Source organism: Alligator mississippiensis, chromosome 4 (assembly GCF_030867095.1).
Source record: "Alligator mississippiensis isolate rAllMis1 chromosome 4, rAllMis1, whole genome shotgun sequence".
Lineage (NCBI taxonomy): Eukaryota > Metazoa > Chordata > Crocodylia > Alligatoridae > Alligator > Alligator mississippiensis.
In genome coordinates, this window is record NC_081827.1 from 188997259 (window position 1) to 189509391 (window position 512133).

The 512133-nt window shown below is 45.3% G+C and overlaps 3 protein-coding genes and 1 long non-coding RNA gene across 48 annotated transcripts; 2 read left to right on the forward strand and 2 right to left on the reverse strand.

Annotated features, from left to right (window-relative positions):
- Positions 1 to 46953: 46953 nt before the first annotated feature.
- On the reverse strand, positions 46954 to 294972 carry PCBP3 (poly(rC) binding protein 3). Of its 41 annotated transcripts, none has more exons than XM_019492278.2 (18): positions 288766 to 289025; positions 238275 to 238369; positions 202175 to 202270; positions 198208 to 198332; positions 135407 to 135478; positions 132779 to 132802; positions 131170 to 131202; positions 130404 to 130520; positions 127411 to 127542; positions 126796 to 126945; positions 123275 to 123418; positions 112027 to 112068; positions 102214 to 102292; positions 101257 to 101316; positions 92091 to 92143; positions 78281 to 78450; positions 74678 to 74740; positions 47540 to 47630 (listed from the first exon to the last, which is right to left on the reverse strand). In XM_019492278.2, the coding sequence occupies exons 4-17, from the start codon at positions 198271 to 198273 to the stop codon at positions 74695 to 74697; spliced, it is 1188 nt and encodes a 395-aa protein (XP_019347823.1). In that variant the 5' UTR covers positions 198274 to 198332; positions 202175 to 202270; positions 238275 to 238369; positions 288766 to 289025; the 3' UTR covers positions 47540 to 47630; positions 74678 to 74694. The 41 variants fall into 41 exon arrangements, with proteins under 41 accessions (XP_019347822.1, XP_019347825.1, XP_019347819.1 ...); XM_019492282.2 differs by lacking the exon at positions 74678 to 74740 and adding an exon at positions 59157 to 59238 and having other exon boundaries at positions 47543 to 47630; XM_019492277.2 differs by lacking the exons at positions 74678 to 74740; positions 288766 to 289025 and adding an exon at positions 294880 to 294972 and having other exon boundaries at positions 46954 to 47630.
- A 21769-nt stretch (positions 294973 to 316741) lies between these two features.
- On the forward strand, positions 316742 to 342426 carry SLC19A1 (solute carrier family 19 member 1). 3 transcript variants are annotated; one of them, XM_006271278.4, is made up of 6 exons: positions 316742 to 316834; positions 325715 to 326035; positions 336529 to 337285; positions 338777 to 338969; positions 339566 to 339707; positions 340423 to 342426. In XM_006271278.4, exons 2-6 carry the CDS (start codon positions 325859 to 325861, stop codon positions 340609 to 340611), a joined length of 1458 nt encoding a protein of 485 aa, XP_006271340.1. In that variant the 5' UTR covers positions 316742 to 316834; positions 325715 to 325858; the 3' UTR covers positions 340612 to 342426. The 3 variants fall into 3 exon arrangements, with proteins under 3 accessions (XP_006271340.1, XP_019347548.1, XP_014449774.1); XM_019492003.2 differs by lacking the exon at positions 316742 to 316834 and adding an exon at positions 316865 to 317027; XM_014594288.3 differs by lacking the exon at positions 316742 to 316834 and adding an exon at positions 320518 to 320637.
- COL18A1 (collagen type XVIII alpha 1 chain) lies at positions 342225 to 439367 on the reverse strand. 3 transcript variants are annotated; one of them, XM_006271279.4, is made up of 42 exons: positions 438598 to 439367; positions 413554 to 414098; positions 395943 to 396026; positions 394681 to 394740; positions 391322 to 391469; positions 390493 to 390599; positions 388854 to 388880; positions 387257 to 387472; positions 386874 to 386900; positions 386277 to 386339; positions 386010 to 386105; positions 380598 to 380651; positions 380244 to 380393; positions 378597 to 378659; positions 377442 to 377486; positions 372464 to 372595; positions 371329 to 371400; positions 370649 to 370675; positions 369683 to 369727; positions 369324 to 369386; positions 367471 to 367506; positions 366943 to 367026; positions 365379 to 365408; positions 365210 to 365236; positions 364641 to 364703; positions 363402 to 363476; positions 362669 to 362704; positions 360833 to 360886; positions 359495 to 359569; positions 357785 to 357859; positions 356875 to 356917; positions 355089 to 355151; positions 352591 to 352634; positions 351874 to 352002; positions 351204 to 351348; positions 350866 to 350942; positions 350259 to 350387; positions 348677 to 348712; positions 348031 to 348324; positions 346566 to 346763; positions 345570 to 345685; positions 342225 to 345346 (listed from the first exon to the last, which is right to left on the reverse strand). In XM_006271279.4, exons 1-42 carry the CDS (start codon positions 439259 to 439261, stop codon positions 345133 to 345135), a joined length of 4731 nt encoding a protein of 1576 aa, XP_006271341.1. In that variant the 5' UTR covers positions 439262 to 439367; the 3' UTR covers positions 342225 to 345132. The 3 variants fall into 3 exon arrangements, with proteins under 3 accessions (XP_006271341.1, XP_019347546.1, XP_059583197.1); XM_019492001.2 differs by lacking the exon at positions 438598 to 439367 and adding an exon at positions 437620 to 438533; XM_059727214.1 differs by lacking the exons at positions 360833 to 360886; positions 362669 to 362704; positions 363402 to 363476; positions 438598 to 439367 and adding an exon at positions 437620 to 438534 and having other exon boundaries at positions 359495 to 359542.
- Positions 359569 to 379925, forward strand: LOC109284273 (uncharacterized). The gene is made up of 5 exons (XR_009462072.1): positions 359569 to 360810; positions 364055 to 365363; positions 368955 to 369050; positions 369822 to 371107; positions 377367 to 379925. It is a non-coding gene; the product is annotated as an uncharacterized LOC109284273 (long non-coding RNA).
- Positions 439368 to 512133: the final 72766 nt, after the last annotated feature.

The window sequence follows — 512133 nt, forward strand, 5'->3', positions numbered from 1 at the left end:
AGGAAAATGTGGATTTCTCATTTTAAACAGAGAAACCTGCAGTGTTGGCAGTTCTGCAAAATGCTATCTGCAGGCTGACCGAGCTCCAGTGAAAAAACTGAAAAAAAATTCAAGCCAAACAAAATAACAAAGTATTTGATTTGGGTTTTGAGTTTTGGGGTTGTTTTGTTTTTAACTTTTAAATCTTATTTTTTTAAATTACATGCAACTCTGTGAGCAACATATGCATTTGGGTTAGGGCCATAGAGCCTTCTTCTCCCTCACTCTGCTACAACTAACAATCAATGAAATATCTGGGTAAAAATTGATAAAAGCTCTCTGATTCTTCACCCCAAATTCAGTAATCCCAATTTAAACTTTTAAGGTTGAAAAGTTGATGGCTTGTCTCTCCCAGTACATTTGATTTCCCTGATTCACTTGCTAGTTCTGGCCAGGAGCAGTAGTGATACCAAAACACCACAGATAGGTAAGCATGCCATATGTTCAGCCCAGCTAAAAACAGGCAAGCCCTGAAACCAAAGGGTAGTTACTAATTGCTGGAGAAGGACTCTGAAGTTGAGCAGTTATGCAGGTGCTTCTTTGAAACAGCGAAGGGCTAAGCATTATCATCTTCACTGCAAGGAGGATGCAGATCTGTTTTGGGGAAATCTGTTCTTATGCTCAAGGCATTTTTACTAAACTTAAGGCATCTGATGAAGTGAGCTTCCACTCACAAAAGCTTGTGCCACACCCACCTCTACCTACCTATTTACTTTGGTTTGGCTATAAAAGGTGCATCTCTGTCTTCTGCTCAGGGAACCACACTTGGACTTAAGCCTCCAAATGGAGCAATTGCTCCATTATAGGCAAGCAAGAAGTGGCCAGCAGACCAGTCCTAATTAACTACCTGCTGTTCCTATCCAATCCCTTTTCAAAATGCTTTTAAAGTCAACTGAAGTTTAAATTCCCAGATTCATAACAAGGTCTTTTAGTTCTGTGCTTGTACAGTGATTGGCAAAATGAAGTTCTCAGGGACAGAGGCTCTTCCATGGTAATGCTAAGCAAATGAACAATAAACAGTAATGAAAGATTGAGAAAAAATATAAACAAGGGCTTGAGTTAAGCCTACTGGGGCAGAGTCACACACTCCCATACATTGCTGGGCAACTTGTGGGTAAAAGGCAACAATTTCTTCCAAATTACATTGAATTGGAAAATTAGGATCTAACTCATTTAAATCTTCAGAAAGCACATGGCTTGTTTCCCAAGCAGTCCAAGAGACAAATGAAATGTTCCTTTAAGGAGAAAGGTGTGTGTGGGAGGATTAAATAAAACACATGTCCACTGAAAATTTTACTGAGAAAATGATACGTAGCTAAGAAAAAAACACCCCCAAATGGGATGTATACAGGTTTGGGGGGAGGGGGGGGTTGTTGGTTTGGGGGTAAAAATAGATAAAAACAAAAAGTTAAAACCTGCTTATGTATTTATTTGTTTGATAAAATCAAAAAGGGCTCTGGCTTATGGTTTTATAACAAAATTTAAAACTTTTGAAAGGATATAAATATTTCATTTTTTGGTTAGTCAAAAATCCAGTTTTCCATCAAAAATTAACTTCCCTATTATTTTAGATGTTTTCAATCTGAATTAGAGCTTGTTAAATAAATAAATGTGGGGTTTTTCCCCCAGGAGGAATCACTTCTCAATTTTAAATTAACTCTCATTAGTACAGTTCCAAACCCAATATCTTTCAAAAACTGTCTTAAAACTCCACACCCTGCACAAAAAAATGTTAATTTTTTCTTCTACCCAAGAAGAATGTACAATTTTTTTTTCCTCGCCTTCATCAGCAATGAAATTTAGATCTGCTCCTTTCAGGGTCAAGTTATGGTGATTTAGCTCACTTGTACAGCTACAGGCTCATGCAAATATAACATTTTGATCATAACAGCAACCGTATGCTTGAGTGGCAGCTCTCCCTTCCATTTTAAAACTGCAAAAAAATGTATGTTTGTACGTTTTTTAGATATATAGGGAGTAAAAGGAAGGCCCAGGGTGGAATAGGACCTCTACTAAAGGGGCATAAGCAACTGGTGACGGACAAGGGGGATAAGGCTGAACTCCTCAATGAGTTCTTTGCCTCAGTCTGCCTAAGTGAGGGGCACGACAAGTGTCTCACTGGGATTGTAGAGAGGCAGCAGCAGGGTGCCAGACTACCAAGCATAGACCCTGAGATGGTGCAGAGTCACTTGGAGGAACTGGATGCGTTTAAGTCGGCAGGCCCGGATGAGCTCCATCCGAGGGTACTGAAGGCACTGGCTGATGTCATTGCGTAGCCACTGGCAGGAATATTTGAACACTCGTGGCGCATGGGCCAGGTCCCGGAGGACTGGAAAAGGGCCAATGTGGTCCCCATTTTCAAGAAAGGGAGGAAGAAGGACCCAGGCAACTATAGGCTAGTCAGTCTCACCTTCATCCTTGGCAAAGTCTTTGAAAAAATTATCAAGGCTCACATTTGCGAGAGCTAATGTAGCATTTGTGAGAGCAGGAAAAATGCAGGAAAAATTATGCTGAGGGGAAACTAGCACAGGTTTGTAGAAGGCAGATCATGCCTGACTAATCTAGTCTCTTTTCATGACCAGGTTACAAAACACCTGGACGCAGGAGTAGGGGTTGACAGTTTACTTAGACTTCAGGAAGGCCTTCGATACGGTATCCCACCCCATACTGGTGAACAAGTTAAGAGGCTGTGACTTGGATGACTGCACGGTCTGGTGGGTGGCGAATTGGCTAGAGGGTCATACCCAGAGAGTCATAGTGGATGGGTCGGTATCGACCTGGAATGGTGTGGGCAGCAGGGTCCCGCAGGGCTCGGTCCTTGGACCGATACTCTTTAATGTCTTCATCAGCGACTTGGACGAGGGAGTGAAGTGTACTCTGTCCAAGTTTGCGGATGACACAAAGCTGTGGGGAGAAGTGGACACACTGGAGGGCAGGGAACAACTACAAGCAGACCTGGATAGGTTGGACATATAGGCAGAAAACAACAGAATGCAATTCGACAAGGAGAAATGCAAAGTGCTGCACCTAGGGAGGAAAAATGTCCAGCATACCTACTGCCTAGGAAATGACCTGCTTGGAGGCACGGAAGTAGAAAGGGACCTTGGAGTCCTAGTGGACTCCAAGATGAACATGAGTTGTCAGTGTGACGAAGTCATCAGGAAAGCCAATGGCACTTTATCGTGCATCAGCAGATGCATGACGAACAGAACCAAGAAGGTGATAATTCCCCTCTATCGGGTGCTGGTCTGACCACAGTTTGAATACTGCGTGCAATTTTGGGCGCCGCACTTCAAGAGGGATGTGGATAACTTGGAGAGGGTCCAGAGAAGGGCCACTCGTATGGTTAAGGGCTTGCAGGCCAAGCCCTATGAGGAGAGACTAGAGAAACTGGATCTTTTCAGCCTCCGCAAGAGAAGGTTGAGAGGCGACCTTGTGACTGCCTATAAGTTCATCACGGGAGCACAGAAGGGAATTGGTGAGGCTTTACTCACCAAGGCGCCCCTGGGGTTTACAAGAAATAATGGCCACAAGCTACCAGAGAGCAGATTTAGATTGGACATTAGGAAGAACTTCTTCACAGTTCGAGTGGCCAAGGTCTGGAACGGGATCCCAAGGGAGGTGGTGCTCTCCCCTACCCTGGGGTCTTCAAGAGGAGGTTAGATAGGCATCTAGGTGGGGTCATCTAGACCCAGCACTCTTTCCTGCCTATGCAAGGGGTCGGACTCGATGATCTATTGAGGTCCCTTCTGACCCTAACATCTATGAATCTATGTAACCTGAGTGACAACACCTCCTAGGGCTGCCTCCAGAGTGATGTAGTGTATGCATTTAACATGGAGTGTTTTTTCTCCCCATACAGAGAATGGCACACCAAGAACCTACTGCCCATCATTTCCTGGTTGCTGGCATACAAGTCTAGGCTACAAAAGGCCACACCCAATTAAGATGCACAGAAGTCAAGAGCCACCTTCCGACTGTAAATCCATTGTGTTATACATCCAAAATCAGATGCCAGAATGATCTCTTAAGTGACAAGCAAGAGCCAACCAGGTGGGGTGACTAGAAACCAGGTTAACCCATCTGAGCCAGTAGCTTATTAAGATGTGGCACAAGGACTTACCCTTCACACTATGGGGCATCTTTACATGTGCTCTAGGGGTGGGGGAGGATGCTGTAATTAAAACACCCACAGCATCTCATATTGTTCAGCATCCTGCACTTCAAAATGGTCTTCAATGAGCTTTAGTTAAAGCACCCCCACTGCCATTTTGAAGCGTGCTGACACTGTATATAAAAGACACGGAGGCTGCTGGAGTGTGCTAATGAGCACGCTCTAGCAGACTCAGTTAATCAAGTCTGCACCAACACTGGAATTACAGTGCATTGGAACAACCATCCCGCACATCTACAGGCATCCTTGTTCCTATAGGGTGCCTATAGACGTGCTTGTTCGTATGCTAATTAGATTGCGTCAAGGCAGACTCAATCGAGTCTGCTCCATGCTCCAATAACAGCCCTCCAATGTTGACTCACTGGCACATGTATTAAGCCCCTGCACACTTCAAAATGGCTGTGGGGGCATTTTATCTAAACTTCATTGAATGAGCTTTAGATAAAGCATCCAGCAGCCATTCTGAAATGTTCAGGGGCTTAATACATGTGACTGTGAGATGTTTTAATTAGAGCAGCTGTCCAGGAACCAGTCTAATTAAAATGTGCCCCCCCTCTCGACCAGCCATAGAGACTGGGCAGCCCTCACAGGGACAGCACATTCAGCATTTAGCAGTGAGGGTTATGGGGCTGAAGCCATATGATCTGTGCTATGATCTGTTAGACAGTCAGCCACCTGCCTTCAGGTTCCACATGTTAACAGCAATCCCATTGTTTCCAAACTCTTTTCTACATTTGTTCCATATACTTTTTGGGTAATACTGTGCAAAGCAAATTTACAGGGATCACCCACCCACCTACACCCCCAACCACACACCCATCCCCCAATCTTCAGCATGGCATGGCACTGGGCTACCAAAAGCTAGTTTTGATGGCCCACTTTTAAATGTTGATGCTAGCTGCTTTCACTCTGTAGGGTCTGTTCTTGTTTTCCATTTTCCTTGCCCTGCACACCCTCTGTATTCTTGGAGCATAGGGACTATTGGCTTCAGCCCCATAACTCTCACTGCTGAAATTGGGAGTGTGGCAGTAATAATTTCCTTGCTGCCATAATCAAACTGTTAAGGCTGGGCATTCTCTCATGTGGCTGGCCTCTCATGGCGAATTTCCAGCAGTTATAGCATGAAAACTTCTTGGAAAAAAATATACCGTCAGTGCTGAAGGTTGGACAGAGAAGATTTTCCAGTTCTCCACATAAAAATCAAAGCCGGGGCGATTCCTGTGCAGTGGAATGTGTTCCCTTGGGTTAGGTACACCTTCATCGGGATGGGAAGGCTGTGGTAAGAAGGAGCAGGGAAAGGCCATCCAGAACAACTTTGTCCCTGTTAAACACATCTCTCTTCCTTTCCTTAGCTCTTCACACTTCATAGTTTTGTTTTCTAGAAGAGAACTGAGGTGTACTGTGAATCATGAGCACCCTCCATTCAGCACCTGTCAGAAGCAACAAGGGCTGGGTTCAATTTGGGGGTACTAAATATATTTCACCTTGGCTTGAGCCCCCACCCAGACTACCTGGGGAACACTAGATGAATCACTGGGGTGTCCAGGAAAACCAACAACCCTTCCTTCGCAAGCAGTGTAAACACAAAATCCAAATTTATTACAAAGAATAAAGAAAAAAGTAAACACTAACTATAATTTTAAAACACCATAAGCTACAAAACAAGGTGTATAGGTGGCACCCTTTTGAGGAGGCTTTACCCATATCCAGGCAGTCTGGGACTTGGGGTTCCCCAGCAGGTAGTTTTGGGGGCCTGCACCCCTATACCTGCCGTTCAGCAATGGCTGGAGAGGGGGCCCATGCCAGAGGGTCCTATGAGTGCTCCATGGGTTCACTGCACCACAGGGAGCTGCTACAAAGCGTAGGTCCTTCTGCATTGCAAGGGGCCACTTGTTGCTTCCTGTGAAGCTGTAGCACTGATCTCCACTTCCATGTGGTGACTTTGAGGGGTTAACTGCAGTTTTTATCAGCATATCACACCCCAAAGTTTCTAGTCTGAATCACAGCTCTGCTGGGGCTAGAAACTGGAGGAGAACTCGAAGAAAAGGCAGGCAAACAGCAAACGAGCCTGAACTGCAACCAGTGCCAACCACGCTGCATGGTCAGGACACAGAGCTATGAAAGCAACATGTCCCAGGCCCAGACATGCAGCAAATGCACACTAGGGCTCAGCAATACAGCTATACTGAGACACAACAGCTGTAAAACAATAAAAGCGGGACTCAGACCCGTCCTGCACCAGGGCCTGAACATACAACAAAAGAGCACCAGGCCTATTTGGCTGCGACCTGGACATTGATAGCTATACTGCTATGCTGTGACCTAACAGCTATGAAACAACAAACAGGGACCAGGCCTATCTTGGCTTGGGCCTGAACTACAACTAGCACCCAACCACACTGCTTGGTTGTGATATAAACTGCAAAAGGAACAAAAGAAGTCCCAGGCCTATTTTTCTGGGCCTGGACTGGGCAGCCAAAAGTTGGTCAGGGCTATACAGCACTGAGGTCTGGATAAACAACAAAAAGTGCCAGGGCTTCACCCTGGTCCAAATCTGCCAGCCAAACATATGGCTGGGGTTCTGCTCCACACAGGTGAACTGAAATGCAATAGCTGTGAAACACCAAAAAGAACCCAGGCTTATAGATACAGCCTGTACCACCATGATGAGACACTACAACCCCCAGCACAGGGGCCAGTAGTTGCCAGGCCCCCATTCCTGGCCAGCCTGCTCTAGGGAAGAATATACTCATGGCATCATCCCACTCAAGGCCTGCGTGGCCAAAACTGCCAGACAGACATGCACCAAAAGGTTGCAGCAACAACTAAAACATGCCAGGCTCTCAGCCCTGGCCCAGAGAGTGCCAGCAAAACCACCAAGCTCCTACCTTGGCTGCAGGGATTGATAACCCCCCACCCCCCACGGTATCATCCCACTCAAAACCCAGAAAAACAAAAGGAGAAAGAAAAGGGAGAGAACAGAGGTCTTTAGCCCTGAGATAGACTTTCTCTCCCTGTACCTGAGGCTTTCCCTTCACATAGCTTCAGTTTGCTTCTCTGGTGAAGGATGGAGGGCAGATCCTCCATGGGGAGCAGGCTTTTCTGGCTCCCTATTTCATTTTCAGCCTTCAGCAGCCCCAGGAGGAAAAAAAGACCCAGCCCAGGTGGCCTGACCCTTAAATTACTTTTCTGATGTCATCACCTGGTCCCAACCAGAAGCAGCATCATTTGAACACTGCTAATGCAGACTAATCAATCAATTCAAAGATGCTCAACACTCCCAGTGAAGTGGCCAGTCACCAAACTGGTTCTACAGCTCCCTCAGAGGGAATCTTAAAACAATAATCTGGACACAATGAGAGGGAGGGGATGTGATCCTCTTCCCGTCCCAGAATAGGTACAATATACAGCACAAACAAGATACACAGCAACATGAAACCAGAACACACTTTGCCACACACAACCCAAAGTGTGCATGGGTGATACACATGCCTGTCAATGCTGGAGCTCAAACTTCCAAGAGAGGCAACATCATTCCCATGATTTACAGTAAAGTGCTGAGAAAGGGATGCATTCCTCTACCCTGTCCATCTTAGATTCATAGACCCATCAGTGCAGGGAGCTAGGCAGAGCTGCGAGAACTCTAAAGTGGCAAGGTAGGGTCACAGTAACTCTGTACGTGGAAGATGTCTTGCACTACTTTAGAGCTGGGTGACCAGAGGTTCAGAAGCCTCTAAAATTCCCCTCTTACTCATGACTTCCATGCAATCACCACAGATCCCCTGGGAGTTTGTGAGGGTCCTTGATATTCTGCTTTCTTTCAGCTTGTGGACAGCAGCACAGGGTATGGACATACATTCACATAGGCTAGGGACAAACAACCAAAAAGCCTGAGCCTGATTGATTCAGTCGTTGCAGGTTAGTCTAACCTGGCTAGGCTGAATCAGTTTGTAACTGCACCAACATCCCAGAAATGCAGGCATATGCCTGCATCAGCTCGGGCTAGAAGCCGGGGGGGAGGGAGTGTGCTGGAGCAGCCCTCCTTACCCTTCCATAGGGCTGAGCTGAGGGGGGCATGGCCAGGCCCCAGCATGATGCTCAGATTAGGGAGCCCCGCCCCCAACCCAGCCCAGCAAGGAATTGATAATACAGTGTTTATCACCCCTAACTCAGTGTTTATCACCACATTAAGAAAACAACAGAGGGACATTACAAGCTACCTATTGATGCTGCCTTTGTCCCGTCTGCCACAGCATGGACCATAGCCAGCATGTGGTCTGCTAGCTAATGCTGAGAGGCGTCTGTGTAAGGCAGAAAGGATGGGGAGGGGAGGGGAAGGGGAAGAGGAGGGGGGAGCAGGGGGAAGCCAGGCAGATGCCTGCAGTTTCTGCTGAGCTCCAGCCAGGGAGCAGGTGGGAAAGAACAGTTCTGTTGTGGAGCAGAGACCACTGCCCAGCCCAGAGAGTATGCCAGGATGCTGGGGGAGTCTAGTTTAACTCAAACCAGCAAGGGGTCTGGGACAGATATTGCATACATTTGTTTGACCCAAACCAGTTAAGTCTAATACTACATTCAACCAGGTTTATCTCAAATCAGTTTCAGCCATTTTCAAAATAGTTTATGTGCACTGAACATCTGTTCTGTTACAGGTTTAAACCAGGTTCTGATCACTTAAACCAATTTATGCATAATGTCCATCCCTAGCCATAGTCAGAAGTAAATTATATCAGGTCTGCATACTGATGAAAGTTATATGATGACTAGGAAAGAACAGACATGCAGTTATCCTGGTCAGTAGGCACCATTACAGCATTCCACCTCCAGGTGGTGGGAGAAAGGGAAACAGCTCTGCTTAAACCAATGCAACTTGTCTGAGCTTCTTTTAGTGACCACTGATGAAAAGGCTAAGCTTCAAATGTGTCCCCTCCCTCCTCCCCCACCGTTTGCCCACATGCATTTCCTGAATCAGTGTTTCCAATTAGTCCTGTCCATCAAGCCATTTGAATGATTCTCCTCCCTTCATTGGTGGGATGACATCAGAACTGTAAGACAGAGAAAGCTGGTGGCCACCAGCCACAAGCTTCAAATGGGGAGCTCAAACCCAGAAGCATAACAAGATGTGCCTGAACCCCTTATTAGTTGTTTCTCTGACTATTCAGTTACATCTTGAGTTGTTTCACCCTCTGTCAGTTCTACTGTACCATTTTTATAGATCCCTTTCATTTTTCTGAAGACCTTTATTAAGTATTGCAATCCCTACATTTCTAACAAAATTAAGTCAGTCCTTTAATTTGCTTCATAATATAGATTCCTCAGGTTCCTTGCTGTATTACAGTTATGTCTATGTTGCTTTCTACTACTGTAATACCTGCCTTCCAGTGACCTATCCACACCTGATATTATGGACAGGAAGGATACTTCCCTTTAACATGACAGTAGTGGCTTTTTTGTGCAGGATTCTGTCATTAGCTGTTTCTGGCCTGGTCCAGATTGCCTACCTCAGTGCAGTTAATGGCTGAACTAACCAAATCAGTGATGCTTCCATCTCTTTCTAATCCATACAAGATCTTTCTTTGCTTGCCTTCAGGATAAAACACATCTCTTTACATTTAGTTTTCTTTCCCACCTCCTGGTCAACTTCTTTAAGGAATCTTGGTCCTTTTAAATATGGTTTCATGTTCAGCAGGTCTCTGGCTTATCTTTCCAGTCTCTGGGTCATGCAGCAGCCCTTCAGAAAATTTACTCAGTGCAAAGCCATTTATTTAAAATCTCAGTGGTTTTCTGAGCCTTTAGGTAATCCAGGGATCAGCAGATGAGAGCCTATAGGGCCTTGTAGTCTGCACTTAGAATATCTGAGTTACGATTTAAGGCCCTGGTTCTGAACCGTTAAAGTTAACTGTTGATTCTAGTGAGTGTAGAATCAGGCCCTGAAAGTCTAGGATGTGCCAAACAGACTTCCAAAGACCAACCAGTGTTAATGAGGATAATGTCCAGGGGCTTTGGAGAAGACAAAGGGAGGAGTGGCAGAGAAACAGCAAGTAGACCCAGTAGCATAACAAGTCATAGGCAACTGAGGCACAAGCCCCAGCTGTGCACTTACAGGGATCTCATGAATGCCAGCACTGCTGCTGGTGGTCCAGCCATCACAGCTGGCCCGTCTGCTGCTTCATCAGTTTTATTGAATTGGTCTGTATTGTATACACAATGACCATCACTGCGGTCAACACCAGGGTCTGAACCAGCCCCACAACTTTGTATAGGTGGAACTAGAGCCAGGATCTGTAACCACAACTGCAAGAGACTAAACATCTGTGACTTATGCATAGATGGGATGCATAACACATTACACAGTGGATCACACATGCTCTATGAACAGCAGTAGGCCTGTGATTGCCCTAATTAGATTACCTTACAATTAGATTTCTTGGCAGTCCTCTACCTAACAACCTTAACTTAGTCTTAACTATTCTCCCTTGTATATGCTACTAAGAACACACATGATTTGCATCTGAACTCTGATCAAACTAAATTAAATTCCAGTGATTAGTTCTTTCCTGGAAGTAGTAAGTGAATTAAAATCCTTGTCTGGAAATGGTATATTCCCAATCCAGTCTGAGAGGTGCCAAGCCATGTCCTTGGCTCTTTAGCAGAATCTGGATAGCAGATGGAACAAATTCTTCCATTTTGTTGCCCTGCTGTTGAAAACACAACCATTTGGAGTGAACGTCTCTCCCCCCCACGTGTTTTAATGCTCTTTGGAAGAGCAGCAATGCATTGAGCTGCAAGGTAAGCAAATAGGAGCTGTAGCACTTCAACAAGGCTCTTGAGAAGCTTAACTTTGCTTTTACAGCAGGTGTTCATTAGATAGATAACACAGGGTTCTTAGTACACTAATATATCGATTAATGAGTGAAGGAATTTCCAGGCCTGGCTTGACACTAAATGCCATTAATAATGATGGGGTATACTGTCTAAAATGACAAGATTAAGTTCTTGCCATTAAAGAATTTTATAAACAACAATAGAAACCTGGAGTGAGTTCCTGGGAGAGGAAAGCAGCCATCTGCTGTGTTTGTGTTGATGCAAGAGCTCCTCCTAGTGATGAAAATGTTGAATTGTTATGAGTTGGTTCAGTGAGGCATTTGCAAAAGAGCAGGACTGAATACAACATGGTTGTCGGATAGGATTAAACATAGAATAAAATGAGGAAGTTGACATTTTTTGCATTCTTCCATAGATTTCATTCTTTAGGGCTCAGCTTCATGCCATTCCCCATGCTGCTTGTTACTTTTTATCATGACCTGCAATCCAGAGACCTGTCCCATCAAAATCCTCTTAAAAACAATTGGTTAAAGCATTTCTATGTTCCATTTTCCCATTATTAATTACTACACCAAGATAACTCCTTGAGTTGCTTTCCTGACTGTTTAGAGCTTATATTTAGACTGTGAACTCCTTGGGCTGGCAATGCATTTTTGCTCAGACATTGCCTTTAGTAGGTCTGCATGAATAACTGGTTTATTTGTTGTTTGCTTGTTTTCTCCCTGCCGAAGTGAAAAAAAAAGGAAAAAAAAGATACGAGTCAAACAAAGTAACAAAGTGTTTCATTTGGATTTTGAGTTGTGGGGTTGTTTATTTTTTAACTTTTTAAATCTTTTTTAAAATTACATGTATGTAGCAGTGACAACAACATTTCAAAACAAAAAATCTTTTATTTTAAAACATAAACAAAATGGTTCAGTTTGTAAAAATATATATTTTCAAGTTATCTGCAACAGAAACAAATAGATGAATTCATATGTAGCCATAAATAGTTTCAGTAGACGTGAATCTGCATTTTTCTGCAACTATCCAACTTTTAAAAATTCAAGTTGTAGCATGGCATGATTCTTCTGGAGGTTTATATATCAATTTTTTTGCAAAGCAAAACCAGCATTAGTCCTGGAATAATATCTGTTTATCTCCTTGATAGACATGAAGTAACAGCATTCTGTTTTGTGGCCAAACACACAATACTCAGGGTAGGAGTTTAGTAGTCAAAAACAATATGAATCTGATTTCATGTTTCCTGTGAAGAAACCAGTAAACTGAGAGCAGTTCATGCAAGTTCTCTTTCGGAGAGCCCAAAGGGTTTGCACTGAGTTAGCACACATCACGTTTCCAGGGTGCTCATGCTCTGTATGTTCTTTTTCACAAAGCTCTGCCATCGTATTGGCACATGCAGAGAAGCAAAGCTGCCATTCAGCATTAAACCTTCCTGGCTGAGCAGGAAAGTAGTCAATTATTTTGTTCAAGTTTCTTTGCTGATAAGAAAAAAAATCCATTTTTTTTCAAAACCCCAAACTTTTCAAAACGTTTTTGGTTTTATTTTATTAAAAACAGAAGCATCAATGTGTTGCTTATTTGAAATTTCAGATTATGCAACAGTGTTATAAAGAAAATGAGGCCTTGGAAATGTTTTTGCTTTCTTCCTCCACCTCCTATTTTCTTCCCTTTCCCATTTTTCCTTTAGGCTCTCTGTAACTTTTCAGAATTTCCTCAGATTTAAATAGATTTCAGGGTGGCAAAAGAAAACATGGGAAAAATGGAAAAGCACACACCCACACACAAACACACATGCAAACCCTGCAGCACTGTTCACTCTATTGTAGGAGCTGATGAAAGAGGGAGAAAAGTAGGAAAAAAAGAAAACACAACCCCCAAAACTTCAAAATATTCAAATTTGCTTTTTATTTTTCCCAGTTTTTGTTCTTCTGCCCTGCTCTGCTCTGCTCTGCTCAGCAGGAGTGCTGAGATCACTGCCCACATCCTCTGTTTGCCCTGGTCTAAATCCAGGCTACTCCCACCAGCGCATTTCTGTGTATGCAGTCCACAATGAGACAAGCAGTGCCAACCTGGCCTGGGTGGGAGATACTGGTGAGCATATTGCTGGTGTTGCTTTCTGCCAGTTCCCATAATGCTAGTTACGTATCTAGGGGACCGTGATGCACGGGAGTCAATAAATACTTCTGGATGAATTGGCCTGGTTCACATCCTTCCAATCAATGCAAGGAGGAGCCATTTCTATGCAAGTCTGTTATCTCACTCTTGAATGAAAGGATTATTCACCTTCATTGCAGGGGAAGAGTCTGAGCTGTGGGAAAAGCGGGTTCTGGGCAACCTAGAGCTGGTGCTAAAGAGAATAAATACTGTCCCCTCTCCACCACCATGAAGATTGCCTGGCACAACCTCAGACTGTCTTTTACCGGGAGCCTTGCCAGGGTAGCAGCAGCCAAGGGGAGTCTCTGGTAAAGCCATTTTACCAGGAGCTACAACAGACCTGAGAGGTTCTGGCTTCTCAGGGGCTGACATATTTTTGTCAGGCAACAACAAAAACTTTTGCTCCTTTCTGAGTGGGAGCAAATTTCTTTTTCCACAAAGGGAACTTTGCAGATTGCTTCTTCTCACACTGTAAGGCAGATGCATCCTGCTGCCAGCCATCCTAGCTAGCCCTAGATTTGTCTGTGTATTGGGGGTGCTGGAGAGAGGGCATTGAGCAACGGCTAGAGATATCAATTTGCCCACCAGAGGATACCATTAAGCATTTGCCCTTTACTCTGTGCGTTGTCTCAGAGCATTGTCACAGAAAGCAGGCCGAGCCCTGAGTTAGGTGATCGAGGCATCGCATTTTTTCCAAGGCAAACATCTGGCTCATTGATTTGCAGTCTTGTGCAATTGTCCCCTAGGATGAGCGTGAAGCTTCCTAGCTGGCAGATGCTATACATTAGTGCCTGCCTTGCTCTAGCCCAGAGCAATCACTCTGCAGGGCTTTCTGAAGCCCGTTTTAGAGTCCGCACTGCCCTGCAAAGCAAGGGCCTTTGGGCAACGTGGACATTTCTTCAGAGTGCCTACTTAAAATATCCTGTTCATGCTAAAAGTTCTTGCCAGGCAAAGGCCTCATGATATAGCACACGATTGTGACAAATGGCTTATTTTTACTTAACAAAGCTTGTTGCTAAGCAGATTTATTGCTCATGGATCTCTCACTCCAAACTTACTCTCCTTCTGCCAGCTTTTGCCTTAGTCCAAGGATGTTAACAGTAGCACTGAGCCAGGCAGGATTGGAATGCATCAGAAACCATCCTCCTGCAAATGATTTTCTTTATAAAATGCACTCTCACTCCTTTTGCCATTTTCTCTTTACACAACCAGTGCAATAGGAAGGGATCACATAGACATAGTAGGCTGCCCAACAGCTGTTGACATACAAAACACACATGGCATTGCTGATACACACTTCTGGATGGCAGAACACAACCAGTAAGGCGGGTTACACAAGTTATTTAAAGGAATATTACAAAATTCTTATATAACTAGACTTGTAAGAAAAAAGTGGAACTTTCTACCATGGATTAGCTATTGTTAGTACTGATTACCTTCAGGGGTTGCTACCAGAAGCATCCTTTCCTCAGATACTTGAAAATGGGACAGAGGATAGTAAAGGGGGGGAGGGGGGCAGGTGAAAGGCACTGCCAGAGTGGTAAAGTATTTGCCTGGTTTGCTGCCATTGTGTTGGTTTATGTCAGGGGTGGGACACATACAGCCTGCCAGACCATTCTATCCGGCCCATAGGACCCCCCCCAAATTTAGAAAATTAATATTTATCTGCCCCTGGCTGCCTGTCACACAGCCCTCGATGGCTTACCAAAACTCAGTAAGCAGCCCTCCGCCCAAAATATTTGCTCACCTCTGGTTTATGTGCTGGGGATATATTTTTAAAGTATGCCAATGGTGCCTGGATCACACAGTTAGGCTCTTGCTTTAGTGTATCTATAAATATAATGAAATACAGCACCTGAAAGTTTGTGGGAATTTGCTCTGGTGACTACACATTGGTCTAGATGTTGAGGATACTGATGCCTGTTGGCATGTTTCCGAAAGAGGAACTTTGCACTCCTTTGCCAAGAGGTACTTAGCATGGAACTGGATTTGCACTACATCTTTCAAATACTGCACTAATGTGCATTCCCATCACCTTGCACTGCTCAAAGAGTGGCAAAGACAGAACTATAACTGATGATGAGCAGTGGTCTCCACAGAAAGCACAGGATTAAGCTGATGCTGAGGGATACAGCAGCAGTTCCTCTGCAGATTTTTTACAGGACAACATCTGTAGGTAAAACTGTCCATTTGTGACTTCTAAGAGCTATAAGTCCATTTGACTTTCACCCACATCTCACCCTAACAATATGGGGGCAGGTGATGACTTTGATTACTTGGCTGTGCAGGGAGTAGATACAATCTTCCCCACTCTGTACCCATGGAAACCAGGCAGGAGGTCCCAGGGTCTGGGACTGAACTTATGAATAAAGTTACTCATGTACTTAAGCTTTTATACCATCAGAGCCTTGATTGGTACATTTCAGGAAACTGTAGATGCAAGGAAGCATTTCCTGAGTATGGCAGTAAAATAGATTTTATTCCTCATCATCTGAGCAAGGAGAGTTATTAAGATTGTTGTTACTGAGCTATCCCCCCTCCTAACAATAAATGGATTTTTGTAAAAAATCTGAACATTTTCACTTCTGAGCTTTTCTATTTGAAGCTTCAAGTGTGTTGAAGAAAATAAAATACATTTTCCCTCCAGCTCTTGCTATTGATATCCTGAAAAGGGATTGATGCCATCCTGCCTTAATCCCAGGTCAGTGCTGCCTTTCCCTTACTGTGCCTATAAGAAGTAGAAATTTCTTCAAGCTTAAAAGTGGAAAATAATATCTGTCAAAAGATGCCTGAAATCTCTGATCCTTGAAGTTAGGTCAGCCTAGGTCTAAGGCAAGAGAGGGGTTTTTTTTTGTTAGTTTGTTTTTATAGATGTCCAAAAATAAACCCAAATTCTTACATAGGAGCAAATGAAGCTCCAGAATGCAACTGGTATGGAAACGCATCCAGGGCTGTCAGTGGGAGCATCTACACGTGCCTCTTAAGCAGGCTTAGCCTAAAATCGCCATTTTAAAGGTGTATTAAGGGGGCAATATAAAGCTATGTGAGCCTAAATTTGATACCTGCTTTATGCGAATAGCTAAGTTGCATTAGCGCACGTGTAGATGGGCTAACGTGCACTAACGTGGTGTGCGCCAATCAATACACACTGAATTAATATGCATTAGCACATCTGCACATGCGATAATGCGACTTAACTATTTGCACCTACATTTAAAGTGTCTTAATGTGCATTAGCACATCCATATATAGACGCACACCAAAATTGCCTTAATGCACTGTAAGCAAAGGTGTGCGTAAATACACATGTAAACATGGCCAGTGAGGCAGTCTGGTTTGTCAGGTGTTCAAGACTTTATCAAATCAGGAAGAACCGTGGGTAGTGTGATAGGGGATATATGCTGCAAAGGGTTCTGAAAGAGGTTATGATACCAGATCAGTTTCAAATAGCTCCTGTAATGAGACGATAACATCGGTGATCCATGGAGATGTTGCAAGTGATTCGCACTGACTACTAGTCACGTACATATGGCTCACGGCAGGATTACTGTCAGACCGGATAGCCATTGCCCAAGAATTCCTAGGCTGGTTTTAAGGTTTTTTCAATGGTTGTTGCAGCACAAGGCAGCCTTTTTAGCTCAAAATCAGAATTGAGGCAAGAGAGCATGGAAAACCAGGGCTCAGGAATGATGACAATTCCACCCGTCTGATCTAACCACAGAGTGACTCATGGAAAACACCTCTGCATCGACAGGGGCCCGGGTACCCACACAGACCACTGCCCTCAGCCCACTCAGGATATATTGACACTCCCCGGGGTTCTCCTCTTAGCTTTCTCACAGAGGCACAAGAGGAAACATACTCTGTGGCCGCTGAATGCACTCCTGTGGCTCGGAAGGAAGAGGGAGACTGTCAGTTATGATTACCCAGCGGGGAAGCTTCCAGCTTCTATGGCAATACAATACTCAGACAGACAGTGGTGACTCAACAGCAAAGCCAGTCAGGCTCGTGCAAATTGAAGCTTAGCCTCAAACTCTTCTCTGTTGGTATCAACATCCCTCAAGTGAGAATGATCCAGTTTCTTTCCATACAGTATTTGATGCTGTATTTGCTATGGCTCCCTGCATGTCGGCCTCCTCCAGCCCGTCACGCTTTGCAGTGTTATTTAGGCCAACGTTCTGTTGAACAAGGGGTGGCATGTCAGCTGCAGCAGCTGTTTGCATACTAGAGCTCAACACCATAAGAAACAATATTGGCTCCAACTGGCGCACAGGCTAAGAAGTCTCAAGATAGATTGCCTCACAGCTTTCCCTGGTGCAACAAGCTACTTGAGCCCTGGGTTTTGACATCACATGCCTTCCAGTTGACATCCAAGGGGTCAGGCCCCAGGACCTGCTAAAAAGCTTTCCCAGCTGGCCTCTACCAGTGAGTTTGGCTTCCTCATTCTTCTGCCATGTGTTGTTTCTGGCACATGCTCTCTTATCCCAGAACCATAGGATTTGCTTTCCTATGATGATCTAATTGTTTTAATCCTAAAGTGAGAATGCTAAAGACAGGATATGCAGAAAAATCCTGAAAACAAGCCCTGGGGGCCTTTCAGTGGCCAAGGCTTCTGTCTCCTCAGCCTCCTAAGCACTGTGGTGGGTATACCCTTCTACAAAGGAACGCTCCTGCTGAAATTCATAAAATGCCACTTTGCTTCCCTCCTTGTGCTTCCTAACACTGCCCATCTGCAGCAGACCAGTGCAGCCCAGCCTGTGGGTGATCACCATGTAGGTGAAGAGCTGAGCTTGTTGCCTGCAAAGACTGTGTCCTCATTTTTTTGTTACCATTTCTTCCTTGCTCCATGTGCCTGTTCCCAAGCCATGGTCTCAGACATCAGGATTAGCCCAGGTTCCTGTGCTATCCAAGGCCTGGTCTGTAGGCCATCATGCTTCTTGGAATTTCCCCCATACTGCACACTGGTGGCATAGGACAAAGGACAGCACAAGAGGTAATGATCTTGAATGGCAAGACAAGAAATGGAGTTTGGATATTAAGAAGACCTTTCTCACTATAAGGGTGATTATGCCTTGGAATAGGTTACCTAGGGAGGTTGTGGAAACTGCAGCCCCAGAAGTTTTGAAGAGCAGGTTAGACAGATACATTACAGTCTGAAATGGTTTAGACAGGGATGATCCTGCCTTAATCAGGGGGTTGAACCAGGTGATCTGATCTCCTCTCTGCTTTTCCATGATTCTAGGCTGCAGCTCCACCCCACCATGCCCCCTCCAACTTGTGTGATGGCCTTGGAAAATAACTTTACAGCTGGGAGAATCCTCCTCCCTGGCTGGATACTGGGGTCTTAGGGCCCCTTTATCTGGTCAACTGGGGTTAGAATAGGGGGAGGCTCTTATTCCAAGACTGTGAATTCCTGTGCAGGGATTTTCTTCTTACTGCTCTTGTGTACCTTGCCCAGCCCAGTGGGGTCATGCTCCCCCACTGAGGCTTCCAAAATTAAACACAAACAAGCACCCCAAGAGAACGCTCCTTGCACTAGCCCCTTTTTTCTACTTAGCACACCACGTTCTTGGTCTCTGCTGACTTGGAGCTTACAAATGCAGCTGCTGAGGCTGACCAGCTGTTTTAGATATTTCCGCTTGTATCTCCTGCTCTGCTGACCTGAGGGGACTCTGACGTGGCAGCAGCCAGATGCTGGTCTGGCAGCAAGAAGCAGCATTGCCCCCTTTGGAAAGAGGCTGTTGCAATGTCATGTGGAGCAGAGCTGAGGTGGGGCTGTGATGTGAAGGGGTAAGTCCCCAGTGGGCCTTTGCATTCCTAGGAAACTGCAATAGCTGGACATGCATTAGCTGCTGCAGTCCCTGAAAGACAGCAAGATTGACTGTCCTTTGCAACCAGTTCCCTATGAAGCAGGCTAGACATCACATCATGGTGACCTCAGACAGTACTATTGGCTTCAGGGAAGCTCTGCTGATTTACACCAGCTAAAGGCTTGGTCCCATGTTCTAGTACAGACACCAGAGGATGGGAGCACTGTCTGTGCAAGCACCAAGACATGGGTTGCCAGGTCTGGGAGAAGATCAGGAAATAATGATTGGAGGGCTACAGAATCAGAACCGGAGTCACAGAGTGGAAGGCAGAGTCAGAGCTGACAAGTGGAGCCTAAGAGTAAGCTGGGTCTGGAACCAGAGTCAAGAGACGAGCAAAATCAGAGAAGCAGAAAGAGCCCTATTCCCTGGAAACTTCCTTTCCCCGATCTTAAGTAGCTGCAGACCAGCCAGCCAGGTGCTGGGGAGGGACATGGAGGGGTGAGCTTTGGGCATTGATGGAGGTCTTAGGCAGGCTCTATCCATCCCCTATGAGCTGCAGTGAAGGTGGCAGGCTGGGGTAAGCAGTTGTATGAGGAAAAAAATCAAGGTCAGGTTTGGGTCTGCAGACCTGACAGCCTATGGTTTAAACCTTCTGGTTTAACACTTAAACCTTTAAGATGCTCACAAGACCTCCTCCCAGCCTGGAGGAAGCAACAGGTTCTGTAATAGTGAAGGGCAGGAACTCTGAACTCTAAGCTGGAAGTCCAACTAACAGCGGGTAGGGAAAACATCAGGTCTTGCAAGGTTTCTGGGAAGGGATGGTTTCCAGAGGCACAGGGCATACATGAGATCTCTTTACTTCAACCAACCCTGAGTAAGAATCCTGATAAGTTCATCTCTACCAACAAAGAGAAAATGGCACCTCCCCCTGTCCAGCTGTGAAAGCCTTGTTCACTGGATACTTCTCGTTGCATCTCTGACACCTTATGAGGCAAACCTTGAGACCATCACATATCAGGCTGTCCTAAGTCATCAGGTCCCTCCAAACTGCAATTGTATTGCAAGAGCAGCAAATGGACGTAGGGCAGATCCCCATGCTCCACACTACAGCTCCTCACACAGCTTCCCTCTCCAGCGCTCAGACCTTCCCTCGGGGCTGGCGACATTCCCCCAGGAAGCAGCAATTTGGGACTTGGATGCCCCAGAGCAGTGTGAGAGAAAGTCTGATAGGTCAGCATGGGTGAACCCACCCTCCTTTCACCAGCCCCCTTGGAGCACTTAGGGAGCATGGTCCCTAGCATGGCTGTCCCCTGCCTTGTCGCAATGGATGTCAGGGTTCTCCCTGCTGTCGAATTTCAAGCATATGCTCCCGACAGATCATGTTTGTCTCAGATAGCACAGGCCAGGTTCCTACGCAAGGCAGCTTTTCCCTTCTCTCCTTCCTCAGCTCTGTAATAGGATGTTGAGCACTGCCAAGGCCCACAGCGGATGTGTTGTCCCATATCCTGCTACACTTGAGTTCTGTTTTCCACACTTGGGGTCTCTACTGTGCCCCAGGCACCAAAAGTGTTCACTAGAACGACAGGGAACAGAGTTACTCGAGATACCTTCTGCCGTCCCCTGCAAAGGAGCTAGCAGGTTTGATATTCAGGTTTTCCACCGGGCTTGAGGAGGTACGTGAAGGACAGCCTGGCCTTGGATTCCCGCCAGGCAGACTTTCCAAGCATGTTTTTGTAAACAGGCCTTTCCCTGGAAGCAAAGAGAAAGATCCACAGCCACAGCCAAACATAAGAAGTTATTACTTTGAAAAGATACTCCACAGGCTAGCAGGACCTGCCTCACTGCCCCTTTGAGTGCTGTATGAGGGAATACAAAGAGGATGTGTAAACCAGATTTCCTATTTCAGCTGGCTCCTTGAGCCAAGTACAGATAGCGCTGTCTCATGAATTAGAGGGGAAGGCACTGAGCCAGCTTCCTACGCATGGCCCCATTGATGCATTTCAGTCCCAGCCTGCCACAGCTGGGCCTCTCCAATCATGAGGAAACTAAGCTAATCACGCTGAACTGCATAATTGCAAGGTATGAGCAAGGCAGCTAGAAACAGCTAGGAACAAGACTGAGGAGCAGCCATGAAGCTGCTCTTGCTTCTGCCCTCTTAGAATCCAGCTGAAAGGCCAGTTACTTAAGATTAAATGGTGCATGTTGGTGCCTGGAGATTTTTCCAGTTTACTAGCATCAGAGTTACCCATGTCAGCTGTTGTACACAGTAGAGAAGCCACATTACATAGGAAATGCAACATAGTTGCGTAGTAGCTAGGGTCCGGAGGGACCTGATCAGATCATTTAGCCTGACCCCCTGCCACAGGCAGGAATGAATGCTGGGTTCACAAGACCCCAGACAGGTGATCATCTAACCTCTTTTTGAATTTGCCCAAGGTAGGGGCGAGGACCACTTCCCTAGGAAGTTGGTTCCAGATTCTGGCCACCCTCACTGTCAAATATTGCCTTCTGATCTCTAACCTAAACCTATTCTCCATCAGCTTATGACCATTGCTCCTCGTCACCCCAGGTGGTGCTGGGAAGAATAGGGCTCTTCCTATTTGCTGATGATCTCCCCTGATGAGTTTTTAGGCAGCCACCAGGTCCCCCCTCAACCTCCTCTTACCGAGGCTGAACAGCTTCAGGTCCCTCAGTCTCTCCACATACGACCTGTCCTGCTGCCCTCTCACCAAGTGGGTGGCCCTCCTCTGAACCCTCTCCAGGCTGGCCACATCCCTTTTAAAATGCGGTGCCCAGTACTGGATGCAGTACTACAACTGCGGCCTGACCAATGTCACATAGAGGGGGAGTATCACCTCTCTGGACTGGCTTGAGATGCACCTTTGGATGCATAACAAGGTATGGCTGGCTTTGCTGGCTGTGGGCTAGCATTGGCAGCTCATGTTCATCTTGGAGTCAATAATGACTCCAAGATTCCTTTCCGCCTCTGTGCCTTCAAGAAGGGAACTCCCCAGTCTGTATGTACGCTGTGGATTCCTTCTCCCAAGGTGCAGCACCCTGCATTTGTCTACGTTGAACCCCATCCTATTCTCGTCTGCCCACTATTGTAGTCTGTCTAAATCTAGTTGCAGCCTCTCTCTCCTTTCAACAGTGTCCACCTCGCCCCACATCGTAGTGTCATCAGCAAACTTGGACAGCGTGGTTTCCGCTCCCTCATCCAAGTCACTGATGAAAATGTTAAACAGTGCGGGCCCGAGGACTAAGCCCTGGATTACCCCACTGCCTACATCTCGCCAGGTTGAGTATAACCCGTCCACCACTACTCTCTGGGTGCGCCCCATCAGCCAATTTTTTACCCATCCAACTCTGTAGGCATCAATGCCGCAGTCACTTAATTTATTGATGAGAATGGGGTGAGAGACAGTGTCAAAGGCCTTCTTAAAGTCTAGAAAGACTACGTCCATGGCGACACCATCATCCAAGGATTTAGTTATTTGGTCATAAAAGGCAATCAGGTTGGACCTGCCTTTGATGAACCTATGCTGACTGCCCCTGAGCATGATCTCCCCTGCTGGCCCCCCACAGATGTGCTCCTTGATGATTTTCTCCATGATCTTCCCAAGGACCAAGATGAGGCTTACGGGCCTATAGTTACTTGGGTCCTCCTTCCTCCCTTTCTTGAAAATTGGGACCACATTAGCCAGTTTCCAATCCCCTGGCACCTGGCCAGATGACCACGAATGCTCATACAGCCAGGCCAAGGGCTCCGCAATGACCCCTGCCAGCTCCCTCAACACTCTTGGGTGGAGGGCATCTGGACCTGCCGATTTAAAAATGTCTAGCCTTTCCAGAAGATCCTTAACTACATCTGCACTGACTGAAGGCCTGATAGAGCTATCCCCAAGATTGTCCCTACCTCTGGGAGGTGGGATATCCCGGTCCCTGTTCAGGAAACAAAGGCAAAGAAACTGTTAAAAATATCAGCTTTCTTATCTGGCTTGCACACCAGATTACCGTTTGTGTCTTGCAGGGGCCCTATATTGCCTGGTGACCTCTTCTTGCTCCCAATGTACTTGAAAAATGACTTTTTGTTGTCCTTAATCCTGGACGCTAGCCTGAGTTCCATCTCTGCCTTGGCTTTCCTAATAGCCCTCCTACACTCCCAGGCCGAGGAGGAGTACTCCTCCTTGGTGATAGCTCCTCCCTTCCACTGGTTGTATGCCTCCCTTTTAGTCCTCAGGCATTCCTGAATGCCCTTGCTGAACCAAGGGGGTTTCTGAGCACTCTTATCCCCCTTGCTTCTCTCAGGGACTGTTACCCTTTGGGTCTGGAGGATCACCCCCTTAAGGTACGACCATCCCTCATGGACTCCCATCTCCTCTACCTTCTGGGCCTCCAGTGCCTCCCTTACTAATCTCCAAAGCTCATTGAAGTTGGCCCTTCTGAAGTCAAGGGCTTTAGTCTTGCTATAAGCTCTTGACACCCTGCGCTGGATAGTGAATTTCAGTAGGTGATGATCGCTATTGTCCAGGTGGTCAGGGACCTGCAGTCCCCTCACCAGGTCATCCCCAGTGGCCAGGACCAGGTCCAGTAAGGCGTTTCCCCTGTGCACCTCCTGGATAAGGTGAAGGTCCTGTAATACAGCCAGGAACCTACGTGAGCGGTTAGACCTGGCTGTCTGCTCCTCCCAGCAAATGTGTGGGTAGTTTAGGTCACCCATGACAATAACATCCCTTGACCTAACCGCCTCTATAAGCTGAACAGAGAAGTCCCGGTTCAGCTCTTCCCCCTGGTTGGGTGGTCTGTAGTAGACTCCCACTGTAAGGTCCCTTTCACCACACCCCCCTTGTAGTTTGACCCACAGTGTCTCTGCCCGACCCTCCTCTAAATGTCTCTTGAAAGGAGTCCAGAGTAAGTGCTTGCACCACCTTTCGGGGTAGTCTGTTTCAGGCCTTGGGAGCTTGGACTGTAAAGAAGTTCCTCCTCATATCCAGCCTGGAATGGTCTTGGATAAGTTTGTGACCGTTTGACCTTGTCATCCCTTGGGGCGTTCTAGTGAACAGGCATTCCCCCAGGTCCTGATGTACACCCCTTACATACTTATATAGGCAGCCACCAGGTCCCCCCTGAGCCTGCGCTTTTCCAGGCTGAAGAGTCCCATAGCTCTCAGTCTCTCATCATAAGGCCTGCTTTCCTGCCCTCTGATCATGCGCACAGCTCTCCTCTGGACTCTCTCAAGCTTCTCCACATCCTGTTTAAATTGTGGAGCCCAGAATTGGATGCAGTACTTCAGCTGCTGCCTCACCAAGGCTGAGTACAGCAGGAGGATGATATCCTGGGATTTGCTTGAGAAGCATCTATGGATGCAAGCCAGATTTTTGCTTGCTTTACCAGCTGTGACATCGCATTGGTGGCTCATATTCATCTTGTGGTCAGTCATGACCCACAAGTCCCTTTCGGCCATGGTGCTTGCAAGCATAGCACTGCCAAGCCTATAAGCGTGCTGCAGGGTTTTTTCCCCAAGGTGGAGCACTTTGCATTTTTTAGTGTTGAACGACATCAGATTTTCATCTGCCCATTTTCTGAGCCTGTCCAGGTCAGCCTGGATCACCATCCTGTCCTCAGATGTGGACGCTTTACCCCAAAGTTTGGTGTCATCGGCAAACTTGGCCAGTCCGCTTTGAATACCAATGTCCACATCATTAATAAAGATGTTAAAGAGTAGGCCCAAGGACAGAGTCTTGGGGGTCCCTACTGGTCACAGTGCACCACGATGACTTACTTCCATTGACTACCACTCTCTGGGTCTGACCTCGCAGCCAATTCCCCAGCCATCGACTGTGATGTAGCCAAGGCCGCAGCTGGTCAATTTTTCCATGAGATGATCATGGGACACCCGATCGAAGACATTCTTAAAATCAAGATATAAGACATCAATCTCTTCTCCCTTGTCCAGGTGATAGGTCTCCAAATCAGAACAGTGATTTGAATCTCCAAACTGAATCACTGTCCCCTGAATCAGCTGAATCCAAAGTGAATTGTAGCCGCTTCACACAGGCCTAGTAATTAATACTTTGCTTGCACCATGACTGCCACCACCACCCCAGATTTGGAGAGCTTTGATGATTTGGACAGTCCCTGGTGGCTGCAGCAGGGAGTTGCAGCTGGACTCGGAGCTAGTAAGTGGGGGGGGGGGGCCTGGAGGAAGCAGGAAGGGACCATGGGGGGAACCCTGCCAGCTCCTATCCCCTGCCCACTGCCCCAGCCCCCCATGGCTGACCTGCCCACCCAGCTCCCGGTGCTTTAAAAAAAAGCCCCAACTCACTGGGTGCTGCCAGGTGGGGGGCAATCCCTGCTGCCCCCCACTGCCCCATGGTGCTTGGGGAGCTCTGCATGAGCCCCCCAACTCCCCCTGCTGTCCTAGCCCCCCCCCCCCCATGGCTGCCCTGCCTGCCTCAACACCGACCCTTTAAGAAAAAAAACAAACAAGAAAAACCTCAAGACTCACCACCTCCTACAGTGGCCTTGGGGCTTTGGGGTGTATGCAGAGCCCCCCACGTGGTGCGGGGCAGCAGGGGTCACCCTCTGCCAGCAGGAACTGGTGAGTCTGCGGTTCTTCTGGCTTTTTTTTTCTTTAAAGGGCTGGAGCAGCAGTGGGCAGGGCAGCCATAGGAATCATGCAGAGCCCTCCATGCAGCATGGGGCAGTGGGGGGGAAGCAGGGATCGCGCCCCCCCCCCCCAGCAGCAGCCAGTGAGTTGGGTTTGTTTGTTTTTTTCAAAGTGCCGGGAGCTGGGTGGGCAGAGCAGCCATTGCCTGAGCTGGGAGAGCGGGCGGGGGATGGGCCTGGGTGATTCAGAGATTCGGCAGCAGCCGAATCTCCAAATCAGGACAGTGATTCAAATCTCCAAATTGAATCACTGTCCCCTGAATTGGCCAAATCCAAAGTGAATAGTAGCCGCTTTGCACAGGCCTAGTAATTCCCTTGCACCATGACTGCCACCGCCACCCCCGATTGGTGCCTTATAGATGCTGGCAAGGTCCCCATGAACCACCATGCTGGTGTATCCTCTAAATGAGCGCTGGTGTCCCATTCCCCCACCTTAGTTACACTACAACTGTCTGTTCTGTCTGGAGGACTTTGAATTTAGATTTTAGCATCAATGAGACAGCAGCCTGGTCAGGTTTCCTTCAGGGAGCATTATGTGCACTGGCTGCCTCTGTGACAGACTATGGGGACTCAGGCAACAAAACATCTCCTCTCCCTGGGCCCATACAGACAACTTTGCACTACCTCGTAAGCATGGGCAGATCTAGGATTTTGAAGGGTGGGGGGCAGATGGTGTGGTGCAGCATCAATTATAAACATGGCACACATTCTTCTCCAGTTAAAGAGAAACTAGATGCTCTACTAATATACCAGGGGCCTACCACTATATTATTCAATTTAAGATCAAAGCAAATACAAATACAACGTTATTGGCATGATCACTAATTTGCTCAAAGATATATTAAGTTTTAAAAAACACAAGAAATTAGGTTAAAATGGTCCAAAAAGGTCAAAGATAGTGTTTTGTTAGACCTGCAGTCATTCTAATTAAATGTACACCTCTTATTCAAATTCATAAAATAAAATCTAGGCTTCTTGAGTTACTTGACAGTGCCTCCAATACTTCACCATGAGGAATTTCTACATCTGCGTTAATAGACCACACCTAAATAAAGGCTTCTAGCTACAACTAAAAACAAGTCTGCAGGGTCATGAGATAGGAGAGAGACATTACCAGGAATGGCTAACAGACAGTAACATTGCAGAAGAAAAGATAGTTTGAATAGTGGAACAACAAGACCATTAACAAGGAGAATGAGTTGTTAACACAGTTAAGAGACTTTAGCAAGAATCAGGTAGATTGCAATGAGCCATGAAGTCAATTGACTCCCTCAGTGCTGTCTGAATAGAAATGTGGCTGCCCCTCCCAGGCAGTTGGTTTCAAAGTTTGGGTAGAGCAGGAATCAAAGGGGCAGGGGGGTGCAACTGCACCCTCCTTTCCCCCAGATCCGCTCCTGCTCATACGCCAGGGGTGGGCAAAATGTGGCCCAGGGGCCGGATGCAGCCTGCCAGGCCATTCTATCCAGCCCACAGGGCTCCTAAAAAATTAATATTTATCTGCCCCTGGCTGCTTGTCATGTGGCCCTCGATGGCTTGCCAAAACTCAGTAAGTGGCCCTCCACCCAAAATAATCGCCCACCCCTGTCATAGGCAGAAGCCCCTTTTCATAACAACGTACCCCACTAGCCACCAGGAGTTTGTTTTCTCACACAAGACATTTCATGCTGAGCTTACAAGCAATTAGCCAGTGATTGACCCAAGTATTACAAGATCATATTTCCTCCAAGCAGGAAAGGCTGACATTTCAGACTGTTGCTAATTCAATTATTTACTCTTATATTTTTTAATTGTTTACACTAGTGATATCTCGCTGGGTTCAGGCCAAATACACTCACGAGTTCCCTGAGAGGCTTAAGAGCAATAATGTAGACATTTAAAGACATCTCAGAAAGTCATTTTAGTATCAAGTTGGAACTTCTATATAGTTACAAAAAAATCAGAAGATAAATCATTGAAGTGATACAGCATCTTGATAGTTGAATTAATCAGATAGTTCAGGCAATGATGAAGGGGGACTGAAAGACTAAGAAGATCCACTACAAGCAGAAGAATCCAACCAAAAAATAACACTACTTTTATACTATTCTTTTCTTGTTACTTAAACGCTAGTCTACTATATCCAACTAGCTAATATATACCATCAGCATGCCAAAAGTTTTAATTACTTTTAACAACAGGAAAAACAGTTTTATATTATGACCAAAAACAGTTTTATATTATGATCATACCTTAAACCAGGAGTGCTCAACCCCTGGCCCATGAGCCAAATCCAGCCTGCAGAGTCATGGCATCTGGCCCATGGGGCTTCCCACGGGTCTGAAAAATTTGGTAGCAGGGAGCAGTGACAATTAATACTATCACCACTTCCCCCTACAAATTCCCAAGCCCCTCATGGCTAGATCAGGGCCTGGCCAGGCCCCTCAATACATGGCTAGATTTGGACCGGGTCCTCCCTGCAAGGTTAGATCAGGGCCTGGCCATGCCCTGTCACTAACCAGCAAGATCCAGCCTCTGGATCCAGCCCATGGGGCAAAAAGGTTGGGCATCACTGCATTAATCCAAAATACTGTGTGTCCTACTCCACTTCTGCATTGCATTTCTTGTTTTTTATGGCCACATATTTGTTCTTCTCACACTTGTTTTTTCCTTAACATAGAATGGTCCAATTAATATTACCCTTTCCTATACCTCCTATTTACAATTTCAAGCCTAATCTGACTCATTTTGTCTATATTTTCATCTTCACTTTAAATTTTATATTCTATTAGCAATTTATTTTTCTTAAAATCTTCTTGGGCAACAATGCATAGATGGAAGCTGTTTATCCTTAAGCTCCAGAATTTGTTCTCCTTTAGAATGAGTTCCAAGTGTTTGCATTCAAGGATCCAGCTGCAGTAAAGCTTATAAATTGATTGTATTCCTAATTAATCCATTGCTTGTCTCTGAAGCAAGAGGATTCCTTTACAGTGACTCTTATCAGTGTCTTGGATTCTACTGCATACAGACTTGTTTCTCTGGAAAAAAGCAGCCTTTAGTGTTAACAGATGTTTTCTGATCGACACCAAGACAAGAAAAGAGCGTCACAGCTGACACCATGGTATGGTACCCAGAATAGCTGAGTTCTGTCATTGGCTCTTTGGGTTTCAGTGCAGGGTTATGATTCTTCCCTCCCACACTAAGGGGCTATGCCAATGCATTCAATAAATTATAGGACATGCCAGATTACCAGGGTGGTTCACAACCTTGAAGGCTAGGGACAGACATTACAAAAGGCTGAGCCTAAATTGATTAAATCTTTGCAGGTTAGTCTAACCTGCCTAGGTTGAACCAGTTTGCAACAGTAAAGACGTTCCCTCTGGACTGAAGAAATGCAGGCACATGCCTGCAGTAGCTCAGGCTAGAAGCTGGGGGGCACTACAGCAGCTTTCCCTTCCCTTCTACAGTGCTGAGTTGGGGGCACTGGGGGGGAGGGTGGCCAGGCCTAGGCAGGATGTTCTGGTTAGGCTCACCCTGGCCTGCACCATCCCAGGCTTTTCCCCGCTCACTGCTCAAGAGGCAGAAGTGTTGCCAAACCCCAGCAAGGAGCTAATAACGGTGTTTATCAGCCCATCAACAAAACAAAAGTCTTTCTCATTAGTTTGAGCTCTTCTTAAATAGCATTTTCTAAGGAAGGAACGGGGGGACATTACCACCTGACCTGCTGATTAGCTCCAAAAAGCCCTAAGAGGCCTGTCCCAGTGAAACTGGAGGCACACACAGACACCACTCAGCATTAGCTAGCATACCACATGCCTAGAGTCTGTGGGGTTCAGGTCTGTGCTGTGGGAGATGGGAGGGAGGTGGGGAACCCTGCCTGAGTAGTGAGCAGCAAGGGGGTGGGGGGGCAGGAGGAAGCCAGGCAGACGCTGCTGTACCCACAGTCTCCACCAGAACTCCAGCTAGGAAGGAGAGGGGCAAAGCCAGCTCTGCTTTCTGGAGCAGACAGCCCCACCCAGGGCTGCAAAGCATCTGAGATGCTAGGGGATTCTGGTTTAACTTAAACAAGGAAGGGGTCTGGGACAGACATTGCATAAACCGGTTTGACCCAAATCTGTTAAATCTGATACAACATTCAACCAGGTTTATCTTAAACCAGTTTCAGCCATTTTGAAACTGGTTTATGTGCACTGAACTTATGTTCTGTTACACATTTAAACCAGTTTCTTATCACTTAAACCGGTTTATGTGTAATGTAACATACGTACCCAGCCGAAAGGCCTAAAGATAAAAAAAATCACATTTCCTCCATTCTTCAGACTACACCCAAATAATCAGCTGCCAGGACTGAAAGAAAAATTAGAGGAGCTCATTGTCAAATGAAAAATGGTGGTTCTTTGAACCTGGGAAATCTAGTCTGACACCACGAAATAGGAAATGTAATTTGTACTTTAACCGTTATTATATTGACTTAGACTGTTAGCTGTTCAGGACAAGCACTTCCTCTCCCTGCGTCAGTAGTGGCCAATATTATCAGGGGCATGATTGGGACATGGGTGATTAGAGTTCAGAGTTAGGGAGCTACAAGCCCCAGAGTCAGGAACAGGCAAGGTCAGGAAGCAAAGGAAAAGGAAAACATTTAACTGCAACCTTCTAGAAAAGAAAGAATGAGGACCCAGAGGGTGAGAAACGAGGAGAATGGAGACACAACTACAAATACCCAAGAGACAGGGGATATGATGTGCTGGGAAAGACAAGAGGCAGATCTCTCACTTCCCTGGGTAAGCAGGAAGAGAGGGCAATGTAGGGCCAGCCTGCCCCTTCTGCATGCAGACAGGTTCTTCCATGCCTAATCACAACAAATCTTTGCTTAAGCCTGGCTGCACAATCATGCAGAGAGGAGGAAGGAAGCCTGTTAACTTGCCTGACTGTGCTATTCAGGAGAGCAGAACCATCATGGGGAGCATGGTTTAGGAAAGTAACTTCTGTGCAGATGGACATAGCCAGTGCTGGCACAGAGCCAATGGCCACTTATACCAAAAAGGCCACATGGAAGAAGAGGTCAGTGACAACTAAACAGTGAATCTGAGTCCTGAACTGGTGCTAGCCTTGCTCTGGAAGCAGCGCAGCAGATTAGGGATGGACACAGCACAGCATGACAGTTAACTGGGAAAAGGAGCAGTAATGGTTTTAACAGGCAGGGCTGCTTCACACTTTCCATGATCAATCACCCTCTGGTGTTCATTCCTGAGAACACTACTACCTCATAGGCATTTGGGCTGTCATTTTCCATGTTTGCTTTCTGCCTCTGGCAGGGACAATAAGTGCAGCTTGTACTGGAACAAAGCTAGGGATAGAGGCCATATTCTCTTGTGTGCTCTTCTGTTTTTGAGCAGCTGAAGTGTGTCAGGGCTGAATGCTGACATCAGCAAGGTGCTTTTTGTTGCTGATCTCTGGCTGAATCACCAGCCCTGGCAGCATTCCCACATAGCAGATACTCAGTGGACAGTGGGCTTTGATTTTCTGCCATTGTTTTGCTCCCTGGCTGATTCCAAACCTCCTACATCATTTCCAAGTAACTAGACAGCCCTGGAACTGCAAAAACGATGCAAGGGCAACGCATGTTAAAAATAGACTCTGATCCTGTCATGAAAGACTGTACAGTAATAAGATAGATGCACAAAGGGTTTGGTCCTGCCATTTCTGAATCTCTGAATGTTTGACTGTACAATTTTCTTTAATGTGGATTTTTGAATGGCTAATTAAGAGGCCAAACTCAACTGGTCTGAATGCAAAGCAGGTTCCATGGGTGAAATCCCAGTGGGAAAAAGCAATTCACAAGTAAAGTAAACATTAAGCTAGGGCCAAAGTGAGTCTGGTTCTGCCTCCTACAAAGAGCATGTTGCTAGGACAATACTTAGCACAGTGTCAGCTTAAACCTGGGAGGGCACAGCATTGCTTTGGGCCTCAGAGTAGGACATCACAATGGCAAAATGTCACCATGTCTGGGAGCTCCCCCTCCTTTCTGGAGATACTTTAGCCCACGGAATTGGCACCTACAGCCTGTGGGCTGGATCTGGCCTGCAAAGAGGTTGGATCCAGCCCACAAAGTTCAGATTTGGCCTGGGGGATCAGAGGAATGCATCCCCACTATGGGAGGGGATGGGTGGGCAATGCCACCCATTCCCTCCACAGTACCCTTCTCCACAGCTGGCCCTGCTGTTCTCTTATGCTTCATTGCCGTGGGGATGTGGATCAGCAGTACAGGTAAGCACAAGTGGTTTGGGAGCAGGTGGCTTGTGGCCTGCAGCAAGGGGGCTGGGTTGGAAGCAGTATTATACAGCGGCCAAAAAGCCCTGCTCTAACCCATGTGCTTACCATAGCAAGGAGGATAATTTTAATTAAGGCCAAGCTTGGGGAGGAAGGCTCCCCTACACTTATCTTTCAAGCTATTTTGCCTGGAGTAACAGAGATTTATCCTCTCATGAAGCATGCAGAAGAGGCTGGCTTTGTCAAAGCCCCCTTTTCCTTTGTTTTCTGGCTGGTCACCACATGTTGTTCAGCTGCACAAACCCATGATTAATGCACTCAGCTGTTTTGTTTACATCTCTTTTTCCTCCTCTTCCTAACAAGGGAAGATTAATTAAATGTTGTCCTCTTGGTAGGTTTGGTTTTAAGCATATACTGGGACCATACTGAGGAGAGCCATCTTCAAAAGCAGTTCAGGGCCAGCCTTTGCACCCTAATTCAGCTAGGTTGCTGCTGAATCCACACAGGACCCTCTTCATCCCAACCACTGAATCAGGCACTGTGCAGCTTAGCAGTGAACAGTTACTCAGACAAGGAATCCCAGGGAGGCTGGACTGGCCTTCCTGGAGCAGAAAGCCATCTTCTAATCCACTGGAGAGAACAATACAACATAGGAAGAACAAACAACCCTAGGTGCCCCACCTGCCCTATCCATGTGCTTAACCTTGGCCTGAAGCAAATGTCTTTTCAGCTGGGAAAGCAGCACCCATCATTGCTCCGCTAATTGTAATGCCTTTATGAAACTGTATCAAGACAACAGGCAGACAAGGTTCCTTGGGTGAATTTGATATCTTTTATTAGACCAACCCAAAACAAGACAACATACATTTAAGAGGCTCTCAAACCAACAGACCCATCTGTTATTGAATGTATAGTTTCATAGGCAAAAAAGAAGTAGAAAGCCGGCTCTACTAGAGACATTATTAAAATTACAGTTGATTCAAATACATGTTAGCACGTGCAACAAGGCAAACAGCTATGGAAGGTGGTCTTATCTAGACCAGGATGTGTGTGTTGCTTTAGGCTTTTCACACAATTTAGTTAAAATGCATTAACGTCACCAATACATGTGCTTGAACACCTGTTCAACTGGTGAAGGTTATCCCAAAAACTTTGACCTGGTTGAACTAACTGAAACCTGATGGGAGCCTACCCACAACTGGGCAGTAGGCATTGAGGGCTATAGGTTGCATAGACGTGATAAAGTGGGAAAAAGGGGTGGGGGGGTGTTGCTCTCTACGTTAAGGACCAATACACATCCTCAGTAATCAAGATGGGATCTGAAAAGGGGCAAATTGAGGTACTGTGGGTCGGAATACAAGGGGGTTGGGGTGAAACGGACTCAGTAGCGGGAGTCTATTACAGACTGCCACATCAGGAGGATGAGCTAGACCTGGAATTCTCAAGGTAGCTCTGAGAGGCAGTACGCTCAAGGTATATGGTTGTCATGGGTGAATTTAACTACCCTGTCATCTGCTGGGAGATGCAGTCAGCCAGATCCGACCATTCACGTAGGTTCCTAACCTGCATACAAGACCTTCACCTAACACAGGAAGCAGACACAATGCATAGGGGGTGCACATGGGTGCATGTGCACCCCCTGCAAAAGAGCATCGTCAACACTGTCGGCAGCGCCTGTGGATAGTCGCCAGTGGCATCTGCGGGTGGTCTGTGATCACCACTGGCCACTGCTGGCAGCGCCTGCAAGTGGTCGCCAACCCATGGCCACCCTCCAACCCTGACAGTGCCAGCAGCATCTGCGCGAGCTCCCAGCTTACCGCCACCGCACTCCCGCTGCCATGCATCTGCTGCCGGCAGTGCAGCTGTGCCCCACCCAGCCACTGGGGGCATGTGCCATTCATAACAGGAAGTATATGGTCCCACTAGGGGAAATGCCTTACTAGAGTTGGTGTTTGCTACAGGGGACGACCTGGTGGGAGATCTGTGGATACAGGGTAATCTAAGAGATACTGACCACCAGTTGCTGGAATTCCTTACCTGTCAAAAGGTAGGAAAGCTAACAAACAGGGCAGAAGTGCTAGATTTCAAAAAGGCTAACTTCAATGAGCTCAGAAGGTTAGTAAGTGAGGCACCGAAGGACAAGAGCTTTGGTAAAATTGGAGGATGGGAGTCCAGGAAGGGTGGTTGTTCCTCAACGGAATGATCCTTCGAGCACAAAAAGAGATAATCCTATTGCATATAAATGGTGGCAAGGGGGGCAGGAAACCCTCTTGGCTGAACAGGGAAATCCAGGAAAGCCTAGGGATGAAAAAAAGAGGCATACAGACTTTGGAAGCAGGTGGAAGCCACCAAGGAGGAATATACCTATTTAGTTCGCACTTGCAGGGAGTTAGTAAGAAAGGCCAAGGCAGCAATGGAACTCAGGCTGGCAACAAAAATTAAGGACAACAAAAAATCCTTTATCAGGTATATAGGGAGCAAAAAGAGGGTGCAGGGACCCAACAGGACTGGCTAGTGCAATTAGGGACAGATAGGAGGGACAAAGCTGAGCTCTTCAGTGAGTTTTTTTGCATTAGTATTCCTGAATACAGGTAAAGACATATCACCAAACTGGATAATAGACAGGCAAAGGGGGGGACACTGGCCCACCAATGGTTAGTGTTGACCTGGTGCAGGGGCACTTGGAAGGGCTTGATGTGTTCAAGTCAGCAAGTGCAGATGATCTTCATCCAAGAGTGCTTAAGAAATTGGCAGGTGTCATAGCAGAACTAGTGACAAAGCTTTTTGAGCATTCATTGCACTCAGGGCAAGTCCCAGGGGACTGGAAAAGGGCCAGTGTGGTCCCTATTTTCAAAAAGGGAAAGAAGGAGGATCTGGGTAACTATAGACTGGTTAGTCTCACCTCTATCCTTGGAAAAACTTTTGAAAAAATTATTAAGGAATACATTTGTGTGAGTCCAGCAGGAAAAGTAATGTTGAAAGGCAACCAGCATGGATTCATAGCAGGTAGATCCTGCCTGACAAACCTTGTTTCTTTTTATGACCAGGTCACAAACTGCTTAGATGCAGGAGTTGAGGTGGATGTCATATACTTGGATTTTATCAAAGGCTTTGATATGGTGTCACCTTCCATTCTCATAAAAAAAACTGAGCGGCTGTGACTTGGATGATTACACGGTCAGGTGGGTGGCAAATTGGCTAATGGGATGCACCCAGAGAGTGCCGGTGGACGAGTCAGTATCAACCTGGAAGGATGTGGGCAGTGGTGTCCCCCAAGGCTCGGTTCTCAGGCCAGTGCTGTTCAACATAGATTCATAGATGTTAGGGTTGGAAGGGACCTCAATAGATCATCGAGTCCGACCCCCTGCATATGCAGGAAAGAGTGCTGGGTCTAGATGACCCCAGCTAGATGCTTATCTAACCTCCTCTTGAAGACCCCCAGGGTAGGGGAAAGCACCACCTCCCTTGGGAGCCCTTTCCAGGCCCTGGCCACTCTAACTGTGAAGAAGTTCTTCCTAATGTCCAGTCTAAATCTGCTCTCTGCTACCTTGTGGCCATTATTTCTTGTAACCCCCGGGGGCGCCTTGGTGAATAAAACCTCACCAATTCCCTTCTGTGCCCCCGTGATGAACTTATAGGCAGCCACAAGTTCGCCTCTCAACCTTCTCTTGCAGAGGCTGAAAAGGTCCAGGTTCTCTAGTCTCTCCTCGTAGGGCATGGTCTGCAAGCCCTTAACCATACGAGTGGCCCTTCTCTGGTCCCTCTCCAGGTTATCCGCATCCCTCTTGAAGTGTGGTGTCCAGAATTGCACGCAGTACTCCAACTGCGGTCTGACCAGCGCCCGATAGAGGGGAAGTGTCACCTCCTTGGTTCTATTCGTCACGCATCTGCTGATGCACGATAAAGTACCATTAGCTTTTCTGACGGCTTCGTCACACTGCCGACTCATGTTCATCTTGGAGTCCACTAGGACTCCAAGATCCCTTTCCACTTCCGTGCCACCCAGCAGGTCATTTCCTAGGCAGTAGGTATGCTGGACATTTTTCCTCCCTAGGTGTCACTTTGCATTTCTCCTTGTTGAATTGCATTCTGTTGTTTTCTGCCCATATGTCCAACCTGTCCAGGTCTGCTTGCAGCTGTTCCCTGCCCTCCGGCGTGTCCACTTCTCCCCACAGCTTTGTGTCATCCACAAACTTGGACAGAGTACACTTCACTCCCTCGTCCAAGTCGCTGATGAAGACATTAAAGAGTATCGGTCCAAGGACCGAGCCCTGCGGGACCCCACTGCCCACACCCTTCCAGGTCGAAACCGACCCATCCACCACGACTCTCTGGGTGCGACCCTCTAGCCAATTCGCCACCCACCGAACTGTGTAGTCATCCAAGTCACAGCCTCTTAACTTGTTCACCAGTATGGGGTGGGATACCGTATCGAAGGCCTTCCTGAAGTCTAAGTATACGACATTCACCCCTCCTCCTGTGTCCAGGCGTTTCGTAACCTGGTCATAAAAAGAGACTAGATTAGTCAGGCATGATCTGCCTGCTACGAAGCCGTGCTGGTTTCCCCTCAGCATAATTTGGACTGCCGGGCTCTCGCAATTGTCTCGCAAACATCTTCATCAGTGATTTGGAAAAGAGAGTAGTGAGCACACTGTCCAAAGTTGTGGATGACAACAAATTATGGGGCAAAGCAGACACACCTCAGGGCAGGGAGTGGATTCAAGTGGATTTGGACAAGCTGGAAAAGTGGGCAGAACAAAATAGGATGCAGTTTAACAAAGTGCAAAGTACTGCACCTAGCAAGAAGGAATCACCAACACACATACAGAGTGGGGGATGATTATGATGAACATGAGTTGGCAATGTGACAAAATGACCAATAGGGCTAACCACACTATCATGCATTACCAGGTGCATCACAAACAGGTCTAGGGAGGTGATACTTCCCCTCTATGTGGCACTGGTAAGGCTGCGGCTGGAGTACTGCATTCAGTTTTAGGCGCCGCAGTTCAAGAGGGATGTGGATAACCTTGAGAGGGTCCAGAGGAGGGCCACTTGTATGGTTAGGGGCCTACAGGATAGGTCCTATGAGAAGAGGTTGAGGGATCTGGATCTCTTCAGCCTCCGTAAGAGAAGGCTGAGAGGGGATTTGGTGGCCACCTGCAGATTTTAGGGGGGGGGGGGGGGGGGGGCAGCAAGGAACAGGAGATACTCTGCTTACCGAGGCACAACTTGGAGTAACTAGAAACAATGGCCACGAACTGACAGAGAGCAGATTTAGACTAGACATTAGGAAGGACTTTTTTATGGTAGGGGTTATCAGAATCTGGAATGGACTTCCAAGTGTGGTGGTTCCCTCCCCTACCTTGGGGGCCTTTAAGAGGAGACTGGACAAACACCTGGCTGAGGTCATCTGACCCCAGCACTCTTTCCTGCCCAAGGCAGGGGGTCTGACTCAATGATCTGCTGAGGTCCCTTCCAGCCCTGAAAATCTATGAAATCTAGGTATTGCCTTGACAGGCTTAACACAGTTTAAAGTGGAAAGCCATTAGAGCTGGGCTCTGTCTACACTCTACTATTAACCTGGCAGGTCAGCACTGTGGGACTGACCACCTTGGTGTGCTAGCCCATGTGTGTCTGGGTGGCATACCTCATGTTGTTTTATGAGGGAATGCATATAAATGTTTTCCCAGTCAGGTGTATCAGTTGTGGGACCACTTGTTAAGCAAAAACCCCAGTTCTAACACACACCCCGAGTTGTGCCAGCTGCCCTGGACTTGAAGCACCTCCACACTTTAGTCAGTGTTCCCTCCACCCCATCATGGAGGGCAGACATTTGGGCTAAAACTTGGTTAACAGAAAAGGTTAACTGTGCACTATAAACATACCCAAGGCATGAGCTCTTCACAATCCTTCAAAGCCAATATTCAAAGTGAAGTGGCTTTGAAATAAAAACAACCATCAACAATGGTTACATGGGAGTATAAGGATGGAGGTCACCTGGGCTCTGTTTGCTCTATTCCTCTCCAGTTTATGGCCTCTGCTCAAGAGCGTAGCTGCCGTTACCGTTGCTAATCCTAGGGTGTAGCAGCTCGTGGAATGGTGTCCAGGTTGAACTTCTGCTTAAAGCCTGTAGAATAAGAGAGGAAAGAACCACTTTCCTGCTAGTAATAGTGCTGTGCTCATAAGGACTCCTGCCAGATGAGCTGGGATGCCCCAAGCATGATCTACGTGGGTTTGTGGGGCTTGTCTTGTAAGCAGGACAGGAGGTAGGCTACTGATGAAGCCGTGGGTGGTGCCTCCATAGGACCGCCGCACCATCAAGCTCTGGGCAGTGATTGTGGAGAGCTCATTGGAACCAGGGACGTGTGTGTGTGTGTGTGTGTGTGTGTGTGTGTGTGTGTGTGTGTGTGTGCGCGCGCACACGTGCCCATATACATAGGGAGCAGAGGGAAGAGAAGAAGAATGTGACCATCCACTGCTGCCCTCCCTCGCCCAGGCACAATGCAGTCCTCAGAGTCCCTATACAACTCAAATCCTCCTCTCACACCCAGTTTGCCCACTAACTTAACCTGCCACAAGCCTTAATATTATCACTGGGCAGGTCCCTGCAGGGAAGGGAGCCTTGCTGATAGGGTGCAATATCCCTCAGGACTGAGACGCACTAGGGTCTCTAGTCATGCAGTCTCCTACAGCTGGCCTTATCCTCTGCTGCAGTGTCCTCTTAGGATGTCACCTATCCTCACTGGACTCATTCCTCTCAGTTGTGTTTGCTTGGTCTTTGCCAAGTACCTCCTCATGCTAGCCTTTCTTAAACCTTCCTTGAATCCTCAGGATAGGGACTGTTTAGTCCCAGACCTCCTTCCTTCTGGCATGCTTGGCCTGCAGCCAGGTTTTTCCAAGCTTACTCACTATCAGGTTCATTGATGTGGTCACCTTTGGCAAGAGCTCCACTACCAAAAACCTTCTGCCCCTTCCTGCCATAGACTTATCTCTCTCAAAGGGTAGGGCCTTCCAGTCTGTTTTCTCTCTCTTAAAGGGCTCTTCCTTTTCTTCCTTATAATGGGAGTTAAAAAGGACTCTTATGAAGGAGCTGTAGGTGACACCCTGGTAGCAGAGGATGGGTCACAGCAGGGAGTGGGAGTATAGATCCCATCGAAATACTCTCCCGGTAGAAAGGAATGTGACCAGCAGGAACCAGGTGGTGGCATTCAGTTAACTTGCTTCCCTGGCTCCCTCTGGGCACAAGAAGGGATTCTGGCCCTACTTGCCAATTCCCTGGACCAGTCTCATTAATTCTAGTCCCCGTCCCCCCCCAAATTCCTATACTCACCCTTCATACCCCACTTCTTTTTGTTCTTTTTTGTCCCCCATATTTAGTTGTTCCTGTCTCCACGCTTCGGTGGCTGAATCTCTGAATCTGAATCGAATCAGGAGACCAATGAAAAGGTCCAGATTGATTCAGAAAAGCTTTGGTGATTTGGGCAGGCACTGCTCGCTGTAGCTCCATGCTGGTAAGTAGGGGGCGGGGGAGCTGGAGGAGGGCAGAGGGGACCATTGTGGGGACGCCTGCCAGGCCCCATCCCCTGCCTGCTCCCCCAGCCCCCCTGAGCACCCCCCAACCCCCGCCCGCTCTCCCAGCTCCCCCATAGCTGCCCTGCCCAGCCCCAGCTCCTGGCTCTTTAAAAAAAAGCCCCCACTCACTGGCTGCTGCCAGGCGGGTGGGCGATCTCTGCTGCCCCACACCATGTGAGGGGCTCTGCCATGAACCCCCTGACCCCCGCCTGCTCTCCCAGCCCCCCCTCCCATGGCTGTCCCACCCAGCCCAGCTCCCGGCCCTTTAAAAAAAGCCCCACACTCACTGGTTGCTGCAGTGGCTGTTGGGGCTTCTTGGGGCTCATGGAAGAGCCCCTCATTCAGCGCGGGGCAGTGGGAGCCAGCAGAGATTGTCGTCTCCCCCCCCCCGGCAGCAGTCAGTGAGTGTAGGCTCTTAAAAAAAAAAGAAGAAAAAAAAAGAGCTGGGAGCTGAGAGAGCAGGTGAGTCAGCCATTGCGAGCGGGCAGGGGAAGGGGCGGATTTGGAGATTCAGCTGATTCAGCTGCAGCCAAATCTCCAAATCAGATTTGACTGAATCGATTCGGGATGGTGATTTGAATCACTGAATCAAATCACTGTCCCCCGATTCGGCCGAATCTGAATCCAAAGCTGCTTCACACAGGCCTACCAATTAGTAGGGGCTACTATGTTACATGGTGAGCCTGGCCCACACTTTGGACAGGACAAATAGGCCTATACTCGCACTTCCCTCCCTCCCTGCAGCTGCTCCTAATTCCACTGAGCAATTAATTCTACCCTCCTGACCCTACACCTGCATCTCTTCCACCTTGCAGTTAATTTTGTCACCAATCCCTGCATCACCTCTGCTTTGCCCTTAGCCCTTTTGTTTGCTCTTCCTGCAGCTCTGGCTGGAGCTCTAGGCTAAGAAAGGGGAGGCATGGAACAGGAGAACTCATTGCTCATAGCCCCATAAGCCAGCACCCTCCTTCCAGGGTGTCAGCTAAAATCTCTCCCTTACCTGGTGTCTGGAGGATGAGGGACCATCTTCTGCAGTGGCTCTGACTGGCTGCCTCCCGCTGCTCCATGTCATCCTAGATAGCAGCAGCAGCTAATCAAAGGGGCTTTCCCCAAGGCAGGAGTTACTCCAGCAGGAGGTGGAATCCCACTCCTGCAATTACATCACTGCAGGAATTGGCAGCCTGGCTGATGTATAACCTAACCACATGTATGCCATCCACACAGATCAACAAGGCAGAGACTGAACAGGTTGCTCCCTGAGATTTCTTTCTATGGTTGCTGAAGGCTGCCACAGTCCTGGTCACTGAACCTAGAAGCAAGGGAGCCTGTCTCTTCTGTGCTCTTGATACCTCCCTTCTGGTGTCCAGGGGATGAAGTAAAGGGGCTGAGCAGCATGGGTGGGTAAAGAGCTGGATCTAGAGGACAGGCAAACTGGGACAAAGACTTATAAAGGGGAGGGAACTGGGACCAAAATCAAGAGTCCAGAGTAGGAGAGAGGGACTTATTGAGAAAGGAGATAGGGATAAGGAGCCAAGAGATGAAGGGGGGATAGAGAGAAAGAGAAGTAGAGGTCAATCTTGAGGGAACAGATGTAAAAGGACCTGTGTCCACTAAAGCATACTCCCTTCCACAGTTTGTAATGGATCCTAGGATGTCTGAGTCTTCCCCTTCCGCTGCTATCAGCAAATACATGTGAAGATCACTGCCAGATGATGTCCTATCCCCCTCCAGTGCTGGACCAGGTAGAGGATAACAACCAACCACTGTTGCCCATTACTCTATTAGCACACATAGCAAAGGTCTGAGCCTAGGGTCCATCCCTGTTGCTGACATGTCAGGGTGTCACTGTAATGCCATGATCCAGTTTTTTTAATACAGGAAAAGCTGTGTTAACCGGCATTCTACTATCCAGAATACTCTATTAACCAGAATTTCTGGCTGGCCGTGGGACAGGGAAAGCGTGCACATGGTGACTGATGGCCCCCACCCTCCGCAGGGGGTTTAAAAAAAGTTGAAAACCCCTGCCTCAGATAACCAGAATTTTTAGATACCTGGCACCCCTTACCCCACCCATGCCAGTTAACACAGCTTTTACTGTAGTTTGTTTTCTTTATGCACTAGCAAATTATCAGCACAAAAGTATAACATGGTTGTCCTACAGTCATGAGAACATTATTATGGTTTCAAAGTCAAACACCAAGAAGTCAGGGAATCCAACAAGTGAGATTTCCAGGAAAAATTTAAATTCAACCAGAACTTTTTTGATTTTTCTGTTTTCTGTGTTCTGATAAAATGTAAACTTTTTTTTTTTTTAAAGAAAAACAGAAGCTTTTTTGGGGGGGGAACCCCCCCAAAAAACTCTGTCAAAAAAAAAAAAAAAAAAAAAGCCTGGCTAGAACTTTGACCAGCATTAAATAACCCAGCCCCTGCACTGATGGAAGCTGCAGTGTTGGAAGCTGTTCCTGTAAGGAAAACATATTAGCTTCCTTATAGCTAGTTAAAAGGACTGAATCTTGCCTTCCCTTGTTTTTTCTAGTACTGTAGTTTGCTAAGTCCAAGTCTGTTTACAATTTGCTTTTAAGAACAAGTGGTTCAATGTTCTTAAAATATCCGTGCCTGCAGTTTAGTACTAATAAGCACATCTGAAACAAAGCGCAGCGTGTCTGTCTGCATTTGTGTGCATGTATTTCTGGACTTTAAAAGTTACAGATTCCAGAAGATGTTAAAAATAACAAGGATGTTTTCTAAATAACAAAAAGTGTTTTGTGGAGGCAGGACTAGCCAAAGGTGTCATTAGGCATTGCAGTGACTTGGGCATGACAGAGAGGGGGGAAGTGCCAAGAGTTGGGGAATAAAGGAACAAATCTTACCCCCCATCCTGCACCCTGGGCTGCAGCTGCTATAGCATAAGCCACTTCTGCTGTAGCCCAGGTGCCTTGGACTGGCTGCTGCACCACAGCACAGAGCCCCCAGAGGCTGCTGTTTTTGGCACCTCCCGCCCCTCCTAAATTGGTGCCCAGGGTGGCGTCCCACTTGCCCATAACTAGTTATGCCACTGGCATTCTCTAATTTAGTCTACAGTACCAAGATCTGCATGCATAGCTATTCTGGTATGAAACTAACTGATCTTTGCCAGCAAATCCCCCTGTTTAGACATGAGGTCTGTTGGCAAAAGGCTACTTTGTGCATATATGGCTTACACTGCTGATAACTATACCAGCAAAAGAACTCCTTTGGCTTATGTTTCTTGCAGTTGCAGGGGCCTTGCAATGCATTATTAGCATAGATTAGTCTTCAGCTACTTTTGCTAGGAAAACCAATTGACTTTAGATTCTCTGAGCAGACCGTAATGGCGCCTACCCTCACAAGACCGCGTTTTTTAAACTCCCTTTTACATGGCTCTTGGGCAAGCCAGGAGCTGTAGTTCACAGGACCAGGCAGCAGGATGGGGGTGGAGGTAGGGGTAGGGTTGGGGCAGGGGTGGCATAGCAGCTAGATTCGGCTTCCCAGCAGCCCCTACAGTCCAGGAGCAGATGTGTGCCCCACCACTGTTGCCACTGGACCCTGGTCCCGCTGCCTGGGCACCCTGCTCCATCTGCCCTGCACCCACTGCCAGGGGTGCTGAACAGAGTGGGTGGGTGGGCAGGGTCTCCACAGAGACCTTCCCGGGACCGCCACCGGCAGGGCACATTTGGCCGGGTGGATAGGATAGGGTAATGGGTGGTTGGGGAGCAGCACCCGGGAGCAAGACAGGCAGCTGGGGCCAGGGCTGGGACCAGGATCATGGGGTAGTGTAACAGGGGGCCTTCTTGGGGCTGATCTAACTGTGGCCCACCCACCTGTTTCTGGGCAAACCACCCGCCTGCTCGCCCACCATGCTTTGTTGTAATTAATTAATGATGTAATTAAGTGGGAGGCTGCCCATTTCCTGCCCCGATGCCAGGGGGCACTATCTGTGTCTTCATGCCTCCCCTACACTGCAGCCCAAGCCTTGCAGATGGCATCTCGATGTTATCATCATCACCAGCCCCTGCACTGGGCCCCAGAATCCTCCTAATTGAACCCCACCTGGATTCCTCCCCTCAGGCAGCTTCTTCCGCCGTCACACCAGGCAGCATAGCTCCCTGAACTGCTTTCTCTTCGGGTGTGGTCCCCCCCTCCCCGAGACCTCTGGCTCACTAGCCCTGGCCCACCTCCAGGCCAGTCGGGACCCCAGGTGTGCAGCTCTTGGGCATCCCTCACAGTGGCCCCCCTGCCCCTTCAACCCTTCCGGTCCTGGCCCCAGCATGGACCAGTCAGGGGAAGTCCAGAAAGACCCGAGTCTATGGCCTTTTCTCTCTCTCTCTGGGGATCCACCCTCCAGGCCCTCCAAACAAGGGGTAACCCACCCAGTTGTGGGGGCTAGGGGTTAAGGCACCTTGACCCGTCTTTCACTGGGGTGGTCACTGGCCTGGCATTTCCTGGGGGCTCCCGCACCACTGGGAGCCCCACCAGGCCACCCACTTCCGGCAGGGTGCCGTTTTAGGTCGTACCCAGGACCAGCAGCCTGCTTACCGTCCCCCACAGCTCCTCCCTTACCTCCAGATGATAGCAGCAGCCCTCCAGCCAGGCAGTGTTGTTGCCTGGCCTCCAGCAGCAGAACTGCCCTGTTTATATGGGCTGCCCCAGATTCAAAATGGCTGCCCTCATCAGGCACCTGGCAGCTGCCAGCTCCAGGCCCTTACAGTGGCAGGCACACACAGTGCCCTGCCACAGGTAGTGACAGCACAGGGCCAGGCCTAGGGCAGAGCCACAATCCCTGTGATGGGCACCAGTTGCTGCCCTGTGGTTCCCTGCAGAACCAGTGCCCGTTGCAGGGATGTGCAGGAAGTAGTTTGTGGCTCTGCCTCAGGCCCCAGACAGACCCATGCTGTCATCGCCCTACAATTCTGGCCCTGCCCACCTGTCCCACTCCTGGACACCACTCCCGACTCACCCATAGCCCCCCCCCCGGCTGAGCAAGCTCTACCTACATGGGTCCTAGGCCAGCCTCCATGAAGACCCTGCCCACCAACCCAGCCACCCACTGTGGCTGGCACCTCCAGGGGTGGATGTACGGCGGATGGACTCAGGTAGGATAAATTGGCATCTCCCCTTGCATCTGACCCCTGCATCCATGCTGAGGCTGGGTCAGGCCCCAACCCTGCCAACAATAACTCAACAAAATTCCTCAGTAGTCTGCCAGCCACACACATTGCCCATCCCTGCCCTATACTAAAGGTGGGTAGGGAATGTTTTGGGCAGTCCAGCTTCTTTAGCTTTCTTGCTGCATAGCTTGAGGCTTGTGCTTGGGCAGTCTTTGAAAAGACTATTTGGGACCACCATCTGTGTCTTCTCCAAATGACACAGTTCTGCAGATGAATTGGCCCCGGCAGCTGTGTGTCAACTTTGATGTTTACAAATCATTCAGTAGCAATTAGGGCTGGCTTAATTCCTGATTTGGTGAAGTAAAACACAAGGGCAAAGGCACTAACTTTTGACCCTTAGGGTTCTAACTAGATTAAAGATTTCCTAGACTAGATTTCCTAATCATCAGGAAAGTAAAGGGGTTAGGATTACTTTTGAAGCATGGACAGGAGTGGCAGGATCAAGAGGGTCCCTATGCACAGCAGGACGTTGGGATGTTGGGAAGTATGGTAGGTTTGGAGGGGAGTTCAGGTGTGACACAAATATTTTACAGTCAATTTAGCATCCTAATCCACTCTAAGATGCTCCTAAACCAAGAAAAGGAAAGGTCCAGAAAGACATTTGAGATAGATGACAAGACGCCTGCAAATACTGGTGACATCCCAGTTATGGTGGACTTGAAGACTGGCTCTCCTGACATGCGAAACATCAGATCCACCCAGATGGCCTTTCTTGTGCTGTGTGGAATTTAGTGGTCAACAGTGTTATTCACAAGTTTATTCCCATCACACATGTTGCTGTTTAGAGGAGGGCACAGGCCCAGCAGTAGATAGCTTCCCATCCCAGCTCTTCCAAAAGCACTGACTCATGTCCCTAACTGCAGTTATTAATGTTGCTCAGGAAAAACAACATGTCTCGGGTGAAATGCACGCTATAGTATGTTTTCTATTTAGACCAAAATAGTTTATAGTTTACTCTGTCTGTTCCAGGCTCTGGGAACTGGTTATTAATGTAATTAATGAGTTCATATATAAGGCTACATGGGGTGTAATTTATTTAAGAGATGCCACTGTCTCAGATTTTGCAGGCTGGCTTGGTGACTCTAACTCATCTCTTGCCTGTCTTCTGGAGCCCCCTGTGCTCCAGCTGCAGAATGACTGGAGGATGTTCTCCCCATCAGGCCTGGCTGTGACTCATGTTGCTATAAACGCAGTCTCCCATCATATAATGAATCCAAGCTCTTCCAACTCAAGTGCCATTTGGGAAAGCTCTTGATTTTTGTTATGATACTGTCTCCTCTCCCCCCTCTGCCTTCTGGCAGCTCCACTCCTGCACTCTATCATTTCCTGATACATATCAGAGATGGGAATCTGAGGCGCTTTTTCCAAACAGGCCAGTTTATGGGTTCCAGTTTATTTCAAGGATTATATGGGCCAAGTTTCAGTGTTAACCCTTCTGGGGAATTTATGCATGTATAAAATTAGAGGATGTAATTGTTCTCTGCCTGGAGGAGGGACCATATCCTGTAATATTTACTCTTTCTGGGCCATTATGATCAAAGCTTTATATCTGCAGTATCTATGTGAAAAATCTCCCTCACATCCTGGTCCCATTTGTAGTATACCAAAGCGTGAGGATCAGCACTAATAGCATCCAGCTTCTCAGCCTCTAAGCCTGTCCAAAAACATTGGGCTTTGCCTCCTCTTCAAATCTCACAGGAGCTTTCAGGGCTTTGAATGGAGCCTGCCCAGCCCATACAGACAAACAAAGCCTCTAGTTTAGGACAACTATCCACCCTCCCTGCCCTTTGCCCTGTGCCCTAGAGTGAAGCTACAGGGGTTGAAGTTACAGTCTGGGTTCTCTCCCACCAACTCTTTATGAGATTTTTAAAGCTGCCCTCTCCCTTAGCCCCCCTTCTGAAACCCATGCTAAAGGGGTCACAGAATGCAATGTATTGCAAGGCAGCCATCTACAGAGCAACCCAGATGAATCTCATGGGAACTACAGTAGATCCAGGAGATGCTGGCCACACAGCTGTATCAGCATACTCTTAACCTGAGTCAACAGTCAAATTCCTCTTTGCATATATGGATGGGAAGTGTCATGGCTGCACATCTGCTGGAAAGTCTTGCCAAAACTAAGGGAAGGGGAAGAGGAGAGAGTTCTTCTCTGTCTACCCAATCTTCTGACTCACCAGGGTCCCCAGAAACACTTCACTTCAGTTCTGAGGACAGGGGACTATGTTCTGGGTGTCAGTGATTGTCACCCCCTACCTTTTTATACTTGCTGAAAAGATTGTCTTAAATAATGGATTTTTTATTATATTTTCACAAATACCCAGATAAAGCCATTAAAATACCATGTAAAGCACAGTTACACAGAGGAGCATAACACTAATAAAGCCTGGCACAAAGGGGCACTGAGACAAGCCAAACGTATCACTGTGCATTTCCAGGAGCTTCCCTGCTTGCCACAGCTACATATGAGGTGCTAAGCTAGAACCAAAGCTCTCTTTTTTAGGCATAAGTTTAAACAATGATAAATAAATGCAAAGATCAGAGAGAGATACAACAGACACTCATCTGCAAAGGGGGGTACTACTCAAGCACTAACAAATGCAGGCCAAGAGAGTTGGCTTAAAACTTCCCACCCCCCTCAAAACTACTGCTCACAAGATTGCTAACCCATGGTGGTCCACTTAGCCATTTCACAAAGAGTCTGCTTACATTTGAATATACCTAGCAAAGCTTTTGTCTATGCATCTATGTGAGGATTGGTTTTGTATTTCCTGTTCAGCCACATGAGAGTTTATTGTCAGTGACCATGGAAAAATGATCCAGGAAGAGGCTGATGATACTCCATTTGCATCTTCAGAAGCAGCTCCAATGCAATAAGCCAGAACCATTTGTGTGCTGAGAAGTTCCAATTATGCAGTGAAGGTGTTTCTCACATGGGACTCTGAATCCAGAGAACTGGAAGGAGAGAAAGAAAAATTGAACAGATTAGAGATAACCTCAGCCTGCTGGCCAACGTTCCTTCTCAATAAGCTTCCATCCACATCCCAAGCTCCATTAGACCGACCAAAGCCCTCTCAAGTCAATGAAAAGGTTAAACCCTCTGGTAAGTTCCTGCAGGACACAGAAGGGCCATTGAATTGGCTTGCAGTCATTAGCTGAAATGTTCAAATATGAGTGCCTAAAGTGAGGCATCTCAATCCCAGAGCAAGGTTTGTCTATAGGTAATGCTTTTATTGGAATAAATTCCAATAAATAATAAATAAATTAATAAATAATTCATTACACCTTCACTGGCAATCCTTGCTCAAGTCGGCACACTTACTCCAGCATGCCCCAATGCTTTTCACTACCAGTTATGCTCAGGGAACTGATGCAAACAAGCTGTACTAACCAAATCACTTTTTTTCTTGTATAATCCCATCTAGACAGAACCTTAATTGGTGTAAATGTGTCAAAAAGGAAAAAAAAATCATGCCCCCACCAAACAGTAACTCTGCTGCCCAAATTTTTACATACAGACCTGGCCTTAGACACTGACGGGAGTAGTTTGATTTTCAAAAATGCACCCACAACTCCCAGTGTCTCACAAATCACCATTGGGCTACTTGGCTGTCCACAGAGCTCATGTATCTGGAGGCCAGATAAAAGCAAATGCGTAATAGGATACTGGTACTCAGAGCCCTCCCTAGGATATGGCGAATCAGGGCAACTGCCCCAGGTCCCGCACTTTGGTTGGGGGTGGGCCATGGAGCCAGACGGAGCTGGCGGCTCAGCTTCACACCGTGCCGAGGAAGAAGCACGGAGACCCCTCCCCCCCACCACTTTGCAGGGGTACCACAGCCCTGTGCAGTGTTAAGGGGGCCCTGCACAGGCTGATTTGCCCCAGGCCCTACACCCCACTAGCATCAGCTCTGCTGGTACTCCAAGAAATCATGAATGCTTAAGAGCAGATCAAAACAATCCCCCTAGAGAAGTGCTACACCTGCACTGGCATTTATGGAATATCCCCGTATAGTGGATGCTACCAGACTTTGAGAGCTAGAGGGGTTGGGCTCCACAGGGTGGGAGAAGGTTACGGGTAGGGTAAGGAAAGGGAGGGGAAGAATAAGAAATGGGAAAGAGGAGGCAGAAGGAAAAACTTCTTGGGTTTAATGTGTAAATATGAGAGATGCCTGCCCAATGACCAGTGCCTTCAGACTTCTCACTAATATTCATGGAATGGCTAGGTCACTTCCCTGCCCTCTTGCATGCATTTTATTCTCCACTATGCCTGTTGGGTGCCTACAGAGAACAGGGGTAGGGGGAGGACTGATCTCTCCTGTCTGTTCTTAAGAGAAATTCTATCACCCTTTCCCATGTACTGTAGTGGAATAAATGTTTGATCCTAGTCCCTTCTAGAGTCCCAGCCTAGGCTCAGTCTCAAGTGAACCAGGAGAGTGCAGTGGGACAACCCTCAAAATTCACTGTTGTTAGCTGAAGGTCTCTCTTCTTTTATTTCTAGATAAGCTAAGACAAAACACCCATCCCTGAATCAGGAGGGTCATCTGTCCATTAGATCCTCTCATCCCCGCCATGTTCCCTCCCATACAGCCCTAGGAATCTTCTTTGTGGCCTTGACTGTTTGGAGCTACAAACAAAGCAATCTTGTACAAGAACAATTTTGTTCCAGGTTCTCAGTGTAACAAATTATAGCACTTTTATAGGTAGTTTCACACTCCTTCCCCTCTGATGTTAGGAACACTGCACTGAGCAGCTTATTAGAAAACACATCTTGCCAGATTCTTAGAAACCCCTCATAATACCTGCCAAACCAATACAAAAAAATCAATAATACATCAATCACAGACCAGCTCTCAGTCTGCTCTGCACTATGACATCTAGTCACTGGTCTGCATCCCATAAATCATCTACTAAGTGCTCTCTGGCAATGATGGATAAAGATCTGCAAGAGCAATGAAAAATAACCGATGCATGCATCAAGAAATTTCTTGACACTTTGAAATGGTGAAAGTCTTTAATATTTCACGACACGGAGGATATCACTGTACCATTTTGAATGGTTTACCTAATAAAGTTCTCTGGTGGTAGTTTCACCAACCGTCTTCAGTGGCTAGCGGAAACTGAAGGCCGATATTTACTGTGACTTAAAGCTGTTTGTAGAAGTATAAAATCTGTCTTCCAGTAGGGGTAGGAGGGCGGGGGGAGGGGTAAGAGGAATATAAATATGTAATGTCATTCCTTTATCCAAAAGAATCCCTCAGCCCTTTACAGAAAAATCAATTCACACAGTATTGAAATGTTGTCCTCTCTGACAAAATTAAGAATAGTCAGATGAAACAAGAGCAGGAGTATCAGGTACACAGAATACAATTACCCAACTTGGAGATTTGCTCATGAACCACAGAACTAGTCCTAGTTAGGTAGTAAGAACAGACACACTCATAACCAGGCAGGGTGCATCTACGATCTACTTGCTAAGCAATAGACTTCAAGGTTTAATTTGTGTAAGGTCAAAATGATGGTGGGGGATAAGACCTTTTTCAAGCCCAGGATGCAGTAAAATTGTGAGTGCTTTAATTTTTTTTTAATTTTTTTTTTTACATGTGGGTTCTAAATGCCAGTTTAATCGCATGGATAAATAGTGGCTACATTTTATTTGTTTCTAGATGATCTTATTTTAGGCTGGATATTCCGGGGGGAAATCCACTTATTGAAAGGAATTGAAAGCAGTAGAAGAACTATTCTGAGACCACACTGTGACCAGTTCTTTCAGCCTTATTCTTAAACATGTAGTTAGAATGAAGCATCTCTTTTTCTAAACTGCATTGTACATGAGATATGCATTTTAAAACGACACCTCCTCAACAAGCCATGAATTTTACATAGTGTGTCTGTCACTTCCCTCTATTTTCAGCGCACGGCCCTGCTGTGGCGGTTTTAGGGTTGTTGGGACCCTGTGCAAAAGAGTCATTTGGGGTGCCTTAGAGGCTTAATTTTGATGACCTATAAGCAAGTCAGACATTTTCAATTTCAATTTCACTTTACCCTATCCATGAAACTGCAATGAAAGCATCTTAATGCAATATTGATAATACAAATATTCAGTGCGTGACAAGGGCCAGCTCCCAGGCTCAATGGTCACATTGGCCTGCCTCCTGTCCATGGGCAAACCACCTGCCTACTTTCCTGCCACACCTTGCTGTTAAGTAATTAGGATCTTAATAAGACAGGAGGCTGCCCTTCACGCACCCAGATGTCTGTGGGCAATATATGCATGGTCCTACTACCTCTATATGTGTCCCGTGCGTTGCAGATGACACACTATGTGATGATACTTTGGCTCAAGGCCGGGTTAAACTGGGCACACAGTTGGATCTTTGTCATACTGCCCTCTTCAGGGTCACACACATACTGCCCCCCTCTCACTGGGGCCTCTTGCACTCCATCAGCTCTCACCCAGTCTCTTTCACACCATCCTCTTTGGGACCACACTCATATCCCCCTGCTCATGGAGGTCATTGGGCTTATCTCTCCACCCTTTGGTCAGCCCTGGCACAGTCTCTTGGTACCTCCCTGGTCCCTCACCTGAACAGGACTGAGTGATTACTCAACTATGGGCCTATGTCGGCCCTGGCCCCTCACTGGACCACTACGCCCCTCTCTCAGGCCACAGCTCCACCCCTTACACTGGGGCCTGGGGTCTTCCACCCCGACAGGTTCAGGTGCTTCTTTCCCTAAGCATGCCTGCCCTTCACTCTGCCCTTTCATCAGGGCCTGGGGTCTGACACTCCTTGGGCTCAGGTGCTCCCTCCTGAGTGTGCCTGGCCCACCTCCAGGGTCCAACACCCTATAGGACTCATGTACTTCTCCTAAGCTTACCTGACCACTTCAACTGTCTCTGTAACCCACCCAAACATGGGGGCGGAGGTTTAGATACCCCAGCCCACCTTATACTGGGGAGGTTCTTGGTCCTGGCATTTGAGTGGTCCTGTGCTGCCACAGGCAGAACCATCAGGCCTCCTTATCCCTGCAGGGTGAAGTTTTAGGTCATGCCCAGGACCCATGAGGCCTCCTCCTTCCCCATAGCTTCACCCTTACCTCTGAGATGTCCCACAAGCAGAATCTCAACAGGGAGATGTTTCTCCCCTGCTGGCTGATCTCAAACTGCTCCTTCCAGCACTGAGAGCTGGGCATTAAGTGGCAGCCCTAATCAGGCACCTGCTCACTCCCTGCTCTAGCCTCTGAAGTGACAGGCACCCAGAGGGTGCTCTGTCACACAGTGTAATTAATATTTATTTTTATGAAGTGTGGGGTCCCAGGCAGTCACACTTCCCTAAGGCTGCTACTGGGCCCTTCTATGGTTACATTAGTAAGATTTGCTTATCAGATGTGAACAGCAAGCCAAATCCTACTCTGATCATCTCAGTCACCAGACACACACTGTATATACATCAATTCAGAATGAGACCCTTTACTTATTATTAATATACAAAAATGCTTTCCCCCAAACAAGTGCAGTGTCATAGATTCACATTAGTGTTCTCAGGCTCTGTGATATAATGGTAAAATTATGGTGCACAGCAGCACTTTCCATTAGGCTTGATTCTGTACTCTTTGTGCACCCACAACCAGAGACGATACTCCAAGCCCAAAGGGAAGTAATCCCAACAAGGATCAAAGGGGGCAAGAGGGCACAAAAGACCCCATGGCTCACCAAAAGCATACGGGAATGTCTCCTAGCTAAAAGGAAGGTGTACACCCAATGGAAGGGAGGGGCCATCACCAAGGAGGACTATACCTCGATTGCTCAGTGCTACAGGGGGGCGGTCAGGAAGGCCAAGGCAGAGATGGAACTGGGACTAGCTACCCAGATCAAGGACAACAAGAAGTCCTTTTTTAAATACATAGGGGGTAAAAAGAAGGTACCAGGTAACATAGGGCCTCTGCAAGACACACTAGGAAATCTGGTCATCACACCAGATGACAAAGCTAACCTATTTAACAATTTCTTTCCCTCCATTTTTCTGAGCAGGGACTGGATCAGCCCACCCGCTAGGACCCCCTCATGCCCCAGGGGAGGCGCACTCAGGCCTAGGGTCAGTAAGGATCTATTCAGGGAACTTCTGGAGGGACTGGACGTATTTAAATCAGCTGGTCCTGATGATCTCCACCCCAGAGTGCTGATGGAATTAGCAGAGGTCATTGCAGGACCCCTGGCATGGCTTTACGAGCACTCGTGGTGCTCTGGTGTGGTGCCAGAGGACTGGAAAAGGGCTAATGTGGTTCCCATTTTCAAAAAAGGGAGGAAGGAGGACCCGGGAAACTATAGGCCCATTAGTCTTACCTCAATCCTGGGTAAGCTTTTTGAGAGAATTATCCTGGTGTATGTCCACGACGGGCCAGCAGGGGAGGTTACGCTTAGGGGCAACCAACATGGGTTCATTAGAGGCAGGTCCTGTCAGACCAACCTGGTGGCCTTCTATGACCAGGTCACAAAATCCTTAGATGCAGGGGTAGCAGTGAATGTAGTCTTTCTGGACTTCAGGAAGGCCTTTGACACTGTCTCTCACCCTATTCTCATTAAAAAACTAGGGGGCTGTGGCGTCAACACCTACACAGTCAAATGGGTCACTAACTGGCTGGAGGGCTGCACCTGAAGAATGGTGAGGATGGGTCATTTTCGACCTGGAGGGATGTGGGCAGTGGGGTCCCCCCAGGGCTCGGTCCTTGGACCCACACTGTTCAACATCTTCATCAGTGACTTGGACGAGGGGGTAAAAAGCACCCTGTTCAAATTTGCTGACGACACTAAGATGTAGGGGGATGTGGGCACGCTAGAAGGGAGGAATAGGCTGCAATCAGACCTAGACGGGTTACAGGGGTGGGCGGATGAGAACAGGATGGGTTTCAACACTGACAAGTGCAAGGTGCTGCACCTGGGGAGAAAGAACCAGCAGCACACCAACAGGCTGGGGAACTCCCTTCTCATCAGTGCAGAGGCAGAAAAGGATCTTGGAATCATTATTGATGCCAAAATGAACATGGGCTGGCAGTGTGGGGATGCAGTCAGGAAGGCCACCCACACCTTGTCATGCATCCACAGATGCATCTCGAGCAGGTCCAAGGAGGTGATCCTCCTCTTTTATGAGGCACTGGTCAGGCCGCAGTTGGAGCACTGTGTCCAGTTCTGGGCGCCTCACTTCAGGAGGGATGTGGACAACTTGGAGCGCGTCCAGAGGAGGGCCACTTGCATGATCAGGGGACAGCAGGGCAGGCCCTATGAGGAGAGGCTAAGGGACCTGAACCTGTTCAGCCTCCACAAGAGAAGGCTGAGGGGGGATCTGGTGGCCTGTTACAAACTAGTCAGAGGGGACCAGCAGGCATTGAGGGAGTCCCTGTTCCCCCGAGCACTACCAGGAGTGACTAGAAATAACCGTCACAAGCTGGCAGAGGGTAGATTGAGACTAGACATCAGGAGGCGCTACTTCACTGTCAGGGCGGCTAGAATCTGAAACCAACTTCCAAGTGAACTGGTGCTGGCTCCAACCTTGGAGGTTTTTAAGAGGAAGCTAGACGAACACGTTGCTGGGGTCATTTGACCCCAGTGCTTTTTCCTGTCATGGCAGGGGTTAGGACTTGATGATCAGCTCAGGTCCCTTCTGACTCTACCAACTATGAATCTATGAAAACTATGAGTGACATTTTTTCAACAAATAGTATATTTGTCTAAAACTTGAGTTTTAGGGAGCTAAATTTACTCACAAAGTTGATGAATAGTTTTAGCTGAAAACATGATGGGGAAAAATATTTTTTAAATGTCAAAGAAATTCTGGCATTTCCAAATGAAAAGCTTTGCTTTAGAAAGGCCAAAACATTTTCAAATTTCCAAACTGAAACCTTCTAACTTTTCATTTTGAAATGGTATTTCCTTTTTTTAAAATGGCCTAAATCAGTAGAAAAAAGTTAAACAAAAATTCTAAATAAGATCATAGGGAAGCAAGGCTGGAAGGGATCTCACAAAGTCATCTAGTTCAGCCTCCTGCTCAAGGCCCCTCACTCCTGACCCATAAGCCCCAGCTCCCAGTCCCCCAATGTGTAAGGAAGGGAGTGGGTGTATGGGGAAGGCAGGTGGGCCACAGGCAATGTGGTGGGACGGCATGTGCCCCCTATGATTTCTGCACCCACAGCAAGGTGTGGGGTGACAGCCAGGCCATACCAGGTCCAGAGAAGCCACCACCATGGCCCAACAAATGGACCTCGTGCATGAGGGAACACCACGCCACCATGGTGAGGCATGGAAGTGGCAGTGGTGGCACCACAGAGTTGTGCCCCCCACTGCTGCCAGGTAGGCAGAGGGTGCTTCATCTTGGTGGTAATGGCCACCAAGGCAGCTCCTACCTGGAGCTAATCTGGCCCAGCTGCAAGCCCCTCAGTGACACAAAAATTTTGGGAGGACACATGCTCCCCCTAACCCCCTGCCACAGGGCCTATGTCCCCCCCATCACATGGCCTGTGCCACTTCCCCCCCCCTACCCAACATGTGGCCTGTGCCCCTTCTACCCACCCTTCCCTATATGGCCTGTGCCCTCCCCCACATAGACTTACCTGGCGGGAGCTGCCCTCTACCGCTGCCTGGCTCCAATCACCCTCTTCCTGCTCCCTGCAGAACTTGGCTAGCCTGAAAAGGGAAACCCATGGTTTCCCACATTTTCCTCCTTTAAAGGGAAAATCTGTGACTTTTCTCCTTTAAAAGAGAAACTCCACGTTCTTCTCCATTAAAGAAAAAAAACGTGTTTTTCCACAGCAAATGGAAAACCTGGATTTCTGATCATCATTAGAGGCCTGGAACATTTTCTTTCAAATGCTGGACTTTTCTAAAACTGTCCGCATCCTTCTTGAAATGTGGGGCCCAAAATTGGACACTGTATTCCAGGTGAGGCCTCACTAGTGTGGAATAAAGTGAAACAATCAATTTGCTGGTGACACTCCTGATAATACAACCCAGGATGCCACTGGCTTTTGTTTTGTTTTGTTTTGTTTTGTTTTGTTTTGTTTTGTTTTGTTTTGTTTGGGGGGGTGGGGTTTGCAACAAGAGAACACTGTTGATTCAGATTCAGCTTATGGTCTACAGTAAGCACTAGGGCCTTCTCTGAAGTACTGCAGCCTAACCAGTCATCCCCCAGTGTACATTTATGCATTCAATTATTTCATTAAAGTTAAGGACTTTGCATTTGTTCTTGTTGGATTTTAACTGATCAATTTTGGACCATTTTTCAGGCAAGTAAGGCAAAAAAGAAAACAAAACATTTAATTTAAGATCAAATTACACATTTCAGATTGGTTCAACATGACATCTGGGGTGATTTTTTTGTTTTGCCGAAAGAAGAAACACAATTTTGTTTGGTTTTTACCAGTATAGACCTTTCTCCCCTTGCCCCTGACAGCTGAATGCAGCCAAGCTGAGACTTGTAGTGTACATGGGATGCTGATGGTGACAAAGGCAGGAGATGCACCTTGGTGTATTTGCTCTTCCTGAGCTCACTGCTAATGAAAATAAGATTCCAGCCTTCCCTGGATCTGTGGCATCGTACATGGTAGTTACCTACTTCCTCTTTAGGGCACATAAACTACCTACAAATCCAGTTTCAGGGACTGAGCCAAGTAACAAAATACTCCTGGCTGTTTACTTAAGTCAGTACATCTTAGCATTCTTCTGGACTCCCAGTAGCTAGCACCTGACAGCATGCACACATTCCTGCCTGGAAACACTTTAGATAGCCATGTCACTGGAGTCCTTTCCCTGAGAATCTTGTCTGAACTGTCAAAGTCAGTGGAGTTGAACCAGAACTAATTTTGTCTTCAATCACCAAAAAGTCTCTGATGGAGTTAGCTCCTCTTTAGTGGTCAATACACAAATATTATTAGACCTAGTTTTATAACACATGCTCTTTGCCTCCTGGAGCAAACAAGTACATTCCCCCCATGGCCTTTAGCTGAAGACTAGATACAAACAGATAGTGCTTTCTTTCCAAATGACTGCTTCAAATACAGTTCTCAAGTCTGTCTGATTAAAATCTTAATATTAGTTACACAATCCTCAGGCTTCTGTCTCAGTCTCAATGTCAATCAGTTTCAGCTTTTGTGATGTGCCCTAATTTGTCTTTCATGTGCAGATGGAAGCAGCAGGCCTTCCACTGAGGGATCAAAGATGTTCATTATAAAAAAAAGTTATATATGTTTAAAGATCAGTCGAGCTAAGAAGTTAAACTTCAAATCACAGTCTAAATACAGTTAATTTGTGTCCTAACTGTGGTTATCTTTTATCTTAACCAATTGCTTTTCTAAGAACGTACACTTTAAATTGCTCTTTCAACTACTTTTGCTCCCCATATGTGGAAACAACATAATTACAAACTCCTGGGAAAAAACATACATCTGTGGTTAAACTGCATAATCTGTGGTGTGGGAATTCTTAGACATCCTATCCTTATACTATAATACAGAGAGATTTAGTGTGCTGGATTTAAAAAAAAAAATGATTTTGCATTTTATTTTAATGACATTTTTCCTTGCAGGACAATTGTTAGGAAAGGGGGAATGGCACTAATAATACAGGAATTTCATTTACGGTACTTCCAGTGTTTCCTTAAAGGCACTGCCATGCTATCCTTTAACGGGTTCCCAGGGAAGAAAACATCATGTGTGGTACATAAAATAGGGTGCAGACAGCAGTTTCATTTGTTGCGATTGGCCCCTTGAAAGAACTCTATAGCTGTACCCTGACAGAAGTGCACAGCTGCAGAGCACTTTAAAAAAAGTGCACTTTTAAAACGTGACAAATTAACCCTCATTGCATGAGGGCTCAAATGAAAGCACTCTAAAAGTGGAGTGCCTTCATTAACTTCTGTCTGATCGGGGCTAGAGAGCCCAGCTCCACCCCCAGTGTTGTCTGCACAATGCGAGATGAGAGAAGCGAGTGGAGGGAGCTTGAGCTGGGGTTGGCTCAGCCTGTGCTGGACATGGGATGAGTGGATTGGAGCTCTCCTGAGGTGGGGGACTCTAATCCACCCTCCTCCAATCCAGCACAGACTCTCTCCTTCCCCTCCTTAGCCCAAGCTCCCTCCTCTCCCTTCTTCCCACTTCCATCATGCCGACAGCACCAGAGCCAGGGGGCTAGGGAAGAGAAGGTGCAGGCACACAGCTCCTCAGATGGATCAGCTCCAAAATGGAGCTTGATCCTCCACTCTCCCGACCTGACAGCTAACATCTGTTGGGTTGGGAGGGTCGGTCTAACCCATGGCACTTTCTGTGAAGTGCCATGAGTTAGACTGGGGAGCTGCACATCTGTCAGTGCCCATAATGGATTAGGACACATTAGAGTGTTTTTGAGAAAGAAAGAAAAAAGTCAAGCAGCGTTTTGGTCCCTGGATATGTAATGCAGGGAGAAAGGAAAAATGTACTGAGTCACTGACCTTTTATATAAATAATTCTAGCCTTGGCTCTATTCTGCATGCTGTACTTAAGTTAACTTCCAAAGTGAAACCAGAGAGCCATTTTACATGGGACAGGGAAAACCTTGGAAGACATGCTATGAGTTGGCCAGGAATTGTTGAACAAAAACCTTATATTGAAAAATTATAACTAATTAAAACTGAAATTATACATGGAAACATTCTGGTTTCAATGATATTTTGTCAGGGCCAGGATGGAATTTCTGTTCAAAACCAAAGAGAACAAGAAATACCCCAAACTTCTCCCACCCAGAACAGCAAATAACTGAGTGGTTAGGCCATTCACCAAGGATGTGGGAGACTCAACTTAAAGTCCATGCACTATTAAAACCTAGCCCAGTTCAGATGGAAGCATAATTTGTATTTTAAGCTTATCTTCACTCCCCTCTAAAACCTACACAAGTTAAAGATCGAAGAGGCTGAACACTGAAAAGCCTGATAGAAGTCTTCTGCCAAGCTTCCTGCAAACAGAGAAGAGGATTGAGGAGCTCTGGAGTCCAAAACACAACAGGTTCTGCATTTGTAAATCCTGTCACCCACATTTTTTCACTCAGAATTCAAAAGCTCACATCCCTGGGGCTGTACTAGTGCATTTCTGTAGGTTCTAAAACTCCTCAAGGACAGGACAGGACATATTTGTGGTTCATTTCTGGAAAAGCCCCATAGACTGTTAATCTCTCTGTCAACTCTTCAGTTGGTACTAAGGTGCTGTGGCCTGTTCCCCTATCTACAGGAAGAGTCCAGCTGCTGGGCAAGCTTTCCTGCCATGGTAGGTTGGCATCTGCATCCATACAGAAAATATCTAGTGCCACTGTTCTGCTTTTTGGCCTAGCTCTAGTCTTAGAGAAAGGTGAGGAGAAGTTCTAGTCCAAGGAACTCAAGGGGGAATACCGCTCCACCTGAACAGTGCTACCAGGGAGGGGAAGAGGGACTGGAAGAGCCTGCAAGGACATTCAGGAATGGTTCTGACCTTGGCTGATGCTCTGGAACCCCTTGGCTCCATAGGCTGAACCTCCAGCTAGGCCCATAATGAGAGGAGCCCCTCAATCGCCCTACAGAAGAAGGCACAGAAGATACTGTGAGTGAATAAAAATACTCAGTATGTAGAACCACATCACTGTCCCATGTACTGGAAATTGGAAAGAGATCTCAGTGTCACCCTGAAAGGTTCCTGTTTCCCAGAGTAACATCTCCAGAAGCAATCTCACATCCCAAACAAAGCTAGCTTTCTGCAGCAGTTGCTATTGAGGCAATCTATGTGATGCAGGAGTGGCATGGGTTTTTCAAATGGTTGAAGGCTAGAGGACAAAGTGAAGTTTATTGTGGGAACTTTCTAGTGAGGGGTCCACAGATACAGCTCAGGAGTGGCCAACCTATGGTATAGGTACCATAAGTGGCATGGGCAGCCTCTGTGCATGGCACTCAGCAAACTGGGGTGGGGGCAGGCAGGACAGTGGCAGATAGGGCAGGGAGCAGAAAGCAGAGCATCAGATCAAGCAGGGAGCAGAAGGCTGAGCAGCAGATTGGGTAAGAGATTGGAGTGGCACTTGAGGGGGGTGCAAGGCTATTTTGTGGCATGCCTGCCAAAAAGGTCATGCCCTGCTAGTTCAACAAATGCATTCTGGCTAGTGACAGCTGCTGTCGTTGCACATAAGCTCACAGGAGACTCACAGGTGACATAGCAAAGACACTGGATATTTCTTTAGCAGTCTCCTACTGTCCCTGTTACTGTAGTTCCTGTGTTATGGGGTAACAAGAGTTTCCTAGAGTCCAGAATGTTGAATTCTACATTTTTAGATGAACTCCAAGAGAACATGATGGCCTTTCTGCTTCTTGATGAGAGAAAAAACAAACAGAGGATGATGAAACTGATGTGTCATAGTTTCATTGTTGGCAGGGTCGGAAGGGACCTGAGCAGATCATCAAGTCTGACCCCCCGCCATGGGCAGGAAGGAATGCTGGGGTCAAACGACCCTGGCTAGGTGATTATCCAGCCTCCTTTTGAAGACCCCCAGGGTAGGAGTGAACACCGCTTCCCTTGGAAGTTGGCTCCAGATCCTAGCCGCCCTGACTGTGAAGTAGTGCTTCCTGATATCTAGCCTGAATCTACTCTCAGTCAACTTATGGGCATTATTTTTTGTTACTCCCGGTAGTGCTCAGAGGAACAGGGACTCTCCTGTTCCCCGCTGGTCCCCCTTGGCCAGTTTATAGATGGCCACCAGGTCCCCTCTCAGCCTTCTCTTGTGGAGGCTGAACAGGTTCATGTCCCATAGCCTCTCCTCGTTGGGCCTGCCCTGCTCCCCCAATCATGCAAGTGGCCCTCCTCTGGACCCTCTCAATGCTGTCCACATCCCTCCTGAAGTGCGGCACCCAGAACTGGACACAGTACTCCAACTGCGGCCTGACCAGTGTTGCATAGAAGGGGAGGATCACCCCCTTGGACCTGCTCGTGATGCATCTGTGGATGCATAATAAGGTGCAGTTAGCCTTCATGACTACGTCCCCACACTGGTGGCCCATGTTCATCTTGGAATCAATAGTGACTCCAAGATCCTTTTCTACCTCTGTGCTGACAAGAAGGGAGTTCCCCAGCCTGTAGGTATGCTACTTGTTCTCCCTCCCCAGGTGCAGTACCTTGCACTTGTCAGTGTTGAATCCCATCCTGTTCTCATGCACCCACTCCTGTAACCTGTCCAGATCTAGTTGCAGCCTGTCCCTCTCCTCCAGCATGCCCACTTCTCCCCACATCTTAGTGTCATCCACAAATTTGAACAAGGTGCTTTCCACCCCCTCGTCCAAGTCACTGATGAAGATGTTCAACAATGCGAGTCCGAGGACCGAGCCCTGGGGAACCCCACTGCCCACACCCCTCCAGGTCAAAAATGACCCGTCCACCACCACTCTCTGGGTGCAGCCCTCCAGCCAATTTGCAACCCATCTGACTGTGTAGGCACTGACGCCATAGTCACCTAATTCTTGAATGAGAATGGGGTGAGAGACAGTGTCGAAGGCCTTCCTGAAGTCCAGAAAGACTACATCCACTGTGACACCTACGTGCAAGGATTTTGTGACCTGGTCGTAGAAGGCCACCAGGTTGGTCTGACAGACCTGCCTCTAATGAATCCATGTTGGTTGCCCCTAAGCATAATCTCCCCCACTGGTCCTTCGCAGATGTGCTCCTGGATAATTGTCACTATACAGCACAGTGTCACTATACAGCACAGTGCACCGCTGACCACCCAGACTGCACAGTTTGGCACATCACATTATTATATAGACCATATCGCAGCTTTGGAAGAAAGGATTTGTTTAAAACATGGGGAGAGAGAGACATCTAGTGACCAGCAGAATGGCATGTGTATTTACAGTTTGAGCAGAGGAGGAACAAGAGTGGGTGCAGAATCTACGGATGACTGCAGGTAGAAGTCTCTGACACTGCTTCAGGAGTCAATATTCAATAATTATCAAAGTGATTATGTGCTCCTTGGTCAGTGACTGACAGGACTGCATCTAGGGGCACCTCCTTCTTTGAACCCCACTGCCTGGGGATGGGCAGCAGTTACTAATGCGTCAGGCATTGGTGTTTCACAGCAAGGTCACAATTTGGGTGCCTTGTGATCTCCTTCTGCAGGGTGACATAGGTTGTACACCCTTGTTGATCAGCCAGCTCTACAGTCCAGGGTGGAACGATCAAAGCACAGCTAATGGCCTCGGGCCCTTCCCTATCTACATTTACTGTACGTTAGATTTATAAAAGGTCTAGGTCCAGAAACACCAAGACTTGCAATGCCTAACTCAGGCGTGCTGCTGAAGCACTTATTTCTGAGCTGGGAAACGTGTTTCATTCTACTTGAGATTCACAGCCCTACATCTTTTGCTGGAGTCAAATGCCTACACCAGCTCTTTCTTACAATTCTTCTGCCAACACTTCAGCTGATACTAAGCAGCTATAACCTGTCTCTGCAAGCTGGTGAGCTACAGCAAATGAATAGCTGCTGGGCAAGCTTTACTGCCATGGTAGGTTGGCATCTGCATCCATACAGAAATAACTAATGCCACTGCTCCCCTTTTTGGCCTTGCTCTGGTCTGGGAGAAAGGTAAGGAGAAGTTCTAGTCCAAGGAACTCATGGGAATACAGCTCCATCTGAACAGTGCTACCAGGGAAGGGAAGGGAGACTGGAAGAGCCTGCACAGACATTCAGGAATGGTTCTGACCTTTGGATGATTCTCTGGACGTCACCTGGCCCATTCCCCTCCCCTCCCCACCCTTCCCCCAGCTCCATGGGCTGAACCTTCAGCTAGTCCCAGGAACTGGACCTAACACAAAAGCTGGAAAAAGAGGTGGGGTGATGCAACTACTGCTTGTAGCCAAAAGCCCACTTCATTCAGGCTGTGGAAAATTCAGGTTCAGTTCCATCTGCATGAGGTTTATTTCTGGAAAAGCCTCATAGACTGCCAATTCTTCTGACCCACTCTTCTTCTGAGACACTTTTTAGGGGTACATTGGTTTCAGGTGTTGCCCTAATAAGCACTTAGCAGAAACTCTTCCATTTACGTCCATGTGTTCAACTAGCATGATTGGGTCTGAACAAAGTCCTGCCACTCATTCAGTTTCTTTGGTCTCGTATTCCTCAAAGAGTTCATCAACAGCTCTTGGCCTGTATCAGCCGCACCAAGGATGCTGAAGTGGGTGGGGTCCTATTCAAATGCTACCCATGCTGAGCAATGCTTATCTTCTAAGATCAGATGCACTCAGCCTAACATAACCACAACTACTATAAATACTGAAATACTAGTCTCTTGCCAAGCAGAATAGCTTTGGCAAGAGAGATTGAGAAAACCCATCTTAAGAGTAAGCTATAGCCTGGTGGTTACATCTAGACACTACACCTGGCTCAACCCTAACTAGTAGTTAGGGTCATGCCCAGAAGCCGACATTTAGGTGTTTAGGGCAGCTTTAGAGATGGAAATGTACACGCTTAGGGACTTCAGATGGCAGCTGAATAGAAATTTGGGCGGAGGTCTGAATTTTGGATGTAGGCACCTGAATCCTTTTGGCTAGGAACAGACATTACACAAAACCGGGTTGAAGTGATCAGAAACTGGTTTAAACCTGTAACAGAACAGATGTTCAGTACACATAAACCAGTTTGAAAATGGCTAAAACTGGTTTGAGATAAACCTGGTTGAACATAGTATCATACTTAACTGATTTGGGTCAAACCAGTTTATGCAATGTCTGTCCCAGACCTTTGTGTTTTTAACCTGAGTCTACTGCTTCAGGTATTTGCTATTGGAAATTCCCTCTCCACACTGGAAGAGTAAAGTCAAATTACAAAAAGCTTTGAAGACAGGCCCACAACCAACTCCAACACAAACATTTAAGCAGAAGTGTATCAGCGTTCTTGTGTAAATGGATACAGAAGTAAGTACATAGTGCCTATGCATGAGAGTGCCATGTTCAGCCAGCTTGGACAGCTTTATTTCTGGCATTTCCTAAAAGTTGAGTGTCTGGCCATGGGCCTATAGAATGGATTCTCATTTCTGCATTATAACAATGTTACATATGAAAACTACTTTTGTCTGTAATCTTGTTATGATGCATGATTGGAGACAGAATCTTTACACACATGGCCATACTGTGAGTATGAAAAACAACCCCACTGGTGGAACAGGATCACCTCTGACCTGACATGCTTTGTGCCGTCGCTGTGCTAGCCAGTCAGCCTATTAAGATCCCAAGGCCAGCCAGCCACTTAGCCTGGTGTGTCCTAACCTGTGGCTCATATGCATACAGGAGCCCCTCTAATATTGCTCAAGGCCATAGGAAATCAAATCAAAAAACTGAAACTGAGGTTTAGAGGAATAGTAAAGTATGGCGTTGTCAGGACCACATTACTTGCTAAGTGTTGGCCATCATGAACCAGCGAAGGTTTGGGACAACTTATTTAGCCCATAGGTGTGATATCCAAGATCTGAGTGTGACTTCATCATAGGATAACCCCAATCTTGTCTTCCATTCATAGAAAACTCAATCAATACTTAATGTATTCCATGTTTATGTACTTGAGGCACATATACTTGTCTGTGTGGTTTAGTTTTCTTTACTGCATGGACCAGTGTGCACCACTGGGAAGCTACTTACACATCTGGGCCTTGAGTTTCAGTTCTTCTGTCAGAAGGAGTGAAGAGCACCATTTCCCTGATAGTGGTGGGATGATGTGGGGACACAGATGCAATCTTCTAAAATTGAGTTTGATCCTCCTCCTCAAGCAAACATCTCTCTGGTGAAATCCAGCTCCACACTTGGCTGGTCTATTTCAACTTTTAGCAAAATGTCTGATAATGAGTGTGTAGAGCAGAGGAGTCATCTGCAAGAGTAAATCCATCCTGATTTCTCTATCCCTACTGCCTGAAACTTTCCTAGATGCCCAGATATCAATATCCAGAGGATGGAGGGAAAGTAAGAGTATGGAGCCCAACATCGAAGGAATATGGAAGGAAGAGGCTGGAAAGAAGAGAGATGGGAATGATGTAGAGAAAAAGGATGGAAAATAAGAAAACAAAAGAGAGGAACCAATGAGCAGAAAAGAGGCCTCCCAAAGTAGGTGAGATGGAAGGAGATACTGAGATAACACACACAGAAAAGGAATTAAGATACCAACAGCTGTAAGGTTAGTTTGATACAATAATGTATGTTTCTATTCCCTGCTCCTCTTTATATTCCAATTCAGCCAAAGCATATTCATGAATATTCAGTCAGGCTCTCAACAAGACCTTCTGGCCCAAACATCTTGATATCCATCCAGTTTGTCACTCCTACTAGACTGAGCAGAGAACTTTGATGTTTGATTTCCTTGTGAAGGAGTGATTCTTCCTGCTTCCTCCTCCTCCTATGTTTTCAAGCTCATTACCTCATTGAAACAGATCAAAGGAATAGCTGATGGGTGGAAAAGTTAATTAAGTTATCATTAATGGATATTTGGCACTGAGGATGATAGAAATTAACCTTCCAAACATCCATTCTGATAAGTATGTTTGTACATTGTAAAGGCAAAGTGTGAATTTGATGAAAATCAGGAGTGGAATTCTGCTAATAAGTCAATTTAAATATACATATTTGTCTTCCCAGGCATCTCAAAACAAATATTATTTCATTGCCTGTCCCTTCAATACACTTGTATCCTACCTACAGCAGAAATATTCAGATTCTGTCCCTTCCTACCTCCTTGACTTCAACAGAAATATTACATTAAATTTAGTACTGAAAGGCCACAATCTGCCACCCTTTCTCACATGGCTGGGACAGTACTTTTACTTGTGCAGTAAGGCTGTGTATAGACAAAACGAGAGGTGTGTATGCACAACGCTTTAAAGTGGGCTAAATGCTTTTGCACCATTTTAATGGTGTCGGTGTTTGCATGCCTCGGCAGAGTATTTCACATTAATTCCAGCCGCTGTAGGAAATTCGGCGGCGTAATGTGCCTTAAATGACTTGAGGCACACCGAAGGGAAACACTGGGCAGCTCCACAGCTCTGGAGGAAGCCCTGCAGGCAGCCTGGTGGCAGCCCAGGAAAGCAGGCTCTGCCCAAGAAAAGAAGAAAGCCTGATCTTCCCCCTCCCCCAGAGCCTGCCTGCCTACCTGGCCTGGCACTTCTCTCCGCAGCTGCAGTGCCCCCCGGGACCACCCGAGCCAGGTGCCTGCGGGCAGCTGCCACCTGGGGGCAGCCCGCTGCTGCTGTGGAGGGAAGCACCAGCCCCATCCCCACCCCCACAGTCCAGGGACCGCTCCGCCCACTGGCAGCTCGCCCTCCCTTCCCTGCCAGACAGGCAGGTAAGTCAGTGGTTTGTGTACACAACACGAGTGTTTAATCAGTCCTAAATTGAAGCGGTCTTTTTTAAAACCCACCACTTCAATATAGGGCCTCCATTTCATTTACACATGGCCTAAGGTACTACTCCATATAAGGGTTGGAGATTCAGGCAATGACAGCCTGAAGCAGCTACACTGAAATCAAACTTGATCAAAGGGAATCAAGCTCCCTTGACTTCACAGAAACCTCAGAAAATAAAGAATAGATAGTACTGAATAGATGATATAAATCAGTCCTTTGAAAGCTTCCATTTCATAATGCTTCATGTTTTCCTCAGCTCTGAGGAGCCCAGGTTGTTTTCTGTACCTAGCCTTACATTGGATCAAACAGTCAAACTTCTATAAGGGTTCTACATCTGTCTTCATTTGACTATTCAACTACTAATTCTGGACTTCATCTGAATCAACACCATTAGCACTGGCAAAAAGTGCAGTATTTCTGTAACAAGCACAAGTAGTGAAGAGATAAGGCCCTCAACCAAATTTCATTTGTGACCCAAGGCACCTTTTGAACTACAAACTTAACTCATCCAAAGCTTGAAAGCTTTGGCTGAGCTACTTAACCCCAGGCTTGAACCAATAAGGGTAATGTCCCTTTTGGAATTCAACTGGTACAAGGAATAGGTGTTTGAAACTCAGCTCAACATGGGACTGCAATTCATCAGAATGACTAGGAGTTGGATTTGCAGTTTTCATCTTTGGCAAATGCAATGAGAAAGCTGTCAAAAATATTTTATGTAGAGCCAAAAATATCCGACCACCTCTGACCAAGGATAAAATAAGATTAAACATTCTTCTATCCAATATCACCAAGTGAGGAGGAATTCTGCAGCAGGCTTAATTCCAGAGACACTGGGGAAAATTACCGTTTCTAATGGACTGCATATTTGAAATTAGAATAATTAAAAGTGACTAGTGTAAATACACAAAAAGCTGAATTGTAGCTACAACAGAAGCATTTAAATGTAGTGTCTCACTAGTGAAAGTCACTTTCCTGTGGGGAAAACCATCTATTTTTCCAAACCCATTTCTTGTTATATACAATTTTTGCATTGCAAAAAGCAATATAGGAAAATATATGCAATGATACATAGACTACATGGCCTTATTTTGTTTACTACCCAAAAAGAAAAGCTAGAGGCATATTTTCTCTTTTCCATCAGTTTCAAGATACAGACTTCTCTTTTGTTGAAGTGTTTTAAACAGATGATATTTCAGTTTTCACCTTTTCCTGTCCCTTCTATGAATCAACAAACCAAAGAAGAAACCCTTCCCAGATAAGCAGATTTTGCTCATCCAGCTTCACAACCCAAAGGATCAGAAAGATGCAATCAACCATATTTTAGAACCAACTCAAACAACAGATTTCTTGTCTGTGATATCTGAGAATGTTCCCTTAAACTTTGCAGCTGACTTTGGTGTCTTATAAATCATTAAGATGTTCACTAAAGAAACATTCTACCATATTTACTCACATACCACACACATCCTTCCCCCTAAATCCAGCCCTCCAAAATTAGGGTGTGCATCTTAAGCAGAGAAGTTGATTTCCTTTGCTGGAATGCAAGCCAGATGGAATAAAGTAAGCAGATACTGTGACTTATGCTGGCCAAGATGGGTATCACTTCTTCCTAGGACTGCAAACAGCAGGAGTAGAGTCCAGTGTTAACCATCCCACTAGTGAGGCAGCAAGTTTTGTTGAAGAGCCAGTGAGCTGGACGACGGTGAGCAAGCTGCTAATCACATCTTGATCAGGCTTAGGGTGTAGAATCAACACCTCCTTATTTACAGGAACTTACATAAAGAACTATTTACAATTTTAAAAAAGAATCAGTCCTACTACTGCACTTGCAAGGGTCTAGGGCCTAGGCTTGTTGCTGTCCTATCATACTAGAAAGTTCCTGCTGCCTCACCCAGACTCTCTCCTCAGATGCCACATTTTCTGGACACCTTGTCTTTCAGGTGGTCTTATTCTTTATCTTGTAGTCTCCCGTGACTTCAAAAGTTTTTTCTTTCTACATTCCGCCTTCCAAGAACAAGACACATGCTTCTTTTCTTTTGGGGATGGGGGCAGTATTTGGGTATATTTAATTTGTGCCCACATAAGAAATCCAATCTGTTTGTGATGCTAACAGTCCTACAGATAGCGCCAGAAAAGGCACTCTGCCTCCCAGAGATGAAGGACATTCTTGGCTAGGAGGGATTTGTGACATCGTTCAGCCCTGTGACTCTTGCTGATATTGTGTCTATTTAGATCCCTCTGGATTGCCAGGAGTGAAGACTTCTAAACTTGAGTTCAGTGGACAGAGATGTTGCTGACCTGCAGTTAGGCATCTCTGAAGGCATCGTCTTATAGGAGGTCAGAGTTGCTTCACTCAGTTCTGCCAGGCTCTGTAAGCAAGGCTGTAGTAGTGGCATACAGAGCACATCAGAAATCCCATTCTCCTTTGGCTGTTGCCATGATCCCCAAGGCACCTGCACAAATCACCTGGCAAATATTCCAGTCACTTCCTGTAGCACTGTGGGAGATGGAAATTCCAGAAAGAAATGTCATCTCAGGCTAGGGAACATGAGCTTAAAGCTATGTCTCAGAAACAGGGATGGGAAACTAGAGCAAAAAGAACATCTCTATACAAGGGAGTCCCCCAGAGAGGAAAGGGATCTTGCTGGCCCTGACTGCAGAGAAGCAAAATTACAGTTCAGCAATTTTCCTGTCCCTCATGGTCCCATCTGTGCATGTCTGTGTCCCCAGGGAGCTCCAAGAAGCAAACATCCCCAAAGGAATACGAGGGTGAAACAGCACTGAGCAGCAGCAGGGACAGTGACTGAGTGTGGGTGTCTATCTGCACACACAGGATCAGAGCTGTCTGCAGTGTGAGGACTTCACTGTCTGTGGAGCTGCCCTTGGAAGGAGATATTTTTTCCTAGGCACCGTTGAGGCAGAGCAGCTGTGAAAAGGGAAGACTACAAAAGTACTGGGGGTACAGCAGAAGCATACCAGGGCAGCTCCATACTCTGGGCAGTGGCAATGCATGGAGCAGTGCTGGCTGCCTTGCTATTTTTGTGCCATCCCCAAAGATGGCATCCAGGGCTGTTGCCTGGGTTGCCCCTCCTCAGTTACACTATCAGGGACAGCAACCCTCCTGCACAGTACCCTGGTTCAGTCCTGCTCCATTCTGGGAATGGCTACTCAGGAACAGCTTCCTTGGGCAGGTTCTGTTGAACCTGAGGCAGTGCAGAACAGCCAGAAGTAGGGGGAAAGGAGGATCAAGAGACCAGCCAAAATGCCTTTTCCTGATAATTTTGTCAGTCTCTGTTCTGCTAAAATCACTGCAATGTGTTTCTGGCCTGGTCTGGGGCAGGCCAACAGGGCTATTTGGTTTAACTAATTGTCTGCGCACCAAAATGGTGATGTCGGCCCCAGGGCAGCAGTGGGGGCAGCAGCCTGTGAGTCTGGGCTGTGGGTTGATTGTCTGACATAGACAAACAGTCTCTATAGGTAGGTCTGCTCTGACTCCTTGGTGAGCTGAGAGAGTGCCACCAAGAAGCTAGACCCACCTACTCATGCCTGCTCAGCATATGGAGGCATAAGTGACAAGTTGTGTGCCCTGGGCAAAACCCTACTTTAGAGTGGGGGTCAGTCTTACCTAGCCCAGGGACCCCAAGACCCTGGCTGCTGATGAAGCAGCTGCTACAGCAGTGTGTTGTCTCTGCACTGCCTGCTGTCGCTATCATGGCAAAGAGTCCCAGACCCCACCATTCTGGAGCCACCTGTCCACAGCATGAGTTGGTGGCCTACTTGCCCTCCCATACTCACACCGTTGTCAGCACATCAAAGCCCAGAAACAAGACAGTATAGCCAGTTTACCATGGCAAATGAGAGAGTATAGCCAGTTTAGCATGGCCCAAAGGGCATTTTAGGAAGCACACCTGAGACAGAAAGCCTCTGGCCAGGCACTCAGAATTAAACCACTACGCTACCTAATTTTCAGGCTTTCGCCCATGCTGAGTGGGAGCAAGTGGGCAGGATGTACTTCTCTATTCTCAGCCCTGCCACACGTCCATTAGCTAACCATGGGCAAGTCCCGTCCCCCTTTCTGTGCCTCAATTTTCCTAGTCTGTAAAATAGAGATCTTGAAGCTGACCGCCTTTGGAAACCACTTTGAGAAGCACTGTTGAAAGCGCTACGATTTCCCTATTTACAAGCAGAAACCCCCTTCATCTTTTATTTCTGAAGAGAGCACTTTCTCTCCATTCTCCCTGCAGTAAATCTGTCCCATGGTGTTCACATTCCTTCACCCTTACTAATGCATTCAGACCCTGGTGATATAGCTTTTTTTCACAGATCTTCATTCCTCTGCAAACTTGAAGCTCCAAGCACACAGTGAAATCCACTTTAGTGCAGGTCAACACAGGATATTTATCCTACTTGATCCCTCCAAACAGTGCACAGAGGGAATTCTACCCATAAATCTTTGGGATTAAATATGCCCCTGAATGGACCCATTGCAAAACAGTGAATTCCACCATCACAACATTGGTTGCAGTTGAGCTTCTGTGCTGCTCTGAAAGAAGCAGAAATTATATTATAAAGATAAGCTGATGGCAACTTGTTCTACTGCAATTGTTAAGCACAAAGAAGTATGACACTTATGAGTATTATGAATTATTATTATTAATGGCAGTTCCTAAAGGCTAATCAAGATTGGGGCCCCATTGTTCTACACCCTGAACACACAGAGAACCAGACAGTCCCACCTATGAAGAGTTTACAGTCTTAAACTGGGTATGACAGGTTCAGGGTAGATTTCCACTACCATCTCATTTCTTCAGTAAATGAACCTGGGTCAAAATGGGATTGTTCTTGTTTTCTGATTAGATGCTACAATTCATTCATGAAAGTGTGCAAACATACTCAGAAAGATAACATGAAGGGTTTATGAACACAGCTGAACTTCAATCCACTTTCAGTTCTGAAGCAAATATTGTCTCCTGGATCCCCAGTTCTCGCTGACCAACTTACAGCAATGGCAATGCCTGCTTTGTTAACTCTGTGCAGATCTACAGGTTGCAGATTTATTTTTTGAATCCCTCCTTTGCATTCTTCAGCTCAAGATTAGATTAATTCAGAAAGTTCTACCTACAATTCCACCTGAAACCTAATCCGTGCAAAATAAGGCAACTAGTTTATTAAGCCACCTCATTGTCCTGATAGGGCACAGGATACCAGAATACTTTCTCCTCAAGTAACTGGCTTAAATAGCAAAAATGTGGTCATCTCCAGGATATGTTTTATAAATCTGAAGTGAATATGGTGCTTTGGATGGAATAGAATGGAGGATGTTTTGTTGTTATACTTATTGGCTGATACACTGACTTGTATTATTTTAAAACACTAGTGGGTGGTATTTCTAGGTGGATCATGTGCTTATCTTTTGTGGCACCCCGAGCTCCTCTACAGAAATTCCTTGTACTTTAAATCGGGAGTATATTAATGCCATACAGGAGTGAAAGATGCAAAGTCAGGAATGGCATAGGGCATGGTTGACCCTGGTATGAAGTTGAAGTGTGGCTTTGTGCTCATAAATGAATGGGAAAACCACCTGGTGTATTTTTAAATGAGGGGAGGCCATTTTTACATGAGGAGATGTTCCTGATAATTCAGGTGCATGAGCTCAACAATTCTTTTGCCCAGACATCCTCACAGATGTAACCAATGCCAGTTTCTCTATTGGAAATTAGGCTATTTACCAAGTATATGACTGGCACTAGTTGGAGCATGCTGTCACCCCACAATCCTTATGTAATGAGACACTTTCTAGTGCATTTCACTGAAGGATCATGTGAACAAAGCTGGGGAAATCTAAACTGCTGTGGATACCAGACCACTCATAGCAAATGAAGGATGGGACTAAGCATTTTAAGGAGTTTGAAGCTTGTTTAAATATTATGGCTTGACGTTCCTCAGTGACCTCAAAACACTTGAAGTTCAAGATACTTTACTAAGACTGGTGTCCCTCCCCTTCTCCCCCCCTCCCTTTTTTTTTTTTGCACGTTTGCAAGAAGCACCTACAATCATGGTTCTTGGAGCCCTACAGCCCAAGCTGTGGGGTGACACTAATGTGACTAGAATGGGAATAATGGGAGGATGGCCTAAGCACCATCTTCAGCCATGTCTACTCATAGAAAGGGGTTGAGCTGGGAGTAATACATACTAAATACTTTTAACAAAAGACCACAGCTCCTGATTGTCCTCTCCAACTATCAGGCATTCAGTTACATCTTATCTTCACAAAGAATGCCTTTGAGATGGCATTTTCTCACACACACACACACACACACACACACACACACACACACACACACACACCCCTCCCCTATTGCAGCTGGGGCTTAAAAAGCCCACATGTACCCCATGGTAGTGGTTCTCAACCTTTTTAGACTCAAGGAACTCCTCCAAAACATTTGGGAATTGAGTAGCACCTGATTTCAAATGCCAATTTATATATTACGGTTCTTACCTCCTCACACAGAGGCTGGGCAGTAGGGGGTCAGGGGTCTTCCAACCAGTGGCAAACCACCGCCTGGTTTATCAGTTTAGTTTATCTGCTTATCTCATCACACTTCCCTTATCTCCTCATGCCTCACCCCAGGATGCCCTTGGCCTGTTAGAGCTAGCTGAGAAATATGACATGTTCATTTGTCCCCTTTGAAGTTCATCAAATTGCAGTGCATGGCAGATGCAAAGCTACAAAACAAGCATGTGCAGAAACATTGACATTAGGACAAATTCCAACCACAGAATCTGAACTCAGATAGATAAGGAGCCTTATAAACAGGATGGCCAAAGAGTAGATGGCAAAGCTGTCATGGAAAAAGAGAGGTCGTCTAGAAATCCTGAATTTATGGGTGTGTGTTTGTGGAGCTTTGGGGTGAGAGACAGAGAGAGAGAGAGAGAGAGAAGGACTGAGATCCTGAAACTCAGGAGGAAGAATAGTATAATTCCCATATGTTTCAATGCAAAAATGCATTGCATTGCACAAATATTTTAGCTAGGTTGGCTCTGCCATTTATGATTTTTATTTCTGTATATATGATATAGTAAAATACATACTATACACTCTGTACACTATAAAAAATTTATGGAAAATATATAATTTTCCCTTATGAAAAGTAGGGGAGAGATACAAAGACAAGACCCTGGAAGCAGAAAACAAGGCTGGGTCTGAAGAACAATAGGTAAGGATGCAGGATCCATGGCAGATTCATCCAGACAAGAGGGCCAGATATGAATATTTTTTTCATACTACAAGATATACATTAATCTTAGGCAAAATGGAATTATTTTGCAGCACAAAAGCTTTCCCTTTATTTAAAAAAAAAAGGTTCAGAGTATTCACAATCTCTAAAGAAATGCATAAATCAAAGGGAACCTTATGGAGAAAAAAAATTAGAAGGTTTTGTGAATGACCCCAGATTTCCATAGTCAAACTAGAAAAATGGCAGGGGACACAAGCCAAGGATTGCATTAGAAGCTTATCCCAGGAATCCAGTAGGAAGAACAGAGAGTCAGAAATCAGAGCTCATTGGTAGCAGAGCTGCACACAGACATTTATTGAATACAAACAATGACAAACACAGCAGGCTCACAGAGATTTGAGCTTCCTGAGCTAAGTCCAAAAGTTCTCGATGGGTTTTGTTTTCAGAATACTATTAGAGGCCCCTGTGGCTTTGAATTACATATCACTAAATCCTCCCTGGGCCCAATTACTTCTTAGTTAAAAAATTAGACTTTCCCACCCTTCTATTAGGCATAAATATGGCTTGTCTGGACCCTGCCATGTTGGAAAAAGCATATCCTGTGAGGGAACCAATGGGGACTGTGAGATTGGTTCATTGGCTCCTACACATTCTGCTTCCAAAAAAACATGGGGAAAACCATGCCATATTCTCAGGACATGGATTAAAGGTTTAAAAGGTGAGCCAGGACAAGCAAAATGAAAATATGGGAGCATCAATGGAATAACTGTGAGAAAATAAGTATATCAAAGCAAACACAGCTCTAGATGGCATCAAAGATCATACACTACAATAAGTGCTGTTAGAATGCCAAATCAAATTTAAAATAGCTAAGCTAAACTGACACTAGAGACCAACCTTCTTCTGAAGTCTCACCAATGGAACCTCCCCCAAAAGGTTATTAAAATAATTAGCACTGTACAGGCCTGGACCATAAATAAAGAGTTCAGGACCAACATTAGGATCACGGTATGGAACTGATAAAGAAACATTTACGCGTGTGTGTGAACATGGTGTGTGTGTGTGTGTGTGTGTGTGTGTGTGTGTGGGTGTGTGTTAGTAAAGAAAAAGTTTCTCTGGAGATTAGGGGAAGACAGTAACTATACAGATATACAAGCTGGGTGGAGTGTCATTGGCTTGAGAGGGTCAGGTGATGCAGAATGAAGGATGATAGGTAGAAATTAGAGTGCGCCCATTCCAGTGACCTCAGACGTCAGCCTAGAATAGACAAAGGTAAAGAGAAAGGGGAAAGGGAAGAGATAAAAACAAATACTTAATCACAGGATTAGAAAAGAAAAAGATTTTGTGGTATACTCACAACTGTCCTCTTTTCTGCTATATCCCACTCATTCTTCCCTTTTCTCCAGTGTAATCTGCCATGCTGAAATATTCATTATATTAATCCACTTTGTGGAGACTCCTGCCAGCAACACCACAGTTAGGGCTGCATTTTAAAATGGGTTTAAAATCCTGCCTCTCTCTAAAAGTAGGTGGCCAATTAGTGTGAAATGTCAGTGTTCAGTTCTGGTGTCCTTTGAAGTTCTAGATTGTTTCATAAACTTTTAGAGAAATATCTGAATTCAGCTCTGGATTAGGTTTTTTGGCAGCTCTGCTTTCCATTGGTGATGTACAAATCCTAAAAACGCTGTCTCTGTTTATCCCAAGTTTGGTAGAAAGGTGGCCCAAGAAGATCTAGTGCTATACGGCTAACACATGATCAAGGCCCCATACATAAGGTTTGTGTGTGCAGTGCCATAATTCTCATAATTCTAAGCTTTTTAACATCCAATTTTGGGTGATTTTCAACTTATGTACATTATATTTTGAGATCTATTACACTGGGCACACAAGTCAGATGCAAGGTCTTGAGCATGAGCAAGCCTGACTGGCTGAGGAAGGGCTCTCTGCACATGGAAACCTGACTGATGTTGTTGGGTGCATGAAAAAGCCTTGCCTGCCAGGAGTTACACTTGTCTGCCAGATACTCCCCTACAGCATGTTAGGGCTCATGTACAGATGCTGAGAAAGAAAATGTTCTCTGTCAGTAGCACTTTTACCAGTACCATACCTAGACTCCTGGCAGCCCTGGGGAAACTTTTAGTAACGACACCCACTTCCCTAGAGGTAATGATTTTTTTGTTGCAAAAGTCTTTATCATATCTGTGGGGTCGATGTCTTTAAATAGTTTGTTATCAATTGGTAACATTGCCCATTCCATATATATGTAATATTAAAACTTTTTTTGCAATTGAAATTTTTTTTTCATTTTTAGGCTCCCTTTCTGTCTAGATCCCTGGGCAGCCACCCGGCTCACTCATGCCTGTGTCCAGGTCTGACTTTTACTGCCTCACAGACTATTCCCTACCACCACGTAAGCATTAAAATAATTAGTTTCCAAATATCTCTGTCGTGAGACAGCAGAGGTTGCTACACAGACAATATAATTAATAAGAACCCACAAAAGCAAGGAAATGGAAAGCTCAGACATCTAACAGTATATGTCCTACTTCTCTCACAGGGTATACCTTACCATGACCACAACTCCACAACTGAACTATACCACAGACAACATCAGAACCTTAACTTTGCTCCCTTTTTTGTCCTACACACGGTTATTTACCAGATTATTCCCACCCGCCCCAACCCTGGTAGCTGTGGACATCCATTGTCATGTCTGCTTGTGTTCTGATATTGTAGACGTTAGAGGCCAGCATTCCAGGGGCAGCATATACAGTCATTCCAGGGCTATACTGTTATGTACTGTAAAACGGCTTAGCTTTTTATGTCTTTGCTTCTGTGACTGTGTTAGGTATAAGTAGGGTGACCATGAAGAAATCCGGGACATCTGGAATACTACCTCCTCCCCAAGTCAGTGATGCTGCTGCAGACAGTGGCAGAAGCCAGTGCACAGAGGCGCGGGAGCAGTCCAATGGGGAGATGGAGCTGCCTGGTGCATCGTGCTACTACACCTCCTTGCCAGACCGTGCCCCTGCAATTCCAGGACTCTCATTTTAATTTTTACCAACCAGCTGGGACCAGCCTTCAAAATCCAGGGCTGTTCCTGCCAGACCAGGACATGTGGTCACCTTAGGTATAAATAGGTATGTAGCAAACCTATCTGCAAAATGTTTATAAATACTAAATTCCCCTTTGCATCTTGATATTGCCTTAGATTTTTAAAGCTGGGAGAGTCTGATAAGACATATTTTTTTATGTCCCAAAACCCATCTCCTCTGGATTATTCATAGCACATAGTGCCTATCTGTAAAGTTAAGAGCCAAAACCTGCAAAGAAAAAAAAGGAGGGATTCTTTAAAAGGCAGTCAGAATTTAAGGAAAATTCTCTGAAAGCAACTTAAACACTGTTCTCAAAGTGTTGCTTTGTAGGTGGGAAGGTCACACAGATTTTGAAGGAGATTTAGGCAGAACTGTTAGTCTCTGCTCAGGAGAGAAGGAGGACTTGAACAACAGAAAGCTTCTACAGGTCAAAATAAAGGTGCTTTGGCACAGTGGTATGGGAAGGAGGGGTGCGAATAGAATGGTGGAGGTTGCTACAGGTCAGAGCTGAGGTTAGTTGGCACAACTACATATGAAAAGAAATCTTGCACAAAGCCTACCTGCACTACACCCAATCTAGGCAGTGCTATCAGTCCCTCACCATAAGGAGCACCAAAGTCATCACATAGCTACTAAGAAATAAATCACTTCTAGGACACGTGGAATAATATAATAAGTCAACAGGCATGTTGGATAAATGCTAAAATCCCAGTGACATGTGATGGCATGGTACATGCTCCGCCCAGCGTAGAAAGATTTGAAAGTCGTCTTAGTTGCATCAATCCCTTCTGCAACTAACCAGTTTTTTTTTAGTTCAGCACAATGCATTTTTTTCAGGGGATATCCCAGAAGATAAGACTCACATTTCCCCTCAGGTTACCCTTCACCCTATCTTACTATCTACCTATTTGTACACATATCCAAGAGATCTGACTAAATCCAAGTGCCCCAAAAACCTCAAATATAGGTCACACTCTTGGATAAACTCAACTGTTTACTCCCAAATTGTCTGCTTTCTAAAAAGTATATTCTACTAAATAGTCCATACTTGCACACTCATTTTTTCCATGAATAGGTGCCACTTAATACATCCTTAAACCAGTAAACCATATTCAGGTGTCCTGACTTTAATCTGGGTCAATGCTGATGGTGAACATTTTCAATATGTTCAATTAATAAATGTCTGCAGGTCAAACTTATTGCATATGTGCTATTATTAAATGAAAATAAACAGGCTACTTCAATTTATTTATTTACTGGATTTGTTACTTTAAATATATTCATTTGAAGGGGAAGACATTTATGAATCCTGGAAGCATGTAGAAGAGGTATCAAGAACTTATCATTTAGTGTCTTCTGTTCCTTACGGTCTTGTGATGTGGCCAAAGTTGCTGGGTTCAAACTATGTCCTCTCCACACCAAAACAAATCACTCCCTATGCCCTGCCTGAGAAATTGCCATGTTTCTGCAGAAAATAACTCAGTCTGATTACACACAAGCGCTTTCAAGCATGGCGTATGACTTAGGAAGATGTTAACAGGCCCACAACTGAAGCAAAATACTGGTTGTGGCCATGAGTACTAACATCGAGAGGTTGGTTATGAGTTGCCCTTCAGAGTGTTCCTGGCAGAAGAATCCAAAATAATAACATAATATTCACATTCACTTCAGGTATCAACATACAGTAAATCACCAGTGTGTTCACTTAATACGCTGCCCTGAAACCTAATGAAGACTGATGAATGTGATGCTTGGGGTGTGTGTTACTGTCTGAGTTTTGTATGTCTTATTTAATCGGCTTCTCTTTTACAAAGAGGTCATAAAGACTGGGGTGAAAGAATGGGGCCTTGGTTAGCACATCTCACCTGGCGTTGATGAGGTACTGGGCAAGGCTGATGTTAGCTGGGGTTCCTGTGATGGTAATTTGACGTTCCGATGAACCTTCTGTGGCATTGGCGATTTTGATCTGCGCTCCAGACATCTGTCGAATTTCATTGATTTTGGTCCCTTGGCGTCCGATTATGCAGCCTATTAGCTAGAAAAAAGTATGGAGGGAATTTCTTAAAGTGGATCCTCAGACAGTAACTCGCAGGATGCAAGCATGATTACACGGTGAAGGTCAAAGGGTTGGTGGGCCACTTGTTTTTGTTTAAAGGTGTGAATGACTTTAATGCTCATGAAAGCAAGAGACTAAAAGCACTGGTGCAAGCCACATATAACAGGAGCAACTTCCCTCAACATCTTTGCCATTGTGACTTCTTGCTGACCTGCAACAACCTGATGTTGTTCCAGTCCTTTTTCTCATTTGAGCAGAGACTTGTACTTGTGCTAAAATTATGCCAAACTAGCACTGAAGGTTTAAGATATGGAAAATAGAGCTATGCTACCAAATTCATCTTCTGGTGTTTCCTCACCCAGGCTCAGAACCAATCAAAGATGAAATGTTGTATCTTTTTTATTGCACACTTAACTTTAGGGAGAGTAACTTTGTACAAAATGCTAAGTAGCTCTTCTGTTACTGAACTTTTAACACAGGCATCATCTGGTCCTCCTTGCTCTTTCACATTGTTTTAAACATATTTATACTATGACTACATATGAACTGGCCAGTCTCGACCCTAACACTATCCTGGGTCAATTTCTCTGTCCACACTGAACAACCCCCTGGCAAGCAAAGCCTAAAGGTCTCAAGGTAAATAAGGCTAAAGAAACATGGGCTCACAGAGGTGAATATCAGACAGAGAGAGAGGAAAGTGTAGCAGGTTGACAGCACTAGAGACTGAAGTCCTATATATACACACAGGGGATGTGTCTACACAAGACGCTATGTCCCTGTAGCCCAGTGCTACAGTGATGTAGCATCAGCAGGCACAAACCATGATGCCAATGCTACTGTGCAGTAGCATGGGAAAAGACCCATCCAGTGCCATCCGGACTGCACAGTAACATCAGTTATTGCACAGTCTGGTGCACATGTAGAGGCACCCAGGGAAGATATATTACAGACACAAGCAGTTTAGGACTCGCAACAGTTCTCAATATTCCTGAATCTTCCCTCCTTTCTGAAAATCCTTTGGGGATGAGAAGGTGGTTAATGTCTCCATGCCCATTCCTACTTAATAGCATCTCATATCAGAGTGCCATCAAGAGCAGGATGTTTAAAGAAAGAGTACCTGTCTCCTTATTACAATAATGAGATCACAAACTTCCTTCCCAGAGGCCACCAATGGACAATGTATCAATGATACAAACAAAGAAAGGATAAAAAATGTGAGAAAGGAGAGAAAATTGTATAAGAGAAAGGTGGGAGGAGAATTTCTGAACGTTGCTGGATTATTTCTATGTTGCTGGATATAAGAAAACTGGCAGAATGGAAATCTAAGGTACATGGAAGAGAAGAAAATTTGTCTAATTCCAGATCTATATTATGTGCTCAGCAGCCAAGGAAAGCTAACTTTGGCCATTAAAATGGCTCTGGTATTAAATCTAACAGATAGCAAAGAGATCTGCAACAAATTTTCAAATTAAATTAAAATAAGATATGATTATTTACAGTGATCTCTCAGGTCCCCTTAGAATTACTGAAACAAAGGTCAGGTAATTCTTCTGTACATTTTTTCTAACCTTGATTAATGGCATTCTCTCTTGACATAGAAACTAAATGGTAAATAACATAAGGTACAAACAGAATAAGATTAAGAAATAAAAGCTCTGCTCAAAATATAGAGAAAGTAATGAACAATAACTGGAGTTCTTTGAGATGTGTCAACCATGTCCATATTCCACTGTAGGTGGGCATGCACCTTGAACACTTGAATTTGGACACTTTATGCACCTGACCTCGTCCAGCAAGCACTCAATACAGGGGTTAGAAAGGACAGTCTCTTCTTCTTACTTCTCAGGTCCCTCAACCACAGAATCCCAGAGTGACAGGGACTCCAAGAAGGGACAGGACATGGGACATGATTAACACATCTCAAAGAACTCTAGTAAGTTCTGGTGAATAACTGCACTTTTTTTTTGTTTTGAGTGCCTGTCCATATGCACTTTCCACTGTGGGTGACTCCAGAACAATGCCTGAATCACTTGCAGCAGGTCTCAGAGTTTAAAGTAAACTATAACTGGATTGGCTGCTTTGTCTACTGTCATATCTGGTCTGGAGGCCTCAATAACAGCACAGTGCTTGGTGAACGTGTTTTCAAAGCTCTAGTCTGTCTTGCAAATATCTGTGATGGACATGTTCCAGAGTGAGTCTACCAAAGTTGTCTGGGATGTTATGGGCTCTGACTGCCAACAGCAAGCTCTCCTCATTAAGGGGGAGGGAGGGGGAATCTGCCACGACTGCCTGGTTTTCACCCACCCTTCTTACCAAAGTGGTGACCATCAAGAATGCCAGATTCAGGGGCAAATGGAGTAGCAAGTTGATGGTCATCAGTTTGAATAGTGAGCCCATTTTGGCAGTAAACCCATGTTTAGCTCTCACTGAGGTACTGGATCTTCTACTGGAGAATATCTTGGTTGAGCTTTAAAGCCAATTTCAAAACCAAGGTAAGATAGACAGACTGTCCACAGGTGGGTGGTGAGCTGAGACAGTAGATAGGTACACTTTGACAGAGCTCAGGAACAAGTCACCATATTTCAGCTCTAACAGAGACTCTAAAATGGCCAGAATGGAAGCTTTGTGGGGAGAAAGAGATCTCATATAGCACCAAGCCAAAAGTGTTGCCATTGAGGCAGTTACATTTGTCTGGTTGAGTCTCTCCTGCTATGGATGGGAACAGCTCTGTCAGGGGAGGAGCAGGCCTATTCAATTGCTGAAGACCATCCAGTATCCAGGCTGGGAAATACAGAGTGTACAGATCCACATGGAGTGTCTTCTCTCCAGGAAGAACTGGGAGAGCAGGTCTGGGACCAGTGGTAGAGACATGCATAGAAAATCTAGGAACAAAAACTGTCTTGTCCAAGTTGAGGACAGCAAGATTAGTCATGTGGAGGCATGGTGCATCTTCTATAGCACTTGCTGACTTAGAGGAATAGGTGAAAAGTATAAAAGAAGTTCTCTAAGCATAGCATGAAAAAGTGTTGGAGAATAAGCTCTATTTGAATCCTCCCTTGAAGAAGAAGATGTAACACTTTTTGTGGCTGTCTAAGGAAAAAAGGTCAGCCTTCCAGAAAATTTCCTGTAGTGCACAGTCCATGATCACCCACTCAGTAAATATATAGAGATAGGCCTACTGAAGCTATCCACTTGGGTATTCTACAATCACAGGAGGCACGTGGCTGATGGATATATCCTATGTTGAATGTGCTAGTTCCAGAGGCTGCCTGCTTACCTACCAGCAAAGAGGGAAAGTCTTGCATCCTCCTCCCTGTTTGTATTATATTTATAAGCATTATGGTGATTATATCCATTATAATCTGGATGTAATATCCCACAATATGATGTAGCAATAATCAACATGCTCTTTGGATTGATTTTAGCTCTGAGATACTGGCATGTAGTTTTGCTTCTATGCACAAGCTTGAGTTTGAAAGGCATTCACATCTGTCCCCTAACCTTGTGGAGAGACTTCTTCATAACTGTCAGTGATAGTTAGGAGGAGAGAAACAGGACCTCCCCCTTCAGACGCTAACTGGGTCCTTACAGAGTGATGATGAATGAGGGACATCTCATTAGGAGAGGAAGAAGAAAGTACCTTAGTGTAAAGAAGCTTTTCCATTCTAGCCACTGGGTCTGCAAAGTCCTCTTATGCTGTGGACACAAAGCCCAAGATCTGAGCATGAACGGCCTGTGATGCTGAGACAGAAGGCCATGATCACAGGTGATGGGATGCATCCTGAGAGCTGCCTCTTGAATGTGCAGCTCAGAGATTCATTCTTGTGGCTACTGGGCCAGAAATCAAGAATGTGATGGTTGTCCAGAGGCTGAAAGAATGGTCAGATGAGAATACCTCATTTGGTAGTGTTGATGTATCTGGAACCAGGGACAGTTCCTTAACAAACCAGAAATGGAGGTGATGGATCTTAGTGCCAGCCAGGCCAGGGAGAACAGCAGAAACTGGTTTTGGCTAGACAGTGAGATCATTTGGTTCAGTGAGGTGAGGTGGCACCACAGATGTCAGAAATGCTGGAGGCAATGGTGTAGCAGGAAACCACTGAGGTATATGCACATCAATGGAGCAACTGACACTACTGCCAAAGCCGTTGGTGCCAGGATGGAAGGCAGTGCTGGAGTATTGGCTTTATAATGAATAAATGTCAGAGGGGGCACTTGTCTTTATGCTGTATAGGCACTGTTGAGGCAGATTATCTGGAACCAGAAATCTGTCCTGGGGCATTTATGAGCGTCTTCAACATGCCTGTATAGTTGTGAAGTCTTATGTTGGGGGCAGGGAGGTGAAGACAGCATGAAGACACATTCAAGGAAAACCCTGGGTTGGGATCCTCCCTTTGAACTGGTCTTGCACTGCCAGAGGTCCTGCCAATGAGACCCCTATTCTCAAAAAGGAAGTTGCACCTCTGCAGTATCTTTGCTCACCTGACTCCTGCATGCTGAAGTTAGCAACTAACCCTGTAGACTTGCTAGAGTCTAACTTCTTCATGATCTTCCAAAGTCAAAAAGTGAAAAAATTGCAAACCTTTGGGACATGAGACTCCCCTAAATAGCAAAAGCACCTTACCATACTCATCCATAGCAGGCACAGCCCTCTTTCAGCAGAGAAATAGCCTGAAGCCATGCCAAGTGTGGAAGAAGAAGCCTGGTCAGAGTCATGGGAAAAAAAGAAACCTCACTCAGGTAGAAGAGTAGGCTAGGAGAGCCTCATGTTTCAGTGGTGAAATGATGGAGACCAGAATCACAAAGGAGAATAATGAGAAAAGGCAAACCAGAATTTGTTTGGATGAACAAAAAGAAGAAAGAGGGTAGAACAAGTTGGGTCTGAAAAATGGTCAGACAAATCTGAAACAGACTGCAGAGAAATACTGCCTTGAGCTCAGGCAGCTGAAAGGAACTGGGGAGCAGGAAGTGTCTACTGCCTTGGTATTAGCCTGGAGAGGAAGAGTAAATGGAAGCTTTCTGGGTACTGCTAACACAAAAATGTCTCCATGCTTGAGTACTTGAGGTACATATGCAGTTGCATCATAGCAGAATAGAAATATGGACCGGCACTCAAAGGATGCTTGCCTGAAAATGGTCTACACTGAAAAAATTAAAGCTGGCATTTAACCGATTCCAGGCTTCAGAGTCAACACTTCACGGAGGCAAAAAGGTCTGTTTCACATGTCTTAGAGTAATCATCTTAAGCTACCTGATGACTCGGCAATTCAGTATCACAGATTCATAATCAGAAAGTTCTCCTTGCAGCCACAGGGCCTAGTAACTATTTCATAGTTTCATAGTAGTTCTTAGCTGATGTTCATAGTATTCTTAGCTGATGTTCTGGTATAGTAAGTTTATCCATTTAATTTCTGCATATAAACAAGGAAACACTCGTTAACAGCAAAATTAACTCTAGGATCTAAGGGCATCTCTAAATGTTCTCTGGGGTGGAGGGGGGAACACTTTAATTAGAGTGACTCCAAGAGCTACTGTAATTCAAGTGCCCACAGTGTCACATGTATTCATCATCCTGCACTTCAAAATGGCGATGGGGGTGCTTTGCCTAAAATTCAAACAAACTTCAGTTGATACAGAGGCTGCTGGAGTGTGCTAATTAGCACATTCCAAAAGACTCAATTAATCAAGTCTGCTCCAACGTGTGCTAATTAGCATGTATTGAAGCAGACATCTGGCATACGTACAGGTGCCCTTAAATGGTGCACTGCACATGCAGAAAGGGAGGTCAGCAAGGGAGGTGTTATTTGCCTGTATCACAGAATGGAAGTATTTTCTTTACCTGAGTCTCAGCAAGTCAAAATAAACCCTGTTTATAGAATCCAGCCCAGTATACAGTTGCCAGGCCAGTCACCAAGTTATTGATGCACAGTTAGATATACTATGATACAAAGTTTAGATGCCATAACTTGGAAACAGCATTGTTTGAAGAAAAATGCAAATATAGCTGACAAAAATCTGTATCTGGTATTGCAAGATACCATAGAATCATAAAAACATTGGGTTGGAAGGGACCTCAGGAGGTCATCTAGTTCAACCCCCTTCTCAAAGCAGGACCAGCCCCAACTAGATCATCCCAGCCACGACTTTGTCAAGCTGGGCCTTAAAAACCTGCAAGGATGGAGGTTCCGCTGCCTCTCCACCCGTGGAGGTTTTTAAGGCTTAAGATGTAGTTCACATGTCCACCTAAATTCTTGATTCATTTCTCACTATGACCTTGTCCTTTAGAAAAAAAGTAATTGCTGAAAGTATCTTCTTTTCCAGGAATTTTGTAGCTGAGATTAGACTGGTAGTCTAGGAGGAGAATGTCTGCTGTTATTGTATGGATAGGTTTTCTACCACCTGTTTATCAGGGTAGTAGGTGGTATACATGCTGCTGTTTTAAATACCATCAGCCATAATTATACAAATATCTTCTCACATGCTTAAATTATCTACAGTGTATGTGCTGCCATTGCAAAATGGATCTTGGTCAAAATTACAGAGTCCTTCCATCACATTCTGTTTAGGACCTGAAGTTGGACTTGATTTAGGTTCCAGGGTTTTATTCACTTGCAGTTTCTCTCCATACTCAGGCAAACTGAAGATGCTTAGCAGGGTTAAATAATTAGAAGAAAATAGGTATGTCACTTACCATTGGAGTCATTTTCCCCTCATAAAGAGGATTCCTTCACCCAAATGTCTCATCAAGAGGTGAAGGCATGCATTTTCTTGTTTAACCCCACCCTGTCCCATGCATACATTCCTTCTCCCTGTACCTACTGGAGAGGCAAAACCAGACCATAAGGCTGAGAGACCTTATATTCTCCAAAATGTTTCTCAAGAAATATGGGACAAGTGCCTCAGCTAGTTTAGAGTAGGTGTGCTCATTTGACTTCAACTGAATGTAAGCAGACACAAAGTTTTGTTTAAGCTAATACTCTTGGATGAATCAGGGTGAAAGCAGTTAACAAGCAAAGTTGTAAAAGTGAGAATGTTTTTATTTAAAAATATATGTACATTAAAGAATAAGAAAATCAGATTTGACTTCAGAACAATTTTAGGGCCCAGTTTCCAAATGGGCCTCAGGGGTCTTATCAATTTGCTGTCTGTCATTTTTGTGTGCAAGCTTTATTCTCTTGATGGGCCAATAGGACTTGTATGTATAAATCAATTAGCAACCAAGCTACTGGATGCATATGGGTGTAAATCCCATCTGGATGTGCGCATTCTATTCTGAAGACAAATTTAAGTTCATTTTCAAGCCATTCACCTTGCAATTCTTCATTTTAATGCACTGAAATGGCAGCTGCTGTATTCTTTTTGTCAATATTTATATAACTAGAGACAACTTCTTACCTGAACGTTTATTATCCTTGCTTTCATACTGAACACACATTAAGGAGTATTAAAATTATTTGCTGACTGATGTAATTACATTTAATATAAGAACGTGACTTATGTTACTCTGCCAGGTCCCCTTCATCTGGAAACTGGCTGTTGATTAAGTATTGTTAAAAAAGGGAAAGAAAACCAGCCATATACAGACTCATAACATCACTTTGCGCAAGGTCTTGTATATTTAACAGGTTGAGAAACTATCCTAGACAGCAGAGATTCTGAAAAGGACTTGGAGGTCCTGCTGGACAGCCAACTGAACATGAGCTCCCAGTGTGGTATGGTGGCCAAGACGGTTACTGCAAGCCTTGAGTACAAGCAGAACAATACTGAATAGCAGCAGAAGCATGTTATTACTTTTGGGTATGACATTGGCAAGACCATTACTGGACGCTGTGTGTCTAGTTCTTGCATCTGCAATTCAAAATGAATGTTGGTCAAGTAGAAAGGGCTCAGAAAAGGGGAACAAAGAATGATATCAGATTTAGAAAATCTGCCTTAGGCTGAGAGGCTACAGGGTCTCTCTGTTTAGGTCAGCCAAGAGTAAGAGGAGATTTGGATCATGATACAGTATAAAAAAATCCACATGGGGAGAACATTTCTGATAGCAATGGGCCATTTAAGCTACTAACAGACAAAAACACAACAAGTGCTGGACGTTGAAGATAGACAAACCCAGACTACAAATAAGGCAATTATTTTCAGCTTTTCAGAGAATATGGTGAATTTCCCATCATTTGAAGTCTTTAAATCAAGGCTGGATGTGTGTGTCTAAAACATGTGCTCTAACTCAACCACAGGATATATGGAAACTAAACAATTCATACAAGTATAAAAAGTAATAGCAGTCCAATCAAAGTGGGAAGCACTGGAACCAAGACATACCTCAGAGGGATGATGTGGGGCTCCCTCTGAGGTACGTCTTTGTTCCCATGCTTCCCACTTCGATTGGACTACCATTACTATCTATTCTTATAGGAATTGTTTTGTTCAACAGAACCAAGCATAAGTCTATGAATGGTTTTCACTTCCTGGGGCTACTGCCCTACTGCTGAGTTATTGATGATGAAACCAAAAATAGAATTACATGTGCTGTGGAGCAGGGGAAGGTTTTGGTATCCCAGTAGGATACCTTAAAGATGTTCTTTTCCTGAAATCAGTTTGCCATGAACACTGGAGCTTGCTTCTGCATATCAAATGAAATACTAGTTCAGCCTCATGTATGATAGCTACAAGAATAAAAAACCCCAATCCACAGACCTAGTTTCATGGTTGATATTTTAACTGAAGAATGTGCAAAGTTGAAGACCGTAGGAAAAGGGTCCTCTATACTTGTTGCTGCAAAGCATAGCATGTTTTTATAATTAAGCCATTATCAACTGGCCAGGAAACACCAAATTGGGGGTAACTATCAAGCTGGGTTCCCCAGGTGTCTGTCCTAGGTCAGTATTGTTCCATATTTTCATTAGTGAGATAGATTAGGTAACTGAGTCTAAATGTAGTAAATATACAAATAACAAAGCTGAATAGGATTACAGGTATCTTAGAGGACAAAGTTAGGATTCAAAATGACCTTGATTAACTGGGAAAAGTCTCTGAAACAAATAAGATAAAATTAAATAAAGAGAAGCACAAAGTGCTACACACAGAAAGGAACAATCAAATACAAAAATACTAAATGAGGACTGACTAGTTGGAAGCAGCAGTACTGCAGAAAAAGATCTGAGGGGTTCCAGTGGGTCACAAGCTGAATATGAGTCAATGTTTACAGCATGCAACAATGCTAACAGCATACTGGGTTGGGAAGCAGAATGTTATGTGCAAGATGCACAAAACAATTCTTCCACTCTATTGAGCACTAGTGAGGCACCAGTTTGGGACACCACACTTTTCTTAAAAAAAAAAAAAGACATGGACAACTTAGAAAGAATTCAGAAAAGAACAAAAAAAAGTTTAGAGTGAAAAAATGTGATGTATGAAGAATGGTTGGAAGTATTGTGACTATATACCCTAGAGAAGATAAGACTGATGGGAGATTTGGAGACAATTTTCAAACTCAGAAAACACTGAAAGTAGAGTATGGTGATCAATTGCTCTCTGTTTCCAAAGGGGTCAAGACAAGAATTAATAGGCTTAAATTCCGCAGGGAGATTGGATATTAGAAAAAAAATCCTAATTATGAAGGTGATTAGACATAGGAACAGATAACCTACAGAGGTCATGGAACGGCTGTCATTGATGTTTTTAAGTGTAGGTTAAACAAACTTTTGCATAGGATGTTCAGTCAGGGCTGATTCTGTTTTGAGCAAGTAGTTGGACTAGACAACCTCTTGAAGTCTTTTCTAGCCCTGTTTTAATGATTATAGGATTCTATGTTTCTGTCTTTCTTTCCAGTCAGGTCTTGCAATGATTTCAGGGGTGAGAGAAATGTTTGTTTACTGCTCCTAGTCCCTGTTTGTTCCAGCATAGCTGATGATTTTCTGCACTTTGAACTTGTAAAAAGTTAAACTGAGATGGAAGTCTCCTGATTAGAAAATACATACTTTAAAATGTCGTAAGTGGAGCTTTTCTGAAATTAGTCCTCCTCCAAAAAATACTGCCTTCTATTATACTCTCCTGCCTCTTCTCACCCATCAAACATAATTAAACAAGGAACAACAACGAGTATACTAAATCATTTTAAAAAATGGGAATGGGCATGAGAATCAGTCAAGCAGAATTTCCAAAAAACAAGGGTGTTCACCCCTTGATTTCTGGTGTTGCTTTACTCTGTAACGCAAGGAAAACCTGGTCCACATCTGCTAAAAAACTGTTATATTACTCACCCTAAGATAGAGATGCTCAAGCCAGCTTGTCATCTCCAGACACAGATAAAAGAGGGAATTTGAAAAGACTTCAAAGCAGCCTCTTTTGTCTAGGGTAAAACTTAGTGGCCAAAATCATTCTGGCCACTGAAAGGTATAAAGTTAAAAAAAAAAAAAAAATTTCAAATTACTGGGTGTGGCAAACATCTGATAAACCCTGTATGATGTTTTTGACTTCTACTGACTGCAATTCTGAGTTCTTTAAAGGGACACATGACAATCATTTTGGCATTACCTTTACAGAGAACTGTTACTTATTTAAAATGGATCCTGCTGCAAAACATGGCCTAATCTTTACAGAAGCCATGTGTAATTTATGTTTCAAATACCTAGATAACTCAACTCACTGAGTCAACAGCAATCAGAAACAGGAAAGCTCCTAGCCATCTCCAAAGCGGATTTACTTAACCCTAGGAACAAAAGCAAATTTGAAAAGTGTCCAGTGACTAATTGTGTTAGCAATGTTGCTTCTCACCCTAGTCCACTGGGCTAGGGACAGATATTTAAAAAGCCAGAGCCTGAATTGATTCAATCTTTATAGGTTAGTCTAACCTGGCTAGGCTAAATCACTTTGTAACTGCGCAGACATCCTGGACATGCAGGCACATGCCTGCAGTGGCTCAGGCTAGAAGTTGGGGGATGCTATAGCAGCCCCCCTTTGCTTCCATAGAGCTGAGCTGAGGAGGGGCGTGGCCAGGCCCAGGCAGAATGCTCTGATTAGATCAGCAGGGAATTGATAACAAGTGTTTATCATCCCTAGCTCAGTGTTTATTACCCAATTAAGAAAGCAACAGAGGGACATTACCAGACACCTCTCATCAAGGCAGAGGGGAGGAGGGAATTCCTACTTAGCAGGGAGTGGCGAGGGGAAGGGTGGGAAGCAGCCCTCAGTCTTGCCAGAGCTGCAGCCAGGGAGCAGAGGGGAGGGGTCAGCCCTGCTGTGGAGCAGACAGCCCCACCCAGCCCAGAGAGCATGCTGGGATGCTGGGGGAATCAGGTTTATCTTAAACCAGCAAGGGATCTGGGACAGACATTGCATAAACTGGTTTGACCCAAATCAGTTAAGTCTGATACTACATTTAACCAGGTTTATTTTAAACCAGTTTCAGCCATTTTCAAACTGGTTTATGTGCACCGAACATCTGTTCTGTTACAGGTTTAAATCAGTTTCCAATCACTTAAGCCGGTTTTGTGTAATGTCTGTCCCTAGCCCTGGAGAGATCATCATAATAGCTTTCTAAGGCATAAAAGACTTCAAGGTTCTCTGCAGCTTTGTGTATTAAATGAAAGGATTTTTTTCTAGAAGAAGCTGATCATAGCACCATCATGCTTGAAGGTTGTCTCTCACATGTTCTAAGTAAGTAGAATTCTCCAGGTAGTTACATTAAAGCATTGCCTCATAATACTATTTTTTTTCCCCAATAGGAGGGGTGTTTTACAATGATCTTATGAAAAAGGTACATTTAAAGTCACCAGGTGTTTAAGACTTTGAATGGGTCCCTCAGCTCCTCCACTCCCCTATAAAATAGGATTTCTTCATACTACAGTTGTTACATGATCAAGAGGGCTCAGATAAAGTAGCCATAACAGATAAACACACGCATACACACCACCTCAAGTTTTGGGCCATTGGAAAAGAGAATCATTTTGGAACAAGCTCCCCCAAGAAGTGGTACAGTCACCCACCCTGACAATCTTCAAAAAGCATCTTGACGCCCATCTTGCTGGGGTCATCTGATCCCAGTAGTTTTTTTTGCCCAAGTGCAGAGGGGCTGGACCCGATGATCTATAAGGTCCCTTCCAGTCCCTAACAACTATGGAACTCACAGCTTACTCTCTCAACTCCTGAGAGCTCACACCACTCTGCAGTAGAGGGGACAACCCTCCCCTGATGTTGTAAAGTGATCTCCTGTCTCACCTATATTTATTCCTTTATGAACAAGAGGCAAGGTTTGTATTCTGCACGAATAGGAAAGAGGGATATGAAAATGTGTTTCATTGGACTTAAAAGAACTCAAGCCCCACATTACACACAGGGAGTTTTAGAGGAAAATATGGCACAGTGTTGAAAGATATGCAAACCAAATTTAAATTGGGAAACTTTCATGACACTGAGCTGCAATTGCAATTTTCACCTGCACGGGGTGCATTTCTGTTTCTTAACTAGGTGAACACCTGGTACAAATACTGGACTGGTCGAGTTTAGCTTTGGCCCACCTAAGGAGAGTGCTGGTGAAAAGGGACAGAACAGATAATTTTAGATTATTTCTCTGCTCCTCCTGTTCTGAAGTGGGGAGGGGGATGGGATTAAAATGGCCCCCAACAACTACTGTCTGCAATAGTCCCATAGGAACCATTGTGCCCATCCAGGCTCAATGGAGTGTCATACCTTCTACCTTTTGCCTCCCTGTCTTCAACTGGAGTTGGGGAGCAAGTAATATATGGCCAGCTAAGCCTACCCCATGCTATCCAAGTATTTATCCCAGACTCCTCTGTGTGCACCATAGGGGCCGCTGTGTGTCTCACATATGTGGGAAATTAAGCTGAGAATCTCACCCTTAATGTTTCACTTCTGTGAATATCTGAGCATGTGAGTTTGAAATTCACTGCACACCAATGCTTGTATCTGTAACACTCAACAGCTCAAATGCTGATGGAACACAAACAAGGTTGTGAGCATTTATTTAAAAATCATCATGCAAAATTCACAGAAAGGATTTTACATGTATTCTACTGCTGAAAATTATCACTAGTTTCATTCCTCTCCTTCTACACATCTGCCAATTCTTTAAAGTAAATATTGGGGTCTCCCTTTCCTTATAAGATCAGCATAAATTTGTGATTAATCCCCTTTCAACTTTATCTTCAGTAAATTAAACCAGTCCTATTGATGCACAGCAAAAAGTCTGTCAGGGCAGATGTCCTCTCCTCCCAGAGGTAGTTATAGTTAAGGCACATTGGTGAGACAATATGAAGTGTCTGCGGTGCTTCTCCAGCTGCACCTGTTGTGGATTATTAAAGTCTTCATTCTCTAGAGCAATCAACAGGCAGATTTCATGAGCACTAAATTCATTTTAAAGAAGAAATATGAATGAGATTTTACACTAGCAAAGATATAAAAAGGGCAGTCATACTGACACACTCTTAAATGCCTTTAATCTGCCCAATAATCATTCTGCATGAAGAAGCAACCTTCTTCAAGTGATATGGCTGGATTTAGGGAATGAATTGTTTGTTCTAACGCTATTTAAGTGATTTATTTCTCATTTTTATATATTTATAAATCAAGGCACAGAGAGCATTCAAAGGTGCTATACTCACATCATTGGGAATGGTGAGTTCATGAGTACTGGCCGGGGGACTGGCATCCAAACCTGAGCATATGCAAGGGAAAATGGTTATAGCTTGCAAACAAAAAGCTATGCATTTCCTGATTTTTACCAAAATAGCAGACATTACAAATGTTGTGCACTGCTTCAGGGCCAGGAGGGGAAGGGGACAACACATTCTGGTATAATGACAAGGAACACGATTACTAATCTCTCTCCTACAGCGTTACCTGGTCTGCTGAAATCCCTAACCCTTCCAGATGAACTTCACAGCTTCCAAACTAAGCATCAGGGACTAGAAGTGCCTTCCCAGTGCTTTGTCTTTCTTCCAGGAATTAAAAGGTAAAAGCTCCTCACTATTAGCACCTGGTTCATACTTCCCTCCCTCAAATATAAAATGCAAAATGGTTCAAGATTAGTGTAAGACAAAGTGCAAAATTATAAAACCACCTGAGTAATGTCCAGGTAGACTAAATAAGCAACATTGTGTGCTCTGCTGCAAGTCTACCAATGAAAAATAATGTATGCCTTTTATGCAAGGAAGTTTGTAAGCAAATGCAAGCAAGTGAGAAATCCTATTAGAAAGAAGAAACCCAGTATAATAGAAATACTTCATCATGACTGTGTCTTCAAGGGGTAAGAAGTATACACCCTACAAAACTCTCCAGTCCAGAATTGTCAAAGATATGACCCATCCTCCAGAACATGGTGCTGCCCTTAGGTCTGAATTGACCTGTACTCCACAAACAGCAACTGCCCCTGCTGGCCTGGGACCCATGCTGCACACAGCTCTGCCCTGGCCAGTCCAGGGCAGGCACCATATGCAGTGTGGCTCCTGGAGAAGTTGCCATGTGTAGAGAGGGAGTCCATAGGCCTGATATAGCTTGCGGAACCAGCCCTGTACCAGTCCTTTTGCCCATGGACTGGCTCCACACCACTCATCTGGTCTGCAGGGGTCAGATGATTTTATACCCCTATTCTAGTCATATCAATGCAAAAGAATTAATTTAAGATAACAGACAAGGAGAGGAGATGTAGCAGATAAATTAAGAATGGACTTTCTTAGGACAAGTGGAAGTGCTGCATCACAACAATAATGTATTTCTATAGGCCCTTCTGGCAGGTCTCTTCACCAAGGGCTTATAAATGTATAAAAATGGAGTATGAGGCCACCCTGACTCAGTAGTACACACTGTGAGTGGAAGTCCTTGATGTTATCCTTTTTCATGTTCTGTAATATAACTCTGGGAGTCAAAGCACCATAGGTTTACACACAGCAATAAATCTAAGACAAAGTACAGCACACGCACTGACTAACATAATTCAACACCCATCAGACCTTACTCCACAGGAAAAGCACAATAAAATAAGGCTCAGTTTTAGAGCCTGCATGCTTGCAAAACCACATAGAAACACACTGTATCTAGTGACCAATATGTATAGAGACATATATTTCCTTTCAGTTTCTCCAAAATGATACAGGACACTTCCATCAATATGGGAAGCAGTGGAGTGAATCTATATAGCCTGTAACTAAGCAGCATCTCATAATACTCTTGGTATAAGACCAAGCAATATGTCGTCATTAGCTTCTTTAAATGAAATTACTACATCTTCACTCAAGGCAGAGATAATGACTTTTATATCCTTATTTGCTGTACAAGGAGAGCAAAGCTGTCTGGTGGCCAGCGCGAATTTACACTTATTTACAACACTTTTAATTAAGATATATAATAAACAATAAGGGAAGGGATTTAAGGTAAAGAATATAAATATCTTAAAAATGAACCTAAGTGGGTATATGTGTAGAGAAAGAGGGGATTCACAGGTTTGGAAAAAAAGAATAGGGAAAATGGAACTGAGATGAAACAAAAAAGGTGTATAATATAAAGCCAGGTGGCCTTCTCCTGTTCTGAAAATGCTTCCTGCTTTACCATTTTCCCCAATTAGCAGAGATGAAGCCAGTTACTTATTACGTTGCTATGAATAACACAGCAGCAATATTGAATTCTGTTGTGCAATTCACAGCATGGAATCACCCCATAAATGCCATGGGATAGTTTGCAGTTACTCTAGTAAGCATATAAAAATTATGCAGGTAATGATCTAGTTTTGCCATTTTTTATTTCCATCAAGATTTTCTGTACCTCTAAAGAGAACCTCCTTCTAGTTTTGTTGATAACAATAAAACGTATTTAGAAAATGAATGAGCCAATAAGCTACATCTCTGGTCGTAGTATTGATTTAAGTGAGAATTTAAACTAGAACAGCAGGAGCTTTTGGCATTAAGTTTATAACTGCAAATGACACTGAGCTAATGATAGAATGAAGAGTAATTACATGTAATTTTTTTTTAAATGTAACATATCACCATTTTCTTTAGCATGCTGAAGCTGATGTGATGAAAAGCACTTTTCACCAAGACTGAGACCTCTGGATAAGCGTCTACTTAAATCATGGTTAGATTTACCAATTTCTGCAGGTTAATCATGAGCAAATTCCATGGACATTTCACAGATGTACTCAGGTGGCCCTGCCTCTCGGCACTGATTGGCAGAGAGGCCCCGGGGGGGAGGAAGGACAAGGGGGCAGGTGTTATTTTTTCTATTGCCCTTCGAATCATCCTGCCAGCCAGTGCCTTCCACTCCCGGGTGTCTGTGAAGCTGGGCCACAGCAGCAGTGAGGACTGTTGGCTCCCAGTGAAGTCAGCATTTTATTTTTTTAAAGTTTTTTTTGTTGACTCCATGGACAATGCCAAATTTCAGTTTCTGTGAAATCTTTTAAACAGCAATTTAAGTAAACCCTCATCTGTGAACTGTAAAGCATATTTTGAAAGAAAGCTTCACATTTAAAGAGGCTTTCTGGAACCCACTTTGGGAAATTATATCTATTATATATTAGACCAGACCTCTCTAATATATAGATTCATAGATTCATAGATGTTAGGGTCGGAAGGGACCTCAATAGATCATCAAGTCCGACCCCCTGCATAAGCAGGAAAGAGTGCTGGGTCTAGATGACCCCAGCTAGATACTTGTCTAACCTCCTCTTGAAGACCCCCAGGGTAGGGGAGAGCAGCACCACCTCCCTTGGGAGCCCGTTCCAGACCTTGGCCACTCGAACTGTGAAGAAGTTCTTCCTTATGTCCAGTCTAAATCTGCTCTCTACTAGCTTGTGGCCATTGTTTCTTGTAACCCCCGGGGGCGCCTTGGTGAATAAATACTCACCAATTCCCTTCTGTGCCCCCGTGATGAACTTATAGGCAGCTACAAGGTCGCCTCTCAACCTTCTCTTGCGGAGGCTGAAAAGGCCCAGTTTCTCTAGTCTCTCCTCGTAGGGCTTGGTCTGCAGGCCCTTGACCATACGAGTTGCCCTTCGCTGTACCCTCTCCACGTTATCGGCATCCTTCTTGAAGTGTGGCGCCCAGAATTGCACGCAGTACTCCAACTGCGGTCTGACCAACGCCCTATAGAGGGGAAGTATCACCTCCCTGGACCTATTTGTCATGCATCTGCTGATGCACGATAAAGTGCCATTGGCTTTTCTGATGGCTTCGTCACACTGCCGGCTCATGTTCATCTTGGAGTCCACTAGGACTCCAAGATCCCTTTCCACCTCTGTGCCACCCAGCAGGTCATTCCCTAGGCTGTAGGTGTGCTGGACATTTTTCCTCCCTAGGTGCAGCACTTTGCATTTCTCCTTGTTGAACTGCATCCTGTTGTTTTCTGCCCACTTGTCCAACCTATCCAGGTCTGCCTGCAGCTGTTCCCTGCCCTCCGGCGTGTCCACTTCTCCCCATAGCTTTGTGTCATCTGCAAACTTGGACAGAGTACATTTCACTCCCACGTCCAAGTCGCTGATGAAGACATTAAAGAGTATCGGTCCAAGGACCGAGCCCTGCGGGACCCCACTGCCCACACCCTTCCAGGTCGAGACCGACCCATCCACCACGACTCTTTGGGTGCGACCCTCTAGCCAATTCGCCACCCACCGGACTGTGCAGTCATCCACATCACAGCCTCTTAACTTGTTCACCAGTAATATATGTATTATATATAATGCTTTCAATACGTTCTTGAATTTAGCCTCATAATTAGGGGTGTGGGAAACAGGCCGAATTTGATTCAGATTCGGCCCGAATCAGGGACAGTGATTCGATTAGCTGATTTGGATCACTGTCCCAATTCGATTTACCCAAATCCGAATCCGAAGATTCAATGTTGATTCAAAGTATCAGCAATTCAGCCATAGACACAGCTTTACATGTTTTTTCTACATACCTCGAGGTACCAGGCATGGCTCGTGAACGCTGCAATGGTGGAGCAGACGGAGGATCCCACAGGAGCAATTAACTTCCGGTCCACTTCCGGGTCCACCACCAAGCACGTGGGGAACTCCCCTGCGCCCCGCCCCAGCTCAGCAATCAGCCACAGGGGGACCCTGGGTTCCCCCCCAGACCCAGGAGGCACCAGTCACTGAGCTGGTGGGTGGCATTCCGTGCATGCTCCCAGGCAGACCCAGAAGTGGACCGGAAGTGCTTCTGGTCCACTTCTAGGTCCACTGCCAAGAGTGCTGGGGATCCTGTGGGACACTCCATCTGCCCTGGTATCTCAGCATTCACGAGCTGCCTGCTAACTTGAGGTATGTAAAAAAACACTTAAAACTGTGTCTATGTCCGAATCATCGAATCTTTCCAAATCTTTCCAAATCGATTCAGAGGGTTCCAATTCAATTCAGAGAGATTAAAGGGTCTCCTGATTCGATTTGGATTCATAATTCAGTCGCTGAATCAGGCTGAATCTCCACTGAATCAAATCAGTGACTGAAGCTTCACACAGCCCTACTCATAATCATCCTAGTGCTGTAACTGAATATTGCATTTCTACCAGGAGACAGCCTTCTGTTCCAGGACAAGCCCATTATCTCATGTGCATCTGTAAGGATGAAGTTATACATTACACTTAAACCATATGAAATCTGTGGAATGTTAAGTGCTGTTAAATTTGTAATGTGCTGTAGGCAGTCATACACTAATGGTTAATACCATTTCTTCCCTGCACAGCTCTGACCTGCCACTAGAGGTCTGGCGAGCAAGGGCATGGTTAGGAGCCAGGACACCTTTGCTCTATCCCTGCTCTGGGCAGGTGGAGGAAGGGGAGCAGTGCATCCTGAGATGCTGGTGAACTGCAAATTGCTCATTTTATTTCTGTGGAGCAGACTGAAGCTACCTAACACGAGCTAGGTAGCATGGCCCAGTGTTAACCCTTGCCTGAAGTGGCATAACTTTGAGATGCTCAGAGGAAACTCAGCACAAGTTAACAAGCTTAATGTTTAGATGCTTACATTTTAAGCGCCCTTAGTATAGTATACGTGTAATGTGCAACTTCACCCTAAGTTAATTGCAGGTCATAGGGACAAGACTTTCAGGCTGTGTATTCTTGCTGGCCACATACTGGCAAAGGAGCTGCAATGCAGCTTGGAAGGGCTGTATGTGTAAATGGTTGTGCTGCTCCTGTTTTGATGTGGGTCAAAATCTGGGACAACCAGAACTGCATCAAATGAGATATTTATTTACAGTCTATGTTGCTAGATAAGAAGTAGACCTAGCTAAGAGAGGAAGAAACTGAAGGAACAAAAAAATGAAGTCACAAACCAAACCTGGCCGCTCAGAATTAGGTGCTTAGACCTATATTAACATACCCAAATTTTCAGATTTTCAGACTCACCAAGTTATTATTGGGATCTGCTCAGAATCTCTGAAAGCAGCCCACTTGTTTAAACATGTAAATATAGATTCAAACCCATACTCTTAGGCATCCAAATTAGAGTGTTTTGGCCTAAATTACTTGCCCAAATCACAAAGGAAATGAAATGAAGTATAAATAAAAGCCAGGTCCTCCAATGACCACACCTTCCTTATTCCTATCATACCTTAAGTGAAATACCACAGCAAAATACAGCATAATGAAAGGTCATCTAAGTGTAATACAGGTTTTATAGTACAATTAAGTACAATAAAGAACTCAACTGATTGACAACAGACTCCTACATGCCAAGCTCCAGTGTAAAGCACCTGTCTCATGCAGGTTTCTAGAGTACTACTCTTATTAAAACAGACATTGATTTTTTTTAAATACTTCCTACTTTCACTAATTGTTTTCTGTGATAACACTTCTACCCCTGAAGTGTTAATAGGAAGAAAAACACAATAAAAGGAGAAACAGTAGCTGATCCTAATATTTGCCCATAGTTAAATGGGACTAAAGGATTCATTTGGTTTTGGATAAATTCTCTCCTATCTGCTGTCTAATCTCCTGAACCTCCAGTTTGCCCCGCTTCTGATCAAATGCTGACAGTAGGGAGGCCTCCTTACTGCTTCTCTCTGGAAGCTATTTATCATTCACTTTAACACTGCCATCTCAAATCCCTCATGTACCTAAAACCTAGAAGGTCTGAGGTGTGTGGGGGGCTCCACACCAGCCATCATTTCAAATTTCCTAGCATTCTGAGATGTTTCTGAGGTGCATCTTGCCCAGTGGATGGAAAACTCCAGACTGCATGATATTTGAACACTCTGGAGTTTCTCGCAGGAATTATGTAATTCAATTTAGTAACAGCTTAGAATTCTTTAAGGGACATTTTCTGAAGCAAACAATATTAACAACAATCACAATCAGCTCCTTGAATATTAGGGTGGGTGTTCTTGGCTAAATGAAAAGGCATGGCTAGCTGCTATAAACCAGCATATTTGTGTTGTGTTTAAGGGCCTATGCTCCTTTACACCAGCTGAGGAGCTAAGTGTATGTCACACCTAATACTACTGTGACCTCAGTCCTAATGTATGCAAAAGGAAACAAGTAAACTTTAGTTCAGTTAAATTCTCCCCTTAATTCTCCCCACATACATGTAACTACCATTGATTTTAATAGAAGGATTAGGCAGTTTCCATTTCCATAGTCTAAACTTGCCTTTTTGGTTAAATGTTATTAGATGTGTATATATATATATATATATATATATATATGTGATTTCATATAAGCTATCTTGATATGTGTACTTCATGTATATGTATACACATTAGGTTCAAATCCTTAGCTCACATGGAAGACATGGCTTCAGTGACTTCACTAGAGCTAAACTGATTTACAACTGATAAGGATTGAGCCCATTAAACATAAGCATAGTACTGTATCACAAAAAGCAGGATAGAGACGCACCTTATAAACTAATGAATCAGACATGTATAAGCTTTTGTGAACAAGAACTCACTAAATCATCTGATGATGTGAGTTCTTGCTCACAAAAGCTTACATGTCCACATGGGCAGATACAGGATTTCCTCAAGGGGGTGTGGCCCACTGTCCCTCAGTCCTCCAGGTTGGAGGCGAGGCATGGCTGGAGCCCCCAGGTCAGCAGTAGACACCAGAAAGCTAGGCAGAGAGCAGCAAATCAACAGTGAAGGGGAGGGGGGCAGGTATCTGGGGAAGGGGAGGGAGAAGCCAGAGCCACTCCTGCTCTGCTTCAGCTAGTGGCTGTGAGGAACAGATGCGTAGCGTGCTGAGCTCTACCAGCTAAACCAGTGACAGTATGCAGATTCCACCTACCAGCCTCTGCTCCCGGCTTTCCTTCTACACTTCCCTCCATGTCCTGTGCTGGTAGGAGAAATCTGTGCACCACTGTCACTGTCCCTACGCAACTGCTCCCTGCAGGGCATCCTTGCCTTCCCTCCTTGCTTGCATCATCTGGGAACAGCTACAGCAGCAGGAGAGAATACCAGGTAGCAGAGGACACCAGGTTGGATGGGGGGAGGGGGGAAAGCGAGGCTAACTAACTCTCTCTGCTCAAAGTAGTTTGCTGTAATACATATCCATACACCAACCAGACATGTCCTTATATGGGGTTTTTTCCTGGTGGTATGAGGAATTCTTTTTTTTTTTCCTGAAAATACTTTATTACTAGGCCATATTAGGAGATACAGTAGAATGCCAGACTACCACACTAAGTAGGACTGGCCTCTGTGTGGTTATGAAAATGTACTGTTTAGTGATTGATCGGTACCTATAATGCAACTGTTATCTCTGCATTTTCCTGTAACAACAGAAGTGTAGCAAAGCTTTTGTAATTTTAACCGCTGTATTGAGAGCTGAATTTACAGCAGTGGATCACTACAGAAGTATGCAGCAGTTACAGTGACAGCATAACATCAGATGCCCACTTCTGTGCAGCAACTCTCCTCCCATTATGAAGGGGCTAAAAGGTACATTTGCCCATAGCCAGCAATTACATTTTAAAGTACTGTGCTAACATATAAGGGAATTTAAAGAGGTATTTTTTCAAGTTTTCATAAATAGCATGAGATTTCCTGATCAAAAAGGAGCAGGAACTTTAAGCGAAGGAAAGAAACTGCACTGCAGAAAAAATGTGCAGTTGACTGGAAGTGCAGTTGTTCAGCATCCTACTGTAATGTGTCAAATGTATTGTTTAAATGAAAAGCATTCTAAGTCATGCAAATGCCAACAATTTTTAGAGTTCTTAATTTCTTCTCTCAATTATTCTCAAATGCTAAGAAGATTTCTTTTAACTGTTTCAAATATATACAAAATAAATTATAAAAGAGAGCTAGTATATATAAGCATACATGAAATTGTCAGTGCAAAATATTTGAAATAGGCATTTATCAAAAACTTACAATTGTACTCAGACACATTAATGTACTCTGTAACTTAGGAAGCTACTTCACCTTGGATGGACTAAAAAAGTGATATCACCAAAGTCATACTGTACCTTGGTACCACAGGAATTTTTCTATTGTCTCAAGTAGAATTTTATTAAAAAATTAATGCAGTATTATGGATCATAACTCTCTTGTCTTCTTTATCAATGCATAATTTCCATTTGCATGAATAACAGTTATAGAAACATATCAAGAGAATACTTAAAAATCAAAACGCAGTACAGTATGGGCAATTTTTTTCTTTCTTTTGACATGTACAAAGAAAAAGGTAGGTATTGTCCTAGCTAACCTTCTCTTGCCCACTGAAAGTCATATTGTCTTGACAAACAAAATGATACGTTATCTATGATTACAATGACAGGGTCCTAGTCAAGTAAAAGTTCACAACAGAAGTCTACTTATTTCCCTAGAGCCTTTGTTTTACCTGATGATTGGCCCATCAGATTTTGAGCTTCTTCGGAGGAATGTAAGGGCAGCTTTTCTCCTGAAGAGCAAAGAAGAAAGAGTTTTAATGCTTTTGCCTTCAAGGAGATAAGCAATGTCACTTCAACTAGGAAGCTCAAAATATGATGGACAAAATGGCAGCAACCAACTGGCACTTTTGACCATTGAGTGAAATGAAGATAATGTAAGTATTCTAATTCCCTCCACTATATCTGCCACCCTTATCTACAGTGAAAAATTTACACTGCAATATTTGTTTTGTCAATAAAGTTTATGAGACAAACAGCATTAGCTACAAGTCTGATTATCCTTGTTTTTAATACACTTCTACAAAAAGAGAGATAACTCCCAAGAGCCACACTTAATCCCCACCACATTTCATGAAGCACAGTCTAGTTCACATATAGTAGTACTCTGACATCAATATTCTAACACTTCTTTGTGCTTATGAAAAGAACATCCCAAACAGCGATAGACAGGAAGAACTGAAAGGAATTTACAAAGCCTTTGCTGGCTTTCAATCTTCAGACAAAGCTTAACGAATGAAGTATTGTCAAAATGTATGGATGTCTCGCAATGAATAATATCAGCTTGTGGTCATGAATAACAACTCCCCTGTGCTAGAAAGGGCCAAGGAGCATTGGGTTTTGTATCAAGTTTGAGTCACATCTGCTTAAATAGCTCGCAAAGCAGGAAGCTGATAAAATGGCTTCTCAAGAGCAGGTAGGTGGGACAAGCACTGTTAACACAAAGAACTGGACTATAAGAAAAAATGGAAACATTAAACTAGTCTCTTAGTTAACTTTTCACCAATGACATTTGCAACTTCCATTTACTTGTCCTATTTATTTCCATTAAATAAAACAAGTTTAGAAAGAGAGAGAAACTCTACAGGTAAGAAGAGAAGGAAATCTGTAAAGGGCATCTGGGTACGTACCAGGGAAAGCGGGGGTGGTCTGTCCAAGGGGAGTAAAAGGGGTTTGCTGCATAGCCAACTGGTGGAGCTTGGTCAACTGCTGAGGGGGTAGGAGGGACATTAGAACTAAGAAGGTTATTGTTATAGAGTACAACAAGTCACACCAAAAAAATTAAGAACAAAATTATAATAAAAAAACAGGAAGCCATGTTAAGACATGGCAAACACAACATTAACAGAAGGACTTGGCCTGGGTAAATACAGTAAGCCCAAATCTTTAGCAGAAGTGCTTGATCAGGGTCTGAAGTACAATACCAGCAGCAAGCCCAATTTTGATCTCCATCTCTAACTGAAATTACTTAACTCCATCACTACAGATCTCTTCTGATCCCACAGGCACACAAATAGCATAGCCAGCACTGACAAAACAGGGAGATACTAATGCTGGTATGAAGGTGCCAATGCAAATTAGTTCTAGTTGCATCTTGGCTTCTCAGGCTTTGTAACTGACTACAACTGACTACTATGAGCTTAGAATAGATATAAAATATCTGAGCTGTGTCCAGTCTGCTGCCAGGTCCAGGATGGTCAAATTCCGATATTTAAGAAATCCTTTTAAGTTCCTGAAATAACTGTAAGAAACATGCAATGACTGACCATTCTATTTCATTACCCAGTGGATGTGACCTTCACTTTACTTGTATACAGTACTTTTTGAGGGAAATTTATCTGGCAGGCAAACCAACTGTAGGTCTTAAAGTAGGCTTTTTTTAAATTATTTTAATACAAGCTATCTAGCAGCTTGGCAAAATATGGGCTTCAGCCAACACAGGTAAGTATTTCAGATCCTGTATATCCCTTGTTGTGCTCGGAGTCTTTTCATGGCCCCTTCATAAACAGATCTCATGGAGAAGAATGCTATTGGAATACATTTTGTGCTCCATCTCTTCTATTGTTCCAAATTCAAAATTAACGAAGTAGAAATTTCCATCCTACTGAGGCCACTTTCAAGATTTTGCTGTGTATGGAGGAGGGAACATCATGTGTCACATGCCCCTCGGAGACCTTACAGTGCTTTGGTGGCCTTAAAGGTTTACAGAATCATAGAAATCAGAAATGGAAAAAAAAACCTGATAGGCCAATTAATCCAGCCCCCCTGCGAGGCATAGGGAGGGAGTTATTTTAATTTTTAAGTGAAATAACATTTGAAAAAACTCCTTACTCCTGCAGCACATCTGAGGGAGGGCGTGCAGGGAAGTCTGATATCAGCAATGGTAAGGGTGAAGCACTGGCGGCGGAAGAGTTGGGAAGCTGAAGAAAACAAGTAGGGAGGTGGAAAGGGAATCTTAGAAATGGTATATTTCTGTCAGCTACCAGGGAGTTGGCAGGCAAAACATCAGCAGCACTTTGCATGCAAACTTTGGCAACTTTTTAAAACAAACTGGCAGAAAAGAGAAGGTCAAATATGAATACTCCACAAGTCGGAGTTTCCATCGGCTATTCTACCCAATCAAAAAGCACTGAAAGCACTACTTACAAAACATCTCTTCAAGGTTTCACTTATCTAGGGGGAGGAGTGTCATTTTGCAAGGAGTTTTGTGTACAAATCTCTACCTATCAAAATAAGAATAAACCCTAGTATCATACACAACAGGATTCCATCAAAACAATGTGGAAAACAAGGTCTATGATATGTTATTCTCCTAGGCATGGCAACAATAAGTTAAATAAAAATAATATAATTATGAAAAGAAGAATTTTCCTCCCTCACACTAAAATGAAAACCAAAATGCTTTCTTTAGGCTTGTTTTAAAGTTAAAAATATAATTTTCAGTGATTCTGTAGCAATTACATTTTTCTTTTAAAATTAGTGTCTATATGCTGAATACTCACTGTGATCCCAAACGTCTAAGGACAGTTACTGTGCACTACCTTACAAGATCCACTTCCTCACTACTGTCATTGCCAGACTAGCTTCTCCCAGCATTCTTAGCTCACATGATATGAGTCTCACTTACTGCTACTGGGATTGAGAAATGGAAGCTGAAATAAATAACTTGGGAAGCTCAGACCACTCAGTCAAACTGCTCTTTATCTGGACAGTCCTTATATACCCATGAAAGAACATTGTTTCATCCAAAGGAATGACTTCAGAGACTAGGGACATTATAGCCACTTGGGGCAGAGGGAAATAATGAACTCCTTTCTGTTTATTACTAATTTAGATTATTTTAAGAAATATTCTTAAAACAGAGAAATATTCTTAAAACAGACTTTTAACAAATGCCATACTATAACATGAAAAAACCTCAAAAGGAACATGGACTTCATACTGAGGCATTAGGTTAAAGTTGCTAAAACCAATGCCTCAACTGTCTAAAACATATCTGGCGTGTCTAATTTGTGTACCCTGATGGGCTGGAGGGAGCTATACAAAGTTCTAGGATGTAGCATTTATTCGGACATATATTAGGTACAGAGGTGCCATGATCAGAGAGCGCTAGTTTTTATCAGTAAGCAGTTGTGCAGAATAACAGTAGCCATCAACAAAATTTCTGAGTATGCCTTACTAATGAACAATTGGCAAAGTGGTACATGGCTCAACATATATAATATTAGGTTCCATCAAACTGCACAATTTCCTATGCTCTTCATATGACTGTTTCTCACCCAAATACTCATGAGATTCCTCGTCACTGCCGGCTGCCTTCCCTTCTCCCACTGCAGATTTCAAATGAAAACTTGTCTAGATGGTAACATATCTCAACTTGCAGATAAACACACAGGACCAAACTTGTCCTAAGAGTCAAAGCTCCCATTGACTTGAGTGAGAGATTTAGCTGAATGAAAAGTTAGAAAATAATTTAAGATTTTACCCCAGGTACTTGAATTAATTTTCATTCCTTTAGCTTACTTTCAGATTTCCAGAACTTTTATTTTGTTTAGGAGTCTCTAAAAAAGAAGAGGTTCAAATATACAAATATCTGTTGTAGAAGACAAACATAGAAAATGTTCTGTCATATTCTATTAATTCAATTGTTCAACACTGTTTTAATGAACAGAACTTTGCAAGAGAGAATTATACAGCCAAAGCATTCAGTCTTCTTTCAGGCAACAAATAAACACATTTTTCAAAATAAAACCAAAGTATAATGAACCAGAACCCAATATTCTTTTTCTAACACTGACCAGCAAATAAATATTCCTACAGTACAGCATATCATAACATGTTTTATTCCTGTAAGAAAGAGAAGCAGCATACTAAGAAGCAACACAGTACAAGTTAATGCTGGGATTTTTTAAGAAGGAAAATTAGAAGAAAGAGTAAATTTGTCTGACTAAAAAGAATATATCACATTTTTATTTACAGTCTACTTAAGAGAGAAATTGAAATGAATGAAGCAAAAAACAGGAAATGTTATGCCAAACTGTCTAAAATGTGTACACTGAAAAATTATGGCTTACATTGTGCTCTCTGTTACACTTGATAAATATAGCACCTCTAAAAATTGCCTTAGCTACCTTAAATGCCACTGTTACTGGTTTGCATGAATATTGTAGGAGCTGTGGATTTGTGACACCTATGGTTTGTGTTTGTAAGTCCCCATATTTTCTCACATTCCACATACCCCCAAATAAGACACACACCTTCTTTAGGGACGGCAGAATGAAGAAATAAAGATTTTTCCAAATGAAGGGATCTTGACCACATGGCTGAATACTGACCATCTCTGCTCAGACAAAAGCTGCTGCAAATTCTGCACAAGTTATGAAAGAGCTAAAGCTACAATGCTGAAGAATGTACTCTGCCCCTCCCTTCCTAGATGGCAAAAAAGGAGAGCCCAGAGAAGCCATTACAGCATCCCCATTCACCCGTTACAATGTCCCTGTGCTTCAATTCTAGTGCAGAAATCAGTTTCCCAGCTTAACACATGGACCCCAGTCTTGGAGGGCTGGATTTTGGGGAAACAGGATGTGTGGCATGCGAGTAAATATAATATTGTGCAAATAGCAATCATGTATTTAAATCATCTTATCCCTCAAAAATACAAATATTAAACCATAGTGATTCTTTAACAACATGAGATTCACACTAGAGACTTTCAATATAAGGCCATACAACGTGCAATGGTGGCTATTAAGTCTAAGATTTTCAGAGGGACGTGAGGAAGTTAGGAGCCTGAATCTCACTAAAGGTTACTGACAGCTGGGTGTCAAACTCCTTTCACAGTTCTGTTGAAAACTCCAGCATTTCCACAATTGCCAACAGTTACCATCCACTGAATATGAAGAGATTTCTGTAATTTATCCCTCTATTTAACTGAGAGTTAATTGTGTTATATGCTGGTTTCTTAATGGCATCTGTTATATAAATAATATAATGCACTGCAAGCCCATATCACAGGGATGGGATGAACAGTTCAGAAGGTTACATCCCCTAGGGTTGTATGGTGATGGTATAAAAAGATGTGAAGCACACATGCAAGGGGACAGATATGAGAATTCCCAGGAAACCTTAACCCTGACTTTTCCGAGTCAGAGCCTTAGCCCACTGGAATTATGCCAATTTATATTTGGCCTTCTAACATATATGCAATTGAAATCTCCACCTTCTCATTACAGTAAAGTATGCTTTTGGTTTTACTTCTTGGCAGCTTTTTAAAGATAAATTTGTATTTTTTCTATTTCTAAGTATTTTACTGAAATATGAAGCAGTGTTTATTTACATACTTTCTTCTTCAAAAAAACAGATATTCTTTTAATGACCAGCTTCACTCCAAAATAAATATAAACAGTTAACAAATGTGAATTTTGGCATGAATGGCTAAAAATTGCAAAGACATTAGTCTTTGCAATATGGATAGTAGAAACTACCAAAATCCCATGTGAAATGAATATCAGTCAAATACAATACTTTTTTCATTTGTAATGAATCTACTCCAACAGGAGAGTGTATCAAAGCTGTTATCAAACAAAAGGACAATTTGGTATTTAATCAATGCCAGAAGTCAATAAGCACTAGCTGGGTACACAAAGGGTGCATCTACATGAAACATTTACTGTGGAGTTACCTAATTAGCTCTGCAGTAAAGTCTGAGCATCTACACATCTATTAAGCCATGGTTTCTCAACCTGTGGTACGTGTACCCCTGGGGGTATGCGAGACACAGGCAGGGGGTACATGGGTCCCCAATACTCTCTCTCTCTCTTGCCCTCTTTTCCTCTCTCTCTTGTCCCTTCCTCCTCTGAAAACTACGGCAAAAATTTTGGTGCACCACGCATTGTGCAGCACTTTACATTCCCCAGTATTAATTTGGCGTGCCACACTTTGCACAGCACGGGGTTCAGCCCTCCTAGCTTTGGCCAACATCACCTCTAGCCCAAGTACATACTTGAGTTGTGCACACCTGGTGTAAAAGGTGGCAACCCTACCCACACCAGATCAGACATCTGTCATATCATGGCCTTCTATACACAGACCTTCTTCCTACATATGGCACACATTAGTCTGTATATATAAAATCCCCTGGAAAATTGAGTGTTGGGGTACTTATTAAAATTTTCAGAAGTTAGGGGGTACTTGCTACTTAAAAGGTTGAGAAACATTGTATTAAGCCACAGTAAAACTAATAAATGCCTCTGTAGGATAGTGCTTATTTAATCCACTCCAATGTCAATGCTGACAGGGCTGGATGGGGCATGAGAGTGCACTGAAGCACCCTTGCCCCAGCCACCCCCTCCACAGCACATTGAGCCAGGTCAGAGCAGCCCCAGGCTGAACTCCCTGAGCTTCCTGTCAGCCAGGACTGCTCCAATCTAGCTCAACATGCTGCAGTCCTGGACATGCATGTAAATGTGGCATCCAGAAACAATAAATTCTGGCGCAAACTGTGCCAGAGCTTATTCAGTCAAATTGATAGCACATGTAGCTGCCCCCCAAAAGATACAAATCTCCATATTCCCTTCCTCTCTCAACCAAGTATTATATTTGGCCTATATTTGTTTAGTGTTTAAACAGGGGTATTAGGAGAATCAGGCAAATAAATAATAGAACAGCTCCATTCTACCAGTCATCTACCCAATATTTCTGCAATTGTCAAAGCACTGCGCAAAAATTATTGCAGTCTATAGAAAAAACAATCCTGGTCCCCAGCACTGTAATGAAGCACTACCTTGGTACTACCTCATGAGGGAGAGTTTCATATCCTGAGTCACCATATTATTTGCTATAGCTCCAAAGGGCACCACTTTTATCTGGAAGTTTTACACCCAAGCACCTATTATGGCCAACCTTTGGAGGTTATGAAATCCGACAAAAGCACAGCATAAGATGATGCAGCCCTCACAATACATTTACAGATGGATTGTAATGTAAGTATGATATAACCATTATCTCATTAGGATCAGTCATTCATGACTCAGAGATTTATCCCAGACATTTCTGACCTCGTATATGCAATACATACTCACTGGATCCAGTCCCTGACAACAACAGTTTGGCAGGCATAGGTAAAATGAATGTGCCTGTATTATGGCTTAATCATCACTTTAAGAGAACAAGGTCTTTCCCCAATCCTAATATTGGCATAGACCAGCTCAGAGAAGCAGCTCTCTGAAATCAATGTAGCCTCTTTGGTCCTAAAACTTTCAGACTAGTAAACAGAGCACAGATAAGGAAGTGAAATATTATAGCTATATATTTTTCCATATCTATATCTAGATCTGTAGCTACAAAAGTGAGTTCAAAATATTATGTGATTTATATGTTTGACAAAAAGTAAGATTTACTTAAAATTAAAAACCTGGTGGGTAATTTCTGTAATCTTTTACATTTTTTCTAAATTTTCTACAAAAAAGAAAGAAATTTCAGTCTCTGAAACTATTTCATTTTTAGCTTTTTCCATTTCCTGTGTACTCCACCATTTTCTCCAGTGAAATAAGAGGGAAAACAAAGAACTGGAGAGGAAGTGGGAAGGATGAAAAAACCCAAACATTCATTTTTTTAATTACCTGCCCCCCACCTCCAACAAAAAAACTGGATTTTCAAGTGCCTTTTTCTTTAAAAAAAAAAATATGAAAATTGTGACATTTTCCAGAAATTCTAAACATAACTAAATGTTTCATAAAACACCATTAAGCTTGTGCAGTTGTTCCTGTCCTCTGCTTCAGTATCTGCCATGCTCTGACCATTGGAATGCTCCTAGATAGTGAGCTTTGGGAATAAATCAAACTGCCTTTGCTAGCCTACAAAATGGACTGTTTCTCACTGCAGAGAGCAATCAATTTGCTTCCCAAACAACACTGGTTAGGTATGAAGGATATTCTCTGGAACTACAAAGTGAGAACTAGTAAATGTATCTTCATGAATTGCCAGCCCAGTCCCGTTTTCTCTGACTAATGGAATCCAGTGGTGAATGCCAGTGTCTTTAGGGGCAAAGAACTCTAATGTGGCTCTAAAAGAGTACCTATTTGCCCAGCTCTCAAACATACTATTACCTGGCTCATCTTTCAATTGTAAAACCCATGACAATCATCAAAAGTCTGACACTCTTCTCTTCTGAAAAGGTTGTGGTAGTGAGCAGCCTCCTCAGGATAAAAACAGAAATCAGTTATTTGTGCTAGTATGCCTAGATCCTGTTAATGATTTAGATGGTACTGACTACAAAGGGTTGCCAATTTGTCTTGGAAGGACTGGACAAAGTGGTTAAAGTTGTTTCATTCAATTTAAGATAGAATTCAAAGGGCTGTATTGGGTAACTGATTCTTCTTATCAATGGGGTTAGCCACGGCATCGCATGAGGGTCAATTCCATCTTTCCCCTTGTTTAATGTCCATGTAAAGCCACCAGAGAACGTCACGAGGAGCTACGAACCAACACATAACCAAGAGACTGAGGACACACAGGACTGCATCTCCTCTTCTTTGAATCTACAATAGATAATTTCCTGGCTTTCTCAATGGAAGTTTGGGCCATGGAGGAAAGCTAGCTAGTTTAAATAATCCATCAAAATTGGGATGCCAATTGTAACAGTGGGCCTCAAGCCTGAGATCTCACTAGATTCCTTCCTGCTCATGGACTCACAGAGAATAGTATAGCAGAAGTGCTTCCTTTCACTTCAGGATGGCAAAGAGGCTGCTTCTTTTCACTTGAACAGTTTCGTCCATCTTTCTTACCTCAACAATAAACTATAGCCTGCTGTACCAAGAAAGGCAACCTTCAGCAAACTTCAGCTAGTATAAGATGATGCTATCGATCACTGGCTAGGCCAGAATAAAGAGAAAAGACTATTACACTTGCGCTCTGTCCACTGCATTAATTGGCAATTCACTTCCAGGTGAAATTCTAGATGTTGATTATAATTACAAAATCCTCAGTGCTTTAGATCACTTATCTCAGAGATGACCTCTCTTGGGTCTTAGTTAACTAGGTGTTTCACATGCTTCTGCGAATCATGAAGTCCATGGAAGACAGGGACTCTTCCTTTCACAGGTTGTTCTCTATGAAATTCTCTCATACCAGAGACATCTTAGAGCCTAAGTCTGGCTTCCTATACAACACACTTTAAGATACAACTCATAGAAATACAGATCTGAAGTTCAAAACACCAGTCTCACCAGCTTCGGTCTTCAAATTCAGCTAGGAGTCTTGGGAACTGCAAGCACACACCCTCAATTTATGAAGAAGTGGTAACGTACTTAACCTAATTCATTGTAGTATAGTGCAGACTGATACTACCACGAGAAGTGGGTTTCTCATGCTTCTTCATTCACATCCCTAAGAAATTGAAGCAAACAGGTAGGCCAGGCAATTCCCTGAGGCTGTGGACTGGTTTATTTGTGGAGGTTGTACCTATACATGGGATTTCATGTACTGATCCTAATTTTCTTTGGGGGAAAACACTAAAGAAACTGCCGATGAGGCATGCTGGTGAAGGTTGCAAAGGGGATGTGCCCTTTGCCACCTGTACCCAGGTTTATATCACTAGAAGTAGACATCAAGAAAAAAAATAATTTAACTAAGAAACAGCAGTCCTTTCTTCTCCTTTTCTTCACTCCTGCTCCCCACCAGACAAATACTGAGATCACCAGAACAGCCAGAAAGTAGCAAGAATTAGTTATAATTACCTATATCCTTTCCTACAGATAAATCATGCACAACAGAAAGCTTTGCTGACCGACTCATTGCTAGGCAACTTTTGGGGTCTCATCTCTGTGTTATGCCAAATAAAATGTTTGGGATGTTTGTTCCCATTCACCAAACTTAGCATTTTATAGTCTGTGCTTAAGTTATTGAACTATTTTGTTTTGAACAATGGGAAGAATTCAGCATCGTCATACAGACTTCCTTTCCAGTAAGACTGAGAACATATTTAATGACAAACTTATGGGAAGGCACAGCTCTCAAAGCAAAGTTTTTGAGACAGCCATAATACCCTAAGTTTTCAAATACATGTGCCCTTTCACATGAGCACCTAGATAAGTCATTGTATGCATTTGATTATCAACATTTAATGAAGATGAGGAAGTAGAGGTGAAAAACTATTTTGACCATTCTCTAAGGCACAAAATGCATATAGGATATATATCTTAGTAAAGGGATAGCACTGAACAATGCAGTAATTTAGCATCAGGCCAAGTCCTCAATATTAATAAAGTTTAGTGCTAATAGGTTAAAGGCTATTCAAGGTATTACAGATACTACACATGGTCAGTTACTTTGAGAATACAGTATTAATATTATTGTGTAATATTAATATTAGTAGTAATTAACAGAAGCATGCAGGTGACATAGAAGAGTAGAATGGATATAAGAAAAATTAGGGTAAAACTCACATCCGGGTGTGGAATAGCATATTGTCCCTGAATTGTATAGGCCTGCAAAAGAAAAAATATATATTATTAGACTTTACAGCAGCATCCAGTTAAATCCTGTGTCTTGCTTGAGCCTTTTTTACCAAATTATTTTTCCTTTCAATAACCCACATGGTAAAACAGAGAAGGTATTTTGATTTTTTGACATGTACATTCACATATAAATTAAGCCAGATAGGGCAACCTCATCCTTCTCCATAGTACCCTACAGTCAATGTTAAAATTGCTCCTGTTCAGTTCCTTTCAGCTGTAATTCTTTGGAATGCCGACTATAAAACCCTCTGCTTTCTAATCCAGACCATTGGACTGAGAGAACACTGCTAACTATGATGTCATGAAAATAACATGCCTTCCCTCTTAAAAAGGTTTCTGCAACAAGCAGCAGCACTGCTTAGTAAAAAGACCCAGAACAGTCCTTTAAATTACATAATTATAATTTAATTATTTAAAATAGAGCTTTTTAGCAAGTGTACAGAGAAATCCCAAAATGCCTCTGTTTGGATTATAGGATTTCTAATTCAGCATTCAACACCAAGCCAGAACTACAGAACTGCTACACAGTATTTAAACCCAATACACACTTTGCTGTACAAGATTTTTTTAACACAGTTATGCTCGGGAAGCCCTACAAATACATATCAGCAGCTGGTTTGCTTAAAACAACTCTTCGTAATGTGATTATTTCCAACCTCTCATTGTGATCTGATTACATCTTTCTAAGAAAGATTTGGATGATCAGAACATTGCAGGGACTGAACTGGATAGTACAGTGTGTAAAACTAAGACTGGTTTTAGTTCCAAAAAACATCTTAAGATCACACATAAAAAGCACATTTGTTAAATGAATGGAAGTTTTAAAGTGATTGACTATATTCTCTTTTAATCTCCATACCAATTTCACAGGGCACAGTAAGCCCTGTGACTATGACAGTGAAGTCACAATCATGGAAATATTTTCATAGTAAGTGAAGTAATTTCATCACCCTTTGATTTCATGTTACACTAGAAAAACATACTGCATGTTGTTTGCAGGAGTTATGGCTCTATTTTGCATCTGCTGGGTATGTGCAACACAGAAGTTCCTCGTGGCAGGTGACAGACAGTTTATATGCAGACAGGCTGTGGAACTGAGACCATTAAAATTCAGACGATAGAGACACTTCCGGAGTACATATAAAAGCCCTTTGGACTACATTTTCAAACACATTTCTGAAGGCTCATTTTCTTCTATGTAGAGATCATTCTTTCATAACATTCTAACTTTAATTTAAAAATTGCACAACTCTAAGCAGGAGTTGCTTTTATCAGCCTGGTCCCATAGGATACTGAGCATCTGACAAGAACTCAGCAAACTCGTGTTAGCGGCACTTGGTAACTTTTAGGACTGGACTTCCTAAGTAATTGCTCTCACTATAATAAATATAGTTTAATGGAACTGCACTGTGCAAAGTTATAAATGTCAGCCATAGATAAGCAAAGATACAGCAGTCAACTTTGGAGCCAATATTAACCAGGCTCTGAATCTGGCAGCTTTCAGCTATGCTTATGACCTGAGTCTTAGAAAGCATGCATCATGCACTGAATTTACCCACTTCGAAATCCATTAATTGTTTTTATTTTCCACCCATTCATGATCCATACTTGTAAAATAAATAGGTAATTCAGAAAACATATTAAGAGTGCAGACAGAGGGTACTTACTTTAGACAAAACTTCTATTGGTAACTGCTAGCAGGACTGGAACCTTTATCCAAATGAATATTCATGTACACTGCCAGATATTATGGCTGGGATTTATAAAGATGCACAAGGAGTCTGAACAGCCTATTTCTATCCAAATTAATGGGCAGCTCTTAAATCTATTATTCCATAAGGCAGTGTTTATAAAGAAAGAAAAATAATCCAGCCCAGGGTCCAGCTGTGACTGGCACAGGTGAAAAAGGTTTAATTCAGAAAATGGAAGAGTTTTCTCTGTTCTCAGTACTGGCTTCAACAGACAGAAACTTCCCTCTCAGGACCATCACAAATGAAGGCATTCTATGCTTTATTCAAATGAACACTAGTAAAAAAAAAAAATCACTGAAACAAAACATGTGCATATTTTTCATCAGAGTAAAAACAATATGGTTTTTCAGCCTGACAGAATTTGCTGAGCTGTGCAGTTAAAAAGTTTAAATAAGTCCCTTTATATAAAGAACATGCATACAGTCATTGATTAACATATCCCATGAGGTACAGAATTAAAAATGAAGAGATTGCTTGTATTCACCACAGTGAAACCAGGTAAGTGAATCAGACTCAGTACCGGTGATATCTGTGATATAGTCATTGACTTTTGCAAAGGTAACACAAATACCTACTCATATATTGTGGAAAGTAACACAAAGCAAAGCGGATTTTTTTTCAAATATTTTGTTTTCTATTATAAAATGTGCAGTATTTATACCTTGCTAAATCTATACATACACCATAAAGCCATATTAGGGTGAAATGTACTTCTGTGCAGGAAGCCAATACAAGGCAAGTATGCCACTTACATCTCACTTATGCCCTCAAAATAGTGCATAAGTTACATTTAAGTGATATATGAGCCTTGTGCTTACTGTCTGCATTACAGCAAATTTCCCTCTCTATAACCTTGAGATCTAGTTTGGTATTTGCAAGGGATCTTGGATTTTTATCAAAGCTTTGTAGCAATCCTTAATATATTCTTTTTATCCCCTCAAAAATAAGCACTACAGATACAAACAGCCATATACTAGATACTCTAGTATCAAAGAACTTGTTGGGATATCTTACTAGTCAAAACATTTTCAGATGATTCCAAAATAAATGGCATAAAAGATGGATAACAGTTTGTAAAGGGAGAGTAAAGACAGCACAGAAAAGAAAAATGTTGAATGGTCAAAAAGTTACAACATTGCTCCAAATCAACAAGTTGGTCACTTCAGTGATATCCCTAAATTGGCTGGGTGACGAACAACAACAAGAGCAGAACGGTTGGAGACCAAAAGACAACAAGCATTTTTTGTTGTTGTTTGGTTTTCATTTCTGGAAGCAAAAATTCTTTAACATTTAGAACATTACCATTTCTTAAGGCACATTCTGGATGTCCTCAGTCTCCAAAGGGTTAAATTCCCCACTCATATCTTTTTCTCATAAAGTATAGTAATAAGGACAGCTGATTGAGGCTGTTCTCTCAAATGTTAAATTTTCCTTTGAATTTCAATTTGATATTTTAACTAATTTTCTTTTGGAGGTCAGACTTTGAACATTGTACATTGCCATCTACAGTTTACAGCAACTGATTACAAATAGGATCCAAATGGATGATAAGTTATACTCTGTATTCAGTAATATACTTACTTAATTCTAGACAGGTTTCACTGATTACAGAAATTTAAAGAGTAGGACAATAAGCATAACATTCAAGAATATATTTGAAATATGTCCAGCCTCTTGGGGATATTCTACCGAATGTCTTTCTTTAAATGCCGAGTTAGTTACAGATATGAAGGTGTCCTGCACAGATGAAAGCCAATGTTCTTAAAAAGTGAAATTACAATTCAGTAATTACTTTTTAACATCAGCATTTCCCAACACAATTTCAGATATTGCCAGTCAAAAGCACATGGAAAAAACCATGGCATCTCACTTTGGGTAGATTTACATGCAACTTCCTCTGCTTCCATTGACTTAACCTACCCATACATTTGCTCAAGTACCCCCTGACACTATGATATGGCATATTCTTCCGAGTCCTGGAGCTACGTTATGTGGATTACTCTATTATTGTGATACTGGAAATATGCAGTCAGTTATGTCTGAGGCTTCCCCTCCAAAGAAGGGACAGAAACCATGGCCCACAAAGGCTTGGGTCTTGTGCCATCTGTACAGAAGTCAGGGCATGCATACAACTCCTAAAACAGCCACATGGCCCCAGGCTCTACAGAACCTGAGCTGCTTCTGGAATCCTGCTCAAAGGTCAGGATGGCTTTTGGAAGCATGGAAGGAGAAGCTGTGCAGTAAGTTGTTAAAGGGTGAATGCACTCACTTGTACTACTTTGACTTGTGACTAGTACTCAGTCACTGCATAAGCTCCTGGCCCTTCACTCCAACTACAGTCAACTGCTGTTGATTCCCGTGGGTGTAGCTCCATTTGCTATTTGTAACAGTCAGTGACTATGCTCAGGGTGCCCCAGGTTGAGGGCCAAGTAGGGTGGGAAAGCAGAAATCATTGTTCATGCGATACATGGGGACAGCGTACAGACACCAGGAGCTTGGGAATAAGTGAGGTAGGAAGCCTGGAAAGAAAATGGAGGATATGGAAGAGTGGGAGAGCTGAGACAGGTAGCCACGTATTGTGGGATGGGAGAGCCTGAGACAGTTGGCTGGATGTTGCAAGGAGGGTTAGGATAGACTGGGACTGAGAGATGAGAAGGTTGTTAGCAGAATGGGAAAGCCTGAGGTAATTAAAGTTGTTGCCAGGCACTGGGAGAACTTATGGCAGGTAGAAAGGGTATTTTGGGGAGAATGGGAGCAATGCAGGCTGTTGGGAAACAGATTAAACCAAGGCATCCAGAAGGAATTGGTGGTATTTGGTAAGACTAAGGCAATAAAGAGTTAGACCAGGACTTCTCCAGTCAGCTTATGGAGGCGGTTAGGTCAAGGGATGTTATTGTCATGGGTGACCTAAACTACCCAGACATTTGCTGGGAGGAGCAGACAGCCAGGTCTGACCGCTCGCGTAGGTTCCTGGCTGTATTACAGGACCTTCACCTTATCCAGGAGGTGCACAGCCCCACTAGGGGTAACACCTTGCTGGACCTGGTCCTGGCCATGGGGGATGACCTGGTGAGGGGACTGCAGGTCCTTGACCACCTGGGCAATAGCTATCATCACATGCTGGATTTCACTATCCAACGCAGGCTGTCCAGGGCTCACACCAAGGCTAAAGCCCTTGACTTCAGAAGGGCCAACTTCAACGAGCTTAGGAGACTAGTGGGGGAGGCATGGGGGCCCAGAAGGTAGAGGAGATGGGAGCCCATGAGGGACGGTCGTACCTTAAGGGGGCGATCCTCCAGGCCCAAAGGATAACAGTCCCTGACACAAGCAAGGGGGGGTAAGAGTGCTCAGAAACCCCCTTGGCTCAGCAAGGGCATTCAGGAATGCCTGAGGACTAAAAGGGAGGCATACAACCAGTGGAAGGGAGGAGCTATCACCAAGGAGGAGTACTCCTCCTCGGCCTGGGAGTGTAGGAGGGCTATTAGGAAAGCCAAGGCAGAGATGGAACTCAGGCTAGCGTCCAGGATTAAGGACAACAAAAAGTCATTTTTCAAGTACATTGGGAGCAAGAAGAGGTCACCAGGCAATATAGGGCCCCTGCAAGACACAAACGGTAATCTGGTGTGCAAGCCAGATAAGAAAGCTGATATTTTTAACAGTTTCTTTGCCTTTGTTTCCTGAACAGGGACCGGGATATCCCACCTCCCAGAGGTAGGGACAATCTTGGGGATAGCTCTATCAGGCCTTCAGTCAGTGCAGATGTAGTTAAGGATCTTCTGGAAAGGCTAGACATTTTTAAATCGGCAGGTCCAGATGCCCTCCACCCAAGAGTGTTGAGGGAGCTGGCAGGGGTCATTGCGGAGCCCTTGGCCTGGCTGTATGAGCATTTGTGGTCATCTGGCCAGGTGCTGGGGCCTGGAAACTGGCTAATGTGGTCCCTATTTTTAAGAAGGGGAGGAAGGAGGACCCAAGTAATTATAGGCCTCTAAGCCTCACCTCGATGCTCAGGAAGCTCTTGGAGAGGATCATCAAGGAGCACATCTGTGGGGGGCTTGCAGGGGAGATCATGCTCAGGGGCAATCAGCATGAGTTCACCAAAGGCAGGTCCTGCCAGACCAACCTGATTGCCTTTTACGACCAAGTAACTAAATCCTTGGATGATGGTGTCACTGTGGACATAGTCTTTCTAGACTTTAAGAAGGCCTTTGACACTGTCTCTCACCCCATCCTCATCAATAAATTAAGTGACTGCGGCATTGATGCCTGCACAGTTGGATGGGTAAAAATTGGCTGATGGGGCACACCCAGAGAGTAGTGGTGGACGGGTTGTATTCAACCTGGCGAGATGTGAGCAGTGGGGTACTCCAGGGCTCGGTCATGGGGCCCGCACTGTTTAACGTCTTCATCAGCTACTTGGACGAGGGGGTGGAAAGCACGCTGTCCAAGTTTGCTGATGACACTAAGATGTGGGGTGAGGTGGACACACTTGAAGGGAGAGAGAGGCTGCAACTAGATTTAGACAGACTACAAAAGTGGGCAGACAAGAAAAGGATGGGGTTCAACGTAGACAAATGCAGGGTGCTGCACCTTGGGAGAAGGAATCCACAGCATACATACAAGCTGGGGAGTTCCCTTCTTGAAAGCACAGAGGCAGAAAGGGATCTTGGAGTGATTACTGACTCCAAGATGAACATGAGCCGCCAATGCCAGCTCGCAGCCAGCAAGGCCAGCAAGGCCAGCCATACCTTGTCATGCATCCAAAGATGCATCTCAAGCCGGGCCAGAGAGGTGATTCTCCCCCTCTATGCGACTTTGGTCAGGCTGCAGTTGTAGTACTGCGTCCAGTACTGGGCACCGCACTTCAAATGGGATGTGGCCAGCCTGGAGAGGGTTCAGAGGAGGGCCACCCGCTTAGTGAGAGGGCAGGACAGGCCCTACGAGGAGATACTGAAGGACCGTAACCTGTTCAGCCTCAGCAAGAGGAGGCTGAGGGGGGACCTGGTGGCTGCCTACAAGCTCATCAAGGGGGATCAACAGAAAATAGGCAGAGCTCTTTTCTCCCCAGCACCACCTGGGGTGACGAGGAAGAATGGTCATAAGCTGATGGAGAACAGGTTTAGGTTGGAGATCAGAAGGCAATATTTTACAGTTAGGGTGGCCAAAATCTGGAACCAACTTCCCAGGGAAGTGGTCCTCGCCCCTACCTTGGGCATATTCAAGAGGAGGTTGGACGATCACCTGTCTGGGGTCTTGTGAACCCAGCATTCATTCCTGCCTGTGGCAGGGGGTCATGCTAGATGATCTGTTCAGGTCCCTCCTGACCCAAGCTACTATGAAACTATGAAAGTTGCTTGTGTCGCATCGAATACCTGATGCTCATCAATGCCGCAGCATACAAGGAGAGAATGAGAGACTGAGGCAACTGGGGGGCATTTCTTCTACATCACTTGTTCCAGGCATAGAGCAGGGGCCCTTGCCCTTTATCTTGGATACAGGAGTTGTACAATTAAATAGGACTTTCTCTTATTCAAAGGAGACAGAAAGCATTTTTTGGGAAAGAAGCTAAGTATTTAACCCAGCATTACAAGGTGTGAAAAACTGATACACACTTGATCTAAGCCTTCAAGAGGCCAAGAAGCGATGTAAATCGAACCCAAAAGACAAAACAGCATTCCATTTTAGAGCAAACAATGAGAAATGTCTGAACTCTAGAGGCTTATTTCTGCCCTGAAATAACTTCTGTTCAAGACACCAACACGTTTATACCAGGGACAAAAAGTTTCTTCCATCTTACTCTCCCTTGTAAGAAGATAGTTACTTGAACAGCTGGACCCAAAGCGCTTTCATGCAACTAGAGTGAATAAATGATGCAATGAGTACTTATCTTGATTTTAGTGACTAGTAAGAGACAACTACAAATGCAACATTCTGTTATCAAAGCATGTGCCTTTTCCATGTGTTTCAATCATGGTTTGTATTTCTATTTATCATGGTTCAGGGGACAAGAACCCTTTAAACATGTCATCTTGGAAGAAGTTGTTAGATATTCAGCTACTACAAAGCAAGGTGTTAAGTGGCTATGACTCCACTTGAAAGCAGTGGCACTGGTTGGTGCTCATTCCCACTGAACACCAGACCTTGTGTGTCCAAGCTGGGTGTTCAGTCCTTGGAGCACACAATTACTGAAGCACCTACAAATGGATATTTCTGAAATTATAGCTAGATATATTTCTGTCTTCTTTCAGTCTGACCTGAAGTGAAGTTAGTGCAGACCTGGGGGCATTCCCTCTTCTAATTACATTATTAGGTACTACAGTGGTAGATACTGAAAAAAACAAGAGACTGAATTAAAGAGATAGCTGAATTAGATAGATAAAATAATTATCAGCAATTGGCAATGAAACACCTGCAAGATGAGTTTCTGAATACTACCTATATATTCTTCTGAAAACACTTTGAATGCTGATATCCTCTCTCTGCAATAACTAAAATCATTTTTGTAAGCCAGCTAGAAACCACTTCAAGGGTTTTACACAACAGGTTATATTTCCTTAATGAAACTGTTTTTTAAAATGACTTCAGTCAGCTAGTGTAATATTGGCGTATAGATTTGACCTCTATCAAATCAATTTTAGAGCTGAGCTAAAGGAATGATGTAAACTAGACAGAGTAATGTGGGGGGTTCTTTGATGGTCAGTTTTTGACAAAAGGTGAAATGAAAAGTATCAGATAGAGGTAACATTTGCCCAATTGTTTTTAAATTGGATTTAAAAAACCATATAATTCTTGATAGGAGTTTTAATAAAAACATGCCTTAATGGTCTGAAACAGTGTCAGCATCCATAATTAATTCTGTATGCAAATTTTTGGCACACCTATGTGTGCAAGTTCTGTGGAAGGGGAAGACTTCAATAAGTAAAACAGGGTTCAATTTAGCTTGCAAAGGATTATGATAAACCACACTTAACTGTGAGCCAAACTCTGCCTTGGCTTACCTTGTGTGCACTCAAGAAAATGCAACATTGTCTGTTATTTAACAGTCTGTCCATTAGAAATAATGTACATTTCCTTGTACATCATTATCTTCTGATACGTGTGTAAGTAATGAAAGTTTTAATATAAGGCACAACCCTAAAGTCTGTTCTCAGGCAAACCTTTTATGGAGACTCACCCCAGGATCTCCAGGGGCATGTCTCCATAAGTGGAGAAAGCCCATGCAGGTCCCAACAAGAAGGCATGGGACCCAGGGAACCCGCAGCACCACATACCTCCCTGCCAGGACATGCGTTAGGTCCCACACTGACCATGCTTCACAAGGAGGCATTAAGCAGTGCAGGTCCTGGCAAGGAGGCCCAGGGTGGCATGAAACCTAGGGAATTATCAGCATCCTGCGCCTCCACGCTGGGACCTATGCTGACCCATGCCTCTTGATGGAGCCCAAGTCTGTGTGGGACCCAGAGTGGAACCCAGCAGGGAGGCACAAGATGCCAGGAATTCCCCTGCTGCCTTGTCAGGACCTGCACCAACTTATACTTCACATGGAGCATGGGTCGATGCAAGTCCCAGCAGAGGCATGGGGTGCTGGGGATTGCCAGGGTCCTGCAACACCCTATGCCCCCAGGGTCCCATACCAGGACCCCACTGACTCATGCCTCTATGTGAAAAATTCTGCACCTCCTTGCAGCACAGGTCCCAGCAAGGAGGTGCAAGGCAGCAAGGGACATGAGCAAGAAGAATGCATTGCCTTTTGTCCCATCAGGGGCCCAAAGAGGGACAATGGACAATTTATGTTTCAGACAAGAAAGTGGATCAGTTATGGCAAGATGCATCCCGCCACAGCTGATCCACTTCATTTGGCAACGTCTGTTTATACCCTGAATTCTGTGAGTTGTGTTGAGCACCTTGGTTCGGAGTCAACAGGGAGCAAAGTGATTTTTTTTTCATTGATTTTAGTGGGAACTGGATCTGCCCCTGGAGAGCAGAGGCACTCAGTGCTACATTTGAATAGCACAGAGATTCTTTAATTATGTCATCGCATTTTAGAACATGTGAAATTTTTTTGAATGAATCTAAAAATGCTAGAAAATGAATGCATTTAATGCAGTCAATGAATAACCTTTTCTCACATCAAACATAATTAAAATGGATAATTTTCAACAAAAACTGGGTTTTGTTGTGCATTAGGAAATGAATGTTGGCCAAACCTGAGCAGAACTGTACACCAAATTAGGCAAATTTTTCAGCTAAGGTGGACTGGGAACAGAAACTGGCAACTGTGTGATGCTTTAAATGCAGCCCTAATTTTAATGGTCTGAACACATTCAGACCAGATTCCAATTCTATATCACCCTGCACTAAGAGCCTGAAAGTACTTTGAGCTTGAAATAAAGTACTTAATCATGCGCTGAATACCAGCTGCTTAAACTGAGTATGGGCTAATAGTCTTTGCTGGATCAGGGTCACAGCACTCAGCACCTTAGGGCCATGCTGTATGTTACACTTAGGATGTGTAAACTGCACTTAAAACATGAGCTTTTGGGAAACACATACTAAGTGCACTTGTATTGTAGCAGTTACAGCTTTTCATGGGACCATCTCCACATCTTAGCTATCATCAGACTACTTCACAGATCTCACCTATTGTCAGGCTACTTCTTAGAGATAATATGAGTAATCTAGCAGTTCTGTTGGCATGGGTGGGATTCAGAGGCAGGAGTAGCACCTTCCAGGCTTAGCTCCCCATGCCTCCATCTGCCCATCACCTGTAGCAGAGACCCAAGTTGCCTCAACCTGCCAGGGGCAGATGCTGCCAAGCTGGGCAGTGTTGGGCATGTGGTAAGGAGGGAAGATGTGGGCTCTGGGAATGGGGGTTGCATGATCTCAAGGGCAGACATGCAAGCTGGTGTTGCAGTCAGTGACTGGTGTTGGAGTCAGTGTCTGCAGGGCATGCACAGGTGGCTCTAGCCCCGTCCAGAGCAGACTGAGATCATGGTAACTATTGCTGTGTGGCTGTTCAGAACACACTCTAACTTTCAGTCCACTATGGTTACGCTTACTGTGATCTCAGATAAAGCACTTGCTTAGTATCCTGTGCTACAAGCCCTTACCTTGCAGGAGGAAGATGTTAATGTGGTGAGATTTGTAATCCAAAGTGAGTGCTGAATTGCTGCTGCGGATAGTCAGTCTCTTCCTAGAATGCATGACAGTGAGAAGCATGTTTTGCAATTAACTTCAGTCCCCTGCAAATTGGCTGGAGGAAATACTTTCGAAATACGCCTACTGATGAATGGAGAAGTGAAGCCAATTTTTCAGGCAAAGAAACAATCATCAGTTTTGCAAAGAGCTTTAAGTCCAGCTGCTACGGCACAATATGAATGGGATGACACCATGCAAGTGAGAAGGCGAGAAAACCTGAGTGCACTAACGGGCAGCGGCTGGTGCTGCAGTAAAAGGCTGAGGTTGGCAGTGGAGGCCGCAAGCGGGTCGGCTCTTACCTGACCACCTGCAAAAATGACAGGGGTGGAGGCGGGCTTTGGGCGATAGGGAATGGTGGCACCTTTCGGTGGGGACTAGGAAAAGGGACAAGGAGAGGGAGAGAAAACATTAGAACAACTTTCCTGCAATATTAGTAAAGAGAAAGTGTCATTGAAATACATCATTGAACACAACAATACAACAAATGCTATAACACAATCCTTGTCCTGCAGTTTTTCAATGGGACATTAAGTCCTTTAATTATTTTGAAAGAAAAACCGTTGGTACCAGAAAACTATGATTTCTACACAAGAGCATAAAAGGCAAATAATAATTCAACAGATGGAAAAAAAAACCTATTCTCGAATTAAACTAGGCAAGGAATTCTTTTCTCCCCTAAAGTTTGTATACCTTCTTAACTTAACCCCATTCAGTCCCCTACATTCACTACTCCACAATTTCCCTTTTTATTTTTTATTTCTCTTTTTATCTATTTTTCCCTAAGTTTCTGTTCCTGAGAAAATATTTACAATAGCAGCACTCTTGAAATTCCATTGAAAAACTCAACTGTTCAGAAATAAGTGGCAATAGAAAGATTTTGTTATTAGGTCTACAACAGAGATATTACAAAGGTATTACAAAGGTACAGCCCAAGCACTTTGTTTCTTTAGGAAGACATAAGGAACCCAGGTCTAACTGGACCTTTTAAGAGTGATATGTTAAAAGTAATACTAGTGCTGATAACAGTAATATACCATTTAACGTGTTACATTTGTGCACAGAATCTTACAAATGTTGTCCCACAGAGGGTTAGACATTAACCAGGTTCTCAAAGGAAAATAAAAGAAAAGTATTTTAAATAAAGTTCACATATGAAATTATTTTTACTAAACTGAATGGTAAAAAAAAATCCCTGGAATTGTTTCCTTGTTTCTAAAAAGAAATGCCACAAATCTATCATGATCATTTTCAATGATGTTATTGTAATGGTGAATGGATTCACTTAGGAGCATAAGAAATGTAGTCCTTCCCCTAACTACATGGGAGGAATAGAACAGGTAGCAATTGTGTAGACTTCACATACACACAAGCCTCCCCAAGCAATATGCTCAACGAAGGGCCATCTCTAGATTGCCGAGTAATAAATTTAATCTCCCAGCCTACTTGGCTAATGGACTATATGATCACAATCCTAAAATGGATGCTGCCTCATGGCAGCATGGTTGTGGTTTTGTGATATAGAAGTCTGCTTGGTCCTGACATTTCCCATCATGGAATGAGAACTGCAAGGACAACTGGGGGGCAAGGCCATGGCTGGGACGACATGTGGTTACAGCCAACAGTAAAGTTTAGCATCAGCAGCTTTTGGTTGTCTTGGGCTCCTGTACAATATGTTGGAAGCTGAATGCAGTGTAAGAGCTTTTGTTGTGCTAGTGACAGACAGGCAAAACGGAGCCATAAATTAACATACCATTGGGAGGACTTTTCCCAGACATACATGCTTCCTGCCTTTCCATCCTGCCAGAAGTCCAAGCTACTCACCCATTCAGTTTGCTGCCTTAGCCTTATCCATTTCTTGAGATGTGAATGCCTGAGCTACATTCTGTGACTATTAGCTTGAATGGTGTTTTTATACATGTATGTTGAATTATGTCTTCTCACTCTATGCTGGGTTTCTCATAAACAAATAATTGTTATGCACGAAATAAATCTCTTGAAAGCTCTTCCTGTGACATTTCTTATAGAGACCTCAGTGTATATTATAAATATATAGACACTACTGTCTGCAGTGTAAAAATATCAAAAACCTCACAATAAATAGTAACACAGAAAAGATCAAATCCACCAAATGAACTACACTATTTCAAAAGTTTCTATAAGTGTGTGTGTGTGTATGCACACACGTGTACATGTGCACATATGCACACACATGTATTCCATATATGTATATGCAAAAATATGCTTTTTCTCATACTGTATTAACAATGCAGGAAAAATGAGTGTGTTATTTCTTAGATAACAAAAGGATTCAGGATGATAGTGAAAATCACTGTAAAAAACTAAAACAAAACAAATGTTAATACTTCAGATTGTAAAAATAGCTAATAGTATTAGTATTAATATTATTAATTAGTAATTATTATTAGTATTAATATTATCATTATTAGTGAACCAAAACCTAAGAGCTAAAGCAAATTGGCAACTCTTCCTAAAGTCAGTCAGAACTTCAGAATGTCAGCACTTCACAGCAGCTAGCAGCAGACATACACCTTTTATACATCTTTTTGTATTATTATACATGTGTATGGAGTTATTACTTTCAATACACTGCACTCATTTCACTTATACACCAAAATGGCACTGGCATTTTCAAGGATAATACTGTTCTCAACTAGCGATAAAGACCAAATACTACATGTATCACTTAACAATGACCATTGCTTCTTTGTCCAACAGCATGGATTTTTATCTACTACTATGAAATATAGAGGTTAACCACATTCCTTTCTTTTCAAAGTACTTGTGGCATCTTTCCTGATCTAGTCTGCAAGTATTTAAATGTCATTGGTTACAATCAAGCATTTGGTTCCTTGTTCTAAAGCCTCACAATAAGATATGCATCTGTTCAAGCCAATGAAAGGAAGAGTGGTTGTTTTGCTTATGTCACAGGAAAGCATGCAATTCTCATTGGAGGTAGGAAATGAACTTGTGTCAGGCAGCCTTCAAGAGGGGGTAAAGGGATGCAACATTCCAGAGATGTCTGCTGTGTTAGCTAACTGCATGTGTCCAAGGAGCAGGATCCTTCCTCACCTTGAGAGTATTATGATTGCATTTGATTCGGGGGCTTGTTGTGACATTAAGACAGCACACAGCTGATCAACACAGCACACTGCTCTCAGTAATTGTCTTTGATAAATGACATTTCATCCCCTAAACTGTGCAAACTCTGGCATGTGAAAAATACCAGTTCCTGCCTTCTCTCACATGAAAATTCAACAGTGATTGTATCACTCCATTCCATGCTAGTCCCATTCATTTCAGGATTTGCTCCAAAATGACTTCTCCCACCAAAAAAACCTGGTTTTCAAACACTTCAAGGGTTTGCCTCAGTTCATGTCAAACATTTTATTTCTCTCTGTGTCCACACTCTTCTCTCTGCTTTTCTAGCTCTAGCCTTTCTTTCTGTGTCCCTCCATAAAAGGCCTCCTAATTTCTAAAGTAACCTTCATGTGACTCTAGACATGACTCAGTAGAAAATATCTTATTTCAGATTTCATTGTATTTCAACCCCTAACACTATAAATAGTAATGGAATGCACTGCTGAGTGAAAGTTCATGATATGGGTTTGAAAGTAACAGTACCAGGAAACTAGCATGATCCAATAACTGGAGGTAAACAATAACAAACATGACTACTCCAGAGTTTTCATTGTCATTTTGGTTGTTGATAATTTTTTCCTATATACTTTACCCCCATTGTTACAGACTGTACCTCCAGCATCACCACACAGATCTGTTTGACACACTGGATAATTGCATCGGGGGTTCCCGAGATTGTCACTGCCCGCTCTGTGGAGTTGGGCAGCATGTCCCCCGCCACTTGAACCTGAGCACCTGTTGACTGGAAAAAGCAGAAAGAGGGAGAGAGAAAGGGAGAACAGCAAAATTGAATGTGTGGCAGCTGTAAAAGAAAACATCTAATGATCTATTTCTTTGCAGCTAGCTCTAACTTTAGCATGTTCATTTTTGGTGTGTTAAATGGGTTAATAATTCTTTGTTTGCACATTTTATGCGACTGCTACTGTCCTTTCCTGTGCCACTCTACATAACAGAGGATAGATATTGCAATCCTCCTCCTCTTTTGAAGCTAAATATAATACCATGCTAGCACTGACAGGAACCTATATCACTTGCACAGCTTCTGGTGGCAACTGTGTTGCTGAACAGATATGGCTGGTGACGCAGTATGCATGTAGATACTAACTCCTGAAGCTGCAAAATCAGTGTCATGCAATTGAAAATGTGGCTTTAATAAGTTACATTTATAATCATTTAAAAAAAAAAAGGGTAAAAAGGTCTGCATTACCTCCCTGATTTCTTTAATCTTGGAGCCCCCTTTGCCAATCAGTGACCCGCACTGGCTAGCAGGCACAACCAGCCTCAGTGTTACTGGTGGTTTACTGGTAGCAGTGCTGTTGCTCATTGAGTTGATTATGTCCTTTAGAAGGGGAAAAAGGAAAAAAAAAACAGAATTAAGTATTCTACTGTACAAATGCTATCTAAACTGGCATAAATACATGGGCGAGTTAATGTTAAACCTTGCCTAAAACTCTGTGGTGATCACCTCGTGCTGTCAAAAATAGAAAGCATGACAGTCAACTATTTTCATAGCTGCATAACCATGTATGTCAAACATTTGCAAGGTGCCAGTCAGCATTTTACACTGGCTGCCCATAGACTGTACTGTACCCTTTATTACAGTGGTGCTTACTCTTTTGGCCCTTTGGACTAGGATAACTGATGCGGGACCAGTCTCTCATGGGGTTGACATGCCGAGTTGGGTCTCCTGTGCCCAGACCAGCCCGTGCACTGCCTTGACCCAGCCCCATGCACCCAGACTGCCCATGCTGCCTTAGCTTGGCCCTGTGTGCCTGGATTGGGCTCCATACTGCTCAGCCTGTCCCTGTCCCACCCCAGCCCCATGCACTCAATCTAGTGCACAGGGTCATGCCACCTGGCCTGCAGCCTTTAACACTTCCACCACTCCCCCAACATCAGATTTTTGGATCTGTGGGAAGCCACAAGGACCACATGACAATTCTGCAGGCCAGATCTGGCCTACCAGCCAGGGGTCGAGCACCCCTGCTTTAGCACAGCTGTTTGTAATGCTTTCCCAACTCATGTTGAAGGCACCATTCTTTTTGGTCAACCAATTTGGTGCTTCAGGGTCAGAAAGTGTTGGTGTTATTCACGTGAATGCTATATAACACAGTTCCACCAAGGCACTAAGATCTTTACTTGAAATGCACACATTTTGGGACATCTGGGACTTCATGCTTAGCTTATTTACCATAAATTGTAGCCCTCAAATGCCACGAGATCTTTAAAATATATGAAAGTCTACAAAAATGTTAAAGTACTTCCACTGATCTAAGTTTATCATGGTGAAAAAGTCACCACGTGACAATGATGAAGCACGTTACATTAGAAACCTATTCTTGGGAATATTTAGGACACATTTTCACAATGTCTCCCTGTGCCACCTAAAATTAAGTACAAGATCCCAGGATGAAACACAATTCTTTTCTAGCTAGAGATGTAAGGACACAGTATAAGCTACACTATTGAGCAATAGGAGAGATGTTGATTGCTATATGTTAGCATATTTCCATCAAGCATACAGATATTTCATTCTTATACTCGTACCAGGCTGTCCTACGGAGATTTTACCAGGAAGCATGCAGGTCCAATTAAGAAAGCTGAATTTGCTCTTCACCCCAGAAGGCTACACATAGTAAATCTTTACACTTGACAATGAAAAAGTCAAAGGAAGAGAATTGAATTAAATTTGATGAAAACCCCAAGGGAGATGTCACACTGACAAAGTTAAAAAAAGTGACTGTGTAATGCAAAGTGATGGGATCTCCCAAAGCACACACCACCTTCAAATTATGCCTTGTTGAAGCAATTTTCCTGAAGAATAAAGCTTTTCACACCCTCAAAGGAAAAGGCCACTCTTCATACCATCAAATGCCCAATCCACTGTAAATACAAAGCGTACAACCCTTTCATGTGGAGTGATTCCTATGTCTGCCTTTTCCATTTGGTGAGTGAGCACAGAAGCAGTGAAAAGGGGGTAGGTGGGTATAGTGCACTAAACTGGACCTTAGGGCACTTGACTTCTAGGCCCAGCTCTGTAACTGGTCTGTGACCTTAGATAAGCCACTTTCCCTCTCTGTATGACTTAATTTCCCCATCTGCAACATGGGAATAAAAGAGTCTGACATCTGCTATTGAAAGTGCAATGTAACAGTGAGCTACAGTATTCTTAAAAATCCTGTATTGATAGTCTCAAAAATTCACTCATCTCCCCCTTGAAAAGACAAGGGCAAGCACATCCAGCACCCATACAGGCCTATCCAGTCTACGTTCAGGTACTTAAACCTTGGTTTTGACAGAACAGCTCTAAAAGGAGGAGGGCAGGCAATTCCAATTTTTGTTTCTGTCCTCTTGGTCCTTTGCCTCTCTGTTAAGGCCACCTGAAAGAAAGTAGTTAGTCCTGTACATTGCAAGAAAGCTACACTGCTTGCTGCTAAGAACTAGGCCAAACTGAACGACTCCCTTGCTGCCAGAGTCCAGAAGACCCCCAAGCAGAACAAGCTTGTATATCCTTATAGAGGAAGCTGTGCCAGAATTCATTTGCTTCAGACCTCCTACCCATGGGCAACACTCCTTAGCGGACATCCCTTCTTTCTCCCCTCCCTATCGCTACTCCACATACAATCCTACCTACTCACCATTCCCCCAACCCCACTTGTCCTCTCTACCTTACCTTTCCTTCTCTCCTTTTTCCTCAGCAACTTGGCCCCCTTATAAGGCACCTCTTTGACTGTTCTGGAGGGGCTGCATGGTGTCATCTCAGAGCACCTTCTCCAGCATCACAGCCCATTGGCTCCTCACAGCAGCAGCAACAGACTGCACAGGGAAAGTGTGTAACACCAGTGCAGGCTGGCTGAGCAAGCATTTCTGTCCTGATCTCACTGCCCAAAGCCCAGGCCTACCTAACATTTTGTGCTGCCTCCCCTTCCCATTGCCATGCTGACCCATTACAGTAACATGACATCAGTCTCTTGACATTGCAGCATAATGTTGTAACACTGCCACATGACAATGCCATGGGATTCTGCATTCTGAAATGTAGCCACAGGAATGCACTAAACATCTCCACTTGGCCTGCAGTTATTTTCAGAAGACATTAATGGAGCAGCATTTGACACAGTACCAATCTCAGCCTGAACACTGTCTATTAAAATCTGCTCAGTAATCTTCCTCCAAAGAGGAAGGAATAAAATTTTTCACCTCCTCAAACTTGTAAGCAATCATGGCAAAAGCCTTGAAGATAGCGTCCGTGGGGCCTGTGATGGTCACAATTCTTTCTGGGCAGTTTCCTTCTGAGATGTTGATTCTTGCTCCACTCTGGGGGGAAAAAAAGAAAAAGGAAAGAAAATCTTCTCATGCCCTTTAAGCATCCATCAGTTTGCAGAGGGGTAAACTTAAATCTCAGCTATTGAGAAAGAGGAAAATGCAAGATGCAATTCCATTACCTCAGCTCTCTTCTTACCCTGTACCCATGTGTGCTGCCAATGACTCCACACCAATGGAAGGGTGCTCTGGTGGCATATGATCTATGACCATGGCTTTAGTTCACACATTTTAAAAGAAACTTTTATACTGATGTGATGTATTAGTATGCAAAGAACATAAAGTCCTTAGATAAACGCACTTCTAATGCAGATTACTTGGTTATATTATCAAGTCTTTATTTAGGCAAACTCCCCCTGGGTTCAATGGAGCCTTGCTTGAGTGTAGACTACATAAATATGGATGAAAGTTCTCCGGACATGGCCTGCTTTTATTATCTGCTTACATCCTTCCTAACAGGTGAATCATCTTTAAAACTGATTAAGTACTTAATTGCACATTGTCTCAGACTGAACTAAATATCTGCAAAGCTTTGGGCTACTGTGTACTAAAGCTCCCACCAGCTAAATGGCATGAGCAAGCCCTTTCTATTAGTCTCATGTAGGTTTCATTAGAAGTCACTTCAAACAGCCGGGCTGCTTACCTCCTCACGCATCTTTTTCACAGTCTCTCCTTTCTGAAATAAGAAACAGAAACACAACCATAGTAACATAATCAAACACGTTCATCTTACACTGTATCCCTACTGAAGCTTCTAAAAGCTATTACGTTTCATAAAATATAAACGAAAACACAGAAAGCTCTCTGAAGAGCTCCTGCCCTTTCCTCTATTCCCACATGTCAATTTTTTGTGTGTATACTAGACATTTTCATATGTAAAAATGTCCCCTTTGTACTCTGCAGATCTACTCCCCAAGTTCATTGCAGTCAATACTGCTCACTGTACAAATAATATCATATTCAAATCTATTCAATATCAGTACACACCGAGTTTCTTTCTTTTCCAATTTCTTACTAGCAGCGGAATAGAAGCCTCCATGGAATAAGTTCACAAACACTCACAGCATGTTTAGGAAATCTGGCACTTCAGTGTGTTGTTTAAACGATGTGGTTGATGTCATGTGTACATATGGATTAGTATCTAGAAAGCTATTTCCACTTAGCTATTAATCACTCATTAGGAAAAGAATGGACAAATAAAAGCCAAGTTCAGGAGGGTAGATAACCTCTTTATTAAAATCATTGTTAAAATAATCTCTTCTTGAACACACCTTGTAAATGTATGACAGTATTCTAGAGTATTGATCTTCCAAACTTTCAAAGTAACCTAACTGCACCACGGCATAACACAGAACTTTTTACAGAGGTACAGTTGACCAAATGAGGTTCTATATTCTTTACAGTGAATGCCATCCAACTTGGAATTTTACATCTGTTCACCTTTCTTTTAGGTTTTCCTATTTTTCAATAAAGTTGTGTTGACATGCTTAAATTAGCCCTCATTCCCTTACATTCTCTTACTCTGCTAGTCAAGACTTATGTGCAGGGACAGATCTGGGGAGGGGTACCCTTGTGCAACCCCGTTTAATTTTTGGTACACCCAAAGTTTAAAACCAACTGCCTGGATGTGGCGGCAACATTTCTAATCAGGCACTGCTGAGGGAATCAATTGACTTCATAGCTCATTATAATCTACCCAAACCCTTCTAAAGTCTTCATTCCACAGGTGTTAACAACCCTCTCTTCTTTTTAATGTTCCTGATTTTTCATCAGTCAAGCTATCCTTTGTTCTGCAATTCTGCTGTCTGTCAGCAGCTCCTCTTAATGTTGTTTCTATTTCACTGCCCTGCAGATTGTTTATAACACATTCCAATGAAGTTATATTTGTTTTTGCTTGAATCTTAAATTGACTATACAGTCCCAGGCCCCTAGCATATTAGTAAACTTTCTAGTTTATTTTTAACTAGAGATGAATAAATGTTGTTTTTATATCATGACCATATACATTAGTAGCCAGAGTGATGCAGAAAAGTTGAGAAAGAAGTGACAGTACTTTAGATGGACTTTTTAGGGAAAGCACTCTTTGATCTATTCTCCAAACACATGAGAGGTCTGTCACACAATCAAATCTATAGATCTTCCAGTAATGACAAGACAGAATTAACTGCTATCAGAATGCAGGTTGCAGGTACTGTACATGTTCAAGGCTTATCATCATGGAGTTTCTAAATATGCAAGTGAAGATAAATTACCTTCCCAATGATGCTTCCAACTTCCTACAAAAAAGCCAAAGATAAAGACAATGAAATGACAGAACTATAAGACAATCTAATACAAGCTTTTAGTTAAACACAGGAGTTTGTATGCTAAGTGTGTTATGACTCAGAGATAAAAAAATTAAAGCCATCACAAAAGAAAGACGAGCAGAAGGAGAATTACTTCCTTATTTGAAAGGGGGTACTTACATTAGTTTTACAATATAAAATTTTATATAACCTGCAGAGGTTATAGCTTTACTTGCTTTTTACGTTGCCACATATGTAGTCTTGGCTATCATGCATGCCACTAATCCAGGAAAGCAGCCATATTTAGCACAACACAACTATATGCTTGAAAGCTGTCCTGAATGGGGGCCTATATATCTGACAAGAAAAGCTTAAGTGGTTGTCTGGTATTCTAGAAAAGCTCTTTATGAGGCAACCTATGAACAAACAGCAGTATCATCAGGATATCACAAGCAAAATCACACACAAGAAAATAAATGTCCACTTCTTCAGAAAAAATCTCCTTTAAACAGAACAATGAGGCTCAAATTGGATAACTCTGTTATGTATCACCTCAGCAGCATACCACTCTCCCCCACCGGAGCACCACCACTTCTGCAATACTCTGCCAAGCAAATGAATGGTTCAGCATTCCCAGGTGTTTCATAATGAAATGGAGGCAGCATGGTGCTCTGGGGTTTCCCGATGCTAAAGTATACCTGGCATGAGTTCTAGACAGGTTTGCATGCATATCTAATTAGTGCAGTAAAGCCCAAAGCATGAAAGCAAGAGGAAGGTGTTTCTGTTAAAGCCCTACAAGTTGGGTACAGGTATGGACCTTCCCAATACTGTAATTTAAAGGAGTGGACTTCCTTGAGAAGCATTTCTTGAGTGCTGCATCATGACAATCAAGGGGACCAGCATCAAGAAAGGCAATTGGGATGGCACAAGGTGTTGAAAATTTTATGACAGAAAATCTCTCTTTCCTTCCTTTCCATACACACTTGTGCTTCAAGGTCAAATGTTCTCTGTCAATCTCCTCCACAACCCCGTCTACACAAACATCAATTATAACAACTTATTGACGGTCTCCTTGATACATTTTTACTCTTGTAAATAAGGGGGATGGATTTTTTAAAACTTTGAATTAGCCTAAAAAGGCTGAGAAACAATGCTAAAGTAGAAGAACAATGCCAAAAATGTCAGACTTCAGGTGCAGAACAATATTTGATTAAGTCTCATTCAGAATCAAGCTTTTCAGAGCGCTAGTGATGGGCCAGTCAAGGATACGCTGCTTGGGAGAGGACTGAGGGTCTGCTGCTCTCACAGAAATGCTGGCCTTCAGGTGTCATTGAGGATTACTGTCCTCAGAGCCAAAAGCGCCAGGTACTTGGCTGACTCTTTCTCCTTCACAGGTGCTAGATTTCCTACCCTTCTCATTAATGCCCTGCACTTCTCCCAGGGACAGTCATCCACTGGAGAGGATACATGCACCAACTTAGCTTTAAATGGTCCCCACTTTCTGCAGGGAGGGCTGCACATGTTCTCCCAGAGTGTGGGGCTAGGCTCTGACCCCTGCAATGGCCATTGTACACAAAACAGCATAGCTCTGGCCAGGCATAATCCCTGAGCTCTGCCCTACCATGTCTCAGCATTGCCCAGAGAGCAGGCCTGCTCAGCACCATGCCCTGGGGCTTGCAGGCTTGAGCATATTATTGTACAGCATTTGTTAACATTCTTTGTGGCCCCTCCATCTTGTCCCACTCTGATGCTCGGCCTTCTACTGCAGACAAATGATTTATTTCTAGTCTCCCTCTCAGGACCATCCAGCCTTGGCAGGGAAGGCACACAGCTGGACTCCTCTGGTGGTGCTCTGCAGGGATGTGTCCCTCTCAGGGTAATGGGAGGGATCCAATGCCTGGTGACAGAGGAAGGGGAACTGAGCATCTTTCCCTGTGTATGCTCACATGAGGGAACACTGCCACATGTTTTCTGTAGTGCTCTTGTTCTCTGCTGCCTATATCAGCCCTGGGGATGAATGGAGACTCCAGATGTGGGAACAGACCACCTGGAGACTGCCTGCATTTCTGGGGGGAGGCTGTGGGCACAAGGATGCTCCATGAGTAAGTGTGTGTGTGTGGCACAAGAGTGTGTGGGCAAATGAGTTTGCAGGAGAGTCTCTGTGTTGTCTAGCAAGTAACTATATTTGATTGTTTGTGGGACTATTCCCCCCACTTTTTTTCCTGCTGAACACCATGCAGCCAGCTTGTATTTCCCAGTGTCCTTCATGAGTCCTCTGAGCCAGGGCCACGCGTATCCAACCAGAGTAGTCTTATTGCTCCTAAGGGCTGGCTGGGAAGGAGCAGAGTCTGGGCACAGCTGAACCACTGCAGCAGGGGAAGTAGTTAAAGTGGCACACTCACCTCCCCTGGAGCAAGCATGGAGCACAGCAGGAGCTGTACATCTCTGAGTTCCAGTTCCTTCCCCAGGCATACTGACCCTTGCCCAGGACTATTCCTAACAGCCCAATCAAGTGCTTCCTCTGAACATTTCTTATTTCATTATTCATGGAAATGGAACTGAAATGAAAATAACAAAAAGTGTGTCCCCGTTTACCTTTCCATGCATGAGCAGCCGGATGGTGAGAGTAACATTCAGGCCACCTTCGGAGACTTTTGATTCCATTTCCTACCAAGGTATGGGAGATGAGTGTTAGGTAACAGGGAGGCCCCAAGGCAGGACAAAACAGCCCTAAAATAATATCACCTGCGAAGACAGAGAGGAAGAGCAGTTTTATTACCATCTTCCTGAAGAATGAGAGGCTTACCAGATAATCTCCCTCTTTCCATGACATCTGAACCCCAGAAGCACACCACTTCATTAGAGCAAGCAGCTTCTGAATACAGCCACTGACCTGATGCTCAGGGATCTCTGCACAATCACACTGAGTAATTTTACACTTTCTTTATTATTAACTTGGACTGATAGATCCTGCTTTCCCTTCTTGTGAGAGCTTGGGTCCTCAGTTGGCCTCATTTTCCGGGCTTTGATCTTTCATTACTAGCTCCTTGATCATTAATGGCCTGAGATCTAAAAACTGCCTTCTACAGAACATTAACAGCTGAGTGCCTTGCACACTCGTTGAGGTAAGGTTCAGAGATCACTGACCAAAGGAGTGAAATAGAGCTCTCATTCTTAGCTTTCCTGAATACCCTGGCTTGTCTGCTTGTTTTTGTAATTCTCAGAGGGCATAGGTGTACTGATGTGAGACATGCCTCCTTGCTTGTGCAATGTAAAATGAGATTTCTACATTGCCACTTCCCTAGGAGATGGGAGATGCAGACTGAGACAGAGAGAACTCAAAAACAAACTCTGCCAGTTGTCTTTTCTCCATCTTGCTTAACCCACTCTCTGTTAACTCAGCTTAGGACATGTCAACACTGCCTCTGTGCCACACCTGACAAAGCTGGTATGGAGCAGGCCTTACCCACCAACTCCCATTGTGTGCATGAAAAATCCAGCCAATGTTGCTGCCTTTGAGCAGCCCTGAGTGTATGCACACAAGTATACCCAAGACAGAGAGTCTAAGACCAGTGATGGACACATGCTAAGCACCTCTTTCAGGAGATGGAGCATATATGCATAGGTGGGGAGCCTAGTTAGCTTTGCTTTCTAGAAGGAAGAGTCTAGCTATATTTACGTTCTGTTGATCTATTTCTCTTTGTATTTCTCTACTATTTTTCTTTGTAGACTGCTTAAATAGCTCTCCCTTTCCTACCACTTTGCCAGAACCCTCAACTTCCTACCTCTCCTACAGTTCCCAACATCTCTTTATGTCTCAGCTCATGTAATGTACTTGTCTTCACCTCCTCCATACCTTTCCCTGGACCCTTCATGACTGGTTTCCTCTCCAATCTGCTGGCATCACCCTCACAAGGGTCTCAAGCAGTCTAAGCCATCTTTGCACCTCCACTATTCTCAACTCTGCTAGAAGTCTGATTAGTCCTGACAAAGTACAGTAGCCATTGGGCAGCTCTAACTTACTATCTCTCCCACAATGGCCCCAGGGCTGTGCTTGTAAGGCAAGCAGTGCAGAGGCACTGTAACAGTGCTCTTTCACTTACTTTTACCACCTGGGTAATGTTGGGGGCTGTTTGTCCCCCCTTTATGGACATTTATATTATCAAAGAGGTAAAAAGTGCAGGAAATCAGGGGGAGTGAGCCTCATAGGGTGTCTCTTAAGCTCCCACCCCCACCACACACACACACACTGCATCTCCTATACTCTCATGCCATTTTTGCAAAGAAGGAAAATAAAGCCAATTTTCATCACCCAACCACATCATAATTTACACTGAAATGTCGAAGGTGATGGGGCATGGAGCCTTTGGCCCTCTGTGTGAGGCACAAGCTGGGATTGCAGCATATCAGTGGTTCAGATACCCTCTCAAATCCACACAAGGGCTATGGCAATGCAGTTTACTAAGGAGTCACTTTTGTTATCTTTGCAGCCTGTACCCATGCCTTGCACTTTACACTGTCCACAAGGAAGGTGGACATGGCCAACTAGATGCAGAGCACTTAAGGATGTTGGAGGGTGAGAAATGTAAAGGAATCTCTGATATATAATTTGTTTCTAAATAGTCTAATTAAAGACTAGACAAATAGACACATGCATAGGTACAAGTGCCAAGATTGGAAGAAGAGAAACACAAATCAGTGATGAGTATCTGAGCAGTAAACAGAAGTCCACTTTCTTTGCTCACTGCATGTTCTATCTTGGAAAAGGTCTCCATGGTGAGTGAAAATTAAAGCCCTCTTTACTGAGAGAAGAGAAAACCCATCAGAACAGATTTCAGAGGCCTCCTAATCCTCACTTGTTTAATGCTTTTTATAAATTACTCTATTCCCTTCTCTAAATTAACAGAGCAAAAGCTGCTCACTAGTGGATCCTGATTCTTTCCAAACTGTTACCAACAATCTTTGCAAATAGAAGAACACCATGTCTAGGAGTACAATCTTGCCATAGGCAAAAGACCATGGAGTGCTCTTAGCTATCTGCCAGCTCCATCCATCATACTCTAGTCTGACTGCAAAAGGTCTCTATTCCTCATGCTACATGTGATCTTGGCTACAACTGCAGCACTGAGAGAATATGTACATCCAGGAAGGCTGGTCTTAAATTAGACTGACCTAGACAATGATGGCTAGGTGTGCTGCCCTCTGCAGAAAGCTGCATTCCCCAAGCAAAGGCTGGGATAAGCATAATGCTGGGCCTTTGGAGGAAGGGAGAGAAGGACAAAAGAGACACAGGACACCTCTGGCCAGAAGAAGAAAAGCATTGTTAGGATGGCAGAAGGCAGCAGCCTGGTGTAGCCATTGGAGGGAGCAGCTAACAGTTTCAGTTCTTCCCACTTCTTGAGTGCAAATGGAATCAAAATAGCAGGGTGATTTTTCTATGGACTGTCCATGGTTTAGTCAGGGCAAGGAACTGGACTAGATGACCTTGTGAGGTCCGTTTCAGCTCTGTTTTCCTACAATCCTATGTTAGTGTTAATGCACGATGTAAAATCCCTTCCCCCCCTCATATACTAGATGCTATCCCTGAAAGATCAAATTGGCTCCAACTTATTGCACAGATGGACCCAGTAAGAACGCCAGGGAGAGACAATGGACCAAAAATAAATAATGAAGCCAGTCCATAGAATATACCCCCCAGGATGTTCTAGCAGGTCCAGGCCAGGCACTTCCCCATGGCTATCCATGGGCTGCTCCCTCCAATCCTGGTCCCCAGCATAAACACACTGCCATTTTTCTCCAATCCAGTTCCTTTGCTAAATTAAGATGAATACAAATGGCGGATTGGGCACTACAACCTGTATCTGCATCTAATTACCATGTATGTGTTTAAATATGCAGGAGTGAGAGAAGGATTTTAGTCAAAACATTAGCAGGTATTTGCACAGCAAGGCACTTTTCAGGGTAGAACTGAACTTGCAAAAGCAGCTCAAGGAGGTTCCAGAAGAACAGACCGCAGGCTGACTGCATTCAGTGCTGTAGCCTCACTGCAAATCAGGCTTGATCCAATTAGCAACAAAGAACTGGAATCAGACAAGGTAAAAAACAAATAGGAAAAGCTAAAGAACCTTTCCATTATTTAGCCAACATGACTGAATCCATATAAAAGTGGAATGGGTTATACCCTGAACAGGAAAAGGAGGCTGAAATGTTACTGGGAGAACACATTGGCAAGTTCCTTGCCAACATCTAAACCTGGATAAACCAATTTCTACCCAAAATTTTGTCATTCTAAATGAATCTGTATCACTGTTCGGTACCTGGAAAGTAATGTTGGAAAAATCAAAGAATTACAATCATAGATGGTGGACTGCTGAAGCCTGACATGGACATTTTTAAAAGACACGGAACATCAGTTGTGTCTGTGTTTGTGTATTTAGCAAATTTGGATTGGCTAGATCAGGGGCATCAAAGATCCAGCCCACAGGTCGTATTTGGCCCACAGAGCCCCATCATTGGGCCCTTGGTGCCTCTCAGTCTGGACTTGACCCATATTCCACCAGCCCTGGATGCATGCTGCACGCAGTGCTTTTCCAGCCAGCCTGAGAACCACACTGCAATTAGTACTTACCCCAAATTATCCAGGACCTGCACTACACACACTGCTAAACCAAGCTGGTCCACAGTTTCAAACCAGCTGGAATGGGTGCCACATAAGCCCAATGTAACGGACCAGACCAGGCACTGTGTATGGTGCAGTCCTAGACAGGCCAGAGCTGGGGCTAAATTCACTGGTTCTGACATGTGGAGGGGAAGGGTCCTTTGGTCTAATCCAGCCCATGGGACTGGCCTCATGCCATTCATTCAGCCTATAGACCAGCCCCGCATCACTTATCCAGCCCATAGAATATATCCCCCAGGATGTTCTGGCAGGTCCAGGCCAGGCACTTTCCCATGGCTACCCATGGGGGGGGTGGAATCTGTGTTTTTTTCTTTTTTTGACCCAGAGAAAATCAGAGCAAGTTATGCTGCCTCTGCAGCACTGTCTACATCCCTCTAACACCTCTGTTCAGTTTCATCTCCAAGTACACTGTCTGAACACAGAATTTCTCTGCAGCTAATTCACAGATTCATAGACATTAGGGCTGGAAGGGACCTCGGAAGATCATCAAGTCCAGCCCCAGTTCCTCAGAACGGAAATATTGCTTTATGTGGCTCCATCAAACAGAAAACTACTTGCATTCTCTGTCCTGTATAATGCCTTGCAAACTGTAGCTATTCTGCTCAGGTTTGCTTAATCCCTTAGTATATTAGTGCTGGGAATTTACAGATACGTGATTTTGTCATCATGACTATGAACATCTGGTGCTTCCCTTTGCTCAACCCAGGATTTGTTTGTCCTTAAAATACAAAAGGGAACCACATCAAATCTAACTGGGTCCTCATGGATGACCCTGCTTTGGCAGCTACACTGATGCTAAGAATTGTTGCAATGAAAACAGGCACTTGGGATTTATAAATACTTGTGTATAAAGGCACTTGTGTATAAAGCACAGCCTTAACATCTAAAAGCCTAAAGTGCTATAGACTCCAAGGAAGTTCAAACTGACATCTGAGTAATGCAGCTTGGTTTATCTCTGGCTGAGTTCTTCTCAGGTTTTTATTGGTTGGGTGTTTTTTTTTTGGCAGCTGCAACATTCCCTGATCCCATGAAAGCACAGAATTTTTCCTGCTTATGATCATAGCCAATTACCACTAATTGGTTGAAGAAAGCCAAAGAGAGGGGAAAGATAAATAATGAATCTGATTTTCAGTTGCTATTGGGAGATCACTGCAACCTACAACATTGGTTAACGAAAGGTAGGTCATACCAGACTAACCTAATATATTTCTTTGATAAAATAATTGATTTTCTACAAAAAGGAAATGCAGATTTAATTTCTTGGACTTTAGATAAGCCACATATGACGCTACTAGACAACATAAAGGAGATGGAAATGAGTACAAGAATTGTAAAGTGGATAAGAAACAAAGAGATCACAGAATAGTAAGGTTGGAAGAAACCTCAAGCGATCAGGTACTCCAACCTTCTGGTCAAGGTGGGATCATCCTTGACTAAACTACCCCAGTAAAGTTTTCTATGTAACCTAATGTCCGAGGATGGAGATTTGACAACCTCTTTGCATAGCCTGTTTCAATGCCCTCACGGTGAGAAAGTTTTTTCTGAATACCCAACCTAAATTCCCTTGCTAAAAGATAAAACCATTGCTCCTTATCCTGACCCCTGTGGCCACAGAGAATAGTCCATCTCCATCTTCCGTATAACCACCCATCAACTATTTGAAGACTATTTTCAAAAGTTCCCCCTCAGTCTTCTGTTTTCCAGATTTAATAACCCTACTCCAGTGGTTTTCAACTTGTGGTTTGCGGACCACTGGGGATCTGCAGACTATATCTAAGGAGTCCATGAAAGATAACTATGATCAATCAAAAGTATGTGAATACCCACACTTACAATTCAAAGGGATCTGCGCCTCCATTCAAAATTTTTTAGGGGTCTGCAAATGAAAAAGATTGAAAACTACTGCCCTAGTCCTTTCAGTCTATCCTCAAAAATCATGTTTCCCAAGCCTCTAATCATTTTTGTCACTCTGCTGGATTCTTTCAAATCTGGCCACATTTTTCTAGATGTGAAGGTCCCACAACTGAACACAGTACTCCAGATGGAAATGGTTCATGCTGGTAGGTGAACCATCATGCTGAAAGAGAGGTTACCAATGGGGTACTAAAAAATTGGTATGTTCATTAAAGACACTGGCTCAAAAAGTAGGAGTGTGCTAATGAAATTTGCTGATTATACCAACTTGGGAGCTACTGTCAATACAGAGAAGGATTAGAATTCATACAGGAAGAACTGGTTGACCTTGAGGATTGAAGTCACAGAGATGGGATAAAGTTTATTAATACAAAGTGCAAAGGCATGCAATTAGGAACTAATAGCAAGATTTTTGCTATATGTAGGGGGGGATTATCAGTTGAAAATAATAGAGGAAGACAAAGACACAGATTTACTTGTCAGTCACCAATGTGATCAACTGTAACAAAGACAAGTGTGATCCTAGAAGTCTCAGGTGGGTATTCCCAGCAGTGATGGGAAAATTATAATGTCATTGGCTAACCACTGTGGAAACACTGTGTATGATTCTGGTCACTAGGGATCCTGATTTTCTCTAATAAAAAAATCCCAAATTCTCTGACTTAAAAAAATAACCCCAAACCTATATTTTCCATGACTAAAATTAAACAGCACTAAATCATATATATATATGATTGATGCACTGGAAGGCTTCCAAATTGCTTTAAAACTGTAAATATATCAATAAAACACTGTGTCCAGCTGATACATATATCTACATAGATATCTATATCTATATATATATAGAGAGAGAGAGAGCTATATATATATATATATAGATATCTATAGATAGACAGACATACGTTTTAGTTTAATTGCAGAAAAAACAGTTTTGGAGTTTTTTATCAAAGAATTTCTGATATTGAAACAGAGATAAAGTGCTCCATCTCGGAACAAGCGGCCCCCAACACACCGACAGATTCGGTGGCACCAAAATGACTAGCCCCACAAATGAAAGGGACTTGGGGGTAATAATAGACTACAGTATGAATATGAGTCGGCAGTGCGATGCTGTAGCCAGTAGGGCAAATAATACTCTGGCATGCATCAATCAATGCATCTCCAGCAAAACCAAGGAAGTGACTCTTCCGCTCTACTCAGCACTGGTGAGACTGTGGAGTAATGCATCCAGTTCTGGGCACCACACTTTGACAAGGACATCGGTAAGCTCAAGAGGGTCCAAAGAAGAGCCACCCATATGATCAGAGTCTTAAAAGGCAAGCCATACACAGAAAGGTGGAGGAATCTGGGACTCTTCAGCCTGAGGAAAAGAAGGCTGAGAGGGGACCTGGGAGCAGCTTACCCCTACGCTAAGGGAGCAGATCAAGGGTTTGGTGAGCAACTGTTCACCAGGGCACCCAAGGGGAAAACTAGGAGTAATGGCCACAGACTCCTGGAAGATCGATTCAGACTTCTTCACAGTGAGGGTGTCCACACTGTGGAATAAACTCCTTCCAGAGCTGGTGCAATCACTTACCCTGGAAATCTTCAAGAGGAGACTAGACAGTAACCTTGCTGGGGTCACTTTGCTGGGGTCACCCAGTTATCTTTCCTGCTTGGTGCAGGGGACTGGACCCGATGATTTTTCAAAGTCCCTCCCAGCCTTACAATCTATGAATCTGTGAAATTACTGTAGAATTGTACAGGGATAAGCCAATATGAATTGATGAACTGATGAAAATGGAAATGGAATTTTTGGAGACTACAGAACTAAACAGAGAAAAGATCTCTGTTAAGTTTTTGAGGCCACCTATTAAATTCTATAGCAGGGCCATAATTCTCAAACAAATTCTATAGGACCTTTTACCTATGAGATAAAAGGGGTTATCATACAAATTAGAATCTTAAAGCTTTAATCCACCCCCATGAAGTTATGCCACTGCAGCCCCAGCAATAAAGCATTTTTAATCACACAGTTGCTATATGGTTTGCGGAATGTGCATGAGGAATGGAGATCAACATCTCTGCCAAACAAGTTCCTTATCACAGATCCTACAATCTGCCTACCTGGCTTCAACCTACCATGCCATCAGTGGGCTTTGCTGAATAGGTTCTGAACAGGGCAAGGTCTGTGCGCTGCCAGCCTCCACTGTTGGGGTCCTGGCAACAACCCAGACTATAGCTTTTGCAAAACACACACTACGTCACATATTGTCGATGACTGCCTGCTAAGTTCAGCAGTGAACTACAGGAACTGCACATGGTCACTGAGGATGCTATCACCTAGCTCGGCGATTACACACACGTTGACTGACTGACTGACTGACTGACTACATGGTTTGCAGTACCAGGTGGGAAACACAAGCCAAGTGCCTGTGCTGCCTGATTCAGAACATGGACTTGAAACTGGGACTCTCACATTCCCAGCTGAGTTCCCTACACTCCAGACAATTTGATGCCATCCTCAGTGCAACTGCCAGAGGAACTAAGCTGGTGTGAACAGCATACGAGATGTACACCCTGCAGAACAATGGAAGGGGGGGTACAAGCATGCCACCCCTTGCACAGGGGAAGACTAAAAAGCACATTGCAGCCCTGGACAGACTGAGTCAAAACTTACTTTGCAGGGCTGGTCAAATTGCCACAGTTTAAATTGTATAGTTTACATCATATGTATTAATTAGAGACTTTTATTTGAGGTATAACCAATTTCAGGTTGACTTTTCCTTAATTGTGATTTTTTTTTTATCTTCTTCCATACAGAGCAAATGCAGAGCCCTGAATCAGTCTGTTATGTAAATGTTTCCAATTGATTGAAAAAGTGGGTCATGTGTTAGCCAAATGCTCCTGGCTTTAAGATTTATCAGCATTATTAAATTAAACACGCTTCATGCTTCAGGGAGCAGGAAAGCTACATTGGCCTTTTCTTAATCATACTGGTGAAAGGTAAGTCTTTTATATTTTAGTTCATAGACTCAATGGAAAACACAGGGAGCAACACAGCAAAGGCATTTGCTTTATGTACATGTCTTTCACCATCCTGTTAAATCTCTACAGAAACAAAGAGCCTAAAAACAATTCTTACAAAAACACCATTTTGTTATTTCAGAACAAAGCATTATATTTGGTACCTAAAATGCGAGAAGCACCATCTAAAGCTTTTCTTTTCCATAGGTCCACCATCTTCCACTTACTGCAAGGAGGTTTGCAATGTTTAGCTTGCCTTTCTCTTTGCAAGCCCTAAAGATACCATTATGTTCAGTTCAGTGGATAAAAAAAGACAAGAGTCCAAATTCAAACCTAGTGTTAGGCAGGTGCATCTCCACTGAACTTACTGAAGTAGCATCCGCTCAGGGTCAGTATACATGATACATTTATATCAGCGCTACCCACTCTTACACCCATGTTGAAAAACAAAGGATGAACATGTGGTGTACAGCCCTACCCAGGTGAAACTACTTGGACTCCAGCAGAGAATTATTCTGGTGGGAGGGGGTGGGAATAGATTCATAGACATTACGGCTGGAAGGGACCTCAAAAGATCATTAAGTCCAGCCCCCTGCCCCAAGGGCAGGAAGTCATCAGGGATCATAGGAATGCAGTAAACTACACTGATAAAAGTTACACTGGTGTTGGTACATGGCTTCACTTCTGCCCCAGAACAGTCATTAGCTCAAAGTGAACAGGCTATTGCTATTCCTCGCCACCTACTAGCAAAGCATTGTATTGGCAGCCACTGCAGCAGCTACTCTGGGAGGGGGTATAAAACTACACTGATGATATAAGTTACACTGATGTTAACATGCTGGGTATCCAGGCCTCTTAAAATCTGAGGGCTCTATTAGAGATAAAAAACTAATTCCTATACTGAACATGTGGTAAGGGAGGTAATCAGCCATTGAGTAGCACCCCAGTCCCACTCCCAATAAAAGAATTTCTGAGTGTACTGGGAACAAGTTCAACATCTTCCAATGGCCTAGAAAGAATCCAGTAACATTCCCCTCTCCAGCCCTGCCAAGATGGCTAAATGATGGGCAGACAAGGAAAATGAGTTTGATAAAAGGCATTAGAGAGCCCTCTCGGCAGGCACACCTTATGGGAAGGAGGGCTCTCTATTCACCGAGAGAGGGAGAGAAGCCCATTGCTCCCATACTGCAGGCAGGCCCCCTGCCCATCTGTTCACCCACCCACAACTGTACAGATAAATTATGCCAGCCACGAGATGGATAGTACAAAAATCTCCCATCGAGAGGGAGCTGGTAGTGGGATACAGTGGTGGTGGGTATATTATGAGTTGTAGCCCAGGAGCATGGGACAATCCAAGTGCAATGATTCAATGCATACAAAACTCAGAAGAGGGCCATATATATGTGACAAACACTAATAAAAATAAGTATCACAAGCAAAGGTTTGTGGGATTGTGCTAGCACTTGAAAGGAGCCTCCCTAGTGACAGCACCTTGCCTAGCAAAATTAGAATGAGAACCGCACTTCCTGCATCTGCCGTAGGAAAGAGCCGTGAGCCCTCCAGGCCAGGTCTGTACAACTTCTAAGTGGCTGGGGTCTCCAGGCCCCACAGCCACATACCACAGGACAGCATACCCTAAGGATGCATGGCATGCTGCACACTGCCCTTTGAGCCCCCTTCTCCGGTGCCATACTCTTGTGGGCCCCCAATGTGTTGCCCAAGCACCATCCCTGCTGTACCACATGGGCCCTGATGTGCCACACAAGCCCCCGATGCATGGACATGCTTGCACCTTGCAGGCCTCCTGCAAGCATAGATATGAAGCATGCTGCAGTCCCTCTGCACCACCCCCTCCCCACTGCAGGGTGAGCAACACCCACTGCACCGCACTGGTGCAGAAGTCATGCACGGTCTTTAGGTCCCCATAAACCATCCAGCTCCTCCCTCAGCCCCTAGGTCGGGGTGGGCAATTATTTCACTTACTGAGTTTTGGCAAGCCATCAAGGGCCACATGACAGGCAGCCAGGGGCAGATAACTATTAATTTTCTAAATTTTTTAGGGGCCTTGCGGGCCAGATAGAATGGCCTGGCGGGCCGTATCTGGCCTGCGGGCCGCATTTTGCCCACTCCTGCCCTAGGTCCACACTACCCCCTGCCATCTCCAGGGGCGGGAGCTGGCAGTGAAAGCTGGAAGAAGAAGGGAGAGCCCAGGGACTCCAGCAGCAGCAGACCAAAGCAGGGAGTGGTGCCTGGAGAATGGGCCACAGTTTAACCCTTTGGGGCTACATGCAGCTCTCAGGCTACCAGTTGGACAGCCCTGTTTTAGCCTAACCCATCCTGCTCACATTTCCTGTCTTGTCAAACACTTGTAAAGCTTGGCATAGAAGTGGCAAACAGATCCCATGCCAGTCAGTACCCACCCTGTTCTCTCACCTATGTTGCTAAGCCAGCCCCTCCCCCTTCTGCACATTTATCTTGATGCACTAGGCGTATAAGTCACACACTATCAAATCCTCTGCCATGTCCCTACAGGGTTTGAAATGATCTGGCTATAAAAATTAAACAAACACCCACATTATGAAGCCCAGCATAATTAATCATCCGGCTGCTAATACAGGTGAGTAAATTTGGAAAATTATTGTAAATACTGTTAACAGCATTTTCCCACGGGAACCACTAAGATACAATTATAGGAACGGTCATATTATAGCGGAGCTTGCTGTAGCTCTTCTCCCTGACAATTAGCTAACTGTAGAGAAAGTGAATACACAGCACAGAACAGCTATGATGCCTCCTGCCCCCTCCAAGCCTTCTTAACCCCTGTGCTGCTAGAGACCACAGAGCTGAGCCCATTGCAGTTGGCTGCTGTTCCACCATCAACCCTTTGGGGAAAAGTCTCTGGCAATCTTCTCTAGTTCCTGATTGCAGGGCTTCAGTTCGCATTTCTTCTCGAGTTACTTAAGCTCCACACAAGCTGGGCCTACCCTTGTCCTATTTATGTCCTACTCTGCAGCCTTCCACTTAACACAACTCACATTCATAATACCCCCTCTTTGGCCTCACCTCATGGGCTCTCAAGTCTTTTCTGTCCCAAGCAACCAGCCCCACTCATATCACTACAGAGGCTGACTTCAAACACCACCTGCAAGGCCTCTGGTCCCCAAGCATCAGGCACTATCCTTTCTCTAGTCCCAATCTCACCCCATTGCTGCTGTGGCCCCTGCAACCACTTGTCTTTGTCCTATCAGCCATAGACCTGCCCACTCTTCCTGCCCTCCCCTAGCCCAGCCTTCTACTTACAGTTCCGCCCCAACAACACTCATTCCCAGGCCCCAAAGTGAAGTGTTAGTCTGGAGTAAAGACTTTGACTGAGCCATCTCCAGAAAAGTGAGCAAATGCCCCCACTTTCCTCCCCCCCATTACTATTCCTTCACTTGCTGTGGACAGGCAAGGAGGTAGTCAGAGCTGCTTGCAGTGTGCTTTGATATAAGGTGACTGTACCAGGACCTAAAAGGTCTACAGCCATGTACTTCCATTTACAATAGCCTCTACAGTATCATCCCAAAGCAAGGGCCTGGGGAAGAATTTCTGGAGATTATGGATGTGGAGTCACATGAAGATGCTTCATCCTCCATCCAGACCATGACTGACCACTACATAAGACAACAAGGCCTCAGTCTCTAATACCATTAGCCCTATGGAAGTACCTTTACGGTGAGAGGGGATAGGCAGCCAGAGGAATCCACCTGCTGAGACTCCAAGAGAGTTGGCTGCACTGGAGTCAGGGAGCTGAAGGAAGAGCACAAGATCCAGACCAACACTGTACTGTGCATATTTCAAGATACTAAGAAGAGCTTGGCTTCTACAGGGACAGCCTTCTGTCTCCAGCATGTCAGGTTGCTGTATGTCCTGCTGCCTTTTTAGCAGGGCAAAGCCCTATTCCCAAAGGAAAAATGCAGAGAAATGCCACAAAGGCAATCTCATGGTGCTTTGCTCCACCCAAAACTCTCTTGCAGGAGGGTGGCATCTCCAAAGCTCAGAGAAAGAGAATTCTGGATCCCTGGCCCCCTACCCACTATCTTACCCCTAGACAGACCTCCTCCCATAAAATGCATGGTTCATAGATTCCTTAAGCTAAACACTTTGGAAGACTTTATATGAAAACCTCAAATTCACATGGACTAACCAGGTTTTCATAGATTTCATAGACATTAGGGCTGGAAGGGACCTCAGAAGACCATCGAGTCCAGCCCCCTGCCCAAAGGGCAGGAAGTCAGTTGGGGTCATAGGATCCCAGCAAGATGAGCATCCAGTTTCATCTTGAAGGTGTTCAATGAAGGCGCTTGAACAACCTCCGGTGGCAGGCTGTTCCAGACCTTGGGGGCTCGGACAGTAAAGAAATTCTTCCTTATGTCCAGCCTGAAACGATCTTGTAGTAGTTTGTGACCATTCGACCTCATCATCCCTTGGGGCGCTTTGGTGAACAAACGTTCCCCCAGATACTGGTGGTCACCCCTGATAAACTTGTAGGTGGCCATCAGATCACCCCTGAGCCTGCGTTTTTCCAGGCTAAAGAGCCCCAGGGCTCTCAGCCTGTCATCGTAGGGTCTGCTTCCCTGACCTCTGATCATGCGCATGGCTCTTCTCTGGACTCTCTCAAGCTTCTCCACATCCTTTTTGAATTGTGGAGCCCAAAACTGGACGCAGTACTCCAGCTGCAGCCTCACTAAGGCCGAGTACAGGGGGAGAATGACGTCCCAGGATTTGCTTGAGAAGCATCTATGGATGCAAGCCAGCGTTTTGGTCGCTTTACTAGCCACAGCATCGCATTGCAGGCTCATGTTCATCTTGTGGTCAATGATGACCCCCAAGTCTCTTTCTTCCATAGTGCTAGCCAACATAGCACTGCCGAGCCTATAAGGATGCTGCGGGTTTTTTTTCCCAAGGTGGAGAAACTTGCATTTATCGGCGTTGAACACCATCAGATTCTCGTCCGCCCACTTGCTGAGCCTGTCCAGGTCAGCCTGGATCACCCGCCTGTCTTCTGGTGTGGATGCTTTGCCCCAAAGTTTGGTGTCATCTGCGAACTTGGCCAGTCTGCTTCTGACTCCAGTGTCCACATCATTAATGAAGATGTTGAACAGTATGGGTCCAAGGACAGAGCCCTGGGGGACCCCACTGGTCACATGATGAGTGACTTCCATCAATTACTACCCTCTGGGTCCGACCCCGGAGCCAATTTTCCAGCCAGTGGATCGTGGAGGACCCAAGGCGACAATTGGCCAGTTTCTCCAAGAGACGATCATGGGACACCAGATCGAAGGCTTTTTTGAAGTCAAGATATATGACATCAATCTCATCTCCCTTGTCCAGGTGATAGGTCACCTGGTCGTAGAAGGAAATGAGATTGGTCAAGCAAGACCTACCCGCAACAAACCCGTGCTGGCTATCCCTTAAGATGTTGGCGTCGGCCAGTCCATTAAGGATGGCCTCCTTAATAAACTTTTCTAAGATCTTCCCCGGGATAGAAGTCAGGCTGATGGGCCTATAGTTAGCCGGATCCACTTTCCTCCCTTTCTTGAAGATAGGCACCACATTGGCCTTCTTCCAGTCTTCGGGCACTACACCAGAGCGCCAAGAGTTTTCAAAGATCCATGCTAGAGGCTGGGCTATGATGCTCGCCAGCTCCTTGAGTACCCTGGGGTGAAGATTGTCAGAGCCGGCTGACTTGAAGGTATCCAGCTTCTCAAGATGTTCCTTCACGAAATCAGCATTAATGGAGGGCAGGGGATCACCCTCACCCGGACTTCCCGGCCCTGTAGCGGGCATGGGTGTCCCATGGGGCTGATGAAAGACTGACGCAAAGTACCTATTTAATAGGTTGGCTTTTTCCTGGGCGTCAGTTGTCAGTTGCCCCATCTGGTTCAGCAGGGGTCCAACGTTGCCCCTGCTTTTCCTCCGGCTCCCCACATATCTGAAAAAGGACTTTTTATTGTCCTTGATGCTCAAAGCTAGCTGGAGTTCAGTTGCAGCCTTGGCTTTCCTGGTCTGCTCCCTACAGGACCGGACCAGTGCAGAATAATCCTCCTTGGAGGTGACTCCCATCCTCCATCCTTTGTAGGCCTGGAGACAAGGTCTGACAGTCCTTGTCAGGGTGGATTGTCTTATTGAATCCACCAATGGGAAAAGAACTCCTTGCCCCTGCATTAGTCCTCTACTGTGGTCTACAAGCAGAGGTGGCAGTGACAGACATTTCTCCTCTGTGCTCTTTGTGGTAGGAAGATAATTTACTATCTTGTAAGAAATTCATGAACATCTCAACAAAGAAACAATTTCATTACCCTTACACTAAACTGCCATCATGTATAGCCCTGCTCAAACACCATGCTCAGATACAAAATTACTTTTTTTTCTCATGACAACAATAGAGTTGGTCTGGAAATGCACAAGCCGCCCTCCTTCCTGACTGTCCTAGTACTACTGTACATGATAGGAAAACCAGGCTGGGGTGTATTATGGGAGACGTAGTCCAGTTCAGGAGTCCTGTCCACAGAAGGTAATAGTATCTTGAGATGCACACACTATAATTCCTATGAGGCTTTGTCATGGTGTTTCAAACAAAAACATTTTTTCAGACAAAAGTTTGGGGATTTTGACCTTTTCCCCCCCATCTTCTTTTGAAATGTTTTGATTTTGGGTGATCAGATTTTTATAACATTTTTCACACTTTTTATGAAAATTTTGCTTTTTCAGAAATCCAAAGTTCCATAAAAAAAGAAAAAAATAAATCACAGAAAATTATCAACCAGACCTAAATAAAACGTCACTAAGGAAGATGTTAGATTTGTCACCTTATAACACCAAAAAGACTCAAACTGGTTTTCTAAATCCTAAAAACAACACTCAAACTTATTTCCCCTTTATAAAAAATGCACACAAAAACATTTAGTAAACTTTACAGGCACCTCAGTATTTCAGGATTATGGATTTAAGATCTGGAAGGTGGCCAGAGACAATGGCTTAATCCCTATTTACTGCAATACACCAGCATTCAGGAGACCAAAATAAAAACATCAAACTTTGTTGTCTAAAAGTAGGCCTTTAAATCCCTGGTTGGGCACCTACAGAAAGATTTTCTGCTTTGATTACAGTGCTGAGCAGCTACAGTTCTGACAGGCTTAGCTGGTACAGTGCACACACACTATCACTGAAAATTAGGCCAATTGTGTTTTGTTGTCTCACTTTAGGTAGCCAAGTTTGAAAACACTGGTCAGTAGTATCCTCTGGCCATGACTACCCAGACAAAGCTACGCACTACAATTTCTACCCCGGGGCTGCTTTTAAGCTGTTTCCTGATTTCCTTCTGTGGAAATGGCATCATGTCTGAAAAACTCATAGCTCAAGAAAGCAGATTTATCAGGAAGGGGGGAAGGGAGGAAAAGACTGTTTAAACATCTCCATTTATCATCTCCTGAAAGTAAGATCCCCATCCCTCCAAAAAACTCAAGTCAGTTGGTAATGGCAGGTAAGAATAAATAGAGAAAGAAAAGCTTTTGCTTCTCCTGTATGTTACATCTTCCAGTTCCCCTCTTAATTGAGGCTTGTTTTACTTAAATACAGGCTCTCTCTCTCCTCTCTCTGCTCATCCCCCTACAGATTGATCCTGCCATTAAAACCTAATCCTGTGATTTTCAGTATTGTATTTTAGCAGCTGGGAAGGACTAAAATTCAGCAAATTCAGGATTATGACGTCAATACACCACAATCAGGCTAGAGACAGAAGGAGCAGGAAGAAAGATTGTGGTGGTAAAAGGTGAAAGTCTATTAATCCCCAAAATACAGACTCAATATATAGTAATATATCAACAATTAACAGAATTATGTTATTAAAATATTCTGTGCTCTGGGTAGCTGAGTAGCAAGTACCATGTAAAAGATGTGGAAGAATTCCTATTGCAAACCTGTGCTGTCAATTGCTTCTAATTTGGCAAACCTTAACCATTTGGGCTCAAATTTTCCAGTGAAAAAATAGGTCATTTTATTAGTAATTCCAATCTTTATGATGCTTTCTTGTTCCCTCAGCTTCAGATTTTCTTTATCCATTATTCATCTCTAACAAACCTTGATTCTGATATTTTTGTTCTAATCTTATTTTCCTTGCTTCCTTTCTCAAATCTCAGACCATCAGATACTGATTCTGCTACTTTTCCACCCCCATTTTCACCATTAATCATCCCAAGGCTTTCAAACCTGGCGTTTAGACCAGTCAGCCTACAAAAAACAGCCCTCATTAAGGGGGTAATTTAGCTAAAATCCAAAGGGCACAATTCTCTTCACTTTCCTGCTGGACCTATTAGCTGCTATGATATTCATTGCAATCTACTTCTTTGCTGTGTTTTTCTGCATGTCAGTGATCTTCTTGTTTTCAACTGGCTGATCTTTTAAAGTATCCCAGGAAATTATTCTCTCATGATCTCACACTCTCAGCAGATGAGTTCTAGAGCTCCATTCTCCATCATTTTCTCTAGTCCCTTTGTACTTCCCTTTGGCAATGTATCCCAGCTCATGACCTACACCACAAATTGTTTGCTCTTGACAAGCAATTATATCCCACCTTTCTTTCTTTATTCTTGTCTATCCAGAGCTCTTTCAGCCTGTCTTATCTCCTCCTCCACTTGAATAAAAGCCAATTACTTCAATTTCTACAATAGCAATCCAAAGTCCTCTCTTCAATGACTTCAATCAGTCCAAATTCACTCAGCATGTCTGATACAGGCTTTACTTTATTTTTAACATCTCCCCCTCTCCCCCCTTCTTCAATTCACTGGTTTATCAACCATCTGCATTTTATATTTAACACTACCACCTAAGTTGGTCCTTCTGCCCTCTCCCCTTTTAATCAAAAGTCATGTCAAAAGTCCGGCCAATTCAAACAGTCCATTTGGCTAGCATGGCTAATGCATGATAGAACGAGGCGGCTAGCGTTATCTCCAGTCACCTTTCATATCCATTCTGGAACAACCAGACATCCATTTATAGCTGGATTGAGCTTGAGCAGCCCTTGGCATAAATCCAGAGCAAGACTTGCACTCACGTCTCTGGAGCCATAATGAGATGCCTTACCTGCTTTGCCACCTCACTGTGGCTCCTCTCAGAACATTATCCCACTAGCTTGTTTGCTCCATTTGTTCCTACTATGAAAAATGTTCTTTACATTGCTCCTGCCTCTCCTACCTGTTTTCTCCTTGCTGGCCCCAATTCTTGGGAACTCTTCTCTCTCCTTTATTTCCTTAGGGCCAAAAAATATTGTCCTAGAAATATTCAAGTAAGCACGACTTATCTGGTCCTAGTGCTAGCAATATATGTTGCTGTCCATTGATCTCAGTCACTAATCTACCCCTCATTACAGTAGTTATTGTGTACTTCACAATCTGCAGTCCCCTCACAGTACCCCTTGGAGGCCAGGCTGTGGTAAGAAAATGTAGAGGAGCTGGACAGGATCCAGAGAGAAGCCACAGAGATGATACAGGGGTTAGAATGCATATATCCAAGGAAAGGATGAGACACAGTAGGTGAGTCTATGTGTTCGTTAATGTGCCATAATCATGGTGCATTAAGGTCGTGTGTAGATTAAACAAGGGGCATGTGTGCATGACACTTTAAAGCGGGTTAAATGCTTTTGCACCGCTTTAATGGTGTTGGTGTTTGCACGTGTTGGCAGCATATTGTACAGCAATTCCAGCCGCTGTAGCAAATTTGGTGGCATAATACACCTTAAATGACTTGGGGCAAAGTAAACTGAAACTCGTCCAAAGAGTTTTAGTTTGCTGCCCTACAACCATGGAGTGAAGCACTGGGCTCCATGCAGCCCAGGGACTCTGCAGGAAGCCCGGCAGCAGGTGTGGAGCCTGCCTGCCTTTTCCCCGGAGCCTGCCTGTCTGCCTAAGCTGTGTGGGTGCCCAGTGCTTCTCTCTGCAAGTGCAGTAGCCCCCAGGACCGTCCAACCCAGGTGCCGGTGGGCGGGTGCTGCCTGGGGGAGGGCCGCCGCTGCCACAAAGGGAAGCACCAGCCTCCCCACAGCCCAGGGACTACTCTACCTGCCGGCAGCTCGCCCTCCCCTCCCCACTGCCAGAGGGGCAGGCAAGTGCGCAGGTGTGTGCACGGCACAGGTGTTTACTTCGCCCTAAATGGAAACAGTGTTTTTAAAAATCCACTGCATCAATTTAGGGCCCCCGTTTCATCTATACATGCCCTAAATTAGTACCTGTAATTACAGAAATTATAGGTACTAACTTAATGTGCCATAATTGGCGCTACTGCACGTTAGCACCAGCACATGCTTTCTTGTGATGCTAATGTGCAGTAAACTAATTCTGCTGTGCATTAGCACAGGTTTTGCCTGCTGTGCTAATGCGCAGTAAAACTAGTCTGCTGAGCTTGTAGCATTTCATGTAGACATGCCCAGTGATGTTTAGTTTGGAGATTAAGGGGGGGCAGGACAGCAGTTTTCAGATTTTGAAAGGCTGCCATAAAGAGGAGAGAGAACAATTGTTTTAAATCTCAGAAAAAGCTTCCTTACTATCAGAGTAGCAGTAAAATTGAACAAGCTGCTCCAAGTAGCTATAAAATCTCCATCATTACAGGTTTTAAAAAAGAGGAACTAGGAAGTGATTCTGGCACTGCCTCATCATCCTGACCTTCAGGTATTTTATTAGCCTTGCACCAACCTTTACCTACAGGCTGACCCTGGTGGGATAGTATTAACTCAAGCATCAAATCATACACAGGCCTTTGACTGCACATTCACAGCATTTGCAAACTAATCTAAATTGCAGTTTCAAACTAGCCTTATTGCTTGGGGATGAGTTATTTCAGATAAAGCCAAACCGAGAGAAATCTTCACTCAGAATTATGCTGAATGTATTCTGAGCCTCAGGAAAGTCCAGATTCATTTCCTTCTCCGTTTTTGAGGCTTCTTTGGGGCTGCAAGTCATCATGCCAAAACTCCCTAAGAAAGGTTGCTGCTGTATCTTCAGCCTGACCTGAAGCACCAAGTTCTGGAAAACTCATAAAAAGCCTCATGCCCACAAGACTGTTTGCTACTTATAGAATCCACACTTTGGGTTTATAAACAGAATCTCTGAACTTTTGGTTGTTTGCCTTTAGTCTGAACAGCTTCCCCGGGCAAGATTTTCTCCTATGATCAATCTCTACTTAGGACAAGAGAGGGAAGAGACCAACAGGAAGCCAGAATAGGTCCCTCTTTCTGTGGGTCAGTCTGCACAGGTCTTGGCATGAGTGGAGTGAAGGCAACCTTTATGCTCCTGTAACCTGGCTCAAATATTTGGTCAACATGGATTTTTCAAAAACGAGTCAAACATACTCAATCCAATTTGCTGCTATGTCAAGGTGATGGACTTTGTGGATGGGGGAGAGTGGTCAAAGACACCTTGGCTTTACCAAGGCTTTCCACATCATCTTCCATGACATTCATTTGTAAACTAAGGAAATGCAATCTAGAATAAACTACTGTAAAGTGGTGTTACAGGTCAGTCTAGCCCTTTAAGAAGGGACAACCAGCCGTGTTGTAAAAGCCCAAAAGCTATGGGCACTTAGCTAATCAGGCAATATTCCTGTAGCAGCTAAAGCCCAGAGAGGAAAGCAGAGAGCTGCAGGTGGGGAAAGAAGCCTCTTCTATGGCCCAGAGAAGGGCTAAAGCATTTGTTTCAGCTCATTTATTTGTTTGTTTGGTGCAAGGACTATTGTTTGTATTAAGAGCATAGGCGACAGAAGGCCAGGGCTCAGGCAGAGGGTTGAGCCCCCTCAAACTAATTTCACTGCAGCTGGCAACAACAGCAGCACCATGATGCTGCTCCATGTGCAGCCAGGCCAGTGCCCCACATGTGCTCAGCTCCACATGGCTGAAGAAGAGGCTAACCAGGCATGCGTTGCACCATGCACAGCATGATGGGAGTTGTAGTTTTCATGCTGACACATGCACTCACCCTCCCCCCATTATAACTTCTCCCTCCATCTATGGTTAAGAGGCTTGGCTGAGGGGCTCCCAAGGAAGCAAAGCCAGCCTCCATCGCAGTAAACACAGTAACTTGCTTACGTGCAGACACAGAATAGGCTGGATCATTGCACACAAAATGCAGTCATCATTGGCTTGATGTCTAACTGGAAGGGGTGTAAAGTGGGGTTTCCCAGAGGTCTGTCCTGGGTCCAGTACAGTTCAGTAATTTAATTAATGATTTGGAGGATGGAGTACATTGTGCACTTAGTAAACCTGCAGATGACACTAGGCTGCTTAGGGTAACACAATTTGGAAGATGGGCTTAGGATTCAAAATGGTCTTGATAAATTAGAGAAATGATCTGAAATTAATTCAATGACAGACATTCAGCAGGGACAAGTGGAAAGTCCTGTACTTACAACAAAACAATCAAATATACAAATACGGATTTGGGGAGCGAGCAACTATGCTACAGTACTACCGAAAGGAACTGGGGACTGCAAGCTGCAAGTTAACAGCGTGCTATTGTTGCAAAAAAGACAAAAACAAAAATAATAGCATACTGGGATGTATCAAAAGGAGCACTGCATGAAAACCATAGGAAGTAATTCTTCCACTCTGTTCAGCACTGGTGAGGCCTCACCCGGAGGGCTGTGTCCAGTCTTGAGCACTTCATTTTAAGAAAACAAATACATTGGAAAGAGTCAGAGAACAGCAGTCTAGAACAGTCAGAGAACAGAGATCTAGGAACCATGACTTACACAGAAATATTGGAAGAATTGGGACTACCTAGTTTGGAGAAAAGATGACAGAGTGTAAAATTTATAACAGTCTTCAAATACAAAAAGGGTTGTTCTAAAAAGGAAGGTGATGGAATAATCTCTGTGTCTGCCACGGACAGGACAAGAATAGTCTTAAATTGCAAAAAGGGAAGTTTGAAGAACTTTCTGACTTTGATAGTGATTAAGCATGGGAAAACATTATCTAGTGAGGCTGTGGTATCTCCAACATTGGGAGTTTTTAAGTACAGGCTAGACAAACACTAGCCGGAGACAGGGATGATCTTGTCTTGAGCACAGAGTTGCAAGGTGTCTCCCTGAGGTCCCTTCCGACCTTGTGTTTCTGTAAGTATTGCATCCAAGGCTAGCTCAGACAGATGCATTGGAGAGAAATTTTGCACTTAAATATAGATGGTTGGTTTCAATAGAAACTTAGTGTGTTGATGTGGACAGAAGTTGACTCAGTGTAAGATTTACTCTTTTTTTTCCTCTTAAGAAATGGGTGTAGGATGGTGGTGATTTGGAAAGGATAATTAACATGAAATTAACTTTTGGTTTGGATACATTACAAACTTTTTTGCAATCTCCAGCCCATTTTTTAATTTATGGAGATAACCCTAGTGCTTCTGTTAATTGAAAGAAGGGGAACTAAACAAGTAGTAGAACTACAATTTTGTATACCTTCAACAGAACCAACTTGGGAAACTAATAAGGGTAGCTAGCAACTCTCTCTATGTGATAAAATAGGATGTAATGCAACTGTCCATGTGTAGCTGCTGGACATTGAAAATACAGTGGACATAGAAAGCAATAAGTTCAGCTTAGCTACAAAGTGCTATACAGTTGTACCAAATTCTAGTCCACAGCAACATTTAAAATATCATATCAAACTTGAGAATTAACAGAATACAGTAATACCTACTAACATACATACTAACATGTGAACTGGAAGATCTTCACTGTTCCAGTATCAATGATACAAGTAACTCAATTGCATGGTATTGATAATTTTCTACCAACTTTGAGGTATTCTGGGTTCTAATAAGATATAGGATACGTTAGGATAATAGGATATTTTAACTGGTACAAGTGAAATCAGAACCAGACCCATTAATGTCACATAGTCTTAATATCTTTCACTTCTGTCAGCAGTATGACAGGAGCATATAACAGTGTTAAAATAATGGTACAATGTTAGCAATATTCATTAACATGCAAGATGAATGTAGATGTAGTTCTTCATCCTAATTATCAGGAGGATAATAGAGACCACGAATGTAATTATGGTGGAAAAATAACTTAATTCGGCTAAAACAACAAACTGCTGGCAAGCGCACTTATTACACACACATTTTTTCCAGTTTTCTGTTTGGGTATTCAAAGCCAAGGAATACTGATGCTCTACCATATCATCATCTTAATTACTTAAAAACTGCCTTCGGTATTGCTAACTGATCAGTTAAGTTCAACTACACATATCTGTTATGTCACTTTTTTTCCATTCAGTCACTGAAAGCACTGCCAGTCTGTAAACTGGAGCCAACCACACAAGGAGTATGTGACTCCTAAAACCTTCCTAAGTAGAAAATTAATTAAAAACATGCAGAAATGTATTATACAATACGAGATTTTAGAAGGTCATTGGCAAGGTCGCTGTGTTCAGACCCTAATATAAACTAAAATGCCAGATTCTTTCAGTGGTGCATATCAGAAATAACTCTACTGGACTCAGTGAAAACACAGTTGCGGAGAACCAATATATGCAAGAGGAGAAAGACTAGTCCATGAATTTCAATAACAGATATACCTGTCACATCTCCCCAATCCTTTCAGGGTGAAAAATCAATTAATAGGGCTTGCCAATGCTATGAAATTTACAGTGGTTCAACTACACTGAATTTAAACTGATTTAAGTGAGTCTTAAACTGGATTATGCAAATCTACATTACAGATTTTCACATGTTTAACAAAGCTAAGCGCACATGCAAAGCTTTGCTGTAGTAGAATCTTGATATTTTGGCAATGAGAACTAACTGGTGCAAATGAAAGCAAGCATTAATACATATATACTGTCATATGGGGACTACTACTGTAAAATGATGAGTTGCAGGGAATTGACAGCCTATGAGAAACTTTAGACCCCATTTGCTTGGGGAAAAGAGTTTACAGTGGGCAGACTGATCTCCCAGGATTCAGAGGGAAGTTGTACTTTCTCCTTGGCAAAGTCACAAGGAGAACAATAAGTGCATCTTACAGTGATCTTACAAAGGACTGGAAATAAAGTCTGCCCTTTAATACCTCAGCCATCAGAGCTCCCACAAAAGGCTGAGCAGAGACCCCAGCATTATTAGAGCCAGAGGGTGAGTTGGAAATGAAGAAACAGCCAGAGCCAGGTATTTCCTTGCTTTTTAGTCAGACTATGATACCTGAATGTCTTTATTTGCACATCATTGAGAGCCAAGACTCCAAGTACTCTGTGGGAAGCCAGATCTGTAGTAGCTCTGCTACAGAAGATTATCCTGGGAAAGAGTGCTGGTTGCTGTGGTCCTCAAGCAGACATCAGTTATGAGATGGGGGGCTCAGGATATGCTAGGGATGGAGCTGGAGAGTTGGGGTTGCCTAATATACAGAGCTATTTCTACTCCCAAACAGGCACAGTTATCTGCACAAATACTGGGTGTCTCCCAACGTCTGAGTTTCTCCTCACCCTCCTGAATCCCAATAACCTTCTTATGTGCTGGTCTGAGGGCTCTCCTTCATCTCCATCCAAATGGGGGACAAAGGAGAAAAATCTTCCCTAGAGCTCACTAGAGCTAGGGTAGAAATGGACCTTCTTCCCTTCTCCCTACAAATAAAGAAAGGAGGAGTTCTCCCAAAGGGACATCTATGTTCAGGCAACAGAGAAGTGACTCCTTCCCTTCTGGCAAGAGGCTGACTAGAGCTGCATGCGCACTCTCCCCTGGCCTCCTGAACTGTGAGGAGCAGCAGGGCAATGAGTCCAGGCACTCCCAGCCCAATGCTAACATCTCACCAACCAGGAAACTGCATCTTAAAGCTCAAAATGTAGGTTCAGACATAGGCAGAACAAGTACACTCATAAACTGCTGTCTACAACCCCTTGGTGAGATGGGGTAGTCACTGGGGTTGGGAAGACAACTGTAACACTAACCTCATATCCCTCAGTAACAACCAGCTACCAGTTTCCAGTTCCCACCCCACAGAGATAAAACGCATACAGCTGAAGGCCCTAGGGCTGAGGTCATCCACCCACATGCATTCCTCAAGCCGATGACTGTGGTCAACCAACCAACCAACCATACTCAAAGAGCCCTAGGGCTGGTTCTACCCTGCCATGCACCGCCCACACAACCTACCATAGGGATCACCCTGACCTAAGCCCCCTTCAGGTCTATTGCTGGTGCCACGCCACCATTCATGCCTCTCCCAGCCCAGTGCTGAGGCACACTGCTCAGGTTCTAGGACTGGGGTCACCCTGCTATGCACTGCCTTTAGAGCAAGCCCTTCTAGGAATCAGTCTGCCCACTACTTGTCTGTCCATGGCTCTAACTAGGCAGGAGAGACAGGAACTAACATACAAAAGAACCAGAAGTTCTGTGCTAGGAGATTTCCTGTGCTCATGACCTTTAGCCCAGGTAAGTTTTGGACACACTGAAAGAGAGGGCTGCTCTGGGGTAAGCTTATACTTGAGCTCTGACACTTCACCAATCTTCTAGGGTATGTAGACTACCACCAGGGAGCAAGCTAACGGGTTTCTGATGTGGATGGTGGGTCTGGGATCCACCTTAGAATAATTCTGTGCACTCCTTAACACACCAAAGAAAAAATTAATTGTATAAAATTATGGCATCATAGAACTGCTTACATCATTCAGATGGCAGCTATCTTTTCACTGTGCCAGCTAAACAGGACACTGTTTAGCTGCCAGATCTTTAACGAGCTTTGCAGAGCCAGCAAGGAGAAAAATTTCCCAACTGCAGAAAAAGCAAGTTTAAATGGGAACTCAGTGAAGGTCAAACATGGAGCCCTACAATGCTATTTTTAGAAGCCATTGTTCAGGAACTACCCATAATCTGAAAACAAAAATCCCAGAGTTCCTGGTGTATACCCAGTTCTCTGGTAGCTATTAACCAGCAAACCTGGTACGGATGCAGAAATTGCTGGGCGACATTCTCTGGGCTAGGTTATGCTTGACTAGTCAGACTGAATTGTCAGTATTGCCCCTCAGGGCCTTCACTTCTATGGCCTCATGAAATTACTATGGTCATAAATTAACATATGCAAAAACTGTGCTGATGCCTCCAAACAAAATAAACACAATGGAACTGGATCATTTTCAGCTTCTTAAGAAATGTGGTGGGGAAAGTGCCACAACCTTGCCTGGTGGAAGTGAATAGAATTCAAAGGACAAGTGTTTTTAACATCCAATGGGCTATAGATGATCAATTAAATACATATTAAAAGGTATTAAAATGAGTTCAGGGTGTTTTAAATGCTGGAACTCACATAGAAAAGCACCATTCTAGTTGTTGGTTCTGCTCTACACTTACTGGATGCTAGCACCAGTGCCAGAAGGCTTTGACGAAGTTCCTTCAAGCTGCTCTCCAGTCAGACATAGCACTATGCCAGTGAGCAGACTCAGCTGAAGCTGCAGCTGCCTCTCTGGATGCAACCATCCAAGGAGAGACTTAGGATTGGGAACTGTGGCTTTGATTTATTGTATTTAACAGCTCAGTACCCACATCAGCAAGCGTGTGGGCCAGGCTAGCAGAATCTGACAGAGCTTATTAGAGGCTTTATCTTCTTCTGGGACCTCACAATAAATTATACCCTCAAGGAGAATAACGCCACAGTTTAGTAATGTGAGCAAGCCACAGTCCTTAGTTAAAAGGAATTAACGGATTTAACCAGTTCAGAATTTTTGCCCACCCTCTTTATTCACAGGCATTGTATGGATTCATACTATGCATTAAAACCTGCTTTTCCCATTTATTTCCAACTAGGCAATAAAGGCCGATACATTTTTTACTTCCTGGTTTCAGCGTTTCACCTACACTGCAGCATGCAAGACAAGCAACTTATATCCTATCCTGCATGGACGCAGTAGCCCACCTCCCTCCTCTCCATCTTTATATCTATTTCTTCCCATCATGCAGCTCTCCCTCACAGAACTTCTTGAAAGCAAGGACTGCATTTGTAAACACACTGATGCTGCATTCAGACTCTCAGTGCTGAAAATTCAGTGGCAGAGCACCCATTTTACAAAGGCAGAGTCACTGTATTGGTCTACTCTAGTTGTAAATTATATAAAATTAGAGCAGAAATTGAGTGGGTGCAGACAGAAGGCAGTCCAGGGTCTTAGCCTGTTTGTATCTAGCAAGGCTTTAACTTTGCTGCTACATAACTAACTGTTGTTACAGGGATAGAGCAGCCCAGCCATGGGCTCCCATTTCAATTTAATAACAGTATTTTCAAAGAGCAGGTTTTAGCACACGCTGGTCCTGGAGAAATGTCCACTATTAATAATACCAAAAAAAGTGTTCATGAGCCAAAACTGACAATGACATCAATGGCACTATGACTGGATTCACTGTATACCCAGACTCTGACTAGCCCTAGCCTCAGTGACACCCTTTATCCCCATCCTCTCTTGTCCAAATTATTCCTACATGAAGGATCATTAGTACAGAGCACAGCTCAGGTATGCAAGTGAAAGTGTAAAGTGCAGGGACTATATCCCCATCCACAGACAGACACCAGCCAAGAACATTATTCCAACAGAATGACACCGCACAGGTCTACAAACAGCAGCTTGTAGAATGGTGCCGATGAGGAGTGCTGCTAGGGCCTCTGCCCAGGGGGCCAAGCCTACCCGGGGCTGGTCTGAGGCCTCCACCCAGACCGAGCCCATGGGGGAGCTGATGTCCCCCTACCTCCTGGCCTGCGGGGGATCCCCAGCAGGGTCGGGGGGGGGGAGAGATTGGGGGCCCCCACACCTGTCCAGCAGGTGCCCGTCTTAGGGCTCTGGAGGCGCAGGTGAGGGAGCTCCGGGAGGAGGTTAGCAGGCTGAGGGGGATCAGGGAGGCGGACGATGAAATTGACAGTTATTTCCTTTCCCTGCAGGCCCAGGCTCCCAAGGAAGAAGCAGCCCCGGGGAGTGCCCTCTGCAGCAGAGTGGCAGATGGTCACAGCCAGGACCGGAGCAGCTCGCAGCGAACCGGTACCAGCTTCTCCAGTCCGACTGGTGAACAGGTACGAGGCCCTGGCGACCCTGCAGGAGATGGAAGGGGAGGAGGAAACCCTTGGGCAAGAAGAAACGCCACGTTCTTCACACTCCGAACAGATCAAGAGATCCACGAGGACCCAGAGGAGGAGGCGACGAGTGCTTGTCATAGGCGACTCCATCCTGAGAGGTACGGAAGGACCCATCTGTCGCCAGGACCCCTCAGCACGAGAGGTATGCTGCCTCCCTGGAGCAAAGATTCGGGATGTGACGGAGGTAATCCAGGCCAGGATCAAGCCCACCGATTACTACCCCATGGTCCTAGTCCATATGGGTACTAATGATGCGGCCAGGAGAACCCCCAATCACCTGATGGCGGACTACGGTGCTCTGGCGGGCTTTAAACTAGGCTCGTCGGGGGGAGGGGAGTACGAGGGCAGGGGAAGCTGTGGACCACCAAACCATGTGGCACCCACAAGGACAGCCCAGCCCGAAGAAGGAGAACATTGGAAACCTGAAAGCCATGGGGAGACCAGCACTACAGAACAGGTAAGAAACAATGGGCCCCTTGGGACTCGGAGCGGGGGGGCAGCAAAGGCACCAGTCGCAGGGCTCAAGTGCCTATATACTAATGCTAGGAGCATGGGGAACAAGCAGGATGAACTAGCGCTCCTGCTTGCACTAAACACCTATGACTTAGTAGGGCTAACAGAGACCTGGTGGGATTCATCCCACCACTGGGCGGTACATATTGAGGGCTATAGATTGTACAGAAAGGACAGGTTGGGGAAGAAAGGGGGGGGGGTTGCACTTTATGTCAGTGAGCAATATACATCAACCCTCATCAAGACAGAATCCAAGGTTGAGGAAGTAGAAGGATTGTGGGTTAGGCTACATGGGGGGCAAGGAGAAAGGGATTTGGTGGTAGGGGTCTGCTACAGACCCCCACACCAAGGGGAAGAAATAGATGCGGGGCTCCTGAGGCAACTTTCGGAGACCATAAAAGCTAAAGAGGCGGTAGTCATGGGGGACCTAAACTACCCAGACATCTGCTGGGAGACGCAGACAGCAAGGTCCCATCGCTCAAGCAGGTTTCTAACCTGTGTACAGGACCTCCACCTGACACAGGAGGTGCATGGTCCCACTAGGGGGAATGCCATACTGGATCTGGTATTGGCAACAGGGGATGACATGGTAGGGGACCTCCAGATCGGTAGCCATTTGGGAGACAGTGATCACCTAATAATAGAATTCACCATAAGACGTCGAGTGGGTAAGGTAACTAGTAGGGTGAAAGTGCTAGACTTTAGGAAAGCTGATCTTAATGCACTCAGGCAATTAGTCAAGGACGCACTGCAGAGTAGGAGTTTTGAACGGATGGGAGCCCAAGAAGGGTGGCTGTGCCTTAAGGAAACGGTCCTTCGGGCACAAAGCAAGACGATCCCCGAGCGAGGCAAAAAAGGGAAAGGGGCCAGGAGGCTTCCATGGCTGACCAGAGAAATCCAGGGCAGCCTAAGGGCCAAAAGGGGAGCACATAAAAAGTGGAAACAGGGTGAGATCACTAAAGATGAATATACCTCCTCTGCTCGTGCTTGTAGGGAGGCAGTTAGGCGGGCCAAAGCTACCATGGAGCTGAGGATGGCAACCCAAGTAAAAGACAACAAGAAATTGTTTTTTAGATATATTGGGAGTAAAAGGAAGGCCCAGGGAGGAATAGGACCTCTGCTAAATGAGCAGAAACAATTGGTGACAGACAGGGGGGGACAAGGCTGAACTCCTCAACGAGTTCTTTGCCTCAGTGTTCCTAAGTGAGGGGCACGACAAGTCTCTCACTGGGGTTGTAGAGAGGCAGCAGCAAGGCGCCAGACTTCCATACGTAGACCCTGAGATGGTGCAGAGTCACTTGGAAGAACTGGATGCCTTTAAGTCGGCAGGCCCGGATGAGCTCCATCCAAGGGTGCTGAAGGCACTGACCGACATCATTGCAGAGCCACTGGCAGGAATATTCGAACGCTCGTGGCACACGGGTCAAGTCCCGGAGGACTGGAAAAGGGCTAACGTGGTCCCCATTTTCAAGAAGGGGAGGAAGGAGGACCCGGGCAACTATAGGCCAGTCAGTCTCACCTCCATCCTTGGTAAAGTCTTTGAAAAAATTATCAAGGCTCACATTTGTGAGAGCCCGGCAGGGCAAATTATGCTGAGGGGAAACCAGCACGGGTCTGTGGCAGGCAGATCGTGCCTGACCAATCTAGTCTCCTTCTATGACCAGATTACGAAACACCTGGACACAGGAGGAGGGGTGGATGTCGTATACTTAGACTTCAGGAAGGCCTTCGATACGGTATCCCACCCCATACTGGTGAACAAGTTAAGAGGCTGTGATGTGGATGACTGCACAGTCCGGTGGGTGGCGAATTGGCTAGAGGGTCGCACCCAAAGAGTCGTGGTGGATGGGTCGGTCTCGACCTGGAAGGGTGTGGGCAGTGAGGTCCCGCAGGGCTCGGTCCTTGGACCGATACTCTTTAATGTCTTCATCAGTGACTTGGACGAGGGAGTCAAATGTACTCTGTCCAAGTTTGCAGATGACACAAAGCTATGGGGAGAAGTGGACACGCCGGAGGGCAGGGAACAGCTGCAGGCAGACCTGGATAGGTTGGACAAGTGGGCAGAAAACAACAGGATGCAGTTCAACAAGGAGAAATGCAAAGTGCTGCACCTAGGGAGGAAAAATGTCCAGCACACCTACAGCCTAGGAAATGACCTGCTGGGTGGCACAGAGGTGGAAAGGGATCTTGGAGTCCTAGTGGACTGCAAGATGAACATGAGCCGGCAGTGTGACGAAGCCATCAGAAAAGCCAATGGCACTTTATCGTGCATCAGCAGATGCATGACGAATAGGTCCAGGGAGGTGATACTTCCCCTCTATCAGGCGCTGGTCAGACCGCAGTTGGAGTACTGCGTGCAATTCTGGGCGCCACGCTTCAAGAAGGATGCGGAAAACCTGGAGAGGGTCCAGAGAAGGGCAACTCATATGGTCAAGGGCCTAAAGACCAAGCCCTATGAGAAGAGACTAGAGAAACTGGACCTTTTCAGCCTCCGCAAGAGAAGGTTGAGAGGCGACCTTGTGGCTGCCTTTAAGTTCATCACGGGGGCACAGAAGGGAATTGGTGAGTATTTATTCACCAAGGCGCCCTCGGGGGTTACAAGAAATAATGGCCACAAGCTAGCAGAGAGCAGATTTAGATTGGACATTAGGAAAAACTTCTTCACAGTTCGAGTGGCCAAGGTCTGGAACGGGCTCCCAAGGGAGGTGGTGCTCTCCCCTACCCTGGGGGTCTTCAAGAGGAGGTTAGATGAGTATCTAGCTGGGGTCATCTAGACCCAGCACTCTTTCCTGCCTATGCAGGGGGTCAGACTCGATGATCTATTGAGGTCCTTTCCGACCCTAACATCTAACATCTATGAATGATGACAGGGTGGTTGTGCAGAAGCTTCTTTGATGGGTTGGCAAGGAACCAGAACTGGGGCTGGACTCTGCCTCCCTGTGACCACTAATCTGCTAGGGCTTTTGATGTTTCCGCATACATGTAGCCTGTCCCTGGAAGACACGTATATTCTGCCTAAGAGAGAAAATGACATGAAACGATTGCTACAGTCTTAGTACTACAGACATGACAAAAGATATCCAAGTGCAGAGAGGGAGAGCTCAGGGCTAATTTATGTGAACAGTGACTGGCTCCTCCTCACCAGAATGACTAAACTGAGGACCACTGTGTATCTCTTCTTGCAGTTCATGTGGCCAGTGGTCATCTTCATGCTGCAAAGATAGCTGGGGCTGGCTTCCAGGTCTCATCTTACCTTCCATAGACTTTCCTCAGGGCTTTATGTAGAACCCATCTCAGTGTTTCCAGACCATTACAGCTGCTCCACAAACATGGCTCATGGACATTTTTCAATCCTTGTGTTTTTTTGGGTTTTTTGGGTTTTTTTAATTTCAATTCACTGAAAATGTCCATGGAAAGCATCTACTTTCCTTCAGAGCTATTTATGATTTTTTTGTTGGAAAACAAACCAAAATTGATTTATCTTTTCTTTTGCCAGTTTTCAGTCCCAAATATTTAGATACATTTTTTTTAAATAAAGAAAAATTGCTATTACCAATTCTGATTTTTTTTCATGGGTGCTGGGGAATAATATTTTCCAGACAGGTCTAACTATGACACAGACTCACTGCCCAGCTGAAATCCCTCTACGAAGCAATGCTGTATGAGGAAGTTACCTTGTTCTAAGAAAACACTAGTGCAGGACAGGGCAACCATTCCCTTTAAAACTTCCTTTAAAGAGTCTCTTCAACCTGGGGCTCCCCTGGAAACCCAGAAGCCAGACTAGTCCTGTGTGCACAGTACCTCCTACATGTCAACACTCCCCTGACCTCTGTATTTGCCACCTGTCTTCTGCAGGTGTTGTACTGCCACAGAATAGGTTGTATATAATTTTTGTAGCAGCAGCATAGAGGGAACCCAGAAAGAACCAGTACATTGCCAAGCTCCCAGATGGATTTCTGTATGGAAATCTGCGTATCATGACCAGTTCCCCAGTGCACCAGATACTCCAGCTTTATTGTTCATATAGCACTGTCCTATGGATCTCTACCTCCCACATGCAACCAGGGATAAAAAGCACTAGGGTGATACCCATCTCAATAAGATGCCCCATGTTTATGTACAGGGAAGGGAGTCTCTGTGCTCTTTTTGATTATTATAATTATTATTATCATCTTCAAGAGAATGCGTCAGGCCTGATGGCCTCTTCAGCATAACCTCATTTTAGGTAAATTTCAAATTTGTTGGTTTTAACATCTTTGAAACAGTCACCAGTCCCTCCTCGTGTAGTTCATTCCCTGTCTTCCTTTTCACTAACATCTATTTTATAGGCCAACACCATAAATTTATTCCTGTTCATTAATAGGAATTCATGCAAGAATGCCACAGCTTGCACATCTACCTTGAAACCAGAACAAGAAAACAGCAAATGCTGCAAATTGTGCCTGCTAATCACCTTGAGCTGGGGTCAAGCCCAAGTCTCTCAGCCTCTCTCATGCTGGGTAACACCACCACACTCCATGAGGAATCTCCCAGGAATCTGTAGGATTAACCATGAAGTAATGATGAACAATCACACTGCTAAGGAGAACAAAGACAATTCAGTGACACCCATAAGGAAGGGATTTATCCATGATTGCAAGCATCTCCCAAATAAATATATAAAACTATAAAAAGCAAATTTAAGAGGGGTTTTTGGGGGTTTTTTAAGATCCCTCACTTTCCTCTCTTACCTTGCTTCCCCATACATTGTTGAATGTTACAGTTATAATTACATAATTTTCCACTTGGACTATTTAGACCCCTGCTAACTGATGAATTCTAGGCACTCCTGAGAAACTTGCAAGGCCCTCTCACCTTTGGTCTGAGCAGTATTATTTCTCAGAAACTATTTGACAACTCACCTCCCAGCCCTACTTCAGGTCCCCGTGGAGAAGAATAGAAGCATTACAGCTTCTAGTGAAAATCTAAATCTCATAAATCCATTAATATGGGTAAAATAATATATTTTCCTCTTATAATATTATTGGAAAAAGTTGAATGGTTTTCAGAATAACTGAGCCTGAAGCAGATATCTGGCATTGAAAATTTCAGCCCAACTGGTTGAAATTTGGTAAAAAGCCTTCTTATTAGAGTGTCAGGTAAGCTTAACTAAAGGCACTGCTAACTGCACATTTGTGTAAGAATATATAGATAGATACACTCATGCACACAGCATATACAATCCTAATTTAGTTTTATAATGCCTACGGTCAGATTTGGGCTATGCGTGAGCCCTATTTAAACAGAAGTTAATCAGACCAAATTCTCAAGTGCCCTCATTGGGTTCTTTGATAGTGGGAAAACATTCAACTAAGCATACATGTGAGCAGCTTTAAAAAGATCTAGAGTATAAGGCTGTACCTCTCAATGATGTACGAGTTAGAACGGAGCCCCTCATTCACTCTTTACACCATGGTTTTAGTAGCTGGACAGAGGAAGTCCTTGAGAAACCTGAGTGAAGGCCTCAGTTGGGGAAATAATACTCACTAACAATATCTCTGCAGGGTGCTTTGTGAAACCACAGTTTATTACTATAATGCTGAATCCAATTTTAAAATATATTTTAAAAATAAATCAATTTAGAATCCCTAGAATGGGATTCTACATGCTCTGCAGCACTCCTCTCCACCCCAAACATCACACCCCATTTCCTGCAGCAGTGGATGAAGAGCCTGACAGTGCTGTCTATACTTCCACAGAACTACTATTAATTGTACATAAAACAGATATCCAGAGACTTCCCCATCTGGGACTCCCCCATTATTTCACTCAGCTACAGCCTATTCGCTGCTCTCACTTTAATCCTATAGGCAATATCATCCAAATAATCTTCCTCAGTTTTCAATCTACTGATCTAGCAATGTTCCTCAAATCCTCTCATCCTGAGAGCAAAGCAATCTTTACCTCATTTCATTTTTTTTTTTTTTAATCCATGGAAACATGGACCAGCATTTGACTTCATGTGCTGCTTTATCCATGTAAATCTGAAAAAGATGAACAATGTCTAAAGCAGTGCTTCCCGATAGTATACGGAAAGAGAGAGAAATGCTGTCATTATATATAAATATATAGAGAGAGGCCAGTTGAAGGGGTATGGTATGCTATAAAATCCTTTGTTAGGAGATTTCCACTTCTAAGTAAAATGTAAAAGTCCCACACTGCCTTGAGTATAGTGCTTTATTACGTTTTTGAATATATATGCATTTTGGATTATTTTTGTATCCTTCCACTTGTACAGTCAGACTCCTGGAATTATCTGAAATACCAATGTTCAGACCTTTCCTCTAAGAGAGCAAAAAAGCCAATGCATTTATTGAAAAATGACCTAGGATACTTTTTCACGTACACAACACGTGTAGAAAGTCCAGAGAGGTCAGACTCCACACTTGACATTTTTACATTGAGAAAAAGTAAATCTATATCAGTACACTCCCTTTCCTGTAATATAAGGCTTCCATTTCCTTGGCTTCAACTAGACAAAATGCTGGGTTTTAATACCCATCATTCATCTGGGACTCACTACTGCCCTTCCTTCATCTCAGACTAGTGTAATAATTATAAGGGCTAGGGAATGGGAAGGGGGGAAATAATTCCAGGCTGGGGCAAATAAACAATTCTCCATTATGCTTAATTTTCTTAATTGTTTAAAGCTGCTCAGAGATTTGAAATGTAAAACATGGCCCTGGTAGAAATTGAGTGATAGGTAGAGTGCCAAAAAGAGAGTCAGATGGACATAGAAATCCCAATCTGAAAGACTCCAGTGGTGACGGAAAAATCTAGAGGCTTTCTAGTTAACCCTAAAATTATACTTGCCTTCATTGGCAAAGAGTTTGACATGATTGATCTCATAAGGCAGACGTGGTTCTGGGTATGTATGTGTCTATGTACATTCACCCTATGTGGTTTTCAAACAAACTCACTTTTAATAAGCTCTAACCTTGCAAAACATGCTAAATAAAGTCAGTCAGAGAAGGTGGATTCTCATGGGTTCCTGGGATTTATCCATTTATGTCAATCAAACACTATCCCGTTCAAAGTCAGAACCTTGACAGTGCTTGGGAGAAGATCTTCATATTAACACTTGAGTTGAAAGTGAATGGCCAACAGCAAGCAAATGCTTTCTTTATAGGCCAGAAAAGGTGCAGCAAAGGAGGATATTGAAGGGGTTGTTATTATCATACTCTTCCATCACACTGCACTAGCCAAGCACTTGAGCTGTCTTGACACAGCGTATGACAACGATGTGCAGTTGCATTAGCGACCCACCAGGCCAGCTATGTCTTAAGTTCTTTAACACATGGGCTCTCTCTTTCCAATCAGGTTGCTAATGGTAATACCCTTTGTAGCATTAGCAAGGACAATCAAAAGGGGATTTATTTCTTTATATTTTAGGGAGCATATTTCTGCAGCAAGGAAGCCAAAGGCAGTGACATCTGTTCTCCCTCACCCACGCTATTTGCCCTTGCAGAAACGGTACTAATTAAGCAATACACTGTCAAAAATCTGTGTTACAAACACATCAAAAATGGCTCTGTAGGTTGCAAGTATTAACATGCTATTTCCAAAACAATGCACCATAGAACAAAAACCCAAGAAGTCTGGCACCTGGATCTGCAAGGGTCCCAATAACTGGAAACAATTCCCAAAGCAATGAAGAGGACAAAAGGCTCCTGCAAAACCAAGCACAGAGGATACACAAAGTGGGAACGGGATCTAGCCATGATGCACAAACAAAACCAAAGAGGGCTGTTTTCTGGAGACTCTTGTGCACAGGGGCTTTGCAGGAAAAACCCTCCCCTCTCAGTGAGAGAATATAGCAACATTAAGCAGGCCTTGTTTGTGAGCTCCCTGGCTAATGCTGCATGACTGCATTGACTAAGCCAAACACAGCCCACAGATAACATTTGTGTCCCTTTTCTCCAGGCAGTATCATCCCAATCTGTCTGGGGTTCCCTTCTCCACCCCATCCTAGGAGAAGTCAAAAAAGAGAGGAAAAGGCAGAGTACATACAAGAGTGAAGGCCCTCATTCTTGTCAGTGAGGCTAAGGAGAATACAGATTATGATGAGGAGGCAACTTTTTCCCGCTATCCTGCCCTCACACACCTCTGCATTTTATTAGCTTGGCCTATCCTTGTCCTTGCTGCCTATGAAGTCAACAGGAACTTTGTCCCTGATTTCAGCTGTAGCAGGATCTGGTCCCAGAAAGGCTATACATTCAGCTGAGGAAGGATTTTCCTCTCACCTAGATAATTCTCCTCAGGTTTCTCTAGGGATTAATTTTACAGTACTTTAGACAGCGCTAAAATCTGATTTGGGTGATTCCAGATTATGTGACATTTTACTTTAGAGGGACTTGGAATGAGGGTCCAGAGCCTTCAGTTCAGCTGAACAAAGTGAAGTATGAAAGAGAGAAGGGGGAAAATGGCTTTTCTCTGGCCTGCTCTAACCTCTGCTGGTTTGTTAAAATCCCCTAGGAGCTGTCCAACTGGCCTGGGATTTCCAGAATACTTTGTAATGTATCCCACCCTTTACACTGGACTACCTTTGGGAGGAGGTGGCATGGAGTCAGCATTGCTGGTTTCGTGGTGATGCAGGCAAAATTCCTCAATACACAGACAATCCACCAGATACTTTGGTAAGTGAGATGTACCCATAACAGACATATTTGAATAATCTGATCTGCCCCTTATGAATCTTAACCTCAGAATAACAGGGATACAGTTACAATTAGAAGTCAAAGACATGGAACCAGTGAGCATTAACTGGAAACGAGAATCTAAAACTACCAAGAAAACGGGAGACCGGTCAGGACCATTAGAGGAATATACAATATTAAGGTCTGAATGCTGCAATAATGGGCCAGTGTAAGAAAGAGTTGCGGTAGGGAAGGGGAAAAGACTAATGTCCTTTGGTCAGTTTTTATTTTGCATCTACTACTGCAAAAAGACAAGATGGTCTAGAGCCCATGTCACTGGAGAGGGCACCCTGAGACAAGCTCTAGTCCAGCCGCTGGTAGCGACACTGAATTAGTCTATACCTCTCATGCTCTGTTGATTTAGACTGCAAACTCTCTACAGCAAGGACTGCATCTTACTGTCGTGGTTGTATGACACCTAAAACCTTGGAGCACCTGATCACAGTTGGGCCTTCCAGGCATGACTGAAATTCAAAGAAATGTCTTTTAAAAATGACCTTCTGCTTTCAAATAAAGGTGAGGTGTACCCCAGAACACTAGATATGAGAGTGAGTTTTTGTGTGAACTTTGTATAGGATTTAAATAAGTACGTAAGCACTAAGCAATATTTTAACCAGGGGGAACAGATCTCATGGCACTGTTAAGATGGGAAACATGGATTTTTCCTTTGCAGTCTGCACAAAGCAAAACCCCAGATCCACGCACAGCCAGATACTGTGCAAATTAAGTCCAGGTTCCAAACAAGCATTGCAATGATGGTTCTCGTTTCCATTAGTTCCTCCACAAAAACAACAAACAAAAAATCTCAGGCCAGAGATTACTCCCTCTATTTGGCACCTAAGCTAGGTAGGCATCTAAGTATCTATGGGTATGTATATGCTGCAGTAACAGCATGCTGAAATGAGACACCCCCAACCATGCCTCACCCACCCACTCCTGCTTACATGCTCCAAGCCCAGAAACAACCTGGCAAGGACTCTTCCAGGGAGTTATCCAAGAAGGGTACATACAACCAGCTATAGTCACTCTGAGGCTCCTCTTGAGGCCTCAGTCCCCAGAATGCTTGAGAGTGGCCCCTAGGAACAACCCTAGATTGTCTTCACCAGTGTATTTCCAGATTTGAAGCAAACAAGCAGGAACAGGTTGGCAGGTTGTGCTTGGGGACATCTGCACCAGTGCACATGGACATCAGGGTGTAGACATGATCTACACATGACCCTATTCCACCCTGCTCAAGTCCCTGAAAAGCCATTAACACAAAGGATGCATGGATCCTCTGCTATCTCAGTACTTTTTGTGATTTAAGACAAAGGCAAAGGTGGGTAACACAAGTAGGCACATTAATAGATTTCCAGGGATTTGAGCTGGGTGCAAAAGGATCGCACTAAGACACTTAAATGCCTCATAGCTGGAATAAGATCTGGCTCCCTGTATTTTTACCTAAATTTGATACAACAAAAAGCAAGGGACTGAGGGACAAATGAGCAGCATATCTAAGATAGAAAGAACATCTATGAAAAGAAAGGCATATTTCTGTACAAATTTAATTCAGAAAAATTCCAGATAGTGCCCAGAGGACACCATGTCATCATTTTTAGTCCTAAAGTCTATCTTCATTTCAAGAAGGTATGGGCTGAGTTTTCAATTACTCACTGATGCTCATTTGACTAAACTTGGGAGCCACAGGCCACTAAGCTCCAACTAATCAGTACCCCTGACCCTGTTGTGTCTATAATGTGACTCGCTGTTACACGCTCCATCTCTTTGCTGAAATAGAATTGGAAGAAAAATATAAATCATACCCTACCCTCCACCCTGAAGGGTATAGGGTGAGACATCCCTGTGCATATGGGGCAGGCCAGAGAGAGCCTATTAGGCCTGTGCGAAGCAGCTAGTATTTGCTTCGAATTCGGCCAATTCAGGGGACAGTGATTCGATTTGGTGATTCGAATCACCGTCCCGAATCGATTTATCCGAATCAGCCAGACCCATTCCCCACCCCCCTGGCCCGGCAATGACTGCCCTGCCCACCCCAGCTCCTGGCACTTGTTAAAAAAAAAGCCCCAACTCAGCGGGTGCTGCCAAGTGGGGGGAGCGATCTTCATGAACCCCCCCTCCCCCCCCCACCATGCCTGCCCTGCCCACCGCAGCTCCGGACCTTGAAGAAAAACAAACAAAGAAAACACGAAAAACCTCCAGACTTACCACTCCTGCCGGGCGGGGGGCAATCCCCAATGCCCCCTGCTGCCCTGTGCCACATGGGGGGCTCTGCATGAGCCCCCCAAAGCCCTGAGGCCACTGCAGGAGTGGTGAGTCCCAGGGCTTTTCTTTTTTTTTTCTTATAAAAAAATGGGGCACCGATGGTTGGGCTGGGAGAGCGGGGTGGGGGGGTCAAGGGGCTCATACAGAGCCCCCCTATGCAGCATGGGGCAGTGGGGGGCAGCAGGGATTGCCCCCCAGCCCATCAGGACCCGGTGAGCACCTGGGTTTTTTTTAAAACCCTGGGAGCTGGGGTGGGTGGGGGATGGGGGCAAGCAAGGGTCCCCCCATGGTCCCCCTTCCCACTCCTGACCCTAGTACTTACCAGCTCCCACTGTAGCCACCAGGGACTGCCTGGATCAAAGCTCTCCAAATCTTTTCCGAAGATTCGGAGAGCTTTGAATCAATTCAGATATTTTAACTGGTCCTTTGATTCGATTCAGATTTGGAGATTCAGCCACCAGATTGTGCTGAATCTCCTCCAAATCGAATCACCACCCAAAGCTTTGCATAGCCCTAGAGCCTATATTTTCTGTACCACCCCATAAAGCCTTAGTCACCCCCAGAGATTCTATACATAGCAGGCCTCAGGGAACCTTGTGAAAAAAGCCAGAGGGGTTAAGTCATCATATGAAAGCAGCAGCCAAACCTAGTCCCAATGTGGGAGAGGATACAGTGACTGGAACGGTGACTGTGGTAGTGGTTGTGGAGAGGCTCCATTTACACCATGGCTGCGGGGGCATGACTGCACTGCATAAACCCCAGTGCACATCCCAGTCACAGGCCTTGCCCAATGGAAGCAGAACGGAGTAAGCATGATCACAGAGCTCTGTACTCTAAAGGCATGATGCAGCTTCCATCCATTAGCAGTGGTCAGCTACCAAATACTACTGGGACTAGTTCATATCACAGAAGAAAGCTACAGCACACCCTTTCCTCAGCCCCCAGGACAGAAACAATTTGGGGGCCAGATTCCCTCCTGCACCTAAATCCACTCAGGTCAGAGGGCAGATGCAAGGAATTTGGCAACAACTCTCTCATCTCAATCCTCCCCATCCCAAACTCCAACTGAAGCTACAGCAGCTGGGGGATGTGCTCTGCTCTATGACAGGCAGCTAGTCCCCAAGGGACCAAACAGCAAAAGCGAATTGCTGTAGAATTGCTGCTTTATGCCCCACCACATCAATTTCTTTTCTGATGCATGTCCTGTGCCTGGACCAAGGGGAAAGCTGGGGCAGGATATAGTTCTGCCATCTTTATGCCAGTTGAGAATTCCCATCTACCAATGGGGTCCTCAACTGGCCAGATAAACTGGATCCCATTCCATATGGACCACAAAGGGGACAGACTGAAGGCTGAGCATCTGCTTATAAGAACAGAAGAGCAGAAGCAAAATACACATTTGCAATGGGGTCATTTACTATATTCCTAACTATGAAAGGAATGACTAAGAAGGATTGGTTTGTGCAGTTTGGACAAAGTGGTGTCTGGATGATGCTGGGTACATCAGGGCTCAACAGCAAAACAGAATTTTATTTTTGGGGTTTTTTCTGGTCTAATTTTAGTGGGAAAAATACAGATTTAGAGAAATGGATTGGTTCAAACTTCATTATAGCCCAATGCCAGGCAGCCTACACTGTAGAAAAACACCTGGTCAGTTTAGAAATACATGACCCCATTTTTATTAGTTTGTTCTTTCTGGCAATATTGTTAAGAAAAAAATGTATGAAGGGGACACTAAATATACTACCACAGTCTGGTCTTTCAGAGATGGAGAAAGCCCTTCAGGATTTCTGCTTGTAATTCCTGGGGCTGGTATTGCCTGGACCATGTACTGAGCTCCATTATCAGACGCACTCACTGAATTTCCAAGACAAAGGTTAGCATTCAGGATAATATTAAGCCATCTAACCAGTGGTAGCTCTTTGGGCCACCAACATGTATGTGTTTTACTGGCAAGGACAATGCATCGAGGGAGTCATTATGCACCCCTCAGCTGCTGAAGATATATGCGTCGAGCACGCTCTGTTCAGACCATGACAGCAGGCTCTAAAACTGTCACTCCAGATCTGTTTTCACTTCAACTAAATCTCAGCCTAGATTAAAATCAAGGGAAGATATTTTTTTCTTCTTTCCTTTCTCCTGTAGTGGGTCCTATATAACCTCAGGTCTAAACACTGAGCAAAATACACCAATGAGTAGTTAGTCTTTGCAAAATCTACCAGATTTTGGCTGCATGGGGAACCATGGCCTGCCCAGCAATAGGGGACCCATTGTAACTCATTCCCAGAGCAACCGTCTGTTCAGTGGTGGAATTATTGGTCTGGCTAATTCATAGTGTTTTCTATTCATGCCAAGCCTGATTTGGGGCCTGATCCTGCAACCCTTTCTCATGAAAGCACCTAACTGAAGTTAATGGCATTCCTAACCTGAAGAAAGATTTCAGGATCAAGCCCCTGGATATTAATGAGTAAGATTGCAATCCTGAAAACACTTAAGCATGTGTGTAACTGTTTATGCAAGTCCTTCTGGCAGTAACAGGATTACTCATCCAAATGAAGCTGTACCTTTGTTTAGGTATTTGCAGGAATGGGAGCAAAAATTATCCCCGGGCCTTGTGCAGGGCTTCCTTGTATGGAGGGCCATACATATTTACAGTCCCTTCTCTGACTGATCCCTTGCTATACTCCTATGGCAAAGAGATCCACTGATAAGTGGAGTTGGCGGGAGAGGTGGTGCTACGGCCCCACCTCGTACACCCTGGGGAAGAGTAACCTGTACCCATGGAGTTCATCAGTGTACAGGGAAGGTGGAATTTCTCCCAAGAATCCCTTTTTTAAAAGGCAGCTAGATGGTACCTTGTATATTCAAGCTGCTTTTGGTGCAATATGCCATTGTAAGCATGTGAGAGAAGCAGGGTGGTGTTTACTAGGTATACTATATTAACAGCTCCTTAATTCCATTCTAGCGCTTGATGTTGGTGGAACCATGGTCTTTAACCATTAAATACTGCTGTATTTTGTCAAAAATCATCCTTTATGCTGTCAAAGAACTGGACAGTAACACACAACAGGAGCATGTCCAAATCAACATCATGTGCATGTAAAGCTTGCTTTTGTGCCCTCCCAGCAAAAGCAAATGCCAAAAACCTCATCATCAGCTAATCGCATCCTATGCTCAACAAACTGGAAACAAACTGTATGTTTTAAATTAATAGCCTAGAAAAAATATGCATTTTGGTTTACCATATAGTTCCAGTGGAGCTAGTATGCTTCATTGAATTTCATTATCAATGAAATGCTTCATTGACAAATAAACAAACTTTGATATACATGCCATGGAAAATGGACTGTTTTAGCAGCTAGAGCTGTGGTGATAAAGCAATAGAGAGACTACTGTAGCAATTAGTGTGTTGTTAACATTTTATGCTATTTGGACACATAACCCTAATGATTTGGGTAATGTACATATTCCGAGACTACACCATAACATATTTTTCTGCACAGGACAAATGCCACCTCATTCGGATGCATCTGCAATTTTATTTGCAGGAACAAGAGGGATGCCATATTTTTTAAACAAAAAAGAAATGTCGTATCACTCAGAGCTGCAGTTTCACTTCTTTACCATGAGCCACATAGATATCCTAAAATTATTATTGAGGCCCTTACTTAAGGCTTCAGTAATAATAAATACTATTATTTAGAGACATTATATAATTTAATATATATTTTGATTTTTTGCACTGACAATTTGGAGTATTTCACATTCTGCCCATTCAGAATTTCAGCCTACATGATTTCAGGATATACTTTTTAACATCTATTTTGTAAGATAAATGTTAACATGAACACATTTCTAGATTCTGCCCGTCAAAACTATACGGTTTTCAGAGAAGTATAGGTATAAGAGGTTCATCTCCCCCCTACAAGCAATAAAAACCCTAGACTGGTCTTAAAACCATTTAAAGGATTTTTTTTTCCATTTCACATTGCTAAAACCAGGTCTCCGTAAGAATATTTTAAGAATAGCTAGCCAGATGACAAAAATATTTTGAAACTAAGAAAATATTTCTAAGAAAATAAATGTATTCCTTAGTCAAAGAATATTTTAAAATAAATAATTAAGTCAGAACATTAAAATTCCTTATTCGGTGTTATAAACAGAACATAAGACATTACTCCAAAGCTAAAGCTTTCCAGGATTTCTCCAGTATGGAAAGGCAAGATAATGTTCTCTTTCATATGTGGGTCTATAAAATTATTTACTGCCATTGAATTTTAGTTACCATGTTCTAGATACAGTATTTCTGTGCTATTTTCAGACTATACATGACTGTGAATGATAGTTCATGTTAAAATTAAATGATTTACCGTAGAAGACTTGAATTGCAAGAAAAACATCTGCAATCAACTGTCTAAAAGATCTCTGTAACATAGAAATGCTATCTTATATTTTTTAAATTGCATTCATCGACTCAACTTTTGTTTTTAAACAAAAATATCCAATTCATTGAAACTGTAATATAAAATTTACTTATCAAAAGAAAATTGAGCAAGAGCAAACATATTAGTATTGGAAATACTTCAGCTAATGCACATTTTAAATCATAAATCAGGACATACTTAAGAGAAAAAAAATATTACTTGATAATGAAATGCATCCATCCTCCAAAAGCCTAATATTTTCCTTCACTGTTTGAAAAGAAATATGAACAGGCAAATGTCTACAATTTAAAGATCTTATAATTTTGAAATACTTGCCAAAATTTGTAAGCCAAATATTTTTAATTCACAGGAGATAAAAAAGATGTTATATTGACAACATATGTGTTTTGATTCTTATTCTATTGCTATAACAAAATGCATTTTTTAATTTTTATCATTCTTATTTTTAAAACTTTTATATCACTAATTCTATTTCCGGGCTATTTGTTCTCCATGTACCTGTATTAAAAATGATACACAAGGTATGAACTTTAAATAATAAGCAAAATGTCTGTTTAATTATTTCTAATTTAAGAGTGGGAATTGTCATTTTAATACCCTATTACATTATTGCTTTTAAAGTAAAACATTTGACATCATGTGCGTTTTGTATAGAATCTCATTTATTTTCATAAGTAAAAACAATAAATATTTTCAATATCCAAATTGCTTTCACAGCAGATCTATTAACGTAAATTCCCTAAATTGTTCTAGTAGCTAATTTTCTACTCATCTTGTTCCTTTTAACATAATAGCCACTTCTAAACCCATACTACCATATCTGTCTTACCATAGGTTTTTAAATAATCTATGAAGAAAAATTCTTAAGTGGTTCACTTAAGAAGGTTCTTAAAAGACTTCAAAGCTCTTTTATCACATTTGAGATCTAAAGCTACGTTTTTATTCCATGCTTCCCCACTAATTTATATTTGCAGGAGTTATTTACAGCAGTGGTTTTCCACCAATACAATCTTTTTAAATCTTCTTACCTCCAAACAAGCTGCTTTAGAAATTATTTGGTTTGATGTGGGTTCAGACAGATGGTCACTCTTTTCACGTTTGGAAAAGATGGAAAATGCTAAGGGAAAAAAAATACAGTGATATTTTGTTGTAAAGCACAGAGGGCTCAAAACCTGATTGGCCTCAGGATGGAAACCATGTGACATGGAACAAAAACCATGTGACCTATTTTTTCCCAAATCCCTTGGTTTACTTGAAGTGGGATGCGCCCAACGCCAATGTTTTTGTCATTTCAATGGCTTTAAAAAAAAGGCCACTGAACAAATCAGGTTGCCTTGAGGCCATGAGGATGAACCAGCCAGGACTTTCAACACGAGTGAGAAAAGAGCTTCAGTATTAAGCAGATCGCAGTCTTACATAGTGATATTTGTCTATTAAGTATGGCAAATTAAATATTTGAAGAGTAGATCCCTCCAATTTCTAAAAGGCTTATTTAGGCAGCTTCTTGGAAACCTTCTCAAGAGGTCTTCACAAGAAAGAGAGAATAGTATAATAATGTGCTTAAATTGAACCTTTTGTAATACCCATCCCCAGTGGTCAGCTATGCTGAAATACAGAAAACTGAGAAATCAGGAACTTCAACAAAAGAATGGGGGTGGGTAGAATCCTTAATCCTCTGGACCCCAAGACAGTGTTTCTCATGAGGGACATTGCACAGCAACCCATAAGCATCATGAAAGGACATCATGAAAGGGGTCACAAGGCACTGAAATTTTATTATTATTTTATTATAAAACAAACATTCCCCCACTCCTCACCTGCCCCAATCTTACAAGATCAAGTAAGATACAAGGTCAAGTATTTGCTGTGAACATTCCAACACACACAAATATGATGAGTTATCATTGCTATCGTCGATACACATTTATAAAAGTAAAGTAAAAGTTGGAAGAAGGTTGTAATATTTTTTAAGTGTTTTTTACACTTTGAAAAAGGAGACACCTGAATGACTGAGAAATGCTGCAATTTCTGAGAAAGATGAAGAAAGTTCAAAACATTCACATTCAAACAAATTCCCTTGCAATGGAAGATGAAATGAGCAGGGAAGAGAAAGTTAAAGATTAGGAGGCTGTATTCTGACATGTTTTAGAAATTGTTGCCAACCCTAAATGTTCAGGAGTCAGACCTAAACATCAGGAGACTCGTTTACAAGTCTAAATATTTTCAAAAATAAATTTGGGGGGTTGAATATTTTCTCCTTCTGTTTTTGAACCTGCAACAAATGTCTGCAAAATCTTACTCCACAGCTGAAAAGATTAGAACCCTTTAAAAAAAGCTCTGAAATTCTGATATAGTCACATCACTCTAGCAGCTAGAGCTTTCACAAAGTCCCAAATATCACAGAAAAAAACCACGATAACAGAGAGCCAGAAACCCTGCGATTATATGCATGTATTAATTATACTGGGGGGTAAGCTGACAGCTCCACTGGGTTTAGTGAAACCAGAAGGGCATGTTGTAGCACTTAGTCCTGGCCTGGTCCAAAATGGCAAGACAGAGCTATTTTACCCTGGTAAACCTGTGAGAGTACAGGTCTTTTGTAGGTCCCCATTCATACTTCAGAAAATGCAGTTTTCATCATACCTTTGACCGGTGCAAGACACTCCCTTCAGCTCTGTAAGCCAGCCCATAATGGGAAGCTATTTCTGTGCTGTCTCTGCCTTCCCATTCTCCATCCAGCTGCTAAGGGGGCATAGCTTCCCATCTGTACAGGGAGGCCAGTGATTGCACACACAAGGATGGAAGACTCCTTAATGCCGATTCCCCTCTTCCTCCCCCCACTCCAGGCTTTCTGAACAAGGAGACCTAACCTAAGCACACTGAATTTCTTCCAACTTAAAATTCTGTCCCTTTTTTCCTTTCATTTAAAACATAAAGGTTTCATACAGGTTCTAATTCAGCCCGGACCTCATCTTCTAACCTCTAGGAGCTTAGGTAAATGCTACAGCATGAGCTAATGCAGTTAGTTATGGAACTGAATGTGCCCATAACCAGTGAGTATTCACCAAAGTGGAGGCTGCTAAAAGGCGGCATTATGAAGAAGGAGGAGCAGTACAAGTAAGAGATGAACAGCCCAAGGCAGGAGAGAAAAGGCACAGGAGGGAGCAGTGAGGCTAGTGGTCAGAAGGGAGGCACCAGTGTACTGACAGAGGGAAACAGGGATGCTTCTTTCCCTTCTGCACCTAGCAGATGTTCTCTGGCTCCCTGTTTAAGCCCCAGTTCACGTATTGCAACAGCACTCATCCTCTTCCCACAGACAAGAAAGCTCCTGTCTCTGTATGTACCAGCTAAGAGATGCAGTCTAGTGCTTTCCTAAGGAGCCAATAAGCCTTCAGACTAGCATCTAGTCAAGGGCGCAACCAACTGCATGGCATCTAGCAGTGCCTCAAGCTGGGGAAACCATTCCCATGTATTTTTTGTTGCTTGGTGTTTTCCTTTGCAGCACCTGGCTCCTCTGGAGTTTTCTGCTGATTTCAGTCATGGCAGCAAAATCCCCAATGGCCCTAAAGCACACAGCAAGAGACTTTCTTTCTGTTGAACTGGTTCAGTCCCTTGCAAGACAGCTTAGCATGTCACACACAGATTCCCCCATTAATCACACAGTATGGGCCCCCTACCCCTGGCGCACACACGCTTGCTTCTCAGGACTGGTTACTGAGTTAAAGATGCACTCATCCTTTCATTAGGGGCATCTGCTATTAGTACAATCATTGGGTAAGCAAATAGATTTCATTCTTGTCTTGGAGAGGTTTTCCCAGGAAATATTAAATCTATCTCTGTATGTGATGTTGTGCACTTCTAACATGCACCTTCTACCAGTCAAACTTGCTAACAGAACAGGGAAGATAAGAAAATGTTGGGTATTAAAAAAGAAAGAAAGAAGCCTTTCACTGTCAGTATGGCTTTAATGGCCAAAGAACATCATGCAGAAGTGTTTTCAAGTTCCACCCTTTGCTGAAAGTTCTTCATTGCTAAATTCCAAGCAGCAGTTGCGGAGCAGCCAATGCTAGTAATGCCAGTGAATGAAGGGAGCCCAAACACACACACACCCTGAGGTCAGCAAGGGATGGAAATGAGCAGATGTTCACACAATCTGATTCCACCTCTAAAGTGCCAGGTGGACCTGCACCAGGGCTCATCTTCATATCCCTAGCTCTGCAATCTGGCCAAGGCAGGAATCCCAGCCAGATGTAAGGACCCTGGAAGATTTTTTTTCCCTGATTGGTCCAGAGAAGCCAAGTCTTATATAGCTTTTGATCTTCTTCTGGGGACATGATCCTGCAACTGATACTGTAGGTTACTCTCTGCAATTACCAATGCAGGTGGCCACACTGCAGCTGGTAACAATAAGCATCCTCTGACTCATTGGCCTGTGACAGGCATCCTTCTGTTCCCTATATCTGGCATAAGCAAACAGAGTGCACCACCACTGCTTTGATAAGGATCAGGTACAATATTAAGATGCAGTACATTGCTAGGGCAGCGCATCATCATGCTGCCCTAGTACAGCCCACAAATAAGGTGCTACCATTTTGGGAATCGAAACCTGCTTCTTAGTCTCCCAGCCAGTCTGGGGAAGTGGAAAAGTGTGATGAGTCCATACCCACTACAGCTATCCCTGGATACTTACAGGAATGAAGGCAAGGGCCCCCATCCCATTCCTTCTCCCTCCATCCCCCAGGAGTTGGAGATATAGTAGTCCTACACAGTTTACTACCTGCATGCAATGGAAGCACCAATATAATACCAATTAAAGGATGATGCACAGTTTATCCCTGATGCAGTGAAAGCATTTGGATAATTTCTATTGGAGAAGGTATTTTCTTGCAGATTCTACTAAAAACTGACAGATCACTGGCTTTCATTTAAAGCTGGCACAAGCCAGCCTTTCTTGGACCTGAAAAACTGATGTAGACTTCATCCTGTAGTGCTTTGTTTAGACATGCTCATTGGCTGTTTCTGAAATCTATGCTCCATCCTTAGTACCAGATCAGAAGTCTAGAATGAAGTGCTGCAGCCAGTAGCTTGTTTACAGAGTACATGTTCTCCAATTGTTTCTTACACTGCTAAAGAAATGCTATATCTACAAGCTCATTTGGGGGACTGTATCCATATATCACTGTCTGATAGACTCCAGTAATACTGATCATGTTACTTACTTCAATGATATTGATAATATCAGTTCTAATAACTACAAACACGTACTGCATCCCCCTCTCCCCCCCCCCGAAAACATCTATCATCCACTAGGCACTACAATTTTATTCCAGGGAGTGACATCTCCTACCCAAGTCCATGCCAACCTTGCAGAAGAGTCCTGCAATAGTTTCAAGTCCTGTTTGCAGAGAGGGCTGATGCTCATACCAGCATCTGCCAGCTGCTTTAAATCCTGTGTCATCACCTTTTCATAGCAACACTTATTTGCAGCCATTGGAATGCTTTTTTTCTGCCCTTCAGGCCCACAATTTGGGCTTAAAAGACAGAGTGGAGATTTATTCCCATGGTAAAAAATTATGTTCACGTCCAACAGCTAGAAAGCAAGATTCAAAATATGCCCTTTCTTACAGCAGCATTGTCATAAGATGTCACCACCAGAAATACAGCCAGCTAAGTCTTTTACTGCTGGGACATACAGTTCATGTTTATCCTGTATCCCAAGAATACAGATAAACAGGAGCCCTGTAATGTCAGCTGCCAATGTCTTAGCTCACAGTTCTCTGGCCTTTCTGGTAACAAATAGCCATCCTAAGTGGGCTTCCAATTAGAACACAAAAAGCCCAGAGGATAACCCTGGTGCCTTCACCAACCTTCCCTTAGCAAGAAAGGTTGTAACATCACCGTATGTGAGCTGTCCTTTCACACCACCAATAATTCATGGAACGACAGATATTAAGGGCTGGCAAGATTCGTCTAGGATAATGCTTATTTTCTAGTCATCTCTTTTACTGCTTAAAAACTCCTATACAAAGTGTTATCTCTATTTGCCTGCACATACCATTATATGAGATATAAAAGCTGTAGAAGAGAGGAAAGAATGGAGCTGATGTGACTTTTGCTCCCCCTGTAACCTGAATATAACTTTGTTATATTTAATAAAAGGGTAGCAACTACAAAAATGCAAAATACATACATATTTGAAAGCTCGTGGTGCACAGGCCAAGTCCCGGAGGCCTGGAAAAGGGCCAACGTGGTCCCCATTTTCAAAAAGGGGAGGAAGGAGGACCCGGGCAACTATAGGCCAGTCAGTCTCACCTCCATCCTTGGCAAAGTCTTTGAAAAAATTATCAAGGCTCACATTTGTGAGAGCCCGGCAGGGCAAATTATGCTGAGGGGAAACCAGCACAGGTTCGTGGCAGGCAGATCGTGCCTGACCAATCTAGTTTCTTTTTATGACCAGGTTACGAAACGCCTGGACACAGGAGGAGGGGTGGATGTCGTATACTTAGACTTCAGGAAGGCCTTCGATACGGTATCCCACCCCATACTGGTGAACAAGTTAAGAGGCTGTGACTTGGATGACTACACAGTCCGGTGGGTGGCGAATTGCCTGGAGGGTCACACCCAAAGAGTCGTGGTGGATGGGTCAGTCTCGACCTGGAAGGGTGTGGGCAGTGGGGTCCCGCAGGGTTCGGTCCTTGGACCGATACTCTTTAATATCTTCATCAGTGACTTGGACAAGGGAGTGAAATGTACTCTGTCCAAGTTTGCAGATGACACAAAGCTATGGGGAGATGTGGACACGCCGGAGGGCAGGGAACAGCTGCAAGCAGACCTGGATAGGTTGGACAAGCAGGTAGAAAACAACAGAATGCAGTTCAACAAGGAGAAATGCAAAGTGCTGCACCTAGGGAGGAAAAATGTCCAGCACACCTACAGCCTAGGGAATGACCTGCTGGGTGGCATGGAAGTGGAAAGGGATCTAGGAGTCCTAGTGGACTCCAAGATGAACATGAGTCGTCAGTGTGACAAAGCCATCAAAAAAGCCAATGGCACTTTATCATGCATCAGCAGATGCATGACGAATAGGTCCAAGGAGGTGATACTTCCCCTCTATCAGGCGCTGGTCAGACCGCAGTTGGAGTACTGCGTGCAATTCTGGGCGCCGCACTTCAAGAAGGATGCGGATAACCTGAAGAGGGTCCAGAGAAGGGCCACTCGTATGGTTAAGGGCCTACAGACCAAGCCCTACGGGGAGAGACTAGAGAAACTGGATCTTTTCAGCCTCCGCAAGAGAAGGTTGAGAGGCGACCTTGTGGCTGCCTATAAGTTCATCACGGGGGCACAGAAGGGAATTGGTGAGGTTTTATTCACCAAGGCGCCCCCGGGGGTTACAAGAAATAATGGCCACAAGCTAGCAGAGAGCAGATTTAGATTGGACATTAGGAAGAACTTCTTCACAGTTCAAGTGGCCAAGGTCTGGAACGGGCTCCCAAGGGAGGTGGTGCTCTCCCCTACCCTGGGGGTCTTCAAGAGGAGGTTAGATAAGCATCTAGCTGGGGTCATCTAGACCCAGCACTCTTTCCTGCTTATGCAGGGGGTCGGACTCGATGATCTATTGAGGTCCCTTCCGACCCTAACATCTATGAATCTATCCCTTCAGAACCCTTTTTTAAAGTGATTAAATGTAGCTGCTCATAACTATGAAAGCACTAATGTGGCTTTCACTCCCTCGTGGTGTAAGTACAAAGCCCAACACGACTTTGCTAAAGCCCATTAAATAGTAATGCACAAGAGCTGAGACAATTCCAAGCTCAAGAACTTTGCAGAGCAGAGACCTAGAGGTGCTTGTAGAACTGTCAAGGACTAATTTCTCTCTCTTTCTTGCACTCCCTTTCTCACTGCTCTACAAAGAAAAGCTTTGGTTCTTTTACTGAAAAAAACAGAACAAACAACAAGTCATTTTGAATCAAACATTTCATTGTGGGTACTTTGCCGTTTTGTGAGGGGAAGAGTGTTGTAACTATTTTTTAAAATAAATTTTAAATGATCTTAGTTCATTGCTGTTTTAGGACACTGTTTTGAAATGAGAATTCAAAGTGTTTCTTTTTAAAATGTTTCATTTTTTTTACGTTTTCAACTCCCCCTCCCCCATTTTGTTCAGGCAAAATTATTCACCAAATTTGCCTCAATTTGACAACTAAGTTTGGTTGCCCTAAATCAGCATTTTTAGCAAATAAATAATCCATCTGAAAATTCCACTCACTTCCACTTGCTAATCACGCTGAACAATACAACTGCCAAACAATCTGGAGAAATGGAGAATTCCAGGCTATTTTTCCCCTAGCACTGCTGCCATGGTTCAAATTCCAGGTCTGCAGAGTTACAAGCAGATGCCCCATACCGTCATGCTGTCTATATATCCCATCCTGCTTTTGCTGGGTCACCAAGCTGTTATTGACTTGGCAGATGACAGATGAGGTCCTAATTCTTTTCTTGTTGCTTTTACATACTAGCTTTGGGTCCAAAGCTGCAGCTTAAGATGTGCAATTTATTTTTCTCTTTCTTTTTTTTCAAAAGCACATACCTATTTAAGAAAGCACAATCCTATTCTCTAGTAGGATGTGTCAGAGGGTCCTATAAAGACAACACTTAAGTGCATCACTTCAACTCATTGCTAGTTTTGAGTTTTTGTGCCATTCTGTCATGAATGAAAGCAAGAAATTATTCCATGAAATTACCAGGGGAGCAGCTTTGCTTATGGGAAAACACAGAAGGAGTAGATATAGCTTACATGTAAGGCAACAGTAGTTAAAACAGCACAACAAGCCTGATTCAACATTTATTTTGAAGCTATTCCAGTTAATTTTATTGTGTCTGTCATATTGCAAAGTCACTGGTTCTCAAAGGGAGGAAAGAGAATTTATACCACCAGTGCTGTGAAACCCAGTCAGCATATTTAATGCTGCCATTCTGCCAAGGTTCATGCAATGGTATTATAGTAGCAATAAAATATTAGTCATGGGGCTATTATGCTAACTCAGAATTAAAAACAAACGGGCCATTTAGCCAAAGTTAACCCAATTCAGGAAGGTGCAGCATCTGCACATTTCCATTCCATCCATACCATCCCTCCATTAATAGCATTCATTTAAATCTGGTTTCAAACGATATTTTTAAGTAAAGATATAAACATACACAAAAAAATTAGGTTCCTCCCTCAAAGTAAGCCCGATTAAAAGATCAGAACAGGCAAATATTTCAATTGAAAGGGCCGGTAATTTTCAAGAACAGAAAATCTTTAGATAACACAACATAGACACCTGAGGGAGGAGTTACAATGTTTATGGCAAATTTTATCAGCATCCAGTTTACAAAAGGTGAATTTGGAGAAAATGATACATACTTATATCAGGTTTTGGACTTCCAGGTTGTGCTCATATTTTGTCTGTTATATTCTTTACTTTCTCAAAAGAAATAGTTTCTCAGATTATATGGAATTTTATCTAAAGGCCCACTGAAAGCATTTGTGAGGATACTTCAAGTTAGAGTATGCTCCCCAAATCAGGCGGAATTTACACAATATCAGTCATTGTCTGTTACCATGTCTGAGTTCTTGAACTTAGTGATTAGCTGGGGTTTAACATAAAGCATCACTATCTGCGTTCAATGTGCTTCCAGGAATACAGAGTAGCACTTTCATTATGTCAAAGAGGCAAGCAGATTAATATTCTCAGTAGCCAAAACAAAATAATGTACTCTCAGCACAAAGTGCTTGCCTTTAAAATGGATATGCATAAATGGACAAGCCAATACATTACAGTAAGCAAATAACAAGCTTACCAGAGCAGGAGAAACTTCAGTGGCTGGGAAGTAGGACCACTAACCATGGAACACAATGGACACCACTAACATTTCCATCTCTTTGCACTGCCCTATATGTTAGCTTCTCCATAGCCCCCAGCAAGGTTAGCCATGTTCACACTGTGGGGGTGCTGTTGTAGATCAGTCTTTCTGACTAATTGCTTCAGAAGGGCGTGAAGGGGAAGCAGGAAACAATGGCGAGAAAGGGAACAAATGTTCAGGGTGTCTGTTTCCCCGCAGGGCAGGGCATTGCACAAATAATCCACTTCCTGGATCAATGCAATTAACTTTACCATTTCACCTTCAAGTTCACATTAAGCAGAATGGTTAAATTATGGAATCATTTGGTGTCAATGGAATATTCCCTTTCCCCTCACTTTCCCTTAAGAGTATTAGCAGAATTAGACAATACATATGCTACCAATGTATTTTTCATGGAAACATTCTCCTTTCAGAGCTCAAAGCTTTGTCCTTCCAAACTGGCACATTAATAACACCATGTGAGTCCCAGTCCTGAGCACTGATGTGGCATTTGTACCAGACCAGTACAAGAAAGGATAAAAAGTATTTCCTGGTGAAATCCAGGTGCAGAACAGGGGACCCTTTGCTTTCCATGTACCCTTTAAAATATCTTTGCAGTTGTATTTCAAATGAACTGACATTCATTTCAACTTGCATGCAGATTCCATTCCTCAGTTTCTAATACGACAAACACCTTCTTTGTTTGCTTTTCAGAAAATGGCGGCTTTAAGGAGACAAAATGCAAGGTGATTTCCCTGTTTGGGATAGACCTATCTGGGTCAGCAGGTTTAGAAATCACTGTTGCTCTCTCAATTAAGTTCTCCCAACCCTAAAAAAGTGGGGATTTTGCAGGGGTATTAGATGTTGCATCCCCTCTGCGTCTCTTCAATGAAGTTCATGACTGAGTCAGAGTTTGGGACAGGAGAGAAAGCAAGACATCTGCCGCAGTGAAAGGACGGAGATTTTCCTTAGCATAAAAAAAAGGAAAAAAACATATGACTCCTGATAGTTTCCCTAGTATATATGATACATTTTAATGGTATTTCATAAAATATGTAGGCCTGGGAATGTAGTCACAGAAGTGTGTTTGCATTACTGCCCCGTTTTCTTGAATGTTGCCTTTAAGAACCACAGATGAGCTATTAATAGAAAAGGTTTAGACAAGTGGCTGTTTTTCTTAGCTAAAATATGCCAACATCTCTCCCAGTGATCAGAGACTCAAATGGCAACATATACCAGACTGCCTATAATTGGGCTGACCCGCTGTTGGGAAGAGCAGTTGAGTGTCAACTGACTGGCACAGCAGGAAGAGGATAAGATACCAGCTTGGCATCAACCAGTACCTGGCTACTGAAGAGTCCAGGATATCCTGGATACTGCAGGGTTGTCCAACCCTTGCTCTCAAGGCCACATCCTATGGGTCGGAGTTGATTCCTTTGCATATGCCCATCCCTGTCCTTGTTTATTAGGATCGTAGAAAAGACATTTAAGTTGTGCTTGAATTTTGCGATTGCTTTTGTAGCTGCAACAAGTATTTTTCCTGGTACTTTGTTTTCACTGACTTGCCAGAGACTAGCAGACTAACAGGCAGAATTAGCAGTCAGTTCAGTCACCATTTTTCTCCCTTTACCTTGCTCCTCCCATCCTGTTTTTGTTCAGTCACCTATTCAGTCTTTCCACATCAATAAATACATACAGTTATCCAGTTCTGCTACACACACTCCCCCAGTCTCTTGATGTCGGTTGTTGGTCTGGTGGGTAGCTAAGGAAGAATGTGCTTCCCTGGGGACAGATTCTGCACCATTTACAGTAATGGGAACTTTGCCATCTACTAGTGGGTACCGGATCAGCCTGAAGGAATTGATGTGCTCTAATGCAAGTCACTGGATTTCCACAGCAGTCCTGGCAAAATTGTGGCAGGAAAGAGAGAAGATAGTACTATCTGAAGGAGGAGTGGGAAGTAAGATATACAGGAAATGCTGACAGTAGAACCTTGTTGGTATTCCCTCCCATGGCTATCTCTAGAGATTATTCTGAGAATAGCTGATTTCTAAATCATCAGATTCCTGAACATTTATCTTTAGTGCTCAGCAACAGTGTGCTTTGCTCTTCCTCCAAAGCCTCATGTTTTTCAACCCAGAATCAAGTTGCAACCTGGGTAGAATGAATTCTAATTTTTTTTACATGATTGGGGCCCTCTTCTCACCTTACAGCCTCTAGGTGCACATCAGATCCACCAAGCTAGAGCATATTTAGAAGTTCAAAAGGATAAAATTCACTCCATGAAGAAGACCAAAGGGAGAGCCAACTGACAATTAAAGTGAGACTGAACTAGGATACTGGCCTTGTCCAGACCCCCATTCCATTGCCAACATGAATGATTTTTGAAAAGCCTTGAGAAAAGCCTGGCAATTATACTAGTTCATCATTAAATTTAAACAGTGTGGCTATCTATTTGAAACCGTATCAACTTTGTACAACCAGACTCTGGTTTGGGTATAGCAGAATATTGCAAAGCCAACAAGAAACATATTCTAATGAGCACACCCTGCTACATCTGATTGTTCAATTGCCTGTCTTGTTTTTTAGCTGCAACAGAGGCAATTCTGAAATTAGCAATAATTAATTATGTCATGCTGACCAGACTGGAACACAAATAGCTTCTTCCAAGACCTGCTTCCATTGTTGCCTCTGTATCCATTCAGGTTGCTTCCACAGTAAGTAAGATGATACTTTTCCCATGCAAAAGTTAAAGAGTGAATGTTGGCAAAATGAAAGCTATCTGGCTTTTTTGCAAGTTTTATACTAGGTTTTGCAAAAAAGCAAAGCCAAGTTCAATAGGGATATCAGCACAAGAGAATTATTTTGAATCTTTTGCTCCGGTTTTCTTTTCTGATCACAGATGAACTCATTTAAACCAAATACCACCGTACATTTTCTGACAATAGCACTTCAGGTTTATGTCATAGGAGCTTGTGTAGCAACTGTGTATATTCCATATATACTATATGGGACAACATATATATGTTTCAACATCTCAGGCATGTCTACACATCACCCTACGTCACCATAGCAATGTGGTACATCTCCATATGATGCTATGGCAATGTAGTGATCATGTGATTTTATACATGACTGGCAGCTACTTTGCCATAGTGGCGCACTCCCCCTGTTTTAGACACGCCACTATGGTGAAGTAGTGGATAAAACTAACCGCGCACCGACGTAGGGCGACATGTTGATGCACCCCACTTCCTCTTTACAGAAGTATTTTCCACCAACACTTACCTTAAACTGCAAACCTTTGCTTTCCAAACTACTTTTTTGTTAATTAGCCTTAGACACATGTGTGACCTAGGGTAGATCTGTGCGTTTAAGAAAAAAGCAACACAAAACAAATTTATATAGTTACTATTTTAAACCAGCTTCAGGTAAGTTACACTTCTGGTGCCAACTCATGATTTTATCAAGTGTCTCATGCTTTATGGCATGTTTTCCAAAGTCCCAGCTCTGGAGACTTAACACGATGAGAATCTCATCTTTCATTAAGGGAAAATAGAAAAGTAAGCTTTTCTCCCGATTGTGGAAAAATGTTTAAACGAAACCTGACTGCATTCAACTAGTCCAGAAACCAGAAGGCAAATTAAAAACACAACATTTTTTGAAAAATCTGACAAACTTTTGTGGCTTATTCTCTATTAGACTTGGCTGGTCTGTTGACTACTGAACAGCAGGTATGCTGTTTCTCATTGGCATAATCCTATTACCACCTGTTGCATGCCACAGGACCCTCCCACAAGCAAAGAGAACAAAGATCGCACAAAAAAGAAAAGGAAAGAAGTAGGAGAAGATTTTGTTTTAAACATATTGCAGTTAGATCACACTTTGAACCAAGCAATCGCCTCCTCCCTGAAACAAGTCAGCTAGGGCAGAAGTGATATACTAGTGGTCCTTTATTACAGAGCATGTAGGGGGCACAGGGTAGTGGAGAATGTTTCTGTTTCTGTGTTACTAGTAACTATTCATATTTTTGGATGACTGGAAAATTATTGGGATGGCAACATAATGCTGATTAATAGAGTAGGGAAGTGACTGAATTGACTTTTAAATCGTGGTTTGTTAGCCTTTATTTAATTTTAACAGCTAATAAAATGGCAAGCAGAAAATAACTTGATATCTCTACCTCTTCAGACTAGGTCCAACCACATCCCTCCAGACTCTACAATAACTGACCAAAGCATCAAAGTTTACAATGTCTCTTAATCTAATTTGTTAAAAGAAACAAACAAACAAATAAAAAAAATCAGAGCCTGCCACCCCCCCCCCCCCCCCCCATAACTCAGGAAAATTGCCTCTTTTTGATTGTATATGACCTTTCTCAGTGCCTAATTTTGTTTTAACACTTCTCAAATTTAACAACATAGCACCTCACTTCGATAAACAGAGATTTCAATTATGCAAATGATAATTCTGCAACCAACCAATTCATAAAGGCATAACATTAATCTTCGGATGGACTTTGGAATCATTAACAGTGTGCATATTTTTAATTACTATCCTGTATTAATCCAAACATTGTTAAATCTCCCTAGACCAAATCACCTAAACTAAGATTTTTAGACATAAGTAAGGAAGATTATTTAATGAAAAAATACAATAGGAACAACTCTGAAATGAAAGTGATATATGATAATCTCCCAACATTGCATACACCGCCTGCTTTTATCTGAATTATTGTTGTTGTGATGTTTGCATAAAAATGTATGAATATAAATGTATTTATATTCCAATTAAATATAATTGTTAGAAGAAAGTGTATTCTCTAAGGTTAGATACTGAAATGTGCGTGTCAGAATCAAAAGAAGAATATCACATGGATTGACAGGAGTGGCACAGAGTGGGAGTAGGATCTGGTCCCCAACTAGACCTTAATCTACACTACAGCCTGGATATTTCTCCATTTGCCTGGTAGCTGACTGGCTAAGACAGTGATTTCAATGAAAATGAGTTAGCTGAGATTTACCGGGAAGTGCTGTAGGTTAGTTGTGGGTAGAGGGTACAATCTATAAAATATGCTGCAGGGTGGATCTACCTTATTAGGCAGGAAGGTTTGTCCTATTTAGACGCATTTGTGGATTAAAAATTTAGTGAATCTTGTGGGTGGGAAGATGGAGAATGCAGAAGAGAATAGTCAAAATGTGCCTATGCTGATGGTTAAAAAAACCTTTTACAGTTTCCAAGGGGACAATTCCAGAGACCTTTAGGATCATAGAAAGTAGGGATGGGAGATCTCATGTAGGCATCTAGTCCAGCCCCCTGTTCAAGGCAGGATGATCCCTGACAAAACCATCCCAGGCAAGTGTCGCACACGCGCGCGTGCGTGCATGCGTGCGTGCATGTGTGTGTAACCTTCTGCAATGCTTAACCAACCTCATAGTTAGAAAGGTTGGGTTTTTTTATGTTCTGAGGTACCAAAGTCATATTTACAAAGATTTTAATGGTGCACACAACAGTCCCATGTGTTTTTCATGTTTCTTATTTCTTCTCTGAGCTTTACTAATTCAATGCTAGTCCCTTAAAAGAGATCTGTATACAGGGATATCTGCAGGGAAGCCACAACACAAATTGGTTAAAAAATAGATTGACTATGATGGTAGACTACAGAACATTCCTATAAACTGCTATCTAGAGGGCTGTGGCCAAGCCCCGAGTATCTGGTGTACTGAAGACATTTCAAAACACTTGAGTCGTGCCAAGCCCCTGGACAAGTAGCTAACACATGCAGTAGATTATGGCATCAGTTGTGTCACTGCCTGCCTGCATCTCAGCGCTGTGTGTGGACATTTACTTCTGAAATATTCCCTTACCCTCAGCCAGAACAAAACTGATAACATGAGCAATGTTACTCTCAGTGAATCAGACAGGCTGGTGATTCCATACAAGTCAATGCTCAAAGCCTATAAAGACAGTCAAAGGGTAGATATATCAGGCCAGCGTCTACTAGGAGTTTGTAGACAACACTCTTGTCAGACATCAGGTTTGTCAGAAAGACATTAGGGGCTTTCATATCTAAATCAGAGGGAAGAGTTTGAATACCATTGTCATGTGTGGTCCATAGGCCAGGAGATAAACTGAGTACTGCACACAAGGCCCCAACCCAGAGCTGTACTCCATGAGGTAAGTGGAAGGTTTGAACTGAAAATCAAAGTAAGCCAGTGGCTTTTAGATAGCAACTAAACTTTTATTCTGTGTGTGTCCATCATATTAGCACTGCTGTCATAGGAAGATCTGCTGCTTTTATGACCACCATTGTCTCTTGCATTTTGTTGACCTCCCCTCAATCTCCTCTTTTCTCCTAGTCCCCATTATGTCTCTCCTCCTTTTTCTTAGCCTTTTCTTCCCTGCACTAATTTCCAGTCAACCCCCACATGTCAGCTCTATGGGTACTCTTTTCTTTTAAAGGGTTGAATGGCACTGTAGTGGTATAAGGTTTATGTTGGCTTTCTACTTCAGAGAGAACTCTGTTCTGGATGCTCAGCTTTCCTGCTTTCTCGTTTCAGGTCATGCTGTTTGTTATATCTGTAGCCTCACAACAAGTTCTGTTCTTGCACCTCCAACAGTGACATCCCTAAGTGCTTCACAGGAACTCAAAAAAATACAAAGATCCACCCGAGCCCAGTTGTTCCTCCTCCATGGGCTAGCAAGAATAAAGCAGGCCAGTTTCTACTGCCAACAGCACACACAACCTTTAACTCCCCAGCATGAATGACCATTTACACCTGGATTGATTAAGCCTTTGGCATGAGTCCGGAGCAAGGCTCAAACTCATGTTTCTAGCGTCACAGGGACAGCCTGTAACTATTCTGCTAAAGAGCCCTTAAACAGTAGGTACCTACCATAATAAAATCCATGCCACACACCTACAGCAGAAGGGCTGGGGGAGCACATTCAATACTGCCACTGATGCAGCATGAAAACTAAGCAGTGATAAAACATGTAGACTGGCTATCCTCAAAGCTGCTCTCCAAAGCTAGCACCCTGCTGCATCCATTTCACAGATATGAAGCTGAAGCCCAGAAAAGTTGTGATTGGAACTTGCTCCCAGGCTTATCTCAGTCCAACACTAACCACTCTAGAGTCTCCTTCCCCCACTTCCAATATGGATCTCCAAGTGAAGACAGCCTGATCCCTCCTAAAAATGATTGCAGCCTCTGACCTGAGAGCCTCTCTCAGCATCACCATTAATATCTTAGAAAAATAGGACAAAAGAGCAAGATGGGGACATGAGCTGAGGGCCACAGCACTTAAAAAGCATCAGAACACTAAAAAGAAACAAGAAGGGGTTGTAGCCCTTGCTGAGAAAGAAAGCAGTTAAGGTCTGTGGGAGTAGAACCACACTTTACCTAACCTGAGAATAAGCTGGAGCAAGAGACTTTGGGGCTGCTTCCTCACAGAAATACCAGCCCCAACCAGAGGGACAAACCCTGCACCACAGTGACCCTACTTGCAGAGATGACTTTGTTTTAGAAACCAGACAATGATTCTTCCCTCTACAATCCTTGCCTGTGCAAAATCCATGGAACACCCAGGTCTTTCCCAAACTTGTAAAGGTGTCAAGACTCTAAGCAAAACTCCCACCACCCAAGTACAGCCAGATCTGCACAACATACTAGCTTTATCTTTTCCAGATTCAAGTCACAAATCTTTGTCTACTTACAGGCCAAACAGAAGGCAGAATTTCACCTTAGCCTGGGAGTACTGAAGTCATGTGAGCGAATGAAGACACATCATCATCTAGTTACCTTCAGGGATTCTATTGCATTAGAGTTTAGTAGATGGTCCCTTGTTGCTTTAAAAAGACACAAAACTAAATCCTCTTAAACTGTTACCCACTGAAGTAAAGGTGGCTTCCCTTTCTATGTATGGACACTTATTCTGTCACAGTATTATGCTTAGCTACTGTCCAATGAAAGAGGCCCTCTGGTCAGTTGTATCCTATGGCATTACATTATAAAAGAAGGCTTATGAAAGGAATTTGAGACCAAGAGGTCAGTTTGTCTACAGTTGTTACATTTCTGCTTCATGGAGCTCTCTTCCCCTTTTAGAAAAGGAAAGAGAAAGATCAGAGATGCCTCTACCTCCTCCCCACTAATGGAAAATTTTGCCCTGCCATCCATTTGTGGCTGTCAATGATTTGGACAAAAGACTGGCCTAAAGCAATAGCTGATCTGCTACTCTAGTAACAAAAGCAGAGCAACTGATGGAAATGACCCCATCTTGCGCTCCTCTGCTTAGCTCTTTATCATTTCACAATGGACCCTTCCCACCAATAGTGGAAAATGAACAACGTGGGGTAAAATTAGAAGACAGGAGAAACAGAAAATCCTGAAAAAAAAATAGTATATTTTGCCACTTGCCAATGTTTCCAAAGAATGGACAGATGATTTAAACTGGCCTGAACATACATTAAAATATAAAACCAGAGGGTTCTATAATGATTTGCCAAATGTTCAAATAGATATAGACCCACTCTAGACTGTGCAATATAAAAAAAACCCCTCTCTCTATTTTCCTCAGCCTCAGCATCCAGTTCTTCTGCGGAACACTTCCTCCTCTCACAACGGAGTCCCAGAAAACATCTCAGCACAGACCTACCGTGAACCTGTGGACAGCACATAGTAATAGATCTGTTACAGAGGATGGCTGGATTCTTCATGATATTGAACCCCTGATTATTGTTGGTCTTGAACCATCTCATGTAGCTTATGAACATAAATCATGTCTTCACATTTATGAAGGTGCTATATTATTAGAAATATTAGCTTACCTTACCCTACAGGCTGGCCTCAAGCTCCAGAGCTGTTCTGTGGAGAGTGTGGTGTCACCAGAATAGGGCATGCTGGGGTGTTTCACTGAACAGGAACCAGCAATCCACAGCACAACTAGATAGCGTGGACCTGAAAAATAAGCCAAGGGAAATGTTTTAGCACACAGGTCTGCAGACAGGAAAGATGGTCAAGTGACTGGGGCTCTAATCTGGGATTTAGCAGTTTCAGTTCCCTGTTCTTTCACAGCCTTCTTGTGTGCCTCAGTTCTCCCTCTGTAAAGCTGTAATAAGAGTACTGCCCTGTCACAAGAGGTGCTCTGAGATCAAAATGATTGTGAAGTGCTCAGAAATTATAGCTGTGGGTGCCAAGTCAGTAGGACAAGCAGAATGTTCTTTTGATGCAGATCACTTGAGGAAACATTAAAAAAAAAAAAAGCTTAACACTAAAAAAAATCATTTGCGGGCCCCCCAGATCAAGGCAGAAATACAGAGCTCCAATTAGAGTATGTTTGATGTGTATATTGAGTTATGTGAGGAGGAAGTTTGGACCACAGTAAAAAAGCTGGACCTCAGATGTCTTCTCTCAGATTTGGTGTGAGATGATATGCCAACACTGCCCTCTGTTTTGACCACCAAAGATTAAAATATACAGAGATCTAGAACTAACCCCTGGGAGGCACTGGAAGGATGGAGCATGACATAATGCCTATACATAGTCAGCCATGTAAAAGGTGGAAATTTTCTGTTTCCCTTTAAGTTCAAAATGAAGAAGTAATATAGTATGAAGAGGTGTATTTAATAAAGAGAAAATACCACATAAATACAGCGTGGCTCAGATAATAGTGCTACCAAGGGAACTGGCTTCTACATTGCCTGAACTTTTGAGGTGAAAATTGTGAAACTTGAATGTTTCTTTATTGTATTATTTTACATTTCATTTCTATTCTTTTTAAATAAAGAAATTAAAAGAAAAATGATTGATCCCATGTGCAGGGAGAGGCAATTTTGACACAGGCTGTAGGTCTGCCTCTATGAATATTCCTCTTAACACACAGGGGGTGATGGGTGGCAGAGTTTACAAGAACTCTGTTTGTGCCTCCATGAAGTCAGATAGGTGTGTTGGTCTGGATTTCAGAGCTACAAAACTGTGTGCATTTCATCCTCCCCTACAGCAGTGAAACCCAACGATGATGGTCTTCATGAATAACCTATTTCCCTCTTTAACTTGCCAGCAAGAATTAGCTTTCAGACTAAAGGAAAGTATACACTCGTCTCCCCGGTCTTCAAGTTGCTTCTACTCAAGCATGAGCATTGATGCACTGACACATTTTAATGTTTACCTATTATAGCCATTTTGTCCAAAGCAGGCTTATCAAATGCTGAGTGTCCCTATGATTAAATGCAATAACATCTGTGGAAGAGGCTTCCCTTGCAAGGCAACTTCCCTGTTTTAGAAGACTGCCTCAAGTTACCTCCAAACATTCTGCACAGTATTCTGCTCTCTCTTTTATTGAGTCACTACTGTTAAAGCACCTTAGGTGAAATCCTATCTCCACTGAAGTCAATGGGGACTTTGCCATCAACTTCAGTGGGGTCTACATTACCCCTTGGTTCTTGGATTTCTTGACTGGTTGCTTGATGAAACAGGGTTCACTGTTATACCACTTTCAGGGCTCAAACCTGATATTTAACGGCTGTTTTATAAAGTCAATTACTCTGCTTACAAATATACAGCCACATGCTGATCTTGAGAAAGACTTGGCAAGATATGCCTACATATCAGGGGTGCTCAGCCCCCAGCTCATGGGTCAGATCCAGTCTGCAGCCTGGTGTCATCCAGCCCATGGGGCTCCCTACTGGTCTGGAAATTTGATGGCAAGAGAGTGATGACACTGCTCCTCCACTGCCAAACTTCCAGACCCAGGGAACCCTGGGCCCTGCATGCTGGATTGGCTTCCTGATCCCAGAATGCAGGGCTGAGCAGAGGTAGCCCAATTCCTGTTTAGGAGGCTGAGAGAGAGTGATACCAGATCCCCAGGACCCAATCCCAGCATGCTAGGGTTAGAGGGGGTGACCCTGGAGACCAGTCCCAGTGGGAGGGGGGGTTGTGCCAGGCCCCTAGAACCAATCCCAGCACATGGGGGTGGTGCTGCATCCAAACCTGGCACATTAGGCTCGATTCAGCCTGCAGACTTTCCCCCTCCTACTCATCTGGCCCATGGAGCCAAAAGGTTGAGCACCACTGCTATATATCATGGAGAAAAAAAAATCTGACATCACTTTCATTTACTTACTGCACACAATAAAATGAAATGTTTTTATGTATATTAGATTACTTCTTACCAACTGGTTATTTTCCATATGAGTATTTTGGGTAGCTCTATAGTCAATATTATTTATGACTTTCTAAGTTATACAATTCTCCCTTTGCAGCTTTTGTCAATATGTCAACAAAATCAGTAACAATGCAGTTTTCTATGCAGTGGTTTTCAACCTTTTTTCACTTGTGGACCCCTAAAAAGTTTTGAATGAAGGTGTGAAACCCTTTGAATTGTAAGTATTCACATACTTTTGATAGATTGTCCGCAACCACAGGTTGAAGACAGCTGTTCTATAGTATAGATTGGAAAGCCTACTTGTTTTGTTTGTTTGTTTTGCAGTTTACAATAAATTTCTATCAACTCTGCCCATATATCTGCTGACAATTAAAACAATAGAGCAAGATGCTCTATTGTTGTGGAGTTGGCTATTGGCAGGACATTATAATGCATTAAGAACTACTAAGTAGTTCTACTAGGGATTAAAGTAGAACTACTAGGGATCCTACCGTTGCTTTTTCTTCATAAAACCTTCTGTCAAGGGTGGTAGAGGGGTATGCAAATTAAGGTCTGTTTTGTGCAGAAATATCATTAAGACAGAAACAATCAAGCACATTGTAGTTACATTGACGTTGGTGCAGGGTCTTTTTATTGTTTTATATTTCTTCTGTTCTTTCAGTAAATTAACTGGGGCATGCACATCAATAAAATCAATACAGTAGCCTGGGTGGTTAATAAGCGAATCCTGTGGGGTGTGGATAGAGAGTGGGAGGGGGGGGAGCAGGGGGGAAAAAAAAATCACTGTTACACAACATATGTGGCTTAAGGAAAAAGGTAAATGCTACAGTCCATGTCTATTCAATCCTATTGGCTTAACTTAGTACTTGGAGCAGAAACAGATGTCACTAAATGAAGCAGATCAGCTGTGCTGAGATGTGTTCCAGCACAGCTGATTTGCCTCACTGGGGGAAATACACACTGGCCACTGTCCCACCTGTTGCTTTTGCAGGACAATGGGCAATGTGTTCCCCAGTCAGAGATGCGCCCCAGGACCACGTGGAAGTAAGTTTGACACTTCAGTGTGATCCTAGCTGTGGGACCACCAATCAGCTGATTCCAGCACAGCCCTGGAGCTGAGACTGTCAATGCCAATAGGTGCTCGAAGAATCCCAAATGAGGGAACCCAGGAAGGCACTCCTAGGGCTTCAGGGGCCCAATTCACCATCCTGGGCCATGCAGGATCAGGCCCTTGAAGCCCTAAGAGTGCTCTAGGCATCTTGAGAGAGTGGGCAGCTCCAGGCTGACCACTCTCCTGCCATAAACCTAACATGTCTACCACAATAAAGCAACACAAATTTATACTACCTACACTGTAGCCAGAAATTTGGGGCCTTTGTGGTGCAACAAGAGGTACTGACATATCTTTGCTTGGCCTTTGTGTGGCCATAATTTTTTTTATGGCAGCATAAAGGTGACATCTGTTTCCACCGTTGGCACTTCTGATACTCAACAGGCTACGGCAATTTGTGTATAAGAAATTAAGACCCTTCCATTTCCTATGAATCAATAGTTGTATGGAACTGCTGTTAAATCCAAAGCTCACCGCAGAATTTGGCTTTTTACTGATTTTTCTCCCATTTAGCACCAAACTCACCAGAGGATTAGGTATAACTGCTGTGTAGCATCAGATCACAGAAGACAAATGCAGTCAGAAGACTCAAAAGTTAGTACAAAGGCAACTGATAGGGACCTAGAAGAGAAGAGAACACATGTCTGTTACAAATCCTTTATGAACAGAATTCATAGCTGCATTAAACATAAAAGTCTGACAATCAGTTAAATGTTGGCCCAGCCCTGGGACAGCCCAGCTCAATATGTGGCTTTTAGAAGTCCCAGGTCTCCAGACCCAGCCAAGACAGCCACAGGTTCTGGAACATGCTGTGGGCTGGGGGAAGCCCTGGGTTCAGGATAGACCTGGCCTCTGCCCAACCTGCAGGATCAGCCTGGAGACAGCATAGCTATGGTGTGCTTGGGACTAGAGGAATTTTATGCCTCATCCTAAACATCATGCTTCCTGCCACATGCAAGTCTTCTTGTAAACATGTAGTATCAAGTCATGTCCAGTGTCTCACCTCCTCCATCTCTCCAAAGCAGCTGGTGAGAGAACCTCTTTTATAACTTCCAAAACACTACAGTTAAACAAAGTCTCCTCCCAAATGCTTCATTGCTTACTTAATTTCCCCTCACTGCACAGTTCTAACAAGCACCACTGTGTGACTTACCATCACAATGTACAAACTGGGCAATCTTGAGTAGGGGTAGAAAGAAGATTTTTACCTTTCTATATGGCATTAGTGACTACAGTAGGATAATTCTGTGCACGGTTCTGATGCCTATGTTTTAAAAGGGGACACTGAAAAACTAGAGAAGGTGCAGAAAATGTCCATAAAAATGTCAATAAAAATATTCAAAGGCTGGAGAAAATCTTTCAAAGTGAGAAAATAAAGAGTTGAAACTGTAACTATTTGATCAATCTGGGAAGGGAAATGGTGGATTCTCCATTGTTTGATTTCCTCACATTAAGAGTGGATGGCTTTCTGGAAGACACACTTTAGCCAAAGAAAAATCAGTGAGCTCAATATGGCAATCATCAAATATGATTGCTTAACTGCAGAAAGGACCAGTAGATGATCTACTAGTCCAAATGTTCTACTAGTCCTTTCTGCATTTAAGCAAACAATCATGTTTTATAATTTTTTTCATGAATGTTACCACACTCTATCCTAAAACCGGTCTGATTTCTTGCCCCTGTCCCATCTCCTACTGAAAAGCTGTTCCAAAACCACACAATTTGGATAGTTAGAAATTTTCTTCTATTTCCCAATTTAAATTTATTCATGGCCAGTTTATACCACTTCCCCTTCTGCCAACATTGACCTTTAGCTTTTACAGCTAACCTCTCTCTCTGGCACGTAGTCCCCTGATATATACATAGATATCCATCATGTCCCCTGTCAGCCTTTGTTTTGTTAGACTAGATCTTCTAGTCTCCTCTCCTAAACTAATCCTTCTCTGCGCACCTGTTTCAATTTCCTTGAATTCACATTCCTTGAACACAAGCATCCAGAGCTGTACACTGTATTTCTGATAAGGACTTAGAAGTGCCAAAACTGACCAGCAATAAAATCTGATTTTATGAGAAGCATGTTTTCATTATGGTAAGGCCATTAGTAGCAATTATTATGGAACATGGAATAAATGTGAATACTGGAGCAAGTGTAATGAATCCACAATACAATAAAGAAGTCAGCATCCAAGAAATCTAAGCTGCATATATATTTGTCAGTAGTTATTATTTTATTAGTTTTGTTCCTTGTATGCATTAATATTTCCAACAGCTAATGTCTGTCTGTGCCAAAAGATGTACAAATTAAAATTGAATATGTATGTGTGTTAAATAGTAAAAATGCACAATACAGTATTTGTATTAAATTAGTTGCGTCATACATATAGATTAATAGCAAGATGCCCATGCAGCATGCAACTATTTATTTAAATACTATGTAGGCTATCCTTGAATTACTTTTTGTCGGAATAAATGTTTATTTTTTTTAAATATTGGAAATTCACAGGAAAAATTATACTTGCCTGTAAGTCTGAGTTCTTGAATTCAACATAAAAATTCTTAAACTTTGGGACATATATAGTTAAGAAAAAATATAATAGCTTACTTGTAATCCAACATTATCATACTTTCTAGCAGTTCTGTTCTCATGTATATTATAATGCTCCTTTTAAATTAGACTGAGTTGTGATATACTGCAAACTCTTAACTGTGAATATACAGCAAGAAACCAGTGTATTTTAAATAGTTACATAAATAAAAGCCACAAGTTTTGGCACAGGCATTTTGAAAAATGGAGGTAGTTGAAAGCTGGGAACTATTTCATTTATATCTATCTACATTCCACTATTTTTACTGCATCCTCACAACTGAAGCTGGCAATGTATTCCAAAGAGAGGTAATTAGCCATGTTAGCCTGCAGCCAGGCAGAAGGCATGGTAGATATGCACTTTGTAGGTTAACTGTATCAGAGATGTATAGCATAAGGTTTTGTGAGCCCAAGCTCACTTTATCAAATGTTGTGAATGGACAGCATCCTTTTCCTTTAACAGCATCTGATGAATTGAGCTTGAGCTCATGAAAGATTACATGATACATCCCTGATTTCATTAGTCTAAGGTGCATATTTACTCTGCCAAGGTCCTGCAACTCATTTAGTCTCATTAAACAGAGCATCATATAATTAATAAGCAGGTTTTCATAGATTGTGATGCTGGAAGGGACCTTAGAAGAACATCGTGTTCAGCCCCCCTGCACCAAGCAGGAAAGACAACTGGGTTCAGGTGACCCCAGCAAGGTGACCGTCCAGTCTCCTGTTGAAGGTTTCAAGGGTAGGCAATTGCACCAGCCCTGGAGGGAGCTTATTCCACAGTCTGGACACTCTATCTGTGAAGACATTTTTCCTAATGTTGAGCCTGAAACAGTCATCTAGGAGTCTGTGACCATTACTCCTGGTTTTCCTCAAGGGTGCCCTGGTGAACAGTTGTTCATCGAGCCCTTGATGTACACCCCTGATGTAGCAATAAGCTGTTATCAAGTCCCCTCTCAGCCTTCTCTTTTTCAGAAGAGTCCCAGGTCCCTCAGCCTTTCCTTATATGGCTTGCCGTGCAAGTCTCTGATCACAGGTGGCCCTTCTCTGGACTCTCTCAAGCTTTACTATGTCCTTGTTAAAGTGCGGTGCCCAGAACTGGATGCGGTACTCCAGCTGTGGTCTCACCAAGGCCAAGTAGAGTGAGAGAATCACTTCCTTGGTTTTGCTGGAATCACTTCCTTGGTTTTGCTGGAAATGCATGCCAGAGTATTATTTGCCCTGTTGGCTACAGCATCACACCATCAATACAGACGATACAGATCCATTCATTAGGACTCTGTGCGTTCTACCAGAGAGGTGGAAAGGAAAAGTCTCAGATGACTGACTGTTCCTGTGACAACTTAACTAACATCACTGTGTCACTGTCATCGACCAGTAATGTTTGTGTACCCCATCCATCATTCTAACTTTGTTGTAAACTAGGAACAGTGTACTTCTAAGGGCAATCACAATTTATACGGTCTATATTTCAACAAAGACTCAAAGACATTTTGTGGAACAGAACAAAAGCACTCCTGCAAACAGAGGTAATTACCCTGCCTGTAACAGGATGGCACCCAAGGGCTGTCGTGATGTCCTCTAGTGGCCACCTTGACCCTGCCTGGCTCCCACTCCAACTCCTCAAGGTCTCACCCTGCTTCCTCTCCTGCCACGCCTTGGTATTAAAAGGTAATGAGAGGAGGCTGTCCTCAGAGGCTGACAAGCCCAGGGTGTGCTCTCTCTTTCCCTATACTGTGTCCCTCTTGTGGGCCATACTTGACCCATCTCAATTTTGCATTCCACCTCTCCCCATTTGACCCAGTCTCTTGGCTTTGGGGGCTTCCAACCCCTCTGCCCCCAAACTGCCTTAAGAGCTAAGTTTGTAGCCTTCTGCCTCTACAGCTACACCCATGCCTCAGAGATGTTAGTCTGTCCACAGTTTAGTTCTCTTGTAGAGACCTCAACCCTCTTGGCTTTAGCCCCCCTCTTCTCTGTCTACAGGTTTCCAGTCCTGGCCCACTGACTCAGGCGCAGCTCTCTTGGCATCAGCCTTCTCTGCATCATCTCTCGTCTCCAGGCCCCTTGGCCTCTTGCATCTTGTCTCAGCCTCCCTGGCATCCTGAGGGCAAGGCTGCTCTTGGTTCAGCCCAACCCTCCCCATTGTCCCTGTGTCCCCCCCTCTTCTCCCCCCAGGCATCCCGACCCAGGGCAAAGCTGCTCTCAGTTCTTCCTCCTTCTAAAGTATTTGGGATTCTGCACCATGCAGCCCACTGTGTCCCAGACCCTGGAAGGGCTCTATGCTGGGTGCCCCTACAGCACTATCATGGCCTCCAAATTAACCACACCCCATCCTTCGGTATAAACTAAAACAAAAAAAATACAAGCACCTGCTTCAAACTCAAAATCTTCCCCTCCAAGTCATCATATTGCTGCCCAGCCACCTCACCACTCTCTGGCTCTCTCAGTCCTAGGAGTACCTGGCATGCCACCAATTCTCACTCCTCACCAGCCTGAGCTGGCAGGAGTTCAGGACTGTACTGCCAGTCTGCTTCAGGGGCCCAGGTTTATATTTCCCTGGCTCCTCTCCTTCTGGTTAGATGCTCGCCTGACCAGCTGCAGGTGTGCCCCCCTCAGTCTCTGGGGTAGCTTACTGCTATTCCTCTGGCTACTGCAGCAGTGGCATCACTGCTTAACCAGGGCACTGCCCTATTGTCCTATAGCTAGGCAGCTAGCCCCAAAATAGACACTTATAGTCTACAGGCCCTGGCTGCCTATTCCCCTGCAGCTAGCCCAAAATCAGCGGTCTTACCCCCAGCTGGGGACATCCCCACTGCGGCTTCCCTCTGCAAGTAACAGGAGCCCCTGGTTTCCTGTTACACAGACAAATACCAAAGAATTGCTGCAGACAATGACAATCTTAAGTGTCCATCATAGAAAAAGGAATTTTCTAAAATCAGAGTATCACAGATACAGTACATGGACCGGACCTGGCCTGTGAAGCCCTATTATTTGACCAGCAGTACTGCTGGTGGGTCTCAGACTGGCCTCATGCACTACAAACAGCACATGCTGGACCTGGTCCAACACACAGAGCATGCACATGAGATCAGTCTGGGCCATGAACTGCACATAGTGCCCACACCAAACCAACCCTGTGCACTAGATCTGGTATGTGGGGTCTGTCTGTGGGCCTGCTCCAGCCCAGGAATCAGCTTCTTGGTTAAGTTCAGACAATCAAAAAGCCTGAGCCTGAAGTGATTCAATCTTAACAGGTTAGTCTAAGCTACATGAATTGAACTGATAAGTGAACAGACATCCATTTTTGATTCTGGAAATGCAGTCACATGCCTGCAGTGCTCAAGCCAGAAGCCAGGGAGCACTAAAGCAGAGGTTCTCATTTTGCATCTTACGTCCCACCTATGTAAGGTCAAAAAATCTTGGTCTCACCAATTGATAAGTGGGGGAGGAGGGGGGGGGAGGAGCACCTGTAGCTGATCTAAGTTTCGCCATGGGATGCTGTGGAACAGAGAGTTAATTTGAGTCTGGAAGAGATCTGGGACAGAAGTTCAATAAACTGATTTAACCTAAATCAGTTAAGTAAATTTGATACTATATCCATCCAGATCTATCTTAAATCTGTTTTGGCCCTTTTGAAAGTGGTTTATGTGCATTGAACTTCTGTTGTGTTACAGATTTTAACCAGTTTCTGATCACTTATACCGGTTTATGTGAAATTTCTGTCCCTAGCCCATGTGCCTCATCCAGCCTACAGGGCCAGATGAGTTTGATACAGTCCTTAACACTTTTTGTTGTAGAACAGGGGTGTTAAAACACCTGATTATAAAGATTGCTACAGACAGAAAAACTTTATTAGGAGGTACTGTATGAAATAAAGGAACAGAAGTTGAATGTAAAGCTTCAAGCAGATTTGAGAGAGCTCAGGTTCCAAAGCCTGATACCAACTTGAAATCCAGCCAGTTTAAAAAAAAATGATGCAAGTGTAATTTCACTTGCCTTAGGTTACCCTTGCCATTTTCTGTGGTTTTATCTTTAAATTTTCATATCCTTACAAGACCTTTCTCTGCTCTGTATGAAAAACCCAGAAAAAAACAAAAGGGGAATTTGAATCAATAACTATATAGGAGGAGTTGTCAAATACACAGAATATAGATTCCTTTACTCTCTTTCATTTTCAGTAAAGATAGGAGTTGCTTTGAACAACAACAGAACAAACTTTCAGGCAGAAGAAGGGTTTTAAGCTGGGGTGTCCCTTTAACAATACTAGTGATAAAACCTAAAAAGCCATTTCCACATGCCAGCATTGACAGCACTTCTGTGTTTCAAATCACTCAGTTCCTATGGACAGAACAATATATTCTGAATTCTCAGCATAAGGATTCACAATAAAGGAAGAATATAGGGACAGTTTGTGTATCCTGGGGAAGGCTGGAAACATTAGCACTTCCTGATGACACCTGTTCCTAAAAAGGAAAATCAAGGAGTTGAAACTCTTTTCCACTTGTTTATTTTGAATGAAATATGCAATTGTGCCGTGGGAAGTGTGCTCATTGGGAGTGAATCTAAGAGAATCTATAGTGTCATATATCATCTGTGTCACTATCAATATTTTCCACAGCAGAGCCAGCAGCACTGCTTTGGCTGCCTGACGGTGGTAGATGCTGAAGAGGAAGAGGTACTGAGAACTGGCTGTGCTGTTGGAGCACCACTTGATCCCACAGGCAATCTACTGTAAGCCCCAGACACAGGGACGACCGTCAGCTTCCATTCGGTCATCATGTGGGTCAAGGGCAGAAGGACTAAGGCTACTGATGCTTCAGAAACTTTATTGCCTTCAGTCCTTCTGGCCTCTTCAACAAAAAAAAGGGAGCCTAGATTGAGGGTCAAGGCAGTTCCCTCTGCCCACATGTACTGTGGCAGTAATGTCATAGACACTTTTCCGAGACCTTGCCAGAGACTTCCTGCCAAGGCAGCTGCCTCTAGCATTGTGACTCTACTCTGCCAGTGCCTGTGATCCCCAGCAGGCCATGAGTTCTGCCTAGCACAAATATCTTAAAATGCAAATAGCTTGTTCTTTGTGTTGGCCTAGTAAGGTCCCCACATCCTCTGCGCTTAACAGCTGGCACAGTTCCTCCTGGCAAACCGAGCATACTTTTTGATACACAGACTGGAGTATAGTTTCCCCTGATCACTGGGCTGGACACAAGAAGAAACGTGCCTCCCTCTTGGAGCACCTTTGCGATCAGAATCCATGTCCTTGTGCTTCTTGATGCAAGGCAAAGAGGAATCAAAACAACTTCAGCAATGCTAAACCACTCCAAAGCAGTCATGGCTGGGTAAGTGTGGAAACTCCTTTGCCCTCTCTCCATGTGCTCTGGAATCTGAAGCCAATGATACAGAGAGAAAGTGCAGCACCTTTTAAAGCCAGTAGGAGCTGCAACTCCTGGGTGCATTTCCTCAATAACATAGATCAGTGGTTTTCAACCTGTGGTCTGTGGACCCCGAGGGTCTGCAGACTATGTCTAAAGGGTTTACAAAAGATGACTATGATCAATTAAAAGTTTGTGAATACCCACATTTACAATTCAAAGGGATCCGTATGTTCATTTGAAATTTTGTAGGGGTCCCCAAATAAAAAAAAGGTTAAAAACCACTGCCATAGAGGCATTCTGTCTGCCTCCACACTCTACACAGCATCTACAAACTGCTGTGGGTCCAGTGCACATCTCTGCTTGAAGGACTGTAGTTTTATAAGCCAAAATATGGGTAGGAATATAAAAAGAAAGGCAATATGAAAGTGAAAAGGCTGCTATGTGCAACTGACTGCTTAAAGTTTATGAACTCTTTCTACATTGCCTGAGACATTATTCTATGCTTCCCGTGTGAATCAGTTAAAATGATAAAAATGAATCAGTACTGACTTCATGCTGACTGAAGACAAACTTGGTCTAAACGAAAGGACTTCACTTGAAAAAGAAGACAGAATAGCACCGTGAGTACTTCAGTTCAGAAGCTTTGTTGAAGAAATCACAAACTAGCTGCTTTAATTTATACACCACAAGTACGTTGAGCAAACAAATCAGTACTTCAGTGTAAAATGTGGTACAGACATCATAATTTATCTAAACAAGCGTTATGTACCCAACAAAAATAAAATTAATTCAAGCGTGCCAGGCTAACAAAAGTTACCATTAGTGCTTCAAATAACCTTAACTCTACCACGTAGTATTACAGTGTAGTGATACCAGCCCAATGGAAGTAAAAGATCTTCTCATTTGTGCATTACTGAAAGTGGTTGGGTTTTTTTTAAGCCTTAATCAGATCAATGCAGGTATACCCTATAGTAGTTCAGATCCCCACTAACTTCATATGGATCAGGGCTGTGATCTGGGCCACTGAAAGGAATAATTTAGACAACCTTAAGAGATGTTATTGTTTAAAATAAATGTGTGTGCACAAAGCAAAAGATTTCTCTTAAAAATAAATTGGAAATACCCAGGGATTACATATGTGAATCAGGAAAACAGCTCCACCTCTAGAAAGCTTGAATACTTGGTTCATTCTATAGTTCTTTGCTAATTTGTGTGATTCATCATGATCAGATAAAATTGAAACAGACTGGAGCACAGTCTGTACTTGGGGTGAAAGATGTCACCCTCTGTAGCCTATGAAAGCTTATGAACCCTTTTTTTTCTTGGAGAAGGCCTTCAAGATTTTTGCATGCATTTGTGAGTCAATGCTTATGTTTGGAAATTAAAAGGTGACACTCACAAACAGGTTCCATTTGTGCTCTCACCAACTCTAGAAGCAAAGGCAATTCATAGCAGAGGTACGAGGGGGTACATGCCCCCCCTCCGAGATTGGCCGCTGCCGCCACTGGTGCTGGGTTCTGCAGGCAGTCGCCACTTGCCACCCGCCCCCCACCCACTGTTGGCGTCTGCAGGCAATCCCTGCTCATCGCTGCCATCGCCACTGTCTGCGGGCAGTCCCTGCTCGCCGCTCACCACCCCCTGCCCCCACCACCAGTGTCTGCAGGAAGTCCCTGCTCACCACTGATGCTGCCACCTACAAATAGTCTCCCCCCAGTCTCAAGGGGCGCCAGTCATTCATGTCTACAAGTCTTGTTCGGTCTCCTAACTCTGCTATCAGAATCACTGGGATACGATAGCTGATCCCGCCCACATGATTAGTGATGTAGAATTTATTATGCTCCAAGAGTCTACACTATTGCCCACAGTTAAGCCAAGTGTTTGCAAGATTTCTTGCCTAACACTTGCATATTTAGTGTTCCCTTTCCTCCTCTGCCAAACTAAAAGTCTGTTGCCACATTTTTTCAAGGATTTCCATCAGTCAGCAAGCCACTCTCACTTCTCCTTTACACAAAAATAATGTATTTGGTATGCTTTTGGGTATTTTTCTCTCAGACAGGCATATATAAGTTGAGAGAAACTCCTCTGAAAAAAGTAATATGCTGGAGGTGGTAAAGCCTTCTATAGCTGACTGACAGTAGCTAGGAGAAACATCTGAAATGGATCCTGGGGCCTGAGCTGACATCTTTGATGTTTGGTTCTATTAGGCAAAAAGATTTCTGTGTAGCTATCTCACAACAACTTTCCTATGGATCACACAGCTTTGCAACTGGGAAGCTACTTTTCCACTGTGGCCCCCCACACCAAGTCCCAATATAGCACCTAAAGCCCTCTCTCCTTGCAATCCTTCATTAATTTGGTGCATACCTTCCAACTTCCATAACAAATGTGGCACAGTATTCCAAGAACTTCTTCCTTTTCTATTCAACCCTGGTTCATCTCTAGTATAGGTCAGTCCTGCACACTGAAAGAGATCCACTGGGGAAAATATCATGTGATCATTTAGTGAAAGACCATGTCAAACATATGGATATCAAGGCTCAAATTAAGCTTGCAGAGGCAAGCTAAATTCTAGCATCTCCTACCCCATGAACACTTCACAACTTGAACATGTGTGCTCATGTGCCATTTATATTTATATTAAGATAACAGCCTTGATTGGAGTCCCTGGCACTAAGTGCTGTACTTATATATGTGAAGACACAACAAGTCTTGAACAGCTAAAAGAATTGGCCTTTTATTTAAATTTGTGCCGATAAGCCCACAAACTATAATAAGGATTCTTTGCTTATTTAGCTTAAAACACTTGTTATTGTCTAATATATAGGAAGACACAGAGAAAAGAGAGATCCTCCAAGACTTCCTGAAGGATACTATATTTTATAGCCTAAGCAGTTACATGATATACCTTAAAGCAGAGTTTACTTCAGTAAAGTGGAACCTCACATTCTATAAGTAAATAATGTCTTGATATATGTTGCAATATCATACTGAAAAATCCAAGGATTTTTAGCCAAATGTTTGCCTTTTATAAAGCCACATCATGTAGTACTTATTCATATAACTACACAAGCAAACAACCGCTTATTCATACACACTTTACAACTAAAGAAATCTCTCAAATTTTAAAATCGTTTGTGGTGTCTAATTGCACCCTAGCCTTGTAGTGCCAATTGAGATGAGGTTAAAGAACTATTTGCTTAAGAAATGGGGCTGTTTGCTTTTTAAAAAATGACACCATTCATCACAAAGGACAGATAAAAATTCTTTTTTGACCTGTGTTCCCATCACTCCACTCACTATGTGTTTTACACAGAGGCAATGATTTTAATGTCCCAGTGAACAAGCTATCAGAACAAATCAGCTTCAAAGGGCAGATTTCAATGATGTCGCATTCCCTCCTAGGCACAGCCTAGGCAAGAGAAAATTATTCAACTGCTATACACACACACGTAAATCGCTGGCACCCATTATTTTTCATGATTTTAATGAGATCTCATTAAAAGTCAGTAAATTCCAGAAGTCAGGCAAATCTCTATATGTGGGATGCAAGAAAAGACACTGAATGCAGGTGAGTTTTTCTCTGCAGACATGTCTACCATAAGGCAGACAAAGTGCAGCCTTACACTGAGAAGCAAATATGACATAATAGGAAATGAACGGGCTGAAGCCATCACGGTCTCCACAGAGATAAGCTGAGAAAAGCCATGAGTGTACATGAGTAAAACTGACATCTCCCCCCTGGGTGGACACCTAATGAACAGAGACATTGTCCATTTGGGGAGACAAAGTAAAGTTAAAAGATTTCCAACCTGACACCTTGTAGTCTCCATTGGCCTCTCTGTCAAGAACATCATCAGAAAGATAATGGACACAGGAAAAATTTTTTTTTTTTAAATCAAAGCCTAGCCTCACCAGAAGGCTTTGCAGGCAAGGGAAAGAGGAGTCAGGTAACAGCCGGGCAGAGATGTTGTCGTTCTAGAGCAGAATTGCTGAGCTTCCTCACCAACACAACTATCAGTCATGAGCTGATGAATTCTGCTCTTTGGTATTTTCTGCAACACATACTAAGCCAAAGAAGAAACCAGTGCTTTGTGACTGCTGCCCCATGATTGCATTATATACTATTTGCTCTGAAAGTGGTAGGGATCAAAGATGACATGCAGTAGCATAACTAGTGCAGGGTGAGGGGGACAGTCGCCCCGAGTGCCAATTATGAGGGGGTGCCAGAAGTCCCCCACCACGAGTCTTTACTGCAGCAGGGAAAAGCCCTGCACTTTTCCTGCCTTACCACAAGAAGCGCAAAGCCTCACCCAGCAGTGTATCTGGTGAGGAGGAGGGAGCCAGGTAAGTAGAATGGTGCTCCCCTTTCCCTCTCCCCAACTCAGGAGCCTTTGCAGCAGTGAGGGAAGCCCTGTGCAGCCCTTGCCTGGCCACAGGAGCCAGACACTGCAGCACCTCATCCAGAAGTGTGTGGTGGGGGGGAAGGAAGGGGGGAGGTGTTGAGTGGAGTAAGCAGAATGGTGCTTTCCCCCTCCCCTTCCCCCCACTCCCCCCCCTTTGCCAGAATCAGGCACAGCCCTGTTTCCAATATGAATTGGGGCGGGGGGGAAGAATGAACAGGGTACCAGGATCTGCTCTGGAAGCCCTCCCCCTCACCCATACTGGTGCGTAGCCCCTTTCCTCCCATCACAGCAGCATTAGGGGAGGCTTGGGGAAGCATCCCAAAACTTGCCTTAGCCCTGCATAGCCACCCCTCCCAGTGCCACCCCCACCTCTCCCCAAGGCCATCACCACCCACCCCACACACCTGAGCCCACCCTGCTCCACCTACAGAGGTGCAGTTCTCCCAACCTAGCCCAGACTGATCTGTTTGCATACTGTATATATTTTTTTTCCTTTTGCTGCTAGCATAGGTAAAGCACATGCTTAAGTAGGTATTGTTAAAAAAAATGAATAAGTATGTTTGACCAAAAGACGTAAGCACAGCCCCCGCAATTTTCTATCTAGCCCACCTCAACTCCCCACCAGGAACAGGCTGGCGCCTCCTCTTCCTCCCATCTACCATGGTCGGCATACCCTCACACTGCTGGCCTCCCCCAAATAGGCACCTGCACCATGCAAGAACATTGCATAGGATGCAATCTCACAGCCAGTGAAATTAAGGGGTCAGATCCTGACTCCCCTGAAGTCACTGGGAATTCCACCATAGCACAGAACTTGAGCCAATAACTTCCGAAGTGCAAGATCAAACCCTGGTGTTGCTGTATCTGAATATTAACTTGCTTGCCAGTGTCACCTAACAAGGCATGTCCTACTTCGCTATCTCCCTGGAGTTAACCACATATACATACATAACAGGCTCATTAACTTTTGCCCAGTGTACTATGTTCATGTAATTAAAGGTTCTAGGTGTAAGCAGAAGGAAAAAGGGATAACCTAATCACAGTATGTCCATTTGTAGTTTAATAATTAAAAAAAAGTAAAAATAGAAATATACCAGTGCAACTACTGTATTCATGCAATCTTTTTTTAGCAACATTAGTTTCAAAAAACCCAGCTCAGTCAGTCCGCATGAACTCACTCTTCTTAAATTCAGTTGTCATTACAGTAGCTTTTTAAATTACTGCCAGTCCCTTTATCATGCATTACTTTAAACAACTGGTGACACAATGGGACTGACAGTATAGAGTTCTCACTGGTTTCAACAGCAGCTTGAGAAAATGCTGCAGTGGTAACAGTTACTAACGCACTCAACTAAACCCCACCCACTTCCCCCCAAAGTGTGCAGCACCGTCCACATAGCTGCACTCTTTGAATACTCATCCTTATTGGAACAGTTTGGCCCCCACAAGTGTTGGTGGAAGAGTGGCACCACAGGTGTGTACAAGTTGTCATGTGGTCATCCTGAAAGCTCTCCTGAGAAATGCCCAGTCAGGATGCAGAAACACCACTCGGTGACTGAGATCAGGGCTATCCAGCTAGGGTTGTCTAAAGCAGGATGAAGCCTGTGATCGAGGGAGCACCACAGAGAGATGTCTTGTACCAGCTCTGCAGGAGCAAGCTCCAGAACTGGAAGAAACATAGGTATGTTCGTGTGGTGCTTCTCTTATGCTAATTCATTCTGTTTCTCAGAGTAGATAAGCTGCTTCCAATTCTGCAGCTAGCTCAGTTGTGCCTGCAACATACCCAGTAGGCAAACCACAGGGAAGGTAGTTTATGAGGCTGTGCATGGGGCTGTGGGACAGGTTAGCTGTAAGCTCATAGGTGGGGATGGGGGATGGAGAAGCAGGATAAGGGACAGTTAGGGCTAGGGCACATAAGGCATCAGGTGTGAATCCTGGCCATTGGGAGCAACAGATGGGGTTATGGGGCTATGCAAGTGGAAATATAAGGTCTTGAGTATGAATCAGGGGAAGAACTTCTTTCTCTCTCTCCTAGTGGCTGCACCTTTGAACCAACTCTTTATGGCCCCCATGTAAACAGCTATAAATGAAGTGAAAGCAGCAGCCACCAGACACTATTTTAAGAGAAGCCTGTGAACTGAATGACATTTAGGTAAGACCATCAAGAAATGATTTCAAAGTCTGTTCATAGAATATCTGTGTGAAGGGACTACATTTGCTGGCAAGCTGTTTGTCAAACAGCTTGCTCAACTCTCCTCAAAACACACTGCAGTCTTTCCTGAGCAAACTACAGAGAAATTCTGAAAACAAAGAATATGTAGAATTAAATTCCATGCATCACCACTGTACAGGAATATGAAAAAGAGCTTTTCTGTCACAGCCCGAATCAAAGATTGTTGCATCTACTACAATATGGTGCTCTCTTCCACTTCTGTTCCTAACCCCTCCAGTCTACTTTGCTAACACTGCTTATATTTAAGTTTCCAACTTCCCTTTGTGGATTAATTCCAGGCCCTCTACTCCGTCCTGGTCCTTGTGGAACAGCAAACACATACACATCGTGGAAAACCAACCCTCTCCTGCCTTGCATAATAGCCACTCACCGTTCATCTCCTACTACCTTTTAATTGTATTTTCCAATTCTCATCTGGTTGGTCATTCTCCCTCCCAACAGGTACTCCACAGGACTCAGTGCTGCTCTCCCTCCCTTGGCCTTAGTCCTTATCTCATGTTCTCAATTCTATAATCTCTTGTCTTGCCTTCACTGCTGCAACCTCACACCTCCAAAGCATGCCTAATCATGACGATCCCAGAACCCAGCTAGATAAATGGTAGATTAGCAGTGGGTAGCTCACAAAAAGGCGTGCTCATATTAGGATTAGCCTGATATCCTTCTTCTTACACTGAAGTATTTGTTTCATCCATCAATAGTGCCCTTTCTTTACAGACCTATATAACTTAGGGAAGTGGGGGCCAACCTGTGACTTGGGTGCCACAAGTGGCAAGGGCAGCCTCTGTGCATGGTACATGGCACATCATGGAGGGGACAAACAGCACAGTGGCAGATAGGGCAAAAAGCAGGAAATAGGACAATAGATCTGGCAGAGAACACAGGGCAGGCAGCAGAAAGCAAAGCAGCAGACTGGGCAGGGGAAGGACACTGCAGTGGCACTTGGCAAGGGTACAGGGCTAATTTGTGACATATCTGCCAAAAAGGTTGGCCCCTACTGATTTTTGGCATGGAATATCATATTAATACCTGCTTGTACGCAGTCCCAGGTTGAAGCCACTTGGAACTCCAGTAATAAATAGTAATATTCAAATATTAAGATGTTTTCCATTTATTTCCCAGACTGCATACCAGAGCCAAGTGTCATTTGGCATGACAGCAAGAGCCAAGAGATCCATATGTGTATGGGACTAAAGCACATAACTGCTCAGGTGAAGTGGGGACTTAAATCCCTCTAAAAAATCTGGCCTTATACTTTCTGTATTTCAGGTCCCCATCTGTTAAATATAGATAACAATTAGAGCTGGGCAGAAAATACTGTCCTATCCCAAAGGAGTTTGAGATTTTTCCTCTACCAAAGCAGGATGAAAAGTCAATTTAGAAAACATTCATGACCCATAATGTAAAAAAAAAAAGCTCAGGTAAACTGGCAGGTCTTGTTCAAAACTTTTTCATTTTGTTAATATGACAGCATTTCATTTTGACAAAATGTTTCATTTTTACAATATACATTACAGTTAAAATTTGCCTGCCTTTAATCTCCATCTTTGGGGGTTTTTTTGTTTGCTTTTGTTATTCCTTCCTATGCTGGATTAAAGCATCTTTTGGCATTTAATAAGTTCTCCCTTAAGGTACTTGCTGTATAGTCAATAACCAAGTCATCTCTTGAATTTATTTTTGATATACTAAACAGGTTGAACTATGCAAGCCTTCTTCACCAAGGCAGTTTTGAAGCCTTTCAAACCTTTTCAATCCTCTTCTCAATCTCACCAGTTTTCTTACCTCTTGTAAAAAAAAAAAAAAAAAAGATGTAAAAAGGTAATCACCTTTTTAAAAAGGCAGACACCAGCACTTAGAAGTACAAGCTGCATTCTTTGTTGCTACATGTATGACCTGGCATGTGCTTGTTTACATTAATAAAAAGATCCAGTTTTCCCAATATGCCAGTCTTATTATCATTATTTACCACTTTGTATTGCATTTTAGCAGCACTGATATAGTAATTAGCTCCTGATCACCAATAAGGACACTGACTAGTGTCAGGCCTAGAACCAGTCCTTGCAAAGTCCCACTGAAAAACCACCCACATTCTAGGAGGTATCTGAGAACTGTCAGTTAGCCAACTCTTAACTCATTTAACTTGCTTTATTGAAGTTGCAAGGTGCCAGAAAGGTCTGTATTATATTGTGTGCTGTTTTTAATGGCTGATAAAGTTATTGCAGTTATCATCACCACTGGCAAAATTTCCACTTGGATCCAGCAAGCAGAAGAACATCGTCAAGGGCAGAGATGCATCCTAACTTTGTTCACATAAGGAGGAAGTTGGTGTAAATATCTCTGTACTGTATATTCACTACTTCATAGCACAAACACTGCTCAGAGCAGAGACAATCACAGAAAAAAAATTAGGGGCTGGAGTGACAAAGACAAGTGAGAGTAAACACAGAGTGAGGTTCACTATAATGGCCCTATTCTTCTCTAAGATATGGAAGGAGACAAATCTGCAGATGAATTATGTTTGCTGGTCCAAATTCCTAATTTACAGCTGAACAGAGCTGCAGTTTTGCTGTATGCAAAGTGCCCTGTGGTTCATCGCAGATGCAGACCATACCGTGGGCCAGCCAGGAGGCAATAAATCTGCAGTAGAAAAATACAGCTGTGCTGAGTTTGGCATGTCGGTTGCTAAGCCTGCCTGATTAACTCCAGGAGGGACAGCCTCACACACACACACAAACACCACCTCCAGGGGGGGAGCTCCCAGTGTCTGCCCCACTGAGGGAGTCACCCAAGCATCTGGTAAATGCTAATGAAATCCTAGAAGACCCAGACACAGGCATGGGTGAACCAGGCAGTTGCCCAGGGCCTGGACAGAAGGGGGGCTAATAAAAAAAAAATTACAATTGCAAAAAAAAGTTTTAATACTGTGCATATACAGGACTGGCAATGTTATCAATTGAGTACAAACTTGTTAAAGACATTGATACCACAGATGTGGTAAAGGCTTTTGCAACAAAAAAAATCATTCTCTCTGGTGAAGGGGGACCTCCGATACTAAAAGTTCGCCTGGGACTGCCAGGAGTCTAGCTATGGCACTGAATCACAGGTAATGATCTTAAGTTATGCGAGCTGCACTGAAATCTCAGACAGGCTTTTCACCTAAATAGATTGTGGCGGCTGGTCCCCTTCTCCATGCTTTCCTTCCTGTCTTGGCAAATGCCCTGCTGGCCACTAGCATGTGTTTTTTCCACACTGTGATCTCCAGTTCCTTCACAATGTTTTGGATTCTAATCTGCGCTGCCAGGCTGGGCCCACACAAGTTGCTGATGGGGCTGCCAGTGGCACAGCCAAGTCCCACCAAGTGCAGCGTGGAAAACCCCGTTTGCAAGAGGCCGCGCTGCCTGGCATCCTCGAAAATAGGAAAGGAGAGTTTGAGAGAGGGAGGAGGGAGGCTCAGGGAGTTGGAGAAAGGCTGTAGGCAATCTGCCTACATGCTTCACTAACCTTCCCCTCTTTGCTCTTCTTTACAGAGGCACTTGGAGTGGAGGAATGCCTGCAGACCTACATGGCCACTGTGTGACACAAACTGCACTGAATAGAGTTTTGGAGAGCTGTCCTGAGGAACTTGCCCTTCTGTATAAAGGGCTCCCCACCTCCTTCTCAAGCCTGAGCCAGAACAAGACTGGTCATTGCCCAGCCAATCCAAGCTCTGGTGAAGAAAGCGGTGGGAACACAGCTACCTGAAAGCTGCCCCCTTAGATCCATGTGCTTGAATGGGGTAAGGGGCTGCATCAGGGGCTATAACATCCACAAATTCCGGCCCAAATTATTGATACCCACCAGATCCCATTCCTCTCCCACACCTGGAGTCTATGAATTAGTCTTTGGTGCCATTGATATTACTATCAGAGATGAAGAAATAAGCTTTGAAAGGCCTGTGTGACTAGTATGTTCGATCTATGCCCTTTCTCTCAATTCCTTCTACTAAAATTAATCTAAGGAACTAACTGCAGCTTTTTAACTAGCCTCCACCTCTGACTTCCACTGATGAAATGCATTTTTCTGTCTGGTTTTCACCTCCGGAAAGGTGTTAGAGACATCTGGATTTGAAACAGTTGTGCTAGCCACTGCATTTATTTGTTAATAAAGCAAATTGCTTATATAGTTTTGGAGCATGCAAAGAACCGTGCCAGGCACAAGATTTCCAGGCTAATATTTCTAGTCTTCAGCACCAATTTCAGTACTCTAAAAGAACAAAATAGGCCTGATGCTGATTTTACACTGATGTATATGGAGGAATCCCAGTGAAGACCATACTGAAGTGTACAAGAGGCATGTCGTAATAATTAATCGCACATCACAAGAGGCTGTGAAAAACAAGGCATCGCTCTGCTGAGAGGACACAGTTCACTACATCTAACTTTCAATTGGATATTTGATTCTAGCAGATGGGGAGAGGAAACCTGATGTAAACTAGGAGAAGTAAATAAATAAAAAAGAGAAATAAAAGGAGCAAAAGCTTTTCTATCTGTGAAGTTAGCAAATATAAATACAGTGTGCACACACATGCACAGGCATGCGCACAGTTTGGGACCATACATAGCAAAAAGGAATCTTAAGCATGGTCTTATAAACTATTTAGAGAAAAAAACAGAGATACAGTTAAGAACAAGAGGGTTAACATTTGGCCTATCTTCTTTCAGTTTGTGAAGCCCGTGTGACTCTTTCCCAAAGTATATCATTTCAAAAGGAACATCCTTTTTCTGAAAATTAAAATCATCCCCAGAGGCTCACTTCCCTTGAACAACTCTGCTGTAACAAACCACTCTGCATCTGACACAGGGAAAGTGCAAACATTCCCTAAAATATTTAAACTATTTGTATATAAAAATAAATTTAAATAGAAAATGGAGTTCCAGGTCACTTAAATATAGAATCATGGCTAGACTAATGTTTCCTCCACAGGTGTCCATAAAGCCAGAGAGTCAGATATCACAGTCTAATGTTTGATAATGTCAAATCTTGTTTATCTGAAAAACTAAAGAAAAAACAACCCATTGCAGCCTGAAAAATTACTCTAAAAACTGTTATTGGAAGGTATTTTGTATTCATTGTCTCATATTTACTCAGTTTACAATTCAAAAGCTTTTGACCAACCCTCCAAAATCATCCTGGAATTAGAAAAAATGAACTTGGGCTCTTTCTGCCTTTTTCCCACATTACAGTACAGTAACAAATGTATGGGTGATAACTTTCTGAATAACTCATGATTCAGAGGTCATTCTACCAGGATTGTTCATCCATCACTGTATTGCCTTTGCAGAAATAAAATGAGCAAAAGCTTTTCTATTTGTAAAATGAGCCAATATAAACATAACATATACATATGCACACACCCACAGTTTGGGACCATATATGGGAAGAAGGATTCTTTATCATGGTCCTATAAATTCTGAGGACCCCCAGCAAGATAAAAGGAAAAATATGCTAGCCAGCTGACAACCAGATGAATAGAAGAGAAAGTCCAGAACTGCAGTTTCATTTGACCAGGTTAAAAATTGCATAATATCATTCCTATTTATTGAATATAAACATAATGTTTCAATGTGCCATTGTGGATCCTGAGAAGGATTGGAAAGCATCAAGAAAAGCCAAAGGGAGAAAATGTACAATACACAACAGAGTAAAAGTTCCTTTTTTGGACTTCATATAGGAACAAGAATTAGATACAATAGGACAGGCTATTTTGGGTATTGTAAGAAGATTTGGAAAGTTAAACATGTCAAGACACTCTCAAAAACATAATTATTTTAAAGGATTGTAAGTGATGTCACAAGCTGATTTCAAACAACAGTGACTTATTAACTGTAAGGACAGCCAGTCAGCCTATCAGTTTATCTTGAAATGTTAAAAACTCATTAACAATCCATAGGAATATTTGATGTAGCCTTATGCCTGTTCATGCAGCAAGGATGTACAGAGTGAAAGACTATTTGACTCCACCCAAAATTAACATTTAAAAAAACCCCCCAACTTTATTTGATTATATAATGAGGAAAAACAGATGTCAGCCAAGGCAACAAAGTTAAATTTAAATACAGTGTAGCCTTGTACCACATTAAAGCATCTTCACAATGGGGTCCCATTTTAAACAAATATACTTACATGTATATTGGTGCCAATCAGAAAGCCAATGACAAACTGAAAAAACACCAACTATCACTATCCTATCTCCTTATCTGTAGTGAATCTTGTGTGGGGTGTCACCAGCAGAAGCCAAAGCGGAACATTTCAAGATAGACCTAACAGGCTAAGTACAGACAGTAAAAAAGCCTGAGGCTGAATCGATTCAGTCTTTGCAGGTTAGTCTAAACTGCAGAGATTAAACTGAGAAACAACTGGGCACACATTTACTTTTGATTCAGGAAATACAGCCACATGCTTGCAGTGGCTCAGGCTAGAAACCAGGGGGCACTAGAGCAGGGCTCTCTGGCACAGCCACCATGGGTTGTGTGCTTGTTTCTTCTTCCTGCTGCCCCCAAGAACTTGCAGTCTAGACTCACAGCAGCAGGACTCTTCCTGTTTCCAGGTGCCTCTACGATATGTAGTCCACAGTTGCAGCCAGCAGTAAGCTTAAGTGGGGCAGACAGGTGTTTAACCCCCTCCTCTTCCCTCCCTCCCTGGCCCCAGACCCCAGCCAGGGTTTGCTGGGGGCCAGGGGCCATCCCTGCCTTCCCCTCCCCCCCAACCCTTCTCTGCAGGAGTAGACAGCACAGTCCAACCCAGGGCTGGAAAGCATGCTGGGATGCTGGCAGACTGTGATTTAACTTGAATCAATAAGAGGTCTAGGACAGAAGTTTCACAAACAGGTTTGACCCAAATCAGTTAAATTTGATACTACATTCAACCAAGTTTATCTTAAACCAGTTTCAGCCATTTAAAAACTGGTTTATGTGCACTGAACTTATGCTCTGTTACAGATTTAAACCAATTTCTGATGACTTAGACCAGTTTATGTGCAACTTCTGTCCCTAGCCACATAACAGTCAACAGACTACACTCATCTACCCCAGTGATCCAATAGTAGCAGTTCAGGCTTACCTACGTGCAGAGACAACCGTAGCAGGGTGCAGGGCCCAGGGCAAATCAGCCTGTGCGGGGCCTGGATGCGGCAGTGATGAGGGGGGTTGGCGAGCAGCCAGATGTGAATCCAGCCCAGCTCCGCAGGGCCCCCCAAAGCACGGGGCCTGGAGCAGTCACCCCGATTTGCTCCCCCTCCCCCAGGGACTGCTCTACCTATGTGGAAGGAATGCCAAGCTGTGCATGAAGATCCTTAGCATTAGCATATGAGTGCATATGGTTCTTGGGTATGCAAAAGGCCATCAGGCTTTTACACAGTTAACTATGCTGTACTAGAGATGTCTTGTGGCCCACCTAACCTTCCACTGATAATCACTTAACAACTATTTGGCAACCAACTGCAGCTGTTTGCATTATTCAGTAATCACTCGGAGCTAAGGAATCTGACCACTTCTGCTTCCTCCCACTGCGTTAAAGTCCTAATTGATCAGTCTTGTTTGACAAGAAGCTCTGTACAGCACAGCAACAAGCTCCAGCTTACTGTTGTAAGGCCTCTTAGTTGCACAGATTCCCATATTACTTGCACTGGAAAGTGGAAAATAATGCGGTAATGCTTTTCTAATCCACACAACTTCCATTAATTGATTTAGCAGATGGCAATGAGGAAAGCCATTTCCCTGTGACCTTACAGATTTCCCAAACCAGCAGCAAGTGCTCTGCAGGCTTCCTGTTAAAAGCTGCATCTGTGCCTGTTTTGGGGGACTGATTTAATTATCCCTAAATCAATTAGACTGACTTCCACTAGATGAGGTGGGGGGAGAGGGGGAAAACCCCAACCACAACAAGAACAGCTCCTCTAAACACATACATCTCAGATAGATACTGTAGCCACAAATATAAAGTCTGTGAGACAGAGATGGACTTCACTATCTGGCCCAATGAATATTTAATTCTTTACAAACATGGAACCACTTCAGTAGGTGGGAGATCCTGAATAAAGATAACCTGACATATGAAGGAGCCAAATTCAAGTTACTGTTCTACCTGCATTACAGAAGAGATTTAGTTCTAGGGCCCCCCTATTCCAAGGAAATATTTATCCACTGGTCTATTGGCTACTCAGGTCTTATGCTTACTCTGCTGTTGGTCAGATGTTCTATCATGACCTGAAAATCCTTCCAGTGAGAAGTTTTATCAAAACTGATAGGTTTCAGCAACAAGTTTCAGCAAATGATATTTTTAAATAGAAATACATTTTGTCAAATTATTCCCAACCACCTCCAATTGATATTTTCCTCCTTCTCCATATGAGTTCCCCAGGGTTTCCTTGGTGCGCCTGTCTTTTAGTGTTTAGTAGCATGTTAGTGTAGGGCCTGCTTTGGCTTTGCTCCCTGTGCTGGTGACACTTTAAGATTACAAACACAAGACAAACCCAAGCTCATGGATGGAGACAAAAATATTAATGTATCTACCTTGCAAAGTAACTGCAAACAGATGCTCACAGAGCTTAAGTCACCAGTGAAGGGAAGCATATGCATGAAGTAAAGCAATAGCGCATATTAACAACTGGGCAACTAATCTGAGAGAGCACGCAACTTAAATACACTTTCAAAATCTTCCAAGAAGTCCCCATATTTAAATAAATAAATAAATCTATAGTAATGTTTCGGAACAATTATGCAACGTAATTCTTCTCATCCATCTCTTGTAATAATTAAGAGCAGTACTTCCAGATATCAGAATATACTATGCTCAGTTCCTCAGACCATTACATCTTGTGAAAGAAGAAGGTTCATCTTACCTCTGGCACTGGAAAACAAAGTTACCAGCTAAACTCTGATTTCAGAAATGTTTTACTGTTAGAACACAGCATGATTTCCAGTCACACACACTGTTTTGTATCACTGCATACAGTTACCATTGACAGGGGATAAATATAGAATAGCTTTTTATTTTATTTTTTTAAGGAAAAAAAGTATTTCAGTTTCTGAACAGAACCAATCTAATTCCAGTTTAGTTGCAGTGATTTAGCACTGGGCAGTACTGGGAGGAGCATATACAGTTGAATACAAATACAGAAAGGATTATGCTCTGGAAATAAGCAGATATTCAATGTTTTCTTCTCACTACTCTAGGCCTTGTTTGCTGCCCACTGTTCAAGCCTCTCTGAAAACCAAATTATTCTTTATTTCTGTGTGGGCTTTTTTATGACAATTTTTATGATAACATCTGGATGTTTTACAAATGCTCAAGAATTATTTTCTTCCACAAGATAAGGGGTAGTGTTAATTTCAGTTTATAGATGGGGAACTGAGGCACAGAGGCATAAAGGTCACAAACCATCCATTAATTTGGTACCTAATTTGGAGACACTTAAGACCTGATTTTTCAGAGTATGTAGCATTACACAGGAATTTATATGTTCAGAGAGCACAGCTCCTGGTGACTTCCACTGCAAATGGGAGCACTAAGCATATCTACAAATTAGATTAGTACAGGCTAGGAATCCCGCCCTTTAAACTTCTACATGACCATAGTGAATAGAGTTATTGAACTTGATTTTTAAAGGACCTTAAATAGCAAGAATATAAGTCCCCCAAAGTCTACCTATTTGAGAATCACAGAATCCGACAACGGAAGAAACCTCAGGGGTCATCTAGCACTGTCTCCTGTATAACTGCAAAATGTGCCAATCCTAAACCATAAAAAACAAGTGCTTATCCAGCATGATAATTATTTGGAGCTGGAAAGTCAGGCATTCATGATATTTAGGTTTCAATTGAGTTTAAGTCTCAAACAGTTCTACAAACTAGGCTGTATTGTGGAAATTCAGTGGAGTAAATCTAAAAGACTATATTCTGAGGGAACTGGTCTTATTTAGTCTAGAGAAGAGGAGACTGAGAGGGGATTTAAAAGCAGCCTTCAAATACCTGAAGGGAGGTTCAAAAGACGATGGAGCTAGACTGTTCTCAGTGGTAACAGATGACAGAACAAGGAGCAACGGTCTCAAGTTGCAGCAAGGGAAGTTGAGGTTAGATATTAGGAAGAATTTTCTCAGTAGGAAGGTAGTAAAACACTAGACCAGGTTACTCAGAGAGGTGGTGGATGCTCCTTCCTTGGAGGTTTTCAAAACCTGGCTACACAAAGCTTTGGCTGGGATGATCTAGTTGGGGATGGTCCTGCTTTGAGCAGGGGGTTGGACTAGATGACCTCCTGCGCTGGGGATAGACATTCAAAAGCCTGAGCCTGAATTGTTTCAATCTTTGCAGGTTAGTCTAACCTGGCTAGGCTAAATCAGTTTTGTAAGCAGACAGACATCCCAGAAATGTAGGAACATACCTGCAGTGGCCCAGGCTAGAAGCTGGGGATGGAGGGGGAGAGCTAGAGCAGCCCTCCCTTCCCTTCCATAATTCTGAGCTGAGGGGGGGCATGGCCAGGCCCTGGAAGGACCTTATGATAAGGGAGGAGTTCCCCCCACTCCTGACCAACCCAGCAGGAAATGTTTATCACCCCTAAGTCAGCATTTACTGAGAAAACAGCAGAGAGACAGATAGCTATTACCAGCTATCTTTTGATTCTGCCTTTGTCCCATGTGTCATAGCTCAGAGGTAGCCAGCATGTGATCTGCTAGCTAATGCTGAGAGGTATCTGTGAGGGACGGGGAATGCCTGCTTAGCAGAGAGTGGGGAGGGGAGAGAGGGAGCAGAAGCCAGGCAAAGATGCAGCTAGGGAGCAGAGGGAAGGGGCCAGCACTGCTGGGGAGCAGAGAGCCTAACCCAGACTAGAGAGCATGCCAGGATGCTGGGGGAGTCTGATTTAATTTAAACCAGCAAGGAGTCTGGGACAGACATTGCATACACTGGTTTGACCCAAATCAGTTAAGTCTGATACTACATTCAACCAGGTTTATCTCAAACCGGTTTCAGCCATTCTCAAACTGATTTATGTGCACTGAACATCTGTTCTGTTACAGGTTTAAACCAGTTTCTGATCACCTAAACTGGCTTATGTGTAATGTCTGTCCCCTGAGGTCCCTTCCAACCCTAACTTTCTATGATTCTGATTTCATGTGAGGTTTCATATTTGGAAACCTTTAGGGGTCACTGTGGGCAAGTAATTCAGCACGAGTTCCCTGTGCAGTTATATTTATAACTGCAAAAATGTATTGTAGTTAGGTCTTTGTATGACACTTGAACTAATACTACAGGATATTCCTATGTAAACATTAGCACTATATATTATCAGCACAGCACACATTATATGGATTAGGAACTTGTTTATGGAAAGAAATGATACTGAAAGATTTACAAGGCATAGTGCACAAACTATAAATTGGGAGTTCAGCATGAACTCCCAATGTGATGCCATAACAATGCAAGCAAATAATGTTGTCCTTAAATATCTGTAGAGAGAAGTTGTAAGGAGGAGTATAAAGGAGATTGTATAGCAATGTTGAGACCAGTTCTGGAGCACTGCATGCAGGTTTGGGCCCAAATCCAACTCTTTTAGATGTCTAAAACTACTTAGCCACCTACAGAACGACGCAACTTTGAATAGCCTAGTGATTAGGGCACTCACCCAGGAAGTGGGAGGTAGGTTCTGAGCCCCTTTTGGCCACAGGTCATTCAAACTCAAGTCCCTCACTTCCCAGGAAAGTATCTTAATCACAAGTCAGAGCCAAGAGACCCTGTACCTCTTGTTGAAGCAGATGAAAAAGGAGGTGGTGAAGAGAGCAACAGAAAATAATCAAGGGATGTAAGAAAGTTCAATCTGCTTAGCATATCAAAAAGACTGATAGGTGATTTGACTACAGTGTGATAGTAACTTCATGATGAGAAAATACCAAATAGCGAAGAGCTCTTTAATGTCATGAAGAAAGGCTTAACAAGACTAGTGGCTCAAAGATGAAGCTAGAAACTTTCCAATTAGAAATAAAGGCACAGATTTTTTCAGTGAAAACAATTAATCATTGAAATAAAACCATAGCTGAACCTAGGATTTTGAAGGGGGGGAAGGGTGTTGTTGTACATGGTGTGTTATACCATCCCATATAAACACAACACACATTTTGTTCATTTAAAAAGAAACTAGAATCTTTACTACTATGCTAGGGGTCTAGGGTTATATTATTCCATTTAAGATCAAAGCAAAAAAATATATAACTTTATTGGAATGAGTTCAAAACAGTTTGCAGGGCTATGAAATAGGAGCTACATTACCAAAAGCAGTTAGTTAACAGACAGCAGAATTGCAGAAAAAAGGCAAGTTTGAGTAGTGGAACATCAAGACAATTAAAAAGGAGAGCAGGTCATTAACACCTATGGAATGAAGAGTTTAGAAGGTAGATTTTAATGAGGTAGATTTTTTATTTTAAATCAGGTAGATTTTAATGAACTGTCAATTCAATTGATGCTCTCACTGCTGCCTGACTATAAATGCTCCTGCCACTGACTAAGCAGGTTTGATTTTAAACTTTGGTTGGAGCAGGAGTCAAAGGTGGGGAATGGAGGGATTCCAACTGCACCAGTGCACCCCCCACCTGAATGCACCCCTGAATAAAAGCTACCAGAGAAAGAAGTAGAAGCTCCATCTGGCTGCTTTTCTGGAAGATACACTTTAGGTAAACACTAGCTACTGAGCTTATACAGGGGTAACTGGCTGAATTTAAGCCCCACGACACGTGGTATATCAGGCTAGATCAGAAGTCTGCAGTCTTTTTGGACTGGCAAACTGAAATAACATGGCTCAGACTGAGGTGGGCTAGTGCTTCCAACCTGGCTGTCACCACTTCTTCCAGGCACAGAATTGCCACACATGCATACAACTGAGGTGGCACCAAAAGCTGCAGAATCCCCCACTGCTGAAGTGCTACCAATATCCAGGCATCACAGAGTGAACGAAACTCATTAGTAGACCAAATTGGACCCATGGGCCGTAGGTTATCAGCCCCTGAGCTAGATGACCCAGTGGTCCATTCTGACCTGACGCTCTATGAATCCCATACTTATTTTAAATTAGTTACTAGTTAATGTGGATAACTGTAACAGAGATTAGAATCATGGCCAAAATTTGAAATAGTTAAAAGTTGAAGACCACAAAGCCAGAGGCATCCCTTAGTTTGATCTGATCTCCAATTTTAGATATTTGCCAGTTTGAATCGTGTCCACGTTCTATTTAGAGCAAATGAGATGACCCAACTCACTGCGTCAGTGGGAGAGGTCTAACATTTTTCAACAGCAAACAAATTCTGAAACCTCTTTACAGTTAAAAACAAAATACTTTGCACATGACAGCATTAATGTTGGGTACTTTTAAAGGACCTGTTCCTTGGTTTGTTTGTTTTTTTAAGTCAAGGGCAGAAGGCCTATCAAGTTATTCCCATAGTGGAAGAACTGATTTTGCACATTCTTTGAAAAGCAGGGAGATGCAAAGGTATTATCACCAATTTACTGCAGAAAACACTAGAGCACAGCACAAAAGGAGGCAGATTTACAAGGTATTTAGGCAAGTGAAGAAACCCCATCAAATAGTCTTTGGAAAAGGGACAACAACAGTTTCACAACAAAAAAAAAAGGTCACATCTAAGCAAGACCACTGGAGAAACTTATAAGTAAAGAGAATGTAAAATTTTTCATGAGCATTGTGGGTATGTAGGTAATGCCGTTCAGCAGGAAAGCCCAGCCCTGAGTGCCCCATGCTGTCTGTTCTCTTCTCTCTGCAGTGGGCTAAAATTATCTGAGCAGAACTAACAGGCACTTCTGTGAATCCTGGGCAGTCATTTGTAAAGAGAAACATGCGGCCATTTCTCAGTAACTAAAAAGCTCATTTCAGCACAGTTGTTAGCAAACTGCTGTTGACAAACCTAAGGGAATATTATGGAATTAATAAGGACAGCTGCCTCTCCTGCTATACTGATAAACAAAAGACATTGGTTCATTTCCGATCCACGCAGGACCCTTCTTCCACAGAGTAAGAGCCCTGGAGACAGTCAGGAAGCAGGAGGGTTGACATCAGAAAATGCCAATTATTGCAAAACAAACTTTTCAGCCAAATGGTTCAGCTTGTTTAACAGTGGGATATACCAGGGAATCTGAGCTACTTGAATCCGTATGTAACTCAGTGAACAACACAGAAATCTGGAAGCAGACTTTTTGGTCCAGGTCTGCATGTAAGGTACCGGCGCATTTCAGACTGAGATTTCCCCACCCTCTTTTGAGAACAAGTGCCTTATCCCCTAACCACACAGCTTCGGAACTGTTCTTATCCCATTTTGACAGGCTTCAGGTGCACAACTTCTATTAAAGTGTTAATGGAACAAGGGAAGCTGCTTGGCTAAAAGCCCACCTGTCAAGGAGAGAGTGACTTTTTCCTGCTTGTTATGTCAGATACTGTCTTTAGTTCTGTCTGCAGCTGGCCCCAGAATAGAAGGAATGTCTGAAATATCAAATATAGGTCACCACTTCAGGGGAAAGGGGAGGAGCAAATCCAGCTGTAGCTTAGCTGGGAAATTTGACTGGAGCTTGACACAGACAAGTCAGGCAGGCTGCTGCCACAGCTCAATATCCTCTGCCTGACGTTAGGGGAATTAGTATTCACTGCCAAGAGGGAATATTAACGTTCAAAAAGTTGGATACATTCTACACCAATCAGGCATCTCCCACAATCACTCTGAGCCTTACCCTTCCTCACAAGGGACAGTAGTGTCCAGCACTGGTAGAAACCAAAGATGGCCTCTATACTGAAAATATAACGTAAAACTGAACCATTAAGACTGGGCAAAACCAGCAAAGTGCATAAGGTCAGGGGGTGGCTCCTCTCATATCTTCATGCTTTGGTTCATTTGACATCACTTTTCATATAAAGCTGTGGTCATAAAAATTATTTTACTTTGGGATCTCAGCTAAGTGAGGTCTGATAAACCACCATTATTAAAACCAGGAATTAAATAAGAAGCCATCAAAGATGTTCTGCTCCTACTTCTGTTCCTGTCTGGTTTTCTAGGGGCTAGGCAAGAGGTCACAGACAGGATAGCCAAGCACATAGCTTTGGCAGATTCACAACCTGAAAGCAGGCTATCTGAGTAGCTAAGACTTGGCTATAACATAGTATAGGCCTGGCTGGGCTACTACTCAGCCAGAGACATGACTTTGTCGAAGCTCTTGTTTATCCAACCTGTGGATGGTAGTTGCCTGCCCTCAGGTGTGGACAGGAGTTCTACTTGGTAGTAAGGGTTTTTCAAGTACACTGAAGATTCACAATAATCAAGGGAAGACCTGAGCCCAGAATCCAAATTCCTCTTCTCACAAGCTTGTGGTGAGTTTCAGTAATGGGGAATAGGGAAGGATACAAACATCCTGATCAAGGCTGATCTTAAAATCTATGAATCAGTCTGCTATTACTGGGTCATTTTATTTTTCTAATTTACAACTTGTACCATTCCACCTCCCCAGAAACTCAACAGTCTAATCCTTCCCAGTGTTAGACCTTAGGTGGGGTACCATGGCATCCACTAGGATCCAAGCCAGGGGCACGTCTTCAGGTTCTTTCAAACCTTGAAAAAAATGATTTATTGAAGTTGACATGTCCATGAAACCTCTAGATCTCATAGGGGAAATTTAAGGTCAAATGATCAACACCAGATCTTGAGCCCAATCTGATCGTTTTTGTGGACTGTATGGATGGGTTGCAACTCAACTTTAGAGAGAAGCTACTGTTCCCCCACTCCCTTCCCCCTCACTCTCCTGTCAGATGCTAGCTCTATAGCTGTGCTTTTTTTCTGATTCCTTGGGGACTTTTGTCACCAAGCCCCTTCAAACCTAGTTTAAGTCCTTCTAAGTTGGTGACCTAAAATGTTCTTCCCTTTCTCTGTCAGATGGACCAACCATTTCTCCTTTGGAAAACACTACCCAGGAGTCAAGAAAGCCTATGTCTTCTTGCCAATGCCATTTGCAAAGCCGTGCAGCCATTTCTCTCCCCGAGCATTTACCCTCAACTGGGAAACACCACCTAGGCCCCTCAATCCTCAGTGGGATGGTGGCTTTGAGCTTCCCCTCCTTATAGACACTTGGCTCCTCATCCCCAGCCACTGGGGTCTGCTGGTTTTTCTAGGTCCCATCACAGTTTTTGAACACAACAGGGCTTGGGCACTGAATGAAGCACTGTCCGCTGTGCAAGATAGTCAGTAGCCAGAACCTTCCATGCAGATATGCCATTTCTTCTTCTTTCCACTTTGTTCTTGTAGTGCTTTCAAGCCTGTTTGTTTCCTCCATCCTAGATATCTCTGTATGCACTATATCGATGCAGTCCTTAGGTGTCCTGTTTGCTTCTAAGCTGAGCCATCTTTCCCTGCAGCTCACTCACCTGGTTTCTGAGGGACAGGACCAGCAGGTGCTTTTCACATTGACTAATACCTTCAAACTGGCTGCCTTCACCAGTGACATGCATACCACAGTCCCAGAAAGTCAAGAACAGGACCTGAGTGAAGACTTTCAGAGTAAGAAACCCTGTCTAGTCAGGACCCCAACAGCTACAGTGAGGACTACTGATAGCAGGGATGACCGTGGTGTTTTCCACCCATTATGGGTACCTGTAATAGCTAGGGGAAAAATAAAGCTGCCTCCCTGTCTCACTTGGTTGGTGAACACAACAGCACCATTCCTTTAGTCCTCCAGTCACTAGCAAACTGTAGTTACAAAAGCAGAGTCCCTTGCATACACTGTAGGCTTGACTTGAAGCTCCTTTCTGCTTTGGTACATAAGCTAAAAATACTCGTTTTGTAGCAAAAAATTCTGAAACAATAACGACTGATAAATCAGCAGCTTCATTCCAAATACAGAAATCCTCCATTTCCCTTTATTATGATATTGCAACTGATCATCTCTGCTTTTGTTTCAAGTGTCACTGTTCTAGTACCTCAGCTCCACAAGTCGCCTGCTTCTGAATTATGGTTGTGCTCACTTGTTCCACTAGAGGACCCCTGTGAGCTATTCATTTGTATTTTATTACTGTATGGAAAAATCTGTTAGATCACAGTAAAACTGTCTGCTCAGTATATATCTCAAATCTGTCTGCTCAGAGGCAATATCTCAAATTAACTCCCTAAAAGACTCTCAGCAGTTATGCCGAAGAGATCAAAACTAAGACCCCAGACCTGTCCCGCTCCCTTGGAGGCACTCTACTGCACCAGGAGAGCTGTGTGGGAGTCCAGCCCCTGATTTTTCGTGTCTCCTCTCTCAAAGGCTCACACTAGGACCATAATGTCACCAACAACATATGTCCAAACCACCATGAGTTAGGACAGGAATTAACAGTCTCTGTGACTGCCCCAAAGGATAAGCAATGGACGATGGTATTTCATATCCCTGCAATCAATGCCCTTCTTCTGCAGCCCATGATCTAAATAAACCATTTCATTGAGGGTTGAACAACACATTTTTGATTGACCCAAATATGAAATATTGGGTTTTTCATTTGCAAAATATCCCAAAAAACCCCTCTGTTTTAGTTAAACCTGATTTTTTTTATTTTTAATTTGGCTACCAAACAGAAATATTTATTATTCTGCCAGATCTAATATAAAAGGTTAGGACATATTTCACTCAGTTAAAAAGAACTGTGGCTACATTCTGACCATGCTAACTGCACCCATGTCTTCATAATCTTTGCTGTCAGTATCAGCACAGCTATAACAGCAAAGGTATGGAAAGAGAGATGTGCTTGGTGCCCAATTATAAAAGAATAGTCACTCCCAGAGAAATGTCATTACTGTTTCTATTTGCCCGTGTCCCACTGAGCATTCTGGTGGGATCATCCTGTTTCGAATCTCACTAGCAAATAAGAAAAGATTCCAATGGTAAGATAACTAAACAGACTCAATTCTCTTAAATATGATGCGTGTGTTGTGACCCAAAGAAGGAGCAGTGTTTGGCTAATCACATGCAACTCTGCCATAGGACCACGTTGGATTTCCAGAAGCGATTTCCCAAGCCATTATTTCAGGGACACAGCCAGCAACATCAGAAGGCCTGCCTATGTCTTCCAGAATGGCACTCCAGAATGGCAACAGTTTTTTCTCTTTCACCTCTTTAGGGATTTGGTCTTTTTCCCTCTCCAAGGTTTGAGGCTGATTAGCTTAGATAAAACGGAAAAGAAAAAAAATTCAGCAAACCTTTTAACTCCTCAAAATAATTTGGAAAAATTAATTCCTTGCACTTTATTCTGCTATATAACCATTCCAGAGCTACATTTCAGTCATTGATGCTACATTGTTACCACCCTAAAAAACAAACAAACCACACACAGCCAAAGCCAGAGGTCTGCACTAGATGGCGATAAAGTACCATTTATTGTGATGTGTGTGAGCTGCTTGGTGCAGTCTTATCCTTAGGACAGCTCTTTCCAGGGGCAGGGCACTGTACCCTAACCTTTTCCAACACATAGGAATGAATCTGCAAATCCTCTGCAGACCCTTTTTTATGATTCCACCCAGGAAAATGGTTGTGAACCCGTAAGCAGGTCCTTTATCTTGCTGCCTTTTGCAAGCCAGTTCGCTCTGCTATTAAAACCTCAGGCAGCTCATTTTCTATCAAACAAACTTTAATTAGTAACAAAACAATCAAACCACAATCCTCTGTCCTCCCCTACTCCAACTCATGGGGCTTAACATAAAGCACCAAAAGTTACAGCGTCCCTCTCACCGTCAGCCCAACAGTCATTCACCTGTTGTGGGGACGGGATAGAGCTCCACTTAGGAGCCAATCAACCCCCAGGAGCCTGCCCCACCAGCTCCAGCACTATCTGCAGGAAGGGAGGGGAGAGAGGGGAAGGGGAGCATGCTGCGGGCTGGGGTTTGGGGGTGGGAGGGCTCCCATCTACATGCCCCCCGCCCACCCCCTCCAGCTCAGGCTTGGCAAACCCCAGCCCACAGAGCACTCCCCCAAACCTCCCTGCCCTCCCTTCCTGTAGATAGCACTAGGGGCAGAGCTAGGCTTCAGTAGCCCATCCCTGATCTCAGGACAGAATTGCCCTAGTGGAATGCCTTCATCTGATCCCTCATCAAATGAGGGTGAATTTGTCACAAGATTGGCCACTTTAAAGTACTCCGCAGTCGTGCACATGTGTTATGGTAGGGCACAGCTGTAGAGTGCTTTCAGGGGGGCAATCGCGTGACAAATGTGATTTCTGTTGGCACCCTAGGAGAAGAGCTACTTGCCATTAGTGCTTCCCCCAACACAGCAGCCTGTCTCTTCCTTGCAACAAGCTATTCCCTCACAGCCTGCTCGCCTCTCTCCATGCTCTCTCTTCTGGGAGCCTTCTCCCACTGAGGCACTGCCTCGTTAGCCAGACTCCTCACAGTTGCACTCATAACAGGGCTGACTGCCCCTTCTTAAGGAGACAAACCACCCTGTTACGGACCCATTTGTGACTACCAGGAAATCTGGCCGCTTGGGAAAATCCTGGAGCATCAGGGATTGGGGGGCCAGTGACATACCCTTTACCCAAATTCAGACCTGGGAGATAGACTTACCAGTGGAAAAATGTGACATTACTGGAGCATCTGCACCTAGCCAAGGGTGTGAATTCCTGGGGCTGCAGGCAGCTGGATATAAATTTGGGCACCTCAGTCACACTGTAACCCTGTCATTTACTAACGGCTGAGTTCTTCATTTAGCTACACTAACCTCCATCTACGGTAGGGGCTTACTTCAAAGCAGTTCTAGCATGCCGTCCATATCTCAAGGCTTTTCTGAAGCCCTCAGGGGCTGGACTCGATGATCTTACGAGGTCCCCTATGTCTAATGTCTATGAATGGGTTAGTTTCTAAGCAAGTCAACTAGCTGCTTTTTACTCTCCTGGTTCACTCACCACCTAAAACAAGATGGCAAGATAAATTCTCTTCTCAGTCCCACCAGAGATTCAATTCTGGCTCGCAAGCACAGCTATTGACACACATCAGTACGTGCCCTTTGATCTCCTTTTTTAGGGATCTGATTTCTTTTCCTATTAGATACCCATGAGGGGCAGCCCTCTGCCTGCCCAAAGGCCCTCTAACACCTGTCCTAATCCAGTTCCCAGGCAATGTGGTCTCATCAGCATCTTCCTACTGGGAAATTTTCAAACAGCGAACAGCTTCCTTTGACTCCCTTTTAAGGAAGCTACCAGGGAGCAAACAGCACTCTATAAGAACTTTAATCCACTCTCCTGCAAGTTATAGAAGATCTAAACATAGCCCCATCCCTTTCCTAAATTCAGCCCCAGCCTGATCCTTCCTCAGCCACCCGATCCTTGACCCTGCAGGGATGAGATAGCTAGATAGATGGCAAAAGACTGCTGCATAAAGCAACAGTTGGCAGTCTCTTTGAGAGAGGTCCTGGCAGGATTGGGAGGCATTTAGCAGACCTGGGGAAAAACATTTTACAAGATTCTGAGGTAAAACAAGGATCTTGCACCTCTGGCAGTAATGAGCACAAAAATTTGTCCACCTATTTTAAGAAGTGCACACATGAATTCAGGCGAATGGAAGGAATAAAGAACAACTAGTGGTAATCAGTTAGTAGCTGAATAAAATCAACTGCTGAGTCCCAGCAGCAACGGAAGTGAGACTCTGGTTTGTAAATGCAAATAAAGTACTTGAGGTCCAATTAAACTGTATAGAGCAAAATGTGGCCTGTGGGCCAGATGTGGCCCACCAGGCCATTCTATCCAGCCTGTGGGGTCCCTAAAATATTTAGAAAATTAATATTTATCTTCCCCTGACTGCCTGTCATGCAGCCCTCGATGGCTTGCCAAAACTCAGTAAGCGGCCCTCCACCTGAAATAATTGCTCGCCTCTGGTATAGAGTGATGCATGAGAGGGGGGCAACAGTGCGACCACAGGTTGTTCCTGTTATATATTGCTGCTAACCATAAATGCAAGGGGGCTTTCAAGTCTGGTGTTTGTACAACAGTACACAGCGTTCAGAAAGAAAAGTACAGGATATGGTACTGAAGAAAAAATGCAATGTTTTTATTGGGGCCTGTTGTGAGGGAAACCAGCAATAACAGTTACACTTCTACATAAATCATTAAACTCCAGCATTCTTAAACAAGAACTCCAAATTCTCAAGTTGTTATCCCAACATCTATCAACACAAGCCATAAACATTATCATTTCATGAATGTAAAAGGCCTCTGGAATTTCTCAGCCATCTCCTCATTGACTGCAGTACTGTTAGGCTCCAAGTACTGTGGTGATTTACAGCCCTCATCTCATGACAAGCAAATGCATTTTCTAATAGAAGCAGGACAGGCTGAGAAGTGAGGAGGACAGAGACACCAAGTTGCAGGGGGGATGTGTGCATTGCGGAAGACCCAAGTTTTATCCTCAGCACACAGCTGAACCCATATAGGGAACACTTCCTTGTGTTCCCACCAAAGGCCTCTTACCTTTGCAGCATTCTGTTTGGGTTTCAGCCAGTCTGGCAACCTTTGCTGGCACAGCTTCCTTTCTGTCTGCTGAGTTCCAGGACTCAGGTGCAATGCAATCTGGAGCATCCTTCTGATCATGAGTACAAGACATGAATAAGGCCTCCAGCCAGGCCCTGGCAGACAGCACCAGAGAGGAACCCGTGATGGTATAGAAATCACCAGCAGCTGGAGGGGCTGTGCGAGTTGGGCAAACAGAGAAGGGTCTAGCTGGCTTGGAAAGAAAACGGTACTAAGGACACAAAAACAGCAGAAAGGAAGGAGGACACTAGAACAAGTTTCAGTTTCAGAGAGGCATCCAATTTGGGGCCACCTATCCAAACTGACCTGTGAAGGAGCATCTCTGTCTGGTGATATGGGAAGTGAGCTCAATACCTGTTGCCCAGTCTATGCAGGTAAGCACCTATATTATAGGAGCTACCATTGCCCACAGCACTCTTGTAGGCTATCCTGGCAGAGGAACTGAATGGCTATAGACAATGAATCATCTCCTTACCCTTGGAGATGGTCTATTTTCCAGAACAACTTCGAGGCACATTGGTAGGGTGGTGTTGGAAAGCTTGCAGTGCTATTAGCCAAGCTGTGCCTGTCCTGTGAGGAAGAAGAAATGAGAATCAGCTTCAGTGGCCACCAATCCTTCACAGTGCTGCTAACTGCACTATGTAAAAAGCCCATCTGCCTCCCCATGAGCAGTGATACATGGTATGCAATGGAGAGTGGCAGAGCACGGTGTTCTACAGCACGGTGTTCAATCTTCCCACCCACTTCCCCCCTACTTCTGAATTTCTAATGCTGCAGAGATAATCCACTAAAAATACCAGGGCTGAAGAAGCAGGGAGAGCCTACAAATTGTGGAGGGATAATGCCACAAACATGTGGCCTGCATGGAGGGAACTGAGACTAATAGTACCTATATTCCCTCTTATGGATCACAACAGGGAACTGAGGTGCCATGGGTGCTAAGGTGCACAGTTGACAGCCCAGAGGTTGCAAGCTTGAGGCCATAGCAGAAGCACTCATAGCACAACCCTGTCAGATTCCAACAAATCTGCATATTCTGCTAAATACCTTGTCACAAGGACACAAAGAAGCAAGGAGCACAGAAGCCCTTTTCTGCAGTGCTCAAAGGCCAGTATTCCCAGGCATGTGTTCTCCTCAGGTCTCAAGCTCGTGAGCTGGTCCCCAGGAGAGAAATCCTGCACCTGCCCAAAGACTCTTGAGTTCAATACACATTAAAGCTAGAAGGATCAAGGCCACCCCAGAGTGGTTGCTTTCAGAAACACTTCAAGGAGAGGATTCAAATGAACAGATCAGTGGTCAGACTCTTAGCATGCTTCCCTAGGAATACACTCCTCTTTTAATGTTAATTTTAACAGACAGAGCCCTGCCATCAGAACTGAAGCCCCTCCTGCTCGCTCAGGGTGCTTTTGTCTAGCCAGTCCAATGCACTCACCCCAACTCCTGCATATTCTAGTGAGGCCAGACCAGAACATATATGGGAGGGCACAGGACAGAAGAGTGCTTAGTCTGATCCTACATGGTCACATGCTCTGGAGCCGACCTGTCATATTGATTCAAAATGCATGCCAATGTTTAATTAAAGACTAGACATCACTGCAGCTAGAAAAATGGAGTAGCTGCACTCTAAATAGAACAGGGTTTCTGGGGGGAAAGAAAATAATAGCTACACGCAACAGCACTGGAATCAATATTGGTACATTTGCTTCTGTGATGGCACTGATAGCAGCATATCAGTTTTCCACAAGGACACCAGTCATCTGTCGTAATGGGGCGTAATGGGGCTAAAGCCCTTTGACCTAGAAGGATGCATCTTCAGGGATACACACCTCCTCCCTGTTCCAATAAAAATAATGAATAAAAGCAAGCTTGCCAGTGTTTCCAAGGCAGGACAAGTCCATTTCATTTTAGCAGCATTGGCCTGGCTCTGCAACAGCTGAGATGGAAGCAATGCTGTACTCTCAGCTAAAGCTATTTATATATCAATATGGAACTTTTTCTCTCTCTTTCATGTTGAGCCACATGTTCAGAACAAACAGGTTTTGAAAACAAAGCCTGTTCTTGCTTTGTCATTATGCACATCAAACACCTTGCTCTCGTGCAGATGCTTTGGGCTCAGTCACAGGCAAGGCTGCACCATTCCATTGACAGAAAGCACTTTTCTTGTGGTGTGAGAAACTGGAGCGGAACCCAGAGGCTTCTTCCCCTCCGCAGGAGAGGCAGCTACTGAACATGTCTAGGAATTGGTTCCTCCCACTGGAGCTTTACTCTGACCATTGCTATTCTCTGACAAACCTGCGGAATAAAGTCTCAGTCCATACCAGGGAGGGAACCCTGGTAAAAATTCAGGGCTCTGTTGCAGTCCTTTCTGCTGGTCTCTTCTGGCTTCCAATGGACTTTACTAGCTGCTCACCTAGTCAGAAACTTCCATTTCTTTCCCTCAGAAAAAATTCCAACATTTCCAAAAATATATTTTCATTTCAAAAATGAATGAAAGGTGAATTGTCTAAATTTTCCACAAAACCAATAGTTTTTGGTGGAACTTACCCCCTTTCTTTGTACCTCTCCATCTCTACAGAAGGAAGGATGAGGCCTGTTTATGACTAACTAGAATGATTTGAACCGGAAAATTGATTTTCTAGCCTCTGACGCAGATAAGAAAAGAGTGGGGTGCTGTGTCTTCATCCAGTACCTACTGCCAAGTCAGGTCCATCTCAGAAGTGTCAGTGCCTCCCATATCAGATTTCCTCCCAACACTTACCTTCTGGATAAGCATTTTCCACTCCCGCTTAGCTAGCAAGGTGCAGGTAAAAGGAAAGGCAGATACTTGGGAGATAACTCTACTGGGAGATTTTATTGTAAAATGAGATGCAAGGCAGTGTTAACACTACTCACAGAGAGAAAAATCTTCTGTCACTCGCAGTCTACCTGCAAAGTCAACAAACTAAAAACAACAGAAGAGGGATAGCGCAAGCTTAGAAGTCCATTCACTGTCCCTAATGTTATACATTCAAATGATAAACAGGGGAAGGATTCTATGCTCATAGCTAATCCTTGCACTTTTGTGAATTAGTAGAAGTATACAAAAAAGTGTACACACACACACACACACACACACACACACAGAGTGGGATAATATATGACAAAGACAGACACCTACAAATGGAACAGAATAATGCATAACAAAAATTTGCAAGTGCACGTATAGACAGAGAGCAAAATAAAGCAGGTCAACATGCAGTTTGCTCACTTATTTTGTCAGCTGTGGTTTTAATCATTGATGCTGCTACTTCCTAGTCTACCACAGAATTCTTGCAGCACATTTTTCCGTTGTAATCCTGAAACCCATTACTAGTACCTACCAGTACATTTTTCAAGACAAAGCATGTTAGAGGTGTGCCTTATAAACCAGGGGTGGCTAACCTGTGGCTCTGTGCATGTGGCATCTGGAAGACCAGGGAGAGGACAGGCAGAACAGAAGCCAACAGGGCAGAAAGCAGAGCAGGAGATCAGGCAGGGAACGCAGTGTAGGGAGTAGAAAAAAAGAGCAGCAGATTAGGCAGAGGAGGGGAATTAAAGTGGCACTTGGAGAGGGCCTGGGGCTAATTTGTGGTATGTCTGCCAAAAAAGATCTCACACTGTTACAGACTAGCTGAATCAGAGGTGGAGAGCATCCATCACTAATGTACCTAACCAGAAACCATGCCTTAGCCAGTCTCAGAAGAATTTTACTGAAACCCTCCTACACAAGCAGTCCTTGATCCATTATAGTTCATTCCTGGGATCCCAGAGGATGTGACCATACTTCAGGATTTTAAATTTAAGATGATTAGTGCCAGTGAGAGGATTGGGAATTACTGCTTGAAGTCTGCCTTGTAAGAAAAGCATATTAGCTAACCATAATGAGTCCTAATGTATTAAGAAACTCAACTTTTTCTCCTGATAGGGAAGCTAGGCTTCAGGTAGCTGGGAAGCCTACTAAATTCACTGTAGAATAAGCTGCTTGCTAGTTATGTAAATAGCTTCAGTGCTCTTGCCTGTTAGAGCACTGAAGATTAAATCACAGAGGAAATAAGTCTGCTCTGTAATGATAATGCCATGCTGTCTGCCCTGTAAATAATGAACTATGTGCTTTCTTGAAATCTGGCGATGCGACCCAGGAAACAAACCCTGTGATCAAGTTACAAGTTACATGTTCTGATTAGACAACAAACTGGGAAAGAGACATATGGTTTCATCCATGCAAGTTGCTCCATTTAGGACCATTTGAAATGAGAGCAACTGTGTTACAACCGTAGGCTACTATCAGATGGGTATAAGCATCATCAGCTAACATGACAGTGGCCCCATTATACAGAGGCTGCAGTCTGGTTCCAGTGGTCTTATGCAGCCTTTATCTGAATTAGTTTATGGCCATGATAACAGCATTGGAAGCCAATTGTTTGATGCTCTGTCTGCACCAGACCCTGAATATTATGAGCTGAAACAACTTTAAGATTTTAATATATTTATTCCTTGATAGCCTGTGGCTTGCTCCTGCCAGGGGCTTAGCTCTTATGTCTTGGGAGCTGAGGTGCCCAGCAACATGCAGGACTGAGCCATAACAAGTTGGTAGCCTGGTATGTGTGGAGAGCACAGAAGATAGAGGGCCAAGTCTTCAAAAGCAGCTCCTAGCTTTGACTACTCAACATGCAACATACAAGAGTAATCTGAAGAGGCAGGCAGCACTAGCAAGGTCCATGTAGACAGCCCTAGCTGGTGCAAGTCAACACAGCTCCACTGAAATAAATGCTACCACATGGATTTATTGCAGGGGTGGACAGCCCACAGGCCAGATCAGGCCTGCCAGGCTATTCTATCCAGCCCACAGGCCCCTAAAAAATTTAATAAATTAATATTTATTTGCTCCCTGATCCCCATCAAAGATCACAGGAGCCAGGGTCAGTAGGACCCAGGGGGAGCCGGCAAAACCGAGCAATGCAACCCCACTCCACCCCCAGCCATTTCCCTGCCTTCCTGCCCCTGCGGCCCTGGGCCACACTGCCGGACTGGAGAGTACGGGCTGCCCCATGGGGCCAGGAGCAGGAGGGGTGTGTGTGTGTGTGTGTGTGTGTGTGTGTGTGTGTGTGTGTGTGTATAAGCAGAGACAGGGGGGTGTTCATAGGGTAAGTCCCATACGCACACCCCACCATACACATGCATACCCCGCCTTGCACTGCCATACACGTAGACCCCCATGCTCACAACCCCCCACATACCCCAGCCACCTTCTCCCCACACACAGTCCCCCACAAACCCCATACCCACCCACACCCACATATCCACACACATCCCCACATGCTCCCTCACCCCATACCTATCCACCCCAGACACACCCACACCCTCCCCCACATACCCACACACTCCCAGTACGCCCACAAACGTATACCCTCGCTCCTCAACATGCAAGAGTAAGACATCATTTTAAGCTATTGTGCAATCACCTCTATGTACACTACACAAACACATGTAAATCAGAACAGAAATATTTTTTTAAATCAAATTAATAAACGTTGTAAATGTTTTCTTTTAGAATATAATTTAGTATTTTTTTTGGTTCCAAAATGGCAAAACCCCTTGCTGAAAGGAGTACTTCCGGGGGCAAGGGGAAGAACTTCTGATAGTAAAGGTCAGAGGTTAGGGGGCAGGACTTCCAATCACAAGATGGTGACCCTAGGCAGGGTAGCCTACCTCTTAGCTAGCAAAGCTCTGGGCTAGCAGGGGACTGAAGACAAGGGCTAGGAACAGGAATTACACACAAACTGGTGTGGTTGAATACCAGTTCAAATCTGTAACACAACAGAAGTTCAGTGCACATAAACTGCTTTCAAAATAGCCAAAACCAGTTTAAGTTAAACCTGGATGGGCATAGCATCAGGCTTAACTGATTTAGATTAAATCAGTTTCTTGAACTTCTATGCCAGATCCCTTCCAGATTCAAGTTAAACTCACAGTCCCCCAGCATGCTTTACATCTCCCCCCACACCCTCCCCACAGGCCCAAGCTGTCTGGTCCAGCAGAGCACGGAGGCATGCTCTAGCGCCCCCTGGCTTCTGGCCTGGGCCACTACAAGGATCTGGCTGTATTTCTGGAAACAAAAGTGAATGCCTTCTCACTTGTTTATAAATTCAATCTACACAGCTTAAGCTAACCTGCAAAAATTGAATAGATTCAACCTCAAGCTTTTTGACTATCTGTACTTAGCCAAAAGGCTTGTTCATACCTTGTCCTTGCTGATCCCTGGAGAAACACCAGAGTACACTACAGATAAACCTAGCAACCTGATCCAAGTTCCAAGCCCAACCTTACTCCCAGAAAACTACTGGAGGGGGAACCTTTCTGAGAAAAGCAGGGAGTTAGTTGTATCACACCAGACTGTAGTCCCAGTTTCCTAGTCACCCACTCAGATCTGCTGCCTGAACAAATTAGAGCAGGTTAGCAGCTGGAAATAACAGAAGCAGAAAAATGGTAAAAGCAATTTTGAATATATATAATATTACCAAATCAGGTAGGGATCTGTGTTCCAGCTGCTTGGGAGTTCCTCCTCAGTCAATGCATTTACTGGTTATTTTTTTCTACCACAATGCTCAAACTTTTCCTCCTCTCCCCACAAACACATTCAGCCCTCACAGTGAGATGGATTCTGTAACTGTTCAGAACAGAGACCCGAAAACCTGAACATTAGCAAAGTGCACACAGCTTCAGGAAACAATATCCCTTTAAAAAAGGGCTCTACCTTCAGCTTCTTCTGGCTGTTCTTAGGATTGCAAAACTAAGTAAAACAGAGGTTCCCCTGCACACCCTCAGATCCCCCACCTCCACACAAACACAAGCTTTTTTGACTCTTGTAACCACACACCCAGTTAAAATCAGCTCTTGATCAAAAGGAGGTACTTTTTTATGCAACATGTAGTTAACTTGTGGAATTCATTGCCACAAGAAGTGGTGGAGTTTGACAACATAGCCAGATGAAAAAAGGGACTAAATAAATTCATGGATGATAGATCTATATAAAGAGCTATTCCTCAGAAAGGTTGAGAGAGGCTGGAGGAACACCTCCAGTTGATAATGGTTGATGCCAGAGAAGGTAATGAATAGGGGCTAGATCACCCAAGAAATATCTGTTTCAATGCTCTTCCTTTATAGCAGTGTATCTCAACCTGTGAATCACAAGAATGTGTGAAAGGGTCACAAACAAACTTTAAAAATGGATTCTCCTTTAAAGGAGAAAAACATGGGAAATTGTGGCATTACCCTTGCAGGCTGGCAGAGATCCAGCCTGCGAGGGGCTGCCTGAGGCCTCCCATGCCACATGCATGCCCCACACACCCACCCCCTGCCCCACACACTGCTAGGCTGTGGGTGGGGGATAGTGGGTCGGGAGTGAGAGACACTGGGTTGGGACTGGCCGATGATTTGATGTATTGTACTGATGCTTACAAATGGGTCCTGGTACAAAAAGTTTGAGAACCACTGCTCCATAGCATCCACTTCTGCCACTGCTGAGGATAGGATACTAGACTAGATGGACCACTGGTCTGACCTGGTATGGCATTTCTTATGTTCTTACAGAGGTAGCTTAAGGTCTAAACCACTGCGTATTGATGGCAGTGAGAAATGGAAGTAGCAGAGGACCCACAAGGCTTCCCCCAAAACCCTTGTCCAACAGCTCTTCCAAGTACACAGTAGTTTCAAATATTCACAAATGCCGAACACGCATTTTAAATACACTTTATACACTTACAGGAGCTCCTTGGGAGCTTGCTGCCGCCAGGCTCCCGCCGCTGCGCTCCAGCCGTCGGCACCGGGGGCACTGTGTTCATGAACACAATGCCGTATTCATGGATTTCACCATTCGCGGGGGATATGAGAACATATCCCCTGCAAACGGCAAGGGTCGCCTGTAGTCTGGTGCTTTGCCTTGAGCTACTGTGTAGCAGTCAGGCCAGTGGGAGACAGATGCACCGTTAGCATCCTCTCACAAGCTAACACCACAAGCATCGAGGCAATGATCATCCAGCATAAACTTTGCTGGGCCAGCCATGTCATCTGGATGTCCAACTTCAGACTTCTGAAGCAAGTTTTATTCTCCGGGCTCAGTCAAGGTGTATGCTCAAGAGGAGGGCAGACAAAGCACTTCAAGGACATCCTCGAGGCCAACTTGAAAAAATGCAACATTGACATGAGCTCATGGGAGACTATCACCCAGGATACACCCCAAACGGGGGATGAATCTGCTACAAGCATCTCAGTGCTTTGTAACCTCACAACGACAATGGGAGATGGAAAAGCAGGAACACCAGAAACAGCACGTTGCAGACCGAATCAAAAATCCAGAGCCACCCAACCCACGCAGAAACACATGCCTGAGTTGCAAAAAAACCTGTCATTCCCAGATTGGCGTTGTCAGCTATCTTTGGATCCACAGATAAGGCAATCATGGAAGACAATAGTCCTCGACTTCAAGGGACTGCCAGAGATGGGGTACAACCAGAGACATGATGGCTGGCACTGGATGGGGTACATAATAATACATCCAGCCTAGAAATTCTGTTTCAGGTCCACATTACAAGATCTTGCCAGGAACTGCCTCATCTTTAATTTCAGAGACAAACTGCAAAAGGAGGAGGAGGAAGGAGATCTAGAGGCCAGCAGAAGAATTTGAAAGAGCTGAATAAATGAAGATCTTGGGACAGTTTGAGAGATCCAGTTTATACAAGCTCCATACCAGAGATCACTTCCCCCAACCACAAGCTTCAGGCTGAATAGTAACAGAAGCCACATGCTGGCATCTACGGCCGTCTCTGCAGAACAAAAAGCCGTAACAAATTCCAAGCAAGCTAGTAACCAATGTCTCCACAGACCTGCTGCTTCCAAGGTTGTTTTCCCTCACTGACTCCTCAGGTGGGCCATTTCTTACGATGAACATTATTACCTACATGTTCCCCAACAGGGTCATGCCTGCATGTCCTCTCATAGCACATTAAGTGATTACTGGACAAAGGTTTAATGCTCAGTCTCTCCTGAGAAAGTGGTCAGCAACAAAAACCTGAAAGTGTGATATGCTGGATGTCCAACTGCTAGTATATTTCAGTAGAGCTAAGAGCTCTCAGGATGATGGCAGATCGGACCCTCACTGAACTCTGATGTCCTCAATTCATTTTATTGGCACATTAAACAGTTTCAGCAAAATCTACCAACCTTCACTTTGTTGTAAGGAAGAAAATACATTCCTGTAACTACTTTGCATTTCTATAGTACTTTCCCTATAATTATCCTGATGCCACTACTCCATACTTCCCATGAATTTAAATAGGCTGAAATTATTGTGGAAACTAATTACTTGCATGGCATGTAGTGCACTGCAGCTAAACATTTAGATGGCAACACAGCAACATTTAAGCAAAATGAATCAATCCTTCAAAGTTAGTTAATTCTACATAAAAATGACTTTTAAAAGAAGGGGTGCATTGACTCAATCTATTAGTGTTTTAACCGAGTTTATGCTGGCATAATTCCAATGAAATCAGGAGACATGCTTCTGCCTTTGTGTGCAGTAATGGGGATGCAGTTCAAACATACTATTTTCTCCTGCTTTGAGTATTGACTTTCTGAAGCGTTTCACTTGCTGAATTTTTGAATGTTTCAAAAAACCACATATAGAAACAATTCATATAACATTCATAAGAATGCATTTTCCATCAGAGAAAATAGTTTTATTGAAGCCAAAGCATTTTATGGGAATTTATTTTGTCAACATCTGCTCTAGGAAAGCATCAAAACAAATAATTTAGATGTTTTCATCATTTCCTGTTGAAAAGTTAAAAACCTTTGGATTCAGTTTCACCATTTTATTTAGTGTAATGTTGCTTTTCTTGGTTTTATTGTATTGTATTTAATATATTACAATGTTCTGACATTACAGAAACATGTTTTCTAATAGAATATTGTCATAACCTCCGTTTTGCAAGAATTTTCATTTATTTACTCATTCATTCAATTTATATGCCAACCTTCCCAGCAAAGACTCATGGCAGCTTGCAACAAGAAAACAAAATATATTCAAAACAGGAGAGGATCAAACCAGCTTAAAAGGGAACTAGAACCTCAGGTTAAAACAGAGACCCCATAAACAATATCTCAGCCTAGATCTGTGTGGTGAATTCTTGCCCAAGTAGGAAGATCTTACTTCCAAAATATGCCCAGGTTTGGGCTCTGGCAAGTCTCAAGAGGAAGAGAATTGGGGAACAACTTCAGAAAACAACTTCCCAGAGGATTTGGCACACTGATGATACTTGAGAGCATGCATTTTCATACAACCGACTCAGGACATGGGGGGCTGTCAGCCAGGAGTCTGTCTTACCAAAACCTCCCGGCAAGCTGCGAGGGAGGCCTTGTAGGCAGGGCTGGAGATGGGAGAGATGTCATGGCAGGGCCACAGAGTCCCAAAACTCAAAAAGCAGCTGGTGGAAGCTACTGTAACTTAGAAAGGACTCCCTGGAGCCCCTTCTCTTTCAGCTGCAAGCTCTGAGTTGAGCCTCAAAACTCTTCCCCAGGGGAGCACATGTATGCCAGTAGCTGGAGACATGGGGCAAAGGAGCTCCACTTCATTTCCCCTGTATTCAAGCTGTACCTGGAATTGCTTGCACGCTGCAGGCAGTTAAAATGCTGCAAGAGGACAGGTGATAAAAGGAAGGTAGACAAGATGGGATGAAAATAGAGATACGTTTTAAGGAAATTCCCACCCGAAGTGTCACTTAGAAGCATCCTCCAGCATGGCTACAGCACAAAACAGGAGGGGGGGGGAGGAATGTACACACACGTGCACACACACACATGTACATGGGCATGCACACTGCTCACAGAAAGGCTCTTTGCCATCGATACAGAAAGAGACTAGGAAGGGGATAAATGCTGAATGCTCCTGAGGTCAGAGATAGCAAATACCTGCCCTCTGTGACTAGGCTGTACGGTTCATCTTTGGCACTGTGTTGCAAGGCAGAGTAGGCTTAGTAAAAACCCAGTTCTTCACAACCACTGTTGGCTAATAAGAGGCTAAGAGGAGAGCTGGGTGCAGCTTTTCTTCCTCACAACAGCAAAAAGGGTACTAGGAGAAGGCAAATAAAGTATCTATCAGCTTGGCATACCAAGGGGGACCTGCTGGACAAGGAATGTGTGTGGGGGCTTCCTTTGGCATGGATTCCTATTCTGGGGTTGATCCCAAGGGGGCAGCAAACACAATGCAATGCCACTCACTCTACTTAATCCTGTCTACCCCTGCCTTGTTATTAATGGTATTTTGGTCAGGATCAGGTACTGTACAGAGAGACACAGGAATCAACCCTGCCCTGAGCAGCTGACAGTCTAAGTAGTCTGGTGTGACTGACTGACAGTCACAGCTCCCTGCCTGGAAAGCCCAGGAGAGCAAGAGATCTCAGGCCAGGGCCAAGGCATATCTTTGGATTTACAATCACAAACAGTTCAGATTTAAATGCCACCATGTCTCAGAGGCAATTTTCACCCATTGAAGCTCAGAGTGCTTTACACAGGAGGATAAATGCCTTTATTCTCATTTTTGCAGATAGGGAAAGTGGAGGCACTAGCTTCTCCCAGCTCATACGAGAATAGGCTTAAATCTGTCAAGGGAAGGAAATCAGCTTGCACCAGACATCTGCAAAACCAACAATCTCCTGGTAGAACAGCACAGTTTTATAGCAGAATCCTCTCTGCTGCAACGAATCCCGAAGAAACCTGAAATGCAAATGCCTAATGTGCTCCCAAGCCATGGTGGCATTGTTTCCTCATGAGTCTTGGGGGTCTCCTGTGGGAAGGCAGTGGGGATGTAATTAGTCTAAAAGTGAGCTAAGCTTTGTTAAGCACCCCCAGTGGTCTCAGGCACTATGAAGGTGTAGCTCATTTGATGGCTGAAAGTACAGTTAGGTGTCACTTTCCCAGCAGTGTGCTTTAAAGATGAAATCTCTCCTATATAATATAAAAGATAAGCCATAGAGAAATACTACCAATTAACCCCTCAAGGTGAATAATATTCCATCAGGCTCAAATCAAGACAGTTAATATCAAATTATCAGGTTTGAACTGCTTGTAGATATTTAGCAAGCAGGAAGATATATTTACCAGATAATGAGACATTGCAATACAAACACTCAGCTCTATCACTAGCATGGTTTAGCAGGCATTGGGGATAAAAGCAGTTTTAAAATTCAGGGTATTTTATAATATCTATTCAGAGCAGTGCATTGGTTGCTCACATTTGATTCTGTGCTAGATGGATTAACATTGTTGAGCAAAATGACTGGTTTTCCAATTCTAATGGCAAAGCCATTGTTTTTCAAGAGCCCTTTGGAAACAAAATTCAAATCCACACGCGCCCCCAAATTGGTTCACCTTCATTGAATGTTCATACATATCATCATTATTATTGTTTTACAGTCAATATAGGTCTGGAAAGGAAAAAAAAAAAAATCACATGCAGAAGTATTCAGTGGTGTAAATCCCTCATGTTAAAAAAAAATAATCAGGATTTTAAACCAAACATTCTTTTTGCCTCTTCGTTTTCAAACCTGTAGGATGCATTAAGTGCATGTATTCAACCCCTGATAGAAGGAGGGCTAGAAATTCACTCAATTTTAGTTTTCCTTTTAATATAAAGAACGGGTATTGTAGACTTATGACAAAATACGAAACAGGACAATACTGGCTCATCACACACTAAATAGTCACATTTTGGAATACTGAGCCTACCAGTGTCCCTTGAAATCACCCAGCCTATAAGCTTGTGCTTTGGACATATGCAATAGTACCATGCTTTCCAAACAGCTCAGGTGTCTAAATGAACAGACTACTGAGCACACCTCATTGCTCCTGCCAAGCAGTCACACTGGGCACTGCAGCTTGAAAATGTGGTCTAGCACTGCCCCAATATACACAAGCTCTCCAGTGCTGGCACTCAGCCTGCTGTGCCTGAACAGCCTGATACAATGTTCTCCTCCCTCTATATTCTCCATCTCTTACAACTTAGTAAACTACTCCAAATTCCAGATACTTCTTTCCTTCCGTTTGGCTTTTCTCTTCACTTCTGTTTCTTGTCCTAAGGATGTTTGCAGGAAAATGGACTCTTGAAACTTAGGCTCTTGGGAAAGCGTCTCATTTCCTACCCAGGTTCTCTAAGCACATTGTATTCAAGGTAGGAAAATAAGTAGCATGAGTCTTTAATAGCAAAGAACTTCTTCCCATGCAAATACCTACATTGCAGAGGGGGAAGAGGAAAGCGATCAGGACAATACTCTTGAAAAATAATTCAGTTCTCTAGCAACAGTTCCGATATTCACCAGACAACAAAATCTCCTGATTATTACAACGCAATATGCTGCTCACCTGTCCTACAATTTACTGAAAAGCCATTTTTAATATAGAAAAATCAATATCTTATCAGGAGCATAAAGAAACTTTCATAGAGATGGAATAAAATCCTGAGCCATCTGTCCCCCATGCAAAAGGGCATGCCCTGGGCGCAGACTATCTAATACCCTGTGGATTAAACATTTGACAGCCTCCAAGTAAATGATAGCCCATGGCAAATCACCCCTCCCACCCCTGTTCCCCTTTGTCTGCCCCTGCTAATATAAATCATCATATAATTAACATTGCCATTAACTTCTACAATAGAACTAACTTGGTCCTATTTGCGCTAAACCAAATTAAAATACATTGTTTAATTGAATCAGACAGAACAACACCCTCTACACCACCAATTCTTCCTAGAGATGGTCATATTACTGTATGATATAGGTGAGCTAGAATAATGGCAATGGGTAAACTGGAATATTTGGAAATGCTTTCAGATATTTCTGTGTTGAAATCAGAACAGGCACTGCATCCAGACAGAGAGGGAAGAAAGATAGCTAGATAGAAGCATCTCACTGACCTACTGTCAAATTTGACTTTGCATATATAGGTAGATGAACCAACCTATCCTAGTATATAGGTACAGCCAATTTAAAAATTATTCTCTGTAGCAATTTATAAGCCATTATTTTAAAGTGCATCTTTGCAATGCAATGTTGTCTCAAAAGTAGCAAAGAACCTTCTGTACTGCAGAACACTGCACAAGTTAAAAAAAGGTACAACTTTTCTTAATGGATTAAAAGGTTAATAGAAGAATAATCTGCAGTTTGAAATTCTCAAATAATGATAAAACTAAGTGATTTGCAAATATTTTCATAAATGAATATGCAGAGTTGTGTTTAGTGCCAAGCATGGGATCCTCCTGCTTATTATTCACAAGTATTTGGACAAAAGATTGTCGATTTATGAAAGTGCTTGCAAATCCCAAAAGCTTCACAAGTTTTTGAATGCCCACACATTGGTGAATTATTTATTACTCCTCTGTGTTAAAAGCTTTGTTCATTCAACCAAAGAGAAGCAGCCATACCATGTAATGGGCAACAAGGAGAACAGCAAAAACCAAATAATTCAAACAATCCATAAATTGCCAAAACTATAAGAACAGTTATAAGCAGATAGTAAATACAAACAATGTGAGAAGGTTCCGTGAACAATTTCCTAATGAAAAAGGGAATTAACCTTGTAATTCATATCTAAAACAAATGGTTCTATTTGAAGTTCTCTGGGTATGCCAGTACATTGATTTGGAGGAGTTTCCTAGGTCACCCTCAGCTAATCTGACCTGTACAAACTGCACTTCATTGATATTACCTTGCACCGGTGAGGAACAGAAGGAGAGACAAGTAAATTAGCAGAGCCCCCTTCTAGGACCTGTTCCTGTTACTTAGGTCTCCCGCTGTGCTAGCTCTAATGACAGGCTGAAGCGATAGGAAATCGGGTGCAGAATAGCCAATTGCAGATTTCCTATGGTTCCATCTCACTTACTTTGGGTGAGTTCTGAACATATTGCAGGAAAGGGGTGTGCTTGTTATGGAAGTTTGGCCTCAGACCCTGATATTCAGGAGAGTTCCCAGGGGCAGGGTGCACTGCTACTGGTAGATGAGATAAGAGTGTTTTTGGTTTGGTTTGGTTTCATGGATTTTTTTTTTTACTGTAGATTTTCAGCTGGTTTGGGCTACAGAATAATCCTGGGGTGGGCCTATGTAGCAGTATAGACATATCCACTGTTACCATAACTAACAGCAGTAAGATTCCTCACATTTTCTCAGTGGAAGCAGCATGACCTCTCTTACAGAATGTGCATCAGTGCTGTCTGATATCTTTCATGTATTCTGCGCGTTAAATCCTCTCCTGATTGTTGCTGTATGAAAAGAGCAAGAGAAGAGACAGGCTTTGCTTCAGGGATTCATCTGGGCAGGGGGAGTTTACTGATTATGGCTGGACGCTTATTGACGATGCTCTCCTTTCATATGCACAGTTCAGGGGGAACTCAAATCATTGAAGATGGAGTCTGCCTACAAGAAGCATGCTGATGGGCACTTGTCACTGATTTTATAATATTGCTGGGCTACCAGTGGTGTGATAGTGCAACATGGAGTCGCAATGCATCAGGACATGACCTCGAATAACGTTAGGACAATACCCCCCTCATCAGTTGTCAGTAAGGTATTGTGACATGTTTTCTTAAGAAGTGTCAAGTTTCTCAGGTGTCTTGAGCAAGATGTTTTTCAAACTTGTTTTGCAGATGCTAAAAAAATGGTGAGATTTCTATTTTAGTCATTGCTAACCCTGTGTGAGAAAAAGTGGATAAAATAATTCTGTGCTTTCAAGCAATAAAAAGGAAGCTTCCATGAGTGACAAGTAGTATCTTACTTCATCTCCTCGGACACACGCAGATAAGGGTGATGTTCTACAAACTTTCAACACAAAAAAAGGAAAAGACGGGCACCTTGAACTGCACTTTGTTGAGACCAAACTGAATCCAACGGTGATATCAGAAAAGAGAAACTAGAATCCTGAAATTAGGACTCTGGATTTGTCAGAGATGAAACTTTGTATTGAGAAACAAGGAGAGGCAAAGATATGAGTTTTCTGCCTTTAAAAACAGATGATGTATTTCAAGAGTCATTTAGAACTTTTCAAAGACAGTGTAACAAGCCCAAGTTCTCTCAAGTTTGTCCTGTTCTTCCTCCTGAGGTTGTTAATTTCCTGGGGCGAAGAACACCCTCCAGACTGATACCTGAAATACTTTTCTTTCTTGTGAAAAATTGAAGGCTCTGTGCAGATCCATGTCTTATCATTCAAGTTTGCCTTTATTCCCTATAGGTCTAGGAGATAGCAGAAACTGGCAGTCCAGCTCCCTGGAGGGCACGCACTCCCTTTCAACTATTTTTATTGCCTCCTCAAGTAACGCAAAAGTCAGAATAGCGCCCCCTAAACCACAGAGAGAATCTAGCAGTAGGACAGATTTCCTAGCCAGCCAATGACATAAGAAAACAGTGCCTCAGACCTTGTTTTTACCTACTACTAAATCTGTTTGGATTTGTCATCCTTCTGTGCAAAGTAACATTAGAGGCCAGAACACCAACTCAAACAAATGGTGCCACATTGTCGAGCTGAAAATGCTATTATGAGTTTCCTGCTTGCAGGCATACATTTTTAATGCACTGCATGAGGGCTACAGCTACTCTTCCCAGGGAGTGCTTGCTCCTCTTGGCCTTGAAAAGCTCAGTCACCTGATCCCATCTGCAACACGAAAAAAGACTCCTTCAAATCTCCTATGCAGACATGGAAATTGCAAACTACCTTTTGCCCAGGAAGACCCTGAAGCTGGCAAAGAATGAGAAGCCTAAACACACAAGCTACCTTAGCACATAGAGGCATAGTGACCAGGGTCCTGACCCTATGTGACAGCAGTAGCAGGAGCCAGCCCACCTAGAGCTATGGGTACTAGGTTTGCAGAAGCAGTAGAAGGGGCACAAAAGTGGCAGCTAAGCGGCTGCCCAGGGCTGGTTCTCTAGTCATCCACCCTTTCTTATGCTACTCATAGCAGGAGTTTTTAAGGCTCCTGGGATCCAGTGATTCAGGGTAGAGCTGGAGGCATTTAATGATTGTTCTTACTTTTTCTGGATTTTCTTGCTCTTTGTCTATTGGAAAAATGCACTGGGCTCTTGGACATGATACGAGATCCATCTCTAGGCCATTTGTTCAAACCAAAAAAACTGAAGGCTTGATTCTGCTCCATGCAGAAGAATGGAAATGTCACAAATCAGCCTTGTCCTGTTGTTTGGACAGACACCAATCTTGTGAGATTAGTCACATCACTTCAAGCTTCTGGGATTCGGTGTCTCAAGTGCATGTCCAGGCACAGGCCCCACATCTGACAACCTTCTTAGGCACTCCAGACAGCTCAGACCTCAGAACTAGTAATCCAGCCCTCCTGAGTGCCACTTGGGTGCAGATGTTCTGAATTCCTTGTTTAACCGTTTCAGGGAAAACATGGCAGGACAGCAAGGAGCAGAGGCCAAGGAATTCTAACCACCTCCATCTTGCTAATCATAGACCACTGGAATGGTTGAAAACTAAGGGCACCTATACAATGCCTGCTCCATCACGTTCTAATTAGAATGCATTGGAGCAGACTCGATTAATTGAGTCTGCTCAATCAAGCAAATGATTAATCAAGTTTGTCAGCGCGTTCAAATTAGAATGCTCCAGCAGCTTCGCCATCATATGCGTTCAGTGCCCCCACGGTTCAAAATGGCTCATCGAACGAGCTTTAGTTAAAGCAGTCCTGCCATCATTTTGAAGCACGGGATGCTGAATACATGAGATGCTGTGGGTGGTTTAAATTAGAGTGGCTCCTGAGAGCCATTCTAATTAAAACACCACCACCCCCACCACACACCCTGGAGCACCTGTAAAGAAGCCCTAAAATTCTAACTTGCTGCTGGGAGTCCTCGTGCACTTTACATCTGGAGGTTGAGACAGCCCTTTCTGCCTTCCTTAGTTGCTAGGCATTTGACAGTCATCTATCCCCTTGGCCAAGAACCTCCATGCTTCCACTAGGGGACCCCCAACAGTTGGCTTCTATGCAGAGCCTGGCCTGCTAATAGACAAGAGTCATTCAATACTGCTGGCCCTTGATGGCTCAGCTACAGCTTCTCAAATCTAGTCTTTGGTACCAAGCCCAAAATAGACTTTGGATGCCATAACCCAGGGGTGGCCAATCTGCAGCACAAGTATCGCAAATGGCAAAGGCAGCCTATGTGTATAGCAGATTGGGGAGGGAGCACTGCAGCAAAAGGGACAGGGAACAGAAAGAAAGTAGAAGATTGGGCAAGGTGCACAAGGAAGCAGAAGCAGACCCAGTAGGGGGCACAGGGCTAGGACGAGAAAACAAAGCAACAGATCAGGCCAGGGAAAGGGATCAACATGGCAGTCAGGGAGGGTACGAAGCTAATTTGAAGCACACCAGCCAAAAGAGGCTGGCTGGCCCTCACTGCCTTGATCTATAACAGAGCACGCTCCAACACCAAGGTTACAGGGCCATGTAAAGCCCTGGAGGCAAAACAGATTTTACCATAAAGACACCATGCCATGTCTTTGCCAACAGACTTACCCATCTGGCAAAGACACCCCCCAACTTTTACAGAAAGTTCCGCCACTGACTTCAGAGGGAGCAGGAGGAAGGGCTCTCCTGCAGTGGGAGTCTGGAACACATGGACAATAAAGCAAAGACAGTCCCAGAAGGAGCTGAGATCTGGCAACATGAAGCAAAGGTAGGACGGATAAGGCACTTAGCAGGACAGAACACCAGTCCCCAACCAACTCTATACAATCACAACACTGCACAAAATACTTTCATCAAGGATCCACGTGTACATAAGGGAAGGCCACTGAGCAACTCGCATGTCAAGGCCCATGTGTGCAGGCTTCAAGATATAAATACACATATTCCTCCAAGACAAGCGATGTGGAGAACTGCACCATTAGGAGGGTCTCGCAGAGCCAGGTGCTGTGCTGTACAGAGGCTTGTTATGCAATGCTGGTCAGTCAGAACCCAGAAACTAAATGAAACAGGCCTCTGCCAGACTCCTTAGCTCAGAGCAATTATGGAAAACACAGCGACATTTGTCACCTGCTCCAAGTCACAATTAGGATTCTGTGGAGTTCCCACAATGCAGACAGCGCTGCTAACTTATCCCCAATGCTGGGGTTTCACTGCCATTCGACCAGCATACAGAAAGACTGCCATCCTGCATAAGCTCCTGATAGCCTTCTACTCTTCCACAAACCCAGAACTGTCCGATACCTTTAAAAAAAACAGCAAACTGGCAAAAGGCCACATGAGCTTAGGTTTCTGGCATTAAGCAAGAAAGGACTAATTTTCAACTATTTCACTGCACAAGTCAGCAGTTCTCAACCTCTCCAGGCTCAAGGCACACGTCCATAACTTTTATGAATTGAGCAAAACCTTACTTAAAAAAGTAATGTATTTATTATAGTACTTACCTGCTTGAAGAGGGGCTGGGAAAGAGCAGACACAGGGTTTACAGTGGGTGGAGTAAGGAAGAATGGTAGGAAAGGAAAAGTCTGTATTTATCTCACTTTTTGCCCTTCTCTCCAGCAGCACCTTTCAAAGGCTGTCACAGCACCCCAGGGTGCCATGGCACCCTGCTTGAGAATCACTGGTATAAGTTGTGATGTGCATGCTCACACAAGTTTCATTCCAAATTTAGAAGATTAAACAGTTCTGAATTCCTTGAAAACACCACCTGACATCCAGAAGGCCTTTCAATGCATGAAGACTCATTGGCGACTTCATCTTCCATTTACAAACACACAGGAACGCGCTCCCAAGTTGTGGAAAAAAAATCACTTCTTTTGCCTTCCTAAGTTTTATGCTTAGTTTTTATTATCTCACCTTCAGTGGATCTGCATGAATTCTGAAGCTCCAATATTTTCAGAATAATGTTCAGCTCCCAATCCTCTCCCATCCAAGCCTCTTGGATAAGCGAATCCTTTTTTGCCTCTCAAAAGTAAGCTGGGTGAACCTTGCAATAAGGGCTGGCAGTATGCACCTAGGGAAGGGGTGCACAATTTTTATTGAAGGCTGTTTGCAAGGTTCACTTTCCATAGGAAGATCACCATTAGTGAGATCTGCTCTGATGGGGAATAAGCCCTCAGCATGTGCATAAGCAGGAAACTGGAGTGCTCATGCAGGCATGCGCCCAGACTAATGAATCATTGGGCAGTGAGGACTCACTGTTTTGGTGCTCAAATCCTTTGTCATTTTTTAAAGAATAAAGGCAGCTGCTGATGGGCTGCCTGAGGTCAACAGGGTCTAAGTCGTACATGCCTATTCTTGGGAGTAATAGCCTGGGTTTTAGTTCTGGATAATAGGACAGTATTAGCTGGTCTCCTTTTGGATTTGATTAAAGTAGGTGCAGGAAGTGCTGCATAATGTAAATGCACAAATCCCGGCCAGTTCAACAGGACTGTGACTTGGACAGGAGGGACAGCCTGGATTGCTCGGGATTTGTTATGGTGCGTCACAAAAGGACTGCTTTTCCTAGCTAGTTCAGGTACCAGTAGCAGTCTAGCCACAGCACCACAGAGCTCCAGACAAGCTAATTTACTCTGCTGCTGGCACACCTTATCCACAGGCTGTTTATTAGCCTGTCCTGCGACACCCCTAGGTACATCAAAATGTTTTCTCCTCTAGCTGTAGAGCAAAGTCATGGAGTCTGCTGGGCCTGCATTACCTACTATGATCCTCTCAGACAGGTATTTTGAATTGGCTGAAGAGACATTAGCCAAGATACCAGAATATAATTTTAAATGTAATTTATGCATCTGAATTGCAATAGCATTCACTCCCCATATCTGGGGATGTAAACCTCAAAAGCCCCTAAGACTCAGGGGCAGGCAATTATTTTGGGCAGAGGGCCACTTACTGAGTTTTGGCAAGCCATCAAGGGCTGCATGACAGGCAGCCCAGGGTAGATTAATATTAATTTTCTACATTTTTTAGGGGCCCCGCGGGCTGAATAGAATGGCCTGGTGGGCCACATCCAGCCCCCGGGTCACATTTTGCCCACCCCTGCCCTAAGTTTTGCTTTTCCAGTGAAAATTCAGCTTTTATGTGCCTAAGTCTCTTTTAAAATGGATCTTGACCTCCCATAACTTTTCAGAAAGGCCTAAATGATTTCCCAGGAGTCTTATTAGCTGTACCTTCCATATTTATGTTGGCCCCTATTCACAACTTCAACAGGTCACAAGTCTTCAGGGAGTTGTTCAGAACAGTAAAGGATCACTTCCCTATAGCACTCTGTGGCCAAACCAACAAAATCTGTTTGCAAGCCAATACAAAACCAAGTGTGAGCATGGGGGCAGGCTAATTGTAACTGCTGTTTCCGCATTATTCAGGGCACATTCTGAAGCCAGGATCTTCCCTGCTCCATGGCCCAAACATGAGATGGATACAGCTGAAAGCTACCTGTTAATTGGGGTGTAACACTGGCATCTCTTCTGGCAGAGGAGAAAGCAGATAGGGCCCAGAGTGGGTCAAGGGAAGCATAACATTCATTTGTTCCAATTCATTTTTGACAACTCATTTAGGACTGAGCTGCCTCTGAAGCATGTAGCACTTTAAAAAGATATTGAGATACTCTGATGCCTAACTTTTCAAGCATCGGTCCCTTTTTCAGGGTGGAAAACTGCATTTATAAGCAGTATTTTTGTCCACTGGCAAGTCTCTGTATAAATTGCTGGGACAGCAAAGTCTCAGCAAGTTTGAATTTTCAGGAAAATTTCACCTTAAAAAATAAAAATAAAAAATCTAAAATAAAAGGATTACAACTGCCTGGCAGGAAAGCATGAGTCATCTTGAAATTTCTGCCCTTGAAATGGATCCAAGGCATAAAAGCTTTTACAGAGCCCAGATGCACCACAACCATCAATACGATATTAGATCCTAGACATTAATTCCCTAAGTGCTCTCCTGAAGGCTCCAGGGTTAACCCTTTCTGGGGACACACCAGATTGCAGTAAACAACATTTTGGGGAAGGATCATATCAACCAGATGCTTTTCCTGTTTCTTCTCCTCCTTCATTACCGGAATTGCTACATTTTTGTAACAAATTGTCAACCCCTAGCAAGGTAGTGTCAAGAGTTCAAGAGAAAGAAATCATTTGCTAGGACACCTTATCTCCATCCAGTTCATCCATTAGCTGTGAATGTGACAGAGGGGAAAAGCAGAGGCACTGCAGAAAAACCCTAAATGCCCTCCACAGTCAGACTGCATTTTGCAGCAACACTGGGAACTCTTAACATTCAGGGTGTCCATGAAGCCACTAGAACACAGTACCTAGGTATTTACACATGATAGAGCAAGTCTTCAAGGCAAAATGGGGCACAAAACAAGCTTTCACACCCCACTGGCATCTGACATTGTGTGGAATACATCCCCGCTCCTTCACAATCATAAACTACAGCAACAGCTCACAGGGCAACACAGCACAATGGAAAGAAACATTTAGTGAAAGACAACAACTATTTAAAAGGAGCAGCCATTAGCACAGGGGTGGGCAAAATACAGCCCCAAGCCAGATCCATCTCATGGAGGGACTTTGTCCAGCCCATGATAGGTCCCTCAGTCCTGCCTGATCCAAGCACTGTCCAGCCCCTGGTGCATCCCACCACCCCCTGTGCATGCAGTGGGGCTGGAGTGGCTCTGCAGCTGGACTGCCTTTCTAGGCAGTCCAGGCAGTGGTGGCTCCTTCCAGCTGCTGCTGCTCCTGGTCCCAGTCCCATGGTCCTGGCAGGGACCCACACATGCAGCCCCAACCCCAGCCCACCCTGTGCCTGCTCCAGACTTAGCCCAGTGGAGCACATCGGCTAGAACCTGCACACACAGCCCCAACCCTGGCCTGCCCCACACCTGCTCCAGACTTGCCCGCCCATGCTAAGCAGTGGCCAGCAGGCAGAAGCTGCTGCTGGGCACAGGGGAAAAGCGACCCCTCCCCCTCATCACTGCTAGGCTCTTTTTACTGCAGCCATCCAGAGCCTGTGCCCAGGCTGCCCTCTGGCTCCTCTGCACTGCCACTGCTGCCCTGCTGGATGGTCAGGAGGTGGCAGTGACAGTGGCAGAGAGGAGCCACAAGGCAGCCCAGGAACAGGCAGCTACAGCAAGAAGGGCCAGTAGCGGTTGGGGGGGGGCACTTCTCCTCCGTGCCGAGCAGCAGCTGCTGCCTTGCCACTGCCATTACCACTGCTCAGCATAGGCAGGCAAACCAGGTTTGGAGCTGGCCAGGTTCGGAGCTGTGTGTGTGGCTTCTGGCTGGTCTGCTCCTGCCAGGGCAAATCTGAAGTAGATGCAGGGCGGGCTGGAACCAGGGCTGGGGCCAGGGCTGGGGATGTATGTAGTTGGTGGTGGTGGGGAGGAGCTGTAGAACGTGTGCACTCTGGCTATTGTGGGGATGGGATGCTGACTAGCCCATAGCAGCTCCCCAGAACTGCCTATGTGTCCTGCAGGCCCAAATAATTGCCCGCCCCTGCACTAGTATGTAACCAGCCAGTTCTCCCAGAGCCTTTAAATGATACCTCACAGACAGCCAGTGCTCTGTGGGTCACCAGTTTGGGAACATCTACTTTGGGATTTTTCACAGGCTTCTGGTTTGGGGAGACTTTCCAGAGCAGTGGTTTTCAACCTGTGGTCCATGGACCCCTAGGGATCCGCAGACTATATCTAAGGGGTCCATGAAGATGACTATGATCAATCAAAAGTATGTGAATACCCACATTTACAATTCAAAAGCACCTCCATTTGATATTTCCAAAGGGGTCCTTGATGCCATTCAAAATTTTTTAGGGCTCTACAAATTACAAAAGGTAGAAAACCACCATTCCAGAGTTTGGCAAACTTGCTACCCTCCATTCCAGTAATTGTTTTCCAAAGGGAATGTAACTTTAAAACCTTGCTAATGATGCACAAGCCTATCCTGTAACCAGCTGTCCTGATGCTGAGCTAAACTCACTCAAGTCTGCCCTCACAGTAGTCAGCAGCCTTTTGGCTCTTTCACCTGTTACCAAGTGTGAGAACATGAAAGCAATTCACAGCATAAAGGTTGGAAGCAGATGGAGACCTTCTCATACCATGGCCCCACCTGCCAGGGGCTGGGAATGGCATTGGTGTCTTGTCCTGCCATGGCCCTGCCTCCTGGTGTTTGGCTGACACAGGAGCATCTGCCCCCAGTAGGCCTGGGTCATGCCTTCAAGGGCTAGCTTCTCCATTATGGTGCTGCTTCTGACCCAACTGCAGATCAGATGGCAGCTGGCTGCAAGGAATAGGAGTAGAAGAACATAAGAACTGCCATTTATTGTGTCAGACCACAGGTCCATCTTGCCCAGTGGGCATGAATCTGGCACAGTTCAGGGATGCCCTGAACTCCTGCCCCATCTATGAGCAGAGGAAGACCCTGGCGCTCACCTACCTGGACTGCGCCAAGCTGCAGCCCCTTCACCACCTCCTCTGGAATCTCTTGCTGAAACTGTGGCTGCACTTCTCCCCACACCTTTTTATTTGTGCACTCCCCATCCACAGCCCCACCAAGTTCCAGGAACTCCTGGTTATCCTCTTCCTGGCCCTATTCAAGCTAGCTAGCTATCTCACTAGGAAGGACAGTCTGGTCAGGACGACTCCCAAGGACTGTGGGGCCACTTCCCTGTCCCTCATCTGTTCATGTGTCCAGACAGAGTGTCCACTGGCTCCTTGGACTCATTCAAGGGTCAGCGGGCACTGTCTGGTGTGCTCTGATCAGCATCCCCTACTCGATGCACTTATTCTGAACCTCAGGTCTCCACACCCATCCCTGTTTTGTTATCATTTGTCCCCAGAAATCAGGGAGGCTACTGAGGAAAAGACAACTTTTTGAGGAAGGCTTTTAATTGTACTTGGGGGACATTGGCCTATGATCCTTCAAAGTGTCAAATAGGCCTGTGTCACACAGTGGCAGAGAGTGGATGCTGAAAGGGAGAGTGAACTGCATATGGCCAGGGTTTTTTCCACTGTTCCACTCTCACTTGCAGCTCCAGCATTTAAGATCAAGGAAGTTCCAATTCAGAGGTTGTATCCCCGACTCTCAGGCTCAACAGCTACCAATGCCCCTTTCCTCCAAGAATTGGTCCAATCCATTTTTAATCTGGTTAAACTACCAGCTTCCACAGCATCTAAGATTAAGACACATTCCACCAGACTAAGATTGCTGGGGGATTGGGAAACACTGACTGGAGCATGCCAGGGGACCAGCATACAAGAAAGCTCCATAAATAGGGACACTAGGAGAGCCAGTCTTGTGGGAGCTGAGGGGAGGGAATAGTTTTCCTTAAGCATGACAGGAAGTCAAGAGTCTCATATGGAAGACTCAGGTGCCTGTACACTAATGCCAGGAGCATGGGGAACAAGCATTATGATCTAGTAGGGATTACAGAGACCTGGTGGGATTCCTCCTATGATTAGAGCATAGCAATACAGGGCTACACTCTGCATAGAAGAGACCAAGTAAGCAAGAAAAGGTGGAGGTGTAGGCTCTCTATGTGAAGGAGCAGTACAACTCCTTGGAGGCTGACATCAGCTCCAAAGAAAGGCTTGAAACCCTCTGGGTCAAACTGCGAGGCAGGAAGGACACAGCGAGAGAGACTTAACTGTAGGTGTATAATACAGACCACCAAACCAGGGAGAGGAGCTCTATCTAAAGTTCTCTAGCAAACTGACAGAGGCTGAGCATGAATGGGACATAGTTGTTATGGGCAACTTGAATTATCCAGACATCTCTTGGAAGGAACACTCAACCAAGTCAGACTGGTCACGTTCCATACTGGCAATGCATAGCCAGCAGGGCAAATAATACTCTGGCGTTCATCAATCGATGTATATCAAGCAAAACCAAGGAAGTGATTCTTCTGCTTTACTCAGCATTGGTGAGACCACTGCTAGAGTACTGCATCCAGTTCTGGGCACCACACTTTAACAAGGACATGGAAAAGCTTGAGAGAGTCCAGAGAAGAGCCACCTGTATGATCAGAGACTTGCATGGCAAGCCATATGAGGAAACGCTCAGGCCTCTGGGACTCTTCGGCCTAAAAAAGAGAAGGCTGAGAAGGGACTTGGTAGCCCCTTACTGCTACATCAGGGGAGTACATCAAGGGCTTGGTGAACAACTGTTCACCAGAGTACCCTTGAGGAAAATCAGGAGTAATGGCCACAAACTCCTAGAAGACCATTTCAGGCTCAACATTAGGAAAAACTTCTTCACAGTTAGGGTGCCTAGACTGTGGAATAAGCTCCCTCCAGAGGTGGGGTAATTGCCTACTCTGGAAATCTTCAAGAGGCAACTAGACGATCACCTTGCTGGGATCACCTGCCCCCCCGTTATTTTTCCTGCCTAGTGCAGAGGGGCTGGACCCAATGATCTTCTGAGGTCCCTTCCAGCCTTACAATCTATGAATCTGGTGGCAATGAATTCCTTACTTTAATAATCTGCTGTGTGAAAAAATTTCCTTTTGTTAGTTTTAAACTTATTAACCACCAGTTTCATGTTATGATCCCTTGTTCTTGTATTGCAAGAGATAGAAAATAATAAATCCATACCTACTTTTTCGTCACTGTTTTGTACATTTATCATGTCCAGCCTCGAGTGTCTCTTTTCTAAACTGAATAGACTTAGCCTTTTCAGTCTCTCCTCATATGGAAGCCCCTCCATACCACTTACAATCCTTTTCTGTACCTTCTCTAATTCTATATTCTTTTTGAGGTGTGGGGACCAGACCTGGGCACAGTATAAATCCATGATGGATCCACATCTTGAATAAAGGGACATAATAATACTTTCATTTTGTTCATAATTCCCTTCTTAATAAGCCCTAACATTTTGTTTGCCTTTTTGACATCCTCTGAACACTGAGCTGACATTTTTGACAGGGGGCAGGGCTCAAAGGCAACTGGCTCTTAGAAGTGATTATGTCCAAAAGGAGCACTTTTATCTCACCTAACCCTGCAGTTTCATTAGGCTTGCTGGAAAATCCCCTATAGGGCCAGTCTCAGCCCAAGAGAGAAGAGAAGAGTAGGCCTTGCATTGGGACAGACTGAACAACAGGAAATGAGGAGCCGTGGTCAGCCCTGTCCTCTAGCAGGGTATGTCTGGAGGGTGATTTAGAGACTGCTTATTCTAGTGCAACTTGACAGTAGAGGGTAAGAGGAGGCTGGATAGACAAGAAATGGAGAAGAGCAGCAAGTGCAAAGGGTTTGGCTACAAAGCAGTGCCTGGGGCACAGATATCAGTACATAGCAAGCAGAAAAAAATACAGCTGCTAATGCTGGCACCAAAGGAGAAATGATTCCACAGATGTGCATGTATCACCAGCTACTACCTATTAACCTATGACAGTCATAGTAGCACTGCCAGACCAGGCAGCAACAACATGAGAACAGAGCAGCCTGGCATTTCACTGCTGCTTTCCAAAGGAGACATCAGCAACGAGTTGCTGAAGGAGGATGAGCTGGCAATGATCTGTATTCCAGCCCGTTACTGGAAAGGCTCCCAGCAACAGTAAGCTCAGTGGGATCAAATCAATTTTCATTAACACTGATGGATTCAACAACTCAAAGCTGGAAAGAGTATCACTCGCCACTCTATGGCTTATTAAGGAAGGCCAAGTTAACTAAATAGTAGGGGTGTGCGAAACGGGCCCTATTCAATTCAGATTTGGCCCGAATCGGGGACAGTGATTCGATCCGTTGATTCAGATCACTGTCCCCAATTTGATTTGGATGAATCCGAATCTGACGATTCGATGCCGATTCGGCAAATCAGCGATTCGGACACAGGCACAGCTTTAAAAGTTTTTTCTACATGCTTTGAGGCAGCAGCGTGACTCGTGATCACTGCAGTACTGGGGCAGATGGAGCATCCCACAGCAGTGGGGGGGCTCTCCAGCGTGCTAGGCAGCGACCCCAGAAATGGACTGGAAGTACTTTAGGTCCATTTCCGGGTCTGCCTCTGAGCGAGTTGGGGGGCCCCTCCGTGCCCCCCCGGCCCAGCAATTGGCTGCAGGGGGACCCTGGATGCCCCCCCCCCAGACCCAGGAGGCACCAGTTGATGAGCTGGGGAGGTGTGGGGGCCCCCCCAGCACGCTCACCGGTGGACCTGGAAGTGCTTCTGGCCCACTTCGGGGTCTGCTGCCGAGAGTGCTGAGAAGCCCCCTTGCTTCTGTGGAACGCTGCATCTGCCCCAGCACCGCAGCGTTCAGAGTCCCTGCTACCTAGAAGTATGTAGAAAAATCATTTACAGCTGTATCTACATATGAAACACCAAATCTGTATGAATCAGTTCAGAGGGTTCTGAATCAATTCGGAGAAATTAAAGGGTCCTCCGATTCAATTAGGATTCAGAGATTCAGCCACCGAATCAGGCCAAATCTCCGCCGAATTGAATCAGGGACTGAAGCTTCACACAGCCCTACTACATAGTGTAGTCATCAATGCAGCCCGTAATGCATTAATCAGACAGTTTAAACCTGAAATGGCTGGTCATTTCACTCGTTTCCTGGGCATCGGTACATCAGCTCTGACCAGCAGCTTATCCTCTATGTAGACTCCTCTTCCAGACAATGACAAGGGCAAGACATTTCAAAAGATGCTCATGGCACCCCAAACCGGATAATTCACAGAGTCACAGAAGTTTAGGGCTGGAAGGGACCTCATGAGATCATTGGGTCCAGCCCCACCCCCTCTGAACAGGAAAGACTGCTGGGGTCAAACAGCCCCAGCAACGTGTGCATCCAGTCTAGCTTGTTTAGAGGAGGCTGCCTCCTAAATTGTCAGTTGAAAATCAGCTTATTATTGAGGGGTTTTCACTCCTACGGTGTATAACCATGGGTGTTCTCATTACCAGAGGCATAGTCTAATTTTTTTTCTTTCCGCTAAGCTGATTCCTGGCCTCATTCCATCTTTTGACAATGAGCTCCACTGGCTAGCAGTTGTGTAAAGGAACAGACCCTTTACTCAGCCAATTACTTTATTTAATTAAATTTATTTCAGTTGAAATATTTTAGTTTCTGGTTGGCAATAGCATTTGGTGTCCTATTCCTCTGCTACTTATTTCATGGGCCAACCTGATATAAAAATTAAATGAGTAGAGTCATTCAATAACTCTAGCATTTTTACATGGCTGGTATAAAACAAGTGCAATAGAATCTCCTTCAAGACTTCACCTAAGTTTTGGGCAGGCTTTCTCGAAGAAGCAGGAGGACATCTTGATCATCAGTTGGCTTCATGTCTATCCACAAATACAGGTCAAAACCCTTACCAACTTCCCCTTACTCTAAGCCTTGCAACAGACCCTGCTCTTTCATCTGACATTTTTACTCCACTTTTACATGCTTTGCCCCTGATTCTTCTCACACAGGTGACAGTCTTTACTGTGCCTACATGGTCTTCCCTTGTTTCGTTACAAGCCTCTTAGGGTATTTGTTTAACAATTTTGTTTCCACTTTAACTTAGGCCTGGTGCCATTACAATATTTAAAAAGGCTTTATAGCAATGAAGGCCCTAATCCCAAAGCTCTCATCCATGTGGATCCAGGGATAAGGACTACAGCTGGTTGTCTGCTATGACAAAGAAGAGGACAGTCATGGTTTTGTTACAGCCAGAACTGCAGAGGCACAACCCCAATTCAAAAAAGGCAAGTCACAGAATATTTATCAATAATAAAATATTGTGCATTATGAGAAAAGCTGAGTAAGGTTCTTTTATTTTCAAAAGAACACTTGCATCAAACCACATAAATTATTATTATTTATTTATTATTTTACTAATAATTCAAAACCCATTCTGTTTTCCACTGGCTCCAACAGAGCCAAAGCTGAAAAAACCATGAAAGAGAGCTAGCCAAGAATACAAATACCAGAGCTTTCCAATTGCCTTAAAAATCATGTAGCCTTAATAATCATTCCATTGCACAAACTGTATTTAACCAAGAGTTGCTTGCCCACTGTTAGGATAGAGTATAAATACAGTGTAATCTCCAACAACATGCCAGACAGGAAGTAAAACTACTATATGCAAATTAAACCAGAGAGGAAGTGCACCTACCCAGGCTGGAACTACTGATTCACATTATCATGTCTGTAATGCCACAACTAGTCAATGTCTCAGTTGTGTTCCCACCAAACGGCCTCCCCTCCAGCAATCTACTGCCTTTGTGCTGTGCTGGGGCAGTACTGATGCCTTGAGGCATGTCATCTGCTTAAAAAAAAAAAAAAATCTCAAAAAGAAGCCACCTTCAATCAACTGTCGACAAGTCCCCACTGCACTTTTAGCAGCGGCAACACTATGCTTTCCACTACACCTGCTTTGCTGGTTTGAATAAAGGTTTATGTTTATTTTCAGATAGTCTTATTCTGAAATATGTTTTCCAGCTCACCCAGACACTAGTTTCATCGTCTTTTTTAGATAGTTGGAAGATAATTTTATGAATTGCTAAATATATCTTTAAAAGAATATATTTTAAAACACATTCTTTAGGATCTTAAGTGTACAAAATGCTTGTATGAAAACCTGAACTTATTCTCCAGTTCGCCTCCTAACTAACCCTAGTGTGCCCCCTTCCCCTGCTTTTTGGACTCTCTTCATTAACCGCACAAAACAGACACAGCTGGGCAAATTATGAGTAAAGTTGCAGCCTTGACTCAAGTTTCCTGACTTTGGGGGATTTACAGTCAACTTGATTCTCCTGAACTGGCTGATTAGTGTCTGCATACTGTCATGACTTGTTTTGCAGTTTAATTATATTTCCTGGAAACATGCAGTATTCATTAATGTTTCCAATCCTGTGGGTTACAGTGGACCATAAGCTGAATATGAGCCACCAGCATGCTCTTGTTGCAAAAGCAAAACAAAAGAAAAACAAACAAAAAACAACAGCAGCATACTGAGCTGTATTAACTGAACTGTCAACTGTGAATCATGACAAGTGATTCTTCCACTGTTTTCAGTACTTGCAAGGCTCCGCCTGGAATACTGTGTCCATTTTTGGGCCCCACACTTCAAGAAGGATGTGGACAGTTTGGAAAGACTCCAGTGCAGAAGGACAAAAATGATTTGGGGCCTGGGAGGCAAGATTTATGAGAGAAGGCTGAAAAGGCTAGGGTTATTTAGTCAGGAGGACTAGAGACAGACATTACACACAAAACAGTTTAAGTGATCAAAAACTGGTTTAAACCTGTAACAGAACAGATGTTCAGTGCACATAAACCAGTTTCAAAATGGCTGAATGTAGTAAACCTGGTTGAATGTAGTATCAGACTTAACTGATTTGGGTCACACCAGTTTATGCAATGTCTGTCCTAGACCCCTTACTGATTTAAGTTAAACCAGAGTCCCCCAGCATCCCAGATGCTTTGCAGCTCTGGGCTGGGCTGGGCTGCGCTCTCTGCTCCAGAGAACAGGGCTGGCCTCACCCCTCTGCTTCCTAGCCAGAGCTCCCGGGGAGACTGCAGGCGCTGCAGGGTCCACCTGGCTTCCCCGCCCCACCCCGCCTGCTGCTCAAGCAGGGATCCCCCTATCCCATCTCCCACAGGGCAGACCCTAGCCATTATGTGGTATGCCAGCTAATGCTCAGAGATGTCTGCGTGCATGTGTCTCCAATTTCACTGGGACAGATCAAAGGCAGACAGGACAGATCAAAGGCAAAAAGGACAGTGTCCACTTAGAGCTTTTTTGAGCTAATCAACAGGTCAGCTGGTAATGTTCCTCCATTCCTTCCTTGGAAAAAGCTGTTTAAGAAGAGCTTAAACTAATGAGAGAGGTTTTTGTTTTCTGATGGGCTGCTAAACGCTGTGTTATCAGCTCCCTGCTGACTCCCTCACTTGTCAGGTATGCTGCAGACAGTGTGAAGAATCAGGGCGAGGGAGATCAAAAAGCTCGGTATCATCAACAGGTGCATGCAATGCACACACCCCTTTGCCTCAGAGTGCTAGCCATGGGGCTGGGGTCTGGCAACACTCCCGCCCCCTGAGCAGCAAGCAGGGCTGGGACTGTGCAGGCAGGGTTGGGGTTTAAACCTCTCCCTAATCAGAGCATCCTGCTGAGGCCTGGCCATGCCCCTGCCCTCTCAGCTCAGCACTATAAAAGAGAGGGAGGGCTGTTCTAGAACCTGCCCCCCCCCCCCCCGGGCTTCTAGCCTGAGCCACTGCAGGCATGTGCCTGCATTTCCTTAGTCCAGAGGGAATATCTGTGCATTTGCAAACTGGTTCAAGCTAGGCAGGTTAGACTAACCTGCAAAGACTGAATAAATTCAGGCTCAGGATTTCTGAATGTCTGTCCCTAGCCAAGAAGAGAACTGAAGGATGATTTAAGAGTCTTCATATACCTGAGGGGTGATTACAGACAAAATAAAGATGGACTTTTCTCTGTGGCTGTACGGGACAGGTCTAGGAGCAATGGCCTTAAACTGCAGCAGGGAAAATTTAGGTTGATCAGGAGAAACTTTCTGGCTATGAGGGTGGTCAAACATTGGAGCAGGCTACCTAGAGAAGATGTGGATTTTCCATCCTTGGCAGTTTTCAAGAGCAGGTTAGACAGACACTTGGCTGAAGCCCTGAAGAGCAACCAGGAGGTCAGCTGGTACAGGTTCCCGGGGTGTCACCTCAGGTGACTAGATGACCTTGTGAGGTCCCTTCCAGCCCTAGTTGCCTATAATCCTATCCTGTTTTAGTCACTATTATGTATTGTTTCCTGCACAAAAGAACACTGACTGCAATAATAGGGTTTCTTGTAAGCACAGAGTGCCATTGATTTGCTCTGGAATATACAGATGACAGCCAAAAGCACTGTTACAGCTAGTTAGTCAAGCCTGATAACTATAACACTTGCTGTCTTATCCTAAAACAGACACTAAAGTCAGATGTCTCGTACTGCTCAGAATCTCTCTCAAACAGAGCTAACAAAACTGTTGTAGTGAATAGTTCACTTGTCACAAAATGCAGCTTTGGGGAAGCTAAAAATATTCCTGAATTCAGTTCAGATTTAAAATATTTTAAATAGAGTTGGCCAAATAAGCAGAAGAAAAGAACAGAGAAAAATATATTTCAAAAAGAAAATAGTATTTCAAAGGGAAAAAAAATAGTGAAGAGCCAAATTCAGAAAGGAATTTTGAAAAATAAGAGGTTAAAACCTAGAGAATTAAAAAAAAAATTGTCTCAGCTCAAACCAGAATATTTCAGTTGACCCAGAATTAAATTTGTTTCCTTCATTTTTGTTTCATGGAGGGAACTGAAAAGTTTGTTTCCATCCAATCCAAAACAGTTCCTGAACTACATTTTTTATTTTTCCAGATCATTTGATGAACCAATTCTTCACACAGCTCTGTTCACAGTGCTATTACCAAAGCAAAATTAAGTTCTCCTGTTGGCTGGGCAAAGTCAATCCCCACTCTACAGTGAGTCCCAGCCTAAAGTCATCTGACTGGCAGACTGAATTCAAGCTCTCAGCAGCAAAAAAGCTTTTGCAAATCAGGAGGATGTGACTCCTGCAAACCCACTCAAAGACTGTTTGTACACTGGAGCCAATATCCTGTTCAGACTACAGGTGACTAAGTGCTACTTATGTAGCAACATAAAAGGCACTTTGTCCACATACGTGAGTTTTAGATCTTCTTTCCACCCCTGCAACAAGATTTTTCTTTCTGAGCAAGCAGCCTCCAACAGTGCTTTGCATTTTGGTCATTGTATAAAATATATAGACAGCAGTGGGGACAGGGGTGCAGGGATGAAAATACAGGGCATACTCCTTTCTAGGCTAGTGCCCAGTCTCCTGATCCACCAAGGTGAGTTGCTTCTTGTTTGCTCTCCTCCTGACCCTATGAATTTCCCTTCTAAGGGTGCATACACAGTAACTAAAGATGATTCGACCAAGGCAACATCAGAGTGTACACATCTGCTTGACATGTTGGCAGCCATCTTGTGAGCTGTCAATTAATACTAATACAGCTCAAGATAATACAGCTCCAAGGTGTATTATCTTGTGCCACATCTAAGTAGACTCTACTCCACATACATCTGTACACTCTGACAGTCAAGTCAACTTCAAAAAGTTAAGTCGGCTTAACTGTCAGAAAGTTAGTATGTGTGTACACACCCTAAGCTGTCAAGGACTCTACTTCAATAGGAGAATGTTCTTGGCTCTGCCTAGTCCATGGCTTGGCCGTTAAGATGCTGCTAGCTACTGGGAGATGTGTATTCACCCTGGATGAGGGGGCTAGAATCTGAGCTTCTCACTCTCTAGGAAAGTCCCTAAGTGATAAGCTAAAAAGCAGGAGGGTCCTTCTTCTTTCTACCTGATCCACTTGGTTATGCTCTGACCACTCTATCAGGGACTTATATGTAGCTATAGGATTGTCACAGAACATTCATGTTCTTAGTGGATTCCTTCCACATATGCTCAGAAGGACACATCTAGCCACAAAGGTGGAAATAGTGCCGTAGCAACTAAGTTTGGTGGCTGAGGCAAAGCCTGCAGCAGCAGCCCACTCTCACCCTGAGCACAGGTGGAGGGGGCACACGCTCTTCCCCCCCCCCATGCTTGTCCAGGACTGTATGCAGTGGTGGGAGCCTCTTTTCCCCCATCCCTGTGCCCCCCAAACAAGCCACTGTCCCACACCCCGGCCCAGCTGAGCAGGGCCTGTTGGCACCCCTTCACTTCGGTGCCTGGGGTGGTGGCCCCACTTGCCCCACCCTTGCTACAGCAGTGTGGAAATAGGATTTTAAAACTACATAAGTAGCAAAAATGCTCTTGTGCAGCTACATTTAAATGTGTAAACAGCACTTGGATGCCTTTTGACAAAACTGAGTAACTGAGCAGTTAGCTCTGACTAGTTATCACTTCTCTGCCTCGCCCTGTCTTCTTGCACCTCAATAAAAACTAATGGAACTAGTTATGCACCCACTTGCCGCTCTGCTGTTCATCAAACTGAAGGCATGGTGAGAGATCATGAAATGAAAGGCAGATAACCTCTTGTCAGTATGCTGACAATACCCGGCTTTACATCTGCTTTCTTCTGAGTCAGACACCACTGTCCTTAGTATCAGCCAGTACTAGGCAATAATTGCAACGTGGCTGAATGCCAGCTGGAAAAAACTCAACCTAGACAGGATGAAGGCAGTGCTGATTGGCAGGCAAGCAATTTGTGGGATCAGGGAAGTCTATAATGGCTCCATCAACGGAGGCCTCTTGGTCTGCCTATTTCTGTTCAAAGTGTTTGTCAGTACAGTGGTAGGGGTTTTACAGGTCTTCTCACACCTCCTGGACTGCATTGCTGGTAGTTAGCACTAGAAAGTGAAAGGTTTTTTTTCTGGTGGGACTTTTCATAGGAAAAAATTTCCATTCAAAGTGTTCCTGTTGAGAAACAACTGGCTACTCCTTTGGGTAAATTCAAAGGAGTCAGGAAGTAAATGAAACCTATTTTTGAATTTCTGCCTGTTGGGAAAGCATGACAAAGGGATTCTTTTTTAGGTTTTTTCCCCCTCCCTAGAGTTGGTAAAAAGAATGCTGTATTCAATGCTGGACTTGAATTGGAGTGAAAAGCAAACTTTTTCATAGAACAACAAGTTCAGAGGAATTCTGAGCCAGAAATATGCAAGCTTAACATTTCTCCTTGGCTTGATGTCCATCTACATCCCCCTGAAGTGCTGCAGTGCTTCATGGGAATTATTGTTCAGGGCTTTGTTTCTTCCTGCTTCACTGTGGGCCAGGTGCCTGGCAGGACAGCATCCCCAATAATGTTACTGCAATGGGACTCATGACAACAGCAGCAGTTCAAGCAGAAGGGATATCACAATACAGGATGGCAGATGTGTTCCAGTTAAGAGGCCCAATAAATAAAAGTAAAAGGGCATGCTCACCAGTAGCATGTTCTGTGGGACACATTTGGCAGGCAGACAATACCTCTCCATTTTAGACATAGGATAAAATCATTCCTGCCTATTGACCTGGAGGCTTTAATACTGAATTTCCCCAAATGGTCTGAACAGCCAAAGCCAAAGCTCTAGCCAGTCAAGACTACAACTGCTGCCCACCTTTGAGTAGGACTGGATGGCAGGCACATGTTACACTTTCCCCTGCACTGGCTGAAAACTTGCTATACAGTGAATGCAAAACACAAATCACAATACACAACCCCTTAGCAGCCTACATCTGGTCTACCATGAGCACAGTCATAGGCGACTGGTAGGGGCAATATTGGGGGCCCCCTCCATATCGCCCCCCCCGACAGGGTTGTCTCCACCGCCACCAGCTTCTGCAGGTGCTCCCCAGGTCCGTCCCCACCACCACCACTGGCTTTTGCGGGTGCAAGCACAAAACCAGAGAGGCGCATGGAGGTATGAGGATGAACATTTCTCAGTTTGGGGTATGAAGCCCTTCAATGGGGGGAGATGCAGAGGCAAAGAAGGGCAAAGGAGTAAGGAAAGCTCTCTGCTTTTGGACACATGGTGTCTGACTTGTGGGCAGTCCATACATACTCCTTTAGAGACACAGGAGGAGCAGTGAAAGGGACTTTCCAGCAATGCTAGGTCAAAAACTTCTAGAGATCCTGTGCCACTTGCACATCACCCATGGACAAGGAAACAGAGCCAAGCCACCTTTCTCTGCTCCCACGCCAGATCAAAAGCACGTACAACAGGACCCACTTGTCCAGCCCAGAACACCTGTTCCCTGAGCAGCTTGCAGCCTCCTAGGACAGGATCTGGAGAGGAACATAGAGGAAAGGAGAAACAAGACCAGAGGCAGCAATATAAAAGTACACTGGTGTCTGGCAGGAGGGGACAAGGAGAGTCATAATGCTGAGAGGGTTGGAAGTTGCTATTCTCATAACAGCATTCACTCACAGAAACAGTGACTGAATGTGAGAAAGGTGGCCATGTTAATGTAGCCAAGGGAGGGAGCTGAAGATTGCTGGATTTGTTTACAGAATGTGTATTTAATTACCAGTCTAATTAACAGAATGAGGCATTGCTTCCTGTACAGCACAGAGCCAAAAGCAAATGTGAAATCCTGGCAAGTTGCTCTCAGATCTGAATTGCCCAAAAGCTTATGCTGCCACAAGTATCTGTCATTAGTCAAGTACCCATCATTAGCTAGACTCATGGAATGAGCAGCTCACATCCAGCTAATCAGGGGTTCCAGTTTACTGCATGTAATTGACACCAACTTGCCTCTATTCCCAGCTGGTTGAATTGGTAGCAAGGGTGTGCAGATCTTCTTGGCTTAGCCCAGCGACAGCAAACAGCTTGGTTCTATGGATACCTCATACTACAGTCCAAATGAGTGCAGTGAGATTTATTTTATTGCCCTGCTAATTCTCCAACACCCGTTCACAATCAGTGGCAATTATCTCCCCCATAGCAGGCTGTAAAACAGGTGGTTCTGTTTATAGTAACTTGTGTTGTCAAAAGGCTCATTGAGCTGTCCCCTGTTGGCTAGCTCAGCCTCAATCATACAGACTCAAAAGTAGTCAAGAAGATAGGGAAATCGTAATCACCAAGACAGGCAAAGGGCAGCAGGAAAGGGGAGGCCAGTCTATTAGGACTCCAGATGTCAAGGGGCTGGATAGGCACAACACTGCACATGCAGCAGTGCTAAAGCATTTATTTCCATACAACAGCATCCCTTGCAAACAGAAACTAGGGCAGGGTGGCAGTTTAAGCTAGGGACAGACATTACACATAAACTGGTTTAAGTGATCAGAAACTGGTTGAAACCTGTAACAGAACAAATGTTCAGTGTACACAAACAAGTTTGAAAATGGCTGAAAACGGTTTAAGATAAACCTGGCTGAATGTAGTATCAGACTTAACTGATTTGGGTCAAACCGGTTTATGCAATGTCTGTCCCAAACCTCTTGCTGGTTTAAATTAAATCAGACTCCTCCCGCATCCTGGCATGCTCTCTGGGCTTGGAGGAGCTCTCTGCTCCACAGCAGGGCTCCTCCCCTCTGCTCTTTGGCCAGAGCTCTGGCAGAGACTTGCAGGCACAATAGTGTCTGCTGGCTTCCCCTCACCACTAACTGCTTAAGGAGGGAACCCTTCCTCCTCTCTGCCACAGCATGGAGCATAGCCAGGCTCCAGCAGAGACTGCAGACACAGCAGGGTCTGCCTGGCTTCCCCCTGCCTTGCCCTACCCCTCCCCTTGCTGCTCAAGCAAGAAATCTTCCTCTCCCTCCCATCTTCCACAGCACAGACCCCAGCCCCACAGATCCTAGGCATATGGTATGCTAGCTAATGTGAGAGATGTCTGTGTGTATTTCCCTCTCCAATTTCACTGGGCCAGGCAGACAGAATAATAACTGCTTAGGGCTGTTTGGAGCTAATCAACAGGTCAGTCCCTAAGCTGTTTGAGAAGTTTGAAGTAATGGAGAAAGGCCATTGTTTTGCTAATCAGGGGATAAAGACTTATCACTATCAGCTTCCAGCTGGCTTGCTTACCTGTCAGTTTGCTGCAGACAGGATGAGGAAGCAGGGAGGGAGATTCAAAAGCTCCATATCATCAACAGATGCATGCACTGCATCCCCTCCCCCCTTGTCTCAGAGTACTAGCCTGGAGCTGGGGGCTGGCAACACTCCTGCCTCTTGATCAACCAGTGGGGAAAAGCCTGGGACTGTGAAGGCAGCCACCACTAATAGGAAAGTCCTGCAGGGGCCTAGACACACCCCCTCAGCTCAGCTCCCTGCAGAATGGAAAGGAGGGCTGCTCTAGTGCTCCGGGCTTGTAGCCTGATCCACTGCAGGCATGTGCCTGAATCTCCTCAGTCCATAAAGAATGTCTGTCCAGTTTCAAACCAGCTCAGCCTAGCCTGCAAAGACTGGTTAGACTAACCTGCAAAGATTGAATCAATTCAGGCTCAGGCTTTCTGAATGTCTGTCCCTAGCCTTAGAGATGAACCGGTACAGAGAGCAATGAGTTTTTGTAAGCAACAGCCTACTTTGTCCGATGTTTTAAAAGGAATTTCATAGCATAAATCCAATCATATCCCCTAGTGAAGTAGGCTGTTGCATATAAAAGCTTATACCTCTCTGTATGGGAGCATCCAGATGATCAGGAACACATGCTTTGCAGCACATCAAGGCTTTTGAGACAGCACAAAACAAATGCAGCACATGTGAAAAGGTTCTACATGCTGTATATTTGCAGCTCTCTACCAAAATTAGATACCAGGAAATCCCTGTATCTTTTTTTTTTTTTTAAAGACAAAAGCAGGGGGATGCACCTGGCTACAGCATGCACCCCATAAAACTGGAGCCTGACCAGCCAAAGCCATGCTCTGGCTGCTGGCCAAGCTCCATGTGCCTGGATTGCCAGTGCTGCAGCCCCAGGAGGTCCTTGGGACCCCAGGTAAGGCTGCTGGCCCCAGCCTCCCCTACCCCACCAGGGGCAATTTGCCACATGCCAGAGCACAAACGCAAGGGCATTCCCTGGGGACAAGCAGCAGCAGCACAATTCTGTGTTACTGCTATTTGTCCTGAAGGAAAACACATGTGCACTTGTGGGGACACACCTCAGGGTGCCATCCTGCCTTGCCTTCTGCCCAACCTCAGACTAACATGGTTTAACTGCTTCTCTTATCCCTTGCACAGAATATCCACACGATAACAGCATTAGCCATCAACTAAGGTGGGAGGGGAAGGGCTAAGGTGCAGACAGACATGGATTCAAGGGAAAAGGTGCACCTAGATGGGAAAGGCAGAGAGTAAGGCAGCTCTATTTTGAAGAGAGGTGTGAGGAAAGAAGAGAAAGACTTTTTCTAGGTCTCAGACTGCATGGAAAACCAGGCTTCATAGAGACACTTGCTGGCTCTGGGGAAACTTGCAAGAAATGAGCGAGTCTTTTATGAATACCTTATCAAGGTGGAGAAAACCAAGAATGGGCTCAATGGTAAGAAAACATTCCTTTACTGTTCTGTTTTGAAGTGTGGCACTGTACATTTGCCCTGGAGTGGGATTTCCAGATCCAGAACACAGATTCCAGTTCCAACCAGTTCTTACCACACAGACATAAGGAAACAAACTAAACTGTCCTTTTTCCATGTCACCAGCAGAAGCAGCATCCTAAGGGCCCTGCCAAACACCTACTGGCATCCCATCATCTTCTGATTATATTCCCTGTAGCAGGTCCAGGGTTAATTAGCTCCATACACAGTTCCTCAGTGGCTCACAGCCTCTCTTTATTGTCCATAGTCCTCCAGGGCAAACTTCCTCCTAGCAGGACAAAAATCAACATAAGCTACACTCACAGTCTCTCCACACCCCATGGTCATCTTCACAACGCAGGCCAACTCTCAGGATTAACAGGACGCCAGGCTCTATGTGAGCTGACCCATCAGCTTTCTCCTGCTCAGCTCTCTGCTGACAGGTTCCTTTCCCTAGGAGCCTAACTCATCCCCTCTGAAAGTCTCTCTCTGGCTCCCCTCCCTGGCCAGCTAATTATCACCCCCAGCTTGCCCCATTGCCTAGGGCCTAGGCAGCCTAAAATTACCACCTCCCACTGTCGCCTGCTGGGCTGTAACCCTTGCCAGCCTGTGTAGACTGCTCCCAGGCTCCTTGGAACTGACAGATTGCTCCCACACTGCTACACTCCTGTTGAGACCCATGCCACCCAAATGATTTGAGCAGGATGGGAACACATTGGTTGGGCTTGTAATTGCAAGTAAGTAGCTCTGCTTGGGACACACAGAAAGAGCATTCAGGCTCACTCCACTCCTAGAGCCAGTGCAACTACCAGAAGCATAAAGTAAATTAGCCAGGTGTTATTTTTGTCCGTGCAGTAACTAGACCTGATTCTGACGGGGAGCAGATGTGCTGAAGGGAAAGGTACCATTTTTATACAGACACTTTTCAGATGAAAACAACACTTCAAGGATTTATTTAAAGAGGCTATGCTCTTTGAGGAAGCCTGAAGCTAGGTCTGAACTTCAAAACACACAGGCTGTGTAAGCTGCTGGTGCCCCATGGAAGTGCAGAGCCTGCTGCTTTGGTCCAGGAGCTTGCTGTTGCTTTTTTTTCCTAGGGCAAAGCTCAGTCCAGACAGGGGCAGAAAGACTTGTCTTTATGTCTGGGAGTGGAAGGTTTCACTGGTATGATTATAGAGAATAACTTGAGCTAGACACTGAGCCCTAAAAAGTCATTGTATTAAAAACACCTTTTGAAGAACAGAAGTCACAAAAACAACTCAAAGGGCATCTCGCTGACAAACGTGCCAGTTTCCTATTCAGAAGCTAGGTGAACTAGAGCTGTGGGTAGAAGTGGTCCAAATTATCTGCATTTATGCCCTGTGAAGCAGCTGCAATATAGAATTGTAGTAATTTGTTATTTGAAATTATTCCCCAAATAGTTTATTCTGAGGCTGTCAAACTCACCCCAATTCCTGGGCTTGATCTGGACATGACAGCAGGACAGGTGGCAGTGGAGATTAATGCAACCATCACTTGCCCCTTGCTGCCAACACACATTGCCAACAGGGCTGTGTCCCACATCTCAACAGGGAGGCCCCAGCCCAGCTGGCTCTCCTCCTGAATTCCTGGCCCTTCTATCAATCCTGTACTGTAGCGTAGGCCATATGACATGGCCCTGTAAGCTGGATCCAGCCCATAGGCTATACAGTTGAGACCCCTGGTTTATTCAGTCATATCATCCCATAGATTGCTCAAGAATCCAAGAACACGACTGTGTATCAGATATTTAGTGTTCATGTGCAAGTGGGCACCCAATGACATGGTGTTTGTTATCAAATGTCTCCAATGACAGAACTGCCTGATCAGTGCTTCTCAGTTGTGGTACTAGGCTCTACAGCAAACTTCACAGAAGTGGAAAATTATCCGAGTCCTCTGCCCCACCTGGGTGTGAGTTGCAGCTCAGGAAATTCTTCCACTTTATTCTACTTTAGTTCTCTGCTGCCATAGGACCAGCTTCCATAATTGTAGCCCAACAATTCCTACTCTGGCTCTGATCCCCCAGTGTTCATGCTCCTAGGGGGTGCAGGCAAGTGGCACTAAGAGTGTGCCACAAAATGGGCTAGCTGCTACTCTGATTAATCAGCAAGTGGTGTTCTGCCTTCATCACCTGATCAGAGTCACAGTACAAGCCTTTCTACCTCCATCAGCCAGGCCAGGGCATTCCCTCAGTCACAGGATGGGTCCCTCCTCTTGCAGCTGCCATGCCAGGCCATTCACTCCAAGGAAGAACATGAGACCTTCCGTCTCCACCAGCCATGTTAGGAAATTCATTCAGAGACCTGCCCACCCTCAGCCATGTTGGGAAAAAAAAAATCACACAGTGACATCACATAAGGTTGATTAGCTTATGTTGGCCAGGCCGAGCCACCCACTTAGAGATACAGGACCCAGCTGTCTTCTTGCATTAGCCATGTCAGGAAATTCATTGTTTCATTTTATGTGCCCAAGTGGCAGTTACACAGCAACACTGTTGCTGGGCTTTGGCATTTATACACATTAATGCCCCCATTCCTTGTGCAGTGGAGATACATGAGCATCCATACAGATAACGGGCATGCTCAGTAGACTGCACTCTAGCCAGGAAGGTCGGCTGGTCTGCATGTATGAACCTGTGTGAGTGCAAGTCCTGAAATTGTAGCCAGTTGAGGAGGTGCTGTAACTAGTAGGTCATAGGCAGGAGGAAGAGGAGGGCCCTCCCATGCTTTAGCCCAATAGCCTAATAGTTAAGGCAGTAGGAGAGCCAGGTTCCAGGTCCCTCCTCACCCAGAGGGGGTTTGAACCAGGGTCTCGTTTTTCCCAGCACAGTGCACTAACCACTGATTGATAAGTTAGAAGCTAAGTTTTACTAAAAGGGTTCTTCACTGTAGTTCCCCCATATCTAACTATGCAGCCCATTCTGCCTCCTGCCTACCTCCCACACTGCTCAGCTCCTAGGCTTCTTCCCCTGGCTTTTTCACTGCCTGGAGCTTGCCTGAGATTGAAGTAGAGCCCCTTACTTAAGCAGCTTGTGTGATATAAAAGCCACAAGAGGTATGGGTGCCTATTAATGGATTGATACAAACATCTGTAGAGCTTCCATCCAGAAAAGGTCACTGTGATCTCCCTGCTATATACACACCCAATATCAAAGACAGCAGCCTTGCAGTAGTGATGGCTGCTGAATGGAAAGGATTTGCCTGCATGCAACTGAAAGATGAAAATTAGGTATGTCACAGAAATCAGTACAGCAAGTTAAAAGTGAGGAAGCGGGACAACTCCCAGGACACCTCTTTTGGCATAAACCTCAGCACTAAACAGACAGAAAAGGATAGACATGTGAACTGCATGAGCTTTATCCTCCCCATTTCCCATCCAGTGACAGCCTGTAAAAAGCAGAAGCTCTGCTCCTAATTCACCTGCAGGACTGGGAAGGGATCCAAAGTAGCCCCCTTACAACTTGCTATTCATTATTAGAGGCAAGGTGGTAATTTACACAGTCTTCCCTTTCTCTCCAGTAGAAACCTGCCAGTGCATTCAAAGGTACTGCTGCAGAAGAATGGATACAGAGCTCAACGCAGGAACTCTTCCGAGCCAGCCAGGGCCATTGCTGCAACTAAGCTCCCAGTAGCTGCAATCAGCAAACGGGTGGGTAAGAAATAACTGTAGTCTCTGCATGCACGGCAGTGTTGGCACAATGCTGAGCACTAGAGATGAGAATAAGGAAGTCCTTATGCCTTATTGGTCACCCACACTTTCATTATTACTATTATTTAAATGTTTGTCCCGCTCTATCCAGCAAGGCTCAGAGCAACTTTATCTCCAGTGGAAGACTCTGCTGAACCCATGGCAAGACCCTTCTGCTGTCTCTATTCAACACCCTTCCTTCAGATGTCCCCTTAGCCACAGCCCTCAGCATAGGTAGTTATTTTCCACCTGTTTAAAAAAAAATCCTGACTTGTGTATTGAATAAGTAACCTGTAACAGAGCTCAGGTCTTATCTACACAGACATTGAGGGCACTTTTACATATGTTCTGGGGTTAGGGGAGGGAATGCTTTAATTAGAGTGGCTCCAAGAGCCGCTCTAATTAAAGCACCACAGCATCTCATGTATTAGCATCCCTCACTTGATAATGGCAGCTGGCCATTTGAACTAAAGCTCATTCAATGAGCTTTAGTTAAACCACCCCGCCACCATTTTGAAACGTGGGGATGTTGATACATGAGATGCAGAGGCTGGCTGGAGTATGGTAAATACCGACTCATTGTAATCACAGCACCTTGGAGCAGCCCTGCAGCATATCTACAGCCACCCTATCATACAACACTGTTCCCCATTCCTCGCAGCATTTGATTCATTTTGGTCCTAAAGTGAACAAGAAGCCCATAATGCATACTATGACCTGCCTGCCTAAGACCCCCCCCACCAGAGCTTCTCTTATGGGCCTTGCAACAATAGTACTTATATGAAAGAGCCAAAACCCCCCACCCAAAATGGCACTTCCAGCGGAAGGACCAGCGTCTTCCCCTGTATGTTCTGGGAGCCATAGGACATAACATAACAAGGCCCCAAACCTTGTTGACTTCTCCTGGGACTACAGCAATTCAAACAGCCAGGGGCTTAGGAACGCGAACCATCTGTCAGGTAACCTTGTTGTTAAACTTCTTGGTCAGAGATAAATCCCTGCTCCATGGCTGCTGTTTCTCCTCTCAGACTGGACAGTAGGGCTGTGCAGTGGTATTTCAGGTGGTGATTCAATTCGGAGGAGATTCGGCCCATTTCGGTGGCCAAACCTCCCAATCTGAATCGAATCAGGGGACCAACTGAAAGGTCTGAATTGATTCAAAGGTCTCCAAATCTTCGGCAAAGATTCGGAGAGCTTTGATGATTTGGGCAGTCCCTGGTGGCTGCAGCACGGAGCTGCAGCCACTCCGAGCTGGTAAGTACTAGGGGCAGGGGAGGGGGGAGGGGACCATGGGGGGGATCTCTGCCAACTGCTCCAACCCCCACCCTCTCCCCCAGCCCCCCCATGGCTGCCCCTGCCTGCCCCAGCTCAGTACTTTAAAAAAAAGCCCCAATGCTCACTGGGTGCTGCCGGGCAGGAGGCGATCCCCACTGCCCCATGCTGCACGAGCCCCCTCGACGCCCCCATGGCTGCCCCACCTGCCAGGGCTCTGGCCCTTTAATAGAAAAAAAGCGGAGAAAAGCCCCGGGACTCATCGTTCCTGGTGCAGCCTTGGGGATTCAGGGGCTCCATGTGACGCGGGGCCATGAGGGGCAGTGGGGATTGCCCCCCACTGGCAGAAGCGAAGAGTCCTGGGGTTTCTTCAGGTTTTTTTATAAAGGGCCAGAGCTGGCCTGTGTAGGGCACCTGTAAGGGAGCTGGGGGACCGGGGGGCTTGTGAAGAGCCCCCCATGCAGCATGGGGCAGCGGGGATTGCCCCCCACCTGGCAGCACCTGCTGAGCCGGAGCTTTTTTTCCCCCAAGTGCTGGGAGCTGGGGCCAGCAGGGTGGCCATTGCTGGGCTGGGAGAGGGGCAGGGGATGTGCCTGGCCTGGCTGATTTGGAGATTCGGCAGCAGCCGAATCTCCAAATCAGATTCGCCCAAATTGAACCAGGACAGTGATTCAAATCACCAAATCAAATCACTGTTCTCCGAATCAGCCGAATCCAAAGTGAATGCTAGCCGCTTCGCACAGGCCTCCTGGGCAGGACACAAGCATCCCAGAATAATTTTTTCCCTGAACAGTCAGTGCTTCTCTCACCTGAGACTACCATCCATTTGGCAATCAATACTGTCCCCATCACTGTGATCTCATGATGCAGACCAGAAAAACAAACCATTACAAAAAATAAAGGTACAAGAGAGGTGACTCCTTCCCCAACCTCTGGCTCTGCTGAGCTGTTAAAGGTGACCCAGAAACACTCTGTAGCCCACCCAGACAGGCTCCAAAGCCAGGCCACTGCAGGGCACTGGTGCAGGAGCAGTGGTAATCTGAGGATTAGGTCTTTTCTAGCTTTTGCAACCCCTGCTGTACTTCAGCTTCTGTCTTGAACACAATCTTCAGTAGAGCTTTCAGCACTGATACCGAGAAGTGCAGATCTGGGAATTAGCAAAAAGGCAGGTATGAAACAGTCAAATAGCTGGGGAGAGCAGAGATTAAACTAAAGAGGACTGCTCAGGACTTTGCTGTTTTTCATAGACCTGTTACTTTTTTGTACTTTTGAAGAGTAAGGTCTGTGAATTTAAGAAATTCTTTTACTAAGCCAGTGAATGTTTGTTTTACTTCCACATTGTTCCTGAAGAGCTTAAGTAGAAAACAGGGTTCCTACAGCCACATGGAGTTTAAGCAGGTGGGAGCTCAGTCACTCTGAGGCACTTGTTCTAAAATCCTGGTGGCTGGACTGCAGGTTCCCATCACCCAAAAAAGGCTGACATGGGGTCTACACTGGTTCTTACATCTGAAATACTCAGAGCTAGGAGGCATCAACTTAGCACAGATCCTGGGAGAAGGGCAGCACATAAACTGGCCCCCACAACAACAGACTGGAGTATGCTACATTTATTGGAAGGGTCTAGGTGAGGCAGGGGTTTGTGGGAGCATCGTGAATGTTGCTTTTAAACAATCCATTCTTATTTCTCTCTGGCCCATCTCTACAAAAAGTCAAGCTAATCAACAACACCAAATGGCTGAACAGCCCTTGGGTCTATATAACAACCTACAGAGACATTTTCTAGCATTTGCCCAGGGCCATCTGCTCTCACAGCCAAAGCCAGACTGGCTGACCTGTCACACCTCCTGAAAGTACAGTTCTGCTCTAAAAAGCACCTCTGCACAAATGGCAGCTTCTTAATAATCAGAGCTTTCCTTCCTCCTCTATCCCTCATTTCCGGTGGTGCCCAGGATCAGAGGAGAAGAATGAAGTGGCAAAAATAAATTATTTTCTCTTTCTTCTTCCTTGGATCCTACAAAGCCACCCTGGCCACAGGAGAGGGTCCTATAGTCTGCCTCCTGTAGACCTTGCAGATTTGACCCAACCAAAGGGAAGGATCTGGAGTCTATTCTGGCTCATGCATTAGCATAATTGCACCTCCAAGCTGATATCTCCCTTCAGTGACACTTGTGCAACCCAAGTGCCCTCAATGGGCAGTCACTGAGGAAATAACCAAAGGCCAAGAGATATGCCCCATTCAGTGCTCAAGTTCTAACTCATCAGCATTGCACTGACATAATGACAAAGCCACAAGTTCCAGCTGGGTCTTCTGAGAATTGCTTAAGTGTGAAGCTCCCCACTCTGGGTAGCTCAGGAGTAGCTGCAGTCAGGATTTGGAATCTTTGGCCATGACGGCAGAAAAAGTATTGTCTGGCCCCGAGTTGTGGCTAATTCTGATGGGCTGCCAGCTTAACACCTTTTTTCCTCTGTATACAGTACGCTTGTTATGGAGTCACTGAGAAATAAGCACAGAGCCTGCTATTCCATTATTGTGTTTTCAAGCAGATCCACGTTTAAAATCACAGCCATGGCCTTCTTATGCAGGGAGAGAGAAGGCAACAGGCAAGTCCTTGTGCCCTTCACTGACTTCCTGGCAACTCTTCCACATAAGATTAAGACAAGGTCAAATATTAACACTAAGCCACTCATGTGATCACACTCAGGTCGAGCTGGTTAAATGGTGGCCTAACCCTGGGGAATGCACTGCTGCATAGGGTATGTGACCTTCAACACTGGCATTGAATATGCACAGACTATCAGCCACCAGTGCTGGGGGAGACTTTACAGCCATCAGTCCTGTATGGATCCCTATATAGAAAGAGACCAAATTCATTCTGCTGCAGTCAACCACCAGCCCAAGGCACCACTGCTGCTACTCAGAGCACCTTGAAAACTGGGAACACCCTGCTGGGCTGCTGCCCTGCTAGCAAGCAGACAGGAACTGAGCTGATCACTCAGAAGGGGCAAGGGAATGCGGCAGATGCACGTAGAGTTTCCTAATGACTTACTTAAATGGCTGAAGATTCCACCAGGTTTGCCAAAGAGGAGCACCTGACTGCAGCCCTACAGACCAGTTACAGAACGGTGCTCATGCAGCACCCCATGTATCTCATCTGCACCCCATTTGGCATCTGTCCTTGAGACCCTGTCAGGATGAACTGGAGCTTTTTCATGGAGACAGTCTCAAGAATGAGTTCACTGGGTAGGAACCTGGTCTAAAAGGAGGGTCTCAGCTGCATTCACTGCAATGATTTGCTAACTACTGTTGACACTGGGATAATACCCAGGAATACTCATTAGTCCAGTAGAAAAATGTCATTCTACTCAGGTGAAAGAAAGCTATAAGGAGAGGTTGGAGAATAATTATTCTGGCTGACTTAACTCCAGGGCATTTCTGCAGCACAGAGCATCTCAGCACCTTCCTTCTGCCCACACCCAACACTAGATTTATGTTCCCCTCCCCCCAAACAGGTCTGTTGGGTAAATATAGGTGGAAGGAGAGGTGAGGGATGGATGGGACACAGAGTAATTTGTGATCTGGAAGGTGTATCAAGCATGATAGAGAGCTGTTCTCATATACCTGCAAGGAGCTATATTACTGGTATCCATAGCTAACCTTCCCAAATCTGGGGCGTAAAGTCAAATGCATGTGGAGTTGACTTTTTTCCCCTAAGGGGATGATCACTCCTTGCTCTCCTGTTTAACTGGAGGTGTGTTCAGCACCGCTGCTTTGATTTAAGTGCCTAAATACAGATTTGAGGGATTAACTTCAGAATTCCAAGTTTGGACATTTCATATTCAAAATGTAGGTAGTCCCCATTTCCAAGCCAGACCCTTTCCTGGGACAGGATGCTGCCCATGTGCCCTCCCTCCATCACTACCAGATGCAACCGCTCTGCCTACCCTGGATCTTGTCAGACAAATTCTCTATTCATGGTCATTATGATATAGACCAGTCGCAGGAACTGAGCTGCACAATATGGTGGCTGCAGAGGTGCCAGCAATGTATTAGCCCTGGTCCAGGGCCCCTGGAGTGCTCACCAGATCAGGCTGAGGGTGGGAAGCCTAGGTGAGAGCTGAATCCATAACATACCATGTGTTTTTCTCTATAAACAGTCCCACCAGTACCACTCCCATGCTTCCCTGCAACACAAATGAGTCCAGCTAAGAAATCATTTTAAGTCACTGACAGGGTTAGATATTGTGCAAGAGACAGGACATGTTTAAAAGCAGGCCACAGCAGACACTAGAAAGTGTGCAATATGGAATAGTTCCACATTGACCGTGAGCTGGACAGGTAACGTAGAGACCCTTCTCCATTTTGCAATGGTGCCATTTCAGGCTGTCTGCAGCAGGGGACAGCTCCCAGTCACAGATCTGTAGGAATAACTCTGCCTGGTGGGGGAAGTCAGCAGCAGCCTTGCATTCAGTGAAACAGTTCTGAGGGGCTTTTTGGATCTCTCAGAAGGTTTTGGCAGCAGTTCTCTAAGGATGCCTCAGGATCCCTTCCCACCTCCTCAGAATTACACTTTGTTAGTATCTGGCTCCCATCGGACAATTTACATGGTTACAGGAGCAAGGAACACAAAACTGTTTTTTCTCCTTGCAGTGGATTGCGACTAATGACTACTTGGTGGATTTAGGCTGAGTATCTGCACTAAAGGACACCACCTTCTAGCCGTGGAGTACAGCTGGCATGAGAGCTATGGAAATTTTCCTGAAGCAAGCAGTTGTAAACAACTCATCCCACAAGCCTTTCCCTTGATCTGCAGGGATACATATCGCCAGCTCTACCCAGGAAAGCAGCATGCACATACTCACTCATTCGGTCTGCGTACCTACCCAAACTACAAGGGCAGCAGACCCTGCGCTTTGTCAGCTTTTAGCCAAATACGTTGGCATGTTTCATGGAGTCAGACTTTGATTTCTGCATTCACCACATTTCCCAAGAGACAGCCCTTGCTGAGTGGTTCCCTGTTATCCCAAGAAAATAGCATCTCCCACATTAATTTTTTTTTCGGGGGGGGGGGGTGGGAAGAGGGAGGAAGGGCAACCATTCCCCCATCTCTCACCTTTCCAAACAGACTGTCACTTGGGAGTAGGCCGCCAATATCTTGCAAAGCTGAACACCCCAGGAGAGTTGTGGGACACAACATTGAGGTTCTTTAAGAGTGTGTCAGGCCTCACTTTTGGGCTGGGGAGATTGGAATGACTCCTTTGCTTATGCAGCCTATTTTCACAAATACATAGAAGGACTGGCTCGTGAAACACACCACAGCAGTAGCTCCTCTCTGCCGACATGCCTTTCTCTGGCACCGCCCAGGACCGTTGCAGCACCAGGAATCAAAGACTTGCTCCCAAAGTAGGGGGAAAAAGATTGTACAGTAAACTCTGGTTGATTCACCACTCTAGGAAATATGAATAACAGTGAAATATTGGGTATCATATCAGGATTTGATATTGGGGAGGGGTAAGGGGTGTGGCATCAGAACAACCGGGAATTAAACCATTGTGATGAATGATCTTCTCGATAAATTAACCCGTTTCCTCTATTTATCAGATTCCCTGATTCCCTCAGGCAGAGCACACACCCTTGTTGAAGACACAACACAGATCGCACAGGCTGTGACTATCTCCTTTGTGAACTCCAAAAAAAACACAGTACGCTGACACTATAGATACCCAAGGCAATAACAACAGCTCCTGCCCAAAACAGGATAAAGTTTGGATAAACAGGCATGCTTGTGAGCACGGCACAATGTCAGGGTACCCTGCACAGCATAGCAGCAGCTTTCACTCCTCCTAACACAGGGCACTGAAAGTTAATGCCTTAGGAAAGACTCATCCAAGAGCTGAGATCTCACTGAGCCAGGATGCCAGTCCCACCACCACCACCTCCGTGCTGCCCTGCCACACAGTCAAGTCCAGCTAAGAGAACAAAATGTGGGGAGAGCAAAAGAACTCACCTGTCCCACAGACAGAAAGACGGTGTGACAGATGCCCAACTGCAGGGTGCTGATGAGGTGGGAAGGGATCAGGGCTGGTCCAAGCAGGGGCAGGTTAGTCTAGGAGGGAGGAAAGGGCTGAAGAGGAAAAACAGGGATAGTTTGGGGAAGGGGTGGGGGTGAGGCTCAGTGAATATCCTATACACAGCAGGACCTGCTGTAAGTAAACCAGCAGCAAAAGGCAGGAGAATATTCCCTGCACTCAGCACAGGCACTGCCCACCCCACGGTGCAGAGCCTATCCCATCAATCAAGCCAGCCCACACCCCAGCAGACAGGAGGAGAGCTAGGGCCTGGAGTGCCTTAGCCAATTGAATCAGCAAACTCTCACAAGCACAGCCAATCAGGAGCATAATGAAACACCCCCAGTAGGAAGCCAATTAGCAGCCAAACACTGAGCAAAAGCTGCGAGCCAGGCAGGCAAGTAACCAATTAAAGCTGTCCTCCAGGCCAAGTGTGAGAGAAAGAGAACTTGGGACAAGTGCATGAGTGATGTTAGCCCTCCTGTAGGAGCCTAGGCAGGAGAGGGGTGGAGACCCGGTGGCATTTCCCAGTGATGCAGGGGACACAAAATCATTTAGTGTTTGTACAGGCTGGTGAACATCCTAGTGGGCCAGTGCAAAACATCTCCCAGGTAACTGGAGAAGCATGTTGCACAGGGCTCTGCAGTCCTCCAGATGTGGGGGGTGGCTGGAGGCTCATTCTCACAAAGTTCTCTGAACCAGTAAGTTTAAGCATGTAGTTTGCCTCCGCCTTTAGCAGACTGTGTAAAGGCAGAGAAAAAAATGTTCCATTTATTAAACCAGCTCACAGGCTTAGGATTGTTGAATGGCCAAGTACATCTACTTGGCCTGGCACTGCACAGGTGGCTGCCCCAAACCCACAGGGTGTGTCTGCACAGCAAAACTAAGTGTGCTGGGTTGCATATGCCCCTGTGATATTTAAGGTATCTAGCACAAGTGACAACAGCAGTGAGGGCACAAGTGAGGGCATGGTGGGACGGGGTTATCAACCAAAGTCTGTACCCAAAGCTACATCAAGCTTGTGCTTTTGACGTTAGCCTGCACTGAGCCCAAGCTATCACATCTGCAGCGCTCCTGTTACCTGAGTTAGCCAGACTAAAGCTGACTAAGGCGTGCCTACGTCTGCAGCATCATTCTGCTGTGCAGTCATCCCCCGAGAGGCTGACTCCACACAGTGCCCAGCCGCCCTGATGTCCTCTAGCATACTAAGGAAAGGAGCTGAAGAGCTGCTATGCCTCCTGGAACCCGCACACACATGCACACATTCTTAAAGGAGAGAAGTCTGCCAGGATCATCCCAGCCCTTCCCTGATGTAGTGCTCATCACACACAATTACAAGAGAAATTCCTTATTCATAGAAGTTCATCTGCTTCCCCCTCCTAATTCCTGCCTCTTCTCTACCTGCAGAGAAGAGCCTTGTGGTGGCAGTTGCACCTGTACAGCTGGTTTGCTTCATGTTAGAACCAATCCTCTACCTATAGCAAGAATGTGAGTGTCGTTTCAGTGGCAAGACACTAAAGTCCAGGCCTGTACTGTCAACAGCCCAGATTTACAAGCATGCTCAGATAATTTACAAATTAGCACAGAACAATTATGGCCTGAATATTTGCATGCCAGCAAATCCTCCTGGGGAACTGAGCTTGTTCTTTAGCAATAAAGAGATAGGGTTAATACAGGCATTGGCAAGATTTTGTTGTACATGGTGAAAGATCTTGGTGTGGTATTTAAAGAAGTGGTTACAGCTGTAGAAGTCCTGTCCTGATCAGCAAAGATTAGGGATGGGAAAGCAATCTCAGCCATCTCTGGGTGGCAGGCACTAAACTATGAAAGGACAATATTCTTCATCCACTTGGCTGACATCAAATGACAGCATGGCTTTAAACAAAAGCAAATGAGTCCCATTTATCCCAGCCATACCTTCATGTCAGTGCAGTGATGCCTTTTACTGAGGAAGAACACAGGGGCTCCAGCAATAGCTCAGAATCCAGGTGTACCAAGTATTGTATAACACACAACAGATCTGGCTCTTGGTGCCCCAGGGAGCTTATATATCACACATGAGATCTGAGAGGCAGTTGAATGCATCAAAGGACCACATCATGAGTGGAAAAGCCTGCCCAGGAAGCAGGGTAAATTAGCTCATACTGAGCTCCCTGCTACTGTGACTAGACTGCTTTACCAGTACCCAAGCTAGCTTTGGACATCTATGCTACCTGCAGTGAGACCTATCCTAAAGTTAATGTTAGTTATGAAGGGACATGCCTCCATCCCCTATTTGATGGCCACTGGATGCATCTACACTTTCATTAATGCACTTTTGTAAATGCGCATTAAATTTAGTACCTCCATTGTAAGGTACTAGAAAAAGGCACATTAGCTTATTTTAATGCACATTAGCAAAAGTGCATGGTTTTTTGTGATTCTTTAATGTGCATTAAAATAGCCTAATGTGCATTAAAGCACATGTGTAGATGCACTCATGTTTAACTCCTGCACCCTGCCAAAACATGTTCCTTCAGTTTTATCTAGAAAAAATTGGGGTGTAGCTACTTTGATGGGCCAAAACAGTGGTGTCCAACATTTTTGCCCCACGGGTCAGATGCACAGTACTAGGTCCATCCACAGGCTGGAAGTGGTCCGTGGGCCCAATGCAACTGCATGGGGCCAAGGCCTGATCCCTCTGTGCAGGACCAACCCACTAGGGCTGATCCAGACGTGTGGAGCTTGGAGCCCCATGGCCCAGGTAACATGACTCCACAGGCCAGATCTGGCCTGCAGGCTGGGGCTTGAGTACCCCTGGCTTGGAATAACAAGATGGGCATAGAAAGACAACAGTAATAGCTTCCTTCTGGCACAGAAGTTCCCACAGGCACCTGCAAAAGCATTTCAGGGGGCTTTGAGGTGCTCTGAATTAGGAACTGCAGCACAGAAACCTAGCCAATAGTATTTAGTCTCACACGTGGAATAATAAAAGCCAGACAGTTCTGTACAGCTTGAATCTTTCTCCACTGATAAAAACCTGAAGCCATACAAAACAGCTCACAAACACAGGCTTTCATGAAAAGGACAGCCAGATATGAACATCTCAGTTCTAAAGGACAGGTTACAGGGTGGCTTTTTTTTTCTCGTGTCCCTTTGCTTCCCTTGTTTTCTACAATTGCTAGTTTCTGATTTCTATTTATTGTTGTCAATTTCTGACTTTTATCTTTTGTTATTAATGGTTTTCTTCTTCTTCTTACAGCTGCTGTTGTTTCCCCTCTTAAAGCCAAGTTACTTTTTTTAACAGTATGGCTTTCTCTTTTAGTTGTGGGACTATGACTTTTTAGGCACCCAGGAAAATTTTAAACAGCTTCCAATTATTGTTCACATTTTTCTGATTACTTTTTTTTCCCGAACTGATTTGTCTCAATAGTTTACAGCACCGCGGAATCAGCCCTTATAAAGGCTCAAGAATATCATAGTATTGGCTTGATCTTCTGTCTTCATTTATTGTGTTTTTGTCCTCTTCTGTTGTTCTGTATCAATTTGTTGTCTCTTGTCTCATAACTAGACTATATCCATCTTTGGAGCAGAGGCAATCTGTTTATTCTCTGTTTTTGTACAATGAGATTCTAATCCAAGACTAGGGCTCCTGGGAGCTACTACAATAATCACTATCATCATCATCATGTAAACAGCATAAAGTATCGTAACAGCAACTGGCTCATAATAAAAAACACTGTTCAAGACTATTTCCCTTTGGCCACAAGCAGTACTAGGAGATGATAGAACCAACATTCATTGGGATATGGTGACCATTAGGGACCAAACTATGATGCACAAACAACCAGACCTCACAGCTGTGAACAAGAAGGCCAGGACAGCACGGTTTACTGATGCTGCTGTCCTTGTAGACAAAGTACAGCATGCCATCAAAAAGAAGCTAAGAATGTACCACAGCCTGGCCACAGAAGTGAAGGAGCTCCTTCTCCTTGAGAAGACAAGGATAGTACCAAGTAGTGCTGTCATGAATGGATTTATAACAAAGTTGACTCTGAAGATCTTAAAAACACCAGAAATGGAAAAAAAACCACCACATTCACTGAAAATGCTGGGCTCCTTTTAGCATAGTGAGTTCCCTCTCTGTGAGCAAGAGAGCTCAACTGCTTGTGACTTGCCATGTTCTGTGCAAATATGGGTACATGCATGAAACTTGGGCATAGTAATAATAATATGTAAAGGTCTCCAAGCAGGGATCTGGGCCCCACTCCTGCAAACACTTAAAGTATTCAGGGGTTGGACCTATAGAGCTCCTCATGCATAAGGTTAGTCATATGAGTAAGGGATTGCAGTACTGGGTCTTCTCCTTTAGTACATAGTAACTTCTGTTTATGAAGTGGTTATTTGGTGTCCTCAGACTGTCAGTTTCAATCCTTCTGATGGCCTCATAAGACAGGTGTGCACATCATGAACCCTAACCACACCAAGTTAGGGTCAGCCACTGTGCACCTGGGACAAAGGCACAGGAGGAGGGAACACTCCACTCAGTCCTCAGACCACTGAACATGGGTCACAGATGGCATTAGAAATAGTCCAATAAAGCCTGTAAAAATTCCTCACTTCCAATCCCCACATGCCCTGTGGCATATCAGCAAATGCTCCAAAAACAAGATATATTCTCCTGGCTGCTTTCAGCCACAAGGGTGAATAACAGTTTGGCACTTCTACAGGGCTTTTTGAGCAGTGTGTGGTATGCTGAGGGGCAGAGGGGCACTGCTAACCTGGCAGCCAGCTCTCTGCTATCAGGCTACAGCTTGTGCCAAGCCATTCAACTCAAGTTACTAAGGAGAGCCCATATCCCATCACTAGAACTCCTCTCCTCTTAACTTTCCTCCTCCTTTCCCTATCCTTTGTAGTGAAATGACTTTATTCCTTTCTGTTTAGTACTCCTGCTCCCTACAAGTCCATTCATAGCATATGACAAAGTAGGCTGCCACCTACAGCCTTTTTTAATGAGTTTTAGTCTCTAAAAGTGCCACCCTGTCCTGCCTTCTGCCTGGCTTCAGACTACCATGGCTAACTACCTCTCTTATTCCTTGCAGAGAATATCCAGAGCAAACTAACACCCTGCTGACCCATACACACAAACCAGAGCCCCCAGCTATTTTACAAACACACATACTCTGGAGCTCCCTGCCCTTTTATATAAAGGCAAAAACAAGGTCCCAACCCTCTTGATCATGTATGCATAGATGTGTGCACAGGCACATGACCACTGCCCAACTCCCCCTGGTTCTCCAGCTTTTTCACAAAATCCCCTAAAACCCCATTCCATTTTACACACACTTACATACTAGAACCTCCTGCCCTTTGATGCATACATGCCAGAACTGCCAGATCTTTTATACATCTCCCAGATTCCCCATTTTTTTCATATATGCAAACCTAAGAGCTCCAGTGTGCACATAAATACATACATACATGCTTTGCAGAACCCGCTGCCCTTTTACACATACCACCCCAGTGGCTTCTAACTTCTGTGTCTTGTGGATGCAAAGTCTAAAAACCTGTAATGTTTCAAAAGGTTGCTATAATCCAACATTTTAAGCTTTGCAAAGCATTTACTTTGCTGAAGAGACTGGAAATTCTCAAGTTAAGCCTCTTAAGGACTAAAATAAATGTGCACAGAAAGGAAAAAATTTAGGAGATGCAAGAACCAATAAAGTTGGGGGAGGTGTCACTGAATCAACTTCTTTCTTTAAACTTTCCTACTGTGACAGGAATGAAGGATAATGTCCACCTCTGACACAAAGCTCCCTGCTGCTGCCTCCCTGCTATCAGGCCTACAAAAGCTGAGCTGCAGCTTTGAAGAGCCTTTCCCAAAGTCAGCATTAAGCTGCAGCGGCAGCAGCTGTGATGTGAGAGAGGCGCAGTACCTTAGCCATATTAATGTATTACAAATCTAAATATACCCCTGGCGGAGCATGAGCACACAGCAACAGGGCACAAAGCCACATCCTAGGAAAAGTGCACTTGAATTTGTTTTGAAGTGAAATGAAAATAGCTCCACTTACTTTGAAGACACGACATTCTGCCCTCCTGGTATGCCTCACCAACACTCCCTGCTACAAGACTCTGGGACTGTACCATATCTCCCAGTTGCAATCAGCATTACCTTGGCTTCAAGGCTACCTTCTACACTTGCCTAACAGAGTGCGTGTAGAGACATGTTATCCCACACACAGCAGAAGAATATGGTTAAATTAGAAAGTCAAGTATTCAAAAACTGAGAGATGCCAGAATTCAACTTGCATGTGCCGTCTTACTTTGGACCCCTTGTATGTACATAACCGGATACTGGCTGTCTTTAATTGCATGATCATAGTCCTAGTTGCCACAGAAGCCTACTTCATTCAGTATTCTGCATGTTCTGGAGGTGATCCCGGAATAGATAGCTCTTCTGTGTCCTTTTTTCTCCTCCTCGTGTCATCTGTGCTCCCAGGCCTAATTTCCTGACCACTCTCCCAGGTCTGAAGAGAGAATTGTTAATTTCCTCATAAGCTCTTCTCTGTTACTTATCAAGTTATCATCTGATGCTTTGCCAATGTGAACTTATGTTCATAACATGCCTGTGAGGTGATGGGAGTTATCCCCCACTTTTTTTACAGAGTGTAACTTTTCAGTGCATTATATGGTAGGGCTAGATTTAGGAGAGAATTAACTGCAGAGGATCCCTTCCCTTGCTATGTATCAGATGACAAGCTGGAAGCAGAGACATATTAAAATAAGCACATACTGGCTGCAAGAAAATGAGGAACAGTACTAACTTCCCAAAGGAGTGGCCCAGTGTTTATATCAATTCAAGCATGGGCTTGCTAGAGAAAGTCACAGTCTTCAGGAAACATCTGTCATTCCTCCCAGGTCCCTTCTGTAACACCATGAGGGAAATAAAAAAAGTAATGTCTCTTTAAAAATCTGTTTCTAATCCAAAACCACAAGCACTGCAATGGTTTAATTCTGATGATAGTAAAGTGCCTGCCTATTGTCTCTACAAGGCAGAGTTAAGGTAATCTGACTGCCATTGCTCCACATTTCCATATTTGTTTGAATTTCTTTTAAGGTGAGATTTAAGATCAAAGAATCATAGGGTTGCAAGGGACCTCAAAGATGATCTAATCCCCACTTTAACTCTCTGTGGGTGCATCTACATGAGACACTTTACTGTGCAGTTGAGCAAATTACTGTACAGTAAGCATCACCACCTATACGTGCAGACCCTTATTGTGCAGTAATTTGCTCTGCTCAGCAGTTAATGCAAATAGTGCCAAGTAATTACTGTGCAGTATGGCACATGTAAACGGCCAACCGGAAGCAAATTTTCTTCTGGTCAACTGGGAAGCAGGGGGCAGGAGATTGCTCCCTGCTACTGGGACAGTCTCCACCCAGGTTCCAGTGGCGGAGCCCACCCAGGCAGCAGGCACCTCCCAGGGGCAGGGAGCAATCTCAGCCCCTACCAGGCGACAGCTTTCCCTTGGCCCTGTGCTCCCTGCCAGCCCGAGCTAACACCTGGGCTCTCCTGACGGCTTCTATTTGGAGCAAACCTGCTCTCAAATGCAAGCACGTGTAGATGCCTGCCCAGGGCGGATTTACTCCAGAATAAATTACTCTGGAGTAAACCATCCAGCAGCAATTGCACATGTGCCAGTGTGTATGTCATTTCATCTGGGGAAAATTCCAGTGCTTCTGTAATATATGTAACACTTACATATTAGGTATCCACTACATTGATACATACCTTCAACCAGGGTCCCTCTCCACTTAGTTCTCAACAGCAGTACAGACAGCTTTCATTTACAATAGCCTAGAACAGGAAAAGGCAACCCTGGCACCCATGCTGAGCATGGCACACAAGGCCATGTTCCTCGGCATGCGTTGGGGCTGGGGAGGCAGCCGCTGTTTGCAGCCTCCCAGCTCCAGCCGGCCCCAACTCCGCGTAGCTACTGCCAGCCAGCCCGGGCTGCTCCCAGCAGGCAGCTGGGACCCTGCAAGCCCTGCTGGGAGCAGCCCGGGCTCTGTGACTATCAGCAGCTACCCAGAGCTGGGGCCGGCTGCAAACAGCGGCTGACTGCCTCCCCGGCCCCAACTGGCACAGTACTGGCACCTACTGCCTTCCCGGGGCTGGAGCTGTTCGTAGCCTCCCAGCTGCAGCTAGCCCCGGCTCTGGGTAGTTGCTGAAAGCCACGGAACCCGGGCCGCTCCCATGGAAGCCCTGCTGCAAGCAGCCTGGGCTCCGCGGTTATCAGCAGCTACCCAAAACCTGGACCAGGTGCAAGCATTTGCTGCCTCCCAGACCTGGTCCTGGGCTCCAGGGAGGCAGCACATACCGGCAATTCTCCCTGCTGTGCTGCCCTCGCCGCTTCTGCGGAGCAGCGTTGGAACCCGGCGGGGCAGAGCACAGCGGGGGGCGCAGAAAGCTGCCCGCTCCAGACTCCCAGCTGCCCTGCCACACGTCCCCTGTAGGCAGGGCAGCAGTGAGGGGCACAACCCTGCGTGCTAATCACGCTGCTCCCGTGCACACAGGGAACGCGTGGCAGGGCAGCGGGGAGTTTGGAGCCGGCAGCTCTCTGCGCCCCCCCGCTGTGCTTTGCCCCGCCGGGTTCCAACGCTGCTCCGCAGAAGCGGCGAGGGCAGCACAGTGGGGAACATTGCCGGTATGTGCTGCCTGCCCGGGGCTGGGGCCGGGGCGGAGAGGCTGCAGATGATTGCAGCTGGCCCAGGTTCAAGGGGCAGCAGGACTGGGGGACAAGGGGCACAAGCAGGGTATCCTGCCATGCACCCCCTGCCCTCATTTTGTTTTTCTGGCATGCCAGCACTCCGGCACCTTCCAAGGTAGGCACTGTGGGGGTTTTCGGCACTCTGGCCTACCCCTGGCATAGAATGTAGTCTGAAGGCTTGTTGGCTATGCCCTAGCGAAGTAGACAGAACTGCCCATTCCATAGTTTTCTCTGCATACAGTTAGTAACCAGCAGGGGAGACTTGTATCAGTCTCTCCACATGTTGGTCACAATCAGGAATTACCACACTTTGATCATCTTTGATTTGTGGACTCCTCTGCTCTGGGTGAACACATTTCCTGTGCATTTCCCAGTATTCTGCTGTGCTGGTTGGATGAAAAGAGCAGGTTGGTCCCCCTTCAGTCATTCAGCTTCTTCTGCTTGATCCTCCTCTGAGCCCCTCCTACTGCCAGATGCCATTTCTTGTGAAGGCAGTTGAGTGGAGTTCTGTGTGATTAAACTTTTCTCCCTTTATTTTAGATCAGGCTTATTCTTCTGCAACAAAGTGTAGGGCCCTGAATGCCTGCTTGTGACATCAGATATGCTTCTGAAGTTAAAGGAAAGAAGATGAAGCAGATGTAAACTCCTCTGAATGAAAGCTCTTGTTTCCATCCACTCCTTGCTGCTGCAGAGAACAAAGAAAGAGAAGTGCATGGAGCACATGATGTCACCACAGAGTCGCATCCAAACAATCTGTTTCCCTGAAGGTGTGGGCTGTTTAATGTTTAGTCAGAGACACCCAGCCTGTCTCTTACCCACTGACTCCTCAGTCTACATCTTCACTGACTGCCTATCTTGTATGCATATCAGCCCAGCTTCTGGCTTCTTTACTTTTCATTCCATCCAGGACAAACACATGCCAACTGCTGAAACTTCCTCAGCCTGACGAAGGGTTTTTGAACCCAAAAGCTTGCTTAAAATTTTTTTCCAACTATTTAAGTTGGTCTAATAAAAGATATCAGATTCACCCAAAGAACCTTGTCTGCCTATGTCCTTAAACCCACACGCCTACAACCTACACCCTTGTTAGCTCAGTGTCAGTTAAGCTGCTGCCAGATCTTGGATCTCACACTAGTTGCGGTTCTTCGTTGCTACCAACACTTTCTTTTTCTGTCAGAGTTGTCTTCTAACCCTGGTCATATAACTTTAAAATCACCCCTTTAGTGTAGTTAATAAGTTAACATTCATGCATATATTGTTCCAGAAGTGCTAAGGCATCTCTGTTCTTATGTTTCCTCCATGGTTTCAGCACTTTCTGGCAAATGTGTCTATCTCCACCTTGTAGTACACACATGCTCCCAAAGGCCCTCTTCTGGGAGGTGGGAGATATGAGGTTAAAACCCTGCAGGCTGACAAAGACCAAACCTCCCACTTTCTGGGAGTGTACTTTAATCACTAGGCCATCATACTTCATATTAGCCCTATCCTGACAGTTGGCTTTGGGTTCCAGATCCTGAGTGGATAGAAGCAGGTAAGCTATGGAAAAGGGCAGAAGTTCAGATACTCATGCCCCTGTGCTCAATGTTTCCTATTCACTAAATCTAGAAAGCTGTCTGCTCAGCATCTGAGCTTTCTGCATCTCCTTCCAGAGGCACCCAATTCTTCCCAGCACCTCTGTAGGATGTCTGGGAATCTAACTGTACTTCCTGGGGTCACTCTTCCAGGTTAGGTGTCTCATTTTTGGCCAGGCTGGAATCTAAGTTAGAGACACCTAGATTTTGTCCTATACTTCTGGTGAAAACACCATGAAACCCTTTTGACACCCTACAGGATTACAGGAATTCACTAAATATGCGAGAGATACTAAAGAACTGGTAATTGACAATTATTAGTAAACATAATAGGAAATCTTAGTAAGCTTTAAGGTAAATGCTATTGAAATCTTTAATTCCTGGCTACTTACCTTTTACAAGTGGCTTGAGAGGGCACCTTCTCTGGGGGTCATTTTCTTATGGAGAGAAATTCCTTTCTCTTTCTACTAACCATCGTGTTTTCCAGCCTCCTTTCTCTCCACTCAGGAGGCAAATTAAGCATGCTAGAACCATTAACAACCAGAAGAGCAGACACCATTGTTTCCTGTATCTGTTTCTATATGATTATGTCAATAATTTGCACATTCTGTACCTGTGACAAAATGGTGTATAGGTCTTGAAAGGATAATGGTGCTGGACAAAAAAAGCCATTTCAACACAGTGGAAGTGGCATTTTCAAGTACAGTCCATGGCTCCACTAGCCATTGGGATAGCCATTTCTGCTCCAGTTAGGTTGTTTTCTACAGTGGAAACACTGATGCTGCCTCTGCACAGTGATTCAGGCAGGCTAAATAGCCTCATTGTGTCATAAGGCTAATTATCCTGCCCATACAAAGCAGGCTATGTTGTTTCTGATATAGGAGGGAGTTCATCTTAACCAGTGCAGCATGCTCAAGAGCACCATTGTTGGGCATGCTAAGTATACCAAAAAGACAGAGTTGAAGCTTAACAGAATCCCACCTGACTGGCTTGTGATATTGTAGAGGGATAAGTCTGAGGGGTAGAAGAGGATTTCTCCACACAGTCAGACAGCCATGTGAGGTGGCAGTAACCACAGCATTTCTCACCATCCCCTGTAGGGTCTGGTGTGATCGCTGCTTCCCTAATGTCTTTGTACAAGGCTACTCCTCAGCTATTCTCAATGCAACAGGAGGACGCTGGGTAAAAATATACATAGAAATATGTGGTTCATTATGCTTATTGGCCTCCCCTACAGGAGGGAGATGAGGTCACAGTAGCATACGATGCACACATCTTCTGGAAATCCATTAATGAATAAAATGAAAGACTGAAGGACAAATCCTGCTAGTACTGAGACCAACAGCAAAACTCCAATTGATTTAAATGGGGGCAGGTTTGTACCCTGCAGTAAACTATCAAAAGACAACCAAGGGTAGCAAGATTTAGGGTTCAGCCAGCTTCAGTTTTAAAGGATATGCTTGGCTGTTTCCCCTCTAAAGAAGGTCTGTTCCCCGATGATTGGCTTATTTTCTGGTTGGAAATGGTGACCTGTGGGTTTTCCTTCAGAGTACCCCCCACACTGAAGAAAATGTTAACATGCCCACTGCAGTCAGTGGGTCAGGGGGGTTACTTGAGGACGGGCTGCAAGCAAAGGATCCAGGTGGAAATTTGTGGTTTGAGAGGGTTGCCCCTGACTTTTGTTCCTTATCCAGTGACAGCAAAGTTAGATGACATTTGGGTTAGCTTCTTCTGGGCCTGAATGTTGCAGATAGACCTTTTTCACTGTCTTATTTCTCTTTAGTCCCTTTCCCTGTAGAGTCCTTGTATTTTAGAAATCAGCCAGGCTATTGCCAAGGCAAATAGAGAATGTTCAAATAAAAAGCATAAAAATAAGCACTTGACAATGTCCCTTCAAGGCCTTGCTTGTATATTTTAAAGGATGAGTATAAAACATGAATTCCCAAATGAAAGCAGTTCATGTTTCATTTCATCTGGGCTACTCTCCAAGCAGACACACACAGAAGTGAAAAAGTCAATTCCTCAATCCAGTCCTGTTTTCCAAGTTAATATTCTCAAACTTCCCAGTTTATAAAACCACAGCAAACATCACATAAAGAACCAAGATCAGGATTTCAGGTCAGATGGAGCCATGGACAAATGACAAAATCATTCGCTGTTTTTGGAAGTGTTTGATTCTGAATTATTTACATCATTAACTGGAAACAGAATTTCACTCATAAACATCTGTTATTTGTGTCAGTTTGGTCTAAAAGCCTTTAAAACAAGGTGCTCTGTGTGGCCATATGAGAGAATAACTGGGTATAACCTAAGAAAATCTGTACAAAAAAATTGGAGACGAATATTTTATTTGCCAAGAAATGCAGTTTCAAATTGTTCTGGCCAAAAAAAAGGTGGGGGAGTTTTGAAATAGTCAAAACATTTTGTTTGAATTAAATATTTTTACTTTTCCTTTCAAAACATTTCCGTTTAAAAATTTGCTTGGTTTAATTTAAAAAAAACACTCCAAAGACCATAAAACTAAACAAAATTATGTAGTGTTTTCATTTGGTGAGAAAAAAAGTGAAATTTCCATTTTGAGTTATTCCAAAAAGAATTCCCTCCCCCTTTTTCTGGCATTGGAACAAAAATATCAGTTATGTAAATAGCCCTAATCCTGAAGCCATAAACCTGCATAGCACACCATGAAGTTCTGTTGAAAAATTAAACTTCTCTTACAAGCCTTTTCTGATTTTTTTTCAGATCTCTACAGGATGAGTGAAATGGTTCAGGTTCCAGATTCCCCTCTCCCCCAGGCCCTTCACCAAATGGCACACTCCAGCAGAAAGCTATTCATATTTTAAATGAATGTGCAGTCTGAGAGAAAAGATATACTGCACATAGCTTCCTGTCCATTAGTGGGATACAGATGTGGCCTCCATGCATTGTTCTGTGTCTATTTTTGTTAGTGGGTAATGAGCTCTCTGTCCCTGACAGTACTTGCACATACATTTTGACTCCAGATACATTTCACCTGTATGCTGAAAGTGCTGCCTGACCCTGAAGAGGGGCTGGGCTGCAATGGCTGGCTGGTAGAACCTGCACCTGGGGTTGGCTGGCCTAGCAAATAAACCCTGCATAGTTTCCTTTTGTCATGAGCTGCTGGTGTTCAGGCCCAAAGTCTGAATTAGGAAGAATAGGAAGGCAAGCATTTGGCATCAAGAGTTTTTTTTACGCTGATATAGCCCCAGGCAAGTACCAAAAGTGCCTTGCAAATCAAAGGACACATTCTGAGCTAAGGGAAATCAGCAGAGATCTACCAATTTCTTAGTGCTTCAGTGACTTTCATCAACTAAAGTAGTGATTGTACCAACTATCACTATGGAGAGGAACTAGATCGGGGTGGGCAAAATATGGCCCATGGGCCAGATCCAGCCACCAAGGGGTTTTATTTGACCCACAGTGGGTCCCTCAGCCCTGCCTGGCCCAGGTGCAGGGGGCTGCCTGGTCTATGGTGCATATGGCCAGTTACACCACCCCCAGATGCAGTGGGACTGGTGATGCGCAGAGGCCAGACTCTCTTCCCAGCAGCCCCCACAGCGGTAGCTCCTTCCAGCTGCTACTGCCAGTCTCAGCCACTGCCACCAGACCCAGCCCTGCTGCCTGGGCACCCTGGCCCATCTGCCTTGCACCCATCACCGGAGGCACTGGGCATGTTCAGCTGGGCAGATGGGATGGGGCCATGGGTGGGTGGAGGGTGCAGCAGAATGGGCAGGTGGGCCCAGGACCGGGGATGGGATTGGGGTTACAGGCTGGTGACAGCATGGGACCAGGGCCCGGGCCAGAGCCACGATCTGCTGCCCACACAACCCTACAATGGGTGCCAGTGCCGTGGGCATGGGCATGTGGGGAGTGGATTGTAGCTGTCCTAGGCCCTGGCCACACGCTATCACTGCCCCATGATCCCAATCCCAGCCCCAGCCCTGCCCACCCATCCTGCTCCCAGATGCCACTCTCCACCTACCCATGACCCATCACATCCACCTGGCTGAGCACGCCCTACTCACACAGGTCCTGGGCCGGTCTCCATAAAGACCCTAGGATCATTGGGCAGTAACAACATGGGGCCAGACCCTGGGGCACTTAGGGTTTTTGTGAGCTGTTGTGGGCCTGGGCAGAGGGGAAAGTGCTGGTCTGACCCACAACAGCTCACCAAAACTCCCTAAGTGGCCCTCCAGCCCAAATAATTGCCCACTCCTGCACTAGATGCTTCTTAATGAACACTAGCCTGGTTTTGTCATGCCTGCCCCAATACTTCTCCAAAACTAAACTAACCCATTTAAAATCACTGTCTCAATGTTATTCTGTAAGAGTGGAGTTTTTCTACAAGGGATGAGGTAGTAGGAAAAGGCACCAGGGAAACAGTGTGACTTCCTTTATTTGAATGTTTTCTAGCTCCCAATAATTCCTGGGTAGCTTTGCTTGGAGAATTGGCAACATTTTCCCTGAAGTTCCTGGTAAGCTCCTGTGACCTTTGTCTCATTTTGGTAGGCTTGGGTGCGTTAACTATGGGATTCACAAAAGTGTACAGGCCAGATCCTTACCTGGCAGGAAGCAGTGTGGTTCCTGTGAAGAACTGCTTTCTGGCAGGAAGGGAAGCGGTCATGCTTGGAACAGCTCCGGGGCCTCCAGTGGTGGCTTTCCTCTTAAGTTTCTGTGGTAACATAGATGGGACTCAAGTTCCAAAACTGCTCAGTCCATGTCAGAAGATCTTTACCATGTGGTCCCTCCTGAAGCTAATCTTTAGACTTTATAGTCTAAGATCCATATGTTGGTTTGCATGAGAACAGCAGGAAGGTGGCAGTTGAAGCAGGCTCTACAGAACTGCTGACCCAAGCAGCTGTTCCTACTGCATAAAGCTTTCTTCAGCTTATGAACCTGCTTGGCTCTTTTGCTTTCACAAAGGTGGTAGCACTATCAGGACATTGCACCATGTTCCTGAGATTACAGCTGGGCTCAAGGAATATAAATATTTAACTAGACCAGAGCAGGCATGTCAGGTTGCATTTGCTTTTAGCAGAAGAAGAGATAGGAAGGGGAAAGGATGCGAGGAAGTAAAAAGAGCCACACATTGCATGTTCCTGAAGGGATGACTCTCAATGAGATAATGCTACACAGCAGTTCTGTGTTAACGTAGCCCAACTGCCAGCCATTCATGCAAGGCGCTTAGCCTCTCCAGTGCTCCTCACCCCGTGTGAAGAATCTGTTCAGGGTGGCTTTAATCTCCTTTGAACACTAGGGCTGCTGGACAGCAAGATTTGGGAGTGGCATGAAGGAGATGCTCCCAGCTGAGAAATGAAATGATGAGTGAGAAACTGGGTTGTGGCAGCAGAGGCCCTTGTGGCCAGGTCCATGGCTGTACTCTGTGTGCTGCTCCCCCCAGGCCCACAGCACACAATCTAAGAGTGCTGTGGCATGGAGACACTCCTGCTGGTGGGCCAACATTTAAGCAGTCGGCAGCGAGAAGAGGAGGGTCCAGGACTAGGTGGTAGCATGCCCATGGCAATCATCCTGAGGAATGCACTCTGGCAGAACTAGAATCAGCTGCTCCAGGGAGTATGATGCTGCCTGAACTCAGTTCTCCATCACCTTGCCCCTGGGACAGTTCCTTAGCCAAGGGAAAAGTGGGTACCAAAGCTGCCCTTCTGTTCAGACAGCTTGCTGAGATACTCAAGAGACCATGCCAATCTGGTCTATGCACTCAGTGGCACCATGTTAACAGTTGTATGCCCTGCCCAGATTGGTGCCATGCTGTAGCCACATACCCCCATTGCAGTTAATCTGTTTTGTTTTAGGGGTCAGCTGGGTGACCACTCCAGGACAGTGGGAAAGAGTTGCATGTCAAGCAGCGCACCACCTGGAGATGGAGAAGGAAAGCTGTCCACCAAGAGGCAAATAACTACCCAAATTGCTCTGTCCCAAGTGCTGGGAAATGCAACTATGAATGACCTTGACACTAGGGAGACTGCAGAATGGCCATGTTGCTGGTTAAAGAGAATGACTCCCTACTTTTTCACACACAGAAAGACTTTCCCAAAGCACCTTGCTTCTTCTCTGGGGTGCACTGTCCCTGAAGCTGCTCCGCTGCTGGCTAGAGAAGGACCCATCTGCTCGGGGTGCTCTGGGAGGCTGTGATTTCAGCCCACATCAGATGCAGCTCTCCATGCATTATTTACACACTCTGCATTTCAGGTGTTCCCCGTGCAGCCACAGCAGAAGTGAATCACCATACCCTCAGCTGGGAGGATAGTGCACCAAGAGAGACTAGGACAATCCAAGCCTGGGCAGATGGGGATTCTGGCCATGTAAGGAAAGACCCCTAGATGGAGCCACAGAGCAAGTGAGCTACTTGAAACTTGCTGCAAAGAGCATATATACATCAGAGTCAGCACGGGGCAGCCTACACTCAAACCAGGCCACAAAGGGTGTACATCATGGGGAACAGCCTGGAAAAATCTGCCTCAGGAGGCTCCAGTCAGAGACTGAGTTCAAATTGGACTCTGAACTAACTGCGAGTCTGTTGTGTGCCACATTTCCTATTTGCTCCTATTGTGACAGGTCCCTTACAGAGGAAATTGCCAGCACCTTTCCCCAGCCCAAGGGCAGGCTATTATACACATCTGGGAAAACCAAAACCACCCTCTACAGGTGCTCCCTGGGCCATGCCTCATCCCAAGAAAGGTGTGAGGAAGCCGCAGACTGGAGTTGTCCATGCTAGCAGGCAGGGCAGAGTGGGTGTGCCATTGTCTTGGCCCACCCCTCTCTGTTGTGGAATGAGCAACTGTAGTGGGGGCCATTCCAGCAGCAATGTCCCTTCTCTCTATTCCAAACCAGAGGGCTGTCCAGTATCCTCCCAGTCTTCCTCACACTCCCCTATGTCTCTATACACCTGTTGTCTCTTACCTTTGGGGTATCCTCTGTCTTTTGTACAGTACTTGGCAAAATGGGACTATGATTCATGACTGGTCCCCATCATCATCATCTACAATGTCCCTGGGCTAAACCACTGTAGAGTCTACAGTAGCTATCCCATCTGCATGCACAATCACTGCACTGCTGTTCCTCATTTATCAGTCTGGAAAGTGTTTCAGGATGCCCTCAGTCTGGAAAATGCTGTGTGAAACAAAATGTTATTCTACTCAGAACACTGGTCACCTGTTCGCAGAAACCGCTCAGAGCTGACAATGGGCTGGGTTATAGCCTATGACCATGACTGAGCAGAGGTGAGTTCTGTAGGACTGTCCTCCCACAGGTCTGAAGCCTTCTGAGCAGTGACGCAGTGACCCTGGAGCCCTATGAAGATCCTGGATTCCCATTATGGCTTGGACTCCAAGCAGAAGGTGGCTGTTTTTAAAAGCTTGAAATACAAAATCTAAAACACCTGAAGTTATTGTCTTCTAAGAGAAAATGGACAGTGTTGAGTAGCTGAGGATCTTTTAAAAACAGAAAAAAAAAAAGGGATTTCCCAGCTGGATCAAACCAGACATTCCTGTAGTCCTGTAGCTAGTCTGAGAGCCCCCAGAATGTTACTGAAATGTTTTGAAAACAAGAAAAATTGTTAATCTGGAATGCAGAGCAGAAGCTGCTCTGCAGGGGGTCCTCGCCACCTCAGTTCCAGGTGAAAAGCATGGAGTGGAAGCAGCTTGGGTACTCTGATGCTGTGGTGAAGATGTACCCATAGGATGCAAACAGGGGACGAAGAGTTCTATGGGCTGCACTGTGGGAGGACCCAGTCAGTAGACAAGGTGCAGGCTATGGAAGAAGGACAGCGCTATGAGAAATAAGAAAATGAGACATTGTTGCTAATGAAAAACCTTGGTGGCTAAAGCCATTATAACAAATGGGAAAATATAAGTAAATGTAATCAGCTAATGGAATGCAGGCCATGGCGTGACATTAAATCAATGGAGAGAAGCTGCACAGCCAGTGTAATGCCCCTGCATGAAATGGAAGCTCCCCCTGGAGAGAGTGCCAATCAATATCTAGAAACAAAGGAGATTAGCAAGGGCCTGTACATAGGGACACCTAGCAGCAACAGGGAACTCTGTGGCAGGTGGAGAGGGTGAACAGTTAACAAGGTATCATGAAGGACCCCCTACACATGCAGGTAAAGGCACGATGGAATCTAATATGTAATCCAACCATGCCTCCTGCCGCTTTGTAACTGCATGGCAGGAGGTGTGATTATGGGATCATGCATTAGATCCCATTGCATCTTATTGCAGTACAGGACAAGCTCAATCTCAGACTCCCCCTGCACTGACAAGAAGCAAGCTTCCATGGCTGGTAGTCCCCTCAGCACCCCATGCACCCCAATGGCCAGGAGATGAAGCAGCTACAATCTCCATGTAAGCTCCGTACAAGCCAGGAGCTGGGAGACTGCAGGTGCGCCCAATGGCTGTTGGGACCCAGTCCTGCACTAGGTTCTGGGTCCTGACAGGAACGGGGCTGGATCCCATCCGCAGCTGCCAGGCACTGCCAGAACTGAGTCTCCTTGGTGGTGGGACTCCCAGTCTCAGCTGAGCACAGTGCACCACTGCAGCTGCGCACCCAGTCAGCTGACAGGGCTCCCAGCTACAGAGGAGACCCTGATACACATGCAAATTAAAGCTGAATAGCAACCAGCTATAAAGCTAGTGAATTTTTTCAAGGTTTAACTTTATAGCTGGTTTGAGCTTTTTATGGAGTGATAGGTACTTTGCGCATCTAGCTGGTGTCAGTTAATTGAACAACACCTGTAATATATAGCGGAGACCTAAGAAACAGCAATTCTTGTATTAGCTCAGACGCTAATCACCCTATCAAACAAACTAAGGAGAAAGCAGGTAGATGTGTATGGAGGAAAGTGCTCTTCAGCATTATGTCCATAGTGCACTGGGGCCTAAGCCTTCAGGGATGCTGGCAATCGACATGAGACCTCAAGATGCATCTCCTTTCAGCCCACCCCATCCTTGAAGCAGAGGAGAGTAAGTTGATGCACCTACATCACTGAGTTTACAGGTTGGTTGGGGCAAGCCAGAATCTTCTTATTTATCCACAGGGCAAGAAGAATATAGATGCTGGGGCCACCAGCTTCCACAAGAAGCATGAACAGGCTCAGAGACTATTGCTAAGGAAGAAGCCCAACCCTTTACTGGAGAAGGAGGGAGGGCAGCCATAGTCAAGCAGTTAGTGAACTCTCCTGAATGGTGGGAGACTTCGTTTCACCTCACAAAGTTCTTGTCACCCCAAAACTTCATTTTTCAGATAATAAATGATTTGCCAAACATTTTTGCCCTTTTCTAGTTATGACTGCCTGTGGTTCAGTACCCCCTAGTGATCAACGGACAGTGCAATGTTGATGGCAACATGTATGCAGCACAACCTCCAGCACAGCAGCAGATCATAATTTACGTCTACAACCCTCCAGCTCCACACAAATATCAGACCAAAATGGGCCTCTCTCTCTCTGCAAGGAATAAAGAGCTCATGTCTGCCCGTCTCAAGGCTTTCGACTGTAATTGGAAAAGGATGTCCTCCCATGAGGTGCAGAAATCAGTTTGTGGACAAGGAACTGGAGAAAGCAAACAGAGAAGATTAAAGACAGAAGGAGCATTTCACTGGTCCCAAAGCACAAACACACACACACATGCTGCTGCTGTGCATAGCCTTATTCAAGCTTTATAGATGAAACTGTATGCTTTGCAGCCAGTCCTAGATCCCTGCCCCTAAAACATACACAGCATGCAGCCAGCTGGACTATCACTGGTGGCTGAGATCAGCCATCAACAGCTTTCAGAAGAAAATGCCACTCTGGCTCTTTGGATGACTGGATAGGAAAACCTGGACCACTTGTTACTGAGGAACTTTGACCATATTACTAACTTTTCTCAAAATAAAAGGGAGTTTCTTAGTCCTGGCATTAAATATATGCTTATATGTAGGACAGGGACAAGCTCTGTGTGGCACCACCAGGCTGCAACTTGGGAGATTTGGGTTCACGTCCCATCCCTGTCACAGCCTTTCAGTAGGAAAAGCCTAAGGTAAGTCACTTAATTCTGGCTTACTCCTCTGTAGAACTGGGTGAATAATATCTTGTGGCAGGTGGTGTTGGGAGGACTGGCTCACTGTGAGGTATTCAAACACCAGAGATGAGGTTCTGGAAGACAGACATAGATGTTCTGATATCTCTGGGCAATACCGAATCTTCCATGTGTGAATAGTGACCTGTTGCTGCCATCTACAGACCACTTTTTGGTACTGCACCCTCAGTGGTCTATTGTCCATCCAGAGTCTTTATTCAGGATAAATAATTTTTGGTTTATGAAATACCTTTTACCATCCCAGATGTAAATAGTTTAACTAAGCTAGTGGAGTTGTAAGAGGAAGTCACAGAGGCAGATATTTATAAAAACCCCAATGGAGGTACTAAGGAGCCACATTAGGAGATGAAGACACAACTACATGTATAACAGTGAATGCCAAAGAGGAAAGCTATTCTGCAAAGTGAAAAATTCTTCTCTTGGAACTGGCTTTCCTGGGGCCTACAGACACCATGGATTTAGCTGCTCAGATCAACTTGCAGACCATGAAAACAAGCTGGACTGTGAGTGGTTTGACTGGCATTTTTTGTGAAGAAACCAAAGGCATGTAGTTTATGTTGCGAGTCACTGTCAGTTGAGCTATCAAACAACATGAGGAAGGAGGTATTTTGATCCTTAAAGGAATATGTGTTTGGGGAGGAAGGGCAGTGGAGTGACCTCTCTGTCCCAAATTCAGGGCACCACAACCTTTCTCAGAATTTCCTCTCTATTTTGATAGCTTTGCACCTGACATCACATGAGGTTATTTGAAGACGCTGCTTTCCTGATGAGAAGAGAGACAAATTTTTCACATGTCCCTTGTTCTTCCAGGTGTCATAAACAACCCTTGTGATCTCCTAGCACTCTAAGGTCACTGTTGTCTTGTTATTTGTCTTGTCAAGTAGGTGTATTTATTTTCTTCCTGTGTTTCTTAGTTTTTCTCCTGTTTTCACATTTCTGAAAACCCATTACAGCATACACACCAAAAAGACACTACAGTGGCAGTAGGTTTGTAGAGTCAAGTTAGGAAATGCCAGAGTTCACGCTGAACCATTTCAAGCTCCTTGTGGCTGTGTGGAGTGAGCCTGTCTTCAATGGCGGTCTCTCATAGTTTGCTGCCTGTATGTGCAGACTGGCCTTGCAGGTGGAAGGAACACATAAATGCAGCCTACCCATATGCCTACTGCAGTCCAACAAGATAACAGTTGGGTAGGTTGGCAGCAGTGAGGAACAAATTTGGGACCTTGAGTTCTAAAAGCACAAATCTCTAAAGTCCAGTCTCCCTCCCCATGCACCACCAGGAGCATGAGCTAAGCCTTTGACTCCAAAACCAGAATATCACAATGCATCTGGTAGAGGGTACAAAATGCAGACTTTATAACACTTATCAGGAGCTATCATCAAGGCTTCCACAACTCTATCCTGCAAACAGGGAACGACTGTGCAAACCAAGCAAGAAAGAGTCTTAGAGAACACTGATTTGATCCATATACACCACAAAGTCAGCACTGAATCTGAGGAAGAGGATGGAGAGAGTAAAGACAGCCCTGCACCATTCTATCAGTACAAAGTACAGTACTGCAAGTGCTGAGATCAGACTTGCCCCTGAGCCAGGGTCTGATCAGCATGAGTGAAGCTGAGTTGATCTCCTTTCTAAAGGGAACTGCAAGCAACTCTGAGCTCTTATGGCCACGAGAAACATGTAGGAGGTAGATCATGAGAAAATGACAGCAAACTAAGAGCATCTCTATACCACTTCTGTCTGTGGTGAGCCCAAGATTACCATTGAAAGGCACACTCCACCTGCTGTGCACATGCCAAACCTGATAACAAGGCTTTGAAACTGCCTTCAGGGCTGCCCTACTGTTGCTCTTGTGCTGTCCCTGATATGCCTAAGAACATGGGCAGGGGACAACCCAGGGCAGCTTCACTGCCCCATTTCCAGTTTGGCATGTGCAGAGCAGGCACAAGTGGGTGTGGCTTGCTTCCTGACAGCACTCTCAGGAGTACTGCAGCAGCACTACAGACCAACTATAAGAGATGTATTAGGCATTGTGGGGAAAGGAGGAGAGAAGCTCCAGCGGGTCTGCGAACAGAGCAAAGTGGAACAAGACAGATTTGTGCCATGGCTAAAAGGTGAGAGATGATGTTGGAGGCTAGCATTTTTCTGGTGCTGGGTATAGTGGCTCAAGTAGCATAAGAGACTCTAGAGAAAACAGCCACATGTTCTAGTTGTTCTGGTTCAGAAGAAGTGGGGTGCTGAGGGTCTTGGTGAAGTTGGCTGGCAGCGGATGCAGCAGGAGTCTAGAAAATATCCAGTGGGTTTGGCTGGCTGGCTGGCGCAAAGGGAACAGGGCATGGCTGCTGAGCTAATATATCTCATAGTTACATAGGATGTGTCCCTGTTACCATAAAGCAGGAAATCAATTAAAGCCTCTTACATGTACTCTTACCCCCTAAAGCAGTCAGACAGAGCACCATGGACAGGCAGGGGATCAAACCCAGGACAGCCATAGCCACAGGAGACCCAAGTAGAAAAAAACTCACTAACATCCTAACAGGGAGAGTAAAAGGAATATTAGCTGGACGCAATCACATTCTGGATGGACTTAGGAGGGTTAAGCTACTTTGAGTCTTTCCCACACCATTTCCTGTCCATGCACAAGAAAGTGTCACCCCTCATAGATTTCATAGACATTAGGGCTGGAAGGGACCTTGAGAGATCATTGAGTCCAGCCCCCTACCCCAGGGGCAGGAAGTCAGCTAGGGTCAAAGGATCCCAGCAAGATACACATCCAAATGCTTCTTAAAGAAGTCCAGAGTAGGTGTTTGCCTCACCTCTGGAGGGAGCCTATTCCAGGCCTTGGAGGATTAGGCAATAAAGAAGTTTTTCCTTATGTCCAGCCTAAAACGGTCTTGGAGGATTTTGTGACCATTGGTGCTTGTCATCCCTTGGGGCGCTCTGGTGAATATACATTCCCCCAGATCCTGATGCACACCCCTGATGTACTTATAGGCTGCCACCAGGTCACCCCTGAGCCTGCACTTTTCCAGGCTGAAGAGTCCCATGGCTCTCAGCCTCTCTTCATAAGGTCTATTCTCCTGCCCTCTGATCATGTGCGTGGCTCTCCTCTGGACTCTCTCAAGCTTCTCCACATCCTTCCTGAATTGTGGAGCCCAAAACTGGATGCAGTACTCCAGCTGTGGCCTCACCAAGGCCGAGTACAGTGGGAGAATGACATCCTGAGATTTACTTGAGAAGCACCTATGGATGCAAGCCAGTTTGGTTTGCTTTACCAGCTGCAACAGCGCATTGGTGGCTTATGTTCATCTTGTGGTCAATCATGACCCCCAAGTCTCTTCCAGCCTTGGTGCTAACGAGCGTAGCACTGCTGAGCCTATAAGCATGCTGTGGGGGGGGTTTCCCCAAGGTGGAGTACCTTAGATTTGTCAGTATTGAATGTCATCAGGTTTGTATCTGCCCACTTTTTCAGCCTACCCAAGTCATCCTGGATCACCAGCCTATCCTCAGGTCTGGACGCTCTACCCCAAAGTTTGGTGTCCTTGGCAAACTTGGCCAGTCCACTTCTGACACCAGTATCCACGTCGTTGATAAAGACATTAAAGAGAACAGGTCCAAGGGTGGAGCCTTGGGGGACACCACTGGTCACAGAGCGCCATGATGATTCACTTCCGTCAACCACCACTCTGTGAGTCCAGCCTCAGAGCCAATTCCCCAGCCATCAGACTGTGATGTAGCTGAGGCCACAGTTGACCAATTTTTTCCAAGAGATCATGGGACACCAGATCAAAGGCTTTTCTGAAGTCCAGATATATGATGTCAATCTCTTCTCTCTTGTCCAGGTGATATGTCACCTGGTCATAGAAGGAGATGAGATTGCTCCATCCTGCTCCTGAAGGTTACAGAAAAAGAACATGGCCCATCCTAGCTGAGAAACCTTGTTCAGGAATGTGAGATAGGACATGCAAAGTCTCCATAGGTGCAGTGTCACCTACTGAGGCTCTCTGGAGAGTTCCCACTGCTTAGGTTAGTGCAAAGAATGTAAAATGCCATGGAAGCAGTACAGCCAACTTTGATAACACAGTTGCCACACCCCACACCACAAAGCCACATCCTGCAGGCCTGCTCCCCAGCCCCACTGCTAGATGTTGGCTGCTCCCCAAGATGGGGAGATGTTGGCTGGGTACCAGCAGGGAGAATACTAGGACTAGTAGCACAAGACATATTAGCTCCCTGATCTCAATTCCAGGGCCTAATACTACAGCTGGGAGGAGCAGTCACAAAAAAGTCCTGTTTAATCTCTTCAGTTCTGGGCTGAACCATACTCAGCCTCTCTGGAGAATGCCATGTGCTTGGTTAAGTTGGCAATACAAAACTGTCAGGAGTTGGGGCGTGCTCAGTGCAGATGGAATCATTGGCAAAATCAGCTGCCAAATCCTTAACAAGTCTCTACTGAGCATGCTCATATGGAGATTTGTCAAAGGTTTGTGTAACTTTCCCAAATTGGGCTGAATTTTCATGGGAATGGCAAAAGGGCAAGTTCTCTGCTAGACTTCAAGACCCTGCTCTTAGGTATGGAGGTGGTAAATATTCTCAACAAAATAGTCATATTTTTTTAAAGATAAGAAAACGATGTGTTTTTCTTTTCAGCCGAGTCAGTTTGGCTGAAATTTCTTCCAAAAAACATTTAGCCTGAAGCATATAACCAGCTCGTGAATTACAGCCCAAGAAGTTCAAAGTATAACACAGTTATACGCAAGAGAAAACAGGTCTTAAAACCTGTGTTAGGTACCCAGGGTAACAGGCAAGCATTATCAGGTCTGTCAATAACTATATATGTACACTTTCATTTACATTTCAGCTCCCACTGAATGGCAGCACAGTTCATTCTCATCATTGCACTGTAAGTTTCACAATATGTTTCCCATAAAGCCCCATCCCTGGAGATGTGTGATTACATTTGTGTACATTTCTAATAATGCTGCGTGCAGGCAGAAGTCTGAAAACATGACCCTTAAAAGCACAGAAGCAAAGAAAAAGAACTCACATTTTCATTACTTTTGCTCTCATGATTCTTAAGCCAATTTCATGATTTTTGTGGTTGGACAATACTTGACACTACTTCTTCCTTGTTCTCTGATACCTGTCGTGCCTACTGCAGTCTCTCTGCATTCTTCCTTTTGCAAGAGTCCTGTAAATGGAGGACAGAAGGGGCAGGACTTCAAGGTGCTGAGAGGATGGGATTTCATGCCCAAAGGGGATGCTCACAGCTAGCAAGAAATGGACTACAAACCCCCACTTCTGGTAGCTTCCTTTCTTCCTCTAGTGGGTCGTAGGTTGCAGCACATCCTTTGGTCTGGCTACAGAGACTCTGCTTGCCCCTTCTCCATGCAAGAGGCATGGTGAAACAGAGGAACATAGGACTGGAAAGGATCGTGTGAGGCACTGAGCCAGATCTCTGCAATCAATCATATGAGATGTTTAGTCCAAAACAGTCCACTAGAGTATCCATTCCAGCACGACAACTGCAAAACACCATTTAATGCCATTTAACAAAATTAGTATCTTTAGTACAACCCCCACCAGAGCTTTAAAAAACTTTGCGTCCCAGGAAGCGAGCAGGACAGGGCAAGGGTGAGGCTATGAAAAAGGCCTTGACTGCTGGGAAGCATTAATGGAGATTACCTTCTGTGATTGAGATTGACACAACTAGTTTTAATACACGAGAAGATAAGAATACGGTAAATAAAGGTACAGTAAGGATGCAGAAACACCCTAAGGTGGGAGGGTGGACAGCAAGAAGGAAATTGCTACAATTGTTAAGAACAGTAGTGATAAGAACAGGAAGAGGATGAAAAGACTGTGCCTTTTCAGGCTAGGGAAGTGTGTGTTGTGAGTATGAAACAACTAAAACGCTGGTATACAATGTTAAGAATCTAAGTAAATAAAAGAACTAGAATAACTAGTGAACCTGGATATGTTAAAAACAAGCAGAAATGGATGGAATGCAGTTGTACAAAAGAAATAAGGTATTCCTACTGCTAATAAAGGTTCACACAAGATAATGGGCTATTCAGTTAGTATGGTTAAAATCCAACAATTTATTTAGCCAGTAGCATGTACGTAGCTAACAACACAGCCACTCATTTTTAACACCAGCACCAACAATTAGGTGCCCATTTAGAGATGAGTTGATTGCTGGTGGCCTTTGGTAAGGATTCAGTTCACACTACTAGAACAAAACAGCTTATGCAGCAAGAGCAAGAAACAGAACAATTTTGAAGTTGTAGTTTGATGAGCTTATGGAAATGACTGTTAATGTAGCTGCCTGTAGTAGCAAAGGACTGAACTTGATCCAGGAGGTCCTGTCTTCTCCTACGTTCCTGAGATTGGAAGGATACAGAACAGGCAAAAATCATCTGGCATCATTTGTGAGAAGCGGTTTAAGGATATAGATAGGCAGAGAGAGAGAAAGAGAAAGACTATCGGGGCTCTGTAAAGTCCTGGGGCCTTCTCAGAACCAGGCAATGATAATCCTTAAGGAAAAGCTAAGTACAGCCTATTTTGTTACCTTCAGGAGACATGTCTTTGCTTTAGTTCTGCAAAAATAATCCTTTGCTTTAATGCAGTGGTTTTCAACCTGTGTTCCACAAACCCCTGGGAGTCTACAGATTGACTCTAAGACAGCGTTTCTCAACCTGTGGGTCGCAACCCACAAGTGGGTCACAAGAATATATGAAAGGGTTGTGAACAAATTTAAAAAATGGATCAAAAACGGAGCTCCAGCCTGCAAGGGGCTGCTTGCCCCCCCCAAAATCCCACACATGGGGGAGGGGAGAGAGAGGGGCACTGGATGGGGACTGGTCATAGAGGTTTACAAATGGGCCCTGGTCCAAAAAAGGTTAAGAACCGCTGCTCTAAGGGGTCTGTGAAAGATGACTGATAAATCAAAAGTATGTGAATACCCACACTTACAATTCAAAGGGGCCCACACCTCCATTCAAAATGTTTTAGGGGGTCTGCAAATGGCTTTCAGGGGCCCATTTGGTCACTGAACACCGCTGTCATTGCTTCACACAGGACAGACCTGCAGAGCCAGAGCCTCAGATCAACTCAGGCCATCATGGACCAGGTCCGAGACAGAGTGGGAAAAACACGGGCTTCCACCTTGCCCCGGGTGGCAGCGGAGGCCGAAGGCCCGTGCGTGGAGAGAGCCGCCCCGGGCCGAGGTGCCGCCACCTGGTGGCTGAAACAGGCCTCAGCTGCCAAGGGCCATGGAGGCGAGGCGAGGCAGGGCGGGCAGGGTGCCCCGCGGAGGTGGAGAGGGAGGCGCGAGGCAGCGCTGCGAGCCGGGAAAAGCAAGGTGGCAGCGATGTCCCCGGCCCGGCACAGCGGGGAGCCCGGTCTCTTCCTGCGCGGTGCACTGTGGGGCGTGTAGTCCGCGCGCAGCCCCGCCCCGCCCCGCCCCGGCGCAGCCCGGCCGGCAGGGGGCGCGGCGCGGGGAGAGGGGCTGCCCCCGAGTTGGGCCGCGCCGCGCCGCGCCGGGACACGCGGGCTCCGCGGTGAGTGGCCGGCGCTGGGGCGGGGGACATCGCGGGCTCCCCGGGCCGGGCAAGGCGGGGCAGAGCCCGCACCAGAGGCCCAAAGGGGTCCCTTCCGCGCAGCCTCCCCACGCCGCTGGTCCTCGTGCAAGTGCCCTGGCAGCCTCGGCTGGGACGGAGGGGCGGCCTGAGGAGCCCGCGGCGGGCAGCGCGGGTAGGAACTGCGGCTGCTTCCTCCGTCTTGGGCACTGACATGGCAGGATATTAATGATAATAGTATTATTATTATTATTTCAAATATGGTTTTGAACAAGCCTCCGAGCTCATTTCTACCAGTTTCTGTGATCGGTTTAATCTCTGGGTCCACCTCTGCTTCTCCCACTCGAAGGAGCCCTTGGACTTCCTCCACTGTCTCAAGCTGGTGGCTTTTATTTCTTTATTCATGCTCCCACCCCCCCATTGCTGGTACTGTGTTGTCACTTGGTACATGCATTAGCTTTGGGACAGTTATAAATGGCTTGGCAGGTAGCTTATGCCTGGATTAAGGGGCCCAGCCTGGCAAAGACTTGTGCACATTGCTAAATTAATTTATTTTGGTAGTTTCACTGCAGCCGTTCTTTGCAGGGGTATATTTTACATGTGGGCAGCACTGGCCTCCCCCAGCAGTTGGGCTGACTAGCTGATTTGTGACTGCATGTGCCTGAGCGTATCCCTGAAGAATTCAAGGGTGTTGGTTGTAGCCATGTTGGTCTAAGACAGGGGCGGGCAATTAGTTTGAGCAGAGGGCCACTTAGCCAGTACAGGGAGGGGGGGCAGCGCGCAGCCCTAACCCCCTGCTCCCCAGCAGGGAAAGAGCTGGTCTAGAGCATGGGGAAAAGCGGCCCCTCGCCTGCCCTGTGGCCAGCGCTCCCCTCAACCCCTTTGATTCACTTATATTTTGTGGTACTACAAATGGCAGCCCCGCAAAGTGAGTGAGTGAGGCCAGTTAAGTTGCTATTTTTCTCCCCTTAAAATAACAAGCTGATCCTTAAATACAATTTAGACATTATCATTAAATGGGGGGCAAGGCCAGGTGGACCCTGCTGTTGCAGGAGCCTGCCAGGGCTTCCCCTGGGTCCTACTGCCTCTGGCTCCTGTCATTTTTGATGGAAACCAAGGGCAGATAAATATTCATTTTCTAAATTTTTTAGGGGCCCTGCAGGCCAGATAGAATGGCCTTGCAGGCCGGATCCAGCCAGTGGCCATATTTTATGGATGTTCCCCCAGGCCCTGATGTACAACCCTTATATACTTATAGGCTGCCACCAAGTCCCCTCTAAGTCTTCTCTTCTCCAGGCTGAACAGTCCCAGGTCATTCAGCCTCTCCTCATATGGCCTGCTCTCCAGACCTCTAATCATACATATAGCCTTCCTTTGGACTCCCTCAACTCTCCCAGAACTGGATGCAGTACTCCAGTGCAGTGCTACTGCTGTTCTTTGCAAGCTTTCAGGTACAAGCCTGAAGAAAGGTGTTTGTAACCCAAAAGCTTGCAAAGAACAATTTTTCCAACTATTTAGTTGATCTAATAAAAGATATCACGTTTACACATAGAACCTCATCTAGCTGAAGAATGTGAGATGAGTGCTGTCTGTGTTGCTGAGTTTGCAGGGCATTATACAAAGTTGGATAGCACGTCTGAAAGGGGACGGTGATTTTTGAATGGCGCAGCTGGACAGTTCCAGTATTCCAGGGAGTGTTGTAGGCATCAGTGGGCAGAATTTTGGGGATTTATGGGGAAAATTGGAAAACCAGAAAAAAAATGGGGAATGCCCTGAGCCCCTAGGTTAAATTGATGAAATGCCTCATGTAGAGGAGGCCTTAATATAGCTTTTGGTGATCCAGGTTCAGATCTGGGCATGCTGCTTGAGCATTGGGGCTGAAGGATGGTCTCTTCTGTATTTAGCCACTTTAATCATCAAGGGCCTGTTGGGTGTTGACTGTCTCTATGCCCTATCCATCACTCCAGTGGCATAAAGTGTCTGTCAGCTGACTTCCTCCCTTTTGTCTTGGGGCAGGTACAGTCAAGAATTCACAAGGTGAGGATTTCCTAACACCTCCAGTCAGCAGTGCCATTTGGTTTAGGTCCTAAATGAAGGGTGATTAGATACTTTGCTGTTCTGCATTCACATTATTCAGGGAATTTTCACTCCAGGTGACAGTTGTTCACTTGACCCTTAATCTCATCTAAGCACAGCCAGAGTCATTGGGCTGCACCTGGAGAGCTCCTCAGGGATCTGGTTTGGAAGCGGAATCTGTTAGTGCAGGCAACAGAGGAGTTAGAGCTACCCAGCCTTGGGATAGCCTTCAATCTCCCTGTGGCACTGCCTGTGCTGGGGAGTGTTGGTGGCTTTGTGCAGTGCCAATCTGATAGTGGGCCCATGAAAGGCTGGAGCTGTGCTTTGTTGTATGTTCCTGTCCGCAAGGCCTTCATCCTGTTGGGAAGGCTGGGTCTGCCCTTTAATGAAAAATAACTAGTGATAATTGTCACTGATTTTTTTCTGTTTATTTGGGCAGAGGTCACGTGCCTGTCTATTGGGGGATGCGTGGAGCTTATCCCTATGATGGCTGAGCATCTTACAAGGACATAAGTGAGACAAATTGTTGGGTGGCTCTTCCCTCATACCTTTCAGTGCAGCACGGGGCATTTGGGATTGCATGAGTAATCTGTAGTCAATGTATAATGTGATTTGAGCACAAAGTATTGGATGTGCTTAGTCAAAGGACGAATGGTAATTAAAAAATATATTGAACTGAAGTGGCAGTGAAAATGAGCCTAGGGCCTCTGGCAGGCAGCATGGTTTCATCTGTCAGTTCTGCAGTAACTCTGATCCTGCAATCGCTTATATACCCATCATTTTATTTACGGGAGTAGTGCTATGGCTGCCATTAGGACTGGCCAAAGATTGCTTGCAGCATAGAAGACTTTAGTCTTACATTGTAAATGCAGTCCTCCAAGATGTGCCATCTGCCAGCCCTTTGCTTTTTTCCTTTGTTCACCCAGGTTTCTTCCATGAATATTCCTGTGACCCTATGGAAGAGTGTGACAGGGTTTGAGAGTTACCCATTATCTGTGTAGGTGGGACTCTGGATAGGGCTGAGATTGATGGGCCAGTGGTGTTCTTCCTTGCATTGCACCTATTTGTACAGGGGGGCTGCAATCACCTGATCTGGCGCTGAGGTTGTTAGTCTTGCTATTCACTGAAACAACGTGTTGGAATCCATCATTTATCCCGGGCTAATGCGTTCTGGAGCAGTCTAGGAATTTTAAGAAGACCATTTCTGTTCATGCTTAACCTGGAACTATAGGAGTGTCTACAAGGAGAGCTGCTGTTTAAATGAACCTACGACTATCAAATGCACTAGTTCAATTAGTGAAAGTGGTAGTGTGGGCATTTTGATTTTTGTTTAAGTCAGTTAGGACCAAGCGTAAACTAAATTAAAATAAAGCTGCCCTTAAATTGAAATCAGAGTATCCACTTAAACTTCATACAGTTTTGTTTTCCTTTGTAACTGCTGTAAAAGGAATATCCTGTGGGGAAACAGCATGGTATCAACACAGAGATTTGATATGGGAAGTACTACAAACAAGCTGGGATATTTACAAAATACCAGACCACAGGAGCAAAGGTTGCACAGAGCTTTATGCTACAGCCACCCCGCTGTTATCTGATCCCCATGTAAACCAGATCCACTTACAGGCCCTCATAAATTCAAGCCAGGACTGCAAGCACAGGAGACAGCCTCAGGGGAACATCATCAACACCATCCTCCCATCTCTGTGAAGGTACCCAGAACCTTTGAGCATGCAGTTGCCCTCGCTTTGTGTGCTGCTTCTCCATGGGAAGACAGTCAATTTTTTCTTCGTTGTCATTGAATGTTTTTACAGTTGCTCTATGAAAGAACAAGGATCTTATCTAAACTTCAGGGCCAGACCCTCCAGTAGGGAGGTTAGGGCTTTGGGAGGGATTTCTCACGGTTCTGTGTCAAGGCCTTTTGTGCATCCTTTGAATGTGGAGGTGGATATGAAGACGAGCTTATTGGAGAGTGGTCTTTTTCATTTTTCACCCTGGGGTAACTAACACGTCAGTTATTGGCAGGGCAAATCTTGGTGGCAGCGCAGTATGTATATTCTACTGCCTGGTAAACTCACAAGTATCAACCTTGTGCCCACACCTCGCAGTGACCTTGAAGTTTTTTTTTTTAACTGAGGATAGCAGGCACAGGTTGTTCACCTCGTGTTAAAAAACAGCATTATTTTTGCAGTGAGGATAAACCTTGGCTCTTGCATGTAGGCAGTGGTAGGCTGAAATGTGCCCAGGTTTTCCTCCTAATTACTCTGAGAGATGCACGATGACTTTTCAGAGGACATCTCTCTCAAATGCACTCAAATAAAAGATCTTGAATCATAGAAGGGCAAACTAGGAAAGGGAGTGGGGGGTCCTCTTAAGGACTTGATCTTACTGTTGTACTTTTGGTTAGAAATGGGGGCAGGGAGCAAGCTTTATATTGGGCTCTTTGGACACGTATTATGAAACATGCTTTAAAGATATGATTTCATACTATTGAGGCTCATGCTGTAGTCCTGGAGTGCTGTCCCTGCACAATTGAGCAAACGGCCCCTGACAGCTGGTGTTACATGGATGAGTTTCTGCTTATGAGACAGCAGGTTCATTCTCAGCTGCTAATATAATTGTGTTTGAACTGGGACTGAAGGGTTTTTGAAATTGCAGGGTCTGAAAAGATAAAGTACTCTTTGGTCCCTCTGAAACTAGAGTCCCATCACAGAATACGTGTGTCTGCCCCTGAGCTTCCTTAGACTAGACTGTAGTGCTCTGAGCAGCTATTTGGCAGGTATATATAAAATGAACTGTTCAATGAGAAGATACAGAAGAAACTCCTTTCATTTTTCAGTTTCTAATAGCTTGAGAGCCCTTTTTTTCTTAATGTAAACAAGTAATTAATTGTTAATTTCAGATAAACCTGTTAATCGGATAAATGCATGCTCCAGGGGAGTTTACAGCCTTTTATCAGTCCAGGGACTATGCACTTCAACAAGCATAGTCTGGTCTAGGCACGGCTTCTGGCGCTGCTTGTTGTTAACATTGCCCAACATTTCCTGTTATAAGATCCTGTTTTTAAGTGCTTGTAATTGTTCCAGACTTTAGCTGTTTGCACTGAAATTTTGTCCATCTGCCTGCCCCACTGGCTGATTTTCTTTTTTCTAGAAAGTTTTCCCAAAAGCTATCTCTGAGAACAAGGCCAGGAAACAAGGTATTGTGTCTGTGTTAAATCACGTTTGCCTTTGCTTTGAGAAACTCTACCACCCAAAGGATCTGGAGCAGAGATTTGAAATTTGGATGGGAACACGTTTGTGTTAGGACTGTGCCTGTTGCCATCCCTGTGAAAATCTTCTCAAACCAGGCCTGGTTACCAGCCTTTGAGAAACTAATTTGCATGTAGAAACAGCAGTATTCCAGCAGTTGAATTCTCTGAGCATTGTATCTGCTCTGGACATGCTTCAGCTTGGATTATGCAGAGTATTCCCTGCCGTTGCTACTCTGGGATGCTGCCTGCTGTGCTGGGTGCAGGTCAAGGCACTTAAACAGGTAGCAGGAAGTTTTTCTGTCTTGTGCTGTCAGTGCCTGCCTCACCTGTTGTTGCCCAGGCACTATGGACAAGGAAGCTACTTGATTAAACACAGAGAAGACAAGAGTTGGACCTGGGTCATGGAGTCCATTGGAATAAGGTGCCTGTTTGGGGTGGTGGGGAAGCATCCAGTCCTTTTCTATCAGTGGGGGAAAAGAAAGGGAAACTGAAGCTGGCATGGAGGAAGGGAAAGGCAGTGGGGGGTATAGAAGAGGTGATAAGAAGACAGTTGGATAAGGAGAGGGAGGACTGGCTAGCTAGAGAGAAAGACTGGCACAAAGAGGCAGGAGTGAAGAAGAGAGAACTAGGCAGGAAGAGGTTGGAGGACATGGGGCAGAGGAGTTTGTGCCCTATAAAGTCACTCCCTTCCAGAGCCTGAATTGAATGCAGTGTCCCCAAGTCTCACCATTCCTGTGCTGTTAGCAGATGCCTGTGAAGCCATCTCGCACTGGGTATGTGTCTGATTCCCCCACTCTTGTGCAGGTCCACCAAAAGGACTGCTATCAGTTATTCTGTTAGCCCAAGTAGCAGAGGTCTGTGGTCAGTCATAAGATTATAACCCTGCTGAAGGCACAAAGACACGTTAGGATTTCTTGTGTTTTCATTTTGCATTTTTGAAATACATGGAAAAGCTCAAACTAAAAGGACTTCATTTGAATGGCAAAGTTGGGGCGTGCCAGATTTCAGGTTGTGGAACTTTATATTGAGCTCTTTGGGCACATGCATTATGAAACTTGCTTTAATTATACAGTTTCATATGATTTCCCTAGAATCCTGCCTTACTCGGTGCGCAGTTCGGACAGTGCTCCCTGAATGATTAGCTGTTCGATGTTTTGCTTTCCCCTCCCTGTTCAGTGTGTCCCCAGTGCTGTACTTACTGCTCCCTATCCAAACCCTGCTCTGGAGACTTGTTACATTTTCTCAGGGCAGTGCTGCTCTGTTCTCAATGCTGCTCATCACTTTGCAGATGTTCCTGAATTTATTTTCACAATTTATTTTCACACCCGCGTGACGTGGGGGTGTGGTTTTATCTTTGTTTTTATAGGTAGGGAGCTTGTAGAGAGAAAAAGAAATTGTAGTCAGAAAGAGCCACTTATTCTGGGTGCCCAATTTGAGATGACTATGACCTGATTTTTCAGAATATGTGGTGTTAGATAGTGTACTCCGTTTAAGTGCATAGCCCCTGGGCTGAAGGAGGGCTTTGTTCTTACCAGAGTATGCACTTATCCAAATTAAATATAAACAACGTGCATTATAAATACACTGCCCCCTTGCTTCTCTGGTATTAGAGTTCATGAAAGTAGCCAGCTCCCATCATTTTCAAGGGTTCTAATAGCTGCACTTTCACAGCTTCTTCCCTTTCACTGTTTCTGGCACAGTTAACCAGAGTACAGTTAGTAACTACTGTGGACAATGGGATTGAAAGATGCCATACACTTAAGTGGTTTATTCGCCCATATGCAGATAACCAGCACTTGCTGTAATTTAAGGAACAGGCAACAATTAGGATTGGCATTGTGTTATGCAGTTAAGTGAATTATGCACTTATCTGATGTGCATGCAAGTGGACAACAGCGTATAGAAGTTTGCATGTAAAAAGTTCCCACTGCTTTAAGCAGTTGCAGTGAATGTTCAGCTTTTCTACCACTCAAATTCTTGGGTCTCAGATTTGACAGCCAGACAGTGAGGAATGCAGAGTTAGTGACCTCCTGAGAAAAAATTGCTTTAAGTGATTTGCCCAGCATCTCGCACACTCTGTAGCAACAGTGGGGATAGAATCAGGTTCTTCAGGGCAGTGCTCAACCATGATACAATCCTGTCTTTTCCTGAAATCTCTTATCTCTCTAATTAGTCACCTTCTATTTCTACAACAAATGAGATGGGTTTCCCCCAGATGACAGTCTTCAGTACACAAGTCTAATTCAGCCCTAGAGCAAGACCATTCAGTGTACTCAATGAAGCAGTGTCCGGAGCAAGAAATAGCATGAGATCATGTAATTAAAGACAGTCATAAGGCACATATGCAAGGGTGCTGAATTAAGGTCACATAAGACACCTGAAATCTGGCACTTCCTAACTTTAGATTTTGCAACTCTAATTTTCGTCTAATACAGTTCTTGTGTGTCAAATATATACTAGGGAGTGGAGGAATGTTTTAACTCTTGTCAGAGTGTGGGTGACCGTCTAAAGTCCCTTTTGCTTTACAGCTAATATGTAACATAGATAGATCTATTTCATACATACAAATTAACTTTTAGCTGGGTTTCACAGTCTACTCTGTGACCTGTCAAATCCTATTATTTATTGTGCTTGCCTACTGCTCCAGCTGCCAAACTCACTGGAAATAAAAGGGCCTGTTAAACTTGCTCTCGATTCCCTCGTCATCTTTCCTCCCTCAAACTGGGTTTAGCTGAGTTACATGCCTCTCTGAACCATTTAGTTTCTAAGGTGCCACCCTGCCTTACCTTGGTTTGCCTTCAGACTAACATGGCTAAATACCTCTAGCTGTCTTATTGGGACTGTTGTGAGGTCTATTTTGATGGACTGCAATTAGAACCAGCCTAAAGCAGAAAAAAATAGGATCTTTATAGTCCTTTAGGACAGAGGTAGCCAACCTGCAGCACAAATGGCACAGGCAGCCTCTGTGTGGCATGCAGCCAACTGAGAGGGAGCAGAGAATAAAGGGGTAGGAGAGAGAGCAGAAAGCAGATCAACAGATCAGGACAGGAGCACAGGGCATGGGAAAGGGGGTCAGAGTGGCTTCGGGGAGTTTGTTAAGCTGATGTACCATTTATTTAGTTAGTTCTGTGGGACTGTAAGTGTCTATAACATTTATTTTCTTCTGGCAGAAGCCCCTTTGCTTGCAATAAAATGAAGTAGTAACTTGAGGAAGTGAAAATTCACTTCCAAAACAAGTCAACCAACTTTTAGATTGGCGAGGTTGGGGTGTTCAGGAATTTGCTGAAAAGTAAAGAGAAGTAAAAATCCAACCCTGGTAAGATAGACTTACTGGGGTTTGAGATGTGTTTTGCTTAAAACACCTATCTTTCCAAAATGTGGTTCCTGTATCTGAAAAGGAAATGCTACAACTTTGCAGTGATAAGTGAAAGCTAATGCGCAACAAGAATGCATCTGAGGGAGAAAGTAGTGGGTATTTATTTGCAGTTGTTTTGTAGAGGAATTTGATCTGTTGCCAAATTCTGCTTTATCCACAGAAATTCCTACAGCTCAGGCATCTATGTGTTGGAGACTATGTACAGCAAGTAAGTAAGAGACCAGCCCCACAGAGGCTCAGCCTGTCTAACAGCCTCCCGGAAAAAGACTTTCACATTCAGTTACTGGAATAGGGAGACAGAGCCATGTCTACAGAAGATGAGGGCTCGACAAAACAACCAGTGGAGCCAGCACCAAATCAGCGCTGGAAACTCCAAGTATTTTACCTCTGCTTTTATGGCTTCATGACCCAGCTCAGACCTGGAGAGAGCTTCATCACCCCATACTTGTTGGGAGCTGATAAGAATTTCACAAGGGTAGAGGTGAGTTTGCCAGATGCCTGTATTCAGTGTTTGTCCCTGTAATGAAGCAGTTACTTGAGCTCTGGAGAGCTCCGTTTTCCGAATATCTTCTGGACAAATAAGGGTCCCAACCCTGCTAACTCTGGGATTAAAACAAAGTATTTTCTTGGTGAATGGGAGCATAGTAAGTTGTAAGGTGAAGCAATGAGTTGGATGCAATGGAACTGCTTCCTGCTAGTAATAAAAAACAGTCCAGGAGGTACCCTCTGCAAAAGGAGCAGGGAAGGCTCAGACACCAGAGACAAGCTGGCTGGGGTGAAGTGAACTAAATGGTGTATATCTGTCAGGATTGGGGAACCTGCTGCTTCACCAGCCACTGTGAAATGGCAGGTGAAACAACACCAGAGTCAAGTTGGGCACAGAAAGCCAGTGATGCCTCTCTTATCCAGAACAGGCATGCTCTCTGCATCTGTCCACTGCTGCACTGTAAGCCAGTGACTGGCACTTGCATATTTTTGCCTGATATGTGTTTATTCTTTTAAACAACTGGGCAGTGCTCTTCTCAAGCAGCAGTAGTGCCTGCATCAGGTCCAAGTGAGTGGCTGAAGTTCTTTGTCCCCTCTGTTTGCCAATCCAAGCTATCTCCCCCCCGACTCCCGAGCTAAAGAGCTCCTACAGCAGGGCCAGGCAATTATTTTGGGTGGAGGGCCATTTACTGAGTTTTGGCAAGCCATCGAGGGCCGCATAACAGGAAGTCAGGGGCAGATAAATATTAATTTTCTAATTATTTCAGGGGCCCTGCAGGCCAGATAGAATGGCCTGGCGGGCTGCATCTGGCTCGCAGGCCGCATTTGCCCACCCCTATCCTACAGCAATTGCTGTACTGTAGGTTTTTCTTCCCCAACAGCCTCCCATCCTGTGTCACTGCACTTTGTGCTAGGCAGAACGCTGCATGGTGTCATGCTACCGCATTGGCCTGTATGCTCCATTCCCAGGTTCCACAGAGGCTACACTGTCAGATTTTTCCCTTGATAAATGGAGAAGCCATATAAAGCATAAGGAGACCAGGTTCTTTGGGTAAATCTGATATCTTTTATTAGACCAACTTAAATGGTTGGAAAAAAAATTTTTAGCAAGCTTTCGAGTTTAAATACCCTGTGTCAGGCTGAGGAAGCCTCTGCAGTTGGTGTGTGCTCTTCCTAGATGGAATGAAAAAGAAGCCAGAGGCTGGGCTGGTACGCATGCAAGACAGGCAGTTAGTGAAGATGTAGATTGAGGAGTCAATTGGTGAGAGACAGGCTGAGTGGGGGGTGGGGAGAGAGAAGGGGCATGAATGTAGCAGGTAAATAGTGGAGAGGTACCTGGGAAGTCGGATGTTAGGCAGGTTATAATGTGTCATAAATCCAATGTCTATATTTAGTCCATGATATTTTGTATCCAGGAGGTTGGTGAAGTGAAGTTTATAGGCTTGTCTGTGGAAAATGTTTTGTAAATTCCCTTTGAGGATTAAAACTGAGAGACTGGAGAGAGAGTGGTTTTCTTGTGAGAAATGTGCCCCCACCGGTAATTGGGTATTCTTGTCTTTAATAGATTTCCAGTGTGCATTCATTTTGGTACGCAGTTGTTGTTTGGTCTCTCCTACGTATTTTCCATCAAGGCATTTGGTGCTTTGGATGAGATATATTACATTTCTGGAGGTGCAGCTGTAAGATCCAGAAATGCTGATGGCTCTGCTGTGGGGTGTAATGACCGCTGGTTGTGACATATCACCCCTCCCTCAAACCCATACAGAAAATCCTCAAACAATTGCAGCCCATACTAGAAGGAGACCCTATTCTTAAAGAGATCTTCCCAGAACTGCCCATCCTAGCCTTCAAACAAGCATTGAACCTTGCTAACCTCATCACCAGAAGCAAACTTCCTCCAGCCCTGAACACAATGAATGGATCCAGACCATGCCATGACAAGAAATGCAAAACCTGCCAACACATCTCTACCACCCCAACAATCATTACACCCCACAGCAGAGCCATCAGCATTCCTGGATCTTACAGGTGCACCTCCAGAAATGTAATATATCTCATCCAAACCTGGCCAGCCCTCTGACCACCTAGACATAGAGGACTTTGGGTTTAAAATGGAGTAGGTGAGCCAGATGGAATCTAAATGAAACCCTCATCCCTGTAATAATCACATGGGGGAGGTTTCTTAGTGATTTTTCCTGGATCATGCTCATGGACCACATACCAGTGGGTCCAGGATGAGTTTAAGATCCACTTTCTGGTGTCGCACCCTATCTATCGTACCCTTTATACAAAGTTGCCTTTAATTCCCATTGTTTTTGTATTATGGGCATTTGGTCTAGTGAATGGAAGTGGGTCATACTCTAAGTTGGGGTTGGGCAGCTGTGGCAACTAATTAATCTGGCCTTGGGCCCAAGACAGTGCTGGTGCCTATATCAAGCTGCAGGTCGGAGTCTCTCTGAGGGGAGGAATGAAGAAGCTTCTGCACTTGTCTTCTGAGGGAAGAATCTGAGTTATCCCATTTCCAGAGGGACCCTGTGCCAGCCATTCAGAAGAATAGCAAAGAGGCAGTAGTACCTCTTGGAAATGAGTGTGAGGTGCTGTGTGTCCACCATGAATAGTCTTGGAGGAGAATATTGCAAGCATATCCTCCCAGGAGAGCAATTCTGTGGCTGGTACTCCTCAGTACTTGTGGGCATTATCCAGGTAGGATCCCGAATCCCAGCTTGGTGGGAGGGAGAGGAGAACCATGGGGGAGAGGGTACCATTCCTTCACATGAAGGCAGTCAGAAAGAGGGTTAGGAGGACAGTGAGAGGCTGAGGTGCAGGAGTTGGAGTCTGGCACAGATCTCCTTCACTGCAGTGCTTTCTGTTCTCTTCATCTGAATCTCCCCAGCCCAAGGGGGAATGCCCCAAGGATCCAGCTGGGAGCTGCTGTGCTTAGGGACACCTCTATCTGGGCTCAGGAGGGGGTCATCAGTAGCAGTGAGGCATCTGTGCTTTTCATCCTGTTCTGTCCCATTGGTGCTGTTGTATGTCAGATCCAGATGCTAGGTGCAAGCAGTCTCAGGCCACGTGGGCAGTAGAAGTACTCCAGGCTGTTAGCCTGACTCAGGGTGTGAGCCTACCCTGCGCTGACTTGTGATATGGCTTCTGGGTTCCTTTCACAGCCATGTCAGTCCAAGGGCGCTGGAGTTACTTTCTTGCTTTCTAAGGGAAAAACTCAACTTGGCTCAGTTAATTAGTATGGTGATGCACTAAGGCTTCTCTGCTACAGTGAGGGGTAACACAGAATGTGAAGACAAAGGGGAGGCCCATTAGCCACACAGCCACCATTGGGATGGAGGGGATGCAGTGTATACTCCCCACTGCTACCACTCCTAACCCCTGTCAGCACTCCACAGAGAAGAGCAGGATCACGTGCTTCCCTGGAGCCTCTCTCAAGAGGTTATCAAACCTCTTTACATAAAGTAGGTCATTATTATTCCTCTTTCCCTCCCTCCCACTCTTAGGATCTGGTGGTGTTAAAGAAACGTCCCAGGAGGTGAGGGGTGAGGAGGCTTGGAGTTTACTTTCTGCACCCTACCACGTAGTTGTCAAAGATCCAAATGAAGCACAGTGCCTGTATTCACGTGGACTGTATGTTGTCCTGATAAGGAGAGTCCTTAGATCACCCCTGTGTAACAATAGGGATGCACCCTGTGTGTAAATGTGTTGGAGCTGGAACAGAGCTCGGGCAGCTCACCATGGCCCAGAGGGGCTTGGCAGGTGATGAAACTCCAGGTATATGTGCAGGTGCTGGGCCGCATTCATTTTGCTTTCCTGGCCCACAGAATATCTGGTTGGACCCATAGGCCCTTCCTGTGTGAGAGAGACTAGCAGGATAAATATTGCCCTGCTCCTTTCTCTTCAGCTTTAGGCACCTACATGAGCTGTCTGATAGTTTAACAGCGAGTCTAGGGAATCTCCTATATCTTGAAAATGGTGTTGTAGAAGACTTTGTCCCTTGTCCCTCCTGTGGGGGACAATTCTTGTACAGCAGGGACACAATAGTTTCCTCCTTCCTCTTCCACCAATGGGCTTTGTGCGTTCCCTTTCATCTTAGCCTTCCTGTCAAGGTTTTGTCTCCATTCCACATGCCCTAAGTCCTGCAAAGGGGCCATCAGGGAGAGGCTTGAAGGTGCTTTGGCTTATCTCAGCAGGGCAGCAGGTCCTGAGGTTCTGCAGGTGGCAGTGCCTCTCGCCTGCCTGCCTTCCTCTCCACACCTATTCAAGGGTTTAGCTTGGGGGAGGATTTCCAGTACAGTTAGTGGAGCTAACTGCAAAGCAGAATGGGCAGAAATCTTACACAGTTTAGCAGCACTTATCTTTCTTTGGGGTTTAGAAATATATTGAGTCATTCCTGTGGGGGAAAATTCATCTTTGTTGATGCAATAAAAATGTCAAATTAAAAACTAAAAAAAAAAATGCCTTTTGTGAGACTTCACTAGTCATTACAATTGGCCACGTCAATTCCCATGTCTGGGAGACTACTGAACCACTTTGCCCTTGTGGTCAAAGCTGGTCACATTTTTACAGGGAGGCACCCTCAGAAAAATGAATAAAAGTAAAACTGTTCTTGCATAAACTTCTTTTTGTGTCAAAAGGCCATATTTTGACTGCTGTCTTTGGTTTGGAAGGCACTGACCAGCACCAGCAGGCTCACCTCATCCTTTGGAGTGAAGATTCCTGGAGACATAAATTAACTCTTCCCTGTGTTCCCGTAAGAGTTTCTGTTTAAACCCAACCCAACTCAGTTCACTATTGAGCAGTTCATGCTTCTCTTGATCACCTTTCCCAAGGGGATGCCCAGAACCAGTGAGTTTTGGTTGTGCAGGACTCGGAAGGTGCTGATGTACAAGGCTGCAGAGAGGTGGCACATGGGATCATTTCTTTAATGCTCCTTGCTGCATTTGTTCAGTGATGTTCCCAGCCTGAGGTCAGCTGCAGCAGTCACACGGCACGCAGGCAGTCCCAAGAAATCAAAGTTTAGAGCTGCCAGCTGCAGTATCCTGCGTCAGCAGTTTGCTTTATGCTTTTTTGGGGGGGGGAGCAGAGAATGTTCATGCAACCTCCCCCCAAAATAGCTAATCTCTTTTTATGAAGTACTTTTGTTAAAGCCAGAAGTTTTAGTTAACCCCTTCTGTGCTCAGGAGATGGAATAATTTCTCCAGACCTCATTCCAGCTAGAGGTGGACCATGATGCTTCTCATTTTGGTCAGAGCTACAGCCCAACCTGCTCTGTGGGATCAAATCACAGCAGAGAAGGGAGCCATTGGAGTAAAAGTGGGAGGCTAGGGGGATATGTTGCCAGCCTCAGGGGGGCAAGCCTGGAATGGTTGCTCTGACAGACTTAGGCAGAGCACCTCAATTGGAGTGGGACTCAACCTAGGTTGCAGTGTGCCAGAAAGACACTAAACGTTTCTCAGATGCCAGCTGCGCAGCAGATCTGAGTGCCGGCCAGCTGGCTGGCTGAGGAATCCATTCCTGAGTAAGCATGGCCAAGCAAAGCCAGATCATGCTGCCTTGCTGAGGGGCAGAGGGAAGGAACTCAGTGCTGCTTCCTTTTGCCTCATACCCACTTGTGCTTCCTGCCCTACATTCTCCATTGCTTGGGGAGTAGAGATGAGCTCGGCAGGGCACCCTAGCTGGGAGCTATGCCCAGGAGAGGTTTTGTCTTCATATGCCTGTGCTGTAGCTGCTGGTGTCCGTGTGCGGCATTCAGAGTGTTCTTAAATAGCTCTGGGCTATGTTTGGGAAGCAGTTGTTGCCTCTTATGAGGCATATCTGGCAGAGTAATCCACAGTGCAGCTGTGGGTAGCAGCAGCCATAGTGCCTTGCAGTGGTAAGCCTGGACACGTGTAGCAGGGAGTGCACTGTCTGCATGGAAACAAACTGCATGTGCTTGTGAAGTCAGACCCAGGGGCTGGGGTTTTCCTGTCTCTGCAAAAAGCCCAGGCCCCAACCCCTAACAGGAACTGCACTACAGCATGTCTGTATTTGCACTACAAACATGCTTCACCTTCCACTGTGCCAGAATCAAGCTGTGTAACTGGCTCTGGTGCAAAGGCTGGGAGTTGGCATTTGAGCAGTGAAGACAGAAGACTTTTGTCACCTGGTGTGCAGGTGCAGTGGTTGAGGCCCCTGAAGGAGCCAGGCCCCGTTGTGCTAGGTGCTGCGTGTGGTCACTGTGGTATTCAAGGCCTGAGATGGAGCATGGATTCCACAGAGCAGGCTGGTGTGTGGCACAGGAAGCTGCTACATGGCACATGACCCCAGGCATTTCCATTCTGGCACCTCAGGGCACACACTATCAGGTACACCTGGGAGTCGGGGCAGGAGGCGGAGTGGCCCTCAAGGAGGGTTGTGGCGCACCTTGCCCACATTGGCCACAAAACTCGACTACCTCCTACGCATGAGGATTTGCTGTTCCTGTTTGTTGGCAGAGCTGGGAAGGAAAGGGTCCCCCTGCCTTATGCTGTCTCTCTGCTGGCTTGAGGAACCCTTTTCATTTTGCTCCAAGCTCCTTCTCTGAAGCTGAACTGTGCTGACCAGGGTTAATCAGGGAAAGCTGTTCTGGGCTTTGCTGCATCCATGGTTCCCCCTGGCAAATATCCAATAACCATCGCTTACACCTATGCAAGGGAATGAGCTTAGGCAGAGGGGCTGCCCCCATCTGAAACCACACCAACGGAGCATGTGGCCTCCCCTTGGCTGTACAGCCGGCCCCCCACAAATGGGAGGTACAGAGATCCACAGGAGTGGCTGAAACAGCAGGGGCATCAAGTTAGCCCAGAACAAACAAGACTTGGCTTTTGGTGAAACAAAAGAAGAAAAAGAAAAAAAATGTTTTGAGGGGTCAAACAAAACACTGCAGCACAAAACAACAACAACTGATTTTTGGGTTAACCCTTTCCATTAAATGTTTATTTTCAAAATGCATGTTTTGAAATGCAAAACAGATCTGTCCAAACAACAAGGGATTGGACAGATTCTTGGAGGAAAAGTGCATCAGTAGTTATTGAGCATGAGAGTTGGGGCACAGTGTCTGAATCAGAAATTCCTAGACCATAAATGCTGGAAGCAGCAGGAAAACAGTGGAAAAAGCCGTGTTTGCCTTCCCTTTCAACATCCACTCTGGGATGAGTGACACTGTGGCGGGCCAGTAGGGGGCGCTTCTGCGTTGAGCCGCCCACCTCCCTGCGCCCGCCCACCTTCCAGGCTCCTAGTGCCTCCCTTGGGGTGCCTCACATCTGGCCAACCCCTTCCCTGGATCACACCCGCTAGCCTGGGGTTCCCGCTGCCACCATCCAAGGCTCTGGACTCAATTCTGGCTCTGCACACCTTGGAGAACACAGGCCTGATCATCCAATGGGTACTAGACCCAATACCAGCACTTGGGGCACTTCCCCAAGTCAGGGGCTTATTAGGAAAGTCTCCCTTAGTCCGCAGACCTAAGGGGCCTCCTCGGCATAATTTAGACCCACCCCTCAATAAGTCTCCCACACCGGTCACAAAGGAGAAATTTATTGATTATAGGGGGTAGGGTGGAAACAGGGTAAAAGGTACCTAGAGCAATATCATGGAAATCTCAGAGGAATATCAGAGGAATCCCATAGAGCAAACCAGGGTGGCTGAGGTAGCTGTTTAAACACGCATCTGAGTTACTGTAGCTAAATATCTAGTCTGACCTCGAGCAGCTTACTCACACGCATCATCCAGAGGTGGTTGGAGTTTCCTCTGGAGGCAGGCCACTCTTGGAGCATGCAGTGATGAGGAGAGAGCCAGTTTTAGATGGTGAAGCTCCTCTCCCAGTTTCAGATTCACCTGGATGACCGCGTGGCTAATGGCTGCCTTCTTCCTGGCCCGGGCCTTTAAATAACCTCTCTGACCTCAGCAGCCCAATCCAATCGAAGCTGCCAGTACTGGCCACAAGTCAACCAATCTACCAAGCATCCCTGGCTACCTGGGCCCCTGCGCAGGGCCGGGCTTTTCCCCCTGCCCAGGTGACCAGAGCATTCAGGCCCCAGGCTTTTGTCATGCAGACAAGGAGGGAGATCCCCGCCCTGAGGGATTCAACACCAGCCTCTCAGGCTGGTGGAGACAGGTCTCTGGAGAGGGGCACCAAAGGTGGAGTTTCTGCCACAGACACAAGGTGTTTTGGAACCAGCAAATAACGGAGCCAGGGCCAAGGAGTCACTGCAGTCCTATTCTATATGTTTAACTGATGGGCAGCTGCTCAGCGTATGTTCTGGATGTGTTCTTTGCAGGAAGCCAATAAGTCCAGTCACATCAGTTGACCTCAGTTTCTCTCGACAGGAATTCTTTTATGCAGTCTCACAGGTGGAGTGTCTGCAGACAGTTAGCTTAACCCCTGATGATCTCTGCTGCACAGCTCAAATCTGGGACTTTTTTTTTTCATCCTCTTCCTCCTGATGATCCATTCCCTTGGCCAAGATGGACCTATGGTTTGCAAATAGCAGCAAATAGCAGTTCTGATGTTCTTAAGTGTTTTGATTTAAGTATTTCCCAGTTTGTACTTTTCCAAAACTCTTGCCATCACTGAATACTTCAAAGAGACAGTGGTGTTTCTCCAGGCTACAGGGCCTACAAGGGCTTGCCTGGCAGGAATACAATGTCTTGTCACTGCTGTGGTGTGTGTAACTTGCAAGACAGGCAATCTCCGCCCCTGAAGGGGAGGCATAACAGTGCTCTGACTATTGGCTGTGCCTGCGGCTGTGAGAAGGAGCATAGGTTTTGCACTGTGGAGGTTAAGTTGATTACACTTCATGCCTCAGCTATGTGAACGGGTCTTTGCTACTTGCTGTGCTAGGGCAGAGCTGAGCCTGGGACTGCCTGACTTCCGGGGCTTGGGAACACAGAGTCCTAAGCAAAAGCAGCTGCCTGGAGCTTAGTTGAGTCCTGTGCCAAGCACCAAGATGGCTGTTGAATTCCTCCAGGATAAGGGATTTTATTAAGAAGGCTCATTCATGATCATTAGGTAGTTATGACTTGTGTGCTGCTCTGCTGAGGTCCCAAAGGCCATGGTTATATATGTCTTTTCCCTTCTTACCAGACTACTCAAAGGTCTGAGGCCTCGAGTTCTTCTCCCCAGGCCTGTACAGACAAGTGCGTGGGTGGGCAGTGGGTTTCTGTGTACAAACAGATACTGGGACACTTGTGCTGTAGCGCGGTCTGCAGTAGCACAAGCTTGCATCCCACACAGAGTGTGGCATGGGGCCTTGGAAGGGAGCAGCGAGCAGGGGGAGAGTGATTGAGGCACATAAGTTCAAGGATATTTGTGGAGTGCAGGGTTCTTTGGGGCCCCGGAGCAACCTGTACCTGATGAGCAGGGAAAGTGCTTGGGCCTTCCTGACTGCCAAACTGGGGCAGAGTGGCAGGAGCCTGGCTGGAAGGCCATGACCTTTGCTCACATCCCCATGCAGAGAGGGAGTCTGGTACTTTCTCTGGGGCCATTGCTGTCAAGGATGATGGCAGTGCTGGGAGGCAGAGGCTTGATCTGGTGGTGGTAGGCAGAGAGGGAGGTGTGCTAATGGCCTACTATAGAGACAGGCAGGTAGTGCAGAAGGTATGGGGCTCCCCAGAGCTTTTGGCATGAGCTGAGCCATCCCATCACTGCCCCAGAGCCACTGTGTTGCTCTGCCCTATGGGGAGTGCTGTCTTGCTGTCCCTCCTGTCTTCTTCCTGCTGCCAGAGTCTGAAGGAGGTGGGGAAGCTGGGGGGTGTGGTGTGTGAGCTGGGCTGTGAAGTATTTGTGTCCCCAGGGACTGGCCCCGGCTTTTCAGGTCTGACTGGTGTTTTCAGGCTGTCTTTGTAGTCAGCACCACATCAGTCTTCATTTTCAGGCCGACAAGGTGTGTTCTGTCTGTTGGTGCCTTGGATTTCAAGTACAGTAGCTCCCTGACAACCATTTGGGCAGATAATTAATACTTATTCCCAGACTGCCAAGCTCCTGCATCAGTCAGCAGTTGCTGCTGCCTTGATCCCATATGATGTGTGCTCTATAGACAGCCCAGAGCTCATGCTCTAGCCCTTTGGCTGGGCTGTATAGCACCATTGTGCATGGTGTGGTGTGGTGCTCTTTATTCAGAAGACATTGCTATGTTTTGGTCCTGGAATGGATGGTAAGAAGCATCCTGGGTTCCAGGTGTAGTAGCAGGAGCACGTCAGTTGAGAGCAGTACTCAGGAGGGTGCAGGATGAACCCATCCAAGGACTGGGGATGCTGAAGGTGAGGTAGTTAAACAGTTCCCACCAGCCTGACCTTTGGCCATGGCTCAGCAACCTAAAGGAGGAGTGCCACCTCCAGAGCTTGCCCCCGAATGCCAGCACCTCTGTGCTCACAGTAATAAGGGCTGTGCTCACAGTGCTCCCCTCCCCTGTGCCTCTGCAGCATGATGGCTGCTCTCTTGCTGACTTGGTTGCCTTGCAGGTGACTAATGAGATCACTCCAGTCCTATCGTATTCCTACATGGTTGTGCTGGTGCCCATCTTCCTGCTGACAGACTATCTGCGCTACAAGCCGGTGCTGATGCTCCAGAGTCTGAGCTACATCTCCATTTGGCTGATCCTGATCTTCGGCACCAGCATCCTCGCCATGCAATTCATGGAGTTATTCTATAGCATCACCATGGCAGCCCGCGTGGCCTATTCTTCTTACATTTTCTCTCTGGTCACCCCGTCACTCTATCAGCGCATGGCTAGCTACTCCAGGTCTGCTGTGTTGATGGGTGTCTTCACCAGCTCAGTGCTTGGGCAGCTGTGTGTCACGGTTGGTGGTGTGCCCTTCATTACACTGAACTATATCTCCCTGGGCTTCACGGTGTTCGGGCTCTTCATAACACTGTTCCTGGAGCGGCCTAGGCGGAGTCTCTTCTTCAACAGGGCTGAGCCAGTGTGCAATGGCACTTCTCCTTCGGAGCTGGACAAGATGCACCCAGATAACTACAAGCACACCACATGCCTGCCTTCCCGCTGGCGTGATGCTGCCCTCTGCCGCATGCTGCGGGAGCTGAGGACCATTGTCCGGCAGCCCCAGCTGCGGCTTTGGTCATTCTGGTGGATATTCAACTCTGCCGGCTACTACCTGATGCTGTATTACGTGCAGATTTTGTGGGAGGTTGTTTATCCAGCCAAAGATAACCGGAAAGTCTACAATGGCGGGGTGGATGCTGCCTCAACATTACTTGGTACGTACACCTCTTGGCTTCCAGGCTTTTCTGTTGTCCTTCTCCTGCTCCAAGCAACAGCAGGTTGTCTCCATCTGAGCTACCTGAAGTGCAGTCCATCAGCAGAAGAGTTGTCTTTGGAGGGGCCTGTGGGGAGGGCATTGGGAAGTGCATCCCCAAGTGGCCAGTCCTGCCCTGGGCTCTAATCCCTCAGGAATCTGTTGCAGCAGCCTCCCTGTGCTCTGACAAAGCCCAGAAGCCCAGATTAGTTCCCATCTGGACAGAAGCCTGGCTTCCTTTCCTGAGCCATTGCACCAAGTGTCACAACTCAGCACTGCAGCAGACCCACCTCCGACAGGTCTCAGATCTGAATGGCAGAGGTGAGGCCCTAGGAGCAGTGGCAGAGTGAGGGCCTTCCCCTGGGAGAAGAGTGGTTTAAGAATGGCACAGTTCAGCTTCCCCTGGTCCTTTCTGAATTGATTCAAGCAAAGCTGAAATGAGCCTCATTTTAAACCTGTTTCTGTCATAATCATATAGTTGTAGTCATGGGCACCTGTCAGCCCATGGATCTGGATAGTCATACAAGGGCTTTGCACCAGGTTAAGTAGGTGGCTTTGAAATCCTCCCCTGTAGTGAAACAAGTGCCACTATCCTGCACTAAGATGAAAGATCCCAGCAGTGTGGCAGCTCACACAGCCTGCACCCGGGTCACATTAGCCCCCGTTTGCAGGAACACTAAACTCCCTGTTCCATTTCATTGGGCAGTTTGAGAGATCTCTAGCTCCTTGCATTCGACCAGACTGGACATGCCCAGTAGCTTGGGGCCTATGCTGCCATGCACCACAGTCAGTAACTCAACCCCATCTGTTGTCAGGGTTTGGGGATCATTTTGTGGGGAGGTGTAGCTGACCTGAGCCAGGCACAGTGGCAGGCAGGAAGAAGCACTTATCTGAGGAAGAGTCCTCTGCCACTACACCTCTATCCAGGGATTCTTTGAGGGGAAAGCTGCTGGCTTCGTAGTCTTTGTGGCTCTTGACTCTTGGTAATCATGTTGCCAGGCTGGACTCAGCAGGCTTTTGCCCTGAAAGTGCCTGCAAGAGAGTCAGCAAGCAGCTCAGCATTTGTCCTGCCTCCACTGTCAAAGGCTGTTGCCTGCAGCTGCCAGCTAAACACAGTTACATTTTAAAGGCAGAGCTTGGTGGCCCTGCCATGGTAACCCCTGAATAGGGCAGGGTTGCTAGGTGAGACCCATTACAAATGTACCTTGACATTGTGCTTTTAAGGGCAGAGAGCTGCTTATGCTGCAGGATAAGCTGGTTATACTAGTGCACAGTGGTGCATTTTGGCTGCTGTTTGAGCCAGGCTGTGTTATCTCTGGCTCTCTGCTAGTGACTCCAGCATTGGTTATCCTTTGAAACACCCCAGGGCAAAGGGTAGGGCTAGGCAAGACACTCAGCAGTCAGGTGCCACTGTGTCTGGGCAGTGCAGCATTACTCTGCCTTGTCTTCCTAGGTGCCATTGCATCCTTTGCTGCTGGCTTTGTGAAGATCCGCTGGAAGCTGTGGTCGGAGCTGGTGATTGGGACTGTGACAGCAGTCCAGGCAGGGCTTCTTCTGCTGATGACCTCCACCAGTAACATCTGGCTGTGCTATGTAGCATATGTGCTGTTCAGGGGCTCCTATCAGTTCCTGGTTCCCTTAGCAATGTGAGTACCTCCTGCTTGGAGATTTCTGCTCTGGCCATCGTAGGCTGGCTCCCCTGACTGGTAACATGGGCACAGTTGCATTATCCTGGCTGCAACTGGTTTTGGTTAGCATGTAAGCATCTTAAATGCTGCCTGAAGGGCAGTCTTGGAGTACAGAGAGAGAGCACTCGAGCCATACTTAGGGACTTGGCCTCCTGGGAAAAGGCAGGGCTGAAACAGCAAGTACAGACCAGGTTTTCCAACAGAGCACTCTATATTTAAACCAGGGGGGTGCTGTTAGCATCACATGTTCCGTGTTAGCATCAGTGCCAGGAAGGCTGGCTGGTGCAGGGGGTGAGCATCAGTCCCTTTACGTACCAGGGGGAACAGTTTCCACTTACGCGGTCAGACAGGTGTGAGCCTAGCCCTCCAGCAAATCAGAAGGGGCTCAGTACTCAGAACAGAAAATGGGATATTCCAGGGCGCTTCACTAGGCCATGCAGCCTCAGCTTGGCCAGGGTGAAAGTTGGTGAGTATTTTTATGAGAGCTCCTTTGCCTGAATCAGCTGAATTAATGTTCTGCCCCCTCCCCCCCATCTCTCTGTCTCTCGTACAAGATCCCAGATTGCCACCTCCCTCTCCAAGGAGCTCTGTGCCCTTGTGTTTGGCATCAACACCTTCTTTGCCACCATTCTGAAGACCATTATAACCATTATCATAGCAGACAAGAGAGGCCTGGGCCTGTCCGTGCATCCTCAGGTAAGGGCACAGTGTCAGAGGGGCACTGTCTGTAGGAGCTGGGTGGGGAAGAACAGGCTCGTGGCTGCTAGGTGGGCGTACTTGAGCTAGATGGAACAGCCAAGCCTTGAACCCCGGAGGTAGGCTGCTTTGTAGCTGGGCAGGCAAAAGGAAAGCAGGTCAGTCGGAGCATGGGACTTGAGGGGAGGGGAGGTTGTGGCTAACTGCCCTGCATTGCCCAGCCTGCTTACTCCTGAGCTTTGCTTATAGAGAGCTGAGGCCAGGCTGGTTATCCTGCTTCCCCTGTGGCCATTGCTTGTAGTCACACAGCCACCCCCTGAATGGGAGCATGTAGCTGTGGGCCAGGTAAACTAGCTGAAACCCTTGGGCCCCAGGCTTGGCTCCTGCCTGCTCATCCCCAGTGCTGTGGCAACTCTCATAAGCAGCATCCTATCCCTTCCCTTGCCCATTTGCTTCCAGAGCTGACATTCACCTGTGCTTGGCCTCTTTGCACAGGGATATTTGGGCAGAGCATGTGCTAGGCCCTGTCAGCCATATTTGAGGCTTTGCTTCTGGGACAGATTGCAGGGAGGGGAAGTAGGGGCAGAGTTCAGCCAGGGCATCCTGTAGCAAAGCAAGCAAGGGCAGGGGAGGGTATTGGTGGCCAACCTGTGCCTTTGAGCCCAGGATCTTGTGCTACATCCCATCCCCTCTGCTCTCTCTTCCTGTCCCGCAGTTCTATGTGTACTTTGCCTACTTCACGCTGCTGGCAGTGCTGTACCTAACAGCAGCAGTGTATGTGAGCATCCAGCACAGATGGTGCAAGAAGCCCCAGGAGCCAGCATTGGCTAAGGAGCTATGCAAGCCTCTGGATGAGGTGCCAGTGAAGGAGAAGACCTCAGATCTGAGCAGCGTGGAAGCCTGAGAGAACAAAAGGGGAGGGGCCTGCCTGTATGTGCCCTGCCCTAACTGTTGCCCCAGGGAACCATGTGGGCCCCACCAAGATCTTTGTCTTCCTCTGAACATCAGCACCCAGCAGGAACATGAGGACCAGAGAGGCCTGGGTGATCGTGAATGCCCTGCATAGGCTGCACCTGCACAGAGCCCACAGCCTGATCACCATGGGCTGTCTCCAGGGCTGCCTGCATTTGCTCCACACCTCAGTGCTGGCTGACACTGCTGTACAGAGTGAAGGTTTAAAAACAGCTGTTGGTAACAGAGCTGTTTCCAACTGAACCAGCTGGGCTGCCCAGAGCTGGTTCAGGCAACCGCCTGCTGGGTAGAGGGAGCTTTCCTGATTTTTGCACCAGTGGACAGACAGACACGCATGCAGCGTCTCCCCCTCCCTGTCACATGCTGCTCATTCAGTGTGATCAGCCCCACACCCCCAGATGATTATTTCAGTTTCAGCCAGTGCTGTTTTGTTGGAATGACACCGGCACAGGGATTTACTATAAGCCTTAAGCAGTCATGCTCACAAGCTCCTCTCCCCAGCACCACAAGTGCTAGAAACGCTTCTTTTTTTACTTTTCCCTTAACATGTATAAATCCCCTGGGCTGCCTTAGCCTGATCCAAGTGCTAGAGGGCAAGAGGGGCCTATAGCCACACATCACCTGGGGTGAGAATTGCAGTAAAGTGGCAAGTTGCCCTTGCAGGCCTGGCTGTTTTTGTAGGTAGCTGGTGGTGTGAGTGCACACGAGTGCTGAGGGCTGGTGTCTTGCTGGAAAGGCAGCACTGACCCAGACCCTCCCATTGCTGGCTGCTCTGTGGTGTGAGTGCAAGAGCCTGGTGCTGTTTGTTGAACCTGGTCAGAATGAGGGGCTCACAAGGCCCTGTGATCCCAGGTTGGCCCTGGCCAGGTATGGGATTGTTGGACAGGCACAATCCTTTCCACCTGTGTGAGTAGCTGCTGTAATTAATCCCTTTGCGCAGGGGTTGGCAATCTTTTTCTCTGAGTCAGAGCTTGCAACCTGGCCCCATGCTGTGGGCTGCAGATCTGATTTTTCCCTCTGTCCTTACCTTGCTGCAGATACCCAGCCCCTCTGTAGGGAGGGTAAGCAGATATGAAGGCATGTGAGAGCAGCAGGGAGAGCTACAGAAGGGAATGTGTTAGACTTTTGCAGGCTGGATCTGGTGCATAAGCCACTAGGTTCTGGTCCAGGAGCTCATAGTTTTTCCTTCCTGGTCTGTCTCTTTAGGTAAGACTGAGAGGCAGTGCCACCTTGAGTGTGGTACAGCTCTTTATGTCACAAAGAGACTAGAGTCTCTTGGTTGGCTTCCCATGCCCCCTTCCCCAAGCCCCAATTCAAGCCCCAGGCAGGAAAGCCCTTGCAGTCAAATTGCATAAAGTGACTTGGAGACCCCCCAGGCGGGAGATCCTGAGATGCCAGGACCCCACTGTAGCAAGGGGAACTCTATCAGCCCTGGGCCTACCCCCATTTATATCCTTAGCGGAGGGGAGGTGTCACCCCACCCAGGGTCCATCCACAACTATGAGAGATGGTGTGGTACCAACAGCAATTTCAGTGTACACAGAGTAAAAGAGGATACTTTCCTTTATTCAGTGCCTTTAGAAAATGGTTTATAGAACACAACTGACAAAAATATAAAGATCCACAGGCTTTAAATTGCATTAATTACATAAAATACAGTAGACAATGAGAAATAGAAATTGTGTGACTTGCACAACTTTTATGGTAATAATTTCAATACAATAATAAAAAGCTAGTTAAAAATTTAGCACCTCAGATTTTCAAAACTGATTTAAACAATCTTTTAGACATTAGTGCTCAACAAGTACATATATAACATGAAAGTGTGTTCAAGGTTTCTGGCTTTGAAGGGGAGCATTTTCCCAGCTCTGGTGCTAACACAAGATGCCCAGACACAGTGGCCAACTCAGTCAGTCACACGCATGCACGCACACATGCACGTTAACTGTGGGATTCAGTGCCCTGTGCTGCTGAATGGAAATCAGGATGTGTTCTCTACCCAAATCCCCCATACAGGTCATAACCCATAATATTCTCTTGTCCTTTTCTGCTCCTAAGTACCCTACAAGTTGCTCGTTAATCTGATCACTTAAACTTACCAAACAAATGGCCTCTCCAGCCCAATGCTAAGGAATCAGATGAGGAAACTATATGCAGGTTTGGGAGTAGCCTGTTCCTGCACTGATATGAAATCTCCCATTGCTCTTAATAATCCCCTCATAACAAAGGCACAGACTGCCCGGGATATGGCATGTCCCTACCAGAGCACTGACAGCACAGGCGGACCCTGGCTTAGCAGGTATCTGACTGGAAGCCATGTGTAGGCCTTTTGGGAGCAATTCTTACACTAGCATTAGAAGAACAGTGCAGTGCATCCTGCCTGTGCAGACACAGCAAACAGGTGCGTGCCTCTTGAGCAAGAAAATCAGGCCCTGCAACAGGGCATGTAGCCACCAGCTCCAGTACACTTGGATTCTGGAATTAGAGCTCAGATGGGATAGGGAGCAGCACCTGCCCTAGAGACTATGTCTTCAACTACCAAGACAACTGTGCTCAGGACAGCAGGTAGGGGCTAGGAGAAAGGATCCAGAGCCCCTAGCTATGGGACAAACCACCAGAGAGCAGATTTTATCTGGATGCTGCTAGACTTGGAAACCTCCCTCTTGTGGAACAAGGGGATGGAATGGATGGAGAAAGGAAAGCATGAAGGAAAAAAAAAAAAAAAAGACCTCCACTCCTTCCCATCAGCAACAGCTGACTTAAGTCTAGGAGGGCTGGAATAAAGAGGCCCAAGACCAGGAGGCAACTGCTCTGGAAAAGTAAAAAACAGATCCTCCCTCTCACCTTGCTGTCCAGCCAGCTGCCATGGGAAACTGGACACAAGCCATAAGACTCCCCTCAAGAATCCTAGCAACTCAGTGTCTAGTAACAACAATGCACCAAGACACAAAAAGCGTTGGGAATGATGTGTGGCTCTGTACCTACTTCTGATATGCCCTCACCTCACGGTGAGAACTTTTACCATCATGACCCGTGGCAAGCTGTTAGGGCATCAGAACGCACAACCAGGCTCTGGGACCCAAGAACACAAGCGAAAGCGCTTCTGAAATGGTCTGGGTCAGAATGAAATGAGTCAAAGGAGCAGGGCCTTCAGGGCTGAGACTGAACAGGAATGAGTGGCGAAAGCATTAGGCCAGGACCTTGGCTGATGCAATTTAAAAAAGGCCAGGTCTGCCCAACAGGCCCTAATGTCTGGGCATCCTCCTACACTGGGGAGGGAACAAAGTGCCTTTCTTCACAATGAAATTATTCTGCCTTGGAAAGAAAAGCCCTGGGTTAGGTCAGTGACAGGGCACCCCTGACAGCTTAGAAGTGCTATGGAAGAGGAGCATCTTCTTAACTCACAGCAGGGGCAGAAAGGCTTACAAACTAGGTAGACCCAGCAGAATCCAGGAAGTTGGTGACCCCCATGCAAGTGGAGAGGAACCTGGGCACGTCCAGCCAGGAACTGGTTATTCATACCTAAAGCTGGGCCAGGGAAGTGGGGAATAAGCAACAGGTGAGGCAGTTGGCTTCTTCAGGCAAAGTTGAGGAGAAAGCTAACCTACAGGCCCAACCCAAGCAGACGGAAGCTCTCTCATGGGGGGACTGCCTGGTCCTGGTGGTTTCCACCCAGGGACACACACACACACATGCAGGTTGGATATTTGGTCTCCTCATGGGACCTTCTGCACATGCTAAGAGCTACTCTGTTCACACAACTGCCTTCACCAGGATGCGCTGCCAACAACACCAAGGCCCAAGGATCACCATGAACCAGTCTAGCACAGCCTCATTACCGAGGTGCTCTGCTTGTTGCTTCAGCTCCTAACAAGAGAGACCAAGGCCAGAGAGCCCCACAAAGTGGGGAGCTGCAGTGTGAGGAGTGGCTAAGCAGCCACTTTCCAATCAGGCCTCTTATTATAATGAAGAACATCTTGCTGATTTCCAAAAACTCAATGAAGGGCATTGTCGGTATGCACTCCTGTGGGCAACACTGGGCCCCTCCCTGTAAAAAGCATCCTAAGCAAGGTAACAAATAGGGAAACAAGGGGGAGTTTATGCAAGAATATAACTCAAGTGGTTAAATATTAGGGGAATTAAGAGAGAAGAAGAAACAAGAACATGGCACATAGACAAACATGAGGAGTTTGCCATGTCCAGCAAGCCTACCGGGCCACTCCTCTGGCAACCATATCAGCCCGCAGTGCACAAGCCCTGTGTCAGAGTGCGGCTGCTGAGAAGAGACACCACAGTGAGCGCCTGGTTGGCGTTTAAAACTATCACAACACTCTTTGGCTTTATATCTGGGAATCGATGCATGAAGGCAGAAGCTGTGCAGGGGAGCCGGCTGCCCCTCCAGCCCTTGACAGATGTGTTCAGGTCCCCTCCTCCCAGCATTTCGTGCCCAGGGTTATTTTTTGGAAGAGGTCATGAAGCTGTTCTCAATGCACAGGACGATGAAGGCATTCTGACAGCTGCTTGCCTTCTGCTCCAGAAGCTTGCCTGAGCTCAGAGAGGAAGCCTGCCCTGTCACCACGCTGCTGTCAGTCCTCCACGTCTCACAATAGTTCTCGGTCAGCCGACGACCCTTGGAGTCAGAGCCATGCCACACGCTCTTCTGAGGCCTGAAACACAGTGAAATGCCATGCTGCTGTATCCACACAGGGCATGGGTGAGGCTGGCATCTTGCGGTATGTTGCGAGGCCCTTTCACCCACTTGGCACTCTTGACATGTCCAGGCCACCTGCAGCTGCAGGTGTCCACAGCATAGCAGGAACTCCCCCTGCCAGCTACACTATACACATCTGCCCAGAGCTACAGGCCCAAAGACAGCGCTGTTTCACTTACCAAGTGGAGTCTCTCAGGATATCCTTTCCATTAAAGGAGAGGATGTGAGTAGCGGCTCGGAGCTGCGCCTCCGTGCCTGAAAACAGGGACTCCCAGTTATTGAACAGCACTTCATCCTGGGGAAGAGAAGAGCCAGTCATCAGCAGTGCAACAATAAAAAAGTTGAGGTATGGTTACATCTCTGTGGCCCAGCCCATACCCACTGCATTGAGGGCTTTCCTTTTCAATCTGTCTGTCCATGCACTTACAGCTTGTCCACTTCAGGCTTGGCACTGATCATGCCAAGGGTTGTCCCCATGGAGAAGTTAGCCTAGAACCAGAAAGGGTACAAGCACAAGCTGCTCTTTAATAGCTGTCCATGAAGGCAAACAGCTGATCCAGAATAAGTATGGCCTTCCTGCATTACTGTATACCAACCAACAAAGGAGGACTGCCCTTCCATCAGCTCGTGCACTCAGTCTTGAGCAGTGCCAAATGTAGTATTGCCTATGAAGTGCTGAGCACCCTCTTTCCCATGTACCTACATGGGCACTTAGTACTGTGCAGGAGATGCCAAGTGTCTGGCCTAATCAGACCCTACTGCCCAAGGTGACCCGGCTAAGTGGAGGGAGTTGCCCAAAGATGGCAGCGGTCAGTTGCTGTAGTCATAAGGGGCAAAAGTTATCACATGTCTGTGCCCATCCCTCACCAACACGAGCCTTCTGCTTAAAAAAGGCCCACATTCAAACCCTGACTCAATCCCAGATAAAACGGAGCTGGGCTCCCAGGCGGTGTCCAAACAGGTACACACTGACTTGGCAAAACTGATCCCATTTTGGCAGGACTGCTGGCTGGCCCTAGAGCAGCGCACTGCCTGCTGGTATGGCTAGCCTGGGAGCCTCTGCAGCTCATTCCTCAGGCCACTGCTCCTGGTGTTTTCTCCACTAGCATTAGGACGCTGAGATAAAGGGGCCTGAACGCTGCCCTCCCTCCACAAAGGCTGAGCTGCATGCCTACCCTGAGGTTGACAATGGGCACCGAGCTCCGGTCAGCCCTGCGCACAATGCTGTACAGGTCCTGCAGCCGGGAGGAGAGGAAGGCTCGGAAGGTGCCTGTCAGTCCGACCTCCCTGGCTTGCTGGAAGCACTGGAAGTCAGCTCCACGGATGCCGCGCATGCTGCCACTCAAGGGGGTGTTCAGAGCCACGAGGTGGAGCTGGAAAAACAACACAGATGAAGGGGCCCTATAGATGCTGGCTAACATGCTCCAGCTGGAGACTATAGTCCCCATACCACAGAGACACAGCAGAAGCAGACACCAAGTCCCCTGCTCCTTCATGAGAGCACTCTGCCCCTTCAAGTAATGTGTGCCAGTGGGAGCCAAATGTAAGCTCCAAACACAGCAGTCACTTACTGTGAAGCCACTGGCAGCACCCTGTGGGAGGCAGGGACCCACCCAGCACCAGCAGCTGTCAGTAGAAGGCAGGAATACCTGGCTTAACTCACAGACAACTATGTCCTGGATGCCCACCCCCATCCTTCCCACTACCTCCCACTGCTCAGGCACTGACTAGTAGCCCACTAGAGCCACCCCACAGAGCAGGGGGTTCACACACTTCTTTGGACAGGAGCCTGTAGGAGATCCATCCTGGCTGCCTGCCTCACAGACTGCACAAGCTGGCAGGGACCACAAGTCCACGTGCCAAGCCTGGTGTTTAGCACGCCTGGGAGAGGAGGTGCACACTGGGATGTGGGGTAAGACGCACAGGCTGGTGCACACTGGGATTCACACTGGGATGTGGGGTAAGATGCAAGCTAGCTCTAGCCAGTGCCCTCAGCTCCTTAGCTTCTGGGCTGCAATGTCAGGCTGTTTTACACCCTGGGGGTCCAGTTCCTGCCCTATCATTTCTTTATAACCCAACCTAGATCTCTGACAGTTTGTGGCCAGTGATTTCACCCTAGAGCTGCTTGTGTGACAGTAACAGGCTGGCAGATGGCTGAGGGTACTAAGCCCTCAGTCCTGCCTCTAATGCTCAGAGTATTACACTTCTGGACACTGCTGATGCAGGGTCAGGACATTTCCTGGGAACAGGGCCCAGAAAGGTCCTCTGCAGGGTGTCTTGCTGCTGCCTGTGCTGAAGACTCACAGACGACTGGTAGGGGAGGCACAGGGGGGCACGTGCCCCCCCCTCCCCGAGATTGGCCCCTGACTCAGCACCACTCAGGACAGGGCAGTTTTTTTGCCGCGCGGGACAGCGGCGTTGGGGGGGGCACTAAGCCACAGCACAAAAGCATAGGAGTGGATATGGGGCTTTTGGCCCACCCCTGGGCCTACCCACAAATTGTGCCCCCCAGACTCAGGAGGCACCAGTCACCCTTGGCTGAAGTCAGACCCACCCGTGAGCAGAAGAGTGCTGGGAGCAACAAGGAGCACTCTAAGATCTGACCTCCCTGTGAGGTGCCCAAGCTCAGAAGGTACTCACAGCAGGCTGGAAGTCATGGTGTGTGTGCATGGCAGAGGGGGTGTCCTCTGGCCGGCGGTTTGGATAGAAGTCATGCAGATTCTCCTGCTGGTGCTGTGCTCCCTGGTGGATGGAGGGCTGCTTGGGCAGGCGGTGGTGGTTAGCAATGATGTCGTCTCCTCCCCAGGGCCGCACCGTGGCGTAAGTGTTGTAATCGCGGTGCGGGTGCACGGGTACATGTGGCTGTGACCCAGAAGAGGGAGAGCTGCCACGTGCAAAGTGGATGCTGGGCGGCTTGTCGTACACCTCGTTGTCCTGGGTCAGGAGAAACAGAGACACTCAGCTGGGCTTTCTTTCTGGGCACAGGGAGCAATCAGTGATCCATGCCTCTAGCAGATGGCTCTGTGGACCTGGGGCGTAATCCAGGACCCTGACTCCACTGCCACTAGGGGCTTCTCTGGCTGGTGCAAAGCCAAGCTGGCTCTGCACATGCTCACTCCAGGGCTGGCAAGAGTGTACGCTGGTTGCCGACTGCCCAGGTTCAGCACTATGGCAAGGCAGCTGTACTGTTTCCAGGGGTTTGGGTAACCCTGCAGGCCCTGGGCTGGGCTGGGCTTTGCTGTGCTGTGGAGATGTACCATAGGAGGAGGGGAAAGGGTTCACTTACCAGCGCAGTGCTGGAGATCACAGTGTGATCTTCAAGCTGAAACAAAGCAAGGTCAGTCACACTAGAGCACAAACACTGAGAACAGACCCATGGCAGGTGACATGCTCCAGCTCCCCTCAGACAAGACATTTCCCCACCCCTGAACTTCAAGTCCACCTGGCTAAGCCCAGACTTTACTTCAGGTATGGCAGGTGTCTCAGAGATTTCAATGGGGCCACTTGTGTGAAAGTGCATGTGTATGGGGTGGGGCAGGGGGGAGAAAAAGGTTCCCTGAGCCAGAAGACAAGGCAGAAGCTGAAAACACCAACTCAGCAGGCAGCATGTGGGCCAAGGAACAAACCTATGCAGGGTGAAAGCAGGGAGCCTGAACTGAACTGACTGAGAAAAGCCTTGCTGAGATGCATCCTAAATACTGGATTCACCTCATGGACTAATTAATTCCACGGCAGATCCAGGGAAGGAGCGGGGGCAGGAGGCTTCCTTCCTGCCAACTACTCCATCAAGTGGCACTTCAATTCTGTTCCTAATCCACCTTGCCCTCACATGCTAGAACAGTGGCTCCCAACCTTGGGTCACAGGGGGTCTACTCCTCGCTCTGCCCCTCCCGCCTGTGGGGCTCTCCTGGCACATGGTCCATGCGGCTCTTGCTGCTGCTGCCCCCCACAATCCCAGCCCAGCCTGGGCTTTGCTAGCATCGCTGAGCATGAGTGAGTCGGCAGGGGGGTGGGGGTCCAACCCAGATTTAGGGTCACAGCAAAAAAGGTTGGGAGCCACTGCGCTGAAAGATGCCCCCACAGTTGCAATCTTGATCTATACTGACTGTTCTGGGAGCAACGTTGTGCTACCATCAGCCAGGCTCCTCATGAGAGCCGCACATGAACAAGGAAACAAATGTCAGAGGCTGTTGTCATTTGCTCAGCTAGAGCCCATGTCAAGCTACAGATCTGAGGCAGGATCTCTTCCCTAGGAGCAACAGCACAATGGAGACTAGCAGCTTTCTGATGCATCTGGGGAGCTGGTAGTGCCCACAGTATATGACACATTCATCACCACTTAGAACTCTACAAATTTCAACTCATCTTCAGCTCAGAGAGGAGAGCAAAGGAAGCATCAGACCATAACCTGCACCTGGATCTGCTGATATGGTCCCAACTGTAAGGCAGAGGCTGTACTAGCTGATCAGGTTGTAAGGCTTGAGTCTTAGGCCTGTGTCCTGAAGACATGACAGACATTCAGTAGCATGCATGGCAAGCAGCTTTGTGCCCTCTGACAGGGCTGTTCACAGCACCAAAAGTTCAGCCCATGCCAAAGAGTTCTGCAGGCCTGGGACTCACGCTGGCAGCTGCCAGTGTACAGGTCTATTAGTCTTCAGTGATGGGAATGCCTGGGGCATCCTTGTGATTCTCGTGGATAGGTGTGGTGGTCAGCATATGAGCAGAACTCAAACTGTAACAGCTCTATAAATGCCAGAGCCCAGCCAGCCACGTGCACAGGCAACTTGATTCCATCCCACTTCAGTGTGCCCACAAATGCCATTGTCAGGGGAGTTTTCCCAGATAGGCCAGATCCACCCCGTACTTACCAGGATTCTCCGGAAGCCATTTCGCACACGGACATACAGCTCTTCTCTGTCCACTATGAAGACAAGCCACCCCTCAGGCACCTCATGGGCTGTGCTCAGCATGGCCTGATACGACGGCAGGATCTTCAGCTATTGGAATACACAACAGGCAGTGTGGAGAAAGCTTTCCCTGCCAAAGAAGAGCACACTGCCCAACCTGCATGCAGCCGTATGCCAGGCCCAACTAGCACTGGACAAAGGCACATAAATCTTGATACCATGCCAGGTGCCCATCTTCTCCATGACCTGGTAAGCTTACCTTTCAGCTCACTCTGTCAACCCCTCACCATCTTACTGCTTATTCCTACTAAGCCTGCTGGACCCAGAGTCCTCTTAAGGGGTGTTGCTTCTCACATAGGACCCTGGCTCTGCATTTGGCTAGGTTTGCTTCTTCCACAGGCCAGGGCTGCTAGGACTCTTTCCTGAAGCTCACTGCCTTGGTTTTGGGCTTCCCATTGCACCTCCATCCACCCCTCCACCGTATAACCCTGGGAATTACAGATGCACAGGCAGGCCCCTGCTCCACAGCATGCACAACACCATTCTCTCCTCCACATCCCCATCTTACCCCAGAGGAAGCAGATGTCCCACTGGTGCCTGGAGGTCCCGGAGGCCCTGGTGGGCCAGGAGGGCCAACCACGTTGGCTGGAAGAAAAAACAGACTAAGACTCAAGGGTGCTTCAGTGTACTCAGGACCCTTTCAGGCCATGCTCGTAGGTGGGCAGGGGGAAGAGTGGAGGAAGAGGGAGTGTATGAGGTACAGGGACACCAGATCAGGCCGGAGGAGCAGAAAGGAGGCATGAGAAATGAATATCAGGCTGCCAAAGAACTGAGGGCAAGGAAACAAATCCTGGGCAAAGGAAACACCAAGTGAACTGTGAGCTGAGATCCTCAGCAAATACTCACTTTGTCTGTGGGGTCCTGGGAAGGAGGGGGGCCCAGGGGGACCAGGGGGGCCAGGAGGGCCCTGTCGTCCCTCATACCCAATGCCAGGAGGTCCCTGAGGTCCCGGGGGGCCAGGTGGGCCAACAATGCTGTCTCCCTTGGGACCCTACGGGTGTATAAGAGTCTTCTTCAGACTAAATGCACAGCCTGCCCCGACCCAGAACACCTGTCCTAGCCCCTCCTGCAGCTCTGTGTCACCAACACACCCTCACCCCAATCCCTCCACCAGGGATTGCACGCTCTGCCTCCCATCTGCACATGCTGCACCTCCAAGGGATTGGCATTAAGCTTACTGACCCCACTTCTTCCCTCCCACTTCAGCTGGGGAGAGGGAAGAGCACTACCATTCTCTGACGGAAGGGAACCTCAGGGCACTTTCTCACTCAGACTGTCCAGCTGGCCCTGTGGCCATTGCTGCCTGGCTGAGAAATTCTCCTTAGTCCTCCATCCCCACACCTTCCTGAAATTCCCCCTTCAGTGCACCCCCAACCCCCTACTCCCAGGGTGGTGATAATGCTGGGCTACCTGCCAACATCCCACTCCATCCCAGGGCCTCCTTGATGCTCAGAGCACATGAGGCGCATATGCTCAGGAATGAGCCCCACACCCAGTGCCATCAGGGGCATCTTACCGGAAGACCAGGGTAGCCCTGGGGACCAGGAAGACCTGGCTGTCCAACGCCTGGTCCATATAGTGTTCCCCCACCAGGCTCGCCTTTTTCGCCTTTTAAGCCGGAGTCCCCTTGCTCTCCTTTTTCACCCTAAGGAAGGCAGTTATCATTACTGCAGCCTGTCCATATACCAAACACCTGACACACAGATCACATCCAACCCAAACCTGAGTATAGCAGCATGCTGAATTCCTCCCCGCAGATTAACCCTGTCACTTTTGACTGAACAGACCAGGATCTAACAAAGCTCACAGGCTTGACAGACTTGCACTGTGATGCATGGCCTGGGGCACTGTGTAGTCCCTGCCACTGCTTGTGGCTGTAGGGAGCTGATCCACTCTGAGCATATCAGCCCCAGATGTGGTACTGCCACTCCTCTTAGGGCATTTGATTCAGGCAGGACAATTTGACATCTGTGTGCTGTGGAAGTTTGGATTCCTATGCCATGGAAGCTATAATCTGCTTTTCAGTGTGAATGGTCACATGGCTCTTCAGCCACTGCACTAAAGACTCCCACAGTCTGCAGTGACAGTTGCAGATGGGCAACACATAACCCCAAACTCCTTCCAGCACCATACCCACTTCATGCTGGTGCCTGCTGCTAGTGCTACCACACACAAGAATCCCACTGACCGCAGAGAAACAGCAGGATTCAGCCCTACTGGAACATGTACCTACCCGAAAAGCGGCACCAAATCGGCTGAGGTCATAAGGGAACTGGCCTGTGAACAAACAGGGGATACTGTCAGAGTGGGTAGTACACACTCCCCAATGAGGCTCCCTTATATTGTGTCTCAAACACTTCTCTTAGCTTCATCACCATCTGGCATTTCTGTCTCACCTCACTGGGGCGGGGGGCAACTTGAGTCCCACACACTAAAGTTAACAGGATTCAGAACTGTGGGTCCCGAGTCAACTAGGGAGAGAAATCAGCTCTGCTCCATAAGTTCATGTTGTACCACAGCAAATAAACCCAGAGCACAACTCTGTGTTAATTCTGTGTTTGTAGAATACAACGTTGCATAGCAAATGATTATGGGAAGCAAATCACACGCCTCCCATTTGCTACACATCCATATATATATACACACCTGCAAAAGTGCATCTAAACACATGTGTAAATCCTATGTTAAAAGAACACTATTAAGGTTGCAAAAGTCAGGAAGTGCCAGAATTCAGGTTACTTGTACAGCCTTGAACTGCACCCCCCTGTATTCATTATGAGACAACCCTTAATTATACAGTTGCATCCTATTGTTTTCCCAGTATCCTTGCCTCATTCAGTGTACTGCACAGACAGTGCTCACTGAAAAGGCTTCTATTTAATGTTGTGCTGATTCCTCCCTGTTAAATGTGTCCCCAGTGCTGTATTGTTCTGCCCCCTGTCCAAAGCCTGGTCTGAAGACAGAATGATTAATCAGCTCCTGGCCTGTTTTTCCATGCTGTTTATTACTATATTATCTCAGTGTTTCACAGCTGTTAATGAATTTATCTTCAAAACACTCCTGCGAGGCAAGATGGTTGTATCATTTCCATGCTCCAGCTGGCACACTGAAGCACAGGGAGATTAAGGTCAAAGGTATCCACTAATTGATTCTGGTACCCAGTTTGAAAAATCAGGTCCTAGATTTCTCAGAGCATATAGCATTATATAGTAATAGATATGTTCAGAGCACAGTTTCCAGTGACAGCCATGGTAGCTGTGAGAGCTCAGCACTTCTGCAAATCAGACATCAACATCTCAAGTCAGAGACCAGAAAGTGAATGCAAAATACATGATTGCCTGGGAAAAGTCTGCTTTAAGAGATCTGCCTGGCATCACACATGGAAGTCTGTGGCAGAGGCAGGGGTAGACTCCAGTGCAGCTTTCCAGTGCCTTAACCATGAAACTCTTCTTTCCCATCCTGTAATTCCTTATTTCACTGCCCACCTTGCAACCTTTCCAGTGAATGAGGCTGGGAGGCAGGCACTAGTACTCCTCACTGTGTCCGCAGCTACAACGTATGCAGGAGCACATACATGCACACAGGTATCTCTAGGCAATGAGGAGTGAGGGACCTGTGGAGACCAAGCAGTCAGCTCTGCAAATCCTTTGGGGTGAATCTTGCTGTGTGGATGCATATGGGTGCAGCTAAGTCCCATTGGGTTTAATCCCTTCAAGAAGGGCTGGATCATCTCTTAAGTAGGAGGACATCTCTGCCCAGGGGCTAGGCTGGGAAATCTGGCAGCCCAGAAGTTACTTGGTTTTCATGGTTTGGGATCACCCACCGTGTAACACTCCCTTAGGGAGAAAAGCCATAGATGCTGCTGCCTTACGTTACTGTATGTGAAGAGAAACCTGGCAATCAGTAGGCCCCAAATAAAGGGTTGATTTGTCTAGCTAGGACCCTTGTGAGCTCTCTATGCCCACACAATGTCTGGCATTGCCCATAAGATGTGACCCAGAGGTTACAGGGCAGTCTGACACTCTGGTGGTGTGAGTCTGGCTGTGCATGAATGATTCTGTAGCAGCAGCAGCATGCTTCAACCGTGTCCCAACCTGGAGAGGAGGGAATGAGGAGTCTCTCCTCACTGCACTGGACCCTGCCCAGGGGCCCACTGCAACACAGATGGGTGAGAAGCTAGCTGTTGTATGAGCAATGGAAAAAGGGATACTCCTGACTGGCTAAGCCAACCCAAGTCAGCCAACCAAGGACATCCAAAGGGGCTGATAAAAACACATGCAGCTGGCTGCTAAGTTAAGGTAGAGCACAGCCAGACACAATCTCTTCTCTCCCTTGTGCCATGTATGGCCACTTGCAGGGCACAGAAGCAGTCTGCAATACCTTTTTTTGAGTGTGGATGCCAGAGTGAGACAATGCAGGGCAAAGAGACCCAGTGGCTGCATGGCATGGTGTCCCTCACTGCCAGCAGGTGTCAGTGACATCTGACATCTTCCTGAACATGAACATCCCCTCCAGCTTGCATTGGCTATGCCCAGCCAGTCCTTCTGAAACTGGCAAACAAGCTGCTCTTTGCAGTGACACACACACACACACACACACACACACACACACACACACACACACACCCCCCCCACATCTAGCCACCAGGCAGGATCCTGCTTCCTGTAGCCTTGGTTCAGCCTAGGACAGACAGGAAGTCAGAGATCTGTCCACTGCAAGAAGCTCACTTACCTGGGGGCCCTGGGGCACCTGTGTCTCCTTTCTCACCCTTGTGTCCTGGGACACCCTGGTAACCTGCCAAAGAAAGCACTGACACTGTCTTCACAGGCTTGGACATCAAACAAAGTGTGGAGAAGACAGACTGGGGCTATGGCAACATCTAGTGGCAAAAAGTGAAAATGACCGTTTTCTCTGCACCCACCTTACCCCAGTATTCTCTTCTCACCAGCACAGCAGAAGATGGGGAAGACCTACAGGCAAATGATGACTTTCCTAACAGCAGATAATGTATGTTCAAATGTGTTTTTTAAAACCAATGGAACCTATATTCTTTTGTGAACCCAGCCAGTCACAGGTGTGAGGGATTTTATGGCTCCTGCCATGCTCTTAAAACCATAAAGCAATGAGGTAGCTAATGTGCCTATCACTCAGTGATAAATAGCAGAGGAAGAGGTAGAGTATTCCATCCATAGGACACTCTCCCTTCAGTGCTGAGAGGAACAGCTTGCTAAAGGGTAAAGCTATCCTTGAATATAAGGGCTGACTTGAGGTTAAAATCAGGTAGGGACAAAGACTTGTATCCTGGGATCATAGAGACCTACATTGCAAGTGCCACTTTAAGTCCCACTTAAAGTATCTGTGAAGTACTGAGATAACACTTTGTACCCAGGACAATTGTGGCTAATGCAAGTTAAATGCCATTCAAGCTTTGTGTATAAATGACAGTCCAACACCTGTTTTTATGCAAGTCTGGACAATCAGACCCAGGATAAACCCAATGTCTGTTTTTACCCAGAGAGGACATAGATAACCTCTGTGTATGTCAGGCTCTTTTGCACCTTTGGGAAAATACATGTGCTCTGGGAGTAGAGTGGGTACGCTTTAATTAGAGAGGCTCCAAGAGTTGCTCTAATTAAAAGCACCTGAAGCATCACACGCATCAGCATCCTTGTGCTGAAAAATGGCGATGGGGATACTTTAACTTTAGTTGAAATGCCCCCACCACCATTTTTTAGCATGGGAACGCTGACACACAACACTAGAGTCTGCTGGAGTGCAGTAATTACTGTGCTTGATTAATCAAGTCTGCTCTGATACACTGTAATTACAGTACGTCAAAGCAGCCTCTCTCCACATGTATAGCTGAGGTTCCCAAAAGACAGCTGAAGGTCTCTTTACTACACAAAAGGAATAATCCTCCAGCAGGAAATAAGTAGCAAGTGCTACACAGCTCTCAAAACAGCAGACTATTCTTGCCCCAAGAATTTTGCAGAGCAGTGTTAGCCAGGATGCAGAGAAGAGCTCAAAAGAAAGCAAAAAGGGCAGGTGGAGCAGGAAGATGATAGGGCTTTGCAGGGAGTAGCTGGCGGAAAATTTTCACCTTGTTGAAAACCCAGTCTATTATCATAATTTTCCATGAACTTTTTGTAACATATTGTCATTTTCCATGAACATTTTCAAAATCTTTTGATTGAAAATGTTCATGGAATGAATCCTGAACAATGAAAATATTCATGGAAAGTGACATAACAACACATTCACTCATTCAGGTTTTACCGTAGTTAGCTGTAGCCCATCACTGTAAAATCCAGATAAAGATTAAATTTAAGAGAATAAGTCATTCCAAATAACATCTTGATTTTACCTCTCCTGACTGGGACTTTCTAAAATCCCACCCCTTTCCTTCTGGCTAAGTCTCCCAAAGTCATTCAAGTCAGTGCTCTAATTACTGGCTCACTGGCAAAATCAAGACTCCATTCCTCTTTCACTACTCTTCCAAGTACTAGTATATTCTTACCTGGCAAGCCAGGAGGTCCGGGAGGGCCTGACTCAGTAAATGCCTGAAAACACAAAAATAACAGAGCTTTAAAAACAAGAAAGGCCTATGACACATTCTGTCCAGGCAGAGCTGCAGAGCCATCGACTAGCACATGCTACAGTCAGGGTCTCCCCAGCAATGTGTTGATGCAGTGGGGTGCTCTCTGCCCACACATACAGCTCACTCTATTATCTTTGTTTCCCAATGTAGAATGAGCTCCTGTATTAAACGTGCATCTCATTAATGACTCCACATTCATCATGACTTGGTGCCAAGTTATATCCTCCATTTGTGATGGTCCAAAAGTTGGATCAAGATGCCCTCATGCTGGACAGTGGGTGCTGTCAGCTGGCCTTTTGAAACCAGCAGGCTCTAGTAAAAAGATGCTGTCAGCCAGGAGCACCTCCTCCCCCCTTACCAGTTCATCTGCTTTGTTCAGAAATTGAGGGGATCACAGGCCCTGCTCTCCACACCTTGGTGGACACAAAAGTTTCCAGGTGTCTAACTAGCACTTGCTAAAAGGCACTTGTCCTCCACCTAGTCCTATATGGAGGATATGTGGATGACTGCTCTGGAGAGCTGTATTAGTATCTTATACACAGTCCTTTGACTGGATAATACCTTGAGCTATTGAGTCATTAACCCAAAGTGCACCATATCATAAAATCAGATAGTGGCACTGTCTTTGTTGGTCACCATTTTCTATTATTCTAACGCTGGACACCAGCTCCTGTGAAAGGGGCTCACACGGGTCAATCAAAATGCCCTCTATGTTGCTGAAATTGGGGAGTAAATGGGGCAAGGAGATGCCTTTAAGGTTTCTTGTCCTGGTCATTATATGTATCCAAACTGCAGCATGGAGCGATGAAGTGTAAGGATGGTTACTTACATTACCGTCATAGATGGGCACTATGCTGCCAGGAGAGCCTGGAGGGCCTGGGGGACCTGGGGGACCTGGAAGACCCTGCAGAGAGGGAAGAATTGATTTGTTTTGAGAAGCCTGGTCTGCCATGCAATCAGCCTAATGAAGCATGCATTATAGGAGGGGCTGGGACATGACAACACAGCTGTACTCTTTTTTGCAGAGTTATCTGTGACCCCCTTGCTACAAGAACACTGCAGGCAGGAGGGACACTGCATGCAATACAGCTCTTCACCTGCATCCATATTCCCAAATGTGGCCTCTATTTCTCTGGATCAGTTTGAGATGGTCCAAGACCTGGTTTTCAAAGCTGAATACCTATCACCCCAGCTGAGGCCAGCAGGAACTGCAGGTGCCCAGCCCCTGTAAGACTGAGGATTTGGTTGTCTAGGGATGGCACCTAAATCAATTAAGTACTCTACATTAGTGAAAACTGATGGTCACAGAGCCTTCCGTCCAATGGTGCTAAGGAACTAAACCACTGAACTTCAGTGGAGGAAAAGGGGTTTGTTCAGGCAAGGGAGGAAAATTTGTATTTCCCAGAGAGATCAGCAAGTTGCTGAGGTACAGAGTTGGAGGCCACCTATTCTTGACTCCCTGCAGTAGAAGGAGCGACCAAAGCCTGAAAGGATCAGAGTGGGAGTGGAACAGTGAATGTGTGAACACCAATACCCTGAATCTAGCCTGGGCAGCTTTATCCTCTTTCACTGAAGGGTGAGTTGCCACTGCTAGCTTTCCTTTAGTGTGGGGTAAGAGTGTGTTCATGGGCAGTTAGCAGAGAGAGGCTGAGGATCATAAATCTCCACCCTCACCCTGTGGTACCTTGGTTTTTATGCCCAAGCTCTGATTTCAGTCTGACACAGGGGCAGGAACTAGCAGCGGCGACATATAGGGGGTGCACACAGGTGCACGTGCACCTATATGAGCTCCCCGCTTACTGCCTCCAGCAACGCCATGCCCCACAACCGCTGAGGGCAAGCGTCATTCATGGGAACTAGGAATGGGTGGGACATGACTGTGCTACCCTTGTGGGGGTTGAGCAAAGTAGAGTGGAGCATGGTGGGATGCACCAGATTGGGCTTGTGGGAGTCCAGAAGGGAAAAAATTACTGTCTGGGGCAATTGGTAGTAAAGGGGAGGGAAGAAGGAGCCATGGTGGTAGTGCCATGAATACTGCCTTCCAGGGAACAAACCGCCGGTGGCACTTGGCACTGCTCCTTTCACACACTGTGCTGTCTGCTGTGCAGCAGTTGGGAGGGATAGAAGCAGAAATGACACTCAGTACAAAGCAGCTGGCACATGCCTATGGTGGGAAATAGCAGCAGAGAACCCAGGACCAATGATCATGCCCCTAAGCAGCAAGTTTGTATTTTCTATTACAATGAGTTGAGCTCTGTGCCTTCAAAATGGGCACAGACATGGCTTCATCCTAGTACTTCAGCCCCCCAGCTCCTCTCCAAATCACTCTCTTCACTCATTCAGCTTGCTTGCTGCTACTTCTCTTGGCCTATGGCTGCTGGCTCCTTGGGGCAGGGATCACATCTCTCTCTCTCCGCATGGGATCACATCTCTTTAGACCAAAGGAGCCTTTAATTAGGTGCAAACAGCAGCGAGAGAAGCCATTTCCACAGCCAGCTGCAGGACCCTGGGAAAGGCAGGCACTCCAGTGAGCACTTACCGGTACACTAAACCCTCCGCTAGGGTCTGCAGGGTCACCTTTCTCACCCTTCAGCCCATTCATGCCAGGACGACCCTGAGGATAAAAAGCACAGATCAGTCCCTGGGCCTACAGGACAGTGTTTTTGCAGATACTGCTTGTGTTGATGCCAACTGAAGACACTGACAAGATACACTGCAACTCAAAAGGTCTTGTGCAGGGGAGCAAGTTAGCTGTAAACAAAGCCTATTCCCATTTGACAGGCCTGACCTCCTAGTCTTCCAACCCAGCAGAAGCACTGGAGAAGACAGAAGGCACCTGGGCTCCTCCCCACTGCCAGGTGCTGGGGAGAAAGGATTTTCTTATGGACCCCCCCACACTCTCAGACTTCAGTGTAGCACAGCTCTCACAGTTTGTTCACCCTCTAAAAACACCAGGAGTACATTTTCAGATGTGGTTCTTACACAGCTGCTCTGCTAAGACACAAACGCTATGAATGTGAGGTACTAGGTATCACACGTCAGGGGAGCAGCTGATGGTGTCTCAGGGGGTACCCTGCAGCACTACTCTAAGTCAGACAGCAAAATATCTTGGGGCAGAGGATTACAAACCCTCAAAGATTCAGAAAAGTTTTCTACCCTCAAGGTCTGCCAGGTTCATGTAATTCTGCTTTTTAGTATAGAAAAGAGTGTACTTGCACCCCCTTTTGATTTCTACTCCACCCAAAGTTTAAAATCAACTGCCTGGCAGTGGCAGCAGCATTTCTAGCCAGACAGAAATGAAGGAATCAATTGATTTCATGGCTCATTACAATCTACCTGTCACCTTCTAAACTTCATACCCTCTCTTGTTTTTAATGGTCTTGATGTTTCACCAACCACGCTATCCTTTGTTCTGCAATTCTACTGTTTGTCAGCAGCTCCTCTGAATGTTGCTTCTACATCACAGCCCAGCAGATCGTTTTTAATTCTTTTCAATAGAGTTATATTTGTTTTTGCTTCAATCTTAAAGTGAGTAATCCAGCCCTGGACTCCTAGCATATTAGTAAAGCTTCTGGTTTCTTTTTAACTGGAAAAAATGTGTGTTGTTTTTGTGTATGATAATGCATCTTCCCATCTGCACCCCACTTTTCAAAATTCTACATCTACCCAGGTGTATAAACCAGCATTCCCAGCATCCTGATGTTAGCTGAGCTGGAAGCTGCCTCCATTTCTTTGAGCCACAGCTTTCCCATCCAGGGAGTCTACAAGCAGGTGGCGTCAGCTAGGGAGAGGAACAACAGGAGCACTTCATCTGGAGAAACAATGCACTTGACAGGAACAGAGACCAAATCAAAGGTGAACTATGAGAGGTTCTTACAGGTCTACCAGGAAAGCCAATCTCTCCTTTCTGTCCAGGCCGTCCATGCGGGCCCTGAAAGAAAAGAAACACGCACACTCAGGTTTCATGCACACAGGGATGAGTGTGGGGCAGCATGGGAATGCATGGGATATTGCTGCCTCTGTGCTGTGATGGAAAACTAGCTTCTAAGGCCACAATTTGTTCCTTTGTCCTTGTGCTCTTTACTTCCTAGCTACAGATATTCTCCTATTCAACACAGCTGGGCCTTTCCTGTGCCTCTGGCATGGATGACATGTAAATGCTGCTCAGCACTAATTCCAGAGATATCAGGGTTGAAGTTCACCCACTATGAAAGAATTTAGAGAGTCCAGACTTGTGCTCCTGATTAACGTTATTCTATCTGGAATATGTTTGGCTCCAGAGCAAGCTATGAAGTTGTCCCACAGACTTGACTTCTGAGGCTGACTATTCTGTGCTGCGTGGGGCTTGCTACAGACTTTGCTTGCCTTTAAGCAGTGCCCTCTTGGGCTGGCTTTTCAGACACAGAACCTAGTTTTGGTCCTTTGCACATATTTTTAAATAGGATATAAGGAGACTTAAGCTTTAGCTTTGACCTTGCTTCCATCAAAAGGAATAGGGAAAACATTCCATTTGATGTGTCACCAGTAATGCCAACTCCCACAAAAAAATCATGAGACTTGCGACTTCTAAGTCAAATTATCTCTGACTCATGTTCTCATGACAGAACCCTCAGATCTTGGGATTTTTTATTCTGGTACATGTAGGAAGTGCCCAGCTGGTAAGTCTGTGGAAGGGCAGGGGTGGGGGGAGAGGGAAGGGGCAAGGGGGCAGATCGAGGCCCCTATGGTGAGGGAGGGAGTGGGGCAGGAGCTGGGGTGAATGGAGCCATGAGAGGTTGTACAACAGAGCCACAGGCAGTTCATCCAGAGGCAGGCTGCCCACTGCAGGCTAGGGCTCTGTGCCCTGCTGCCTTTGCCCCGAGAGCCGCATGATGCCAGTGTGCCTCCCACTACCGGGCGGGCAGGGGACACATGGTGTGGCCAGCGCGCAGCTAAGGGGGCAAACTTTGCCCTGGGAGCTGCATGCTGGCCACACCATACATCCCCTGCCTGCCCAGCAGGTGGCAATAGCATTGTACAGCTCCTGGGGCAAAGGCAGAACTGTGCAGACCCCCAGCCGGTAGCAGGCAGTCCGCCTCTGCCCTGTGGGGGGCACATGTCCCCCATGCCTCCCCCGGGGCTACATGCAGCTGCAGGGAGCTGCACCCCTCCTTGCCTCTGGATGAACTGCCCATGGCTTTGTTGCACAATGTGCCCCAGCCCCAGAGCCCCACTCACCCCAGCCCCTGCTCCCCTAACCATGGGGGCCTCGATCTCTCCCCTCCTGCCCCTTCCTCTCCACTTACTAGCTGGGTGATGTCTGCATGTCTATGTGGCTGCATCTGTGTGCGCCTGTCTGCCTGCCCCTCACTCCCAAGCCACAGCCCCCCCCCCGCCCTGCTGCCCCCCCTCATTCCTGACCCACAGTACCCCATATCCTGCCAAGGTGTGCAGGGACCCCCCTCCCCAGGCTCTAAAGCCCACACACACACACCCCTTCACAAATAACTCCCCCCAACACACACGCACACTTCAAAAATAGCATCTCATGATTCACATGTCAAATCTCTTGATTTTTAAGAGTTTGTCTCATGATTTTTGACACAGTGGAGTTGGCAATACTATGTCACTCATTTGGGCCATCCTCAGTTTCAGTGAATCCTTGCCCTACAGGGGACATGAAAAAGTCATTCCTTAGTCACACAATACAAAAGGAATGTAGCTGGTGTCTTACCAGTGGGCCCACTGGTCCCCTCAGCCCTGGTTCACCCTGTGCGCAAAGAAACAGGAGAAAGAGTTGTTCTTAATGTAACTGTGACTACCCCACTGCTTGCCCCCAATCATCTCTCCCACTAACAGCTCTTGCAGCCAAGTGACTAGAAAGCATCTGGTGTCTTATTCATTCCTACTGCTCCAATACCCTCCAGTAAACAGGGGCGCTCAGGTATAGGGAAAATCGTGTGAGTGTTGTTGATGAGATCCCTGACTGATTCCCATGTAGCAGGAACGCTTCAAGTCATGAGCCAGTACTCAGGGTCCTGACAGACAAAGCAAACAGACTTTGTGGCCACAGAGCTATGGGGTAGGAAGTTGGGAGACAGCTGAGTGGTTCAGTGTCCTCACTTGAGGAATTCTGAAGTAAAAAAAGAAAGGAGCAGTTATATGCGTCATGGCCAGCCACAGCAGCCCCCACATACCCAGAGCTGCCAGGGAGATTGGGAAAGTGCCCTCACACACTGACACCCACCACTGATGAACGTGACTGGCTGGCACAGGAGCATTTTCAGGTGAGCAGGCAGGCTGGCCACTAAAAAGGTCCCTCCCAGCCAGCCATTCCTGCTTCTCCTGGAAGTGGTGCTCTACTTGGCTGGGGCTGTGCACCAGGACATCCTCCAGCTTGCACAGTGTTAAAGAGCCAGGTAAATGTCCAAATCATTCCCACTTAAAGCTCAGATAAATGTATGGACCTTTTCTCCTTTTGTGTCAAGGGCTGTGACTGTCCCATCTGGGCCAATGATCACTCCAGGCTCTCCTTTCTCACCCTAGCAGTAGAAAACAAAAACAAGGAGGAATCAAACTGACGGCAACCCCCTCCACACCAAACAGTAAAAGACTTTGCAGAGCTCTCCTATGGCACAGCAACAAGTCAGGGAGAGCTGCAACTCAGAATTAATACTTTGCATGGAGTCTCTTGAAAGAGAAATCCAATCCAGCTAGACCCACAGAGGGCTAAACTGTATCTGTTCACACAGTGTTGTATGACACAGTGTACAGCCACATTGTCCCAAGAACAGACTGATTTAGAGAGGTATAATTTACAAGTAGCCAGGGGCTTTAGTCCTGTTCCTTGAATCTTGAGTGCATTTAACAACCCTGCAGTGGTAAAATGTTGACAATGGCATCACCCCCCTGCTTTGCCTTGTGTCCTTGGGCTGTGTGTCTTGTAGCTGTGTGACAGGGCTGTTTGTGGAATTTTAGGAATCATTTAGAAAAGGACTTGTATGGGATGCTTTGGATAGGGATGTACCTGCCCTGAGAGCAGGGGGCTGGACTAGATGACCTCCTGAGGTCCCTTCCAGTCCTACTTTTTTATGATTCTTTTCTTCCCCTTCTCCATCAGCTCTGTGCCTTGCCAACACAGGAAATCAAAGAACAGCTCCACACTGTGCACTTTGGGCAGACCACTAAGCATCACTGACCTTCATAGCTTTGCTTCACATGGGTGCTAATGAAAGTTATAACTTAGCCCTGGACCATACTGTGGCTTCCAAACTGAAGGAGAGAAAGATCCATCACTAGAGATATCTAAAACCAGACTGATCCCCTGCACAGTAGGGAGCGATGCTAACGCATTTATTGGAGGGTGAGCCACCAGATGATCTTACTTTACATCTTCAGTTTCTCAGATAATCTTAACTTCGATGAGTTAAAAAACTAAGTATAAAAGCACCATATTCATTTGTGTCCAACTGTGTGGGTTATCTCTGGACTGCAGCAGTTGCAGAATGTGAGCTGTGAAAGGGCTGAATTTAGTGCCTCTGACTGGGAGCTGGGAGCATAAAAATCAACAGGACGATGGGATGGGAAACCCAAACCTGAGAACAGCAACTTTGAAGTAACAGGGAATGATGTTCCCATGACTCAAAATGCAGAGGCAGAACACTGCAGCCTGACATGGGGAAACCAGCATGAACAGGCCAACCTACCTTCAGCCCTGGAAAGCCTTGGAGCCCTGGGGATCCTGCCTCTCCTTTAGGTCCCACTGGGCCCTACAGACAGACGGACAGAGGAATAACCGTGAAAAAGGTGCATTATGATACCAGCATCCCTACCAAATACTCCCCGCATTTGGCAACAGAAAATCAGGGTGGCTGCAAATGCAAACCACTGGCATACATCAAAGGCATTCCTTCACACAAGTGGGAGCTAAGCCCTAACCAGAGGGCTGAGACTCAAACACTGCTCCAGTCTCCCCTTTCCTCCCTCTTTCCACTAACTCCAGTGAAGTTTTACCAGTTTATACCAGCTGAGAATGTGACCCTATTGTGGAGTGATATGGGGGTACATCAGCTGGGGATCTGGTTTAGGGGGGCACTCAAACCACAATATTCGGGACCAGGCCGAGGTTCCGATCACAGCCGGATCTGTGGATGTTCATACGTGGAGTGTTGGTTTAAGAAGTTCACTATGGTTATGGACTCATCACATGTGATTCTGGCAGCTTTAACGTTACCTACCATGGCTCCACCAAATAAAAACCCAAAAAGTGACTCACCGGGAACCCAGCATGGCCTGGTCTGCCCTGAGGGAAGGAACAACAAGGACACAGCTCAGAAAACTACCTCTTTTTTGGAAAATGGACTAAGTTTAAAACCAGTCGATAAGAAAGAGGGACAATGAGGTCACTCTCACAGACCAGCAAGGGAAAGGTAAGGGTCACATACCTCTGGGCCTGGCAAAACAGCCAATGTTTTCTAAAAAAACAAAACAAAAAAACCCAAAATACACATTGAAAACTCTGATCCTTACTTTCTCCCATTGGTTTCCCAAGGTAAAGCCCAAAATGAAGTCAATGGGTCTGATACAGAGCTTGCCTGAATCAATAAGATACATCCCACAAACTTAAATGGATGTTGAAGCAGTCCCTAAGCTTGCAGAAAAGGGGTTGAAACTCTTCCCCTCCCTCAAGCTGCCTCAGTAGAACCCAAGGTAGCATTTCGGATTTCTATTGATTTTTGCCCCTTCCCACCAATAGACATGTTCCTTTTTCCATAGACATAACTTTAATTTATGATTTCCATAGCAAGCTCCTGTTGGGAATATTGCTTCATGCACACTGTTTCAGTTAAAAAGGCAAAGAAACAACAGATAACCAGGCAGGCAACCTGGTTTCAGAGACGGTCAGATCACCTTCAGCAGTTATTTTTTAAATGCCTTTGCCTATTACTAACTTCAGCTTAACAGCCACCTTTTTACTAGATTTTAATTTTGTTCTGCTAGCATTTTTAGTTTTAAACTTCTTCTGATGCCTATTTTTCATTATTTGTAGAATCAGATCCTACAGGTGTTTAGACCCCTGAGTAACTGTACATGCACAACAACAGCATTAGGCCTAAAATTACTTCCATGTAAAAATGCTTACACAGCTGGGACCTTCATGCCGATTTCCTGGTGCGCTACATGGACCTAGTTTTGTTCTGGAGAGCCAGCTGTTTACTGCCTATCTCCAAGGTCTGGGTGTTTTATCTTCAGCCCTCTCCTCTCTTTTTAAATCTTTCCACCTGTTATGGAACCTCTTCACCTGCTCCATGTCTCCTCGTCCAGTTTTCAAGTTGAGGTAACATTAGTCCACCCTATTCTGAGAGGCAGCAGCAGCTTCTATTCCCCCAGCCCGTTCCTGTGGCTGGATCCAGATAGGCAGAACCCTGCACTCCCATGGAGCCCAGCTGACCACAGGGAAGGCTTCTTGCATGCTCCTGGGCTTATCCAGGCTCAGTAGCTCACTTCACTGTGGACACGAGTAGCCCTGATAACCTCAGAAGGGGAAGCTCAGTAGGTGAGCATTTGCAGGGTGACCAACTCCAAAAAAATCACCTTTCATTTGATATTAAGCATGTGCATCCTCTCTTAATACTAGTACTAAAGCTTACCCTGATCCTGCCCTCAGTTACATACAGGCACAATTTTATTCAGGTGTGAGTATATTTATCCACAAGAATGTCTGCAGGCTCAGGATATTAGCAAAGCCCACAGGCCTGGGCAGCAGTGACTCAAGGCTTTTTAACTCCTTTTAGATTTAGAGCATATAGCCACATTAGTCAAAATAAGGAAGCAGTAATTTCCTTGAGCTGGTTCAGAATGAGAGTCACTCCTCAAACAAGGAGTCAGGACTGAGCCAACTTTCCCAAAGTAGCCTGCAGGAGACTGATAATGGCTCGTGCTCAAAAGACAACGTGTTGGTGCTAGACTGCACAAAGAGGTGCCAGACAGGGAAGGGAACACACTTACATTCGAGGCATAAACAATCTCTCCTGGGGGTCCTGGGGGCCCGGGGGGACCTGGCAGTCCAACTCCATCTTGACCTCGTTCACCCTGACAGAGAAAAATAATTCAGTGCGACTTTTTGTCAGCGTGTTTTAAAAAGCAACTATTCTTAAAGCCTCCCTGTTCCACCCTACTTGAACCCATGGTGCCATGCACCTTGGCTTACAGGTACAGAGACAAAACAATCTGAAAGAATTGCTTCCTAACAGCATGACAGAGCAGCTCAGAGGCACATAGCCCAGAACCTCAGCCGGGTTAAATCAGCTCCATGAGAGCCTAGTCTTTTATATCCAGAATAAGTCAAGTAACAAAATGGCCATCCCTACCCCACCGTTCCTCCTCCCCTCAGTATTTGAATCAATGCTGAACAGGACATGTGCCAGGACTGGTTTAACACTCCATGTGTTAGGATGAGGAAAAAGCTTAGCCATCATTCTATCACCCTTTTTTATAAAAAGGATGTTCTTCCTCTAAATCCAGAAGAGTACTTACTTTAACACCTGGGCTGCCTTGGTCACCCTTTGGTCCCTGTAATGAAAAGTGTTACAGATAAGCAGCTACTTAACTACAGAACACTTTCTCTGAACAGAGGAACATATGATACTCACAATATTCAGGTTTTCTAAGGTGGTCTCCTAATGAGCACTCAAAGGCAGCATCTTTCACTGAACTTAAGACAGCATGAAAATGGAGGCAAGTTCTACTACTTAACAATTCATAACACTTTTGGAGCAAATTATTTCTCTCTCCACCTTCATGGTAATGCTTTAATGGGAACAGCTGGTCCAGAGACAGCAAAGGCACATTATAGGTTCACATATCCTGTGGCACCTTCTTGCAGCAACAAGATTTTTCCCATAGGTGACTACAGGCCTATAACTGGTGCTGGATAACTCATACAGTACAGTTGTGTCATTTAATAAGCCAGTAGTTATGATTGGAAATGAAGTTGAAACATATGACTTGCATCCATATGGTTTAAAAGATTCCTTTTTGGAGCCTGTAATAGCTGCATCCTTGCTGCAGAATGCACGACCCTCCGTTGATAGAACTTTGAGGCCTGAATGCCGAGCACTCACTTGGGTATTAGGCTAGTAAGGGAGGCTAGTGGAGAAAGCACTGCCCTGCTTTAAAGGTTACCAAAAGGTTAGGGGAAGGGAAGTGGCCTTGGACAGCAATTCTATGGTCTGGGATGATGCATCTGGCCATGCTCAAGGCCCAGGAGTGGATTTCCAAGGTGCAAGGTGGCCCAGTGCTCCCCTTTTCCCCAGGACTGAGGGAGGTTAGGTACTACAGTTCTTGGGGTCAGCTGCAACAGGAGATCATGGGTCTGAGAGCCTGCTGGGAAGGAGCAGGGCATAAAAAGAGCTCAGCTTTCTGGTCTAAAAGCAGTGCCATAGTGAGGGGGGCGAGCGGGGCAACCACCGTGGGTGTCAAAGCGAAGGGATGCCAGCAGGCGCTGCCCAGACAGGGCAGGGCGCAGGACAGAACCATGAGTGACTCATTTGTGGTGGCGCGGAGACAGGAGAAGGGTAGCTCTGATCGCTGCGTCCACTCCTGGGTAAGCATGTGGGGGGAGGGCCGCCACCTCTGTGCGCAGGGTGAGGGCGGGCTGCCGCTGAGGGCTTTGCCCCAGGCACCAAACTTAGTTGCTATGGCACTGTCTAAAAGGGATGTGAATGCCTGAAGACGCTCCAAGGGAAGAGGCTGTGCCAACCACCTTTGTTCTAAGGACTGGGGTTAATAAAAATCAGTCATTCAAAACAATCCATTTTTAATTGTGTATTTTTATTTAATTAATTTATTTAGTAGCATCTGATGAAGGTTGCTGACTGCTGAACTATATAATTAAATAAATGTATTAGGGTTGTAAATATCATTTTAAAAATATTCGTTTAACCTCCTCTAATCATATGATTTAAACAATGAGGTTCCTTCCAACCTTAACTTTCTATGATTCTATGATTAACTGATAGGCGCACACTAGATGGGACAGTCACCAAGTGGGAGAGGAAAATCAGCAGTGCAAGACGGCCACTCAGCTGATGAAAAGAGAGAATCCAACATGGCCGGTAGGTAACCACATAGGTGGGGAGACTCTAGCACCCGCAGAAAAATCTGCATGCGGAACTCCTGCTCTGTGACTCCATAACTGAAACCAATTTAGACTACTCAGCTTAACGATATCTGCCACAGACAGCAGAACCATTTGGAATGACCTGCAGGTAAATAATCCAAGTGGAGAGTACCTCTTTCCAAACAAGACAGACTTTTTAGAGTGGCCTTTCCCACTCATTCCTGGCAGACCAATACAAACCATCATTGATGGTAATTCCTGCACTCACCTGAGGTCCTGGGAAGCCCTCCAATCCAGGCTGACCATTTGTCCCTGGAGTACCAGGATCTCCCTGTAATAAATAGAGAGAGAGAGGGAGGACAATCATATCATACTGCAATTTAACCTTTGGCCTGAAAGACCTTACTCCACGTCAGTTTATAAGGAGTAGTCCAACAAGGCATCAATCCAAAAGTTCCAAAGTTTCAATGATATGGGGCCTCACCCACCTCCCAACAGTGCCATCAGAAAGCCACTCATGGAAATGGGTAGAAGCAGGAGTGGGCCCATAGCCCCTCCAAAGCTAACACTCAGAAGAGCAGTGGCAGGGGTCTTAAGATTTTCTGAAGCTGTATGAAGGGATCCTACCTTTTGTCCTGGCACACCAGGCTGACCCAAACTGCCAATGTCTCCCTAAAAGGTAAAGAAAAGTAAGCAAATGAGAGAAGCAGCCATTCTGTCTGTGGCCACAATTTGCATGCACCAACAAATGACATGTCTCTTACAGGTTGTGTGAGGGGATCAAAGGGTTGAAAACTATTATCAGCACCTGTCCAAGCCACAACATTGCCAGCACGACACTTGCTACTAAGGCAAAGATTTCCAAGGCTCAGAAGGCAGTTTGATACCCTTTGCCTGACTCCCAAAGACTTCCAGCAGGAGTCAGAGCCCTAGTCATCTTTTGTGCCTTGAGAAACAACCCCTAGGTCTTGGGGTTTAAGTGGTATGCTCAAACAAACTTCCACCACTCCTCAGCAAGAAGGCAATGTGCCAGGCACGGTCTCACAAGAATGAATTCCCAAAAGAGGCAAAGCACTAACGAGTATTACAGAAAAGTCCAGGACCGAAATCTTTACTCTGCTGATCAATATTAAAATTCCTATCTCTTCAGTGGTTCAGGATTTTTCCCCAAGTGTCTTCCTTTGCACACTGTTCATCAATGGACACCAGCTGGAAATGCATGAATAAAAGGTGTGTAGGAATGGGCCATACACAGACTTGCTGGAATAACTTTGTATTAAGACAGCAGCTTAATATTCTAACCAGACCTTGCTACTCTGTCCATAGACATAAATTATTCTTGGCACGCTCTAATATCTGTTGCTTAACACATATTATAGAAGAGATTATCCTCTTCCATAACATACACCAGGATGGATGTAAAAAGGCTACAAAGGAAAGATTCCTAGTGACCATGGCAAGGAACAGGGGTCAGGGTCAGCTACTGGGGCACCAGCTCTTAGCAGAGAAAACATCTCACTGTAATGGTCTGCTGTGGATGAAAACACGTAAGTCCTATCATTGCAGAGGAACAGATTAAAAATGTATCCTGACCTTGAGTCCAGGGAGTCCTGGTGGCCCCTACATAAAAAGGGAAACAAATAAAACATGACAACAGGTGAATTCTTCCAAACATCAGGAGCCAAAGGAAAGTGTATTCCCCAACTCCCCAGAAAGTCTCTTTCACCAAGCAGCACATTAAGATTTGTTGTTAATTTGACTGCACAGTAACAGTAACAGAGATCTAAAGACATGTTCTGTTCCAAATGAAAGAATGTTCCTTTCAGGATTTGTCCTTCCCTGCTCTGAAAATGCCCCTAACCTACCATGTGGCGGGGCAGGACAGGCCACCCTAGCACTGTCCTTTCAGGGATAACTGTGAAGTCTAAGGAGTCCTGTTGGGGCACTTTCTTTTTTTTCTTTTCAACAGCAACGCATAGCTGTAACAGCGAAGACTGTGAATGGGAACTGCTCCAATTGTATGACAGTACTGCTGTTTGGGACCCCATTCAGGTATGGGTTTTCTGGTACACATGGAGTAGTGAAGGCTGAGGCAAGGCTTTTGCACAGCTGAGTCTTGTCACATGCTTTGTAACTTCAGGCAGAAAAGCCTGGGGCTTGGGGAGTTAAATCCCTTGCTTAGGACTCTGTAGGGTGCCTACTTTAGTGAGCAGGGTAGGCCAATCCTCAGGAAGGGGTAAGAGGGCTTATTAAAAGACTGAGATGAGTTTTACCTGTGGCCCTTCAGGTCCACGTGGCCCAGGAACACTGGAAACAATTGGTATGCCTGAGCCTTCCATATCACCCTAGGGCAAGAAAATCTGGCTGAAATTCAAACATAGGACCAAAGCTCCTGACACAGAAGTCATACCAGGCACATACCAAGCAGGTGTGTAGTATAAATGGGGAGCTACAGCACAGAGGGGAGAGTATGGTGCCTAGCAGTTACCTGCACCCTCTTTTTTTTAACAAAACACCTGTGACACTGCTCCAGCTCTTCAGGATTCCAAGAACCTGGCAGTCAGTGTAGACTACCCATCCAAATTAGCTTCCTCAACGGCCAAAGAGAAGACCCTTTTCCACCCAACTCATCTCTGGGACCTGCAATTTAGGAAATACCTGGAAAGGCCCAATGAATATGGGCAGGGGAACCCCACAATGAAATGCTCCACGTGAGCCTCACAGCTGCAGAGACCTGTCAGTACAAATGCACCCTGTTGTAGGATCACAGTTTGGGAGAGGTGGCCTTTACAGCACCCAAGACTTATCCCAAAGAAGGTTTTTCCATGTAGGGTCAGACCGATCACCATATCTGGGGTCAGGAAGGAATTTTACCCCATGGTCCACTTGGTATGGAGCACAGATGTTTTTACCTTCCTCTATAACAAGGGACGCTCTACCTGGGACCTCTTGAGTGTTTTAATTAATTAATTAGAATTGGGGGCATCTAATCCTTAATTAATTAAAATTAATTAATTTTAATTAATCCTATTAACAACCTTTTACAGAAGCAGGACATTGCCTGGCTTAGTCCTCCTGCTTTACCTGTGGCAGGTTACACTGTTATGTCTTCTGTTGTTTAGGGTTGACTAGTTTAACTAAGAGGTTAGGATTATGGATTTGTACAGGACTGTTTGGGTAGCGATGATCCTGTCTCAGGCAGGGGGTTGGACTAGATGACCTCTGGAGGTCTCTTCCAGCCCCGCTTCTCTATGATTCTATGATTTTCCAGGCAAGCCAGACACCTTGATTTCCACCTAGAATACAGTAGAAGGGCAGAGCGTGCTCTCTGCAGGATGGCCTCTTTAAGCCCTCGCAGGCACAGGCCACACCAGCAGGCACGCAATGATTACCATCACTGGTACTTACAAATCCAGCTTCATAGCCTGGCCCTGGAGGTCCAGGAGGACCTGGCTGTCCTCGGGGTCCAATAGGTCCAGGAAGGCCAGCCAACCCTGTTTCCCCTGGGGATCCTTGTGGCCCAGTTTCTCCTTTACTGCCCTGCATGGGAGAAAAGAAAGTAGAGATGTGATACAGCCAGGAAATCATGGGAGCCCTGACTTTGCAGAGCCCTCAGAAGGAGGAAAGCTCCTACATCTGTCTGACCAAGGCAATGGGTTATAATAAACTTTTGAGCCAAGGGGAGAGGCCTTTCTCTCCTCCAGCAGAAACCAAAAGCATAAGCCAAGGCTGAGCAAGCTAGGTAAGTAAAATGAGAGTTCACAGTTGCACAGACCCACAAAACTTTGTCAGTTAGCCACGTCTCAGAGCAGATCACAGGACTGTCTCCTCCATTAGACTGTTATAATACAAAGAAACGCATGCACCTTCAGTGCTTTTTAGTGAGGTGAGGAACTCATAGCTGAAGTTATATCCAAGTAGAGAGAGGGCAAGGCCTTGTGCCCCGACAGTTCTGGCTGTGCACCCAGGCCCTGTCCTGCAGTTCCACGTCCTTTTCTCAGCAGAGCCTGACAATGGTGTTTCTCATCATCAGCCAGCGCTTTTGCAGTATGGAAAATGTCCACTAGGGGCCAGTCTGAGACCACCAAGCCCAGTTTTCTTTCAGCAATGCTGTTCAAAGGTCTGCAGAGCTGGGAAGCCAACATGCCTCTCTCGAACTATATACAGGGTACAAGGAAAGCCCAGCATAAAATTTTGCAAGTTAAATATGAAAAAAAAAATTTTTAATCTAGAATTTTTCCACTGTGTACTAGTAGAATTCTAGACATCCAACAAGAGCTCAGTCTGAAACACTGAGAGCTACCAGCTTCATGTTTGTGCTACAGGGGATTCAACCTTGTATCCCCTTGTCCACTGCATACTTTTAAAGCTGATCTGGGAGAGACCATCAAAATGGAGACTGTAATCAGTTTTACTTTGTAACAGACTGATTGATATCTGTCTCTCAGAAAGTTAAGCATTACACAGGAGCAGAACAATACAGAATTAAACTACATGCAGAAGGAGCAATATTCAGCAGTAATTGTTAACTACATTATACGTACATGTACACACGTTATGAGCCACTCTGGCAGTAGTAATTAAAAGGCCAGCCGTGTAAATGCTTTTCTGTTTGCACTGCATGTTTTTATGAGTACTGTAAACCATAGTAAAAAGAACTATGATGTTCACCCAGACAAGGGGATGGCCTTTTATATTTCTTGCTTTGCCTTTTGTTTTAGAATAGTTTCAGTTCCTGTGTTGCCAGCAGGAGCTTGGACTAGATGACCTCCTGAGGTCCCTTTTAACCCCTCATTTTCTATGATTCTATGACATGCAGAAACACGCCTTTTCTCAGCACTGGATTATCTTATTTTGAAAAAGTGAATGATAAACGCATACATCTATCCAAGCCATGCCATCTGCATGCATGCATGGTGCCTTTACCTCGAACCTTGCCTCTCCCATGAGTGGGGATGTGGAGTAATAAGAAAGAAGCGCTAACAGGTAGGAAGGGATAGGAGGCAGTTTGCTCTGGTTAGATGGGAGAAAAGTGAGTGGAGACAGAAAGAAGAGTGATGAGCAGATAATGAAACAATGAGCATGGGTGACAGACTAAATGTGACAGCCCCAAGCTGTTCCAAAGCCGGCATTAGATGGGAAATGGGCTTGTTGGGATTTTAGTATTAGTATCTTCTGTTATATCAATACCAGATTCGGCACTAGAACTAATATCTAGAGGCCAGATTCTTTCACAGCTGGTGTAAACTGGCATAGCTCCACTGACTGGCAAATCCTGATCTAGTTTACACAAGGTGAAGATCTGGCCTTTGGATCTCAGTGTAGCTTAATAGATACACATCTTGCCTGGTTGGAAAAGGCCTCTCAACAGAAGGGGACCCAGGAATGTGACACTCCGTGGTGAGGATGCCCTTGGTCAAACACAAGTTATACTGTGTAATTCCTGAAGTTCCAATGACATTCTGTCACTGAGAAGAACTGCCTTGCTCCAGTCAGGCAGATAACTCAATGCCCTGGTAAAAATCTACAACCTGTTTTGTTGCTCTTTTAAAATTTTGAGAGATCTGTGCAACCTGCACAGGGTGCAGTGCTCACCTTTCAGTTATAATACTGTATCTAAACAAGAACCACCTCCACAATACAATATTGATATTGCTTCCTTGATTCCATTCCCCATTCCCAACAAAATTCACCCTCCTCACCACTGAAATTCCCCCAAGACCCTTAGAACAGAGTCTGACTGTGACAGGAGCAACACGCTGGTTTCATGGTTGTCATGCACAATGCCACATCTCCTGCGGTAAACAGGACATCTTAGAATGTAGCCCCCAGTTCAGCCAAGTATAGTAGGTGCCAACTCCCGCAAAGCATGAATATGTATAGCCTGCTACTGAACTGGAATGGATTTGAGCAGACACCTCAGTCCTTTGCTAAATTGCTGGAGTTTGGACTTTGTGCCAATGCACAAGAGATTTGGTTTGGTTGGTCTCTCTCATTCTCTCCAGGCCTTCTACTGCGAGAGATAGTGGGAGTAATAGCATAACAGAAGAGTACATCTGCTCTAAGTGAAATGTGGAGAGCATGACAGGAAGAATGGGAGTCACGCAATGAAATATTACAACAACAATATGCAGGGAATGGGAACCAGAGTGGGTAATCTGGAGGCTGAAGGAGCACTCTCCCTGGGTAAGGGGCTGTCTAATGTGCATGCCACATTTCAGTGCTCTTCATTTGGAACTCACATACTGTTGGGGATTGCAAGTCAGCTGGAGCATTGTTGCAAAAACAACAGTTGTAAATCAGTTGATCAACATATCTCTTTCCAGGTAGATCAACCCCTGGATTTGCGTTCTGGGTTTCCATTTTTAGTGCGGGATCTTGTCCACTATTTAAACATATTTCTGCCAGTTTTATAGCCTCAAAACTTTGACTTTACTTAATTTTAATTGTTTTGAATCCTATTCATTCTGTGCAGTGCTTCCAGCAAAAAAACACCCAAGTATAATCTCTCTTGGGCATGAAAAATAAGGCTTTGTTTTCTTGGAGTGCTTTGAATATGGCAGCTTTCTAGCAAAATAAAATAATTATAATAAGAAAAGTGATATAGCAAATTAAATAGAGATCCCATAGCATGACAAGGAAACCAGGAAGCAAACTTGTATGCACAATAAGGAGGTTTGTACTGTGCAACTAGTTTTAAGGTTGCATGTCATTTTAAAGCAGAGAAATCAGAAGAGTGACTTTAAAGAGGATATTGTGGTATTACAGATTTAGTCCAAGACATTGTGAAAGTTTAGGCATAGTTGTGGTTTCCTTCTCATAAGGAGTGGGCAAAGTTACACTCAAATGAGCTGGCAGGATCATGGCCTTTTCCCACTTCAGTGACTCTGCATCATATGTGCCAAAGGCATCCATTAAATTGAGCTACCATATTTACTCATACCCAAGACAAGGTGTTTTTTCCCATTAAACATGGAGAAAAAGAAACCTCAACTTGGATGCTAGTACGGTCTGAGGCAAGAGGCTCTGGGTGTGGCTCCAGCTCCAACCCAGGGGAGACTGAGCTGCAATGGGAAAGGCAAGTGTGGGGGAACTCACACAGTGCAGGGGGTGAGTTCAGGAGAGATCACATGCTGCAGGGGGGCCTGAGGGAGACCACAGAGAGACCATATGGTATGGGGTGGTGGAGCTACTCTGACTCTGGCTTTGGCCCTGACCCAGGTCAGGGTTGGAGCTACCACTGCTTCCTGGCCATGGCCAAAGCCAGCATGTGCTCTGTACCTAGGGCTGGAGTTGTAGCCAGAGCCACTGCACGGGGTAAGCAGAAGCAGAAGGGAGCAAGTGGCTGGGCCAGTAGGCACTGTGGGGGAAGGAAGTGGGAAGTGGTGGAGGGGGCAGACACCTGGGGGGCCCAGCTGCAGGGAGGGCAAGTGGTACTGGGGGCTAGCGGGATTGAGAGAGGGAGGGACAGGGGGCAGGGTGACTGCCTCCCCACTACTGTTTTCCCCCCAGCTGCTGCATTCTTTGCCACAGCTGTGGGGTAGATGAATTTATGATGATACAAAGTTATACTTTTCCATGTATAGAATCTAACTATGAGACAGTTGTCATAAATTCAAAGTCATCTTGGATTTAGGTAAATATGGTATTTCCACTGGTCACACTGCAAGCTCAGACAGCCAAATTGTGCTTTGCCCTAACTACAAATACATGTGGGACAGGTTTATGCAAAGACCCTCTCACCTTCAGTACTGCCCACACAAACACATGGGCAGGGGTGGGATTATTCCAATAATATGGTGGTGCAGAAGGCAGCTTATTCTGCCCTGGCTTTTTCACACTGCTAACTGTTATTGAACACTAGCTTTTACAGCGAGCCTGAGCACCAGCCATAGCCATCGATTTGAAGGCTCTTGACCAATAGTTAAATAAATATTCAGCATCTCCATTTTACAGGTGGGAAAGTGCAGACACAATGTTCCTTAAGCAAGGTCACAAAATCAGTTCAGTAGAAGAGCAGGGGTCAGAACTTAGAAAACTGCTCTATTGCCACTGCCCAGCCCACCCCTAGAAACGCACACAAGTCACACACTGCAAAAAATACCACTTTGCTCCAGTGGCTTCCATGCTCTTGGGTACACTTCAGAGCTCTTCAAGATGACTCCAATGGGCTTTCCTTTTAAGCCACAGTGATCAAATGTTTGGATGAGAAGCTGCAGTCTTACACAGATACAATGGAATTCAAATGAAGGCAAACATAATTCAACTGAAATGTGGGTGCTAATCCCAAAACAATTTCCTTGTTTCCCAGAAAAAAGCCAGTGCTACAAGGGGAAACTGCTGCACAGTCACAGAACTAGAAAACCCCATGAACATGGTACCGTACCTTGGGTCCAGGAGCTCCAGGAAGGCCTAGATCACCAGAATCACCCTAGGAAAAAGAAGGGAAAGAAGAGTGAATCTTCACACAGATAGGGTGGAAACAGATGTTGTCCAGTGTCTTATTTGTGAGGGGGGCCTTGATCTGCTCCCCACCCCCCTTCCACCACAACAGACTTACCACAGCTGCACACAGCTCTCCACACCACCAGTTGTGCTCCTCACTGCCTACATGCTGCACTGTGGCTGCACACATGCACGGGCCATTAATCGGCCAAATTATCGGCCACATCAGGCCGATTTTTAATATAGACAATTTTCTTTATATTAGTACCGATCCAATATTGGACCAATGTATCGGTGCACCTCTAGTTACAATACATTGCTTTTTGCCACCAGCTTGCTCTAAATATGGAACCTACATTGTATACAGCACAGCTGCTCTTGGCCTGTAAGCACCCATAGGGCCTTGTTACGCCTTACACTGAGTCGCACAGATGTTGATTGGTGCTAGTGTTAACTTAGAGTTTGGAACAGTCACACCCTTAGTCCAAAAACCTTCTGACTGTCTCCCACTGGGACAGCTGTGACTTGCCACTAGAGGCCTGGTGAGCAGGGATAGGACTAAGAGCTGTAACTGTAAGTTGCCACTAGAGGACTGGGAAGCCAGGACAGACTTCTCTCCCTGCTGTAGGGGCAGGTGTGTGAGATATCCTGGGATACTGGAGGACTTCAACTTGGGCAGCACATCTGTGGGGAGTGGTCACACATTAATGGAACAGGAGCTGGGTAGTGCAGATCAGAGATAATCCTGCCCTGGAGTGGCATAACATTGAGTTGCATAACGAGCACTTAAAACCACTTTAAAGTGTTAATGTGCAGACAATTTAGGGGTTAAGAGCTCTAGAAGCCATCCAAAATTACGGTGTAACAAGGCCCACAGAGACTGTTCCATCATGCTTTCCACTGCACTGGCTAGTTGAGACTATATTCATTTATTATGTACAACAGACTTCTACTATTGTACTAAAAAGGCCTCTCTGACTTCAGGTCAGGACAAACAGTGCTAGCTGGTCTGTGGAGCTCTGCTTCTCCCTCAGTAACACGTTACTGTAAGGATGCCCCAATTCTACCAAGCACCATGCAGAGAGGGGACACATACCTTCTCTCCTCTGAATCCTGGCTGGCCAGGTAAACCTTCTCTTCCTGGAGGACCTGGAGGACCCTGGAAAGGTTAAAAAGAGAGAACCACAGTTTGAAGTGAGGTTTAAGAACTGGCTATTGTCAGCTCTTTAAATTGCAATAACCCCAAACCCTTTACCTGTGAGAAACTGTCCCATATGCCCACCCTCAGCACCATCAAGACCATTACATTGTGCATTAAAGACTATGGTATTCACATAGACTACAGGCCCCATAGAGACTCATTTTAGCTTTCAGTGACAGTCATTATTGTACATTACACTCCCTGCCAGACATATAAGCAAAGGGACTGATCAGCAAATCCTAAAGAAGATACATTTCCTCAGAAACCTCCACCAGCAAGTTCCCTAGCCCTAATCCTGTGACCACCTCAGCTATGCAAGCCGTCAAATGCAGCACAAACAGTGCCACAGGTGACTGCTATCAGAGCCAGAAAAGGGGTCAGTTCATACAGAATCGCAAAGAGAAACAATGACCCCATTCTCTTGTCCCTCTAGGAAGTCACCATCATGAGGTATCAAGCAACCCAAATGCTGCCATCATTGTAGAGTCCTGTCCTGGCCACATCATCACAATGGAAATGGCTGGGAAACTGCACAACATCAGGGTTCAAAATACACTTAATATGTGTCACAACCCAAAGTTGTGATTTTTTGTTTGTGTGTGTGCTTCGGCACCGCTAAATTATTTCCCGCCAAATTTGTTGCTTTCTTTGCACGGTAGAGTTCTCTGCTGCTAGAGAACTCTGGTGCAGCGGGGGATTTCCTGCCGGATTGCAGCTTCTTTGCAGTGTGTGCCTCTTTCTTGCACTGTAGTGATACACGTTGCAAAGAAGTTCCAGCCATTTGTATTAGGATCCGCGCCATGTTATTGGCCGATTCCTAATTTAGGCACACGTGGCGGCTAGCGATTGGCTTGCTAGCTGTACAAAAGGCTTGGGTAGTTTCCGCCCAAGCCGGAGGAGGGAAGAAGAGAGAAAGATTCTGTGTGAAGATCTCCAAGCGCTGCGGACCCTCGCAGACCCGACGCACCTCCCCTAAGCAGGCAAGAGAGGCAATAGAACCGAGCCTACGGAGCTTTCGCTTCTCGCCTCTCCCCATCGCCGAGCGCAATCCTAGACGTATCCCTTTCCTGTAACTTCAGACCCCGCGGAGCCTAGCAAACTCCGTGGGAGCAATTGATTTGTCAGAGTCCTCCAACGAGGGTTCACGCGGGAGCTGTGCCTGGAAACTTGTCCAGCCTACACCAATACCATCTTTGGGTGTAAGTAAACAATCTTTTCAATCAACCATTACGCCTCCGTAACTAATTCTAACTCGCGTGCGCTAAACTGCCTTGCAGCTCTCTCCCACCCCGCGTGCCCGGGCTGCCGGCCACAGCCCGTGTGCACCGGAGACGGGTCCGGTACGACCCTAGTTCGCCCCCAGCTTGCCCATGGCGGCCAGAATGGGATCAGAATCACCACCGCGCATGGCGACGAGGGCGGGATCGGGGCCCGGCCCGCACATATGGAGAAGTGACAGGAATAACTCTGGATCAACTGGTCAGATCACAATCTTCCCCATTCCTTCATTGACCCACCATGCCTTGTTCTCCACACACTTACAGATGGCCCTTGCAGTCCAGGGCTTCCATCTTTGCCAGGCAGGCCAGGGGGACCTGGAATCGCTGTATGGTTCATCCCAAATCTTCCTGGTTCTCCTGGCAGGCCAGGCACACCAGGAGGTCCTGGGGGACCTGGTGGGCCTCGGGGTCCCTGAAAGAGAGGACAAAAATAATGTGTAAGGGGCACAATCAGATCTTGCACACTTCCTAGGTTCTCTCTGGCAGCTGGGTGGGCCAGTCACACAGGACTGCTCTGAGCAAGTCTTATTAAACACTACCCAGCTTGAGGATTTAACAAAACAAAGCCTTGGAAATGCAACTGGATCATCACACTTCCCTGGGTTTGCACACTCACCCGCAAACTTTCCAGATCACCTGCAAACCCAGACCCTTCCATGTCAATGAATGTCTGGAATAGAAGCACACAGAGAGGACAAGATTACAGTCAGATGGGGATGCACAGCATTCATGCCACAGACTAAGGTTTGACTCAGATCAGCAGCATCTCCTGGCCCTGATCTCCTACAGTACTTAAGAAGGGTTTATAACTGTGAACACCATAACCTCTGGCTGGCTCTTCCAGACTACTATAACTCCCATGTGATGGGGCTGTCTATCAGGATGAGGATGTTGGCTCTCCTATGTAGGAGGCTTTTGACCAACCATGACAGTGCTGTTTAGACCAGTCACTCTGGGATTTATCTGCTGTGTCATATGGTCCTGAGGGAGCCCAGATTATATCCCAGTGATGTTTGATCCATTTATTAACTTTGTTATAATTCCCTCATTTTTGTGATCAAATGAGGCTTGGATGCAGATATCTGCTGCATAGAACATCCAGGTCCTCTTCTCCAAGACAATCCAGCTGTGAAGACACTGAAGGACTTAGCACAGACTACTCCACCAGACTGCTCAACTAGCAAAGAGAACCTCTGGGAAAGGGAAGTGATTTAGATCCCTTCCCTGTTCACAAGAGCAGCAAAAAGTGGCAAGGTCTAAACAATGACAGCAGAGGATAAGTCACCTTGGGGCAGAGGTCTACCACCAGGCCCAGGCACTGTCTTGTGTTTGCCCTGCAAGCAAAATCTAAATAGGACCTGAAAAAGAAGTGCATGGATGTTGAGCAGATCTGTACCCTGAAACCATTTCACCCACAGCTAAGGTATTAATGGTGACATCATTGAGAGTACTGTAACTAGAGTTGTCTGGTCCTACAGGGCACCTATATGCGTACCAGATGTTTGCTCCGCTAATTAGCACACGTCGGAGTAGATTCAATTAGCATGCTCCAACAGCGTCTGCATCACATCTCTTCAGCATCCCTGCACTTCAAAATGGCAATGGGGGCACCTGAACTAAAGCTCGTTGAATGAGCTTTAGTTCAAGCGCCCCCACTGACATTTTGAAGTGCGGGATGCTAAATACAGAATATGATGCTGTGGGTGCTTAGTTAGAGTGGCTCTAATTAAAGTGCCCCCCCCCCGAGCATATCTATAGACACCCATAATTTCCTAGTCTGTAGGAGGTTCAATTTCAATTTTCTTCATTCCAAATCAAGATCTAAGAATTTCCCACAAAACAGAATTTTAAAATTTCTTTTTGGAAAAAATTCAAATGACACTTTAGTTAACCCATGTTGAAAAGTTGTTTTGACTTTCCCAACTTAATAGTGTCATTATATTTTAAACTTTCATTTATAATGTAATGTTAAAGTCAAATCCCTGCCCACACACCGGAGGGCAGGGAACAACTAAGCAGACCTGGACAGGATGGACATATGGGCAGAAAACAACAGAATGCAATTCAACAAGGAGAAATGCAAAGTGCTGCACCTAGGGAGGAAAAATGTCCAGCATACCTACTGACTAGGAAATGACCTGCTTGGTGGCAAGGAAGCAGAAAGGGATCTTGGAGTCCTAGTGGACTCCAAGATGAACATGAGTCGGTAGTGTGACGAAGTCATCAGAAAAGCTAATGGCACTTTATCGTGCATCAGCAGATGCATGACGAACAGATCCAAGGAGGTGATAATTCCCCTCTATCAGGCGCTGGTCAGACCGCAGTTGGAATACTGTGCGCAGTTTTGGGTGCCGCACTTCAAGAGGGATGTGGATAACCTGGAGAGGGTCCAGAGAAGGGCCACTCATATGGTTAAGGGCTTGCAGGCCAAGCCCTGTAAGGAGAGACTAGGACACCTGGACCTCTTCAGCCTCCGCAAGAGAAGGTTGAGAGGCGACCCTGTGGCTGCCTATAAGTTCATCATGGGGACACAGAAGGGAATTGGTGAGGCTTTACTCATCAAGGCGCCCCTGGGGGTTACAAGAAAAAATGGCCATAAGCTAGCAGAGAGCAGATTTAGACTGGACATTGGGAAGAACTTCTTCACAGTTAGAGTGGCCAAAGTCTGGAATGGGCTCCCAAGGGAGGTGGTGCTCTCCCCTACCCTGGGGGTCTTCAAGAGGATAGGCATCTAGCTGGGGTCATCTAAACCCAGCACTCTTTCCTGCCTATGCAGGGGGTCAGACTTGATGATCTATTGAGGTCCCTTCCGACCCTAACATCTATGAATCTATGAAAAACAATTCAACTGTTATATGACATAAAACATGTGGAATGATGTATAATATGCTGTAACATGACATAACAGTCAAAATGTTTCAGCTTTTATAGTATATTTCAACATATGATATTTTATATTTTATTTTTGCATTTCAAATTTTATTTTATAAACTGATTTTGAAATTGGTATTCTAATTGGCAATTTAGTTTACTAATTAACATTCTGTTAATTGCTACTTGGTTTACCCAACTGATAGTCTAACAGGACATTTGTAATTTTTCTAATTAGAAATTCGGTAATTTCCTACCATAACTGATATTATAAAAATACAAATAGAAAAAAATAACAAATGACATTACCTTATTTGTATGCCATATCATGAATGTTATGTTATATATATCATATGACATGTCAATCTAAAATGACAGGGCATATAACATTATCAAAAGGGATGAAATTTAGTTTAACTTAAGCAAAATGAATAGTTTTGATTATTTTTTTCCCTCAAAAGTTTATCTGCAATTGAGCACGTTTGGAACTACAAAAGTGGAACCATGCTATGAGCGATCTCATACTAACTCTTAGGGACCTGACATGTCCCCGGACATCTGCTGGGAGACGCAGACAGCAAGGTCCCATCGCTCACGCAGGTTTCTAACTTGTGTACAGGACCTCCACCTGACACAGGAGGTGCATGGTCCCACTAGGGGGAATGCCATACTGGATCTGGTATTGGCAACGGGAGATGACATGATAGGGGACCTCCAGATCGGTAGCTATCTGGGAGACAGTGATCACCTTATAATAGAATTCAACATAAGACGGTGAGTGGGTAAGGTAACTAGTAGGGTGAAAGTGCTAGACTTTAGGAAAGCTGATCTCAATGCACTCAGGCGATTAGTCAAGGAAGCACTGCAGAGTAGGAGTTTTGATGGGATGGGTGCCCAAGAAGGGTGGCTGTGCCTAAAGGAAACGATCCTTCGGGCACAAAGCAAGACGATCCCCGAGCGAGGCAAAAGAGGGAAAGGGGCCAGGAGGCTTCCATGGCTGACCAGAGAAATCCAGGGCAGCCTAAGGGCCAAAAGGGGAGCACATAAAAAGTGGAAACAGGGTGAGATCACTAAAGATGAATATACCTCCTCTGCTCGTGCTTGTAGGGAGGCAGTTAGGTGGGCCAAAGCTACCATGGAGCTGAGGATGGCAACCCAAGTAAAGGACAAGAAATTGTTTTTTAGATATATTGGGAGTAAAAGGAAGGCCCAGGGAGGAATAGGACCGCTGCTAAATGGGCAGAAACAATTGGTGACAGACAGGGGGGACAAGGCTGAACTCCTCAAGGAGTTCTTTGCCTCAGTGTTCCTAAGTGAGGGGCACGACAAGTATCTCACTGGGGTTGTAGAGAGGCAGCAGCAAGGCGCCAGACTTCCATACGTAGATCCTGAGGTGGTGCAGAGTCACTTGGAAGAACTGGATGCCTTTAAGTCGGCAGGCCCGGATGGGCTCCATCCGAGGGTGCTGAAGGCACTGGCCGACATCACTGCAGAGCCACTGGCGGGAATATTCGAATGCTCGTGGCGCACGGGCCAAGTCCCGGAGGACTGGAAAAGGGCTAATGTGGTCCCCATTTTCAAAAAGGGGAGGAAGGAGGACCCGGGCAACTATAGGCCGGTCAGTCTCACCTCCATCCTTGGTAAAGTATTTGAAAAAATTATCAAGGCTCACATTTGTGAGAGCCCGGCAGGGCAAATTATGCTGAGGGGAAACCAGCATGGGTTTGTGGCGGGCAGATCATGCCTGACCAACCTAGTCTCTTTCTATGACCAGGTTACAAAATGCCTGGACACAGGAGGAGGGGTGGATGTTGTATACTTAGACTTCAGGAAGGCCTTCGATACGGTATCCCACCCCATACTGGTGAACAAGTTAAGAGGCTCTGATGTGGATGACTGCACGGTCCGGTGGGTGGCGAATTGGCTAGAGGGTCGCACCCAAAGAGTCGTGGTAGATGGGTCAGTCTCGACCTGGAAGGGTGTGGGCAGTGGGGTCCCGCAGGGTTCGGTCCTTGGACCGATACTCTTTAATGTCTTCATCAGCGACTTGGACATGGGAGTGAAATGACTCTGTCCAAGTTTGCAGATGACACAAAGCTATGGGGAGAAGTGGACACGCCGGAGGGCAGGGAACAGGTGCAGGCAGACCTGGACAGGTTGGACAAGTGGGCAGAAAACAACAGGATGCAGTTCAACAAGGAGAAATGCAAAGTGCTGCACCTAGGGAGGAAAAATGTCCAGCACACCTACAGCCTAGGGAATGACCTGCTGGGTGGCACAGAGGTGGAAAGGGATCTTGGAGTCCTAGTGGACTCCAAGATGAACATGAGCCGGCAGTGTGACGAAGCCATCAGAAAAGCCAATGGCACTTTATCGTGCATCAGCAGATGCATGACGAATAGGTCCAGGGAGGTGATACTTCCCCTCTATCGGGCACTGGTCAGACCGCAGTTGGAGTACTGCGTGCAATTCTGGGCGCCACACTTCAAGAAGGATGCGGATAACCTGGAGAGGGTACAGAGAAGGGCAACTCGTATGGTCAAGGGCCTGCAGACCAAGCCCTACGAGGAGAGACTAGAGAAACTGGACCTTTTCAGCCTCCGCAAGAGAAGGTTGAGAGGCAACCTTGTAGCTGCCTATAAGTTCATCACGGGGGCACAGAAGGGAATTGGTGAGGATTTATTCACCAAGGCGCCCCCGGGGGTTACAAGAAACAATGGCCACAAGCTAGTAGAGAGCAGATTTAGACTGGACATAAGGAAGAACTTCTTCACAGTTCGAGTGGCCAAGGTCTGGAACGGGCTCCCAAGGGAGGTGGTGCTCTCCCCTACCCTGGGGGTCTTCAAGAGGAGGTTAGACGAGTATCTAGCTGGGGTCATCTAGACCCAGCACTTTTTCCTGCTTATGCAGGGGGTCGGACTTGATGATCTATTGAGGTCCCTTCCGACCCTAACATCTATGAATCTATGAATCTATGTAATGTGGACATTGGAGGCTGTGGGAACAGTTGAGCTATATGTGCCTTTAGTGGCACCATAGGAAAACAAGTCCCTGGCACTGAGGTCAAACAGCAGAACCCCACTCAGGCAAAAGCAGTCAGCCAGCAGTGAGAGCAGACCTCCCCCTCACCTGACTCTTCCATCCCCTCAACACGTACCAGCTTATCCTGTTTAGATGAGAGTCCTGGTATCCCAGGCGGGCCAGGAGGGCCAGGCGGTCCAGGGGATCCTTTCACACTAACCCCTGGGTCACCCTAAGCAAAGAGAAGAGATCACAGAGCACATAACTGAAGATTTATTATCCACTGTATGCGAGCCCCACAAAGTAGAATGACATTTCAGAAACATGCCGGCTGGGGGCCGAACCATGTCAAATCAGAGAGCCCAGCCCATGCTGCCACTTTACCCCAAGGCCAGACACTCACCTTCTCACCCTTGAGGCCAGGCTCCCCTGGAGTTCCTGGGAATCCCTGGGGCCCAGTGTCACCCTGCAAAGGGAAGTAACATGATAGAAGAGAGCCTGAAAGAAAAACCCACTACATTTCACTGTACACACCGTATAAAACAAGGAAAAGATTTGCATTGCTGGAAGTAACAAACTAAACAGCCTTCTCAGGAAGCCCAATTCCAACCCTATCGCAGGCAGGTTAACCCTTCCCTGACAGCATGGGCAGTTACAAATAAGCAATAAGCAGGAGGGGGAATGAATGGGGTGCTGGGGAGGGCAGGGGGGCAGTGCGCTTGATCCAGGTAAGCAGGGGGTAAATACAGGGTGGAGTGTTTACACTAAGGCATAGCCTAGAGTGGCTGCACCTTAGTGTAACATGAACTGGGCAACATGGATCAGAGATAATCCTGCCCTGGAGTGGTATCACTTTGAGCTGCCTAGTGAGTGTTTAAAACAGTTTCAGGTATTAATATGAGGACAAGCCAGAGGTTAAGAGCTCCCAAAATTACAGTGTAACAAGGCCCTAACACAAATGCAATAGGTTTGGATGGTAGACACAAGTAGTAACACTTACAGGCTTGCCGTCTTCACCAGGATCCCCCTAGAGCCAACAAAGAGTGGAAAGAATAAATAAGAGAGAGGCCTGGAAAGGCTGCATATAAAGACATATTGCTGCTTCTACAGAGCCCAAATGTGCCCCCCTCTCCCTCCCCCCCGGGGAATCCCCCACAGGCTGTGCCAGTCAGCAGGCCCCTCCAAAGCCTCCCCATTCACTGTCCCTCAATGACCTTCCCACTGCCCCTGCAGACGTTGTTAGGATTTCAGCAGCACTAGCCAAGACATCTTCCTACCCTGCTGTAGCATCCTGTGGCTGGAGGGTATTGGCTGCTCCACACCCCCGGGGAGGGCCTGGCTGCTCCCTGGTCCCCTCACTGGATGGGGGAAGGGTTTACTCACAGGCTCTCCATCCTTGCCAGGGAGACCATCTTTCCCGGGAAGCCCTGGGGGGCCCATGGCTCCTGGAGGTCCAGTGACATGCTCTACCACAGAGCCATCCTGGTGCTGCAAGATGGTTCCAGAGGGCCCTGGGGGGCCAGGAGGACCGGGATCCCCTGGAGCACCCGGCTCACCTTTCTGGCCCTTTGAGCCTGGATACCCAAATCCTGCACTTCCCTGGGGATAAAAGAGGGAAACAATTAATCACCAGAACATGGTCAGACACTGAACATAGTCCGAGAGGCCTGGGCCCAGCCAAACTCCTCCATTGGGCCCTGGAAAGCACTGGAAGCAGGGTCCTGCCAGCAAGTGCCCACCTATTTTCCTCTATTGGTCTCATGTGGAGAAGAAACACCTTGTTTCTGGGAGTTTTCTGGGCTTGCCAAGATGTGAAATCTCCCCCTTTGTGCACTCGCTGCCATGGACAGTTCAGCAGCAGCCTCCACTTTCTCATGCTCAGCCAGGGGGAAGCTCAGTGACAATAAACGAGCTTCCCTCATGTCTCCCTCCAACTTCTTCTCCAGGCAAAGACTGAAGTAGAAGACTTCCCTTCCCTAACTCCTGTCTACTTGTCTCCGTATCCTTGGAGAGTCCCAAGCAGTAGCCATCCTTCTTGTGAGCCTGGGAAGGGCCTGGCATACAGTGGGCACCACTACCAGCAACAACCACTACCACCTCAATATCTAAGGTGACATGCCTCTGGCTGCTGGGGAAGTGTGACTAGGAGACAGCCACACTGAGTAAAGTGCCTTACTGACAAGCCTGGTAAACACAGGCTATTTCAAGGCTCTTTATCTGGACAGCTGCATTTGTGATGCCATACTAGTGACAGTCCTCTGCTAGAAGCTATCACTCATGCTTGATTACCTACCAGCCTGGCTCATATCAACATCACACTTTCACACTGAGCTAACCTGTTCAAGAGGCATGTTTCTGGGAAGCAGTTGTGCTAAGCACAGCAGCTCACTGGAATAAAGGAGGGCTGAGAACTGAGCAAAGACCAGGTGGTTGTGTGACTGCCATCCAGATTCCCAGGAGTACAACTCAGCTGCAGGATAGTGGGTCCCTGTGTACCCCTCTGTAGACAGCATGGATCTGGCTTTTAAGCCTTCTACATGTCTCAGGGACTTATTCTTGTATTCTTAAAAAGAATAGTCTCTCTGGTTGTCAGTCACTGCACTTCAGATAATAATGATCCCAGGGAACACTTCTTGTTGGCACATAAAAAGCACAATTCCCAGGCCTTGCCAATGGCTTGGGCACACACTCAAAGAGACTATTATCAGCAGTCATGTGTGAACCTGCCCGCACAACTCAACAGCACTTTCCCTGAAAACACCTATTAAACACTGACCCCAAGCCCACTTGGCCCATCTTAACACCCAACTCCATTACCACAGTCCCCATATCAAAATAATTTGTAGCCTCCCTCAGTGCCAAGTCCCAACCTGGGCCCATATCTCCAGAACATCCACCTCAATCCTGGCACTACCCACATCGTGTCCACCTCAATGCCTGGCCCACCATCGTCCCCCGTCCCCCCACAGTCGGTGCTCACCTTAACACCAAGTTCGCCTTTTTCTCCCTGTAGAATCAAGAAGCACAAGATTATGGTACCTGACTGGACTATCTGTTTTACAATCCAACAGATAGCTACCCGTGAGGCAGGTGCAGATGTGTTTTCCATACCAGATATGGGTGGCAGCCACTCTACGGGCACATCCAGATGAGTCCATCCGTGTGGTATGTGGTGTTACAAATACATCTGCAATGCAGATACCACACAGTCTGGTGTTCTCCATGCTGCAGGGGCGCACTGCCCATGCGTGCACTGCTGGATATCCAGGTGTCCAAAAAACACCCACAGGAAAAATAAACAAAAACAGAGCAGAGCCCACTCAGGCAGCACATGCTGCTGAAAAGTGGAGCTGAGCCACTTGGAGCCACGCTGTGGCTGCCAGTCAGGCTCTGCCCAGCAGGATCACCATGGCTGCAGCTCTGGGAGGCCCCCAGGACCCCAGGTAAGGCTGCTGGGGCCAGCCCAGTGCTGACTCCAGCCTCCCCTACCACACCCTAGGGTAACTTGCTGCATGCCAAAGCACGTGTGGCATGGGCATTCCCCAGAGACAGGTAGCTGCGGCACAAAGCGCACCGCTGTTACTTGTTCCCAGGCAACCAAACGTCAACACTTGTCTGGATGCGCCTGCGATAGCCAGAACTAGAAGGGTTAATGAGCAGGTTATAACAGAGAAATCTGCCTTTTGAAGATATTTGGAGTAGAACTTATAAAACAGTTGTGAACGAAGTCCAGATCCTGACTGAGGGTCCTCCTCCAGTTCTCCTTCTGATAGCGTAAATCGGGGATGCCTGACTTCGCTGAATCAACTTGACGTGTTTCTAACTGAAAGACTATCGATAAGTTACTAACCAAGTGAGAACTCTTGGTTAATTTCTCTGTTTTATTACTACTGCCAATTTGAATTTGTATTGTTATGGTGTCTGTTTATTAGCTTAACCTTTTTACTAACTGTTATATGTATAAACTTTATACTATATGTATATCTTTTGTTGTTATAAATAAAATTTATTCTTTTTTATAAATAAAACTTGTTGTTGCTTTCCTTCCCAACATCTCCTTGATTCCGAACCAAAAAGCCCAGTGGCTAATAAAGTTGCAGTGCTCAGTCAGTCTGCAACTAAATTAATATACTCACAATGCCCAGCTAGCCTATGACATGCGCCCTACATGAACATTGGTAGAACTATGTCAGGGGTTTCCTAATGTGGCTCTAGGAAGAAGCAGTGTACAGTAAAATTAAATGCCATTCATCCCTCTCTCCCTCCCTCCTAGTGCATGCTAAACAACCAAAGACTGGATCCTGAAGTCATTCAGGCTTGGCAGATTCCACTTTGCTATCCATACTGGTCTCATGCACTGCACAAAACCAAGCCTACAAAGCCAGTTGCACTGCTGTGGTTGTCACTAATCAGTGAGGAGGCTGTGAGGGTGGTGCCCAGATGGCAAGACTAGACAAGGTACTGAGGCAGATGGAGCTACTGAGCCTCTTGCAGTGAAGCAGAATTGCTGCCTGCATTCATAAGCTGGGGTTGGATGAGGGTTAGTTCACTACAGTTTGCATTATAACTACATCCCCTTGGATGAAGTTGCTAGAAAAGTTCCATGCAGCTGCACTGACCTTTTCTCCTTTGACACCACCTGTGGATGGAACCCCACCAGTTCTGGAGTCTCCTTTTGGACCACGTTCTCCTTTCTCCCCCTTTTCACCTTTTTGACCAACCCTGGCTGGAAAGCAAAAGGTGGGTATAATTATACTTGGGGAGACAGATGAACGCTAAATGGAATGACACTGCCTCTGGGGATGCAGGGAGCAGGGCAGTCATACAGCAATGTGGTCTGCCCTACACAAGATACAACAAGGACAAACGCTGGCTACTCTAGTACCATCATAGCCAAGATCCCCATTTACAAAGCAGACACTAGCTGCTACCATCAAGCACGGGAAAACAGAACAACACTGGACACGTGAAGCATGAAGCTCCTTCATGGATCTGCTCATTTTCCTATCTTTGTTAGCTGAAGAACTGCTTTAAAAAAATCTCAAGCTGAAGAAATTCCATGCGACTTGTGAGTTCCTTTACTCCTACCACTAGCAAACTCAGTGTGGCAACTGTTGTAGCTCACTGCTTCAAACAATAGTGTTTGATTGTTAGCTACTTTAGCAACTCTAGCTACTGCCCTATTTAACAAACTTGCCAACGATACATGAACTAATCAGGTTCTCTCAGGCAATAGCCAGGAGTCTGTATGAAAGGCTGTGCAGCCCTCGTGACAATACTTGGGGAGAACTCCTATCTAGGAAGAAACAGTCTTACTCTTTTGTCTCAAAGCAGCTGATCAAGTTTGTGACATTTCTAATTTCTCTACACTGCAGGAAGTTTGCAGATGCCACCCCTGCTTCACCTCTTTGCTGGCTAGGGGATCAAATGGACAGAGTCTAGTTTTACCTCCTGTAGATACTGGCGGTGTTTCTTCTGCTTTGATGTGCTCTGTCTGCAGCTGAGAGCTCCCACTGACTTTCTCCACCGGCCTGCCAGCAATGGGGGGAGAAGTGACAGGGGGAGGTTTGGGGAGTCCTGAGACAGTTGGGATCCCCTGAACAAGACAAAAGAGTGGAAGTTAAGTGAGTGTGGGAGAACAAAATTATCTACTCTGCTGATATGGTTCAGCTCTTAGCACAGTCCTCCCTAATGCCAAGCAATGCAGGGGATTAACAGCCATCTGGCTCATTGCTTACTGGAAGCTGTTCCAAGTATGAAGAGCAATGAGTTACACACCCATAGAGTCTAAAGCCAAAAAGGATAATTGTGCTTCTCTGACCTGACCTCCTGTAGAACCTGGGCTGTAGGACTTCCTTCAATTAATCCCACTTTAACCTAAAGGAGATCCCTTAGAAAAACATCCAGTTTTGACTTGAAAAAAGTCAGTGATGATTCCATCAGAGCCCTCAGTAAATTGTCCCCGTGATCAAGCAGCCTTGCCATTAAAATGTGTCCTTCGCTGATATTCTGAATTTGCCTAGCTTCAGCTTCTGATTTGAGAATGCTTTTGTCTGCTGCGCAAAGGGGCTTCATCAAAATTTTATTCCCCATGTAGGTGCTGTGATCAAATTGCCCCCTGACCTTTTGTGTGGTAAACTAAACAGATCGAGTTTCTCAAACCTGTCCCTAAAAGGCATGCTTTCCAAAATGTTCATTGTTCTCATACTGTTCTCTGGACCCTCTCCAACTTACCAGCATCCTTCCTGAATTGGGAACATCAGAACCAGACATGGTACTTTCAGGAGTTCTTGTACCAGTGTCAAAGACAGGAGTAGTATAATCTTCCTGTTCCTCATCAAGGCTTTCTTATTTATTCAGTCCAATTTATACATTTCGGTCCGACATCCATTAACTGATGTTTGTTTCTCTGTGCACTTGACAGCACTGATTACTTAGCAAAGCCTCACATTTAACCTTAGAAGGCAGTCAAGTATAATTATTTCCCCATTTTACAAATAAATTAATGGAGACACTGTGCAAGCTTACTTGAGGTAAAGACTGGAATAGAAACCACATTTTTTACACTGGCAGCCCTTGGTTTTATTCATTCAACTACACAGCAATTCAGAATAAAAGTGCCAAACCCACAGGCTTGGTTTTTCCCTATGAGCATGAGCCAATGTATCCCAGAAAACAAGAATTCTGGTCTCAACATGTCTAGATCACTGGCAAAGGTGCAGCCTTCTCCAGCAGCTGATCTACCCAGAAGACAGCAGTGGCTCTTTGAACTCGGGGTGGATGGGCTATGGATTTGAAGGTCCCAAGTTCAGCTCCTGCTGGAGTGGTTGAGGCGCACATACTAACTTATCTTTTCTAGTTCTCTTTTTAAAAAACGTCTATAGAATCTGCACAGTGAGAAAGTATCTGTAAAACAAACTTTGTTACCGTCTGACCATTAAAATCGGTCAAGCATGAGTTTTTACGACTTTTTATTGTAAGTTGCCACAAGCGTTGGGGGGGCAGCATAAAAATTCAAAGAAATAATTCAATAAATCAATAAAAATGCAAGCGTTTTTCTTTCGCCATGAGGTCCAATCATCTGCAGCTTACACTGTCAGGTCAGACAACAGAGGCACAGAGCTGGTAAACAAGTAAGCCTCACAATGCATAAAACAGCCCTGCTCCAGACATTAAGCCATGTACTTGTGGCCCTATAGAGCAAAATCCATGACTTGTGGTCACCAAGTCAAGAAGCCACACCAAAGTATTATTTAATTCATTCCATTCAACAAATTTTCATTCTGCAGGAAAGGCCCCAAGAAAGCATGGTCCTACAATGCAAAGTCAGCCTGTATAAATGACACTGTGGGGCTGCAAGGTCAGCTTCTCTCAGGGGTTCTTAGCTCAGGCAAGGTCAGCCTGCATGGCAAAAGAGCACTGATATTTTCTTAAGTGAAGCCCTGCAAGCCCACCCTGACTCTGACAGGAAAGCCTGGTGTCTTCCTTCCGGCACATCACCAGCAGAAAAGCAGCTGCAGGCTAGTTTAGGCCTTTAGTGAAAGCCACAGGATCCTGCCAAGTTCATATTGGAATTTGAACAATTCTAATGACATTCTGTTCATTCTCCCACAATGGCACTGTCTTTGCAAAGCTAACAACAGTAGAAGCAGAAAGGGTATTTTAGTCAGTAGAGGCCAGTCCATCAGACTCTGAACACATTCAGCAGAGCAAGTTTGCTAAATAAGGTGGTACCATTTCTACTGTCACTTCTTGAACAGAGTTGCACTTAGAAAGTTATCACAGGGCCAGAGTTAGGGATGTGCTATTGAAAACATGCGTCTTGTCAGGTATGACTAACACAGCATGAGCACTGCCAAACTCAAAGGAGCAGAATGCACCATAAGTGGGAAACAGTGAGTCCTTAAACAAATCCACCCAGATCAGTGGCTCCAAAGCTTTAGGGACCTGAATCATTATCCTGTCCTTAACAGGCATCAATCCAGAGTTCAGACGCTGTTTGGACTGAAATCCAAACGCATTATGGTTAAACGGCTTGTTTCCAGGCCCTAATGCACATGTGGTGGAAAGAGGTTTAGCAACTGTCTTTGGACTCTTGGGAACTGGATGAAATCTGGTTGTGACAACTGGACTCTAAACATATCATTGGCTCTAAGATACTGCTATGTGGAACTGTGAAACCAATGTACTTCTTTAGGGCAGCAAGGGAAGGTAATTATTTGTTGCACGTGCTTTAATGGTATAGCTAGGTTGATGAGTAAAGTCAGTTGTGCATGGAACCACTAGCTGGCTCAGTGTGGCAGGAGAAAGGGTCAGGACACCTGGCACAAATCCAGGCTACGTCACTGTGTTTTGATGGCATGGGGGGACTAGCCAGAGAATCAAGATCATGATTAGACAGCATGCTACAGAGAACAATTGTTCAAATCAACAAGGAGTCCCTCTTCTTTCCCCTCCAGCCTTACTGGCGAGAGAGAGAGAAATCAGGACCACAAACAAGCAACAGACTTAAAGGGCCGAAGAGCCACTGGCAGCACGCTGGAAAACTCCCACCTGCAGTTTGTTGCTTTGTGCAAGCCACTGTGGCAATGAAAACAGCTGGAGTGGAGGTGGTAACAAACAAGGAAACCACCCCCAGGTTTCCTCAGTGTTCCAGGTTTTAGCGAGGTCAGGGGATTTCCTACCATCCCACACGTGACAGAGAGTGGAAGGAGTCACAGCAATATAGTTTTATGAGGTGTATCCAGAAGGGAACTGAAAACCAAAGCAATGAAGGAATGCCATTCACCCCACAGCCACAAACTCACCCTCTCCTTTCCTGATGAGTGGAGTTTTTCCTCAACTCCACTTCCAAAATCTCCAGACATCTGTATCATTCAGGAGCAGGAAAAAAAACAAGCACACAAAGTCAGACAATACAGTCACAAATGACTGAGGTCTCAAATTAAGACAAATTTACGTCACTGGAATCTACATTCCCTTCACAAAGAAAAATAAACCTATGCTTCACTGTAGGACACGTACATCTTGAAGCATCCTTGCAGCCCCAAAAGATTCCTCTCCTTGCTGATAAGGCTGTTGTTATTTCTTCCTACCATGGAGAAACTGGGGTCTAACAAAAACAAAACATCCTAGCCCAGGAGTGGGCAAAATGGTGGATCCAACCCCTGGCTGGACTCTATTTTCCAGCAGCCTCTGTCCGTGCAGTTTCTGGGCAGTCTTCATGGAGACCCTGGGAGCGCAGGGGCATGACAGCGTGGGGCCGCAGAACCAGGGCTTGGCCCTAGCCATGCCCCGTGCTGTCGTGGCCCCACGCTACCGGGGCCCCCGTGGAGATCAGCCAGGAGCTGTGCAGGCAGGGTGCACGGCTGGGTGGGTAGCTGCATCCGGGGCCAGGAGTTGGCAGCAGTGACAGCACGGGGCAGGGGCAGGGCACAGCCATGATCTGCTCCTTGTACATCCCTGCCCACAGAACCCATGCTCATCAAAGGGGCACGTGGGCACCAGATCATGGCCCTAAACTGTGGGTTAAATTTTGCACTGATTCCAAAGCAGCCTTTTAAGAGATGATTTTAGGAAGAGGGCTTCGCTGATTGATGTAAGCCGGTGGTGCCCAACCTTCCGAGTCCATGGGCTGGGTGAGTGGTGCAGAATCAGTCCACAGGCCGGATCCTGTGTGGAGTCAGCATGTGGTGTCTGGTTCTGCGCCAGCCTGACCTCACACACCTGGATGCAGCCCTGCACGGGGCCCAACCCTGCATGTCCAAATCCAGGCCTACGCTGGCCTGATCCTGTGTTCCCAGATCTGGCCACCTGCTGGTGCAATCTGGCGCTCAGAACTACATCATCCGGCCTACAGTGCTGCCCACAAGTCCAGAAATTTGGCAACAGGGGAGCAACCATTAACACTGCCACCACTCCCTTGCTGCCAACTTTCTGGACACTGGGGGAGCCCTGTGTGCTAGATGATATAGTTTTACAGGCTGGATGTAACCCATGAGCCAGGGCTTGAGCACCACTGGTGTAAGCAAACCACAACTAACATAATCCCCCAAGGCAAAGAACTCACCTCCTCAGTATCATCCTCATCCTCCTCACACTGGAGTACGGCAGCATGGGGATCATTTTTTATCTTCAAGTCTGCTATCACGCCCTGTAAAACACACATTAGCAAATACTAGTGCCATGTGACCCGTGGGTTGCGCAGTCATTTGTTACTACAGTGTGTTGCAGTATGACAGCAGTCATTGGGCTCACTAAACAACTGGGAAATGGTGAGAATCATTTGCAGAATCAACCAAACTCAGGCCATGTTCTGACTGGCCACAGTGCTCAAATCCAGGACAGCTGAAGTGAAATTTCTTTCAGGACAGTGAGAGCCATACAACTAAGACACCCACAAAGGACTTTTGTTTTATGCGAAGCCATTGCTCAGCTGTTCTGTGCTGTGAATTCAGTAGCTTCATATCAAGCACTTCTCACTGACATTTCACACTAAAGGAGAAGAGGGGTCAACATGCACTTGTTTTCCCCCTGCAACGCATGTGTCATAATTGACAGTGCTGTAAATTCTCACTTTTCCTGGAAACTTCATGCTACTCTAACTAAATATGCAAGGGCAATAAAAAGGATGTGATTAGATGGCTGGCTCTTAACCTGTATTTTCCCTAATTTAGGAAGTCAGCAAAACCCTGTGATTGAGCATAGCCATTGATTCAATTACCAGGGAATACGTTAAGTCCTCTTGTGCATGAATCCAATTTGCCACAAAGACTTTTGTTGTATAACCAGTTAGTGGATCAAGAATTTATTCACCTGGCTTGAAATAATTTTTCCTTCAAGCTGTGACCCATTGTAACGTACCAGATTTTGGAACAGCCCAGCCCACATTAACTGCCTAAAAGAAAATGCAGATTCCTTCTTTTTTTTCCCCAAAGTTTTAGTTCTGGTCAAATGCAGCTTTACAAACCTGTCACACATCCACAAAAACAAGACACATAGTTCAAGCAGGTTTCAGGGCCAAGGCTTTCTCTGAATTCAAACTTTAGATGAACCCCTGAGAGATCTCTCAAATGATAGGTCATGTAAGGGAGACTGGAGAAGTTCCATACTGGCTGCAGGTCATTACTTAACACAAGCAAAGAAAAGAATCCATTCATGTGGAAACAAACGTTTCTTCCTCCTGTTTCTTTACAGTAAAAAGTTTGCTGTGAAGTGGTATTGTCCATATAGTGAATAACTGTTCCTTGAGCAAAGTTTTTTTTTCTTCAGTTACAATTGAAAATAAGTGAACCAATTATAAAAAAGAAATAAAGAAAAAAAGGTTTTGATGGGACTTAACTGTTCTGTGGAATAGGACCGGGTAATCATATTGTACACACAAACCGTGTGCTGTCAATTGTCAGAATCTATCTATCCAACAGAAGTATTCTGACAAAAAGTGCTAGTAATTTTTTATCCTTTCTCTATATTCTGAACTCCACTGTATAATTAATATCTACCCTACTAATAACCTTGCCCCACTTGCTTGGCAGGTGTTTCTGGAGTTCATCACCTCAGATGAACTAAAACTACAAGAAAAAACTACAAGAAAAAAAAACCCCATGAATTGAGTTGTTTCCTTAGAATGATCATTGACTAAGCGGTGGTGCAGAGAAATGGTCTTGATTCTGCTCTGCTAATGTCAAAGCTTTCTCTGGGTGTAGGTCTACCCTAAGCCCATGCTCCTCAAGCTCCATTTGGAGGGCTGAAATGACCTGTGGGCTTTAGGCTAGCACAGCGATGGATTTAATTCTCAGTGAATATAACCCTTGCTGAGATTTGCCTATTGGGTTCCGAAGACTCCACATATACACATGCATTATGCAGATTAGCATATAACACGTGTGTAAGTCACTCTCGGACAGATACACTTTGGACATCAGACCTGTTTGTGTGTGCACCCATTCAGCTCCTGGCTGGCTGCAAGTGGAGTTGCTTCTTCAGTGCTCCAGAGAAAGAGCTGGACATCTGAACACAAAATGACTAATTTGTGCATTTGAATTTGCTCATACAAATTTAACACCTGACTCTGGTGTCTGCATACAACCACGGAGTATGGCACGGGCTCCATCAAACCTGATGGGGGCTCCCAGTCACAGTATGCCACGGTACAGGGTCTCTGTACCTGAGGGACTCACAGCCCTAACACTAAAGACAAGTTTTACACCAGGGATGTCCAACCTTTTTGAATGTGGGGCCGGATCACGAACTTTTTATCACCCAGTGGGCCAGCAAGCCATATTCAAAGATGTCACAGGAAGTGGTATCATATCAGGAAGTGATGTCACGTGACCTTTGAAACCAATGAAGTTGCAGGGGTTGACATGGTGCTGGTTGACATGGCCTACATGCCCAGGTTGACATGGTGCTGCAGGACCCACCTGGGCAGAACTGGGTCAGCACCAGCCAGGAAAAGCAGCGTGCAGCTGAAGCCGGCTTCCCATGTGCTGCTGGGGATGGGAGGAGGCCCGCCAGGTCTGCACTGGCCAGCAGACGCGGTGGCGGAGCCGTGTGCTGCTCAGGACTGACCAGTGCAGGCTTGTCTGGTCCCAAGCAGCACACGGCTCCACCACCGCTTCTGCTGGCCAGTGCAGACCTGGCTGGGCTCCTCCTGTCCCCAGCAGCACACGAGAAGCAGCCCCCCCGGGGCCTCGCACATGGGCAGCCTGGCCCAGAGAGCCGCAGCGCCCAGGGGGAGACTGGCCGGGGGAGCAGGCGCCGCCTTGCTGTGGGGCAGGGCAGGGCAGGGCAGTGGGGCTGGCTTGAAGCGGGCGGGTGAGGAGGTAGGTGCGGGCTGGCAAAGCGGTAGGTGCAGGCTGGCAGTGCCAGCGGCCATTGCTTGGCCCCCTGCGCGAAGCCGCTCCCCCGGACCCCACGGGGGTAAGCAGCTCCCCTCCCCTCACTGCCAGCTGGGGCCCATGGGCCGGCCCTGCCCGCCGCCGCCGCAGCCACGGCTCCGCGCTCCGCTCCGCCGCCGCCACCGTGGCTCCGCAGCGCCACTGTGGCTCTGCACCACTGCTGCTGTGGCTCCACGCCCCACGGGCCAGATAAAATGGCTTGGAGGGCCATATGGCAGCCCGCGGGCCATATGTTGGATAAGCCTATTTTATACTTTCTGTCACACTGGCAAAATCAGAGCATGGCCAGAATGTAAATGGTCACGTTGGGTGCATGCCATTCTGTCAGAGCATGTTTGTCTGGGTTACACTGCCATGGTAATCACATCAACAGGACAAGGCCAGTAAAGGCAGGGAGAAAATGTTCTGGCCTGGCCCTGCTCTACCACCCTGCTGGCTGAATTCCTATACCACAGGGAGCAGAGAAAGGAACAGAGCTTGACTTTCAGACACCAGGCTTCATTTGGAGTGCTGTGATGAGAAAATTCCTCTGTCAAATTGGATTTAATGGATGTCGCTGACGGAATTAATATAGAGCCAACTGATGCCATTTTTACAGCATATTTTCTGGATGTGCCTGGTCTTTAAAAATGGTCACAGGAGGTACTCTCAAACCTTATTGCAGTATGGTTAGTATTGAAAAAGATAGCATCTCTGTACCCACTCTCAAGAATCCTCCAATCCTTGTGGATGTGTGCACATGTACACACACACACACACACACACACACACCACTTCCCATCCAGTTTGCAGTCACCTCATGGCCCTGGGACAGTTACAATAGTTACTGGTACGGAACAGACTCCCTGGAGAAGTGCTCTAATGCAGTATGGTGGCTGGAAGCAATGAGCAAGCCACACCTCATGGCCAGCCATCTCAAGCCCACCATCCAGTACCGCAAAAGAGCAAAGTGTGAACCCCACTCAGGGCTAGAGAAACCTTTTCCTTGTGAGCCTGGGAAGCCAACCCTTTTCAGCATGGCAGCAGAGGTCTGAAGACATGTTACCAGCTCCAGTAGGAGGAAGCCTGTGGGAGATCCATTGAAGCTGAGGAAGATGTCACAGGCACTGTTGATGGGATGGCTCCATGCGTCTCTCAGGCTATACTAAATGAGAGAAAGAATATGCTTGTGCAGAAGACCCATCACTACCCAGAAGGAGAAGGTGGCTGCCAGCAGACAGCTCTGTGCCCATGTGCTTGAGGACCAATCTGCTTGGGATGAAGGTCAGGAGGCAGCAAGTGCCCTAAAAGGAGGCTAGATAGACACCTTGCCGGGGTCGTTTGACCACAGCGTTCTTTCCTGCCACGGCAGGGGGTCGGACTTGATGATCTGCTCAGGTCCCTTCCGACCCTACCAACTATAAAACTATGCCCTGAAACAGGGGCCAGAAGATAGTAACTTTGTCAGCTCAGCCAGACTCCATATACTGAAGCAGTGCCACAGGGCAGGGAGAAAATGGGTGTGGAGAGAGGTACTCAAGAAGAGCCTGAGAGCAGAGAAGGAGCAGGAGAGGAAGTGGTTGAGGGGAAGTCAAGCCTGCAGAAACAAGGGTTATATTTCAGAACTTGCATAGGGGTAGAGACAAACCAAGACCTTTGAGGGGGAAAAAGCCAGAGGGCACCAAGGTAAAGAGAATAGAGCAAAAATGGGATGCAGAGTATGAAGAGGATGGAGAAAATGCATATTACAAAACCAGGCAGGGTGCAGGCTCCTCAGTATGGCAGCCTGTATAATGAGCTGTTTTTATGTCTAAAAGCTGGATGATAGGGGGAAAAATCCCAGGCCTTCCCCTTTCTGGACACAGACAGGGAGGCACTTACTAGGTTTCTGATCCTGATCTGAGACTGCTGTAGCACCTGCATCTGTATGCAACAGGCCAATGCAGCATGGAGCCCTGAGAAGGCCATGGCAGACAGTTTCTTTGAGCACAATAGCCAAGGTTATTGTAAAGGGCCAGTTAAGGCTATAAATCCTTACATGCCCGATTAGAGACCATGGGACCTAACTTTAAACATGGAGTTCTGGCCCAGATTTTCAAACCTCTTTTATGCCAAGTGCCTGCTCTCAAGAAGTAGAAATGGAGCAGTAAATCTTTAACTTATTTTTTTTCCTCTCTCAAGAACTGAAAAAAAAGTTGTTTTACATTTACAGATGATCTCTCAGTATTGTCTCTCTAAACAAACAGCCATAGGCTAGTCATGGTTTGATAGCGGCTTTTGTTTATATTTTTTAAGAAATAATCCATGCTTCCCTAACATTTATTTAGTTTTAACAAGTACTGTATACAATCAAAGGACATATTTATACAACTAAGTACAACAAATTCTTTCTTAAAAAACCACTTCCGGAAAATCCCATGGTACCTGATCTTAAGTGTAAACTAGCTAGAGAACAGGAACATCATCTCTGTCTTGGCCAGAGGACAGGGAAACACCGATACCTCAAAATTCCACCCCCTCCACCCTAAAATGACACTGATCTACAAGCTCTCCATAGCTGAATACCTACTGTATCTGACTGGCTTAAGATGTCAAAGTGACTGACAGCTGATCTCCATTATGAAATGTAACTTCAGGAGTGAATGGAGGGTAGAATATTGCCAAGTAACTTATAAAATGACTGACTCTCTGAAGTGCTCTAGTTAGCCTTATAGACCCAGTCAAGTAAAAGGCAAAAGATCCATCTGAGCATAGCTGCCCATCAACCTACTGTGTTTTAGACACAGCAGCTTCTGTAGCCAATGGCAAACATGGGAGGGATGTAACCAACTTCCTGTCAAAGTGACTTTAACTCCCCAGCCTGAATCACCAGGTACCCACTGACAGGTGACTCAACTGGGGCTACCTTTTGTACAAGTTTAGAGCAGGACTTGAGCTGATGCCTCCAGATCCATAACGAGACCCAATAACAGCTCTGCCATCCTGCCCCAGGACAGCATGTATAGTTTTGCCTCACAAGTCTTCAAGGTAAAACCTACTGGAACTGGAAGATGAAGAAAAAGCACTCAGGCTGTCATGAACTGAAGGGACTATTAACTTCTGAGCAATGCCAATGATACAGCTGTAAGATCCACGCAGAGATTTCTCCCACAATGTAGTCCAGGGGTTTTCAACCTTTTTGGATCATTGTACACCCCAGCAGCTGGACACGGGGCAGTGCAACCCCGGCTGCAGAGCAGGGCAGGGGGAGTGGTGCACAGCCGGACACCGAGCAGGGGGGTGGGAGGGAGAGGAGGGCGACATGTGGCCGGATGCAGTGTACCCCTGGTCGACAACCCCTGATGTAGTGCCTCTGTGTGTAATGCATGTATCTGCATGTGCAGGCTTATAACAGCTACTTGAATTATGCTGTGTGAGGGCCTGACACAGGGAAGCCATTGACAGAATTCCACCAGGCCTATGGCAGATATAGAAGAAACAAACCCTAACATTGCAAGAAACAGATATTTAAAAGGAGGAATGGAAAACTGTAAAAATTGCCCATTTGCTGCAAAAGCATGAATTAGGCTGCCCCCTGTGTAACCTAACCCTGTGGGACAACACTGCACCTGTGACTTCAGTGGCAACTCAGCACAGCACTGGCCTCATCCTATGGGAATCAGCTGGAATTCATGCGCCAGTAGAACAAAGCAACTCAGCAGCAGTGGTTGAGAAATGACACAGAGGGGCTTCAAGACAATAGAGGTCTGTCTACTGCAACAAGCCTCCTTTCTGCTCTCTTACCTAAGTGAACCACTCACCCTATACCAGCCTCAAACGTTTTTCAACCCTAAAATGTGTACTTGAAAAACCAAGCAACCTTTGTTCATAGCACAAATGCTTTTTTCTCCCCTCCTGACTCCGGGCCCTGTCTCCTTAGGCTGCAGTCTGTTCTCAGTCTCTGGTAAAAATCCAAGCAAACTTTCAGTCATATAGCTAGAATCCAGGCCTACCCTAGACCCTAGTCTTGTAAGACTTTACAAAACTTCTGGCAGAGTCAGGGCTCAGTTCACAGGATATGAGAACATGGGTTGTGTCTTTATTTCTCTCATCATATTTGATGTGCAAATATTTAGCAAAATAATAAAATACTTTAACTTTAAAGATGAGAACAAAAAAGTCTTTGATCCTTTTCAGAGATATGTGTGTGGAACCTACTTTGTGAAAATGCACAACCCTCAGAAAGAATCTCCCCATCTCTGTATGCTCTCAACAATAATGCAAATTAAATGCGAGAGAAATATTCTGTGCCCACTCTGGTGGCTGAGACTTCACACCCAGAAGAGGCAGGCAAAACATGTAAAGTCTCAGTTCCCAAAGACAGTGAGTATGACCATTTATGCTGTCCTTGGCCTTAGACCTCAGCTCAAAATGTTACCAGTCAGAATGTTAGGGTACATCTACACTATGGTGGCAGCAGCCCCAGCTAGGATGTTCCCAAGCATGTTGGTTCACCCAGTTCCAGTCACACGCTCCAAACTCAGCAGTGTAGCAGTGAAGCCAGCCCGGGATCACTAATAGTGGCTGCTGTCAAACACATCAAAGACAGAGGTCTTGAGAGTAGCCATGGAGGGATGACCCAGAGCGTCTGCATCATGTTTCCCAATTTGGAGCATGCATGTAAGAACAGATGGACATGGCAAACTCAGAAATGTCTTAGCTGAGGCATGCTGTTGCTGCAATATGGCCACGGCATAAATTAAAATATTCCCCAGCCTCTCTCTACCACTAATCACCATTTCTCACCAGTGTTGAATGAGGCAAAGAAGAAAAATGTCACATACATGCCATTGTACTGGATAAAGACCACGTGCTCAGAGAGCATCCCACTAGCCCTGAGGGACAATAAGGCCAAGCAGAGCCCAAAGAAAAATGGGAACATTTTATGAAACATTGTGGCAGTTCCCCATAGCTCCCATAGCTGCATTCACTGATTCACACTAGCTAAGGATACTGTTTCAAGACCACTAAAGATACATTTTTTGCAAGATGCTACTTTGTGCGTTGGTCCAGCCAGTCTCTAGGTCAATCCATTGTGGTTTCCAGTATAAGCTCAGCTGCACTATAGGCAAATAGCAAAGTTCTGCCACTGGCCCTTTGCTGAGTGAGTCTCTGCTTGGATCTTCTGCTTCCCTCATGCCCACAGATAGATATCAACAGGAGATCAGCCTCCAGCTGTATTATGCAAATCTGAGACCACAGGCAAAGGCATTACAGTGAATACCCCAGGTAGTAATAAATATCCCGTCAAAACACGTGGCTACTGTGGGAATGACTAGGATGTGATGCCTCACTGTAAAGCTCTCTGCCACAATGGCATTTCCTCAGATGGGCTGCCAGAGCTTTGATACCAAACGTCCCAAAGGAAGTCATAAAAACCTCAGCACTACCTTCTAGTGCAGTTGGGAGTCAACTTCAAAGTACATGCACTGCTTCATTCAGCCCCATGCTTGTCTGGCTTAGCATACATCCCCTCCCTACACTGGCTCAGACGAAGCTCATTCAACAAAACACACAACAAGTAAAATACCATTGTACTGTCCTGCCAAGGTGATCATCTTGGCAAGGCCAAGTAACTCCACAGCCTGGACATTTGCTGAGGACTGAATGAGATTTAAAGACCTCTGTAGAGGCGCATGCCCTATTGTCAACTGCAGGCTCTAAACAACAGCTTCAGTATTTTGCCACACATGTCAGCCTTGCAGAAGCAGGCTTAGTGACTCACCCTAGCCACTTCACTCATCACACCATCTACCAGCCAGCTTTTTCCTGGGACATTTCATTTAACCTGCTCACATCACTAACCTCTTGGGTGCAAACAAGCATTCATTTACCCCATCTGGTCTAGATGCAGGTGGCTTACTTTAACCTTGTGGTAGAGGCAATATCTTTTATTGGACCAACTAGATTTTTGCAAAAAAAAATTCTTTATTTGAAAGCTTTCGGGCACAAAAAAAATTAAGAATTTTTTTTTGCAAAAATCTAGTTGGTCCAATAAAAGATATCACCTCTACCACAAGTTCTGATTACTTTTGCCTCTAGACCAATACAGCTACAACCTGGATACCTTACTTAAACCTTAACATTCATAACCTTACTTTAAGCTGCCTATACCTAGACCAGGAGCAGTGCATGAAGCAGTTCATCGCTGCTGGGATCGGTGTGTACAGTCATTTGCTGCTCCCAGGAGCTGTGTGGGGTACCCAATGTAAGTAACTATCTGGAGCAGGCATCCACAATAAAAGCCATTTAATTCCCTTCAGATAGACATGCTGCTCTTCCTTAAATGGGATCCTCAGAGGAGTACACCTGCTACTAAAAATTAGCTTTCTGCTGATGCTGATGGTGTTATATTTCCCTATTGGAGAAAGCTTCTGAAAAGTAGCATTCACCTGATCCACTTGAGGTACATCATAAATGCAATCAAAGTTATGGAGAGTGCCACTTTAGTAAGTAAATTCATTAGCTGTGCTCATAGCTCTTCCTTCTAAAATGACGGAATCATTCAAGGTCATGACGACATACATAACCTTGGTTTTGGACTTGATTATAAAGCCTCATTGCTTAGTTATTTTAATCAGGCTACTAGCCTTTTGCTGCATTTTGTTTATCCATGTGCCCGGATCTCAAAAACAAAGTCCAGCTCTTCAAGCACTCCATCTACCCCTAGAATTTCAGTTTCCACGCCATGGGTCTGTGGCTTAAAGTCAGTGGTGACACCAAACAACAAAAAAGAGAGGACGCATCCATGTTTAATGCCAAGGGCAACATCAAACCAGTCCATTAGTTCCTACGTGGGATCAGAGGAGTTTAGTCTCTTGATAAAGACTTTGGACAATCTGGACAATTTTACAGGGGAATCCAAAGATTCCTCATATCTATCTCTGTGACCCTCTAGTCTAATGCTGCCAAAGGTTTTCTGAAAAACAATTGCATTTAATTGAATGGGAGTTGCCATTCTCTGCTTTGTGCAGACACAGTATGAAGACATGATCAGTACAAGAACAGACAGGACAAGAAATCAGGATGTTGTTCTAGAGATCTGCAAAGCCACTGACAGGTAGATTCCATTCAGAATATTTGCACTGAAAGGTTTCCCTGAGTCTGACAAGTGTGTGTGCTCATACCAGTTGTTACAGTCACTGAAATCCCTTTTCTTACAATGATTCTGTTTCTACATTCTTCTGAGGTGGATTCTGTCTCCCATGTTCAAGTGAGAGTCGTGGCATAATTTTCAAGTTCTCTTCGCTGCTTGCTTTGAGCTTACCTGCAGTTATTTCATCCTGGTTTGCCACCTTATAGTTCTTCATGGCCCTTTTCCCCCTTAGTATTACACTTTAAAAAGAGTAGTTCTATGTAGGAATGAAACATGCCTTCTTGATCGATCTCTATGGCTAATAACAGACATTGCATTTGTCCCTGGACAAGCTTTGCTTGTCTTTGTCCCAGACCAAAAATATCCCTGGATTGTCAGGAACACACATCTCCCTTCTAATCAGGGTTTAGCAAGCAGCTGAATGCACTGCTGTTTTTCTGCCATTAATTCAATGATGCAGTCCCAGGATAACCATTCTGGGCCCATTGTGATATCCCAGGATAAACTGTTAGTACTTCTTATCCTGTGAATCTTTTCAGAATTTATCCAGGGACAACAGACATGGACGTCTGAATGACTGCACTTTGTCCCAAGATAAAACGGTTTATCCATGGACAAACGCAACATCTGTTTGCAGCCTATAACAACCATGCTTGCAGGCTATCACCTGCAACTGAATCTGGAGCCTCTGATCCAAGCACAGCATAAACCTTAAACTGTAGGTTTAGCATCAGTGACCGCACTAATGAAGGTACTTACTCATCACATCATTCCACCCCTTATGGAGACTGCTGGGTGTCAGTCTCCACTTAGTTAAAACACTCTGTGTTTTAACTAAGTGGTAAAACACGGGCACAGTGCTGGTGCATTTGTATCTGTATCTACCCAAAGATACAAGCTGAGGACCAGTTTGTGGCAACATTTAATTAAGAAAAGAAATGGCAATAAAAGATTCATTTATCTCACTGAATAATATGCCTTAGCACAGTGGTGCCCAATCTTTTTGCCCTGCGGGCCGGATGGGGAGTTCCAAGTCACTCCGCAGGCTGGATCCGGCTGCAGGGGGTTGTGCAACCTGACAGGGGTGGGAACAGAGCACCCCTGGCCCAGATGCATGAGAAGCAGGGGGGAGTGGGGTGCAGCAGCCCCAATTCGGATGCATAGGGGGGTGGGAAGCAGCCTGGCCCTGATCCTGATCCAGACACATGGGGGGTGTGGGGGTTGGCCCTGATCTGTATGTGCAAGTGGGAGGAGGGAAAGAAGCCCAGACCTGCTCCTCCTGTGCAGGCAATGGCTTGGGCGAGGCTGGTTCTGACCGCATAGAGCTTCCACAATTTCCTCCTGCCAATTTTTCCAACCTGTGGGGATCCCCATGGGCCACATGTCATGGCTCTGTGGGATGGATTTGGCCTGCAGGCCAGAAGTTGAGCAACCCTGCCTTAGCATGGGAAGTTGACACATGCTAGCCAGCAGATAATCAAGTAACAGAGAGAAACCTGGAATTAAGTCATGTGTGATCTGTGAAAGGTAAGGGATATGAATTCTGCCTCCTTGCCCATCAGTACTTCATGCAGTTCTTGAGCACAAGGTGTCCTGTAAAGGGATGTGTCCCTTATGCTGCTGAATTCATGGATATGTGATCTATACCATGATTTATCAGCATTCTCTAGACCCAAATAAGGGTCTGGAAGAGGACAACAATGCTTAAACAGTCTTAAACATCTCCTTGCCAGCAAGATCTGATCCCCCTTTTGTGTGCTCCAGGACAGCTCAGTTGCAGAATGCTGCTGACTTTTGGGCATCCAATATCATCTAGTATCAAAATCCAAACCACATTTGTTTTTGTGTTGCTATGTAGAAACCTTGTGCAGCTGGAATCTGCTTTCACACCCACGGTCTGCATTCCTGAAGCTGAGCAGGGAGCCATGCTCCAACTTGACTGATCTGGGGATGCTGCAAGTTAAATCAGCTGCCCCAACGTGCACATTCTTCAAATCAAACCAAAGTAAACACCATTTTGAAAGAACAATGCTGGCACCTTCTGATCCTCCAGCTTCACAGCCCAGTTACCCAACCCTTCTCCCAGGAGTGGTGGCCCATGAACTGGCTCTACCCCTCTTCCTTCTCAGAGAAATGCCCCACTGTTTCACTAGCAGCTGGGGGTGCTCTATTCCCTGGCACTGTATACAGTTCAGAGCAGGTCTAGATGACACAGTGAGGAATGGCAGTGAATAGTGGTTTCCTGGCTACCAGTGCTGTTCCTCTCATCACTGATGCAGTGGCAGTGAACCAAAGAAAGATCTTGCAAAAGGGAGCTGGAAAGCAATCCAATCCATCAGTTAGCTTTGCTGTTTTCTTTCTAGTTTCTCTGGTTATCATCAACTTCTAGCTGCAGTATGGAAAGTGCATCATCTGACCACTACAGGATAAGGCAACTCAGGCATGCTACCTTGAGGCAGAGGACAAGTGCATCCTCCTTACTGCACAGGCAGCATTGACAGCAGCACAGCCTTCCTCCCTTCAGGACTAGCTGGGCTCTTCAATTCTGGCTAGTTGTCCCCTGTATTTGCACTACGAAAGACTCCACAGTAGGCATGATTCGTGTAGAGAAGTACAAAGGGCAGTAACAGCAGGACATGCTTCTCTGCTCCCACGACACAGCCCCAGTGCAAGGCTGCATGGTCAGGGCTCCCTGTGCTGGGACTAGACAGGTGGCTATTCTCAGAAGCATTGCCATCTCCTCACTCATTCCTCCCTTGAAAACTACAGGGACTAAGGCATAAAGTCAAGTGAATCCTGGCAGCCCTCCCGTACCCTGCTTCCTGCCTGCACTGCATGGAACTAGACGGTTATGGGGGCAGAAAGGTCAAATGTAGAAAACATGGAAGCTCAACTCTGGCAAAACACAGGGGAAAGGTGCTTGGGTTATGAATGCCCCTGCTCTGCATGGTCATGAGGCTGCTGGCAGACCCAATGGAAGATGCCCACTAGGACAATCATGCCCTCCACCCCCCAGAGAATTACTGGTAGGAACTCTGGCCGACACAACCTGCCTGGCCCCTCCCCTGGAGTCAATGTAGCCTATGGCAAGGCAGCCCCAGATAGGAAACCAGTAAGAAAACAGAAACAGTAGTACTGTTATCACTTACAGTCCAGGAACACTGATTATAAGGTGCTAAGGTATACTTAATAATACACTTATTCACAGTGGTTTTAAGGTGACTTCAATGGGTTAGTGGTTTTAAGACACACTTCTTTGCAAAGATTTTTCAACTGCTTCCCAGAGACAACTAAAACCTCCTGACTGGTCAAATCTGCCCATGGATTAATTTTATTGTCATGTGTTGCAGTTTCACCTTCAAATAATCAATTTATCACTGAACACTTAAAGCCCTCTGAAGTTCCCACTTGGGGTTTCCCCCAAAAGTGGTAGCTTAAAGGGAATGGGCTTCTGAGGAAGGCAGAGCTGAATCATACGTCAAACAACCTTTTGGGTATTAGCCTTAGACTAGAAGCTTAACCAGGGTGGTCTCTCTTATAGCTTCATCTAATCGGCAGTTTTTTCAATGGTGATATCTCAAGAGGAGACTAAACAGTCACCTTGCTGGGGTCACCTGACCCCCAGTTATCTTTCCTGCTTGGTGCAGGGGGCTGGACCCAATAATCTTCCACGGTCCCTTCTGGCCTTACAATCTATGAATCTCTGCTAACATGGTGTTATTGGTGAAAATGCAGGGTTTTTAAGACTGAATCAAAATAAACTCACACTTCAGAATCTCAGGAATTCTAATATAAGTTTTGTTGATACCCATAACACTGCCTCATGTCACTGGCCGCTTTCCACCCAAAAGGTGTGTGCGCCTCTGGCCCAATCAGCAGAGTGTCTGTTATAACATACAAATGCAACCCAGCACATTGTTACATAGAGATCTAAGCTGCAGACTCTTCCATCTTACACTGGAGGTATGCCTGGCAACCTTAATGCCAAAAATACAATCCTGGCTCCTCTGCAAAATCACAAGCGTCAGAAGCAAAGAGGAACAGACATTCGCCTGTTCACAGCAGTCAGAAGGAATCTAGTTTTTTGCTAGTCAGTAAGCAGCAATGAATGTGGAATTCCCTACCTTGCCCTGCCCATCACTTAAGCATAGTTTGCAACTGGGGTTTTCAAAATTCAAAGAGTTAACCACCTATACTGTAGTGGAGACCAAATGATCATGGTGCTTTCTTCTGGCATTGGCTCTGCTGCATGCGCTCTGTGCTCTAGGCTGCACGGAGAGGCACAGAGACATTGGCCATGACCGTTCTACAGGTGCTGGGCTCTCCAGTAAGAGTCTCAGTACAGAGTTCAGCATTTGGAGCTTAGGGGAAAAAGCATTTTGGTTCTGTAACCCCTTCTCTGGGGGTTACTGTTATGGGCATGCTGAAGACCCTGTAGGGAGTCCCATTCTTCCCACTTCTAAAATTGAGCTCCACCAGAACTGAACACAATTTCAAAAATGGTCTCACCAGAGGTAAGATCACTTTCTCCCCTTCTACCTGCTATTTCCTCTTTATAAAATTAAGAATTGCATTAGCCTTTTTTTGCCCCAGTATGGTACAGACACGTCACACCGAGATAGCTGCTGGATTGTGACTATTTAACCAGGCAATCTCAGATCACTCATTAACAGTAACATGTACTCCGCACAGATTATTGCCTTCACACAGATTATTGCCTCAACAGTCTTTCTTTTATGTGCAAACTTCACCAGAAAAGACTGTCCAGACCACTGGTTAACTTACCGTGTAGCTCTGAACTAAGAGCTGATCCCAGGGGGAACCCATTAAAAACAGCCAAACTCACTGATCTCTCACCCTTAAAAAAAAATGACATTATTAGCTTGAAAGACTATTTTTAATCTGATCTGTTCTTGGTTAGTCCGTTACTGTACAAGTTTTTTTAATGGAAAGGTCAAATGCCTTAGAGAAATCCAGGTATGCTGTATCAACACAACCACCTCTACCAATCAGGTGTATTGCCTCCTATAGAAGTTGTCAGACAAACTTGGCTTTTATCTTCCGTGCAACCCTGCTGACTGGCATTATTTATATTTTTTAGCGTCTTCTTTCTTGATACGAGTCCTAAATTAGACACTGTGAGGATCAACATCCATCTATTCCACCTCCATTTACAGTGAGACAGCCAAATGGCAAGTTTGTACATAAATGGCAGTCACCCCAAAACTCCCATGAGTGCTGCCAATAATCACTAAGGCGAGTAGCTGGGAAATTGAAATCAGTGACTCTAATGACAGATGCTGGGGAGAAGCACTTTGTATTTGCATTAGCACCTTTCTGAAACTCTGGGATCACCAGCAATGTACAAGCTCCTCTGCAACAGTGCTGATGGTTGTTTTAGGGAAAGGAAATGTCCTTGTCATTTAGAAGAAAGGTCTAAATCACTCTATTTTCTTTTCTGCTGGTTTTTCTGACTTTATCTCCTTTGTTTTCCAAACAGAACAGGTTCTTACATCAAACAAAGGAAACAAGCCTAATTGTATAAGACATATTTATTCAGCCAAGTGGCACAGCACTATTGAATACTGGGTCCAAGGCTCATTTCAGAATGTGAAACATTAACGTCCGGACCCACCAGGGGCCAATGCAGGGTCTGAAGGAATCTGAAAACAAGCTGTTGTTCATCTGATGAACTGTTAACCCTTTTGTTTCCCTAGGCAGCTTTCCTTCCCTTTTCCCCAAAATCTAGTTAAGTCTGAATGACAACCCAAACAATGTTTAAACCAGTAGTTTTCAGCCTTTTTCATCTGTGGGCAAGCTTTGTTACACTCAAGGGACCCTTCATAAAATGTCAGCTCTTTGCTTTCACTCATTTTTGGACTACAGAAACAAAACAGAGCAATTCTTCTGTTGCAAGGAGCTCAAAGACTTCAGGACATACTACAACAGGTCAAAATGTTTTTGGCACTATGAATTCCTATTTAAAATTTCAGAACTCATGGTAGAGGAGATACCTTTTATTAGACCAACTAGATTTTTGAAAAAAAAAAAATCTTTAACTGCAAGCTTTTGGGCACAAGCACCCTTCTTCAGGCATAGGAGAAAAGATTGTAAACATTCTCCTAGGTAGAAATGAAAGTTCATATTTCATAGAAGAGTTAAAGATGTGGTAAAATCTCCTGTTTGGAACAGTTCATTTTAGAATCTCTAGATTTATTGTCAATCATAGTATGTAGGGGTTTTGAGAACTAACATTGCACAACACCCTTAAAGGGTTCTCTGTGGAGAATTACTGGTTTAAAAACGAAGAAATGAACTTAATGATGCCAGGGAATTTAAGAAAGCAGCAGCAATCATGGTTGTTCCCATAGATTTTTGTTTTGGGTGGGAGACATTATAAAATTATAACTGCACTCACTGCATGATTACAAGAAAAATCAAATATATATCTTTATTCATAAGCATCACATATTCTATGTTTTAAAGAGTTTAATTTACAACACTGAATATCCTTATTAAAATGCAATCAGTTTTAAAAATGTGGATCTCTTGGTCACCCTCTCTCCTTGCTCTTCTAAGTATTTCTCAATACGCTGGCAAACAGAGTCAAATATCTAACAATAACGATATGCTCTGGTGTAAGGAAAACACGTTCCCAGGTAAGAGTGTTTTACCAGCCAATTGAGCGGGCAGAAGATAGGTATTTTTAGAAGGGTGCACATTCAAACTGCTCTTCATGATAAATGTACACTTATCCCACAGGGACTTGGAAAGGATTCTAGAAAGGTGATAGACAGATAAAATGTAACACCATTGACTCCCCCCTCTTGTCTGCATTCCACAATCCTTACTAACTTTTCCATCCACAGATTTGAGAAGCATACTTTCCCATTGTAAAAGAATTTCTAAAGAAATGCACAGATATGTTTGACTGCGAACAATCATTAAGAAATCGCTCTTAGATCAAAATTGATTTTGCCCTCTATGGCCACATCCACATGAGTGTGGATGTTTGTTTTCCTCGGGACAAGTAGCAGAGGCACAAGCAACTTGTCCCCAGGGAACACCCTTGCCAGGCATCCTCTGGTGCACAGCAGGTTACCCCAAGTGGGTAGGGGAGGCTGCAGCCAGCAACTGTGCTGGCCCCAGCAGCTTTACCTGGAGTCCTGGGGACCTCAGGGATCTGCAGCCATGTTGCTCCTGAAGCTGGGAGCATGGCTCCAGCTGGCCAGGCTCTGGTTTTGGGCGGCATGCACTGCAGCCACATGTGCTGCCCTTATTTTTTGGCATGGGTTTTTTTGACCCCAGAATCAGCAGAGGGAATGTGGTACCACATGCCTGTGCTCATCTGGACACAGCCTATGTCTGGGAAAAGCACTGTCAATGGGACTATTTCTGTGCCAAGTTTAGGGGGCTCGTCATCAGCCTTTTTTACTCTAGTCCTATTAAAGGATGTAGGGTTTAAAATATTCAACTACCCACCCCACTCCAGGGCCCCCCACCCACACACACATATATTTGTTGCTCTACACTCCTGTAATTCAAAACATGGCTGAAGTGTTTGGTTGATGCTGCATACATGGTAATACACCAACAACACATGATGGTTCCACTTTTATGGGGGTGATTTTATTGAAAGCCATTATCTGGGGTTTTGGAGAACTGACCTGGTATTTGTCTGGATCAGCACCTCCAGCCTGCCCCACAAAGAGCCCAGAGCCATCCTCCAGTTCCATCTCGTCAGGGGAGCGTTCGAAACGAATCCGGTCATATTCCTCGCAGTCGAGGAACAGCACCACCTCCTCATCCTCCACGCTAACAGCAAAGCGAGTCCACTGGTTCAGGAGGGATGACACAGTGAAAGTGGCAGCTGCATATGAGCTCTGAGACCCTGGTTCTGTGTAGTAGAAGATGATGTGCTGCTTTCCTTCCTTTGCATCAGACAGCTTAACGCCAATGTAAATAACAGCCTGTGAGGAGTCTGTGATGGCAAAGAGCACACCAGCCTTGTTAGTTGTGGGCTGAATATGGAACAAGAGTGAAAAGTCCCGATAAAAAGGGCTTGGCAAGTGGTATCGGGCCACTTGACCAGTGTTGGCATCAGGGCCAAAGACATAGCCGGGATTGTTGTCAGGGCCATAAATTTTGGTTATCTGCTCTGGTGGAGGATCTCCAATCAGCTGTAAGAGTCCAACTTCTGTGCTGAAATTTTCTGCAAGAGAAGAAAATTGGAGACTGATAAGGAAACCGAACGTAGCTCAACAGCTGACTAGAGCAGCAAGAGACAATTGGAGTCTCCAGTAGAAGCATGTGCTTCAGCCCTGATCGTGCAATGACAACAGACAAATGCCAATCGCCACAAACCAACTTTGCCTATGGGCATGCCCCTGCAGGATTGGGTCTCCTTTATCACAAAGGGGGCAGGCAGGTGTTGAGTATGGCTGACATGGGATGTGAAACCTGATGTCCCAACATGTCAAATAAAGGAGTCATATTTCCTTAACTTCCTTTCACTGGAATCAGGTTATTCCCAGGTTTTGAAATCTGAATGCTTTCTCTTTTAGGGAGGATAATTCCTGTGAAGCAAAGTGTCTTCCTTGATACCTGCTGAAACACTGGGCAAAGTAAATCTCCCTGTAGGTGGCTATATTAAGAATGCAATTGTTCTTCCAAAGCTGTAATGTGGAAATTGTGTTAATATGCTGATTTTCATTTCTCTTCCTTTGTTTTTGTCCTGAACTAACAGAATCTTTGTTTGTTATACAACTGCTTTGTCTGGACTTTTCCAAACAATCCGTTACTTTTTGTGCGTAAGATTTTAAGCCTGCCATAACTGCACAAGGCTTTTTGAGTGCCTTGGTACAAGCAGATGAATAAATCCAGTATGAACTGGTTTTGCTGCATAAGTCATAAGGCCCTGTACTGCATGTGTTATTTTAGACAATAACTAAGTAGAATAAGGACCTGTTTCTACTGGCAAAATGAAGCACTCTCTCAAACAGATGATGAAGATAATGAGGCAAACAAGATCTCTACGAACCACTCTTTCTGATTGCATTCCTTTACGTCCTACATGGAAAATACTTTACTGCACTTGGCTGTTCTGGAAATTATAAAATCTGAACATGAAACAAAAAGCCAGCAACAAGGAAAGAGAGCATTATCAAAACCCAAACCAGGAAGATGCTCTTGGGGCTTCTCTGGGGCATTAATGGGCTTGAATTCTAGAAAAAGGAGCCCTCTCACAAGGGCTAGGGAGGCCCCCTTTCACTACATGCATTAATTTATGTTAGTTTAAAGCAGGCATTTAAATTGGTGACTGACTGACTGAGTGCTTTACTCAGTCAAGGACTAATAGATGGGCACACTCTTTGTTCCCAGAGCAAAAGGAAGCACATGACAATATGGAGAAAAGTAGGCAGGAAAGAGCTTGTACATGTATCTGGAAGCACAGTTGTGATGGATTTTTAATATAAAATTTTATTTGTGATCTTCCCCTTATTTTCTGCCCTATACTGATAAAAGCGATATATTTAAGATAAGGAGAAGTGAATGTAACATACGTTGCACTAGAGTCACCCACTAGACTGTGTCCCAAGTGGTAATTTGACCTTACATGAGATCAAGTGACGAGGACAATGACTGGCCAGTGCTAATCCCCAGAGGAAGTATGGGGACCAACAGAAATTCAAGCAGCCTATGACAGCAAAACCAAGTACCACAAAGGAATGCTTATAAGAAAACCTAGCGTACAGTAAATAGCTAAGCCACACAAGTGCCTAATAACAGAATTCTAGTTATTGTGGTTACAAATGATAAAACAGTCATGAACCTGAAAGTAAATAAACATTATAACGCCTGAGACAGACAGAGATTTATCTTAAATCTACTAAGTTCTAAAGTCTTTTAAAAAAATCACTAAAAGGTGCCTGGCACCTAAGCGAGATGATCTTACCTACAGTTCAAAAAATAAGTTCTAAACGAGCAATGACCTTGTTTCATCTTCAGATGGTAAATTTCATCAGGAACAGGAATTTAATGCTGAAGAATACAGTCTCTGTGTTGTGCCCAGCTTTAATAATCCAATCAGTAACCATAAAGGGCCATTAATTCATATATGGTCAAAGATGCATGAAATTTATCACCCTGAGTTCAAACTAGATCCAACTGGTACAAAACCACTGAACAAGCTCTACAGCTAGGGGCAGAAATTACACAAACTGGTATAAGTGATCAGAAACCAGCTCAAATCTATAACACAACAGAAACTCAGTCCACATAAACCACTTTCAAAATGCCCCAAACCATTTTAAGATAAACCTAGATGGACATAGTATCAGTCTTAACTGATTTAGGTTAAATCAGTTTATTGAATTTCTATCCCAATTCCCCTCCATATTCAAGTTAGCGCACAGTCCTCCAGCATCCCAGGATGCTTTGCACCTCCCCAACAAGCCCCAAGTGGAGGAATCAAAAGTGAATGTCTGTTCACTTGTTTATCAGTTCAATCTACACAGTTTTGATTAACCTGTCAAGATTGAATCAATTCAGCCTCAGGTTTTTTGACTGCCTGTACTTAGCCTATGTGGCCCAGAGCTGAGCTACCTAGTGTCTCAGACGGCCGGAGCCGACTCGAGGTGATTTAGAAATTACTCGGTTGCTGGGCGGGCTGGTGAATGGAGAGGCAGACAACGCGTATTGGTTGCAAAAAGCTTTACTTATGCCGCTAATAGCCGCGACGCAGGTGGTCCGGTCGCTTAAACAACTCCACGAGTTGCTCCAGCTGGCAAGGCTCAGGCCAGCTAATCCGTCCACAAATTAAGCCGGCAGGGAAAGGGTACGTCGAGGATTGCGCTCGGTGACGGGGAGAAGAATCGATAGGTGATCAGTCTATCGATCAGCTTAGCCACAAGTCAGATATCTTTAGCACTCTGCAGCGTGCTCAAAGTTCTCCGACTTGGGCGGAAGTTGCACAAAATTTTATACGGCCAGCAAGCCAATTACTAGCCGCCATGTAGGAATAATTTAGAACTGACCAATAGCAGGACACAAATTTGCATGCGAAATGGCGGGAACTCTCTTGCACCGAGGTTTTCTGTTGCAGCAGAAAACTTCTGCTGTGCAAGAGACTCTCATGTGGCGGGAAAATTCCATCATGCCGAGGCACTAAAATCATTGGGTTGTGACACCTAGTTTAGCCAATCTGTCACCTACATTCCAGTGGCGACACATAGAGCGCCGGTGCACCCCCTGTCAAGCCGTACTCCCTGCTCAAGTGACAGGCAGGGGGCAGGCGGGAGCACCGGTGCCCCCACTGCAAGCACTGGCTGGGGAGCGCGAGCGCCAGGAACACCGCAGCTGCTTTCGGGAGCAGTGCAGCCACTCAACTGTTGCTAGGTTTTGCTGCAGGGGGACACCCCACGCCCCTGGTCAGTGCGGCTGGCCATGGGGATCCCCCCAGTTGCTGACTGGTCGCTGTCGGGGACATGCCCCCCCGGACTAAGGCAGCACCAGGCGCCCATGCTACATTCTATGATGTTTTCTCATCTGTTACCACTTCCTTTGCTTCTACCGCTCTTAGCCTTGCTTCTAAGCCTAACTTACTCCTAATTTAAATTAATTTATCTTCCTATTAAGCAGCCTAACAGCTGATTAAAAACTCTACAGGCTATATCTGAAAACCTGGCTCATAAAGAATCTGAAGATTCAATGCTGATCTGGCGAATCAGCAATTCAGACACAACTTTAAAAGTTTTTTTCTACATACCTTGAGGTAGCAGTATGGCTCATGAACGCTGCGGTGCTGGGGTGAATGGAGTGGCCCACAGGAGCACGGGGGGCTCTCCAGCATGTTCAGCAGTGAACCCAGAAGCAGACTGGAAGTATTTCCAGTCCACTTCTAGGTCTGCCGGGGAGCATGCGGGGGTCCACTTCCGGGTCTGCTGCCAAACGCGCTGGGGAGCCCCCTGCGCTCCTGTGGGACACTGCATCTGCCCCAGTATCACAGCATTCAGAGCCCCTGCTACCTAGAGGTATGTATAAAAAACATTTAAAGCTGTATCTACATCTGAATCACCGAATCTCTCCGAATCGATTCGGAGAGATTAAATGGTCCACTGATTAGATTCAGATTCAGAGATTCGGCCACTGAATCGAGCCAAATCGAATCAGGGACCAAAGCTTCGCACAGCCCTAATAAACAACTGCCAGAGACTGTGATAGAGGTAAGAACCTGACAAGCCATGGGGTGCTGTGTTTGGACAAAAGTCACTGCTTGTGGCTATAGGGTTTTCTTAGAGTGCTAGGAGTCACTAGGATGGGGAATGCTTTGACAGTATTTTAAATCCACATTGTGCATGTTCAAAAAAATAATGGGAAAAGCACATGGCCAGTTTTTTGCCCAAAGTCCTAGGCAGTACAATGAATGGAGTTGCACTTCTATACCTGATGAAACAAGTTGAACCACAGGCAACAACAGTTCATTCTGCACTTAGGCTTCTCCAACTTTGCTGCAATTAGAGTTTTAATATCTGCACAGCTCTTTTATTTCCTCATTTTTCCTCTGTTTGCATTTTTCGATCTCCACAAAATACAAAATGAAACTATACCCAATGGAATGGCTAGGGGAAATGCAGAACAGGACAGCACCATGTTTAGGAAAGAATCCATACAAGTGACAATTCTATCAAATTTCCCTGCAAAGGTCAAGTGCCAGGGCTGCAGTAGCAACATTAAAGAGCTTTACTAATTGTTCTGCTTTATGGTATCCAATTTTGAGTCATCCATATTGCAATGCCTAAGCAAGATGATACCTGTAAATCACCAATAGAACTAGGCAACTATGGGGGGTTTTTTTACTTTGGTGGCCAAACCAAAAAAGTTATAGATGAAAAAAATATTTCTGTTCAAACAAAATGCTTTGTTTAATAAAACCTCTCATTTAATTATTTGGTTATGGAACCCTGGTCTTACCCTCCCCCACTTTTTAATTGACCAATTTTTAATACAAAAACACCATGCTGATATTAAAAATTGAAATATTTCTACATTTTTTTCAGCCAAAACTATTCAGCCAATATACAGCCTCAATTTGTCAATAGTTTTGGTCTCCTCTGAAACAGTATTTTTCAGCAGGTTTGTTAACACCCCAGCCCCTCCCTCTCCCCAATCCATTCAGTTTAGTTACTGAATAACGCAAGCAGCACTGAATTTTCTCAGCAGCCCATGGTTTTAATCATTATTGGAGATTTTTCTATAAGGAGAAAAGGGAATTTTTGTGTGTGAGAACAGAGAAGGGCCATAAGACTCAGTTAATAAATGCCTCCCTTCCCTGTAAGATTTTTCCCAAGGGAAAGCAACCAAATACCAGTTGTTTCAAGGGTTTATGGGACAGCTCAATCCCAGTGTCAGGGGAGTACTATGTTTAAAATGGCACAAAAGGCTACCTAATAAGTTCAATTATGTGAAGACAGCACCCCAGGGCACCCACCCAGTATGAAGGAAAGGGCAAATGCCTCTGGTAATCACCAGTTCCCCTAGTGGCGACTCTGAAGTGATACAGATGGGGCCAAAGTTCAGACGGACAAAGCATTTGTACAACGGGAGCGAATAACCCCAGCAGGACTTGCTCATGACCTTAGCATCAATGCTGGAGCCCCTCACCACTGTGGACACAGTGTAGTTGTTCCCTCCCACTTCTGAGTATGGGGGGCTCAATGGACTAAGTTCCAGCACTACTTAGCTACATGCAAAGGACTTTCCTTCTAGGATTCCTACCTTGTCATCCTCTACAAGGCCCAATTTATTTCCAGCACCTTAGGCCCTCTGGTTTCCCAGTTGTTTAGATTCCATCTCTGTATAGCCCCATCCGAGCCTCTCTACTGTGACAATGAGGACAGCACAGGGTGCCTATGGGTTGATCCAGGTTTCACTGGGGAGCTCACGCTCTATTACTTCTCCAGAAGGTGGTGGCAGCCTTCTTTTACCTAAGGCGTGCAGCACCTGCTCTATGCCCAGCATATAAACTGGCATATTGGAGTGGGTCACCCACACAGGGGCCCAGCATGTGCTCTCCCACACTCTGCCCTGGTGACTGATAGAGCATTAGCTCCAGATGTACTTTTACTACTACCACGGTGGCCAGGCTGCCAGGAACTCATTTGTCAGTCAACAAACAGCATAGCACATGGCTCACCACATATGCAACCATGCCCTCTGGTAGCTGCAGCTTCCCAACTGCTTCCTGCTGCTGCTGGGTGGCACCTGTTCGAGATACAACTGAGTCCAGCTAACACAGATATGCATCTATGTTGCAATACTGCTCCAAAATCAAAGCCACCACTTGTATAGAACATGTATCCTAATTGGAGGCAATATCCAGTGTAAGTAACAGCAAAGAAACGAAGACGGCTTTCAGAAAAGATGCACTGAATAATTTTGCTGTAAAATACAATGACCTGAGTCTGAACTACTACCCCAGCATAACCCTTCTGAAGAGTGATAAAATGGTAATGAACCTGAAAGTAAGAAAAATTATAACACCTGAAACAAAGAAATTTACTCCTCACCCACCAGCACTGGTCAGGAAGGCACTGAAAAACACTGATCTTCTCCACACACTCTTACAGTATGGAGATCTAGCACAGCTGGTGCTACATGTACCTTCCTCTCTTGGGAAGAGGACAGAAGAGCACTAAGCCAGATTCTTGCTTGTTAAATTCTCAGCTGAAGTACACGGTGACATGCCAGTGAGAAGATTAAGGCATAACCCTCCCTAACCCTATACAAAATGTTCACATGAACCACCCAATCGCACCAGCATCCGTTGCCTTCTGGCAGCAGATGTCCTTTGGGGATTGTTTTACACTATCGCATAGTTCATCTGGGTTTCAGTTACTTTTCCTTGGATGGAAAAGAAAATTCCTTTCTTAAGAAAGTTGGAAATCCCTGCAGCAGCCCTCTTGTGAGTTTGCTGAGGTTTCAGACTGGAAAGCTTTTTCTGTGAATTTGAACTTAACTTCCTTCCCCTTCCTTTCTCACAGGAGCAGCTATAAGGGGACAGCCACAATTCAGATAGATTTTGGCCAGTCAGCAAAAAAGTTAGCAGGGGAAAAAAATGGATTTCCCAGGCTGGGAATCTTGCTAGTGCTGAGGAAGCAGGCAGATATGACCATCTCTCAGCAAGCTACAAATGGATTTAGCTGCCTGGTAAAGATGAAAGCTGCAAAACAGACCAACATGGGTTTCTTCTATCCAGCCTATACAACATATACAAAATTGGCTTCCAATCTGATTTAAGTAGAAGACGTGGCAAGCTGGCACTTTAATGGTTAACTCGTTCAGAAAGGCATGACCTTTTGTAGGCAACAGCCTACTTCATTAGCATCTGATCAAGCAGGCTGTTGTCTATAAAAGCTTCTGCTTTACAAAAATACCTTTTATGATAGCACAAAAATGACATCAGTACATGTATGTTTCCACCTCTGAGTTCACAGACACACAGGGCAAGGGTGCACTTAGAGACCAGTGTATGCTATACCCTCCTGAAGCCAAGCATTTACACTGACCTCTAGGGACAGGGACCAAAGGTGGAGTCATGACACCACCTTCTCCCTACCAGCATGGGGTCATTTTAGAGAGAAGCACTGACATGTGCAAGAGGACAAGGGCTGGAAGTATACCTTGTACATTTGGGATAAAAGACTACAGGAAACTATACACTCACTGCTTGGTAGAGTGTTCAGATGACATATGTGGAGTGTGCAGGTCTCACAGAGGGTAAGGCTGGTAAATAATGACAAAGGCAGAGCAGAAATACAGAGAAAGCAGTGGCACTAAGTAGGTAAAATGCAGACTTAAGGTGGAAACCAACTGATCATGAACTACGTGTGTGACAATAACTCTGTGGCTAGGGATATAGTCAACTATAACTACTGCACTGGTATCAAATCTAACTGCTACTCATGACTGTCATGTCTCCATGCTCCTGAAGCAATAAAAGCGTAGCAAAATCTTTGCAACTTTAACTTTAATTGCTCTATTATTTTTTTCATAGTGCAAAGCTGGAAATTTCTCAGGGGTGCCTTGAATCTAATGAGGGGTGCCTTGAGTCTAAAATGGTTGAGAACCACTAATCTAGAATAATAATTTATGGTCTGATAAACCCACTTTACAGACAGAGGCTTAAGGGGCTTGAACCGTTGAGCTTATTGAAGAGAAGGTTAAGACAGGATTCAGTCATGGTCACTAAGTACATCTGATATTTCAAGAGCTCTTTAGTTTAGGAGACTAAAGTCATAAAAAAGACTCCAACAGCTGGGGAAGTTGAAGCCAGAACAAATCAGTTTGGAAAATGGAAAAATGGGAGTTTGCAGAAGGAAGCCAAGAGCTCAAAGGAAGGGACAGAGGAAGGGGTCCCAGAGATTGTCTGCAATATTTGAGCTAAACCCTGGCTGCCACTGCATGTGTGTACCTAAAGCTTTGCTAATAATACAGAAGCACAAATGATACCTGGGTCATCACTTATGCTTGTGCCCTTTAAGCCCCGTGGGTATGCCATGGAGCACTTTCACAGTGAGGGTGCTAGAGAGGCATTCTGTGGCAGAGCCTCCAAAGAGTTTGTTACATATGTGCCTATGTCTACCCCCTCCATCCCCTTTCGGGAAGTAACAAATGTGCAACCCTCATCCATATAAAGGGGAGCCCTGCTAGTGAGATCATAGCTGCACAGCAATGCTGCCTATGGTAGCGCTGAGAGAAAAGCTCCCATGACAATCTCTATGGGAATAGACAACATCCTCCCTTTTCACATCAATATCTTCCAACCTTATAAATTCTGTTCCTGCGCTGCATGGGAAAGGCTCCCGGACTGATGCTCCATGCCTGAAAGTATTTATTAAAATATCCAGATGAAAACAACTGCCAGAGACTAACACTCTTGTTTTTCTCAGGGCATGTTAGGATGTTCTAGCCAAAAGGGTCTCTCCTACCAACTGCAGCTGTACATGTGGTTATGCGTAAATCAGTCAGCTGTAAGAAAATTCCAATTGTTCTGGCAACACTGTACACCTCCTCTTCCTCGCCCACACAACGGGTGCTAGATTTTTGCTATAATATGTCAACTGTTAGGGCTGATGCCAACTTGGTGCAAGTGTACTTTGCAGTGATGTCAATTAACTCCACATTTACCCAAGAGTCACCAAATCACATTATCCCACTATCACAGCTGCTTTCTCCTCTGTTTTGAAACTTTTTTCTTTTTAGATTACTCCACATCCTGAAAAAATAATCAAAACACTGTGAAGCTAAAGAAGAAATCTGAAATTAAAAATGGCAGATGAAAGACGCACAGGGTGACTTTGCACTAACTGTGAAGGCACAATGGTTGAGCACTGAGTGAATCAGGCCATTTTTGGAAGAAAATGATAAAGAGTTTAATGGGCAGGGACCACCGATCCTTACTGAGTAGCATGCATTATGAACTGTTGGGTTGGGAGAATTTGGGAAAATACAGCACTTAGCCATGGGACTTTGAGGTAAAAAGGATAAATGTGAACCCACAGAAAAAAGGGAAGGAAACCATTCAGGATCCTGCAGAAGGAATATAAGCAGCAGCTCTACCACAGTTTCTATCACTGCTCAGACAGGTCAGGGTAGCCCCATGCATACACAGTACACACAGGGCAATCTCAGCAAGTTCAAACCAGAAGAATGCTCACTATTACAAGAACCATTGTAAGATTTGCACGTAGTTTCAGGTGCTATCTTTGTAAACTTCAAAGGCATAAAGAGACAGCCCAGTGAAGTTTGGAACAAGTAGCCATATTTGTGGGAGGGAAGGAAGGGGAAGAGGAGAGAAATCTGGTAGAGCTGACACTTATCTTCTATCCAAAGTGTTGATCTCCTTCCCAGCCACTCCAGAAAAATCCCTCTGAACAATTGCAGAAACATCAATCTTGGAGACAGCTTTGTGTCACAGAATCATAGAAAGGAAGGGCTGGAAAGGGATTTTAAGGATTCATCTTGTCCAACCCCCTGCACTGTGGCAGGATCAAGGATGCCTAAGATTGCCCCTGATGGGCAGTTGTATAACCTGTTCTTGAAAACCACCAAGGAAGGAGATTCCAAAACCTCTGGAGGTAACCTGTTCTAGTGCATCACCATCCTAGTTCTAGATGGTTTTCCCTAATATCTAACCCAGAGGCGAGCAGTTATTTTGGGCAGAGGGACGCTTACTGAGTTTTGGCAAGCCATCGAGGGCCGCAAGACAGGCAGCCCAGGGCAGTTAAATATTAATTTTCTAAATTTTTTAGGGGCCCTGTGGGCCGGATAGAATGGCCTGGCGGGCCACATCCAGCCCCCGGGCCGCATTTTGCCCACCCCTGATGTAACCTAAATCTTCTTCAGTGCAAATGAAAAGACCACAGAGGGGAAGAGCACAATGTCTGCAGAAGGAAGGCAGTGTTTCACATAAATATAAGGAGGGGGCTCCCCCCCTGTACAAATACTAAAAAACTCTAATGCGGTGAAATACACATCCTCATCCATGGCTGGAGAGTTCTGTGCCTAGACTGCTCCACAACAAAGCATGGAGGCAATAATCCACAGATCCCCAGTGCACTGGACAACACTACACTGGGTCTTTAGCTGCAACAACGCAGTAGCCTCCGCAGGAAGCATCACACACCTGGTGTATCTGGGGCAGTGAGGAGAGTGTGCCACAGAAGAATGGCCAGTGTGGCTTGTACTAAACTCAGAAGTGTTGGGAAAGGAAACTCCCAGCAGTGACAAGGAACTCTCCCATCTTGTATGTGGTTCTCTCTCCCTTCTCAGTCCTTTAAAGCAAGCTGTCTGGAAGAAGACAGAGCAGAACCACCCTTTCCACACAGCCCCCAGAGACAAGATGGTGCATCAAGAGAGGGAACGCACAGGATGAATTCAGACAGGCAGCATACACAGTGTGCGCTGCTGGTTGGCACAGGTCTGCCCTGCCTAAACATAACACTGGGATACAAGAGTTGCAACCATCCCTAGGTGTTTCTCTGAAGGAGATAGGATCCTTGTCTTTTTTTCCATGCAAAAGCTGCCTGGCTTAGTTAAAGCTAAAGTTTCACAGTTCAGAGGATTTCAACCCAGTGCAAAAGATCGTGAGGATGCTCTGATTTCAGTTTAAACCAGGCTTACTGAAGTTTGAAGTCAGTTAGGAACAGCATTAAGCTAAGCAGAAATCCTGTCAGTGTCCACATTAAGGGATTTTGATAAATTTTCATATAAAATTCAGTTTAACTGGTGCAACATCTATGTCTACCAAAGGCTTTTCTCTGACTTACAGACTGAGAAAAAAAGATGAAAGAGACCCTTGACAGGACAAAATTCTAAAATCACTTTTCCTTTATTGTTTTAACCATCTCTTAGAAAGTAATTCCCTCCCTGCACCACCCTAGCACTCTAACTCATAACTGTAGCTGCTTATTTGTAACTAGATGCTGACAACAGAAAACAGCATCATGTAAATATCTACCAAATGATAAACAGAGAAGAAAAACTGAATGCAATTTTGGGGAAAGCAATCTTGAGGGTTCCTTTTAAAAGAGTAGCTTCTTGTTAAACATTTCCATTAAGCACCACAACTCAAAAATACATCACACTCAAACATCAACTTGCTGAATAGCTATTTTGTGAGCAGGATTTTACATGCCCAGTATCAAAATTTGCCTTAAGTTCAAAATATGCTTAAAAAACTCCCAACCACTTTGTTGTCAGATGTCTGTATAAACAAATCAGTGGATATTGTCACAACCCAAGGGTGTGATTTTTTGTTTGCGTGTGCTTCGGCACTGCTGAATTATTTCCCGCCATTTGTAGCTTTCTTTGCAGGGTGCATTTCTTCGTTGCAACACAGAAATGCACGTTGCAAGGAGTTCCCGCCATTTGTATTTAAATTTGTGCCCCACTATTTGTCAGTTCTAAATTATTCCCACGTGGCGGCTAGCGATTGGCTTGCTAGCCGTATAAGAGGCTTGAGTGGTTTCCGCCCAAGTTGGAGGACTCCACGAACATCAGGAGGAGGAGACTTCACGTCTCGTGAAGATCTCTAAGCGCTGCGGAGCCTATTGGACCCAGCGTGTATATCAAGAAGGCTACAGAGGTCTGATCAGCCTCTCGCCTCTCCCCGTCGCCGAACGATCCCTCGACGTACCCTTCCCTGCGCGCAAAGTTCCACAGTGCCTAGCAAACTTTGTGTGAGTGAATCCAGAGCTCTGTCCGAGTCCTTAAACTGGGACTTAAGTGAAGTTTTCCTGGAAGTTTTCCAGCCTGCACCACGACCATCTACGGTGTAAGTAAACAACCTTAAATCAACCATTAAGCGTCTGTGCCTAATTCTAGCGTGCCGCCTGCCTTCCCCGACCCGGCGTGTCCGGGCTGCTGGCCACAGCCCGCCGCATGAAAAGGGGCCTCGGACCGCTCCCGGCCCGCACAGATATATGTCATATGAAGATACAGGCAGAAGATGGTTAAATCTGTACCTTACAAACTAACTATACCAGAGATGCATAGCATTAGCTTTCATAAGCAGTAGCTCACTTCATCGGATGGCGTTAAGGGATGCTGTGTCTGAGGAACCTGCATCTGATAAACTAAGCTGCTGTAAAATGAGGGTGACCATATGTCCCGTTTTAGTTAGGACAGTCCTGGATTTCAGAGTCTGGTCCCGGCCAGCTGTTGGGAATTATAATTGGCATCCCGGAAATGCAGAGGTGTGGGACACAGTCTGGCTGGGAGTTGGATCAGAACAGAGTGCCTTGCATGCAGGCAGGCAGGCATCACCGCCTGCCCAACATGCAGCCCTACCCATGCTGACTTGCGAGAGTGAAGGGGTGAGGGAGAGAGAGCAGTGTCTCAGATTTCCATATGATCAGCCTATGTAAAATGCAAATCTACCCTGCTTTCTGCCTGACTGCAAACTAACACAGCTAACTACCTCTCTCTGCGCATAAGATGATACATAAATTCACAGGTTGCCATGACTATTTCACAGTTGCACTGAACTCTATTATACTCTACAAAGCTTTGTTAATTAAAAAGTTAGACACTTCTTATCACACAACATGTTGGGCCTGGCAAGTGATCCCCCAATGCAGTCTGCCAAAATCAGTAGAGCTAACAGTTCAAATGTATTTTATTACCACCACTGTTGACTTTGCAGTCACTGGGCTCAGAGTATTGGCCAGAGGCCTGCCCAGACCAAACCCTTTTTTGTGCTAGATGCTGCACAAAGCTTCAGTGCCTGCCATACAGATGTTCAAAATACTACATATGATTCATCTCACGCTATCTGGATTCAGGAACTTTTCTCCCTCAAGTATGGCCCTGCATCTCAATCAAGAGACTCAGGACTCTTCCAAGAGCACCTGACTTAAGTGGTTCCTTCGGCAATACTGAAAAAGCATGTAATTCTGCTACTGACTGCTTCTTCTGAAGTGTTACACACTGAGTCTTAACACATTTACTCGATCTTAGTAAAGTAAATTTTACTAAACCTTAGACTTGATCACTTAATCCTGCTCATGGAAGAGCAGGGGGAAGAGATTTCAAAGCGGACCCAGAGCACATGAATCCTGTCCCACTGCAGCAGAAGAGAAATAATTAACACTGCTGAATGTGTGGGTTTGGAGCTGTTGGTGGGGAAGGTCATTGAAAGAGTAGCCTGAGCTCCATGAGAATGATTGCACAGAGTTGGATTCACATCCAGGCCTGACCGAGAGATCTTCCAGTGCTGCTGCTTACAATGGTGCATTGTTCCATAGCCTCTAGCAGCTGGAAAAACGACAAGAAATACATTCCAATAAGTTTGAGATATGATGCAAGCATTTTGCCCCTGAGCTGGTGCTATTAAGTGAATACTGGCTGTTCCAAATTCCCAAGTGGTTGTAACTACCAGGTGTACTGCAGGGACTTTGATAAGACCCATGTCAGGGACTTAGTGCCTTTCAGTCCACTGGAATCTCTTCTTGTCTCCAGGATCTAAGTCTGTAATGCACACAGCACTAGGAAAAAACAGAGCAGAGCCCTGAACTGCTTGCAAATAAGCTGTCAGTCCCTTAGATTCCCTAAACCATGGATAACACCACAAAACCATCATTGCCACTCAACAAAGAGGCACTAGTTTCTTGTCTGTACGTGTAAGAATCCTAGATGACATCATAGCTTACGACTGGAAACTGCTGGCACTGCTTCCCTTTCAATACTGTGTACCCATGGAAATCCACTGGGACCACTTCCCCAGTTACTCCATTTCTGAGCATAATGGAATAGGGCATAAAGTAATTTTTATGCTCCCTATGCTCTGAGACCATCCATGGACCTCCCTGGTGTCCAGTCCGGCCTCAAAGCCATTCTGATTGTTAGGTCACCCTCCTTAGCCATTGTGGGGAGGGGGAAAAAAAAACCCAGCAGTAGAGTCATGCACTTCAGCCATGTCCTTGCCCCATGCTGCACACCGAAGCATCAGCAACCAGAAGGGAAATAAAAAGCACCCAAAACATCTGATTTAAAACAAACAACCCCATGCTTTCTAAACAGCTAGGCTTGGCAATACAGCAGCATCTCAGTGTCTCTGCTGCTTCTCCAACCCTCACACTGCCCTTGTGTGCAACATCCAGAGTGTGAAAATATCTCGAAAGTGACCTCAACCAAAGGCCATGCTGACATTTCCTTGTTCTGCTTCGTACAGGGCAAAAGTCAACAGCATTGATGGTAAAAAGGGAAGTAGTTCTCTGCTACTCATTTCAGGCTTAGATCTTGCACCAAGCTCACAAACCTCAGTGCCCACCCCTTTATCCCTACACCAGATTTCACCTCAAGGTTGGGACCTGGCACAGGTCCTGCCTGTTCTTCTTGCTTATGATTTGGAACCATACCTTTGAGGCATATTATACACTACATGCCAATATCCTTCCTTACTAAGGATTTCTGCCCATAACAACCTAAAAAATGTGCATTATTTTTTATCAAACTTAAAGCAAAAAATTCAGGTAGCAATGTAATAATGAGGACAAACTTGAAATCCATGTAGTGTAGTCTCAAGGCTAAATGTATATATATTAAGGTGGAGCAGTATCAGGCTCTCTCTAGTGCAGCGGTTTTCAACCTGTGGTCTGTGGATCCCTGAGAGTCTGCAGACTGTGTCTAAGGGATCCACGAAAGATGACTATGATCAATCAAAAGTATGTGAATACCCAAACTTACAATGCAAAGGGGTCTGCACCTCCATTCAAAATTGCCAAAATGGGTCCACACTTCCATTTGAAATTTTTTAGGGGTCCACAAATGAAAAAAGGTTGAAAACCACTGCTTTAGCAGTTTCTCATGTTTATACCCCCTAATCAAACCAGATAATAGCAGTAGCTGAAGACCTTTGTGAGCTGAGACATTACTCATTCACAGCTTTGCACCTCAGACCTGTTTTCCTACCTCTCCATCCATCAGCTACATGAACAAGATCCAGTGTGGTACATCACATCCCACAGCAAAGAAGCCAGAATCAATGTGGGGAGTATTCCATTAGCAAGTACAACATCTGCTGAAGTTCTGTGATGCAACATTTTCGTTGTCAATACTTTACAGCCATGACCAGTGTAAGCAACAGCAGATTTGTACTACAGGGACAGAACCAAGTGTCTCTAAAATAACTGAAGACGCTGCATACAAGGTGGGAGCTGGGGTGGTGCAGGTGCTAATGCACACAGTTGACAGCCTAGAGGTTGCAAGTTCAAGGCCATAACAGAAACTCTTATGGTGTGACCGATCAGATTCCAAGGAACCTACAAATTCTGTTAAATACCTTGTCACAAGGACATGAACGAGGAAGGAAGCACAAGGGTAAACAAGAAGATCTTAAATTTCTGCCCAGGTTGTTACAAGAGACCACTCTGTCTACCCTCCAACTGCACCGGGTGACAAGCTACAATAAGCCAGATGGAAAGATAACTGATTTCACTGTTCATTGCACCTTAAATCCTGAACACAGCTATTTCACTAGATCTCTTGGAACAGAAGCCAGAAACTGGGCTGCCATGTCAGGTTCAGGTTTTAGGAGAAAGACAGCTCTTCCAGACCTTTTCTCATTTTACCATAAAACATGCTAATCTTTCTTCTCTAGAAAAATATACTGAGCACTTTCCAAGATCTGAAATTAACCCTAATCCATGGGGGACATTTTGATCTGAACTATCAACCTTGGGAAAATATTGATCCCACAATCAGGATAAATATTTACCCAAACAGAGAGCAAACAGGAATATTATTTTGTGGCTTAATGTTTGACTCCCTTAAAAAAAAAAAAAGATAAAATTAAGCCTGTTACAACTCCTGATTCAAAGTTTACCCAGAAACACAAAGCTATCCCGAGAATATTTATGCAAAATGGCCTTGCCCTTTCTTGAATTCTCCTGCATGCTCAACAAACAAAATGGTAACAGCAGTTTAAAAGACAAGGACATAATTAAACCCTCCCGTCATCAATAACTGGTACCTATGCTGATGATGGTGTAGCTAATCATGCACCATGATATAGCACATCAAGCCTGGCAGTATCTGACTAGAGACAGAAGTTTCCAAGCATTAAGTGGCAGACAAGTTTCTTTGGGTAAATCTGGTATCTTTTATTAGATCAACTAAATAGTTGAAAATTTTTTTCTTAGACAGCCTTCAGGTTTAAAAACCCTTTGTCAGGCTGAGGAAGCATCTGCAGTAAGCGAAGAAGGAACAAAGGCAGTAAGTGAACAGCCCCAGGTACGTGAAGAAGGAACACAGGGGAACGGTAGCAGAAGAAAATAAACATGGGTACATAAGAACATATAACAACAGAGCAATATGGCAGACCCCAATCATTCAGAAAATTGGGAGTCATGCTTCCAAAACATACCACTGGCTTCAAACTCACAAAGCTTTTTTTGTTAATGACAACTACTAGGTACCTTGTGGTGAGCACATGCTGCCTTTCCAAGCTTCCCTGAGTAGGCACAAGAACTAAAGCTTGTTTGGTTTTTTTTAATGAAAGCCGAGCTGCTCAAGTGATCACTTGACTCCAGGAGCTGGGGCTTTAAGGAAAATAAATACCAAACCTTGGCAACACTAACAGATTTCCCAGACTCTTGTCTCCTGTTCCTTCTTTTTTCCTATCAAATTTCACACACCCCCTACCCTCCTTGGCAAATAGGTACCCCCTGCAGTAGTCCCACTAGAACACAAAGGTCCATCTGAACTATGGATTCAAATGCAAAGGCATACTGGAGGTCTTAAACAGAGCTTCAATGAGCACCTAGGAAGGGTTGCTTCATCACCCTGTGCCCTTGGTTTTATCCTGTGCCCACCATGTGCTTTAGTCTCCAGAGCTGACAAGGCAAGGGCTGTAGAAAGAAGACACTCCCCTTGCAGGAACCATCTAAAGCAAAAACTCAAGAAGGTGAAGTGCCATGTGATGAAAAACATCTCTTCTGTCCCTCTAGCCCTGGTCATGAACTTGTGGTCACAAACTGATTTAGAGCCGCTACAGAAAAATAAATGCCTCCTGGTGGGCATGCTTTTCAGATATAGCCCTGCCTACAGTACCCAGCAGGCAGCGTTCTTTGCTTGTCTTTGTTATGAATCACATTTACACAACTGTAGTGGCCCTAGAACTAAGCTATACACAACAGCCTGGGCACAGGTAGGGAGGGAGACTTGGTAGGGGTATTTGTGCTTTCAGGATCCAGGGACCTCTGGGCTGCTCCAGCTGTATCAACTTTCAAATGGCATAGCTTGGGAGTACTATTCTTCCCATATCCACAACATGCCACCACCCCACCCCTGCCCTGGGGGCACCCTCTTCATGCTGTCCATACAGCCATTGCGAAGGTCAAAGCAAAAGATGAGCTCTGTGTTTTGTCTGTAACAGTTCAGTTGCTCCCACTGTTTGTTGGCTACCCACAGGCTTGTCTTGACAGCTGTCAAGGTCCCAAACTGCCAGGAAGTCCTAGGAATCCCCAGTTTCTGCTCCCAGCTCTTCTGTAAGATGCAGGGCCAGCCCAGGAACTTAACTGCAAAAGCTAATTCTTCTGGACTACCCAGTCATGTCAGGGCCAACACTGGCATTTCCAGTTTCAAGGACAGAAGTTCTCAGCCCTGGGGACAATACCATAGCAAGAGTATTGCACTGGCACTGCACACCCTTTCCCTGGGGGCACCAAATCAAATGGAAGCAATCACATAGTAGCAGGCAGGGCAGCACTCTGCATATGACCTGCACTGGGCACCAAAATGCCTGACTAAAGCTCTGCCTGAAGGCATGCATGAAAGGCCTTTGAAGTACACAGATATTCTGCCTTGCAAATTAGAGGAAAGAAACAGAGCTGTTGTATATCTAGAGGAAATGGCTACAGGGCCCAATTAAGTATCATGCAATTTAGAAATTAGCCCCTACTGTGGACTGCTGTCTGGGTTAAAGGGTGATAGAAGAGAGCACAGCCTCACAGAGCCACTTAGGACTCTAAATAAGGGACAAATTGAAGAGTCACATACATCCTTTTGGGTCACTGGGGGCTTGTCTATGTAGGGATGCTAGAGAGCAGTTTGGGTATTTGTATAAATGGTGAAATGCACGTCAGCACTGAGAAAATGGTGGTGGCGCGCTTTTGAACTAAAACACATTGAAGGTGTTTTAGTTCAAAAGCACACCACTGCCATTTTTCACAGTGCTGATGCACATTTTGCCATTTATACAAATGTATGCGACACAGCGCCATGTGCATCAGCTCACGCGCAGAGCACACTCGATTAATCGAGTCTGTTCTGACACACCAGATCTCTGACGCATCAGCCAAATGTATGTGTATAAATGCCCAAATTCGAGTGCGACTGTATAGTGCATTAGCAACTCCACACTAATTCCCCATGCAGATACTTTTAATGAGCACTAAGTGTGAGGTGGCTCACTTGCCACAAGCCTTCACGTGAGTTGTTAGGACAGAGTACCTGCTATGCTATAAATCTGCACTCGAGCTCACTGTGCCCCACCTCCCCTGAGTAGACAAACTCTGAAACAGAAGCCAAACCAAACCAATTTCCTTTCTGCTGTAATCCAGTCAACTGCTGTGTGGAAATGATTATGCTTTCAAGGATTCTAGCTTTGGGTGGGAAATAAGCAGCAGGAGCAGAGGAGCTCTTAAAAAATGACTCCCATAGCTCTTTAAACACTGTTGGGAATAGCCATAAAGGAAAAGAAATCCAGAAAATGTTACTGAAATAGAATTTTCCCTAAATATAACAGAAGTGTTGGCTGCTTAATTTAATTCATCTCAACTGCAGCTCTGTTTCCCTCAAACAGGCAGAACAGGATTTCTTCGATGGGTTGCTGGGGGGGGGGGGGGGGGGGTGTTCTATTAGTCTGGGAACATTTATCCTGATGGAGTCCAATCCACCCTTACTCCTCAGGGTCAAACGACAGACAGCGTTCCTGTGATGGGTTAATGTCCACCCTGGGGTCACAGCCTGAAAACACTTAGTCTTTAATATCAATAATACTTACTAATGAAGGGTTAGATTGCCTGGGGCCATAGTCTTACATCTATAAAAGTATCCCCATTGTCTGCCTTGCTTTCCTTATCTCTGCTCAAACCACCCATGTGTTCCACAATGTACACTTGTTGAGGACAATTCACAAGATGAGGATTTGAGAAGAGAAAATACACAGTTAATAACAGGCAAAGCCTCTACTTCAAAATCATTCAAGTGGAACTGTAATCTAATTCATTTTAACTAATGCCATAAAAATGACAGCCAGGATAGATATAATGCAACCAGTTTCAAAAGGAATAATACCCAATAGAGTAGACTCCACTGAGCACAAACACTGCAACATTTGATCATAGAAGTAGTATAAAAATAACTGAATGCAACTGAAAACTTTGTTCAGGTGCATCCAAAAACGTGCAACTGCAATATAGCTGGACAAGCCAAACAGATACAGCCAGGAGCTATGCTGAAAAAAACATTCATGCTAAAAGTGTCCATGACACCTAACTGTTTTCAACCCAGTGAATAGTTAACCCACGTCTTATGCTAGAAGCAAGAACTTTTGTAGGTAATATCTTTTTTTGGACCAACTGCATGCTTGGAATAAAGTTAGACAAGTTTTTGAATGCAACACAGTCTTCATCAAGTCTCATTAGGTCCCAAGTCTTGTGAATATTCCAATCAGCCAGTCAAACACACCAATGAAAAAGTCAGGTGATCCTCAACTTCTGGATGAGCTGAGAACTCCTGTACATTTTAACAAACATTATGCTACTCCTTTTCTCAGTGGCAGGTGTACTCAGAGAATTTCTGTGCATTCCCAAACAGTAATCCTGGTCTGGTTTTTGTTTATGTTTTGAATTTGTTTTTCAGAGGATTCCACTTATATTGCATGAAAAAAATGTTTAACACAAAAAATGATACTCCTGCCTCTCCAACAATGGGAACCCAATATTTTCTGTTGTTATATAAATAATTAACCATGGCCAAATACACTGAGTCAGCTATGATGCAAATTGTCCAAGGAGAAAAGCAAACACATCACAGTGTATCTTAAGGAGACAAATTGGTTCTGGCCCATTTGTGACAATAATGTAGTACCCTTGCCCTGGACACTTCAGTGCCTTATATTAAAAATACACATGGGCCAGCCACCAAAAAAAAAAAAGTATTGCTCACTCTAAATGCCAGGGCAGAAAGCTCAACACCTGCTATCATATATATATATATATATATATATATATATATAAAAACATATTTCCTGAGCAAAATGTAGATGTGGTTGCAGTGCTACCTTGGCCTTTATAACTTGATGTAAATAGCACATATAAAGCAATTGGTGAAGACGTGGCAGCACAGGCATTAGCATGTCAGGTCAGAAAGGTGTGAAGACATCACTCACTTTGAAAAAAGGGGAGAATTTCATCCTTTATTGGGTAGAACATATGTAAAAACATGACACAGGCAAATGGGAGCTGAGCAGTGTTTATCAGTGTTCCCCATATGAGTATTTTTTATGCTCCATGTTCTAGCACATCCAGCACAGACTATAAGCCTCAGTCCATATACCATACCAGGCATAATTTGACATTGAGGGGAATGTGATGGCATGTGGCTAAGATGCAGCCTCCCTGTGTGGAGTGTGTAGGCATCAGCCATGGACTCAAATTTTTGTCTTACAATGCAATTAGCTCAAAATATAATGAGACCTCATATGAGGTATAAGCAATGACACCTAAACACCATCCTACGTCCTGGCAAAGGAGGAGGGAAAGTGAAGAAAGGGGCATGACACCCCCATCAAAAACCTCTGTCCCTCATCTTCTGAAGGTTTTCCATGCACAAATGGGACAGCAACACGTGCACTCCAGCTCCCAGTCAAAGCCACTGGTATGCACAGCATTTAAGAACACCACCACAAAACTATAGGGCAGGTATGCACGTGCAGTGCTTCAAGCACTGGCAAGGCAAGCATCAGAACAACATGACCTTCATCTCACTATGGAAGTGAGGCACTCATGGAAGTGTTCATCATCCTGAAACAAAAATTCCTGAATTTTTTAAACTTTGCCAGAAATGCAAACAGAGGATATGACATAAGCTGTCTCTGGGTTGCAGCGCTGCAGAAAAGCAGCCAAATTGATCGCAACATATATTTAAAAGAGCTGAACCCAGGCAGAAATAGTTTGTTACAACTTCTACCCAAAGCCTTAGATGGAAAAAAATATATACATCTCATTTGTTTTAACCGAGTTTTACTTCACCCCTCCTAATCACTGCCAGCTCCCAGACTGCACTGGTTTTCATTCCACCATAGTCTAAACATCCCAGATACTAGATGCTACATTTGCTGAAGGTCTCTGCACCCATGTAGCTACCCTGTGAATGCACATGGGAAAAGAGACAGTAATGCTGTATGCAAACACCCATCACTCCCCACAGTAGTCACTAAGTGCCTGTTTGACCCAGTTGTGTGGTTGCTAAAAGCTTTCCCGTTGCTACCCTAACACACAGACCCAAGTACCTGCCTGTAGAGTCAGCTCAATGACTTGCAATCCCCAAGACCTAGTAGAAGAGAGGGATCCTGCAAAGGAGGGCTTCTAGTCCCAGATCCAGGGTCCTCCTATTAAAGTACTTGGAATAGTCACCAAAATCCTTATAACAGTCTGAAGGTCCTTCCCTTTTGGTCTGGAACTTGGACATAGAAATCTCATCTCTCACTTGAATGTAGACCATTCAAAGAACACAACACATTCAGCAGGGGGCCCAAGAGTAGGGGAAGGGGAGAATGCCCCCAGGGGTAGGTCACTAAGGGAACATGCTGATCTCTGTGGCCCATGACACTATGCCATCTAGGATAGCTAAACCCAGGTTGCACAAGGAAAAGAGCTACCTCCTTTTGGCTCAATTCAGCACAACTCTTGTGGAAACTATGCAATTGTGTGCTTGAAGCAGAGAAAAGAAACCAAAAGGTTAAGGTTTGCTTCACCATCCATGGTCAATGAAGAGACACTACATGTCAGGAAGAAATATACCCCCTTCCCACCCTTCCCCCTCCCCAACCATTATGCCAAACCTCCAAAACCCTAGTATAAAAATTGCCATCACCAGTAAGTTACCTACTATTGTAAGCCCCATCAATATGGAAGCAGGCTGACAGGAGACCTGCCCCTGGCAGCTATTTGAATATCCAGTTTTCATCAAACACCACCATGGATGCTGTACATCATTGCTCTATCTAGGACACATTAGCTGCTGTGAAGGCTACTGGCATGGACCTAACCACTACAGACCACACTATTTGTAATGTATCAATGGCAGAATCATTTGGCAATTCCCCCCGTCACTGGGAGCCAATGAGAATGAATTCCGACTCCCACCTGCCTGACCACTCAGAGTTGTGAGGAGTCATGGGCATGGGAAGGAGGAGCAACATAAGTCATCTACTTCATGTTGCAACTCATAACTACTTCCTTGTAACCACCAACACACAAACACAAGCCACCTTGGCAACACCGCCCTTGGGCCGTGTTGACAGCAGAGATGGGTACAGCCCATGATGCACACTTCACATCAGGTCTACAACAAAATAGGACTGTAAAAGCAGAAGTGTCCAACATATGGCCTGTGGGCCAGATCTAGCCCACAGTACAGCTCTATCCAGCATGCCAAGCTACAGGCAGTCACCAGAACTTGTGGGGTATGGCCCAACATGGAATTTGGCGCCCTTTGGCCCCACTGGCCAGGGTTATCAGTGATAAAATTGGCTCACCACCACTGTTGCCCCTGGACCCCTAGTCACCTTCAGACCCACTGCTGCTATCAGATCCTTCCCACTGCCAGTGGACCTCTACTTCTGGACTCCTCACCCCCAGACCTACCACCCACCACCACCACAATGGCTGCGGCTGCTGCCCCACAAGAAGCTCCACAGTCCAGATTAACCCAGGGCCCCAGGTGAGATTGAAACCCCTGCACCCCTGCTCTAAAGAGAACAACTATGGTTTGGACAGATTGATCTTTGAAGACTGGAAGCCATCCACAGCAATGGGCTCTGTGGGCTACTCAGCTTCCCCTCCTGCTCAGATACCCTGACTAATAGAGAAGTGGGATTCAGGGAGCTGAATGAAGTATATATGACACACTTGAAGGCTTTTAGAGCAAGTACCAATTGAGCTTACCTGGTGGAAGAAAAAGAAAAAGTTGATAACAGATATTACCCCTGTCATTATTACCTGCAGAAACATTAATAAATACACAAGAATACTCATTGTCCTCCGCAGGGAGAGAGTCACATGAGATTGGGAGGTGCCCCTCTTTCAAATGCATCCAACAGAGATCTTTCAGGGCCTCACAGAATCCCTGGCATGGCGGAGGTGTTATTGGAATAGAAGCATTACACCCAGGTACCAGTAGCAAGCAGTAAAACCACTCCAAGTAGCGGTGACACCGAGATTTTAAAAGCCCCTCCCACTCATGCAAAGAAGCCCGAATTTCCATGTCACTGCCGTGATTGAAATAATTCGGCATTCTGAAATGTTTTAGGCCCAGGTTGTTGCAATATGGAAGATTGGCTGGTAAGGGCAAGCAGTGGCCAGCTGTTGGAGTCAATCCAGGAAAGAAGGAAGCAAGCCCCGTGCTATTATTGCTATAAAGTTGCATAGTGTAGGTTAGTAAGTCAAACCCAAGAGAATCAGAGTTATTGGCAGGAAAAAAATCCACAAAATTAGTTGCATTAGAAACAGAATCACTATGGCTCCTATTTAAATCAGCTACTGCTTTCCCAAACTGCTTATCGGAGGGTTCAATGCTTTGCATTGATTGGCTGCTGTCTGCATTTTTAAGGATGTGAGGGGTAGTATTCCCATGAGAGACTGAGTGGTTTGAATTCCTAACATAATGGGATAGCTGGTTGTCTAAGGAACCCGCCACCTCAGCTGGTATCTCATCATGCATGCTGGCACTGCTTGTAAGCTCCTGCTGGTCCAAAATGTTTGCTGTTGGTACAATTTCTCCTCTCTTTTTGGAGGCAGCTCCCCAGGCAGCCCTTGCTTCTAGGATGGCAGCACCTTCCTGACCCTGTCTTGAGAACGACTCCTGGAAAGCCATCATCTCACCAATGGCATCATCACCTGGTGAAAATGGGAAAGAATCACTACCTGGGGGAGGAGACACAGGCTGCTGTAAGAGCACTCGAGTCCTGTTCCATAGGACAGGGGGAGGCCCTGTGGGAACAGGGAACACAACTGGCTGCCCAGTTTCCAGTGGGCTTTGGGCACCCCCTGTAGAGTCAGCAGTCATGTTCTCAATGCCGGCTGGTCCCGTAACAAGGCTAGTAGCAGAGAGGCTGGGATGGGCAGCAGTGAAAGGAGCAGCTGTTGTCAGTTCCTCCGTGCCCTCTGTTCCTTTGGTGACCTTCTCGTCCCACAGCTGGACCAAGCTCCTGATACCTTCAGCAACAGTCAGTATCTCGGCCCCTACCCCTGCAATATTCTCCTCCTTGTCTTTTGGTGTCTGAGATGGTGCCGCTGTGGGCACAGTCACATCCGACTCTGGCTCTTGCCTCTTAAGTGTAAATATATTCCGTATTTTCCCTTCTTGCTGTGCCGTTGTCTGCAAAGGAGCATGGAGCGTGCTAGCTGCCGGAGAGGTAAGCAATCCCATCGTCTGCTCCTCAGTAGTGCTGTTCCCTTCAGGGGGGACAGTCCTTGCCTCCTGCTTTGGTCTTTCCCAACCCAGCCAACTCAGAAGCTGTGCTTCTGACAAGGAGAAGCAGCAGGTTAGCAAGAGCAGGAGGCATAGACTGGGCTTGGCTGGAGCCATTAAAAGCTATTGCTTTGGAGAAGAAAAAAACACAAGTATTCTGCAGCAGAGCAGCAACCCGGAGAGTTCACACTGGTCTGTCCCTTTCAGCTCTCAGAAGCATGCGGAACCCTTCAAACCAGAATAAAACAGAGGGAGGTGTGGCCAGCCCCAGCCTGAGCCAAAAGCCGTCCTCTTCCACAGCCAGCCTCCCCTTCCAGCACACCCCTTGCATAGCACAGTTCAGTCTGAGCCTAAAGTGCTTTCATGTGAGAAAATGCAGGGGTCTGGCTCGAGAAGTCCAAAGTTGTACTCTTTGCCCAACAGACATCACTTAGAGCAGAACTACCCGGCGTGACTTCAACTCCGCACTCCTGCTCCCTGCTCCATCCAGGCTTTCTGCTAGTTATTTTTCAGACAAGCCCACACACTCTCTATGTACCTTTAACTCCTTCCTGCCCACATCTATCATATGCCCAGAAATTACTTCTCCTTCCTGGGTATGCATTTTAGCAGCTGGAATTAAACACGTGCCAATGTACAGGCAACACGAGTTGTTTCATATACATGGGGGGGAGAGTATGGAGTGAGGAGGCAGTGGAAATGAGGTGCTCCAGTGCTCTTAGACAAGGCTTCATCTCTACTTATTCAAGCTCATTTGGTAGTGAACCCATTTCTCAGCAGCCTTCCATGCTGGAAAGATGAACCAGAACATGTCCCCAGTGGTTGACCTGGCTATACTCTCTCTTCAGCCAGAACCATCACTTCCATGCTATCCAAGGTAGCCCTGGGCCTCCTGGTAAAATCAGAGGTGTAACAGGGCAGATGTGCACCCTGGGCAGCAGCACCATCTGCCATGCTGTTGGCACAGCCAGCTGCAGCAGCTATCTTTGTGCCCCACCCCCAGGAAGCAGGGCTGCTGCCATGGTTACTGTCCCCCCACCTTTACATTTTCGGGTCAAATGTAGCAGACAGTCTATTCTAACTGCACCGCTGGCATCCCTGGCCACACTTTCTGCTCACCTTGGGAGTTGTCATCCAGTATCACCCAACTTCTGCCTGCAGAACCCAAGCAGGGGATCAAACCTATTGCTTCTGGGGCAAGGATTCCCAGCAGGCACTTGGCCTTGTTTAATATCAATGGACTGAGACCTGTCCCAGTGCCAGAATAAGGGGATCAGGGAGCCCTACGCACAAAGTGCCCTTTGCATCAATGCTCTGGCATCTAATATGAAGTATTTCACTACAGAGCAGTGTGAGAAGATATGATGAGAGCCATACGTTGGCACCTCCCCAGCATGTGAAGTGGTGTGTGGGGGTGGTGTGGTGTGTGCGTGTGTTTACAGATGCCTTTGTCAGAGCAGGGCGAGAAAATATATAATCACAATTGTCCTTTGGAATCTCAAGCTCCTACTGTTTCAGCATCATTCCCTGCTAATCCTCTGAGAAGATGTGCTATGCCATTTTCTTTTCGCTTTTCAGCTTCACATTGTTAAGATTACCAGGTAATTCTGTGCAAAACACAGCTATAATATATTTTGGTTTTAAAACCAACCATCTGATTATACTAAAATGTCTGAGTAAAATCACAGAAATGCCAGAAAGTACTTATTTAAAATAGGCCTTCAAAAATTGACCCCCTTGAGAGCCTGCTTACAGGCCATTTCTCAATTGAAAGGAATATTTAATATTAGGATGTTTCTTCCCACAGAACACACCTGGCCTTGGGGCATCAATTCTGAAATAGGTTCCCTACACACTGCACCTAATAAGATGCACAGCTCACACTCAGCCCACCCTGTTTTTCCACATCCCTCTCCTGCCAGCAGGCCAGACCCCAGAATCCCCCTATACCAGGGACTCGTGATGGAACTGGAGTACAACTGCTAGGTTAATCCTGGCCCACAAGGAAAAATTCACATACTCCCTACCCAGCCTAACCAGACTGGAGGTGTCATTTGCTTTCTGGCCCCATAACAGAGGCACACAGGGACTGAAATCCAGTTTAGAAATGGAGGGTAGGCATTACTCAAAGCTCATGCCACAATCTGGAAATTTTGAACCTCACATTTATGTTCAACCCTTGCAAGAAAACGAGCGAAAAAGATCTTAAAGTGCAGCTATTTAGGTGTCTCCAGAAATCTAAAGGAGTTGTTAATGGGTTGTTCTGTTCTTGAGTCAATATAAGTTTAAAAAAAAAGTATGTGACCTTCTCTGACTTCAAACATGCTCCTATAATTAGCCAGCCAAGAGAATGCTGGCCAAGAACTGCAGGCCAGACCCATTTGCTATTCATACAAAGTTAAAAATAACCAAAATCCAAATTTTCACTATCAGTTTCTCCTTAGCAATGCAAGTTCTCCCTCATGGAACATGGCCACTTGTATTTGTTCTGCACCTCAGGTATCCATGAGCAGCTTATACAGCTGCGCTCCCATTTTACTCATAACATGTTAAAAATAGAAGAACAAGACTGCACAGGTAGTCTTGATTGCTCCTGCATTTATGTACTTGGGCAGATCTTTGAGAACATTAAATGGGTGTTGGCTGTTTAGCATCAGATTCACGTTGCAATGTACACAATGAAAAGACTCAAATGGACTTGGGGTAGATCAGACAGGCAGGACAGAAGTATTGTCACTTCAAGCCTCTGTTCCACAAAGCTGCCTTTTTGATATCCATGTCACAGGAAGGAACACTGCATTGGTGAACAAGGGTAACAAACCACATAGACACACTAAAGAGTCAGCCTATATTTCTTCTCCATCTTGTCAAGTGTCCAAATAATACCCTCAGTCAGCCAGCAAGAATAAAAAGCCTTGCTCTTAAGAAAGGAGGAACTTCTTTTCTACTCCTCACCTATGGCTAAGACAGCCAGATGACACCCAGCTCTCTCAGCGTGAGAAATAAGAAGCAATCTAACCATGGGTAGCGAGTGCACCATAGGTCTGTGCAAAGCCCCCTGGAGTCAAAAGAAGCCTTCCATTGAATTTGACTGGCTCTGGTTTGGAGCCTAAAAATTGGATAAGCACTAGTATTTAAGTTTTTCACAGATACAGAAAATCTAGGGGTAGGACAAGCCCTTACAAGGAGAGTAAAGAAACCATAAGCATGAACCCACAATCTCCTGCATGGCATGAGGACACACTTGCATGCTTGTTCACTCTTGATCTCTCTGTCAGATGGCTGTTTTTCCTTCCTAATCTTATTCCTCTGCCCCCATCCTCAGAGTGTCTAACAGTACTGCTGTTTAGATTAACCAGACCACTCTCAGTCTGAGTCTACTGGCTGTTGGGTCTTCCACGCAGATTAATTCCTTATACAAAACTCTGAAGCCATTCCAACCATATTTTTGGTAATCTAGCACTCAGAATTACTCTTTTTTCCTGGTATTCTGTAGTAGTCCCCCTCGACTCAGTAAACCTATAACTTCCACTTGAGATTTAGCTCCATTTGTCTAGGGACATGTAATGAGCCTGGTAGAGAAAGTTGCTTGATAAAGAATTTAACAACATTTTAATCTACAAAATAATCTGGTAATTCCCAAGTCCTTTTCATTCTTCTCTTTGCCAATATGTTTCCAAACGCTTGTATGTTTTTAGTACAGGCTCACACTTCAGAGTCCTTGCCTTCCTGGACCCAACATATTTTTTCATGCCTGAAAACCATAAAAGAAATGGCCTGGTTTGTCCTCATAAGGCATTAACAAAGAAAATATGTATCAGTGTTTGCCTTAGAACAGCTAAGACCTCAAACGCTGCCATTCTATCAGGTTGCACAGCTTGTATCAAAAAAAAAGTAGACCAGTGGGCAACTGCCTCTAAGGAAAAGGCTACCTGGGCACGTACACGAGAATAAGCAGCCACAAGGGACCCAATAGGACAAGATTACTTACTAGTTAAGCATCAGATATCACAGCACTTGTCTTTATGGTGGACAGGAACACAAGGACTATAAGCAGCAATGCAAAGACCAGTTATACCAATCTGAAGAGATACTAGATTGGTTCTTAGCCTTTTTCCGTCACTCTCTATTCTTGCATTGTTTATCACAAACTCAGTAACAAATTTACTTCTTAACATGGGCTCTTCAGAAATGTCAGTCTACAGCCTCCTTGTGAACTTCTCTCTTCTCTATATATTAAATCCCTGACAAAGGGGTTTCTGTTTTCATCTGTAACCCATACCACCTAAAGTAAGGGCCAGTGTTTCCACAAGTAAAATGGCTATGGAAAGGGGAAATGGAGACAGGAGATCTTTCTAAATGGTGGGTTTACCATTCTCTTTGTTCTCTAAACCAGAGGTCAGCAGCCTACAGTCCATGGGCCAGATTCATCTTGCAGAGCAATTTTACCAGTAATGGGGAGCCAACAGGCATCGCCCAGGCAAGGGGGAGAAGCAGCAACCATGCAACTTTGCCCCAGATTTCTTTCTTTCAGTAATCCAAATGATCAAGTCAATTGAGTTCTCTCCTACCCTGCTCTGAATCATGATTCATCTCCCCCCTTGGCTCACAGGATGTTGTATTATAAATGTAACCACAGAATATAGTAATGGAACCTAGTACTACTAATAAATTCAGTGGGCCTTGAAGAACAGTGAACAAGGGACTAATCTGCCCAAGAAATTAAGCTTCCTACTTAAAATAATAAATATCCCCCAGTATTTTCATGTGTTTCTTTAAAAAGTTTGTTGATTAAAACATTGGTTGGCATAATACCAATGTTGTAAATGTGTATCTGTTTTAAAATTAGGTTATTTCTGCGGTATTTTGTGTAACAGATATACAGCCATGAAATGGCCTACAACTAATCTAATATTGCAAGCATGCTGTTTCTAATCTTCAATAACTATTATCTTTCAACTGCATTATAAAAGGGCGGGAAAATAGCAGAATATCAGGCTCATTCCAGGTCCTTGCTAGCAAATATAAACATCAAGAAAATAAATTCATAAATCTTTTAGAGTTGCTCTAAAGTAAAACAACCCTGATATAGAGCCTGACTATCTGAAACAATATTTCTCTCTTTCAGACAATGCTCTAGTTTTGACAGTACATTTCAGTCAGTTGTGGTGTTGCCTTTTGAAGGCGCATTGGTTCCCTTTCCATTGTTTCATATGACCTAAACTATTTGAAGGTACAATGTAGAAACACATGCAACCCAAAGGAGATAAACCTTTGACACAACCTGATCTGTACTTGCATTGGTAGCTATGCATGTCTGAGCTTATGTGGTGATGACAATACCATCAGCTTTCTTTTGGTTTTTAAATAGCAAGCTATTCTCCACTGTTCCACTCTCCAAGCTCACTCCTAACATCTACCTAGCTTGCAGACAACTTTCACCCACCCCAGTGGGATATAATCTAGTCTCCAATACTCTTCTGCCCATCCCACCCCCAGTCCCTGACTCCCCTGCTAATATGTTTCTTCCCCATGTCCTCCACAGATTCCAGTCTCTCTTTTGATTCCCTTGTCTGCCCCTTATGCCCAATGCCTGGCAAAGCTGATTCCTCTTGTTGAATTAATTGAGCACTACACAGGAGGGGAAAAAAGATTCTGGTTAACACCAAATTTGGGATAATGGTGTTTAAAATAGTGGATCCACAGAGCGATTTGGGGGCAAAGTTGTCAAAATTTAACCTAAAACTAAAGTCTAGAAGGGAGACAAAAACTTTGCAACAGTGTAGCTTTAACCACTTGCTAAACAGTAGTAAATCAACTCTGAGAAGTCACTATCTCAAAGTAGTAACTCAAAGACTTTCTATCTATTCAACAGGCCCAACTCCTGCACAAATTCAGAATCCTGTTTACTCACTTTAGGGATACACAAGGTGGTCTGTTTCATTATCTGCCTTTACAAAGCCACACTTTTTATGAGACAGAATTGGATTGTGCTTCACCAAAATAATTGTTACATGAGCTCCAATTGTTTTTCTGGGGTCTCAGAGTTTTCTGGGCAGCCCATCTGATACAGGCATAATTGTGAGCCTTGTTGGAAAACAATAAGGATTCATGTGTGTTACTAAAAACAGTATTTGACAAACAAAATTATCATGGCTAATGTCAACTGTGAAGCATATAGAAGCCAGGTTGGCATTTGAGTTTGAGAGTAAACTGGACAAATTTGAAATTCAGACAGAGTGTACAAAACCCCTGATGCCCATTTCAGAAAGTCACTGTTCAAAGAAGAGCCAATAAGCCCTTGGACACAGCCCATCACTACTCTCAGTCACGTAAAAGTCATTTGTACAATGCTAAATTGAAAATATCAAAAAGTAATCAAAGTGTAAATGCACAATATCTAGGGGCTTTGCCTGAGTTACTTATGACAGCATATAGTCATAATACAACACTGAAGATGCAGGACTTTGCATGCTTTCCCCACTTCCACAGAAAGTCTGTCTTTCTCTAAAACTGACTGAAGAATGGAAAGCTTTGCAGCCTTGTCTATACTGGTGGACACAACACTCACTGTGTGTCCACTTTGCATACCTCAGTAGACATCCCTCAAAGAAAGCCAACATCAATGAGGAGATCCAGTATAGCATCCAATGTGCCAGCTCTGCCTTTGGAAGACTGTATCATCGTGCGTTCAGCAGTCACAACATCAGGGGAACTCGAACAAAACTCCTACTATATAAGGCTGTGATAACCCCAACTCTTCAGCTGTGAAGCATGGGTGACCTATAGGAACCACCTGAAAAGCCTGGAATGCCTTCACCAGCACTACCTCCAGAAGATCCTTGGCATAAAGTGGGAGGATAGTAGCACAAATGGTAATAAGGAACAATGGTAATAAACTGATGGAGAATAGGTTTAGGTTAGAGATCAGAAGGCAATATTTTACAGTTAGGGTGGCCAAAATCCATAACCAACTTCCCAGGGAAGTGGTTCTCGCCCCTACCTTGGGCAAATTCAAGAGGAGGTTGGAGCATCACCTGTCTGGGGTCTTGTGAACCCAGCATTCATTCCTGCCTGTGGCAGAGGGTCAGGCTAGATGATCTGCTCAGGTCCCTCCTGACCCTAGCTACTATAAAACTATGAATGCTAACACTACCAGTATGGAAGCATTGATTATTCAACATCAGCTGCAGTGGACAGGGCATTGTATGCACATGCCTGATGTGCATTTACCAAAAAATTTGCTATACTCCCAACTCAGCCAAGGACAAAGGACATGTGGGGGCCAGAGGAAATGTTTCAAGGACACCCTCAAGGCAAACATTAAGAACTGTGGCATTGATATCACAAATTGGGAAAAACTAGCCCAGGACAGGGCTACATGGCAACGCCTTGTGAAAGAACGTACCTGTTACTTTGAAGAAAACCATCTCGCCCTGGAGGCAGAAAAACAACAGAAACACCCTCTCTTCAACCACTACCTGTGGTGTCTGCCAGAGAGTCTGCAGCTCTAGGATCGGCCTTCTGAGCCATCAACGGATTCAACTACAACCATTTACTTGACCCGTGGGAGTGATCATCCTCAACCATGAGGGATGCAGGAACCCTTATGCATTCCTAGCTTATGCAACCAAATTTATGTTAACTTATTTCATATTGGCTAGACTTGGTGGGCATTATTCTGAAGGGCCTCACTAAACCCAGTCTGGTGGCAACTGGGAGAAGAATTAAGATGAAAGCATGAATAAGAACTGCCCACAGCCTATATGACACTGACAGCATTGGTTATTCATACAACCATGATGGGGACAGGAAATGGGAAAGATGGAAGTGCTTTGGGCAAAGGGAAGTAAAGGGGGAAAGGATGAGAACACTTGAACCGACTGTTCCTTAGTTACTCCAGATGGAATAACAATGAGGCTTTTTTCCTTTGGAAGAAGTCCAGATTCATTTCTCATACTGGTGAGTCAAAGACCAAAGGGAGAGCTGCTTCCCCAAACGCTACGGTCAAGGCATTTTTCCTCTGTACAGCTGGGTGATTTTGATAGTTCTGGTCACAGAAATTAAAGGAAATCTCCAGATGCATTCATTTCTCACCCTGAAAAGTAGATTACAGAACAGTTAAACCATCTACACAAGTTCTGGGGCGATGGGGTGGTAGACACAAGCAGAGAAACTCTCTCTCAGAGCTATTTCTGTATCTAAAAGCTGCTCCTTTTCCCACCCTGAAAAGATAGGACCCACCCTAGGAGATGTGCTGGGAAAAGATACCAGACAGGAACTGCCTGAGAAGGGGTCGAGGTGAAAGGAATCGAACAGGGTGTGTCAAAAACTGTCTCTGCACCAGTCAGTCATTTGCCTGTTCTAAAGTCTGGTAGCTGACATGCTCTTTGCAGTTAGCAAGAGATCTCCTGAAACAATACATTTGTAAGGTGAGTTTTACAAAAATCCATCTTGTTCTTGAGATAAATGGCCATGTGGGACAGATACAAGCAGAGCTAGAGACTGGTAGAAAGAGACCCAAACAGCAAAAGCCCCAGTGTTAATTTTGCACAAGCCCAACTGCCCAAACTCCAGAGAAAAAAAATCTTGTAAAAATCCCTTGACAATAGATTCATTCTTTTTTCAAACAAGGCAGCTGTTTAATGCACTCACACATATATTTCTAAAGAATGTTCTTTCTCTTTACATTTTATATTTCATTGGAAATGATGTACAAGGGCTAAAAGTTTCTCACACCCACACCCCTGCCTAAACCACCTCCTGTAAGAGTAACACAAGACATTAAGGGAGTTCCTTTTCAGAAATTCTCTTCACTCTCTTCGAGTCATTTCATGAGGAAACCCCACAACTTCACTACAGGAACTTTCTTCTCCAATTAAGCTGACACCCATCACCAGAGTCCTCCACCTTAATTCTCCACAATTTAAGACTCCAGGTAAACATCTTTCCAACATTAAGTTGCTATCTCACCTCTTCGCTCCAAGATCAAAATCCCTCTTCCCTATTGCTAAAATAGCCACAGCCATCCAACAGCTTATAAAATCATAGTCAACCACCCAGCTGCTTCTCATTTGAACTGCAAGCCCTTTGGGGCAGAGATTAAGTCTACCTCTAGGGTTGCACAGTGTCTATCACACTGACAATGCTATAAGAACACCCACTTGGAGAGGTTACCAAACCTGGAAGGCAATTAATTCTCTTGTGAAAGTTCCCAGCTGGGTTAGTGCTCTCTTTCTGCCGCTAGTGGCTTCAATTCTGACTGTGCTCCAGGAAGACTACTCCACTCTGAAGATGTGTGCCTAGTTCCTGGCACCCTCCCTTTTAGCCCTGGGGTATTTCTTTTTCTCCACTCTCCTTCCCAAATCTGCCCTTCCTAGGGCTGGCTGTTCAACTTAATTACTGCTTCATCTGATCCCCTACATGACAAAAGAGTGAGCTTGTTTTCAAATGAACTATTCGTTTTGAACAGTGTCAGCCCATTTACAGTTGAGTACTTCAGAGACTGGTAATGCACTCCTTTCTTAAAATGGATTTTTTCATTCATTCAAGCAACAGAGCTCCCTTTCTGTCTTCAGTACCAGGACACATTGCAGAGGTACATCTGCTTTTCAACTGAACGTGGGGCTCAAAAGTAAAAATGCCTGGCATCAGATGAAGATGCAAGATGAAGCAACACACTGCTATTACAGTCCACAAATAACCCTTGGAAGACACTAAAAAGGCAGGCGGCCTGAAACAGACTTCGGATTTGTTTCAGTAGAGCAGATAGAAAAGCCATCCAAAATTATTCTAAATACCTTAGTATGCAAAGAGGAAGGAGAGTCCTAGAAGCTAAAACCATTTCAAAACAAAAAAGGTGCTTTATGCAATGAGGAGGACCTCATACCAGCACCCTCTTTAAAAATAAAACACCAGCACAAAAGCAGGTAAGCACCTTTCTGCTAAGCTCAGCTCAGCTCAAGGCAGGCAGCGTAGGGCATCTGTACACGCAGACAGCTCTACCCACACCTGAAATCTGTACTAGGACCATGTCTCCACTGTCCGAACCTTGAGAGGAAATGGCCAGTCCTACCATACTTCGTGTATTTGTGCAATTCATATAGCTGGTCAGTCAGGACCAAATCCCATATGGCACTCAGCCTCCTCGAAACTAGAGGGGAGGGGAGGAAATGTCAGATCTTAAAAGTACTGTATTGTGTATTTTCAGTTGCCCTCATTCTTGAGTAGGGGTTGGTAACCTATGGCCCACGGGCCAAGCCACACAGGTCCAATCTGGTATGAGGGATCAGTGGGACAAAGCTGTGCTAAGCCACCCCTCCCCTCTGCAGTGAAGCCTGCTGCATCTGCATTTATCCTCACTGCATGGGAGCTGGGCATCAGCAGCAAGGGTAAGCACAGGCAGCTGGGTGCTCCAGGGGTGGAAACTTGCAGCCTAAAGCCTGGGCAGGGTTGCAAGGGCAGCCTGTACCAGCGATAGCTTGCTGACCTCTGTCCTAGAGAACCAAGAGCCAAATATTTACTTATGGGAAAGGCATCTGCTCAGGTGGGGTTTGTTTCAGGTTGTGCCACCATCGCCAAGGCCTGTGGTGCTGACTGAAGGCCAAAGAAGCATCGTCATGATGGAACTTGTCTGGTGCCTCCTCCATTTCCAAGAAACGGCACTGACAGCTAGGGTAAGAGAGGACGGCAGCAAGAGATAGTAGGCAAAGCACAGGCAGAAAAGAGGAGAGAACCATAGGGAATGAAAAGCAAAACAGAGAAGAAACGAGACAAAACCCCATCTGCTAGAAACAGGGCCTCAGTGTAGCCAGCCACGGAGTACAATCTCCCACTCCGTCTCCTGGAACCAGCAAGAGCTTCAGCCCCCTTGGGGGAAAAAACTCAGGACCACATTATCCCCAGTATCCCTCTTCATTCCCCCCCCCCCCGAGTCTGAGCAATTCTGAAGTGTACACTTGGTGATCTGTTTCAGGGTGAAATGTGCTGAGTATCCAGAGAGTCAGTGTCATTCACAAAGCGTAGGTCTTAACAAATAATGTTAGCTCATTCAGCAGGCTCTGGTGGCTAGAGAAATGCTAGCATGCTGGGGCACACAGGGTGTGTATAAACAAGATACAAAAACTGGAAAAAAATCTGCTGCTCCTTTCTCTTGGCTTAAACAGTTCATTATACAAAGGGGTTTGCAATTTAGCTGAAACACAACAGGAATCTCTCGAAAGACAGGAGGAATGTTCCTGTTAGGTGCTCATCACCACTACAGCTAATTAAGTCAATATTCTTCTTTTCACTGCACTTCATTGAAGCGTTTGCAGTTGCCAGTGGGGCAGCTCAAGAAATGAGATCCCAGCATTTGTGTCTGCCTTTTAAATAGAGCTCCATGAACTGCAGACTACTGTACACAGGATATCATTAGCATAAAACATGCTTCATTTTACCAGAATACCTGAAATTAAAACAAATATATAAAAACAAGAAAAGTCAGTCAAACTGTGTTACAGAGAACTCAGAAGCAAGGAAATACTAAATTAAGCTGGTGAACTTCATGCAGTAAGATCACAAGACAAGATGTAGCCAAGGTACTGCGCAGGGAGAACAACCATAATCACTGACTCACATCTTTCTGCGTAGATCACTGTCTAATCTACTTCTCTGGGGTGAGGTGCAGGAGGCCTTGTGCTGACCTCCTGACCAGAAGCCAGACTGCAGCAATATCCTAGGCTTTCACATAGTTTCAACACTGCCTGAGCAACCTTGATGGATGCTCAGTAGGCTGCTCGTAGACCTGAATCTTAGCTCAGAGGTGACTAAAATTCCCAACACCACTGGCTGCAAGCCTCAATCTTGACACAGCTGAGAGCAAGAGAGCACAAAACTTTCAAGATGCTTGAGCCTCAGAAACACTGATCTGAGCACAGCACCTCACTGTTTTGCTTTCCTCAGGAGCTGCAAGCAACTCAGTCACTGTTCGGCCATACCTGTCATAGGCCCCAAGCGTGTCTATGCTGGATAGGTATGCACAGAGTACAGTCACTGCTTCAAGTTCTCAGAATCAACTATTCCTTCCTGAGAAATGGAACTTCGCAGCTCAACTGTATGGGGTCTGGAGCCAGTGCTGCCTTTCCAGAAGCTCCCTAGTAGCTATCACATGTCTCAATATTCCACTGAAGCGTGCATCATCTGGATTACTGCTCCTCACCCCTTCAGAGACCATGCAACAATTAAAGCAGATTTTGCCAAGGAATTTCTTACTCACAGCACACTTTATATTTCCATAGATCTGTTTATCATATGGCAAGCATTTGTACACTGAACACTGTCTAAGTATCCTTGCTTCTCTCCTCTTCCCAATTGTAATGCGGAAGTTCCCATAAACAGAACCCGTATTGTCATAGTATAACTAGATTATAATCTAAATATACAAATACAAAGTGCAGAGTTAAAGTTATTCAGGCAAACTTAGCTTTGTTGTAAACTGGCTTTTGAGCACTTACCTATGCAACCATAATATTCTGTTAATGTCCAGATCAGGAGTTGACTGAAATTAACTATTTAAATAATCAGGATGAGATTTTGTTATTTCTTATATAGGACAAAGAATAGGAGTCACAACTAAAGCCAACCAACAAAGCTTATAATACTTAGCGGATTCTATCTTCCACGAAAAAGGGATTCATATCTGTGACCTCTCCAGACCTGGGGTGCTGTCACCAACTCTAGGTGGGAATCTTGGTTTGAGGCTTAAAAAATGCTAATGTGGTTAATTTGGCCATCAGCATATTAATTTTTACAACTTTTACAATTTTTTACAACTGCTGTACCCTTGGTTGCCAACGCATTTCATCACAAAACACTGTTCTTCTCCCAGAGGGATCCTTTCTCTCCCAAAGATCCTTGTGGAAACCCAATGGTTTTGAGGTAAAACATACCCTTGCCTGCCTGCTTCTGCTTCTAACTAGTCTGTTTTGTATTCTGCGGGGGGTTTTAAAGTTACACTGAGTTTCTGGGCTTCTTTCTTCCACTAATTTTAACTTCCTGCATTTTCTGAAGAAGAGCTGGCTACAATGAGACAGACTCTTCACATAACTAAAGGGATACTGCCACTTAAATGCTTGTCAATAAAAATAAACAGGAGTCAAAGGTAGGTTTAGGCTTCAGACTGTCCTTTGATCCCATCCTGCCAATTCTAGGCTGAGTTTACTTTCGTTTTATATCACTCTTACAGGTGCCCGTGGAAGCGATCAAATGAATCTTTGATATACAGCCTAGCTCAAGAAGCTATGCCAAGCAACCTAAATTCTCCCACGCTTCCCCACCCCATGTATGAGAATTTCTTGAATCAATGAGTGCAGCCTTTCCCCGATCCTCCCTTCTGGGACAGCTATGCCCTAAAGTGAAACCATTTCCTTAAACTGCTGATTCATGCAAGTCTCTCTAGCACTCAGTTGGCTAGTAAGAAAATATGTTTTTCCAGATGCTGAATTCAAATCTCCTTGGACTAGCCAGGGTTCATCTTCTTGTCCGGATGGAGAACAGCTCAGTACAAGCCTAATTGCCAAGCGTTGATTTCCAGATTTCTTCTTATTCCTTCACCCCACTGAAATAAAATGTAACCTCCAAGCCTGCTAATAGCATCAGACTAAGGCCCTCTTTACTCACAAAGCTAAGACTTGATGGGATCTAATACACAATTCACACAATCATGCCTCTTGCCATGCCACACATGCATGCAACAGGCACATCAGATCCCACTGCACCTTATTGCCAGTTCAGAGGGAGCTAGATCCTGGGTGCCCCCTGCACCAGCAAGCTCTCGTGGCTCAGAGCCCAGCACACCCCAGGTGAGGTTGCAGGCAAACCCCTGGGACCAGAGGCTCACAGCAGAGGATCACTATGATCTTCTAGCCCTGGGGGTTTTCTAGACCATGAAGCCCTAGGGATCGCAGCAATCCCCAAGACTCAGAAATGCAGGAAACCCCGCAGACCCTGGGGTTCTCAACTTCCACAATCCCTAGGGATCGGGGGTGCAGGAAACCCACAAACCCTGGGTGTCACAGCTGCACTGATCCCTAGGGCTTCGGAGTGCAGGAAAGCCCCAGGCCCCGGGAATCATGGCTCCAGTGATCCCTAGGGTTTGGGGGTTTACGCTGGGCATGGTAGACACCTGTGGCTGGGAGCCCTGTCAGCTGACTGGGCTCCCAGTTGCAGGCGAGACCCTATTACACATGCAAAGTAAAGCTCAACAGTAACTAGTTATAAAGTTAGTGCACATTTTTGAGGTCTAACTTTATAGCTGGTTTGAACTTTTTATTGTGTGATAGCTACTTTGCACATGTAGCTGGTCTCCAGGTAATTAACCAGTTAATTCTGCAATACCAGTAACACGTAGAGGGGGTCTAAGGCACAGCTCTATCCTAGCCATACTGTGGTTTACATTGAAACAACCCCACTTTAAATGGAAAAAAGAAAACTCAGATTTCCCTCAAGGATCAGAATGAAATGTCATCCTCTAAAGAAGAGACAGGCTGGGGCTCAGGAAATCCAGAACTACACCTTGTTTAAAGCTAAGGTAAAGCTTCCAACTTGCTTCCCAGAAAAGAAGTGAGAGGGAAATTAGGGGTGTACCAATAGAGATTTTTTGGGCCGATATCAATGGCCGATTTTTAAGGAGCCATATCGGTCAATACCAATCTGATTCCAATAAGCAGCTGGGCAACATGGAGACCAGCATCAGGCTGGTAAGTCTGGTGTGAGGGAGGGGGCATGGGGGAGGAGGGCCGATTGAGGCCCCCACAGTGCGGAAAGGAGTGGGGCTACAGCAGGTGCTGCTCAGTCAGGGTGGGGCGCAGGGCAGAGCTGCGAGCAACTCATCAAGGGAGCATGGGGGGTGGCTCCTGCTCTGCATGCACCCCAGGAGGGCATGGGGGGGTGCCCCAGATCTGCACATGGGGCAGGGTGGGTTGGGGCAGGGGGCTGCACTGGGCTGGGCTGTGCTCAGAGCAGGCAGCAGCAGCACTGGGAACAATATATCAGTGCACCTCTAAGGGCAATTGATCAGATACAGACTAGACAAGCACACAACACTTCTGAGGGTCAGCCACTGGGATACATTATGGTGTTGAAACAAAGGAAACGAAGTTGGCTCTAAGCCACTTAGGCAGTCACCTTAAAAATATGGTGTAATAGTCTTACAGCACATGGGTGAGCTGAAGCCACTAAGACAGAGAGAACAAGCAAGAGAGGATTTTGGAATTATTCAAAATAGTGAATATTTCAAATTCCCCCCAAGAAACTGAGCTGTCATCATAAAGCTCTTCAATCGCTGCTAACAACAAGCTAATTTAAACATCTGGGAACACTTACTCTGCCCCAGCATGCACAGGTCTGTGGAATGGTATGAGCAGCACCTCCTGCTGCAATGAATACATGCTCTACACAATCTTTTCAGACATGATCACTACTCTGTTTGGATGGCACGGCACCTGTTTGTACCTTAACTCATTCCGAGGGGCTTCCTGCAATGCCACTAACAGCAACAGACATGTCACAACACACCCTTCTGCAATGGAGCCTCTTCACATAAAGTATCAAAGAAAGGGCCGCAATGTATCTATGGAGCTGTCACTCTTTCATGGTCACTTTCAAAAGCCCAAGTACCAGATTCTATTCCAACTTTTAAACATCTAAGGGGATTTAGGTGCTTAAATGCAATCCTATACCACTCTCCTCGAGTCCATAAAGAAAACCTAAACCCAAAAGGTAGGCGAGCTCTCCTTGTTGCTTTCCACGATCTAGTCTTAAGACACAGATGATTGCATATTACAGAAGTGGACAAGTGAACTGCTTTTCAGGGACTTGAGCAGGATGCAGTAGGATTGCCCTTGGGCACCCCATAGGTAGACTAGGATCTGAACCTCAGTATCTATCAAAAAAAACAATCCTGTCCCTATCCATAGAAAAAAATCTAACATCTTACATAAAGTTTGATACAATTATTCCATCAAGTATATTTTTGGATATCCCCCAAATGCAGCTTCTGAATCACCACTCAGCAATCACTGGTGCACAGCAGCTGCTACTGGCTTCACACTTATTTCTCTACACTACTCTGTCTCAGGGCAACAGTTGGTCCCTGTATAATGGTACTTAAAGAGGCCTTATTGGCTACAATGTCATGGCAGGCTCTCTATAAGAATACCAGGCATTCTTTTCCCATGTATATCAAGTAAAATGTTAACATGCTTCTTTTCAATGGTCACCATCTTCATGAAATTCCAAGGGCGATTCTGACAAAGATGAATCAATGACCGTACAAATTGATTTCTGTAGCATAGCTCATCACTGGCTCACAGACTCGACTGTTGGATCAGAATATGATTGGATCTGTCTATAAGATAGCCAAAGTTATGTGTATTCCTTCTAAAATCAAAAAGCCCACCTGACAGACTACAGGGCTTTCTGCTTCCCACTGAACACATGACTAGACTCCAGTGCTAAAGTGTGGCCACATTTCAGAATATAAAACCTTCTGCCATAGAAAAGGCCACCACAACCACAGACTACTAACCAGGTATTCTGTCTCCAGGCCCAGCATCCTCACAGACCTACCCAGAAAAAGGAGCAAGGCAATTGAAGTATGGACATCAGGCAAGCCCCACTTACCAGGACTTACAGCTATCATCTTCCATTATTCAATATCTCATACCCTTCCAAGTGCAAGGGAAAAGTATTAAACAATTCCAGGGGCTCACTGAACAGCTACTGATGTCTGCAGAAGTCTATTGACTTTATTTAGTTTATATCACAAAGATTACAACTGAAAATCCTGTTTCAGCAAGGCACAGGAGTGAGCCCCTTTTAAATTTAACTAATGGTTTTAACAGTGTTTCCTTCTGGAATTAGTGGGGAAGGACAATGAATAATCAGGTGCTTTAGAAGGTGAAAGCGCTTGCACGGTGTTTTTCAAGATATGTTGGGAAAATTTCCCTTTACACTGATGCACACACCTTGTACCTCATCCTACCTTTTACATTCCTGGCCCATTCCTTCTTCCATCCTTGAATGACAAGCTCCAAGTTAATGAAGCCCAAAATACCACGAGATACACAGGATTGTGAAATACGCTGGAGCAAAGAACTATAAAACAAATGAAACCCGATGTCCAATATAACATCCAAAGTCAAATATTTTTTCTATTTCCTTTGTACTTTTCTATTGGGTAACGCTTCTTTAAGCCTTCAGTTGAACTGGACTGAGCAGGGGTGCGTCCGGGGAAAAACCTTCAGCAGCTAATCAGAGAAAAACTATCTCTGTATATCAGCTTCCCAGCTGGAAAATAGTTATTCTTTAACCTCTGACGCAAAGCAGCAGAGAGACAGAGACCAAGTATACTTAGAACATTGTGGGTATGTCTACACAGCACAATGTAGCTTCTAGTTGACATGGCGAGACTGCTTCCTGTATCTATACAGGCTCATTCACCGCTAACTCATACATCTCTATACAGCATTAGCATTGTGCACTGTAGACCCACCCAGTGTTAGGTTGATGGTGGCTGTAATGTCATTATTATGATTCTTTAGAGCTTTCTATTTAATAAAAGTTTTAAGACTTTATTCAGTAAAAGTCTCATTAAAATACCAAAAAGCAAGACACAGAATGGGAACTGCAATCATGCTTTGAATGCTACATAGGATGGCGAGAAGGGAAGGGGTAGCTGGTGAAAAATGGACAGGGAAAATGATGATTTTACAAACCACCCTGAAGACAGAAAGAGATACAGAGCCATGGGACTACCTGGGAATAGAGGAAAGGACCGCAAGGTCCTGGGCATTCAAGACTGTAGGTCCAGGGCATTCAAATTCCACCACTTTCACCTACTGTTCTATTTCCTTGCACTTCTCTACCCTTATTACTCACCCCTAAAGCACAGTCAAGAACAAGCAAGTGAACATGTAAAGTTTAGATTATGGTTTGTATGGGGTGGTTTGGATAGGGATGATCATGTCTCAGGCAGGGGGTTGGACTAGATGACCTCTGGAGGACCCTTCCACCCCAACTCCTCTATGATTCTAGGTTCTTTCCTCCATTTTTCTCTTAAGCAGAGAATTTCGACAAGCTCCCAGGAGCTGCTGGTAGGAATAGAACCAGGTTTCTAACAAGGCAAGCCTACACCTTCACCCATCCAAACCATCATTCAGATCCACTGTTCCAGCTTTGACTGCTCTAGCTCATGCTTCTTGTCTTGCAGTCAAGAGACACATCTTAGGACACCTGGTTCCTGGTACCCCATTGCTGACTCAAAGCCCATGCAATCCACTCGGGAAGAGGATGTGTCCAATGTTCTGCCCAGGGGCCAGACTATGAAGCAGCTCACACTTCCTCCTGTATCTCTAGTGGTAGACCTGGAGTGCTGAGTTCAAACCCTGCCTCAGACCCACATGGAAGGGAAATGTGCTTACCTGTTGTTTCCTTAGGAAAACAGATATTTTCAAAAGCAAGTTTTGAACCCAAACTTTGCTAAGCTGAAGATTATGGGGGGAGTCAGCCAAAGCAACATTTCACATTCCAGGAGTTTCCAAGTGCTTTGCTTGCAGGTACCACACACGGGCAGATCTGAGGGTGGTGAGGGATGTGTCGGACCAGCAGGGTATGTATGAAAGGTTGGGAAAGAGAAGGGGTGAACTGACCCTGCAGTGAAAGATGTGTGCTCTGCTGCTGTGCCTGTACCCCACTATACATACCACAGGAGCCAGCAGGAGGGAAAAGAGGGATCCAGGAAGCAGTTACCAATACACATTCTCCTGCTAGAGGGGTATGGCTGCTGTGTTAGCAGCAGTGTAACTCCTAATCACTAAGGGCTGCTCTTCGCTTCACTTGATACCAGAAACTTACACGGTCACCTAGCTCAGCGTTTCTCAACCTGTGGGTCGTGACCCAAAAGTGGGTCACAAGAATATATAGAAGAGTTGTGGAAAAAATTAAAAAATGGATCAACAAACTTTATAAATAGATTCTCTTTTAAAGGAGGAATAGGTGGGAAACTGTGGCTTTCCCCTTGCAGGCTGGCAGAGCTTCAGCCTGCAAAGAGTTGCTTGGGGCTCCCCATACCCCACACCCCCATCCCACACACCTACCCTCTGCCCCACATACTGGGGGTCTGGGGGGCAGCGGGTTGGGAGTGAAGGGCACTGGGTCGGGGATGGTCACTGATATTTACAGATGGGTCCTGGTACAAAAAAGGTTGAGAACCACAGCCCTAGCTAATCAACCTCATCCAGACTGTACCCTCCGCTCCCGCCAAGCAGTGACTACACTGCCTCCTGACGGCTCTTCTTGGTGCTGCAAAAGGTTGCAGAAGTGAGTTTAACAAACAGGCATGTCCTCTTTCCACAACAGCCTGCCTGCCATGGCCTTCCTCTACGCTGGCAACCTGTCAGCCTGTGGACAGTGCTCCCCAAACCTGTTACTACTCTTCTCTCTATTACAAAGGGCAATGGACCTAAACCCTGAAATCAGCAGACATAAACACCACACGTTTGTTCAGTGTGTTTTATTATGGAATAAGCCAAGAATTCCTACAGCACCTCAAAGCAGAGCATGTAATCACACTGCTCCGTCTGTAAAGGACAGGTGTAGCCAATGAGCAATGCAGGCACATACTTGCTCCCAGAAAACAGCATTACCCCCAGGTCCTTCCTTCTTGTCTCCACAAGCCCATGTGCACACAGCTTGTCACAGTGACATGTCCTATGTGACATGGTTCTGCAGCATGGCAGAAGCTATTTGTTATGGCCAGCTGATCAGTACAGACAAACAAACAGGCTCATAAGGAAAATTTTACAAGACCAGCTTGGCTAACCCACTCCTCAAGGCTGACTTGCCTATTTTCTCTACCTGGAAATGTGAGTCAAATGAGTGTGTTCCTCTGGTAAGCTGGCAGGCAGCCTGTCATAAAAGTGAACTCCTCTTCATGCCAGAGATTAACCCTGTTTTCCACTGCCTTTGCATTCATTTAAAAGCGGCACCTGTTAGACTCTCCTTCCAGCTGCAGGGAAAGTCTTGGCTGAAGAGCGTGTTGATCCATAGGGAGGGAACAGGGGTGAAATCAGGGAATTTTCCTAGCACAGCATGTGGAATACCCAACTCCAAAGCAGCAGACGCGGGGAGACCCCATTTCAGAGCAGTCCTTAAATATACTAATCGAGTCTTAGCAACATGAGTCTGCTTCAAGTGAATTCCCCTGTTGAAAAGCAGAACAAAAACCTTGTAAATTGGAACTGTTACAGAGTTCCCACTCTCTGCTCCTCCAAAATGAGAGACATCTCCTTTGATTTTCTCAACTCCTCCAATTCTATTTCTCTGGGGATAACATGCAGAAATGGCTCCTGCTGCCTCCTAGGATGTTATGCAAATAAGGGTGGACAAACTGTTTCCTTAACACACTTCATCTGGTGCCTTAGTGGCATGACCCCACCTCTCCTAAAGAAAATCCCACATTCAGCTAGCCACACTCACATGCACACAACACAAACAAAGTGCTCACCCACACCCTGCTCAGATCTCTACTAGGGAAACTCGGTTACATGCTGGGATTGCAAAATATTTAGTCCCTTGCCCCCGTTCCACTAAACTTCTGGCCCCAATTCCTCGTTGCATCCCCTATGATCCTGCCCCACCTTCCCCATTAGGAACATGCTCTCTAAATCACCCACAGCTGGATTCAAATGCACCATGGTGCAGCCTTCATAAGAGAAGCCTTGGAGCATGCAAGAGTTAGACACAGCCTGGCTGTCACTCCCACAAATACAGCCTCCTTGCCATTTTAAAAAACAGTCCCTTTCATCAAGGACATTTCCCCATGCTGCCAAGGTCCTTTTTCTGCAAGCCAGCATCCTTGTAGTATCCCTTTGTTTGCTTTGCCTCTTCCAAAAACTTTCATATACACAGTGGTCTCTGATAACCCTGGCCCAAGGAAAAGAGGAAAGCAGTAGATCACGGAGCTGGAAGGTGGCATGCACAACCTGGCACAAGCCCCAGCAAGCCCCTCACTGCCCAGTCTAAGGCTAAGGACCAACCAAAACCTAGACTGCTTTAGTAGGGCACCTTCCAGTCTGCAAGCAGCCAGTTCACCCTGTCCCAGACAACCTTGAACCTATTGGAAAACAGTCACCCATTGGCATCCATTGGCAACACAACTGCCCTAAATCACCTGTTTCACCTACCCTGGCAAGGGCTCTCTTGCTGCCCTCCACAAAGCAACCCTACACAACTTCTTTCAAAATGCATTCCCGTGTTGGCAACGTGTCTGCCTATGCACAGCACTCCCCGGACCTGTTACTCTTCTCTTCATTTGTATTATACAGGCAGACAGGACCAGATGCTCTCACATAATGAGAAATCAGAGCCTTCATCTGTGCTCAGAGCAAAAACAAGATGACATTTGCAGGGAGAGAGTAGTAGGATCTGTTCTTGCTGCTGTGGAACTGAAATGGGACCCAGCAAGCACCGGACCCCTCTTTCCCACCCCACAGGCATGAAGGCTGAACTAACAACTTCTGAAAGAACGGACAGTACCTAGAAAAAAGCATCATCAGCATCGCAAAGGGACGTGATGATTTTCTAGGCTGCCCACCTGGGCTAAATTCAGTACAACAGCACTACATTGTCTCTTCTAATGCACACCTACTCAGTGAATTTCTCTCTTGCAGTGTGCAATCCATTCCTGTAGCTGGTGCACCATGAGGGATTTCGAATCTATGGATCCTGGGCTACCGTTTGACTGCTCTGACTGCTTTCAGAGATGTAATGGAAAAAATTTCCTCTCTATATTGCAACACTACGCCCTGGAGTCTCAAATTTCTGGGGAAGGTTAGGGACACACCTGAAAAGATCTATGACTCCAATTCTGATTCAGGACGGTTCCTTTATATAAATGTGTATCCATGGAGACAATCAACCTGAAACATCTTTCACTATTTGGCATCTCTCCATGCAAAACCAGACAAGCACTTAAGTGTTCCACATCTGGAATGGTTTTGGCCACCATGCACTTTCAATTTATTTGTTCCTGAAGTTTACTCTTCTGTGCAATTTTCTTCCTAAACTCTATTTATTTAAATGAAAAATAAACACAGTGTTCTCTGATGCCAAAATCTGAAAGTAAAAAACCCAACAGATTCAGTAAAGATGGAAAGCAGTGCTTCCTGGGTCCAGGTTGCTAACTGCAAGAACACTAATGCACTTCTCAATCCCCATGTTTAGCAGCTCTCTGCTGGTGGCTTGGACACAAGGAGCACTGATGGGAGCCATGGTAGGGAAGCCAAGAACAGTGTGTACTTAAAGACCAAGATGGCCTCTACATATCAGGAAAAATGGGATGGATAAACTTTGAGGAGCAGGGACTCAGCTTTTGACCAACACAGTCAGAAAACAGTGGGGCAGAGGGAACACAAACAGTTTCTTGAAAAATGCAAGACTGAGGTTGAAGGAGAAAAAGCAATGCCAGGAAATAAGCAGCTTCCTGGGTTGTGGGGTTCTGTAGCATGCTTCAGGCTGTATTTTTTAAAAGCCCTTCATCATTGTCCAAAATAAACTGCAGTCATAGATTCTCATACTTAAGCACCCAACCTCCTGGACCATGAGATCACTGTGGCAGTTAGTTATATACACCGACAAGGGGGAGGAGGGACAGCTTAGACAACCGGCCGCTGGATTCCTCCTGCAGTTTCAGCCACCATAAGCAGGGCTGACAGCACCATTCCCAGAGGACACCCTAATCTGAGAAATGTCCCAAGTGTTTTCAACTGGATATCAGATTCATTTCCACTTCCTGCACTAATCTTGGGTTTAAACAGCAGTTACATCCCCAACCAAAGAGTTGCTGCAAACTTGGTGGCTGATGAAGCAGCTCATGACACGATATATATCTGTGAGGTGCAAGGGACAGAAGGCACTGGGAATTACAGCTCTCAGGGGGATTTGTAACCACACAGTTCCCACTTGATTTCCTTTCCTTTCCTTTCTTCATGTCCTCATGACAAGGTATTTAGCAGTACTTGCTTCTGCTGTGGCTTCAAACTTGTCACCTCCGAGCTGTCAACCATGAACCCTAGTGTCCATGCCACCCCAACCCCCATTGTTCCCACTGTGAAGCAGTGTGTGAAGCCCTGATGCTATTGGTAAGGGCAAGGCATGCCCACTCTGGGGGTATCCAAGTGCAAGCCCTCAGCTGTTGGTGCAACATCCATTTCCATGGCTGTGTGCTCTGGCAGGGACACTCTGCAGGCTCTTACCCCCCGCTGTTTCTACCAGCAGTACAGTTGCTAGTGGCGTCCCACCCTCATGGCAGAGGAGCCAAAGGAAAGAGGCAGAGCAAGCCCTAAACACCGGGGCTAACAGCCACAGGAGCCAGCCAAACAGCCCACACAGGTCTTCTAGAAAGTGAAGCAGCCTATGTGGGATGGGTGAGCAAGTGGTCCCTGCAGCTGCCACTGGCTATGCCGCTTCAGTACAAGGTTTAAGTTACACACCAAGAATGTTTCTTGTCAAACAGCCCGCGGCAGGGGAGGCCATGCAAGAAAACCGTGCTTCTGGCACCCTCTGGTGGCCAGTTCCCTGAAAGCTTTCGACACAGGTGCACAGAGACTAGAGGGCCCTTGGCTCAATCGGCTGGGACAGAAGGGGCATTTATACACCTATTTTTTTGTCCCACGACACACTGGAGATCCGCCACTTCAGAGCGGACTCAATTAACTGAGTCTGCTCCGCATGTGAGCTGACGCGCAGTGCGCTACGCCACGTACAGTTGTATATGTGGTGAAATGCACATCAGTGCACAGCAAATGGTGGTGGTACGCTTTTGAACTAAAGCATATTCTATGCACTTTAGTTCAAAAGCGCACTGCCACCATTTTCTCAGCACTGACGCACATTTCACCGCTTATACAACTGCAAGCATCACAGCACCAGGCACTTTTCAAAACACTTGGCGCTGTGGCACTTACATGTGTAAAAATGCCCAAGATGACCAAAATCTGCTTGCAGGAAAGGCAAAGTCAGATCAAAGTCTGGTGGGGAAGGCACACCAGCCTGGGGCTGCCAAGGAAGGCAGAGGCAGGGAACTGCAACAGGCCCCCAGATGCCTTCCATAGTAGGCCTTTTACTCAACATTGCATTTGTCTTCTCATTCAAGACTCCTTGAAAACATGAACTGGGGAGATCCTGGGCCTATTAAAGGCAAATACAGGGCCTATTAAAGGCAAACATGGCCTTTTTAAAAATGGAATTATATACCAGTTGCATAAGTGAGCCTTTTTCCTCAACCCCTCCTTTCTCATCCTACGCACAGGCAAGAGATGTCAATGGCTTTGTAGCACTGCAAAGGCCAGAGAAGGCCAACAGCATCTCAGGAGGTGACAGGAGCCACCCCCCCCACTCCCGCCACCCCCCAAAAGAATGCCCATTCCCTGAAGATGTTACAGCAAGGGGAACTAATGGAGCAGCTGAGGGAAACTACTTCCCACTGGCTAGCTAATGATGGGTCTTAGAGAGGAAGGAAAAGAAGGCTGTGACCTAAAAGTGAATAGCTAATTGCAAGAAGGCTCGTCAACCAGCTGCTTCTAAAGAGAAGGCACAAGCACCCTTTTACAGGTGTTAAAAGGGCAGCATGGAGAGGGAGAGGCAAGGAGCAGGCAGTGAAGAAAACGGCGTCTGTCTACTTATGGGGTGACCCCTGGAGTTAGCAGGGGGTTGGGGCAGGAAGGACAGCAGGTGCAGAAACTGTCTCTGTTTATCAGGACACTGAATTTGTACATGGCAAGGATTTTTTTCTGAACTGCTCGAATGGAAACACTGAGCCCTGCCAGAGAAAAAGCCAAGTGCAAAAATCACTCTGCACTAGTGAGTCAACTAGTTAAAAATAAAAAGTTCAAGCACTGTACTACTGTGTCATTGTGGAAAGAAAACAAGGAACTACTGTAGTGAGAAAAATTACCCACAGAGGGAGCCACAAAACAATTAATGAAAAACTATTTAGCAGCTCAAATAAATCACATACTAGTGAATGGTATATGATAAAAGGAGACGGTTCTGTTACCTCTGGGTCTTGTAGTTCTTTTTATTCGATTTCAATTCACTTCTAATTTAAAAGAGGGGAAATAAGTCTGTATACTGCCAAAAAAAGAATATCAGCTGAGGAGCAAAATATCAAAATCTTTTTCACTTTTCAAAACAACAGACATCCTGAAACTCAACATCCAACCTCCAAAGTGGGAATGTCTGTAGCAACGGTTTTTCTAAAGAGTATGCTTTCATCTCAGCAGGTGGGAGTTCCTGACCATTCATATATTAACATGACAGCCTACCCCAAGTCTGTGCATGTTTCTGGCCACACGCACAGAAAAGAATTACTGCACAGGATGTTCATGTCAGAAAATAATGGCTAGCCATTACTCTCGGCATCAGGAATTCCCTGTACAGTCCCATATGCCAGCCACAGCATAGCCTAATGCTAACTGTCCAGATATCAAGGGAGTCAGAGCAGAAACTTGCCTTTGGCAAATGCCAGACCTTCCATTATGCTCACCAAGACTTTCTTTGTTGTCAAATTAAAAAGAAAGTGCAAGACAAATAGGAAGACACTGATTTTTTTTCTCCCCATGTTTCCAATGGAGCTGGAAGGAACGTGCCTGATGTGTTAAAACAACTGTTGTCCACACACTGTGTTATGCCAAGGCGGTTACCAGCATACACCAGCAACCCGAGGCGCAGCTCTGGGAAGAAGGCATACGTTTGAACACTCTTGATTAACCTGGCTTTCTATTAAGTTATTCACTCCCTGAAATATGACTGGTTTGTGGGGGTCTTCTGAGAATCCAGACATTTACTCCAAGTCAGTCAGGAATTTAAACCCATATGAGTCATTTCAATGTGCAATGTGTAGAATGCAATACCAGATTTCTTTTAAAATCATCTAGGACGCCTGGCACACAGATCCATGCAACTGTTTTGTTATAGGAAGCACGATAAAAACAGCTATTACTAAGGCTACCCAGCACTTTCCACTACAAGCCCTGAGCCTTCAGTTGTTTCTCACTTGGCAAGCCCACTCTGGGGACTGTGCTTATTAATGCTCCCTCTCTGCTCCAGGTTGAACTTTTCCTTGGCCTTAATCAACAGAAAATAATGCAGTCATGTTCAGGGAAGAGGTCAAATAAAACAGGCAGCTTGGGCTCTGTAACATAGCACCACTGGGGTTTGAAACACAGACCTAACATTTTGGCTAGGCACTAAAACTGATATTAGGGAGCCACCTTTCACTATGTCTCTACCAAAGAGGCGTTATGAAGAAATACTTACTACCAACTGTGAAGCATTCTGATGTTAATGCAATCAGCACCACAGCAAGGTGATTAATCATTCAGCGAAGGGCTGGGATGGTGTGCGATAAAGAATATACTGGCCACACACTAAATGAGGACAATAAGAAGATATATGTAACACCTACCACATGCACTAAGCACTGTGCACTAAATAAAAAGCAAGTTCCTGGGGAAAAAACAGCAATGATCCTGTAATTAAAGACTACATCAAGATGCGTACATTCAGGCAAACTTACTTCTTTATATTTCCTAATTTTTGAGCGTTTCACATTCTGGCATCCTTTTAATGGTATTTATTGTATGAAGTTTATGTATTTAAAAGTCATTCCTTCAACTTCTTTCCAGGCAAGATTTCATGATTCTTGCCAATAAAGTGCCCTAGGGTCTCACAACATTTAATTCTTGCTTTATACAGGCCAAAATTCCTTTGAGCACACCCTGGGGATCGAATCTCATGTACTTTTATGCAAGGCCCCCTAAAAAGGGTTCGTATGGCTGTAAAAATTCTAACTGTATTGCTATGGCATATGCATTCATTTTTTCTCTAGGGACACATGTTAACAAGCACATACTCCGTCAGCCCTACCCCAGCTAGGCATTTGTCAGTCTATCAGCGCAGTCTGAGGCAAGACATATTGCACAGCATTTAGACTATCCTCATCAGTTCTCCTCCCTGCCCCCGTCTTATTTTTTGAACAATTACACATCAGGCGCATTTCCTGTGTGGGGTCACTGCACCACAGGCACACACTTGTTTCAAACTAACCAGGGAGTCAGACAAAGGAGGGGGCCACCCAGAAGATGGGGAGCACAGCTGGTATCAGCTCATGGGATAAGGACATTTACAGCACAGCAAGCTGAAGCTGGTCTGTGAAACCATCTATAAATAGGAAGAAGATTAGGAGTTCAGTAGGGCTTCTCCAGATGCTTCTCAACACAACTCACTTGGGCCTCTCCAGTCCCTAGTGCAAGGAGTCCTTCCTGTTCAGAAGACTCCCTCTGTCCTCCGTCCCCCATTGTCTACAGCTTGTCCAGACTCCACCGAGAGAGACAAGCACATATGCACTTATGAGCTGTGCAAATGCATGGTGTGGAAGAATGGGTGCAAGAAGGGATGTGCAATAATGAAGATACCTGCCACAGGAAAGAAAACAACTTTAAAATTATTGCTGACCAGGCTGTTCCTCTCCTCCCTTCCATAATATTTTCATAGGACAAGAGTGCTCTCCCCACTCTACCCAACACACACCTGTAAAGGAGTCACACTGACCTGAAGATTTATCTGTCAGCAACAGAGCTAGAGAAAAACTAAGCTAAGCCAAGAGCTTTGTGCAGAAATGAAAGGCCCCTGCCAGAAGGAAAGGGAAAGAGGTTACATCAGGGAGGGCCTCTATAAACTTCACTTAGTGTTTCTTTGTCAAGACAGCTATCACAATCATGTTTGTGCACCACCAACTCCATCTAAAGTGCAGCTCCAGGTGAGCAAAATAAGCCCTCCGTGTACAGCTGTTGCTTACAATTGGGGGGGACACTACCATGGGGAGAAGTGGTAGCTGAGAGTTCTCCCCATGCTTCTATGGAGAGAAGAAGCAGTAGCAGCAGTGGTGTTCAGCACCTAGGACCTGCCTACACACCTCTGACCTGAGCTGGGTCATTCAAGCCCACAACCCGAAAAGGTTGTCAACTGCTGAGCTAGACTGTTAACTGTGGCTGCAGCATCTGTTTAAATAGCTCTCTGAATAAAGAAACAGTTTAGCTTTACAAGCGTGGAGTCCTGTGATTACTCAGTGTGTGCGTGGTACTGTGCAATGCCCCTGTCCGTGCTTTCCTATTTGCCAGTGTGCAGACAGAGAAAGCAGTGCCCTCCCACTCCCAACGCAGGCAGGTTGGTCCAGCAGCAACAGTAACTGGATTTCCTTCAGAGCAGCAGGTAACAGAATAGCCTTCAAAACAGCTTTTCCACTGGAGTCAGGCTATGGTCACAACAGCTCAGGAGAAGAAGGAATTCCTCTCCTTCCCCTATGAACAAAATGTAAATGCAGACAGCTAATGGGTCACTTACCCATCCTCCAGCACCAACAAGTGGCCACACCAGACACACAACACCAGAAGCAGAGATCCCAGAGTGAGAGGCAGAATGGCAAGACTTATATCCTCAAGCTTAGTCACTACATCACCTCAACCTGCACTGACAACCATGGCTGCACAGGTAGGATGGAACAGCTGAACATTTTCCAAATCAATGGCCTATCCAAATATGCTTAAACAAACCAAAGTCATGTGCATGCTGTCTGGAACAGAGTGCAGAGTCCACTGTTGACTGTAGCAGCCTGGCACTTAAAGCACATGGCTAATGCTGGCCTCACTCCATCCGGTTTACCTTTTTGTATCAGCGTAGGCAGAGGTCACAGCAGCACTGCCTTTATCTATGTTACTACAGAGTGGATGAGTGGAGATCCCCAGAGACACTCTGGAGGGAAGATGACAACATGACCAAAGTGAGTTCCCCAGGTCCCCAAGAAAAGGGCACTCCTGCACAATGAGGTTAGACAAGCCTCATCCAAGAAAAAAACTGGGTGAGAAAGAGAATACAATGTTGTCATCAAAATATCTGAATGCAAGCAGTCCACATAATGCATAACAAAGGTCTCCTGGCATACGGAACAGCCCTAAGAGGAATCCACAGGCCTCGTCTGTGCTGAGTAACATTCCCAAACGTCCAAGTACCACTTGGTTTGAACTCCACCTGAAGAATGGATGGAGCAATAGCATAACCATGGCACCAGCACCCGGAACTCTTCTTGTAACTATTACTTTGGCCAAACTGAGCCAGTGTCAAAACTGGTTTGAACAGCTGCACTATCTTTCCCAGGGTAGTCATGGCTCCACTCAATGCAGTGGAATAACCCACATCAGAGCCATTCAGCAATTCTGCATGGAAGAAGCACCAAGGACCAGGAACTGAAAGAATTGTGCTTCCAGTGTCAATATTAACCTCAGGTTGTCTTTAAAAGCCCGGTGAGAGACAAAGCACCAAATCCTTCCTGGAGAAGTACTATGGACACAGGCAGCTGCTTCACTCCCTCCTCTTTTTGGTGGTTCCTGTGTTTGATCCCAACCTGTTAGTACACACTAGAGAAAGAATAATCCCTAAAATGTCTACCTGCTACAATGATGGTGTAGCTGCAAGCTGGAGCCTCATGTCTATGCTCAGTTGATTCCTCTCAGGAAAAGCCCAAGCAAATTCTCCGTGACACCAGAGGAGGGCACTAAGTACTGTTATGCAACATGGAATACACTGCATGATGAAAGGCAGGGATTTCTCTGTTTGTACAGGAGAGCAGTGAGTGGACACTACATACAAAATAAGAAAAGGTGTAGTGAAATCAGGTCAAACACATTTCTGTCCTCTCTCGTGGTAATTTCAGAATAAAGTTAAGATATCAAAGGCTATGCATTGCCAACAGAAAGGAAATATTTCTTTCCATGTACAATCTACCTCTGGAACTCTACACCATTCATAACCAGGACATAAACAGTCTAAAAGGGCTTTTAGAAAGATTTGATCTTTATAGGGCAATTAACATTTTTCAGCTGGGCAAGCTGAGACAGGCTGTTAAGCAAGATGATCAAACCTGTGTAGAGCAAGTTATCACCTGTAGGGATAAGCAGCATTCAACTTCCTTCCCCTGGGCATTAAAAGGAAGTTTGGCCTTTCTCTGCAGCTACAGCATCGGCTCTTATCATCAGGAGAAACCAATGTCCTGATCCTGCATTGCACATGCTACAAGCCATAAAATCTTATGGGCCAGAACTATTAGACACATAATGAAAAAAAATACAAATCCTAGGAAGATCTTTAATCTCAACAGCAGATCCTACTGCAAACACAGTTATTTTATGGGAGGCAGTGGAATGAGGAAAAGGAAGCAGGGCGCTGCAAAGATATAAACTGAAAAACAAAGCTCTGTTCAACTCCTTCTGATCATTCAGGTCTCTGGCGAGGTAGGACTGAATATCCTTCACAGTGTAGTACTACTGCCAAACCCATGCAAACAAAAGACATGTATAAGGGCCCTGAAATCATGAGATTGGCTTAGAAGTCACAATATTTTTATACAATACTTGTTGATTTCCTTTTATTTGCCTTTTGGATTCTTAGCCTTTAGTTCACACTCACTCCACATTTCCTAGCTTTTCTCCACATCCATTAGAGGTAGGAATTTGCTACTTTGTTGTTAATGAAGACCAAGAGCTTCACCCCTCCTCTTGATTCCTGCAAGCAAGACTTTATGAAAAAACATCAAAGAGCATATGACTCTCAATCAAATTGCAAGACTTGGTTTCACAGCGTTTTCCAAGGCTCAACACAAAGCCGAGTCCTGGAAGGCACTGATCTACTTACTGGGTAATAAAGAGCTGACACCCTCATGGACAGAAAAACGGGCTGAGGTCATTCCTGACTAATTTCTTTAATTTCAGATACCCCCTTCCCATTTCATTTCTATCCCTAAGCATATTACTTGCCACCTGATCTTTCCTAAGGCATGCAATTGCCAAGGCCTCACATTAACAAACTTCAGAATCATCCAAGAAACAAAGCCAACACCTCAGCCTCCAGTTCAACCCTTTCTTGTTCCCAAGCATCAGCACTGGGAAGGCAAGCGTTACCCAGCCACTTTCAACTTAAGTGACAGAAACAGCCATGTCTCCTGGCTGAAGAGATCAAGTTGCAAAGTATATATGAAGCTCAGCCCAGGTCAAGGCGAGGCTAGAAAACAAAGGCTCACCTGTTTAAACACACACCAGCATCTTTATCCCAGTTTAATAACTGCTGTTGATTTACCACCCCAGTCTCATTTATTAACATCAGTAGCTCACAAAAGACTACCACTTAATACAGGGACTTGATGAAAGTCCTGAAGCAATTTAAAATTTTTAAAAAAAGGAAACCTGGTGTCAGCCAGCCTCAACCTCTAGAACCCAAATAGGAAAGCAGCAGGGAGATCAGCTCTCTCTGCCCTAGCAGAAAGAGCCACATATCTCCCCTTATAGAAAGCAGTAGAAGGGCCCTGCCTGTACAATTTCTCTGGGGCAGTGGTGGGCAAAATATAGCCCACAGGCCAGATCCAGCCCACCAACTGATTGTATCTGGCCTGTGCACAATTGGCTGCCAACTCATGGGATCCAGCCCACAGGCAGCCAGCAGCTCTGGTTCTGGCTGCCACATGGTGCCAGGCAGGACTGTTTCAGCCATGCCAGGTGGAACTGCTTCCATCCAGCGCTGATGAGGTGCAGATCCAGGCAGATGCCCCAATCCCTACCCGGAACCATGTCTACAGCTGATGCCAGCACCCACTCGGGGCTGCTTCCACTGTCCTAAACTGGTGATGGAGTAAACTTCAGATAGGACTGGCAGGCTCTGAGTCAGAGATGGGGATTGGGATTGAGGCATGTCAGAGCTGGGGGGGGTTGAGGAGCAGGTTAGGGCATGCTACAGCTCTGGAAGGGGGGAAGAGGGAGAGACAGACAGAGGGAGGATAGGGATTGGAATGTGCTGTAGCTCCAGGGAAGTGGGGGAGAGAAGGACAGAGAGAGTGATGTGGCCCTCAAGAGGACACACAACTGATTAAGAGGCCCTTGAGTCTCTCACTGGGGTTGTAGAGAGGCAGCAGCAAGGCGCCAGACTACCAAGCGTAGACCCTGAGATGGTGCAGAGGCACTTGAAGAAACTGGATGCGTTTAAGTCGGCAGGCCCAGATGAGCTCCATCCAAGGGTACTGAAGGCACTGGCCAACATCATTGCACAGCCACTGGCGGAAATATTTGAACGCTCGTGGCGCACGGGCCAAGTCCCGGAGGACTGGAAAAGGGCCAATGTGGTCCCCATTTTCAAGAAGGGGAGGAAGGAGGACCCAGGCAACTATAGGCCAGTGTCTCACCTCCATCCTTGGCAAAGTCTTTGAAAAAATTATCAAGGCTCACATATGCGAGAGCCTGGCAGGACAAATTATACTGAAGGGAAACCAGCACAGGTTCGTAGCAGGCAGATCATGCCTGACTAATCTAGTCTCTTTTTATGACCAGGTTACGAAACGCCTGGACACAGGAGGAGGGGTGGACGTCGTATACTTAGACTTCAGGAAGGCCTTCGATATGGTATCCCACCCCATACTGGTGAACAAGTTAAGGGGCTGTGACTTGGATGACTACACAGTCCGGTGGGTGGTGAATTGGCTGGAGGGTCGCACCCAGAGAGTCGTGGTGGATGAGTCAGTTTCGACCTGGAAGGGTGTGGGCAGTGGGGTCCCTCAGGGCTCGGTCCCTGGACCGATACTCTTCAATGTCTTCATTAGCGACTTGGACGAGGGAGTGAAGTGTACTCTGTCCAAGTTTGCAGATGACACAAAGCTATGGGGAGAAGTGGACACGCCGGAGGGCAGGGAACAGCTGCAAGCAGACTTGGACAGGTTGGACAAGTGGGCAGAAAACAACAGAATGAAGTTCAACAAGGAGAAATGCAAAGTGCTGCACCTAGGGAGGAAAAATGTCCAGCACACCTACTGCCTAGGAAATGACCTGCTGGGTGGCACGGAAGCGGAAAGGGATCTTGGAGTTCTAGTGGACTCCAAGATGAACATGAGTTGGCAGTGTGACGAAGCCATCAGAAAAGCCAATGGCACTTTATCGTGCATCAGTAGATACATGACGAATAGATCCAAGGAGGTGATACTTCCCCTCTATCGGGCGCTGGTCAGACCACAGTTGGAATACTGTGTGCAATTCTGGGCACCGCACTTCAAGAGGGATGCGGATAACCTGGAGAGGGTCCAGAGAAGGGCCACTCGTATGGTTAAGGGCTTGCAGACCAAGCCCTACGAGGAGAGACTAGAGAAACTGGACCTTTTCAGCCTCCACAAGAGAAGGTTGAGAGGCGACCTTGTGGCTGCCGTATAAGTTCATCACGGGGGTACAGAAGGGAATTGGTGAGGTTTTATTCACCAAGGCGCCCCCAGGGGTTACAAGAAATAATGGCCACAAGCTAGCAGAAAGTAGATTTAGACTGGACATTAGGAAGAACTTCTTCACAGTTCAAGTGGCCAAGGTCTGGAACGGGCTCCCAAGGGAGGTGGTGCTCTCCCCTACCCTGGGGGTCTTCAAGAGGAGGTTGGATATGCATCTAGCTGGGGTCATCTAGACCCAGCACTCTTTCCTGCCTATGCAGGGGGTCGGACTCAATGATCTATTGAGGTCCCTTCCGACCCTAACATCTATGAATCTATGAGTCAAAATTGCCCACCCCTGCTCTGGGGCTATCTGTGTCTACAGCTCCTTCACTTACAATTTAGGAGGGCTGACACCACCAGTTATGGACAAACATGAGATGAACAAAAGTAGAGCAAACCTCAGCATCTGCTTTTAGAGGCGCAGTAAGGCCCCATCACAGCTCTCCAGATTCCTTTGCCACTTTCTGTCAACCTTCACAGCTGCCATGTTTCCCTCTGTACATAAAAGGGGTTGGCTTTGCAACAGCACTCTGGGACCTGCAAAACTGTCCCCCCTGGAATACATTCCAGGGTTCACATGTGTACAGAGGCCACATGACAATCCAAACACTCCATTCTCCAAGGAGCTCCTATACCCAGCTGGCACCAAGAAAAGGGAACACCTATTGCATCACCCTGTGGACCGACTCCTATTTAATACTAGCATATTGTGACATACAAACTCATGCCTCAGTGTCATTCTGAGGTTGCCCCAATATGGAACAGGGACTCTAGAAAGACAATGCAAGGGCTATAGCAGATGCTGTGGCATTCCAACGACTTATGGAAGTGGTGCCAGGGCAGCCCATGGGCCCAGCATGCAAGGCCATGTCATCTGGTGTGCAGGGTTCCCTATGGATCTGAAAATCTGGCAGCAGGATGAGCAGCAGCAGTGTTAATTTCCTCAGCTCTGGGAGCCACAACAATGAAGGCTGCCACTGCTCCCCTGCCACCAAATCTCTGCAGTTTGTAGAGCCTTACTGGCCAAATGAAACATCTCTGCAGGACAGTTCCAAGCCCAGGGGTCAGATCTTGGTCATTCCTGACTTACAGAATTACTTCAAACTCATGCAACCTACAGATTAGTTTCTCTGATTGCTAACCTCTAATTTTCTCAGATCTCTGCCCCACTGATGGCATCTGTAACAGCTGCCAATCAGAGCCATGGATGCCAAATTCAAACAGAAGCCACAGCACAGGGAGAGCCACAGCCAACTTGTAGAAAGGAAGTCAGAGCCTTCCCCAAGCCACTGCCTAAGGCAGGGGTAGGCAAACTGCGGCCTGTCAGGCCATTCTATCCAGCCCATAGGGACCCTAAAAAACTTAGAAAATTAGTATTTATCTGTCCCTGGCTGCCTGTCATGCAGCCCTCGATGGCTTGCCAAAACTTGGTAAGTGGCCCTCCACCCAAAATAATTGCCCACCCTGGCCTAAGGAGATGACTCTCTAGCCAGTGGGCAGCCCCCAAGAACTCCTGTGAGAGAAATCTCAGTAGGCCTAGCAAGAACCAACTGCAGCATCATGAAGAAAGGTGGGCAGGCATTTTCCCAGGGTGGTTTAGGAACAGCAAGTCCTGTATCTGTTGTAGGGCTTGGTCTAGATCAGGGGTCAGCAGCCTACAGCCCACAGGCCAAATCCAGCCCACGGAGCCATTTTATCTGATCCACAGATATAGAGGGCTTATGCGGCAGTTCTGCAGCGCAGGGGGGGGTCGTGGATGCAGTGGCCAGGTAGCAAAGAAAAGCAGCAATGGTGATATAGTACTGCAGAGTGGGAGGATGGGGAGGGACAATGGTCATGGCTGTAGCTCTGGCAGCCCCCTTAAATCCCATTAAAATGGCCCCCTGCTGTAAAACACTGCCAACCTCTGGTCTAAATTACCCCTGAAGTCCCCCTTCCTACCTTACAATTCTGTAATTCCCTCAACTTCTGAAACATTCTCTCCCTTTGGTTTTCTGAATTTCTTAGGTTTACCACAGTTTCTCTGCAAGGTATATGTTAATGAACCTCTAATATCTGGCTGCTATATGGCAAATGGCACCAGCGCTGGACCTGAACTGGAAAGCTGTAACCAGTGGCTTCTCTGCAGCCCCTCCTAGAATGGAGAATGTGAAGTGTATGTGGCAAGAAAAGTGTCAAATAGCCCCATGAGACTGTGAGCATACATCAACTGATGGTCAGTGCTTTCAGCCAGCTCTGTGACCAAACACTTATCTTGCATACGAACAGCAGACAGAGGCAAGACAGACAAATATGAATGAGCCCTGGATGTGCTGGGAGAAGTCATTGCTTAAGTTTTCTGAAGTGTTGGGAGCATTACAGCTTGTTAAGAGCAAAAATGCAGCACTTAAGTTTCAAATTTCTGAGTTCACCTGCATGCCAGCCAGCTCCCCACAAGGCTCAGCCCACTTCCCTACAAGCCAATTGCAAGAGAGATCACCACCCGACAAAGCCAGTTCTCACAGAAACACAAAGAATTCCCTTCTAAAGAATGCACATGCGGGGGCTTCAGACACGTTACCTGGAGGGGCTCAGCGGGGGCATTCGTCTCCCTGGGCTTAGATCAAATTCCGTCTGTTCTCAATAGGAACATACGAGCTAGCACAGGTTAAAATACTTAGAAAAGCATTACCACTGGGGTGTCTTATGCTACTAAAATACCCGCATGTGTGTGTATGACCTCAGCAATTGCCTTTTGAAATGAATGGAGTGTCTGGACATCCCAGGCATTCAGCAGCAATGAAATTCTGTATTTACAGGAGATGCCTGTTCGACATTCTCACTGTTAGAACTGAGGTCTGTACTGTAACCTCACCAACACCTCACATCTGCTTTTGATGAAAATCTTCAGGTACTGAAAGCTGTTAATGTGACTGAATGGACTCAGACCACAGAGTTTCCAAACTCAGATTTTACCACAGCTTTTATTGGTTTAACAAAGGCCTCTGAAATAAATAACTCGGTAGTTGTGGGTGAACTGAAGTAAGCAACAAGGGCTGCATCCTGCCTGTGATGGCAGAACAGTGTGTCTCTTCTTGCATCTGCTCTAGAATTGTACCCCCCCAGGCAATCCAACTGTAATGCACATCGTCATCAGGGCTAGGGACAGAAATTACACATAAATTGGTACAAGTAATCAGAAACTGATTCAAATCTGTAACACAACAGAAGTGCAGTGTACATAAACTGCTTCCAAAATGACCAAAACTGGTTTAAGATAAATCTGGATGGATGTAATATTAGACTTAACTAATTTAGGTTAAATCGGTTTACTGAACTTCTGTCCCAGATCCCCTCCAGATTCAAGGTAACTCTCAGTCCCCAGCATCCCAGGATGCTTTGCACTTCCCCTGCAAGCCCCACCTCACAGGGTGGGTTGGCTAGCCTTGGACCAAGCTGCAAGCTTGCTCCAGCTGAGCAAGGAGGCATACTCTAGCACTCCCGGGTTTCTGGCTTGGGCCACTGCAGGTATGTGGCTGCATTTTCAGAATCAAAAGTGAATGTCTGTTCACTTGCTTATCAGTTCAATCTATGCAGCTTAGACTAACCTGCAAAGTTTGAATCGATTCAGCTTTGGGCTTTTTGACTGTTTGTACTTAGCCTTGGACTGAGGAATCAAAGGCATCCAGAAATGATGCAAACCACAGTGACACTGGCTAGTAAACCAGTGAGTGTGCCTTAACCACACTAGGAGGACCTTTGACTTGTATCCTATGTATAATATGACGCATGCAAATAATTTCAATGCATGCACAAAAGCATTTACAGAACTGGGGCCCAACTGCTCAATAAACAACTAAAAGGCACATACTTAAATAGGGACCTCAATTATTGGCACAGGGCTCTGCAATACTCACATACAAGTCACACTGGAAGCTTTGTAACTGTGACCCAGGTAACCCTTTACTCTCCTTCATGCATGTAGATCATGACAGAATGCTTCAAACTGCAGAAATAATCGCATCCAAAGCAGGCAAGAAGGCTCAAGAGTGACAACTATATTCCTTACTCAATGGGCAAGAAACTTACTGAATTCTAAGGGTTATGTGCTGGGGAAAAAATCTAAATTACCAGATAACATTTCCTAGGCTTAAGAAAATTAACACTTTCAGTTGCATCATGCAAAATAACAGAAGCCTGGTTATCTGGAATCCAGACCTGGGTGGCCAGTAGAAGTTCACTACCTACACTGAGTATAACTTGCACATAACACCAGGCTGAAAACGTCCCAATGTATTTTTCCATCAGACATATTGCTCATAGAACTGCTCTAATAACTGGGAATCTGATATGAATTAACATATATAGCTCCATGCCAGCAAGAACACAGAGGAAGACCTCAATGGCAAGATATTTTGGGTGCAAATTTTCTAAGTGCTTAGAAATGGTGGGGCAGCAAATAACCTCATCTCCCTGCATGTGTTCTCAAAGGCATTTAAAAAAAACACATACATCAAAAGAGGCAAAGCATAAAATAAACAATCGTGGTTGGGAGGATTTACTTAATGGGAAAAACAAGCAAAAGTCAAATGAATTTCAGAAACAGCTGGTATCGTTAACATTTACAAATGTTTGGGATTTTATCTGTTCCTCATCTGAATTAGCAAACACAATTAGATGTTCACTAAGATGTATTTATTAGTGACCCTGAGGAAGTTGCTGCATCCCAAGCTGCTGACCTCATGTGTGCAGACAGCAGGGGACTGATTCCAAGAATACAGCTGACAAATGGAGAGACAGTCCAGACTGTCAAATAAAAGAACAAGAGTAAAATAGGGTATGAAAAAACAGCTGAAAACATATGTATCAAGCTATTAAACACAGGCAGTAAAAAATTACAGATCTTTAAATCACCCTGGTAGGGTTGGAGTGTTATAGATATGATGAGCCAGGAGCATGAGAACCAAGGATTTTGGGGGTGGTATCTTTGATTGGACCAACCATAAATTTGGAAGACATGTTCAACAAGTTTTGGGCACAGAGTGCCCTTCTTCATGGGGAAGAAGCAAGTGCAGCATGTAAAACAATTTAAAAAATTACACTGTCAGTGAATTCTTTTGCTGCTTGCTTTGGTGGAAGGGAGCCTAAACTGCTGGAAGCACACAAATTCTGTAACTTTTTTTTTGGGTGGTGTTTGGGGCTTAGATTTCCTTGCCCTGGTTTGAACTTGCAGAACCACAATGATGCATGATGTGATATAGCAGCCTCAGTGTGATAATACTAGAAAAATTATATTTGACCCAGGGCATACCTGATTATAACCAAAGTTAATCATCAGTTGCTACTGTCTAAGAGCTAACTTTCATGAGCATTAATTTGTCATTTAATAAAAATCAAAACTGCAACTTAATAATGAACTTTCTCCCATAATATATTTGGTTTTGAGTCATCACTTCTAATTTTGCATTGCAGTTTGAACTGATGATACTTCAGCACTGACTGTAAAATAAGCTTGTATGCATGGAAGAGTCAATAACATCCTATATTTGAGATTGAGATTTCACCACTGCAAGTTCTTCTCTCAGATACATGTGAAGATGGTCTCTCAACCTCAAAACATCCATGCAGATGATGAGAAAAGAGTGCTTGCTAAGGGCTAAGGATCACTAGACTGCTCCCATGCAACAGCAAACCGATCAAACACAGCAAGCATAGATTTAAAAGAAAAAAAAAACATTTCTATTAATCATAACCTAAAGTTCAAACTGGGATGCGAGTTACTCTGGCAAATTGGTCTTGGGCTTAAATCACAGGGATGAAAGTTATCTTCTACCCTATGTCCAAACAGGAAGGAGATGCTCACTCATCGTGTCTATAACATGGCAGGCAAGGAATAAGCCTGAGCACACCCTGTTCACCCAGTGCTCCTCACATGCTCCAAACTAGAAAAATGTGGGTGATGGCACTCCAGGGGCATTTCCCCCTCACCCCTAGTTGTCACCCTTGAGATCTCAGGCTTGTCTCACTATCTACTGCACCCCTTTTGTAAGTCACAAGTACACTGGGCCTGTCTGTTAGTATTGCTCCTTGAGTGGTGGTTCCGGCAATGCCTGTTTTACATCAGTGGAGTTTGTACCGGAGTATTCTTAACGCCCAAGTGAAAAATGTGCATGCCAATGCGAACCTGCTGAGGCCTAATTTGTTGATAAATCTCCTGCAATGTAAACAAGACTCCTTTCCTCCCAAGGGAGGCTAAAAATACAGGGGGCAAAGACTCTCATCAAACAACTTGAGAGCTGGGAAAGAATGGACCAACAGTTCAAACCTCACTCTAAAGTGCGGTTTAATATGCCATGCAATTGTTACCCTTATTTTATTAGCCAAGGCCTTGAACTCCAACCTAGAAAACCATGAGAGAAGAGTGGCCAAATGCTACCTACCCCACCTTTTATCTTCTACTCAAAAACCCAGCAAACTTATGTTATGCCAAAGGTAGGCCTGGAAGCACATCTCTACCATGACAAATCATGACCTTACGCACTGCACCAGCCCTCCTGTCCTCCTGACCAACCCAGTTCTGGGTATCCTGTCATTTCATAGTGAAAAGGCCACTTTAAAAACAGGCTTGTACTTAAATAGAAAGCTAATCCATACATTATGGTCTGAACTTCCAGAATACATGTTTCACATTTCAGTCATCTGTCATACATTTTGCCTGTGGAACCCACCACCAGTCAGCATGTACAGTATGTGCACCAGTCTGTGACAGGTCCAAGCTCAAGAGCCTAGTTCTCTTGCACACGCTGCACTGACTGCTGCCTCCTGCTCTGGAGGTCACAGTTCAATCTCTAGTGTCAGTGAAGTTGTCAGCTGTCTCACTGGCAGGTGTCTGATGCTGGCATGCCTGAAGGCTGAGACCCAGGGAAGACAGAGTACTACACACATCTCCTACACACATGCCATAATGGAGGCATGCACAGGCCGCTGCCTCTTGCTACAGCTGATCCTGGCTGTATCCAATTTCGGGAAGCCCATAAGAGGTTATGGTGTGTTTCAGGGCGTGGCCAATGCCAAACTCCTTTGCAGAGCCTCTCTCTCCAGCTGGCAGATTATATTGTCAGGTTAGTATCTTGCCATACTTTGCTTTCCATAGATTTTATGATGTTACAAATATAAAGAATTTGCTGAGACACATCAGAATGTCTTGAAATAGCCATGGCAAATCGGGTTCCCCACCCTCCATTCCCAGGTACCCGCTTCTGCCCTTTTCCCAGGCCCTGGATAGCTTACAGTGCAATTTAAGAAAAACTTGTACAAAAACTAGGAAAGTCAAATACCTTAAAGTTTCACTGAATGGAAGTTGAGAACATACCCACCTATCTAAAATGTTAAATTCATGGAAATAAAATATTTAAGAAAAAGACTTCTGCAATCCATTACACCTTCATAGTGCTGCAACCATTACGCTGTAATGCTCTGCGACTGTGAGGCTTTTTTCATTGCCAACAAGGAAAGCTTAAATTCCATCAAACTTGCATGCTCATGTAAGAACCTTAACAGCTATCTCTTGGCAGCAGTCAGAGGCACTGACCTATTAGTATAACTGATAAAAAAGAAGATCTGAGGCCAATGGCAATATTTTGCAATAATGCAAGGGTTTAAAACATACAGAACTGAGGTCCTTAGCAGAGGCATTTATAAAAAGTTACCATGCTATTTCAGATTATCATTTCAAACTTACTAGCACCCTGCGCCAGATCCAGACTGTGGGGCTCCTCGCAGGCTGATTCCAGATCTACCTGCTGCACAGGGCAGGTGGTGGCAGTGAGGGGATTAACATAGCCATCAGTCACCCTGTCTCCCCGCCCCCACCACTGGCATGTCCCCAGTGAAGATCCCTACCCTGGATTTCAGCAGCAGGCCCTGCCCCTGCTCAACCTTGCCTCCAAGAGCCCCACAGGACAAATAAAACAGCTCCATGGCCTGGATCTTTGACACCCCTGACTTAAATCAAAGAATTGCTTGGAAAAGGGGCCAGCAACATTTGAGCAGCTGTGGGCCACATTAACAGAGCTCAGCCTAAGGCAGCTTCCATCCTGCAACCCTGGTTTAGAATACAGCATTGCAGAAAGAGACACATGGAGCTCCATTAGCCTCATGATGAAGCAGCACAAGACAAATTTTCCTCTGACACATTCACATCACAATCTCCACAATTCCCCTTTCCCACACCTGCCCCCTGCAGGGCAAGCTCTTCCATTCTCATGACACTATTGGAATAAGCAGTCTCCAGAAACAGCATGGGAGCCATTTTCTGAGCACCATCTTTCCTTCCTTAAAAACATGCATCTTCCAAAGAACAGCACTGGGCTGGCAGCAGTTGCTCCACTGCTGAAACAGCATTCAATATTCTGTGCTCCTCCCTTTAAATTGAGTTCAACATTACAGACTGCAGTACAAGGGAGAGCAACTTTGCCAGGAACTGCAGGCACCAGTGGGCTGCCAGTTCCCCTGCAGCCAGTAACCCTTTCATTGCCAAAGGTAAATGCAGTCTCCTACTGCTGAAGGAGGGGTGCAAGGTGGAAGCAACCTCACTCATTCATTTTAAAAATTCTCCAAGACTAATTATAGAAACAAATGAGGTCAGAGGTCTGCCAAAGCCTCAACCCCATTCAGCTAGCATTATTAAGGCACACTAGCTTCTGCAACCAACGACACAAAAGAGAATAACATTGCTGGCACTGCCATCTGGCTGCCATTGACTCCCGACCCGGAATGATGGGCCCTCCATTTATGGCTGGGTTGACTGGAGCAGACCTCAGCACAAGTCCAAAGCGCAGGTCCAAATCGTGCCTCTAGAGCCATAGCAAGATTTCATAACCTCTCTGCCTTTGGACCCTACTTTACATAGTGACTGGCTACTCCTTGAATGGCAAAATGCAGAGAAATCACTACACAACCCCTGGCATGCACCAACACGGAGGAACTGGGACTTGTGAGTGTGCACGTGCCAAGAGCCTAGGACAGCTGCTGTGCACAGAAATGGACACAAAGGCAGGTGTGCATCACTTAGCAAGGCTCTACCCAAGCCCACCACAATTAATAGCAGTTTCTCCACTAAAATCATTGCACTCTGAATGATGCTCCAGAAACAAGGGGGAGGATCGGTGTCATTGTGGTGGTAACATGAGAAGGTAAAACCCTCCACAGCCAGCCAGAGAACTCCATGACATGGTCACTGAAACACCCTTCAACAGCTCACCTACCCCTGAAAGCCTAGTGTGGTGATTCTTAACCAGGATGCCATGGCACTCTGAGGTGCTGCAAGATACTTTCACAGAATCACAGAGAAGCAGGGCTGAAAGGACCCTGGAAGGACCCCATCTCCTTCCTAGTCCGACTCCCTGCCTGAGGCCGGATTATCCACATCAAACCATTCCATACAAACCTTTAAAAGGTTCTGCAAAGTATTAGCACTGTTAGGTATCTTCCCAAGACTTTTCAACACCCACAGAGGTGACTAGGCTGTTTTCATGACAGAGGGTTGCACTGAATCGTGGGAGAGGGAGAAACTACACCTTATCCCAGCCTAGGGTACCCTGTCAGCAGGGACTAAGCACTTCCTTCCCCAAGCTGAAAGTTGAGATGGGTTTAAGTGAACTCCAAGCTAGCAGGCTTGGTGTGGGCAATATAAAAGACCTGTGTTATTTACTTTTAGGATGAGTTCAGTTCATTCCATGCTAGACCTACATTTTCCATAAATTCAAATTTTTGTATATGACTGCATATAACTGTCCCAGGAAAGCTGTAGGGGAAACAGGTAGGCTTGGCAACCGAGGAGGGGACAACTGGGACTTTTGGCACATGGAGTAGATCTCTGGCATGCAGGAGGGTTCTACACCCCTCTGTTTGTGGGCAGTCTTGGATGTGCATACTTCATTTTCAGGGCCAAGGGGAAAAAAGCATGAACTTTACATTCCCCACGTACAAGCACCCCTTGCTAGCAGACAGCTGACCCATGGCCACCAGCCCACTGCATCCTATCCTTTGGTATGAGCATGTTGGCTAGACACATTAACTGAAGCTATCAGTAATGATAACTCTGTGGTCAGCTTCACTCAGCTTCAAAGTCAACACCTGCCGTAGTGCCTAGGGAGATTCTAGGCCAGGGGTGGGCAAAATGCGGCCCAGGAGCTGGATGCGGCCTGCCAGGCCATTTTATCTGGCCCGTGGGGCCCCTAAAAATTTAGAAAATTAACATTCATCTGACCTGGGCTGCCTGTCATATGGCCCTCGATGGCTTGCTGAAACTTAGTAAGCGGCTCTCTGCCCAAAATAATTGCCCGCCTCTGTTCTAGGCTCTGTGAGCTGTCAGCAAAAAAAGAAAGGCAGCACTGTGCTGGTTTGCATTAGGTTAAGATGTGGAAGGTCTGTATCTATAAAAGCTAGGACCAACCAATTTTCAAGGCAGGTTTGCAGTATAAAGTCCATTCTCACTGGAGGCAGGTGATTCTGCCCTGAATTCTACAGCCACAAAGAGGTAGAAGGCGTGGGGCCCTGAAACTATACCCCATCCTCCAAAGATAACTGCTAAAGCAGCATCACCAGCACAACTGCCCCAATCATTTAATGGAAGGCATAAATGCCAAAGAGAAACGAATGCCTGTGAAGTCTGATATGCTAGCAGACAGCAGGACTGCCTGGCTTCCACAGCACACCATTCAGTCCTAAACAGCCAATGCACCAAGCCTTGGAGAAGTAGTGGCAGGAGGGATAGGAAGATGCTTAAAAGCACAGACCCTTCATGCTCCATGAGTAGCACTGACTCAACTTTTCCCCAAACCAAAGGGGGAAATAAAACCATAAATTGTGAGGCAGAGCCAAAATAAAGAAAGAGTGCAGGGAGAGTACAATCACTGTAACCTAGCCTGCGTGTTAGCCAGAAGGAAGACATGCAGAAGGAAGTGAGGTGAAGATGGCCAGTGTAAAGGGTCAAATGAAGATCAAGCACTGAGGTCCCATAAAAAGATCACCCACCACACAGAGAGCAAATGACAGCATGTGTGCCCGGTACATTCCCAGGCTTGCTCTGCGGCAGCTGTCACAGCTCTTCCCAACATCTGTTCTGCTCTCTAGAGCCCTGGAGGAGCACTCTCAGACCCGTACCTAACCACTCAGAGGTAGGCCACTCACTCTTGGCTTCACACCACTACTTTTCACGTTTCCTAGCAAGGCTTTTCAAAGCCACTATGTTAAAATGCAAGGGGCTTCTGCTCAACACCCAGGTCCAAGCTCTCATCCACTGCACGGAGCTGGGGAGGATGACTGCACTTACAGGGCAGGGAGGATGACCCACTCACAGGGTCCACTTCAGATGAGAGCAGCGTGTGGTCTTCACATGGACTGCACAGAAGTGAAACCCAGGTGGGGGAGCGGGTTGGGAGGGGACTGTCAGAGAAATGCATGCCCTACCCTCTCCTAAAAATTAATGAGGCCACAGCTGCATGCACTGGCCCCACATAGGGCAGCACACAAGTCACCTCAGCCTTTAAAAACTTTGGTGGCTGGCTTCAAAACCTCTGCTTAGAGTATTATAAACAGTCCCCTATTTGAACAGCTTACCGGAGAACAAAGCTGCAAGCCCTCCACACCCTGGGGGGAGGAAGGGAGAAGAATCCACTGCCTCAGCTTTCAAGGAATGATACATTGTCTCTGTTTTACTTCACTTATCCATTCACAGGACTAATTGACAGCTCAGAGATAAGAGGGCAGGAGGATATGAATGGAATGTGACCCCCCCCCCCTTGTGGAGCGCGCAGCCCCCCACTCACTTTAATAAATCACCTCACAGGCGCAATGCACTATACTGTGTAGAGAGCATTCAGCTACCCAGCATGCAAAGGCAGCCAGGGATGGTTTGTCGTGCTCATGGCATATATTCACCCACACTCTGTGGACCCACTCAAGCATTAAATAATCTCAGATGACTCAAAATAGGTATCAGCTTTGTCCCTTTTGTTTTGCACAGCAGAGAAAATGGCTGCAACTGAATATCCCACCAGAAACTATTAGTACCAAGACTAGAAAGGATCTCAGCCTGTTCAGATGCAAGAAGGTACTTCTGGCAAAGCAAGGATGCAGGTGTTGGAAATTCGAAAGAACAAATGGCATCCTTTCCCTCCTCAGCTAACCCCCCAAACCGCCAGTGGCTGCTGCTGAAGTTATTTTCAGACCTCCTAACCCCAGAATCCAAACTTGATTAGTTATGTCTGTGACTCAGTTCCCTGACTTATCTCCATCTGAAGGCAGTACCAATCCATAGGACAACATAGAGATGCTATTTCCACTGCTTATAGATGGAAAAAAAGTCAGGACAGCTGGTAAGAGGAGGCCTTGGCATAGATCTCCAAGCTCTTAAGGGAAATACTTTTTTGTAGTTGGCAGGACTGATTGCTCTGTTAAAGTAGCCCCTCATCTGTGCAGCCTTCAGCTCCACCTCCTCTGCTGTCAGTGCATTCTCTCACATTTATCTGCGGGCTAGAGCAAATTCTGCCTTACCACGGTGACCAAAAAGGCCATCAACGCATTTTTACTTCATTCTGACGGTAGATATGCCAAAACATTTTCTGCACTTACTTGCTGAACATACTTGTAATGACACCAGCATTTTAGTTGATAGCAATTAAGAATGTAATTTGATAATCTTGATGAGAGACTCGTGAACATTTCCAATGTGCTTTCAGAGGGTGCAGACAGAAGTTACATTTCATGTTTTACATTTCAGCCTCCTGAAAGCACTCTACAGCTGTGCCATGACACATGTGCACAGTTGCAAAGCATTTTTAAAGTGGCCAAACACATGACAAATTAACCTTCGTCAAATAAAGTATCAGATGAAGGTGCTCCAGTTGAGCGCCTTAGGGAACTAGTGTTACCTAGGGTTAATCTGTTACCTAGGGTTAATCTGTTGCGTGTGATCAGGGCTGGGCTGTGTGGCCAACACCCAGGACTGTCAGCAGAAAAGGAGTAGGGAGCAAGCTGCTAGCTGAGGTTTGCCTAGCCTGAGCTGGAGGTGGGGGCAGGTGAATCAGACCCTCCTTCCCCCCAGCCTCACACCAGACTTCCCCCCCCAGACTCCTCCCCCTTCAGCTCAGGCTAGGCAAACCCCAGCCAGCACCTTGCTCTCCCTCCCCTTCCTGCTGGCAGCCCTGGAGTTGGGGTGCAGGGCTGAGGAAGAGGGGTGGCTCCTCTGCTATAGGCAGGATCCTGGGGCTTGTGCAGGCAGGCATTTCCCCCTGCCCCTCAGTGTCTGTTGGGTCTGCAGGTGAATGTCTGTTCTGATGGAGGGGAAGGGGTACTGTAATTCAGGGCACTTTATGTAAAGCGCCATGAGTCAGAGCTGGGGGCTGCATGTCTGTCAGCGCCCACAGTACCCCAGCTGAGCAACACCAATCTGGAAATCTTGCAAGGTCAGGAATTAACTTCCTGCATGCCAGCACTTACACTTCTGAAGAGAACTGAGAGGAGCTGGTGGCATTAAAATCTAATCCCCAACAACCCTTTTCCCTGCACTATTAATTATGGGCCTATTTACAACACTTTTCAATGGCAGATATGGTAACCATGGAGGAGCACCTCCCCCTTTTCCACTTAATGTGAAGTCACCCTCCCCAAGAAGCTCCTATGATTAGATGTAAGTGCAATCTCTCTAGTGCATTAGAGGCCATTTGCATTGGAAACCTTCCTAGCTATGGGCTTCCAAAATAAATACCACTGTTTGTCAGGTAACTGCATACTTGGTAGATTCATTACCTCTGAAACATGGTGGAACACTCCAAGGAGGAAGTAAAACTACCTACATTTCAGAGACCTCCATAAGTTTAAAGTGCACTTCTCAATATAACTTGAGCCAGTAAAACAGTCTGAACAGAATTACAGCAAATTTATCTTCTGAGATCTTAGAAAGATGGAGCTTCCTTTGGAGAAATTCCCAAGAAGTCTGATTTACCAATTTGCAACTGCAAAATATCCAGGATATTCTTCCCTCAACAGAGTTCAACATACAGGTACTCTATGGGGGTAATGCTCTGCTTATTACAAGGATATGTTTCATGCTCCAGATGAGGGTATCTGTATTTCTGGTTGATCTGGCAGCAGGTCTAGCACTGGAGAAAAGATAGCAAGAACAGACACAAGAAATGACAAGTGCCACTCTCCTATTTCTAAGCTTCTATTTATGGAAGGCCTAAAAATAGGCTGCTATTTTGAGGCTTTTTGATATTAACCATTCTTGCATGCGTCTCATTTCCCCATGGCTGCGATTCACCACAGGGCTCCACCTGGCTGAACTTCAAACATTCACCTTGCACCAATTGAGCCTCTGATCCGAGCCTGCTCTGTGGAGTGAGAATTTTTTGCTACCAAAGATGGATTCCCAGAATAGTGATGCCCACTCACACTGTGCAGTGTATTCACTATAAGTCTGCAGTTATAGTGTCTGCAAAATCTGTGACATGCAGATCCGCAGCATATGACTCTCAGATGCGCCCCTTCTGCTTTTCTGGCATTCAGAAAGGCTTATCACCAGGGATCCTGGTGTTCTCTGTTTAAAATCGCAAATTCTCTGGTATATAAAACAAAAAAATTAAAAAAAAAAATCACAAATTCTCCGATTAAAAACCCATCTGCATTTTTCTGTGATTAAAATGAAGCACTACTATATAAGTATATATAAGTATCATAGATGTTAGGGACTGGAAGGGACCTCACAAGATCATTGGGTCCAGCCTCCCTACACTTCAGTTGAACAAAATGTTTTATTGAGATATTTACAATATTAAAGCAATTTGGAAACTTACCAGTGCCTCAATAACTATAATAAAATCAATTTTAAATACCTATACATTTTGGCATTAGATTTTGGGTTTTAGCATGGAAAATCAGAGCTCCCCCTGCCCACTTTGCTCACCAGGGCTCAGATCCAGCTGCGGCAGTCCCCCCCCTCCCATACTGCTTTGTAGTGCTGAGCAGCCCTGATATGCCAGTGCCCTGCCCAGGCCATTGCCCTTCACTCCCAACCCACAGTCCCCTTCCTACCCCCCCAGCCCTGCTGGTGTCCCTCACTCCCCAACCACAGCCCCTCCCTGGCCCTGCTGGTTGCCCCTCACTCCCCACCCAGAGCCCCCCCACCCCTTCTGGTGCTCCTCACTCCCCCCCAGCCCCTTACCCCCCCCTCACCCCAGGTCCCCAGCCCCCAGCCAGGGTTAAGGGGCCAGGGACCTGGGTCCACAGTCCCTTGGCCCCCACAGCAGTGCCTGAGCCCCGGCTGCCACCTGCAGGAGGCAGCAGTTCCTACAGCAGAACACAAAGCCCGGCTCCCCCTCCCCAACAGGTGGCACGGCCAGAGCGGAGCCCATGGGGGTCGGGGCTGAGGCAGCCTGCCCACTGCAGGCTCAGGGCTCCCTACCCCACTGCCCTCCCCGAGGCCTCCACAGCCCAGTGGGTGGGACCCAGCACAGCAGGGCAGAGCTCATTGCCACTGCTGGGAGTTCTGCATTGCCATGGCAAAACGCCCCCTGCTCACCCAGCAGCAGCGAAGGGCACAACTCCATGCCACCCCCTCCACTGCTGCCGGGCAGGCAGGGGGTGCCTCATCATGGCAGCACAAGGCTTGCAGCAGCGGCACAGAGCTTCCCCTCCCCAGGCTGGGTCCCACCCACTGGGCCACAGAGGCCTCAAGGAGAAGGCAGCAGGGCAGGGAGCCCTGAACCTGCAGTGGACAGCCCGCACCTGCTCCACACACAAATCTGGGGGGTATGTGCCCCCTGTGTCCCCATCCTCTCCCACCCAGGAGTCCATACAATAGTGGTGAGCCAGTCCCCCCCACCCTGGACAAGCCACCCACAGCCACATCCCACTCCCTACCCAGGTCCTGCGGCCGCACATGGCCCCAGGCCCCAAGCCCCACACACCACTGGGGCTGGGCAGCAGCCCCAGATGCCAGACCCAGTCCTGCCCAACCCCTTCCTTCACTCACTATGGAGGCCTCAATTCCCACTCCCTGCCACCACCAGACTTACCTGCAGGTAGCTGCTCTCCAGGCAGCCTGGTGACCATGTGCAAGCGTACATGTGCACATGCACATGGCACCCCCCTGCCCGACTGACCTTCTCCCACTCCCCCCAGCACAGCCTCTTACAGACTGGAATTCTGCCAGCCTGCAAGGGGAAACCCACTGTGTTTCTCCTTAAAGTAATAAAACTGGGTTTTCTCCTTAAAAGGGTTTTCCAGGGTAAGCAGAAAACCCGCAAGCAGAGCAAGTGAGTAGGATGAGGATCAGTGCCCAGGCAATAGCTAAGATGCAGTAAGCCACTGGAGGAGAAGCGTAGCTCCAGAGAACTCTACCCTAGAGGCTCAGCTGGGGATCTCCTCACTGGTAAGGCAGGAAGGCTATGAAGAAGACAGAGGCACAGGCAGGGTGTAGCCTGGCAGACCCAAATGGACAGAACAGTGCATTTTAAACTCGCCCCCCACCCCCCACCCCAGCTCAGCGTCCAGCCATGTGCCCCCCCCCCCCCACACACACACCTCCCCTCCACTCAGCGGCTGGGGGTACACTGCTCTGCGTCCAGCCGCCAGGGGGTACAATGAACCAAAAAGGTTGAAACCCCCTGCCCTATGGCATCAATGGCAAGCCTAACTCTCTAGCCCACTGCTTGCCAGGAACACTCAGACCAACCACCACCTCTTTCTATAGCATTGCAGGACCCTCAGTAGCAGCCTGCTGGCACCCAGCACAGTACATGGAGTTGTCATAGAAGTGCCCAATGCACATGCACAACTCCAGCCCAGGAACCCTTTATGTAAAGGCTGAAAGAAGAGGAGTGGTGGTGACATGTGGGAATTCTGCCCCAAGGCATAAGTAAAAATGCATAATAAATTACCTGATTTTGCAAATGGATTTGTGCAGGCTTGAGGGACTATCCCTCAGACCTAGTTGCAAAAGTAGGAGCTAACAACCTACTCCCCACTGTTACTTCCTAAAAGAAGCAAGCAGGCATTAGGATTCTGTAGAGCTATTCTGACCACCTTGGCCACTAGATCAGATACACTAGCTGTACCCATGAACTCAGGGAAATGGGGCATCTGTCTCTCATAAGCAAGAGAGTAAGAGAAACTCTACAAAGCAGTTGACTCAGTAAGGGACACCATCTCCTGCTCACACAGACGGTCCTTTTCCAGGTCTGGGGAAATAATCATAAACACTGGGAAGAGACCAACTTTCCAAACAATAGCCTTTCATGTGCAAAGTAGAAGGAGCAGGAGCCTCTGTCACACTGTGTCACACAGAGATGCATGCAAAGGAGCATCATAATCTCACCCACTGCTGCTGACAAGGAGGCTGGCAAAAGTAGGGAGGGAAAACCAGAGCTTAAAAGTATGCTACTGTTAAGGTCAGACAAAGGTATACTACTTTATACAGGTACTCCTCACTTAATGTCGTCCCAGTTAATGTTGTTTTGTTATTACATTGCTGATCTATTAGAGAACATACTCATTTAAAACAGCACAATGTTCGGTTATAACGTTCTTTGGCCTATGCCTGCAAGTAGGTAACTACTGTGATGTAACTGGATTTGCTTAACATCGTTTTGCTTAAAGTCGCATTTTTCAATAACGTAACTACGACATTAAATGAAGAGTAGCTGTATCTCAAATCTAGGGCAGGATGCCAGAATGGATTTAAGCCAAAGAATAAAGTCGAACCTAAAACCAACAGAGCAAGCTCAGTTCAAACGGCAGGAAGGAATGGAGAGCACAGTACATTAAATTACAGATTACAGATTGACTACAGGTCCTACAAGCACTCACCAGTCTTGCTTCAAATGGAGCAGTAAGCATCCAAGGATGCTCTTCGATAGCACGCATCAGATCAAAAGGAAAGAAAAAAACCTTAAGATACAAAGACAAATGTTAGAGGAGGGTGACTGTCTTTTCCCACAACAGGCATGGGCAAAACCTTCTATGTCTCGATGACATTTTAACTGTACAAGGAACAAAAAAAAAAAAAAAAAAGGAATAGAGCTGCTCTCCATGAATCAAATCATTTATGGGGAGGGAAGCACATCAGCTGAAGAATTTTCTGCTCTAAGTGGGATTTTAGGAAGGATAGAAAAGGACACAGTAGGGAGATTAAAAGAGAAGAACAGAGATTCATATGAGTTGACTTCATGTATCACAATGCGTTTATTCATGAAGAGCAAAACTGAAAACTAAAAAGGCCAAGAAGGAGCAGATTCCATCCAGGAACTATTTAATTGACTGAACTATGGCAATAACTGCATGACAAAGGGCCATTTACAATATCTGCGTTTCCCAGAGATTAAACAAAGATACTTAGCACTATTTGAGAGAAGATGCTTTCAAAATGTTAGCACAGAGTCCAGATGAGAAGCTGTCCCATAGCAGGGAACACCTTAGATTTACAGGAAGCTAACCATGAAGTGCATGAATGCCATGTTTCTCATTAATGAAAACAATGCATCTATGATGTCAAAGCCAAGGTCCTGAAGAAGCTTGTTGAGAGACCACAGGCTGTTGCAGGCAAGTCCTAGGGAATGATATTTAAGAAACAAATGCTTCCTGCCAAGTTTATTCCTAGCAGAATGCTCCATTTCTCGATCCAAATGTGACACTAATTGTACCACGAAGGGTTGTTTTACACAGGTTAAAGAAGATATCTACTGTCACTTACTAGAAAAAAATCTATTTTAAAATACTAGTTTGGTGCAATTCTTGAATTTTAATTTCCATCTAAACATTGTTTGGCAGAAACCACAAGTAAAAATTAATTACTGTCTAGCATATAAGAAACAGGTCACTCACCAACCTCTAACACAGTAAAGTATGTAAGTAGTAAAAGTAAATATAAATTAAACTATATAATGGCCTGTGAAGTACCAGGTTACCACAGGTCCACCCAATAGATCGAGAGAGGAGTAACCCTGATCTGTTTCTTTATTATGCATAAAGAAAGTTAAAGCTGCTGCTCCTCGTCCCACACCAACTTTTACATCCTTTCTACATTCAGAAGTAGCAGATACATTGCTGTTTTCCCCCTCCGTCAGTCATATTTAAACAGAAATCTCAGCACTTGTTAGCTAGGCATATCACATATTTGTACTAATTGACTTTTCCTTCAAACTAAGGAGAACCTGTGGGATTCACGTGGTGGTCCAAGAAGGGCACTAGGTAATTTCTACATTAGAGGGGTAAAGGAACTCCAAGGGCTCCAGGGCTGCCTCGGAGGAGCAAAAATCTGCTACAGGACTGGACTAAGCAGACATTTGTATACAGACAACCCCTGCTTAGCACTCTTAATTGCTTCCTGAAAAAGTGAGTGTTAAGTGAAATGAGGGTTAAGCGAAACCAAAAGTATTTGATGACCCAAGAGGCAAAACTCACTGAACGCTAAGTGAAATCAGGTATCAATTTAAAATGAGCCTTATAGCGAAATAGTACTAAGCGAAACAGTGTTAAGCAGGGGTTGCCTGTACATGGTTGCGCCACAGCACTGGGCGCTTTTAAAAAAAGTGCCCAGTGCTGCAGAGCATGCATTTGTATAAACGGTAAAATATGCGTCAGCACTGAGAAAGCAGCAGCAGCGCGCTTTTGAACTAAAACACACTGGAGGTGCTTTAGTTCAAAAGCGTACCACCACCATTTTCTGCGCTCTGGTGCATATATTGCCGCTGATACAGCTGCACACAGTGTGTATCAGCTTGTGTGTGGAACAGACTTGATTAATCAAGTCCACTCTGACGCGCTGGATCTCCAGCATGTCGCAGCATGAAAACGTATGTCTATAAATGCCCAGAGAGCTCAGAACTCCTGCGCCCTCTGCAGCCAGCAAACTCAACTGGCCAGCACATAATGCGGTGACTGCAGACAGTTGTGCGCCCTGCCTGCTGCCCAACCACGTGCTCTTTTTAGAGTACTGTTCACAAGGCCAGTAATAGCTTGTGTGCTCCCCATTACAAAGGCTGTAATTGTGGACCACACCTGGTCAGAAACCAGATTTCCCAGTTTCCTCCCTTCACAGGCACAGCCATGTGAGGGCCAAAAGTCCCCGATGTCATACAAACTGGAATTAACATAGTCTTGGAATTGAGTTGACTGTCTAGTCTACTGAGATGCTGTCAATACCTGTGATTGCATAGTACTTTACAGTTTTTGGTGGTTTTCTGAAAGCCTGTGCCTCCTAAATGATACGATTCTCCAGAGGTTACATTTAAAAGAATATACAAGTTTCTAAACCTCCTCATCGAGTAGACCTAGGATATTTGAATGGACTCCCCCAGAATTAGATAACAAAATAAGGGACCTCAGTTGCCATCCTGTTCTGTGTTTGTATAGCACCTAGGCCTGATCAGGGCCCATGGGAACTACAGCAGTTATTGCTTTTAAAATCCCATGATTTTAAAGCCAGTTTGATGACTTTCTGGCAGCCCAGCATGATTTTGAACTCTTGAAGTCAGTAGCTTTAAGGTTCCAGCTGTTATCTAGATTAAACAGATAAGGTATCAAATACCATGGCTGAAAAAATAAAAGTAAAAACTACTGAAAAATTGTCTCCCAAAAAAATGTAACAAACAAAAGCTATGACACTTGTCATTTTATTTGGAACGTAAGAATGTATGATATATTACAGTAACCAACATAAATCTGACATGTGTGAAGGCAGCAATAAGTCACACCGAGAAAGATGTAGTGCTCAAAGAAAAGGGAATTTCACTCAACAGTTAACGATATAAAGTGCTGCTGGCTTTTCAGTGAGCCATTTCTTCTCCAAAGGCAACCTACGTGTTCTCACAACATTCCTTTTTTGTTCCCACATTCAGTCATATTCATCGGCAACCACAAGAGATGCACAAATGTAACTTGTTTACAGAAAACAAAGTTCAAGTTTGCCAACATGTCAAGTACACAGACTGCTCGGCATTACATACTGATTCGATATATTAAGCTACAAGAATTAGTATTTGCTATAATTAGGTAGATAATTAAAAAAAAAGGGATGTTTTTCAAATGAATTCTTCTAAGCTCTCCTTAAACCCCATGTTGAGAAGTGGAATTTGTTCATCTTAAGAGTCTAATAAAATTCATGACCAGCATAAGATTCCCAGTGCTGTAAATCAGTCTATTAGCTGTCACTCCTCTGTCTCTTTCCACTTGAGAGACAACACTCGTCTCTGGCACTAACTGGGCATATTTTTTCCACTCAACAAAAAGCTGCCCTTCAGGGAAATGGGGGACATGGCAGAGCAAGTACCGACCTTAGAAAGTGCATTTCATCCAAACACTCAGCAGAAGATGCAATTACCCAAGAACATACAGAGTGCAACACGCCTGCATAAGGAAAACAACGTTCAACTCTTACAACTCTGCTCCTGCACAAGGCTCCAAAGTTAAAATTAATTTAACATGAAGAAATACAGCAATTTAGCTCCTTAAAAAGAGTCAACACTACAGCAATGGAATTTCTGGAAAACTGTAAAGCAGAAACTGGACAAAAATAGTTTTGTTTCGCCCATTACTGCTTCTTGGTGATTCAGAGAGGCTAAGTCAGAGACAGGATTCAGATTCCTGGGAAGGGGAGGTTCTCCTTGTTTGCTGCTTTTGAACCTGAGCACCTTTGGAGGGGTTGAAGAATACATGGTACTGAAACCTGAGTTGTAGCTCACCTTGCAATCTGCTGAAGTTCTACAATACACAACTGTGCGGGCCGGGAGCGGTCCGAGGCCCTCGGGGGCACGCGGCCAGCTGTGGCCAGCAGCCCTGGCATGCGGGTCGGGGAATGCAGGCCGGCGGACTAGAATTAGGCACGGATGCGTAGCAGTTGATTAAAGATTATTTTACTTACACCGTAGATGGTTGCGGTGGAGGCAGGAAAAACTTGCTTGCGTTGCAGTTACAGACAGACACGTGGAGTTTGCTAGGCTCCACAACATGAACTCGAACAAGACCCACAGAAAACTCGAGCCTCTTGAAATAACTCGGACAGAGCTCTGGATACACACACTCACGAAGCTTGCTAGGCTCCGTGGAACAAGCGCGCAGGGAAGGGGTTCGTCGAGGGATCACGCTCGGCGACGGGGAGAGGCCAGAGGTTGATCAGACCCCTATAGCCTTCTTAAGGCACACGCTGGGTCTGTTAGGCTCCGGAGCGCTTAGAGTTCTTCACAAGACGTGAAGTCCTCCTCCTCCACGAGATGGTTGTGGAGTCCTCCAACTTGGGCAGAAACCGCTCAAGCCTCTTATACGGCTAGCAAGCCAATCGTTAGCCGCCACGTGGGAATAATTTAGAACTGGCCAAGAGTGGGACACAAATTTGCATGTGGGTGGCGGGAACTCCTTTGCACCGGGGTTTTCTCTTTGCAACTGAGAATTGTACCCTGCAAAGAAAGCTCCTCCTGGCGGGAAATAATTTAGCAGTGCCGAAGCGCACACACACAAAATCACACCCTTGGGTTGTGACAGCAACCATCCTCACCTCATGCAGAAAGGTGCGAGTATCTGGAGATGACAGGACCCATGATGCATTGCTCTGTCTTGACCCAAGTAACTAGGCTGCATTGCATATTTCACACACACACACACACACACACACACACACACACACACACACACACGCACGACATGAGCTGAGGATCCACCCATTCACACACACACACACACACACACACACACACACACACACGACATGAGCTGAGGATCCACCCATTCACACACACACACACACACACACGACATGAGCTGAGGATCCACCCATTCACACACACACACACACAAACACACACACACGACATGAGCTGAGGATCCACCCATTCACACACACACACACACACACGACATGAGCTGAGGATCCACCCATTCACACACACACACACACACACACACACACACACGACATGAGCTGAGGATCCACCCATTCACACACACACACACGCACGACATGAACTCAGGATCCACCCATTCACTCACACACACACACACGACATGAGCTGAGGATCCACCCATTCACACACACACACACACACACACACACACACACGACATGAGCTGAGGATCCACCCATTCACTCACACACACACACACACACACACACACACACACACAACATGAGCTGAGGATCCACCCATTCACACACACACACGACATGAGCTGAGGATCCACCCATTCACTCACACACACACACACGACATGAGCTGAGGATCCACCCATTCACACACACACACGACATGAGCTGAGGATCCACCCATTCACACACACACACACACACACACACACACACACACACACACGACATGAGCTGAGGATCCACCCATTCACTCACACACACACACGCACGACATGAGCTGAGGATCCACCCATTCACACACACACACACAGAAGACATGAGCTGAGGATCCACCCATTCACTCACACACACACACGACATGAGCTGAGGATCCACCCATTCACTCACACACACACACACGACATGAGCTGAGGATCCACCCATTCACTCACACACATACACAACATGAGCTGAGGATCCACCCATTCACTCACACACACACACACACACACACACACGACATGAGCTGAGGATCCACCCATTCACTCTCACACACACACACACACACACACACAACATGAGCTGAGGATCCACCCATTCACACACACACACACACACACACACACACACACACATACGCGCGCGCGACATGAGCTGAGGATCCACCCATTCACACACACACACGACATGAGCTGAGGATCCACCCATTCACTCACACACACGACATGAGCTGAGGATCCACCCATTCACTCACACACACACACACACACACACACGACATGAGCTGAGGATCCACCCATTCACACACACACACACACACACGACATGAGCTGAGGATCCACCCATTCACACACACACACACACACACGACATGAGCTGAGGATCCACCCATTCACACACACACACACACACGACATGAGCTGAGGATCCACCCATTCACTCACTCACACACACACACACACACGACATGAGCTGAGGATCCACCCATTCACTCTCACACACACACGACATGAGCTCAGTATCCACCCATTCACTCACACACACACACAACATGAGCTGAGGATCCACCCATTCACTCACACACACACGACATGAGCTGAGGATCCACCCATTCACTCACACACACACACGACATGAGCTGAGGATCCACCTATTCACACACACACACACGACATGAGCTGAGGATCCACCCATTCACACACACACACGACATGAGCTGAGGATCCACCCATTCACTCACACACACACACACACACACGACATGAGCTGAGGATCCACCCATTCACACACGCACACACACGACATGAGCTGAGGATCCACCCATTCACACACACACACGACATGAGCTGAGGATCCACCCATTCACTCACACACACACACACACACGACATGAGCTGAGGATCCACCCATTCACACACGCACACACACGACATGAGCTGAGGATCCACCCATTCACTCACTCACACACACACAACATGAGCTGAGGATCCACCCATTCACACACACACACACACACACACACACACGACATGAGCTGAGGATCCACCCATTCACTCACTCACTCACTCACACACACACACACACACACACACACACACACACACACACCACGAGCTGAGGATCCACCCATTCACACACACACACACACACACACACACGACATGAGCTGAGGATCCACCCATTCACTCACACACACACACGACATGAGCTGAGGATCCACCCATTCACACACACACACACACACACACACACACACACACGACATGAGCTGAGGATCCACCCATTCACTCACACACACACACACACACACACACACGACATGAGCTGAGGATCCACCCATTCACACACACACACACACACACACACACACACACACACCATGAGCTGAGGATCCACCCATTCACTCACTCACACACACACACACACACCCCATGAGCTGAGGATCCACCCATTCACACACACACACACACGCGCGCACGCGCGACATCAGCTGAGGATCCACCCATTCATTCACACACACACACACACACACACACCATGAGCTGAGGATCCACCCATTCACACACACACACACACACACACACACACACACGACATGAGCTGAGGATCCACCCATTGACTCCAATGAACCTATACTGGTTTAAAGACAAAGAATGGATTTTTTTTATATCCATGTTTTATATTTAAATTACTTTTGAAATTATGACAGCCTATGTCAAGGAATAAAAACTTATTTATTCAAATTAGAATAATTTAGATTAAGATAAGATAGGCAGCACATGCTTATTTCTTAAACTGCACCAGGACCAACCAAATGCTGAAGGGCTGAACCACTATGTTTTCTGCTACGGCAAAGAAAATATTTCCTACATTTCAATCTACTGCACTAGCTCAGCTTCATGACTAGCTCGTTCAAAGTTGGGAAACTAATTCCAAGCTGAAAAAGCAAGAAAGCTTGTTTTCCTCTTCCAATCTATAAACAAGCATATGGTGTGAAAAGATGTGATCTCTTACCTTTTAAAGCCTGAGTGACAAGAATCAATCTAACTACTTCCTTTGTTTAATAAAAAATGTTTTGATAAACTTACTTTCTATGCTTCCTGCAACCAATCTATTTAAGGTATTTTTAGTCAAATAAAAAAAAACTGTTTTGTGAATTAATTGAATTCTAATTTCCACCCAAATATAGCTTGATAGAAGTTAAAGTAAAAAAAATAATCACGCAGAAAATAAAGAATGGATCATCCGTCACTTGCCAATACTACAAAAAACTGTGATATGTTACACCATTATTGCTTAAATCAATATGCATAGAGACATACACAGACATATATACATTTTGCTATTTAGCACAAAGTAGTAACAAATTTAATATGAGGGTTACAATTAGGTGTAAATCAATGCACCTTAACAGTTAGTAACCGATAAGGACCACCCTTTATTTTGGAAGATTACAATCATTTTTCTAAATCAAGGTTTACCGATGTTAATCTCAATTATAACTGGTGATTTATATCACAGTGATTTAAATGAATCCACTCTACCATTGATGCCAATGGAATTATGCCAGCTCTTGGCAAGTTACCAAAGCAGCCCTTAGCTTATTTTGGCACCATGTATGTCTTCCTACTTGTATTATGCCTGTGCCAGCAGATAACGACCATCACTCTTCAAAATTTCTTACAAAATCATAACACAAGGCAGACCAGACTATTTGCATAGTCTCAACTACATTAAATACCTTAAAGAATGGGGTTGTGTTTTTGAATGGATACCAAGAAGAAAAAGCTTCTCCACCAAATCTAGACCAAACTAAAACTTAGACATGAACAGATGACAACAAGAGGGTCAGAGGCCACTGAGGCAGAATGCCTCAAGTGTAGAACAGCAGATGCAAAGTGAGAAGACAGGAAGGCATGTGTGACAAAGCTAGGTAGGTCCCCTGTCCCTGTCCTGCCAGTGAATCCAAGGAGTAGGACCAGGAGTCTGGCAATGCAGGAATATTGCTCTACCCTTCTGCATAAAATTTCTTATAGAAACTGATATGGGTTTTGTTGCTGATCTCTAGGCCTTTCACTGCGTGGTCCTACTTGCACCATGTTGTACTGACTGACTTAGTGACCTGATTGCGCACCACTGGAGAAGATTACTATGAAGAGGGGGATGAAACTAGCCATGGCACTTGCACTTGCACCCTGCTAGTGCCTCCATCTCAGTGTAACTACTTACTAATATTTAATTGCTAACTAGACTGCTGCCTAGGGCCTCATTCCTCTCTCAAGACACAGTGAATCCAAGCCTGTTTGGCAGCAACACTATAAATCATGTTGCATTCATCTGTGGCTTAGGTAACTGTAGTAAGAACCAAATGCTTTTTTTAAGGTGATATTTTTTAAACCAATCAACACAATACCACAGGCTCTATTGTTCAGCCCAGTTTCTGCTCATCAAGACAGCAGTTAGAAGCCTTCAACAAAGGATTTCCTGACCTCTCGCATTATACTGCAGGACAGAGACAGATTTCCCCTCAAAAAACCTCTTTAAACAGCTGCTAAAGACACTATTTTTATTTTGAGAAGATGAGGGATGTGAAACATGTGAAACGCTCCCAAACTCTGCTTGTCTTTACTATGTAAACCAGTTCCTCTCAGGTGCCCCAAGATCCTGCCAAGGTCCTGCTAATAGCAAGTGTACACATGCTACATAGGGACATGCACGGCAGGTATTTATGAGGTTCCTCTCCCAGAATCTCAGGAAAGGAACCCAGCAGGGAGCTTCCTAGGACATAAGGACAATGGCAAGGAAGGAAAACTGTTCATGAGAGGAAACCCCATGGAAACCATTTGTTCTCAGAGAGGAGGAAGTCTCCATCCTTACAACTGACGTGATAAACCTGAAACACCTGGTCTGCAGCAATAAATCAAGCTGTTGTCCGCACTTAGTGAGCTACCATCCATAAGCATAACACTGTACTGCTGAACTCCCAACACCAAGGGAAAGAGCCAGATGCAGGAAATGAGAGCTCATAGGCACCTCCAGGCCCTCCCACCCCTGCTCTTATGACACTGGCTCGATTTACTTCCCACTGGTGGCAGTCCTAATGTGGGCCCAAAGGCACTAGAAGGCCTTGGCACCACCACCAGGTGTGGCAACATGGAATTTAAAACATGGCAACAACCTGAAGCCATATGTACACATAGCTATATACACATAGCTACTATGCCAGGAAGGACGAGGCGCTGTTGGCAAGGCAAGGCTAGCACAGACCCTGCTGGAGGGAGCAGTGTGGCTGAAACTGGTGCGAGTGCTGAGGCCAGGAGGAAGGGGTTCTGGTGGAATCAGTCTTCTGCAACAAATCAGCAACTGTAGCTGACAGGATTCAAGATCCCCCACTCCGCAGATCACTCTCCTCTTCTGGAGCACAAAACCAGAGCTATTACACACTATCACAGAGAGTAGGTGGGACAGCACAATACTCCCTTGATGGACACCTGGGTAAAGGCAAGATCCACTCCCTTTCTGAAGGGATGCATGTTGCCCGAAAGGCAGCAACACTGGCCTCCCTGAGTCCTCTAACAAGTATAACCAACCTGGCCCTCAGGAGCTATGGATGCCATCTCACCCACTTCCCCTATAACAGTGTGCACAGCACAGACGGAGTCAAAGGAATCAGATTTGCCTGGGCATTTTGGGGACTCTTGTCACAGCACTTGCTTAAAGGGAATTGAGTTGAATGAGAATAATGAGGTAAGTGCATATGTGGGTGGGCAGCAATTAGGGGACGGCGCAGCTTTTAGCTTAGGAGCCAGAAAATAACTCCAAGAGCCATTAATAAAGCTTGCAGAACATGAGCCACAAGACCCTTATGAAAAGTGAAAACTAGATCTCTGAAACGAGACAGAAACAATGTCAGAGAACAGGAGCCCTGGCCCTGCCTTGGACTTTGCAGCGGTGTCCCCAGCTGCTCACGCAGGGGAGCCTAACCTGAGACCCTAACAACTGACAGCTGATAACAACAAGCTGCAAGGTGCCATGACTACTCTGTGGGCACACATGGGGCATCTTTCCCTCAGTGGTACTTCAGTCACAGAGCACAAGAAAATATTTAGGCAAATAAACATGGGGAAGAAGGACTTAGAGGGTCCCCGAGGCAGTGGGTAGAGGGGATATTTGTATCCCTCTACTCAGCCCTGCACCCGCATTCAGCATTTCCCTCAACCATGCTTCTCTGCCAGGGACACTCCTTAGCCAGCTGGTGGCCTCCCCTTCAAGCATTTCCAGTAGCAGCAGCAGGCACAGAAGCAGTTTGCTACAGAAGGAACTCAAACATCTTCACTCAGCCCAAGGCATTTAACAAGCTACAGTTGATCCAACAAGCAATGGACTTGCATTCTTCAGTTCAGCAACAATGCTGATGGTCTGAGACTGAGAGAAGACAAAGGAGCAAATCACACAGATGAAAAACCTCTTGGCAACCCAAAGACTGAATGTGCTCAGACCCAGCTCCTCTCTCTTACGATGTCCTGAAGGGTTGGTGGTGACCCAAGAAGCACTGTCTGGTGCTGCAGGTGTTAAAGGTTTGGCTTCTGCATTCCAGCCTGTCATCTTTGGTGAATGCTGAATTGCATTAAAGGAGACATACAAAAAACTAGAACTCATGGTTCCAAAATGATACCTTTTATTAGACCAACTGGGAAATCACAAGAAAATGATCCTTTTCTGAAAGCTTTCAGAATTGAAGTCCCTTCTTCAGGCTCTGGGAAAAGTATAGATGGTAGATGATGGTAAAAAGTCCCCACAGGTACGAAATAAACTTAATTTTTGCACAGAGGGAGCTGAAGATAGAAGGCTGTCCCTCTGGGTCCATGAGAGTGTCTTTGCATGAAAAATATTCCAACCTGGTAGGCATGCTCACACCCAATACTCAGGGTTACCTTTCACCTGTCATGTAAACCTTAGCACTGTCATGCACCATGTACAGGCTTCCCTCACTTTATGGTGTACATGTGTTCCTGGAAAATGGCACATAACTTAAATTCACATAAAGGAAACCCACTTTACAATGTAACAAATAGGGATATGTTCTAAAACCTCGACTGTACTTACCCCCAGACCCATTTCTACCACTTTTACAAGACAATTTTGGTACTCGCCAACAGCAGACAGTACACACAAGCACAGGGCGCTATCTTAATGGAGATGGCAACTACAGAAACATGTCGCAGACAATGAGCAAGGAGTCTCTACACTGAAGACTATATTTTGGTGTGTGTGACTCCCACAATGCACTGCACAAAGCAGATGACTGCAGACTTCCATCACACCTATCACATAAGAGTGAATTCACCTCGCATATAACAAATTTTTGGTATAAAAAGGGTCATTGCATAAGAGCGAATTTGTACATACAGAACCTGCATAAAGCAGAGAAACCTGTAATTTCAGCACTCTGGTTTTGCCCTGCTGCTGCTGCTAGTGGTGGTGTTCACCTGGCTGTGGGGAGGACAGAGGTGACTTGCACTGCACGACCTAACACACAAGACTTTGACAAGGTTTGTTGGGATCTCACAGCAAAACCAATGTGAAATGTTTGCCTAAAGGGGTGCTGATGATTTTGTCACATTGACGACTCATGCTCACCTTGGAGTCCACAAAGGGATCTCGGAGTCATTGTGGACTCCAAGATGAACATGAGTCGTCAGTGTGATGAAATCATCAGCAAAGCTAACTGCACTTTAGCATGCATCAGCAGATGCATGACAAATAGATCCAAGGAGGTGATATTTCCCCTCTATGCAGCACTGATCAGACAACAGGTGGAATACTAAGTCCAGTTTTGGGTGCTGTACTTTAAGAAGGATGTGGATAGCCTTGAGAGGGTCCAGAGGAGGGCCACTTGTATGATTAGAGGCTTACATGACAAGCCCTATGAGAAGAAACTGAGGGACCTGGACCTTTTTAGTCTCTTCAAGAGAAGGCTGAGAGGTGATCTTGTGGCTGCCTACAAATTCATTAGGGGGCACAGCAAGGGATTGGAGATGCTCTGTTCACCAAGGCGCCTCTTGGGGTAACAAGGAACAGCGGTCACAAACTGACAGAGAGAAGATTTAAGCTACACACCAGAAAAAGTTATTCACAGCAAGGGTGGCCAAAATTTGGAATGGGCTTCCAAGGGAGGTGGTGCTCTCCCCTACCTTGGGGGTCTTTAAGAGAAGGCTGGATAGGCATCTGGCTGGGGTCATCTGACCCCAGCCCTCTTTCCTGCCCAGGCAGGGGATTGCACTCAATGATCTGTTGAGGTCCTTTCTAACCCTAGCATCTATGGGGTTCCTGGGAGAGCTGATGAGAGACAAGACTATATTGCCTGGACCAAGCCAAGTCCCACTGCATGAATCACAGTTACTCAATGTAATAGCCTCCTTGTGTGACTGAGGTCAAGACCAGCCCTGTCCAGTGGCTACTATTATACATCCAAATGCAGCTTATAGCTCACTCTTCAAAGGCCAACAGTACTTTACATGCAAGGGTTAAACAAAATAGAAGGAGTGTGAGAAGGAGGATTAAAAGAAAGAGGGGCAATTCTCAGTGAAGGCTATAGCAACAGTAAATGGAAATTCAACATCACACAGAAGACTGAGCCCTTTAGGTCTGTTCTCCTGCTACAATGCAGCCATTGTTTTGTTGACAACTGTTAATTATCTACAAGCTGAACAACATTGGTATTCCCAGACTTCCACAGAAGGGGCTTTGCTGTGTTCCTCTTAATTACACTAGCAGAATCACATACTAAGAGGTTCAAAAACAGAAAAGGTGAATAAAAAGGCTAAAGAAAAATACAAATTGCCCCTTTTGCATCGCATGGACACCTCCCGTCACTACTCCATGGAAACAAAAAGTGATTTTTCTTTAAACAAATAAGGACAAGGTATGCACCAGTTTCTGTTTCTCATGGGACCTTATACAGGAAGGTGGAAGCTTTTACAAGGGAAGAGACTTGCATTTTTAAAGAAAGCCACTCTCTCCTCCTCCACTGTTTGCTTCCATGTTGTTAAAGGAAATTCCCATTTCATAATTAAAGAAACAGTTCTGAAGCCTGCAAGACTTCCTCCAGCACAGGCCTCCCCAAAGGAAAACAGCACTGTGCTAGATGCACTCAGGATCAGGAGTTCAGGGCTTGTTGCAAACATCAGAGGGTGACACTGTCTGACCTGTGTCACAGATCAATCAGGAAGACCCTAAAACATTAATCCATGAACAAGTCTACCAAAATGGTGATCACACTGTAACTCTGGGAAGAGAGTGAGTGCAAGGGCATGGGCATCAGGGTCTCCTCATGTTGCTGTTGATCAGCACTTCAAAAATTAGACCTCAGATGCTCTTACAAACTGCGGCACCCATTTTGCAAACATTGACCATAACCTGCCTTCCAGATTCCCCTTGTGTGAAAGGGAAATAGTAATAAATATATTACTATACTTGCCTCAGAAAGGGCATTGGGTGGTTTCAGTATGGTTTGTAAACTAATTAAACACCTTCAGAGGGCAGAGATTTTACAAGCAGAACAGCAGTTTCCTGTGGTTAATCTGTAAACTCGGGTTTTATAAAATTAACTTCCTTGTTGGTAACTTCCCTCCACATCTAGCAGCAAGTAAGAATGGTGACCTTGCTCCCAGCATGGTTGTGACGGCTTGGGTCCGCTACTGCTCTGTGAAGCAAGCGCTGCAGGAACTGAAATCCCAAGGACACCACTAAATTGATATGTCAATGGGAAAGTGGAAAGACCAATTTACCACTTCTAGCTAACCTCAGAGTAGCAAACAATTTCCTCTAAAAAATCCCTCAGGATACATTCACACACATGGCAGTTTTGACTGAATTGCTGTGTTACACTAAACTTTCATCCAGAATATAGGCGTGCTCTAGAGGAAAGATAGGAGAGATAATGATCTCCCCCAACCATTTAAAACCTCAGGAAAAAAACCAGACTTTTCAGCCAATTAATCCCTCTTGTCTCATCATCACTACAATGTCTTATCTAGGTAGGTAACTTGAACCCTTTCTACAGCAAAGGGAGGATGTAAGATCAGCTGACTTCTTAGCTTTAGCTCTGTTGGTTTCACAAGCATTTAAGTTACTATGGAGAAGGACAGAGCTGGGGGTGAGACAGCCTACTCTATACCAAGTTTTTTACTCAAGTTTTAAAAGCATTGCAGGTCAGCCGCTGCAGTCTCTCTATTCAAGCACTTCCTATTATGAGCAAATTAAAAATATTGCAATTGCAATATCAAGCCAGCAACAATTCAGGAATGCCAAAAATCAGTTTACTTATGGCACCACACTACTGCCCCTGTGGACACAGGTGTTATGATACAATTCTTGCTTGCATTTTAATGGTTCCCGTGTGAATAGTTTAGAAAGTGCTGACCTTTCATTACATTATGAAATACTTTCTCTTCCCCTGTGGGACTCCAGTCCTGGTATTTCTTTAAATCAGCTTAATGTAGCCACTATCCCCTTGGCACTATCTGGATGAGTTCAGAGCAACAATTCAGAGCAGGGAAGGGCAGATGACTCAGTCTAAATGATTACTGGCCTCTAAATGACATCACAAAATGATGATGGGAGATGCTGACTCATTGCAGATAAATGTCAGTTCTCAGGACCTGAGCAGGACCCAGTCACACAAGGGCAAGGCTCCCTGAGACAGCAGTGCCCTCTCATAGAAGCAGGACAGGACAAGGCACTCTTGTTGCTCCCCTCTATCTGAGCTGCAGTTTGTTTCAAAAAAGAAAATCAAGGACAGCTGGTGTCTGGAAACAGCCTTGAGTTCAAAAGCCTTGTGCAATTTTATTGGCAATTTGTGCAGGCTACTGCCTATACTAAATATTTTTCTGAAACTTTCATACACGTGCCATATTAATCAAGGGTCTGTTTGTGACTTGGACCTTATTCCTCTGATTCTTCCCAATTAGCTATTCTGCCACTCAGGAGCACCACAGGTCCACAAGCATCACAACTCCAGCTTTTCTCCCCCGGCACTTAAGAAGGCTGCCACAAAGAGAGAAGCATCCAGGTTTTGTATCATACTGATAGGGTAGGTCTGCACTTCAGGCCTGGTAGACACTCCCCTGCTAGTTCAGGTACTCACAAGCAGTCTAACCACAGCAGCAGTAGGGACCTCAGCATGGGTGGCTGCCCCATGCCCCTGGCTGGTTTTACGGTCTGTGCTGAGCAATGTGCTCCTGCAGCTATGCTGCTGCCTTACCTGACCTGGCCAATTCAAAACTCACTCATGTATACAAGCTGCTGTCACATCTTTGACTGTAGTGTAGACAGACCCAAAGGTAACCTGAACTACTGCTTTTCCATTACTGGGGTTGGAAATCTATCAAGATCATGACTTAATCACAGCTTCTGAGAATATGCCTCTTCCCTTTCTCACCGCCTCCCATGGAGTGGCATACAGCAAGATGAAAACAGAGATGCAGGCATTCCCTAGTCTCAGCACAGCACAGACACACTGGCTTGAGACTCCTGGCCTTGCCTTGTTGGAACATGCAAGATTAATCCTCTTACGTGAGGAATGAACTCTTGGCTGCGCATATTTTCCCTCTAACATTGTATTTTATGAATGAGCATGGCCCTTTTCCATATGAATCATATGAGCTCTACACCATATACAGAGGACACACACAGTAAAAAGATTTGTTTCTTGGCTCCAAGAAATTAATTTATCCATTTATAGTGGAACACTTCAGTGATAGACAAAACAGCAATTGATAGCAGCTCATCAAGAACTGCTGGCAGCTAACAAAGTTGTCTAGAAACTCATTTCTATTAGTCTGCTGGACTTGCCCTTTCTCCGGGATCCAAAGACTCCTCATAGCAGTCTCCCTAACTTACCAGGCTGCACTCTCTTACCAAGTTAGCTCCAATGCAGTGGGTCTTCTAATTGCCATACTGAGTCAAAGGTTTCCTCTGGTGTAAAAGGAGCCCGTCACTGACAGGCTTGGAGATAACAAAATAAATCTCACGTGTGTGATGTGAACATGCTTCGCTGGGGAGCTTTTGGCTATTGCCAGCTGCTGGAGTGGCCTGTGGAGTCTACTACAGACAGGGATCCAGATAAACTACTTCAACCTAAACCAGCAATAAGCCTCAGCAGAGCGAGGTACCTTCTCTCAGGTTCCCATGCTGAGCTCAGTTCAAGGATGCACTGACCCTTACAATTTGAAGTCAAGTACAGAAGAGTCACAAGCCACTATGGCTAGGTACAGACATTCAAAAACCCTAAGCAGGAATTGATCTAGAGTTACACAGTTTTTGGTAAGTGACATAGTTGTAGATAGGCTGTGAAGAGAACACACATTCGTCCTTTGGCGGGGGACAGCAAATCTTAAACCAAGTTCTGCCGTTTTTAAACCACTCTACATGTGCTGAACTTCTGTTATGGGTATAGACCAGTTTCCAATCATTTATACTGGTAAAAGTACAATGTCTGTACTTGGCCTCTAGGCTTCATTCGTTAACCAGTTTAAAAGTTAACATTTGGAAGTTTCCAAGCAACACAATGCAGTCTCTTCAGGGCTGCATCCAGCTCTCTTTTTACTCTGGCAAGATTCCTGCTGAAGACAAGATCTAGCTTCTAGGATACCAAAAATGTCAAACAATCTACCCTGCAGCCATCTGCACAGCATGGGGGTGAAGAAACAGGGAATGCGCTGACACAAACAGCAACTTCCTCTCAAAGGCTGTATCCGTGCAGCATTCCCAAGGCTGCAATAAGACACTCTTTAATTGGCTTTGGAAATGACTGATCTAGTTTTAGGTTCCAAACAGCAGAAACCAAGAATTTTGTTTTGCTCCCAGACTTCCCAATTCAGGACAGCACAATGCCGCTAGGGGCCAGGCAAATTCAAATATGGGGGACAGACTGACAGCACAAGACTATAAAAGAACAAATTGTCACTCTCACTCCAATTTGAGTGGGGAAGGAAAAGAAGTGAGATATTTACTAACAGAAATGTAAAAGGCTGAAGATTTATGTGCAGCTGATGCTACTCAGGTCTCCAAATATTTCCACTGTGTGAAAAAAATTAACTTTAAAATTCCACATGGGAGGCTTCAAAACTAAATGAAGTGTCCTGTTCATATTGGAAGAGTGCTAGGAGGAAATGAGAGGGAGCTGTGAAAACAATTTGTCAGTTATAGACTTCCTTTTCATCTGTAAAGACTAAAAAGATCCTGCATAACTGTGAGACTACAATGTAAACCTGGGGCTTAAAGGCACCACCTCACTTCTGTCTACTTGGCAGATTGCATGGTTTGGTCTAATTTAAAAGTAAAAGCATGAAGCAAGGGACCTACTGTTCCTAACCAACACAGGATAAGCTCTTTACCAGGGCTACTTTCCCACTGCATACTGTAAAACCAAACACAATGCACAACCTAGGCCACAAGAATGAATTCAAAGGGACAATGGGCCCACTTCACTGTAGCATCATATCTTTTATTTTCATTTCCATGAGCAAACAGTGGGCATAAAACTAGTCAAATTAGAAGAATAGCAACTTACACTTACTTTGCACTAGCATAAACAACTATACAACTTACACGGCACTCATGAGTCAAGCCCTGTACAAGGTCAAATTGTGCACAAATGATAAGTTTGGTAAATAAGCACTGGAAATTATGCTAGGGCTAACAGAAATATCAATGTAAAATAAATAGAAATATTGTATTCCATTAAGCATCAATACGAATGCTTTAGGCAAAGATTCCACTGAGGTGCTGCCTGCCCAGCCAAATACAGAAAGCTCAGGAACATGAAAAAGGAATCAAATAGAAACAGACTACAAATCAATGTGATAACTTACCATTTTCACCAAGATCATAAATGGCAAAAGGCAAAATTGGGTCTGATAAATTTCAGTGCAACTATTCTAAGATTTTAAAAAACGCAACAAATCTGTCACGCTCCTTCTACAGTTCTCACATGCAATGCATAGTCCTGGTAACTCCAAAGCAACACTACACAGGAAGACAACTATTTGTGAAAATAACTCCCAGCAAAATAAGCCCCTAGAGTAGCCAAGGATGGTAAGGATCCCATTGCTTTCAATGGACTTTGTACCAGACCACAAGCTATTCATGAAAGCAAGTAAAAATAAAACATGTTTTTAGTATAAGACTTGCACATGTCCCTTGAAAAAGGATTTAGAGACATTTATTTCAAAGCTAATAGTTTATTGCTGAAGCAGTATGAATTCAAAAAACATCTGAACTGTGTCCTAGGAAAACATCATTAATCAGTGGTCAAGGTTTTATTTTTCTTTTAAATCAAATCATTGCATTCCATTGTATTTATTTCTAAAGAACCAAAAGGAAGGAAGGAAATTACTCCAAAAACCCTATGAAAGCATCCTGACCCTCTCTATTTTTTAATAAGGCCACAGTTATTTGATTGGTACAATCAGACAAATACTTACACCTGACATTTCCTTACGGTCTGTTGTCCTAATTGCTTGGCTTGCTTACAGCAGCATGATTGTACCTCCAGCAGTTCTGCAGAGCCAAGCTGTGCTCTCATCCATGTCATGAACTGACAACAGAGCTGCCCGCTAAGGAGACAGACCTGCAATAAACTCCAGACAGACAGACCCACCCCTATCGCGATGCATCCCTAATGGCAGAATTGGATGAGCAATTTTGGCTGCACAGGAACAGGGTTCGGCCTGAGTAGTGCAGGAACATGGACTGATTTTCAGTCGAAGATTCTTTAACACAGAGCAGGACAACATCAAAATCAGAATGAAAGCAACTTAATTCTGTGTGAAGAGGTTGCGTGTTTAAGGCTGACAGGTGTTACAAAACAATAGCTGGCAACTGACCTTGTTAGAATAAATATGGAGCCCCATGGTTTTCTTTTTTAAAGTAAGTTTTGTAAATCAGTAACACAATACTTTGTACAAGACCCACCCAGAATTTCCGTACCCAGAACTAAATCTCAGGACCTAACACAGGCACATAGCCACCATTATGCCCATCCAATGTTTTCAAGCAGGAGCTTCAAAACACGTGCCAGAATAGAGCAAGCTACCCTGAGCCAAAACTCCAAGGATGACCAAATTAGCATTCTACAGAGAGAAGCCTCTGCAGCTAAACATGCAGGAATATTTTTGCTATGTGACGCTCTACAAGTTTTAGCACGTCTGCAAGGGCCCAGTCAGACTTCAGCAGGAACAATATCCTTTCGCCAGCTACTGGAGTGTTGCCAATTCTTCTGCAGCCACTACTCTCTAATTAAAACATGTGGACACTTGCTGTACAGTTTACAGGCAACAGTGAAAGAAGGAAACCAGAGAACTGCTGACTTCAGCACTTCCTCAGATGCACCAATCTCAAATGACTCACTTTCAAGCAACCGGTAAGAGACAAATGCAGTCCACCTACAGAATACCACCTTGAATACCAAACTAAAACAAAACCGCTTTTCCAAATCCAGCTCAGTTTTAAACTAGCACAATCCCCATTTTACAAAGTTAAAGGAAATGAATGCTACTGACACACATGCTGGGTGTGTCAGACCACTCAGCAATTAATTTAGATCCAATTTGAGCAATAGAAATGAACAATGCAAGGCTGGGCAAGATTTCATAAATTTCATACACATTAGGGCTGGAAGGGACCTCGGAAGATCATCGAGTCCAGCCCCCTGCCCCAAGGACAGGAAGTCGGCAGGGATCACAGGATCCCAGCAAGATAAATGCCCAATTGACTCTTAAAGGAGTCCAAAGTAGGTGTTTGCACCACCTGTCTGTTCCAGGTCTTGGGGGCTCGGACTGTAAAGTTCTTATGTCCAGTCCAAAACGGTCTTGGAGAAGTTTGTGACCATTTGACCTTATCATCCCTTGGGGTGCTCTGGTGAACAGGCGCTCCCCCAGATCCTGATGTACACCTTTATATACTTATAGGCAGGCACCAGGCCCCCCCTGAGCCTGTGCTTTTCCAGGCTGAAGAGTCCCATAGCTCTCAGCCTCTTATCATAAGGCCTGTGATCATGCGCGTGGCTCTCCTTTGGACTCCCTCAAGCTTCTCCACATCCTTTCTAAATAGTGGAGCCCAGAATTGGATACAGTACTCCAGCTGCAGCCTCACCAAGGCCGAGTACAGCTGGTGGATGACATCTGGGGATTTGCTAGAGAAGCATCTATGGATGCAAGCGAGAGTTTTGCTCGCTTTGCAGGCTGCAACATCACATTGGTGGCTCATATTCATCTTGTGGTCAATCATGACCACCAAGTCCCTTTCAGCCATGGTGCCAGCAAGCGTAGCACTGCCAAGCCTATAAGCATGCTGCGGGTTTTTCTTCCCAAAGTGGAGTACCTTGCATTTTTTGAAGATACAGCCCACGGGCTGGATCTGGCCCACCAACTGATTGCATCTGGCCCATGGTTGCCCCCCGCAGTGCTCTGCATGGGGCTGAGCCCTGCCTGCTCCCATCCAAGGAGCCCACACCATGATCCTGCCTGCACCTTACCTGTGCCAGTAACAGCACCACCCTAGCCTGGGCCAGCATACACAGCTTTCCACCAGGGCTGCTGCTGAGGCAACAACGACCCAGGTACTGCTTGGCTCTTCCCTCCCTTACCTCCAGCAGCTCCCCTGTTTCTTCCTGCCCAGCTAGTGCGTGGAGCTCTAGCTCCAGCTCCCAGCTGCCTTCTACCAACTTTGCCTGCCTGGCACAATGAGCAGTAAGGCAGCTGAGTGGGTGGAAGGCAGCCAGGAGCTAGAGCTGGAGCCCCATACACTGAGGCAGGAGTCACCCAGTTGCAGCTTCCCCCCCACCACCTGGAACAGTGCAGCAGGGGTAGGAGGAGAAGGAAGAGGAAGAACCACTGGAGGCAGGGCCAAGCAGTACATGGGCAGCAGCAGCAGCCCTGTTGGGAAGCTGCATGCACTGGTCAGGGCTGGCATGGTGCTGTTGAAGGGCACAACATGGGC

Bases quoted from the DNA above. Each gene is read 5' to 3' on its own strand.
- PCBP3 (XM_019492277.2), bottom strand. From the start codon at position 198,273: ATGCCCTATTCTGGTGACACCACACTCTCCACAGAACAGCTCTGGAGC. The intron at 126,946-127,410 runs GTAATGCAGACC...TGCTTTTTCCAG, and splicing joins AGATTAAAGAAATCAGGGAG to TCAACAGGTGCTCAGGTTCA. The intron at 112,069-123,274 runs GTTAGTGCACTC...TTTCTTTTGCAG, and splicing joins TGCAGCACCAGCCGCTGCCC to GCCTATACAATTCAGGGACA.
- SLC19A1 (XM_006271278.4), top strand. From the start codon at position 325,859: ATGTCTACAGAAGATGAGGGCTCGACAAAACAACCAGTGGAGCCAGCA. The intron at 337,286-338,776 runs GTACGTACACCT...TTGTCTTCCTAG, and splicing joins TGCTGCCTCAACATTACTTG to GTGCCATTGCATCCTTTGCT. The intron at 338,970-339,565 runs GTGAGTACCTCC...CTCTCGTACAAG, and splicing joins TTCCTGGTTCCCTTAGCAAT to ATCCCAGATTGCCACCTCCC.
- COL18A1 (XM_019492001.2), bottom strand. From the start codon at position 438,394: ATGCATGATGAGATACCAGCTGAGGTGGCGGGTTCCTTAGACAACCAG. The intron at 377,487-378,596 runs GTATGTGTCCCC...TCTTTTTCCTAG, and splicing joins CAGGATTCAGAGGAGAGAAG to GGTGATTCTGGTGATCTAGG. The intron at 356,918-357,784 runs GTAAGTAACCAT...TTGTGTTTTCAG, and splicing joins TGCCCATCTATGACGGTAAT to GCATTTACTGAGTCAGGCCC.